We start from the raw sequence: 576,716 nt of genomic DNA, 5'->3' as shown, positions 1-576,716 counted from the left end.
CAGTTATCAGGTGATCATACCGCTGCAGAAGATTACATCAGGAAATTTAATGACTTGGTAACATCAGGAAATTATTCACCGCAACAAGTGTATAACGCCGATGAAACAGGTTTAAATTTCAAGGCCCTTCCCAGTAAAAACCTTGCTTCTGTGGAAGAGTCTCATGCACCTGGGTTTAAGATGAGTAAGGAATGTGTTACTGTGTTAGTATATAGTAATGCTGCAGGAACAAATAAATTGTCCCTAATGGTTATCAGCAAATCAGCAAAACCAAGGGCATTTAAAAACTGTAACATGAACACTCTTCCAGTTTACTACAGAAATCAAAGAAAGGCATGGATGGATACACAACTTGTCAAGGAATGGTTTGAAAAACAGTTTGTTCCCTCTGTAGAATGTTTTAGTGTAAAAAGTGGTTTGCCTTCTCAGGCATTGCTCTTAATTGGCAATGCTCCATTGCACCCAGCAGTGAGTGAATTAACTTACGGTGAAATAAGAGCAATTTTTTTTCCTCCTAATGTTACGTCGATATTGCAGCCAATGGACCAGGGCGTCCTGCAAAATGTGAAACTTGTGTACAAATGGAAACTTATCAGGTACGTGATTGAGAATGACAGTTTACTTACTATTCTTCAAAAACTGAAGAACGTGAATGTAAAGGATGTGGTTTACTGGGCAGCAGAGGCATGGGAGGGTGTCAGTGAGCAGTTAATGAGGAAAACAAGGAAGAAATTGTGGCCGAGTCTCACATTCATCGAGAGTCCAGCGGAAGTGTCTGCAAATGTCAATCTCCTTGAAATCGTTCAACAACTTCCTGGGTGTGAGGAAGCCAATGAAAATGACATTAGCGAGTGGATGGAAGCTGACTGTCATCCATTATAAAGACCAAGAAATTGTAGCTATGGTGGAGAAAGAATCTGAAGTTGATGAGGAACAGAGTGACGACGAAGACCACTATGAACAACTAGTGACACATTCAGATGCCACGGCCGCCTTAGAACTTGCCGTGCGTTACGTCGAGCAACACTCCACTGCTATGCCCAATGATGTGATTTTTATGAGATGCTGGTTTAACAATGCATCTTTGAGTAGGTTCCAATCACTACGGCAAAAGAAACTAACAGACTTTGTAAAGATAAAGGACCAGTGATTGATGGTTTATGATGTGTAATTATGTTTACATTAAGTAATTCTAGTAAAATGTGACTAATAAAATGCAAGTAAATCTTCATTCTACACTGACTGACAGAGCAAATGCAACACCAAGAAGGAGTGGTCAGAACTTTATGCCAATTGCAGGGTAGACTGACGTCACTGAGGTATGCTCATGATGTGAAATGCGCCGCTGTGCTGCGCACGTAGCGAACGATAAATGGGACACGGCGTTGGCGAATGGCCCACTTCGTACCGTGATTTCTCAGCCGGCAGTCATTGTAGAATGTGTTGTCGTGTGCCACAGGACACATGTATAGCTAAGAATGCCAGGCCGCCGTCAACGGAGGCATTTCCAGCAGACAGACGACTTTACGAGGGGTATGGTGATCGGGCTTAGAAGGGCAGGTTGGTCGCTTCGTCAAATCGCAGCCGATACCCATAGGGATGTGTCCACGGTGCAGCGCCTGTGGCGAAGATGGTTAGCGCAGGGACATGTGGCACGTGCGAGGGGTCCAGGCGCAGCCCGAGTGACGTCAGCACGCGAGGATCGGCGCATCCGCCACCAAGCGGTGGCAGCCCCGCACGCCACGTCAACCGCCATTCTTCAGCATGTGCAAGACACCTTGGCTGTTCCAATATCGACCAGAACAATTTCCCGTCGATTGGTTGAAGGAGGCCTGCACTCCCGGCGTCCGCTCAGAAGACTACCATTGACTCCACAGCATAGACGTGCACGCCTGGCATGGTGCCGGGCTAGAGCGACTTGGATGAGGGAATGGCGGAACGTCGTGTTCTCCGATGAGTCACGCTTCTGTTCTGTCAGTGATAGTCACCGCAGACGAGTGTGGCGTCGGCGTGGAGAAAGGTCAAATCCGGCAGTAACTGTGGAGCGCCCTACCGCTAGACAACGCGGCATCATGGTTTGGGGCGCTATTGTGTATGATTCCACGTCACCTCTAGTGCGTATTCAAGGCACGTTAAATGCCCACCGCTACGTGCAGCATGTGCTGCGGCCGGTGGCACTCCCGTACCTTCAGGGGCTGCCCAACGCTCTGTTTCAGCAGGATAATGCCCGCCCACACACTGCTCGCATCTCCCAACAGGCTCTACGAGGTGTACAGATGCTTCCGTGGCCAGCGTACTCTCCGGATCTCTCACCAATCGAACACGTGTGGGATCTCATTGGACGCCGTTTGCAAACTCTGCCCCAGCCTCGTACGGACGACCAACTGTGGCAAATGGTTGACAGAGAATGGAGAACCATCCCTCAGGACACCATCCGCACTCTTATTGACTCTGTACCTCGACGTGTTTCTGCGTGCATCGCCGCTCGCGGTGGTCCTACATCCTACTGAGTCGATGCCGTGCGCATTGTGTAACCTGCATATCGGTTTGAAATAAACATCAATTATTCGTCTGTGCCGTCTCTGTTTTTTCCCCAACGTTCATCCCTTTCGAACCACTCCTTCTTGGTGTTGCATTTGCTCTGTCAGTCAGTGTATAATATGTTCTTTCATTTCAATAAGGAGAATCCATGTTTAAAGTGGTTGCCCAGATTTTGGTTGCATTCAACTGTAGCATTTATGAGTGAAAGGGATAAATATACTAAAAGTGGACCATACTTATGGGAAATTACAGCATTCATTTCATTTTTCCCTCCCTTCATTACTGTCGAGAAAGGTTCCCTGCTGTCTGACCAAGCCTTTCCAGGTTATTACTGAAATCTCCTCATAAATTCTCCTTGTAGTCAACAATTACTTGTTTTGCTCAGTTTCTTTCATCAACGTACAATTCCCTGTCTGTATCAGTTCTTGTTTGGAGCTATTTCAGATACACCTTTTTACATTTACAAGCTGCCTTTGAATCATCATTCCACCAAAATGTTTACTTTTTCCCCATCTTTACACACAGTTGTTCTTAGGTATTCCCTTGCTGTTTCTACAACAGCATCCCTATTCACCTATCCCTATATCCTGAACCTGCTTACTGTCTACTGTTTGGAAATTTTCACTAATCATATCCATGAACCAGTGCTTTTGTCTAATTTCTCCATCCTTGAGATTTTCTACCCTTATTCATCTGCAGACAGATTTCACTTTCTCTATCCTAGGCCTAGAGATACTTAGTTCACTATACATCAGACAGTGATCTGTATCATCAAGAAATCCCCACAATACTCACACATTCTGAGCAGATTTCCTGAATTTAAAATCAGTTATGATATCGTCTACCCTCCCATGTGTAGCAGTGAACAGCCTTATGCTTGAACAATGCATTCGTAACTGCTAATCCCATACTGTCACAGAAATACAGTAAATACTTCCCATTCCAATTAGCTTCCATATCTTCCCCACAATTACAGGCATAAGAGAAATGATGTTGCATGGAGTAGTATTCCTAATGAATTGCCCTACCCACACTTGGCCCTTCCCTTTTTAACACCTGCTAAGAACACTTTATAATCTCCTCTCTCTTCCTTGTTATCTCCCCTTACCTGAATATCATTATCTCATAACTCATCCACATCCAGATGCATCCTCTTTTGCTGACTCAACCATTTCTACTTTCTTTTTGAATTTTAATGTGTGGAGTAAGATATGGAAGTGGAGACCACCAATACATCAATATGACAAACAGATTAGAGTAGTTCTGAACTGCAATAGTTATGTTCAGATTAAATATTTAACACTGGACAGGATGGCATAGAGAGCAGCATTTAACCAGTCTATCAACTTGGAGGTGCTAATTATTGAAAAATATTTATTTCTAATCCTAATTGTAGGGAATGGGCTCTAGGATCACATAAGAATAAAACAAAAATACTGATTTTATTTTGACTTATATGTATGGTGTTACATTTCAGCAAACATCTAAATTGCATGCTTTTGTGGTTGTTAATACATAATAATAATAGTAGCTAGTAATATACATCAACAGTATTACACACAATATTGAAATACCATTTGTTGTGGTCAGCTTTGCCCAAGGATATACAGGCTATGTAAAATACAGTATAATATGGTTGCTGGAAAGAAACAAACAGATGTGAACTCAAGTCATACATTGTACAGAGAGAGAGGGGAGCATGAAAAGGAACGTATAATATGATGAACACAATGATAGGCCACTGTGGAAAGAGTGGAATCATTAGAGAGGAAACAAAGACAAAAAATAAAACACCAAAAGGTCTAGAACAATCACAGAGTTAGAAAGTAATTGAGTAGAAGTAATCAAATTGCTTGTAACGAGAATTTCTTTAGTAATTTTTACTTGTAATCATTACTTTTTACACAATGTAATTTTTATTCATAATTTACTTCTTTAAATAAAATTATAACCATTACATTCTAAGTAATCACTATACATTGGACTGAAGCAGAAATGGGAAGCAATTAAGTAGTGATGGAGGTTTTAATGTTTACTACTGCAGAATCAGTAGCTTCATCATTGCAGGATGAGGTACTTTCTCACCTCTCCAGTATTTCCAAATACATTAAATTTATCCTACAATATCCATCACTGCTGGAGATGTTCTTATAATTAAACACAGGTTTTTCTTCAAGTGTCCCTGCAGACCACCTTTTCAGTAAATGCAAAGATGTACTTTGAACCCAAGAGGTTGAGGCTTAGGAATGAGAATTTTTAGAACTAATTATTTTGTAATGTAAATGAAAAATTATTTGAAACACTAGAAGTCACTAACTAAAATAAAAATTATGAGAAATTATATTTTTAAAAGTTCCAAGGTATCATGTTCAGTCTTGCTTAGTGATGATAGCCACCTAACATCTCTATACTACAAGAAAGAACACACAAAATCAATTAATATACAGTATACTGTATTTCCTTGGAAACTTTCTATCATTCCAGTCCCATGGCTTAAAAGGTCAGTGATTTCGTTAAGACTGGTGGTCTGTGAAGTAATTGTAATTTTACTGATAACCTGTTGAAAAAGTAATTTGTAATTGTAACTGAGTAAAACATTTCTCATCTAACTGTAATTCAGTCCAATTACTTTTTCCTTGTACTTTTCCCATCATTGGACAATCTTCTCATTTCATACACTGCTGTTCTCTCCCTCCCCATCAATCCTATTCAAAAATGGCACTGCATAAAGATTTGGAGTTACTACCTTGTGCTCGGCGATTCAAATTTGCTCACTTGCTTAGTACTCTTCCAGTGATGAGGAGGTGAGTCTTCACAATTTCCAAAGCTCTCATCAAAACGTGTGAAAGCCTTTATCTTTTCTTACTTTGCAGCCAACATGGACCAACTGTAAGTAGTAATGCAGTCTAAGTAGATGGTGCCTTCACCAAGTGACAGTTTTCTTTAGTCAATACATTGTGGCCTACTAAGTAATGTTATCTTATTGTGGACAATATGGTGAGCTAGAGGATTAATCTATTAAATTAATCTATCATCTTTCAACTTTCAATTATGTTCTGGGTCGATTTACGTGAGCGATGTGTACTGGACTCTGTGTGAGTCACTACACGGTTGCACTGCTAAAACGCAGCACTTCAACTATGTATTTGTATGAAACACTAGTCAGATCATCCTAGAAGCAGGTAGGCCCTGCATGGATGTAAATATAAAGATCCTCCCTCCCTTTTCTCTTTTTTCTCAGGTGGAACTTTGTATGAATTTTAGAAAATCTTGGCTTTTAAACTGGGGTGTTCGTTGGAATGACTAGGTGAAGTATTCTATGGAACCTGGTTTTGGAACTTCATTTATGTCCCAATTTTAACATCAATGTGTGTGAAAGAGAAAGTAAATTTAGAGATACATTACCCGTCTTATTGTTCCTCTTTATGAGTTATTCATTCATTTTTATAATATTTGTTATTGGGCTTTTGCTTACTTTTAGTTTGTGACCTATTCTGATTTGGTAGGCCTATCTTGCCCCTCCCTTTTATCGGTTGGGCCAATGTATTATTATTATTATTATTATTATTATTATTATTATTATTATTATTATTATTATTATTATTATTATTATTATTATTATTATTATTGTTGTTGTTGTTGTTGTTGTTGTTGTTGTTGTTGTTGTTGTTGTTGTTGTTGTTGTTTCACCCATCTATGGGCTGCAATTACACAACTTCCATTGCTTTCTCAAGTTCTTTATCTTTTCTCTTTCGCCAGTATTCCTTCATCCGTTGGCTTGCTCGTGCTCATTCTTCAGCCAAGAATATTCTTCCTCATTTTCTCAACAGCTAGGTCCCTCACCTCCGCAACTCTCTGCTTGAAGATTTTTCTCTTTGTTATATCTTCTGCCGTGATCCCACATTTTTCTAAATCTCGGTGGACTTCTTTTACCCATGGGGCTTGTGTCTTTCTGTACTCCTGAAAGGTGAGGATCCTGCTGGCGAGTCTCTCTGATCCCATCCTTTTAATATGTCCGTAGAATGTCAATCTCCTCTTTTTTCATTGTGGTGGTGATGTTTTCAAATTGTTGGTATAGTTCTTGGTTTGGTCCCATGCAAAACGTAAACTTGTCTGATGATTTTCTGGGTCCCAGAATCTTTCTAAGGAACCTCCTTTCTTTCTTTTTTTAAATCTGTGAGTCCCTTCATGACTGTTGTCTCAGCTGCGTATAAACATTCAGGTTTGACTATTGTGCTGTAGTGCTTGAATTTGGTCTGGTAGGAGGGTGATTTAGATTTGTAGATGTTTTGACATAATCTAAATGCAGTTTCCATCTTTCTTGCATGTTCTTGAATTGCTGCTTTTTCATTCATGTTTGGAGTCAAAATCTCTCCTAGGTACTTGAATTTTGTAGCTCTTTTGATGTCACTGTACTTGGTCCTCATTGTCCAGGTTGGGTCAGTGGTATTTATGTTCATGTACTACGTCTTCTCAAAAGATATTTGCAATCCTGTTTTGTCTGCTGTTTCTTTGAGGACTTTAATTTGCTTAGTTGCAATTTGCAAATTCTCTGCAAAAAAAACTATATCATCTGCAAATGCAAGGCATTCAAATTTAAGCCCAGTTCTCTTATGACCTAATCTAATTCCATTTGGAAAGTTGAACTTGCTCATATCTTTTCGCCATTCCCTGATAACTTTCTCTAAAACACAGTTGAACAAAATTGGAGAGAGGCCATCACCTTGTCTCAAACCTGTTTTGATTTCAAAGGGCTTGGACAATATTCCTAAAAATTTTACCTTCTGATCGTAAGGAAAGATCTTCACTGGGGTAATCACATAAATGGGATTGTAAATAAAGGGTACCGATCTCTGCACATGGTTATGAGGGTGTTTAGGGGTTGTAGTAAGGATGTAAAGGAGAGTGCATATAAGTCTCTAGTAAGACCCCAACTAGAGTATGGTTCCAGTGTATGGGACCCTCACCAGGATTACCTGATTCAAGAACTGGAAAAAATCCAAAGAAAAGCAGCTTGATTTGTTCTGGGTGATTTCCGACAAAAGAGTAGCGTTACAAAAATGTTGCAATGTTTGGGTTGGGGAAAATTGAGAGAAAGAAGAAGAGTTGCTCGACTAAGTGGTATGTTCCGAGCTGTCAGCGGAGAGATGGCGTGGAATGACATTAGTAGACGAATAGGTTTGAATGGCGTTTATAAAAGTAGGAAAGATCACAATATGAAGATAAAGTTGGAATTCAAGAGGACAAACTGGGGCAAATATTCATTTATAGGAAGGGGAGTTAGGAATTGGAATAATTTACCAAGGGAGATGTTCAATAAATTTCCAATTTCTTTGAAATCATTTCGAAAAAGGCTAGGAAAGCAACAGATAGGAAATCTGCCACCTGGGCGACTGCCCTAAATGCAGATCAGTATTGATTGATTGATTGTGTGTTTTTTAGTGTATGAGGAATCAGGGTTGTTGTCTTATTGTCTACTCCGAATTCTTTACGCACTTCCATTAGTGTGTCCTGGTCTATGGAGTCGTATGGTTTTTTGAAGTTCATGAATGTCATTATCACTTTCTTATCTGCTGCTAATGTCCAGCTTGCCAACTTAGTGGACTTTCCGCTAAATTTGGCGGAATCAGAAGACTGTCGGCGAAGAAATATATCATTTAGCAGACAGCGGATATTTTTGGTGGAATTCTAGCTTTATTATAGCAGAATTTAGTGTTTTATCCATTTTGCGGTTTTTTTTTGTTTTTTTTTTAATTTGTACTCCAGTCTGTGTCCAAGTTATTCCATATTTCTTATCAGGAACTTGCAGTCACATGAGGAAAACATGTTATTTGGATTTGACGTTATGAGATCACAGTATCATAAATTTGTACTTTTCTCGTAGTTGACGAATAACGACAGGTAATGAAACTGTGAGACACCGGGCGAGTTAGCCATGCAGTTAGGAGCGTGCGGGTGTGACCTTGCAACCGGGAGATAGTGGGTTCAAATCCCACTGTCGGCAGCCCTGAAGATGGTTTTCCGTGGTTTCCCATTTTCGCACCAGACAAATGCTGGGGCTGCACCTTAATTAAGGCCACAGCCGCTTCCTTCCAACACCTAGCCCTTTCCTACCCCATAGTCGCCATAAAACCTCTCTGTGTTGGTGTGATGTAAAGCAACTAGCAAGAAAAGAAACTGTGAGAGAGTAGTATTTATATTTATGCTATGAAGGAAGACCGTTTAATGAACTGGCCTGGTTTGTGTGTGGTCCTTGAGGTAGGGGATTCACCTAGTTTGCACCCAGCACTAAAACACTTACAAGTTTTAGCTCACCGGCTCACAGGCACGGGGGTTAATCCTAGTGAAACTCACAGATCACATGAGTGCAGACATTTTATTATTATTATTATTATTATTATTATTATTATTATTATTATTATTATTGTTGTTGTTGTTGTTGTTGTTGTTGTTGTTGTTGTTGTTGTTGTTGTTGTTGTTGTTGTTGTTGTTGTTGTTGTTGTTGTTGTTGTTGTTGTTGTTGTTGTTGTTGTTGTTGTTGTTGTTGTTGTTGTTGTTGTTGTTGTTGTTGTTATTATTATTATTATTATTATTATTATTATTATTATTATTATTATTATTATTATTATTGCTCATTTTTATTGCTCATTATTTGAGATCGGATTTCTTGGCAGAATTTTAGCGGATTTTTAGTAGTATTTAGCGGATCTTGAAAATATTTGTTGGCAACACTGCTAATGTCTTAGTTTTGATTAAGATCTTGATTGTAAAAATCTGTTCTGCACATGACCGCCTCTTTCAAAAGCCAGCTTGATATTCTCTTAATTGTTTATTTATATGTTCTTCTATCCTATGCTTGAGTGCTATATCTTGTAGGCTACTAGCAAAAGTGATATCCCTCTATAGTTATTGACATTTGTTTTGTCTCCCTTTTTGTGCAGGGGCTGGATGATAGCCTCCATCCGTTCTTCTGGGATCTCTGCTGTGGACCAGATCTGTTGAAATAGTGTTTCAAGTTGTTCCAGGAAGTTATCCCCTGCATATTTCAGAAGCTCAACAACAATTGAGTCCTTGCCAGATGCTTTGTATTTTTCAAGCTCTTGATGATTTCCTTTATTTCGTTCTTATCTGGCCGGGTTGATTCATGAAGTGTGCTTTGTGGTTTTTGGAACGTCAGTTTTTCTTGAGGGGGATCACAGTTGAGCAGTTCTCTGAAATATTTAGCCAAGTGTTCACAGTTCTGTTTGTTGCTCATAATCAGCTTACCTTGATCATTTTTGAAACAAATGTTGGGTGACGAGTAACCTCGAAGTTTTGTCTTAAATGTCTGATAGAAGTTCCTGGTGTTGTTTTTCTCGAAATTCTCTTCTATCTCTCTTATCTCAGCTGGTCTCTTTCAAACCTTTATTATTATTTCTTTTTTTTTTTTTTTTTTGATTCGTTGTGCCCAACTGTGGAGCGCGTTTGAACTTATTTTGCACAATGTTTCTTCTTCTTTTCTTCCCAATATCTCTTCATTTTTTCACTGTGTTCCTTTCTGCATGTTTCTGTCCAGCCTGTATTTTTTCTTGTTGATTTCTCTGCAAATGTATGTTTGTTTACTAAGCTTCTAAATTTCATTCTATCTTGAATGGTTTCGTCCTCAATACCCATTTCTTGTAGATCTTTGTGAATTTCTGCTAACCAATTGTTGAGTTGGTCTAATGTATCTGAAGCACTTAACAGACACATTAGACCAACTCAACATCCAAATTCTGGCACTCCAAGAAACTAGGTACAGTGACAAAAATCATTTTGAATCAGGAAACTATAGAATTTATAAAGGTAAACCAGCTACACTCCTCCCTAACAAAATATTATTATTATTATTATTATTATTATTATTATTATTATTATTATTATTATTATTATTATTATTATTATTATTATTATTATTATTATTATTATTATTATTATTATTATTATTATTATTATTATTATTATTATTATTATTATTATTATTATTGTAGTTGTTGGTGGTGGTGGTGGTGGTGGCCCCAGGACCAGACAGTATACCAGCTGAAGTACTGAAGATAACAGCAGAATTCTGTCCACAGCTGCTGCTGGAAATATACAACAATTGCCTCATGGCAGGTATTTTTAGCAATTGATGGAAAAAGGCATGATTAGTTTTGATCAGCAAAGGGAAGTCTGGGGGGTATAGACCTCTTTGTATGCTTGATACTGCAGGAAAAGGTTTAGAGAAGCTCCTACAGCCCAGAATACTCTCAGCAGTTCAGCAAGCTGGGGACTTGTCACCTCGTCAGCATGGCTTTCGGAGAGGACATTTGACAGTTGATGCAGTACTAGAAGTAGTGAACACTGTCAAAAGAGTACAAACAGGCAATCATTATTCTCGTAAAGTGGTGCTTTTTGTGACCCTGGATGTGAAGAACGCTTTTAACTCAGCAACATGGACGGACATGCTGGAAGCACTTCAAGAAATATTCAAGCTTCCAGAGTATCTCATGAGAATATTGAAAGACTATTTGAAGGATTGCTTACTGCTGTATAATACAAAGGGTGGATGAAAGACTAAACGGAACACAGCTGGTGCAGCACAAGGATCCATTCTTGGCCCAGACCTTTGGAATATTACTTATGATGGCTTACTGGACTAGAGATGCCTGAAGATACAACACTTATAGGTTATGCTGACGATGTGGCTGTCTTGATAGTGACCTGTAACCTGGAATTGGTGCAACTTAAACTGAATCAAGTGATGCGATGGGTAAAGGGATGGATGAATAATGACAGACTAACACTTGCTGATCATAAAACAGAAATTGTTCTTTTGACAAGAAAAATAATTGAGACCATTGTGTTGTTTCAAGTTGGAGAGATACCCATTGAAACCACTAAGAGTGTGAAATATTTTGGCATTACACTTGATACCAAACTCACATTCTGGCATCATATCCAGAGGGTGACAGAAAGGGCAGCGAAATATATGACCGAACTTAGTCGACTGATGGGCAATATCAAAGGCCCGAGATCTAGCAAACGACGACTTCTGATGTCAACAGTCCAATCAGTACTTCTGTATGGCTCGGAGGTATGGGCTGAATCACTGAAGTTAGGAAAGTATAGGAGAATTATGGCTGCGGTACAACGAAGAGCAGCGTTGTGATTGACAATATCACAGTTAGAAAACACCTACCCATTGAAACAACTCTATACCCGGAAAGAGATGTGACTCCTACTAAAGTGAGCAAGAGCAAAGTATCAAGGAAACTAGACCTCACCAAACTACAAACAATCAAGATTTCTGACATACATCACGCCATAAATGCAGGAAACATTGATGAAGCACTGTGTAAATTAGAGAATGCAATTAGAAATTCAGCTCAGCCTTCTGAAGAAAGACCCAGGAAAGCCAAACCATGGTTTAATGTAAAGTGCTTTCAAATAAGAAAATGAACAATATATGCTCTCCATGCGGTAAGAACACAGGAAACGGAAATTACACTGAAAACATATGCAGATCTCCAGAAGGAATACAAGTTCACCATCAAAAAAGCTAAGAAAGACTGTCAAGAAAAGAAGGAGAAAACACATATAGAACAAGATCCATTCAGAGCACTAAAACCTGCACAACCAAGATTTCCAAAGGATATACCAATTGAAACATGGGAATATTACCTTAGTCTAGTTTTGCAAGAGAAGACACCAGACCAGAGCACTCAAGTGCTTTCGATCCTATCACAGTAGAGGAACTCTCACTTGCAATAAGAAACAGTAAATACAGAAAGGTGTGTGGACCTGACTCAACATATAATGAATATCTGAAAGATGCAGCACCGATACTCAAAAAAAGTGGACCGCTCTGATGAATGAATGCTTGCGACAGGGAAGAATCCCAGACTCTTGGAGAAGATCAAGAATTAAAATGTTGTATAAAGGGAAAGGCGACTCAGGTGATCCTAATGCATATAGAGGTATTGCTTTGGAAAATACTCTCTTCAAACTTATGATGAAGATACTTATTACAAGACTGTCGCAACTGGTAGACGAGAAAATTCCGGAAGAACAATTCGGCTTCCGTAAGCAGAGATCGACACTGCAAGCTGACAACTACTTGCTAGACATAATCCAGGACACTTTAAGATTTCCTAATCAGAATGTATACGCAGTCTTCATAGACTTCACTAAAGCTTTCGATCAAATCAATAGAAGCATACTAGTGAGAAAGCTCACAGAAATGATTGGTCTGGAACACCACTACATCATAAGATTGATTAAGGATATTCTACATAACAACCAGGTAGAAATAGATAACAGCTTAACCAGATCTGATCCTATTGATCAAACAAACGGAGTACTCCAAGGTGATCCTCTAAGCCCTCTTCTATTTAACGTTGCTACTGCCGATGTAGAACATTTCTTATATCCTCAGAAAGTAAAAGTCGTTCTATAGGCTGACGATATGGTCTTGACCTCAAAATCAAAAGAGGATCTTCAGGAAAACTTGAATCAATTAGCAATATGGGCCCAAAACAACGATCTTGAAATAAATCTTAAGAAAACAATGACAATGATCTTTAGGAAGGGCGGAAGAACAGCCAAGGATGACATTCTTTGTCTCAGAGATGAGCTATTGATTCAAACCTGTCACTTCAAATACCTAGGAATTACTCTTCAGACACAAGGGAAAATATTCACACGTCATGTGAAAGATAAGGTAGTATGTGCTGTCAGATCAATGAATGACATTAGTCATCTCAGGGACATGTCCCTGCAATCGGCAATGAGACTCCTTAAAGCAAAAATTACACCTATCGCAACGAATGTGTTGGATATAATATGGGATAATTTAAGCAAAAGTAATCTGAGAGACTTAGAGAAAGTGAAAGCTATATTTTTAAAGAAACTGCTTTGCCTATCGAAATACACACATTCGAGGTTGACATATGAACTAGCAGGAGAATCTTTCTTTATCGAAGAACTTCGACTGGATCACCAACTACCATCCACAAGACAGTACAGCGAGGTACTACAAGAACTACTAGCAAAAAATAAGAAGATCCCAATTGATTTCTACTCCACAACGGCCATGATGTCAACAGAATGGAAGGGCACTGCCTATGAACTGAGACACACAGTGACCCATTTTGCAGTGAACGGTTTTCACCATAGGATTTGCAAAACAGAGGTGTTCCATGTGCCCACACCACAGTGCATTTGTAAATTATGTAAAAAGACATGTGATAGATATCACGCTCTTGTGTGTTCTAAGAGGTTGTCGTCAATAATACAATTATGTAAATAGTTTTACGTAATGCACATTGTGCGTGCTTATTTCTTAATAATAATAACATCGTACGGTATCCGAACCTGCAATCCTCACAATAGCTGGAGTAACGCCTATTGATTTACTTGCTCTTGAATGACAGGAAATCTGGTGTACTCAAGGAGAACTCAGACAAAACCGTGCAAAGAAGATAGCCCGTAGCCGTCGAATGGAGCACTGGAAACAGAGATGAGAAAGTGATCCTCGAGGGAAATGGACAAAGCGAATAATACCATGTCTAAATGATTGGACTGAACGGACTCATGGTGAGGTAAATTACTACTGTATATTACTCAGCTTCTAACAGGGCATGGATACTTCTGTAAATTTTTGCACAAATTAAACATAGCTAGCAGTCCAAAATGCATTTACTGTCATAATATAGATGACGTCCTACACACTTTCTTCGTGTGTGATCATTGATTGACAGAAACAAGTATTGTGGAAGCTGAACTCGAAGTATTGATGCCAAATAATATTGTGCTTGTGATGCTGAGAAATCAGGAATTTTGGGATAGGGTGCCAGAATATGTGGAAGTGTCCTGCACCAGAAGAAGAGGGGTCTGGATGCTTTTGAACATCAGTAAAAGATGAATGAAGGAAGAAGAAGTCTGAATGACTAAAAGCACGACACTACCCTGAAGTAATGCAAGAGCGGTTCCAGGGTAGAAACAAACATCGTAGGAAAATGGGTGTGTGGTTTTTAGTGGATAAGTATCCCACACACTCATGGAGTACGGACCCTTCACGAGTGTCTCATGTAAGATTTTCCACAATCCTTCGGGGAAAAAAATTATTATTATTATTATTATTATTATTATTATTATTATTATTATTATTATTATTATTATTATTATTATTATTATTAAATGTCTGGGGTTAATCCTTTAGTCAATTGCCAATTTATTCTCTTTTTATCTCAGATTTTGATTCTAGTAAGTATTGATCATTTTAAGTATGTATTATTGCGGGTCATCATACATCATGGAAATCTGACCTGGGTTTAATTCATATGGCGTATCCATTAATGTTTATGCAAATCCTGTGTTAAAATTTTGTAAGCTATACTAGTCATGCTGTGTATCTTAAGCTTGTATCTTCTATTTTCAAATCTACCTGTTCAGTGATTCAGTAAACCCCCTAGAAATAGATAAGTCTTAGTAAAATTGTTTATCAAGAGCCTAACATTTAATAAGCTCTGTATATTTGTGCATGAAGTGATAATTTTGACTTCAACTCTTGGTTGCTCTCCAAACCTAGTGAAGAGGTTCGATTTCAGGACTAATGGCACGAGGCTGTGGGACGTAAGGTGGGTGTGCAAGGCAAGTGGCTATGAGGAGCAGATAAAACATACTTCAGGTATCGCTGGCGGGTGGACCAGCGATAGATACGAGCAGCCCCAAAATTACCCAAAGCACAATCAGAGCGCGTGGTTAAAATTTGCTGCATGTGGTAGGTTTTGAAGGGATTCTATTTTTTTTTTTTTTCATTTTTATTTTTCACGATTCTGCAGTTCTGATGTAATAAACTGCACTGAACCAGAATATTTTGGTAACTATGATTTGTATAGCATCAATAGGCATATGCAGCCTAAGTTTTTGATTAAAGAAACTTTTAATTTTCAACTAGGGAGTCTCCGTGGCTCGGGCAGCAGTGCGCCGGCCTCTCACTGCTGGATACCATGGTTCAAATCCCGGTCACTCCATTTGAGATTTGTGCTGGACAAAGCAGAGGCAGGGCAGGTTTTTCTCCGGGTACTCTGGTTCAATCAATCAATACTGATCTGCATTTAGGGCAGTCGCCCAGGTGGCGGATTCCCTATCTGTTGTTTTCCTAGCCTTTTTCTAAATGATTTCAAAGAAATTGGAGATTTATTGAACATCTCTGTTGGTAAGTTATTCCAATCTCTAACTTCCCTTCCTATAAATGAATATTTTCCCCAGTTTGTCCTCTTGAATTCCAACTTTATCTTCATATTGTGATCTATCCTACTTTTAAAGACACCACTCAGACTTATTCGTCTACTGATGTCCTATCACACCATCTCTCCTCTGACAGCTTGGAATATACCATTTAATCGAGCAACTCGTCTCCTTTCTCTCAATTCTTCCCAGCCCAAACTTTGCAACATTTTTGCAACGCTACTCTTTTGTCGGAAATCACCCAGAACAAATCGAGCTGCTTTTCTTTGGATTTTTTCCAGTTCTTGAATCAGATAATCCTGGTGAGGGTCCCATACACTGGAACCATACTCTAGTTGGAGTCTAACCAGAGACTTATATGCCCTTTCCTTTACATCCTTACCACAACCCTTAAACACCCTCATAACCATGTGCAGAGATCTGTACCCTTTATTTACAATCCCATTTATGTGATTACCCCAATGAAGATCTTTCCTTATATTAACACCTAGATACTTACAATGATCCCCAAATGGTACCTTCACCCCATCAACGCAGTAATTAAAACTGAGAGGACTTTTCCTATTTGTGAAACTCACAACCTGACTTTTAACCCCGTTTATCAACATACCATTGCCTGCTGTCCGTCTCACAACATTTTCGAGGTCACGTTGCAGTTGCTCACAATCTTGTAACTTATTTATTACTCTATAGATAATAACATCATCCGCAAAAAGCCTTACCTCTGATTCCACTCCTTTACTCATATCATTTATATATATATAGAAAAACATAAAGGTCCGATAATACTGCCTTGAGGAATTCCCCTCTTAATTATTACTTAATTACTCCCTGTCATCTTTCATTCCAGCAACACTCTCCATTAACAGTTCATTTCATCTGTCAGTCATTTATCATTGCCCCAGAGAACTGTGACAGGCTTCGGCAGCTGGCACATTTCCTATCTTCGTCGCTAGTTGGGGGCTTCGTTCATTTCATTCCTGACCCGGTTGAATGACTGGAAACAGGCTGTGGATTTTAATTTTAATTTTCAACTGAAATTATGATGAGCAATTTCAGTTCTTCCCTTTATTTCTGAGCTTTAAAATTAACCTGACTGAGAACTCAAAATTCTCCATCATCACTTTTTCCTCACTTAGAAAAATGCCATTAGGGATAAATTCACCAATCATATACAGTAAATGTAAATACAGCACTGTGTTTTAATATATAGGTTTGAATGAAGTACTTCATTGTAAAGAAAGAATTTCTCACAATAGCAAACATGTACCTATACAATGATTTCATTAGACTCAACCTGTTATAAAAGTAAATGAGTAAATCATTATCACAATTTAAAAGAACAACTTAGGTCCTAACTGACCACCTGCATTCTTGGGCAAGACATATTTACTTACTAAGTACATAAAATACAATCTTTATGAAAATTATCTTCACCTCCAACATTAAAATTTTAAAAGAACATGATGTTCCTTTATCCCACCCATGTCAGGTACTAGTTAACTGTTTAATTGTCAAATGTGTAGTTGATTATTACTGTCAGGAGGCTGGCTGGGGCTCTGCATGACTCATAGGATATTCATTTACAACCATTTTAGAACTGTTATGTTAGCATGATGTTAAGATTAAAACTCCACATATTAATGATTAGTTTAAACTAACTACTGCTAATATTAACAACAAACAAAAAATTCTTGTAGCATGTATTTCAAGAGGTAATGGATACACATCATGATGGAGATCTTTTAAAATAACAAGAGAAATATTTATAAAATGAGCACTTTTTCATTCATATTGTTATTAATTAATCCTTTCTTGTCATTTGCTAATTTGCTTAATTTTCAGGTATTTCTGTGGGCTTTTCTATAATTCAATAAAATTTACAGCATAACAGTAATAGCTGTTACTACGTATTCATAACAAACCTTCCACGTAGGGTTACTTTTCAAAATCCATAATCAGGCCTATTGCCAAGGGTTCACACTATTTTAGGACTCCAGAAGATGAGATACCGTAAGGCCTCAAGATGAGAATATTATCTTCATTTCTTCACATCAGGTTCATCATTTTTACATCTCTATCTGATCTCTATTGGTCTTACCTTATCACTCTAATGGTGTTAGGGTATTTGGAGCCTATCATCATCATCATCATCATCATCATCATCATCATCACCACCATTAACATCATCGCTGTTAACGTCATCATAATCTCCAGCATTATTCCATCTATTCAATGAGTTAGCGTACAAAGCCCCTCCACCAATTTTTATCCTACTCTCTCTCTTTTCTTCATTGGTGTTCCAGTTTCCACCTCTCATCTTGATGTCACACCTCACCATGTCCCTATTCTTTTCTTAAATGGAAGGTGCAAAACTTTCTTTATCTAATTTTGAAGAAATGCCCTTCTTGATGATTTTCAAAAAAAAAAAATTTAATTTCTCTATGTATTTAAGAAAATTGCTAGGTATATAAATTTACTTAATCTTGTTACCGGTACTTTATAGAGATACATTTTAGAATAGTGTCAATGTAAAACTGTTTCTTATTTCCAAATTTACCACCAGAATTAGCTTAAGCACATTTGATCATTTGACATCATAATAAAGTTCGTGTACTTCACAGCACCATGAATATAATTTTTTTTTTTTTTTTTTTTTTACAATTGGCTTTACATCGCACCGACACAGATAGGTCAGGAATGGTCTAGGAGTGGGAAGGAAGTGGCTGTAGCCTTAATTTAGGTACATCCCCTGCATTTGCCTGGTATTAAAATAGAAAACCAAGGGAAACCATCTTCAGGGCTTGCCAACGTTGGGGTTCAAACCCACTATATCCCAAATGCGAGCTCACAGTTGCGCACCCCTAACCGCATGGCCAACTCGGCTCGGTACCATCATCATCATCATGAGGACAAACTGGGGCAAAGATTTGTTTGTAGGAAGAGGAATTAGGGATTGGAATAATTTACCAAGGAAGAAGTTCAATATATTTCCAAATTATTTGAAATCATTTAAGAAAAGACAAACAACTGATGGGGAATCTGCCACCTGGGCGACAGTCCTAAATGCAGATCAGTGGTGACTGATTCATTCATTCATCATTTTAAAGAATCTGATAAGAATCAGCAGATATTTCTACAAGGGAGGGCATACTTCATATGCATACCAATGACAGAGGTATGTATTTCTTTGAACACATTTCCTTTTTCTGGACATATCACAGCTGCTGAATATACAACATATTAAAGTTTATTCTTTATTATTTGGAGCGAGAACAAGACCTCTGCAAGACTGTAGCGTATGATTGGACGTTGTTCATATTCAGGGTGGTCGGAAACAATGCGAACCGAATATATGAGCATTAGAGCGTTGGTCATACTGATAAGAAATTTGAAAAGATTACGTCAATATCTCACGCCGTTGTCTTTTTATTAGCTGCTGAAGTTAGCCAATCAGATCATTTCATAGGCAAATTCAAATGGGTTTTAGGAGGCGGTGTTGCTAAATCTGCACGTGGCTTGGTCGGACATGAGAGCCATGCAGAGAAAATAAGCATCAAACTCCTAACACACTGTGGGTTTCAGTCAATGCCACCATAGTGCACTTGCTGAGCCTATCAGCAGGGAGGTCCTTATTCAAGTCTCTCCCCTTGAGAACTTTATTTATTCTATTGGTGCTCTCGAGCCGGTCATAAGACATGTGCAGATTTAGCAACACCGCCTCGTAAGGCCCATCTGAAGTCACCCGTGAAGGGATCTGATTGGCTAACTTCAGCAGCTGATAAAATGAAAATGGCATGGGATATCTATTTTTTTTTTTTTTCAGTTATGAGTATTTATCAGCCTAACCAACTCTCTAATGCTCATATACCCGGTTCACATTGTTTCTGACCACCCTGTATTTACAGTAGTCTACCAATCAGAAAATGTTTGGAAATCTATCGAACTTTCTCTTAGTAAGTTACTCCAATCTCTAATTCCTCTTCCTATAAACGAATATTTGCCCCAGTTTGTCCTCTTGATGATGATGATGATGATGATGATGATGATGATGATGACGACGACGACGACGACGACGACGACGACGACGACGACTAACAATCAGAAAATGTTTGGAAATCTATCAAACTTCCTCTTTGTAAGTTATTCCAATCTCTAATTCCTCTTCCTATAAACGAATATTTGCCCCAATTTGTCCTCTTGATGATGATGATGATGAGGATAATGATGATGATAGTGGTGATGTGAGGCATACAAACTACATGATGATGTTAAACAATCAAATGTGCTTAAGCCAGTTCTAGTGATAGTTAATTAGATAATATAATTAAGATAATTAGATAAATTTCAAAGTTTTTGAAATTTTAAGAAAAGACTAGGAAAACATCGTAGGTAATCTGCCACCTGGGTGACAGATCAGTGGTGAGTGATATTGATTGATCATTTCTCCTTAGCTAGACATATAATATGACATTTTCAGCATACAGAGCTACCTAGCGTAGCTAAAAATGTATTCATAATGGAAGCGTAGTCCTAACTTGTGGTAAATATCAGTGGCATATACTGAGGGCTACCAAGGCTGTCAGTGAAGCCTAAACCTCAGTTGAGAATGATGGAAGTCTAAAACACATTATAATATAAGCATCTGACATATTGTTCCATTTACAAAACTTGAAAGCAGTGAGAAAGAAACGTTACACATATTTCTGAGAGCAAGCCATTGGAGACTGATGTTGCAGCCCAGACTCTCGCCCATCTCCCTTTGACTCACCCTGCACGGCTTGCTGCTACTGTATATCGGATAGCAGCCATGGGGGTATAGGTGTGCTAGGCTTCAGTCTGTCAGATCACCACTGCTTAGTATCAACTATGTGTTACTCATCCTATATATTTCCTTACTTCATACTTCTGACTTAATAGGTCACAGAGTACTGGTATTTCACTCCCGTTTACTTCTACATCCTTGTAGGAAGACACTGCAAGGCTGCTGTTATAGGAGCAATATAGTTTTCTTTATATTGGTAGATCTGCTAAAATGAAATGAAATCTTTCATGTTTAGTGTTCTCTTTTGCTGGTTGGAATCGAACCCGTGATCACAGGTCGCACACCACCACTGATCTCTCGAGAAATCTAATTAACCAGTGAATGATGGGTATGACCGCGGTAAAATTCAACTATTTTTATTTAATAAAATAATAATAATGGTACATGGCATCTGTATAGGCTTGGTGGTAACCTAATGAGGATAAAATGAATGGCGAAGATGTCGTAAACACCCAGTCCCCAAGCCAGGGGAATTAACAGTATGAGGGGTTTAAATCTGAAAATTGAACTGGGGCCATTGGATCAAAGGAAAGCACTCTATCCATTTAGCCACAAAGTCGGACTTTAATTTGTTAAACCTTAGGCTACTATCTCCACCGATCAGGGGTTGAACATTGGCAGTAGCTGAAGCCAGGGCAGTAGTTGTGAAGCAGCCTTGATAACACAGCAGGCTACTCTGTTGGCTATTGGCTGCAGCTCAAAATGCTGAAGGCTTGACATTCACTAAACCAACCATCGAAAAGGGGTAACCTAAGTCTAGCGGTAGTCCATGCCTTGATCCCAACATATGCCACTGGTAAATATAGCCTACTACATTGCCCTTCATGACCGGAGTCTCCCAAAAGCAAAGCAGACTAAAACTATAAATCACTCAAGCATGTTATGAGCCTATATAAGGCTGTGAGCACTCGTTAGAAATGTTTATTAGTTACAACTGTCAAAATGGACTATGACAAGATTTCAGCATGGCTGATACGGGCACAATTACCAATGTCCACTGATTTGGTCATTTCATCCATGAGATTTCTGATAATTTTCAGATACCATGTTTGACATTGAGTAATGTAGTGGTCAGCCAAAATTTATTTTGAATAAATAAATGTATAACTACCTGAAAGAGAAGACCTATTGTAACTGAATTATTGAAGAGAAGAGAGAACTTCATTAATGTAAGTTCAAATTTCAAATTTTTAAGGATTTAAACAGAAATAAACATAAATGTTTATACATTTCTAAATATTTTGAGTGTGATTTGATAGAATCTGATGATGTTCTTTCAAGTAAACATGTCATTCTATTTTAATTAGGTTGTTTCCTTTTCAGGTATAATTCAGTTATCTTTTTTGGGTAGTGTATAAATGTATTTATTCAAAATTAGTTTTGGTAGGCCAAAGAACCTAACAGTTATAAATTAACTGAGCTGAAACTGAAAAGAGATGGCTTCAGATACCATTAACAAAAGATGTAGTGATGAAATGGAAATCCCAGAGAGTTATAAAAAACCCAATTCAAGCAGGAAAGTCAAAACAATTAACCTTTTCACTCCCAAGTTTCTTTCAGCCTTATGCATGCCCCATACCATATTTTTCTGGATGTTTCAACAGTGCTTGTAATAGGCCATAAATACTTTGTATTTACACAGCTACTGAAAAGTCATGGAATGACAATATTAGCAATAGTTTTCTCCTAACACTTTTCCGAAAATATGAAAGAACTTGGCGTGATAAATGTCGACAGCTTGTTTCACTGAAACTTATCTCCACTATATTAATAAAAAATCAGACTCATCATCATTGCCTAAAATTTCTAAAATATAATCTTTCGTTATGCTTTCTTTACACTCCCGTGCACCCATCTCAGAAGACAGCTGTGAAAGAAAAACACAAGGCACATAATTATCGTCAAAAAATGGTAAGGCAATTTATGAATCATCCGCCGTCTGAACAAAGCATGTCAACAGTGTTGGACTGAACTCGGAAGTGAACAAGAGCGCATTGCTTTAAATCTGAATTAACTCATATTTGGGACAGCGGGAGAAACGTCAACATCCGAGTTAACTCGGGCATGGGATGGAAAAGGTTAACAGGCAGCAACCGCCGATTCCCTCGGCAGATAGTGAAATCAATCCAGCAAATTTTATTAGAAATCATGGCCACAAACTTCCAGTTGGCATCTAGAAGTGAACAGGTGAACATTGCTTACCAGTGTGTATTGGTCCCACTGTGAAATTTTGTGGAGGCATTACAGTGTGGGCCTGCATTTTGTGGTTTGGTCTTGGTCTGCTGGTTAAAGTTCCTTGAGCTACAAATACCGAAGCCTATCAGGCAATACTGGACAATTTTATGTTACCCACCCAGTGGTAAAAACTCGGAACTAGCCCTTTTCATATTCAACATGGTAATGCGCTTGTTCATGAAGCAAGTAAATGAAACTGAACAGCCAGCCTAAAGCCCTATTGTAAACCCAATTCACCTTCTCTGGGATGAGTTACAGCACCGGTTGACAGTCAGACCAAACTGCCCCTAAACAGCTAATGAACTGTTCACCATGTTTCAAGAGGAATTTAAAAAACCTGCAGACAGGGAAGTTTTCCTAGGAGGGTAGAGGCTGTGATAGTGGCAAAGCACAAACCTACATCATACTAACTACATAGCAGCTCTAGTTTAGACACATACAGGTGTGCAGTCTTTAATGGTGTAGCCAAAATGGTAATTTAGTGTAACTAATGGCATCTAAGGTTTCTCCTTCTCTAGTATAGTTTTGTTACAATTTATTTATATACTCTCCATCATAAGCTTATATCCATCCAATTATTACACTCTCTCAGTTATTGAGACTAATAAGGACATAGCACATACAGTATAAAAAGGAAGAACAAGGATAATCAAAGACAGGGACATACTCTAGCAGTGCATAGGTATGGTTAGATATCACTGTTTGAATAGTAAAGGATTCCACAATTGTTTTTCTTTTTATTACTTACTTCCTCTTGTGAATGCACTATTTTGTTAACCATATCCATAAACTTTTGATAGGAAGATATTTTGAATGACTACAAGACAAAGGGGAAGCCTTTGTGGCTCAGGCAGCAGCGCATCAGCCTCTCACCGCTGGGTTCCATGGTTCAACTCCCGGTCACTCCATGTGAGATTTGTGCTGGACAAAGCAGACAGGACAGGTTTTTCTCCGGATACTCCAGTTTTCCCTGTCATCTTTCATTCCAGCAGCATCCCTGTCATCTTTCATTCCAGCAACACTCTCCACTATCATTTCATCTGTCAGTGTACTAGACAACGCGTCTGCCTGTCACCCAGTGGCCCCGGTTTCAATTCCCAGCTGGGTCAGGGGTTTTTAATTGCAAATGATTAATATGCCTGGCCTGGGGACTGGGTGTTTGTATCATCCTTAACATTCCTTTCCTCACATTCAACACTCTACACTTCCTCCATTCCAATTACACGCAGGTTCATATCACATGGTGCAAGTAGGGGCAAAAGATCTCTATAGGTCGACACCCTGAACAAATAGCATTTAGAAAAAGAAAAAAAAAAATGATTGCCCCAGAGGGGTGCGACAGACCTCGGCAGGATGGCGGCTTCATTCATTCCATCCCTGACCCAGTCACTGACTGGAAAACAGGTTGTAGGTTTTCTTTCATTTTTTCATTTTCACAAGATAAAGAGATGAAGAGAGGGATTTCAAAAGAAAACAAATACCTTTCTCTACACAACATTTGACACTCTACTAATTTTATCTTCCTTCTTTTCATTCAACGCGTTCTTTCTTCGTTCAATGGAAACAGATTTTTAGAATCATACACAAAACATCTACAACCTGGTAAATGAGATCTAGATTAACCATAAATATAAAGGTGATTAGAAGAGCCTGCCTCAATAAAAACAGTCATGAGAATTGGTATTCAGAAGCTCCTTTGTAAATAAAGAATTACGTATTTTTTGTTTTCGGAAAATTCACTCAAGGGGGGAGTGTGAAAAAAAGTGAAAAACTTGAACTTTTTACGGAGAAACGTACATCTCAAAAACTTTTTACAGACGTGAAAATTGGTATTTGGAACATCCTTTGAAAATAAAGAAACACGCCCTTTTTTAGGGGGTGAATCAACTTAACGGGCGGTTGGGGGTGAGAAAGAAGTTGAATTCTTTTTATGAGGATACATATACCTCAAAAACTGAAGATGTTACAGATGTGAAAATTGGTATTTGGAATCTCCTTTAAAAATAAAGAAACACGATATTTTGTTTTCAGAAAATCGACTTATAGTGGTGGGGGGTTTTGAAAGTAAGTAAAGAAGGAGTTGAATTTTGTTTATGAGGATACTTATATCTTAAAAACTGAAGCTGTTACAGACATGAAAGTTGGTACCTTTGAATTTCCTTTAAAAATAAAGAAACACATACTTTTTGTTTTTGGAAAGTCCACTTAGGGGGCAGGGGGGGAACAGGGGAGAAAATAAGTGAAGAAGAGGTTGAATTATTTTTATGAGGATACATATATCTCAAAAACTGAAAGTGTTACAGACGTACAGATGTGAAAACTGGTATTTAGAATCTCCTTTAAAAATAATGAAAAACACATTTTTTGTTTGTTTTTGGAATATCCACTTCCAAGGGGCTGAAAAGAATTGACAAAGCGGGTGAATTTTTAAAATGAGTACCAGTATATCTACAGTATATGTCAAAAACTTAACATGTTACAGAAAAGAAACTTGATATTTGGAAAGTCCCTTAAAATTACAGAAACATGTACCCTTTTGCTTGCAGAAAAGGCACTTGACAGGGATGAAAAGAAGTGAAAATGAGTTGAGTTATTTTTATGAGGATACTTATACCTCAAAAACTGAAGATGTTACAGACATGAAAATTGGTATTTGGAATCTCCTTTAAAAATAAAGAAACATGTATTTTTTATTTTTGGAAAATCCACTTAGATGAGGTTGGGGGGGGGGGGGGGGAGGACTGATAAAGGAGTTGAATTATTTTTATGCGGATACTTATATCTTAAAAACTGAAGATGTTACAGATGTGAAAATAGATATTTGGAATCTCCTTTAAAAGTAAAGAAACATGTATTTCTTTTTTTAACTTGAGAAGAGACTGTTTCTCACATGTACTGTTCTATGTCGCATGGTCGTCTTAGCCCCAAAAGGTAATACCACAAACATGGTGTACAAAGATTTTCTAGGGTAAATGAAACTCAAATTTTTGGTAAGTTTTTATAATTTAGGGATTTTCAGATAATGTGTCAGTACAATGCTGAGGAATGATTACTTTTATAAAAATTACAAAATCCACACAATCGAAGCCGCGGGTAACTGCTAGTATAAAATATAATTGAAATTTAAATCTTGTATTGATCAGGTGGAACATCCCCTACTTTGAATTATAGATTCCATCAATGTTGCGAGCAGCAGCATGCTCCATCACTGTAATCAACCGAGAACACCTTGATAATGGTGTTCTACAGTTGTCACACATTTGGCAGAAGGTCCATAACTTCCCTGGTGATTATATTGAAGTGATGTAATGGAACTGTTCTGATGACCACAATAAAATCTTGCTAATATCTGTGTTGCCGCTATTTTATTTAGAACCTTTGTGTATCCTTCATCATTACGAGGACACAGTGAGACCCTTGTGAAACTTGACAGCTCCAATGCTGGGATGTGGGAACACCTTGCAACATAGGACCTAATGTTATTCATCTTACTATACAGATGATACAGCATATAATTTTTATTCTATTTACAATTTGCTTTACATCACATCAACACAGATAGGTCTTATGGTGACAATGGGATAGGAAAGGGCTAGGAGTGGGAAGAAAGTGGCCATGGCCTTAATTAAGGTACAGCTCCAGCATTTGTCTGAAAAACCATGGAAAACCATCTTCAGGGCTGCCGACAGTGAGGTTCGACCCCACTATCTCTCAGATGCAAGCTCACAGCTATGCGGCCCTAACTGCATGGCCAACTCACCCAGTGCATTTTAAAATGAGGCCAATATAGTCAAAAAGCTCAATATACTAATTAGGAAAACTCTGAATATGAAAATTGAATGGTTCTTTGCAAATAAGCCTTGGCATTTTATAAAAGGACTCAGACAATAGTAAATTTAAATTTTTTTAAATCATGATAACGAACCAGTGAAATCGCTACGAATACATTTACGAGTTGGTGCCATGTGGTTAGGAGTGTGTAACTGTGAGCTTGCATTCAGGAAATAGTGGGTTCGAACCCCATTGTTAGCAGCCCTGAAGATGGTTTTCCGTGGTTTCCCGTGTTCACCCCAGGCAAATGTTGGGGCTGTACTTAATTAAGGCCACGACCACTTCCTTCCCATTTCTAGCCCTTTCCTATCCCATCATCGCTATAAGACCTATCTGTGTCAGTGCGACGTAAAACAACTTGTAATGGCAAAAAGAAACTATCAAAATTAGTTTTTCTCTTGAGAGCTATCTCAGATAAAAATCCCAGTAAATATCCTGTAAATGCCTAATTTGCAAACTTTTACAGTAAATACGGAATTATACAGTGGGGAAACTGCTGCTGGATTACTGAAGTTTTACTTTTCCAGAAAAGTTGAAAGTTATGTAACAAAATCCCCGACAACTGCCCACTACAGACATCTTATTGTGAAGCTGTCTGTGAAGACTGGTTGTGAACACATATAGGCTATTTATACAGAGAAACCTTGGAATGCGAGTAATTTGGTCTACGAGTGTTTTGCAAGATGAGCAAACATTTTAAATAAATTGTAACTTGATAAGCGAGTGAGGTTCCGCAATATGAGCATCACATGTGACTACGTTTTCCCTGCACCTGTTCGTTTGTTGATTGGATGAACGAGGTCTTTGGTCCTGTAGTGAAGAAATACTTTTCAGAAAATAATCTGCCGCTCAAAGTCTTGCTGGTTATGAACAATGCTCCTGCTCATCTTCAGGCCTTGAGGACGACTTACTGGAGGAATTCAAGTTCGTTAAGGTTAAGTTCCTTCCTCCCAACACTACTCCACTACTCCAGCCTATGGATCAGCAAGTCCTTTCGAACTTCAAGAAGATATACACCACAGCACTATTTCAGCGATGCTTCCAAGTGACCGAAGGATCAAACCTTACCCTCCGAGAGTTTGGGAGAAATCATTTCCCCATCGTGAACTGCCTGAAGATCATTGATAAAGCCTGGGATGGAGTCACCAAGAGAACTCTCACTTCCGCCTGGGGAAAGCTGTGGCCTGACTGTGTTCTTGGACGTGACTTTGAGGGGATTGTTGGCGACAATGAGCTGCCGATTGTCGATAAAATTATGTCCTTACGCAAGACTATGGAGCTGGAGGTGAATGGCATGGACATTCAAGAGATGGTGGAAGAACATAGCCAGGATCTGACCACCAACGAACTGATGGACCTGCATCGGAACAACTGGAGTAGGTTATGGAGGAAATCTCGTCCGGGAAAGAGGAGGAGGAAAAGTCAATGGAATCTCTCACTTCACCTGAGATTCGGAAGAAGTGCAAAATGTGGGAAATGGTGCAAAATTTTGTAGAAAAACACCACCCAAATAAGGCTGTAGCAGTGCGAGCGATGAATCAGTTCATTGACAATGCAATGTCACATTTTTATGAAATCCTCAAAAGGAGGGAAAAGCAACAGTCATTGGACAGGTTCCTCGTTAAAGTTGCACAAAAAGAAAATAATTCCAGTGAGCCAACAGGTAGCAGTGATTCCATTAGTGAAATTCGTGCTACACAGTAACTCTTCTCATGTCATCTCTCGTCTCCGTCACACCAACAATGATTCTATTGTAAGGACAAGTGCACTTTAATTTGTTTTATGTTATATTTTGTTTTAGAAATGGTATGCAAAGCAAAAGCAAAGTCACCTCCGTACAGGCCATAAAGGCCCTTGGAGGAGTGGAAGGTAAAGGCTTCCACCATTGTTAACCTCGGCACGTGATGGGGTACAGTGGTTAGCTCTACGCCCGGCCACCTTTGCCCCCAGGAATTAACCTGGTACTCATTTTTGGTGTAGGCTGAGTGAAACTCAGGGCCATATGCACCTCCGGAAGTGGAAGTCTCGTTTCTTAAATTTTACGACTACCTGACGGGGATTCCAACCCACGTCCTTCCGGGCGAACCGAGCACGCCTTTACCGCCTCGGCCAGGCAGCCCCTAGAAATGGTATGCGGATAAATATTTTTGTATTGTGGACAAATCATCCGCGTATCAATTGTTTCTTATGGGAAAACTTGCTTTGATATACGAGCTCTTTGGATTACAAGCGTGTTGCCGGAACGAATTATGCTCACAATCCAAGGTTCCACTGTAATGCATTTATTAGTTATATGGGGAAACAGATCAAATTAAACTCGGAAGTGATGTTCAAAAACCTAATACCAGTTTGGTTAACCAAGTTGATATACCTTGTTACAGGCAGCATAAGACAGTTTCAAACTATTTCATTTTACGGTTAAAAATGTTGAATAAACTGTCATCAGATCTGAAAGGAGTACAATTCAATATATTCAGATATACGTTTAAGCTTAATCGTGCATCACTTTTAACTCAGTGCAGAAATACTTTGAAATTTACCTTGAAACAAGGTACCACCTGTGAAAGCCACTGTGGCCCAGAGTTCAATCATTCAACTTAGTGTTTTGGACCTATCATGAGTCATGCTTCATGCTCACAAATCTACCACACAATAGAGATGTGTTCTGAAGGAAACCCAATTTATGGAATCAGTAGATAAAGGAAACATTCTGCAACAGTGGAGGGGGAATACCTTAAGGCCATGAATATTCGATCATGAGGTTCTATGAATTTTACAAAAGTCCAAAGATGAGAAAGGAAGTGGGTCAGATGACATTACAGTGAAAATCTTGGAACTCTCATTTGAACTGAGCATCAAAAGAACTGTATGCTGCCTATGAAACCAGTAGTTAACTCCTGCAGGATTACAGAATAATAACCCTCATGAGACATCTTCAAAACGTCTTCTCAAAAATCATTTATGGCAGAATCTACATGAAAGGTGAGTAGAGCACCAGCAAAAATCACTTCAGTTTCCAAAATTCCTTGGACACCACAGAAGCACTCAGCATGATACAGGCCATCATACAAATGTTAAGAGATGAAAATGGAATGTGTATGCATGGTTTATAGATTGTGCAAAAACCTTCAACAGATGCCAGCAAGAGAAGATGGTCACAGCTCTAAAAGAGTATGTGTATTCGGGAGATAGTGGGTTTGAACCCCACTGTTGGCAGCCCTGAATATGTTTTTCCGTGGTTTCCCATTTTCACACCATGGATGCTTCCTTCCCACTCCTAGCCCTTTCCTTTCCCATCGTTGCCATAAGACCTATCTGTGACAGTGCAACATAAAGCAACTTGCAAAAAAAAAAAAAGTATGGATGGATGGATAACAAAGATATCAAAATCATTACAAACATTTACTGGAATCAAGTAAAATAAGTCAGCATTTTAAAACAGTTGACTAGTAGATTCAAATCTGAAGAGGAGTGTAATAAGGTTGTATGTTAATCCTTAATCTGTTCAACATCTATCAGAGAAATCTTTTTTTGAAGTCAAGTCAGAGTCTCAAGTACAAATGATTTGGATAAAAACATTAAGAAGACCAAGGGTCTTGTCCTAAGCTGAGCAGCCTAATGGCATGAATGCAAGTACTGTAAATGAAGGAGACAATAAATTTGTCTACTTCAGGAATACTTTAGATGAACATTAGGATCAAGTAAGATGCATACTTTACTCTGCTGCAAAAGACCAACTCTTGCCATGATACCTAAATAGTGTCATGTTACATGTCATCTGTACAATGTCTTCAAAACACAGGCATGGATGAAACTAGTGGAAAAGAAGGTAAAAATGCTTTAAAAGTGCTACATGAATTCAAAAAACAATTGCTTAACATAATCAAACACAAAAAGCAGAAATTCTTAGATCATGTGGCGGAGCACAATGTAAAATACTGAATACTCAAACTCATTATGCAAGAAAAGACCTGTAGGAAGTGAAATTCTGGATGTTGGTGGATTTTATGCTTGAAAAATCTCAGATATTGGTGTAGAATGTCTTAAGGCACCAGAAAAAGAAGAAAATGAGAATGGTATACATGTGAGTAATTAGCAGAAGAAACAGAAAGTCATCAATTCATTTATTTCCTTTATCTCAAAATTTTATATAAGGAAGGTGCAAAATGAGAGCAGTGTTTATTTTCCATTGCAAAGATGTAAACAATGAAGATACTCCAGTTTGCATATTTCCATAGTGAAATTATTATACTAATGAATCTGACAGATTATGTTTATTTAAAAGTATTTCTCATAGATCACTTTTTTAACTTTTATGTTTTATTACTGCTTATTAAGAACGTGCTAATTTATCACAGAAGATAATTGGTCATTTAGACTAATTGGAAAGCTCCTCTGTGCATCTAGTTTTCTACTGGTTAAAGACACGAGTTTTGATGATGATAGTATCAGATCAACATTCATATGGAATGAGATAAGAGAACAGTTTATATCTCTGGAAAAATGTTCTATGGATGATATACATTAATTCAGTAATCCAAAAATTGGAACCTGTCGGCATGAGCCAAATTACAGAACTCAGCAACACTATGCAATATACTATCATTGAATCTACTAAACTTTGTAAAACATATTGTACGGTGCTGTCTTATTTGCTATAGTGCGGAAAAGCAGGGAGATGGCAAATGCTCCTCCCTCCACACAACCTAAGTGCTGCTGCCGTAGCAACCTCCTACCTACTATGTAATATTGGCCCGCTCTTCCATCATTGTCTGGGTGGATTTCTTGGTATTAATCAGTTTGTATCTATACTCTTATTAAGTCATTATCATCACTCACTGTTGAGTTTTTCTCTTGTGACTTCTAGAGAAATTTCTTTGCATGACTCAGCAGATGCACTTACTGCCTTCATAATGTCTACCATTTGAAAGAATGGGAAAACAAATCATAGCAAAGCTAGGCAAATAATAGGTGGCATTATTAAACAGTGTGATCAGGAAGCTAGTGAAGGTAAACTCAAGTACTTGTTGAAACAAAGTAACCCTGTGTGCTGCAGATTTTGCTGGTGTGTCTGTTCAAAGTATCACTACTATCTGAAAGGATTAAATTTCTGCCAGTGTATCTTCACTAAGTACTTCAGATAATGAGCGACCAATGAAACATTTACATGTTAGGTACTATTTTGGCATTTGCTTACAACAGAGTAAGAAACCACAGAAAACCAAGAGAGGGATTTTTAACCTACTTTTCTACTCAATTATATTACTTGAAACAATGTTATGATCAAAGAAATTTTCCTAAGGCTACACAAGATCTGACTGATATCAACATAAGGTTTAGCCTAAGCCATGTTTCCTTTAATGTAGTTTCCACACAGTAATCTGGTGACATCACCAAGATACTGGTAAATAAAATATTCAGTTTAAAAATCTTAGTCACATAATTTGATTAAATAAGCTTAAAAATCAATGGATACATTTCTGTTGTGTCACTAATGCTGGAATATTCGTGGAATATCAATGTGTGTAGTTGGTTTGTGATTGGCTCAAGCCATGGCCCAGCACTATCATCCACCAATACAGGTGACATCTTGACAGCATGAAAGAATCTTCAACGAAGGTGAACAATTCACTGAAGATGTGTGCCACAGTTGCAGAAACATCTGGCAGAAGGCATTTCTTTAGAGTACAACTCCACAACCTGGAAGATAATACTTGAATTATCACTGGTTATAAAAAGTTGGAACTGTGGTGTTTAGCCCTACCCAATGTTTTGATGTACCCAATACCACATTTTCCAGCAGTGCCATCAATTCCAGAGCCACCTGAGTAACAACTGTGATGACACACGTTGACCCACCAAGATGATCACAAAGGGAAAGTGTACACCTAGCCTATCCCAAGATTATGATTACTTTCAATGTTTTCTCAAGAGCAGAAGTTAGTTTTCATGTTATCGTCGCCATACGACCTACCTCTGCAAGTGCGACGTAAAGTAAAATAATTATAATAATAAAGATTCCATTTTCAATTCCCAATCCCAACCATCTCCGCTATTAAAGGTCCAGTGAAGGAAACTGATATCACCGAAGTCCAGGCTGTCTGAAGGAGATGAAACCAGGGAAAGCCACCGGCCCCGATGATTTTCCGGCAGAGTTCTGGTGCTCTCAACGGTGGGATGCGGCAGTATGGCTAACACAGCTTTTCAACCAGATCATCACAGAAGGTCAAATACCATCAGATTGGCGACGGAGCACTACCATACCAATCTTCAAGAAGAAGGTAAGTCCTGCCGATTGTTCTAATTAGCACCCAATCAAACTTCTGAGTCATGTGATAAAGGTCTTTGAATGTATTCTCGACAAAAGGATTTGCGAGACAGCCAAACTTACAAAGAACCAAGCTGGATTTGTGAAAAATTATGGCACAACAAATGCAATCCATGCTGCACAGCTGTTAGTTGTGAAAAAACTGTGAAACTGTGAAAAGAATTAGCTGCTTCATCTCGTTTTTCTGGATCTTAAGAAGGCCTTTGATCGGGTGCCACATGACCTAATCTGGTTAGCGCTACAAGAACAAAGCATTCCAAAGCACCTTGTTAAGTGGGTACAGATGCCCTACATAGAACCAAGGAGTTATGTTCAAGCTGCCGCAGGAGCTTCCGATGATTTCCGCATCAGTGTAGGAGTTCATCAAGGCTCTGCCTTATCACCACTGCTGTTCATTCTTGTGATGGACACTGTTACATCAGACCTGCACAAGCCAATACAATGAACACTTCTCTATGCTGATGATGACATGTTGGCTGCTGAGAATAAGCTTGATCTCCAGCGCCAAACAGAAGAGCGGAACAACCGACTAGCGCAATACGGCCTGCGCCTCAATAAAATGAAGACAGAATACATTATATTAAATCCTCGAGAAGTTGGAACCATCCATGTTGACAGTAAAAATCTACCACGAGTAGAGAAATTTAAATATCTTGGCTCCACAATCTCTGACAATGGCCGACTTACTGACGAGGTCAATACAAGGATACACCAGTCTGGCTGAAGTGGTAAATGACAACGGGCGTTACCTGCAACCATCAGATGAAGGACCATCTGAAATCTAAGATCTACCGGACTGTTACCCATCCTGTCACTCTCTAAGGCACCGAGTGTTGGCCAGCTACAAAGGAGGTAAAACATTGACTAAGCGTCATGGAGACAAAGATGCTTAGGGGGACAGCTGGTATCACTAGACTGGATCATATTTCAAACGATGATATTAGGAAACCTTTTGGCATTGCACCGATCCAGAAGAAAATGCAGGAAAGCCGTCTGCACTGGTTTGGGCATGTGTTGCGTGCAGAAGACAATACATTGGCAAAGTCAGCATATACACTGGAAGTCGTTGGAAAGAGGCCCAAGTTATGACCAAGACAGCGGTGGACCGATACAGTGCACAACAACCTGAAAGCTGTAAGACTACATCTAGACATGGCCCGAGACCGAATTAAATGGAGACAACGAATCCACACAACGGACCCTGCCACCAGGAAGGACAAATGCTAAAGAAGAAGAATAAGAAAATATTTTCAGTTCTTTCTGTTGTACATATATTTTTAAGTATTTTTTTAAAAATCAAGCTATTTGTGATTCAAGTGACCATGAATTTTCCATGTAAGTGGGTGAGCGATTGTTGTGGCATTTTAACTTTCACGAGTGCTTATTAGTACCTCATTCTTCAGGTTGTAATGGACTGTGAAGCTGCAGTTTACATGTAATGTTTTTGGAGTATTCTGATTCTGACAATCAAAATAGAAGCATGTTCTTGTTTACCTACTGATGATGTGTCCATGCTTACATACCGGTAATTCAAATACAGCTATATTGTACCATAAGTATTGGAAAGGAACAAATACATGGAACACATAATAGAATGAACACAATGACAGGTCAGTGTAGAAAGAGAGCACAATAGGAAGAAAAGAAAGAACAGACATGAAAACACAAAAGAACAAACATGATCCCCACATCTTTATACACTGCTGTTTATGAATACATACTGTAGGCTCCCTCCTCATCAATCCCTGTTCTTCCACATCCATCCCTTCTCAGCCCCCAACGAGCTCATTTTTGCTTCTCAGCTTCATCAAAAGGGCAGTCATTAACAGTTACTGCAGGGCCATTTTGACAGATCTCTTGATGCAGAAAGTGTAGGATAAGAAGAAAGACAGATAAAAACAGGATAAGGGAAGAAACATAAGTTAAAGTTAAGTGAAATTTCATAATGAAATCATCTAAAATAGTGAAATTTCATAGTGAAATGATCTAAAATTTCTTTGTGATTTTACGTATAATGTATTGAAAGGTGGATAACCTCATACCTATTCTCTTGACATCCTTTTTAGTCGAACAGAAAGAAAAATCCTGTAAGGAAAGATGCCACAGACTAGTAAGCTCTCTGGAAAGGAGATGTAAAATACCAAAGGAACCTGGAGTTCCTCAGTTCAGAAAAAAGGAAGATGCAGGTAATTCTACTGATCTCCTTAACAGTGAAATACTTGTCAAAAGAAGTGTTGTCATCCAAGTGAATGGGAAGACAGTTACCTGTACTATAAAGTCAGCGTGTACTCCTATGACACTTCATCCATACAGGCATAAATGTGAGAGTCCTATATGGAAAGCAAAGCAGTTCTTGCATTGGAGTTAACACATAACGTTGTAAGCAGACCAATCACTATGTCTTTTGATCGGGGAAAATTCATTACTGTGAATTGAAAAGAAGGTAATTTAGATAGGGACAGTGGGGCAGTGCAATTAGTAAGATTGATGGTGAGTCAAATTGTCTCTGAGATTAGAAGATTGTCTACAGGAAACAGCAAGGCACCTTCTGATTAGAGACAACTTTAAGTACAGAAATAACTACCATAATTCGGTTTCATGAAAATGTTAATAAAAGCAAAGAATTTCCTAGAATAACATTTGGAGGTAAAAAGTTGTTTGGTTTGTGCAGAGAAGAGAACTGGAAAGAGACATTTAGAGTTTAAAAATAAAAGAAAATGTTTCATATTACATTTTAAATGAGAAGTATGTAAGATTATGTCATTTGCATATTTATATCCTCTATATACCTAGTGTAATTATTTATTAAAGGTGTTCGAAGATTAGAGTTATATTGAAAATGCAAATGATAATGATGATGATCCAGTCCCTGCTGTGAATGGTGTGAAAATGTTGCTCATAGGGTCAGTTGGGGCATGCATTTCAGTGGGCTTAACAGACTGATACATAATAGCAAATTCGGGCTCAGTGAGAAAACAACAGGGAACTACCTTACTCCTAACATTCAATGAATCAATCAACCAATCAACATTGATCTGCATTTCCCTAGTACGCCTCTTCAGTGATACCTAGGCCATTTATGACAGCTAGTTGTGGAGCTGTTGAGAATCCAACCAGCCTTCGGGCTGAGGACTGAACATAGTGCACTTATAAGTTGCAAAGTAATTTAATAAAAATAATCAAAATTACTTGTAACAAATCCTTTTTCAAGTAATTTTTCTTGTAATGATTACTTTACTTCAAATGTAATTTTTATTCATAATAATTTATTTCTTAAAATAAACTTGTAATCATTGCATTCTAGAAATCAAGGCTTCACATCTCAGGTATAAACTATAAAGCCAAGGATACATAGGGACATTGTAATACACATTCAATGCGATATTTTGGTATCAATACCTTGATAATACCAGAAACAAATAACAATACCAATAGTATTGTTCGATATTGGCAGTATTGTGTAGACAGTTTCAAATCTGCAGATAACAAAGGAACAGTGGTTTATTACCATCCACCTATTCAATAAATCAATCAACCAATCAACATTGATCTGCATTTAGCACAGTCATTCAGGTGGCATATTCCCTATTTGTTCTTTTCCTATCCTTTTCATAAATAATTGTAAAGAATTTGGAAATTAATTGAACATCTCACTTGGTAAATTATCACAATCCCTAACTCCCCTACCTATAAACGAATATTTGCTCCAATTTGTTCTCTTGAATTCCAACTTTATCCTCATACTAGCAAGATACCCGTGCTTCGCTACGGTTTTATACTGAAATTTATAATGAATGCTTATTGTTTTAGATATATAATCCGCCGAAATTCGCGATCTGACTCGTTTTCTGTGAGAATCCAGGAAAATTCCCGATCTGACTGGCTTTCTATTATTTTACGGCACGTTTCCTCCCATTTTTCAATCTTCCTTTCCAGCAATCGATTTTGTACTTCCCGGGCTAGGCTCAGGTATTCCTCCCGGTCAGTTGGGTCCGTAAATCTTTGCCATCTTTTCCTATAATCATTTTTAATATGGATAAAATCCTTCAGGAGATCCGGCGTGGTGTCATATTGGGTGCCTTGGCGGCACTGAACCCGCGGCCGGACTGCATTCTTAGTAATTACCCATCCAGGAGCCGTTTCCAGCGCGGTCTGCACATTTGACGACGGTCCGGAACATTATTATTATTATTATTATTATTATTATTATTACTATTATGTGTTGCTGGAATGAACGATGACAGGGAAAACCGGAGTATCCGGAGAAAAACCTGTCCCGCCTCCGTTTTGTCCATCACGAATGTCACATGGAGTGACCGGGATTTGAACCACGAAACCCAGCTGTGAGCGGCCAGCGCGCTGCCGCCTGAGCAACGGAGGATCCTTATAAGTCCATTAATAACAGTAAAATCAATTGGTCTCACCTCGTTCTACACCCCACCGCCGTTAAGTTTATTTACTGCCACCTTCCTCCCCCACGAAAAATTAAAAGAAGGCATGTTTCTTTATGTTTAAGGGAGATTCCAAACACCAATGTTCACGTCTATTACCTTCAGTTTTGAGATATAAGTATCCCCATAAACATAATTTACTTTTTTCACTTCATTTCACAATACTCCCCCCTCCCCCTTAGTGAATTTTCTCGCAAAAAATACTCGTTTCTTTAATAGTAAACGATCTTCTAAATACCAATTATCACAACTCTAACTTCTTCAGTTTTTGATTTATGTGTCCTCAAGAAAGGAATTCAACTCCTTTACACTCCCACCCTCCAAGATGGTTTCCCCACCAAAACGCGTTTTTCTTTGTTTTTAAAAGAGATCCAAATACGAATTTTCACGTCTGTAACAGATATAGTTTTTATTAGATGTATGTATTCTCATACAATTAAGTCAATTAATTTTTCAATTCATTCACCACCCCCCCCTTCATTGGATTTTCCGAGAATACGTGTTTCTTTACTTTTAAAGAAGATTGCATGTATCAAATTTCACGTCTGTAACATCTTCATTTTTGAGATATCAGTAGCCTAATTAAAAGAATTCAACACCATTTTCAGTCACTTTTACCCCCCCCCCCCCTCCACCCAAGTGGAATTTCCGAAAACTAAAAGTACACGTTTCTTTATGTTTAATAGAGATAAAAAATACCATTTTTCACTTCTGTAACATGTTAAGTTTTTTTAGATATACTGTAAAAATTCTCATTTTAAAATTTCACCCCTTTTGAGTTCCCCTTAAGTGGAGTTTCCAAAGGCAAATCACCTATGTTTCTTTACATTTACAGAAGATTCCAAACACCCACTTTTTACGTCTGTAACATTTTACATTTCCAAGATATAGTCTTTAAAAAAATTCACCCCAATTTGTCACTCCTGTTTAACCGCCATTAATTGGATTTTCCAAAAACTAAAAAATACGTGTTTATTTTTAAAGGAGATCCCATATACAAATTTTGAGTTCTGTAATATCTTTCATTTCTGAGATATATGTATCCTCATTAATGGCATTCAACCCATTTTTCACCCTTTTACACCCCTCCTATTAGGATTTACAGGAAACAAAAAAATACATGTTCCTTTATTTTTAGAGGAGATTCTAACTACCAACTTTTTTATCTGTAAATTTTAAAGTTTTAAGATGTAGACACACTCATTTTAAAAAATTCACCCCCCCCCCTTTTCACACCCCCAATATTTGGATTTTCCCAAAAACGAAAAAATACGCGTTTCTTTACTTTTAAAGTGGATCCAAAATACCAGTTTTCAGGTCTGTAATATCTTCAGGTTCTGAAATATAAGTAGCCTCATTAAAGGCATTCAACCCATTATTCACTCTTTTACACCCTTCCTATTGGGATTTTCCGAAAACAAAAGAATGCATGTTTCTTTATTTTTAAAGGAGATTATAAATACCAATTTTTACATCTATAAACTTTAAAAGTTTTGAGATATAGATACATTCATTTTTTTTAAATCACCCCCTTTTCACCCCACCCCCCATTAATTGGATTTTCCACAAACAAAGAAATACGTGTTTCTTTATTTTTAAAGGAGATCCCAAAACACCAATTTTCAGGTCTGTAATATCTTCAGGTTCTGAAATATAAGTAGACTCATGAAATTCATTCGACCCATTTTTCAACCTTTTCCACCCTTCCTATTACGATTTTCCGAAAACAAAATATACGTGTTTCTTTATTTTTAAAGGAGATTCTAAATACCAATGTTTACATCTATAAACAAATCGAGCTGCTTTTCTTTGGATTTTTCCAGTTCTCGAATCAAGTAATCCTTGTGAGTGTCCCATACACTGGAACCATACTCTTGTTGGGGTCTATCAGAGACTTATATATCCTCTCCTTTACATCCTTACTACAACCTCTAAATACCCTCATAACCATGTGCAGAAATCTCTACCCTTTATTTACAATCCCATTTATGCGATTACCCCAATGAAGATCTTTCCTTATATTAACACCTAGGTACTTACAGTGATCCCCACTTGGAACTTTCACCCCATCAATACAGTAATTAAAACTGAGAGGACTTTTTCTATTAGTGAAACTCGCAATCTGAATTTTAACCCCGTTTATCATACCATTGCCTGCTGTCCATCTCACAACATTGTGAAGGTCTTTCTGCAGTTCCTCACAATCTTGAAACTTATTTATTACTCTATTATAATATGTGGATGCATTATGTAAATTTAACTAACAGTAGAACACTAATACATAATAAAAATATAATTAAAGTAGTAAAACATACCTGTCATAGATGAGCCAATATTTGACGATGTCACTGACCTCTGTTTCTACCCAACGTTAACATTTAAGCTGTTATCTTGAAGTCACCAGTAATTATTAATTTTGTTGGGCCAAAATCATTTTAGTTAACAACTCTGTGCATTAGTTTCCAAAGGCCTTTTTGTTCATTATATTAGTGGTCAATCCATCTGGAGCAGGAATACAGTTGAACATTGTTAGGTCAGTGGTTGCTCTGGAATGTATGTTTTGACATGAAAAGTGTAATTTCCTGGAGAGCCATCAGAGTTGCAAAGAAACAGTGTATGACCTTCTTTATAGAAAACTGAATTTTAAGTCATACAGTATGCTGTGCTCTATTTTGTGATGGAACTAACCATTTGTGTATTATCTTAGTTCAATAAATATCTACCTACAAATAGGTGTTATCTCTGGAATGTATGCTTTAATTACATTAAAGTGTAATATCCTGGACTACCAATTGCTGTGGTACATGAAGTAACTGAGTGGAATTTCTAGGGGAAAAGAAAAGGAGAGACACATTGAAAGATTTTGTACAAAATCAAACTTATCTAACAATATCCATCACAAGTGACCCTGTAGAGTTGCTTTTCAGTAAATGATGTACTTCCCCTCAAGAGGGTGAGGCTTAGCAGTGAATATTTTAAGAACCAATTATTTTGTAAAATAAATGGAAAATTGTTTGAAATGCTTGAAGTGATATTCTTAAGACTGGTGTTCTGCTAAGTAATTGTAAATGCTGGCAAATGCTGAGGCTGTAGGCCTACCTTATTTAAGGCCATGGTTGCTTACTTCCTAGGTAGTGTCTGAAAGCTAGAGACACTTGATCTGGTTTTAATTGTATTCCATATACCAATATGCTCTTTCGCCAGCAGTCTTATCACCTTGACTGCCAAATTTTATCCAAATTTTGTTAAACATAAGGGAATCGCCAAGATATCATATTTAGCCTCATTTAGTGATGATACAAATGAAGTAATTTGTTTTCTCTTTGTAAACTTCGGTATCATTCCAGCCCCACGCAGAGGGAAAGAAATCTCAGTGATATTCTTAAGACTGGTGTTCTGCTAAGTAATTTTAAATGCTGACAAATGCTGGGGTTGGAGGCCTACCTTAATTAAGGCCATGGTCACTTATTTCTTAGTCCTAGCCCTTTCCTAACCTATTATCGCCATAAGACCTGTCTACATCTGTCTGACGTAACAAAAACTGCAAACGAAAGTAATCCCCTTCCACAGAAGTTCAAGTCCCAACAACAAACTCAACATAATAAATACAAATAAATACTATTTCATACCAATATGCACCAACAGCCAGCAATCTTAGCACCTTGACTGCCAAATTTTATCCAAATTTTGATAAACATAAGGGAATTATTTGTTAAAAGTCACACACAGCAAGCCAACTACCTTTTTCTTAACTAATCAGTGACATTTGATCAACTATTTGACTTCAGTTTTACCTTTTTATTAGTTTATGACTATCTCAACATCTGGGGATTCTATCTGCATTCTTATACAGCAAATCTTTCTTTCTTTCTTTCTTTCTTTCTTTCTTTCTTTCTTTCTTTCTTTACATTTTTGTTTGCCCTCCAAGCAAACCCATACCCTTGAACATCATAAGAGTGGTTTTCTTACAGGTAGTGTCTGGAAGCTAGAGACACTTGATCCAGTTTTAATTGTATTCCATATTCCATATTCCAATATGCTCTTTTGCAGGAGGTCAAGTGGTGTTCATATTTGGCTGATTTAAACCATTAAAAAAGTTTTAACTGTTTAACTTTATAAATATCAGCAGTGAAAGATATGACATTTTTCTTCTTCTGATGTTTAAACCAAGTTGGTATGTGAGTAGAATATACAGTATACTGGCAAGAAAACTAGACTACAAATAAAACTGTTTAAGTATTCCTAAGTTGGAGAGGGGTTTAGACAAGGCTCCTGAAGATTTCTGTACATATTTCCACTGCATCCGACTGAGTGACCACCAGTATAAGTGGTCTCCCTCTTTCAAGTGTGGAGGAGGTACAGGGCACTCTCTTGTCCTTGGGGTGAGAAATCACCCTTAAAGGCGGATGAACGAACAAGGAATCGTCAACGGCATAGAATGCAGAAGGCAAAGACAAACCACTGCATTAAGGATCCTGTGGATATCCCAAAGAATAGTGACTCATGTCATGAAACCTGTACTAGTAAAATTTTCCGGATTAGCCCCACAATCAGATCTCCAGGCGCGGTGTTTGTACAAGTGCTCAATGTAGGAGACGCATTGCAACATGGAACGTTCAATCACTTCTACAATGTGGAAAGCTAGAAAACCTAAAGCTTGAGATTGGAAGGATGAATGTAGATGTGTTAAGAATAGCACAAGTGAGGTGGCCTGATAATGGAGATTTTTAGATTACAGAATAATCCACACGGCAACCATTATGGACAAACCAGGAGAGGGATGACTTGGGGTGGTGCTGAAGAAGGGTCACCGAGTTAAGGGATACATTCAGCAGAGTGGAAGACTGATTTTAGTGAAATTAGATACTAAACCATGATCATTCAAGTCTACATGCCAACCACTGCCCATGAAGATGAAGAAGTGGAGAGAGTGTATGATGGTCTGACAGAATTAATCAAAAGTGTTAAAGGAGATGAGAATCTGATAATCCTTGGAGACTGAAATGCTGTTATTGGAGAGGGTAAAGATGGAATGATTGTGAGCCAATTTGGGCTTGACACATGGAACGATAGAGGAAACTGTTTATTGTAATTCTGTGCTTACAATCAGCTGGTGGTTGCAAATACATTATTTCAACACCATGCATGAAGACATAATACTTGGACAATGCCAGGTGGTGGGAATCGATTTTGAATCGATTACATTTTAGTGAATCAGCGATTTAAGACACAGCTGAGGACTGTAGAAGCTGCCCTAGCCCAGATATTTGTAGCGACCACAACATGGTTTTGAGCGAATGTCAACTAAAACTGAAGGAACTGAAAAAGAACAGTCAAAAATGGAATACTGAAGCTCTCAGAGATCAAAACCTTGCTATAGATTTTAAGAAGAAGACAGATGAACTTCTGGTAGAAATATCAGCAACAGACGTAGGAAGTATGGAGAATAAGTGGAATGCTTGGAAGGGAAGTGTTCTAACAGCAGCAACGGATATTGTGGGAAGGCCAAAAGCACAGAACAGGAAAGCCTGGATAACTATTGAAACAATTGAGAAGATAGACACAAGAAGAAAGTTTAAGAACTTTGTGACTGAAGAAGGAAACAACAATACAGGAAATTGAGAAACAAAAAAATCGAGAGGCGAAGGCAGCCAGAGAAAAATTTCTGGAATTGCAATGCATGGAAGTAGAAGAACTAGTTAAGATTCACAAATCTGAGACAGCATTTAAGGTAGTCAAAAGGCTCTTTGGAGACAAGAGGATTAGGTGCAATGAATGGGCTGAAGACAGATGATGGAGAACTGGTGTATGAAGATTCTGATATTGCCTCAACATGGAAAGAATACATTGAAAATTCATATGGAGGAAAACGTACACCTTGTGAAATACTAGAAAATGAAGAGCTAGTAGATGAAGAAGATGAAATACGTACTCATTGATGAATTTAATCAAGCAATGGAAAGGCCGAAAAACAGAAAGGCCTCTGGGATTGATGATATACCAGCAGAGCTGATAAAAGCCACTGGGGACAATGAGAAGAAAGCCCTATTTGATCTGATTTTTTTTTTTACAATTGGTTTTACGTCACAGCGACACAGATAAGTCTTATGGCGATGATGGGATAGGAAAGGGCTAGGAGTGGAAAGGAAGCAGCCGTGGCCTTAATTAAGGTACAGTCCCAGCGATCTGATATTTGAAATGTATAACAAGGGACATATCCCATCAGACTTTAGGAAGTGTGTTATAGTGACCATACCAAAGAAATCATCTGCCAATAGATGTGCCCAATATTGCACACTGAGCCTTATGCCTCTAAAATACTTGCCAGCATTATCTTGAAATGCATTGAAGGGAAGGTGGAGTTGGCACTGACAGAAGATCAATTTAGATTTAGGAAGGGTAGATGGGACTTGAGAAGCAATCCTAGCTTTAAGTATGATTATACAGAAATGACTATGAAAAGCTCCTGGTACATTCCTTGCATTTGTAGACCTGGAGAAGGCATTCGATAAGGTTGAGTGGGATAAACTATTCATGGTGTTGAAAGAACTGGTGTCAAGTACAAGGACAGAAGAACAATTTGGAAATTGTATGAAGACGAGATAGCTGTTATACGATGCGGAGATTCCACAACAAAGGCCAACATTAAGCAAGGAGTTCAGCAAGGTTGTTCCCTCTCACCAATTCTTTTTAATGCATACATCCAAAAAGCAATAGATGAAGTAAATGATAATTTGCCAATGACTGGAGGTCTCAAGATTCAACGAGAAAGAATTACCATGCTTCGCTTTGCAGAAGATATCGCAGTCCTGGCAGAAAATGAAGATTTGAATTACACATTAGCAGAAATGGAATCCACCTTCAACAAATTTAACATGAAGATCAACAAAATGAAAACCAAAGTCCTTCTCTGTAACTGGCAGTATGAACCTCCTCATTGTACTTTAAATGGAGAACAGTTGACAAATGTGCAGGAGTTCACATATCTTGGTAGCAAAATAACAGCAGATGGAAGAAGTAGAAGAGAGATAGTAAGCCACATTAACCAAGCCAAAATAGCGTTCAACAAAAATAAAGGAAAGCTCCTTACATGGAAAAGCATGAGTATGAGCCCCAGGAAACATCTTGTAAAGATAAATGTGTGGAGCATATTGTTGTATGGTAGTGAAACCTGGACTCTTAGCTTGGCTGATAAGAAACATGGTGCTACAAGCAAACACTGAAAATTTCATGGGTGGACAAAATCACTAATGAAGAAACGCTAAAAAGGATAGGAGAGAAGCCATGTTTATGGAATATGCTTACTCACCGAAGAGACAATTGGATTGAACATATCTTGAGGCATGAAAGTCTTCAGCACACAATACTGGAGGGCAGTGTGGAAGGAAAGAAGATCGATCAATCAATCAATTCAATCAATCAATCAATCAATCAATCAATCAATCAATCAATCAACCAATCGATCAATCAATCAATCAACACTGATCTGCATTTAGGGCAGTCGCCCAGGTGGCAGATTCCCTATCTGTTGTTTTCCTAGCCTTTTCCTAAATGATTTCAAAGAAATTGGAAATTTATTGAACGTCTCCCTTGGTAAGTTATTCCAATCCCTAACTCCCCTTCCTATAAATGAATATTTGCCCCAGTGTGTCCTCTTGAATTCCAACTTTATCTTCATATTGTGATCTTTCCTACTTTTATAAACGCCACTCAAACTTATTCGTCTACTAATGTCATTCCAAGCTATCTCTCCGCTGACAGCTCGGAACATACCACTTATCCAAATAATTAATGAAAACAAAAATTCTACCTAATCGATACTTTCTCTTTTATTTAGCCTTAGGCTATTTAAACAGACATTAAAATTAAATTCAGAACATGTTTCGAATGCTTTGCATTCATCATCAGCTGTTTACAATAAGCATAGGTAAAAATAGCTAAGAACGATCTCACAATTTACTTTAAAACCTTAAAAACAAGTGTTAGCCGTGCGCATGTGGGTGGTTGGGGGGGGGGGGGGGGTTGGGAGGGGAGGTTGCATTGAAGGCGATTGTTAGTTGGACTATAACTTATTATAAAAAACTTAATATTAAAAACACTGATTGGGCTAAAAATTATAGTTTCACTATGAGTCTTGTGAGTTTATCTATAAAATCATTGATTGTGGAAACTTGTAGATCCTTTGATGAAGTATTTCTGTAGAACAGTTTGTAAAAAGTTTGTCTTCTTAAGACGGCATCCGGTTGTTTTCACGTCTCTTGTCACTTGTTAGGTGGAGAGTGTGGCTTGTTTTGATGAAAGAGGTTTACTATTTGATGTTTAAGAGACTTGTTAAAAATGGATCGTCTGTATCACGACCTGTAACCGGCAGAAAAAGGTTGTGTCAATAAGTTTGATTGTCTGAAAATGTGACGATTAATAAGGCAATTGGTGTTAGAAAGAATAGAGATATAAACTTACCCTTGTCTTGTCTTTTTTAATAACAACAAGTTCAAAATAGTAAGTAAAGATCCCACCCCAAAAATCCAAAGAAATTTGAAAAGTATACTCAAACAAAGTACTTTTCTTTTTAGTCAGCAGGAATCACAAAAACTAGTTAATATGAACCCGGGACTCCCTACTGCAAGAGCCTTGCCCAAATTGCATAAAAAAGATATACCTATCAGACCTATAATCAATTTCCGTAAGAGCCCCACATATAAAACATCACGATATATCCACAGGTTCTTAACACAAAACTATGTTTATTACGCTAACACAGCCGTAAAAAATTCTAATGAGTTCTGCAAGAAAATTAAGGACTTTAAACTCAAATCCTCTCACGCAATATGTTCTTTCGATATAAAAGATATGTGCACCAATATCCCCATAGAGAAGACTATTAAAATCATAAAAACCAACCTACTAGAACACAAAAGGATAAGCATACCCGAAATAGCAGAGTTTATGGTAATCCTTAAATTCGCACTTAGTCAGAACTATTTTTCATTTAACAGCAAGATGGCCTCCCCATGGGCGCTCCAGCCTCAGGCATACTAGCAAACATATATGTAGATTACCTGGAACATTGCTATATTATAGACCATATTAAAGGGCTTGATTTGTGGGTATGCTATGTTGATGACACCTATGCTATAAATGACAAGGATCATAATGATAGTTCCAGCATTTTGCACACGTTGAACACCTTAGATCCTAATACACTGACTGACAGAGCAAATGCAACACCAAGAAGGAGTGGTCAGAACGTTATGCCAATTGCAGGGTAGACTGACGTCACTGAGGTATGCTCATGATGTGAAATGCGCCGCTGTGCTGCGCACGTAGCGAACGATAAATGGGACACGGCGTTGGCGAATGGCCCACTTCGTACCGTGATTTCTCAGGCGACAGTCATTGTAGAACGTGTTGTCGTGTGCCACAGGACACGTGTATAGCTAAGAATGCCAGGCTGCCGTCAACGGAGACATTTCCAGCAGACAGACGACTTTACGAGGGGTATGATCGGGCTGAGAAGGGCAGGTTGGTCGCTTCGTCAAATCGCAGCCGATACCCATAGGGATGTGTCCACGGTGCAGTGCCTGTGGCGAAGATGGTTGGCGCAGGGACATGTGGCACGTGCGAGGGGTCCAGGCGCAGCCCGAGTGACGTCAGCACGCGAGGATCGGCGCATCCGCCGCCAAGCGGTGGCAGCCCCGCACGCCACGTCAACCGCCATTCTTCAGCATGTGCAAGACACCCTGGCTGTTCCAATATCGACCAGAACAATTTCCCGTCGATTGGTTGAAGGAGACCTGCACTCCCGGCGTCCGCTCAGAAGACTACCATTGACTCCACAGCATAGACATGCACGCCTGGCATGGTGCCGGGCTAGAGCGACTTGGATGAGGGAATGGTGGAACGTCGTGTTCTCCGATGAGTCACGCTTCTGTTCTGTCAGTGATAGTCACCGCAGACGAGTGTGGCGTCGGCGTGGAGAAAGGTCAAATCCGGCAGTAACTGTGGAGCGCCCTACCGCTAGACAACGCGGCATCATGGTTTGGGGCGCTATTGCGTATGATTCCACGTCATCTCTAGTGCGTATTCAAGGCACGTTAAATGCCCACCGCTACGTGCAGCATGTGCTGCGGCCGGTGGCACTCCCGTACCTTCAGGGGCTGCCCAATGCTCTGTTTCAGCAGGATAATGCCCGCCCACACACTGCTCGCATCTCCCAACAGGCTCTACGAGGTGTACAAATGCTTCCGTGGCCAGCGTACTCTCCAGATCTCTCACCAATCGAACACGTGTGGGATCTCATTGGACGCCGTTTGCAAACTCTGCCCCAGCCTCGTACGGACGACCAGCTGTGGCAAATGGTTGACAGAGAATGGAGAACCATCCCTCAGGACACCATCCGCACTCTTATTGACTCTGTACCTCGACGTGTTTCTGCGTGCATCGCCGCTCGCGGTGGTCCTACATCCTACTGAGTCGATGCCGTGCGCATTGTGTAACCTGCATATCGGTTTGAAATAAACATCAATTATTCGTCCATGCCGTCTCTGTTTTTTCCCCAACTTTCATCCCTTTCGAACCTCTCCTTCTTGGTGTTGCATTTGCTCTGTCAGTCAGTGTATACAGTTCACTGTTGAGGAAGAAAATAATGATTCAATCAATTTTCTAGACGTTACCACAACTAAAAAAGACAACCAATTTCACTTTGGAATTTATAGAAAACCTACATTCACCCCAAATACGATTCACAACAACTCTCTACACCCCGATTCACAGAAAAAATCAGCGTACCACAGCTTTATCAATAGAGCTTTTGAAATCCCGTTAAATAACAAAGAGAGAAATAAAGAACTAGCCTTTATCCGACAGCGGGCCCTCATTAGCGGTTTTAATTTAAAAACCATCAATGGATTAATTGCTAAACGCAAACACCAATTGCAAACAAGCTTAATAAAACAGTCAGAGCAAACCAAAAAAGTACGTGAGGTTTACCTTCAACAACCCCAACATCTACGCAATTACTAATCTATTTAAGAAGCATGATATCAAAATAGCGTTCTCAACGAACAACAACATGAGACACAAGTTTTTCAACCATAATATGGTCAATAGGAATAGTGAAGAGCGCTTCCAGGATTCAGGTACCGGTATTTACAAACTGATATGCAATCAGTGCAAGGCCACATACATAGGGCAATCAGGACGCAATTTCACAATAAGGTACTTAGAAGACGTCAATGCAGAGAAACACAGAAGGTTCTCTGCAATGGGAGCACACATGAGTGAAACAGGCCATAAATTTACAGACAATAAACAAGACCTCGTAATTCTCAACAGACTGAACAAGGGAAGATTAATGAACAATCTAGAAAGCATTCACATATTCTTAGACAAGTCATTTAATAGGGACAAGAACTTGAATGAAATAAACGAGCAAAGAAACCCCTTATTCGAATGCATATTGAGATACATGGAGTCACTACGAAGGAAACAAATACGCCCAACGAACACACCAAGTAATCACGAGGCCAATACATCACAGGCAGAAGCCAACTCCCCGCCCGATACAGTAAATGACGACACGTCCTCGCTCCCCCTCCCTCCTAACCAGGTTAGCTCACAGACAACAGTACACCGCTACAATACAAGATCGAAGGCAGCTGGATTAAACCCACTCCCATAGCACGGGAAGTAAACGTAAACACACAAGACAAGGGTAAGTTTATATCTCTATTCTTTCTAACACCAATTGCCTTATTAATCGTCACATTTTCAGACAATCAAACTTATTGACGCAACCTTTTTCTGCCGGTTACAGGTCATGATACAGACGATCCATTTTTAACAAGTCTCTTAAACATCAAATAGTAAACCTCTTTCATCAAAACAAGCCACACCTCTCCACCTAACAAGTGACAAGAAACGTGAAAACAACCGGATGCCGTCTTAAGAAAGTATAGATAAGAAATGTGTTTTTCCACCATTCAATACACAATTTATTTTAATAGATTAAGCTAGTACCGGTTTCGGCCCTTTAACGGCCATCATCAGCTAGTACATGTTTTGTTTTAGCCATTAGACAATACACAAGTTGTTATTGTATTAGGCATCAGGATGTCTAATGGGGGATGGAAATGTATACAATAGCATATAATAAAAATATCAGTAGTCAGGGTAAAAAGTTACAAATAGAACATGAGTATGTAAAACATATTAAAAACACACAGGCCAAAATATATAACATTTAAAAAGTTTCAACACATTAAAATGGTACGTATAGGTAGACACTTGTTAAAATTTTCAATTCATGCTATATAGATTCCATTCTTCTGTTCTCTGTGCAGTTCCTTTGCTTCTAAGTTATGTTGAATTTTAGTTGCGTAAGGTAATCTTCGAGAACATTCTGAAACTGGTGTACGTCTTATTGATATGGGCCTTTGTCATGAAGAAATTTTGTTATGTTAATAATATAAATAATAATTTACATGTAATTAATCTCATAATAGAACCGTATTGAGGACAATATATTAAAATTATAAAATCCCTTTAATCACAACCACCTACTCAATACATTATATTACTCATTGAATTATAAAATAATCATGAGGTGTCTTAAATAAAGGAACATGTTTCGTTCGACATAGCGAACATCATCAGCCTTAATTTACAAGGATTAGGTCAGGGCCCTGAGCTGAATGATAAAAATTGTTAAAAGAGTGACAATACCATAATAAAAAGTAAAATGATAACATTAAACATGAAATTATAACAATATGTACAGATTAACAGCAAGTATGCAGAGGAATACTTTGAATGATGGTAGTCTATAAAGTTAAAACAAACATGAGGTTGTAAAAGTAAAAAGATATAGATATAGTAGATCTTAAATTATATGTCAATGCGTGAAGCGTGGATTAATTGTTGACTATGGAGTTCTTAATTGAGCAAAACAAAAGTTAAAATAGAGTTTATTGAATAGTGCGAGTCAAGCTGAGTCAGTTAAAAGGCGCAAAGCGACGAAGCTAAGGTTGAAATGACGTGAACTTCAGTAGTTAGGAATTCTGTAGGAGAGCCAACACAATGCCAGAAGGAAATACAGGTTGAACTAGTCCGTATTTACACGCTAGCAGTAGAATTAAACTTATACAACGTAGGACACCAATGTGGACTCGTTAAGCAACTATAACTTGAAAGTAGGGAGAGTTCCAGCAAACCAGAATGGATGGAGCAGATTATGGCACAATTGGAGTTAGAAATCTGAAAAGAAAGAAAAGGGAGGAAAAATAAAATTATGTTATAATGAAAAAAAGGTTAGTAAAAGTTAGAAGGAGGCTTACCCTTGGGACTAGTGTGAGGTGTTCGCTAACGTTGGCTGCGCGAATCAAACTGGCGAGTAACCTTATTGCTGCTTCTAGTATTGTATGTATGTATACGTAGAGGCGGGGAGTGAGTCATGTGAGGAGGAGGGGTGACCGATTCCTTAGGCGGGTCGGGTAATCGTGGAGGGGGTGTCCCATGAGAGGGCAGTAGGGTAGTAGTTGTTGTATTATTAACAGTTGTGTAATTAAAGATTCTCGTAAAGTTATTATTATTTATATTGAAAAGAGAGAGTAGTTCTGGAATTTTCTCGATTATTGGACTTTTAATTTCTGAAGTATCATTTAAATTTTGATGCCCGTTGAAATGCTGGTCTAGGAATATGTAAATGTTCTCAAACTCTGTCATAAGTTTACTTTTATTGACGTATTTCAAGATTTGAAGGTCTTTTTCAATTGTAGTAAAACTGTGGCCAGTCTCTTCCATATGGGTACTCATGGCGGAATACTTTTTATGTTTCGAAGCGTTGTAATGTTCAAGGTATCTGGTCAAAAAGCTACGTCCAGTCTGTCCGATGTAGGAGAATCCACAATGGGTGCATTTAAGCCTATAGATACCAGAGTTCGAGAATTTATTGTGATTAATGTTAACTATATTTGAATTGAAGAATATATTACGGTTCGTATATCGGGTTCTATAAGCGATATTAATATCGTATTTCTTTAGAGGGTTAGTAACTTGAAATAGGCCTGGATTTGTGTAGGTGAAGGGAGCATATTTAGTTTTTTTAGGCTTGTCTGGAATCAATTTTGTTGCAGTTTTTAATTTTATCTTGTTAATGATTTTATTAATCATTAAGGGGTTATAGCCGTTAATTCTGGCTAAATCCTTAATATAGGTTAGTTCTTTTTTGCGATTTTCAGTTGTCAGCGGGATTTTTAATGCTCTATAGACAAGACTAAAAAATGCAGCCTGTTTATGAGATTGCGGATGTAAGGAATCGTTTCTTATAGTGATGGGGGCACAAGAAGGCTTTCTAAATATTTGAAAAATGAACTTATTATTCTCTCTTGAAATGTTTAAATCTAAAAAGTTTAGAGAACCATTGATCTCATCTTCCTTAGTGAATTTGACATCATTGTCAAGCTCATTAAGGGATGTTAGCACACTATGACTATCGTTTTTCTGTGTATCTATAATGGCAAAAGTGTCATCAACATACCTTAACCATAATTGAAGACCATTAATATTATTGATTATTTTATTATTTTCCAAATCATCCATAAAGATATTAGCTAGAATGCCCGAGATCGGGTCACCCATTGCTAGGCCCTTTTGATGATATATTCTATTATTGAAGGTGAAATAGTTGTTATTAAGTACAAATTCTAACAGACTGATGAAATTATCTATTTCGCATTTGCTAAGGTTACTGTGTTTTAAAAGGTTTGATTTAATAATCTTGACAGTTTTGCTTACCGGAATATTGGAATACATATTGGTAATATCATAGGATACCATTATATGATTATGCTCAAGATTGAATTTCGATAATTTTTCACAACATTCAACGGAATTTCTTATATAGGCTGTATTATTGAATTTAAAGTGTTTACTGAGAAAATTATGCAAAAATTTTGAAACTTTGTAAGAAGGGCTGTTCATGCAGTTGATGATAGGGCGTATAGGTACGTCTTTTTTATGGATTTTAGGCAAAGCTTTTGCAGTTGGAAGTTTCGGGTTCATTATTATAAGCCTCTGATACTCGTGCTCTTGTAGTAAGAACGGCAGATTCTTCAATAGGTTCTTCAAACTTCGTTGAATTTTGGGGGTGGGATCTTTATTAATAATAGTAAAACTGCCATTAGCGAAGAAATCTTCGTTTTTTTTAATGTAGTCATCTTTATGTAGTAATACTATGGTGGGACCTTTATCAGCTTTAGTGACGATGATATTATTATTATTAATTTTATTTCTTACATCATGTATTTGTTTGCTAAGGGTCGGATTCGAGGTAGTTTTCAGTTCTTTCGCCAGAAAAGGAAGCTTTTTCTTTATTTCGTATTTAATGTCTTTATGCACTTCTACGGGGAGTTTTTGAATGTTAGATTCAATTTCCGCGACTGTAGTAATCAGATCGTCGGGTTTTTTTCGGGTTAGGCCAATTAAATTTCAGGCCTTTATCAAGGAGGGATAGTTCATTATCTAAAAAGTCAGTATTAGATAAGTTCACCGTAGTAGGAAAACGATTTAAGTCGGCGGAAGGGAGGTTAGTTTTACTGTTGACACTACTCTGTTTATTCTTAGTGTTTTGCAATTGTATCAGTTTATTGTCTAATGTTGTTTGTTTCGTCTTCACTATGTCATGTACCTTTTCATTGACAAACATGGAGTATGAACTCCATTCTAATGGGGACATACTAGAGGATATTTCAAGATGTGTCTTATAAAGTTGTAGGTTTAGGAACGATTTCTTTTTGTAATGCGCCTTGATTTCGTTTTTTAACCAAAATTCATTAACTTTCGTTTGAGTTTTACGTAAATCAGAAATCGAAAAGTTTTTTCTTTGAAGGTGTTTTAGAAATTTGGGAATTAGTCCATGCTTCATACATTCTTTTAAAAATTGAATATCTCTAGATATTTTGCTGACCTTGACTTTGAGATTAAGATATCTATTCCTTTTCGTAGCCTGGTAGGCAGCTAAGTTACATGTAATTAATCTCATAATAGAACCGTATTGAGGACAATATATTAAAATTATAAAATCCCTTTAATCACAACCACCTACTCAATACATTATATTACTCATTGAATTATAAAATAATCATGAGGTGTCTTAAATAAAGGAACATGTTTCGTTCGACATAGCGAACATCATCAGCCTTAATTTACAAGGATTAGGTCAGGGCCCTGAGCTGAATGATAAAAATTGTTAAAAGAGTGACAATACCATAATAAAAAGTAAAATGATAACATTAAACATGAAATTATAACAATATGTACAGATTAACAGCAAGTATGCAGAGGAATACTTTGAATGATGGTAGTCTTGATAAAGGCCTGAAATTTAATTGGCCTAACCCGAAAAAAACCCGACGATCTGATTACTACAGTCGCGGAAATTGAATCTAACATTCAAAAACTCCCCGTAGAAGTGCATAAAGACATTAAATACGAAATAAAGAAAAAGCTTCCTTTTCTGGCGAAAGAACTGAAAACTACCTCGAATCCGACCCTTAGCAAACAAATACATGATGTAAGAAATAAAATTAATAATAATAATATCATCGTCACTAAAGCTGATAAAGGTCCCACCATAGTATTACTACATAAAGATGACTACATTAAAAAAAACGAAGATTTCTTCGCTAATGGCAGTTTTACTATTATTAATAAAGATCCCACCCCCAAAATTCAACGAAGTTTGAAGAACCTATTGAAGAATCTGCCGTTCTTACTACAAGAGCACGAGTATCAGAGGCTTATAATAATGAACCCGAAACTTCCAACTGCAAAAGCTTTGCCTAAAATCCATAAAAAAGACGTACCTATACGCCCTATCATCAACTGCATGAACAGCCCTTCTTACAAAGTTTCAAAATTTTTGCATAATTTTCTCAGTAAACACTTTAAATTCAATAATACAGCCTATATAAGAAATTCCGTTGAATGTTGTGAAAAATTATCGAAATTCAATCTTGAGCATAATCATATAATGGTATCCTATGATATTACCAATATGTATTCCAATATTCCGGTAAGCAAAACTGTCAAGATTATTAAATCAAACCTTTTAAAACACAGTAACCTTAGCAAATGCGAAATAGATAATTTCATCAGTCTGTTAGAATTTGTACTTAATAACAACTATTTCACCTTCAATAATAGAATATATCATCAAAAGGGCCTAGCAATGGGTGACCCGATCTCGGGCATTCTAGCTAATATCTTTATGGATGATTTGGAAAATAATAAAATAATCAATAATATTAATGGTCTTCAATTATGGTTAAGGTATGTTGATGACACTTTTGCCATTATAGATACACAGAAAAACGATAGTCATAGTGTGCTAACATCCCTTAATGAGCTTGACAATGATGTCAAATTCACTAAGGAAGATGAGATCAATGGTTCTCTAAACTTTTTAGATTTAAACATTTCAAGAGAGAATAATAAGTTCATTTTTCAAATATTTAGAAAGCCTTCTTGTGCCCCCATCACTATAAGAAACGATTCCTTACATCCGCAATCTCATAAACAGGCTGCATTTTTTAGTCTTGTCTATAGAGCATTAAAAATCCCGCTGACAACTGAAAATCGCAAAAAAGAACTAACCTATATTAAGGATTTAGCCAGAATTAACGGCTATAACCCCTTAATTATTAATAAAATCATTAACAAGATAAAATTAAAAACTGCAACAAAATTGATTCCAGACAAGCCTAAAAAAACTAAATATGCTCCCTTCACCTACACAAATCCAGGCCTATTTCAAGTTACTAACCCTCTAAAGAAATACGATATTAATATCGCTTATAGAACCCGATATACGAACCGTAATATATTCTTCAATTCAAATATAGTTAACATTAATCACAATAAATTCTCGAACTCTGGTATCTATAGGCTTAAATGCACCCATTGTGGATTCTCCTACATCGGACAGACTGGACGTAGCTTTTTGACCAGATACCTTGAACATTACAACGCTTCGAAACATAAAAAGTATTCCGCCATGAGTACCCATATGGAAGAGACTGGCCACAGTTTTACTACAATTGAAAAAGACCTTCAAATCTTGAAATACGTCAATAAAAGTAAACTTATGACAGAGTTTGAGAACATTTACATATTCCTAGACCAGCATTTCAACGGGCATCAAAATTTAAATGATACTTCAGAAATTAAAAGTCCAATAATCGAGAAAATTCCAGAACTACTCTCTCTTTTCAATATAAATAATAATAACTTTACGAGAATCTTTAATTACACAACTGTTAATAATACAACAACTACTACCCTACTGCCCTCTCATGCGAAACCCCCTCCACGATTACCCGACCCGCCTAAGGAATCGGTCACCCCTCCTCCTCACATGACTCACTCCCCGCCTCTACGTATACATACATACAATACTAGAAGCAGCAATAAGGTTACTCGCCAGTTTGATTCGCGCAGCCAACGTTAGCGAACACCTCACACTAGTCCTAAGGGTAAGCCTCCTTCTAACTTTTACTAACCTTTTTTTCATTATAACATAATTTTATTTTTCCTCCCTTTTCTTTCTTTTCAGATTTCTAACTCCAATTGTGCCATAATCTGCTCCATCCATTCTGGTTTGCTGGAACTCTCCCTACTTTCAAGTTATAGTTGCTTAACGAGTCCACATTGGTGTCCTACGTTGTATAAGTTTAATTCTACTGCTAGCGTGTAAATACGGACTAGTTCAACCTGTATTTCCTTCTGGCATTGTGTTGGCTCTCCTACAGAATTCCTAACTACTGAAGTTTACGTCATTTCAACCTTAGCTTCGTCGCTTTGCGCCTTTTAACTGACTCAGCTTGACTCGCACTATTCAATAAACTCTATTTTAACTTTTGTTTTGCTCAATTAAGAACTCCATAGTCAACAATTAATCCACGCTTCACGCATTGACATATAATTTAAGATCTACTATATCTATATCTTTTTACTTTTACAACCTCATGTTTGTTTTAACTTTATAGACTACCATCATTCAAAGTATTCCTCTGCATACTTGCTGTTAATCTGTACATATTGTTATAATTTCATGTTTAATGTTATCATTTTACTTTTTATTATGGTATTGTCACTCTTTTAACAATTTTTATCATTCAGCTCAGGGCCCTGACCTAATCCTTGTAAATTAAGGCTGATGATGTTCGCTATGTCGAACGAAACATGTTCCTTTATTTAAGACACCTCATGATTATTTTATAATTCAATGAGTAATATAATGTATTGAGTAGGTGGTTGTGATTAAAGGGATTTTATTATTTTAATAAATAATAATGCCGTCTTAAGAAGACAAACGTTTTACAAACTGTTCTACAGAAATACTTCATCAAAGGATCTACAAGTTTCCACAATCAATGATTTTATAGATAAACTCACAAGACTCATAGTGAAACTATAATTTTTAGCCCAATCAGTGTTTTTAATATTAAGTTTTTAATAATAAGTTATAGTCCAACTAACAATCGCCTTCAATGCAACCTCCCCTCCCCTCCCACCCCCCCACCCCCCCATCAACCCACATGCGCACGACTAACACTTGTTTTTAAGGTTTTAAAGTAAATTGTGAGATCGTTCTTAGCTATTTTTACCTATGCTTATTGTAAACAGCTGATGATGAATGCAAAGCATTCGAAACATGTTCTGAATTTAATTTTAATGTCTGTTTAAATAGCCTAAGGCTAAATAAAAGAGAAAGTATCGATTAGGTGGAATTGTTGTTTTCATTAATTATTTGGATCATATTATCGATACGGACATGAAGTGGATAGTACGTAACACATACCACTTAGTCGAGCAGCTCATCTTCTTTCTCTCAATTCTTCCCAACCCTAACTTTGCTACATTTTTGTAACGCTACTCTTTTGTCGGAAATCACCCAGAACAAATCGAGCTGCTTTTCTTTGGATTTTTTCCAGTTCTTGAATCAGGTAATACTGGTGAGGGTCCCATACACTGGAACCATACTCTAGTTGGGGTCTTACCAGAAACTTATATGCCCTCTCCTTTACATCCTTACAACAACCCCTAAACACCCTCATAACCATGTGCAGAGATCTGTACCCTTTATTTACAATCCCATTTATGTGATTACCCAAATGAAGATCTTTTCTTATATTAACACCTAGATACTTACAATGATCCCCAAAAGGAACTTTCACCCCATCAATGCAGTAATTAAAACTGAGAGGACTTTTCCTATTTGTGAAACTCACAACCTGACTTTTAACCCCGTTTATCAACATACCATTGCCTGCTGTCCATCTCACAACATTTTCGAGGTCACACTGCAGCTGCTCACAATCTTGTAACTTATTTATCATTCTATAGAGAATAACATCATCCGCAAAAAGCCTTACCTCCAATTCCACTCCTTTGCTCATATTATATATATATAAGAAAACATAAAGGTCCGATAATACTGCCTTGAGGAATTCCCCTCTTAATTACAGGGTCAGATAAAGCTTCACCTACTCTAATTCTCTGAGATCTATTTTCTAGAAATATGGCAACCCATTCAGTCACTCTTTTGTCTAGTCCAATTGCACTCATTTTTGCCAGTAGTCTCCTATGATCCACCCTATCAAATGCTTTAGACAGGTCAATCGCGATACAGTCCATTTGACCTCCAGAATCCGAGATATCTGCTATATCTTGCTGGAATCCTATAAGTTGAGCTTCAGTGGAATAACTTTTCCTAAAACCGAACTGCCTTCTATCGAACCAGTTATTAATTTCACAAACATGTCTAATATAATCAGAAAGAATGCCTTCCCAAAGCTTACATACAATTCACGTCAAACTTACTGGCCTGTAACTTTCAGCTTTATGTCTATCACCCTTTCCTTTATAAACAGGGCTTACTATAGCAACTCCCCATTCATCTGGTATAGCTCCTCCGACCAAAAATAATCAAATAAGTACTTCAGATATGGTACTATATCCCAACCCATTGTCTTTAGTATATCCTCAGAAATCTGATCAATTGCAGCCGCTTTTCTAGTTTTCAACTTTTGTATCTTATTGTAAATGTCATTGTTATCATATGTAAATTTTAATACTTCTTTGGCCTTAGTCTCCTCCTCTATCTCAACATTTTCCTTATAACCAACAATCTGTACAGGTAGACCACGGCTAGGATATATAAAACAAACCATTCATGACAAGGGTTGTGATAATTACTTGGACTTGAAGAGACTAGCCACAGACCAGAGTACATGGAAAGCCACTAAAAACAAATCTTTGGATCGAACACCACAAAAGAAGAAGAATCAAATTTATGGAAATGATACTTTTAACTGTTTTGTTCAATTCATTTTCTGGTAGGATGAGCCATTTCTAATATACCTGCAAAAAATATTTCTTATATTTTTCCATGCTGAAATGTTCAATAACAATGGTTAATGATATTGCTATATTGAGATAGTTTACATTCTCCACGAAAATGCTGAGAGAGTACCTTATTTTAAATCCCACATCATCTACCAAAATCCTAACCCTAAGAAGGCATAGCAGACATAATAATTCTACAGCCACCACAATCACGCTGATTATCAGACAGGTTTCAACTGATTCAGGTACATAGGAATGATTGTCTACAAAGTCTAAAATTCTGAAAACTTTTCAGCAATAGAATTACACCAACCAACTATTGTTAACTGAGGTATGCTCTGTCTTTCTATTGCGCCTCACCAATGACAGATGACATTACTGCTGAACGGATGAAAACGATGTTTTCTGCAATTGTACAACACTAATATAAGTACTCAGGCTTTCACAGCTGGCATCCAAATCTATATAGAAGTTTTCTGGGCTTGTAGGGTGTAGTTTACAGGAGATTTGGTCTCCAGACATTTCCAGCATTTTCCAGGGCCCACTCTCTCCGAAGGTCAATAGTAGACACAGTCTTCAGTGAAACATCGGGAGACCATATCCGTACTGGACCATGGCCTACATGCCCAGAACATTTGTACATAGAATTGTAAAACATCTAACCTATCATCAACAGGTACAACAGCTAGAATCAGAATAAGATTCCATAAAATGAGGTGATTCCGATCAGGTTTTATGAATCCAATCATTTACGTACTTTTCAACAACAGGAAACGTTGTTGCAGCACCATTACAACACTGTAGCTGATCACTGTTATGAGTTCTAGACAAAATGCTCAACAATAATGGTAAGTTGTAGCACACAGTAGTCAGATGTTTCTCATGTGTGCCACACTTGTGAAGTAAGGACATGTCAGATATGTTCTGTTGCCAATTGCAGAATTCTGAAGTTATGATATATATACTCTCTTATTTTGCATGTCCATAGTTTAAACTGTTTTGATACTATCCACATCTAATAATATTCCACTTTTGCAGGGTAAATCCGACAATGCGAGTTAAAAATGTTGCGTGCCAGCCATGTCATAGCACCCTTCGGTACTTCCTGGAAGGGACTAGTGATTCTTGATTTTATGGCTGTCTTAAAATTAGTAGCCGATAACAATTTTTTCACATTCGACAATATAATATATCAACAAGATGGCTTGGCAATGGGATCACCGGCCTCAGGGATCTTTGCAGAGATATACTTAGATTTTTTGGAACACACTGTAATTGATAACAATGACAATTTTAAGAATATACTATTTTGGACAAGATACGTAGATGACACCTTGGTAATTCTAGATGATAGAATGCGTCCTCCACTCTAAATAATCTCAACAAGATCGATCCCCATATTAAATTCACCCTTGAAACTGAATCCAACAGATCAATCAACTTTCTAGATATAACAATAAGCAGACTACTTCATTACCTTATATGATTTACAGGAAACCCACACAAACAGCTATTACCATAATACAAGATTCTTCACACCCACAAACACGTAGGTGTGGCTCTTACAACAGTATGGTTGACCGCGCTTTCAAAATACCATTGTCCAAAGATAAATTAGGAACTTAATATCATCCGCTTCATCACTAAATTAAATGGTTACAACAGATTTTTTTATTGAACGAATAATCAATAAATTTAAACATCGACCAAAAACAACTCTGTTAAATGACAATCCTAAACCAGCAGCTTACTCCACCTTTACCTTCAATGAAGATGTCTACAGCATTGCCGATATCTTCAAAAAACATAATTTCAAGATTTCCTTTCGAACTAACAATAGAAACTTGGAAGTGGTATGTAACTCCAATTCATTAAACAGAACTAACATCTTTTCAAGGTCAGGCATATTCTGGTTTAAATACAATAACTGCAATTCTTCTTACATAAGACAAACTGGAAGCAACTTCAAAATTAGATACTCAGAACATGTTAACGCGATAAAATACAATAGGTTTTCAGCAGTAGGGCAACATACGCATGATGTAAAATATAATTTCGCTATGTTAGACCAAGATATTGAAATTCTCAGTGTCCTATACAAAGGCCCTCTTCTTGATATCACTGAAAACTGTTTTATACACCTCGATCAATTTTTTAATCCTAACCTAAACCTTAATGACTTATCTGAGAAACCGAACATCCTTTTTGACTTCCTTATCTTGATTTTTTAAAGCTTCAAGTTGACAAGTAGGCGGTCATCTTTCACATCATACACAACACCTTTTCACGCTACTTGCCCCTACCACAACGCCCCCCTGAACCACCTTAGACAACTGCCCTTACCCCCATATCCTTTAATCCCTCCCCCTTCTCCTATCTCTGCTCGTTATCTGTCCTTACTTCCACTTATACTTCATTTATTAGCTCCTCTAAATACGTCTAGCCACCACAGCAAGCTGAACAAGGTGAGCCTCATAATATTACTTGTTTTTTAACTTACCAATTTTCCCCCTTTTTTATTTCTAACTAATTTTTCTTTTCATATATCCACATCAAACTGAGGAACTTAGGTCCTACAATATTTTTCAGGAGCTCATATATGACGTGCCGATAAAACAAAAGCATGTTATTCCTTGCCTAGCAACAACTGTACACAAGCTGCATCCTTCGAAATTCTTTTTATCACAATATAACAAGGTAACCCTCAAGATTTAATATGTTGAATCAAGTCCCTTAACTCATTCTTTTACATTAATTCAACATCATTATATGTGATTTCAGTGCTCTCAGGAGGAGTGTACAGGACTGTCACATTGCTTATAAATTTCAATTGAAAATTTTATCTTTGTGAAAAGTGTTACATTTTTACATGTATCCTTCAGTTCTTATCCATTAATTCAACATCATTATATGTGATTTCAACACTCACAGCAGGAGTGTACAAGACTATCACATTGCTTATAAACTTCAATTGAATATTTTATCTTCATGAAAGTGTTACATTTTTACATATATCCTTTAGAGTGTGAACATTGTCATATATATGTGTGTCGATAACTGTATACCTTTTGCCCTGCTCTTTCAATCGGCTGATGATGGCACCAAATATGTATCGAAACCATTCCCGAATTAAACATGTTGTAACATAAGTTTGTGCAAATTTATATCAGTGTTATTGAATAGGTGGAACCTCTGAACTCTCTTTTTAACATTGAGATTCTCAGTTCAGTACGGAACAATTATGAAGTTTAACTAAGGAATGCTATATTAAAAGAAAAAAGACATTGGCAACATCACACCAGGCAAGAACCTCAATGCAAGAGACGGATCTATCCCAATACGAAAGAGAAAGAAAATCATATAAAGAACTAAAAAATGAAAAGGACATGTTACATATAAGAGGAAGCAAGAAGACAAGCTGAAAATGCCAAAAAGGATCTCTTCACAGCACTCGGAAAGAGAAGAATAATGCCCGCAAGAGAGGTTCCAATAGAAACATGGAAACATTTTGAAAACATACTCAACCAGTAGCATAAGGAGACTGCATACAAATTTACTGCATATGAAAGAGTAGACACACCTTCCCCAATCACCACAACAGAGATAAAACAAGTAATAATGAAAGCAAAAAATAAAAAAGCTCCAGGACCAGGCAGCATATGTGCCGAACACCTCAAGGATTCTTTTCACATAATGGAAGAGTACTGGATACGCTTATTTAACAAATGTATCATGACTGGAAATATCTCAGAAGCATGGAGAAACTCAACTATAAAAGTTCTTTTGAAAGGGAAAGGTGACGCCAATGATCCAGACTCATACCATGGAAATGCACTTGAAAATATGCCATATAAAATGTTCTCATATATCTTAACAGACTTATGGAAATTATAGACTCAGCTCTCCCAGAAAATTTGTTCGGTTTTCGGAAGGAGAGAAGCACCCAACACGCAATCACTTACCTGATAGAGCCAAACTCTAGAAAATAAAAATATGTATACAGTTTTCATAGACTACAAGAAAGCTTTCAACAATATAGACAGACACTCGTCCACAAACTTAGACAGATGGTTGGGGAGACTAACCCACTTACAAAAATAATACCGGTAACAGATATGTTGAGTCACAACTACATTTAAATAGATGACAGTCACATTATCAAGCGAAATACCACAAATAAATGGCGTTCTTCAAGGTGATCCAATGAGTCCTACACTCTTCAATATTATGACAACAGATATCACCTCAATCGTTGAAAACACCTCAACTACTCTAATAATGTACGCAAATGACATGGTGCTAAGATCAGCTGATATAAAAAATTACAAGAAGTGCTATTAGAACTCGAAAGATGGACAGAATCAAACAGTTTACAAATAAATCAACGGAAAACCAAACAAATGACCCTCAGGAAAGGAGGGAGGAAAAATCCAAAATACACTTTGATTCTCCACGATGAACCACTAGAAGTTGTTTCAAAATTTAAATACTTGGGTATCACCCTCTAAACAACGCTGACATCTTTTAGAGTACATGTACAAGAAAGGGCAGCTGTATCAATAAAAGCAACATACAGTATAACATTAAAAATCTTCAACAGTTCACAACCCAAACAGGAATGAGCCTCTTTCAAACTACAATAGTGTCCAAAAGTTAAGCATAAGTTACGAGTAGGTATTGAATAGGTGGACTCTTCCTACTCTTTGATAATGATCAATTGTCAATATGGACCATAATGAAACTCATAACTTATGATAAGTAGGGCAACAGGAAATAAACCGCAAATCACACGACATATGCACCTACCAACCTTACGTGTTCGCTCTGTATAGGAAAGGAGTGTTCCCTGCTTTGACTAGCGGCGTAACCGCAAGGTAAACACAGCCAATGCTTGCACCCCATATTCCCTCAGTCGTGTTTGCCCTGTTATAGTGTGCGAAGTGTAGCCTCGTGGTGAACGTGACAACATAATGGCACAACAATGCCATTTGGACCCCGTTTTGCAGGGTAGAATACTCGGCCGCCTGGAAGCAGGCCAGACACAGACCAAAGTCGCCGTATCCTTGAATGTGCCATAAAATGTCATTTCCAGGCTTTGGAGATGATTTTGAGACACAGGAGATGTTAGTCGTAGGCCAATACCAGGTCGACCAAGGGTAACCACCCCACAGCAGGACCGATATCTGGCCTTGACCGCCCGACGAAATCGGAGTGCACCTGCAAGACAATTGTCGGCGGAGTTTGCAGCCATCTCAGGAGTTGCCGTTTCCCGGCAAACTGTGTACCAGAGGCTCAGAACGGCAGGGCTGTTTGCCCGACGTCCAGCGGTGTGCGTCCTGCTCACTCCAGCACAGAGACAGGCCCGGTTACTGTGGAGCCATCAACATCGAAACTGGTCCATGAATGAATGGAGGCATGTGCTCTTCACAGATGAATCCCGCTTCAGTTTGCAGAACGATTCCCGTCGCACATTAATCTGGAGAGAACCGGGTAGCCGATACAACCACAGGAACATTGTGGAACGGGATCAGTATGGTGGTGGTGGCGTCATGGTGTGGTGCGGCACCATGTTGAATGGCCGTACGGACCTGCACATCTTCATGGGTGGTCCGAGAAACACTGCAAACGCTCAGAGATACACGGATGAGGTAATGAGACTACATGTTCGATTCTTCAGATGTGTGGTTGCTCCAGATTTTCTCTTAATGGACGATAATGCCCGACCGCACTACGCTGCTCTAGTGGATGAATTTCTGGCTGTGGAAGACATTCATCGCATGGACTGGCCAGCGAGGTCTGCAGATTTGAATCCTACAGAACATGCCTGGGATCCATTGGGGAGGCGAACTGCATCCCGTCAGCCTCCGCCAAGGACCCTCCAAGACCTTCGCATTGCCCTTTCGGAGGAATGGGATCGACTGCCACAAGACCATGTGATAGAGAGCATTGCACGTCGCTGCGAAGCATGTGTGGCCGTTAGGGGTAACCATACACCCTATTAACAGCATATTTTGTTGTGGAAGACATTGCCAAGTTTTGTTAGTTGTTGTCAAAGGTGTACCTTAGCTGTCAGAACCTTTCTGACAAAGATTTTTTGGACAAGTTGTGTCCAACTATAAGCACCCCACTTGTACTTTGTTCCAAACTTGTTTGTATATATATTATTATTTACTACTCACCTGTACCATACTAACATTTCTCATCTCATTACCACACTTCACTTTATAAATTACTAGCAACTGTACCCGTGCTTTGCTACGGTATTCCAGATTGTATATGGATATCGAAGTAAATTACTGTACATGAAGTTAATAATAATTTTTAAATTGCATGTAAATTGGCGTTATTCGAGAAAAAGCATAGAGAGGTCCGCAGACGATGTTTCCAATGTAAAGTGCGAGTTGTGGAGTTGTGATGATAACGACAGGTGCACTTGCCTACCACAATTCATTATGTTTAAGAAACGTTGAATAGGATGAAATTTGTGTAAGATTTCCACACAGTGCATTACTTTTCAGATACTTATGCGACAGCTTCAAACATAGAATTTGGCTCACATATGTCTACTGGGTGGGCCAATATTCGTGTAGAATTTGATGATCCCATCTTTCCTATAAGTGAATCAAACCATCAATTGTACGTGTACAAAGTGCAAAATTTAGGTAAATCCAGAAATAGAGAAAAATTTAATGTATAAGGGATAGAGATACGACAAAAGGTCATAGGACAGAAGTTGTAGATCACTCCAAATTGAACGGAGATTATGCCATCCGTTTTGTGATACGACTTACCGTTTAGCCACGAAATACATCGAAAGGAAGGACTGCACCGTCATTAAAAATTGCCTCCATATTTCGATATTTTTCGGGGGTAAAAAATAAAATTTTTAAACATCTCGTAAATTTTTCGTCGGTTACATGCTAAAAGCTATAATTTTGCAAAATTTCAATTTTCTAACTTGTCTGGGAGATTGTGCTGGAATCTTGATATGGGGGAGTGGGTTAAACATCAGGACTTTAAGGAAACTTTTAAGCTGTAGGTTCTGGATAAATATCACCGACTGTGTTCTTATGCAGGTTTGAAACTCCCAGTATGTACCCCTCAGAGAACGATGAGAGTTTGAGATTTTTCTAGGGATCCTGAAGTCATCAGGTTGTCTGGTACAAAGTTTTACATTTCTAAAATGCCTAGAATGGTCTCACTAATTTACATCTGTTTTCATTTTTATGCCTTAATTGATATATATACATATACATAGTACATATAGATCGCGCCAAACAGACTTCCATTTATTAGTGTGGATAATATTTTATCCGCTTCCCTAGTGGTTCTAGGGGCGTCCTACTCCCACAGTACGTTTTCCAGGTAGTAAGTCATACTTGAAAGTCATACTGGAACATACACACGTCCATCATCTCGGTCATTTCTAACAATTTATTTTTTCACCCTTTCTCACCCCCTATGCCAAAGGGGGCTGAAGTTAGACTTTAAACATCCGGAATGTTACTATTAATCTCAGCGACCCGGAAAACTATGGATTTGGCAGTATATTCGATTACTATTATATCTCACTCCCCCTTCCCCCACCCTAAAGGGGGCTAAACTTTGAGTTTTAAAAAATCGGAATGTTACTATTCATCTCAGCGACCCCGAAAAGTATGGATTCGACACTACTTTCGATGATTTGAATATCTCAGTCCCGTTGCCCCCCCGCCGCCCCTAAGGGTTCCTGGGGTGTTTTACCCCCATGTGGTTTGTCTCCTGATACTAAAAATTCCGGAGTGTCACTATTCACCTCAGCGACTATGTATTCGACACTATTATTTCTATATATCATTATTATTTCTATATATCACTCTCCCATTGCCCCCCACCATGAAGGGGCCTGAACTTGGACTTTAAAAAATTCCGGAGTGTCACTGTTCATCTCAGCAACCCCGAAAAGTATGGATTCGACACTATTTTCGATGATTTTTATATCTCAGCCCCCTCGCCCCCCTTGCCCCCAAGAGTTCCTGGTCTGTCTTACCCCCACGTGGTTTGTCTCCTGATACTAAAAATCCGGAGTGTACAATTCACCCCGGCGAGCCCGAAAACTATGTATTCGACACTATTTTCTTTTAATGTTATATATCACTCCCCTCGCCCCAACCCCAAAGGGGGTTGAACTTGAACTTTTAAAAAAAATCCGGAGTGTCCACTATTCATCTCAGCGACCCCCAAAAGTATGGATTCGACATTATTTTCGTTAATTTGTTTATCTGACCCCCGCCCCCCCCCCCCGCCCCTAAGGGTTTCCTGGGCTTTCTTACCCCCACGTTGTTTGTCTCCTGATACTAAAAATCCAGAGTATACAATTCACTTCGGCGACCCCCGAAAACTATGTATTCGACATTATTTTCGTTTAATTTTATATATCACTCCCCCTCACCCCCCTTGCAAAAGGGAGCTGAACTTTGACATTTGAAAAATGGGGAGTGTCACTGTTCATCTCAGCGACCCCAAAAACTTTGGATTCGGCACTTTTTTCGATTATTTTTATACCTTGCCCCCCCCGACCCCAACCCCTAAGGGAGCTACGGATGGCTTAATCCCCCCCCCCCCCCCCAGTGCTCGTCTCCAGATAGTAAGTCATAAGTGTACCAAGTTTGGATGAAATTGCTCCAGTGGTTTAGGAGCAGATGTGTCATTTACACACACACATACATGCATACATCCATTTTATATATAGTAAGAAGAAGAAGATTATGCTTGCTTTATTATTACATAGAGAAATTTTATTTTGAACACTGCAGATATCTAAACTTAAACTGTATATCCGAAGAAATTATTTGAATCCGAGGAATGAATATTACTTCGCTCGCGGCATGCCCAATCATGAGAATGGCTTCAATAATATTAGTCATCAGTTTCAGAGTCGTGTTCATTGCAGAGGGCAGGATTCTTATTCTTAAGAAGGATAATTGGTGCCACAATCATCTGCTCTAAGATGTTCGAGGGTACTCCAGGTGACTCCAAGTCTTTCGAAGCTCTGCTGTGTAGTCGATAGACTTGTAACTGTGTAGAACATCGGGTAATTCTTGTAAAAGTTGCTAGTTGAAAGAAATGAATGACATGATATATGATAGCAAGAATGAAGAGGATGAAACCTGGCGCCGGCACATATGCCACTCCTCTCGAATAGCTCAAGATTTAACGTCCCGATCCGACGGACGAATCATCATCAACACCGTCATATGCCCTCACACCATATAAGACCAAAATCAGCTTCCTACGTCCTGGACGTAAAATGGCTCCTTGAATATTGTGTTCTCTACCTATCTTATGTACGTTGCCTAGCGACAGCGACTCTATGCATTTAGTATTGGTGACAGCACATTGGATTGTCATATCCCAATGCACGTTTTCCGATGGTTTTTCGTTCATAACTCACCAATGAAAGCGAAAATGAAAATTCCGGCTTCGAGGTGCATTCGGACCCCTTTCCATCTACCTATGTTCAAAATTTCAGATCTCTACGTGCTGTAGATTTTGCTGGGCATCGCGCACAGACACACAGACAGACAGACAAACACTTCCTTTTATAATATTATAGAGCGGGTGAGTTGGCCGTGCGCGTAGAGGCGTGCGGCTGTGAGCTTGCATCCGGGAGATAGTAGGTTCGAATCCCACTATCGGCAGCCCTGAAGATGGTTTTCCGTGGTTTCCCATTTTCACACCAGGCAAATGCTGGGGCTGTACCTTAATTAAGGCCACGGCCGCTTCCTTCCAACTCCTAGGCCTTTCCTATCCCATCGTCGCCATAAGACCTATCTGTGTCGGTGCGACGTAAAGCCGCTAGCAAAAAAAAAATAATATTATAGATAAATCCGTACGATTATTACAGTTAAAAAATAACATGTTTTAGGATTCGACAAAAACTTATGTATGCTTTAATATGGCTGATGATGACCCCTAGGTGGGTCGAAACTAGTTCCATGTAATTTATAACATTGTAAATACATATTAGTACTGAATAGGTGGAAACCTTTACTGTGTTACTATTCATATGTCATTCTCAGTTCAGTACGGACCAACAACATGAAATTCATAACCCTTGATGAGTAAAAGACCACCTAACACTCGAGAAAATGAAGGCCCGATTTATGAAAAGAGTGCTTGGAGTAGCAATATCAGCACATTATGATTAAAGAAAGCTTCTTCTTCCTAGAGGATAGGAGGTTGCAACTGCATCTACCAAATACCAAGACTTTTGAAAAAAAACCTATCAAATATTGCTTGAGAAAAGGAACGCCATCTGGAGCGAATTTTATACAACGGGTGCCATACTGACAGAAGACTGGAGACAGGCCAACTACAAACTGAGATACGACCGAGCTCGATAGCTGCAGTCGCTTAAGTGCGGCCAGTATCCAGTATTTGGGAGATAGTAGGTTCGAACCCCACTGTCGGCAGCCCTGAAAATGGTTTTCCGTGGTTTCCCATTTTCACACCAGGCAAATGCTGGGGCTGTACCTTAATTAAGGCCACGGCCGCTTCCTTCCCACTCCTAGCCCTTTCCTGTCCTATCGTCGCCGTAAGACCTATCTGTGTCGGTGTGACGTAAAACAACTAGCAAAAAAAAAAAAAAAAAAAAAAAAAAAAAACAACTGAGATAAGCCATCACATGATTTGCTGTGTATGGTTTTCACCACAAGCTATGCACCAACAAAAGATTTCACTTTTCAAGTGAGGATTGTATATGTGAACTTTGTAACAACCAATGTAACCGTATCGTGCTAATATGTGCAAAAAAAAAAAAAAAAATCACTAACGAAATTGTGCAGTAGATATCTCTTATTGTATGTTCATTGTATATCTATTCTGGCTTTTTGCTGCAATAAACCTTTCATTCAAAGACCTTCTGTTCCAGGAGGGAGGCTGAGCACAAACTTCCCTGCCACTAGACCACCGTACAATTCAAGGGAAGTTGAAGTCGCAATGCCTGGTTAGATATGCAGAGGGACGGAGATCATCACCTTCCTCTGTTCCCCCTGGCATGTTGGTCTGCAGTGCATGAGGCCATGTGATCTGCACCAACAAGGACACCGTGTGAAAGAGAGCTGCTCCTCCCGGTGAATTTAGCGTTCGGCCAACGTGACGACCATCCTGCCGCCGACCGACCGGTACTGCCTGGATCTGACAAGGAGACCAGAGGATGTACACGCAATTGTTCAGATGAGTTTGTGCCTAGAGAGAAGAATATTGATTGGGACAATGAGCTCACGAAGATGGGGGAGGGGGAATATTACATGCCAGCCCTATCATGGTCTCCTTCAGTACTTCCTGGAAGAGACTAGTGAGTCAGACCAGGGAACTCCAAGTCGGCCTCTTCATCTGCTTTCCCCATGTGCTTTTTGCAAGATGCAACAAGAATGTTCTGTCTCTAGTCAAATCCCGAAGATTCCAGTGCCTTATCACCAGGCCATAAAAAGGAGGTTAGACACGAACAGTGAGTGTTGGAGTTCAATCGTCAGACTGGGGTGACAGCAGTGTTGGCTGTCGCCAGTGTCTCACCCGAGTCTGGATGAGGAGTTATCGTTGAGTCAAGTGTGTCAGGCATTGTGTTGGGGTACAGAGTATTGTATGCGTACTGCCTTGGAGTACTGTCTATGTACCAGCGCAGAGTGAGAAACTGGAGCTTGACGGCAGCAGCGCTGATTGTCGTCTGTGCCCCGCCGGAGTCAGAGTATTGTATACGGAGTGAAGTACTGCCTAGGAGTACTGTGAGTGTGTACTACCGTTGACTGAGGACCGCCGTAGAGTCAGCATGTGGAGCAGCTGTCGTGAGTGTAACTGGAATAGTGTTAATGGTCATTGGTGTGAGGAGCATTGTCCTACTGGTTAGCTCTGCTGAACTGTTGCTGTTTAGTTGTCAGTGTGAAGTACTTCACTGTGTTTGACTAAGTGAATTACTGAACTTTCTGTGGAGTCAAACCAAGGAACAATCATCATGTGTTGTGAGGGTCAGCAGCCCTAGTTCATATCTGTCCACCTGTAGCTAGTGTGCAGAGTGACTGGTCTTGCGAGCAAAATTGAAAGTAAGGTGAGCCTGTCAGTAATGATTATAGCCATCTCAAGGAATACCAATGAGCCGGACTATCTACTATGTGAAGGGGATAGAGACTTGTAAATTGGCAGCAATTATTGAGTGTGGTCATTCATGACTGACTAGAATTATGTGTGTATTAACTTAGGCTATCCTAGAATTAAATTAGAGCAATAAAACAGACAGTGTTTAATTCGTAACAATAAGAAGGTTCTGGGAAGAACACTAAAATCAATATCCTAGTACAATCTTTCGAACCATTTGAGGTTTTATTGCTTCAGCTGCGTTCATTTTCCAGAAAGATAACGTAAACATTACTACTAACAAGTTCCTTTCTCAAAAATGTAATTTCATGTGCAAAATCTTCAATGCTACCAATAAAAATTTTAACCCTCTTTTTGCAGGAAATTTTATGATGGTAAAATTATTTACACTACTTTTAATTCTGCACTCTCTTTCTCCTCCTCCTTGCCTGCTCCTTCCTTTTTTATTTGCCTTATGCTACATTGCAGTTAGGAAATATGGAGGTAGAAGGTGCGGTAAATACAATATACGTACATTTAATGCCATAAATGATTATGATATTGAGTAAATTATCCTTAATGTTGGTAACATATATATTTTTTGCTACTTGGAACTTGAGTAATTTATATTTGTTTGGGCATCATTCAAATGTTTTGTATAGCACTACTGTTCGAATGAAGTGTATTGTACTATTATTACAAATTAAGACTGTAATAAAACTTGATACATTGTTAAAAATAATTTTTTTTTTTTTTAAACTCAAAATAGTGATCAGATTTACACAATGGTAGAATGATTCCGTTCTTACATGAAAAATAACTTAGTGATCGGATTCACCCCAGCTTGTGAAGTGGAAATGACCAACAATAAAATTTAAAGAATAAGTGAAGATATGAACAAAATATAAATTAATTTGTGGATCTAACATAATCTAATTAAATAGTAAAAAATTTCAAATTTACAATGCGATTTAACTATAGTGAATGGGATTTATATTTTAATTCCCAATTTATGATCAAATTCATCCCCGTTTATGGTATTATACAAAAAATAAATCTTAATCTTTTCTCAAATGTCCACTTGATAGAATATTTAAAACCCACAAATTAAGTCAAATCTGGAAACATTTGTAATTATATTTCCTTCTAAGTTCAATAGTGCAAGAAAACAAAGCTAGAGATTCAAACATATGACTGCATATATAACATCCTTATTTAATCAAATTATATTGCAATATGTCCTTTTCAAAAACTGAGGGCAATATAACAAACAATTCAATTTTATTCAAATATATTTTATTGGCAGAGTTTTCCTTCTCTACACATCTATTTCATCCATCAATTATTTAAAATATAAATAAAATCAAATATAGTATTCAACTCATAATAGGCTTTTCTCTGGCCAATATTTCATGTACAGAAAATAACATTAGTAATCTTCATTAGTAAATTTTCAGAAACCATTAAAATAGTTAAGGGACAGGGATGTACTATAATTTAGATTATAATATTAAAAAAGAAAACTCCAATACTGATTCTTGAACAGGTTATTCTTTTATTATTGTCAAATATATCTGTTCATCAATTCTTTCAAGACAAAAGTAGATTTATTTGATGATAACAAAAAAATATATATATATGGAGGAGAAAACAAAACATAACTTGGACAAAGCAGAAGAGAATAATACAAGGGAGGATTGAAGGAAAATGAGGTGGTTTATTAAAAGATATGAAAGGGCATAGTACGATAAAATCAGAACTAAAACTAGCCCCAAGAAACTGACAGCAAATCTAAAATATAAGCAACCATTTCTTTCCTAAAAATGTTCCTATCTTCACATGAAATAATTTGTCAATATTGCTAACATTATCAGTTAATTCCAAACTGTTGCTATTTTGAAACAAGTATCCATTACCTCTATTCAGCTTGTACAGTAGCTTGGTTTCCACAACTCTTAAAACCCGCAGCTTGGGAGCATGGGGAATTGTTGTGCACATTACCTCACTGCTAACATATTGCATGAGAAATAATTAAAAGCTATCACATCTTAATAATATAATCTTACAATATAGAACAACATATAAATATGTACAACATAACAGTCTTAAAAACAGAAATAACATTTCTTTCATAGAAACAACAGAGGTGCCATGTTTTCATCTCTGCTATTTACAAGCCCAGTAATGGACAAAACATTTCCCTCAATCAGTCTTTTAAGTCATATATAAATCTCCTTAAATCTTTTAAAGATAAAATCAACAAAAGGGGTACATTTTTAATATGATTTCAACCAGAACTTAACCACTGGGAGTCTCTTTTGGTTCCATCATACATACTCATTGTCATGAAATATAACATAACATGTATGAATTTTAAGTTCCACTAATGTAAAAATATTCAAAAACATTAATTTGTATGCACATTTAACTATATTTTGCCATTACAGATTCCCTAACATCCTTGGGTTTAGAGGATATAATCACATGTAAATGAAAGTAGCCCTCATCTTCATCAAAAGGTACAACAATACATACTAAAGAATATGAGGCAAGGCAAGCACATCACATCACTCTTTAAATTTTGTACTAAGAACTATAGATATTAGCAAATTTAAAAATAATTATCTCAAACTCATTTGTAATGACGCTAATAAACCGAAAAAAGAAATGGTGTTACAGAACAATCACTTTGGTAGATATCCTCCTCTTGAGGTATGGGAACAGTCAGATCTTAAATTCAGTCAAGACTACAGAATGGTTTGGGACAAATGCCTTTTAATGCAAGAAACTGAGCTCTCCTTATGTTTCATAACAAAACTTGGATGCTTTAGTTATTTAATGAATTGCACAAAGATCATTCAAACTGCCACTGAACAAATTATATTGTTATCTCAAATTAATTTTGAGTATGTCAAAAACTCTGCATAAAAGTAAATTAATTTACTTGCCCAACCGTTCATACTCAAGGAGACAAATTAAACAGTTCCTCATATTTTATTTTCACAGCTTTGGTTTATAGTATAAGGATGATAGCAGCATTTAATACACATTTACCATTAGTATGTAGGAACTCAATAAAATCACAAAAGAAGGCTAAATCTCAGTCAATATTTTATCACGCTTTCTTTGTTAGTCTTAGATGTGAAATACTCCACCAAAGTTGCTACTCAAAAAAAACCTCTAAAAAAATCCTGCATGGATGTCAGTGCACAATAATGTGATTATAAAATCATGTTAAACTGAGGCACCTATCTACCACAAAATTCAGTACAACCAATTTACCCTAAAACAATTATAATAAATCCAACAGCACTAGGTGAGAAAAAAGTGTAACAAAGATTAGAATTTACTTGCATAGTAACATTAAATTATTTAGCTTCCAAGTTCACATCCTTATCTAACATGTTTATAATTAACTTATCATTGCTGTTTACCTTTACTGGGTCTCGCAGCAATACATAATGGTAAAAAGTTTCATTAGTGGAACCTTCCACCTTCTTATGCTAGTCCTACTTTACTTTAAAGCACCCTTGTACAAAAAAGAAGCAACAATTTACTATTGCAACTTCCCACTCATCCTAATTAGTTTTTTAGCATTCCCAAGAATTCACAGTGGGTAAGTAAGTGGATTGTGACGACATAAATAAGAGCTGTGTTTAACATTATCTCAACTTATGCCAGAGCTGACTGTTCTGTTTTACTCCTTCCTCTGTAAAACTTATTCTCCCATTTCCAGTACTATTACGTTTCTGAGATTGTCCTCTATTTCATACTATTTTAAAAATGTATTTACGGTACCTTACTTTGTTTGTAGTGAATGCTGACCTGTATTAATCACTTTCTTTCTTTCTTTATTGTATGCTTTTTAGTGCCAGGATTATCCAAGGACATGTTTGGCTTGTTTGGTGTATGTCTTTTTATTTGACTCCTGTGGGCGACTTGCACATATGGGTGTGAGATGATGGTGATGATGATGATGATGATTATTATGATGATGATGATTTAAGGAGAATGTGAAACCCAATGCCAGCACATTGCGTCCTCCTGCTGAATAACACCAAAGGCTTCACTCGAAGCTTGATGTTTCCATCCGACCAACGAATCACCACCAACAGCATCATATGCCCTCACTCCATATGAACATTGTGGAGAATTTTGGAATTGAAACCAGGCTTTTGGCATGTAATATAGTGATTAGAAATTGTATACCACCACCTCTCCTACCCTACCAGCCAACTTTTGGATGATGACTTTTTTTCAGCACTCAAAATTGCACTAGTAAACTAGTAAACCATGATAACAGACTATATAGACCTAATATTCTAACAATCATGGCCACCAGGCTGTATATGTTGCAGATCTTCCTGACATGACGTACCCAATGTTCCAGTTTGCTGATGATATAGCAATATTCTGTCATCAGAGCAGAACTTTGGACGTATGTGAAGAGAATCTTTTCTTCCAGCTACTTGTTTTACATCGCACCAACACTGACAGGTCTTATGGCAATGATGGGATAGAAAAGTGAACATAATATATTCTCATACTTAAACACTGAATACCATTCCTTAAATGTTTTTTACAGCTGGGTCGGGATGAGTAGTCATACGTTAGAACACTGGCGTTCTGAGCTTAAGTTGGCGGGTTCAATCCAGGCTTAGCCCGGTGGTATTTGAAGGTGCTCAAATATTCCAGCCTTGTGTCGCTTGATTTACCGACAACGTAAAAAAACTCCTGTGGGACAAAATCCCGGCACCTTGGCATCCCCGAAAACTGTACAAGTAGTTAGTAGAGCATAAAACCAATAACATTTTATGTTACAGCTGACAGCTGAGAAAACAATACTAAATTTAACACAGATACACAAGGATCAGGAATTTTTGAGGAACATGAAAAATTCTGAATAACATGACCATATTTAAAAATATGATACTCCCGGTATATATCATCTCATATTTTGCTATTTTGAAAACAGATTATGGAAAGGCAAATAAGAGGAAGAGAGGCTGAGGATAACCGAGATAGATAGATAGATTCAGTCCAAAACAGCACAAGACAGCAGAACCTGGATTGGAACACAGTGTTGAGCAGAACCTAGATTGGAACACAGTGTCGAACAGGGAAGGAATGACAGAATAAAATGGAGAGGAATCACATTAGCCTCTACCAAGTCGCAGCTGGCAAAATGGGAATTGATTATAATGATGATTTTATTATTTTGATTTGTGCATTAGTGTGTACATATAATTTCAAGTGATGGGGATGGAGTTGTAAAAAACACATGCACTTGTAATAATATACCACCCTAATATTTTACTATACTGAAACACAAAAACCCAGCAAAGTAACACATAGGATGGCCATTGGCATTTTTCAGATTATGGACAACATATGTGCACTGCCTCATTCAGACACAATACCAATCAACTGTTTATGAATATTTGAATTTAACCTTGATCTTTCTGTTATTCTGACTAGATGCTTTATGCCCTATTTTAGTCATTATCATTGTAATATTAATGACAAGAATGTAAAACTCATAACTAGGCTAGTCATTGTGAAGAAACACAAGTTTGCAATAATTAACCCCTCAATGTAAAACTATATACAATAACAGGGCTGCATCAGTGGAGAATATGGAGATTCAATTCTTGATTGAAGAGTCATGCTGGAAATCAAATTATGGTATCATGATTCGTGATGACGATGCTTGTTGTTTAAAGGGGCCTAACATGATCATGATTCAGTGGACTCGATCTTATACCTTATGTCTTCATATACCCATACCGTATACTGGTACACTTCAATAGAGTCACATTCCATCTAGCTCACATACGCTAGACTCTGGAATTGCCTACCTGCCTTCAGTCAAACAAGGCGAGAGAGCTATTGTGAGTAAGATAAGAGGAGGATCTTGGGCAACAGTTCAACTTTAAGTTGAGAGCAGGTATGCATGTCATAGGGATGTGCCTTGTTATATTTATACAACACCTGAAGAAAAACTGGTGTAAAATATAAGCAGGGATTACTTTCCTCCCTCCATTTCATATAAAAAAATTACGGCAAGTGGTAAATGCAAGTAAATAAGATATGGATTATAACATTTGAATAACAAACAGAGTTGAGTAAATCTTGGACGTCATTTGTGGAAACAAAATTTTGAATTGCTGAACTTATTCTGAAACTTTAAAACTGAAAGCTGATAAATGCTAATTCCACATTGGCTTTTTAACTGCCATATAATAATGGTTTTTGTTTATAAGAAAAAGACCTAAAGTTAGGTTGGCATTTTTGTTCTATCATTTCTCTGAACCCTATAGACAGAGGTTCCCAAAGAGGGGTACATATCCCCAGGAGTCCATGGCTTTGTTTCATTGGGTTTTCAGACACTTTTAAGGAAAAGTAGGATATACTGTCATTTTCTCAATATTTTTGTTCTATAATAAACATTTCAAAATCTAAAACACTCTAGGCAAAAATAGTGGTGATGCTGACCATGATCAGTCATAAAATGTTATTTGTCCAGGAGAAAATGTTCCAAAGAAGATCCTCAATGTTATTGTTAGATTTAGAGAAACTGCAGTTGCAGCTAGAGTATTTCTTGATGGATGAAAGTGACATGAGGATAAGGATTCTATCTGCTGATGGGTTATCAACCAACCTCTCTTTAATGCTACAAGAAGAAGATTCTTTGGCAAAAATCTCAACTGCTAGTTCATTAAAATGACAGTTTCACAATCACAGCTAGATGACTATTAGATATATTAGATATATCATATCTGACTATCCTGCCCTCCTCTCAAGACTAAATCTGAAGTGCTTAACACTGTTTCCAACTACTTATTTGTGTGAAACTGCACACTCTTATATCATGTATTTGAAATCAAACCCAAAGGCTGGTTGGATTCTCAGCAGCTGTCATAGGTAGCCTAGGCATTAGTCAAGAGGTGTGCTAAGGAAATTAGTAGTGAGGTAGTTAGTTATCCACTGCTTTCTTTACTGAGCCAGAAGGTGTATATGTCTGCCTAACCTACTGAAAAATGCATTCACCAACTGACCTTATGATCAATACTTTCACACCATTCACAGGGACTAGCTGCAAAAGGAATACTAGTAATATTCACACCTCAGGCACTCTCGAGTAACAAACTTGATCTAGCTCATACCAGAAGTCACAGAGCACTATGTGCACTATCTCAGATAGACCTGGAGAGAATGAGTTTGTTTCTTTAGAAGCAATTTAGCTCTAAAACTGGAAAGATAAGAAGTGATAGTCTTAAGTGGATTATTAAGGTCTAGCCAAAAATCTCATCGCTCTCAGAGCATTAAGAATGATGAGGCATGAATGGAATCATGGCTGAATCTGGCATCTAAGCTCCTCAATTTTATTTTTTCTACCTGACCTCCTTAAGTCAATTCATGTTCTCGTAAGTCTATGATTTCAATTTTGAGAAGGCTGGGGAGGTTTTTTTTAAAATTTGATTTCACCACTCATGACTATTTATCTTCTTCATGTGAAGATGTTGCCAGTCCAGCAGACACATCAGATGCAATGCTCACTGCCAGTAAAGAGTTCAAAGTCAAAACAAATGAAGATTTGCAACATATTAAGCTAAGCAGACAATGAGCACATCAAAGCAACAAGGAATTTGGAAGAAGGAACAGCAACATACATGTTAACACACAATACTGACAATATTCCTGATAGTACCTCAAGTTTACAGATAAAAGAATGTCTCTTCACATGACAGAAATCAGATCTCCCAAAGTACAGGAATATAAAACTGGTGACAGAAAGAGAAAAGTGTTAGCTTCTACCAAGATATTGAACTAACCAATGGGCAGAAAAGCAAAGCAGGCTTACTTCTACTGAATGGAAAGATGTCCTAAAGACGACACCAAATATCACACCTGTATGAGCCACTCCAGGCAGATACAAGAAACCATAGTAGACTACTGTATGTAGTCTTCAAAACATTGGATCACATCTTAAGATCCTGCCGTTAGAGTGAACGTCTAAAAAAGTTAATGTAATTGTTTTTACGTCCCATAAGAAACTTGAGACTCCATAGTATCCAGTCATCTATGGCTGACATACAATAGGCGCACTGAGCAAGTTGGCTGCATGGTGTGTGTCGCATAGCTGTAAGCTTGTATTCCGGAGATGGTGGGTTCAAACCCCACCACTGACAGACCAGAATTTTCTGTGAATTCACACTTTCACATCAGATTAATGCTGGGGCTGTATTTTAATTAAGGCCATGGTCACATCCTTCACAGTCCTAGCCCTTCCCCATCGCGCTAGCAAAAGAAAGAGGAAACTGGTGGCAAAATGAGATGAATGGACAAGGTTGTCTTCAAACCTGCTGACAAGAAGGGCTTCATTCTCAATCTATTGAACTCGATACACATCCAAAACCTCATAAAGTGGATGAGGAGAAGAAAGGGAAATATGTGCCTACCATTTCATATTATATGGATAAGTACAAGGTAAACGACATCAAGGTCATCAGTCTCATGTTGGAAGAGAGTGAAACTATTCCAAAACTGCTGGTCACAACTATGAGGTGAATGAAACCATCATTAACTGCGCCACCCATATACTGAAAGCTCTAATTAATATCCATTCTACATCATCACCTCAATTCTATGCCTGGCTGGTGGCCATGATTGTTAAGGCGCCAGATCTCTATGGTCCCATCTAATGGTTAGCCGGTTCAAGTCCCATTCATGGAAGAAATTTTCACCATCAGAATGTTCACCAGCAGATGAGGTAAATGCCTGGATTCAATTCCAAACTTCTTCAAGGTGTTCATCTGAAGTGAGGGCAGATGCTGTTGATGGCGATTCATCTGTCAGATGGGGAACAGACCCCTTGGCGTTGTTCAACAGGAGAAGGCTATGTGCCGATACTAGCTTTCACCCTCTCCCTAAATCATTATCATCATTATCCTACACCCAGGCGCATAGGTCGCCCATGAGTGTCAAATAGAAAGGCCTGCACCAGATGAGCCAAACGTGTCCTTGGACACTCCTGGCACTAGAAGCCATATGCTTCATTAAAAACCTCTATTCAATCAGTTATAAATGTCACTAGCTAATGGCCATGTATTCACTCTAATTTCAAGGCATTAGATATATATAATTTTATTATATCAGAAATGAAATACCTATTGTTTGTTTTTCTTTTAAAGCTCTGTTACAGAGACCTTGTTTAATATTCTTTGTCACCGGGCTGAGTGGCTCAGATGGTTAAGGCGCTGGCCTTCTAACCCCAACTTGGCAGGTTCGATCCTGGCTCAGTCCGGTGGTATTTGAAGGTGCTCAAATACGACAGCCCCGTGTCGGTAGATTTACTGGCACGTAAAAGAACTCCTGCGGTACTAAATTCCGGCACCTCGGCGTCTCCGAAGACCTTAAAAAGTAGTTAGTGGGACGTAAAGCAAATAGCATTATTATTATTATTATTATTATTATTATTATTATTATTATTATTATTATTATTATTTGTCATTTTTGAAAACCTCAAAAGTATGAAGAAGAATTTTTAAACACACCATGTGTGTCTTGACCATTGAGTATTTAGTACCTAAGCAATATCTTCCTCACCATCGGGCAGAACAACCTTCCATTTTAGTAGATTTGCCTATACAGTAGAGTCTCGCTCATCCGACCTTCGCTTATCCGACATTCCGTGTTATCCGACACTGTTAGACTTAATTTCAGCTTTTGGTGGAGACTAAATTCAGACACACCCGCTGTGGAGGATGCGACCATGGGACAAGCACTGGCCTGAACGCTGGCGGTAGGAGTGGGTTTTTCTCAAGGACAGGTGCAGCAAGTCTTCAGTCATTGTAGTATTGGTTGGGTGCGGATGTTATAGTTTTCATATCCTCTGTATGGCGAGTAAATGGAAGAAAGTGACTGTTTCTATAGAATGCAAATTGAGTGCATTAAAGAGACTTGACAAAAGGGAAATTCTTCAAAATGTGGCTTCAGATTATGGTGTTGGACGTGTTACAGTGGGAGAATGGAAAATACAGAGGGAAGAAATTGAAAAGATGTGCTCTACAAGAGCAGAGAAAAACAATGAAAAAATGTCAGTACGAAAAAGTAAGTGAAGCACTATTTCTTTGGTATCTCAACACCGGGAGAAGGGCCTACCAATATCTGGCACCATTCTGCAGGAAAAGGCTGTGTATTTCCAGGAGGAGTTTAATGAAGGGGACCCTAATTTTCCTGCCAGTGCTGGGTGGCTTGATCGGTGGCAAAAACGGTACGGTGTTAGGTAGCTTAATATCTGTGGAGAAAAGTTTTTTTCGTAAGACATCTGGATTGTTTTCATTTAATACTGCATGTACTGTACAATTGAATTGGTAAAAATAGAGCACCGTAAAGCATGCCTTCCTGTTTGTTTCAGTTCATTTTCAAAATTATTCCGTATTATCCGACATTTTCGGTGATCCGACGTACTCCAGGTCCCGTTTACGTCGGATAATCGAGACTCTACTGTATTTTGAATTCATAAATCTGATTATAATATTTGTATGAATTTCAGCCAACAGAAAATTATGCAATATGCTAAGAGACTGACCTGCTTCAGCTATTCACACTTTACTAACAATATGTTACATTCACATTAAATGCGATAAACATGAAGACATTTTCCTCATCTATGTACATTTTGAAATGAGGTTTTACAGTTTTTTAAACTGAAAATGAAAAATCTGTTCTTGTTATATCAAAGAAGACTTTTGCAGAGGACTCCCTCATCCAGTCGACAATGGCTCATGGAAGATTCTAATACATTAACATGAGCAAATATGACTAAACAATATGATAATAGATCCCAGCAATGGTGGTGGTGATGATGATGATGATGATGATGATGATGATGAGGAGGAGGATGATGGTGGTGGTCGTAATAAATATTAATCAACAAACAAGGAAACAGACAATTTTGTATTTATGAAGGAACAAATCAGAGCTCCTCAGTGGTTTTTAAGAAAAGTAGAGGGGGGGAAGACAGAGAATGACAGCCACACCCATATAGTCTGTCTTAAATCATCCACATCTTAAAATGAAAACAAACATTATGTATAACATGCAAGGAAAGGAATACAACAAATGGAACTATCTGAGTCTTCAGCAATTGGTGTAATAAGCCATTAGAATAACATATACTGTATTTAAACAGGAACAGCATGCGGTTCTACATCCATCAAAAAGAAAATACACAAAGGAATAATAATGTAAAATATGAAACTTTGTACTGTGATTCTTAAAACATCTACCACCTTCTGTTCACTTTAATCTCAAAGATTACCTTCCAGCAGTTTATGGTCTTCAACTATTACTTCTTTGTAAAGAACTTCCTCTGTTCCCCATCACTTGTAGTTTTAACTTAGTATTACAAAACCCTATTGTAGGTTTTTAATTAACAAAATAAATTCAGATAAAAATGAAAACCGATAAATACTTCAGGTTTTCAACTCTTAAATGCTGATTGTAGTAGGCTGCAATTCATAAAATCTTACAGTAAGTCTTCTAAAATAAAACTGAATCTATATCAACTTCTGAAAGGAGAAACATTTGAATTCAAATTATCAGTAAATAACTAATACAAAAACATTAGACATTTTTTCTCATTACAAACAGCAGTACTCTTAAGTAATACCTTTATATTAAAAAATAAATGATTTATTATTCAGCCTTTCTTTATGAATAATGTTGATAAAAAAATATAAATTGTCTACAATTCTGTTACATTGGTTTCATTCACCTGTGTGTAGCAAATTCTTAACATCAAAAAGAGAAGATTTTGGTGAGAAAAATTCTTCAGAGAAAACTACAAAAATTCCTCTACCCACCATATTCTGCAGGGAAGTTAGTAATTTTGATTCTGGATTTTCAATTACAGTGACTACATGCACTAAATAACAATAATTCATTGTCAAAATTTTACTGTTAATAATATGCTTTATTTGCTGAAAGACAGCATATTTCAGCATTTGCTGTATTAAAATAATCAAAGGAATATATATTCATTTCCCAGCTCATATATATCAATACACTGATACTTCAAAATATCTTTAATGAGATTCCATGTAAGTAACACAAAAGTACACAAAATTATGAGTTCCTGATTCAGCAGCATTTGATAGAGCTTTATTGATTTCCCAATGACTCAGATTAACAATACAGTTCTGTACTAAAAGTAAAACCCTAAGACACTGCCATGTGAGTGAGAGTATTTTCAATTGTCATATGTCAGGTAAATAAAAATCTGAATGGAAAAGTAGTTTTCCATAAAAAGAACAGTATTTCAATATTTAATATTTTAATCAATGTTGAATCCTTTCCTTGCTTGTTCCTATATTTACATCAATAGTAACATAATGCAACAATAAGAAAGAGTGGAGATGAATGTGCAGTCTGGTTCGAATGAAGAAAACAGTAACTAATTCACCACACATTAAGTCCAAGTGCTTAAGAAACAGAGAATAGGAACTGCTATGATCCTAACACTCTAGAGGATGTCACAAAAATACATCTGCAGTAATTTTATTTTTTATATCCTGATGTCACCTGTCCAGTAAAACTCTGACTTGGCTAACGATTAAATGCCGTTATTAAAGAAATAACATTACAGTAAAACCTTGATTATCTGTCCCTTGATTAACCGTTCTGTGGATTATCCGTTGCGAAAAATCTTGATTTTTAAAAGCAATGTACAGTCGCTCCAAAACTGAATAAGCGTACTCATGATGTCAATGATAATAATAATAATAATAATAATAATAATAATAATAATAATAATAATAATAATAATAATAATAATAATAATAATGTTATTGGTTTTACGTCCCACTAACCACTTTGACGGTTTTTGGAGATGCCGAGGTGCTGAAATTTTGTCTCGCACGAGTTCTTTTACATGCCAGTAAATCTACCAACATTAGGCTGATGTATTCAAGCACCTCCAAATACCACCGAACTGAGCTAGAATCGAGCCTGCCAAGTTGGGGTCACAAGGCCATTGCCTCAACCGTCTGAGCCACTCAGCCCGGCTCTTTATGTCAAGATATCTTGAGACAGTACTCTATTTTGGAGTGACTGTACATTGACTCTCCAACTTCTAAGTCCACGATCATAACGTACAGTAACTACTGTACGTACACATGCATAAGACTGGCAATCGGCATTAGAGACATGACTTCGTACATTTTTTACTATGTAATTTTATGTTCTGTAAAATTATTTAACTTTTAAGAAGAGGGATGCTATTCAAATTCAACAGTCACAAACTTTATTATCCATTTCATTGTTGACGAATAATGTACTGTAATGTGCCCTCTCCCAGCCCGCAAAGCGTAGAGTACGGTATGCTGGTCATTTCTACTTCAGAATGATACCTATAACTTATTTGGTAGCGTATAACATCTCCGGGTATCGTACATAAATCTTTCATATCATTCTCTATCAAGGTTAAATATTTTCACCACAGGCTACTGCATCGTAAATATTTCACAATGCACAGGAATCGGAAACCAGCTTAGTGGTCCATCATAGTCAACCTCCACTATTAGTAGACAGGTAGGCTTACATTCTGTACTGTAGTGCAAAGTAAGGAAATGTGAGAGTGACTGATAAAGTTGAACATTTATTTTTCGTTCTAACAGCCAAGAAATGTTGAGATCAAAATCTGCAGTAAAAAGAAAATGTTTAGTTTAAACCATACAAAATAAAGTTAATATAATCAAACAGTTAAATTTAGCATCAGAGTTCAGTGTGGGGTGTAACAACAGTGCAGGACCTAATGAAGAATAAAGACAAAGTGTTGCAGTCTGCAGCGAGTTCTGACAGTTCGCATGGACTTGCTAAAAGAAAAACAATGAAAGCATCATCTTTAAAAGAACTGGATGCTGCGTTATTTATGTGGTTTCAGTAAAAGAGAGGCGAAGGTGTACCGATTAGTGGCCCTATGATAACAAGACAGGCATAAATTTTTCACGAAAAGATGGGGCTCTCAGGATCTTCACCAGCGTCCAATGGTAGGCTACAGAGATTTAAGGACAGACATGGCATTCGAGAATTAAACATCGCAGGAGAGAAACTAAGTGATGACAGCTGTGCAGCAGAAAACTTTAGATACGAGTTTAAGCGCGTAATTGAGAGATACAAGAGATACAATTTCGTTCCAAGTCAAGTGTACAATGCCGATGAAACTGGACTTTACTGGAAGTGCTTACCCAGTAAAACACTAGCAGCTGCTGAAGAGAAATCAGCCCCTGGTCACAAATCTAGTAAAGAGCGCAATACCATCTTGTGCTGTGTGAAAGCTAGTGGAAACCATTAATTAAAATTAGCTGTTGTTGGTAAAGCAACAAATCTGTGTTCTTTCAAAGAAACAGTGATGAAATATTTCCCAGTAGATTATTGTCATAACAAATCTGCATGGATGACACACAGTATTTTCAGGGCTTGGTTCCATAATAAGTTCATTCCACGGGTTCCAGATTTCTTGGCGTCAGAAAAGCTTGCCATTAAAGGCCGTCCTTTTTCTTGATAATGCATCCTCTCACCTTGTTGATACAGAGTTGAAATCAGAGGATGGAAACATTTTTGTTTCCTATTTGCCACCTAATGTAACTTCATTCATTCAGCCGATGGAGCAAGGTGTCATCGCAACCTTTAAGGCGGGAATTGCTAGGCCTTTTACTTTCCGAAGAAACGTCAATGGTTGAGTTCTGGAAATAAACTCAATCTTAAAGAAGCACTTTATCTTGCCCAGAAATCATGGGATCTAGTAACCGCTCAGAACATCACTCGATTGTGGAGAAAATTGTATGTTGCTGTAGAAGAGCTCGCCGACGATTTTCATGGATTCAATGCTGAAGATGAAAATGAGGGATTGATGATCAAAGATATCCTGAAGACTACTGAAAATAACATTCATTTTGGAGAAGTGGTTGAAAGTAACATTGAGGAGTGGCTTCATACTGACGATGAATTGCCTGGGCATCACATTTTAACTGATGATGAAATAGTAGATAAAAGCACGAATGGGAACTCGGCAGTCAGCTGCAAAGTGATGAGTGAAAGTGAGGGGGATGGGGAAGAAGAGTGCATCACAAACAATTGCGTGCCACTTCAGACCGCACTGGAGTTGGCTAAAACGTTAATGGAATTCTTCGAGCAAGAGGACAATACGGATTTTTCAGACATTCTTGTAATTAGAAAGCTCAGAATAGACATAAAGAAGAAAATAAGTTGTAGGAGAATGCAAAAAAAAAAAGTAATGGATTTTTTAAAGCAGCTTAAATGACACCAGGTAAATTAATTATTTATGGTCTGCTAGTAATTGAGGTGAATATTTAGTATGTATTGTTGTAGCTTTGACTATATTTTGGTTCCAAAGAGGGTTTAACGCACTGCATTTTAAGGTTATATGGTATGTATTTTATGTCCATTAAAATTAGTAGTATGGATTATCCTGTTTTTTTAATTAACCGTTCATTCCTTCCCGTGCATTAGAACGGATAATCGAAGTTTTACTGTATAATGATATGTGTTTAACTGTTAACAAATTTCTGGGATGGTAGAGTACTAGAAATATGCCAAGAGAGGGTTTCTATAACATGCACATATATATGCTGACATTGAGCCAAAGTTAAATCTCTTGAAATACACTGAGTAGGACTTAGGAGACAAGTGTACAACTATGCCACAGTCAGATACTTAAGAAGTCTAGGATCACCTTACAGATCACTCCCCAGTGATTGTCTTAAAACATCTGTTTTATAACCAGTCACCTTACTAGAAACTAAAATCTAAAATTGATCACTGTCTATGACACTACCAATGTCATTCCTTTACCTTTCAAACTAAAAATCTGAATCATTAATATAATCTTTTTTCCAACAATTTGAAGTTGGAATTGAACTTTCATAATAATATGCCTAGCTACAACTATGACAGTTTCATGTATAGAGAGCTGTTTTCTATTCCTGAAAATGATCTACAAATATAATTATTGTGGTGTAGCAGGATTATAGCAAGCAGTGAGAAAAGCAAGGACAATGACTGTATAATATGCAATTCCTTGCAGTTTGGTAAGACAATGATAAGTATGAGTTAAGTTTTATTTCATAAAGTGTTTTCTTTAATTATTATGTGTAGATTAGAGTGGAAAATAAATTCAGTAAGTAAAACTGATATTTAGACAAAATAAACAGCAACAGTGTACCATTATGTACCATAATGCACATGACAGACTTCAGAGTGCTCAGAGTAGGATAACCTATCTTAAACTAAGTCAAAGAAAATGAAAAATGAAATGGCATACGGCTTCTAGTGCCGGGAGTGTCCGAGGATCAGTTTGGCTCGCCAAATGCAGGTCTTTTGATTTGACTCCCATAGGCAACCTGCACGTCGTGATGAGGATGAAATGATGATGAAGACGTCACATACACCCAGCCCCCGTGCCAGCGAAATTAACCAATTATGGTTAAAATTCCCAACCCTGCAAGGAATCAAACCCAGGATCCCTGTGATCAAAGGCCAGCACACTAACCATTTAGCCATGGAGCCGGCAAAGGAAATGGAATCATACTAGGAAAGTACAAGGCTTCCCTGACATAAGCTATAGCTGTTCTAAAACAGTGAAACAATGTAATATTAATGAGTCAGTTCTTTGTTAAAATAATCACACTAAAGGCCAAGAATGGAAAAATGTATTCTTTGTGGTAGAAAAAGGGCAGCAAACAGTAACCTAGAAATATTAAGAGGCATTGCATTTAATGTAGAAGCATTGCTAAAAACTCTTAAGACGGGCGAGTTGGCCGTGCTGTTAGGGACGCACAGCTGCAAACTTGCATCCGGGAGACAGTGGGTTCGAACCCCACAGTCGGCAGCCTGAAGATGGTTTTCTGTGGTTTTCCATTTTCACATCAGGCAAATGCTGGGGCTGTACTTTAATTAAGGCCACGGCCGCTTCCTTCCCACCCCTAGGTCTTTCGTATCCCATTGTCGCCATAAGACCTATCTGTGTCGGTGCAACATAAATCAAATTTTAAAAAATTAAAAAAAAAACTGTTAAGAATGTCATCAAATGAGACTTGAAACAGAAAAACTATCACAAAAACAAATTATACATATCAATGTAAACCAATTTATTGTTAGGTAGTGAATTCACTTAACACTGTCTCAGACAAAAAAATAATATTGTCACATCCAGGTCATGTTGATACAATTCTGTAAACAACAAAAGGGATAAGTAAATGGCCACTCTACTAAGTATAAGTACTGACTTACTACACCTTGGATTTTTTGGGAAATTTCTTATTACCAACTTAACTATTGTAGTGTCTTATGAGGATCCAACTATCCTTCAAGCTAATAAATAAAACAAAAATCTCTCTTTAGAAGGTTGTTATAAATAAGTACAGAAGTGCATGGTAAATATCTAGCAGGTGTGTTAGGTCATCAGCCCAGAGGCTGGTTGGCTCCTCAAATAGCCCCACCAAAGGCTATGCAGTTATTGGGAAACCACAAAAACCAATGGCAGTACCAAAATGAGGCGTACTAGGCAAGACGAGGAGTGAGGTAGTTTGCCATTGCTTTCCTCACTGGGCCAGACAGTGCTATTGTAGCACAACTAACCATATGAGCAACACCTTTCATGACACTCAGACACACTGGTTGTGCTCTGAATGTCATTAATCAGCACCACCCATACCCCAGCAGCTTCCATATTGTCACAGCCATGGATGAGACTGGGACTTCAGTGGAAGCTACACTTTGCTCTGGCCTGTGCCAAGAGGTAGATGCAAAGGTACTGTATCCATCAAGAAATGATAGCAGGCAGATCTAGCAGGTTAAAGATTAAAATTATTTTATGACTTTTAACTGGAACAAATCTGACAAAGGATCTGAAACTATTCCTAAGCCACCAAATAAGTTGGCTGCACAGTTCAGGTCATGCAGTTGTTAGCTAGCATTTGGAAGATGGTGGGTTCATACCCCACTGTTAGCACCCTTGAAGATGGTTTGCTATGATTTTCCAAATGCACACCAGGCAAATGCTGGAACTGTACCTTAATTAAGGCCCCAATCACTTCTTTCCCAGTCCTATCCCATCATCGCCATAAAACTGTATGAGCCAGTGCAACGTAAAACCAATAGTGAAAATTTGTTAAGTCATTTTCTTCTCTCCCAAAAAACATTGATTACCTTTCAAGGAAAATATGTCTGAGGAATTCAGTATACTGGTGTAAAGCAATTAGTGGGAAAATTATTCAATGAATTACGTACTTTCGGAGTTTCTAAAAAGTCCAAACTAAAAACAGCATTTCCAACTTCAGTTTATCATTCAGTAGATCCCATAGCTTATTACAGTACACTACAGTACAGTACTGAGAAGCAGAAGAAGATGAAGAAGACAATTTCCAGCAGAGTCATGTATTTCAGTTACATCTGGTTAATTGCTTACTTTCAGGGGTTGGGTGTTTGTTTTCATCATAATATACATCCTAATTTACGAACAAAACATCACATTACATTACCAACCTTCACAGAGACACGTAACAGTGAATACTTTTTCACATAAGGTATCTGGCCATAAAAGAGGGTTTCATCTTCATGAACGGCAGACCCCAAGTAATTGAGAAAAGGCCAGGAATACTAACAATACATGCACACGTTGGAGTGTGCTTTCTGACAGTAGATTGGATCCTCCACAGTTCTACCATCAGTTGTCATAGAAAGCCAAGGAGTCGTTGAAGAGACATACTAGGGAACAATGAGGTGGTTTCCTGTAGCTTTCTTCAATGAGCTAGAATGTGCTATTATGATTCCCAGACTTTTTGTCATAACCAAAATGTATCATGGACTCCATATCTCAGTCTTTTCTTCACAGAGATTCTATGTCAAGGCAGAATTTATGTAAATCGGATATTATAGCAAAGCAAAGCAAAGTCACCTCCGTACAGGCCATAAAGGCCCTTGGAGGAGTGGAAGGTAAAGGCTTCCAACATTGTTAACCTCGGCACGTGATGGGGTAGAGTGGTTAGCTCTATGCCCGGCTGCCTTTGGCCCCAGGAATTAACCTGGTACTCATTTTTGGTGTAGGCTGAGAGAACCTCAGGGCCATACGCACCTCCGGAAGTGGAAATCTCGTTTCTTAAATTTTACGACTTCCTGACGGGGATTCGAACCCATGTCTTTCTGGGTGGACCGAGCACGCCTTTACTGCCTCAGCCAGGCAGCCCCTACAATCAGATATTATGCCACAGCAAAATTTATGTCATTTGAATATTATGCCACAGATAAGAATATTTTCAGATTTGTCATCGAATCGACACCATAAATAAATGACACAAAGAATGATGGTATTCATAATCTTAATGTCAAGTTTAATACGAATACCAAAGTAACACTTCATCAAATAATGATTAGGTACATTTAAAGAAAAGGAGGAAATAACTTATCAAACTCTAGTGGGAATGCACCAGCAAAGTTGTGACCAAGGGTTTGCAAATATTCTGTGATCTTGTTTTCATCACTAATAGGCAAGTGGCCACTTTGCAATCTTTCGAGATTGTGACCCATCCTTGTGGTTTTTGTCTTCAGATGCTCACGTAGAGGATAAATAGACACATGATCATTACCAGTCATTTTGTTTATGCAACTATGTTACACTTCGCAAATGTTAGTTGTATGTAGCAGATTTAAGATTAACCTGTCACAGCAATTCCAGGTTGGAGGAGGGAACCTACAATGTTCCCTTCCAGCGATTTTGTCGGTATTTTGTCGCCAGGTAATCACAAATTACCAGCACATCATCACTAATCTCTTCTCTTAACAAATGAAATACCTCAAAAAATTTGTGTTGAGGAACAAAGGGCATGGCTGGTATCAAACAAAATTGTGCCCATGTTTCAGGATTGTCTTCATCCATGTATTCACCAGTCAAACCTTCCACTTGTATCCTTTGCAATAGACATTTGGTAAAGTGAAGGAAGTAACCAGTAATTTGGGAATTAGGGAAAGCGTTTCTTACTGCTGCCATCACTGTGACTTCGTAGTCTGTCGATATAAAATCCTGTTGTAGGTCTCTACTATACTGGTTTGAAACATTCTGCTTTAGTATAAGGAAGATTTCATCATATGTTCCTACATCACATCTTATAGTTACCGCAAAAACAATAGGGAAGAACTGTTCCCGTACTTTACAATATATACTGTATAACTGCACTGTTATTTTAGAGGTAACTTTGAATGTGCCTTTCCATATACAATACCCCAATAACTATCCCTTTTCAGTACATGTAAGTTATTATTCCTTTTGTAGCATTTAAGTTAAATAGCCATCATTCCCCATCAATGGTTTCTCTATATTTTTGAGTTAAATATACTATTTCTTCTAATGACCTAGGTTTGGGAGGGTAAGTTTTGTCATCAAACACATCTGACAGTTATCTTCAATGTTTCCTTCTTCAGTAGTTTGGCATTCATTTTGCTGGATGCAGAATCTATAGCAGCTTTAGCAACAAATATGTTGGTTCTGCTGATGCTGAATCTGTACTTTTTAATTGGTCTTTTAGTTCTGTAGCTTTGCAGGAACTCCAGTCCAGTACGTGGCTGTGTTCTGTTTCGGATAACACAGATGATCCACTGTGAGCAATCGATGGTGTAATCATTGCAGAACATCAGTCTCTGTCAGTACATCTCCACTTTATACCATTTTCTGTTGTCCTGTGTTGCAGCTACATATAGCCATTGTATATGAGTTTCTTCCCCTGCCTCCCCTAGATGTGGAAATGAATGTTGTTCCAGAAGACATTACAATTTTGAATGGCCAACCAAAAGAAAAAACATGTTAGTACCATAGAAATATATAAAATTTAACTGTGACAATAATTGTGACATGTGACATTTTGGAAAATGTGACATCCAAGTCCATGCGACATTCTTGAAAAGCGTTACAAAATGTCTTTGTGACGTTGTTGTGACAATAAGTCTAGACACTTGGTATTACACCTACTACGTACACACTAACCAATCCTACAAGATTTTCAAATGCCAGAGCCAAAAAGAAAATTGAAACAAATCTATGAAAATAACAAACATTTTGTCACATATATCAGAAGACATAGTGATGATAAGGGTCTAACCTACTGCGATACACAGGTCAAAATAGAGGTACATCATACAGTGTGTCCCACTTTTCACCAAACATCCATAGTTCCAAACACCAATTAAGATGCATATATCTTCATTATAGATTATTATGTCCCGCTCCATGGCTAAATAGTTAGTGTGCTGGCCTTTGGCCACAGGGGTCCCGGGTTTGATTCCCGGCAGAGTCGGGAATTTTAACCTTAATTGGTTAATTTCGCTGGCACGGGGCCTGGGTGTATGTGTCGTCTTCATCATCATCATCTCATTCTCATCACGATGTGCAGGTCGCCTAAGGGAGTCAAATCAAGAGACCTGCATCAGGCGAGCCGAACTTGTCCTCGGACACTCCCAGCACTAAAAGCCATACGCCATTTCATTTTTTATAGATTGTTATGCCTTTCAGCAATCAGTCGGCAAGTGTCTGTGAATTTCCTAAATGCCTCCAAAAACATCTATTTGTAACTAGCTCTTAGGCCTCATTTAGTTCCATACCTCTTTCTTTGAAATCACTAGAAACCAAGTCTAACCATTGTTGTCCCGGTCTCCCTCTACTTCTCCTACCCTCCATGACCAGAGTCCATTATTCTCCTAGGTAACCTATCCTCCTCCATTTGCCTCGCATGACTCCACCAGCGAAGTCGGTTTATACGTACTGCTTCATCCATCAAGTTCATTCCTCACTCGGCCATTATCTCCTCATCCTGAGTACCCTCGTGCCATTATTCCCACCTGTTTGTACCAGTGATTATTCTCACTACTTTCATGTTTTTATTTCTAACTTATGACATCCTGAGTCCATCCAGCCTTCACTTCCATACAGCAAAGTTGGTCTCTAAACAGACCGGAGTAAAGAGTTTCGTCCAGAGGATGTCTTCTTTCTTACAGAATACTGTTGATCACAAATGAAAGCTCACTGTGTTAGCTTTGTTGCATCTTGATTCAATCTCACTTCCTATATTACCATTCTCGGAATATACACATCCTAAATACTTGAAATGATCCACCAGCTCCAGTTTTATATTCCTGACTTGGCATTCAATCCTCTTTATATTTCTTCCCGACTGGCATCACTTTAGTCTGGAATTTCATATCGCACTTGCTGCACCTACTTACAGGTCCAAGATTGCAAGCTTTCTGCACAGTCTGCCATTACGACCAAGTAGTGGATTTAGGCCAAACAGCTTTCTACATCATCACCTAACTGAATCCCTCCCTGCCACTTTATACCTTTCAGTAAATGATCCATGCAACCTACGAGCAACAAGGTGAAAGATTACAGCCTTATCTAATCCCGGTAAGTACCTTAAAACAAGAACTCATTACATCATCAATTCTCACTGTAGCTCAATTTTCCACATAAATGCCTTTGATTGCTTGTAATAATCTACCTTTAATCCTATAATTTCTCAGTACGGCTAACATATTTCCCCTCAGATCACCATGATTTAAAATTTAGTGCTTGATAATAATGTATTTTTGTATACCATTTGCCACTGAAGTAGAAAACTCATTTACAAATAAAGAGATTTTGATTTGATTTGATTTGATTTGATTTGATTTGATTTGATTTGATTTAATTTAATTTGATTTGATTTGATTTGATTTGATTTGATTTGATCATATGCCTTCTCTACATTTACGAAACACAAACATAACTGCCTGTTCCTCCCATAACATATCAGGAGGTACCATACTCACATTCCATGCTAATCTTATTACTTTCTGAAGCCATTTCAACCCTGCCTTCCCACTATATTTCACCACTTCAAGTCTAATTTCATTTATTCCTGCTGCCTTATGGCAATGTAGTTTTATTTCACAAACATCACTGTCCTCCTCCCAATAAGCTTGATTTTTCATGATGTCAGCACAAAGATTTCCTTTTATATTGAGAAGATTTTCAAAACATTCCTTCCACCTGTCCAGCAATTCCCTGGGATCTAGTATGAGTTCACCTGATTTACCCAAGACACTATTAATTTCTTTTTTCCACCCCTTTCTAAGATTCTCTATTAGACTATTACTGTCCAGAAATGTTTCCCTGCTGCTTGACCCAGCTTTTCCAGGTTAGTACAGAAATCTTCCCATGACTTCTTGAACTTGACAATTATTCGTTTCTCCCTGTTTCTTTCCTCTACGTACAATTCCCTATCTGCATTACTCCTTGTTTGAAGCCATTTCTGGTAAACCTTCTTTTTACGTTTAAAAGCTGTTCTCATTATTCCACCAAGAAGTTTGCTTTTTCCCTTTACACATAGTTGTCCCTAGGCATTTCTTTGCTGTTTCTACTACAGCATCGCTGTACGCCACCCATTCTTTTTCTATGTCCTGAACCTGCTTAATGTCCATCATTTGAAACTTTTCACTAATCATATCCATGTGCAGTACTTCCGTCTAACTTCATCGTCCTGGAGATTTTCTATCCTTATTTATCTGCAGACAGATTTCACTTTCTCCATTCTAGGACTAGAGATACTTAGTTGACTACAGATCTGCATCGAATGGACCAAATGAGTGTGTGATTGGGGTCACATAGCTGTCAGCTTGCATTCGGAAGATAGCAGGTTTGAACTCCACTGTTGGCAGCCCTGAAGATGGTTTTCTGTGGATTCCCATTTATACACCAGGCAAATACCTGTACCTTAATTAAGGCCACGGCCATTTCCTTTCCACTTCCTATCCCTCATTGTCATAAGACCTAACTGTGTCAGCTTGACAAAAAGCAACTTGTAAAAAAAAATCTGTTGAATGGAAAGTCTAAATTCCCTCGTCGGGAACTAAGACTTTCCATTACAGATATGTATCATCAAAAAATCCCTAGAATACCCACCTATTCCTAACAGATTTCCTGAATTCAATGTCAGTTATGAAGTAGTCTGTTATGGATCTGTGAAGCGGTGAATATATCTGAAAAATGCTTCATACAACTTGTCAACTTCATCCACATCTGCACCTTTACATGGTGAATAGACTGAGATTATTCTTATCCTAATTCCTCCAACTACTAATTCTACCCTCATCATTCACTCATTTACGTGGCTAATATGAACTATATTGTGTGCAATAGTATTCCTGATGAACAGTCTTACCCTACACTCTGCCATTCTCTATTAGCTGTCAAGAACAGTTTACAATCTGTCTTCCTTGTTATTTCCCTTTACCCAAATATCATTAACTCCTAACACATCCAAACTCATCCACTTGCTGACTTAGCCAGTTCTACTTTCTTCCTTCCATAAGCACCCATTAATACTGACGGCTCTCCATCTAATTCTGTATTGTTTGCCAAGTTGTTTCCAAGAAGTCCGTCGCCTGTATATGGAGGGGGACTCCATTACTCCCACATGTCTGAGGCTTGATTAAAATGTTCTTAGCTCAGTTAATTCTGTGAAGCAGGATGCTACCCTACTCACACATAGTGAGAGTCTTTCCTCCAATGGGTTAGAGACCACTGGTGGATTGTATAGTCCTAGCTGTCTGAACACCAGGTTGGCCATGATTCAGAATATGTCCAACATGCTCACTCTTATTCAATAATAACTAGTATCCCGACTCTCAGGGCCACTTATTAGGACACTCAATCATTGTCCATGGTTCACAAACTGGGAGCTCACTACAGTAACACACAACACAAACCAATGAAGATATTGCAACAAAATTTGAACAAGCTACATTAGGTGAGAGAGATGTTTTTAGCACCTAATTCAAATAAGAATATGATCTAGCACCTAACTGTTGCAACACAGAGTAGCTGCTGCCATCCTACCTTCCCACCTCTCTGTCATCTGCACAATAACATACGTTTGGTTGTTGTTTGTAAGTGTTAATGCAGTACAGTATGCATGTGAATTCATGCAGGAACAGTTGGAAAATGTATCGGTACACTCTGCAGAAAGAGTGTTTATTGTCTGATGTTATTGGAAGACAGGGTCAATGAACTCATTTCAACAGCTATTCTGGGGATGTTTGGATGTCGACATCCACCAAGCAAATCTAACATATGGGCTTTGTCAAAGAAACTGCAAACCAAGGGGACTTTATTTTACAACCATGCAGGAGGTCATCTAAACATTTTGAAGAAATTCAGGCAGTAACAACAGATGTACCGGCAAGGACTTTCCAGAAACTGGCATGCCAGGTTTAATCCTATCTAGATGCAAATGGTGGCTGCTTACAGCACATGTTATGTTGTTATATTCCTTACAAAATGAGGCAAGTCCCGTTCGAATTCTTCATTGGCTTGGAATTATTTAGGGAATACCGGGTTCAGTATGAATGGGGTGCTCAGTATAGTTTTCAGTGGCATTCCTGTGAAATTATGGTTCTATTACCCTCACAGTCTTCTAAAAGTGGCATTATAAAACAGATGTCATTATATTACAGATAAGCTAAGAAAACTCTGAATGGAGAGGAGGTACCAAATCGATATGTCTGTAGGCCTATTACTTAAAACCATCCTTCAGTGTCAAAACAAATAATAAAGTAGGGAAAAAAATACATTCTGTCTCCAATTGCAAACAGTAACTCTAAAAATGAAAAATTCTTTATATATGTCCAAATAAAAATCTTTCTTTCACGTAATTCCTTACAAATTGTTGAGTTCATTCTGCTGTTCAAAAGAATAAAGGAATACCACTGGATTTACCTTCTCCTATTACCTATTATATCACCAGTCATTGAGAACAGAAGTTCTGAGTGATTCCGAAGATTGTTCTAGCAGTGCAGTAATCATTATGCACATGCACGGATCCATGGCTAAATGGTTACGTGCTGCCTTTTAGTCCAGGGACCCCAGGTTCGATTCCCAACCAGGTCGGAGATTTTAACTTTCATTGGTTAATTCCAATGACTCGAGGGCTGGATGTGTGTGTATCGCTTCCAGCATTAGAATTCATCATAGGTAGGGCTCCAGCCTCACAGACGCGCAGGTCACCTATACGGTGTCCACTCAAAAGACCTGCACCAGGCCTCTTCAAAGGCCACACGCCATCATTATTATTATTATCACTAGATGCGAAAAAATACCAGAAAACTGACCACACAAATTTCACTTAGAAGCTGTGCATTTCCTCCTTTGCCAGGCAGCCTTCAATTTTTCTCTCATCATGGTTCTTCGTTCTTCTGTCCACTTGGCTCCTGTTTTCTTTTTGTGGTTTCTCTCTGACTCTACTTCCCACTTGCTGATTTTCGTTCTGTAGCAGGTTCAGTGTGCGACGTCGGCCATTTTGATTCCTGATTTTTCCAGGTTTTGGCGGATTTTCGATGTCCACCTATTTGTTTTGATGTTTTCTGTTCCCATCAGTAAGATTCTTGTCGGTCTGTTTTCTGTAAGGCGTTTGATGTGTCCATAAAATTTCAGGAATCTTTTTCTGATGTCGGCCGCAAGGTCTGAGAGCTCCTCGGTTTTTGCATGAGACTGCAGTCGTTATCCTTCGTCAGTCAGTTTGGGGCCAAGAATTTTTCTGATGATTTTACGTTCCTCTTTCATGATATCTTTGAGTACTTTTTCCCTGTGTAGATCCACTGTTTCACTCGCGTATAGTATTTCAGGTTTGATCACAGTGTTGTAATGTTGAATTTTGATGAAGACTGAGAGGCATTTTTTGTTGTAAATGTTTCGCCTTCGGCCGAGGCCTCTCTTCATTTTCTGGATGCGGACCTCGAGGGCCTTCTGTTATTTTCCTGTTGGTACTACAATTTCTCGGAGATATCGGAACTCAGTTACTTTTTTGATTGTGCCAAATGTTGTGTTCAAATTCTGGAGGCTGCAGTGGTTGCATATGACCTTGGTTTTTGAGAAGGAGATTTGTAGGCCGAATTTTTCTGACTATTTCTTGAGGGTTTGGATTTGGTTGATTGCCTATTGTTCGTTTGTTGCAAGGATCGCGAGATCATCTGCGAAAGCGAGACAGGAGATTTTTACACGTTTTCTTGTCATACTCAACGGTTGCCAATTTCCTTGAGCGTTTAGAGCTTGTTCCCATTCTCTCATGATTTTGTCCCGGGCTATGTTGAAGAGTAGAAGGGAAAGTCCATCTCCTTGTCGGACACCGGTTTTTATCTGAAATTTTACAGATATATTTCCCATGAATTTTACTTGGGAGGTTGTGTTGGTGAGAGTTAGTCTGACGATTTCTTGAGTCTTGTTGTCCAGTCTGTATTCACTCAGTGTTTGGAAGAGGGATTGCTGGTCAATGGAGTCGTATGCTTTCTGGAAGTCCATGAAGGTGCAGACTGTGGGTTGTTTTCTGGTGTGTCATAATTTCAAGATGGTTTTCAGATTGAGTATCTGTTCTGCATAGGATCTGTGGGGCCTGAAACCTGCTTGGTATTCGCCTATGAGTGGTTCTAGTTGTTCCTGTATTCTTTGGAGGAGGACTGCAAAGAGGATTTTGTATGCGACTTGCACCAGGGAAACCCCCCTGTAATTGTTCACATCTGTTCGGTCACCTTTTTTATGAAGTGGAATGAGGAGGGCGTTTGTCCAATTTTCTGGCAGTTTTTCCATTGTCCAAATTTCATGTATGATTTGTGTGAGTTCTTGGAGTGAATTCTTTCCTAGATGTTTAAGAAGCTCTGCTACGATGCGTCGTCTCTGGATGCCTTGTTGTTTTTCAGTCATTGTATGTGTCGGTGTATTTCCTCTTGTGTAGGTGGGGATGAGTCTGGGTTTGGTTTTGGGTGGGGTTTATGTGGAAACCTTTCTGTTGGTTCTGGGCAGCTGGGTAGTGACTCGAGGTACCTTCCGAGTTCCTTGGTGTTTTCGTCATCTGTGAGAGCCAATCTTCCATTTTGTTTTCTGAAGCAGAGGTTCTTGGGCGTGTACCCATTTAATCTGTTGCGGAAGACGCTGTAAAAATCTCTGGTGTTATATTGCAGAAGTCCTGTCCAGCTGACTTCAGTTGGTCTTCCAGGTATTTCCTCTTTGTTTGTCTGATGAGTTTAGAGGTCTGTCTGCGAACTTTGTGGAATTTTTCCTCGTTTTCAGGTGTACGGTTGCTGATGAACGTCTGGTATGCATTTTTTCTATTCAATATGGCTTCGTCACATTTGGTGTTCTAAAAAGGGTGTCTGCTCTTTTTCTTTAGTCGGATTTGCTCTGATGCACTCTTCATGATTTTGTTGTGGAAATCATTCCAAGTTTTGGCTGGATTTTTTTCCCACGTTTCTCTGAGATTTAATGTTTTTGTTTATGTCCAATTTTTTGTTTGCCTTGGATTTTGGTAGAAGCGTTTTGGGGTAAATTTCACTTTGATTCTCGTTAGATGATGGTCCAAATCAATGTTGGCTCCTCTGCGGATTTGGACGCTGTTTACTTCTTTTTGTGCTGGGAAGGAGATGGCGACATGATTGATCTGGTGTTTGCCGCAGCAGGTGTTGGGTGATTCCCATGTGAAGAGCTTATTGGGGTTTTTCCATACGGATGTTAACATGATTTTCAGGTCATGTTGTTGACAGAGCTCGATGAGGCGTTTGCAGTTTTTGTTAGTCTTTTCGTGTGCTGAGAATCTTCCTGCGGTTTTTCTGTAGCATTTTTCTTTACCAATTTTACCGTTGAAATCGCCGAGGAGAATGATTGTGTTCTTTGCAGGGATTTCAATGAGTGTGGTTTCATGTTTATTCCAGAAGTGTTGTGTTTGTTTCTGATCTTTGCAATCATTGGTGAGTGCATGGGCATTTATGAAGGTGTAGTGACGATTTGCACAGCGAAGTCTCAAGGTCATTAGTCTGTTGTTTATGGGTGTGATCTCTTCTACGGAGTTCACGATGCCTAACATTGGTGTGGCTTTTCCTACTGTCCGTGTAGTTTTGCTCTGGAAAATGCGATAGTTACCATATTCTGACATCTCCAACTCGGTGAGTCTGGTCTCTTGCACGGCGAGTAGCTGCATTTTTTGCTGATCTAATCCTGAACACACCATTATTATTGTTATTTATCATGCACATAATCTTTACCAAGCTCAGAAATTTAGGTGTTAACCTCTAATCACTGCATTCTACCTTCAGTGGGCAGGTAAGAGAGAGTGTGATAAACCAGAGGTAGAACAAGTTTTCTGTGATCTCTAGCATCCTTGAGTCACATCCATTTTACAGTGGTGCTTTAACTATGCACATGCCATGATCACTGTGTAGCCAAGACAGCAATAAATTATACAAAGGTTTTATCAATATAGATCCAAATAGCTGAGGTCACTGGCAGAAATTCGGCAGGTGGGATAGGAGAGACCGTGGTGTAGGGGTAGCGTGCCTGCTTCTTACCCGGAGGCCCCGGGTTCGATTCCCGGCCAGGTCCGAGATTTTTACCTGGACCTGAGGGCTGGTTCGAGGTCCACTCAGCCTACGTGATTAGAATTGAGGAGCTATCTGACGGTGAGATAGCAGCCCCGGTCTAGAAAGCCAAGAATAACGGCCGAGAGGATTCGTCGTGCTGACCACACGACACCTTGTAACCTGCAGGCCTTCGGGCTGAGCAGCGGTCGCTTGGTAGGCCAAGGCCCTTCAAGGCTGTAGTGCCATGATGTTAGGGGGGGGGGGTAGGAGAGAAGGTGGCACATAAATAACGACTACGTCTTCAACAGTGAGGTTATGTAAAATGATGTTTATTCCCGAAGTAGGTTGTCTTGTAACAACCAAGTACTGCAACCAGTGCCATACTACCTCACTGAGATGGCTTAACACTGCTCTTTGAACTGTGTCAGTTTTAACAGTACGACAGCACAATCTGCCACCATACAGTACTTCCAAACTTTAAAAAAGACCCAAAGATGGTCACTTTAAGAATATCTTTCTACTACGGTATATGTTTTTTTCTGTCTGCCTTTTCAAACATCCAAGTCTTTTAACACTGAGAATCCTATTTTTCACTTCTTAGAGGTATTTCTTTTGAAATTAAGCATTACATGAGCTTCAATAAAAATGGTAGTAATTCTTCTTCTTCTCCTCCTCCTCCTCCTCCCACGTCCTGGGGGGTCACAGGTGCAAAATGTACAGCACATATGGATTTGGCCGAGTTTTACAATCGGATGCCCTTCTTGACACCAACTCTATGTGGAGGGATGTATTCACTCTTGAATATTTTTGTGGTGGTGGGTAGTATGATGTGTTTGTGTTGAGACAAACACAAATACTCAGTCTCTGAGTCAGAGTAATTAACCAGATGTGATTAAAATCTTGGCCGGGAATCAAAACCGGGACCCGCTGAACTGAAAGTTTTGTGCTGAACATTCAGCTAAGGAGCCAAACAAAATATGGTATTCATTCTTGTACAATAAAAAATCGCTAGTCTAGCAGTCTAGGGATGATGTACATGCCTCTTACCCGGAGATCCCAGATTAAGGGATCTGAGGGCTGGTTTGAAGCCCATTCAGCCTAAGTGATTACAATTGAGGAGCTATCTGATGGTGAGATAGTGGCCCTGCTCTAGAATGCCAAGAATAACGGCCAAAGGGAATCGTCGTGCTGGCCACGCACAACCTAGTAATCTGCAGGCATTTGGGCTGAGCAGCAGTCATACGGTAGGCCAAGGCCTATCAGGGCTGTTGAGCCATGGCATTTGTTTTTGCTAATAAAAAACAGTCTTGACCCTTCATAACTATTTCAATATACTGTAACTTTTTCTCAAAGAAATCCTCATGAAGTTCCTCTAAACAGCCATCAGTATATCTGCTTGAAAAGCACTTGGACTATTTTAACACACTAGGAATGGTCTCCCATTATACGGAGCACGGTTCATCTCTCCACTGTTTCATTTACACATAGTTTTGTTACAGTACCTCTAACTGCATTATTTATTATCAATATAAATTCATAAACAAACCATTATGCTACCAAAAAGATGTTATATTTGGAATTGATATACCAATGTAGTTTGATGCCAAAGAGCCTGAATATAAGAATACGTAAAATACCTTCATTTCTGTTTACAACAGTATAATGAGTTTTGTCTTTACCTTGGTGCTTTGGTGCTTGAGGAGCTGAGAGACATCTCTCTAGAGCTCGATATAAAGTTTACAACCAGGTCTCAAAATAGTTTTGTGTAATCATTCTATTCCTACAAACAGTACTTGCATTTTTAAGTATTCCAAGTTTTTCTAGATTCAGTCATTGTGTATTGAAGTGTGCGATTGAAGGCTAAGAATTGCACCCTGCAGCCAGCCTCCCCGTACTGCACCTACCCCTTTCATTCAGTCTTGTTCCCCCTGAGTCTTCTTCAATAGACTGCTTTCTTTCAACCCTAAAGACCACAACAATGACAAACACACCTATGTGGTCTAGGACTATGTATGCCTTCATGGCTACATGCATACAACACACACACACATTTCAATTACAGCTCCTTTGGCATACACTGGCTCAGTCGTTAGCTCAGATGTCTGCCAAGCGAAGTCAGTAATTTTATTTAAACAATTTAAGTCCATTTTTCCTATCGGAAGTATGCTTCCAGCATTTCCACGAACAACTTGTTCATGGGAATCTTGCCATCTCGATGAACGCCAGTCCAGTATCGTCGGATTACCTGATCAGCTTGCCGTAATACTGGTAGGCATAATAGCAACTGGTGCATGTGGTATGATGCAGTATTAGATCTGTAACATATAATATATAAAATTTATAACAAATAAAAACAGATATAGGTCAAATAGAGAAAGTAAATTAATTCAAATATCTGGGAGAAATAATTCAAGAAAATGATTTAGAAAAATCTGCTGTAGGAAGAATTTACACAAAATGGAAGGAGCATACGGCATCACTACGAATTTTTAAAACAAGAAAAGCTTATCTAGAATTTTTAAAATAAGGCACTATAATAAAGTGGTGAAACAAGAATGTCTTTATGCAAGTGAAGGTCTAGTTTTGAACTATAATTTACATTGGCTGGAAGTACTAGAAAGAAGAATCATGAGAAAAATCTTAGGTCCAAAGAAAATGGAAATTAAGAAGGAATAAGGAAATATAGCAGAGAATAGAACATATAACAGAAACAATAAGAAAAAGGTGACTGCCACTGCAGATTGACAAAACAGATATTCAAGTAACTTAGGGAGGAAAAAGTCAACAACGAGCTGAAAAAAAAAGAGGTCGAGGAAGATTTAGAAGGAGATAAAATAAGAGGAAATCCGACAAAAGAGTAGCGTTACAAAAATGTTGCAAAGTTTGGGCTGGGAAGACTTAGGAGAAAGGAGACGAGCTGCTCCACTAAGTGGTATGTTCCGAGCTGTCAGCAGAGAGATGGCATGGAATGACATTAGTAGACGAATAAGTTTGTGTGGCATCTTTAAAAGTAGGAAAGATCACAATATGAAGATAAAGTTGGAATTCAAGAGGACAAACTGGGGCAAATATTCATTTATAGGAAGGGGAGTTAGGGATTGGAATAACTTACCAAGGGATATGTTCAATAAACTTCCAATTTCTTTGAAATCGTTTAAGAAAATTCTAGGAGAACAACAGATAGGGAACCTGTCACCTGGGCGACTGCCCTAAATGCAGATCAATATTGATTGATTGATATAGAAAGAGAGATTTTTAAGAGAAAAGTTTAAAGAATGGAATGGTTCTAAGGAATAATGAAAAGGAAACGCATGGGAATGGGAAGAACAGAAGAGGAAACAACCAGGAAGGATGAATTGAAAGTGACATGTGCTCCCTAGCAGGCCTCATAGTCAAGAAGAAGAAAAATATGAAAATTTAATGTGACTCATTTAGCAACAAGACAAATAAATAGAATAAGAATAAAACACATTTGATCAGGTACAATGCAGTACGAAACAATACATGTTAAATGCAACATAAACATAAGTGCAGAATCACCTGAGATGAAACATTGCTAGGATTGTGGGATAACCAAGTAAAACTACCATTTTAATTATTAGTTAACTTCTCTCCAGTTTCATGAATGCTTCCCTTATCACTTTCTTGTCCACCTCTATTGAAGTATATATATATATATATATGTATGATGTTTACAAAAGCACACTGTATATTGCAGCCATCTACCATGAATTAATCTTGTTTGCTCTGATTTGTGGTCCAATAATTACCTTGGGAGTTTTTTCTTTTAAAACAATGTGTGTGTACCTTACGTTATATAAAAATCTTTAAATGTGTATCACTCTTGTCTTGTGTTGTTGCACATGGATCAATCCATACCTTCTACAGTTTATGGACCCAGGTTATGCAAGAAGTGCACGAAATAAATGCAAAGTGCGGCTTATAAGAAGAAACTCAATGTTGTGATGCTGTGCGACAAATCATTAATAATGTAACGCGTTGGCAGGGTAGATAAATAAGCACAGAAACTGGTAGCATTCTACTTCTGAAATTTACTTATCTAATTACTTAAACTACACATTAACACTCACAGATATATCGAGATCACAACTTACACTCATAGTACTGTACTTTACCCCGTCTGCCATTTTGCCTAGCTCAGCGGAGACGCTGCGTGGTATGTTCGTACATAAAGGTATGGGTCGAAAAGTCTATCTCAAATTAGCTTAAAATCATAGGACAGGTTCTAGAATACATTATTCATAAATGAGAACTCAAAGAAATAAAAGGGTGGAAAGGTTTATTAACAATAAGCCTGAGAAAAGAATGATAATCTCCCCAAATTAAAAATAAATTACAAAAATATTACAATAAAATTCCTCTTCACAATTTTAAATAGAAACACAGGTGTCGCACCCCAAATTGCTATTATTATTGTGTTTTTGACATAGGATTCAAATAAATTAAACTTCGCATGGCACGTAGCCTCGATTTGAGTCGTCTCTTTACATGAAATATAATTATAGATTCGCACATCTCGGCCTGATTAAACAAGTCCAAACTAGTCAGTATATAAACATAATAAACACTTGCTTGGGACTGGCATATACCCCCAAAAAGATACTGAATTTACAATCATAGGATCCGCCCAGAACAAACTGAAGAGGGAACAGAACCTCACAACCTCAAAATCAGCACGTGCTGTAAATCCCTTGATCAACGATGCATACAATAACAATGGACAAAAACACATCGAACAAACACATCCTTAAAAAGAAAACAGATATATACATTGGACGTCATCGTCTGGTGTCCTTGGTCTCGAACGCAAGACCTCTAGGGCCCTGGATGTCAACTGCCATGTATTACGCATGATGAGTCACTGCCGGCTACCTTACCAACCCCTGGTCAGCTGTAAAGAGATAAAGTGAACGGCAAAATATTTTTGCACGCAAACAGAACTAACCTGCCTCGGTCTGGGTAACGGGTTTGTGTGTACACCCCATTCATTCATTGCGGCTCAGTCGGCTAACATCGACAGTTTTCACCTGCGTTTGGAGACAACAGACGTTTCTCCTCTCGGCTTTTGAAAGCATTCTCGTCTTTAACATGTCAGAGAGGCGGGTCTCCGAGCTAAACTTGGATCTCATTATGACACATCAAACTGTGTCCCAATATTATGCCGCAATTAGGACTCACATCAGTCTGTACTCAAATACATAATTCACATCTCTCATGAGGATAGCCTGTTCTCTTTACAGTTTCTCATGCCTAGCATCTAGAATACACAGGTTCAAATCCAGGTTCTCTCTTGGCCTATTCTCGCATCTAAGCCTCCTCAGGCTACTTTCGCACATAATTTCACTGCGGTATCACACACAAGTAGTATAATTGGATGGTTCGGCGGCCTCCTCCTCCTCCGGCTCTCGGGAGAGGCCTCCTCCTCCACCTCAGCCAGTGGCCTCCCAGTGGCCACCTCCACCTCCACCTCAGCCAGTGGCCTCCCAGTGGCCTCCTCCACCTCAGCCAGAGGCCTCTTCCAGTGCTGCCAACTTAACCTAACTAGCGCGAGATAAACAAAGCCACGTGCTTTTTGACAGACAACAACGCACCGCTAACCTCAGTACTGCCATCTTGACGGGCCTAAACCTCAGTAGTGCCAACTTAACCTCACAAGCGCGAGGTAAACAAAGCCACGTGTTTTTTGACAGCCACGTGCTTTTTGACAGATTTGTAAACAAAGCCACGTGCTTTTTGACAGACAACAACGCATCGCAAACCTCAGTACTACCATCTTGACGGGCCTAAACCCCAGTAGTGCCAACTTAACCTAACTAGCATGAGGTAAACAAAGCCACGTGTTTTTTGACAGCCACGTGCTTTTTGACAGATTTGTAAACAAAGCCACGTGCTTTTTGACAGACAACAACGCATCGCTAACCTCAGTACTGCCATCTTGACGGGAATAAACCTCGGTGGTACCAACTTAACCTAACTAGCGAGAGGTAAACAAAGCCACGTGCTTTTTGACAGCCACATGCTTTTTGACAGCTGCCATCCGCCATCTTTGAGCACCGTGCTGCCCTCTTTCGTCACCTGTCATCGGCAGTGCTGCCATCTTGACGGGTCTAAACCTTAGTGCTACCAACTTAACCTAACTAGCGCGAGGTAAACAAAGCCACGTGTTTTTTGACAGCCGTCATCCGCCATCTTTAATCCATAGAGCACAGTGCTGCCCTCTTTAGCTACTTACCTTTGAAATGTGGTGGCGGATAATTTGAAAAATGCTTTTTGACAGCAGCCATATTGCACCGCAAACCTCAGTGCTGCCCTCTTTAGCTAGATACCTGTGGTAGCAGACAATTCCACGTGACAGCAGCCATCTTTATTCAAGAGAGCACCGTGCTGCCCTCTATGTGGTGGCGGCAAATTGAAAAATTCCACGTGCTTTTGTTTGGAAACAAACTCACGTGCTTTTTTGACAGCTACCATCCACCATCTTTAATCAACAGAGCACAGTGCTGTACTCTTTAGCTAGATACCTTTGAAATGTGGTGGCGGCAATTTGAAAAATTCTATGTGCTCTTGTTGGGGAACAAAGCTACGTGCTTTTTTTGACAGCTGTCATCCGCCATCTTTAATCAATAGAGCACTGTGCTGCTATCATGCGGGCAATTTCGTTAGCTGTCATCCGCCATCTTTAATCCAGAGAGAACAGTGCTGCCCTCTATGTGGTGGCGGCAAATTGAAAAATTCCACGTGCTCTTGTTTGAAAACATACTCACGTGCTTTTTTGACAGCTGTCATCCGCCATCTTTGAGAACAGTGCTGCCCTCTATGTGGTGGCGGCAAATTGAAAAATTCCACGTGCTCTTGTTTGAAAACATACTCACGTGCTTTTTTGACAGCTGTCATCCGCCATCTTTAATCCAGAGAGAACAGTGCTGCACTCTATGTGGTGGCGGTAAATTCCATGTGCTTTACAAACCTATGTGCTTTTCTGACAGCTGTCATCCGCCATCTTTAATCTAGAGAGAACAGTGCTGCACTCTATGTGGTGGCGGCAAATTCCACGTGCTTTACAAACCTATGCGCTTTTCTGTCATCCACCATCTTTAATCTAGAGAGAACAGTGCTGCACTCTATGCGGTGGCGGCAAATTCTACGTGCTTTACAAACCTATGCGCTTTTCTGTCATCCACCATCTTTAATCTAGAGAGAACAGTGCTGCACTCTATGTGGTGGCGGCAAATTCTACGTGCTCTTATTTGGAAACAAATTCTACTCGCTCTTCAGCTGTCATCTACCATCTTTAATCAAGAGAGCACCGTGCTGCCCTCTTTGTGGTGGCGGATAATTTGAAAAAAATTCAGCAGCCATCTTTAATCCAGAGAGAACAGTGCTGCCCTCTTTAGCTACTTACCTTTGAGGCGGTTAATTTGAAAAATTCTTTTCGACAAGCTGCCATCTTTAATCCAGAGAGAACAGTGCTGCCCTCTTTAGCTACTTACCTTTGAGGCGGTTAATTTGAAAAATTCTAGCTGCCATCTTTAATGAAAAGGGCATCGTGGTGCTATCTTGCGGGTAATATTTTACGTCACAGCTGTCATCCACCATCTTGCATTGCTAACCTTAGTGCTGCCCTCTTTAGCTACTTACCTTTGACAAGCTGTCACCCGCCATATTGCATCGCAAACCTCAGTGCTGCACTCTATGTGGTGGCGGATAACTTGAAAAAATCTTTTTGACAAGCAGCCATCTTTAATCAACAGAGCACCGTGCTGCCATCTTTAGCTACCACCATCTTACATCGCTTACCTCGCTGCTGCACTCTATGTGATGGCGGTTAATTCGAACAAGTTTAATCACGCATCGGGTAAGCTAGAGTAAGCACGTGCTGTTGTGATGACATCATCATACATGTTTAGACTTGTCCGTTTTCTTAAGAGTAAGTCGATGTAAAGGAATGTGGTAGCGGTAAATTCGAACGAGTTTAAACATGCATCGGGAAAGCTAGAGTAAGCAAGTGCTGTTGTGATGACGTCATTGTGCATGTTTAGACCTGATCGTTTTTCTTAAGAGTAAGTCGGTGTAAAGCAATGCAATAAGTACAACATTTTTTGAATGCGATCAAATATTTATTTACAAATGTACTACAACAGTGTTCGTTTTTGCTGCTGACAAGGTTGGTGTGCTTCTTAACAACGTATGCTTCCGAAATGCCTCCTGCAACATTCAAATTAAACAAAGCATTTAGAAATATATTATACTAAGTATGTTATGCTTTACAGAGAAGATCATGTACTTCTTACCTTGCTGTTATTCCTTTTCGGAATCATCATCATCATCATGAAGTACTAGAGAAAGTTCATTCATACACTGTGTACAGTGTTCAATCCTCGGATTTGGTCCATCCCAATCATCATCACCATTTTCTCCTCGATGCTTGTAATGTCGCTCACAAGTTCTGCATAAAGCTACTTCGATTGACATCTTACTGTGTAGAGGAAGGATGTCCCAAAAATTATGTACGTAAGAGGCAGCGTACGTATATAAAAATCCTGGTGGTAAGTATTGAATAAGATGTTTCGGCATCGATGATCTACGTTTATAGAACATCTTAATAGCCTCACTCACTCGTGAAACATAAATAAGATGTTGCGTATGAGCATGCAAACAGCATGCACATTTACAGTTTTGTTCCATAGCGTACGATGTCGAAGCACACACTAATGAAAATGATAAAGATCTATTCTTATTTATAGTCTCGTAACAATATTCGTTAGCGGATGGTAAGTAACATCACTCATATGAATAATAAGACAATAGGCTGCTGTGTTAGCAGGAATGTTTTCAGATGTTTCAAATTCTAAACGAATATCAACTGGAGATTCTTTTATAGATTCTTCATGATAAGAGCAGTCTATAACTACAATCGGTGCTTTATTTTTAAATTCTTGAGGTGTAAATAGCGGACGATCTTCTTTCTGATAATACGATGATTGAAATTTACAAAACATGTCATAGAGCATCCCAAACTTATTTTTCTCAAAGTTAATGTCGATGTTTTCGTAGGGATACGTAATTCCATTGAGATATAGTCTAACGTGTCTTAATTTGCAGTGATCAAACAGTGAGCTATCTTTTTCGTGATTGAATTTACGATTAGTTTGAAATCCAAAAATAATGTACAAGGGCTTCTCAGTAAAACGTGATGTTTTAACTGCCCAGCTATGCTTGTTTGTAGGTGGTAACACAGGATATTCATGCAGCTCCCAACTTCTAAAACGTATAGGTAATGGTGTATCATTTTCTACAATCTTGAGCAATCGAAGTTTTTCACGATCAGATAAGGTTACATGTGGGATCCGCCACAGTATACGATGCAGTGTTATTTTCGATTCTACAGGTGTTTCTACTGCTTTAAGAGAATTGTAATCACTTCGATCACGGATTAGAATAAGCTCTTGTTTTACGTTGATTATAATACGTGTAAAGTCTTCTGCGAATCCAAAAATATGTTTCAGTGATAACATACCCGTAAAAGTTCCATCCTCATTAATCATCCAGTTGTTAGTAGATTTTGGACACCATCCAGCCATCCGCAAAAGATTACTTTCTTCATCACAGAAAGAAGGGTAGAGTTTCATTGCGCTTGTAATACCAACATTCTTCGTTCGATCTATTTCAACATTATTTACTTCATATCGCGCTTCAGAAAAGAGAAAAGCTAGAGCATGGTTGTTTAGTTGTGAAGTGCTTGGTCCACTTCCATCAGACTTTTCTAATCGTCCTTCAATATAGAGGTAGCTTTCGTGTGGTAAGGTGTAAACATCTTGTTGATTAATAATAAAATGAATTTCATCATTGTTATTTAATCCAAACGTAAAAGGTTGATAAGAATGAAGCTCACTTCGTACTACACCTTCACGACTTTCTACTGTATTCGTAATGTCTAGCATTTCTTCCATTCTGTTGTAGTAGTGTATATCCTAAATCTTGGAGTATCTGCTTATGGGTATCTGTTAACTCGATGAGTCTCTGCACACATGTAGTATGCCTTCGGAATGTACACCGTGTTTTATAGATGGTTTTCATACTGGTTTAAGATGTAGTTTGTAAGCTACGTACGCGTGCTGATCTAAATGAATAAGCTGATTATGTTTATTTACAAGTCTAAGAGTAATGTTGCTAATGTGTTTTACAGACACAGGATGATAAAGAACTACTGCTGGTTTCTCACAAATAGTATATCCACGTTCCTCTGTAACAATAAAGTCGTGCAGGACGTGCGAAGGTTGTAGATTACTATTCAAGTCTGTAATAATATTACAAGTAATGTTCACATTATAATCATCGAAGAGTTTTATAGGTTGATCAGACTCGTAACGTACGTTCGGTAGGAGCTCCCTCGATGAAAATCCAAGCAGTGGTCCAATCGAATCAGGTTGTGATTTGAAGTCAATCTTAAATGATGATTCAATAACACATTTGTGCGTAATGTTGCTTATAGTGATTGAGAACTTGTAATTATGATTACTAAAACTATCTTCCCCAAACTGATCAATTAACGTACTTTCAATATAGTCGTGAATATCATCTACTGTATAACTACCTGAGGGTAGTGTTAGCACATACTCATCGTAATAGAACTTGTTTAAACCATCACGCACATTATAGATTTTATTGTAGCTTTCAAACGATACTAGTCCAAGACTATGCGGCTGATAACCAAGTTCGATTGGTGGATTAAAATAGACGGTTGTTTCAGGTCCTTCTCCACGTACAGCAAACGTTCTTTCACTGTTCGTCATCACGCATACACTAATGCACTTTCTCTACTGTCTGGGTTTGATATAAGAACATAAGACATAATCGTCCGCACATGCGTGTATTAAAGTTTTGCACACGGTTTTTATTGTAAACAATGTCTGCACTGCTTCCGAAATAACGTATGAGCTCAAAAGGAGGAGGTAAATCTCCATAGCTATCAAAATACCATACTTTAGATTTACGTTTTACATAAGCAACGTAATGAGTTCCAGGTCCACGACTGTCGTCCAAGTTAATTACGGCACTTTCACGTTCACGTGGACGTGCTGGTAGTTGATCACGCATATACACTCCTCGAAAATAATGAATTCCTAGTTGTTTAGCAAACGTAAAAACTTCATCATGCGTTAGAGCTCGATATGGCAGTGCATTCAGTAGACGTTTTTTGGAGAAATGTAGATACCAAGCCCTTTCTTGTATGGCGCTAGCTTCATGTTCACACCTTTGCCTCGTAACGCAATTGCCTCCATCGTCTTGTTATGACGTTCACTCTCTTTCAACTGTTGTTTCGCTTCTTCTACAGCTTTGACAGTTCTCGCTACAGCACTAGCACCACCTAGCAATGACCCTAAAGCTGCTAAGCCAGCAAACAGCGCAGGAAGAAATCCTCCTCGTTTTGGTACAGGAATAATTCGCGCACGTTTACTAAATATTGCTCTGCACTTTGGAGAAATTCTCGCTCTTGCTGCGCGTAACGCCTTAGTAATAGCTACACGAGGATTGTATTCCCCTCGAATAGCTTTTTGCGCAGCCTTTATAACATCTTTCCATCCAACAGTTTTTACTTTCTTCTTCTTCTTCATGTCGTTTGGATATCGTTGTTTCACCATGCTGGACACGACTTTACTAGTCAAGAGCAAATCATAAACTAACCGTTGCCTCTTGTTTCGTTTAATATATATATTACTATTACGTACTTTATGATTCAGTTATCATGAAGATTATAAAGCAGCAAGACACGCTACCTGTTACCGACATTGTACCACATCTCTTACCTAGTTCTAGTACAACTACAAGAAAACGTCATGGAACGTTGTTTCCTTTTACTGTGCGATGTATTATATCAGGTCCGTCGGGATGCGGTAAAACAAATCTTTTACTCACACTTATTACTTCTGTAAATGGTATACGCTTCGAGAATATTTACGTTTTCGCAAAGTCACTCTATCAGCCGCTATATACTATTCTACAAACTGTAATGCACGATCTAGTTAAAGATGGAATAAGATATTTTAAATTTAATTCACATGAGCAAGTACCATCACCAGACGATGTGCTTCCTAATTCTCTAATGATCTTTGATGATGTCGCAACAGAACAGCAAAACGTTATTCGTGCATTCTTTAGTATGGGTCGACATAAATATGTTGATTGCATCTATTTGTGCCAAACCTATTCTCGTGTGCCCAAGCAGTTGATACGCGACAACGCAAATGTTATTGTGCTTTTTCGGCAAGATGAGCGCAACATGCGACATGTGTATAACGATCATGTTAACACTGATATGACATTCGATGACTTTAAACGTATGTGTGCTAAATGTTGGTCATTACACCGTTACAGCTTTTTAGTTATTGATAAAGAAAGTGATGTACAGCATGGACGATATCGCATGGGTTTCGATCATTTTATATGCATTAACACAGAATTACAGTAACTACTTGATTAAAAACCACCATCATGTTAACATCTAGCAAGGAGATCACAAAACATATCATCCAAGCTCGAAACAATATTCGACGGAAATTTAAAGAGCTTAAACGTATTCAAGCAGACACGGATTTATTTTTAAAAACACAACTAAGTACACCACTCAAAGAAATTTTTAATTCTACTTCATTACCGCAGTCTACTTCAAGTTTTGCTTCTATGCAAACATCATATCATAAAGAGAAGCATGAAGAAGATACGGAAGAGAAGAAGCAGGATGTAGATCAAGAAGAGGAAGATAAGGAAGAAGAAGAAGAAGAACTTAATGATGCATCACCATCTAAGCGTGTTGAGTTTTTAACTACAGATGTTATTGCAGAAACACCTACTACATCGACGCAAAATCTACCATCTTTGTCTGAGGTTATGATTACACCAGAATATCGCAATCAGTTTAGAACTTTTATTCAAGATACCTATGGATCTCTCTTTGCACCTTATATAGAAAAACTTTTTACAGGACAAACTGACACTACCTATGGTATTCGCTACGAAGATGACTGTTTCCGGATAGGAAATTCAAATGTTAAGATTAATAGCAACAAACTCATTGTAAAAGGTGTTACCTATAAACCTACGAAAGGACTCTTAGAACTTCTTTTCTCACGAATACCTGACAAGGATATAATTTTACAAGATGATCTTAAAAAGTATAAAGCAATACTTTTTGCTACCGATGCAACACGACGTAATTACAAGAGAACAGAAGCTGTAAATGCGAATAAGAGTTACAAGTATCGTGAGTTTATTTCTAAGCTGTTTCCGACTGCACGTAGTCTAGACGTTATCTACAAGCCTTTGTTGCCGTATGTGGATGTAAGATACTGGAATGACCCAAACTTACTCGTTGAACGATTACAACTTTTAAGAGCATCGCAAGAGGCTGGTCACACTGGTCACGGATCAGAAATTCTAGAAATAGAAAGAGAACTACGTTATGCCGGTATTATTTTATAATGGCTCGTCAAGAGAAGATCTCACCTGTAAAGGTAAACATCGCACATGAGTTACATAAACCAGCACGTCGCACCTACTGTCGCAGACGCGTTATTACACGAGGAAAAGATGATCTCTGGCAAGCAGACTTAGTAGAAATGATTCCATATGCTTCTAGTAATAAGGGCTATAAGTATCTACTTACTGTTATCGATGTGTACTCAAAGTTTGCTTTTGCACAACCCGTGCGTTCTAAAACAGCAGCTCAAGTTAAAGAAGCATTTAAACATATTGTTGAAGAATCGAAACGCTGCCCAAGGCTTCTTCAAACTGATCAAGGTAAAGAGTTTTACAACAAGGATTTTTCTTCTTACCTCAAGTTACTTGGCATTCAACACTACTCTACGTTCAGTAATCTCAAGGCAAGTGTTGTAGAACGCTTTAATCGTACACTCAAAACAATGATGTGGCGAGAATTTACAGCGCAAGGTTCATATCGTTGGATTGATCTGCTACCTAGACTTTTATCTACCTACAACGATACACCTCATCGCACTATCGGAACAAAGCCACGTCTTGTTACAAAGAATACACCTCGTCTAGATGCTATTCATCTTGTAATCAAAACAGCTGATCCACGTCGCTATCGCTTTAAAGAAGGTGATTTCGTTCGCATCAGCAAACACAAGTCTATCTTTGCAAAAGGATACACACATAACTGGAGCACTGAAATTTTTCAAATCAGAAGTGTTAAGCTTACTAATCCAGTTACGTATTTACTTCGCGATCTCAGAGGACAGCCTATTGAAGGAGGATTCTACATCGAAGAACTGCAGAAAACAAAATATCCTGATCACTATTTAGTTGAACGTGTTATTCAACGTCGTGGTAATAAACTGTATGTTAAATGGCTTGGTTTTAATAACAGCTTTAATTCATGGATTAATAAAGAGGATGTACTTTAAATCTTATGTGTGTTTTCTTTTAATCCTCTACGTTTCCTTTCTTCTAAGTCACTAGGACATGCTGTAGGATTAAACAACACCTGTAATATGTTTTGACAATTCATATTTATTTTAGACTATATACATACATTTTTATCCTTTGTTCATGTTACGGTCTTTGTCACTCAGTTTTTCGTTTTATTGCACCAACAACGACAAGTGCTGCTATATTCTTCTGAGCAGCTAAAGCACTAGGTAATAACACATACACACACATACACAGCATAACTTTACGAAGCAGATTTTAACAGCTACACTCTATGCAGGCAGCATGTAACTACGTATCAGGCGAACGTGTTCTAGGGCCGCAGGGGAGATGAAGCACGAAGAAAAGAAGATCAATCACTCTATTGATGAGTCCACGCCCAACATGCTTCCTCATCTTTCTCCCAGCACGTTTCTTCACCTTTTCCTTGTTTACTCTCTCCACAGCCATGATAAGTGTTTATAAGCGAAGACAACTCGTTAGTTTTAGGTCCGTGATACAGTTTAATTAGTTGACATGTACGGCACTGTCTCACAGAAGGTCTTCTAGCTAAACTCACGTGTTCATGATGTAAACTACACGTTTGAAGCTCTGACAAAACAGGATCTTGAGTCCACTCACGAGGCACCTTATCCCAAATCTTCTTTACAGCATTCGCAGCTACATTGACCAAAAATGCCTTTGGTAATGCATTTAACTCTTCTTCAGTAAAAGTGTTTAGTTTCTTTTTGCATGCATAAAACTTTACGATCGCCTTTTCAACTGCGTTACACTTAGTATCTGTTAGAAATGACATGATGTCTTTACTCTACAAATGTTTCTTTTACACTAAGGTTATTTCGACACTGCACTTTACATATGTTGTTCACTTCCCGACATGCACTGCGACACAACCAATCAAAGAGCATGCATACATGTTGTAAAGACTGTTTAGTTGTTTCTCTACTATGCTCTTTCGGAAGAGTTTTAAATGATGGGCACCCCAATTCATGCATGTCGATAACTTCACATGATGATGGTAGAAAATCACGCAACCATTCTTTCTTTTCACAACCCTTTAAAAGAACAAGATCTGCTCTTGACAAATGTGCATTCATCATTAAAGGTAGAAAACGATAAGGTATTCCTTTTTCTTCCCACTTCAAACCTAAATTGCTTTCAATCCACTGAGTCTGCTTTTTATCTTCATCTGTTTGCAAACAGTAAGGGAACGGTGGACTAAATACTAAACTAACAAGTTTTGGTGCCCACAACACACAGCAATCTAACACAGCCACCTCTTTAAACACAAACTTGTTTCCGTTTACTTTAAAGCCTTGCACATCAACTATTAATGTTTTCGTCATGTTTGCACTCCACACTCTATCACTGTTTCCCGAAGACTAAAGCTTTTAGTCAACGAACGGGTTTAAACATGCATGATAACGTCATCACTGCAGCACGTGCTTACTCTAGCTTACCCGATGCGTGATTAAACTTGTTCGAATTAACCGCCATCACATAGAGTGCAGCAGCGAGGTAAGCGATGTAAGATGGTGGTAGCTAAAGATGGCAGCACGGTGCTCTGTTGATTAAAGATGGCTGCTTGTCAAAAAGATTTTTTCAAGTTATCCGCCACCACATAGAGTGCAGCACTGAGGTTTGCGATGCAATATGGCGGGTGACAGCTTGTCAAAGGTAAGTAGCTAAAGAGGGCAGCACTAAGGTTAGCAATGCAAGATGGTGGATGACAGCTGTGACGTAAAATATTACCCGCAAGATAGCACCACGATGCCCTTTTCATTAAAGATGGCAGCTAGAATTTTTCAAATTAACCGCCTCAAAGGTAAGTAGCTAAAGAGGGCAGCACTGTTCTCTCTGGATTAAAGATGGCAGCTTGTCGAAAAGAATTTTTCAAATTAACCGCCTCAAAGGTAAGTAGCTAAAGAGGGCAGCACTGTTCTCTCTGGATTAAAGATGGCTGCTGAATTTTTTTCAAATTATCCGCCACCACAAAGAGGGCAGCACGGTGCTCTCTTGATTAAAGATGGTAGATGACAGCTGAAGAGCGAGTAGAATTTGTTTCCAAATAAGAGCACGTAGAATTTGCCGCCACCACATAGAGTGCAGCACTGTTCTCTCTAGATTAAAGATGGTGGATGACAGAAAAGCGCATAGGTTTGTAAAGCACGTAGAATTTGCCGCCACCGCATAGAGTGCAGCACTGTTCTCTCTAGATTAAAGATGGTGGATGACAGAAAAGCGCATAGGTTTGTAAAGCACATGGAATTTGCCGCCACCACATAGAGTGCAGCACTGTTCTCTCTAGATTAAAGATGGCGGATGACAGCTGTCAGAAAAGCACATAGGTTTGTAAAGCACATGGAATTTACCGCCACCACATAGAGTGCAGCACTGTTCTCTCTGGATTAAAGATGGCGGATGACAGCTGTCAAAAAAGCACGTGAGTATGTTTTCAAACAAGAGCACGTGGAATTTTTCAATTTGCCGCCACCACATAGAGGGCAGCACTGTTCTCAAAGATGGCGGATGACAGCTGTCAAAAAAGCACGTGAGTATGTTTTCAAACAAGAGCACGTGGAATTTTTCAATTTGCCGCCACCACATAGAGGGCAGCACTGTTCTCTCTGGATTAAAGATGGCGGATGACAGCTAACGAAATTGCCCGCATGATAGCAGCACAGTGCTCTATTGATTAAAGATGGCGGATGACAGCTGTCAAAAAAAGCACGTAGCTTTGTTCCCCAACAAGAGCACATAGAATTTTTCAAATTGCCGCCACCACATTTCAAAGGTATCTAGCTAAAGAGTACAGCACTGTGCTCTGTTGATTAAAGATGGTGGATGGTAGCTGTCAAAAAAGCACGTGAGTTTGTTTCCAAACAAAAGCACGTGGAATTTTTCAATTTGCCGCCACCACATAGAGGGCAGCACGGTGCTCTCTTGAATAAAGATGGCTGCTGTCACGTGGAATTGTCTGCTACCACAGGTATCTAGCTAAAGAGGGCAGCACTGAGGTTTGCGATGCAATATAGCTGCTGTCAAAAAGCATTTTTCAAATTATCCGCCACCACATTTCAAAGGTAAGTAGCTAAAGAGGGCAGCACTGTGCTCTATGGATTAAAGATGGCGGATGACGGCTGTCAAAAAACACGTGGCTTTGTTTACCTCGCGCTAGTTAGGTTAAGTTGGTAGCACTAAGGTTTAGACCCGTCAAGATGGCAGCACTGCCGATGACAGGTGACGAAAGAGGGCAGCACGGTGCTCAAAGATGGCGGATGGCAGCTGTCAAAAAGCATGTGGCTGTCAAAAAGCACGTGGCTTTGTTTACCTCTCGCTAGTTAGGTTAAGTTGGTACCACCGAGGTTTATTCCCGTCAAGATGGCAGTACTGAGGTTAGCGATGCGTTGTTGTCTGTCAAAAAGCACGTGGCTTTGTTTACAAATCTGTCAAAAAGCACGTGGCTGTCAAAAAACACGTGGCTTTGTTTACCTCATGCTAGTTAGGTTAAGTTGGCACTACTGGGGTTTAGGCCCGTCAAGATGGTAGTACTGAGGTTTGCGATGCGTTGTTGTCTGTCAAAAAGCACGTGGCTTTGTTTACAAATCTGTCAAAAAGCACGTGGCTGTCAAAAAGCACGTGGCTTTGTTTACCTCGCGCTTGTGAGGTTAAGTTGGCACTACTGAGGTTTAGGCCCGTCAAGATGGCAGTACTGAGGTTAGCGGTGCGTTGTTGTCTGTCAAAAAGCACGTGGCTTTGTTTATCTCGCGCTAGTTAGGTTAAGTTGGCAGCACTGGAAGAGGCCTCTGGCTGAGGTGGAGGAGGCCACTGGGAGGCCACTGGCTGAGGTGGAGGTGGAGGTGGCCACTGGGAGGCCACTGGCTGAGGTGGAGGAGGAGGCCTCTCCCGAGAGCCGGAGGAGGAGGAGGCCGCCGAACCATCCAATTATACTACTCACACACATATCTTGGCTCTATCTGACCACGCATCTACCCTCTCCAGGCTCTCATCCCACACAGGGGTATGGATTAGTCTGTTGCGGTATCTTATAAAAGACCCTCTCTGAATCACAACGGTGTAAATATCTCTCTGGTCTTGCTACAAGCTGAAAAATATGCCCCATGCGCAATCATGCACATCCTAAAACTGTTAACTATGTCATCTCCGATACCGGGTTCCCTGTTCGAATTTATAGAGGTAAGTTGAACTCCAACTCATTTTGATGACTCTGACATCAATATAACCCTCGTGTCCATATATGGCACATAAGAAATCTACATACAAAACCACTTAGTAACCACTAAACTATCATTACCCCCACACCATCTAAAGCTAATAGAATACATGGCTGGCGCTTGCTGCCAGCCCCAAGCTTTTACTTAACCTACACTTGAAATAAACATGCCTAAGTCATTAAAAGTTATATTTTTTTAAATTTGCGTTACTGAAAAGGCCCTGAGTCGAATTTATAGCTACAAGTCATGCTTAAATGCAGTTCAACTCATCTGAAATCCTCCGTTATTGCCTCAGTGTGCCGTCTAGGGCTGCGTTGTGGAATTAGCACATTCTAGCGCTATGTGCGCTGGATTCTGAATCCTGGGAACGCCATTACAGATGCCGTCTTCTTCTTTGTCAATCCTCGGCAAATCCTGGAAACTGGATGATGAAGTATGACACTCCTCTTCACTGCTTTGTATGTATTCATGTACAATACTGCAACCTAAGCCAGATGTTAGTAACTTAATCTGCTACTTATGATATTAGTCCAACCATGAGTAGAGCCTATTTTGGGTATGATACCCGGTCACAACAAGTCCGTATGGCAGTCAACTTATGTGTACTGCACCAAATTAAAGAACTCGATCTAGTTGATATTTACTTACTCACAGTAAATGCTCAGGTGAGCTAGTCTACTCCCTAACTATAGCTTTCTAATCACTTTGTTAGAGGCACTTTGACTCGAGGTTGGATACGAGCAACATGCACTATACACCAGTCTTTCAACAACTAGCCTCCAGCAGCTCACATGGCTATCTAGATTTTATAGTATCTTCCAGTTTCCGTTGGACTGGATACTTCTCCACTCTCACTAGAGATTATCTTCGTGTACTGGCCGTCCCTTTCCAACGGCTGTTTGAATTTACGTAAAGGAACCTTTAACATGCCTACTTGTCACTGCTATGGTGCAAACAGTGCCCCATATTTCCAATCAATATTTTCCTGTGTTTTACATTCGCTGAAACTTGCACCCATGTGGAAATAACATTTCAGATTAGCATGCTATTAGGCTTGGAGTGCTCAGATTTGGCTATGTGTTGTCGGCACTACTGGTTTCACGTGACAAATTCAAACATCTCTGTCTCTGTCTCATGACCTTCTTCCTCTTACACTGACTTGCTTGGGAATGCTATCTATGGGGTCTTCACGAGTAAGTTCAAAATAAATCTTGCTTCCTGTTGGGGTTTCCATGAGTAACCGCAAGGACTGCAACTTTTGCTACAGGGTTCATCTCCCCCCAAAGCACGTAGTTCGGCCTCTGCAATGTGCTATATTAGAATATTTTATTAACATAAGCTGTGGATATTTGGACCATAATAGTGATATGGTACAGAACATGCTACACAATTACACAGTTCATGCTCTCCTCTCTCATTTCTCTCTACTCATTCACACAAATTCACTCAGTCTTCAGTCACTAGCACTACAGTCTCACTCAGTCACACAGTTACTTCATTGCCGCCATCACAATGTACAGCCCAGACACTACAGTCTTGCAGTTGAAGATGATATTTGCTGTCCACACACTCCAGTATAATTCTGTTCACAGCCCCATGCCAATAACCGTTCTCTTCCATGTTGCACCGGAACCTGTGACGTCCTTTCACAGCAGCTGGCCCAAGGATGACACATACATGATGACAGGCATACAGAACGAGTCCTCAGCTCCTACAGACGGACACTCCAACAGACTCGTATAAACTTAGGCCGTAACTCACACTTGACCACTGACTGATGGAGCTTACACTGAGCTCGACTCCAACTACTCTTGCTTGTTGTTTGAAGGGGCCTAACATCTAAGGTCATCGGCCCATCCAACTACTCGACCTGAACCCATGACTGTAGCACTCTTCGCTCTCCTTAGCTCACTGGCTGAGCTCACACTGAACTCACTCGTACTGAATCCATGACTGTAGTAATCTTTGCTCTCCTTTGCTCACTGGCTGAGCTCCAACTGAACTGAACTGAACCATCTTGCACTTGTCTGCTGCCTTTATATAAAGGGACCAACCCTTTGAAATACATCGGTTACTCAAAATCCATGGAAACTTCCAGATATGGAAGGCTCTCGGTCTGTTGGCCTTGTTATTCCTGCACCCCCTTGAGGCCTCCAGCGATGCAGCAACCAATTTTCTATAGAAAACTTTCCCACCTTGTCAATACTTTATATATTTTATTACACCTAATTACCATACATGTTTCGAGAGCTAACTACTCTCTTCTTCAGCGGTGCCAAAACATCAATAATCTTTGGACTTGGTACGTTGTTACAAATATACTTATCAGCAGAAAAATTATATATAAATCTTGACATTTTTAAAACATTTCTTTGTGTTTCAACTTTTACTTACTTACTATGTCATTTATTACAGACTTTAAAATAGAAATTTTCAAATCATAAATGAATATCTATCTGCTCTGCTCTTGGAACTTACGCCCTTATTTACATCTAAAAAGAAATCAAATGTCTCTAAAGTTGGTTTTTTGGTTGTTACTTTTAAAGGAATTGGACGGTTAAAATGGCTAGCATGGTCAGACGGGATTAAGAGGAGGAAATTCCGATTTATATGAGAGGTCTCAGAAATATAGTAGTAAGTTAAGGGACAATTATTGGAAGAAATAAGGTAAAGGAATTACAGATTAGAAATAATGTTTTTCTTTCTTAGGACTTAAGGAAAGGAGAAATTTTCAAAAAGAGAGCAGAAAATATTTGAAGTTCAACATAGTGACTAATTTAATAGGTGTTATTTATTTATTTACAGAAAAAAATTCTATTTCAAGTGTTTTATCAAATGAAAAAGTAAATGAAAATTTAGATACAAAGAAACATTTTATTTCTTTTTAGATGTAAATAAGGACATAAGTTCCAAGAGCAGAGCAGATTTAAAAATTTTAGCATATAGTGACTAATTTAATAGATATTCATTTATGATTTGAAAATTTCTATTTTAAAGTTTGTAATAAATGACGCAGTAAGTAAGTAAAAGTTGAAACACACAGAAATATTTTAACAATTTCAAGATTTATATATCATTGTTCTGTTGGTAAGTATATTTGTAACAATGTACCAAGTCCAAAGATTATTGATGTTTTGGTACCGCTGAAGAAGAGAGTAGTCAGCTCTTGAAACATGTACGGTAATTAGGTATAATAAAATATGTAAAGTATTGACAAGGCAGGAAAGTGTTCTATAGAAATTTGAATATAAATCAATATGGACAGGATTAACCAACATGGTGAAAATAATCAATTCGTAGCAGCCAATGATGGTAACTGCAACAGGATCTGACCAATGTGCGCCGGCTCTCACCCCATTAGATTGGCTTTGCAGCAGGTAGTGAAGCTCCGGAGCGGTGATGTCATGCAGGGCGGGGCCATAATGGGCCGCTCTCCCACCAGTCTTGCTCCACAGAATAGCCAACATACCACAATACAATCGCAAACACACATTATTTGAAAATGCCTGACCTGAACGTAAAAATGGATAAACTCATGGGTCATTCAACTTGGCCAAAGGGGAAGTGGCAAATGAACATGCACTTCAAACAGTAGGAGCATGTGATCATCATTGAAGGCATGCATAAGTGTCCCGGATTTAAAGAAGCAAATAATCCTACCACCAAGGAAAAGGATGCTCTCGTGCAACAGAAATGAGATAGTGTTCGTATAGCATTGTCGATTGCTAATGTTCTGAATCAACAAATGTCGGATTTAGTTCTAACCTATATGGGTGCAAAGGAAACATGGGAAAAATTAGTGAGTGTTAACAAACAAAGCAGCATACACAGACTCTGTTGATCACTGAATTGTTTTCAAACTGCAGCGGGAATTGGATGATGATGTGGCGTCATATGCTGCAAAGGTGGAAAGAGTATTTGCAGACATGAATACAGAACTTTGTTATCAAGGTTTACATGACATCCTGGTGAGCTACTTCACATTAGGATTTTAGCCACAATTAGACCACAATATCAGGAGTTCAGCAATGTCTGGGAATCACTGAACAATAACAAAAGGACTACGAATTTGAACGAGAAGTTGTGTAAACTGAAAAGCATCTTCAGTTATTGGGTTCTACGGTTGAGTCTGCTGCCATTATTTTCTACAATATGCTTTACATCGCACTGATATAAATAGGTCTTATGGCAATGATGGAATAGGAAGTAACCGTGACCTTAATTAAGGTAGAGCCCCAAAATTTGCCTGGTGTAAAAATGGAAAACCCACAGAAATTCATCTTCAGGGCTGCCAACAGTGGGGTTCGAACCCACTAACTTCCGAATGAAAGCTGATACATAACCCAAACCGCACAGTCACTTGCTTCCTGCAGCTTTTGTGGCAAATTCCTCAGGTAAATAATGATCCCAGGAAAAGGTAAATATGAAAAGAAGGATGATGGCAAAAAGGGGACATTCTAATTCCTTTGTCAGTGTTATCTTTGCAGCAAAGTGGGCTACATGAAAAATATGTTATTTTCCTTTGGGAAAAATCAAAGATAATAAAATAATAAATACGTCTTTCGATAAAATGTGTGATGCAATGTTACCTAGCAACCATACAGGTTGTGATGTGACATGACATACAGATCCAAGGCTTGTGCAATTCTCAAGGTACTGTAGCTAGATAATATCGCGTCATACATTTTGTTATATGACTATTCTGTTACATAAATTTTTAGATGACCCCCAGCTCTAAGTCATATGTATGTCAAAAGAATTGTCACAGTCTTAAAGAGTACAAAGAAAAGCAAAATAACACACAAAACTCAAATTCATCAATGGAGAAAATAACAAATAGATGGCTTTTTCAGCACTGAGTGACCCCACATTATCAGATCACAGGGAGTTCATAAGGTTCCTGAGAAAGGCAACAATCATAGACAGGCATTATGGCCATCAATTGGACTGTGTTATGCATCACTTGACCAAGCGCCAAATCTCAATTTTCGAGATATCTACACCAACTGGTAGCCGAGGCTTCAAACTACATGGAAAAAAATATTCGTACTCTCAAACATCATTTATATCGAAAATAAATCGATTAGGACCATGCGCCAATCTAAATATCGCCTGAAGATATTTCTGCATCAACTGACCGAAGAAACTCTCATGCAGTTGAATTTTGCATCACCTGACTAAACGACATTTGGCTGTCGCTTGGTCATGTTATGCGTATTGCTCTTTCCCGCCTTTTTATTCCTGTGACAACAGTGAAGTTTCTCCGTGATTGTCTACCGTCTTCATATCAACAAAATTATTTTGAGAGTGCCTAATAACACTATTCACTTCTATTTTGGCATGGATCACTTTAGGTCTTCCTCAAGAGCCCATCGAATCGTCGAGTTAGCAAGGAAGGAAATCTACTTGCAAACATTATTACAGGTTAGTTGTTCAGTCTATATAACAGTACCACTAGCATACATGACAAATACATGTTACTTATGGATTGTGTTTCAAACAGGTTCACCATTCTATATCCTCTTCTCATTACGCAGGAAGATGAGCCGGATTTACATCCACAGACACCAGCTATTGCGACACCCGTTTACGAATCCCCAAAAGATGTCATTTTCTCCAGCAGTCTGACTGAGCTGAGTCCAATTAAATGCTGTTATGCTACCCAAAGTACTGTTCTGAGGTGTAATACAGCCACGACTAGCAATCTTCAGGATGATTATTCAGATTTAAAACTGAGATGCTCTAGTTATTTAAACTTTGTTGAGGGAAGAATGGATACAACAACATTGTTGAAGGTAAGTACGATTTAGTTAATGGAAAAGAAACACCATCATATTCTATAGCATTACCAGGCAGATACTGCAGATTAGAGTCGGGTAAGGTTTTTCTAGGAAGAAATACATTCTTACTCCACAATATAGTGTTTCTGTTTTACAGGAAAATACACGGTCTGAAGATCAACAGCAGTCCGTTCCTGTGTTACTGGACGAACAGCACTTCTCTCATTCCCATACAGACGTTAGTTTCGATGATAGTAATGCTACTAATGAACATGTTGTTTTAGACTCTAGCATCTCTAATTATGCAGCTAACCAGACCCATTATTCAACTCCTCAGTCGATGAATGAAGCATCTCAGATATTGGAAGCTCCAAATAATGATTCTCTGGGAGAAGGGAGACCAAGAAAAGGTCGGAAAAGAAAATATCCATTTCAGAATCGAAGAATTAGGAAGATGAAATGTGTTCAAAATGAAACCTATATCACATAGCGAGGATATCTTAAAGAACCCAAAGAATTTAGAGAATACATATGTTCATGTAAATGTCTGAACAAGAAAGGAATTGATGCAGTGAAAGAAGAGTTTAAAAACTTCTGTAGTACTACATCACACGATACACAGACAGCTCTTATTTGTGCCATGGTAACAACAAAAGATGTCAAACGGAAGAGAGTGAAGGACTCCAACAAAAGAACAGCCACAAGAACTTACACCAACCGCGGTGTCAAAGTATGCAAAAGTTTCTTCTTGCAAACGTTTAGGATCTCCAGTGGAAAGGTTCATCTGGCAATTAAGAAGATACAGTCACCAAGGGGCGTTGTGGATCGTCGTGGATTGGCTGGTGGAAGAAATAAACTCCCTGAAAATAAACTGAAAGAAGTCGTAGACCACATAAAGAAGTTTCCACGTTACAAATCTCACTATAGGAGAAGCGATACACAAGCAGAATTTCTTTCCCTGAAATAACGGTCAATGTCATGTATGATATGTACAAGGACGAGGTTTCAAATCCTATATCAAAAGCAAGTTATAAGAAGATATTCTTCACGAAGTTCAACATCAAAAGGAAACCACTGAAAAAGGACACATGCAATGTTTGCGACACATTGGAAGTTCAGATCCAAAACACAACTGGATGCGAAGCTGAGAATTTTAAATCAAAAAAAGAAAATCATCTTGAACAAGCCAAAATTGCGCAGGATATGAGATCATCGGACATGTCGAAGGCAAAACAAGATGGCGCCCTGGAAGTTCTTTGTTTTGACCTAGAGAAAACCTTGCCATTGTCTAGAATTCCTACAAATACAGTCTTTTATAAAAGGCAGTTATGGCTTTATAACTTAGGAATACGCAGCGGTAAGGATGAAAGAGGACACTGCTTTGTCTGGTTAGAGGGTGAGGCAGGCCGAGGGTCACAGGAGGTATCCTCATGCCTGATGAAATATTTAATGGAAGAGCTACCAGCTGTTGAAGAAGTAATCTTGTGGTCAGATTCCTGTGGAGGACAGAACCGAAACATAAAAATGGTTTTGATGTTAAAAGCTATCTTAGAACAGCATCCCACAGTGAAAAAAATCACTCAACGTTTCCTTGTTCCAGGACACAGCTTTCTCCTCAATGACAGTGATTTCGGGGACATAGAATGTGCACTGAAACTTCAGCAAAGGTTGTATACAGCAGAAGACTACATCAATGTGATGAAATTTTGTAGGAAGAGGAATCCCTTAGTTGTTCACAGAATGAAGTCTGAGGATTTTAAAAGTACAGATTTACTTGAGAAACAAATCGTGAACCGGAAGACAAATAATTTGAGAGAAAAGATAAACTGGCTGAAAGTAAAAGAGATAGAGTTACATAAAGACAAACCATTTAGCATTTTCTTCAAGCAGGAATATAAAGGACAGCCAGTTGAAATAAACATTCAGAAGAAGAAAGCTGTTGGTCGTCCTTCGCAAAATGGCGTAACCCACTATTTTAGCAATGTGTTAACACCTCTGTGGCCGAATGAAAAACACATTTCAGAAGCGAAGCTCAGCGACATACGCTCTTTGATTTCACTTATTCCAAAAGATGCCACTGATTTTTATCGTAAACTCTGCAGTCATCCGGGTATTGAAGACGATATTGATGGATTTGATTGCCAGGAACTTGATTTCATTGTTGAAGAGGAAACTTAGATGAAGCTGATGATACTTCCCATTCCTGTGTCAGATTGAACATTCTGAAGTTTATTTCAATTTCTGTTGTTAGTGATATCAAGTAGATAGACCGGCATAAATGAAACCCATCTGTAAAATGTCAGTATGTAATAGTGTGCATAATATGTTTCTTTGTATGTATGCTAACGATATTGTAGAATAACAAACAAAAGTTTTGTTCAACATTACTCATAAAACTATTTATACGTCTGTTTACCTAGATTATTACCCTTCCGTAGTAACAATCTCCAATGTAAAATATAAGTAAAAGCATAACATTAATATGCATCACATGACCAACCGACAAATTTGTCACTTGGTCAGTTGATGCGAAACAGAAAGAATGAATTACATCAGAAATTTAAAATTGACTAAGCGACATTTTATGGAAAATCAGACACTTAATGACTTGCTATGCAGTTGGTGATTGGTCTGTAAATAGAACTGACCTTAGTCCTTCTTATGGTGAAAGAAATCTGCCAATTCATTCACGACTCGAATTTATATGCTAACAAACGCGTTCACGTCAATATCTCGAAATGTCAATTTTGCGCTTGGTCAAGTCATGCATAACACCGTCCAATTATAAGAAAAAGAAATCCTGCACGCACAAATTGTGAATAAAAAGAAAAGGGATCTATGAGGATTTTTCTCTTTTATTATTTTTTTTTTTTTTTTTTACAAAAATTCTGTAGTGTTAGAAGTATGTTTCTAAGTGTTAAAAGGACTATTATCAGAATGTCTGTAAAACTGAGAGAATGTCACAAGCTGATAAAAAAAATAAATTTAGGATCAAAATATAACAATAACAACCATAATTAAATTTTCCACAACGGTAGTTTGGAATCACTTGAATGGTCAACACAGAATGCAATATGTTTATGAGTTAACTTTTCTTTTTTCTTTTCCATCATGCTTAGGCTCAATATAGTTTAAATCTTTAAAAAATATCTGCAAGTTATCCTGAGACAATGACTGTTGGCCACACTATAAATCAGGGCCTCTCAAACGCCCAAAATCTCACGCATGCAGAGCGAGGCGCAAGAGCTCCGTGCACTGTGCATCGGTGCCGCTCGGTATGGCTTGGATCAATGCTTCGTCTCTGGGCTACTCGGCTATGCTCGGCTCTACTCGGCTATACTCGGCTCAACTTAGCCCGGATTTGGAGCACTACGGCGCAAGTGGGGGAGAGGGAGACAGGCGGAGCAAGCGAGACAGGCGTGAGGAAAGAGAGAGACAGCGCTATTGCTCCAAATCGAGGAGTGGGGGGTCTGCACTCTGGTCAACCAAGCCAAGTCGTCTTTTGCACCATGCACAGTGCATGCACCACGCGCATGCACCCTGAGAGGCCCTGCTATAAATTCTCTATGCATATTTCTAAGCGCATTTCTTGTGCCATAGTTGGAATAACAGACAAATTGTATATTTTATTGCAGTTTTAAGAAACTACTCATAGATGCCAACATTGGATAATTCACGACTGTAAGACAAACAACGCAATCAAAGTTAAGATCAATCTAATGAAAAATTCAAAGTTCCATGTATCATGGCTATGATTTAGGAGTAATGAAATTCTTAGCTCAAGGTTTTGCTGTGGAAAATACCACTGGTCTACAGTGATTTTGCTGTTGGACAAAAAACAACCAACCCTAATTTGAGTGTGCTGATTACAGATCTGAAGTCGTTCTTTTTCTATCGCGTCACATCTTCTGGGTTGGGTTGTGAATCAAGGACCTCCAAAATTTTATATCTCTCCACCACTCCCCTTTCTTCCTCTAACCTTTGTTCTAGTTTTACTCCTCTCTTCCCTATACCCTCCGGTATCCATTCACCTCTTTCAGAGCCTTCCCCATTGTCCTTCTCCTATTATATTTCTGTAAATACTCATGTGTCCATACCATTTCAGCTTACTGGTCTCTATCTTGTCTTGCAGTTTATGGAATCCAATTCTTTCTCTGAATTTATACCTCCATGTGTTCCCAATTATTCTTCTAAGGAATTTCATCTTGGCTGCTTGGATTATGCTTTCATCATGTTTTCTTGTTGTCCATGTGCCCACTGCATATGTCAAAATTGGTGTGTAATACACTGCGTACAGTTTTCTTGCATTTCACTGGGACATTCTGGATCGACGCTATACCTCTCACACATTGGTACAATTGAGTGTGCTGATTACAGATCAGAAATCCATTTTTTCTATATGTCACAATTTTAAAATATAAGTAATATTTTTAATTTTTATATTTTTAATATATTTAGATCCACTTTATTCACTTCATTTTTATTGCATATTCAGATAAGTGAGATTATATATACTGAAATTATGGGCACTTTGGAGATTTCATGTTTTAACATTTCAACAGCTGCTCACCAGGGGTATTCTTTTCCTGCCGAAATTGTTTGTATGTGATTCGATAAAATAAAATAAAATAGAAGTACAGTAACATTAACTGCTTTATGTTCTTCAATCAATCAATCAATCAATCAATCAATCAATCAATCAATCAATCAATCAATCAATCAATCAATCAATCAATCAATCAATCAATCAATCAATCAATCAATCAATCAATCACTACTGATCTGCATTTAGGGTAGTCGCCCAGGTGGCAGATTCCCTATCTGTTGTTTTCCTAGACTTTTCTTAAATGATTGCAAAGAAATTGGAAATTTATTGAACATCTCCCTTGGTAAGTCATTCCAATCCCTAACTCCCCTTCCTATAAACAAATATTTGCCCCAATTTGCCCTCTTGAATTCCAACTTTATCTTCATATTGTGATCTTTCCTACTTTTAAAGACACCACCCAAACTTATTCATCTACTGATGTCCTCCCACGCCATCTCTCCACTGACAGCTCGGAACTTAGAATTTACATACCACTTAGTCGAGCAGCTCGTCTCCTTTCTCCCAAGTCTTCCCAGCCCAAACTTTGCAACATTTTTGTAATGCTACTCTTTTGTCGGAAATCGCCCACAACAAATTGAGCTGCTTTTCTTTGGATCTTTTCCAGTTCCTGAATCAAGTAATCCTGGTGAGGGTCCCATACACTGGAACCATACTCTAGTTGGGGTCTCACCAGAGACAAATATGCTCTCTCCTTTACATCCTTACTACAACCCCTAAATACTCTCATAACCATGTGCAGAGACCTGTACCCTTTATTTACAATCATGTTTATGTGATTACCCCAATGAAGATCTTTCCTTATATTAATACCCAAGTATTTACAATGATCCCCAAAGGGTACCTTCACCCCATCAACGCAGTAATTAAAACTGAGAGGACTTTTTCTATTTGTGAAACTCACAACCTGACTTTTATCCCCGTTTATCATCATACCATTGTCTACTGTCCATCTCACAACATGAGGTCATTTTGCAGTTGCTCACAATTTTGTAACTTATTTATTACTCTGTACAGAATAACATCATCTGTGAAAAGCCTTATCTCTGATTCCACTTCTTTACACATATCATTGATATATATAAGAAAACATAAAGGTCCAATAATACTGCCTTGCGGAATTCCCCTCTTAATTATTACAGGATTTCACTGTAATGTAAGTACACACTAAATAACTTATTTAAGGCTTTTCTGTTAATATTTGAATACTGTTATACACCAAGAAGCCATGTGCCACATTTTTGATAGATAGTACTAATAAACTAGGTTAAGAGGTTATGAGATTCATATATCGTCACTCCTATGCCAAAACCGCGAATGTGACAATGCTCTTCGTATCTATTATTTCCCTTAAGACTGGTCATGCCTCCCAGCCACAAATTGATATACAGTCCATCAGAACAATTTTCATTGAGTTCATTTTCCTATGCGAATATGTAAAGGAAAACGAACCTCAAATACATCATACTCTAGGAGTGGGTAAATATGTCATGCAAACATACCTACAGTACGGTACAGTAAGGTTCAATTTCCTTTACACAGTCACATTCACGGTTTTGGCATAGAAGCGATGATATGAAAGTTGAAGTTTATTGTTTTCATTGATGTCACTGTCCTTTTAATTTCAGAATTTCTTTAATATGAAGAGAAACAGAGGCTGCATTAACCATCCAGACAATTTCTGCTGCAGTACATCTATGGGAAATATACACCACTTGGCCAATATAAGAACATAACTAGTAGAGACTGTTTACAGACATTACTTTGGATGCAAAGGAGGGGACGATAACAAAGTTTGGGCACCTCAATATTACTGCACCATATGTTTCACTGGTCTTAAACAATGGTCTATGTTTCTGATTTTATTCCTTCGTGTCTTCCCTATTATTTTTCTAAGGACTATCATCTCAGCTGCTTGGATTCTTGCCAATTATTTGGCATGAGCAAAAGAACGTCATGTAGGACTGCTTTCTGCATTACAAAAATTGATGGTTTTCAAAGAAAAACAAATCAAACACTGTATATCCAGACTGTGACTCTACTCGGAAACCAGTACCTCATGATGCAGAGAATCTTGTACCACTTCCTTCCCAAATATTTTACTGCTAACTTCTCCCATGAAGTGGAGTAAGAGAAAGAAAGTACTTCCTATGATGAGTTTCATGAAGATGAATTAGAGAATTCTAAACCTCATTACTAAGTCACAGAATTGTCACTTTCAAAAGAGTGGTTTGAATTCCTAGCCTCTATACTGAGGGAGTGGAAGGGTACCACAATCATGCTTTGATGATGATGATGATGATGATGATGATGATGATGATGATGATGATGGTGGGTGATTACTGCTGGTTCCTGCAGCGATCAACCACATGCCAACATAAGTGGAAAAGGAAAGTTCTCAAACGGTTTTAAAAGAGCTTTTAGTGCTTACTACATTGTAAGTAGTGGTGGCAAAAAAAAAAGCTGAAGAACTGCAAAGACTATCTGATGCCTGTGACCTGCAAAACTTCTATGCTGGCATAAAGGAGATATATGGTCCAATAAGATCTTCATTGGGGACAATGAAGACTGCTGACAACGTAATCATTTTAACTGATAATGGAGAAATTTTAGAGCGCTGGAAGGAACATTTTTCTGTGCTTCTAAATCGTGCCTCCAATGTCGCTGAGGACATTTTCTGTAATGGCCCTCAGCAGCCCTAACAACCATGGATGGCAGTACCACCCACATACAGAGACTTCATCAAAGCACTCAACCAACTAAAATCAAGACAGGCTCCTGGTCCTGATAACATCCTTCTGGAACTGATACAACATGGAGGTATACCCTTGAAGACTAGACTTTTCACACTCATCCTCTTGATTTGGGAAACTCGAGATGTACCTGACGACTTGAAGAATGCTACCATCATCACTATCTTCAAGAAAGGCAATCAGAGCATATGTGGGAACTTCCATTGTACATTGCTTTTGTCAATTGCAGGTAAAATTCTCAGAAGAATTCTATTAAACCAGCTCCAAGTTATCTCAGAGAGGATGTTTCCTGAGTCTCATTTTGCTTTCTGAACCTCCAGAGGCACAACAGATATGAACTTCTGTGCTAAGACAGCTCCAGGAAAAATGCAGACAGCAACAGCAGCCTCTGTATTTAGTTTTCTATGATCTGGTAAAAGCCTTTGATTCAGTACCAAGATCTGCTATGTGGAAAGTATTGAGACATTTTGGATGCCCTGAACGGTATGTGGAATTGGTTCAAACTCTTCATGATGGCATGTCTGGACAGGTTCTTCATGGTAACTCAGTATCAGACTTGTTCCCAATCACTCACGGATTGAAACAAGGCTGTGTGCTTGCTCCTACACTCTTTGCACTGTACATGGCTGTCATGCTTCATGAATCATCTGTAAACAACTTAGGCATGGAGATTAAGTTTCATTTTGATGGAGGCCTATTCAGTTTGTCATCGTGCTGACCACATGACACCTCGTAATCTGCAGGCCTTCGGGCTGAGCAGCGGTCGCTTGGTAGGCCAAGGCCTTTCAAGGGCTGCAGTGCCATGGGGTTTGGTTTGGTTTCTATTCAGTTTGGCAAGACTTTACCCACAAAGACGCACTCTAGTTACCAGGGTGACAGACCTGCAGTATGCCAATGACACTGCATCTCCTGCTCTAACACCTGCAGAACTACAACAGTCAGTCAACTGCTTTAAAACTGCATGAGATTGCTTTGGTCTTGCCATTAATGTGGGGGGGAAAAAAAAAAGATACTTGCACAACCTGCCCCAGGATTGACTCTTCCTGAGTTCAGTATCTCCATCTTAGACACAACATTGGAGCAGGTTGATCACTTTTCATATCTTGGTAGCATCTTGTCTAAACAGTGTACCTGCGAACAAGATGTTGATAAAAGAATTGGGGCTGCTCATGCAGCAATCGAACGGTTAATGCACAGGGTCCTCATGAATAACGACCTAATACTGCATACCAAACTCATGGTGTACAAAGCTGTTGTCATTTCCACACTACTGTATGGCTGTGAAACTTGGACCTCTACCGCCGTGATATTAAAAACTTGAGCGCTTCCACCAACAACAAAATTAGATCCATCTTGAATATGAAGTGGGAGGACTATGTGATCAACACGGCAGTTCTTGATAAAGTGCAGCTAAATAGCATTAAGGCAACAATCATCACTCATCAACTGAGATGGTTAGGCCATGTTCACCGCATGAGTGATACCAGGCTTCCCCGCCAAATTCTTTATGGTGAACTTTGCTCCAGCAGAAGACCTCATAGAGCCCCTCTTAAGCTTTTTAAGGACCAGCTGAAACACATCATGAAGACAACTCGTATAAATATACAGACATGGGAAGAATGTGCTGTGGACCATTCACTGTGGCGGAACACTACATACACCGCCGTCAACTTGTTTGAAAGAGTATGCACAGACATCAAGAGGCCAAGTGACAAGCAAGAAAGCTCCATCAGTTACAACCCCACCCTCCTGAATCCATTCACTGTGATTTGTGTGGGCGTATGTTTTATGCCAAGATTGGTCTGTTTAGTCATAGCTACCTTGTACTTTCTATCCACTTCATTCTTTAATCGCCTGTATTCTCTTCTGCCCTCTTCATTTCTAGCATTCTTGTATTTTCGTCATTCATCAATCAGGTCTAGTATCTCCTGAGTTATCCACTGATTCTTAGTTGATCTTTTCTTCCTTCCTAACATTTCTTCAGCAGCCCTACTGACTTCATTTTTCATGACTCTCCACTCTTCCAATATAGTGTTTCCTTCAGCCTTTTCATTTAGTCCTTGTGCAACATGTTCCTTGAAACAATCTCTCACACTCTTTTCTTTCAACTTGTCTAGTTCCCATCTTTTTGCATTCTTTCCTTTCTTCAATTTCTTCAACTTCAGATGGTATTTCATGACCAACATGACAGATATCTACATAAAATGTCCACTGCTGCACTTGCCTCAGCACTGTTAGGCATCACTTCACTATGCTTATCTTCTTCATCGTCACTGGTGGGAGATATGGTTGAAGTTCATTCCCCTACCAACTTCTACACACACTTTTTTTTTTTTGCTATTTTTTTTTTTTTTACGTCACACTGACACAGATAGGTCTTATGGCAATGACGGAATAGGCAAGGCCTAGGAGAGGGAAGGAAGAGGCCGTGGCCTTAATTACGGTACAGCACCAGCATTTACCTGGTGTGAAAATGGGAAACTACGGAAAACCATCTTCAGGGCTGCCAACAGTGGGACTCGAACCCACTATCTCCCGGATGCAAGCTCACAGCTGCGCGACTCTAACCGCACGGCCAACTCGCCCGGTCACACATCTTTCCTCCGCAGTTATCATAGCATCATCCACCCAAAGAAAGTCATCAGTAGTGCAGTTTGACTGCAACATTCATAAATCAGGCCACTGCTGTCTTCTTCTTCTTCTTCTTCTTCTTCTTCTTCATTATTATTATTATTATTATTATTATTATTATTATTATTATTATTATTATTATTATTATTATTATTATTATTGTACCGGGCGGTACACCTCCACACAGCGAATTCAAATATTGCGCCAGTTGAAACCTCTCTACAGGAGAAAGCCTGAACTTTAACAAACTGTACTAACTCAATGGTTTCTCGGAAGATGTCACTACTGTAAATTTAGTAATTTGGAAGTGTTCTGAACTGTGTCTATTTTGATTTGTGTTTGTTTGCTCCGTATCAAGAAGTCTGAACATTCTCTAACAGATGTCACTACCCAAAACTATGGTAACACACTCTGGTGCAATGGAATGACCTTTCTTGAAGAAATATTGTATTCCTAAGTTTATTTTTACTAAATTTTATTCTGTGGTTTGTGGGTTGGCAATATAAATCCTTTCCTTCCGCCAGTTTTGAAATTAGCCAATCATAAATTTCTGCAATTAATTTCCCACCAATAAGGTGTTTCTTCATTGTCTTGTGTATTAGTTTTTGCTGGTAGCCAATAAAAGTTTGTGGGCTGGTTGTTATCATTCATGAAAGGTCTCGAATGTTCCACGGGGGTATATAAACTGCTGATTTTCTTGTCTCGGGGCCACTTCAGTAACATCTTTCTCAGTGTGTGAATATATAGCAGGGGGCAGGAAGCGCCTCTTTCTTCAAGCAGCAGTTCATCTACAAGGTAATGGCCTGTTAACATCTTCATTTCGTGCTAGCTCAGCAGTTTAACTCTCGGGGAGGGTTCGAAACCTTTAGTATGTAACCTACCTTTTTAAAATGTAAATTCTTTTCTGTCTATCTATAAATTACAAATCTGTAAAGCGGGGATAGAGAGTGCTTCACCCTCTCGAACTCCCCTTCATTTTTGAAAAAGGAGGGGACTACGTTTTCATAACCGTTCTTCTCTTCTTTAATATAGTAAGTTTTCTCATACGTGTCACCTTCCTAGATTGGGATTAGCCCCTGTATTATCGGCCTAGCGCCACATAGGTTTTTTGACACAAACGTTGTGTTGGAGTGCAAGTCATCGCCTCCATTCTATTTTGCACTATGGGCCAGTAACTTAACTTGATGTTTGTTTTCCTCATGTAAAGGCCCTGTAGGTTGGGTATCTAATACCCCTGTTTCTTGGTGTGCCGTGAGGGCAGTCTGAAGTGAAGGTTTGTTGTAGCCTTCGATAGGCTTGTAAAATTGAGAGCGGGTTTGCTCTTTTTCTTAACATTGTAATTAGGAGCAAGTGCTCCTCGTACTTAGGGGTTTTCTGCCCTTTAGCAATTGTGGTGGTGAGCTGAGAGCTCAGAAATTAATCTTGGGGCTCGAAGCCCAAATCTTGTAACAATTGTAATTTCTTAACTTGTTTTCCTGCTACTTGGTACCTGTTACTCTGTTGTTGTTATCTGTTGATTTTGAAAAGAAAATATAACCTTTGTTAAAGTTTTAAATTAACTTTAATTTTGTAGTTGAGACCTATTCCAGCCCGCACCTTCTTTCACGTCTGCTGTTCCACAGATACCTCGGAACAATTATTATTATTATTATTATTATTATTATTATTATTATTATTATTATTTCGCTGGCAGCTGAGAGACAGTATGATTCTTGAAGAATCCTACTTTCCAGCATCCATAAGGAATAAAATTCTCTGCACCCAGCTCTTCTCATAAAGTAACTTAAAGGGACACCCATAAATCCACAGGCTGCAGCTTGCTTCTGCAGTTACCAGGCAGAACTTTTTACTGCATATTCCTCAAAGCACATCCATGGAATGAGCAGGACAATGGTTGATCATGATGTTTGTATTTTGTGCACCCATTTTTGCACCCACAGCAGCCAATTGCTGTCCAAAAAAGATGAGGTCACCCAAGTTTTACAGTTGGCACAGAGGCAGTTGGTAATAATCGCACATGCTTGAAGCAAGAAGACTTTTTAGATTTCCAGGTGATGCTTCTCAGATCCATAAGCATTAGCTCCCAACATCATTGAGAGCCCCATTTTGCTGTGTTTCCATCATGGCATTTATCCCCTTTGAATGCTAAGGTCTTGCTGGGCTACACCCCAAAAATCAGTCTAATTTTGTCTAGGTTAAAAAGGTTCCTGGGTTTGTATTTGTTAGTCAGCTTCTGCAATCATCCACTAATCCACTCTTCCACAGTTTTGTCACTAACTGCATTTGATTCTCCCCACAAGTAATATTATAGGTACCGGGCGAGTTGGCCGTGTAGTTAGGGGCACGCAGCTGTGAGCTTGCATCTAGGAAATAGTAGGTACGAACCCCACTGTCGGCAGCCCTGAAGATGGTTTTCCGTGGTTTCCCATTTTCACACCGGGCAAATGCCGGGGCTGTATCTTATTTAAGGCCACAGCTGCTTCCTTCCCACTTCTAGACCTTCCCTATCCCATCGCCGCCATATGACCTATCTGTGTAGGTGTGACGTAAAGCAAAATTGTGTTTGTAATATTATAGGTTATGTTATGCTTTTTCTTAAATCGATCGATCCAGCCATTTGACGCACTATAATTTACAATGCCAAAAATGTTCACTACGTTATGCATATTTTCCCTTAAGAGCATACCACCAATTGGAATGCCTGCAGCTCTTGAAGTTTCATACCTACTTTTTACTATACAGTGAAACCTCGGAATGCGAGTAACTTGGTCTACGAGTGTTTTGCAAGACGAGCAAACATTTTAAATAAATTGTAACTTGATAAGCGAGTGAGGTTCCGCAATATGAGCGTCACGTGTGCCTAGGTTTTCTCCTCCCCTGTTCGTTTGTTGAATGGATGAACGAGGTCTTTGGTCTTGTAGTGAAGAAATACCTTTCAGAAAATAATCTGCCGCTCAAAGTCTTGCTGGTTACGGACAATGCTCCTGCTCATCCTCCAGGCCTTGAGGCCTTGAGGACGACTTACTGGAGGAATTCGCCTATGGACCAGCAAGTCATTTCAAACTTCAAGAAGCTATACACCAGAGCACTATTTCAGCGATGCTTCGAAGTGACTGAAGGAATAAACCTTACCCTCCAAGAGTTTGGGAGAAATCATTTCCCCATCGTGAACTGCCTGAAGATCATCGATAAAGCCCGGGATGGAGTCACCAAGAGAACTCTCACTTCCGCTTGCGGAAAGCTGTGGCCTAACTGTGTCCTTGGACATGACTTTTGAGGGGATTGTTGGTCACAAGGAGCTGCAGATTGTCGATGAAATTGTGTCCTTAGGGAAGATTTTGGGGCTGGAGATGAATGACGTGGACATTCAAGAGATGGTGAAAGAACATAGCCAGGAACTGACCACCAACTAACTGATGGACTTGCATCACACACAACAGGAGGAATTTATGGAGATCTCGTCCGGGGAAGAGGAGGAGGAAAAGTCAATGGAATCTCTCACTTCAACTGAGATTCGGAAGAAGTGCAAAATGTTGGAAACGGTGCAAAGTTTTGTAGAAAAACACCACCCAAATAAGGCTGTGGCAGTGCGAGCAATGAATCAGTTCAAAGACAATGCAATATCACATTTTTGTGAAACCCTCAAAAAGAGGCAAAAGCAACAGCCATTGGACAGGTTCCTCATTAATGTTGCATGAAAAGAAAACAATTCCAGTGAGCCAACAGATAGTAGTGATTCCATTAGTGAAATTCGTGCTACACAGTAACTCTTCTCATGTCATCTCTCGTCTCCCTCACAACAACAATGATTCTATTGTAAGGAAAAGTGCACTTTAATTTGTTTTACGTTATATTTTGTTTTAGAAGTGGTATGCGAATAAATATTTTTGTGTTGTGGACGAATCATCCGTGTTTCAATTGTTTCTTATGGGAAAACTTGCTTTGATATATGAGCGCACTGGATTACAAGCATGTTGCCGGAACAAATTATACTCACAATCCAAGGTTTCACTGTATTTTCCAATTCCTTGTATTTGGAATATGACTCTTACTTCTTTATTGTTTCTTTTTTTTTTTAGTTTGGTCCACATTCTGAAGCACTTGATGATATGCTTCCTCTGTTTTTCGCCATTGTATTCAGCATGGATACAAAGAGCTGCAACTCGCATGCAGTGCAATAACGAATCAATTTTCCCGAAGATTTGAACCTTCCCTTCCTTAGTGAAAGTTTTCCTTTTCTTTTCCTTTTTTTTTCTCCATTATTAGTCAGAAAAGCAAACACCAACAATAAACAAGAATAAAGAAATTATGTGACAAGAAGACCATGGCAAATTACTTTGACTGCTCGGCTCAGATAAGAACAAAATCGTAAAAAATAACAAAATATGGTATATATGTGAATAATATGTGTCATACAATAATCTGCACACCCTAATTTCAGGAGAGAATTTAAAGAAAATTGGCCTTGCTCAGCTTTATTTGCAAGAAAACCCTACACCATGCAGACCTACTCCAAAAAGTTACCATTTTCTCAGCTACACTTTGAATCATGAATTTTTTAGGTTTAGAAGATTGAATAATTTTCTCTTCCTTCTGCAATGTTCAGAATTTGATTTTTTAAAGGTCTAACATGTCCAACAACTTCTTCCAAAAACTTGCCTTTCCGTCCATCAAAATGGTGTTGATCTTCCATCCATATGACATACACTGGTTACCCGATTATGGTGTCGGATTTTTGTCCACGCAAAACTTTTTTTTTCTTTACAATTTGTTTTACGTCACACCAACACAGATAGGTCTTATGGCGACGACGGGATAAGCAAGGCCTAGGAGTGGGAAGAAGGAAGCAGCCGTGGCCTTGATTAAGGTACATCCTCAGCATTTGCCTGGTGTGAAAATGGGAAACCAAGGAAAACCATCTTCAGGGCTGCCGACAGTGGGGTTCGAACCCACTATCTCCCGAAAGCAAGCTCACAGCTGCGCGCCCCTAATTATACGGCCAACTCGCCCAGTGTCCACGCAAAACTGTCCATGCTAATTTTAGATAGACCCCCAGCCCAAAAAACACGTCCATGTTAAAATATAAATTTATTGCACAGGATTGTCAGAATTGTCATGCGGTCTGCATAAATGTGTTAGATAGGTAACCCACTCATTGTTCTCATAGCTTTCCCTGATATTCGTAATCGGCTAGTTTTGCCCATGTGTTGTAGGGTGTGCTGACTTGTTTGGTCATCATGCCATGAGTACTCGAAGCATTAGAATCTAGTTGCGACGCCATATTATTTCAATTTTTCCCCATTTCGAACAGTCTCATCTCTGCGGTGTGGATTCCATGTAAAACTGGAGATCATGTAGGTAGTTCATAAATAAAACACTATAAAACGACAAGATTGAATTTTGGCATTTCAAATTCTACTTGGGGCAAACTCATCATTCATCTGACAAAATGAATTATTTAGCCTTTCAAACTTTCCAGTAGAGGTTTGCTTTCTCTGCTAGATGGCAGTATAATCAGAACAGAAAAACTGGAATGCAAGCCACGTCATTAGCGCATTAGCGCATTAGCCCCGATTCACGTTGTATTAAATCTATAAAAATAATACCCCACTTATCACATCATAAATTTTCACTATTACCTCTTAGAACAATTACATTTTTCCTACCCTTGATAATGTACTTTGCCATCCTTTGTGAAAGGAACATGATTTCCAACACAGATAAGAGTCCCCACCACAGGAGGCAGGTAGAGAAAAGTTGTGCAGAAACAGGAAATAGCCTCCGAATTTTACAGGGGTAAATTACACCTTCAGGGAGCAAGCTGTTAGCCTCAGGAAAATTCAGCTTTAATTGCCAGCTTTCAGTGATATTGCTGAATAACCCAGTAAGCCTGTTTGTGCTTGTATTTTGCAGTCCATTAAGAAGTTAGAAATTAATCCTGTGTTCAGTGATAAAGTGAAGAGTAGTGAATATTTTGTCACGTGATAGCCTACGGATTAGGAACATAATCCTCAGAAGTTGAATAGCGTGGTGCTTATTTGTCTTGCGGTAGCCTAGTTATGGATACTGAAAAATTCGAGAAATAGCTTACAAATGAGACAATGTGTTTTGTTTTTGTTTTTTTTTACGTCACACCGACACAGATAGGTCTTATGGAAATAATGGGATAGAAAAGGGCTAGGAGTGGGAAAGACACGGCCATGGTCTTAATTTAGACACAGCCCCAGCATTTGCCTGGTGGGAAAATGGGAAACCACGGGAAACCATCTTCAGGGCTGCTGTCAGTGGGGTTCAAACCCACTATCTCCTGAATGCAAGCTCACAGCTGTACGATCCTAACCACACAGCCAACACGCTCAGTGAAGACATATCACTGTTGGATAGTTTTATTTGTATATTCAATAACATGTTTTCTTGCTTAACACGTTCTCTTTCTTTGTCTCCTGCAGAAATGTCTTAACGAGGTTTTGGTGTAATGTGATTTGTTGCAATACTCGTATCAACAACTCTGTTTAATCTCTCCATTAAAAGATGATTAAGAATTGGGAATGCTGCTGAATTATTACAGGCTTGGAACGTGTATTTTGATAAACTGTATGAAATGGCAGTCTTGATGCTTTTAGAGAAGGAATGGACATAAAGAGTTTTGCAATTCATAATACTCATATGATGCTGATGGCCCAAAATTGATAGAATTATCCTAAGAATGATTACTATTTATAATTTTGTAATCACTTGCTACATCAGATAAGTTAGGTATTTCCTTGCCCTTACTACAATGCATCAGATTGATGTGTACGATATCAAGTATTTCATTAGTTTCAGTGCATAGAAATGATGCTAAAGTGAATAAATACCTGTATTGGCATCAACATTTTTTAATACTATTACTTATTGACAGTTCATATAATATTCAATAGAAGCAAGAATGGTGCAAAGAAAACATCAATTCACAGAGTTAATCATCCCAGAGCAAATTAACAGCTACATGATTTTATGTCCATCAATAAAGTGTTCCCACGACCAGGCAAATAAAAATATATTGAGTAATATGAGCAAACTAATATTAGACTATCTGCTGCTCTTCAAACTCAGATTTTAAGCAGTTATGAATCCAATAAGGGATTTCACTGTTTATTAAGGGCAAGTTCTTGTCATTTTAATCAAAATTCCTTATACAGAATGTATAAATAGCACACAGATATTAGGGTATTATGATTAGGTATGTACAAATTTATGGACTTTTACTAAGAGCAAGTGCAATAAGTGAACTAAAATATATTCCCTAAAATTGTAATACTAACCGAATAACAGCAACACAGTCAGAAAGTGCACTGAGGATAGTGTCTCGAAACTTCCTTAGTGCAGCCACCTCATCCATCCGAACATCAGTATTGGCCAGCATGAGAGCTTTCATAATATAGTATTCTTCCTCAGCAATGGACAACCTCTCTAGCCTTTCAACTATGTGTATGCACTGTAAAATAAAAGTTGAAATACAATTCATCTCAATTTTGGCATATACGACTGATGTAATGTATGGTGGAGCTGATCCAGTTACAAATACAAAATTATAATATTTTAACTTGTGTAAGAAATAAGATAGGAAAAAGAGCGAATAAATACAACAAAGGCAAAGTATGCTCACAAATATTTGCAAAAAATAAAACCTATTTAGAAATATGTCTATCTAATAACTGAACAAAACCTCACTGGAAGAACTTCAATAACACACACACACACACACACGCACGCACGCACGCACACGCACATACACAAACACACACACACACATACACTGACTACCAAAAGTCATGCATACCTGCCAACTATTAGAAACCAAAAATAGGAAGATTTTTTAATTCTTGGATTTCATCACATATATTCCACCACGGTCTAGGTGAAAAAAGGTCAGGATAAAAGCCATACATGGTATATACAGTTACAATTTGAACTGACCATTAAATAAAAAAATCTTAAACTAAGAAAACATAAAAATGGTTACAAGAAAATGTACCTAATTCTCATGTATGACGCATACGAATAACAATATTTGTCACACCAACACACGCAACAGAATGAATAATACCGTATATTCTCGCATAATTAACGCACTTTTTTGACGAAAAATACAGGCGGAAAGTTTGGATGCGTAAATTATTCAAGGAATTCAGATATTTAAAAAATATTTACATTCAATTACATTTAATAAAAGATAAATCAAACATAATATAAACACAACTGGTTCAACCCATTTGCGGTTATCGTCATTTGGCGTAAAATTACGGCGAGAGATTTTTCTGAAAAGTCAAATAAGGGCTCATCAGGTAAGTTAGACACGTGGGTTTGAAGTATCGACACTGGAAAATATTTTTCCCGTTACGAGCTGACAATACGACCTGAAGTGAAATAAACATGAACAAATAAAAGTATACTTCATGTAATGTCATAGCAATGACATACCGGCAAAAACTGTCCAACATGAGAAGAGCGAGGTATCGAAGGAGGGACCCTCCTAGATTACCCTAAACCGCTCGTATCCAAGCTTGTACAAGTGATGCGTCCATCCACCCTTTTTCTTGAATAAAAACGTGGATCACTCGCGGAAATTTTGCTTTAGGCATTGTTTTTCGTTTTAGACGAATGTAAGGTGCAAGCTTTCTGCCATCAGCTGTTACAGCAAACATTGCAGTACATCGTTGTTTTTCGCTCCCGGTAGCACGTACGATAAACACGATGTTCCTTTTTTTAATATAGATTGTTCGACTTTGTGGCAGATGGAAAGTGATTGGTGTCAGACCTGCGGTTCCTATTTGGGAGATCAAATATTCCTTCACTTTAAGCTTCTCAATCACAAAGCGATGAAAATGGTTGAAATCATTCGTCATTTTTTTTGGCATAATGTTGTTCTTCGTCGAAGGGAAAGTCCATTTCTCTTCATATAATTAATCAAGCCTCGGCTAACCTTCAAATCTGAGACACTGATTCTATGTGCAGCTGCTTTAAAATACAGCATTTCGTGAGAAACGGCTTATCCAACGTTGCGTAACAAAATCATACATTTACGCAGATCCTCCCCTTCTTGTAGAAACTTGCTGCTTTTTTGTCCGCGAAATGCTTTGCGAGATTTTTTGGTCGCTCGAAGTGCACTTCTCTGTTAATGTGGTAGCGCATGTTGCATTTGGACACTGAATACTTACTGCCCTATTCCCGTATGTTTTGGCGAAACTGATCACCGCGAGTTTGTATGATGCAGTATAACTCGAATACTGTGGACTAACAAACAATGTTGAGATCACAGAATGTCCCGTACCCGAAACACTCGTAAAATAATATGTATCAGACTGGAATTGAGCGTCACTACTCCCACTCACTTCTGGGCTGATTCTCTCACAGAAGGAGTGCAGTGGGATTTCCTGCCGGCTAATAACAGCACGTTGCCCTGTATTTGGAATGCCCGCTTTCGCAATAGGAAGGCTGCCACTTGAGTAGTTCACATCTTTATTTCGGAACGCATCCAGAGCTGCGAGATGGATGTTCGAAGTTGTGGGTGCGTCAAATAAGTGAACATTTCTTTTTCTCCACCTTGGACCCAAAAATACTGGGATGCGTAAATTATACAATGGCGTTAATTATGCAAGACAATAAGGCAGTTTCCTTTATCAGACAGTAAAATGAACGGAAATTTATAGGAATCTCTGAACACTTGGAGATAACGTTTGTTATATTTTTTGGCCATAACGAGAAGAGAAAATACCAGGAACTGTCACCGACACAATTCCCTCAAAAACATTCAACTCATTAAAATTATGCACTTAAATACGCGAAACTACCACATACAAAACAATTTAATATGCCCCATACATTAGTAACATACGACTTTGACGGGTGGGGGGGGAGCATAGAAAGGCAAAGAAAAACAATGGGGCCTACAACTCCAACGAAACTACGCACAGAAACGGTGCCAACAGCGCGCGAACAACACAATAAAAAAAAGCATTCTTTCGTCCCGATTAACTGAGTCGCTAGCGCTCACTACCTCTCTTGCTTGCAGGACGATTGCTGTCCCAAATCCCCAGTTGTATAAATCGCACACGCTACTGTGGTGAGCAGGAAACACGATACATGAAGGCGAAGGAACACTCGCGAAATAAAGCATTAAATAAATACGCTTTGAGGTTTCGTAAAGTACACAAGCACATAAGAATTTATCCTTCATCCTAGGGGAAAAGTATTGGCCGTACTGGAGGTTATATTGGTCAAAAATAAGAAAAATAAATCGGAAAATCGGAAGACAAGTTAAAAAACGGAAAGTTTCCGGGTAAATCAGAAGGGTTGGCAGGTATGGGCATGTCTTTCAAACCCAAACGCTGTCAGCACATATTTCAAACTGGCACGAGTTAGGGTATGAATATCAAGAAAGAGCCAAAGTGACACATAACTTCTCTTCCCTTACTTCTGTCATCTGTAGCTATAGCATTTCCATCTGTAATTCTGCCTTGTCAAAGTTCCAGAATTCGGTTGCTTTGGCATACCATTCTCATCAAGGATTGATGGAAAAGGATTTTATAACAGTCTAATGACTTCCAATCTGTTGAACTGCATAAATAGTTCATTAAATTCTCTCTTCAGCTGGTACAAGATGTGAAATAAATGTAAATCAAACCTTTGTTAAAAGATACTGTAACCGTCCAGGCTTCTCCAGCCCTACTAATTTAATATAATATCATTTTACGCGATATCATTTGATATCAAGTTTATCTGCCATCGGCAATTATTTGTAATAACATATTTATTCAACGTCAATCATTTGTAATCAAGGACTTTTGGAATCATATTGTATATATGATAACATCACTTTATTATTTAAATTATTATATTATGTAGGATAGGAATTCATTATGTTGTAAATACGGTCAATATGTTGAGACATAGTTGTTTTCATTTCATCTCATATTTGTGTATATGGAGGGTTATTCTTGAAGCTGGGGATTTTGCGTGACTCATGGGTTTGGGGAAGGCAGTAAACAGCGACCTGTGCGCGAAGCTTGCATACCAGCAGAGTACATCTTTGCCACGCCTACTGGATTCGGCAAGAAAGAAGAGAAGGGGAGATGATAATGCGATCTAAGAATCAGATGTTTCGTTATATAGAGATCTGAGATTGAGCTGCTACCAAGAGTGGGGGACCCTGGTGATATTATCAAGTGCGGAGCGAGATATTTATGGATACTCCATCACTACTACTTCTACTGTGAACATCTACTTTGAACGACGTTATTTGATGTTTGAAACAGTGTGTGTGGTCGCTCCGCGACATAGTTATTTTTGTACAATGTGTTGTCGCTTCGATACAGTACTCAGGTGCGGTAATGTTATCGGATCTGCGTGAGATGAAACAAGCTTATGGCTTGTGTTATTTTCAGTAAATATTCTGGACGAAGAACTATGTTTAGTTCAAGTCCATGGAATTTTGGTATAAGTCTGTACCGTATAAATAGTATAGCTCAGTTGGATTGAGGTTTCTACTAATATGGAAAAATTCATATCTCTGAATTTTCTCCTCATATGATCAACGCTGATCAGTTTTTACAAGTATAGGGCCAATGTCTAAGTTAAAGACTAGGCAATTAGGGAGTGTTAGTCCAGATAGCCCATACTACATCAGAGAAGGAAGGAAGGATGCCCATGCAGCAAATTCTACATCGAGAAGAAGAGAACGAGTAACCACGGAAACCAGATGACTTCAACGGAAGCTGCAATTGGTGAGCTTCAATTAGATAAAGCAAGCAATTAGTAAATTCAGTAAAGAAAATTCTAAATTCCTCCACGCTTTAAGGAAACTTTTCCGATTCATCTCATTTTTTTTATATAATAAATTCATTTGTATTTTATATTGCGTTAATTTTCTTTCTTAAGCGATACTTAATGGTTAATTATTTAAAATCCTATCCCTGTGATTTAAGTATAAGTCTCTATGCTAGTAAATATAAATTTTGGTTTACAGTTTTGTTTAAAACTGTAACCCTGGCGCCCAAACATCACACAGAGAAATGGAAAACCATGGAATGTTAATTGTTTCTATTTGCGTGGCAATTTGCGGGCAAGCCACAAATAGTTTATTTGAATTTCATGTGTCCCAAGATAATAACTTTCATCTCCCCAAGTGTTTTGATGAGGGGAAGAACAGTTACAATACTAGAAGTTTAGGAAAATTAATTCTTTCCTCCTCCAAGTCTTGAATAAAGAAGAGAGATTGTTTTAGTGGTAAAATATGTCTCTGAAGAAAGCAACCTGCTGAACTGATTCTTCATCATCGAGGAGGTTGATGAATTGACGTTTCTGGTTATTGTCTTTTAACATCATACCCATTAAGAAAACTTCTGATTTCATCTTTCAGTTCAAAGTGTGTTTCTTTTGCTGAACCAGAGAACATTGTGGTGAAGCAAAAGATGTGTGTGCGGGCTCCGCAGTGTACGGTACCGTGCCTGCCTCTAACCCACAGGCCCCGGTTTTGACTCCCGGCCAGGTCAGGAATTTTTACCTGGATCTGAGGACTGATTTGACATCCACTCAGCCTACAAACGATTGTTTTTACTATTTTCTCAATCCTAAATTCAAGGTAAAGTAGGTAACTCAAGTTAATCATAAATTTCTTTAAATATTTTGAATACCATATTTCCAACATAAATGAAGCTAATCTTATGATGTAATGCTACTATTATATAAAATAAGTAAAATCATAAAATTTGACTGCTAAAAAAATAGTATAAGTGGTTATGCCAGTTTGTAAATATTATGCAACCAATTTTTCAATTATAAAACCAACAAAAACAACACAGAAAAGTGAGAATTACATAATAGGGTTATTTTTTACTGAGGTCAGATGTGTGTATGTTGTGTGAACGGGTTTTCTTAATCTATTATGCACTCAGTCATTATTCTTTTATTACTATATTTCCTCTCTATAGTGTTATTATTAGTATTGTACCCGATGCATTTACTGGACGTATTAAAAATGGTGCCCACGGAAGGTAGAGGCCAGTCAAGGCAAAGAAATGTATAATAGGATATCGATATTGATGTATGCTAGAAGGCCATGACTAACTTAAACCTACCACTTTGAAGGCGGTGTACAATGGTGTAGAATCGATAGAATTGTTTTTAAAAAATAAGAAGGATCAAACAGATTATTATAAAAACTGACTTAAAAAATTGACGTGGTGAGAACAAGACGTTCCGAACTTTGCTCTCAAAAATAAGCGAGATTGCCAATATTTAGCGAGAAGTATTAAGCTGAGAAGAAGGAAATATTGAGCGAATTGAATAGATAAGCGTTAAAATACTGTAAAGAGGGAGTAAAATCCTGAAGCTTTGAATAATACGTCCAGATACTGAGACGCAAGGTCGTTTGAAAACAAGAACTTGATTGAGACGTGAGAGCTCGAGATTAAGCCACATTTAGTAAAAATTATCGCAAGGACAACTTAAAATAAGACGCAATCACCATAAAAAATATATATATTCTACGCAGAACCATGACGAATTTATATTTTTCAGAATTAACGCATATTGTCTACTGTGTTGCTGAACAGATGATGGTTTGCTAAATCGGCACAGACCAACCTGGAGGGAGATGTCATCCTGGCCGTTAAAACCACCCGACCCGTGTGGAGGAGGTCACTCTACCTGAGACACCAGTGGTGGAGATCCTGCCCAGTTCTCGATCCAAGGACTACGACCACACCGAAGAGCAACTAAGGCCCGAGATATTGAATGGCGAGCTAAGTAATAGTATTAAGTAGTATAATTTCTTATGTAGAGTATTACCAGTATATACAATAGATCTGAATAGCCTAAGCGTGAGATAATTAAGTGTGCTGTGAATATAAGAAAGTGCAGTGTGAAATATTTAAGACGATATCTTGTTACAGAATGGTAACGTGTTTACTACATTATTTTATCCAGGTATGAAGGAATACGATTTAAAAATACGACATGGTGTAACAGCTATTTTCAAAGAATCCCGGTTAGTTAGAAAGATCCATGAGTGATGTAGTACTAGTCAAACCCAGTTACGTCACAGAGGGACGCATGTTGAATTGGTTAAGTTAAGTTGCCATACTCTTTGCTGTGTGATTTTATTGGAAGGATAGATACTGAATTTGGGGTTATATATGGAATTGTATGATAGAATGCGTTTTGAGGAACGAATTCTGCGCTATTGATGAGATACATATCGTTGTGTTTAGTTAATATTGGAGGTTAAACGCGGTAATTGTGAATGTTAAATGAATTAAATATGGATTGAATTGAAGATTAATAGTGAGATAATGGAAGTGTGTATAGTATTTTAAATGATATATTGCGCAGATTAATAGGAAGTAAAGCGTATATGATATATTTTATGTGCGATGTTGGAGCACATATAAAGCGATTACAGAATTTAAGTATGCCCCAGGGAGGAACCATAGCAAGGTATGGACAATAAAATTACGTATATTTTAACGAAGTGTGAAAGTGGTTTGACAATATTAACAACCGGTGATGGGTAAATGAATACATGATTATATCATATTCTGAATGAATGGTTATTGCATGGAAGAACAAACTTGTATGCAAGTAGTATAATAATGTAGTGTTGAAATATCTTTGTGTTGGCATTAGCACACCTATATATGAAAAATGCTTACTGGCTACATGTATATCGAGCTGGAATACGATACATAAGAAATTATTTAGCTAGAATAGGGAAATTATTTGACATTTACGTAGGATATTATCGATGTTTTGTTAATATGAAATATTATTAGAGCGAATACTTAGTTAGGAGCCGTAATTTAAGTGGCAATCGGACCGAGAAACTTAGTGCGTCATTCAATATTTCATTTTTGCCACTGTAGTCTGTACCAACGAACTCAGATAATTTTCAATGTAAATTAGGTCACTGATATTTGTATTCAGGACACATTATTCAAATTCAGTTCATTTTCGCGGTAACTTGAACAACGTGATGGTTGTATTTTCAATGAAGGTGTATAACTAACACCGTGAGTGATGGAATAATTTATTGATATACCGAATTTTGACCGTGGTCTAAAGACTGTGATGTAATATAATTAAGTGACCAGCTGTAAATTTTAATGGGAAGATAATTCATTTCAGGAATATGTAACCTAGAATGTTAAGATGTAAACTTAGTTTAGGAATTAGGCAGCGCTGACCTTAAATATTTGATTCACTAATTAAAATATTTATTTATTAGATTGATAATTGGAAACTTATGAGCCATACTTAATATTAACCATTTCTTTTGCGAATCTTGACAATTTAATAAATGTGTTTCTTGATTAGTTTTTTTATATATTGAAATGAGTTTTCATTTATACTGGTAATCAATAGTTTTACTTAGTGAGTAAGGTTCTCGTTGTGCGGATATATTTTTTTTCTTTAAAAAAAGGTTGACTGAAGTTTACGTTCACAAAACTACTACTGAGCGTTGAATTACGTGATTCGGAACCGCGTATGATACCGTTACTTTCTCTTCGAACACACGTTAAACCAAACATAGAAAAATTAACCATTTTTCTGGAGGCATGTATACCCTGAGATATATACATAACTGACTAGTTGGGAAATTACTGTGGTTACCCTGACCCGTAGGGTGCAGTATCGTCACTCTAACTGCCATACTGATTTGTAACTTATCTGTCTGTAGTATTATTTCTTTGTAAAATTACTATGTTTTACTTTTATGTGTACATTTTAAAATTTTATTGTTTATAGCGGTCAAGTGTAAGAGAGGGCCGTGAGCCCTGTAAGAGAGGGCTGTGAGCCCTAACTTCGCAACAATAAGTCAGGAATAAATAAATAAATAAATAAATAAATAAATAAATAAATAAATAAATAAATAAATAAATAAATAAATAAAAAGCTTTAATGAAAACAGAGTTGTGCTTACATGCTGGTATAGGTCAATGGCACCGCATTCCCGAGCCTGTTTCTCATCCAATGAGAAATCAGCTGCAAAGCGTAGTTTTCCCGAGGCACCCAAGGAACGATAAGCTAGCGTAAGCGTCAATATCTCAGCCCACGTACTTTGCAGTAGCCTCATCTGATCATTAAGAGACAGCTCCGTAAAACCTGAAACAGACATTCATCATCAGAACAACAATCAATTACATCTGATATACAGGGTCCTTTTTTTAGCTGGTTCCGCAGCACCACTCAGAGCACAGCACGGTTAGCGCAATGACACTCGACCGCCAGCCAGTATAATGCGCGCTTTTCCTCTCCACTACTCACGGCAATTCACACTTATAGAAATCCATTTCTAGTGAAACTAATGGTTTCACTAAAATCTACCTGGCATTACATTTGATGTTCAAAATGTTGTCCCTCAGCTCTCAAACACGCCTGACATGTTGTAAATAGGTTTGCAGACACTCGACGAATCTCAGCCCGTGTGATGTTCGAAATAACTTGTGTAATGTTCTCTTCTAGTTCTTCTCTTGTGTGAGGGTTGTTCACATACACTTTTCCCTTCAGCATCCCCCACAGGTAATAATCAGAGGGATTTAAATCAGGAGATCTAGGGGGATAATTAACCACAGGATCTTCGAAAACTTCCCGTATTACCTCCATATACCGATTAGCAGTGTGTGCCGTCACATTATCTTGCATAAAGTAACCATTACTCCTTTCTTCTTCCGTCAGCTCTTGAAGAATGGTCTGGGAATGAGGTCTATATATTGATCAGCATTTATTGTTTCACGGAAAAATATAGGCCCTATAATTCTGCGAGCACTTATTGCACATCAAACTCCTATTTTTACATCATGAAGTGGACGGACGTGCAGCTGGTGGGGATTTTCTGCATACCAGTAGGGATTGTTTTGCCTATTTACATAGCCACTTAAGTGTAGCCATGCTTCATCACTATAAAATAAAAGTTCTGGGTCAACATACCCATCGTGAACTGACTGAAGCAACCAGTTACAATACCAAACCCTAGCGAAACTGTCAGGTCCTGAGTTCTTTCCAAAAGAGCTCCTATTTTGTCGAGCTTTTCCTCTGTTAAAACGGTTCATCTCCTGCATGATTTCTTGTTAAGAATGGGCCCGGTGGTGTGGAACTTCTTTACTAATTTACGTACCGTACTCCTATGGGGAGGGGAAGATGCCAGGAAATTTGCAAATGAATCGAAAGCGGCATTCTGTATAAGAAAAATGCTTTGCATAGCACAACACAATTAATACACGCTGTTCTACTGTATACGTCACCCATTAAACACACTCTTACTTTAGTATTCCTACAGAAACTATACTATTTTAAAGCAAACAGATTGAACACGCTACCAATACCGTAGATGTTGAACTGAACTATTGCTGTGAGGCAATTGTTATCGCTACCATACTGCATTAGATCATCTTAGCCGGTCATGAAGCAATATATCTCTCGGCAAATTAATCACCCAGCCGAGCTATCGCCTGCCGTGCATGTTCCCCTGACACATGGAACAAGCCACAAAAGAGATCCTGTATATATATATATATATATATATATATATATATATATATATATATATATAGTAAGACTGAACAAAAATTTAAAAGACTGTAACTGAACTAAGAATCAAAACCTATTAGCATAATATCTCAAAAAGGTCTGTACGTTTCCAAGTGAATAAAATAATCATAAATAGAGTGGTTAGTAAATTGAAATACAGTTGGAACCAGTTATAACTGCTCCTAAGGGAACTGCCAATCAACAGCTGTTGTAGGCAATAGTCACTTGAACCTTTTTCTTTCTTTTTTGCTAAAAATGTCATATCTGTAAGTTTAGGCTGCACACTTACATGATTAATTAACACAATGAAGTAAAAACTTCAAAAAACATAACTGAAATAAGTACATAAGAACCTTGTTTATCCACATTAAGTGGGAGCAGAACTGATCCGGATTATCAAAAATCCGGATAATCCGGAAAAACTAAAAAAATAAGTACAGTACATGTTATATAATGTATTAACATAAGTTGTACAGTAATACCTTTTTTCAATTGTACAAAAAATTATAAGAACACTTTTCTTACATTTACAACTCTGTTTTATGCACTAAAATAATGTGTGAGCTTTTCCTGTTTTACATTTGTATTGAGTTAGTTCTACCGGTGTGGTTTCAGTCTGGGATTCTAAATAGGCCATCAGTTTGTCCAGCTGCATTGTTGCATCTCCATGAGTAATTGTTGCTTATGATGGAGCGCCGGTTTCATTTTTGAATTCACCATCACTCTCGTCATTACCTGCCGAGGAACAAGAGGCAATAATTTATTCATCTGTCATTATGCCGTAGCCTGAATTACAGTCATTTATGTCGTTCACATCTACGTCCAAGCATCCGGAAATGTATGCAAATGTGTCAAGGAACTCAGAAGAGTCCACGGTTTCCCATTCTCAATTCCAGGCAAATGCCAGGACTGTACCTTTGATAGACTGCGGCCGTCTTACTTCCAATCCCTGTCCTGAACTATCCTTGGCAAAAAGGACAGTCAAGAAGAATCAACCCTGTAAAAGAAATACTGTACAAGTATAAATGAATTTTTATTGTTTTCGGTCCGGATAAACTGGAGATCCGGGTTAATGAGGGCCGGATAAATGAAGTTCTTGCGTACTGTGTTTGCAATGCAGTATTTGTGGAGTGGGACTGAGAGGAATGTTTCTTCTAATGTTTACACAGTACGTTCAGCAATAATATATGAGCAAAATAATAAGTGAGGAAGAAAATAGCAACAACGTAACCTGATCAATAATGTCGCATACAGTCTTGGCTAATAAATGAGATATTCTACCTCTCCTTCCAAATTGTAGAAATTGTTGAGAGTTATGCTCCCAATTCCTTCACAACGCTGACATTTGTTTCCCTGTTTAGTAATCGCCATGTTATTTGCAACTTTTCTTTAATATTAAACATTTTCCCTTTCTTGTGCAACATACTCACAGTGATGCTTGCCTTGACTGTTTAATAGGCAGACTGATTTGAAATCTACAATCTACTGAAAACAAGAGTTTGAAAATAAGCTATACATTGCTGTCAGCAATTCACAAATACGTAACAGATAAAAATCAACGCTGGAAGTTATAGTTGATACATTTCTCAGAAAATGTGATTTTAAAAACACTGTTTTATACAGTAAGTCGTAATAAGTGATGCCATACTAAGTGATTTTTTTTAAACACAGTTTTCATATAGGACCATTAGAATTTGCCGTTATATCCAATACATTATTAAAAGCAATGTTGCAATAAACAGTCGAATGTATTTGCAAAAGTTAGTAATGTTCTCCATATTCAGACTGATTTATCACCTTTAGAGATGATTTCATATTCCTCTCTCTCTGTCTGAAACTTGATAACACACATTTCCCTTTAACAAATTAATATTGTAATTAAGAGCTAAGATAGCAAACAAATATTTACAGCACAGGTACATTAAAGGAACAATCACAAGGTAACAAAGAAAAGAGATTTTTAAAAAAGATCTAAAATTCACAGAAACAGAAACATGGTCGTGAAAACCCAGGGTTCTATTCCTGTGACTTTTAGATCTACAGCCATGAAAAGTCTTTTTTAGAACTGTGTCTCCATGGGGAGTACACATTTTTTGGAAATGGAGAATTCACTTCTCCTTTAGCAGGTTAGCAATCTCTTCTTGCTAACACAGCATGACCACACGGTCAGTCTGCCACTGCTAAGAAGAATCTTGGAGGGGCATGCCAATCCAACTGATGAGCCCAAATAACACTTCTGGACGAAACTCTGCCAACACACATGGTCTAACCACCCAAATGCTGGTTCTTTTCCTATGATTTTTAAAGGAAAGAGAGATTTTTCTCTTGGTAACAAGTATCAGAGATAAAATCTTCTTTTGACCTATACTGCATTTATCACAAATGCTAAAACCACAAACTTTACTAATACATGTTATATCTACATGGCAAGAAATTCAGAAAAGAATGAAGTTCCATTTGAACCTGGTGGTATGGATGTTATATCAGTCATTCCAGTTAAAAACCATGTCCAGGTTTCTGAACCAGGTCATTACTTTAAAAAAAAATATTACAGTATCATGCTAACCATTATTGTACAATTTTGGACACAAAATACTCGCCAATGGACAGATACATTTCCTTAAAATTCAAACCCTGAAGCATGATACATTGTTAACATGCAGCCAATCAAATATCACCCACTTCTGATGATGATGACTATACCAATAAAACATCAGCCTGCCTTGAGATGTTGATCAAAAGTATACATTCTCTGGAGGCTGCTCGGTATAATCTTCGTAGAAGTATTTGTTCATAAAATTTAAAATCACATCTAAGTCATCGGCTCTATCACGAGTCTTGATATGCCAATAAATATTTCAAAACACACCATACACAGCGATCAGATATGCTTTACTCCTCACTCATTCGCCGGCAAGGGAAGGGTATGGCACAGTATAACATCACATATTTTTTGCCCTGACCCCTGGCCTTTGTTTTGTATGCACGTTCATCCCTCCTAACCAACCTTGAACACGTGTCCGTATCGCAGTTGTACTTCAGCAGATCCCAAGTGTAAGTGTGTTTTGTTATTTCCTTAAATCTAAAAAGGGTAATATAGCTCATACATTTTCAATGGCACAGAGCATCTTATGTGTGTTAACTCAGCTCAAGAAGTTCAAAGACAGTTTCAAGAAAGATTCCCAGTGTAGATGTTCCAAGTCATAAAACAGTCCATAGTATTTAAAATAAATTTCAGGAAACTGGAGGTATTCAGCCCAAGAAACCAAATAACCAGTGTAGGATCCTCATAGAAGAAAAATTAGATGCATTAGCCAACATTTGGAAAATTATCCTAAAAAATAACTCAGCATCTTCCATACGTGGGAATTTCATATGGGTCTGTGCAAAAGGCTACTAAATTATTACATTTAAAGCTATATAAAATACTTGTGGCAGCTGAACCCATTCTGAACATAGGTGCACCATAAAGTGAGGCGATTCATCAGGTGATGTGAATCCGATTATTTATAAATTTTTCAACAATAATTTATAAATGTGAGGTTCTTCAGTCTGACAAAACTAATTCAGTATAACATAAATTTAGAAAATACATGAAAAGAGAACATATATTAACATATTATGCCTTAGTTCAGTATAACATAAATTTAGAAAATAATAATAATTTCTTTAAATGTTGCAGTGTTATGCCACACTAAGTACTTTTATGGGTTTAAAAAGCGCCAAGGTGCCTGAACTCTGTCCTGCAGGAGTTCTTTTACATGCCAGTAAATCTACTGATAAGAGGGAACGTTATCTGACTACCTTCAAATACCACCAGACTGAGCCGGGATCAAACACATCAACTTGAATTCAGAAGGCTAGTGCTCTAAAACCCAAGCTACTCAGCCTGAAATATGTTAATAAATGTTTCCTCTTTTTCAGGTATTTTCAAAATTCATGTTATAGGAATTAGTTTTGACAGACTGAAGAACCTCACAGTTATAAAATTAACTAAATCACAACTGAAGAGAAATGACTTTCATTACAACATTTTTTTTTTTCAAAAATAGGAAAGGTTGGTGCTGCACTATAACAACAGTCCTGTAGCTGATCATTGTCTTAAGTTCTAGATAAACCAGTCTAGAATAATGGTAAGTTGTATCACACAGTACCAACAACCGACATTGTGTGCAGATATTTTTGTAGCGCACAGTACCAACAACTGTCATCGTTAGCAGATGTTTCTCATATGTGTCGCACTTAAGCTTCCTTGTTGTTTGCTTGTTGTTCAAAGGGGCTTAACATCTAGGTCATCGGCCACTGCACTTCAATCAATAAATCAATATTCTAAAGGCTAATGCCTTGTCGATGCAACCACTCTCTTCTTTCATTGGCTGTTCGTTTCAATTCCATGTAACTGTCACAACTTAACCTCTTCTTGATGTTGTCCAAATACTTCATCCTAGGTCTTCCTCTTCCTTTCTTTCCCAGCACTTTCCCTTCAAGAATGTCAGTGATGAATGTGTTGTGTCTGATGACATGTCCAATATATTTCAATTTCCTGTTTTCCATTTCCTTTAATAATCTTCAATCTTCTTTAACTTCCCTTAAGACTTCCAGGTTGGTTTTTCTTTCCATCCAGTTCATTCTGGTCATTTTCAGCCATATCCACATTTCAGCAGTTTCAAGTCGATTCCTTTCTAATTTACCCCAAGTCCAACTCTCACTTCCATACTGAAGTGTACTCCATACAAATGACTTTGCAAAGGATTTTCTGACATCTATATTCATGTGTGTGCTGGTTAAAATGTTTTTCATAGGGCTGGTTCTACCACCTACTGGTAAAGTAGCGCGTAACTTGCCCTCCGCGTAAAATAATGTTTCCGTTCGATCACTCCCAGGTAGCGCTATCGGCAGCTTAAATCGTAGTTACCCAGCGCGTAATTTATCGGCCACTTCGAGGGCCCAAAAAGACTTTACCTTAATACCAATATAAATGGTCCGTTATTGGACATTATAAATTTTCCAGCTAACTCCTTTCTGGTTGCCAGCGTTTCGCCCCCGTGATAAGTTGGGCTCATCAGTTGGTACTTTGCACACCCACAAAGACATATGGCTAGTGCATACCGTGCAGGCCACTGTGTAGGCTACTTGAACCCACCAGCTGTGCCAATGCACTATGAGAGACTTTGTCTCCTTACCAAAAATTGATGCTTGCTTGGACTTTACCTGCCGGGCAAGTTTTGAGAGCTGAACATTAACAGCTGTATTTCTGGTGACATACAACTTAAATTAACTTAGTATACTGAAAAAAGCATGATACCGTAACAGTGATCGATATTGTATTGAAGTATTTTGAACATTAATGCTTCCCTAGAGTTGCAACGGTCACACCAGCCTCTCGCACTGGTAGCGTAGGGAACACATTTTATACGTCAAACTTTCGCAAAGAAACTCTAAAAGGATATAAAATCAAAACCTATTTGGAAATCATTTCAAATGGGCTTTAATACAGTATTCTACTTTTTCACTTTTCAGACACCAGGTATAACTTAGTGTATGTATCCTAATTACCCTCAGCATTTTCGTAGCGTAATGGCTAACGTGCTCGCTTCATAATACAAGGTATGCAGGTTCAAGTCTTCATTATGACTTTTTTTTCATTATTAGCATTGTACTAATTTGTATGCCTCTTTTCATATATTCTTTTGTTAATAACATGTTTAATCACAATATTATGTCTACTAGGAAAATGCTTTATATGTGTACTACTTATAGAAACTGATGTTATGATTAATATAGCATATAAGACTGTCGCCCAGGTAGCAGATTCCCTATCAGTTGTTTACATAGTCTTCTCGTAAATGATTTCAAAGAAATTGGAAACTATTCCATTCCCGAATTCCTCTTATGAGAGATTTTCTGGTTGCCAGTGTTTCACCCCCGTGATAAGTTGGGCTCATCAGTTGGTACTTTGCACACCCACCAAGACATATGGCTAGTGCATACTGTGCAGTTCTTTACATTTACAGTACCTTCCAACTTTATCTTCATAAAGTTAAACATTAGAATGAAATGCATTATCAATAAATGGAAGCAAGTGGAACTAAACGAGGTCACAGAGCTAGCTGCAAATAGAGGTTCGTGGAGATACTTAATCAATTCACAGAAGCCTGCATATAGAATGCTCAAAGGCAATAAGTCTGTAAGGAAGATGTGTGTACATACGTATATGGAAGCGCGTAAAAGAGAGTTAAGAACAACGGCAGGGAACGAAAATAAATTTTTTAATGTAAATTAGAAAGACGAAAAATCTGCGCACCTTGTTTTGCGGAGCGAGCAACTTGACCAATCTATTATGAGAATACTTTCCGAAAATGCTGCCTTACATGACAGGTTATAACTGGCATAAGAAAATGTAATCTCGAGAGTTTAATCACAATTAGGTATTGATTTTGAAGCTCATAGATTAAAATCACGAAAGCTTGACATAAATCGTTGTCTATAACTCCTAGGACTCCCCTTATCTGGCTTTTTTGTGAAAATCAGCAGATGCAAGCACAGGAAAATAAGACAATCGAAATGAGCTTCATACATCTAATAATAGATAGCACCACACTCAAAAGTAAGAAGTCGCTGAAAATCAGTCTATCCAACTCCGTATATCGGTGTATAGCTCCAGGTAGCTACCTAGCGCTTGCGTAGAGGTGGTTGCACGCAAGCCAAAGTACCAGCTGATTTACACCCTGAGGTAGTTTACCTCCCGGGCAGCTGGCAGCCACTTTACCAGCAGATAGTCGGACCGGCCCTTAGTCATAAATGCCTGTTTTGCCAATACTATTCTTCTCTTTACTTCCAGGAAGCATCTATTATCCCCTGTTATCATGCTACCAAGATAACAGAATTGTTTCACCTGATCAATTCTGAAGTCATCAATTTTTATACTGGTTTTAATTTCTTCCATATTTTTCCGTACTTTCGTTTTCCGTTTCTTTACTTTTAATTTCCATAGTTTAAGAGTGTCTGCGAGGATTTTCAGCATTCTATTAATTTCTTTTTCTAAGTCTGCAATTAATACGATGTCATCTGCAAATCTGATACAATGTATCATTTCACCATTGACTTTTATTCCCTTTGTCTTCTCCTTCATGATCTGAATAGCTTCCTCAATGAACATATTAAATAAATACGGTGATAAAGGACAACCTTGTCTAACTCCTTTTCTAATCCTGGCCGTTGCACTTATGAAGTAAATTCATCAGTCAGATAACTTCTGTTGCTGACAAGTATCTCACCTGCAGAATTGTTAAGTTATGATATTTTTACTTGCATACGAACACCTAAATACTTTTCTTCATTTGCACGTAAATAGTTAACACCATTTTGACAATGTTGTTATTCGAGTCATCAGTTCATAGACAGATTTGATGCAGCTCTCCATGCCTGAGCTAACCTTTTAATTTCTATGTAACTACTGCATCCTACATCTGTTCTAATCTGCTTGTCATATTCATACCTTGGTCTACCCATACTGTTTTTACTTCTTTGACACTATCTGTAACTAATCATAACATTCCAATTTTGCAGAGTGAATCCCATCATGCAAGTTAATAGGAAGGTTCTGGGACAAACTTGAAAATCAATATCCTAGCACAAACATTTGAACAATTTGTGCTTTTTCTGCAAGTACAAGTTCATTTTTCAGAAGGAGACAAAGTAAACATTACTACCAACAACTTCCTTTTTCAAATTTGTAATTTCATATGCATCATCTTCAATGCTGCCAATAAAACATTTAACCCTCTTTTTGTTGAAATTTGATAATTATGAAACCATTTACTTTTAATTCTGTACTCTCTATTTTCCTGCTCCTTGTCTTCTCCTTCATTTTCATTTACCTCATGCTACATCACGATTAGATAATGTGGAGATGAAAGGCATATGTGGATCAGTACACATCCTGAGATTCACCGAGCTCGATAGCTGCAGTATTCGGGAGATAGTGGGTTCAAACTCCACTGTCGGCAGCCCTGAAGATGGTTTTCCACCGTTCCCCATTTTCACACCAAGCAAATGCTGGGGCTGTACCTTAATTAAAGCCATGGATGCTTCCTTCCCACTCCTAGCCCTTTCCTGTCCCATCGTTGCCGTAAGACCTATCTGTGTCGGTGCGACGAAAAGCAAATTGCAAAAAAAAAAAAAAATTACATCCTGAGATCTCGCTTGTTCGGACCTCCATAATTAAAAAAAAATTATTATTACCACTACATTTCTATATGATAAAAATTTCTATATCCTGATATAATTTACTTCGTCCATTGCAGCAACCTATGACTGCAGGAAGTCGTTGATTCGTTCAATGTTTAACGCCATAAATGATTATGATTTTGAGTAAATCATCCTTAATGTTGAAAGTATATCTTTTTTCCACTTGGAACTTGTGTAATTTAGATTGCTTTGGGAATAATTCATAATTCAAATGTTTTATACAGCACTACTGTTAGAATGAAGTGTATTATACTATTTACAAATTAAGACTGTAATAAAATTGGATGCATTGTTATAAATACTTAACATGTTATATCAAAATAGTGGATTCACACACTGGTAGATTGATTCTGTTCTTATAGACAAAATATGTTAGTGATAGGATTTATCCCACATTGTGAGGTGAACTGACCAACAATTAATCTTAAAAATGGGTGAAAATATGAACAAACTATAAATTAATTTGTTAAATAGTAAAACTCTCAAATTTACATTGCAATTTAATAATTCCCAGTTTTTGATTGCATTTATCACAGTTTATGGCACATTTTGTGAGTGGAATCTGGAAAATGTATACAATGGACAAATAGAACCACGTTTAATATTCTTCTCAGATCAGGCCTGGTTCCACCTCCATGGTTATATGTGTACACAAAACAGTCATTACTGGAGTTCTGTTAAACCTGACTTCATACATGAAGAGCCCCTCCTTGATTCAAAAATCAGAGTACGGTGTGCCATCAGTAGTGGAAGAGTCATAGGACAAACTTTTTTTTTGGAGAATATGGTTGATTCTGTTACTTACGTGAATATCATACAAACCTCCTTTTTCAGAGAATTAAATGACAGGGAGTGTGATTTTGCATTTTTTCAACAGGACTGCTCACACTGTGAATAATTCCATGAGAGAAATTCACAAAGTGTTTCCACAGAACAGAGTTATTAGTAGGGATCTGTGGCTCCCTCAGTCCCCTGATTTATCCACCTGAGATTATTATCTCTGGGGTAAATTAAAAAGTGCTGAGTACAAGACAAACCTGCACACCACTCAAGAATTGAAACATAATTTCTGGAACTCCTCAACGTGAACTACAGTGAGTGACGAATAATTTCCTAACGAGGTGCCAAAAATGTATGGAGAATGAAGGCGGGCAGTTTCAACACCTCCATTCATAATCTGTTAAGTAATGAACTTCTTACAATTGTTTGTGTTTATATTGTAGAGTTTTTTAAGTTTCAGTGTCTGTTTGTCTGTCTGAGTTCTTATAACTTGAAAACTACTAGATATGTTTCTACCAAACTTGATATTTAGAATCCACCTGTCCTTGGATAGGTTTTGGGGCCAATATTATTTCCGAATACCTAAATTAACTGGGAGTTTTTCCAAAACCAGAAAACAAGCGTGTGTTTGCCCTAGTAAAAAAAAAAAATGCAACGCCAGAGTAAAGCAAAGCTGATTACCCTGTTGTACAACAGTTTTTACTCCTTTATAGGTAGAATAGTTTCTACAATTTATAGTACAAAATGACTGATATCCAACCATACCCAGTTGATTATTCCACCAGAAAATATTGTCAAATTATGGACAAATACCTGGTATGAGCTTGGCCCAGCCAATAATGCCCACCAGTTCTCGGTCGTACAGATCACTAAGAGTGCACACAGTGCGGAACTGGATGTTAGAATCTATGCTGTTGTCCTGAGACACCAACAACATCTCAGGTTCACAAGCAGCCAATGCCTTAAGCATCTTATTCTCTGTAAATAAGAATAAACAGGAGTGATGCCAACATCTGTTAAAATCGTAAGAGGAAAGAAACATAAAATAACAGAACTGTAAGTAATTTGGAGTGCTTAGATTTCTTAATGCTAAAATTTCCCTTACTCTAGAGGAATGAAACAATATTCCATATTTGTCATTAACATTATCATGAGTATGAGTAATGGAAAGGAATACATACGTGACAAATCTATATAAATAAAATTGTAATGACCGTGTGTCTGTACATGGACTATTTTGGTGAAATTTCCATACAGTTATCCGTTTCAGGTGTAATAATGACATCTGCATTTTTATTTTTATTTTTCAATGTCTGTTTGTCTGTTTGTTTGTCTGAGTTCTTATAACTTGAAAACTACTGGATATGTTTCTACCAAACTTGATATTTAGAATCCACCTGTCCTTGGGTAGGTTTTGGGGCCAATATTATTTCCAAATACCTAAATTTACTGCAAGTTTATCTAAAACCATTATTTTGCACTCCCACAAAATATGCACATCCAAAATTAATGAAAATTACCGTCCTGAATGGAAATCAATTTCTAAAATCTTTTTCTCATGTGCATCATCTCAACAGGAGGATTAATAAGGGAGATATCATTAACGGACAGTTTTTCAGCACAAGTCCCAACGGACTTAACTCAAAAGCAGGTGCGTGTAAAGCATATTTCTTGTGTGTATGTGTTCGAGTCATCAGTCCATAGACTGGTTTGATGCAGCCCTCCATGCCACCCTATCCTGTGCTAACCTTTTCATTTCGACGTAGCTATTGCATCCTACATCTGCTCTAATCTGCTTGTCATAATCATACCTTGGTCTACCCCTACCGTTCTTCCCACCTACACTTCCTTCAAAAACCAACTGAACAAGTCCTGGGTGTCTTAAGATGTGTCCTATCATTCTATCTCTTTTCTTGACAAATTTAGCCAAATCAATCTCCTCTCGCCAATTCGATTCAGTATCTCTTCATCTGTGATTCGATCTATCCATCTCACCTTCAGCATTCTTCTGTAACACCACATTTCAAAAGCTTCTACTCTCTTTCTTTCTGAGCTAGTTATTGTCCATGTTTCACTTTCATACCATGCCACACTCACATGAAAGTCTTCAAAAACATCTTTCTAATTCCTATATCAATGTTTGAAGTGAGCAGATTTCTTTTCTTAAGAAAGCTCTTCCTTGCTTGTGCTAGTCTGCATTTTATGTCCTCCTTACTTCTGCCATCGTTAGTTATTTTACTACCCAAGTAACAATATTCATCTACTTCCTTTAAAACTTCATTTCCTAATTTAATATTTCCTGCATAACCTGCCTTCCTTCGACTGCATTCCATTACTTTTGTTTTCGACTTATTTATTTTCATCTTGTACTCCTTACCCAAGACTTCGTCCATATCATTCAGCAGCTTCTCGAGATCTTCTGCAGTCTCAGATAAAATAAAAATATAATCGGCAAATCTCAAGGTTTTGTTTTCCTCTCCTTGGATTGTGATTCCCTTTCCAAATTCCTCTTTAATTTCCTTTAATGCCTGTTCTATGTAAACATTTAAAAGGAGGGGAGGACAAACTGCAGCCTTGCCTCACTCCTTTCTGGATTGCTGCTTCTTTTTCAAAGCCCTCGATTCTTATCACTGCAGACTGATTTTTATACAGATTGTAGATAATTCTTCATTCTCGGTATCTGATCCCAATCACCTTCAGAATCTTAAATAGCTTGGTCCAATCAACATTATCAAATGCTTTTTCTAGATCTACGAATGCCACGTGTGTGGGCTTGTCCTTCTTGATTCGATCCTCTAAGATCAGACGTAAAGTCAGGATTGCTTCACGTGTTCCTACGTTTCTTCTGAAGCCAAATTGATCTTCTCCCAACTCAGCTTCAACTTGTTTTTCCATTCTTCTGTAAACAATAAGTGTTAAAATTCTGCAGGCATGAGATACTAAACTAATGGTGCGATAGTTTTCACACCTGTCAGAACCGGCTCTCTTGGGAATAGGTATAACAACATTCTGCCGAAAATCGGATGGGACTTCTCCTGTCTCATACATCTTACACACACACCTTGCCATGCTGGTTTCTCCTAAGGCAGTCAGTAATTCAGTGGGAATGTCATCAATTCCAGGTGCCTTGTTCCTATTTAGGTCGCTCACAGCTCTGTCAAACTCTGACCTCAAAATTGGGTCTCCCATTACATCAGCATCAACAGCCTCTTCTTGTTCCAGAACCAAATTATCTACATCTTCACCTTGATACAACTGTTGGATATGTTCCTGCCATTTTTCTGCTTTGTCTTCTTTCCCTAGAAGTGGCTTTCCATCTGAGTTCTTAATATTCATACACCTAGATTTCCTTTCTCCAAAGGTTTCATTTGTGGTGTTTGAACCAAGTATTGGCAAGGACTAAATTATGATCAGTGCAGAATTCAACCAGCCGATTTCCTCTTTCATTCCTTTGTCCCAATCCAAATTCTCCTACTGTATTACCTTCTCTTTCTTGGACTACCACTGCATCCCACTCTCCCATCTTTTGTTTTCCTCACCATCCGCTGAGCTAGTAGACATATAGAACTGCACTATTGTGGTGGGCATTGGTTTGGTGTCTATCTTGACGACAATAATTCTTTCACTATGCTGGTCATAGTAGCTTACTTCTGTCCTATTTTCTTATTAATTATTAAACCAACTCCTGCATTTCCTCTGTTTGATTTTGTGTTGATAATTCGGTAGTTGCCTGACCAGAAATACTGTTCTTCTTGTCAATGTACTTCACTTATACCAACTACATCTAACTTTAGTCTATCCATCTCCTTTTTCAGATTCTCTAATCTACCACAACGATTCAAACTTCTAACATTCCACGCTCCGACTCGCAAAAGTCAGTATCCATCTTGCTGATGATCGCCCCCTCTCGTGTAGTCCTCACCCGGAGATCCGAATGGGGGACTAGTTTACCTCTGGAATATTTTACCCGTGAGGAGGCCATCATCAGTACATCATTCATACAGAGAGAGCTGCATGTCCTCGGGAGTTAGTTAAGGCTGTAGTTTCCCGTTGCTTTCGGCTAAACCATGTTGAGTATGATTACAAGGCCATATCAGTCAATCATCCAGACTGCCGCCCTTGCAACTTCCGAAAAGCTGCTACCCCCCTTTCGATGAACCATTCCTTAGTCCGGTCTCTCAACAGATACCCATCCGATATGGTTGCACCTGCGGCTTGGCTATCTGCTTCATTGGGACACGCAAGCCTCCCCACCGCAGCAAGGTCACATGGTCTGCAGGGGAGGGCGTATTTCTTATAACTTGAAAACTACTGAAGATATTTCATCCAATATATTTAGCCCCTGCCTGTCCAAAGGTAAGTTATAAAGTCCTTACTATTTCAAATTCCCGGAATGGACTGGGATTTTATAGGGAACCGAAACTGATTTTACTCTCCGAACACAAATACAAGACCAACCTCACTGGAAAACAACCAGCCTTCATGAAAATCCATTTTAAAATTTTTTCTCATGTGAATTTTTTCAACAGGACGAGCTTGAAAACTGAAATTTGGCAAAATTATATATTTTTAGCCTGTAACTGATGGAAAAATTCCAAGATATTTAAACTTTTTGCTTTTTACAAATCCCTGATGAATATTGAAATATGGAGACAATTTTAATGATGGTGCAGACCTCCGTTTCAAGGTATTTCGTGGCTGAACAGTAAGTACTTTCACAAAACGGTTGGCACAATCTCTGTTCAATTTGGAGTGATCTACAACTTTGGTCCTATGACGTTTTGTCATCTCTCTCCCCATTATATGTTAGGTTTGGCTGTGTTTCTCGATTATATGTCAATTTCGTGCTTTTTACACATGTATTTCATAGTTTGACACACTTATAGGAAAGATAATGTCATCGAATTTGGCACACACATTGACACGACCAATGGCAATGTGCGAGCCAAATTTCATGATTCTAACTTCCACATAAGTATGCAAAACATAATGTAAAATGTTAAAAATGTACCCAAATTTCACTCCATTCAAACATCCTAACTCAATCGAACCCATAAGTATGGGAGATATGAGAAAATGTTTTAGGACCAAACATGTAGACTGAAAAAAGGAGCGCCTGATGGTGCAAATCGTTTGTTGATATGATATACCGTTCAGGAGCAGTAAATCTTGAAATGAAGGTCTGCACTTACAAACATGCCCATGCTTATGTCACCTATATAAATAAAATCGTAACGACCGTGTATCTGTACATTGACTATTTTGGTTAAATTTCCATACAGTTATCCGTTTCAGGTGTAATAATGACCATCTGCATATTTTTATAGCTTTGGTGTCTGTTTGTCCGTTTGTTTGTCTGAGTTCTTATAACTTGAAAACTACTGGATATATTTCTACAAAACTTGATATATAGAATCCACCTGTCCTTGGGTAGGTTTTAGGGCCAATATTATTTCTGAATTCCTAAATTTCCTGGGGGTTTATCCGAAACCATGATTTTGCACTCCCACAAAATATGCACATCCAAAATTAATGGAAATCTACCATCCTGAATGGAAATCAATTTCTAAAACTTTTTTCTCATGTGCATCATTTCGACAGGAGGATTAATAAAGGACATATTATGAACAATCGGTCTTGCAGGCTAAGTCCAGCGGACATAACCCAAAAGGTGTTGTACGTAGAGCAGATTCCTTATCTATATGAATAAAATCGCAACGCATGTGTGTCTGTACTTCATCTTCGCGAATGGGTCCCCTAGGACCATGCGGAATCAACATTTTTTGGCCTTCTTTTTTGCCCAGTAGTTCTTCATCTTCGATGATTGTGCACATCTCTGGTCCTCCGACCATGCCGATCATGTGGATTTCCTTTCTTGTTCCTCAAATCCCCGTGTTTGAATGATGTTTTGTATTTCCTTTCTGTACATTGACTATTTTTGCAAAATTTTCGTACAGCTATCCATTCAAGGGGCAATAATGACCATCTGCATATTCTGACACTTCAAGAAATGAAGGTATCGGCCAAAGTAAGGTATAGGCCATGGTAAAAATGAAATACTCCCAAGGCCTCAAATGCTCTAATACCGTCAGGGTTGGAAAAGAACAAGAATTGACCAAGGGAGGTTACATAAGATAGAGAAAGTTAGGAGCTTGGCACAAGTAAATGGAATCAATGCCAGGACTTGACTAAAGGCCTTGTGATTGCCAACCCACGCCCCCAAGTTAAGAGCCCCTGGGGCCCCTTTTAGTTGCCTCTTACAACAAGCAGGGGATACCATGGATGTATTCTACTGTCCCCCACACAGGCAAATGGGTGTAGAGGAATTGGGATTGGTGAGGAAAGAGCCTGACTATTTGAAGGTGCCACTGTATGGAGGTGTGGAGATTGTCCTCATCCTTTTGTGTTGTTCTTGTCTCCCTTTTTCTTGCTCCCACATCTGATACTGATCTGTCATTGTGTTTATCCTATTTATGATCCTATCTATTTGTATATGACCATGTTGGATGAAATAAATTCAAGAGGATCTCTAAACAGTTGGACTCAAAATTACAGATGCAGAGAACAAGAATAAAATTACCACCCTTCTTAATAAACACAAATTTTCAACTGAAATGATGCACAGAAGGCCTGTAGGGATCACCACTGTGATCAGAACGAATGAAGAAGTACTGAAAAGATAAGAAGAATCAAACAGTACAACCTTCAAAGAAAAAAATGTACATGGAATACTCATGTGGTCCAATGTGACCAAAGGGAGGTCGCAAAGGAGCGTGGCACGAGTAAATGGAAGCAATGCCAGGACTTGACTAAAGGCCTTGTGGTTGCCAACACACGCTCCCAAGTTAAGAGCCCCTTTTAGTCACCTCTTAAAACAGGTGGAGCACTGTCAAAACCTTCATTACGGAAGGTTAACTCATGGAATGTCATCATACATACTCGACTGGATTGCAGTCTCGTAATGTAACCATTTTTAAAACTGACACCCTCAGCAAATGATTCACCAGATTTTCTGTAGCAAGAGCAAACAGTTCTGTGCTTATCTGAAGTACATGGAAATATGCAGAAGTTTATTAAGAGTCCACATGATAGCCATGGTCTTTATGATCTGATACTGTGGTCAGCAAGTTTGAGTCCCATTGGTGGGAAAATATTTCACCATCAGAATGTTGGCTAGCAGGGTAGGAGAGGCAATGGTAAACAATTTCTAATCACTAGATTGAGTTCCAAAAGTCTAGTTTTAATTTAAATTCTCTGACAGTGTTCAAATGGGGTGAGGGCAGATTCATCCATTGAATGAGAACATTAAGCCTTGAGCAGACCCTGTGGTGTTATTCGACAGGAGTAGGCTATGTGCCGATACTGGATTTCACCCTCTTCCTACCTCATTATCATCATAATCATCATCATCACCACCACCACCACCACATACCCAGACGTGCAGGTCGCCCATGGGCCTCAACTACAAAGATTGGTACCAGGCTTCCTCACAGGCTACACAACATCACATTGCATCACATCACAGTTTATCAAGATATTTAATGTGCTGTTATAAAGGGACTGCAAGTTCCTTCATTTACATGATGAATAATTACTGTACATATTTTGAACATAACATTCATCAAAGCAACTGATTTATGGAACTCTTTGATATCTTCAAGACATACAACTGAACATGAGTTATACGTATATCAAGGTGAAGAGAAAATTTTACGTAGAACTAAACAGTACTTATAAATCAAGTTAAGATATTATGTAATACAGCACTGAATATAATTTACAACTGGAGATTTGAAAATAAATTGTAGTTCAACCCCCAAAAAACGAGCGGCATGTTCATTACACGGAAGAGGAAAGCTGAAACACCTGTAGTACACATGAATGGACAAGTTATAAAATTGGTGGACCAAATGTCATACTTAGGTGTTGTTTTAGACAGAAAACTAACATTTAGAGCTCATTTCAATGCTCTGTCTACCAAAGCTAGCAAACTGCTGTCTGGCTTCACTATTGCTGCCGGATTGACATGGGGTCTTAATCCAGAACTATTAAAAACAATGTATCATGGAGCAGTGGAACCATTATTACTGTATGGTTCATCTGCTTATCGTAATGTATTGAAAAGAAACTGGGTTCAAACCAAACTAGCCCAAATTCAAAGAGGTTTTGTACTCAGAATTATTTGTGGATAGCGCACAATATCCACAGAAGCAGCCCTTGTTGTGGCAGAAATCCCACCTCTGTATTTAACAGCCATTGCCAAAGCTGAGCTCACATTAACAAAAAAAGGTGTTTTGTATCCTCATAGGATTTTAAGGGTTACTCCTGAACTGCAAGCTAGTGCATTGATAGCAGGTCACCCCAAGTAAATTTGCCAATAATCTTGTGCAAGAAGTGTGCAACACACAACATCATTACAATATTTATACAGACGGATCCCGGATTAGCAAAGAAAAAGACGGCTGGCATGTAGGATGTGCTTTTGTAGTGCTACAGAATAACAGTGAGGTGCATGCTGAAAAATTTAGACTATCTCCCTCATGTTCAGTCTTTCAACCCGAATTGTGCGCTATACAACAGGCAGTTATGTAGGCAGCCATGAGAGCAATCGAAGAAAAATATAACTTTCATCCGGTAGCTGTTAATATAAGATCACACATATTAGGCTACAGTAACCATATCTGCATGAAATGGGTCCGAGGTCATGACGGAGTAGAAGGAAATGAGAGAGCTGATGAACTTGCCAAAGCAGCTACTACTTCTTCTGACGCCTTGTTGATATATGAAAAGTCCCCTGTCTCATGTACAAAAGGAACTGAGGGAACATAAACAAGATATGTGGAACAACCAATGGATCACCAGCACAAATGGCCGGCTAACAAGGGAGATGTTCTTTCCAAATATTCAAGACAGGCTACAAAGTAGGATATTGCAACATGAACATATTATAACTCAGTTTCTGACAGGACATAGAAAGTTTGGATCATACTTCGAGAGGTTTGGAATCAGTATTCAAAAGCCCTACCTACAGCTGTACCTGTGAAATGCCACAAACTGTTCCTCATCTTTTATTTGAGTCCAATTTTTAACAGGAGTAGATATGAATTATTAATGCATTCAAACATGTGTAATATAGAATACCAAGCACCTCTCACTATGGTATTTCAGAGAAGATGCTGTTATAAAGTGTTTGTTAAATTTCTCCACCTCATTTATAAGTCATCTCTACTTTAATTCAATTGTCATGTATTAACTTAGTCTCACTATCTATAGCCCTAATATACTACTTGTAAAATAGGGTTTGTAATGGGATATTCATTAATAATAATACAGTAAACGTGCTCAAAACAGAACTTAAATAAAGCGGACACTTGTCCACTACAGAATATTTATTTGATCCTGGTAAAGCTTACGGCATTATAATGTTCTTACTTTTGTATAATGTGGAATCTCCTCAACACGGAAATGGAAATGGAAATGGAAAATGAAAGAATTCTTTAAAACCTATTTGTACAAGGCAGAAAATATTAGGAACTGATGTAATCCTATATACAATATTTGCGCATTTCTGATGCTGGTATGACCAGTGTCATTGTTTGGACAAATTGGTGCATGTGTTTGGAGAGAGTGTTAGTACGGATGGTGGAATGATTGAAATACTTGAAAACATGTCGTCAATATCCAACTTGTACCAAGCAAGAAAAGTTCCCTGCAAGGCAAAGAACTTCATTCGATGTTATGAACAACTTACAACACACCACATTTTTTAATCAACTACAGCCCTTCTAGCAGTCAAAAAGGCTGAGAAAGAGGAGGAGACAGAAAAAGGAGACGAGTAAGAACATTCGAACCCACTAACAGGCCCACAGTGCTTTTGTGATGTACAGCAATTTGCTATTACATCTAACTCTTTCACTCTTCTTGAACTAGCGTACTCAATTCAGGATTGCATTCTGAAAGACATGATTAGAAAAAAGAGGAAACAAGTTTCTTTGTTTGATATGTTGATGAAAGCTTAGTGCTGTGAAGTACTGTATAGAGTTTTACAATGGAAATAAGTTTTTAAGGACCGTATATCTTGTGTTCTGAACTAGTGCAATATGGTGCTGTGACATTGCCAAAATGATATACTGTGTATCACACTGTATGTAATAATAAAGCGCAGTAATAATAATTAACAAATTCGTGTACTACAGTACTGCGTACATCAATCTGGATAGCCAAGTGTGCAGGCAGGTACAGATAAGCTCTAAATAATATACAAATATACTACTGTATACTGTATCATGTTTTGTGTAACAGTTGTGGTGATTGATGTTTTAAGGCAAAAAAGGTATGTTTTTTGTACTGCAGAAAATTGTCTAATTCGGGAAAAAAAAGGTCCCTTGTGATTCCCGCTTTAAGCAAGTTTTACTGTATCAATATTTAATTAAATTTAATGATTCACCTTCTCTGAGTTCTATATTTTAGAAACTTAGCCACCCATTCAACCACTCTTTTGTCTAATCCAAGTCCATTTGAGATCCTGAGTCAAAAATCAGTATATGCTATATCTTGCTGGAATGTCCTTCCTGGAGCCTGTTTCTGCCTTAAAGTACCTATACTGGTACATAACCTTCCATTTTTCCATAAAATTTATGTGACTGTCAATTATACTTGCCATCATGTTAGCCTTAGGCAACTTCTTTCCTGAATTCAATTTCCTGGTGATTTCCTTCCCCATTCTATTCCTAAATCATTGTAAACTATATCACAATAATCAAAATGGCATAATACAAGTGATTCAACAAGAATTTTCTTTAGTTTTCTGGTAGAACCAGTCCTAAAGGGTCCTTACATTATAAGTATGGAAAAGAAAAACACACAATATAGAGACTTCCATCTGATAGATGCTGTATAATGGACATAATGAAAAGCAATCGGATTTATAAAAATACACAGTATGACATACTCTTAAATCCTAAAGCATGTAATACAAGAGGTACTGAGAAAGTTTCAATAATTTCAAAAACAAGTACAAAATTAATATTTAAAAGTTGTATAAGAATTTACTCATAATAAGATAATTTGGTAATAAGAAGTTTCTTCAACAAGAAGGTAAGAATGTGTCACTAACTGCTCTCTCCTTTAACTGGCACGCCTTGCTTTCAGAACTGCAATTCGGCAACAATAAGTGTACAACTGTATTAATTCATCTATAAACACACTGCTAAAAATACATACATGCAAGCCTTCATTCCATGATTTTGTAGAACTATATCAAGTGCCCAACAAAAAAAATCACAACAGAAGAAATAATAAAATCAGAGAAACAGACACATCATTATGGTACTTGACATTCAAAATGTTGTCGATCATGTTATATAAGAGGAATCACATGAACAGTTTAAAATGTAGCATTAGTAAAAGCAAATTCTATCAAAATTCAGTCCCTGAACTACAAGAAATATTTTCTGCTCAATATACGATATACTGATAGACGAACTCCAACTAACATAGTATGTATTTGCTTCACAAATATATATAAATCAGTGGAGGAATATGCCTGAAGTCTTCTAAACAATATTATAGAAGAACAACTATTTTACTTTTACTTGTTTTCATCACAGTACCATACATTATTCCCTGACTTTTTCAAACCAGAGTCAATTTCATACCACAATAATATACCTCAACAATATACCGTACTGCCTTGAAATCTAAAATTTGAAGATGACATTTACAAGAGCAGTCCTACTCTAAATATACTGCCAATTATGATTTTTAGTTCTGAGACTGTTGCTCTTATGTATTAATAAAAATATATGTTATAGTATGTTTAAAACAGTGGAAAGACCATAGCTCAACATTAGATTCCATTCAAAACTTTCCCTTAAACAACATATACAATACGCAACATACATCCATAAATTCTTATGCCTTTCAGTGTTCAGTCTGTAAGTCTCTGTAAATGAACTAAGTGCCTCTACAATCCTAGCTCTGTGATCTCATTAAATTCCACACCTTTACCTATAATATTAAAAACTGAGTTTAACACCATAATTTTGGTCTCCCTCTGTCTACCATAACCAACTCCATTATTCTCCTAGATAACCTATCCTCCTCCACTTACCTTACATGACCCCAACATCAAAGCTGTTTCATGTGCACAACTTCATAAATCGAATTCATTTGTAACTTTGGCCAGATCTCCTCACTGAAAATGCCTTCCTCCTATTGTTCCCACCTCTTTATACCAGCAATCGTTTTGCTACTTTCATGTCTACTACTTTCAGCTTATGAAAAAGATATCCTGAGTGACCCAGCTTCCACTATTGAGCACCATAATTGGACTGAAAACAGAGTGATGTAAGAATATTTGGTTGAGAGCTCACAGTGTCTCACAATATGCAACTGGGAGAAAATATATTTTTAAAACCCACCTTCTAGAGTGGGGATAGGTTTAACAGGCAACTGTGGCTGCACCTGGTATGGCATCTCAGGATTGCGGCGATATTTCTGCCGCCCGCCTCGTACTCGGTCTAGCCTCACACCTTCCTTCAGCATGCCCATGCGGAGACACTTCTGGAAGCGGCAAGCCTGGCATGCCTTGCGCCGACGCTTGTTGATTTCACAGTCGTTGGATGCAGGGCACGTATATTCAATGTTTCCTAAAAAACATATTACTACAGTAAAGTAAATATAAAAATATTCTTTTTAATTGTGTCTTAGAAAAGGTCATCAAGGCATAGAAAAAAGCCCCTCGAAGGAAAGGAATTCCAAAGTGGACTCAGTTTTAGAGGATCTTTTTTTTTGCTATTTGCTTTAAGTAGCACCAACACAGGTAGGTCTTATGGCTATGATGGGACAGGAAAGGCCTAGGAATAGGAATGAAGCGGCTGTGGCCTTAATTAAGGTACAGCCCCAGCATTTGCCTGGTGTGAAAATGGGAAACCACACAAAACCAACTTCAGAGCTGCTGACAGTGGGGTTCAAACCCACTATCTCCCGGATGCGAGCTCACAGCTGCGCGGTCTTAACCACACAGCCAACTCGCCCTGTTTTTAAGGGATCTAAAATTAAACTTCATATGTATTGCCTGGCTTTTGCAGGCGATCTTGCAATCCTAGCACCATCTGTTGAAGCAACTGAACAACAGACTGAGGAACTTTATCATAAAGGAGGCAAAATAGGACTCAAAGTCTCAATTGAAAAAACACAAAATATCTGGTCAATATTACGGACAGTCCACTTGAGATAAAAACAACATAGAGTGATATTCAAAAGTTTGAAGCTTTCAAATATTTAGGAAAGTGGCTAGATATGAGGAATAATGAAAAACAGGGTATGGAGGCAAGATAAATTAAATTGAAGGCAGCCTGCATAAAGACTCTTGAGACATACAATAAGAAAGTACAATCATGGGGAGATAAGATACAATACTACCAGACAGTTGTAAGACCAGAAGATTTATATGCATCAGAAACACTGAGCTTGAGAAATAAAACTTTAAAATGAGAACTGGAGAAACTAGAATGAAGGATAGGGAGTAAGATCTTAGGACCCATTAAAAAAGGACGGAACATGGAAGCTCAAAAAAATGAAGAAATGCATAACAAGGCGGGCAAAGTAACAGACGTCATCAGGAAAAGGAGGTTGACATTCTTCGGTCATATGTTCCATATGTCTGACAGCAGGCTGACGAAACAGATCCTAACACAAGTTTGAAATCCCAAAGGCAAACCTAGATGGCACCATGGAGTGGCTCGTGATTTGAGGCTGAATGGGATGACGGAACAAGACGTCCTGGTTAGACCCAACATCAAACAAAAAATCCAGGATTGGAGGGTACCTGAAGATGTGGTCAAACAGCAAAACGACTTCTCTGGTCAGAGGACAGATGAAAAGCTCATGTTAAGAGAATGAAGGACATGTGGGCAAGGATACATAAACATGGTTGGAAACCTAAATAAATGTGGTCCAATGAAGCCATAACTATGTTTTTAAAAATATCAAAATTAACAACATACACACTCTCCATTTCCACTTTCACTTAAATACTTGCTTGCCTTTCTTTTTGCTGCATTTCTTATCTATAGTTTTTAATTTTGTTGAAAACTTCCCATTTATGTGTCTGATGACCTTGTTGTATTCTACTGATATTTACCTATCCTGTTCTCCCTGTTAAGGAAGCACTAGACTTCTATGTATGAGAGGCATATCATACTGAATTGCATTTTGTTTCTTTTCCCCACAGCCCAGTAGTGTACCATTACGCTAATAATAAAATGGAAATATTAAGGAGACCAAATAAATACGCGGCAGCATCAAACGGAATAAATAAATACACAATGTCATTGAAGTCCAGATTACCATCATAGCAGAAGGTATAATTACAATCATAATGGCCATGTAAAAGAACACGAAACGGGAACTGGATTGTTGAAACAAAAAAGAAACAAAAAAATTGACTTTTGAATCATTTTTTTCTGAGAGACACACGCAAGTAAGCTGAAAGGATAAAATATCACATTAAATCATTGCTATAAAAGAAAGAAGCTCATCTAGGAGAAGACCAACATGAATCTATAATCCAATTGCCGATATACAGCAAAAATTACATGAAGAAAATTCCAAAATTCCAAAAGATTGATCCATAACATTGGAAGAAAACGAAAGCGATGCACGCAACTTCAGGCAATCCACCAAGACAAGAGAAAGAATTAAAACAAAGTGTTTAACACTCATATTAGCCAAGAAAATCAGAGTCAATAATCAGAAATCTCATATTCACCATAAATACTTGGAGAAATACCTATATTAGAGACTAGCAAGATACCCGTGCTTCGCTACGGTATTGTACTGAAATTTATAATTGAATGCTTATTGTTTTAGATATATAATCCGCCGAAATTCGCGATCTGACTCGTTTTCTGTGAGAATCCACCAAAATTCCCGATCTGACTCGTTTTCTATTAGATTACGGCACGTTTCCTCCCATTTTTCAATCTTCCTTTCCAGCAATCGATTTCGTACTTCCCGGGCTAGGCTCAGGTATTCCTCCCGGTCAGTTGGCTCCATAAATCTTTGCCATCTTTTCCTATAATCATTTTAATATGTATAAAATCCTTCAGGAGATCCGGCGTGGTGTCATATTGGGTGCTTTGGCGGCACTGAACCCGCGGCCGGACTGCATTCTTAGTCATTACCCGTCCAGGAGCCGTTTCCAGCGCGATCCGCACATTTGACGACGGTCCGGAACATTATTATTATTATTATTATTATTATTATTATTATTATTATTATTATTATTACTATTATGTGTTGCTGGAAAGGCTGATGACAGGGAAAACCGGAGTATCCGGAGAAAAACCTGTCCCACCTCCGTTTTTTCCAGCACGAATGTCACATGGAGTGACCGGGATTTGAACCACGGAACCCAGCTGTGAGAGAGGCCCGCGCGCTGCCGCCTTAGCAAAGGAGGATACTTATAAGTACATTAAGAACAGTAAAATCAATGGGTTCACCTCCTTCTACACCCCACCGCCGTTAAGTTTATTTACCGGCAAACCCCCCCCCCCCAAAAAAAAATTAAAAGAAGGCTTGTTTCTTTATGTTTAAAGGAGATTCCAAACACCAATGTTCACGTCTATTGCCGTCAGTTTTGAGATATAAGTATCCCCATAAAAATAATTTATTTTTTTCACTTCATCTCACACTACTCCCCCCCACCCGTAAGTGAATTTTCCCGCAAAAAATACTTGCTTCTTTAATAGTAAAAGATCTTCTAAATACCAATTATCACGACTCTAACTTCTTCAGCTTTTGATTTATGTGTCGTCATGAAAGGAATTCAACTCCTTTACACTCCCACCCTCCAAGATGGTTTCCCCACCGAAACGCGTTTTTCTTTGTTTTTAAAGGAGATCTAAATACGAATTTTCACGTCTGTAACAACTTTAGTTTTTATTAGATGTTTGCATTCTCATACAATTAAGTCAATTAAATTTTCAATACTTTCACCCCCCCCCCCCCTCATTGGATTTTCCGAGAATACGTGTTTCTTTACTTTTAAAGCAGATTGCAAATATCGAATTTCACGTCTGTAACATCTTCATTTTTGAGATATCAGTAGCCTAATTAAAAGAATTCAACACCATTTTCAGTCACTCTTACCCACCCCCCACCACCCAAGTGGTATTTCCGAAAAATAAAAATACACGATTCGTTATGTTTAATAGAGATAAAAAATACCATTTTTCACTTCTGTAACATGTTAAGTTTTTTTAGATATACTGTAAAAATTCTCATTTTAAAATTTCACCACTTTTGAGTTCCCCTTAGGTGGATTTCCAAAAACAAATCACCTATGTTTCTTTACATTTACAGGAGATTCCAAACACCCACTTTTTACGTCTGTAACATTTTACGTTTCCAAGATATTCTGTAGATATAGTCTTTCAAAAAATTCACCCAATTTGTCACTCCTGTTTAACCGCCATTAATTGGATTTCCAAAAACTAAAAAATACGTGTTTCTTTATTTTTAAAGGAGGTCCCATATACAAATTTTCGGTTCTGTAATATCTTCAGGTTCTGAAATATAAGTATCCTCATTAAAGGCATTCAACCCATTTTTCACCCTTTTACACCCCTCCTATTGGGATTTACAGGAAACAAAAAAATACGTGTTCCTTTATTTTTAGAGGAGATTCTAACTACCAATTTTTACATCTGTAAATTTTTAAGTTTTAAGATGTAAACACACTCATTTCTAAAAATTCACCCCCCACTTTCAACCCCCAATATTTATATCTTCAAAAAACGAAAAAATACGTGTTTCTTTACTTTTAAAGTAGATACCACATACCAATTTTCAGGTCTGTAATATCTTCGGTTCTGAAATATAAGAAGCCTCATTAAAGGCATTCAACCCATTATTCACCCTTTTACACCCTTCCTATTGGGATTTTCCGAGAACAAAAGATTACGCGTTTCTTTATTTTTAAAGGAGATTCTAAATACCAATTTTTACATCCATACACTTTAAAAGTTTTGAGATATAGATACACTCATTTTAAAAAATCACCCCCTTTTCACCCCCCCCATTAATTGGATTTTCGAAAAACAAAAAAATACGTGATTCTTTATTTTTTAAAGAGATCCCAAACATCAATTTTCAGGTCTGTAATATCTTCAGGTTCTGAGATATAAGTAGCCTCATTAAAGGCATTCAACCCCTTTTTCACCCATTTTTACGATTCCTATTGCGATTTTCAAAAAACCAAAAAATACGTGTTTCTTTATTCTTAATGAAGATTCTAAATATCAATTTTTACATCTGCAAACTTTAAAAGTTTGGAGATATAAATTCACTCATTTTAAAAATTCGCCCCCTTTTCACCCTCCCATTAATTGGATTTTCCAAAAACAAAAAAATACGTGTTTCTTTATTTTTAATAGAGATCAAAAGTACCAAGTTTCAGGTCTGTAACATCTTCAGTTTCTGAGATATAAGTACCGGTATCCTGATTAAAGGCATTCAACCCATTTCCCCACATTTTCACCCTTTTTCATCCCTCCTATTGCGATTTTCTGAAAACAAAAAATACGTGTTCCTTTATTTTTAAGGAAGGTTCTAAATACCAATTTTTACAGCTGCAAACTTTAAAAGTTTGGAGATATAGATTCACTCATTTTAAAAATTCACCCCCTTTTCACCCTCCCATTAATTGGATTTTCCAAAAACAAAAAAATACGTGTTTCTTTATTTTTAAAAGAGATCAAACGTACCAATTTTCAGGTCTGTAATATCTTCAGTTTCTGAGATATAGGTACCGGTATCCTGATTAAAGGCATTCAACCCATTTTCCCCATTTTCACCCTTTTTCACCCCTCCTATTGGGATTTTCTGAAAACAAAAAAATACGTGTTTCCTTATTTTTAAAGACGATTCTAAATACCAATTTTTACATCTGTAAACTTTTAAAGTTTTGAGATATAGAGCAACTCATTTTAAAATTTCACCCCCGTTTTCACCCCCTTAGCGAAGGAATATCCCAAAATCCTCTCTTAGCGAGCACCTACGTCTTAATATGAATATATCCCCAAAATTTCATCTCTTTATGTCCAGTAGTTTTGGCTCGGCGATGATGAATCAGTCAGTCAGGACAAGTTATTTTATACTAGCAAGATACCCGTGCTTCGCTACGGTATTATACTGAAATTTATAATTGAATGCTTATTGTTTTAGATATATAATCCGCCGAAATTCGCGGTCTGACTCGTTTTCTGCGAGAACCCACCAAAATTCCCGATCTGACTCGTTTTCTATTAGATTACGGCATGTTTCCTCCCATTTTTCAATCTTCTTTTCCAGCAATCGATTTTGTACTTCCCGGTCTCGGCTCAGGTATTCCTCCCGGTCAGTTGGGTCCGTAAATCTTTGCCATCCTTTCCTATAATCATTTTTAATATGGATAAAATCCTTCAAGAGATACGGCGTGGTGACATATTGGGTGCCTAGAAGGCACTGAACCCGCGGCCGGACTGCATTCTTAGTCATTACCCGTCCAGGAGCCGTTTCCAGCGCGGTCCGCACATTTGACGACGGTCCGGAACATTATTATTATTATTATTATTATTATTATTATTATTATTATTATTATTATTATTATTATGTGTTGCTGGAATGGATGATGACAGGAAAACCGGAGTATCCGGAGAAAAACCTGTCCCGCCTCCGTTTTGTCCAGCACGAATGTCACATGGAGTGAATGGGATTTGAACCACGGAACCCAGCTGTGAGAGGCCGGCGCGCTGCCGAGGATCCTTATAAGTACATTAAGAACAGTAAAATCAATTGGTCTCACCTCCTTCTACACCCCACCGCCGTTAAGTTTATTTACCGGCACCCCCCCCGCCCCAAAAAAATTAAAAGAAGGCTTGTTTCTTATGTTTAAAGAAGATTTCAAACACCAATGTTCACGTCTATTACCTTCAGTTTTGAGATATAAGCATCCCCATAAAAATAATTTACTTTTTTAACTTCATTTCACACTACTCCCCCCCCCCTAAGTGAATTTTCCCGCAAAAAATACTTGTTTCTTTAATAGTAAAGGATCTTCTAAATACCAATTTTCACGACTCTAACTTCTTCAGTTTTTGATTTATGTGTCCTCATGAAAGGAATTCAACTCCTTTACACTCCCGCCCTCCAAGATGGTTTCCCCCCAAAACGCGTTTTTCTTTGTTTTTAAAGGAGATCCAAATACGAATTTTCACGTCTGTAACAACTTTAGTTTTTATTAGATGTATGTATTCTCATTCAATTAATTCAATTAATTTTTTGAATTCTTTCACCCCCCCCCCCTTCATTGGATTTTCCGAGAATACGTGTTTCTTTATTTTTAAAGCAGATTGCAAATATCAAATTTCACGTCTGTAACATCTTCATTTTTGAGATATCAGTAGCCTAATTAAAAGAATTCAACACCATTTTCAGTCACTTTTACCCCCCCCCCCTCCACCCAAGTGGTATTTCCGAAAGCTAAAAATGCACGTTTCTTTGTGTTTTATAGAGATAAAAAACCATATTTCACTTCTGTAACATGTTAAGTTTTTGAGATAAACTGTAAAAATTCTCATTTTAAAATTTCACCCCTTTTGAGTTCCCCTTAAGTGGAGTTTCCAAACACAAATCACAAATCACCTACGTTTCTTTAGATTTACAGGAGATTACAAACACCTACTTTTTACGTCTGTAACATTTAACGTTTCCAAGATATTCTGTAGATATAGTCTTTCAAAAATTCACCCAATTTGTCACTCCTGTTTAACCGCCATTAATTGGATTTTCCAAAACTAAAAAATACATGTTTCTTTATTTTTAAAGGAGATCCCATATACAAATTTTCAGTTCTGTAATATCTTTCGTTTCTGAGATATATGTATCCTCATTAAAGGCATTCAACCCATTTTTCACCCTTTTACACCCCTCCTATTGGGATTTACAGGAAACAAAAAATACATTTTCCTTTATTTTTAGAGGACATTCTAACTACCAATTTTTACATCTCTAAATTTTAAAGTTTTAAGATGTATACACACTCATTTTAAAAAATTTACCCTCCCCCTTTTTACCCCCCAATATTTGGATTTTCCAAAAACGAAAAAATACGTGTGTTTATTTATTTTTAAAGGAGATTCTAAATACCAATTTTCACATATATAACCTTTAAACATTTTGAGATAGATACACTAATTTTAAAATATTACTCCCTTTTCACCCCCCCCTAAGTTGGATTTTCCAGAAACAAAAAAATACGTGTTTCTTTATTTTTAACGGAGATCCCAAACACCAATTTTCAGGTCTGTAATATCTTCAGTTTCTGATATATAAGTAGCCTCATTAAAGGCATTCAACCACTTTTTAGCCCCTTTTCACTCCTCCTATTGCGATTTTCCGAAAACAAAAAAATACGTATTCCTTTATTTTTAATGAAGGTTCTAAATACCAATTTTTACATCTGCAAACTTTAAAGGTTTGGAGATATAGATTCACTCATTTTAAAAATTCACCCCCTTTTCACCCCCCCATTAATTGGATTTTCCAAAAACAAAAAAATACGTGTTTCTTTATTTTTAAAAGAGGTCAAAAGTACCAATTTTCAGGTCTGTAATATCTTCAGTTTCTGAGATATAGGTACCGGTATCCTGATTAAAGGCATTCAACCCATTTTTCCCCATTTTCACCCTTTTTCACCCCTCCTATTGGGATTTTCTGAAAACAAAAAAATACGTGTTTCCTTATTTTTAAAGAAGATTCTAAATACCAATTTTTACGTCTGTAAACTTTTAAAGTTTTGAGATATAGAGCAACTCATTTTAAAATTTCACCCCCCTTTTCACCCCCTTAGCGACGGAATATCCGAAAATCCTCTCTTAGCGAGCACCTACATCTTAATATGAATACATACCCAAAATTTCATTTCTTTATGTCCAGTAGTTTTGGCTCGGCGATGATGAATCAGTCAGTCAGGACAAGCTACTTTATATATATATAGATATATACTAGCAAGATACCCGTGCTTCGCTACGGTATTGTACTGAAATTTATAATTGAATGCTTATTGTTTTAGATATATAATCCGCCGAAATTCGCGATCTGACTCGTTTTCTGTGAGAATCCACCAAAATTCCCGATCTGACTCGTTTTCTATTAGATTACGGCACGTTTCCTCCCATTTTTCAATCTTCCTTTCCAGCAATCGATTTCGTACTTCCCGGGCTAGGCTCAGGTATTCCTCCCGGTCAGTTGGCTCCGTAAATCTTTGCCATCTTTTCCTATAATCATTTTAATATGTATAAAATCCTTCAGGAGATCCGGCGTGGTGTCATATTGGGTGCTTTGGCGGCACTGAACCCGCGGCCGGACTGCATTCTTAGTCATTACCCGTCCAGGAGCCGTTTCCAGCGCGATCCGCACATTTGACGACGGTCCGGAACATTATTATTATTATTATTATTATTATTATTATTATTATTATTATTATTATTATTATTATTACTATTATGTGTTGCTGGAAAGGCTGATGACAGGGAAAACCGGAGTATCCGGAGAAAAACCTGTCCCACCTCCGTTTTTTCCAGCACGAATGTCACATGGAGTGACCGGGATTTGAACCACGGAACCCAGCTGTGAGAGAGGCCCGCGCGCTGCCGCCTTAGCAAAGGAGGATACTTATAAGTACATTAAGAACAGTAAAATCAATGGGTTCACCTCCTTCTACACCCCACCGCCGTTAAGTTTATTTACCGGCAAACCCCCCCCCCCCCAAAAAAAATTAAAAGAAGGCTTGTTTCTTTATGTTTAAAGGAGATTCCAAACACCAATGTTCACGTCTATTGCCGTCAGTTTTGAGATATAAGTATCCCCATAAAAATAATTTATTTTTTTCACTTCATCTCACACTACTCCCCCCCACCCGTAAGTGAATTTTCCCGCAAAAAATACTTGCTTCTTTAATAGTAAAAGATCTTCTAAATACCAATTATCACGACTCTAACTTCTTCAGCTTTTGATTTATGTGTCGTCATGAAAGGAATTCAACTCCTTTACACTCCCACCCTCCAAGATGGTTTCCCCACCGAAACGCGTTTTTCTTTGTTTTTAAAGGAGATCTAAATACGAATTTTCACGTCTGTAACAACTTTAGTTTTTATTAGATGTTTGCATTCTCATACAATTAAGTCAATTAAATTTTCAATACTTTCACCCCCCCCCCCCTCATTGGATTTTCCGAGAATACGTGTTTCTTTACTTTTAAAGCAGATTGCAAATATCGAATTTCACGTCTGTAACATCTTCATTTTTGAGATATCAGTAGCCTAATTAAAAGAATTCAACACCATTTTCAGTCACTCTTACCCACCCCCCACCACCCAAGTGGTATTTCCGAAAAATAAAAATACACGATTCGTTATGTTTAATAGAGATAAAAAATACCATTTTTCACTTCTGTAACATGTTAAGTTTTTTTAGATATACTGTAAAAATTCTCATTTTAAAATTTCACCACTTTTGAGTTCCCCTTAGGTGGATTTCCAAAAACAAATCACCTATGTTTCTTTACATTTACAGGAGATTCCAAACACCCACTTTTTACGTCTGTAACATTTTACGTTTCCAAGATATTCTGTAGATATAGTCTTTCAAAAAATTCACCCAATTTGTCACTCCTGTTTAACCGCCATTAATTGGATTTCCAAAAACTAAAAAATACGTGTTTCTTTATTTTTAAAGGAGGTCCCATATACAAATTTTCGGTTCTGTAATATCTTCAGGTTCTGAAATATAAGTATCCTCATTAAAGGCATTCAACCCATTTTTCACCCTTTTACACCCCTCCTATTGGGATTTACAGGAAACAAAAAAATACGTGTTCCTTTATTTTTAGAGGAGATTCTAACTACCAATTTTTACATCTGTAAATTTTTAAGTTTTAAGATGTAAACACACTCATTTCTAAAAATTCACCCCCCACTTTCAACCCCCAATATTTATATCTTCAAAAAACGAAAAAATACGTGTTTCTTTACTTTTAAAGTAGATACCACATACCAATTTTCAGGTCTGTAATATCTTCAGGTTCTGAAATATAAGAAGCCTCATTAAAGGCATTCAACCCATTATTCACCCTTTTACACCCTTCCTATTGGGATTTTCCGAGAACAAAAGATTACGCGTTTCTTTATTTTTAAAGGAGATTCTAAATACCAATTTTTACATCCATACACTTTAAAAGTTTTGAGATATAGATACACTCATTTTAAAAAATCACCCCCTTTTCACCCCCCCCATTAATTGGATTTTCGAAAAACAAAAAAATACGTGATTCTTTATTTTTTAAAGAGATCCCAAACATCAATTTTCAGGTCTGTAATATCTTCAGGTTCTGAGATATAAGTAGCCTCATTAAAGGCATTCAACCCCTTTTTCACCCATTTTTACGATTCCTATTGCGATTTTCAAAAAACCAAAAAATACGTGTTTCTTTATTCTTAATGAAGATTCTAAATATCAATTTTTACATCTGCAAACTTTAAAAGTTTGGAGATATAAATTCACTCATTTTAAAAATTCGCCCCCTTTTCACCCTCCCATTAATTGGATTTTCCAAAAACAAAAAAATACGTGTTTCTTTATTTTTAATAGAGATCAAAAGTACCAAGTTTCAGGTCTGTAACATCTTCAGTTTCTGAGATATAAGTACCGGTATCCTGATTAAAGGCATTCAACCCATTTCCCCACATTTTCACCCTTTTTCATCCCTCCTATTGCGATTTTCTGAAAACAAAAAATACGTGTTCCTTTATTTTTAAGGAAGGTTCTAAATACCAATTTTTACAGCTGCAAACTTTAAAAGTTTGGAGATATAGATTCACTCATTTTAAAAATTCACCCCCTTTTCACCCTCCCATTAATTGGATTTTCCAAAAACAAAAAAATACGTGTTTCTTTATTTTTAAAAGAGATCAAACGTACCAATTTTCAGGTCTGTAATATCTTCAGTTTCTGAGATATAGGTACCGGTATCCTGATTAAAGGCATTCAACCCATTTTCCCCATTTTCACCCTTTTTCACCCCTCCTATTGGGATTTTCTGAAAACAAAAAAATACGTGTTTCCTTATTTTTAAAGACGATTCTAAATACCAATTTTTACATCTGTAAACTTTTAAAGTTTTGAGATATAGAGCAACTCATTTTAAAATTTCACCCCCGTTTTCACCCCCTTAGCGAAGGAATATCCCAAAATCCTCTCTTAGCGAGCACCTACGTCTTAATATGAATATATCCCCAAAATTTCATCTCTTTATGTCCAGTAGTTTTGGCTCGGCGATGATGAATCAGTCAGTCAGGACAAGTTATTTTATATATATATAGATAGATTTAATGAATGGCAACATGTATTATTTCATACAAATTGTACCTTATGATTTCATGAATGAGATCGTCACCATGGAGTCCTTCTAAGATGATGGAAAGGACTGCCAAAGATTACATAATTTAGCTCAAGATGATCAACCACCCTGATCGCAGATGACACTCGGAGAAGCAGCAGTCAACCGCGAGGATTGCATGTAGCAGCCAAGAAGAAGAGACCATCCCAAAAAGGTGGAGGAAGCAAGATAAGTTTCTTGTTTTTCAAAATGTTATGTATCATTTGGTAGAAAATAACTTCAGTAGTTTAACTGCAAGTGTCATATAATCAATGTGCCAAATGTGATCTTCAGAGCTAACCTATTCCACGTGACTTACGAATGATTAGTGTGCTAGCCTAGTCAATGTATATTGGTGAAGGAAGTGATAATGTTATAAGCAAATTCCAATCTTAGCCACAGTTTTCTTAATGCTATTGGAGAATGTATTACGAGTAGATATATAGACCTCAAGTCATATTGAAGGTATAGGTGGTTGTCATTCGAAGAGAATTGGAGAGGTTACGTGCTGTATGAAGTTAAGATGGATTCTAAGACATAGTAATATTAATAGACAAGACGATGACTGTACAATACAAAGAAGAAATAGGTCCTATGTGAATTATGGGCCAGTGTAGAAGCAATAACGTCGAGGGAAGTTAAATGTTATGAAGAATGAGAGATATTAAGAAGATATGAAATGAAATGGCGTATGGCTTTTAGTGCCGGGAGTGTCCGAGGACAAGTTCAGCTCGCCAAGTGCAAATCTTTCTATTTGACACCCGTAGGCGACCTGAGCGTCGTGATGAGGATGAAATGAATGATGAAGACGACACATATACCCAGTCCCAGTGAAATTAACCAATGATGGTTAAAATTCCCGACTCTGCCGGGAATAAGTAAACTCTTTCAAGATTAAAATTATTGTGTCTACTTTTTCAATACAAATGTTTGTTTGTTTGTTTGTTTGTTTGTTTGTTTGTTTGTTTGTTTGTTTGTTTATTTATTTATTTATTTATATTTATCTTTATTTATAAATATATATTTGTATTGAAAAGGTGGACACAATAATTTTAATCTTGAAAGAGTTTACTTATTGTATCTTCAATATGGAACAAAATGAGATTAGTTACTTGTAATCTGCTGGGAATCGAACCCAGGACCCCTGTGGCCAAAGTCCAGCACGCTAACCATTTATCCAAGGAGCCGGACAATATGAAATGAGAAGTGCACAGTCTACGAAGTGATAGAGTTGAATAGAATAAGTATAGAAATGTAAAAGATATGACCGTGTATTTGTCGTCGATTTTGAAGAAAGATGAAATAATTCTGATATTAGATGACACGAAAATAGGATCATACTTGGTACTTATTGTATAGCAATGGTTTTTGTCAAGAAGAGAGTATAATACTATGATTACAGCATGTTCAACCTTAAATAAAACCCATAGTAATGTCTCTAATCAGCTGATATCATCAATCAATCAATCAATCAATCACTACTGATCTGCATTTAGGGCAGTCACCCAGGTGGCAGATTCCCTATCTGTTGTTTTCCTAGCCTTTTCTTAAATGATCGCAAAGAAATTGGAAAATTATTGAACATTTCCCTTGCGAAGTTATTCCAATCCCTAACTCCCCTTCCTATAAACGAATATTTGCCCCAATTTGTCCTCTTGAATTCCAACATTATCTTCATATTGTGATTTTTCCTACTTTTAAAGACACCACTCAAACTTATTCGTCTACTGATGTCCTCCCACGCCATCTCTCCTCTGACAGCTCAGAACATATCATTTAATGGAGCAGCTTGTCTCCTTTCTCCCAAATCTTCCCAGCCCAAACTTTGCAACATTTTTGTAACGCTACTCTTTTGTCAGAAATCACCCAGAACAAATCGAGCTGCTTTTCTTTGGATTTTTTCCAGTTCTTAAATCAAGTAATCCTGGTGAGGGTCCCATACACTGATAGCCTCCATACTTCAAATAGATATCATAGTAATGAAATATGATAGGGTTAGCTGACATATGCAGAACTACGTTTTTCCAGAGCAAGTCAAGATCGAGGTTATGAAGTGATTCAATAAATGGCACATGAGAGCACATGTAAGTAAGTAAACTCGTGTCCTCATCCCGAGGTGGTGCAGCTCTTTTTAGGCACACCCCCATTGGAGGTGAGCTGCACGTACCATTTCAACCACATATCAGCCCTCCTGCCATTCTTAAATTTCTGGCAGTACCGGGAATCGAACCCGGGTCCCCGAGGACGGCAGCTAATAACACTAACCGTTACGCTACGGAGGCGGACAGAGCACATGTAAATGTCAGCTTATAATAACACCACAGAAGGAAGTACAATACATTCTTGGCACATGTTTGAATTATAATGCTCATTTATATACAACTAGCAAGATACCCGTGCTTCGCTACGGTATTATACTGAAATTTATAATTGAATGCTTATTGTTTTATATATAATCCGCCGAAATTCGCGATGTGACTCGTTTTCTGAGAGAATCCGCCAAAATTCGCGATCTGACTCGTTTTCTAATAGATTACGGCAGGTTTCCTGCCAGTTTTCAATCTTTCCTTCCAGCAATCGATTTCGTACTTCCCGGGCTAGGTTGGGTCCCTAAATCTTTGTCATCTTTTCCTATAAGCATTTTTAATATGGATCAAATCCTTCAGGAGATCCGGCGTGGTGTCGTCTTGGGTGCCTTGGCGATACTGAACCCGCGGCCGAACTGAATTCTTAGTCATTACCCGTCCAGGACCCGTTTCCAGCGCGGTCCGCACATTTGACGACGGTTCAGAACATTATTATTATTATTATTATTATTATTATTATTATTATTATTATATGTTCTGAACCACACAGCAAGATGCAAGACCGCTACTTCGCGGTAAATTACACCTGCTGTCATTGTTTCCAGTCATTCGACAGGGTCAGGAATGGAATGAATAAAGCCCCATCTAGCGGCGACAATAGGAATTATGCCGGCTGCCGAAGTACTCCTCTGGGGCAATGATCGATGAATGACAAATGAAATGAAATATTGGACAGTGTTGCTGGAATGAATGATGACAGGGAAAACCGAAGTATCCGGAGAAAAACCTGTCCCGCATCCGTTTTGTCCAGCACGAATGCCACATGGAATGACCGGGATTTGAACCACGGAACCCAGCTGTGAGAGGCCGGCGCGCTGCCGCCTGAGGAACGGAGGCTCCTTATAAGTACATTATGAACAGTAAAATCAATTGTTCTCACCTCCTTTTACACCCCATCGCCGTTAAGTTTATTTACCCGCCCCCCACAAAAGTTTAAAAGAAGGCGTGTTTCTTTATGTTTAAAGGAGATTCCAAACACCAATGTTCACATCTATTACCTTCAGTTTTGAGATATAAGTATCCCCTTTCACACTCCTACCCCCCCAAGTGAATTTTCCGGCAAAAAATACTTGTTTCTTTAATAGTAAAGTATCTTCTAAATACCAATTATCACGACTATAACTTCTTCAGTTTTTGATTTATGTGACCTCATGAAAGGAATTCAACTCCTTTTCACTCCCGCCCCCCAAAATGGTTCCCCCCCAAAACGCGTTTTTCCTTGTTTGTAAAGGAGATCCAAATACTAATTTTCACGTCTGTAACAACTTTAATTTTTATTAGATGTATGTATTCTCATACAATTAAGTCAATTAATTTTTTAATTCCTTCACCCCCGCCCCCTTCATTGGATTTTCTGAGAATACGTGTTTCTTTACTTTTAAAGCAGATTCCAAATATCAAATTTCACGTCTGTAACATCTTCATTCTTGAGATATCAGTAGCCTAATTAAAAGAATTCTACACCATTTTCAGTCACTTTTACCCCCCCCCCCCTTCCACCCAAGTGGTATTTCCGAAAACTAAAAATTCACGTCTCTTTATTTTTAATAGAGATAAAAATACCATTTTTCACTTCTGTAGCTTGTTAAGTTTTTTGGAGATATACTGTAGAAATTCTCATTTTGAAATTTCACCCCTTTTTAGTTCCCCTTAAGTGGAGTTTTCAAAAACAAATCACCTATGTTTCTTTACATTTACAGGAGATTCCAAATATCACTTTTTACGTATGTAACATTCTACGTTTCTCAGATATTCTGTAGATGTAGTCTTTCAAAAAATTCACCCCAATTTGTCACTCCCGTTCAACCGCCATTAATTGGATTTTCCAAAAACAAAAAGTACGTGTTTCTTTACTTTTAAAGGAGATCCCATATACAAATTTTCAGTTCTGTAATATCTTCAGTTTCTGAGATATATGTATCCTCATTAAAGGCATTCAACCTATTATTCACCCTTTTAAACCCATCATATTGGGATCTACAGAAAACAAAAAAATACGTTTTCCTTCATTTTAAGGGAGATTCTAAATACCAATTTTTACATCTGTAAACTTTTAAAGTTTTAAGATGTAGACACACTTATTTTAAAAATTCACCCCCCTTTTCACCCCCCATTATTTGGATTTTCCCAAAACGGAAAAATACCTGCTTCTTTAGTTTTAAAGTAGATCCCAAATACCAATTTTCAGGTCTGTAATATCTCCAGGTTCTGAAATATAAGTAGCCTCATTAAAGGCATTCAACCTTTTTTTCACCCTTTTCCACCCTTCCTATTGGGATTTTCCGAAAACAAAAAAATACATGTTTCTTTATTTTTAAAGGAGATTCTAAATACCAATTTTTACATCTATAAACTTTAAAAGTTTCGAGATATAGATACACTCATTTTAAAAATTCGCCCCCTTTTCACACACACCCCCCCCATTAATTGGATTTTTCGAAACTAAAAAAATACGTGTTTCTTTATTTTTAAAGGAGATCCCAAACACCAGTTTTCAGGTCTGTAATATCTTCAGGTTCTGAAATATAAGTAGCTACATTAAAGGCATTCAACCCGTTTTTCACCCTTTTCCACCATTCCTATTGGGATTTTCCGAAAACAAAAAAATACGTGTTTCTTTATTTTTAAAGGAGATTCTAAATACCAATTTTTACATCTATAAGCTTTAAAAGTTTGAAGATATAGATACACTCATTTTAAAATTTCACCCCCTTTTCAGCCCCACCATGAATTGTATTTTCCAAAAACAAAAAATACATGTTTCTTTATTTTTAAAGGAGATCCCAAACACCAATTTTCAGGTCTGTAATATCTTCAGTTTCTGAGATATAAGTATTCTCTTTAAAGGCATTCAACCCATTTTTCACCTCTTTTCACCCCTCCTATTGGGAATTTCCGAAAACAAAGAAAGACGTGCTTCTTTATTTTTAATGAACATTCTTAATACCAATTTTTACATCTGTAAAGTTTAAAAGTTTTGAGATATAGATGCACTCATTTCAAAATTTTACCCCCCTTTTCACCCTCCCATTAATTGGATTTTCCAAAAACAAAAAAATACGTGCTTCTTAATTTTTAAAAGCGAACAAAAGTTCCAATTTTCAGGTCTGTAATGTCTGCGGTTTCTGAGATATAAGTACCGGTATCCTGATTAAAAGGCATTCAACCCCTTTTTCACCCTCTTTCACCCAACCTATTGGGATTTTCTGAAAATAAAAAAATACGGGTTTCCTTATTTTTAAAGAAGATTCTAAATACCAATTTTCACATCTGTAAACTTTTAAAGTTTTGAGATATAGATACACTCATTTTATAATTTCACACCCCCTTTTTACCCCCTTAGCGACGGAATATCCAAAAATCCTCTCTTAGCGAGCACCTACATCTTAATATGAATATATCCTCAAAATTTCATTCATTTATGTCCAGTAGTTTCGGCTCGGCGATGATGAATCAGTCAGTCAGTCAGGACAAGTTACTTTATATATATATAGACTAGCAAGATACCCGTGCTTCGCTACGGTATTATACTGAAATTTATAATTGAATGCTTATTGTTTTAGATATATAATCCGCCGAAATTCGCGGTCTGACTCGTTTTCTGCGAGAACCCACCAAAATTCCCGATCTGACTCGTTTTCTATTAGATTACGGCATGTTTCCTCCCATTTTTCAATCTTCTTTTCCAGCAATCGATTTTGTACTTCCCGGTCTCGGCTCAGGTATTCCTCCCGGTCAGTTGGGTCCGTAAATCTTTGCCATCCTTTCCTATAATCATTTTTAATATGGATAAAATCCTTCAAGAGATACGGCGTGGTGACATATTGGGTGCCTAGAAGGCACTGAACCCGCGGCCGGACTGCATTCTTAGTCATTACCCGTCCAGGAGCCGTTTCCAGCGCGGTCCGCACATTTGACGACGGTCCGGAACATTATTATTATTATTATTATTATTATTATTATTATTATTATTATTATTATTATTATTATGTGTTGCTGGAATGGATGATGACAGGAAAACCGGAGTATCCGGAGAAAAACCTGTCCCGCCTCCGTTTTGTCCAGCACGAATGTCACATGGAGTGAATGGGATTTGAACCACGGAACCCAGCTGTGAGAGGCCGGCGCGCTGCCGAGGATCCTTATAAGTACATTAAGAACAGTAAAATCAATTGGTCTCACCTCCTTCTACACCCCACCGCCGTTAAGTTTATTTACCGGCACCCCCCCCGCCCCAAAAAAATTAAAAGAAGGCTTGTTTCTTATGTTTAAAGAAGATTTCAAACACCAATGTTCACGTCTATTACCTTCAGTTTTGAGATATAAGCATCCCCATAAAAATAATTTACTTTTTTAACTTCATTTCACACTACTCCCCCCCCCCTAAGTGAATTTTCCCGCAAAAAATACTTGTTTCTTTAATAGTAAAGGATCTTCTAAATACCAATTTTCACGACTCTAACTTCTTCAGTTTTTGATTTATGTGTCCTCATGAAAGGAATTCAACTCCTTTACACTCCCGCCCTCCAAGATGGTTTCCCCCCAAAACGCGTTTTTCTTTGTTTTTAAAGGAGATCCAAATACGAATTTTCACGTCTGTAACAACTTTAGTTTTTATTAGATGTATGTATTCTCATTCAATTAATTCAATTAATTTTTTGAATTCTTTCACCCCCCCCCCCCTTCATTGGATTTTCCGAGAATACGTGTTTCTTTATTTTTAAAGCAGATTGCAAATATCAAATTTCACGTCTGTAACATCTTCATTTTTGAGATATCAGTAGCCTAATTAAAAGAATTCAACACCATTTTCAGTCACTTTTACCCCCCCCCCTCCACCCAAGTGGTATTTCCGAAAGCTAAAAATGCACGTTTCTTTGTGTTTTATAGAGATAAAAAACCATATTTCACTTCTGTAACATGTTAAGTTTTTGAGATAAACTGTAAAAATTCTCATTTTAAAATTTCACCCCTTTTGAGTTCCCCTTAAGTGGAGTTTCCAAACACAAATCACAAATCACCTACGTTTCTTTAGATTTACAGGAGATTACAAACACCTACTTTTTACGTCTGTAACATTTAACGTTTCCAAGATATTCTGTAGATATAGTCTTTCAAAAATTCACCCAATTTGTCACTCCTGTTTAACCGCCATTAATTGGATTTTCCAAAACTAAAAAATACATGTTTCTTTATTTTTAAAGGAGATCCCATATACAAATTTTCAGTTCTGTAATATCTTTCGTTTCTGAGATATATGTATCCTCATTAAAGGCATTCAACCCATTTTTCACCCTTTTACACCCCTCCTATTGGGATTTACAGGAAACAAAAAATACATTTTCCTTTATTTTTAGAGGACATTCTAACTACCAATTTTTACATCTCTAAATTTTAAAGTTTTAAGATGTATACACACTCATTTTAAAAAATTTACCCTCCCCCTTTTTACCCCCCAATATTTGGATTTTCCAAAAACGAAAAAATACGTGTGTTTATTTATTTTTAAAGGAGATTCTAAATACCAATTTTCACATATATAACCTTTAAACATTTTGAGATAGATACACTAATTTTAAAATATTACTCCCTTTTCACCCCCCCCTAAGTTGGATTTTCCAGAAACAAAAAAATACGTGTTTCTTTATTTTTAACGGAGATCCCAAACACCAATTTTCAGGTCTGTAATATCTTCAGTTTCTGATATATAAGTAGCCTCATTAAAGGCATTCAACCACTTTTTAGCCCCTTTTCACTCCTCCTATTGCGATTTTCCGAAAACAAAAAAATACGTATTCCTTTATTTTTAATGAAGGTTCTAAATACCAATTTTTACATCTGCAAACTTTAAAGGTTTGGAGATATAGATTCACTCATTTTAAAAATTCACCCCCTTTTCACCCCCCCATTAATTGGATTTTCCAAAAACAAAAAAATACGTGTTTCTTTATTTTTAAAAGAGGTCAAAAGTACCAATTTTCAGGTCTGTAATATCTTCAGTTTCTGAGATATAGGTACCGGTATCCTGATTAAAGGCATTCAACCCATTTTTCCCCATTTTCACCCTTTTTCACCCCTCCTATTGGGATTTTCTGAAAACAAAAAAATACGTGTTTCCTTATTTTTAAAGAAGATTCTAAATACCAATTTTTACGTCTGTAAACTTTTAAAGTTTTGAGATATAGAGCAACTCATTTTAAAATTTCACCCCCCTTTTCACCCCCTTAGCGACGGAATATCCGAAAATCCTCTCTTAGCGAGCACCTACATCTTAATATGAATACATACCCAAAATTTCATTTCTTTATGTCCAGTAGTTTTGGCTCGGCGATGATGAATCAGTCAGTCAGGACAAGCTACTTTATATATATATAGATGTAAGATAGGTATGACCTAGTGAACCTTGCTAATGTGTTACATGAATTTAATATGTATATGTTAGATGCAGAACTGCTTTGTTGTGACTGATAGGTTAATAACAACATATGTTGGCTGCATACAAGAAACTTGTTGTGCATTTCCAAAACCTAAATAGACGACTGAGGTCATAATAAATTTCAGATAACATAAATAAAATTTCAGATAAATTAATCTTAGATAATAAAATGTCAGATAATAAAGTCCAACTAGAAATTTCAAGTATAATTCAGATCAGATAGAATAAATAGTGAAAGAACAGCATACTTGAGTTAGGATATTGACCTGATGATGTTGAAAAGTATAATTTTGGTTAGGTATGATGTTAAGCTACAATTCTTAATTAAGGGCATAGACCAAGAAGAAGAATGTAAAGAAATCAGTTTAGGATAATATGAATGTCAGATGTAAATAGTAAATGATCAATCTCAACTAGTAAGAAAATATAAAAAGAGAGAAGTGAACTAATTTCAATTAATGACAGGGAGAAAGTAGGAAGTAAGATATGAAGACTAGTTGTAGAAATTGAGGAATCAGCTGTTCAATGATTGTTTATCTATTGGAAGACAGTTTGTACATAGTGAAATTGTTCTTTTCCTATTTTTTATTTACTTCATTATGTTTAATAAATAGTTATAAGAAATGGATAACTTGAAGTGTTATTTATGAAAATAATAGATAAGATGTATTAGAATTAAGGTATTGCATTTTTGAGTTGGGTAACATTGCCATGATGTGTCGGATGAAGATGTCCATCAGTGAAGTCGAAGTTGATGACATGGTTATCGGCACATTGAATAATCTCTTGGATCCCACGTTAAACTGAACCAAATTTTACATTCCCTGAGAAGCTGGCTGGGAATCCTTTGTGTTGACCAACCTGGACGCAGGAAGGGCGTAGTAGGTATGTCCACCTTCTCAATACAGTACGCACTTATCCGACCAGTATGACAGCCTATCCAGACCCTCCTGTAAATATATATCTGGAATATGTTGCTCCCACACCTGAACAGCTCTTTCTAGGTCTTCAAAATCTGAAAAAGTTTGTTATGCAAGGATATCTTCATGGATGTGAACAAGTGATAATCAGAAAGGCCCATGAATGAGGAGTCAAGTGGATGTGAAAGTACCTGGAACCCCAGATTAGCAATGGTGGCAGTTGTTGTCCAACTCGTACAGGGACACACATTATCATGTTCCAAATTAATTACCTTTCACTCATTTCCCAGAATACTTTTTTAGAATTTTACAGTACAATTTGTTTAGGTTTGCCACATATCCAGTGCTACTGATAGTGGTCCCCTGTTCCGAGCTAGTTAATGAGGATGATGCCTTCTTTGTCCCAAAATACCATGGCCATATGATTGTCGACCTTGGGCACTACCTGAATCCTCTGTCACAATCCTCAACATGAAGCCTACTGGATCCTGACTATAGGATTCCAGGTGATCACTGCTGACATCACCATGTGCTTTTCTTTGTGCATTAGTTAGGAATCTTGGACTCACCTAGAGAAAAACTTCTCCTACTATATTAATGCTTATGCACAAGGTGCTGCAGGGATCTTCTGGTGAATCCTGTAACTATTTCCATGTTTAAGAATGTGACACACTTGTTGTCGAGGATGACCCCTTGTACTCGTGCTTTGTTGGCTGACGTCAATGTCACTGTTCTTCCAGAACTAGTCTCCTTCTCGACTGACATTCAGCCATTTATCCAGCCTTCAACCCTGCTGTACACAGTCTTCTGTGATGGTGCATGCTCTCCACACATTGCTACTCATGGTCTGTGAATCTCTGTAGTGTTCACCCCCTATTTCCATAGAAACTATGCTGCCCAGCATTGTCTTTCCTGATCACTCTCCATCTTGTCTCCTAATGCAGACTCCCAGCTAAAAGACATATTTATGTCAAAAATTTGCAGCATAGCTGTTTCTTGGCAAAATACACAAACAAAAGGGTCCTGAACGAGTGCCTGATGCTACATCTTCACAAACCAAACATAAATTTCATGGAAGATCTTCCTCTTTCATACCTTCCTGCAATAAAACATAAGGAAGACCTTTTCAATGAATTTTAAATTTTTTTAAAACTCTGCTTCAAGAAAAATGTGCTGTGCTGTGCTGAACGAGGGATTGTATCCTTCTGCTTAGTGTTGCAGTCATGTTATGGACAAATGTACCAACTACCTGTAATATGCCATGACTCACAAAATGGCAGACTATAAACCACAGGAAATTTGAAAAAGTAATTTAGTAATTTATAGATTTATACCCCTTATAAAGAAGGCAACCAGAACTGTTTCCCAGTATATTTGGACGAAGAATGACTTATCTGGTGAGAAATTAATTCAGAAGGCAACCAGAACTTCTTCCCAGTATATTTGGATGAAGAATGACTTATGTGGTGAAAAATTCATTCAACATTAATAGAAAATGGGGAATTCCAACATAAACCTTTCACCATTATTAACATAATCTTAATCTATCTCTGGGGTGACAAAGCAAGGTCTTCACAAAACATCAAGTTTACAAGCAATTTGTCTCATTTCACATGGCATAGACCCAAAAGACAACTGTGTCTAAATGTCAAGTATGGAAATTCCTCTGAGTTATTATGTCATGTAATCTCTCAAATGACAACATTTTGCTGACATTATCAAGAAAAAGTTAGTAAAAAAATAATAATTACAACTCTGCAACACTTCTTGGCTTATCTCCTTCTGCATGTGTCTCAGTAATGCCCATCCATCAATACTTCACATCAAGCCTGCACGGATGATAGGTAACATCGTGCCACACATTCTGTATCGCAAATTTGGTGATGCAAATTTTTATATGACTCCCAGCTAAAAGACATAGTTATGTCAAAAATTTGCAGCATAGCTGTTTCTTGGAAAATACACAAAAAAAAGGGTCCTGAACAAGTGCCTGATGCTACATCTTCACAAACCAAACATAAATTTCATGGAAGATCTTCCTCTTTCATACCTTCCTGCAATAAAACATAAGGAAGACCTTTTCAATGAATTTTAAATTTTTTTAAAACTCTGCTTCAAATCTATGTGCCACAGTGTTTTTGTGACATAATTTGTAATATACAGGCTGTACTAAAACATGTAAATATCCCAGTATCTATAAATGAGGCCACAGATGCAGTAGAGTAGTGCATATGTAGTGCTGTAGTTGGTACAATGAAAGTAGGAAGCAAATCAATCTTCCTGAATATTCAAATACTTGATCAGATGAATCTTTCCATATTTCCACTAAAACAGATAAACAGCATTTTTATGAGTGATAAATTTTCATTTCATTTTTTCAGTGGCATTTGTGTTAAATACCGGTATGTGAAACTTGAAATCCACAAAATAAAGTATACTGGAAATCAAACAGAGAAGAAGACATGCAGTTTGAAGGGGAAAAAATTTCAGCTGCAAAAAGAAGCAACAAAGAAGAGTCTGTGATGGATAAAATAAAATGTATTCCAAAAATCTAATAAGACTTAGAAGAAAAAAATTGCATGCGCCTACAGTTTTTTAATCTACTTCTGAAAACATTTAAGGACATCTCTGAAGCTGTTAGTTTACCTTGGATGGTTCTCTTGAAAAATGCTTTACAAGCCTCACATGAAGCTACACCATAGTGAAAGCCTGATGCAACGTCTCCACACACCAAACATAACCTTCGTGGAAGGTCTTCCTCTTTTATGCCCTCCTGCAACAAAACATAAGGAAGACTTCTTCAATTAATTTTATTTTTTGCTTCAATCTCTCTGATTCTAATTGTTCTTCACAGGGGGTGTGATTGAAAAAACTAAACCATACAAAAATGTGCACAATAACTTTTTTAACATTTTAATTAGTTATTGTTGTTGTGTGTTTTACACTCTTTGTTCAGCACTGAACTCACAATTTTCACTTTAATCACAATCAACAGAATTCCATTGCACACTGGAATTCGTGCAATGAGAAACTATTCCTCCAAAGTCCTCTAGATTTCAGAATCAACAGCACAGAGAAACAGATTGATTAAAATCGGATATGCCATCGATATTGCAACACCTAAGATCAACCATTTGGTATTTTAAGATACAACTATGATTTCCAGATGCTGCAATGCAGGATGCTATCTGACATCATCATCATCATCATCATCATCATCATCATCATCATCATCAGGAGCGTAGTATTGGTCACGGGAAATTAAAAAACTGATTGCTGCTTCCAAGCATAGTAAAGCAACAAATATGATGTAAAGAATCTTGTAAAGAATTTTGCATTACCTCCATATCATCACTGAACACCAATATAAGTGATAGCTGCAGAGCATTGTCATTGACTTCTCACCAAGGTGGCTGCCGTGTGAATCCCAGGCAATGCTCCTGCGATTTTTGAAATGAAAAGTTCTTTTGTGCTAGTGGATTAATGATAACTTTCGATGATGCAAGGATGGGGACAGACTAGGACTGGGAAGGTAGTGGCCATGGCCTTAGTTAAGGTACAGCCCCAGCATTTGCCTGATGCAAAAATGGGAAACCATCTTCAGGACTGCCAACAGTGGGATTCAAACCCACCATCTCCTGAATGCAAGTTCACAGCTGCACGACCCTAACCGCATGGCCAACTCTCTTGGTGAAATGAGAAATCACATACTTGTTGTTCGGATCACATAAAACTAGAAGTCCTGTGACTATGATCAAGAAAGCAACTTTCACATAAAACAAGCTTTCTTGCTTTGCTTAGATTTGCTGCCACTAGGACATCTCAAATTCTAAAATATTTATATACCTAAACACCTTTTCCCTTTCTTTCTTTTGAGCCAAAATTATCCTTGTGATCAGGCTGCTAGGAGTATTCAATCTCACTAGTAGGCTAGTGTGTGAAAGGAAGGCTTATCTGTATGAAAGACACTGAGGGCCACTTAACAATGTTGATTGTTGGATGCACTGGTGAATGGTTGACTGTTGGAAGTGTTCTGTCTTATCTATATATATAAAACTAGCTGATGTACCCGTGCTTCGCTACGAGATTCTCAGAAAGACTGACTTTGTGGTTTTTTTAACCTGAAATCAACATAGGTCATTACAAAAACGTAAGTATGAATGTAGCGATTAAAAGCAATGCTATCATATAAAATACTCAATCAAATGGAAAGCCGCACGTTTTATCACTTTTAACGAACAGTGCTGCGGTTAGATTGCGGTGCCAATCTAATAGTCCAAAGTTCCAGAGCTGGGATGACCAGGTCGCAGATTGCCATGAACACTCATCTGCCATTATTCCGCTAAATATGCACACTGTTCATTCCAATCAGTGCCTCAGAGTAGGGATTGAATAGCCCGAATGCTATGATGATCCAGTGTGTTACGTACCAGTAGTATCAGAAAACTTATAAACCAGGGGAATGGCATGCTAAAGAAGAAAGTTATCTAACTCCACAGCTACTTCCTATCAATATTCAGGCAGGCTGTTACACTCTGTACGACTGGGCGAGTTGAGCGTGTGGTTAGCGGTGTGCAGCTGTGAGCTAGCATCCGAGAGATAGTGGATTCGAACCCCATTTTCGGCAGTGCTGATGATGGTATTCCGTGGTTTCCCACTTTCACACCAGTCAAATGCTGGGCCTGTACCTTAATTAAGGCCTAAGGCACTCCTAGCCCTTTCCTATCCCATCGTCGCCATAAAACCTATCTATGTCGGTGCGACGTAAATCAAATAAAAATACTCTGTACGCAGCAGTAATCCTATCTACCGGAGATGAGGGGCAACAGATGACACAAAGCACATCACGACAAACAATGGTCAATGTAATGTTATTGTTGATCAATGTTATGAGCTTTCTATATTGTAGGCCTTCACATTTAGTTTTCTTTCGACTCTGTGATTTGTAAAATATTTTATACCATACCCTAAACTGTAGTTTCTTATTCTCCGACTTTACATAGCGATTTTCATTAAATACTGTTTACCCATTTTCTGGTTACTCGGCGCTGATATGGACTTAGTAACAAAAATCCAAACTCATGAATAGGTATCTTTGTGATCATAGCCAGTACGGTAACAATATATAAGACATGAATAATAGGAAATCTAATACTATGTAACCCTAGTTATGTAGCATTCATCGATTACACCTCTAATACGAAATATTTGAGAATTACATTTTAGGCCTTCCCCTAAACTACCATTTCACTCAGCGTGAATAAAATAAGTTACAGCCTAGACTATAGCGACTTATTTCCTGACTTTGCATACCAATTTTCATCAAGATAGGACTACTAATAACAATATTTGAGAATTATATTTTAGGCCTTCCCCTAAACTACCATTTTACTCAGCGTGAATACAATTATTGATAGCCTAGATTGTAGCAACTTATTCCCCACCTTTGCATACCTATTTTCTTTAAAATGCGACCACTAATGACATAAATAGTTGGGAATTCAATTTTAGGCCTTCCCCTAAACTACCATTTCACTCAGCGTGAGTAAAATGATTTATAGCCTAGATTGTAGAGGCTCATGCCCTGACTTCACATACCGATTAAATTATCTTCAACCGTTTTCTCGTGATGCGTGTACATACATACATACATACATACATGCAGACAGACAGACAGACAGACAGACAGACAGACAGAAATTACGGAAAAGTAAAAAGTGCATTTTCTTGTTACTATGGACATGACAGATACCTGTTTTGTCTGTACATTGGTCAGAATTTGAAAATAATGGTATTTCTGTATCGGTCATGTCCATACTAACAAGAAAATGCACTTTTTACTTTTCCATAATGTCTGTCTGTCTGTCTGTCTGTCTGTCTGTCTGTCTGTCTGTCTGTCTGTCTGTCTTCAGTCTGTCTGTCTGTCTGTCTGTATGTATGTATGTATGTATGTATGTATGTACACGCATCACGAGAAAACGGTTGAAGAGAATTTAATGAAAATCGGTATGTGAAGTCGGGGAATGAGCCTCTACAATCTAGGCCATAAATCATTTTACTCACGCTGAGTGAAATGGTAGTTTAGGGGAAGGCCTAAAATTGAATTCTCAACTATTTATGTTATTAGTGGTCGTATTTTAAAGAAAATGGGTATCCAAAGTTGGGAAATAAGTTGCTACAATCTAGGCTATCAATAATTGTATTCACACTGAGAAAAATGGTAGTTTAGGGGAAAGCCTAAAATTTAATTCTCAAATATTGTTGTTATTAGTAGTCCTATCTTGATGAAAATCGGTATTCAAAGTCAGGAAATAAGTCGCTATAGTCTAGGCCGTAAATTATTTTATTCACGCTGAGTGAAATGGTAGTTTAGGGGAGAGCCTAAAATGTAATTCTCAAATATTTCTTATTAGAGGTGTAATCGATGAATGCTACATAACTAAGGTTATATAGTATTAAATTTCCTATTATTCATTTCTTATACATTGTTACCGTACTGGCTATGATCACAAAGATACCTATTCATGAGTTTGGATTTTTGTTACTAAGTCCATATCAGCGCCGAGTAACGAGAAATTGGGTAAACAGTATTTAATGAAAATCGGTATGTAAAGTCGGAGAATAAGAAACTACAGTTTACGATATAAAATATTTAACAAATCACAGAGTCGAAACAAAACTAAATGTGAAGGCCTACAATATAGAAAGCTCATAACATTGATCAACAATAACATTACATTGACCATTGTTTGTCGTGATGTGCTTTGTGTCTTATGTTGCCCCTCATCTCCGGTAGATAGGATTACTGCTGGGTAGGTACAGAGTATTTTTTATTTGATTTACGTCGCACCGACATAGATAGGTTTAATGACGACGATGGGATAGGAAAGGGCTAGGAGTGCCTTAGACCTTAATTAAGGTACAGGCCCAGCATTTGACTGGTGTGAAAGTGGGAAACCACGGAATACCATCTTCAGCGCTGCCGACAATGGGGTTCGAATCCACTATCTCTTGGATGCAAGCTCACAGCTGCGCACCGCTAACCACACGCTCAACTCGCCCAGTCGTACAGAGTGTAACAGCCTGCCTGAATATTGATGGAAAGTAGCTGGGGAGTTAGATAACTTTCTTCTTTAGCATGCCATTCCCCTGGTTTATAAATTTTCTGATACTACTGGTACGTAACACACTGGATTATCATAGCATTCGGGCTATTCAATCCCTACTCCGAGGCACTGATTGTAATGAACAATGTGGATATTTAGCGGAATAATGGCAGATGAGTGTTCATGGCAATTTGCGGCCTGGTCATCCCAGCTCTGGAACTTTGGACTATTAGATTGGCACCGCAATCAAACCGCAGCCCTGTTCGTTAAAACGTGCGGCTTTCCATTTGATCGAGTATTTTATATGATAGCATTGCTTTTAATCGCTACATTCATACTTACGTTTTTGTAATGACCTATGTTGATTTCAGGTTAAGAAAACCACAAAGTCAGTCTTTCTGAGAATCCCGTAGCGAAGTAAGGGTACATCAGCTAGTTGTAGTAATAAAGTAGTAATGCCTATCGAAATTTGGTTAATTTTGTGAGTGTGTGATCCACTTAGAGCAATAAATATTGGTGTTCAGTGTTTATTGATAGTAATTAAGATTAGTGATATTTATTTAAAATTATATTGAGTATTTCCATTGGTAGGGGCTGCCTGGCCGAGGCGGTAAAGGCATGCTTGGTTCGCCCAGAAGGACGTGGGTTCGAATCCCCGTCAGGAAGTCGTAAAATTTAAGAAACGAGATTTCCACTTCCGGAGGTGCATATGGCCCTGAGGTTCACTCAGCCTACACCAAAAATGAGTACCAGGTTAATTTCTCGGGGCAAAGGCGGCCGGGCGTAGAGCTAATCACTCTACCCCATCACGTGCCGAGGTTAACAATGGTGGAAGCCTCTAAGGGCCTTCATGGCCTGTACGGAGGTGTCTTTGCTTTGCTATTTCTATTGGCATTTGGTAGATTACATGTTCCAGGTTAGGTTTACTTTGTTTCGTATTTGGACTGGGGGAAATAGGAAATAATACCGGTATTCCATTTTATTGTTTCAATATTTACAGTTTTGCAGGTAGGACACGTATCAGAATACTTTATTATATGGAGTTGTATCTTCCGCAATTTCTACATTTACATTCATAGGTACCGGTACCATACTAGATACGATACTTCATACATACAGCACTTCCGCTGCACCTAACATGAAAAAAAACCATTTCTTTAAATAATTAATACAATACCAGTAGCATTGTAAATTGAGCTAAAAGGAAATAAAAATACTTCAAGACAATAGAAGGTATTTCACTGAGAAGGTAGTTAACGGTCTTTCATTGTTGCTGCTCCTCCAATCCAAACATCCCGCTGTTGGCATACGGTCGAGTAAATCAGTTGGTTAGTATAATACAATATTTGTTCAATTCTCCAGCGCAGTTTCGAGAAAAGTTATTATCACTGTTTTAGAAGTCTTCCCTTGTAGTTTTGATATTTCAGCAATTAAGGGCAGTTTTAATTTGTTAGCACACGGTAAAAAAAGGAATAATAATTTGTCTAGTATCATGTTAGTTTTAACTTCAGTTTTATTTGTTTCAATGTCATCACCATTGAATATTATGTCCACAGACTGGTTTGTTGTCACAAATTAATTCCAAGCTGTACAGTTGCTTGCAACCCTTTTTATTGTTACGTAGTTTCCTATTCTAGTATCTTCCTGGATTTGCTTCAGATTTATATCTTAGTCTTCCTCGATGTCGCTTTCCATTAATGAACCCTTCCACACATTTCCCCCTGTGGATAGGGGTGGTAGAATAACACCTACAGTATCCCCTGCCTGTCGTAAGAGGCGACTAAAAGGGGCCCCGTGGGCTCTGAACTATGGAGCGTGGGTTGGCGACCACGGGGCCCTTAGCTGAGTCCTGGTATTGCTTCCTCTTACTTGTGCTGGGCTCCTCGCTTTCATCTATCCTATCCGACCTCCCTTGGTCAACTCTTCTTCTTTTCTGACCCCGAAGGAATTAGAGCACTCGAGGCCTTGGGAGTCTTTCATTTTCACGCCCTTCATGACCCTTGTCTTTCTTTGGTTGATATCTTCGTTTTTCGAAGTGTCGGATCCCTTCCATTTTTTTTCTCTCTCTCTGATTAGTGTTATATGGAGGATGGTTGCCTAGTTTTACTTCCTCTTAAAACAGTAATCACCACCACCACCACCTTCCACAATAATCGTCATCAGCAGAGAATGGCGTACCGGTGAGGCAGAAGCACGACATGGCCCCTAAAATTCTTTCTTTGGCGCCTTCTTTTTCGAGCTGAATATAATCTCCCCCTTTATGTATTTAATTAGCGGTTTGCTGTCGCTGAACTATTGCAAAGCGCATGCAATAATACACACTCCATACGATTTATCGAACCAGGTTGAACAAGATAATGAGGTTACGTAACGGAGGAAAGATCTTGGTAAGTATAGTCGATTTCTGGTTCTATATTCATGTTATAACCATTTTAAATACTTTAAAGGCCGCTTTATAAAAGCAATAGAAGGAAAATTAATGTTAAGTACGAACTTTTGGGTGTCGAGAAAACCTCTCGTAAAGAAAGTATTACCTGCTTGTTGTTTAAAGGGGCCTAACAGCGAAGGTCATCGGCCCGAAAGTATTACCGACATTGCAATAACTTAAGTATACTTCTCATGTAAATGACACAAATAATATCCTGCGATTCTCCTTTACTATCAAAATAGAATTTCTTTTGCTATTAAATCGATAATTTTAACAGAGCTGTTATTGTAAAATGAAATAGAACGTAGGCTACTCTCGCCGAATTTATTTTCATATGTTGACAGCATATTAGGCTTCCAGGCAATGTGCATGGACACAAAAGGCACTGTAAGGACGTTTTGTAAAGTAGGAATTGTTCCTTGTAAGTTATCATATATTTTTAGACAGGTACAAAGAAATTGTAAAATTTTGTGTTGTTGGCGAAATATTCACTTTGTTGTTTACATTTTATAACGTACAAGTTTCTTAGCAAAATATGAGTATGCAACAATTGGCTCGTTTCTTAAATTTGTATACAAAGTGACATGTCTTACTTAGCGCAGTGTCCTGATGCCTTTACATTTTGTGACAATCTGTTGTAATGTATTATGACCTTCCAATGACGTGTAATTACATGTCAGGGAGTCATTGAAGGTCATAATTATGATAAATGCATATGGACGGCATAGATGTAAGATAAATTGTTGATGCACGGCGAATTTATATATATTCGTAATATATGAGCCGACACAACTCGCGAACTGATGGTAGATCTTATGGAAGAGAATCGGTAGATCAAGCTCAGAACCCCGTGGTATACATCGGACCGCATGAAAACAGTGTAGTCGCAAGCGGGTATCAATAAATATTTGCAGTAACAGCTGAGAAGAAGAAAGGCCAGACATTACATCTAGTATTACAGACGTCAAGGAGGCCATGGATTGAGCCGGAATTACATACAGTTAATCATCTAACAGGCATGTGGTGTGACGTACTTCAAGTGGAGAAGAACAAACAATAGTAGCGTGTGTTCCTTTGTGAATCTCCGTGATAACGTTTCCTCAAATGTCAAAATCATATGTAAAGAAGTCAGGATCATAGTTATGTGGTTCATGGAAAGCAGCCTCATTATTATTATTGTAAATAATGAAGTTAGAATTTGTTTCAATGTTAATTCTTGAGTAGCAGAAAAAGATCGGGAAGCAAATAGTGAGCACAGCTCCTGTATGCGAGTTAAAGTCTTTAAGAAGTTGAGGCCTAAATAACGTTTGATAAACTAAATATAGCATTGAGCGACACTAATTTATACAGGCCAGTATTAATCGATAACAGTGGACTTGTAAATCTGTATGAATTCGCTCTAATTATTTTGTTCGAGTTTCAGATTGAACCCAAGATGTTGCCTATATTTGTGAATAAGAAAGTCCATATAGAGGAGATGTTCGAGTAAACCAGTAGGATCCTGGTGGATCCGCACTCTGCCGGGATGAATGAGATGGCTGAAAAAATAACCTGACGACCAATACCTGTGGAGAAGCGAGGAAGTCAGATGAGTAGTCGAATCTTGCCCTTCTTGTTTACTTGTAGATGCTTATAGTAGAAGTAGATCTTTTTAAATGTCACATAGGTGATATAAAGTGAAATAACTTGAATGTTCTAACGTGCTAACGGTGTTGGTTTAACGTCATATGATGCTACTGCGTATATTAGAATAATGTTTTCCGTCGGTGAATATTAGGGTTAGGCGATCTTTTCTGCGTTGTTTTCCGTGTTAGTGGAACAGCTGTGAAGCGAGTGTGATCTTGAATGCCACAGGTAAGTTTGAAGTACCGATGTGTGAGATATTTGATGTGGTGATCTTATAATATGAATAATTCCGCGGAGTGTTGTGATATGTTTTGTGGATCGATTCAGTGATGGTTGTAAGAATAATAGTGAAGCTCTTCAAAGATATTTTAGCTCATTTATGTAGGAAATGATGAGTATTTTCGTTATGTGGTGGACATTGTGTGGTGTAAAATATGTAGGGTCATCTAAAAGTATAGTTGACGGTATAATTAGAGAATGATTTATTGAGTGGTGAATTGCGGTAGTAATTTAATTCTTTGAGATGGCCAATAGTTTGGATAGTGTTATTGAGAGGTATTTCCGCCGCGTATGTTTGAGTTTATTAGATGAGCGAGTTTCGTAGAGTTGACTGAATGCTTTTCGAAGAGATTGGTTAGGCATACGAGCTGACTTGAGTTTGGTATCACATGGATAGCGGAATGTATTTTACGAACACACGAGTAGGATTTTCGACAAGCTACTCGAACGATAATTAAGATTGTGGAAGTATTGTCACCTGTACTGTAGATCAACTTGTAGCATTGCTAGATGTAGTAAGTTGGCGCTGTAGAAGTATTTTCCAGCAGGATGGAGTGGAGCCGATGCAACGCAGATCGTCTGGCATTTGATCGTTCACTTATTTATGACAGTAGTTGGTACTTTATTTCAGGTGCAGCCATATGATGCCGTTGGTTGGATGGAGACATGCAGTTATTTATTTATGGAGCAATGATACTATTATTATGTATTTGAAGGATTTTTTTGTGTTTATCATGCGCCGTTAGAAAATTCAAGTTATTATTCAGTTAGTTAGAAGGTTATAATGAAGTAATAGGAAAAGTAGAGCAGGGAGGACAGGTTCGTCTAATAAATGCGTCAGCGAATGAACAAACAAGATGAATGAATAGAAACTGAAATTGCTGATTTTCCATTATATTAATTTACATTTATTTAAGTGAATCAGTGTTGTGTAATGATGAGATTTTAATTTAATGACTGACAATTATTTTTCAAGATGGACTTGATTCTTTTAATACGGTGCGATAGGAGATGTACAAGGATAATTTATTTTACGTTGCATATTCAGTTGTTCAATTGTAGTCAGTTGATTTCATTTATTAAAATTATTATACTTCCAATTTCTCATTGCAATTTTCATTTATGCCTAATTTAAGTGAAATTATTTTGAGACTGATGTTGGATCATTACCAGGTTAATTACTGTTAGGATGTGACCGCTTTCTTTCCGAAGGGTCATGCCCTGAATGGAGGATCATGTAAACCACTGAATTCTAGTCGAGCGCATTATGAAATTTATTACCATCTTCGAACTAGGCGTCCCACGAACGGTCACAGTATAAAACTATAAAATCATAATACCTATTGCTATTACTACCATGTTTTATTTTTCAGAAGGCTAGACGCCAGTATGTTTACAGTCCCGACTCCTTGGCTGAATGGCGTTGAGGCCTTCGGTTCAGAGGGTCCCAGGTTCGCTTCCCGGTCGGGTCGGGGATTTTAATCGCGTCTGATTAATTCTTCTGACTCCGGGACTGGGTGTTTGTGTTTGTCCGAACACTTTCCTCTTCGTATTCATAGAACATACTACATTACCAACCACTACAGAAACACGCAATAGTAATGACAACTCTTTATATAGGGTTGCGTCAGGAAGGGCATCCGGCCTTAAACAGGGCCGGATCAACATTTGCGGCGAACCCACAAGTGTGGGAAAAGCGGTAGAAAAGGAAGAAGACGTCAGCATGTTAACGATGCGAGTACTAGAACAATTACCTGACTCCTAGGTTTGAGTGCTGGCTCCTAGATTTAAAAACATTTGTCATAGCCTGGCGTAAGGTGTGTCCCAACCAAGAAAGAGATATTTAGCGACTTAGTTCTACAGTAGTGTCGGCTACTGAATGCATGATTCGAAGCAGTGTATCGATGCATTCAAGTGTCCGAGTGAATCGATTCACAGGAACGGCGAGCTCACGGTACACGATTCAGCTTACTCCCAGCGATCAGTGCTGAGTGGTGCACTCACGACTCACTAGCGGGACAATGGACGTTGGCGGGGAACCGAGCTTCCGCTGCAGCGAGACAGTGAATCATGGCACACCAAAAGAATCGTGCGCAAGCACGGCTCAGTGAGACATAAGATACACACGGCTCCTTATCGGTATCGGCACACTGGAAAATGGCGGAGAACCGAGCTTTCGCTGCAGTGAGACATACAGTGAGTCATGGCACACCGAAAGAATCGTACGCAGTCACGGAACAGTGAGACACAACACACACACGGTTCATTACCGGTACACTGGACTTTGGCGGAGAGCCGAACTTCCTCTGAAGCAATACATACAGAGCCATGGTACACTGAAAGAATCGTATGCTATAATGGACTCTCGAGCTCAGCTCATTTGAAAATAATACCCACTTGCATTCATTGTCCTCTTCTTACAGGGAGGTTTAAATAATAGATTTATTTGCAGTGTTAAAAAGAGAGTTAAAACATAATTCTATAGCAGCTAGTAAGTAGGTAGGCTATTAGATTATACTATTTATTAGTTTAATGAATCTTAGTATTATAACTTAGCTGACATTTGACAATTAATTAAACTCGACTCTAGCCTCACCTATGACTGTGAGTCATGCTCATAATCACTCAAAAGTACCTGTTTTAAATTGGGAAGAACGATTCAGTGTTCTCTCAGTTCGTATGTCACATCGTTGCATAAGACTTCAATCATATGTGGACAGTAAGTGAACCGACTGATGCAACAACTTAACCAACAGTATGTTGAATCAGAAAACCAGTGGGCTAATTGTACATCTGGGGTAGCCTATACAAAAACGATTTAACGATTTAAAACGATTTTCAAAATCCTCTGCTGATAGAAAAATGCATATTTTCAAAAATGACTGAGCGAGTTGGACGTGCGGTTAGTATCGCGTAGTATCGAATCCCACCGTCGGCAGACGTTAAGATGGTTTTCCGTAGTTTCCCATTTTCACACCAGAAAATGTTGGGATTGTACCTTAATTAAGGCCATGGCTGCTACCTTCCTAATCCCAGACCTTTCGCATCCTACGTCGCCAGAAACCTTCGATGTATTAGAGTGATTAGCATTTTTTTCTAAGAAAGGAATTACCGAGCTCGATAGCTGCAGTCGCTTAAGTGCGGCCAGTATCCAGTATTCGGGAGATAGTAGGTTCGAACCCCACTGTCGGCAGCCCTGAAAATGGTTTTCCGTGGTTTCCCATTTTCACACCAGGCAAATGCTGGGGCTGTACCTTAATTAAGGCCACGGCCGCTTCCTTCCCACTCCTAGCCCTTTCCTGTCCCATCGTCGCCGTAAGACCTATCTGTGTCGGTGCGACGTAAAACAACTAGCAAAAAAAAAAAAAGAAAGAAAGAAAGAAAGAAAGAAAGAAAGGGATTCATAGTATGAAGACCAGATGGCAGCAGCGAGCACTGAATGCTGTTGCTGCTGTCTTACCAGTACATACTACACAGATGCAGTAGGAGCGGTGACTCTAATGTGCCGTGAATCGGATCACTGTATCGATTCAGTAACGTGAACAGAATCAAATGAATCGATTCAGTAAAATGAATTGAATGTCCCATGACTATTCTACAGAGATCTCTTCTGATTTACTCTGTTCAGTACCTTGGTATTTGTCACCTTTTCTATCCATGAAACTTTAATGATCCTACGGAAACACCACATTTCGAAGGCCTCAATATACTTTACACAACTTTCGTTTATTGCCCATGTTTCTGAGGCATGCAATAGAACAGTCCAAACAAATGCACGTAGGGTCCTTATACGAAGGGGTAGACTGAGTTTATTGTTACCCAGTAACCTCTTCTTTTCCACAAAAGCGATCTTAGCTTTAGCAATACGGCCCTTTATCTCTGCCACACTCCTTCCATCCTCAGTTATTTTCTGGCTGAGAGAGGTAAACGTATGAACTTGTGTGATCTTGTCATTGTGGATCATTAAGTGGAGTTGTTTTGACGATTGCGATATGGCCATGCATTTTGTCTTCGATGTGTTTATCTTCATTCCATATTTCCACAAGCAGCAATAATACAGGGACATTGTTTTATCTATGACGGGGATTGTCACTTCGCGGTCGCCAGCACTGCGAGCCTGTCTGCCGCCAAGCACTTTGCCGTAATGCGCTTCTCGGCGCCTTAAGCTCCCCTCCTTTGCAGTCTGCTGAGAGCTTTATCAACGCAAGGTTCAGTTTAGTTAGTTGTTCACATGTTCAGTGCTCAGTGTGTTGTTTCAATGACATTTTCATTACATGAGCGTGTGTGTATGTATATACATAATACCTCCATAAAGTACAGGAATTTTGTGCGAAAACACGGGGGAAATTCCGTACGAAATTTCCAAACAGACCCGTGCCTAGTGTCAATATAATAAAAAAATCTAGTTAAAAAGTTCAAACAGACAGGTTCAGTAAATGATCATAAAAGACGTAGAAGGAGGCATGTTCTTACAGAAGAGAAATTAAATAAGATTGGAGAGAGACAAGAGCGCACACCGCAAAAAAAAAAAAAAAAAAGTCTTAGGCGTTTGGCGAAAAAACTGCAGTAAGTAGGAGTTCTGCTAATAAAACAGTAAAATTACTTAAAGTAAAGCCATACAGGATTCCGACAGTACAAGGGTTAAGGGAATATGACCCCAATAAGAGGTTAGATTTTTGGAATTGGATTTTAGAGGGAGTTAATTCTGGGGAAATTGATCCGAAATATATATATTTTTTTATTTTTTTACTGATGAAGAGTGGTTTCATCTGCATGGGCCCATGTATTCTCAGATTAATAGGTATTACTAGCTGATGTACCCGTGCTTCGCTACGGGATTCTCAGAAAGACAGACTTGGTGGTTTTCCTAACTGAATTCAACATAGGTAATTAGAATTACAAAAACGTCAGTAGGAATGTAGCGATTGAAAGCAATGTTATCATAAAAATACTCGATCAAATGAAAAACCGCACACTTTCTCACTTTCAACGAACAGTACTACGGTGCCGATCTAAGAGTCCAAAGTTCCAGAGCTGGAATAACCAGGTCGCAGACTGCCGTGAACACTCCAGTGTCATTGTTCCGTTAAATATGCACACTACTCATTCCAATCGGTGCCTCAGAGTAGGGCTGGAATAGCTCGAATGCTATGATGAACCAGTGTGTTACGTACCAGTAGTATCAGAAAATGTATGAACCAGAGGAATGGCATGCTAAAGAAGAAAGTTTTCCAACTCCCCAGCTATTTCCCGCCGATGTTCAGTCAAGCTGTTATACTCGGTACGCAGTAGTAATCCCATCTATCGGAGTTGAGCGGCACCATAAGAAACGAAGAACATCACAGCAAACAATGGTCAATGTAAAGTTATTGTTGATCAGCGTTAAGCACTTTGGATATTGTAGGCCTTCTGAAATACCACTCTTATCATAGCCGGTACAGTAAAACTGAATGAAACATAAATGATCGGAAATTGTATTGTCTATAACTTTTGTTATGTAGTACCGTACTTTTCGATAGCACCAATAACATAGGTATCGGTATTGAAAATTAAATTAAATGAGATCCTTGACCAATTTCTTGATGAACAGACTTATAGAGAGCGCTTGTGTCAGTATATTTTCAATGAGATTCCACCACTGCTCACACTGCCTAAGCATCCATGACAGAATTGCGTCGAAGTTTCGGTACGAAAATTATAAGTAGGTACGTGTGGCCCCCGCAAAGCCCAGACTTATCACCATGCGCCTTTTATTTACGGGGGACACTTAAAAATAGGGTGTATGCGGGAAACCTTCGCGCTGCAAATGAGCTTAAAGACTATATAAGAGCTGAAATCGAGTCCATCAGTGCTGAGGAACTCCTTAAAGTAAATAACTATTTCATAAGGAGGTGCCATGCCTTTGCTGGCAGGACCTAGTGCTTACAGTGCACTATGTCTTCTGGTATGGGCTAGAGCCATTTTGTTACTTTCATTGATCTGTCTCTGTCTTATCCTTGGCTTTGACAATATGAAAGTGACTAAGGTATGAGCGATGCTAGTAATGCCATTCCTTGTGCAGCCAGTCCCTGCAATGAATGGTGTGAAAACGTTGCTCATAGGGTCGGTTGATGCATGCATTTCAGTGGGCTTGGCAGACTGATATGTAAGAGCAACTTCTGGCTCGGTGAGGAAAGCAACGGGAAACTACCTCACTCCTCATTTCCCTAGTACGCCTCTTCAGTGATGCCTAGGCCATCTATGACAGCTGATGGCAGAGCTGTTGAGGATCCAACCAGCCTTAGGGCTGAAGACTGAACATACATACAAGGAGGTGCCAGCAATGTGTAGCAGTGAATGGCGAACATTTTCAGCACCAGCTGTAAACTGAGTAAGTACAAATTTCAATACTCAGTGATTCAGTGCAGGGCGAACCGGGCGAGTTGGCTGTGCGGTTAGGGCCACGCAGCTGTGAGCTTCCATCCGGGGGATAGTGGGTTCAAATCCCACTGTCGGCAGCCCTGAAGATGGTTTTCCTTAAATTCCCATTTTCACACCAATTAAGGCCACGGCCTCTTTCTTGCCAAACCTAGGCCTTTCCTATCACATCGTCGCCATAAGACCTATCTGTGTCGGTGCGACGTAAACGCAAATTGTAAAGGGCCGGGCGAGCAATGGCCGCATTACAGCTAAGTGCCTGGTGGGAGACAGGGTCGCAGAGCAAACGACCGGGCGAGTGACAATTCCCGTCGCAGATAAAAAACGATGTCCCTGTAATAATAATCTGTGTATTTAGCGTAATTATACTTCTATAGTTTCAGTTGGACCAGGCACACAAACACGCGGCTCATACGCTCGTAAAATGTGACCCACCGGGCGAGTTGGCCGTGCGGTTAGGTGCGCGCGGCTGTGAGCTTGCATCCGGGAGATAGTGGGTTCAAATCCCACTGTCGGCAGCCCTGAAGATGGTTTTCCGTGGTTTCCCATTTTTACACCAGGCAAATGCTGGGGCTGTACCTTAATTAAGGCCACGGCCACTTCCTTCCAACTCCTAGGCCTTTCCTATCCCACCGTCGCCGTAAGACCTATCTGTGTGGGTGCGACGTAAAGCCAATAGCAAAAAAAATGTGACCCCCGCCCCCTTCTGAATTTAGTAAATAATTATAACGTCAATATGTAAAGATTTCAAATCGTCTGAAGGTAATTTCGCTTTGTTTAGTGAGCTAATCTCCTATGATGTTCAGAAGACACATACCAACGTACAAATGGAACTTACTGACACCTCATGTGACGCTGTGTTAAATAACAAGTTTAATGAAGTTGAGGCTCCCGAGTTTTATTCTTCTTACTTGTAAGGCAGTGCTCTGAAATGTGCCAGTTCACAGTGAGAAAACTAGCAATGTTTGGATCTACCTATCAGTTATTTTCACCTATGAAGTCAAACAAAACAGCTCACAGATCTAGACTGGCAGCACAACATTCATCCTCCATCCTGAAAGGGATATCATTATAAAATCAAGTGACTGACATTGGAACTATGACTTATAAATAAATAAATAAATAAATTAAAAGGCAAATGTTAACCCTGTCCTCCAGAAAATTCCTATTTACCTAAAATATGTAGTTATAGGTATAGGCCTACAGTGAAACCATAGTAATGAAGATGTAATGCTTTTATTACATACTGTGGATTTTTTTGTCCAAAACATTATATATTCATTATTAGCGTCCTGTAAAATAAATACGGAATAATCTAGTTTTCTCATTTTGCTGTGCGGCCCTCGGAGATAAATATATCAGTCGAATTGGCCCTATACACTTGATGAGTTTGACATACCTGAGTTAGACTCTTATAATTAGGGCACGCCTAGGTAGCAAATCATATGACCCTGTGAGCTTGCATCCGGGAGATAGTGAGTTCGAATCCCACTTGGTATAACTGAAACGTTGGCAGAAAGAGCAGGATTTTTGGTCAGGTGGCTACAGAATTATCAACACAAAAACAAACAAGGGAAATACAGGAATTGGTTTAATAATGAATAAGAAAATAGGGCAGCAGGTGAGCTACTACGACCAGCATAGTGAAACAAGATACATACCAAGCCAATGTCCACCATAATAGTGAAAGTCTATATGCCTACTAGTTCAATCGACGATGAAAACATCAAAAGAATATATAAAGAGAGAGAGTAGTTACTGCAATATGTAAAAGGTGACGAGAATCTACTTGTGATGGAAGAATGGATTTTTTTTTTTTTTGCTAGTGTCTTTACGTCTCACCGACACAGATAGGTCTTATGGCGACGATGGGATAGGAAAGGTCTAGAAGTTGGAAGGAAGCGGCGGTGGTCTTAATTAAGGTACAGCCCCAGCATTTGCCCTGTGTGAAAATGGGAAACCACGGAAAACCACCTTCAGGGCTGCCGACAGTGGGATTCGAACCCACTATCTCCCGGATGCAAGCTCACAGCCGCGCGCCTCTAACCGCATGGCCAACTCGCCCGGTAGACTGGAATGTAGTGGTAGGGTAAGAAAGAGAAGACAATGGCACAGCAGAATTCAGACTGAGACTAAGGAATGCAACAGGAAGTCGTCTGGTTGAATTCTGCACCATTCCTTGCTAATACTTGGTCCAACATCATAAGTGACGGCTGTATACGTGGACGAGACCTGGAGACACTGGGAGGTATCAGAGTGACTTCATTATGATAAAGCAGAGATTCAGAACCCAGGTGCTGGGTTGATAAGCCTTTCCCAGGAGCAGACGTGGACTCTGACCACAACTTGTCGGTTATGAAATGCCATCTGAAGCTGAAGAAAATGAAGAAAGGAATGGAAAGAGATGGGATCTAGGCAAGTTGACTGTCAGGGATTGTTTCAGAAACATGTTGCACAAAGACTAAATTAGAAAGACTAAAGGAAACACGATAGATGAAGAATGGAGAGTTGTGAAGAATGAGATCAGTAGCGCTGCTGAAGGAAGGTTAGGAAGACAGGAAAGATCAAGTAATCAATGTAGAGATGGGCAAAAAATAACACAACAGTTATTTTGGAACTGTTCCGTACTCGGAACTGGTCTCTAAGTGAACAGTACGCCGGAACATCCTGTTCCGAAAGAACAGTGTTCCGTGTCGCCTGCACTCCAGCGAGATTGGTCTAGCAGTATCCTGTTCCGAAAGAACAGTGCTCCGTATCGCCTGCACTCGATGTCTACGAACACCCTGTTCGGAAGGAACAGTGTTCTGTATCGCTCTGTATCATAAAACTTAACTGATATTATTAGAACTCATAAAAATATTTATTGGTTAACCAAATTCTGTTTCATAAAGGTGTATACATTACTAATAAAATGTCTTCACTCATAATATTAGTTAATTAGTCAGCTGATCCAATTGGAGGTTAGAATCGGTTTGTTGCATATGTTCTTGATTTGTGTTTGTTCCCAGCAGTAGGCTATTGCTTGACTACAACTGGATATTAACCCATATGTTCAATAGAGTCACTTGATATTTTCGTTGTTCTGACTTTCGGTACATAGGAGAATGGGTACCGGTAAAAAGATTTAGAGTAATGTGAGAGAAGAAATGTTCTTTCTGGAAAGTTTTTGGGTTGCAGCCTATTGCACACTCTATAACCCTCCTTTCTTTTTCTTTCTTATGTGCTCTTAAAAATCTCTCTTGAGATTGACTAGCAACACCTTGGTTTACCGGTGGTATAAGCGGAGCATAAAAGGATAGACTGAATTTCCGAGCAGAACTGCACCAGAAGAAAGTCTCCAACCATCAGTCATCTTATTGTTCAAGTCACTTAGCCTTAGAGCCCTAGCATCGTTGACACTACCAGGCTAATTCTCACAACATAATAAGAATTCTAAGTGGTGGTGGTGGTGATGATTATTGTTTTAAGAGGAAGTACAACTAGGCAACCATCCTCTATATGATACTAATCAGAGATAAAAAATGGAAGGGATACGATTGTTCGAAAAATGATGGTATCGTCCAACGGAAGACAAGGGCCACGAAGGCCGTGAAAAAGAAAGACTCCCTAGGCCTCGCAACCTAATACCATCGGGGTCAGAAAAGAACAAGAGTTGACCAAGGGAGGTCGGATAGGATAGATGGAAGTGGCACAAGTAAGTGGGAGCAATGCCAGGACTCAGCTATGAACCTCGTGGTCGCCAAACCAAGCTATCAACTGTATAATTCTAAATGTGGCCCACATATGAGCATTAGATTCAAGGAATGTTTCCCTTAAAAATCAGCAAATGCTGGTTCATACGCACTTGGTGCATCAATTTCTGGCGTTCCACCAAGTACTCCACAAACTAAAGGAATACCGCCAAGTTCAGTGAATATGACAAATGCAGCATTTCGCCATAGTCAGCTAACCAACATGCGACATCATGAGGAAGGGTGTCATCTGGCGCTGACATAACTCTGCAGACTGTCGTCTTTGAAATACCATGTATATCAGAAACAGAATGCTACTGTGTACCACTACCTAACCAGTTCAGTGCAATCTGAAGCTGCTGTTTTGAGGTTAGTGCTTCATTCCTTGCATTCTCCTATCAAGCATATATTCAGATGTTCTGTAATCCGACGTAAATCTCTCATTGTATTCATATGTTTGTTCCCCACCAGTACATTCGCTCCTCATCACTATTTGAATCAGAGTCAACCCGTTCACTGATCTTCACAATTTTATGCCAAAATATTAAAATACCACTCACTTTGCTTCTTTTTTTTTTTGCTATTGGCTTTACGTCGCACCGACACACATAGGTCTTATGGCGACGATGGAACAGGATAGGGCTAGGAGTGGGAAGGAAGCGGCCTTGGCCTTAATTAAGGTACAGCCCCAGCATTTGCCTGGTGTGAAAATGGGAAACCACGGAAAACCATCTTCAGGGCTGCCGACAGTGGGGTTCGAACCCATTATCTCCCGAATACTGGATACTGGCCGCACTTAAGCGACTGCAGCTATCGAGCTCGGTCCACTCGCTTTGGTTTCACTAATAATATAGATTATGAGTCGAAATACACTCATGGAAATAATCCCAATAATATGAGTAATTTCTATAAGTCATATTGTCCTTGAAACTGTTTACAAATATTATTAGGAATATCTACTAATATTATTACCTAATAAATCTATGAAACGTAATACTCATAATATTAGATAATATTATTGGTTTCTTACTAATAATATTAGTGAAAAATGTTTAATGAAAGGGGGCTCTACTGTACACTCGGCGGGATTGGTCTAGCAACACCCTGTTCCGAAAGAACAGTGTTCCGTATCGCCTGCAGCACTCGGCGGGACTGGTCTAGCAACACCCTGTTCCGAAAGAACAGTGTTCCGTATCGCCTGCACTCGGCGGGACTGGTCTAGCAACACCCTGTTCCGAAAGAACAGTGTTCCGTATCGCCTGCACTCGACGGGACTGGTCTAGCAACACCCTGTTCCGAAAGAACAGTGTTCCGTATCCTGGTTGGCTGATTGTTCCGACTCTGGGCGAACGTGAGTGCTATTTCTCTGCACTGGCTTCGAAGTTCTTTGAAACTTGACTGCACTGGAGCATCAATGGAAGGGGAAGGAACCCACAAAATATGAAACTGTAAGACGTAGAGGCGCCCATCTCAGTCAGCATTTTGACAGACAGCGAAAGTGTGCATGGCACTGATTTTTAATCTTTATTCGTATGAATTCTTGCAGCGTGAAACCACGTGCATCGTCAAAGTATTCTTTTAGCGCGATTTACGGCTGTCTGTGTTGTGCTATCCACTCTAATTTGTTCATAAGAAGTGTTAGACTATTATACATAACGATATATAAAACATGGCGATATCAATATACCAAATGTTATTGAATAAGGCCTAAATATTTCATATTTTACTGGTACCTGTCTTCTTAGTCCGCCTCTGTGGTGTAGTGGTTAGCGTGATTAGCTGCCACCCCCGGAGGTCCGGGTTCGATTCCCGGCTCTGCCACGAAATTTGAAAAGTGGTACGAGGGCTGGAACGGGGTCCACTCAGCCTCGGGAGGTCAACTGAGTAGAGGTGGGTTCGATTCCTACCTCAACCATCCTGGAAGTGGTTTTCCGTGGTTTTTGCAGTTCTCTTCCAGGCAAATGCCGGGATGGTACCTAACTTAAGGCCACGGCCACTTCCTTCCCTCTTCCATGCCAACTCTTCCAATCTTCCCATCCCCCACCAAGGCCCATGTTCAGCATAGCAGGTGAGGCCGGCTGGGCGAGGTACTGGTCATTCTCCCCAGTTGTATCCCCCGACCCAAAGTCTGAAGCTCCAGGACACTGTCCTTGAGGCGGTAGAGGTGGGATCCCTCGCTCAGTCCGAGGGAAAAACCGACCCTGGAGGATAAACAGATTACGAACGAACCTGTCTTCTTAGTCAATATGTCTGTCGAAACTAATTTATTTATTAGGCTGTAAGATACCTGAAATATGAAACAGTTAACAACAGATCACACCTGAAAATTAAATTCAATTTAATTAAGGTGTTTCTTTCTCAGGTTTCATTATTACCCACTTTTTGTGATAAAAACTATATTTCAGCGTTCTTTACAGACATTAAGAGTAAAGCATGAAACTAACAGTGAGGAACCAATTTTAGAATTAGCATTTATGAGGTTCGTTTCGTTAATGTTTTCTAATTCCCCACTGCCTAAACCGTTTACTGTTATTTTGGAACTGTTATTCGGAACATAGTATTTTTTCGGAACCGGAACAACCGGAACTGTTCCGGAAAAAGAACAACTTCGCCCATCTCTAAATCAATGGATAACTCAGGAGGGAGTAGACCTGGCTGACAGCGAAAGTAAACGAATACAAAAAAAATGAACCGAGCAGGTGGCTTCGCTGCTTGGGTCACGTAGCTATCAGCTTGCTGTCGGGAGATACTGGCTTCCAACTCAACTGTCGGCAACCCTGAAAATGGTTTTCCATGGTTTCCCATTTCACACCATACGAATGAGGTCACGGTCGCTTCCTTCCCACTCCTAGCCGTTTCCTATCCCATCGTCGCCATAAGACCCATCTGTATCGGTGCGACGTAAAGCAATTCCTTTTTTTAATGAGGAAGGCAGAAAAGAATACGGGCGATTAAAGAAGAGAGTAGACAGAAAGTGCAGAACAGCTAAGGAAGAATGGCCGAAAGAGAAGTGCAAGGATGTTGAATGTTGTATGGTTGTAGGAAAGGTAGATGCTGCATACCAGAATATCAAAGAAACCTTCGGAAAAAGGAGAACTAGGTGTATGCATATTAACCCACCAATGGACAGGCTGGGTCTGTGAGACCCCTGTGCGTCTATTTCCTTGTTTTTCTCAGAGATGGAAATAGTTGGTACTTTGTTTCCGTTACCTTCCTGTCTAATCATGCTTAGTAACACGACAGACTTGTGATGAAGTGTTCACTTTTGCTTATGATCTATGAAATCTTTTAGTGCTCTGTTGGCCCGTCAGACCTAACCCGACCGGGCGAGTTGGCCGCGCGGTCAGGGGCACGCGGCTGTGAGCTTGCATCCTGGAGATAGTGGGTTCGAATCCCACTGTCGGCAGCCCTGAAGATGGTTTTCCGTTTTCACACCAGGCAAATGCTGGGGCTGTACCTTAAATAAGGCCACGACCACTTCCTTCCAACTCCTAGGCCTTTCCTATCCGATCGTCGTCATAAGACCTATCTGTGTTGGTGCGACGTAAAGCAACCAGCAAAAAAAGGACCTTACCCGTGCAGTCATGTATGTTTTTTTCACATTATTCTCTTAGTCCGCCTCTGTGGTGTAGTGGTTAGTGTGATTACCTGCCACCCCCGGAGGCTCGGGTTCGATTCCCGGCTCTGCCACGAAATTTGAAAAGTGGTATGAGGGCTGGAACGGGGTCCACTCAGCTTCGGGAGGTCAACTGAGTAGAAGTGGGTTCGATTCCCACCTCAGCCATCCTGGAAGTGGTTTTCCGTGGTTTCCCACTTCTCCTCCAGGCAAATGCCGGGATGGTACCTAACCTAAGACCACGACCGCTTCCTTCTCTCTTCCCATCTCCCAGCAAGGCCCCTGTTCAGATTAGCAGGTGAGGCCGCCTGAGCGAGTTACTGGTCATTCTCCCCAGTTGTATCCCCCGACCCAGAGTCTGAAGCTCCAGGACACTGCCCTTGAGGCGGTAGAGGTGGGATCCCTCGCTGAGTCCGAGGGAAAAACCGACCCTGGAGGGTAAACAGATTAAGAAAGAAAGAAAGAAGATTATTCTCTTATATGTTCAAACTACATACATAAATAGCATTTTATATCAGTTTTCATAGCGGAAATGGGGTAAAGAAGAAGAAGAAGAAGAAGAAGAAGATGGTGATGGTGATGAAAATACTGTATACTGCAAAGACACAAAGATCCGCTACTCGTGCTGCCAGTGCAAAAAGTAGCCTACCTGTGTTTGGAGCACGTTGTATTTCTACGCAATGTCCTTAAATATGACAGGTCAATGTTCCGTCGGATTAAACATAGTTAGGATTAGATTAGATTTTCAAACATTTTGAGTTTTGTGTTAAATATAATGGTGTGTATACATTCAGTTCTAACAAAATAATACATTGTAAAATAGAATCATTGTGATTTGATTTGTTGATTTTATGATAATAATACAGTGCGGTGATAATGTTGCATTTATAACTATTAAGAACTTATTTCAGAACAGGTCTGTGAGACCCAACCCGTGCACTCAAGTGACATAGTGTGACCCGTTCATTGGCGGGTTAAGAACTCAGATGGAAAACCACTTCTACGAAATAAGAAAAGGCAAAACAATGACGAAACATATCCAGTAGTTGTATCAATGGGAAGAAATACATGGTAAGGTTCTGGAACAAGAAGAGGCTGACAGGGAGAGAGGAGAGACCCAATTTTGAGGTCAAAATTTGACGGAGCTATGAGCAACCCAAATAGGAACAGGACACCTGGAATTGATGACATACCCTAAGAATTACTGACTGCCTGCCTACTGACTGGTGAGGTTATTGCATTTAGGGCCTATACTACGACTGTCAGACAAACATCTTGATATGTAGGTCGCAGTTTTGCAATCTGAAATATATATATTGCTTGCGTACTACCAACGGATTTTAATGTTAGTATTGTTACTGAAAATTTAGTGAAATTTAGCACGGTGGTATACCTGTTCCCGCGCGTTTCTTTTGTTTAGCGCTATTTCTTTTGAAACTGTAATATGAAAGTCCAATATTAGACTATTTTTAGGCTATAATGTGGAAGTTCCAGCCAACAAAATTATTTGGACTGAAATCTACACATATAAAGAAACTTCAAAATAATTATGTAATGAAATATAGAAAATGTTGTAGAAAATAAATATAGGCCTACATATGACAATATACGTATACAGTATATGAAAACACACACCCACTTAACAAATATCAACACAGCCGGGCTGAGTGGCTCAGACGGTTAAGGCGCTGGCAGGTTCGATCCTGGCTCAGTCCGGTGGTATTTGAAGGTGCTCAAATACGACAGCCCCGTGTCGGTATATTTACTGGCACGTAAAGGAACTCCTGCGGGACTAAATTCCGGCACCTCGGCGTCTCCGAAGACCGTAAAAGTAGTTAGTGGGACGTAAATCAAATAACATTATTATTATTAATATCAACACAGATCTAAAAATGGTACACTTCGATTAAAGACAGCAAATCACTGAATATCAAAAAAGGTACCGGTATCGAAATTTACATCGCAAGAAAAGCTAACCAAGCGAACCTCAATGATCACACACATTAAAAAAATTCACCCCTATTCGCACTACTTAAAAATTCTGAACAACATTCCACGCTTTTTGCATTAGCACTTAATGAGCTTACTCTGACTTAAAAGTCAAATTACGATAATAATAATAACAATAATAATAATAATAATAATAATAATAATAATAATAATAATAATAATAATAATAATAATAATAATGACAATGGTAGCTTAATTTGAATGCACGCAAATGTCAAGTAACAAGCTGTAACTACGACTGTCAGACAAATATCCTTATATGTAGGCCGCAGTTTTGCAATCTGAAATATATATATATTGCTTGCGTATTACCAACGGATTTTAATGTTAGTATTGTTGTGCAGAAGATGTAGTAACATATTTGTATTGTATTTGGATCAGCGGTAGAGTGTCGGCCTCCGGATCCCAAGATAGCGGGTTCAAACCCGGCAAAGGTAGTCGGATTTTTGAAGGGCGGAAAAAAGTCCATTCGACACTCCACGTCGTACGATGTCGGCATGTAAAAGATCTCTGGTGCCACATTTGGTGTTTCGTTCGTTCGTTCGTAATCTGTTTACCCTCCAGGGTCGGTTTTTCCCTCGGACTCAGCGAGGGATCCCACCTCTACCGCCGCAAGGGCAGTGTCCTGGAGATTCAGACTTTGGGTCGGGGATACAACTGGGGAGAATGACCAGTAACTCGTACAGGCGGCCTCACCTGCTATGCTGAACAGGGGCCTAGTGGAGGGATGGGAAGATTGGATGGGACAGGCAAGGAAGAGGGAAGGAAGCGGCCGTGGCCTTCAGTTAGGTACCATCCCGGCATTTGCCTGGAGGAGAAGTGGGAAACCACGGAAAACCACTTCCAGGATGGCTGAGGTGGGAATCGAACCCCTCTCTACTCAGTTGACCTCCCGAGGCTGAGTGGACCCCGTTCCAGTCCTCGTACCACTTTTCAAATTTCGTGGCAGAGCCGGGAATCGAACCACGACCTCTGGGGGTGGCAGCTAATCACGCTAACCACTACACCACAGAGGCGGACCATTTGGTGTTTACCCGACAAAATTCATTAAATCTCAGCCATAGACGCCCAAGAGAGTTTCGGTTTACTCGGTCTGCCATCTAGTGGGGACCTACAGTAAAACGGAACGTCGAAATTGACGAGCAGACAGCCAGATGGCGTCAAATTGAAATGTCTGTACACGGTAGCTGAGGCCATACGATTATTCATCATCATCATCATCTGTTTACCCTCCAGGTTCGGCTTTTCCCTCGGACTCAGCGAGGGATCCCACCTCTACCGCCTCAAGGGCAGTGTCCTGGAGCTTCAGACTCTTGGTCGGGGGATACAACCGGGGAGAATGACCAGTACCTCGCCCAGGCGGCCTCACCTGCTATGCTGAACAGGGGCCTTGTGGAGGGATGGGAAGATTGGAAGGGATAGACAAGGAAGAGGGAAGGAAGCGGCCGTGGCCTTAAGTTAGGTACCATCCCGGCATTCGCCTGGAGAAGTGGGAAACCACGGAAAACCACTTCGAGGATGGCTGAGGTGGGAATCGAACCCACCTCTACTCAGTTGACCTCCCGAGGCTGAGTGGACCCCGTTCCAGCCCTCGTACCACTTTTCAAATTTTCGTGGAGCTAATCACGCTAACCACTACACCGCAGAGGCGGACCCCATACGATTATTATTTTTTATTATTATTGTATTGGAAATAATGTTACTGAAAATTTAGTGGAATTTAGCACGGTGGTAAAATCAAATTTACATGCCAGATTTTAAAAAGGATAATAATAAACTGCAAGTACTGTTCCAAAAGAGTTGAAGTAAGCGAAAATGACGTAATGGAAAATTACCTGTATAATAGGCACCCCATCAGATGCTCATTAAGAACCCTTGCATAATTTACAAAAGAATTAGAATACGAGGGTAATAATAATAATAATAATAATAATAATAATAATAATAATAATAATAATATAATAATAAGGGGAACATTAAAAATAAAACACCTACAAGTAATATACAGCATGTCATTGACCTAGCCAGGGCGGTGGGCGTGGCATAGCGGAAGGTCAAAGGACTGGCTAACCAGATGGACTAGCGCCAATGACAGAGCAACGGTTTTTAAACACCTTGCATTATATGTTAGAGTGGAGAGACTAGAGGACTTCATTAAGATAAATTTCAAATTCCTAAGTAAACAGAAATAAGCCTAACTGTTTATTAATATTACATGGACGCAAAAGGTAAGATTCAAGTTATATATCTTATCAAATAGTTCCTACCAAACGGTATAATTTTGTTTTTTCTCCGACAGTAATTAAGAGGATGTGCATTACAGTGAAAGTAAAGGCAAGCGATGGAGGATCGGAAATTTCATTATTAATTATTCAATTTACTGTTACAAATTTAATGAAAATCCACAGCCTGTTTCCAGTCATTCGACCGGGTCAGGAATGGAATGAATGAAGCCCCTTTCTAGCGGCGAGGATGGGAATTGTGCCGGCTGCCGCGGCCTGTCGCACTCCTCTGGGGCAATGATTAATGAAATGAAATGATATTGGAGTGTTGCTGAAATGAAAGATGACAGAGAAAACCGGAGTACCCGGAGAAAAACCTGTCCCGCCTCCGCTTTGTCCAGCACAAATCTCACATGGAGTGACCGGGATTTGAACCACGGAACCCAGCGGTGAGAGGCCGGCGTGCTGCCGCCTGAGCCACAGAGGCTTCTACAAATTTAATTAGTTATTTTATTTTTCCAGCACAATGTTAGAGTATTAACTGGCAAGCATCTATTTCACTTTAAAGCAAATACTTAGAAGTAAATTGTTATGAAGTCAAGGATATAACCTTATCGTCCCCTTTCAACGGACGAATCACCATGAACGTCTTAAAATACCCTCACTCCATATGAGCGCTGCAGAGGTTTGGAACTGAATCAAGGTTTTTTGCACGCTCTCTAATGATTAGGATTTGAATACCACCACTTCTAGAACCCTGTCGACCAACATTTAGATGGTAAAAAATATTTTATCAATGGGACCCGAGCTGGTGAATCGTGGTGTGATAGAATCAAGAAATGCGTGCAACTCATATAGTTAGTTGGAAGAACATGCTAGCTCGAAACGTTATTCAAATCCTTCTGATAGCTGGACAGAAACCGTGATGTATTTTATAAATATTCACATAGATTAGATTATAACAACTTACTTTTCGTATAGCAACCCTGCAGTTGCAAATTCATCTCGATGCACAGTCATCTTGATTCTTAAGTCGAATCCCAAATAGGAGCAGAGTCTTGGATAAGAGTTTCAACTACCGCTCCATTTTTGGCATAGCTAAACTAGAGAATATACCTTCAGATTGCAAATAAACTAACGTCGTATCACGCGGTTTTAACCAAATTTTCAGATAAATATGCAATCTGCCGCACAAATTTAAACCGTACATTAATCTGTGTCCGCCTCTGTGGTGTAGTGGTTAGCGTGATTAGCTGCCACCCCCGGAGGCCCGGGTTCGATTCCCGGCTCTGCCACGAAATTTGAAAAGTGGTACGAGGGCTGGAACGGGGTCCACTCAGCCTCGGGAGGTCAACTGAGTAGAGGTGGGTTCGATTACCACCTCAGCCATCCTGGAAGTGGTTTTCCGTGGTTTCCCACTTCTCCTCCAGGCGAATGCCGGGATGGTACCTAACATAAGGCCACGGCCGCTTCCTTCCCTCTTCCTTGCCTATCCCTTCCAATCTTCCCATCCCTCCACAAGGCCCCTGTTCAACATAGCAAGTGAGGCCGCCTGGGCGAGGTACTGGTCATACTCCCCAGTTGTATCCCCCGACCAAGAGTCTGAAGCTCCAGGACACTGCCCTTGTGGCGGTAGAGGTGGGATCCCTCGCTAAGTCCGAGGGAAAAACCGAACCTGGAGGGTAAACAGATGATGATGATGATGACATTAATCTGTCTGTCGTAGTACAGGCCCTTAGTGTGTAAGATGTTTGATATAGAAGTGCCATCCGATCTTAGATAGAATGTTGGTATACCTATTCCCAAGAAAGCAGGTGCTGACAAGTGTGAAAATTACTGCACCATTAGTTTAGTATCTCACACCTGCAAAATTTCAACACGTATTATTTACAGAAGAATTGAAAGGCAACTTGAACCTAAATTGGAAGATCAGTTTGGCTTCGGAAGAAATGTAGGAACACGTGAAACAATCCCGACTTAACCTCTGATCTTAGAGGATCGAAATAAGAAGGAAAGGTCTACATATATGACATCTGTAAATCTAGAAAAGGCATTCGATAATGTCAATTTTACCAAGCTATTTGAGATCCTGAAGGTGATTGGGATCAGATAACGAGAAAGAAGAATATCTACAATCTGTACAAAATTCAGTCCGCAATGATCAAAACTACGAGCTTTGAAAGAGCAGCAGCAATCTAGAAAGGTGTAAGGCAAGACTACAGTTTGTTCCCTCTCCTTTTCAATGTTTATATACTGTAGAACATGCAGTAATGGAAATCAAAGTGGAATTTGGAAAGGGAATCACAATCCAAGGAGTGGAAATCAAAAACTCTGAGATTTGTTGATGATACTGTTATTGTATCAGAGTCTGCAGAAGATCTGGAAAAATTGCTGAATGGTATGGACAGTTTTCGAGAAGGAGTACAAGATGAAAATATTTAAGTCCGAAACAAATGTAATGGAGTGCAGTTGAATGAAGTCAGGTGATGCAGGAAATATTAGATTAGCAAATGTAATCTTAAAGGAAGTAGATGAATATTGTTACTTGGGTAGTAAAGTAACTATCAGTGGCAGAAGTAAGGAGGACATTAATGCAGAATTGCCCAAGGAAGGAAGGCCTTTATTAAGAAAACAAATGTATTCACTTCGAACATTGATATAGGAATTAGAAAGATGCTTTGAAGGCTTTCATCTGTAATGTATCATTGTATGGAAGTGAAACGTGGACGATAACTAGCTCAGAAAGGAAGAGAATAAAAGCTTTTGAAATGTGGTATTACAGATGAATGCTGAAGGTGAAATGGGTAGTTCGAATCACAAAGGAAGGGATACTAAAACGAACTGGTGATAGGAGAGCAATTTGGCTAAATTTTACCAGAAGAAAAGACAGAATTATAGGACACATCTTAATACATCCAGGACTTGTTCAGTTTGTTTCTAAGGGAGGTATAGGCAGTAAAAGCAGTAGGCATAGACCAAGGTATAAATACAACAAGCATATTAAAGCAGATGGAGGATGTAGTAGTTATGTAGAAATGAAAAGTTCAGCACAGAATAGGGTGGATGGGCAGGTGCATCAAGCCAGTCTATGGACTGATGACCCGAACAACAACAACAATGCCTAAATAGAATAAGTTACTTATTTTGCTCTACTGTCGTCGAATCCTTGTGTAGGATGCAGTATTGCAGTATTTCCCACCTCTGATACACACCTATATTTTTATTCACAGAATACGCTATTTCATTTCTATTGATATTTCCATATTATTTCATGTCTGTGAAGAAGATAAAAGAATGACTGAGGGAGGTAGGGGAAGGGACTTGGGTGGGAGCGATGATTAAGGAAAATAAGGGAAGAGCGAGTTTGAGGGAGATAATCAGGCTTTTAACGGAGGACAGGAATAAAGGTAGGTCCCCCTCAAACAATGTACAGGATATATTAGGTAGGCAAGAGGGAGGGGAGCAAGTTATGGAAAACAGATGGGCTAATGTTTTAAGGGAAAGGAAAAGGGCTAAGGATCCTCCAAGGCAGTAAGTTCAGGAGAGGTATCGAAGAGAAATCGGTATGAGTCACTGCAGGCAGAACAGCAGAGGGAAGATGGGAACAGGGAAGTGTTACAGAGAAGGGGCGAGGCAAGAGGAATGTTTGTTTGCAAAGGTTTTACGTCGCACCGACACCGTCTTATGGCGACGTTGAGACAGGAAAGTGCTAGGAGTGGAAAGGAAGCGGCCGTGGCCTTAATTAAGGTACAGCCCCAGCATTTGCCTGGTGTGAAAATGGGGAACTACGGAAAACCATCTTCAGGACTGTCGACAGTAGGGTTCGACCCACTATCTCCCGAATACAATACTGGATATTGGCCGCACTTAAGTGACTGCAGCTATCGAGCTCGGTGAACGGCAATGGTAAGCAAGGGAAACGTGATGATAACAGTATGCTACCTTACCTCAGAGTGGCCCAATAACTGCGTGGTGGACGAACAGTACTGACGGTCAGGGCTACCTGGTGAACGAGCAGGGACTACATCGTAACGCCGGGCTTCCACACTTTCACAGAAATCCATCTGAAAAGAGACAAATTAGATGGACCAAAATTCAATTCGGTTGTAATACAAGTATCACAAGTACTTGCACCATTGTGGTTACTAATACCCAATGGTCTGTGAGGAGTGGAAATGGTCACAGAACAAATACGAAGTACAATTACATATGATCCACCTGCAAAAATGAAACAAATACAGGGTAGTGCACTGCTATCAAGTAAAATACAACGGTCAAATTATCAAAATATAAAATGAGTTTAAACAAGAGGTACAGGCTTTACAGCAGTAAGTATTAACCAAAATAAGGGAAAAGGTTTCTGTTAACATGTTCCAAAATTAATATAGCCACTAAAATATGATCCAGTCTTTATCATAACTGTAGTGTTCTATATGATTTAAACTCTGTCAAAAATCCTTCAATCCAATTTATTACTTATTATAACAACTGCTCCTCCATAGCAGGCATGCGGACTGAAGGGGTACGAACATGCCGGGTAGCCTCATGAGACTCATGAGTACCTCGCGGTATCCGATTTGCTGAGCCTGGATGACAGGTTTTTCGGTTGCTCTCATCGGCTAACCTGATGCAGAAAATAACACCTGCCATGTCTCATGTGAAAAAAGTAGCGCACATTGTTTTATCATTTACACTGTAGAGAGCAAACGCGTGTACTGCTCACTGCTTGTACAATACTGTACCAGTAAAAACTATCTTCATAAGAATCGCAAGAGACCGGAAATATTTTCTGCTAAAGCTAGGTTTCCGTTTAATGAAGGTGCACTTGACACTTGACAGCATGTCGTTATCAGAATACATTAAAATGATTAGTAATCTGACCACTTCTCTTACCAGTAGAGTACGTGTCGTCTCAACACTCACGAGTCTCAAGAATTCCAGGAAGAGGATTAGTTAGAGTAGGTTTCTCTACCCAGGCCAGTCTCAAAACTCACGAGCAGGGCCAGTTTCTTCTTTAAATGGATAAATGTCTACCCTATTACTGATGGGATAATGGAATACTTTTAATAATCGAATAACTTCCATCCGATTATTTAAATAATCGAATGAGTAACCAAATCAAGTAATCGAATGAGTTTTAAATATCATTCAGTTATATCGCGCAGAATAATCGGATGCGTCATGAATACATTTTTCGGTTTATGTGTGTCGGGTAGATAATCGAATGAAATAAGCGAATAGATGGACGCTTACGAAAAATAGAAATACGCCTTTTTTCCAAATGAATTTCCATTGAATCTAAATGAGTGAATAAAGTTTTGATCTCTAATATCTCTAAATAAAATTCCTTATTCAAGTAAATGCCACCTTCTGGCCGCATAATGGAACTAATCCCCAGTACTACCAACTGACAGTTTCTTTTAACTAGCAGCGGGAAATATACAATCACTCCCATAAATATTCGGCCACTGATAAAATCCGCGAAAAAGTGATGACAATAACGCAACTACGAGCAGAATATGAAACCAAATGTGTCCGTGTAATAGAACTACATGTGGTTGGTTATGCCGAATAGGAATCACGGATTATTGATGTACAGTATGCCGTAAAAGAAAGGAAATTGCGCACATGGGTGAAATGACATGCCTCAAATATATTCGGTCACCTGGAAAGGCCGGGATTGCCGTTGTGTTCATTGACAGAGACTGGGCAGATAGCGTTGCAAAACGTTCAGTTCAGGAGTGCGGTGTCGCAAGACACGTCGTGCCGAAGTCATTTGCTGCAGTGTTTGCGGAGTGGTATCAAATAGGGTGCAAAAGACAACACAATACCACGTTTGAAGAACGCCAGCTCGTGATATTACATCATGTTCGAGGTAAATCACATAGAAAGATATCGCAGATGCTTAACATAAGCAGAAAAACAGCTGGATATATAATAAGACGATTCAAAAATGAAGAGAGAATTGATTCAATTAACCAGACAGGCAGACCAAGAAGGCTGACAGAACGAGAGGAGCGGCTTGTGCTTCGGAATGCGAAACGAAATCCGAAATGTAGTGCTCCGAAACTGGCAGCAGCTGTTTTAGAGAAGTGTGGAAAGAAAGTGGGTAGTGAAACCGTGCGAAGAGCACTGCGAAGGAATGAGTTCTTTGGGAGAAGAGCTAGGAGGAAACCATACATTAGTCCGGTAAATAAAAAGAAGAGGCTAGAGTTCGCAAAAACCTACGTAAGCAAACCCCGTGCTTGGTGGAAGGACGTGGTATTTGCTGATGAGTCAAAGTTCAACGTCTTCGGGCCCGATGGACAGGAATTGGAATGACAAAAACCTCACGAGGAACTGAAAACAAGCAATTTACAAGCAACGGTAAATTTTGGTGGAGGAAGTGCAATTGTGTGGGGATGTGTTCATCGAACGGGTTTGCTGCACTGTGTTTCATTGAACATACTTTGACAAAAGAGGGCTGTTTGGCTATCCTCAAAAACATTTTGCGAAAATATGCGGAACAACTTGGTGTGCAGTGTTCTTTCAAGTTTTACCCCAAGCACAAGTCGTCACTTGTCAGGGAGTGGCTGCTGAACAACTTCCCGAAGGTTTTGGAGACTCCAGCACAATCACCCAGCCTGAACCCCATCGATAATGTGTGGAGTCAAATGAAGGCAGCTCTGCAATTGCGGCCGGCAAGTTCCCTCACACACTTGAAGAGGAGACTGCTGCAAGAATGGGCGGGATTAAGCCATGATTATATCAAGAAAGTTATCGCCAGTGTGCCGAATCGACTGGAAGAGGTCAAAAAACATCAAAGTGAACCTACAAAGTACTAAATGTGTAACAGGGTTGTGAATTATGCGAGTTTATGTTGCTTTTTGTATAGTGGCCGAATATTTTTGAGGCGTCACTAGAATTATTGCTTTTATTTATTGTACGACAGATGGCGTACCAATGACTGTCAGAAGAGTTTGACGTACATCACAATATTTGTATAACGCGTTGTTATGTTTTCCTACATGTTTCGTTTTATTATACCTCATCATTATAGTGTAAGAATAACTACCCAATAAAAGTGTGTCAAAAATCAGAGTGACCGAATATTTATGGGAGTATCTGTACCTCTTTAATTTTATGTCGTCCGGCTGCATGCATAAATGGTTAGAATGCTTGCCTTTGGTCCAAGAGGTCTAGGAGGGCCAGGGTTTGGTTTCCGATCGGGTGGCAGATTTTAACTTTCATTAGTTAATTCCTATGGCTCAGCGACTGGGTATTCGAGCAGTCTTCAGCATTAGACTTCATTTTAAGTAGGGCCTCATCCCCATAGACTTGCAAGTCACCTATACGGCGTCAACTCTAAAGACCTGCACCACACCCCTCCGGAGGACCGAGCTCCATAGTTGCAGTCGCTTAAGTGCGGCCAGTATCCAGTAATCGGGAGATAGTGGATTCGAACCCCACTGTCGGCAGCCCTGAAGATGGTTTTCCGTGGTTTCCCATTTACACACCAGGCAAATGCTGGGGCTGTGCCTTAATTAAGGCCACGGCCGCTTCCTTCCCATTCCTAGGCCTTTCCTATCCTATCGTCGCCATAAGACATATTTGTGTCGGTGCGACGTAAAGCAAATAGCAAAAAAAAAAAAAAAAAAAAAAAAAAAAACTCTCCGGAGGCACACGTTATTATTATAAATATACTAGCAAATGTACCCGTGCTTCGCTACGGTATTCTACATTGTATACGGATATCGACGTAAAGACTGTGCGTGCAGTACACGAGATTGTTTTAAAATTGCATGTCTCTTAGCGTTATCCGAGAAATAGCATGGGGAGGTCCCCATACGTTGCTTCCAATGTAAAGTGAGGGTTGCGGAGTTGTGATGATAACGGCAGGCTCACTTGCCTACTGCCATTCACAATCGAGTTGGCAAGTTTACATTATAATTGCAGGCCCCATTGCCTACTGCGCGGTCACAATAGATTTGGGGAGTTTTAGTTACAATGACAGACCCATTTCCTACTTTCAGACAGATTACAGTTGAGGAGTTTTTATTATAATAGCAGGCAACTTCCCTACCACCAGTCAAAATTGAGTTGTGCAGTTATCATCACAGTGACAGGCCCTTTTTACTGCTGCCAGCCAGCTTACTGCCAGTCACACAGAATTAGTGAGTTTACATGAAAATAGCAGGCCACTGTGCCTAATGCTAGTCAAATTTTAGATTGAAACATTTGTTTTAATGGCGGGCATCCTGGCCTAGAGCCAAACACAATAGGGTAGGGGACTTTCGAACAAAACTGCATGATCCCTTGCCTTCTGCAAGACAAATAGAGAAGTGAATTATTCATTAAAATGGTATGCCCTCCTTACTAAAGCCAGTTACACAGGAGCTGGAGAAGGACCCGATTCCTACTGCCAGCAGTCAAAGTCTGTGTAGGGAGTACTGATTACAATAGCAGACACACCCTTTCTCGATCGCTACAAATCGACATCAATGAATATATATAGATGGACATACGAAAGTATATGCATGCTTATAACATTGCAGACTTTCATTTACAGATTAACTGCTGCTAAACGGTACGTCATATTGACAAAGGGTTGTACCGTAAGGCGCAGTATTTAGCGATCTAAATGGCTGGTCCTATGATATTTTCTCGCATCTCATCTATTCATAGGTCAGATTGAGTCAGAAACGTTGAATAGGTTGAAATTTGTGTAAGATTATCTTACATTGCATTACTTTTCGGATAATTATGTGACATAGCATTTAGCTCATATATGGGTACTGGGTGGGCCAATGTTCGTGTAGAGTTTGATCATACTATCTTTCCTGTAAGTGATTGAAAGTATGAATTATATAGGTAAAGAGTCCAAATTTACTTAAAATCGAGAAATAGAGACGAATCTAACGTATAAGCGATACAGATACGACAAAAAGTCATAAGACCAAGGTTGAAGATCACTCCTAATTCAACGAAGACTGTGCCATCCGTTATGTGATACGACTTCCCGTTTATCACACAAAATACGTCGAAACGAAGGTCTGCACCATCATTAAAATTGCTTCCATATTTCGGTATTCTTTGGGGATAAAAAATTAAAGATCTGTCAAGTTTTTCGTTCGGTACAGGGTGAAACGTATAATTTTGCCAAATTTCAATTTTCTTGCTTGTCTGGCAGATTATGCTGCAATCTGGATTTTGGGTGAGGGGGAAAAAATTATGACGTTCAGGATATTAAACCAAAAAATATGCAGACCATCATTATTAACCCTCAAACGTGTATCTGTACGAAAATTTCACCAAAATAGTCACTGTACAGGCACACACAGTCGTTACGATTTTATTTATATAGATAGATAAGGAATCTGCTCCACGTACAACACATTTTGGCTACGTCCGCTGGACTTAACCTGCAAAACCAACCGTCCATGATATCTCACTTATTAATCCTCCTGTTGAGAAATTCACATGAGAACAAAAGTTTTAGAAATGGATTTCCATTAAGGATTGTAGATTTCGATTAATTTCGGATGTGCATATTTTGAGGAAGTGCAAAATCATGGTTCCGGTTTCGGATAAACCCCCAGTAAATTTAGGTATTCTGAAATAATATTGGCCCTAAAACCTACACAAGGACAGGTGGATTTTAAATATCAAGTTTGGTAGAAATATATTCAGTAGTTTTCAAGTTATAAACACTCATACAATCAAACCGACAAACAGATACCAAAGTTAAGAAATATGCAGATGGTCATTATTACAACTGAAACGGATAACTGTACGGAAATTCCGCCAAAACAGCCAATGTATAGACAGACGGTCGATGCGATTATATTTATATAGATGACAGATAAGTATGGGCACGTTTGAAAGTGCAAACCTTCATTTCGAGATTTACTGCTCCTAAACGGTACATCATACCAACAAACGGTTTGCACCCTCAGACGTCCCTTTCATCGCTCTACATGTCTGGTGTTAAAACATTTTCTCGTATCTCACATATTTATGGGTTCGATTGAGTTACGTTATTTGAATGGGGTGAAATCTGGGTACATCTTCATCATTTTAAATTATTTTTCACATACTTATGTGGAAGCTAGAATAATGAAATTGGGTTCGCATATAGCCATTGGTCGTGTTAATGTGTGTGCCAAATTCGATGACTCTACCTTTCCTATAAGTGTGTCAAAGTAAGTAATATACGTGCAAAAAGCACAAAATTTACGAACCATCGAAATATACAGCCAAATCTACCCTATAAGGGAGAGAGAGAGAGAGAGAGACGACAAAATATCACAGGACCAAACTTGTAGATCACTCGAAATTAAACGGAGATCGTGCCATCCGTTTTGTGATAGGACTTACCGTTTAGCCGCGAAATACCTCGAAACGAAGGTCTGCACAGTCATTAAATTGCCTATATTTCGATATTATTCGGCATAAAAAGTGAAATATTTAAAGATCTTGGAAGTTTTCCGTAGGTTACCGGCTAAAACGTATACATTTTCTTAATTTCAATTATTCAGCTCGTGTGGCAGATTGTGAGGCAATCTTGATTTTGGGCGAGGGGGGGGGGGGGTAAAATTTAGGACTTCCAGGAAACTATAGCTAAAAATATGCAGGTGGTCATTATTACCCCTTAAACGGAAAGCTGTACGAAAATTTCACCAAAATAGTCAATGCACAGGCACACGGTCGTTACGATATGATTTATCTAGATAGATAAGTAATCTGTTCCACGTATAACACCTTTTGGGCTATGTCCGCTAGACTTAGCCTGAAAACCGACCTTTCTTGTTATCTACCTTATTAATCCTCCCGTTGAAAAATGCACATGAGAAAAAGAAATTAGAATTGGATTTCCAAACAGTTTGATCGATTTGCAGTCAGGTTGGTCTTGTACTCTATATATTGTGGGAGAGTAAAAATCACCATTTCGGTCCCCTACAAAACCCCAATCCCTTCCAGGAATATGAAATGGTAACCTTAGCACTTACCCTTGGAGGGGTGGATGCTATATATAAAGTTTGGTTCAAATATCTCAGTAGTGCGGTGGGATTTGTACCGAAACACGGTACGTTAATGGAATCTCCATTATTAATCCTGGTATCGAAATGATGCAAATGAGAAAAAAATATTTAGAAATTAATTTCCATTAAGGCAGGTAGATTTCCATTAAGTTTCGTTGTGTATACAAATCCCAGCGGACTTAATTTCGTATAAACCCCCAATTAGTTCAGGGATTTCGAAACAATATTTGCCCTAAAACCTACCCAAAGACAGGTGGATTCTAAATATGAAGTTTGGTGGAAATATATCCAGTAGTTTTCAAGTTATAGAGAGACAAGCAGACAAACAAACACACAAACAAACAAACAAACAAACAAACTGACACGAAGAAAACCTACCCTTGGACAGATAGATGCTATATATAAAGTTTGGTTCAAATATCTTCAGTAGTTTTCAAGTTGTAAGAAATACGCTTTACACGCACCCGCTCTTGCGTTAAGTTCGCTGGGATTTATACCGAAAAACGGTCCGTTAATGATATCTCCCTTATTAAATCCTGTTATCGAAATGATGCACATGAGAAAAAAAAGGGTTAGAAATTAATTTTCATTAAGGCAGGTAGATTTCCATTAAGTTCGGTTGTGTATACATTGAGGGAGTGCAAATTCACAGTTTCGGTTTCGTAAAAATCCCCACTCAGTTCAGGGATTTAGAAACGATATTTGCGGTAAAACCTACCCAAGGACAGGTGGATTCTAAATATGAAGTTTGGTGGAAATATATCCAGTAGTTTTCAAGTTATAGAAAGACAGACAAACAGACAAACAGACAAACAAACAGACAAACAGACACCAAAGCTAAACATTATGCAGATGGTCATTATTGCAACTGAAACGGATAACTGTACAGAAATTTCGCCAAAATAATCAATGTAAAGACACACGGTCGTTACGATTTTATTTATATAGATGAGGGATAAGCATGAGCACGTTGAAAAGTGCAGACTTCCACTTCGAGATTCATAACTCCTAAACGGTGCATGATATTAACAAACGGTTTGCGACATCAGGCGCCTCATTTATCGCTCTACATGTTGGTTTCTAAACCATTTCCCCGTATCTCCCCTATTTAGTGGGTAAATTGAGTTCAAAGTTTGAATAGGGTGAAATTTCGGTACATGAGTAACGTTTTACATTACTTTTTGCCTACTTATGTATAAGCTAGAATAATGAAATTTGGTCCACATATGGCCCTTGATTGTGCCAATGTGCGAACCCAACTTCATGATCCTATCGTTCATATAAGTGCGTCAAGCATTGAAATATACTTGTAAAAATGACCAAATTTCCGAACAATCCTGAAATACGGCCAAATCTAACGTATAAGGGAGAGAGATAACACAAAATGTCATACCACCAAAATTGTAGATCACTCCGAATTGAAGGGAGATTGTGCCATCCGTTATGTGATACGACTTACCGTTTAGCCAACAAATAGCTCAAAATGAATGTCTGCACAGTCATTAAAATTGCCTCATTATTTCGATATCTTTGGGGGTAAAAAGTAAAAAAATTGGCACATCTTGGAATTTTCCGTCGGTTAGGGACCAAAAGCTATAATTTCACTAAATTTCAATTTTCTACCTCGTCTGGCAGGTTGTGCCGCCATCTTGATTTGGGGGGACGGGGGATAAAATGAGGAAATTCCCGAAAATTTTTAAGCCCACGAAACATATAGGTTGTCGTTTTGGATAAATTATACGACTGCGCTCTTATGCTGAGCCCAAAATTTGAGGCCCCCCAGTGTGCCCCCTTAAGGGAATTTTGAGAATTTTCGATTTTTCTAGGGATCCTGGGGTCATCAGCTTCTCCCGTACCAAGTTTCAAATTTCCTCGATTTCTGAAAGTGCCTCATTAATTCACGTCTTTTTTCATTTTAAAACATTTATATATACATCGCTTGAGACCGACTTGCTTTTATATATATAGACTAGCAAATGTACCCGTGCTTCGCTACGGTACTCTACATTGTATACAGATATCGAAGTAAATTAGTGCACATGAAGTGAATAAGATTTTTAAATTGGGTTTGTCTTGGCTTTATCCGAGAATCAGTATTGTGAAATCCACAGACGTTGTTTCCAATGAAAGTGTGATTTGCGGAATTGCGATGATAACGGCGAGTCCACTTGTTTACTGCAATTCACAACGAAGAAGGTAATTTTCATTTAACGGCAGACCCCATTGCCTAGTGCGCGGCCAAAATCGACTTGGGGAGGTTTCATTACAATGGCAGACCCCAATTCCTACTTTCAGATAAATTACAGTTGAGGCACTTTTATTATATTTGCAAGGACCTTCCTTACTGCCAGTCAAAAGTGAGTTGCGTTCTTATCTTTATAATGGCAGACGCATTTTCTAATGCCAGTCAGCTTACTGCCAGTCACACCAAGTTGGTAAGATTCCATTATAATAGCAGGCACTATGCCTATCGTCAGTCACATTTTAGATGGGTCAATTTGTTTATAATGGAAGACACCCTTGCCTACTGACAAACAGGATCGGGTAAAAGAGTTTTGAAAAAAAAATTGCACGGTCCCTAGAGTTCTGCTAGTCGAATCGAGAAGGGAATTATGCATTAAAATACTGCAAAAGAGATGGAGGACGACCCCATTCTTACTGCCTGTCAAAGTCGATATGGGGAGGACTAAAAACAATAGCAAAAGCCCTCCTTCTGACAGCCACTATCGATTTTCAATGTATTTAATACCAATGGCAGACAAACCCTTTCTGGATTGCTACAAATCGACGTCAATGACAGAATATAGTCGTCATACGGAAGTATAAGGATGTTAACCATCATTTACAGAATAACTACTGCTAAACGGTACATCAAATCGAAAGACGGATTGTACGATAAGACGCACTTTCTGGCCATACCTTGGGATCATCAGCTACTCCCGTACAAGTTTCAAATTTCTGAGATTTCTGGAAGTGCCTCATTAATTCACGTCTTTTTTCATTTTTAAATATTTATATATACATCGCTCCAGCCCGACTTGCTTATATAGATGACGGATAAGCATGAGCACGTTGAAAAGTGCAGACTTCCACTTCGAAATTCATATCTCCTAAACGGTTCATGATATTAAGAACCGGTTTGCGCCACCAGACGTCTCATTTATCGCTCTAAATGTTTGTCTCTGAACCATTTCCTCGTATCTCCCATATTAAGGGGGTAAATTGAGTTCAAATTTTGAATAGGGTGAAATTTGGGTACATTTTTAACATTTTACATTGCTTTTTGCCTACTTATGTATAAGCTAGAATCATGAAATTTGGTCCACATATGGCCCTTAATCGTGCTAATGTGCGCACCCAACTTCATGACCCTATCACTCTTATAAGTGTGTCAAACAATGAAATATACTTGTAAAAATCACCAAATTTACGTACAATCCAGAAATACGGCCAAATTTAACGTATAAGGGAGAAAGATACGACAAAATGTCACAGGACCAAAGTTGAATATCACTCCGAATTGAAGCGACACTGTGCCATCCGTTTTGTGATACGACTTACCGTTTAGCCAAAAAATAGCTCAAAAGGAATGCCTGCACAGTCATTAAAATTGCCTCCATATTTCGATATCTTTGGGGGTAAAAAGTGAAAAATTTGAACATCTTGGAATTTTCCCGTCGGTAAGGGACCAAAAGCTATAATTTCACCAAATTTCAATTGTCTACCTCGTCTGGCAGGTTGTGCCGCCACCTTGATTTGGGGGGACAGGGGATAAAAATAAGGAAATTCCCGAAAATTTTTATATATATAGATGACGGATAAGCATGAGCACGTTGAAAAGTGCAGATTTCCACTTCCAGATTCATATCTCCTAAACGGCGCATGATATTAAGAATCGGTTTGCGACATCAGACGCCTCATATACCGCTCTACTTGTTTGTTTCTGAACCAATTCCTCGTATCTCCAATATTAAGGGGGTAAATTGAGTTCATATTCTGAATACGGTATAATGTGTGTACATTTTTTACATTTTACATTACTTTTTGCCTACTTATGTATAAGCTAGAATCATGAAATTTGGTCCACATATGGCCCTTAATCGTGCCAATGTGCGCACCCAACGTGATGATCCTATCACTCTTATAAGTGTGTCAAACAATGAAATATACTTGTAAAAATCACCAAATTTACGTACAATCCAGAAATACGGCCAAATTTAACGTATAAGGGAGAGAGATACGACAAAATGTCATACCACCAAAATTGTAGATCACTCCGAATTGAAGGGAGATTGTGCCATCCGTTTTGTGATACGACTTACCGTTTAGCCAAAAAATAGCTCAAAAGGAATGTCTGCACAGTCATTAAAATTGCCTTCATATTTCGATATCTTTGGGGGTAAATAGTGAAAAATTTGAACATCTTGGAATTTTCCCGTCGGTACGGGACCAAAAGCTATAATGTCACCAAATTTCAATTGTCTACCTCGTCTGGCAGGTTGTGCCGCCATCTTGATTTGGGGGAACGGGGGATAAAAATTAGGAAATTCCCGAAAATGTTTAAGCCCACGAAACCTATAGGTTGTCGTTTTGGATATATTATAGGACTGTGTTCTTATGCTGAGCCCAACATTTGAGCCTCCCCAGCGTGCCCCATTCAGGGAATTTTGAGAATTTCCGATTTTTCTAGGGATCCTGGGGTCATGAGCTTCTCCAGTACCAAGTTTCAAATTTCTGAGATTTCTGGAAGTGCCTCATTAATTCACGTCTTTTTTCATTTTTAAATATTTATATATACATCGCTCCAGCCCGACTTGCTTATATAGATGACGGATAAGCATGAGCACGTTGAAAAGTGCAGACTTCTACTTCGAAATTCATATCTCCTAAACGGTTCATGATATTAAGAAACGGTTTGCAACATCAGACGCCGCATATATCGCTCTACATGTCTGTTTCTGAACCAATTCCTCGTATCTCCAATATTAAGGGGGTAAATTGAGTTCATATTCTGAATAGGGTATAATTTGGGTACATTTTTAACATTTTACATTACTTTTTGCCTACTTATGTATAAGCTAGAATCATGAAATTTGGTCCACATATGGCCCTTAATCGTGCCAATGTGCGCACCTAACGTGATGATCCTATCATTCCTATAAGTGTGTCATACAATGAAATATACTTGTAAAAATCACCAAATTTACGAACAGTCCAGAAAAACGGCCAAATTTAATGTATAAGGCAGAGAGATACGACAAAATGTCACAGGACCAAAGTTGTAGATCACTCCAAACTGAAGCGACATTGTGCCATCCGTTTTGTGATACGACTTACCGTTTAGCGAAAAAATAGCTCAAAAGGAATGTCTGCACAGTCATTAAAATTGTCTCCATATTTCGATATTTTTGGGGGTAAAAAGTGAAAAATTTGAACATCTTGGAATTTTTCCGTCGGTAAGGGACCAAAAGCTATAATTTCACCAAATTTCAATTGTCTACCTCGTCTGGCAGGTTGTGCCGCCATCTCGATCTGGGGGAACGGGGGATAAAAATTAGGAAATTCCCGAAAATGTTTAAGCCCACGAAACCTATAGGTTGTCGTTTTGGATATATTATAGGACTGCGTTCTTATGCTGAGCCCAAAATTTGAGCCTCCCCAGCGTGCCCCATTCAGGGAATTTTGAGAATTTCCGATTTTTCTAGGGATCCTGGGGTCGTGAGCTTCTCCAGTACCAAGTTTCAAATTTCTGAGATTTCTGGAAGTGCCTCATTAATTCACGTCTTTTTTTCATTTTTAAATATTTATATATACATCGCTCCAGCCCGACTTGCTTATATAGATGACGGATAAGCATGAGCACGTTGAAAAGTGCAGACTTCCACTTCGAAATTCATATCTCCTAAACGGTTCATGATATTAAGAAACGGTTTGCAACATCAGACGCCACATATATCACTCTACATGTTTTTTCTGAACCAATTCCTCGTATCTCCAAAAATAAGGGGGTACATTGAGTTCATATTCTGAATAGGGTATAATTTGTGTACATTTTTAACATTTTACATTACTCTTTGCCTATTTATGTATAAGCTAGAATCATGAAATTTTGTCCACATATGGCCCTTAATCGTGCCAATGTGCGCACCTAACGTGATGATCCTATCATTCCTATAAGTGTGTCATACAATGAAATATACTTGTAAAAATCACCAAATTTACGAACAGTCCAGAAAAACGGCCAAATTTAATGTATAAGGGAGAGAGATACGACAAAATGTCACAGGACCAAAGTTGTAGATCACTCCAAATTGAAGCGACATTGTGCCATCTGTTTTGTGATACGACTTACCGTTTAGCGAAAAAATAGCTCAAAAGGAATGTCTGCACAGTCATTAAAATTGCCTCCATATTTCGATATTTTTGGGGGTAAAAAGTGAAAAATTTGAACATCTTGGAATTTTTCCGTCGGTTAGGGACCAAAAGCTATAATTTCACCAAATTTCAATTGTCTACCTCGTCTGGCAGGTCGTGCCGCCATCCTGATTTGGGGGAACGGGAGATAAAAATTAGGAAATTCCCGAAAATTTTTAAGCCCACGAAACCTATAGATTGTCTTTTTGGATATATTATAGGACTGCGTTCTTATGCTGAGCCCAAAATTTGAGCCTCCCCAGCGTGCCCCTTCAGGGAATTTTGAGAATTTCCGATTTTTCTAGGGATCCTGGGGTCATGTGCTTCTCCAGTACCAAGTTTCAAATTTCTGAGATTTCTGGAAGTGCCTCATTAATTCACGTCTTTTTTCATTTTTAAATATTTATATATAATCGCTCCAGCCCGACTTGAGATTTCTGGAAGTGCCTCATTAATTCACGTCTTTTTTTCATTTTTAAATATTTATATATACATCGCTCCAGCCCGACTTGCTTTTATATATATATAGATGTGAAATGGAAAAAATACATTATACCGTATAAGCTTTAAGACAACAGCAAAACATTTTAAAATAATGATAATAATACACCTCGGTCTCTTCCCTTAACCATTATTTTTCCCCTGTCGGTTGGGGTGGCAGAATAACATTCACAGTATCCCCTGCGTGTCGTAAGAGGTGACTAAAAAGTGGCTTTACGTCGAACCGACACACATAGATCTTATGGCGACGATGGGATAGGAAAGGGCTAGGAGTTGGAAGGAAGCGGACGTGGCCTTAATTAAGGTACAGCCCCAGCATTTGCCTGGTGTGAAAACGGGAAACCACGGAAAACCATCTTCAGGGCTGCCGACAGTGGGACTCGAACCCACTATCTCCCGGATGTAAGCTCACAGCCGCGCGCCTCTAACCGCACGACAAAATTATCATTTAAGAAAAGACTAGATAAACAACTGATAGGCAATCTGCTACATGGGTGACTGCCCTATGTCGGTGGAAAAACACGGGTTGAAGGAAAGCGTAAGTCACCGCGCACCTCATCCCTCCTGCAGTCGGGGGATACAACTGGGGAGGATGACCAGTACTTCGCCCAGGTGGCCTCACCTGCTATGCTGAACAGGGACCTTGCGGGGGGATGGGAAGACTGGAAGGGATAGGCAAGGAAGAGGGAAGAAAGCGGCCGTGGCCTTAAGTTAGGTACCATCCCGGCATTTGCCTGGAGGAGAAGTGGGAAACCATGGAAAACCACTTCCAGGATGGCTGAGGTGGGAATCGAACCCACCTCTACTCAGCTGACTTCCCGAGGCTAAGTGGACCCTGTTCCGTACCACTTTTCAAACTTCGTGGCAGAGCCGGGAATCGAACCCGGGCCTCCGGGGGAGGGGGCAGCTAATCACACTATCCACTACACCAGAGAGGCGGACCAAATATTATAAGAATACGTAAAATTGGTCAGTTCTCTTACCGGTACAGTACTATATATATATATATATGCTCCAGCAGTCAAAACAGATTTTCTCGGTTGCAGCGGTCTTACACATGAGTGCCTGACAGCGCTAAAACTTTAGACTCAGAAATTACGACGAATATATCCGAATGATTCCGCAATATGGCGAATTCCAATAGCTCCTTTAAACTTCTGACATCATCTTGGCAAGTCTTCAATCTGCACTCAATCGTTTCTCCTCTTCTTCTTTTTCCCGTAGTGAGAACTTCTGACCCACAAGTGGTGAACTCCAGAGACGATAATTATTTGTACAGTACCGTACGAAAGTGGATTGTCAAGGCGGTCCAGTCGGTCAAAGAAAAAATACCTAGCAATTAATACCCCAAAACAAAGAAAGTGGGAATAAAGGAATGTACTGTGCCATAGTATCTGTTCTTGCATCACAGATCGTCTAGATTTTATAGAATGGTAAGATATTGCTAAATGATCCACTAGGATTAGACATTTTCACTTTAAGGACATATTTTGGCTTCCGTTTCCGCGTTTGACAGTTTGACACCCTTTCTCGATCGCTACAAATCGACATCAATGAATATAGATCGACATACCAAAGTATATGGATTCACTGGAGTAATTTTCCGTTGAAGGCAAGTTTCCACTTAATAAAGCTGTTTAAGGCAGGTTTTACTCTAGCAGATTATTGCTACACCAACAACCACATTATTTGATTGATAGCATACGGCCAATACCGTATGTGAACGGCGTGCGATCGTACGGTATAGCCTTGCACACGTCATACAGTCAATAAGAATGTTGTCCTTTCTCCAAATAAAACTTTAAAAACAACTTTAAGAACACGTTGTACTTTCAGCAGTTTTTTTTTTTTCATTTGCCTTTAAGTCGCGACGATCTTATGGCGACGATGGGATAGAAAGGGCTAGGAGTGGGAAGGAAGCGGCAGTGGCTTTAATTAAGGTACAGCCTGGTGTGAAAATTGGAAACCACGCAAAACCATCTTCAGGGCTACCGACAGTGGGGTACAGTAGTTGTGTTATGTCCAGAAAAACAAATATGTTCAAAGAGAAATAATATATTGAATTATTTACACCCCAGTCACTGAAAGCATACGAAGTACGCCCACCCTGGTAAAAATATCCACAGACTCCCATAGAATTTTTCAAACTGATGAATCAGCACACATCTACAACGAAACGGATTAAAATACACAAAACTTTCTTTACGTACTTCAGAACATCGCCTTCAATAAGAAATACTATGAAAGAGTAGCACCCAGGAAGGTGAATCATTTGCACTGCGTGGAAAAACAGTTGTGAGTCAATTAAAGAGGATGTACAGTAACTGACAGTACTCGGACCAGACAGCACAAGCTGATGACAGGCTTTTCCCCGCATCATCAGATACGTATCTTCGTATCGAATGAAGCAGTAGGAAAGACTACACTACAGTAGGAAATACATGATAATGTATTTTTCTCCAAATTAATTGTAGGTCTTACGATGTTAATTTTCTGCCGAGATCATAACAGGAAACGCCCTCTCAGTTTTAATTACTGAGTTGATGGGGTGATAGTACCTCATGGGGAACACTGTATGTACCTAGTTACCAGTTCCTGGTTAACGAGGTCGTTAAGAAAGGTTACAGATCACTTCATATAAGGAATGATCTTTATTGGGGCAATCATATTAACCCCCAACTGGTACACATGGATCCACTAGACCCATAACTTTTAATCTTATTTAGTACTAGCAAATGTACCCGTGCTTCGCTATGGTATTCTACATTGTATTCGGATATCGAAGGAAATACTGTACATGCAGTAAATAAGATTGTTTTAAAATTGCATGTCTCTTAGCGTTATCTGAGAAACAGCATGGGGAGGTCCCCATACGTTGTTTCCAATGTAAAGTGTTTGTTGCGGATTTGTGATGATAACGGCAGGCTCACTTGCCTACTACCATTCACAATCGAATTGGGAAGTTTACATTATAATTTCAGGCCCCAATGCCTACTGCGCGGTCACAATTCATTTGGAGAGTTTTCGTTACAATGGCAGGCCCCCTTTCCTACTTCAAGACAGATAACAGTTGAGGAGTTTTTTTTTAAATAATGGCAGGGAACTTCCGTACTACCAGTCGAAATTGAGTTGTGCAGTTATCATTGTAATGACAGGCCCCTTTTCCTATTGCCAGTCAGCTTACTGCCAGTCACACCAAGTTGGTGAGTGTCCATTAAAATAGCAGGCCACTATGCCTAATGCCAGTCATATTTTAGATAGATACATCTATATATATAAAATAAGAGTTTTGTCTGTACATTGCTCAGAATTTGAAAATAATGGTATTTCTGTATCGGTCATGTTCATAGTAACAAGAAAATGCACTTTTTACTTTTCCGTAATTTCTGTCTGTCTGTCTATCTGTCTGTCTGTCTGTCTGTCTGTCTGTCTGTCTGTCTGTCTGTCTGTCTGTCTGTCTGTCTGTCTGTTTGTATGTATGTATGTATGTACACGCATCACGAGAAAACGGTTGAAGAGAATTGAATGAAAATCGGTATGTGAAGTCGGGGGATGAGCCTCTACAATCTAGGCTATAAATCATTATACTCACGCTGAGTGAAATGGTAGTATAGGGGAAGGCCTAAAAATTAATTCTCAAATATTGTTATTAGTAGTCCTATCTTGATGAAACTCGGTATGCAAAGTCAGGAAATAAGTCGCTATAGTCTAGGCTGTAAATTATTTTATTCAGGCTGAGTGAAATGGTAGTTCAGGGGAAGGCCTAAAATGTAATTCTCAAATATTTCTTATTAGAGGTGTAATCGATGAATGCTACATAACTAAGGCTATATAGTATTAAATTTCCTATTATTCATGTCTTATACATTGTTACCGTACTGGCTATGATCACAAAGATATTCATGAATTTGGATTTTTGTTACTAAGTCCATATCAGCGCCGAGTAACGAGAAAATGGGTAAACAGTATTCAATGAAAATCGGTATGTAAAGTCGGAGAATAAGACGGTATAAAATATTTTACAAATCACAGAGTCGAAAGAAAACTAAATGTGTAGGCCTACAATATAGAAAGTTCATAACATTGATCAACAATAACATTACATTGACCATTGTTTGTCGTGATGTGCTTTGTGTCTTCTGTTGCCCCTCATCTCCGGTAGATAGGATTACTGCTGCGTACAGAGTACTTTTTATTTGATTTACGTCGCACCGACATAGATAGGTTTTATGGCGACGATGGGATAGGATAGGGCTAGGAGTGCCTTAGGCCTTAATTAAGGTACAGGCCCAGCATTTGACTGGTGTGAAAGTGGGAAACCACGGAATACCATCCTCAGCTTTGCCAACAATGGGGTTCAAATCCACTATCTCTCGGATGCAAGCTCACAGCTGCGCACTGCTAACCACACGGCCAACTCGCCCAGTCGTACAGAGTGTAACAGCCTGCCTGAATATTGATGGGAAATAGTTGAGGTGTTAGATAACCTTCTTCTTTAGCATGCCATTCCCCTGGTTTATAACTTTTCTGATACTACTGGTACGTAACACACTGGTTCATCATAGCATTCGGGCTATTCAATCCCTACTCTGAGGCACTGATTGGAATGAACAGTGTGCATATTTAACGAAATAATGGTAGATGAGTGTTCATGGCAATCTGCGGTCTGGTCATCCCAGCTCTGGAACTTTGGACTATTAGATTGGCACCGCAATCAAACCGCAGCCCTGTTCGTTAAAACGTGCGGCTTTCCATTTGATCGAGTATTTTATATGATAGCATTGCTTTTAATCGCTACATTCATACTTACGTTTTTGTAATGACCTATGTTTATTTCAGTTAGGAAAACCACAAAGTCAGTCTTTCTGAGAATCCCGTAGCGAAGCACGGGTACATCAGCTAGTTTGTTTATAATGGCAGGCACCCTTGCCTACAGCCAAACACAATCGGGTAGGGGAGTTTTAAACAAAACTGCATGCTCCCTTGCCTTCTGCAAGTCAAATCGAGAAGTGAATTATTCATTACAATAGAAGGCCTTCCTTACTAATGCCAGTTACACAGGAGTTGGAGAAGGACCCCATTCCTACTGCCAGTTAAAGTCGGTGTGGTGAGTACTGATTACAATAGCAGACACACCCTTTCTCGATCGCTACAAATCGACATCAATGAATATAGATCGACATACGAAAGTATATGAATGTTTTGCTTATCCCTTGGTGAAATTAATGTGGTGGAATATTGAAGTTAAGTACATAACCCTCCAGTCGTAGCAGTTATATTTGTGACCTCATCCCAAACAGGAGTGGTTCGTGACGTACGGCATGGTCTGCCAATGCTGTGCGAGCTGTCGTATTGGTAAGAAGCACATGCATGTTAGAGCACAAGACATGGGAAGGCATTTACCACCAGAACAAGCGAGGCTTGCAGTAACCCTCTTGCAGGAAAGACGTACTCAGCGTTATGTGGCAGAGCGGCTCGGAGTGTCTCAACCAGACATCTGCAAGTTGTGGCAGTGATATCAAGAGCTACACACTGTCAAACGCCGACCTGGTCAGGCAGAAAACGGAAAACAACGCCACCTGGGGACCTTTCTTCCTTTACAGGCCCTCCGAAATCGCCGCAGTACAGCTAGGAACCTACGAGGTGAGCTACTTAATGCACATGGGACTGTCGTCAGAGCACAAACAGTCCGTAATAGACTTAGGGAAGGTCAGATCAATTCCCGGAAACCGCTTGAAGTGCCCTTGTTGACCCCTCATCACCGAAGATGCCGTCTGTAGTTTACAGACTGATGAAGGAAGGTGAAGTGTCAACTGGCAGGTCCGACACTGGACCCCAGTATTCCTTGTCAATGAATGCAGATTCCAGCTTTCTGGGTCAGATGGTCGTAATCGAGTCTGGCGACGTCAAGGAGAACAAAATTTGCCTTGAAACGTGCAGGAAAGAGTCGCTCACAGTGGCGGATCGGTGATGGTTTGGAGCGGAATATCTTTGAACCATAAAAGTAACCTCGTATTCATTCAGGAGCGATTGACAGCTGTGCGCTACATTGAGGAGGTTCTGGAGAACCATGTGCTACCCATCGCAAACAATATTGGGCAACATTTCACATTAGTGCATGACGGAGCCACTGCACATTCTGTTAGGGCCACCGGGGACTTCCTTGGAGGTGCTAGAATTCAAATAATGGATTGGCCCGCATGTAGCCCCGACCTCAACTGTATCGAGCACCTGTGGGATCAACTTGATAGGCGTATCCAGAATCGCCCACAGCAACCCCGCATACTCCAGGAGCTGTCAGCAACATTATTGGAAGAATGGGGAGCCATGCCCCAGTATGCAATCCGGAGGCTTATCCGAAGCATGCCACGCCGGTGTACTGCTGTGCTACGAGCCAGAGGTGGGAACACAGAGTAATGAAAAATGTTAAGTTTAAGTTGCAGTTCATTTTCAGTTGCAATCCAAGTGCCGTGACTTCCGGTTTTAGACTACTGTGTCTGTTTAGGACAATCAAGCGTAAATATGTATTTTAGTTCATTTTTAGTTCCTGTACAAATAAAGGAACATGTTTTGGTTCTGTATAATCTGCGTCTGTAAAATAAAAGCATACAAAGTATTACAGCCGACCAAAAGTCTGATGCTTTTTTTAGCAGTATATATGTATTTTCAGTCCTAAGCCCGAAGCGTGGTTGGATCCTCAACAACTCCAACATTAGCTGTTATAGATGGCCTAAGAATCACTGAAGAGGTGAACTAGGGAAATGAGGAGTGCTGTAGTTTCCTGTTGCTTTCCTTACTGAGCCAGAAGTTGCTATGACATATCTGTCTGCCAAGCCCACTGAAATACATATCGGTACGCAAAATAATATTTATCAACCATAAATATTTAGTCACACAATTTAAAATGTTCATTTAAACACAAAATAAGTAGTTCTTCAAAGATATAAATCAAATGTACCGTTAAACTTCAATATACGAATTTCTGCAAACATTGGTTACGAGAGATTCAACTGTGTTGTCTTTAGTGAACATTGTATTCAAAATAATGAAAGTGCTGATGATGGGAGTGATGACAACCCGCTGTTGTTTATCTTTATGGCAGGAACAGATTCATGCCATTAAAAACACCCCTCGTTCGTGGAAGAACATCACAAGGTAATATTATTGCTCAAATTCACTTTCCAGGAATACGAGGCTTTGCTAGGCAGGTAATCAATAACACACAGTCACTGTCACTTCCACTTTATGTCATCGATATCACTGTCTAGTGCTTCATTTAGAGTGTCTATAACGCTTTCCTTGTTCATTTTTCTGCAAACTACAGTACTGGAAGGAAGTGAAAGGAATACACGTGATGGTAATACAAAAGAATTTCACTAAAGGTTCACGTGGGTCCTCAGGACCCAACCACCTTTACAGAAGCAAAACTAACAGAGACGCACGCCCAATAGAGTTCCAGGCTGAAAGGCAGCAGAGATGTAGGAGACTACAGAAAGTTGCAGCATACTGCTGTCACACACATCCTGGCACTGATAAAAATAGATTTCCCTTAGGTCCATAGGACCCAGGTGTACCAGTTACGGGTTAAAGAGGTTATTAAGAAAAGTTATAGATCACTTCACATGGTTATGAGAGTATTTAGGGATTGTAGTAAGGATGCAAAAGAGAGGGCGTGTAAGTAAGTAAGTAAGTAAGTAAGTAAGTAAGTAAGAACCGCTTCATAGAACTCCTTAGCTTCCCCAGGTATTTGTATGAATTTCATTAATTTTGCCATATCTTGGCTCTTTTCCTTACTAACGTGATTTACTATTTCCATTTTTGGAGCCAAGTCCATTTCTTTGAAGGAAATCTTTCCTTTATTGAGTATTTCTACAATGGTTGATTCACCACTGTATGTGTATCGAACAGCGACTTGTACCTTGAAGTTTTCATGTTTCCTGTACTGAATGATGCGGGTTTTCGTGATGTTGAAAGGTAGTTTCCCTTTCAAAATCTTTCTTGATTTTGCCTTCAGATCATAGATGTTCCAATCTTTTTGCAGTATTCTCACTTGTCCGTGATCACTGAGTAGGCTATGATACTCCATAGGCGATACAATCTCTTCTTTCTCTCTGTATCTTTTCAATACGTTCCCGAACACTCGATCTGGCAGCAAAAAGCTATGACCTCGAATGGGAAAATAATGTTCAACTGATGTGAAAATTTTAGACTTTTCGAGGAAACGTGCCACAGATGCTAATAAAATACTATTCTTATTTTGGGATACATAAGAGTCTGAAAATAGCCTGAGTTTTTTTATATCTAGCCCCTTCCTTGCGAAGATTATTTTCGAAGTGCTCAAGATAGTCTTTTACACCCGAAGCTATTTCATTCGCTCCACGACCCCCTTCTGTCTCCAACCACGTATAAAAGAAAATACTTCTGTCCAGTCGCTTTTCATTTGTCATGACACAAAGATTATACCGGGTGGTACAGCTGCCCCTATTTTTTCCCGAATATATGCAACCAGCTAGGACGTAAATGCCTCTTAGTCCCATCTTGCGCAACACCTAACAGCAATGTTATGTGCAGTTAACCCGATGTAGACTTCTCCGCACAATGGAAAAATGGTACAAGAGGCAGTAAGTGAGGTCCATCTCAAAAACACTGTACCATTGTATGTAGAGCGGTGTCCAATACTCTACTAATTTTTACGAAATGTTACTATACTGTACAAACCATAAACACGCCTATCGCTGTCGGTAGAGAATTGCGCACCTGATTGGTCCAAGAGGCCATTTTCTTTTGATAGAAAGGGCGGTCGTGGTATCATAGAAAACGTGATAGGCTAAGACCAATTACAGACATGTCAATGCACCACCATTTTGTACAGTCTCATCACATCGAAATTGATAGAAACGTGTTTTGCACTGTAGTTTATAATCTGTGGCACGCAAATGCTGTACAGCAGATGTGATAGCTTACGCCATGTAATTACTACCGTTAGAGCGATCAAAAAAGGCATAAAACGGGACCATAAGGCTGTAACTCATCAGTAACTTGTCGAAGCGGGAACTTCCGCTCTCCTCGTGAATACAGAGTTAAAAGGATGGCGCTTGTACGTTGCAAATAGTTGCGCGGAATTACGTATGGAAGAGGTACCTCGATAGGTTACTTGAAGCAGGAAGGGTTCCAACCATTCTTGAGTCATGCATTTTTTAATGTCATTTCGTATTCGCCTAGGCATCGTTTACGAAGACCTTTCTGAAGTCTCCGATATTCTTCTACGGAAGTTATAATAAACAGGTATCATAAATATCGCCACATACGCACCGATTGTGAATACCACCTGAAACATAACGCTGGACTCATTCAACCAAGTAACGCGTAGAAAATGGTTGCAACTATCTAGGCGTAAGAGAGACGCGATTCTTTAGTTCACTGTGGTGTTTGCACATTCGAGTTCAGAACTTTTAACATCAACGATCAGTATCGAAGCGATAGCCTAGGTAATTCCATTAGTACAGAGCTACGAGACCAATTCTTTGTCGTCTGCAGTGGCTACATGGCACCAATTGCAGCGAGCATACGATATGTTAGCAGGCATGTAGAGTTCGAATCTAGTTACGAGCTTTTCAATTTTATTTTTATATTATACTTGTAAGGTCATTCGTAATAAATATTTAACGTTCTTAAGTCTCAAAAGTAATTTGCCACCTTTACAAAGAAAGCATACATACGAAAGGAATAATAACATGCGACTTCCATATGGCAAACGACTACAGGGAATGAAGCGCAGTGCACGCGTTGTCAACATTCTGACCCACCCATTCAACCAAGCAACTGCGCACGTTCGACTCGAAGACCAACTAACAGCGGTCTACACTTCATACGTAGGGCACATGAAACAGCATATCGTAATCCTAGCAGCAACGTGTGAGCACTTACTGTACGGTTAGCGCGAAAGCAAACATTATGTATTCACGGGATGATTGTGTGAATATGGTACTACTTTATGGAGAAGCAAGACAAAATGCACGGGAAGCCAGACGCTTGTATCAAGAACGATTTCCTGGACGAAGGCTGCCAACTGCAGATACATTTCGACGTGTTGAAAGACGGTTGCGTGCAACGGGGTCATTTCATACATTACCCCCGTTCGGGATGCTCCAGTGACGTCTGGAAATAACGACGAAGCTGTTCAAAATGCAATTGCATACAACCCGCAAACAAGCTCACGGGCCGTAGGAAATGAACTGAACATCAGTCATGTATCTGTACTGCGAATATTGCACCGCCATAAATTCCACCCTTTCCATTAACAGCTGCACCAGGAACTTCACGGAGATGACTTTCCAAAACGGATAGAATTTTCGCAATGGATATTACAAAGAGTTGAAGCTGATGCGAATTTCTTAATGGACATTCTCTTTAGTGATGAATCCAGATTTCACAGCAACGGAACTGTTAATCGTCACAACTTCCATTACTGGAGCGTTGAAAATCCTCACTGGATCAGGGGAGCTCGATTTCAGGTACAATGGGGCGTCAACGTGTGGTGCGGGATACTAGGTGACAAGATAATTGGACCATATTTCTTCGAAAGAAACCTCACACGACGACGCTATCTAGAGTTTCTTCGTGAGTACCTCCCACTCTTATTGGAGGATGTGCCCCTTATGACACGGTTACGGATGTAGTTCCAGCAGGATGGAGCTCCCCCACACTGGTCGTTGGCAGTACGGAACCACTTGCATAGGACATATCCTGGACGATGGATTGGACGAGGGGGTCCGGTCACATGGCCGGCTAGATCACCTGACCTTACTCCACTCGACTTTTTCCTCTGGGGTTATTTAAAGGAAAGAATCTATGAGCAGGAGCCTGAGAGCCCGAATCATTTACGGCGGCTCATCACGGAAGCCTGCAGGCAGATTCTACCACATATGTTGCAGCAAGCAAGAATGTCTCTCCACCACCGTGCTCAGATGTGCATTAACGAAGCAGGTGGTCATTTTGAACATTTGCTTCATTAATCGAATGGCCATGAATAAGCCCATCGCACCGCTGTCGGTACAATCTCACTTTATTGCAAATAGCTCTTTTAAGAGCTCCTTAAAAAAACATAGCTGAGTACCTGCAATATGAGAACTGATCATGATTTCGATTTGTCGTCAACGACTCTCAACAACGCAATAAAAATATTGGTCGTACACAGGACTCGAACCGCCTACTAACGAACACCGGTACTCTCCTCTACCTTTTAGCAAGCTCGGCTATCACGGGTTGCTGTTTAGCCCTGTTGTGTTGCTGCTACTTCTAGTCATTCACCAATAATATTCTCTGTACAGGACGTTTCTGCGACACATAATTTTCACGATTCTTTACCATCAATCGGTATTTTATCATTAATGCTGATTTGCTTGACACGAATAAACGAATTATGGAAAGCGTTGTAAGAGCAGACATTGTAGTGAGTAGTCAAGGTCAATATTTTTAGGTTCGACTATAATCTGCGGGTTGCATAAAAGTGCGTGAATAGGGGCAGCTGTACCACCCGGTATAACCATGCTTGTCTCAGGTAAAATGCTTCCCTATAGATACTTTAGGAATGGGTTGATTTTGTTGCATGTCAAATATAACATCAACATGACTATCATCCTTAAGTATGGCAAAAATTGTATTAGTTCGTGCTTTGTGTAATTTATAATCAATACAAGCCTTGTTTCTTACAACGTCATTTTTCGTATCTTTAATTATCAATAAAAGTTCTTTACACGTCGAACGTGTGTCTGAGCGTGGATTCCCAAAACCTAAATTGAATTTCGTATAGAAAATTTGCTTGTACTTTGAGATTCAACATTTTGATTTTCTTTCTAAATCTCTTTCTTTGCAGAACTGAATGTACATTTTATTGATATTAAGGTCCGGAGGCAAATACGCTCGTGTACACTTATTGCGACTATAGTGGCTTTGCCTACACTTATATTTCAATATGTGGTGAATAACTGCGTCCGTACTTTCGTTGTCTTCTTCCGTAACACGAGAACCTCCACGATTCTCTCTAGTTCTTAGAAAGAACCGCGCAATGCGTGCAAGTCTATCACACGATGCCCCTGTGATGTTCTGAAATGAATGCGCGCAAACATAAACTAACCTGCGATCTGTATTTCTAATTAAGTACTTAATGGATACAGTGTTGAATCTACTGCCATCGTCAGGGTTCCTATTTCTTCTTGCAGGTTTTCTAACCTCCATGAATTTAAGAAGATAAGCATCTTGATCAGCTTTAGATTCATTCATATAAAGGTGTTTTCGGAAATCTGAAATGTGTAACGAATGGTGGAATTAATCGCCGGTAGTAATGTAATATGTTCATCTACAGTTAATTTTAATGCGACAATTTGACTGTGAAAGTACTATCTGCGCACTTTTTAGTGATAGATTTACACCCTAGTGCTGAAGCGGTCGACTTCGATTATCTTCGAGATTCGTATTGGCAACCTTTGAAACACAAACTAAGAATCGCTTATCATCGCTGTGCGCCATCTGGCATACACTTTAAGTACTCGTACTGTTGTTGTTTACACAGCAAAGCCAAACTATAGAATTCATGCTAGGAACACGTTTCGCAACGGGAAATGTTATATAGTATTATATATTGTGTGTGTGACACAGTTGTTTGCTTAAAATAATAAAGGTTTATAAAATTCATATCGATCGATCATATTATCGATTCAATTCAGATTTCATTTCCATTCAGTTGGCAGTATTAACGGAACCCGTCTTACTTCTCCAACGAGTACAAAAATCTATCACTATAAAGTGCGCATACTATAGTTGTACTCACCCAGGGGGGTGTATTCCGGCTTCCCGCGCATTTGGTGGCAAACGAGTCAAGACTAACGTGACGTCACTGGGAAAATACAGTGAGCTTTGAACTCGCCAGTCGCTTTGAAGTCTTAGTTGTGTTGAGTTTGTGGGTGATAAATAGTAAAGTATATGTTATAAAATCTAACTTGCCGGTGTAAACACTTCGTTTCTCATTTAACAGGCGATTGGTTGCTTTAGTGTTCTACGTATTTAAGTAAAATGAGTAAAAATAGAACTGTGTCGTTGCTCTGTGTAATAATATTGGTTACAAAACTGAGGTCATAGTTTACCATCGATTCCCAAAGAATGAGGCACTCCAAAATACATGGGTAGCTCGGTGCAAGCGAATGGAGAAGATAAATATCGATAATGCAAGAATATGTTCAGAACATTTTCTTTCGGATGATTTTGAACGAGACTTGAAAAATGAATTACTGGGTCTCCCAATACGGAAGATACTGAAATCGGACGCTGTTCCATCCCAGAAAATACCGAATTGGCATGGAAATAAAACTGAGGTCCGCCTCTGTGGTGTAGTGGTTAGCGTGATTAACTACCAGCCGGAGGTCCGGGTTCGATTCCCGACTCTGCCACGAAATTTGAAAAGTGGTACGAGGAATAGGACGGGGTCCATTCAGCCTCGGGATGTCAACTGAGTAGAGGTGTGTACCATTCTCACCTCAGCCATCCTCGAAGTGGTTTTCCGTGGTTTCCAACTTCTCCTCCAGGTAAATGCCGGGATGGTACTTAACATAAGGCCACGACCGCTTCCTTCCCTCTTCCTTGCCTGTCCCTTCCAATCTTCTCATCCCTCCACAAGGCCCCTGTTCAGCATAGCAGGTGAGGCCGCCTGGGCGAGGTACTAGTCATTCTCCCCAGTTGTATCCCTCGGCCCAGAGTCTGAAGCTCCATCACACTGCCCTTGAGGTGATAGAGGTGGGATCCCTCGCTGAGTCCGAGGGATAAACCAAACCTGGAGGGTAAGGGATTAAAAAGAAGAAGAATAAAACTGAGGCTAGTGCAGTAAGTCATATTCACTTTCCTTAATCTCGGCTTTTATTTTGATGTTTTTAAATTTAAAATTACATTCAGACTTGAAATGCTTGTTATTAATAGTAACATATACCGGGCGAGTTGGCCGTGCGGTTGAGGGCCGCGCAGCTGTGAGCTTGCATCCGGGAGATAGTGGGTTCGAATCCCACTGTCGGCAGCCGTGAAGATGGTTTTCCTTCCCACTTCTAGCCCTTTCCTATTCCATCGTCGCCATAAGACCTATCTGTGTCGGTGCGACGTAAAGCCAATTGTAAAAAAAAGTACCATACTCAGAAACCACAATACCTTTCTTTTCTGTTTAGGTTATAACGGAGGGAGAACACCGCGGTGACATGAGATCAGTTAGGAAAAGGGTCGTAACAGTATTAGACTCCTTATCTCCGAAGAAACTGAAACTAGACCAGGCAACCAACACAAAACGCGCTCCTGATCCAGATATATTAATGAAAGACCAGAAATTAAATATATTCTACACAAACATCATTAATAAATGATGTATTCGTTGTTTTGAACTCAAGGGTCCCTAACGACGGAAAAGCTCCCCTTAGAAGTGGTTATGGCCTCAAAAACATCGAAGTCAAGAAAACACTATAAAAAGATTTTTTGACATTTGTTCGAGTATGCGGCTGGGGAATAGAAACAGTCTCCTTCCGTTCCAGAAAGGGTTTTTAATATCCATAACTCCCTTATTGGATTCTTTGGAGATGTGAAAGGCATTAGGGCGAAGTACATTTTGACTTCCAGACTGAATCAGACTGTCTGGAAAATTATTTTTCTAGACTTCGGGGTCTCGGTATATTTTATAACAATCCCACTCCTTTCGAAGTGAAAAATAGAATGCGACTCTTAATACTAACTGGGAACGCGAACAACATGCCTCTATCTCGTGGAGCCTCTATTGCTCAGGACAGAAGTCAACTTTCTACATTTTCTGACCCTCTGACACCTGACGAAGGAACTGAAGAATAATTCCAGAATTTCCTTTCCAGCGAACTTTGCATCGAAGTGACTGACAACCCGTCCGATGTTTTGAGTTTTGACAGAAGTGAAGAAAACTTGCTACTTGATACTGACCTAAGCAGTTTAACGATTCCCAATGAAGATGTTAGAGACGATGCTTTAAAATACTTGGCAGGATACGTCGCCTACAAGTGCAAAAACATTGACAGTTCGTTGGGAACAAAAACGGATATATATCGTCTTGATCCGATACTATCCTCTGAACAAGACCGGATCTCTATCATTACTAAACGTGGCCTCACTTCTTCTTCCCCTGAGTGGTTGGCTACGACAATGGAGTTTGAAGTTATTTTTGCTTCCTTCCACGGGCACTGTATTTCAAGGTGCTGCAAAGTAATGGAAACATTAACATCAACTATACACTCGAAATTTCCCGAAGTCGATAGGAAAATCACTGCCTTATATGGAAGGACAAGGACTTTCATTCGTATGAGACATGTGCACAAAAAGGCCAAATGGGAAGCAATGAAGAAGAATGCAGTAAAGAAGAACCCACTCTGGGTTGTATCTCCTTAACAGCCATAGATTACATTTCCTGCCTTAACATAAAAAAATAAGCTTTAGCCGGTGACAGTCGCTAACTTCAACTTTTGAAGGATATTTAAAACCTACCGTGGCAAAAACAGCCTACTGAGCGCCGTAGCCTGCTAAGTCGTGGTAGCCTGCAGATAGTGGAAGGATAGCCTTGCGAAATCCACATCCGTCTTGTCCGATAAAGAAGAAATATGTTAAAACAATTTTAAGAACTACCTATTCATTGTAATATGATTATTAACAAAAAAGCGTGCCTAACTAAGGTTTACGAGGCTGGCACATACATTATGCACTATAATTTGCCCTACGATAAATATGTTCTATTTTTCTCTCATTCATTATACATATTCATGATTTAAATATATGTTCCAAGTCAAGAAAGAAAAACATTCCAGTTTGAAAGCGCAAAAGAAACGATAAATATTACTTTGCATTCAGCATTTAATGCAAGAGAATATTACAGACCGCAGTTGTGTTCTTCCCGATGACGTCACAAGCCGCTGACCAATGTCAGCACACATGCCCGGAATGGCCTACCTGTAGAGTATTCTAAGTTCCTTGGTACTTACCATCCAGTTCTTCATAAGTTAAGTCGGCAGCATAACATCCCCTTGGTCCTCTGATTGTGGCATAATCCCTTGATAAATGTGCACATGGGACATCCAATGGCCCTGCACTCTCCTCGCGGTATCTCCTGGTTTTAACCTTAATGTTCTTTCTTCTGCTCTTCCTCCCTCTTTCAACAGTTTTTACTGACTCTGAATATTCTTCACACATTATGTTATTCACAACCACTAGCTAGATATCACACCAGATACTTTGTTCTCCGTTCACAACCAAACACAATGGACAGAAAAGTGTAGAGGAATTAAAAACAAAATATTGCTGCTAGGATACCAACATTCATACATTAAAAAACAATGGAATCTTACATGTCAGCAAAATATCCAGCAGTCTAGCGACGTTTGCTGTAATGAAAGAGTTTTGGTATACCGCATATCGTAGTAATGAGCGAGATTTGGGAAAACGACCCAGATTTAGCGGCTTGTTGTGATGACACTAAACAACTTTTGCTAAAACCAGTTTAAGGACATGAAAGCCAAGTGACCTAACATTCACGTCCCGTATATAACTCAATTCACCTCATTTTTGCAATGAGCGAGTTTTGAAAAAACGGTCCTCAATTAGAGCATGGGACCCACACCACTACTTGATACGAGAAATGGAAAAAAATCCAAAGGAAGGCAGCACGATTTGCTCTGGGCGGTTTCCGACAAAGGAGTAGGTTAGGTTTACGGAAATGTAGCAAATTTTGGGCTGGGAAGATTTGGGAGTAAGGAGACGAGATGCTCGACTATGTTGTATGTTCCGAGCTGTCAGTGGAGAAATGGCGTGGAATGGCACGAGTAGACGAATAAGTTTGAGTGGTGTCTTTAAAAGTAGGAAAGATATGAAGGTAAAATTGGAATTCAAGAGGACAAACTGGGGCAAATATTCGTTTATAGGAAGGGGAGTTAGGGATTGGAATAACCAAGGGAGATGTTCAATAAATTTCTAATTTCTTTGCAATCATTTAATAAAAGCCTAGGGGGAAAAAAGATAGGGAATCTGCCACCTGGACGACTTGTCCTAAATGCAGATCAGTAGTGATTGATTGATTGATTGATTGATTGATTGATTGATTTATTGATTGATTGATTTTCAGACATGTCCTCAATTGAGGTAAGCTTCAAGTACCTTTCTATAACCACATACTTGCCAGTCTTAAATTTCTGGCTGTATCGGAAATCGAACCCGGGTTTTCAACGACGGCAGGTAATGGCGCTAATCGTCATGCTATAGAGATGGACAATTATTAGACTATATTACGAGCAGACTAAAATATATAATTATAAGATTTTATGTATTTTTTTCCCAGTACCATAGAATTTCGTATGTAGGATGAGGCGCAATAAAACTAGCCCATATCCCTGGGTGACAGTTGGGCATTCTATCCACTATAATACCGTAAAACACCGGGTTTGACAAATAATCAGTTACGTTTAGATTCATTAATAGTTCTATATAGCATTCCTATTTATATCATAAATACCGTATAATGATTACACGAGGAATGAATAATTCAAAATATAATGAAGGTATTTAAAGGATTGTATACTCTGTAGATCTCTACAGCAAAAAATCACTGTATGATTATGTCTTTCTCGTTGTAAAATATACTCTACCTGCGTTTAAAATGATAATAACTGATGAATTTTAGCTAATTTGGTATAAATCCTGAACGACGGGAGCCAGCTTTAATTGTTACTCATGACGAATAAGCATACAGTGTAAGCGTCACACTTCCATATCATCTTCCTCCTCAATCCTTTACCTTGACACGGTAGGGCGGCGTTCCCGTTTTTGCCATCCTAATCTGTTTTCTCCAAGTCTGGCGGCCTATTACAATGAGTAGCCTCATGGAAAGATTTCCCCGCTAGCGGCTGCAACTGGTCCACCCATCTGAGTGTGCGTCTTCCTCAGGATCTCTTGCCATTAACTTTTCCCTCCACCACAAGCTTCGCCAGGGTGACTGTTCTTCTGGCGATGTCTTCGAAGTACAGACGTAAGCCTAGCTGATCCGCTCGAGAAGCTTAGTCTGGAAACATAGTTCTACCAGCACGGAAGTATTAGTTCGGTGTTCAATCCAAGAAATTCGGAGAACCCACATTTAGAAGCTCTCTATTTTCCTCATATCTGTCTATGTCAGTGTCAAGGTTTCTGCAACATAGGCGGAAATGGAGAATACGATGCAATTTTGTGCTGTTTGTCACTGTACGGTTCTTTAATATCCTACTCAGCTTTGTGGTAGCTGCCCTGGCCATGACGATCCTTTCTTGATTTAATCACAACACCCTCCTGTATTAGAAATCATGGAGCCCAAGTAAACACATTTCTGGACAACTTCGAAATCAACTATCTCCCTCACACTGAGTTGGTTGGCTTTCTCTATGTCGAGAACCATCACTTTTGTCTTCTATTGATTTCCAGGCCATATTCTCTACTAGTCAACATCAGCTTCTCCATGAAGACCTGCAGTCTTTTTTTTTTCTTTCCCCTACCTACCGGAATCGGCGTGTCGTCAGAGTACTTAAGGTTGCTGAACGTACTATCCACGATAGAAATACTATCTTCCCAGTCCTCGAGAACTTTGTTCATTGCGTGCTCAAGTATAAATATTGAAAAGGATGGATAAGAGAAAGCTTGTACCACCTTCTGCTCTGAAGTTTCTGAACAATGCTTGATTTACTAGGACTGCCATTGTGTTGTTCTGATAAAGACTGAGCACAAATGCCACCAGATGCTGTCCGACCCCCATTTCTAGAAGAATGGTCCAGAGAGGTGTCCATTTCACTAAAACAAATGTCTTGGTGTAATAAACGAAACAGAGAAAGGTCGCAAAAATGACCTCTCTGGCCTTTTCTACAACCTGTCGGACATTCAGAATTTGCTCCCGGATGCCTTTTTCTTCAATGAAACCACATTGCTCTTCATCTCTTTCAGGAGTAAACATTTTTTCAGCTTGTTACGAGGGACATGCAGAAGAATCTTACTCACGTGAGGGATAATAACTATTGTTCTGTAGTTGGAACATGCAGTCGGTGAACCTTTCGTGTAAACAGGAAAGGTATTGCACAGCTCTAGGATTTTGTTTGATCCAACTTGACCCACGACTTTCAGTACCACCGCAGTTATGCCATCCCTTCCGAGAGATTTCCTGGTTATCAGCGGATTGATGGCCTTTTCAATATCGGACTGAAATATAGAAGGTTCCAGTTCGCAATTTCCATCCAAAGGATCGGCATAACCTTGGTTATCCTTGTCCAACTTTACGCAGTACACTCGCCATGCTTCTGCGATTCCCTTTGGGTCTGTGATATTCACACCACATTTGTCTACAATGACTTGGGTTCGGGGATTGAATTCCCTGATCAAAGACTTAACAGCCCTGAGAGGTCGTGGGTTTCTATTTTGAATGACATGGAGCAGAAGCTCGGAACGAATGTTTCTCAGGAAGGTGTTTTTGTCCTGACTGTCGGCTGGGTTGATCTCCTACTTGATCTGATGCAGTCGATCCTCACAGTCCATATCACTAAGTTTGCTTTTAATGAGACGCCTTTCTGTCCTACAAGAAATTCATGGGGAGGCGAGTCTACTGACTGAAGGTCTAAAGCTTGCATTTAGCGCGGCCCAGTGTCAACAATCAAAGGTCAATCAGTGCATGATCTATTATCTTTGTTATCTCTTATACTGTGTTCATGGGCTGTCTAAGGTCCAGTATCTATTGTCTACTGTTTGATAGCCGGTATGTGTTGATGAATTGCTACAGTCTACGGCCTGGTTTCAAGGCGTAGGTTAGGCTTACGAAAGATACGTGTGTTTTGGAAAAGTGAAGAGTTTGATTATACTTGTGTTAAAATTACTGAGCGGCTAAAAAGACACTGTATAACAAAGGTGATCCGAATCAGGTCACCATGTGTGGGTGGAACAATCCCTGAAAATAGTGTATATTTGCACAAAACATTGAAGTGGGCTCCCGTTATCAATGTTCGCCATTGTTTACACGATTATTACAAATGGTAGTAGATCGCAGTGTCTGATTTCCCATGTATTCATTTCAGCTTTAGATTTGTGTTGATATGTTAATGTGCTACGGGAAAATATTCCACTCTTTCATTTGTGTATTTTGAAGGTTTATATATATAAATGAGTGTTACTAATAATAATGTTATTGGTTTCTCCGTCCCACTAACTCCTTTTACGGTTTTCGAAGACGCCGAGGTGCCGGAATTTAGTTCCGCAGGACTTCTTTTACGTGCAAGTAAATCTACCAACACGAGGCTGAGGTACTTGAACACCTGCAAATTGCCAGAATCGAACCTGCCAAGTTGTGATCGGAAGGCCAGCCACTCAGCCCGGCTGATTCTTACTAGAGTTTGATGAAGCGGATCTTCACGGATTACGTCATGGTAGAATATAAGAATATAGCTAGTTTATTCCAAGTAATTGTAGAGATTTTATTTGAGGCAGATAACCTTGGTGCAGTTCCCACCCGTTTAATCTCTTTTTTTTTTTTTTTTTGCTTTACGTCGCACCGACACAGATAGGTCTTATGGCGACGATTTTAATCATTTTCAGCTTCATGTATTAGATACACGCCCTGGGAGAGAAGAGAAAATCAGCATGCTCTATATAAACTGGTGAATTCTGACGCTCAAATTACGGACATTTCAGATTATTATAACTATTTTAATGATTTTATTTATTTCAAGTCAAGCACTGCAATAGTTACAAATGACGCCCAACAATGAGGCAAGTATTACATTTACATTACAACTTGAAAACATCAAGATTTCGTTCACTAGTCACCCGGGGAATAATAATCCACGATAGAAAAGTGATGCACGCCTACAAAATACTTCAGTTTTCCTTGTGACTATTGATCTCGGTTGTGTCTTGATTGTGAACAGTCCAGATTGCGAACAAGGCAAAAACCGTCCAGATTCCAAGCAACTAAATATACCCTGTCCAGATTGCGAACAAGAAATTAGTGTTGACGCGAAATACATAAAACAGATACAATTTTCAAAAGTCTCATATGTAATTTATGTTCTAGCAGTATTAACATTAACTGGTATATTGGGATGTTTTAGATAACCTAACCATATTTTTAAAAATATTTTTCTTATTGAAAATGTTTAATAATTTAGTTTGAGGTGATCTTACTATTTACAAGATTATCTATTTTTTATTGTATAACATAACTAGAGGGGTCGTTGTTTATGGTGGATTAGTGAGAGTTGTATTATTATTATTATTATTATTATTATTATTATTATTATTATTATTATTATTATTATTATTATTATTATTATTATTATACTAGTGGCTTTACGTCGCACCGACACAGATAGGTCTTATGGCGACGATCGGATGGGAAGGCCTACGAGTTGGAAGGAAGAAGCCATGGCCTTAATTAAGGTACAGCCCCAGCATTTGCCTGGTGTGAAAATGGAAAACCACGGGAAATCATCTTCAGGGCTGCCGAACAGTGGGATTCGAACCCACTATCTCCCGGATGCAATCTCACAGCCGCGCACCCCTAACCGCACGGCCAACTCTCCCGGTATTATTATTATTATTATTATTATTATTATTATTATTATTATTATTATTATTATTATTATGCCAATAAAAGAAGTGAGTGGTTGCATCGACAAGGCATTAGCCTTTAGATTATTATTATGATTATTATTATTCAAAATAATACATAAGAAGTGAAATAGTTTATTTGGAAACAAGTGGGTTTTTCCTTATATGCTTTTAACTTTTTTGTGTATTACCCAGTATTCTATGCCTTTGCTGGCAGGACCTAGTGTTTACAGTGCACTATGTCTTCTGGTATAGGCTAGAGCAATTTTATTACTTTCATAGATCTGTCTCTGTCTTATCCTTGGCTTTGACAATGTGAAAGTGACTGAGGTATGAGCGACGCTAGTAATGCCAATCCTTATGCAGCCAGTCCCTGCTATGAATGGTGTGAAAATGTTGCTCATGGGGTCAGTTGGTGCATGCATTTCAGTGGGCTTCGCAGACTGATATGTAATAGCAACTCTGGCTCAGTGAGGAAAGCACCTCACTCCTCATTTCCCTAGTACGCCTCTTCAGTGATGCCTAGGCCATCTATGACAGCTGATGGCAGAGCTGTTGAGGATCCCACCGGCGGAATCACTGACGGACTGAACATACATACCCAGTATTCCAATTGTGTGTACCAGAACATGGTGTACCAACTGAGCGTTAATTTTTCTGCAGTCCATCAAATTAGAATTTTGTTCATATCCAAGTCAACATTTCTAGGCAAGCGGGTTGAGCAACTTGGTATTTCCCACTTGTTCGCAATCAGTACGACACCTTGATTTATGTCTTTTGTTCTTCTGCCCCTCCGGTCAGCACTTACTCATTTCCAGATCCCTTGCAACTTGAGCTTGAAGTCATCTAGCTCCCCGTGTTCCGAACCTTTTCCAAATGATTTGAGGTCGGCACTGCATGTGGATTTGGTCCAGTTTTACAGCCGGGTGCGTTTCATGACGTCAACCCTAGATAGAGGGACGGAATCACAATTGCGTGTCGCTGTGATATGTGATATGTTGTGGATTTATACAGAGAAGGATGTATTATGTCTACATAATACAAACGCCCAGTCTCCGAGCTAGTCTCTGTAGTGGCTGGTAAAGTGATGCGTTATGTGCACATTAAGGGATATGTATTAAGACTATTACGATCATCCAGTCCTCAAGCCAGATGGATTAATCAGACGAGGCTAACACCCCTGGACCGATCGGGAATCGAATACGGGACTCTCTGAACCACACGCCTCTACGCTGACCATTCAGGTAAGGAGTAAGTTCGAAATAAGAAAATGCTGTGTGTTATAACACTCTATCATACTGCTGTATTAGCAATAGAGTATATAACGATCTTTCACTGCCTCGTTAAAAGCCTGTGGAAAGTGCGAAAAGGATAGTTAGGTCTGAAATATGGGTGAGCGTAGGTATGAAGATGGGTAACTTATACTGTGACGGTGGGTGGAGGTGGTGATCTTTGTTTCAAGCAGCAAAACAACGGAGTTACAAACCTCAGACTGTGTGGCTCAAACAGCAAACGTGCCTAAGTTGGCGAGTTCGATCCTGCCTCAGTGCGGGGGTATATGAAGGTGCTCAGATAAGTCAACCTCGTGTCGGATACATTTACTGGCACCTAAAAGAAGAACTGCGGGTCAACATTCCGGCACCTCGGCGTCTCCGAAAATTATAACAACTGTTAGTGGGATGAAAAACCGATAACCTTAGCAGAAGAAGAAGAAGGTTGGATAAAAGATGTGAAAGAAAGGAGTCTGACACAAGTAAGTGAAAGCAATACCAGATTCACAATCCGTGATCACATGGTCGCCACATTAAGCGTCATAATCTCGAAATGCCGATGTGATCGTGAAGCTTGACCAGCCCCTTGCTGTAAGGCAACTGCGTGTCACAACTTACCATTGAATACATTCGTACTCAGATAACTGGTTTTGCGTGCTACATTCCTGACATCGCTGGATTAAAACCGTAGTCAATACAGTGACGACATGGCACGAAGGTAACTAGTGATGTCAGAGACTTAACTGTGTCAAGGTCAGGGTCAGAGTCGCAGGTGTGGGACGTGGAAGAACTATTCAATGCCATGGTCGACGGGACTCACGGACACTAGTGTGAAAGTCAAGTGCATGACTAATTCAGCCAGCAATTCGGAGGAACATAAGAACATTTAAGCACACTTCTTATCACAATCGCATGTCCTGTGCATACGTGAGTATTCAACACTGGTTTTAATTTTAATGTCGTGTAGCTATTTCTAGTAGAGTGCAGCCCTTATAAGGCAGACCCTCCGATGAGGGTGGGCGGCAACTGTCATGTGTAGGTAACTGCGTGTTATTGTGGTGGATGAGTGTTATGTGTTGTGTGTGAGTTGCAGGGCTGTTGGGAACAGCCCGGGCCATTAACCAATGAAGGTTAAAATCCCCGACCCGGCCGGGAATCGAACCCGGGACCCTCTGAACCGAAGGCCAGTACGCTGACCATTCAGCCAACGAGTCGGACTTCAACACTGGTGAGAATATGAGAACAGTTTAATAAAATAGTCCTACTGTTTCGTTACTGAGAATATTAGTGCAACATACTAATTGGATTTTAAAACTAATAATATACACTACTAGTACGTAGGCCTGCCTATTCTATTCGTATAGGCTGTTTGCTTTTGTACCTCAACACACTGCCAGAAAATAATAAACTGAAAAGGATTTTATTCACTGAACATATATTCAACAAAGCCTTCAGGAAACATATGTCTACTAAACCTGTTTGCAACCATGTTAAAAAAACATACAGCTTCTAATAAAGAAAAGCGCGCACACAATCTGGTATCTTTCCTATTCGTACAAGCAAATTGAACACTTGAAATAAACAAAATATAAGGGGTTCCTGGAACATGTTAGTATCTAGTGGAATGTCCCCTAACCTTTATAACTGCCTGACATCGTCGCCGCATAGAATACACTAACTTTCTCCACTTGTCCGGGCTGATTTTCTGCCAGTCCGGAAGAATCACACTTTTAAGTTCCTCCTTCATACGCACACGTTGCCTACGTATATATTCCTGTTCAACTTAGGCCAAAGATCTTCGATGGGATTTAAATCCGCAGACTGGGGAGGTGTTCTAAGCTGATTAGGAGTGTTCCAGATCAACCATGTATATTATGTATGTTTTGGGACATTGTCATGATGGAGCATATAAACAGGTGGCATCTCCATTTTTTTCGGCACTCTGCTTCACGTTTGCCCTCAGGATTGCATTATAACTCTCCTTGTTCATTATTCCGTCGATGAAATGTATGTTACCCACACCCCTGGCTGACATACAGCCCCAAAGCATTACAGACCCACCACCGTATTTTACATTTGGGAGCGTATTTGCCACATCATTGCCCGTACCAATTTTTCTCCATATTCTGTGGATGCCATCTTACCCGGAAAGGTTATTTTTGTCTAATCAGACTAGATAACAACATTCCTGAATATGTCCTCCTTATTTGTGTGCTCCTTAGCGAATGTCAGTCTAAACCGTCTGCTTTTTTTACTTGTGTATCGCCTTTTCCGAGGGATTCTTCCATAGTACCCATGCCAATACGAGATCCAACTGATGGTGGAGTTGCCGTTTGTTTTGTTTTTGTTTTTTTTTCAGTTCGTTCCTCCGTGAGTTGCCTCAATACTGGTGCACTTAATTTGGAATCTGACTTTATCAGCCAAAAAAACAAACCGTCCCTTCCTTTCAGCTAAACGCTTTCTCCTGGGTTTCCTTGGCGTGTTGTTAAAAGCGTCTTTGTATTTAAATTTATCAACCACATATTGCACCGTGGAATGTGTTATATTGAACAGCTGTCCAATCTTCCGTAATGAAAATCATTCAAGTGCCATTTTAAGTATAGTGTTCTTAAGCTCCGTACTTAAGTCTGCAGTCCTACCCATGCCCACCACAGATACTGTACACTAGGAAGGAAACTAACACACTTGACCAGCCGTATGCCGTCACTGAGACTTTTCCGTGTATCGCAAACAAAGGGTGCGCATCATCCTGTCCCTGTGTACGAATACCCTCGCAATGCATTTAGAAGTGAGAGATATTATTGTCAGTATTCGATTTATTATTATTATTATTATTATTATTAGTAGTAGTAGTAGTAGTAGTAGTAGTAGTAGTAGTAGTAGTAGTAGTAGTAGTAGTAGTATTTCAGTTGTATATTTTGTCATTAATATTTGTAAGCTGGGAGGTCTCCATATGTGGTATGAGTAATTTGTTTTGTACAACGATTGGGAAAACATTTTTATTTTAACTTGGAAACTTTGCATGAGTCATTTGGAACTAACCAGAGTCCGTTGATGTTGTAGTCGGAAATCTCCGACGAGTCATGTGAAACATCCTAGAGTCCTTTGATCTTGTGATTTCCTTGTGACACTGGAAGAAGTTCAGGGCGTGGTCTTGGCATGTGGATCTACTCATGATTGGCTGGCCAGGATGAATCTCGACGTATCATGTGAGAGCTGAGGTCTATATATGCATCTGATAACTCGGCGAAAAAGACACGGACTCGGCGGATGGCGCCAACTACAGTCCAACCCCCACCCGGGCGAGCGGGAAACTCGGACTCGGAGTCGGACGAGGCCCCACTGGTGATCGACCTTTCAGGCGCATCCCGGGAGGCCGAATCTGAGAGCTCCGAGGGAGAGGGACCCAGCCAGCACGGGGTGACCGAACCCGAGGTCCCAGCCACCCAGCCGGGAAACCGGGGTGACGGCTTCAGGGAGGCAAAAGGGAGGAAGAGGGGGAAGGGAAAGGGGAAAGGAAAAGTAACCCAGCCCCTGAGCCGCAAGGCCCAGGCAGGCGGGAGAAATAAGCCAAGTACCCGAGTCGATAGTAGCACCGAAACATCTATCGGCTCAACCCAACCCCAGCACTCCACACACAAGAGGCAGACTCGTCAGAGCCCACCTCCACCACCACAACAGAAGAAACAGATCACCCGTAAGGGGTCAACCCCCCCACCCCTTACGGTCTACACCACCAACACCAAGACACTAGAAACGGAGCTCCTCAAAAAGCTGCCGCATGAAGAGAGAAAATATTATTTCTCTAGGCCGAGAGTAGACGCACATTTAGCGATTCGGCTGCACATGACGAGCTTTGAGAGCTACGAAACCGCTATCGAGGTGCTAAAACGGCTGAATATTACATTTGTAAGAATATTGCCCAATAGCACTATGAAGCGGTTCGTAGTGAGGACCCCCGTTAACGGAAGTAATGCGGACGAAATCCAGCTTGCATTGAAAGCTCAGGATATCCCCGCATTCTCCGTTGTGCGGATGCGAGCAGGGAATAGGCCAGCCAAGGGCAACCTATTCCTAGTTGCAGTGGCGGACACCCCAGACGCGGACAATCTGCGGAAAATGCGGATGCTCGCGAACATGCTGGTGTCGGTCGAGCCATACCGCCCCCCAGCCACTGGCCCCCAATGTGGAGTGTGTCAGAGGCATGGCCATCCAGGGGCGGCGTGCCGACTGGAGCCCAGATGCCGCAGATGCGCCGCCTCCCACTTGTCCCGCGACTGCCCCCACGGCAACGACCCCGCGTACTCTAAGTGCGCTAACTGCGGGGGAAAACACGCGGCCAACTTTAAAGACTGTCCTAGCCGCAAGGACTACGAAGCCGCCCATCAAGGCAAAGGGCCAAAGGGTAATAAGCGTGGCAACCCTAAGGCCCAAGCAGGCCCCTCAGGCACAGGCGCTTCACGCAAGAAGAACCCAGGCCCATCAGGTACAAAGGACCCTTCAGGTCTCGCAGGCCCGTCAGGCACAAAGGGCCAAAAGCAAGGTCCTTCAGACAACCAGCGCCCATCAGGCGGAGGCATTTTAAATTTCAAGCCCGTACGGACGGTAGGCAAGCAAAACCACGGGCCCTCAGCCCAACCAGCCCCCACCACCGTCCGAGCTAAGACCTCAAACAAGAACAACAAGAAGGCCCAGCCCCAAGAAAACAAACAAAGGCAGGTTAAGTCCACGCCAGCACTTCCCGAGCTACTAGAAGGCCCACCCCAGGCCAGCTCCACCCCCCGCAGAGAACCTGCCGATAGTCAGCCGGCATCCGCACCACCACCCCCCTCGCCCTCACCTCTCACCACACCAATCTCACCAACAACACAGCTACAGGCACAACAGCCAGCGGGGAACATGGCAGTAAAGGCGTTCAGGGAAAGGATAGAAGAAATCCTGAAAACCTTCTTTCCGAACCTGAACCTGTCGGTAGCCATAACCACTGGGGTTATGATGGCCAACATGCTCCCCTACCCCTGGCTAAGGGACCTGGCTAATGCAATCTCCGAACTCCTAACCCTGGATGGCTGAACAACCCAACGAAGATAATAATAATAATAATAATAATAATAATAATAATAATAATAATAATAATAATAATAATAACAACAATAACACGCAGGAGCTTCGAGTTCTAATATGGAACTGCCAGGGCGTCAGGTCCAGGAAATATGAACTCGAAGCCTTCCTAGCCGCGAACTCAATACACGTAGCTCTCCTAACAGAGACCTTTCTCCCTCCGGGGAGGAAGTTCACTATAAGAGGCTACAAAATGCACAGAAGCGATAAGGCAAACAAAGTTGGTGGAGTGGCAGTCCTGGTAAGGAAGGACATAAAGCACATGGAGGTAGACATACCAGACCTGGTCACGCTAGAGGCATGTGGAATAGCCCTACCAGTGCAGGGAACACTCATAAATGTAATAGCAGCATACTCCAGACCGACAAGCCTTAACACTCAGGACATAGAAACAGTACTAGGGCTAAATCGAAACACAGTGCTAGGAGGCGACTTAAACTCGAAACACGCCACCTGGGGATGCCTGAAACCAAACCCAGCAGGCACAAGGCTGTATGACCACATGCTATCCCAGGACTATGTGGTAACAGCCCCCAGTGAGCCCACGTTCCTAGCACCGAACGATCACGTATCCGACATACTTGACATAGCCCTATTGCGCCATATTCCTCAAAGGCATAGCATTAAGGTAGTGAACGACCTGGGGTCGAGGCACCAACCAGTGATATTTACACTAGATGCGAACCCAGAGGAATATGAGAAAAACCCCAGACGCAGGCTCAACTATAAAGCAGCCAACTGGGGCAAATTCGAACGCAAGCTAGACACACTCCTACAGGGAAGCGAAGGCATGCTAATAGACAGCACAGCCCAAATTGACGAAGCAGTCAAAACCCTCGTAGAAGCAATTCAAACAGCCACAACTGCGAGCATACCGCTAAGCAAACACAGAGAATCACCTCTTTTCGAGATTCCAGCGCACATAAAAGAGTTAATACGCAGGCGCAACAGCCACAGGCGTAACTGGGCTCGACATCACAAAGACGAAGACCGCGAGATGAAAAACGAACTAAACACGGAAATACAAACGCAACTACTCGAATACAGGTCGGAAAAGTGGAACAACCACCTCAAACTTTTCGACACCAACACCAGGCCAGTGTGGAACTTAGCGAGACACTTCACGCGAGAACCACACAACATCCCTACCATCAAGGGACCTAACGGCCCGGTATACGAGAACCGTGACAAAGCCGAAATCATAGCGGACTCCATAGAGGCGGCTTTCACTCCAAACGAAATACCATCTGACCCAGCCTTCATCAGGCAAACTGAGGCAAAGGTAGCAGAATTCCTTGAAAACGCACCTAAGCCGGAGGTTAAGAGGACAAATATACACGAAATTAAGTGGATTATAGGTCATCTTAACTCCAAGAAGGCGCCAGGCCCAGACGAGATCCAGAATATAATAATTAAGAAATTAACTCACAAAGCCCTAACACTACTTACCAGCATCTTCAATGCAATGTTCAGACTACAATACTACCCTGAACAATGGAAAAGGGCTAGGATCCTCGTATTTGGAAAACCAGGCAAAGACAAGTCAGACCCCGACAACTACAGACCCATCAGCCTTCTGGACGCCCTCAGTAAAGTATTCGAGAAAATACTACTGAAAAGGTTAATAGGGCAGATCAAGGAAAAAGGTATAATTCGCAACGAGCAGTTTGGCTTTAGGAACGCACATTCTGCCCCACAACTGCTCACTCGATTCATAGAACAAGCCACCATAGGTCTCAACAAACGAAGAGACACAGGAACGGTTTTCCTTGATATCCAGAAAGCTTTTGACAAAGTCTGGCACGAAGGCCTACTAGCGAAACTAATAGACCACGAATTCCACCCAGGCTATATAAGACTTATTAAATCTTATCTGGAGGGCCGAGAGTTCAAAGTAGACGTACATAACACGCTGTCAAGTACTCGCAGGATTAGAGCGGGCGTAGCCCAAGGGTCCCTTATCGGCCCAATCCTCTTCGTCCTGTATACAAACGACATGCCTACGACAGAACTCACTACCACACACCTCTACGCTGATGACACCGCTATCTCAGTTCAACATCCACAGCTAGCGTGCGCTCGAAAGAGGCTCCAAGTAGCACTAAGAACTCTCGAGCCTTGGCTAACGAAATGGCGCATCAAGGTCAATGTTGACAAGTGCCAAGCAGTGCTGTTCACTAAGAAGAACAGACTCACACGCAAACCAGTCAACATAAAAGCGCTAAAGCTTTTCAACGAAGATATAGTGTGGCATGACAAAGTCAAATACCTAGGAGTAGTCCTAGACAGAAAACTCACCATGCTATACCACATCAATGATATTCAAAGAAAAGCACACATATGACTTAACCAGCTATATCCTATACTGAACAAAAAGTCCAGTATTAACACGGAAGTAGCCATAAACATGTATAAGGCCTTAATCAGACCAATAATCATGTACGCAGCCCCAGCGTGGGGGTTCACTGCAATGACGAACCTGGATAAGCTGGAATTAATACAAAATAAATGCCTACGAGCAGCGACCAGACTCCCTTTCGACACGCCAATACGCCAACTACGCAGTATTGCGAAAGTCAGCTCAATAAGGCACCAAATACGTAAACAGACACTAAACATGTACAGAAAGTCATGGAGTAATAAGATCAACCCGCTAATAAGCGGGATCGGACGCTACGACGTTGATCTGTACAAAAAGTATCCTACACCGAAGCACATTCTGTTCAGCCACAGGGTTGGGTGGGCGAGGGGCCGATAGCCAACCCACTCCCGCCAAGCTGACACCTATATACCACATACACCCACACACTGCAGACACCTATGTAAATATGTAAATATGTTTCAGCTGTCCTAGACCCAGGGACCAGGCGAGGAAGATTGACAAAAAGTACAACCTAAGAAGACGACGGCAACGCAGCCAGACGGCCAAGGACGTATCAATCCACCCCCGCCCCCCTACAGAGACATGGGAGCGGAACACCAGCCCGCGCCCTATAAACAGCACTAATATCTATCTGTCTAATAAGTTATCTCTTTCCTATCTAGGTTGAACGCTGGACATGAGAGCAGGCAAACAGCCGGCACTCCAATGAGAACTTGTACATACATATGTTACTAATAACCTTAGTTTTAGATCTGCAGTGACAAGTGTGTTCAAACAACACCGCATAGAGGGACATCGACAGGAGGAAGAAGATAGCCCCTTGCATGCAAGGCTTGGCTCTAATTCCCCCCTCTCCAAAAGGAGACTTGGCACCAGGGACTGCTGGCTGCTGGACAGTGGGACGAACCTGTGGCCCAAAGCCCAGACGCTAGCAGACCCGAGCCGACCCGGCAGTGACAAGAAGGACTGATCCCCATAATAACAAAAATTGCAAGGAAATGGTTATGATTGCATGACACCTATTCCTAACTAACACAACCTCTGGACTTTATCCAGCCCACATCCTTGCATGTGCTATCACAAGATGTCAGGTTTTACATGTAGGCTCTTTCTTCTTTCTGCCTATGTGGTTTTTCCCTGACCCTTCAATACCATACTTCAACACCATATACCTAACACAAACTCTTGCCGTGGTAGCGAGTCTGACTCGGAAACCGGCAGATACTCCTTGTATCACCTCCCACTCCTCCCTGCTATCTCTTTCTTCTTCTTAGAAATAATAGCATGTCGGAGGCCATGTAGATTGAGTCGATGGTCACGCGGGGGGAGCGGGCTTCGGGGGCCCCCCCGAAAAAAAAAAAAAAAAAAAAAAAAGGCGAAAAAGACACACGGAATGAACTTCTAAGCACACTCGACTGGACTTCAAACGTTTGTGGGAAGTAGTCTTATTATGTTTGTGGAACGCAACTGACCTACAACTGTGAAATGCTTACGCACTGGTATTGTATCACTTTGTGGCGGCCTAGTATTATATGTTGGTGAAAGCTATCTCAGACTTTCCATAATTAATGTTCATGAACGACAAGTGTGTGTTGCTCAAGTGAAAATATCTTTAAAACATGTGTTAAAGTCAGTGAGCACAGTATTATGAGGTACAGTATCTGTGTGATATAATAAGTGTCGATTATGAGAATCGGCAAGTCGTGTTGATACAGAGACAGTGAAGGGTACTTATCTACATATATGTACATTGTTCATCGGACTAACTACAAATGGTGGCTTAGTTCTCACTTTCGTTTTCCCACTGTTTTCATTCTTGTTGTTGTAAAAATGGAGTCTTCCAGCAATCTTTTGTGTGTGTAAAATACTGTATGACCGGGCGAGTTGGTCTACGCGCGGCTGTGAGCTTGCATCCGGGAGATAGTAGGTTCGAATCCCACTATCGGCAGCCCTGAAGATGGTTTTCCGTGGTTTCCCATTTTCACACCAGGCAAATGCTGGGGCTGTACCTTAATTAAGGCCACGGCCGCTTCCTTCCAATTCCTAGGCCTTTCCTATCCCATCGTCGCCATAAGACCTATCTGTGTCAGTGCAACGTAAAGCCCCTAGCAAAAAATATAATACTGTATGTATATGTTGGTGTTTTGATGAGGTGCTCATGCACGGATTTTATTGAGAATATAGTTAGTTATTTTAGAATCAGTGAAGTTATTGATGAACCTAGGTGCAGTTCCTACCTATTTAGTTGTTTTCAGAAGGTTAGGTAAGGCCTGAAGCAGATGTACCAGTACGCAGCTTTTATGTACACGCTCTGGGAGAGAAAGAATTATCATCATGCTCTACCGCATCTAAATTCGAGGGATCCATCCTGGTGAACTCTGGCGCCCATACTACAAACATTTCGATTAATTATTGTTATTTATTTTATTTTATTCATATATTTTATTATTGTTATAAACTTATATTACATTGGTACACCCCTTTGTCGATGCCGGAACATTCGTATCGAATCTCCTTGCCTGTACGTAAATAAGTATGGTTTTCACTAACGAATTCATTGACAAACCATATTTTTATCCAAAATGTACGTTTATTTCAGTTTTTCAACCGTTAATGTGAATATACGAGACTTGATAAAAAACTGAAGCCTGTACGAATAACAGAGCCACATACTGTATGTGCTTGAAGACGCTCCGTTTGTCGGCGAGACAACTCATTTGCTTGCTTTCGTTCTTTCTGACACTCTCTCTCATTCTCTTAATTTTTTGTCAGGGTTCTATGTACGTAATATGTACTGCCTTTTGTAATTAGAGCTAAGCTCTGTAAAGGCAATGTTGAAATACATACATAAAACATAATAAATATATTTTTGCACTGGTGTGAATGTGAATTAGAATAAATTTGTGAAGGAAGTAGTCGAAAATGTGTTAGGAACTCACTGTTTGCTAGGAATTAATAGAACCTACGAAGAACTTTCTCAGGATGGCCGATTTTGGAATTCAAACTATCTCATTTGAATTGATGAATAATGAACGGCTGACAGCAACATGCGATAATGCTACCATAACCCCCTGTCCTCACTCCAGAAATACTTGGACATGATAAGGTAAAGGTGTTAAGTGCTGAGGTATTGGAAATATTTAAGTTATTTGTGAATTTGCATGGATCGGACGAGGGAGGGAGTGATTAGCGCAGTGGCTTAGCTGCTGGCTTTCTGCTCGGACGACCAAGGCTCGAAACCCGGTCGATCCTGGGCTGGAATCTTCAACTAGAAAATCACGTAGCCTCAGAAAAGTCACGGCCTTAAATCCCGGGCCAAAACTGGTATGAGCTTGGGTGGCTAGATCGACTCCTGAAATAACTCGGATAAGCTGAAGAAAGTATTTGTGAATTCGTATGATACTGCGTTGCAATTATTAAGATACACAACTTATAATGGAATATTTTGTGTGAATTTATGAGTGACTGCTTTCTAACAATGTTACGTAACTTTTTTCTCCAGGTATTTTCCCCATTTTTATTGGGGTGACACAATGTGGCTATGGCCCAATTTTAGGGCCGGACAGCAACCCTATGAGAAGGTAAGTATTCACTATTTCGTGCTTTTGAGCTGGTAAGAAGTGCGGTGTGTTGTATAGATGAAGGTAAGTGTATTAAGACGAACACAAACAACCCGTTCCCGAGCCAGATAAATTAACCAAACACTATTAAAATTCCCGACCTGGCCGGGAATTGAACTCAGGGCCCAGTGGACCAAAGACCAGTATGCTGGCCATTCAGTCAAGGAGCAGGACAATTGTGTTACGCTACATCCGTAAATTTTGTACGAATATCTATACGACTGTTTTTAATTATCAAGTTACACTGCCTGGAAGTAATTTTTAATTGCCATGTATTTTTGTCTCTTATTTAAATATATTTATTTTTTTATTATTTCATTAGGATGCATTTTTTGTAATACTGTATTTTGTTTTTCTTGGCTTTACGCGCGCACCGACGCAGATAGATCTTATGGCAACGATGGAACAGAAAACGGCTAGGAGTGGGAAGAAGGAGCCGTGGTCTTACTGAAAGTACAACCCCAGCATTTGCCTGCTGTAAAAATGGGAAACCCCGAAAAGCATCTTCAGGGCTGCCGACAAGGAGCTCGAACCCACTATCTCCCGAATGCAAGTTCACAACTGCGCGCCCCTAACCGCACGACCAACTCGCTCGGTATGCTATATTTCATTTTCATGTAACTGTTATATTTCTGTTGGTGTTATTTAAGTTATTTTAAATCGAATCTCTTTGATGTACTACTGTAAGCAGGCAATGCCACTGGAGTTTCTCTCAATTGCAATGCATTTGTTAATATAATAATAATAATAATAATAATAATAATAATAATAATAATAATAATCATCATCATCATCATCCGCCACTTCTCTCACACTCTGGTGGGCTCGCGAACTGTGTCGCACTTAAAGGCTTGACCCTCTTTCATGGCCGGATCCCTTTTCTTCCACACCTATGTGGAGAGATGTATTCACTACTGCCTGTTGCTGTGGAGGTTGGTAGCATGGTGTGGTGTGGTATGCGCACATACAGTAAAGAAAATGCTTGTCCAAGAGAAAATGGCAAGGTAACAGGTCACCATTTTTCTACAACTTCCACACCCCCCTGATCCTACACCATGGAAGTCATCACTGCCACAAGAGCAGCCGCACAGCATCTTCCAGCCAATATATTTCGGCAGTGTTGGCAGACGTGCATAACGACTAACGACGACAATTTTGAAGGCGGGTGTAGAGATGTGTAAATACACTGGCGGAAAAAATATCCAAACACCAAGAAAGGGTTGTGCTTGATTAACAAACGTTGGTAGGCATGTTTATAAATCCGAAAGATGACGTTGATTCAAATTTCCCGCAAATCGCATTAGCGTAGCGCTAGTAGCGGCCCCGGCACGTTGCACATCAGGTTTGCTTTAAATACGAGCTATACTGTGCGAGAGCGTCGATGTGAGATTGGACGGAGTAACTGTGAGTGGGTCAAGAATGCCTTTACGACGACGAAGAGGCCAACAGCTCACTGCAGTTGAACGAGGGAGTATAATAGGTATACGTGAAGGTGGATTTTCCTTCCGCGCTATTGCAGAACGACTTGGCAGGAATGTCTCCACTGTGCATGCGTGTTGGCAGCAGTGGTCACGAGAAGGTACGCTCGCAAGAAAACCGAGTTCCGGACGTCCCCGTGGCACTACCGAGAGGGAGGACCGCCGTATTCGGCGTATGGCTGCGGCGCAGCGGATTGCGTCTGCAGCAGCAATTCGAGCGGCAGTTGGCACCACAGAGACGCAACGAACTGTTCGAAATCGGTTATTTGAAGGACAGCTCCGAGTCGACGCCCTGCAGCGTGCATTCCACTTACCCCAAACCAACGTCGTCTGCGTGGAGATGGAGTGGAGATCCGTTGTGTCCGATGAAAGCCGGTTCTGCCTTGGTGCCAGTGATGACCGTGTGTTGGTTAGGAGGCCAGGTGAGGGCCTGCATTACACCTGTCTGCGGCGTCGACACACTGGACCTACACCGGGAGCTCTAGTCTGGGGAGCAATTTCCTAAGACAGCAGGAGCGCCCTAACTGCAGATGTGTACGTCCGTCTGGTGATTCGACCTGTTGTGCTGCCATTCATGAACAGCATTGCCGGGGGTGTTTCCCAACAGGATAATGCACGCCCCTATGCCGCTTTGTAACCCAACGTGCTCTACAGAGTGTCGATATATTGTCTTGGCCTGCTCGATCGCCCGATCTGTCCCCAATCGAGCACATATAAGACATCATTGGACAACTCCAGCGTCATCCACAACCGGCATTAACCGTCCCTGTATTGACCGACCAAGTGCAACAGGTATGGAACTCCATCCCGCAAGCTGACATCCGGCACCTGTACGACACAATGCACTCACGGTCGCATGCCTGCATTCAACAATCAGGCGATAATACCGGTTATTAATGGACCAGCATGGCACATTCGCGATGGTTTTTCTCACGTGGATATTAACCTGCAGTCTTGTACCTTTAATCAATTAAATATGTTACCTCGACAAATATATTGCCAAAATTTCCGTATTCTGTATTCCTTATTTCATGGTGTTTGGATATTTTTCCCGCCAATGTATACATCGTGTTGCGTGGCTGCCTGAACTCTAGGCACCAGTCCACGAAATTATGACCTTGTAGAATCCTAATATGATATAAAATATACGAAAGCACGTAAAACAATCTGTTCCACATAATCCAGGAATTTCCCGTAATCTGCAGGCAGGTTAACTACAGTCTCCACTCCTCCGCTACACTGCTGTGACTGTAACATGTCCGTACAGCAGATAGAAACAGGAAAGTAAGATCCGTACTCTCGGCCAACGTTAAGGTCACAGAGAAAGGAACTAGTCCTTAAATAAAAATATTGTAATTGTTCAGTTTGTCTCGTTCAAGGTTTCTGCACGGAGAAGAAGCTGGTAGCTGATTATTCCAGTTTATGACTGATGTTATCCGTTCAAATTTTCGTTCTTTCTGCTGCGTTGGGTACTAATACCCAGTCACTTCTTGGTATGGCTCCCTGTTAGTAGTCACTGGTATGCAACTCTTTAAAACGCTTAGTAATACGAAATCCAGTGCATTTACATAACTGAGCAATAAAATACATAACGATATACCAGTTATCTAGCGGGTGAACCACCAGCCCCTTGCGATCCAGTTTTACGCATCCCTTCGCATTTACTACAATTCTGAAAGACATCAATCCCTCTCCCTAAACCGGGGTAATATAACGAGATATGTGTTTACGGGCTAGAAGACAGCAGGAATCGTGAGCACCACTAATTAATTCATTATTGGTACCTCGAATGAACCCACGAAACGAGTACAGAGTTTCCGCGTATCCAAGTAGTGGGATGCAAACTAGTTTCTATGGTTGGTTCTACGTACCGGTACCCCTGCGAACACACGAGTCATGAACTTGAATAAACAACAATATAGAGATTATTCCTTGACATCCTACGTTGACAAAATCAAGCCAGGTGTCGTCATAAATGCAGAAAATACCTTGCTGTATTATTTTTAAAGACTTGTTTTTGTAATTCAATTCTTTCTACGTTTCATAAACCGTGCTGGCCATAAACCTCACTCCCATTCGCCTCTCCCCCCCCCCCCACCCTCTCCTTCTCTCTCTGCTTCGGGGCTCGCTCTCAGCCCTGAAAGTCCAGGACTGCCACGAGCCAAGCATGGGGCCTGCCCACATGAAATGGCCTGTCGTACGCCATGAGTGCCGCTCTTCAAACATCCGGTTACCTCTGCCACATTTGGACCTGCGATCATCTTGTGAATTTGAGGACGACACTCTGACACTGATCCGCAGAGTTGTGATGGATGTTGTTTAAAAGAGAAAAGGAACGAGAGGTCCCTTCAGTTGATACATATTTTAAGAGACATGGGGATTTCGTACCCCCAGGAGTTCTTTAATATTCTGGAAGTCAACGAACAACGACGGCATTATAAGATCAGCGAAACGGGAAAGTTCTAAACCTACAAAAATTGAGGGTTTCTGTTAAAGAAAGGGAATGACCATGAAGGAAGGGAGAATCAACGACTTCGTGGTGGTGATTGTTGTTTTAAGTGCAACTGGGCAATCATCCTCTTAACACTAATCAGAAAAGGGGAAGGAGGAAGGAACAAGTCCGACTCTTGGAAGAATGAAGGTATCGACAAAAGTAAGAGAAAGACCGCGAAAGGCATGAAAATGAAAGAGACTCCCTAGACCTCACAAATTTAATATTGTCGGGGTCGGAAGAAAACAAGAGTTGGCCTAGGAAGTTTGGATAGAAAAGACGAAAGTAAGGAGTCTGGCGCAAGTAAGAGAAAGCAATGCCAGAATCACCTAGGAGCCCCGTGGTCGCCATCTCACGCTCCCTAGTTGACAGCCCTTGAGATTCCCCCATTTAGTTGCCTCTTACAAGAGGCAGAGTACAACGTGGATGTATTCCAGCACCCCTACCCACAGGGGCAGGAACGACTTCCAAGATTATGCCAAATCTAATGCTGCTAGGGTAGGAATATATTAAGAATTGACTAAAGTAGGTCTGACACGAAAGTACTGTACATAGAAGTCATGTCGGACTCCCGTGATCTCTCTCCCTCTCTCTCTGCAGAAATGTCACCATCTGCGAGCCCTTAACCCCCGCCCCCCAACAACCTGAAGGGCCATGGCCTACCAAGCGACCGCTGCTCAGCCCGAAGGCCTGCATATTATGAGGTGTCGTGTGGTCAGCACGACGGATCCTCTCGGCCGTTATTCTTGGCTTTCTAGACCGGGGCCACCATCTCACCGTCAGATAGTTCCTTAATTGTAATCACGTAGGCTGGATATCACTCGAACCAGCCCTCAGATACAGGTAAAAATCCCTGACCTGGCCGGGAATCGAACTTGGGGTCTCCGGGTAAGAGCCAGTCACGCTACCCCTACACCGCGGAGCCGGCTTGCGAGCCCTTAGTATAACATAGTTTAATAAAATAACATTCAAATAAGATGTACGCTAGAGACAAATAACACGCCAGATTTCATTATAATTCACTCTATTTCTTTCTTTCTTAATCTGCTTACCCTTCAGGGGTCTTGGTGGGGGATGGGAAGATTGGAAGGGATGGACAAGGAAGATGGAAGGAAGCGACCGTGGCCTTAAGTTAAGTACCATCCCGGCATTTGCCTGGAGGAGAAGTGGGAAACCACGGAAAACTACTTCCAGGATGGCTGAGGTGGGAATCGAACGCACCTCTACTCAGTTGACCTCCCGAGGCTGAGTGGACCCCGTTTGAGCCCTCGTACCACTTTTCAAATTTCGTGACAAGAGCCGGGAATCGAACCCGGCCCTCCGGGGTTGGCAGCTAATCACACTAACCACTACACCACAGAGGCGGGCATTCACTCTATTATGAGGCCTGTTATGCTATATTTTTCAAATGTTCGTGGTACCGTATGTGTTTCTGCTGCGATTAAAATAATCATATTACCTGCTAATGAGACCTCGATATTAACTATTTCGTTTCCTTTAAGCATATTTCCTGCTTCAAACTACAGTATGATCACGCCATGGCAAGCTTTTGAAAAAAATTGTATGTAATGAAATACAGTAATAGGCCTATAGAGTTTAAGAGTCTCCGTTGCTCAGGCGGCAGCACGCCGACCTCTCACCGCAGGATTTCGTGGTTCAAATCCTGATCACTAGATGTGAGATTTGTGCTGGACAAAGCGGAGACGGGACACGTTTTTCTCCAGATATTCCGGTTTCCCTGTCATCTTTAATTCCATCAACACTCTCCAGTATAATTTCATTTCATCTGTCAGTCATTAGCCATTGCCCAAGAGGAAAGCGACAGACTTCGGCAGCCGGCACAGTTCCTATCCTCGCCGTTAGGTGGGAGCTTCATTCATTCCCATCCTGACCCGGTCGAATGACTGGAAACAGGCTGTGGATTTTCAATAACGAGGAACAATTAACTTTCTCCCGACAAGTAGTTTTATTCGCACATAAAATACAGATCACCAGTAGGCCTAACTAATACGCACGGCCAAATAGTTGGCAGGCAACCATGACAATCTAATTTGAGTTCTCCTTGAAAGTAATACCAAACTGTCAACTTTCAAGCCTAATGAAATAACTTTTGGACATCTTTAAGTCAACTGCCGCGTAAGTGAGGTCTGTCTTATAATTTGTGTGGATATAGTATCTGTACGAGAGTGTGTAAAGGTAATGATTTGGTACTGTACTAATAAAGTGAAAGACACAGCCGTGGCTACATGTAAGATACCACACCGACCTTCATCCAGAGCTAAAGTGGGACCCTATACGAAACTACAGACTGAAAATGGGTTTATAACTTAAATTTCTCAATGTTGTTAGAGTACGCCAAAATACAGCCTTTTAACTCGTGGCAGAGCAGGGAATCGAACCCAGGACAGAAACAACTTTGGTAGCCGTTAGACCACGGCACTGACTAACGATCTTTGAGTTGTGAATAATAAATGACGCCATGAGAACCATATTGGATGGCTATGAAAAGCACGATAAGAAGAGACGGCGGTAATGTTTTAAAATATAACAAAAAAAAAATGAAATCGAAATAAATTATGCATAAAATATCAATTGAAAGGAAATATTCATTCATGATAATTACTACACATTATTCCAAATAAAATATTTTAAACGATTACTGAGCCATTGTCATTAAGTTTTAATCAAATTTTATGACAAAGTATTAAAGAGCCTATTTTTTACTTCACTTTTCTTTAGACTGTATGTCAGGCAATTTTAAAGTAGCCCATTACTTTACCATGCATACGATAAAAAGGTTTGCAACACCTCTGTAACTTTCAAGTCTCCGGTGTTGAATGTGTAGACTATATCAGTACTGTAGTTCCTTTAAATTATTCGAAGCGGACGAGTTGGCCGTGCGGTTAGAGGCGCGCTGCTGTGAGCTTGCGTCCGGCAGATAGTGCGTTCGAATCCCACTGTCGGCAGCCCTCAAGACGCATTCTGTGGTTTTCCATTTTCACACCAGGCAAATGCAGGGACTGTACCTTGAATAAGGCCACGGCTGCTTCCTTCCCACTCCTAGACCTTTCCGGTATCATTGTCGCCATAAGACCTGTCGGTGCGACGTAAAAGCCAGTTGTAAACTATCCGACTTTGTAAACAGTCAGCGTCATGCCCTCGGGTCCCAAATTCGATATCAATCAATCACCACTGATCTGCATTTAGGGCAGTCGCCCAGGTGGCAGATTCCATATCTGTTGTTTTACTAACCTTTTCCAAAATGATTGCAAAGAAATTGGAGATTTATTGAACATCTCCCTTGGTAAGTTATTCCAATCCCTAACTCCCCTTCCTATAAACGAATATTTGCCCCAATTTGTCCTCTTGAATTCCAACTTTATCTTCATATCATTTTCCATACTTTTAAAGACACTTATTCGTCTAGTGATGACATTCCATGCCATTTCTCCACTAACAGCTCGGAACATACCACTTACCCGAGCAGCTCGTCTCTTTTCTCCCAAGTATTCCGAGCCCAAATTTTGCAACATTTTTGTAACGCTACTATTTTGTCGGAAATCAAACAGAACAAATCGAACTGCTTTCTTTGGATTTTGTCCAGTTCTTGATACAAGTAAATCTGGTGAGGGTCCCATACACAGGAATCTTACTCTAGTTGGGGTTTTACCGGAGACTTATATGCCCTCTCCTTTACATCCTTACTACAACTCCTAAATACCCTCATAACCATGTGCAGAGATCTGTACCCTTTATTTACAATCATATTTATGTGATTACCCCAATGAAGATCTTTCCTTATATTAACACCTAGGTACATACAATGATCCCCAAAAGGAACTTTCACCCCATCAACGAGTAATTAAAACTGAGAGAACTTTTCCTATTTGTGAAACTCACAGCCTGACTTTTAACCCGGTTTATCATCATACCATTGCCTACTGTCCATCTCACAACATTATCGAGGTCATTTTGCAGTTGCTCACAATCTTGTAACCTATTTATTTACTCTGTACGGAATAATATCGTCTGCAAACAGCCTTATCTCTGACTAGCAAATGTACCCGTGCTTCGCTACGGTATTCTACATTGTATTCAAATATCGAAGTAAATATTGTACATGCAGTAAATAAGATTGTTTTAAAATTGCATGTCTCTTAGCGTTATCCGAGAAACAGCATGGGGAGGTCCCCATACGTTGTTTCCAATGTAAAGTGTTTGTTGCGGATTTGTGATATAACGGCAGGCTAACTTGCCTACTGCCATTCACGATCGAGATGGGAAGTTTATATTATAATTGCAGGCCCCGTTGCCTACTGCGTGGTCACAATCGATTTGGGGAGTCTTCGTTACAATGGCAACCCCCCTTTCCTACTTCCAGACAGAAAACAGTTGAGGAGTATTTATTATAATGGCAGGCAACTACCCTACTATCAGTTGAAATAGAGTTGTGCAGTTATCATTATAATGTCACGCCCCTTTTCCTACTACCAGCCAGCTTAATGCCAGTCACACCAAGTTGGTGAGTTTCCATCAAAATAGCAGGCCACTATGCCTAATGCCAGTCACATTTTAGATGAGTACATTTGTTTATAATGGCGGGCACCCTTGCGTACTGCCAAACACAATCGGGTAGGGGAGTTTTAAACAAAACTGCATGCTTCCTTGCCTTCTGCAAGTCAAATCGAGAAGTGAACTCTTCATTACAATGGTAGGCTTTCCTTACTAATGCCAGTTACACCGGAGTTGGAGAAGGACCCCGTTCCTACTGCCAGTCAAAGTCCGTGTGGGGAGTACTGATTACAATAGCAGACACACCATTTCTCGATCGCTACAAATCTATATCAGTGAATATATATAGATCGACATACGAAAGTATATGCGTGTTTAGAATCTTGCAGACGTTCATTTACAGATTAACTGCTGCTAAACGTACGTCATATCGACAAGGATTGTACCATAAGACGCCGGTTTATTGGCCTAAATGGCTGGTCCTATATCTCATCTATTCTTGGGGCAGATTGAGTTAGAATTGTTGAACAGGGTAAAGTTTTTGTAAGATTATCTCACACTGCATTACTTTTCGGATAAATATGTGACAGCTACATATAGTACATAGCATTTGACTCACATATGGCTACTGGGTGGGCCAATTTTCGTGTGAAGAGTTTGATGATTCTATATTTCCTTTAAGTGACTAAAAGTATGAATTATGAATGTGAAAAGTCTAAATTTACTTCACATCGATTAATAGGGAAAACTCAAACGTAAAAAGTGATACAGATACGACAAAAAGTCATAAGACCAAGGTTGTAGATCATTTCAAATTAAAGAGAGATTTTGCAATCCGTTATGTGATAGGACATCCCAAAGGTCTGCATCATCATTAAAATTGCCTCCAGCCGTGCGCGTAGAGGCGCGCGGCTGTGAGCTTGCATCCGGGAGATGGTAGGTTCGAATTCCACTATCGGCAGCCCTGAAGATGGTTTTCCGTGGTTTCCCATTTTTACACCAGGCAAATGTTGGGGCTGTACCTTAATTAAGGCCACGGCCGCTTCCTTCCAACTCCTAGGCCTTTCCTATCCCATCGTCGCCATAAGACCTATCTGTGTCGGTGCGACGTAAAGCCCCTAGCAAAAAAAATGCCTCCATATTTCGATATTCTTCGCGGATAAAAAGTGAAAAATTTAAAGATCTTGGAAGTTTTCCGTCCGTTACAGGCTGAAACGTATAATTTTGTCAAATTTCAATTTTATTTTTAGTCTTGCAGATTATGCCGCAATCTAGATTTTGGGCGAGGAGGGTAAAAATTAGGACTTTCAGGAAACTAAACAAAAAATTTGCAGATGGTTATTATTACCACTTAAACGGGTAGCTGTGCGAAAATTTCGCCAAAATAGTCAATGTAGAGGCACACAGTCATTACGATTTTATTTATATAGATAGATAAGGAATCTGCTCCACGTACAACACCTTTTGGGCTATGTCCGCTGGACTTAACCTGCAAAACTGACCATTCATGATATCTCCCTTATTAATCTTCCTGACGAAAACATGCACATGAAAATAAAGTTTTAGAGATTGAATTCCATCACGTTTAGTCGATTTCCAGTCAGGTTGGTCTTGTACTGAATATATTGTGGAAGAGTAAAATCACCATTTCGGTTCCCTATAAACCGCCAGTCCATTCCGGGAACCATGAAATGTTATTGACCTTTAAAACCTATCTTTGGACAGGTGGATGCTAAATATAAAGTTTGGTTCGAATATCTTCAGTAGTTTTTCAAGTTGTAAGAAATACGCTTTAAACGCACCCGATCTTGAGATAAGTCCGGTGGGACTTGTACCGAAAAACGGTCCGCTAATGATAACTCCCTTACTAATCACGTATCGAAATGGTGCACATGAGAAAAAAGGTTTAGAAATTAATTTCCATTAAGGCAGGTAGATTTCCATTAAATTTGGCTGTGTATGTCGTGGGAGTTCGAAATCACGGTTTTGGGTTTCGTATAAACCCCCAGTCAGTTCAGGGATTTAGGAACAATATTTGCCCTAAAACCTACCCAAGGACAGCTGGATTCTAAATATGAAGTTTGGTGGAAATATATCCAGTAGATAATAGCACTCGCGTATATACGCAGTAATTAAGGAAGAAAATAATACAGTTAAGAAAGTTGAAATTAATCGAAAATGGATTATAACTGAGGACAGCCGGATAACGACAAACACGTAAATGCCAAGTGAATATCAAATGCCCCTCAATAAATTAAGCTGGTGTGAGTTATGGATATAATAAAGCAGTAAAATAGGATAAATTTACGCGCAGGGATTCTTAGGTAGGCCTAAACAGATAAGAATATGACTAATAGTGTTATTACTTAAGCTGTTCGAGGACGGTTATAACCTCCAACGATATTCCGCCAATATCCCGCAGAATGGCCGATTGACGTATCTCTTGCTTTCTACGCAAGGAACAACCACGAACTTATAGGAATGATGAGGAAAATGGAAATACGTCACTCCCCTGCTGCAAGCAGTCAGACACGTTGCCATGGTAACCTGTAGGTTCGTTGTCTGTCTGTCTGTCTGTCGGTCACTTATTGCAGAGCATGATACCCGCAGAAAATAGTAAATTTCTCCGTCATGTGAAGAGTAAGGTAAATTATGAACATAACGAAAGTTGTTTATAATGAAGAGACGTGTCACTTCACTTACGGTCCACGGAGTTTACAAAAAATCACTAGTATAAGAGAAAATGGAGGAAAACCGTTCTGGTTTTCCTATAAACCCCTCATCTATTCAAAGATATTAAAATGATATGCATATCGAAACCCTCCCCGGCATGAGTATACACTAAATATGAAGTTTGGTTGAGATCTATCCAGCCGTTTCGGCGTGATGGTGGACCAGACAGACAAACAAACAGGAACGAAAAGTTAAAACCACCGATTCGGTCTTGAGTTGACCTAAAACGAATAAATATCTGAAAAATTGGCAAAACTAAATAAATTACATACAGCGGACCCCCCACGACTTTATTTATATAGATTCCACTTCATTACACATATCATCTATATATATAAAAAAATTTGTCTTGACTGACTGACTGACTGACTGACTGACTGACTGACTGACTGACTGACTGATTCATCATCGCCGAGCCAAAACTACTGGACATAAAGAAATGAAATTTTGGTGAAACATTCATATTAAGATGTAGGTGCTCGCTAAGAGAGGATTTTTGGATATTCCGTCGCTAAGGGGGTGAAATTTTAAAATTAGTGTATCTATATATCTCAAAACTTTAAGTTTACAGATGTAAAATTGGTATTTAGAATCTTCTTTAAAAATAAGGAAACACGTATTTTTTTGTTTTCAGAAAATCCCAATAGGAGGGGTGAAAAAGGGCGAAAAACGGGTTGAATGCCTTTAATCAGGATACCGATATTTACATATCAGAAAATGAAGATATTACAGGCCTGAAAATTGGTACATTTGATCTCTGTTAAAAATAAATAAATATTTTTTTGTTTTTGGAAAATTCGATTAATGGGAGGGTGTAAAGAGGGGTGAATTTTTAAAATGAGTGTATCTATATCTGAAAACTTCGAAATTTTACAGATGTAAAAATTGGTATTTAAAATCTGCAGTAAAAATAAAGAAACACGTATGTCTTTGTTTTCGGAAAATCCCAACAGGAGGGGTGTAAAGGGGTGAAAAACGGGTTGAATGCCTTTAATGAGGATACTTATATCTCAGAAACTGTAGATATTACAGACCTGAAAATTGGTGTTTGGGATCTCCTTTAAAAATAAAGAAGCATGTATTTTTTTGGAAAACCCAATTAAAGGGGGGGGTGAAAAGGGGATGAAATTTTAAAATGAGTGTATCCATATCTCAAAACTTTTAAAGTTTATAGATGCAATAATTGGTATTTAGAACTTTAAAAATATAGAAACACGTATTTTTTGTTTTCGGAAAATCCCAATAGGAAGGGTGGAAAAGGGTGAAAAATGGGTTGAATGACTTTAATGAGCATACTTATATTTCAGAACCTGAAGATATTACAGACCTGAAAATTGGTATTTGGAATCTACTTTAAAAATAAAGAAACAGATATTTCTTCGTTTTTGATTAATCCAAATAATTGGGGGTGAAAAGAGGGGTGAACTTTTAAAATGAGGTATCTATAACTTAAAACTTTAAAATCTTTCAGATGTAAAAATTGGTATTTAGAATCTACTTTAAAAATAAAGAAACATGTATTTTTTTGTTTTCGGAAAATCCCAATACGAGGGGTGACAAAGCGGTTGAATGCCTTTAATGACGATACTTACAGTATATCTCAGAAACAGAATATATTACAGACTTGAAAATTGGTATTTAGGATCTCCTTTAAAAAAAGATTTTTTTTTTTTTGCTTTGGAAAATCCAAACAGTGGGGGATGAAAGGGGGGTGGAATTTTAAAATGAGTGTATCTATATCTCAAAACTTTAAAAGTTTGCACATATAAAAGTTGATATTTTGAATATCCTTTAGAAATAAAGGAACACGTATTTTTTGTTTTCTGTAAATCCCAATAGGAGGGATGTAAAATGGTGAATAATGGGTTGAATGCCTTTAATGAGGATACCTTTGCAAAGGTGCAATATATCTCAGAAACTGAAGATATTACAGAACTGAAAATTTATATATGGGATCTCCTTTAAAAATAAAGAAACGCGTATTTTTTTATTTGGGAAAATCTCCAGTTAATGGCGGTTAAACAGGAGTGACGAAATAGGGTAAATTTTTTGAAAGACTATATCTACAGAATATCTGAGAAACGTAAAATGTTACAGACGTAAAAAGTGGTATTTTGAATCTCCTGTAAATGTAAAGAACAAAGGTGATTTGTTTTTGGAAACTCCACTTAAGGGGAACTAAAAAGGGGGTGAAATTTTAAAATGAGAATTTCTACAGTATATCTCAGGAGAAGTCCCATCTGATTTTCGGCAGAATGTTGTTATACCTATTCCCAAGAAAGCCGGTGCTGACAGGTGTGATAACTACCGTACCATTAGTTTAGTATCTCATGCCTGCAAAATTTTAACACGTATTATTTACAGAAGAATGGAAAAACTAGTTGAAGCCGAGTTGGGAGAAGATCAATTTGGCTTCAGAAGAAATGTAGGAACACGTGAAGCAATCCTGACTTTACGTCTGATCTTAGAGGATCGAATCAAGAAGGACAAGCCCACATACATGGCATTCGTAGATCTAGAAAAGGCATTCGATAATGTTGATTGGACCAAGCTATTTATGATTCTGAAGATGATAGGGATCAGATACCGAGAACGAAGAATTATCTACAATCTGTATAAAAATCAGTCTGCAGTGATAAGAATCGAGGGCTTTGAAAAAGAAGCAGCAATCCAGAAAGGAGTGAGGCCAGGCTGCAGTTTGTCCCCTCTCCTTTTTAATGTTTACATAGAACAGGCAGTAAAGGAAATCAAAGAGAAATTTGGAAAGGGAATCACAGTCCAAGGAGAGGAAATCAAAACCTTGAGATTTGCCGATGATATTGTTATTTTATCTGAGACTGCAGAAGATCTCGAGAAGATGCTGAATGGTATGGATGAAGTCTTGGGTAAGGAGCACAAGATGAAAAGTCCAAAACAAAAGTAGTGGAGTGCAGTCGAACGAAGGCAGATGATGTAGGAAATATTAGATTAGGAAAGGAAGTCTTAAAGGAAGTAGATGAATATTGTTACTTGGGTAGTAAAATAACTAACGATGGCAGAAGTAAGGAGGACATAAAATGCAGACTAGCACAAGCAAGGAAGAGCTTTCTTAAGAAAAGAAATTTGCTCACTTCAAACATTGATATCGGAATTAGAAAGATGTTTTTGAAGACTTTCGTGTGGACCGTGGCATTCTATGGAAGTGAAACATGGACGATAACTAGCTCAGAAAGAAAGAGAATAGAAGCTTTTGAAATGTGGTGTTACAGAATGCTGAAGGTGAGATGGATAGATCGAATCACGAATGAAGAGATACTGATTCGAATTGGTGAGAGGAGATCGATTTGGCTAAATTTGACGAGAAGAAGAGATAGAATGATAGGACACATCTTAAGACACCCAGGACTTGTTCAGTTGGATTTTGAAGGAAGTGTAGGTGGTAAGAACGGTAGGGGTAGACCAAGGTATGAATATGATAAGCAGATTAGAGCAGATATAGGATGCAATAGTTACGTATAAATGAAAAGGTTAGCACAGGATAGGGTGGCATGGAGAGCTGCATCAAACCAGGCTATGGACAGATGACTCAAACAACAACATATCTCAAAAAACTTAACACGTTACAGAAGTGAAAAGTGGTATTTTTATCTCTATTAAAAATAAAGCAACGTGTATTTTGAGTTTTCGCAAATGCCACTTGGGTGGAGGGAGGGGGGGGGGCTAAAGTGACCGGAAATGGTGTTGAATTTTTTAATTAGGCTACTGATATCTCAAAAATGAAGATGTTACAGAGGTAAAATTTGATATTTGGAATCTGCTTTAAAAGTAAAAACACGTATTCTCGGAAAATTCAATGAAAGGGGGGGGGGGAATTGAAAGAATTGAAAAATTAATTAACTTAATTGTATGAGAATACAAATAATAATAATAATAATAATAATAATAATAATAATAATAATAATAATGATCTAGACCGTCGTCAAATGTGCGGACCGCGCTGAAAACGGCTCATGGACGGGTAATGACTAAGAATGCAGTCCGTCCGCGGGTTCAGTACCGCCAAGCACCCAAGACGACACTACGCCGGATCTCTTCAAGGATTTGATCCATATTAAAAATGCTTATAGGTAAAGATGGCAAAGACTTAGGGATCCTACTGCCCGGGTGAAATACCTGGACCTAGCCCGGGAAGTACGAAATCGATTGCTGGAAAGAAAGATTGAAAAATGGGAGAGAACTTGCCGTAATCTATTAGAAAACGAGTCAGATCGCGAATTTTGGCGGTATCTCTCAGAAAACGAGTCAGATCGCGAATTTCGGCGGACTATATATATAACATCAAGCATTCCATTATAAATTTCAGTACAATACCGTAACGAAGCACAGGTACCTTGCTAGTCTACATATATAAAATAACTTGCCATGACTGACTGACTGACTGACTGACTGACTGACTGACTGACTCATCATCACAGAGCCAAAACAACTGAACATAGAGAAATGTTGGGGATACATTCATATTAAGATGTAGGTGCTCGCTAAGAGAGGATTTTTGGATATTCCGTCGCTAAGGAGGTGAAAAGGGAGGTGAAATTTTAAAATGTATGTATGTATATCTCAAAACGTTAAAAGTTTACAGATGTAAAATTAAGTATTTAGAATCTTCTTTGAAAATAAGGAAACACGTATTTTTTGTTTACAGAAAATCCCAATAGGAGGGATGAAAAAGGGTGAAAAAGAGGTTGAATGACTTTAGACAGGACACCGGTACTTATATCTGAGAAATTGAACATATTACAGACCTGAAAATTGATACTTTTGATCTCTTTTAAAAATAAGGAAACACATTTTTTTTTTTTTGGAAAATCCAATTAATGGGGGAGTGAAAAGCGGGGTCAATTTTAAAAATGAATGTATCTATATCTCAAAACTTTGAAAGTTTACAGATGTAAAAATTGGTATTTAGAATCTTCATTAAAAATAAAGAAACGCGTATTTTTTGTTTTCGGAAAATCCCAATAGGAGGGGTGAAATGGGGAGAAGAACGGGTTGAATGCCTTTAATGAGGATACTTATATCTCAGAAACTGAAGATATCACAGACCTGAAAATCGGTGTTTGGGATCTCCTTTAAAAATAAAGAAAAATGTAATTCATTGTTTTCGGAAAATCCAATTAATGGGCGGGGGAGGGGTGAAAACGGGGTGAATTTTTAAAATTAGTGTATCTATATCTCAAAACTTTTAAACTTTATTGGTGTAAAAATTGCTATTTAGAATCTCCTTTAAACGTAAAGGAACACGTATTTTTTTTTTCGGAAAATCCCAAAAGGAAGGGTGGAAAATGGTGAAGAAAGGGTTGAATCCCTTTAATGCGGATACTTATATCTCAGAAACTGAAGATATTACAGACCTGAAAATTGGTGTTTAGGATCTCCTTTAAAAATAAAGAAACGCGTATGTTTTTGTTTTTGGAAAATCCAATTAATGGGCGGGGGTGTGAAAAGGGGGTGAATTTGTAAAATGAGTGTATCTATATCTCAAAACATGTAAAGTTTATAGATGTAAAAATTGGTATTTAGAACCTCTTTTAAAAATAAAGAAACACGTCAATTTTTGTTTTCGGAAAATCCCAATGCGAAGGGTGGAAAAAGGTGAAAATGGGTTGAATGCCTTTAATAAGGACACTTATATTTCAGAACCTGAAGATATTACAGACCTGAAAATTGTATTTGGGATCTACTTTAAAAATAAAGAAACAGATATTTTTTCGTTTTTGGAAATTCTCAATGATGGGGGGGGGGGTGACTAAAATGGTGTGAATTCTTTTAATTAGGCTACTGATATCTCAAAAATGAAGATGTTACAGACGTGAAATTTGATATTTGGAATGTGCTTTAAAAGTAAAGAAACACCTATTCTCGGAAAATCCAAAGAAGGGGGGAGGGGGAGGAGAGGTGAAACAATTGAAAAATAATTGACTTAATTGTACGAGAATACTTACATCTAATAAAAACTAAAGTTGTTAAAGACGTGAAAATTTGTATTTGTATCTCCTTTAAAAACAAAGAAAAACGCGTTTTTTTTGGGGGGGGGATCATCTTGGGGGCGGGAGTGAAAAGGAGTTGAATTCCTTTCATGAGGACACATACATCAAAAACTGAAGAAGTTCGAGTCGTGATAACTGGTATTTAGAAGATCCTTTACTATAAAAGAAACAAGTATTTGTTGCCAGAAAATTCACTCGGGGCGGAGGGGGAGTAGAGTGAATGGAAGTGAAAAAGAGCGAATTATTTTTATGGGGATACTTATATCTTAAAACTGAAGCTAATAGACTTGAACACTGGTGTTTGGAATCTCCTTTCAACATAAGGAAACACGCTTTCTTTTAATTTTTGGGTGGGGGGGGGGGGAGTAAATAAACTTAACGGCAGTGGGTGTAAAAGGAGGTGAGACCAATTGATTTTACTGTTCGTAATATACTTATAAGGAACCTGTGTTGCTCAGGCGGCAGCTCGTCGGCCTATCACAGCTGGGTTCCGTGGTTCAAGTCCTGGTCACTCCATGCGACATTCGTGCTGGACAAAACGGATTCGGACAGGTTTTTCTCAGGATACTCCGGTTTTACCTGTCATCGTTCATTCCAGCAACACTGTCCAATATCATTTCATTTCATTTGTCATTCATTAATCATTGCCCCAGAGGAGTGTGACAGGCTTCGGCAGCTGGCATAATTCCTATTGTCTCCGTTAGATGGGGCTTTATTAATTCCATTCCTGACCCCGTCGAATGACTGGAAACAGGCTGTAGATTTTCGATGTACTTAATCTGATCATAAACCGATCATTTTTAATCTTTCCTGGCTTCGTTTTCAAGAGCCATCTTTTCCTTCGGAGAACGTTGTTAGATTACAGTAGATTCTCCTGACATATAAATAAAATTTTACATTTGAAATAAACGATAGGAATGAGACTGACCGTACAAATGTTCACCTCTATAATAAGGTCAATAACGCACGGAAGTATGTCATTCGTATCGCCAGAAATACCGCACACTTGCCTACGCGCGACAATGGTGCTGGTCACATTGTCAACAATGATAATGGCAGCATATGTAATTTACCGCCAAGTAGCGGTCTTGCATCTTGCTGTGGGGTCCAGAACATCTATAATAATAATAATAATAATAATAATAATAATAATAATAATAATCATAATAATAATAATAAAAGTAGTAGTATAATGGGAGAGTTCTGCGGCACCTCCGCCGCCGCACGCCTCCGCCCGCCTCCTCCTCCGCCGCCGCCTCCGCCTCCGCCGCCCGCGGGGAATTTGAATTTTGGCGGGAAATTTGAATTTTGGCGCGAGATTTGAATTTGTAAACAAAGCCACGTGCTTTTTGACAGCTGTCATCGACAACAACGCATCGCTAACCTCACTGCTGCCATCTTGACGGGCCTAAACCTCACTAGTACCAACTTAACCTAACTAGCGTGAGGTAAACAAAGCCACGTGTTTTTTGACAGCCACGTGCTTTTTGACAGACAACAACGCATCGCTAACCTCAGTACTGCCATCTTGACGGGCCTAAACCTCAGTAGTGCCAACTTAACCTAACTAGCGCGAGGTAAACAAAGCCACGTGCTTTTTGACAGCCACGTGCTTTTTGACAGATTTGTAAACAAAGCCACGTGCTTTTTGACAGACAACAACGCATCGCTAACCTCAGTACTGCCATCTTGACGGGCCTAAACCTTAGTGGTACCAACTTAACCTAACTAGCGCGTGGTAAACAAAGCCACGTGTTTTTTGACAGCCACGTGCTTTTTTGACAGCTGTCATCCGCCATTTTTGAGCACTGAGCTGCCCTCTATATCGCAGTAGCTGCAAAATTCGTCACCTGTCATCGGCAGTGCTGCCATCTTGACGGGTCTAAACCTTAGTGCTACCAACTTAACCTAACTAGCGCGAGGTAAACAAAGCCACGTGCAGCTGTCATCCGCCATCTTTAATCTATAGAGCACAGTGCTGCCCTCTTTGTGGTGGCGGATAATTTGAAAAATGCTTTTTTGACAGCGGCCATCTTGCATCGCAAACCTCAGTGCTGCCCTCTTTAGCTAGATACCTGTGGTGGCAGACAATTCCACGTGACAGCAGCCATCTTTAATCAAGAGAGCACCGTGCTGCCCTCTATGTGGTGGCGGCAAATTCCACGTGCTCTTGTTTGGAAACAAACTCACGTGCTTTTCTGACAGCTACTACCCACCATCTTTAATCAACAGAGTATAGTGCTGCCCTCTATGTGGTGGCGGTAAATTCCACGTGCTCTTGTTTGGTAAACATAGCCACGTGCTTTTTTGACAGCTGTCATCCGCCATCTTTAATCAACAGAGCACCGTGCTGCGGGCAATTTCATCACCTATCACCCGCCTTTTTGACAGCCGTCATCCACCATCTTTAATCAACAGAGCACAGTGCTGCACTCTATGTGGTGGCGGCAATTTGAAAAAATCTATGTGCTCTTGTTGGGAAACAAAGCCACGTGCTTTTTTGACAGCTGTCATTCGCCATCTTTGAGCACTGTGCTGCGGGCAATTTCGTCAGCTGTCATCCGCCATCTTTGAGAACAGTGCTGCACTCTATGTGGTGGTGGTAAATTCCACGTGCTTTACAAACCTATGCGCTTTTCTGACAGCTGTCATCCGCCATCTTTGAGAACAGTGCTGCCCTCTATGTAGCGGTGGCAAATTCCACGTGCTGTTGTTTGGTAAACATAGCTTTTAATCCAGAGAGAACAGTGCTGCCCCGGTGGCGGCAAATTCCACGTGCTTTACAAAGCTATGTGCTTTTTTGACAAAAAAAATTCTGCTCTCGAGATACTTACCGAACAAGACGATACTATACTTACGAAACTGCTCATCACCTTCTTTCTTCTTCTATGAGTAATAAACAAAAACTCTATCTTGCAAATAAGGAGTGGGAGGAAGGTAATACCTAACCTAAAATAAAAGAATATGCCAATTCTACATTATTTATTTACATCTTGTATGTACAAGTTTTATCTCGAATCATTTTACCCTAGTGATGTTTTGCGTACTTCTCGATGCAATTCTTGAATGTACAAGTTTAGACTTGCCGTACTACACTCTCAGCGTACCTCTTTGTGATGTAAGACAGCGTAACGTAAGTACACACACCTCTAGCATAATGTTTATGTAAAGTAGTACTTATCAATACTACTATGCCCCCAGGCTAGCGTGTTGGTAGAATTTGGAATGACAAACCGCTTACAATCATCGCTATTAAGGGCTACCTTACTAATTAAATGTGTGTACAACTGGTGCTTCTTGCTTCTAATGACAGACATTTGCTTATGCAAAACAGGTGGATTACTTTTAATGCAATTGTTATAGTTTTCAAAACTTAGCTGATTCTGAACGACATTCTTTTTAACCCCCTTCAATCTCTTTATTTGTAATTCATTTAAGAGTTTTATGCAATATGACTTGGATTTAGTACCTACAAATGAATCGATAATATTCCCAGCACATTCATCTTTCATTTTACCTAGAACCTTTTTGTTCACTAGCGGTAGATGATATTGATTATCTGCAGGATAGTTACTTGTATCAAACCTACCCAAGTCAGGCTTTATATCATTGTAATAGTCATCAGTTTTGATTTGATAAATAAACGAATCGGTATCTGTGTAGAGCAATTGCGCATTATGCGCGTACTTCTTCATCATATAATCGTAATGGAATTCATACATGAGTGTTTTAGCCAATTCAAGTACTGCAAAGCCGACGTAGGTAGGTTTGTCATACTTAACCTTGACATGATTCATCTGTATAATAACTAAATTCTCATGTATGATGGTGCAGCTGTGGAAATTTGGTTTACTTATTAAATAGTTAGCAACATACCTTTTCTTAATATTATCCCAGTTTGTAATCAATTTTACATCAACGCGTTTGTCAACATTCTCCATAGTCTTACCAAACACACTGTTATTCATGAGCTTGTAGAAATCTTTTTCAAACTCGTTAACCGCATTCGTTCTTAAATTATTGTTCAGATCGATATATGGCTTTAGCCACGGTGACTGATTAAATTCTAGTACGCGATGAATTTTGGATAACTTCAAACCATGCTGCAAACACTGTTTTAAATTTCGGTAATGAATGATATACTTAGATTTATCGCATAAATTAGCAATGAGCATTTTCGTCGTTGATGCAATGTACGGGGGCTTCATATTTTCAGGGCAGAACGGTAGGTCATTATGAGAAGTGTGTAACTCTTTAGGATACTGTAAGTCAACTTCGAGGAAATAACCTTTATCAGCTTCATCGCCTAGGGCGTGTAGCTGTAAAGCATCAATTTCGCACTGCGTCAGCCAGCGGAAACCACTCACCGGTAGATGCTGACTCATCGCCCACCCATACTGATTATTAGCATCCAGATAAACGATATACTGAGATTCCTGACTAGAATCGAAACTCGGCATGTACTTATTATTAGCCCTCGAATATCGCCCGCTGCACTGACTCAGACCGCCTCGAATGGATGCTTTTATAAAGTGCACCATATCGATATCGGTTAGCAGTTCTAAATTCACACGCGTGTATTTTAACATCGCGTCCCAACTTAACCCAGGTGCAGTAAAATACTGACATGGGTCAAGGCTGTAGGTGTTCATGCAAACACAGCGAAAATTTTCAAAAACATCGGCTAACAAAAGTACATCTGTCTTTAAATATAAATCGGAGTATTCACCCAGCGTTTGAATGTGGAACTGCTCCCAGATATGTTGTGCATGTAAATAGTCATCATCACTAATATCTGCTGAATTCAGCGAGCTGTAAAAGGATTGTTTCGATGGTAAGGCACGTTCTTCGAGGCGGTCTAAGCAGTCGAGATATTCGTAACAAAAAACACCCTTACGCCGAAGTAAATTAAACTGCGCTTCTTCGGGGAAAACGCGTCGAATTTCCGTAAATTGGTCAGGCTGTAAATGACTAGAAAGTTTATCGAGGCTACTCGCCATAAAGCGAAACGAGTCAAGGAATCTCAGTTTTATAGAATGCTCAGCATCTACTTTTACAGACTTTGCAAACGCAATGTACCGCTCTTTATTCTGAGGGATTATATCTACTTTTTCATCTGAAGCTCCAAATTGTGAAATGATGAAATGAGAGTCGTAACCAGATAAGTTATGAAAAATTACAGGGATGAATTTAGGAACTCTATACTTAAGATTACAGCTATAATGAGCGGCACATCTGTAGAAACCAGTTAAATGATCATGATCAAAAACTTTAGGGTCATTTTCGGAAAATTCCCCATCACAAATGCTACACTTTGTAGCACGTTCATGATCATTTAACTGAATGTCGGTGAGTGGCTTCATAGGAATATTACTATTCAGAATACGACCGAGACGAACTGCATCACTTTCAAGTCTTTCTAAAAATACTTTAGCAGCATCATGTCCTCGATACAGCTCTAACTTGTTAAGCGTACTATCGTAACTACACTTGATGTAATACGCGAAGCTATACGGGACATGCATGTGCGTAGTATTAGTGAAAGAGTTGTCAGGATTAGGTGAGCATGTGTTGCATGGCGTGAGGATGGCTTCAAAGTCTGCATAAATCACGAACGGTACCCACATCTGCTTGTGAAAATTTGTAAATTTTAAAACATTATTGCCTGTAGTAGGTATCTCTGTACGTACATGATTGCAGTCATTCTTGGAGTGCTTCGTTAACTGATCTTCAGTTTTAAAATACTGCAAGCATCCATCACATAGCCACTTTTTACCATTACGTTTTGACAACTGACTGCCAACAAGTCTACTCAGATTTTTAATCCAGCAAAAGTGGCTATTCTCGCTGTTTTCAATATAGAGTAAATTAACGTGAGTACTCTTCTTATGACATGTATAATACAGAGGACCTACTACAGACTTTTTCTCTACACCATATACATTAATACTAATGTTATTTAGTTCCTCAAAGCGCTTAATATCTTTTAACTGTACAGGAAATTCTATACTATCGAAATTTAGCTGCGTTGAATAGTGTGGATACGATGATGTTCTCTTAGCTACGTCTGATTTCGCGGGATTTAAAGCTGACATCACCGCCCATGCAAAACATGCTTCGTCATTGTTTCGGATGTTTACGACAGCTTTTCTTTGCTGAATCCATGTCGGCAGCTCAATGTGCGAAGATCCACGCATAGGATTGTACTTATTGATGTTAACTTCTAGATACATTATCTCAACTAAAGCCCACCCTGATTCCTTTTCCTGAAATTCCTCGCTCTTAGTTGAAATAATGTTAGAGACATCCCTAAGTACATCACCAAAATTAGTCGACTGACTTATGACAAAATTCTTCGTATTAAATGATTTAATGTCCGTTATTTCGGATTCATCCGTGCTTTTAATGTACAAGGCGAAAAGTTCAAAATTAACTTTAAATAAACTATGATTGGACAAAGATTTAGCAAGAAGCTGTTGTACATCCGGTTGAACGCAATTTAAAAAGTTTGAAGTGCTCTGAAACTTTTGACTGGTGCGAATTCGGTAACTAGCAATCCTACTTTTAAATGCTGTATTAATTTCCTCGATGTTTGCGTTACTACCACTTCTACACGCATTATTTTTATGCGCATTACTCCGTAAGTGCCCCTGAAAATGCGAAGATGGTACATCAGTGTTACAGTGCTCGCAGTGAATAGTTTGAAGTTCATGATTTTTTCTAGGTTTTTTACTACTAGTACTTTCTACAGCTACATCAGTAGCTGCACGCTTTCCCCCTACTACTACCTGAGGGCAAGTAGATATTTGATGTACCTCTGCTAAGTGATCCTCATATCGCTCTACGTTAGCGAAATACACACTACAAACTTTACATAAAGCTGATGTTATGCTAGGGTGCTTTGATTTCATATGGCGCGTGAAGTTATCACGCCTTGCAAACGTTACATTACATTCCTCGCAGCAGGGGGACATCTGTTCATGATTTTTTCTAGGTTTTTTACTACTAGTACTTTCTACGGCTACATCAGTAGCTGCACGCTTTTTCCCTACTACTACCTGAGGGCGAGTAGATATTTGATGTACCTCTGCTAAGTGATCCTCATATCGCTCTACGTTAGCGAAATACACACTACAAACTTTACATAAAGCAGATGTTATGCTAGGGTGTTTTGATTTCATATGGCGCATGAAGTTATCACGCCTTGCAAACGTTACATTACATTCCTCGCAGCAGGGGAACATCTGAAAAGAGAACGACCGATAGAGATTAGGTGAAAGTTACGGAAGAAACCAAGTTTCAGCGTATAGAGGTTGACATGGCTGTGAGTTAGGCCTATAGCATGAGGATTGAAGAGAACGACTAAAGTTATGATGTTCGGAAGAAACCAAGTTTCAACCTGTTGAGGGCAGACATAGCTATGTGTACGTGTTTGAAATTATACCCCGTCTATAGTATGTGGATTGAAGAGAACAACTATTTATCAATTGCTTAAAGTTACGATGTTTTAGAAGAAACCAAGTTTCAGCCCGTTGAGGACAGACATAGCTATGTGTGCGTGTTTGAAATTATACCTCGTCTATAGTACGCGGGTTGAAGAGAACAACTATTTATCAATACTCTAAAGTTACGATGTTTTAGAAGAAACCAAGTTTCAACCTGTTGAGGACAGACATAGCTACGTGTGCGTGTTTGAAATTATACCACGTCATGTGTGCGTGTTTGAAATTATACCACGTCTATAGTATGTAGATTAAAGAGAACAACTATTTATGATTGCTTAAAGTTACGATGTTCGGAAGAAACCAAGTTTCAACCTGTTGAGGACAGGCGTAGCTATGTGCGCGTGTTTGAAATTATACCTCGTCTATAGTATGTAGATTAAAGAGAACAACTATTTATGATTAGCTTAAAGTTACGATGTTCGGAAGAAACCAAGTTTCAGCCTGTTGAGGACAGACATAGCTATGTGTACGTGTTTGAAATTATACCACGTCTATAGTATGTAGATTGAAGAGAACAACTATTTATGATTGCTTAAAGTTACGATGTTTTAGAAGAAACCAAGTTTCAACCTGTTGAGGACAGGCGTAGCTATGTGCGTGTGTTTGAAATTATACCACGTCTATAGTATGAGGATTAAAGAGAACAACTATTTATCAATAGACTAAAGTTACGATGTTCGGAAGAAACCAAGTTTAAGCCTGTTGAGGACAGACATAGCTATGTGCGCGTGTTTGAAATTATACCTCGTCTATAGTATGTAGATTAAAGAGAACAACTATTTATGATTAGCTTAAAGTTACGATGTTCGGAAGAAACCAAGTTTCAGCCCGTTGAGGGCAGACATAGCTATGTGTACGTGTTTGAAATTATACCACGTCTATAGTATGTGGATTGAAGAGAACAACTATTTATGATTGCTTAAAGTTACGATGTTTTAGAAGAAACCAAGTTTCAACCTGTTGAGGACAGGCGTAGCTATGTGCGCGTGTCTGAAATTATACCACGTCTATAGTATGAGGATTAAAGAGAACAACTATTTATCAATAGACTAAAGTTACGATGTTCGGAAGAAACCAAGTTTCAGCCTGTTGAGGACAGACATAGCTACGTGCACGTGTTTGAAATTATACCACGTCTATAGCGTGAGGGTTGAAGAGAACAACTATTTATCAATAGCTTAAAGTTACAATGTTTTAGAAGAAACCAATTTTCAGCCAGTTGAGGGCAGACATAGCTATGTGCGCGTGTTTGAAATTATACCACGTCTATAGTATGTGGATTAAAGAGAACAACTATTTATGATTAGCTTAAAGTTACGATGTTTTAGAAGAAACCAAGTTTCAGCCTGTTGAGGACAGACATAGCTATGTGTGCGTGTTTGAAATTATACCTCGTCTATAGTATGTAGGTTGAAGAGGACAATTATTTATGAATAGCTTAAAGTTATGATGCTTTAGAAGAAACCAAGTTTCAGCCTGTTGAGGGCAGACATAGCTATGTACGCACCTCGTCTATAGCGTGAGGATTAAAGAGAACAACTATTTATCAATAGACTAAAGTTACGATGTTTTAGAAGAAACCAAGTTTCAACGAATAGAGGTCAGACATACCTTAAAATCTTCGCGCTGCAAACTGTTACTCGGATGTATAAAATGCGTGCGTTCAAGCCTGAAATTCGAATGATAATATTCTGGTCGTACCTAAAAAAAAGAAGAAACATATATGAATGTAGTGTAGGGTGCATCATCCAACCTAGTTATCTTTACAACTCAAAGTTCGAAAACATACCTTTTAAAAAAATGCACGTGCTGCAGACTGTTACTGGGATGAATAAAATTGCGTACTTTCGAACGGTACCTAAAAAAGAAAAGAACATATATGAATGTAGATGTCTAGCGTAGAAGTTGCTTTGCAAATAAAAAAAGTAACTAACAGTTCTACCTTACCTTAAGATAAAGGCTGAAGAATAAAATTCACTGCAGACGGGAGATGTGTGTACGTACGTAATAAACGTATACAGAGAACTGTGAGCACTTCGCGCAGACTGCAGCGGCTAAATATTCTGCTTGTTACCAACCGGATGTGAAAAAATCGCTGACAAACTGCGGGTACAGTCGGGACGAAGTGTTTATGCAACAAGAGCTCCCACCTGCAGGCTGACGTATTCGAACCTCCTGTTGATGCCGAGGTGTTAGAATTTAAGAGTTCGAGCCTTAGAAAGTTAGCGTGTGATCCTCGACTTCTCGAGGGTACATACGCGGTATTCCTTACCTGTAGGTATTGAGCTAAAGCTAGATCATGTAATGACGATCGCGCAGGCCCCTCGCCTAGCATTTACGGCTTCTAGTTCGAACCCGCTATCTACCGAAGTAGCGAGAATGATTGAAGAATGTTGAGGGTGATTCATTTGTCGGATGGAGGCGTTAAGCTATGTGCAGGCTTCTTCTAGTCGGGGTACGCGATTCAAATCCTGGTAACTTATGCCGTCGGGAAGGGCATCTAGCTAGATCATGTAATGACGATCACGCAGGTCCCTCGCCTAACATTTGCGGCTTCCAGTTCGAACCCGCTATCTTCCGAAGTAGCGAGAATGATTGAAGAGTGTTGAGGGTGATTCATTTGTCAGATGGAGGTGTTAAGCTGGCTTCTTCGGTAGGAGTAGGCTATGTCGGGATATCGATTTAAAATCCTAGTCAGGAGGGGCAACCGGTCGTATAAAACTATGGTGTGAGGCGGGGTGTGCAAAAGCCAGCATTAAGTAAGGGCTGTTGATGGGGACGTTAAACCTTGTGCAGACTCCTTCGAAAATGATTTTTTGAGTACAAGACTTGACGGTGATTCATTTGTCGGATGGAGGCAATAAGCCTTGTGCGGGCTTCTTCAGTGGGAGTAGGCTATGTGTCGGTACCGGGATATCTAGTTATAAAACCCGCTACAACAAATTTATCGCGTATACTGCGATTTAAAATCCTAGTCAGGAAGGGCAGCCGGTCGTAAAACTATGGTGTGAGGCGGGGTGTGCAAAAAAGCCAGCATTAAGTAAGGGTTGTTGATAGGAGGCGTTAAACCATGTGCAGGCTCCTTCACCAGGAGAAGCCTACATGCCAGTACCGTGCAGGTTCTTTCGATAGGAGTAGGCACTGTGTGTGTTTTAACCTCTCCGTACAATCATGATATTTTACGTTAGGAACTTACATAGGCTAAATGCTACACATTCCGTGGCAGAGCCAGGAATCGAACTCGGACCTCCGAGGGTAGCAGCTAATTACACTAACTACTGCACTACAGAGGAGGACTATTTCAGAATATTTTACAACCTTAATTAGTACTGTGTTTTAAGAGCTTACATGCTACTCAGCTAAGAAGACGTTCGCGAGTTACAAGCACGCCGTGTCCTCGTTCAAGGTTGAGCCGGAAGATACGTGTACAATTTCAGCTAACACATGCATTCCACACAACTCGCTCAGAATGACTGTGCCGATACTTCGAGGACTGTAGAACAAATCTATAGCCTACAGTATGCATGCCTCTCACCCGGTAGTCTCGGGTTCGATTCTCTTGGGAATAAAAATGTGTTTAAATCACATGAATTTGTTGAGTTGTTCTTCCTGATGCATAACTAGCAGTATCTAACCTCATACACTATAGTTTTCAACCGGTTGCCCTTCCCGACAACTCGGATTAAGAATCTGTTTTACAACGTCTAACACGGGAATCGGGGATTTACAGCTAGATGCACTTCTTAGATTTTAAATCACGAACTATTGTTTTACGGCCGGATGCCCTTCCTGACTAAGATTTTAAATCGCAAGAATTTGTTTTAAGACTAGTCGCCCTTCCTGATGCAAAACTGGCAGTATCTAGCCTCATACACTATGGTTTTCGACCGGTTGCCCTTCCTGACGTCAAAGAACTCGGATTAAGAATCTGTCGAGAATCGGAGAGGATTTACAGCTAGATGCTCGCCAGATGCCCTTCCTGACTAAGATTTTTAAATCGCATGAATTTGTTGGGTTACCCTTCCTGACGCAAAACTAGCAGTATCAAGCCTCTCACGTCATACACTATTGTTTTCGACCGGTTGCCCTTCCTGACAACTCGGATTAAGAATCTGTTTTACAACTTATAACACGAGAATCGGGGATTTGCAGCTTAAAGATGGCGGATGACGGCTGTCAGAAAAGCACATGGGTTTGTAAAGCACGTGGAATTTGCCGTCACCACATAGAGGGCAGCACGGTGATTAAAGATGGCGGATGACAGCTGTCAAAAAAGCACATGGCTTTGTTTCTAAACAAGAGCACGTAGAATTTGCCGTCACCACATAGAGGGCAGCACGGTGATTAAAGATGGCGGATGACAGCTGTCAAAAATGCACATGGCTTTGTTTCCAAACAAGAGCACGTGGAATTTGCCGTCACCCGGCAGCACGGTGATTAAAGATGGCGGATGACAGCTGTCAGAAAAGCACATAGGTTTGTAAAGCACTTGGAATTTGCCACCGCTACATAGAGGGCAGCACTGTTCTCAAAGATGGCGGATGACAGCTGTCAGAAAAGCGCATAGGTTTGTAAAGCACGTGGAATTTACCACCACCACATAGAGGGCAGCACTGTTCTCAAAGATGGCGGATGACGGCTGTCAGAAAAGCGCATAGATTTGTAAACCACTTGGAATTTGCCACCGCTACATAGAGGGCAGCACTGTTCTCAAAGATGGCGGATGACGGCTGTCAGAAAAGCGCATAGGTTTGTAAACCACTTGGAATTTGCCACCGCTACATAGAGGGCAGCACTGTTCTCAAAGATGGCGGATGACAGCTGTCAGAAAAGCGCATAGGTTTGTAAAGCACGTGGAATTTACCACCACCACATAGAGTGCAGCACTGTTCTCAAAGATGGCGGATGACAGCTGACGAAATTGCCCGCAGCACAGTGCTCAAAGATGGCGAATGACAGCCGTCAAAAAAGCACGTGGCTTTGTTTCCCAACAAGAGCACATAGATTTTTTCAAATTGCCGCCACCACATAGAGTGCAGCACTGTGCTCTGTTGATTAAAGATGGTGGATGACGGCTGTCAAAAAGGCGGGTGATAGGTGATGAAATTGCCCGCAGCACGGTGCTCTGTTGATTAAAGATGGCGGATGACAGCTGTCAAAAAAGCACGTGGCTATGTTTACCAAACAAGAGCACGTGGAATTTACCGCCACCACGTAGAGGGCAGCACTATACTCTGTTGATTAAAGATGGTGGGTAGTAGCTGTCAGAAAAGCACGTGAGTTTGTTTCCAAACAAGAGCACGTGGAATTTGCCGCCACCACATAGAGGGCAGCACGGTGCTCTCTTGATTAAAGATGGCTGCTGTCACGTGGAATTGTCTGCCACCACAGGTATCTAGCTAAAGAGGGCAGCACTGAGGTTTGCGATGCAAGATGGCTGCTGACAAAAAAGCATTTTTCAAATTATCCGCCACCACAAAGAGGGCAGCACTGTGCTCTATAGATTAAAGATGGCGGATGACAGCTGCACGTGGCTTTGTTTACCTCGCGCTAGTTAGGTTAAGTTGGTAGCACTAAGGTTTAGACCCGTCAAGATGGCAGCACTGCCGATGACAGGTGACGAATTTTGCAGCTACTGCGATATAGAGGGCAGCACAGTGCTCAAAAATGGCGGATGACAGCTGTCAAAAAAGCACGTGGCTGTCAAAAAACACGTGGCTTTGTTTACCACGCGCTAGTTAGGTTAAGTTGGTACCACTAAGGTTTAGGCCCGTCAAGATGGCAGTACTGAGGTTAGCGATGCGTTGTTGTCTGTCAAAAAGCACGTGGCTTTGTTTACAAATCTGTCAAAAAGCACGTGGCTTTGTTTACCTCGCGCTAGTTAGGTTAAGTTGGCACTACTGAGGTTTAGGCCCGTCAAGATGGCAGTACTGAGGTTAGCGATGCGTTGTTGTCTGTCAAAAAGCACGTGGCTGTCAAAAAACACGTGGCTTTGTTTACCTCACGCTAGTTAGGTTAAGTTGGTACTAGTGAGGTTTAGGCCCGTCAAGATGGCAGCAGTGAGGTTAGCGATGCGTTGTTGTCGATGACAGCTGTCAAAAAGCACGTGGCTTTGTTTACAAATTCAAATCTCGCGCCAAAATTCAAATTTCCCGCCAAAATTCAAATTCCCCGCGGGCGGCGGCGGCGGAGGCGGAGGCGGGCGGAGGCGTGCGGCGGCGGAGGTGCCGCAGAACTCTCCCATTATACTACTACTACTACTACTACTAATAATAATAATAATAATAATGTTCTGGACCGTCGTCAAATGTGCGGACCGCGCTGGAAACGGGTCATGGACGGGTAATGACTAAGAATGCAGTCCGGCCGCGGGTTCAGTATCGCCAAGGCACCCAAAACGGCACCACGCCGTATCTTCTGAAGGATTTGATCGATATCAAAAATGCTTGTAGGAAATGATGGCAAAGATTTAGGGACCCAAGTGACCGGGTGGAATTCCTGGACCTAGCCCGGGAAGTACGAAATCGATTGCTGGAAAGAATGATTGGAAAATGGGAGGAATCTTCCTATGATCTATTAGAAAACGAGTCAGATCGCGAATTTTGGCGGATTCTCTCAGAAAACGAGTCAGATCACGAATTTCGGCGGATTATATATAAAACAATAAGCATGCAATTATAAATTTCTGTATAATACCGTAGCGAAGCACGGGTATCTTGTTAGTTGACATATATAAGAAAACATGAAGGTTCAATAATACTACCTTGAGGAATTCCCTCTTAATTATTACAGGATCAGATAAAGCTTCGCCTATTCTAACTTTCTGAGATCTACTTTCTAGAAATATAGCCACCCAATCAGTCACTCTCTTGCCAAGTCCAATTGCACTCATTTTTGCCAGTAGATTCCCATGATCTACCCTATTAAACGCCTTAGATAGGTCAATCGCGATACAGTCCATTTTACCTCCTGAATCCAGGATATCTGCTATATCTTGCTGGAATCCTAGAAGTTGAGCTTCAGTGGAATAACCTTTCCTAAACCCAAAACTGCCTTCTATCATACTAGTTATTGATTTCGCAATGCATGTCAAACTGACTGGCCTGTAATTTTCAGCTTTATGTCCATCACCCTTTCCTTTATACACAGGGGCTACGATAGTAATTCTCCATTCATTCGGTATAGCTCCTTGATGCAAACAATAATCAAATAAGTACTTCAGTATGGTACTATACCCCAAGCCATTTTCTTCAGTATATCCCCCGAAACCTTATCAATTCCAGCTGTTTTTCTAGTTTCCAACTTTTGTATCTTACTGTAAATGTCATTGTTGTCATAGGTAAATTTTAAAACTTCTTTAGTATTAGTAACCTGCTCTATATGGACATTATCCTTGTAACCAACAATCTTTACATACTGCTGACTATTTTTTTTTTTTTTTTTGCTATTGGCTTTACGTCGCACCGACACAGATAAGTCTTAATGCGACGATGGGACAGGAAAGGGGTAGGACTGGGAAATAAGTGGCCATGGCTTTAATTAAGGTGCAGCCCCAGCATTTGCCTGGTGTGAAAAAGGGAAACCACGGAAAACCATCTTCAGGGCTGCCGACAGTAGGGTTCGAACCCACTATCTCCCTAAAACTGGGTACTGGCCGCACTTAAGCGACTACAGCTATCGAGCTCGGTCGCTGACTGAATACTTCTGCCTTTTGAAGATCCTCGCATACACACTCTCCTGGTTCATTAATGATTCCTGGAATGTCCTTCTTGGAACCTGTTATTGCCTTAAAGTACCTATACATACTCTTCCATTTTTCACTAAAATTAGTATGACCGCCATGTTATCCTTAGCTGACTTCTTTGCTACATTCAATTTCCTAGTAAGTTGTTGGTCATGCTTCTTGTCGATCGCATTACCTTCCCAACTGACATTTGGTAAATTGTGATCAACCGCTATAATCGCGTTCCTTTCCGTATCGTTTCCCACATAGCTGATTATCTTATCAAATAATTCTGAATCAGCGTCAGCGCTACCCTTTCCCGGTCTGTACAAGACGTAAAGTTGCCTATTATCTTTAGATATGAGCCTTACACCTAGAATTTCATGTTTGTCATCTTTAATTTTTCGTAGTTCACAAATTCTTTCACCAGGATGAATACTCCCCCTCCTACCATTCCTATCCTATCTCTACGATTGTATCATTTCTCTGCCAAGATTCAACTCCTATTACAGTATCTGGCAAGTATACATCTATTAAATTACTTAACTATATTCCTTTCTTTACAATACTTCTACAGTTCAGCAGTAACATTTTTATGTCATCCCTAGTTGACTTCCTGTTCCCTTATCACCGCTCCCTAGGACACCCCGTTTCCCTGAATGTACCTCCCTATAACCCTTCTATACAATTTTCCTAACTTATGTGTACTACTGCAGTTTAAGTTAAGGCCATCTGAGCGCAGATCCCTATCTCCTACCCACCCATTAGGATCTAGAAATATCACTCCCAGTTTCCCACATACCCACTCCACCGTCTCATTTAAATCCCCAATCACCTTCCAGTCACTATCCCCTTCCTACACAGTATCCCACTGATAACAATCTCCGCTTCCTTAAACTACACCCGTGCTGCATTTACCAGATTGCACATATCCCCAACTATGTTGGTACTTATACCTGCTTGTCCTACGGTGTTAGTACCAACGTGAAACACTACCACCTCCTCCTTCTCTTCTACTTTCCTCAACATCTGTCTTAACCTAATTCCTGGATAACACTCTACCCTGGTTCCCTTTCCTCCGCACACTTTCCCCACATGTCTAACTATGGAAACCCCATGACCAGAGACTCAACCCTACCCACCTCACTTGATCCCCTCCCTTCCTGGTCAGTCCTATCTTTCCCGACAGCTGCAGAAGCTACTTCCTCCTCCTTTTTCTCCATCCCATGACCCTGTTCCACCTGTCTTTTTCTATCAACTACTCCACATTTCCCTTTCCTACCTTTTCCCTGCCTCCTACTTCCACACATCTCAGCAACAGTTCCCTCTTTCTCGTTTTCCCTCGGTTGTTCTACCTGCAGTGTCTCGTAACGTTTTCTCATAGATACCTGTCCCGAATTCTGATCCTGAATAGAGTCGTTAGCCTGCAATCTCCTTCCCCTTAAAACATTAGACCGCCTGTCTTCTACAATCCCCCTATTTCCTTCCCATCCCTCTTTTACACCTACTGTATCCTGTACATTTTTTGAGGGAGGCCTATTTTCCTTCCTGCCCTCTGAGAGAATCCTAATTATCTCCCTCAAACTCTCCAACTCCTCTCTCATACCTCTCAATGCCACGCCACACCCACAGTTCCTACACTTGCACTCCGTAGCCATTCCTTGCTGAATAATGAAAAGAAAAGGAAAAAAAGATAACTTATTCTGTGCTAAATAAAAATTACTGACAGTCATCTAGCATCTGTTATAACCGGAAATGTCTGTGTCAATTTTATTTTGCTGACGTTATAGGCCTATTGGTTTATATATTCAAGAAAATTGTTAATGTGCCGCCCCCCCCTCGGAAAAGATCCTGAGGGCGCCCATGGTGTCGTCCCTTTTGCGATCAGTCTCATTTGCGATCACTCAGGTAGAATACACGACTATTTTATTTTTGACGGGTTAAGCATTGTCCCATTTGCGATCACTCTTATCTATATATATATAAAGTAACTTGTCCTGACTGACTGACTGACTGATTCATCATCGCCGAGCCGAAACTACTGGACATAAATGAATGAAATTTTGAGGATATATTCATATTAAGATGTAGGTGCTCGCTAAGAGAGGATTTTTGGATATTCCGTCGCTAAGGGGGTAAAAAGGGGGTGTGAAATTATAAAATGAGTGTATCTATATCTCAAAACTTTAAAAGTTTACAGATGTGAAAATTGGTATTTAGAATCTTCTTTAAAAATAAGGAAACCCGTATTTTTTTTATTTTCAGAAAATCCCAATAGGTTGGGTGAAAGAGGGTGAAAAAGGGGTTGAATGCCTTTTAATCAGGATACCGGTACTTATATCTCAGAAACCGCAGACATTACAGACCTGAAAATTGGAACTTTTGTTCGCTTTTAAAAATTAAGAAGCACGTATTTTTTTTGTTCTTGGAAAATCCAATTAATGGGAGGGTGAAAAGGGGGGTAAAATTTTGAAATGAGTGCATCTATATCTCAAAACTTTTAAACTTTACAGATGTAAAAATTGGTATTAAGAATGTTCATTAAAAATAAAGAAGCACGTCTTTCTTTGTTTTCGGAAATTCCCAATAGGAGGGGTGAAAAGAGGTGAAAAATGGGTTGAATGCCTTTAAAGAGAATACTTATATCTCAGAAACTGAAGATATTACAGACCTGAAAATTGGTATTTGGGATCTCCTTTAAAAATAAAGAAACATGTATTTTTTGTTTTTGGAAAATACAATTCATGGTGGGGCTGAAAAGGGGGTGAAATTTTAAAATGAGTGTATCTATATCTTCAAACTTTTAAAGCTTATAGATGTAAAAATTGGTATTTAGAATCTCCTTTAAAAATAAAGAAACACGTATTTTTTTGTTTTCGGAAAATCCCAATAGGAATGGTGGAAAAGGGTGAAAAACGGGTTGAATGCCTTTAATGTAGCTACTTATATTTCAGAACCTGAAGATATTACAGACCTGAAAACTGGTGTTTGGGATCTCCTTTAAAAATAAAGAAACACGTATTTTTTTAGTTTCGAAAAATCCAATTAATGGGGGGGTGTGAAAAGGGGGCGAATTTTTAAAATGAGTGTATCTATATCTCGAAACTTTTAAAGTTTATAGATGTAAAAATTGGTATTTAGAATCTCCTTTAAAAATAAAGAAACATGTATTTTTTTGTTTTCGGAAAATCCCAATAGGAAGGGTGGAAAAGGGTGAAAAAAAGGTTGAATGCCTTTAATGAGGCTACTTATATTTCAGAACCTGGAGATATTACAGACCTGAAAATTGGTATTTGGGATCTACTTTAAAACTAAAGAAGCAGGTATTTTTCCGTTTTGGGAAAATCCAAATAATGGGGGGTGAAAAGGGGGGTGAATTTTTAAAATAAGTGTGTCTACATCTTAAAACTTTAAAAGTTTACAGATGTAAAAATTGGTATTTAGAATCTCCCTCAAAATGAAGGAAAACGTATTTTTTTGTTTTCTGTAGATCCCAATATGATGGGTTTAAAAGGGTGAATAATAGGTTGAATGCCTTTAATGAGGATACATATATCTCAGAAACTGAAGATATTACAGAACTGAAAATTTGTATATGGGATCTCCTTTAAAAGTAAAGAAACACGTACTTTTTGTTTTTGGAAAATCCAATTAATGGCGGTTGAACGGGAGTGACAAATTGGGGTGAATTTTTTGAAAGACTACATCTACAGAATATCTGAGAAACGTAGAATGTTACATACGTAAAAAGTGATATTTGGAATCTCCTGTAAATGTAAAGAAACATAGGTGATTTGTTTTTGAAAACTCCACTTAAGGGGAACTAAAAAGGGGTGAAATTTCAAAATGAGAATTTCTACAGTATATCTCCAAAAAACTTAACAAGCTACAGAAGTGAAAAATGGTATTTTTATCTCTATTAAAAATAAAGAGACGTGAATTTTTAGTTTTCGGAAATACCACTTGGGTGGAAGGGGGGGGTAAAAGTGACTGAAAATGGTGTAGAATTCTTTTAATTAGGCTACTGATATCTCAAGAATGAAGATGTTACAGACGTGAAATTTGATATTTGGAATCTGCTTTAAAAGTAAAGAAACACGTATTCTCAGAAAATCCAATGAAGGGGGCGGGGGTGAAGGAATTAAAAAATTAATTGACTTAATTGTATGAGAATACATACATCTAATAAAAATTAAAGTTGTTACAGACGTGAAAATTAGTATTTGGATCTCCTTTACAAACAAGGAAAAACGCGTTTTGGGGGGGAACCATTTTGGGGGGCGGGAGTGAAAAGGAGTTGAATTCCTTTCATGAGGTCACATAAATCAAAAACTGAAGAAGTTATAGTCGTGATAATTGGTATTTAGAAGATACTTTACTATTAAAGAAACAAGTATTTTTTGCCGGAAAATTCACTTGGGGGGGTAGGAGTGTGAAAGGGGATACTTATATCTCAAAACTGAAGGTAATAGATGTGAACATTGGTGTTTGGAATCTCCTTTAAACATAAAGAAACACGCCTTCTTTTAAACTTTTGTGGGGGGCGGGTAAATAAACTTAACGGCGATGGGGTGTAAAAGGAGGTGAGAACAATTGATTTTACTGTTCATAATGTACTTATAAGGAGCCTCCGTTCCTCAGGCGGCAGCGCGCCGGCCTCTCACAGCTGGGTTCCGTGGTTCAAATCCCGGTCATTCCATGTGGCATTCGTGCTGGACAAAACGGATGCGGGACAGGTTTTTCTCCGGATACTTCGGTTTTCCCTGTCATCATTCATTCCAGCAACACTGTCCAATATTTCATTTCATTTGTCATTCATCGATCATTGCCCCAGAGGAGTACTTCGGCAGCCGGCATAATTCCTATTGTCGCCGCTAGATGGGGCTTTATTCATTCCATTCCTGACCCTGTCGAATGACTGGAAACAATGACAGCAGGTGTAATTTACCGCGAAGTAGCGGTCTTGCATCTTGCTGTGTGGTTCAGAACATATAATAATAATAATAATAATAATAATAATAATAATAATAATAATAATAATAATAATAATAATAATGTTCTGAACCGTCGTCAAATGTGCGGACCGCGCTGGAAACGGGTCCTGGACGGGTAATGACTAAGAATTCAGTTCGGCCGCGGGTTCAGTATCGCCAAGGCACCCAAGACGACACCACGCCGGATCTCCTGAAGGATTTGATCCATATTAAAAATGCTTATAGGAAAAGATGACAAAGATTTAGGGACCCAACCTAGCCCGGGAAGTACGAAATCGATTGCTGGAAGGAAAGATTGAAAACTGGCAGGAAACCTGCCGTAATCTATTAGAAAACGAGTCAGATCGCGAATTTTGGCGGATTCTCTCAGAAAACGAGTCACATCGCGAATTTCGGCGGATTATATATAAAACAATAAGCATTCAATTATAAATTTCAGTATAATACCGTAGCGAAGCACGGGTATCTTGCTAGTCAATGATATACAAACAGGTTGCTATGAGGGAATTCCCTACTGAAGGACTGGTACAGGAAGACAATCTTCAAGTAACTGGCGAAACTTCATACTAGGATTCTTACGAATCGTATGTTGAAACTCATTAAATGACTTATATTTACACCGGGCGAGTTGGCCGTGCGGTTAGGGGCACGCAGCTGTGAGCTTGCATCCGGGAGATGGTGGATTCGAACCCTACTGTCGGCAGCCCTGAACATGGTTTTCCGTGGTTTCCCATTTTCACATCAGGCAAGTGCTGGAGCTGTACCTTAGTAAAGGCCACGGCCGCTTCCTTTCCATTGCTAGGCCTTTCCCCTTCCATCGTCACCATAAGACCTATCTGTGCCGGTGCGACGTAAAGCAAATAGCAAAAAAAAAAAAAAAAAAAAGGAAAAAACAATATATATTTACCGTTTGAGACTGATGCGTTAATATCGGGACTGACAGAGAATAAACAGGACTTAAATGGACCTTTTATTTAGAGTTACAGAATGGTTGTGGGTGTAAAGGTGGTTAAACGAGCTTTAAGAAGTAGGCCAAAAGATGGGCGTATTAAAATCGTTGAATTTTACACTTTCCAAATTCAAAACAAAGAATTTTGCCGTAACACTTTGTTTCTTCGGCAGTGCTACCATTTTTGAAGCAATTGTAGCTCATCCCAAACTTAGCAGTCAACCTACACTTTCTTATACAATAGGGTGCACTATTAAATTACTGCTTAAATAATGCTCAAACTGTTCACATATCCATACTAACACGCTATGTAAACAGCTGCTCAAAATATAATTAGCCTACTTTCATCTATATGTATGTACGTATGTCTACATTTTAGTCTCGTTTCTTGATATGGAGTTGGAGATGAGATGAGATTAATTCATACGGCATGTCTCTACGGCCAAATGCCCTTCCTGGCACCAACCTCAGTTGAGAAGCTAATGAAGATGAAATGTGTTATGGCGAATGAAATTGGGTAAGGTGGTGGGAGGACTCAGCTCTGGCCTATGGATAGGAACTGTCCCGGCATTTAACTGGAAATTAAAATATTAAACCACAGAAAACCTTATGAGAACAGCCGACGGAGAGGTCGAACCCACGTGTTTCCTGAATGCAGGGCTTGGTTCCATAGCCATAACGCGTGAAAACGCGCGGCCACTTAAGTCTACTTTCACCTATATAAATAAAATGATAATTTTTGTCTGTACGCTCAGATTAGATGAACAAGATTCCGGAACTTTATGTTAAAATGTTTAGATTAAAATAAGTTGAAGAAATGATAATTCTATAATGATAGCGCAACAATATGTGATTGCACTCGGGAAATAGTGGGTTCGAAGCCCCTTGTCGGCAGCTCTAAGGATGGTTTTCCGTGGTTACCTATCGTCACAACAAGCAAATGCTGGTGCCGTACCTTAATTAAGGTCACGGCGGTTTCCTTCCCACTCCTAGCCCTTTCCTATCTCATTGTTGCCATAATTCCTATCTGTGTCGGTGCAACGTAAAGCCAGCGGTAAAAAATACCCATGTCACCAAACATCCATGACTTTTCCGTACATTTCTGTACGAGTAGCCATTATATAAAGCACAAGGCTTGCCTCTCTTCGTCTCAATGACCTGCATAAGTAAGCGAGCAGATAACAACAAAAGCTACAGTACATCAACGATGGATGTCTACAGCTAGAATAATTACAGTATTTTAAAAACTATAGACTAATATTAAATCAAAAGACGTTCAAGAGAAGGGGGACAGGTTGGGAGAATCTTTTTTTTTTTTTTGCTAGGGGCTTTACGTCGCACCGACACAGATAGGTCTTATGGCGACGATGGGATAGGAAAGGCCTAGGAGTTGGAAGGAAGCGGCCGCGGCCTTAAATAAGGTACAGCCCCAGCATTTGCCTGGTGTGAAAATGGGAAACCACGAAAAACCATCTTCAGGGCTGCCGATAGTGGGAGAATCCTTACCACGCGGTTGTGTGGAGTACGCCCTATAGCAGTCCCCTGCTGCATGGACGTTGGAAAACCCTGATAGGCTGCTGATAATTTTACAGTGATCGCAAATGGGACAAATTTTGCTGTGATGGGACTGATCGCAAATGGGACACAACCGCGCCCATAAACGTGAATGCAAGTTATGTTGAGAACTCGCCTCCCCTGGGGCTACAAATGCAGCCGGTGGCTGTTTCTGCGACTTCGACTCTGAGGAACCCTAAGGCCAATAACACGATGCTGAATAATAATTTTCTGACGGCCGCAGAATATCTTATCTATTGAACTGCTGCGCATTGAAAGCGCAAACAGTTGTGTTTTTCAATCAAAAGCACTTCAAAATAACGATGAAAGTACTTTGTAAATGCACTACGGAAAGCATGAAAATTTGCCTTCCCTCTTTTATAAACTTATGATTGTAAACTGCTAATCACAGACAAAATAATGAGAAATTGTGGTCATAAATTCTGTACGCTGGCTTGTTAAACAGTGCATGGGCAAGAGTTAGTAGTAGATGTGGTAAAAACTGTGTGCGCGTTAAACACACGAAGTAGGAATTTTAGGAAACTTCCTCCGTTCGCGATAAATAGCCTGTCTTTTGTGAGTCATATTTGAATTCCCTTCATTACTGAGAGCGGTTCTTATTAGGTAAATAGGCTGTGTCCTAAGTCTACATAAACTTTTCTTATGACGACGTAACGGTCAATTTATTTCTAAATATCTCTCCCCATACATTTTCTAGCGATTATCAGTATTACTTACATCTATATAATATATAAAATACGAGTTTTGTCTGTGCATTGCTCAGAATTTAAAAAGGATGGTATTTCTGTATCAGTCGTGTCCACAGTAACAAGGAAATGCACTTTTTAATTTTCCGTAATTTCTGTCTGTCTGTCTGTCTGTCTGTCTGTCTGTCTGTCTGTGTGTATGTATGTATGTATGTATGTATGTATGTATGTATGTATGTATGTATGTATGTATGTTAGGGTGTCCCTTATTTTTCTAAGTTTTAATTTTGCAATGCATAGGTTATTGTTTTATTCATTTGGGCCTAAAACACCCAAAAACATTTTTTTCCTTATTTGGAACAGTGCAACCCGTGCCGACTCGCGCGCAAACATGTCCATACAAGATGCCTCACAAGAGTGGTGCGCTCTCATAGTTATTGTCACTTAGTTTTCGCTTATCGGGTAGCTATCACGGATTGTTTTATATTTCGAAGATGTCGGTGGAACTACGGAGCAATAAAAAAAAAGCATTTTATTGGTTGCTGAAGTAAATCACCAAATAACAGGCGCAAAATTACCATCTAATCGTCAAGTTCTAGCAGTTCTATTTTTCAACATACGTGAGGTTATTGAAAGCGCAAAACTTTTCATTCGGGAGTGCAATATATTCTGGGAAAAGGCTAGAATACCTACCAGAGCTGTGCTTAATTGTGTTAAGAAGTTAGTGGATCTTTATCAGGTCTGGCGAGAACTGAAAAAAAAAAAAAAAGAAGATTCAGGATTTACATAGGCGCCGAGAAGAGAACTTTCAACTTGAATTAGATAATTTATTCGATATCGCACATGCTGATGCTCTTGAAAGAATAAAAGTCGAAAAAGGTCCGGGGTACCTAGCAGATGTTGACAAAAAGTTGGCTGATAGTGAAGAAAGGGCCAGGCTGAGAAAATTCGAGAAGATAAAAAGAGACTAAAGCAAATACCTTCCGCAAGCTCATTGGAATCTGCAACTTTACAGACTTCGATACACATGAAGACGTAGAAGAACAATCCACAAGCTCTGAAGAAAGCCTGGAAGAATCTTTGCCATCCACATCTCAATCTGCAAGTTCTTAAGCTATGTTGACAAGAAGAGGAAGAAAAGATTTTATCACATCTAAATTAGTAGCAACTTTAGACAGATGTCAACTAAGCATCAGAGATTCTGTTTATATAATTCAGTCTGTAGTAGAAGCACTTGGTCTTAGTTCTGACAATTACCCGATCAACAAATCTTCTATTCAACGCGTTCGAACACAAATGAGGAAAGATAGAGCGAGATCCATTAAATCCGATTTTCAGAATAACGTGCCCGAAGTAGTTACTGTTCATTGGGATGGAAAATTGTTACCTGCTCTGGACGTAAGAAGTTCTAACGAAGAATGCCTACCAATTATTATTTCATATGACGAGGAAGAACAACTTCTTGCTGTGCCGAAGTTAGACAACTCTTCCGGCAAAGAGCAAGCGAAAGGAGTGTCAAACGCCCTTCATGACTGGAACCTGGATGATAAGGTACAAATAATGTGTTGTGATACAACAGCATCTAATACAGGACGCTTGAACGGAGCTTGTGTGCTTTTAGAGCAAAAACTAGAAAGAGAGTTGTTTCTGTTTCCTTGCCGCCATCATATTTACGAACTGGTGCTCAAAAGTGTGTTTGAATCAAAGATCCAACAAATCAATAGCAGTCCTGATATTCCGCTGTTCAAAAAGTTTAGAGACAACTGGAAGAATATTAATCCTAGTGCCATCGAACCGTGCACTGATTTTGTCCAATAACATCTCTGTGAGGCAAACATTAATGAATTGGTGACTTTTTTTACAATGAGCTGGCAAAATCAAATGTACGAATGATTATCGCGAGCTCATACAACTCGCTATTGTTTTTCTGGGTGCAGACATTAAAAATAAAATAAAAATCAGACCACCTGGTGCAATGCATCAAGCACGATGGATGGCAAGAGCTATTTACCCCTTAAAAATGTGTTTACTGAAGTGCCAGTTTAAAATGAGCACGAAGGACAAACAAGCTTTACAAGATGTTTGTTTATTCGTTGTGGCAGTTTACGTGAAGACCTGGCTTGGATATAGTTTGGCAATAAAAGCGCCGAATCAAGATTTTTGTTTTTTAAAGACCTTAAAAGATTACGAGAAAGCTGACAAGTTGATTTCCAATGAGGCTTTAAACAAGTTCAGTCAACACTTGTGGTACTTGTCAGAGGAAATAGCCATCATTTCAATTTTTGATAATGAAGTTGATGAGCAGACTAAAGGAAACATTGTAGAAAACTTACAAAAAGAAAGCTTTGGTGATTCCGGAAAGAGATATGTTCCATCGAGAGAAGAGATGTCTGGCTCTCTATATGGTACGTAGTAGACTAGCAGTGTTTAATCTGGTATTTAATTTAGAAGTTATTTGTTTTATTTATAGGCACTACAAGTATTTTTTATCTTGTTTCAGGGAAATCTTTGAGTGATTTTGTTTCTGTCAAAAGTAAAGATTTATTTTCACGACTGAAACTTGACAGTGGTTTCCTTCAAGAAATTGTATCTTCATGAAAAGACAACGTGGCGTTTGTGGAAGCTAAAAAGAAGGTTTCTACCTTAAAAGCAGTTAATGACACAGCTGAAAGAGCTCTTAAACTGATGACAGACTTTCATGGTTTGATTATCGCACATGAAGAACAGAAGCAGTTCTTATTACATTGTGTGCAAGAACATAGAAAAATTTACCCAGACTGTAAAAAAGAGACTTTGAAGAGGAAATATCCAAATGAATAACTATAAAAATGGTTCATGTTTGTGGGTTACTGTAGTCACGTCCTAGTTCGTGAACCATGGGCAACGGCTGAGTGGCCTAGTAAGTGGTCCTGAGAGTCGGGATACCAGTTGCTATGGAATGGGAGTGGGCATCTCGGACATATTCTGAGTCGTGGCCCTCCTTGTGCTCAGGCGGCTAGGACTATACAATTCACCGGTGGTCTATAACCCGTTTGAGGAGAGATCCTCACTTGGACTATGTGCAAGTACGGCAGCATCCTGCTTCATGAATTAACCGAGCTCAGAACACTTTAAGCAAGCCTCGGACCTATGGGAGTAATGGAGTCCCACTCCCATTTGACAGGCGAGGGACTCCTTGGAAACAACTTGGCGAACGAAATGGAATTCGATGGGGAGTTATCAATATTAATGGGGCTTATGGAAGAAAGAAGGTAGAACTGGCTGAGTCAGCAAAGAGGTTGCATCTGGATGTGCTAGGAGTAAGTGATATTCGGGTAAGGGGAGATAATGAGGAAGAGATAGGAGATTATAAAGTGTACTCGACGGGTGTTAGAAAGGGAAGGGCAGAGTCTGGGGTAGAGCTCTTTATCAGGAATACCATTGCACGCAACATAGTTTCTGTTAGGCACGTAAATGAGCGAATGATGTGGGTGGATTTGTCAGTGGGAGGAATTAGGACAAGAATTGTGTCCGTGTATTCACCATGTGAGGGTGCAGATGAGGATGAAGTTGACAAGTTTTATGAAGCATTGAGTGACATCGTGGTCAGGGTCAACAGCAAGGATAGAATAGTGCTAATGGGCGATTTCAATGCGAGAGTTGGGAATAGAACTGAAGGATACGAAAGGGTGATTGGTAAATGTGGGGAAGATATGGAAGCTAATGGGAATGGGAAGCGTTTGCTGGACTTCTGTGCTAGTATGGGTTTAGCTGTTACGAATACATTCTTCAAGCATAAGGCTATTCACCGCTACACATGGGAGGCTAGGGGTACCAGATCCAAAATAGACTATATCTTAACAGACTTTGAATTCAGGAAATCTGTTAGGAATGTACGAGTTTTTCGCGGATTTTTCTATGATACAGACCACTATCTGATCTGTAGTGAACTAAGTATCTCTAGGCCTAGGGTAGAAAAAGTGAAATCTGTCTGCAAAAGAATAAGGGTAGAAAGTCTCCAGGACGAGGAAATTAGACAGAAGTACATGGATATGATTAGTGAGAAGTTTCGAACAATAGACAGTAAGCAAGTTCAGGATATAGAAAGTGAATGGGTGGCATACAGGGATGCTGTAATAGAAACAGCAAGGGAATGCCTAGGAACAACTGTGTGTAAAGATGGGAAAAGGCGAACATCTTGGTGGAATGATGAAGTGAGAGCAGCCTGTAAACGTAAAAAGAAGGCTTATCAGAAATGGCTCCAAACAAGGGCCAAGACAGACAGGGATTGGTACGTAGATGAAAGAAGCAGAGCGAAACAAATAGTTGTTGAATCCAAAAAGAAGTCATGGCAAGATTTTGGTAATAACCTGGAAAGGCTAGGTCAAGCAGCAGGGAAACCTTTCTGGACAGTAATAAAGAATCTTAGGAAGGGAGGGAAAAAGGAAATGAACAGTATTTTGAGTAATTCAGGTGAACTCATAATTGATCCCAGGGAATCGCTGGAGAGGTGGAGGGAATATTTTGAAAATCTTCTCAATGTAAAAGGAAATCATCACGGTGGTGTTGCAAACAGCCAAGCTCATGGGGAGGAAGAAAATGATGTTGGTGAAATTATGCATGAGGAAGTGGAAAGGATAGTAAATAAAATCCATTGTCATAAGGCAGCAGGAATAGATGAAATTAGACCTGAAATGGTGAAGTACAGTGGGAAGGCAGGGATGAAATGGCTTCATAGAGTAGTGAAATTAGCGTGGAGTGTTGGTAAGGTACCTTCAGATTGGACAAAAGCAGTAATTGCACCTATCTATAAGCAAGGGAACAGGAAGGATTGCAACAACTATCGAGGTATCTCATTGATTAGTATACCAGGTAAAGTATTCACTGGCATCCTGGAAGGGAGGTTGCGATCAGTCGTTGAGAGGAAGTTGGATGAAAACCAGTGTGGTTTCAGACCACAGAGAGGCTGTCAGGATCAGATTTTCAGTATGCGACAGGTAATTGAAAAATGCTACGAGAGGAATAGGCAGTTGCGTTTATGTTTCGTAGATCTAGAGAAAGCATATGACAGGGTACCGAGGGAAAAGATGTTCGCCATACTGGGGGACTATGGAATTAAAGGTAGATTATTAAAATCAATCAAAGGCATTTATGTAGACAATTGGGCTTCAGTGAGAATTGATGGTAGAATGAGTTCTTGGTTCAGGGTACTTACAGGAGTTAGACAAGGCTGTAATCTTTCACCTTTGCTGTTCGTAGTTTACATGGATCATCTGCTGAAAGGTATAAAATGGCAGAGAGGGATTCAGTTAGGTGGAAATGTAGTAAGCAGTTTGGCCTATGCTGACGACTTGGTCTTAATGGCAGACTGTGCCGAAAGCCGGCAGTCTAATATCTTGGAACTTGAAAATAGGTGCAATGAGTATGGCATGAAAATTAGCCTCTCGAAGACTAAACTGATGTCAGTAGGTAAGAAATTCAACAGAATCGAATGTCAGATTGGTGATACAAAGCTAGAACAGGTCGATAATTTCAAGTATTTAGGTTGTGTGTTCTCCCAGGATGGTAATATAGTGAGATTGAATCAAGGTGTAGCAAAGATAATGCAATGAGCTCGCAGTTGCGATCAGCAGTATTCTGTAAGAAGGAAGTCAGCTCCCAGACGAAACTATCTTTACATCGGTCTGTTTTCCGACCAACTTTGCTTTACGGGAGCGAAAGCTGGGTGGACTCAGGATATCTTATTCATAAGTTAGAAGTAACAGACATGAAAGTGGCGAGAATGATTGCTGGTACAAACAGGTGGGAACAATGGCAGGAGGGTACTCGGAATGAGGAGATAAAGGCTAATTTAGGAATGGACTCGATGGATGAAGCTGTACGCATAAACCGGCTTCGGTGGTGGGGTCATGTGAGGCGAATGGAGGAAGATAGGTTACCTAGGAGAATAATGGACTCTGTTATGGAGGGTAAGAGAAGTAGAGGGAGACCAAGATGACAATGGTTAGACTCGGTTTCTAACGATTTAAAGATAAGAGGTATAGAACTAAATGAGGCCACAACACTAGTTGCAAATCGAGGATTGTGGCGACGTTTAGTAAATTCTCAGAGGCTTGCAGACTGAACGCTGAAAGGCATAACAGTCTATAATGATAATGTATGTATGTATGTATGTATGTATGTATGTATGTATGTATGTATGTATGTATGTATAACTATAAAAATTGTATTTTTTTGTTAGTTACAAGAAGAGCATTACATAAATTTCTTTTTTCATTTATATTTCTCTAAAATAATTGTTTTGAGTGATCATCTACAACTACATTTAAGACACCCTTTAAGCAGCTATTTTCTAAAATTTTTAAGCCCCGTCGGCACGGGTTAAAATTAATGTAGGAAGTTGAAATTCTGTACTTGGGTAACTAATACACTAATAAACACAATAACGGGGTATGCGTTTCAATAAGTGAAAAAAAAAAGTTTTGCCCTTATAAGGGACACTCTGTATGTATGTACAAGCATCACGAGAAAACGGCTGAAGAGAATTTAATAAAAATTGGTACCCGGTATACAAAGTCGGGGAATAAGTCGCTACAATCTAGGCTGTAAATAATTTTTTTTTTCACGCGGAGTCAAATGATAGTTCAGGGGAAGGCCTGAAGCTTCATTCTAAAATATTTATTAGTGGTCGTGTCTTAATGAAAATCGGTATGCAAAGTCGGGAATTAAGTAGCTATAATCTAGGCCATAAATAATTGTATTCACACTGAGTGAAATGGTAGTTTAGGGGAAGGCCTAAAATTTAATTCTCAAATATTTATGTTATTAGTGGTCCTATCTTAATTAAAATCGGTGTGCGAAATTGGGGAATAATTCGCTATAATCTAGGCCATACATCATTTTATTCACGCTGAGGAAATAGTAGTTTGGGGAAGTCCTAAAATTTAATTCTCAAATATTTATGTTATTCGTGGTCTTCTGCCAACGGCCGTAGCTGTGTTGAAACATCGGATCCCGTGAGATCTCCGAAGTTAAGCAACATTGGGCGTGGTTAAGATTTGGATGGGTTGCCACGCGCTGTTGGTGGGGAGTAAGGGAATGGAGGAGCGGAAAGGAACTGGCCACCCTACCGTACGTAAACTCCGGCTCAGGCATACCTCTGCGGAGGTTAGACCTGCCTTCGGGCAGGATACACCCTTACCTTAGTGGTCGTCTCGATACATACTACTACATAACTAAAGTTATATAGTATTAAATTTCCGATCATTTGTTACCGTACCGGCTATGATCACACAGATATTCATGAATTTGAATATTTCTTACTAAGTCCATATCAGCGCCGAGTCACGAGAAAATAGATAAACAGAATTTAATGAAAATCGGTATGTTAAGACGGAGAATACGGAACTACAGTCTACGCTATAAATAATTTTATAAGATGCCCTAATATCACAGAGGCGAAAGGAAACTAAATATGAAGGCCTACAATATAGACAGCTAATAAAATTGATCAACAATAACATTACATTGACCATAGTTTGTTGTTATGTGCTTTGTGTATTCTGTTGCGATTCATCTCCGATAGATAGGATTACTGCTGCGTACCAAGTATTTTTTTTAAAAAATAATGCTTTACATTGCACCGAAACAGATAGGTCTTATTGCGACGATAGGATAGGAAAGGGCTAGGAGTGTGAAGGAAGCGGCCTTGGCCTTAATTAAGGTACAGCCCCAGCATTTGCCTGGTGTGAAAATGGGAAACCAAGGAATACCATCTTCAGGGCTGCCGACAGTGGGGTTCGAATCCACTATCTACCAGATGCAAGCTCACAGCTGCGCGCCCCTAATCACACGGCCAAGTCGCCCGGTCGTACCGAGTGTAACAGCCTGACTGAATATTGGCGGGAAGTAGCTGGGGAGTTAGATAAACTTTCTTCTTTAGCATGCCAATCCTCTGGTTCAGAAATTTTCTGATAACTCTGGGACGTAACACACTGGTTCATCACAGCATTCGAGCTATTCAATCCCTATTCTGAGGCACTGGTTGGAATGAGCGATGTGCTTATTTAACGGAACAATGGCAGAGGAGTGTTCGCGGCTGTCTGTGGCCTGGTCATTCCAGCTCTGGAACTTTGGACTGTTAGATCGGCGCCGTAGTTCTGTTCGTTAAAAGTGAGAAAATGTGCGGTGTTTCATTTGATCGAATATGTTATATGATAACATTGCTTTTAATCGCTACATTCCTACTAACGTTTTTGTAATGACCTATGTTGACTTTAGTTAGGAAATCCACAAAGTCAGTCTTTCTGAGAATCCCGTAGCGCAGCACGGGTACATCAGCTAGTATAATATAGTACCAACATCTACGGCTGTGTGGATGGAAGCATTTCATGAAGAACACATCCATGTAATGTCACCACTAGCCAACACACGGAACTTTCTGCATTTATAATTCGAGTACACGACTCACACGTTACCTAACAAACTCATTTCTAACCAACTGACGGCAACGTGCAGGAAGACTTGAAAATGATTGTACCGGGCGAATTGGCCGTGCGGTTAGCGGCGCGAAGCTGTGAGCTTGCATCCGGAAGATAGTGAGTTCAAATCCCACTCTCGGCAGCCCTGAAGATGGTTTTCCGTGGCTTCCTATTTTCACGCCAGGCAAATGCCATTCCATTGTTCTCGAAGCATTTCAGCAGGATCGATTTACACGCGATTACCCGTAATGGAATTAGATTCAACACATAAATTCTTGAAATGTCAAAGAAAACGGTATCGCGGAAATAAGGAAACAGTTACGATCATGATGGCAGTGCATATGACGAGAAAAAGTTCATGTTGTTGCGCCTAACACTGAAGATGCAACAATGTACTACAGTCCCCACCAAACACCACGGAGATTACAGAACACAACCGTCACGTATGATGTCATATTAAAGTATTTGGTTCCCGTTAACAACTCTATGGAAACCGGTGAAGGTTGGAGCCTGACCACAGCCGACAGAGGACCAAAACCTCATTCCTTCGCAAGTAATCGGTCCTCGTAATTTAGAGTTCTATAATACAAGGCCTTGAAATGCACTCGTGGGACCGGGTTGCTTCGTAGTTCACCATTCAGCCGCTAGGGTCGCGGTCTTGCCCCCTTGTATTCGCATGGCCGTATATGTCAATAAGTAAAGTATATCCTAAATAAAAAGAACCGAATGTTTTTGCGAGTATTGACAGTACTTTATTTATAGAGCGGTGCTGCATTGGCTTGGATATGTCATTGAAGTTTCAAAACTTTCCTTCTGAGGGGCTTCTTATAAGTTTCAAAACTTTCTCTCTTCTACTTGAGTGGCTCAAAGTAATGTTGTCTAACAGAGGTCTCAGAAATTTTCATAGTAGAAAAAGAGGTGGTTTGTCGCCTTTACACTTTCCACACTTAATTTCACTGTTGAACATGTCTTTCGAAAAAATAAACGTACACCTTTTAGTAACTCTCTTCGGGACAAGTACTGCGTAGCGGAAGTGACAAATTCCGTCGTTCACTGCATAAGTGCCACAGACGATTGTCGGTATCTGAGGGCTCCTCGATCTTGAAACCGAATAAGACACAATGTTGGACTTTGAGTAGCTGGAGAACAGATATGTTCTAAACAGCCTTTACAGTCTGTTTTTTCTTTTGCCACACGAACCATAATGTCATTGTATTCCGCTTGGCGTCTTAGGTAGCTGAAGAAGAGCTCGATGTCATAGCTCGTTAGGTTCCTCATCAATGCATAATGCAAATGTATACTTATGAGGTATTTTACGCAGGCCACAGTGGACTGGGTAGTCAAGATCTATGTCTGATACATTTCTCTCATGATTCTTCTTTACTTTCTCTGAATGCATTTTAAGTTTCTTAATGTACGACAGGAAATCATTAATTAACCAACTGAGGAGTTCATCTTCAGTACTAAAAGATGCTTTTTTTTGCTAGTGACTTTACATCGCACCGACACAAGTAGGTATTATGGCGACGATGGGATAGGAAAGGCCTAGGAGTTGGAAGGAAGCGGCCGTGGCCTTAATTAAGGTACAGCCCCAGCATTTGCCTGGTGTCAAAATGGGAAAACCATCTTCAGGGCTGCCGACAGTGGGATTCGAACCCACTATCTCCCGGATGCAAGCTCACAGCCGTGCGCCCCTAACCGTACGGCCAACTCGCCCGGTTAAAAGATGCTCGTTTGTTCTCGTTCCTCAATATGTCCCATGTGAGGTGTTGCAGACGTTATGCGCATTGAACAATTTAATAAAATGCTCCATAAAACAAATGGCTTATTTTAAACTGTATTTTATGCTCTCGGGACAAAACCACCTCCATACTTTACAAACCGGAGATTGTTTCAGGGGAAAATACAATATTTTTAGCTCTTGCTACATTAATTTTCGTGAAACTGTTGGGCAAATTATTTTCCTCGTTGGTTTCCTAATTTAAGATTTCTGAGTTTGAAGATGCCTCTCAAATGATTGCCAGTCACGGTAGCATAGTTTTAAAAAAGTCCAGTGACAAATTTTGGGATCGCCCGATTCTTATGACGTAACTCGGATCAAAACTTAGGAACAGAGGCCTACTTCGATCAGCTTGAAGTAGTATCTCATGCGTAATACTTCCTCTGTATAATGTTTCAAACACTGAACATTCACTGGAAACTTGTGAAACGAAATTCCACTACCTTTAATTTCTTGTGAATAAACCATGACTGGAACTGCGAATGCTTAACATCAGACAAATACATAATACATTCACAACCAACTCAGTTAATGAACACGTTTAAAGGCGCGAGCCTGGTAGACAGGGGGCAAGATAGCGATCCTAGCGGCCCGGCATTGAACTTCAGTGTAACCACTTCCATAGCATTTTACTGGCTCTATTTCCAGGCCTTGTATTATAACGTAGGCAACGACCAAAACCAACATGTTCCCGACCGCTTAAAGGAAAGAAGTTGAGTTTCATATCACATTAAACATAACAGCTAGGTAGCATGTGTAGTCGAGTTCCATTTTGTTGAATACGGAATAGGTCGATTGAATCATCAAAATTAACCAATGTAGGTTAAGTTACCGCGAGTGACTTGATAATCGGAAGAAACTAGACAATCCAAACGATACGGAAAGTGACTTAAGTAGATATCAGTGTTATTTCAATAATGTTATATGATCATATCAGAATTTGCCATGATATGAAGGCAATGATTAGAAACAGAATACAGTAATATTTTAAAATAAATGTAGGATATGTTTGTAATATGTGAAGGTTATGTCGTCACACGTAATTGATAGGAGGTTAGATATGGATATCAAAACAATATGAAGACATGCTAATGCTGTAAGTGAAGTTCATGATCCGAAGATGCATTTCAATGAGAAAAGAGTTACTTATACGTTGATATGAGATATCTGAAATGAATACGAGGTATACTTCGAAGAGATATGATATGAAATGGAAAGAGACTTATGAAATGACGATATAAGAGACTAATAATGAAGAAATGGAATGAATATGTTGCCACGATGATTTCGTGAAAGAATATGAAATCTTTTGAGGAGGTTATGAACAATATTGGCGTAAACTCGGATCAAATGTATTTTTGGGGGCAATAGTTGCATGTTATTGATGGAGATTCCATATCAAATATTAAAGACAGCTTGACGTGACACTTATATGGTGATATCGCAGGAATGAATCGTCGAAATAAATCCTGTTAGGGTAAATTAATCACTTAATTCCATATTTTCAACCTGATTATATTCTAAAATATGTGTTATGATAGATGTTGATAGTTACGATTAAACATTCGTGCGTCTTTCCTGTTCCTTATATTGGATAATAGTCACTTGCAATCCTTGACAACGGTATTCCCTAATGTCTAGTTAAATTGTAGAAGATTGTAGGTTGAATTTCCATTGCAGTTATGAATTTCTGTGGTTATTTTTGATACATATTTGACTTGATTTGAAGATTACGTTGATGTTGAATGTAACAGTAGTTAATTTAGTAACTTAAATGAATAGTAGCCAGTGTTTGCTACAAAGTTATATGAAACCTAACTTGCTTCTGATAAGCACAATTTTATGAAACGACGAAGATGATTATGAGGAAAAACTATCTGGAACAACTCGCGAACTTAAGAAATCATGAAAGGATATAGATCAAATACTTAAGAACGTGCAACTTAAAGAGAAATTGTTTGATTTTTACTGAATTTCCCACGATTATCTGCAAGTAATTCACATTTTACTTTTATTGATGACATGTAATACATTAGTTAATTTCTATAAAATATTGTACATAACGAATGATGAATATGACATTGGTATATGAATATTTAATACCTCAAACTCAAAATGCCAAAGCAATTTCATGGTTTAACCAATTTATTTCACATTTTAAAATTTTTATTAATTCATATTTTTTAATCAATAAATGATAGTATTTAAGACACGTTGATATATTATTTGGAGCTGCAAGCAATGATAGAATTTAGAATTAAGGAATAGCTTAATCTTTTACATCGAATTTTGAAGCGATGCGTTATCCGTACACATTCATATGCGATTATGAGGAGTTGGAGGAATATCTCGATTGCGTCACTGCATCTTCTGGAATTCAAATTAAAAATACAACCTACAACTTTACCGTGAGAGAAGAGTTAACCGGAGCTTTCTTATGCATGTCGCAGTACCTTAATTAAGGCCACGGCCGTTTCCTTCCCATTCTTAGCCCTTTCCTATCCCATCGTCACCATAAGACCTATCTGTGCCGGTGAGACGTAAAGCCACTAGAAAAAAAAAAAAAGGAAAGTATTGTATAATTTACAGGCCCCACAAGGACAGATTATCTGAAGTACTGTGCGCTTCCCTTTGTAGGTTTTCGGACGCTTTCATACCTTCATAAAAATGGACTTTGGTAAACGTGGCGCGCTTTCAATGCATTGCCTACCCGAACTCCAAGAAGCAGATTACATGATACAATTTTTCACTTTCGATTAACACCAGCCGTTCTGGACGTCCGGCGGACCATGTAATCTGCAAGACCAAGCAGAATCATCACTGAAGAGTGGGACAAATTGGACCTACAACGGCTTTACAGCCTGATGGATGTATGCCAAGCAGTGGCGGTTCGTGGGGTTCAAAAGAGATGGGGTAGAATAGTTTAGATCTTTTAGTAATACGGCGAGTTAGTTAATTATGAGTCAGTTAATTGAAAACCACACATCCGTACATGTTCATTTAGAGTTCCTATATTTTTTTCCCCCTTAAACTCGTGAATTATAGAATTCGGGTCGTAGTGGACCTCATTCCTTCGCAAGTAATCGGTCCTCGTAATTTAGAGTTCTAGTTTGTAAATATCTCACATGATTCATTTCACTTACTATAACTGACAAATCACACCAAAAAAATCGTCTTCTCCTACCGCTTTTTGCCACACCTGTGAGATTTCGGGTGGGAACTGCGTCGCACATGTGGGTTTGGCCATGTTTTACGGGCATTTGCCCTTCCTGACGCCAACCATATATATATGGAGGGAAGTGATCACTACTGAGTGTTTCAGTTATGGTTGGTAGTGTGGTGCGTTGTCTGAATATGAAGAGGAAAGTGTTGGGATATACACAAGCACCCAGTCCCCGAGCCAGAAGAATAAATCAGAAGCTATTCAAATCCCAGATCCGGTCGGGATAGAATCCGGGACCCTTTGAACCGAAGACCTCAACGCGGACCTTTCAGCCAAGGAGGCGAACACAAATCACACACAACTGACACAAAAACATTTGCAAAAAATCTCTTCTAAAACGCACCGAATAGCGACATATATGGTAACTGCATATTAGAATATACGAGTATATAAAATAACTTGTCCTGACTGACTGACTGACTGACTGACTGACTGACTGACTGACTGACTGACTGACTGACTGACTGACAGATTCATCATCGCCGAGCCAAAACTACTGGACGTAAAGAAATGAAATTTTGGTGAAACATTCATATTAAGATGTAGGTGCTCGCTGCTCGCTAAGAGAGGATTTTTGGATATTCCGTCGCTAAGGGGGTGAAAAGGGGGGTGAGATTTTAAATGAGTGTATCTATATCTCAAAACTTTAAAAGTTTACACATGTAAAAATTGGTTTTTAGAATCTTCTTTAAAAATAAGGAAACACGTATTTCTGGTTTTCAGAAAATCCCAATAGGAGGGGTGAAAAAGGGGTGAATGCCTTTAATGAGGATATATCTCAGAAACTGTAGACATTACAGACCTGAAAATTGGTGTTTGGGATCTCCTTTAAAAATAAACACGTATTGTTTTTGGAAAATCCAATTAATAGGGGGGGTGAAAAGGGGATGAAATTTTAAAATGAGTGTATCTATATCTCAAAACTTTTAAAGTTTATAGATGTAAAAAATGGTATTTAGAATCTCCTTTAAAATATAAAAACACGTATTTTTTTGTTTTCGGAAAATCCCAATAGGAAGGGTGGAAAAGGGTGAAAAATGGGTTGAATGCCCTAACGAGGCTACTTATATTTCAGAACCTGAAGATATTACAGACATGAAAATTGGTATTTGGGATCTACTTTAAAAATAAAGAAACAGATATTTCTTCGTTTTTTTGGTTAATCCAAATAATTGCCGGGCTGAGTGGCTCAGACGGTTAAGGCGCTGGCCTTCTAACCCCAACTTGGCAGGTTCGATCCTGGCTCAGTCCGATGGTATTTGAAGGTGCTCAAATACGAGAGCCCCGTGTCGGTAGATTTACTGGCACGTAAAAGAACTCCTGCGGGACTAAATTCCGGCACCTCGGCGTCTCCGAAGACCTTAAAAAGTAGTTAGTGGGACGTAAAGCAAATAACATTATTATTATTATTATTATTATTATTATTATTATTATTATTATTATTATTATTATTACTATTAATCCAAATAATTGGGGGTGAAAAGAGGGTAAACTTTTAAAACTTTAAAAGCTTACAGATGTAAAAATTGGTATTTAGAATCTCCTTTAAAAAAAAAGAAACATATATTTCTTGTTTTCGGAAAATCCCAATACGAGGGGTGACAAAGGGGTTGAATGCCTTCAATGACGATACTTATATCTCAGAAACAGAATATATTACAGACCTTCAAATTGATATTTGGGATCTCCTTTAAAAATAAAGATTTTTTTTTTTTTGCTTTGGAAAATCCAAATAGTGGGGGATGAAAAGGGGGGTAGATTTTTAAAATGAGTGTATCTATATCTCAAAACTTTAAAAGTTTGCACATGTAAAAGTTGATATTTAGAATCTTCTTTAGAAATAAAGAAACACGTATCTTTTGTTTTCTGTAAATCCCAATAGGAGGGGTGTAAAAGGGTGAATAATGTGTTGAATGCCTTTAATGAGGATACATATATCTCAGAAACTGAAGATATTACAGAACTGAAAAGTTATATATGGGATCTCCTAAATAAAGAAACATTTTTTTTAAAAAACCTCCAGTTAATGGCGGTTAAACAGGAGTCACAAAAAGGGGTTGAATTTTTTGAAGACTATATCTACAGAATATCTGAGAAAGGTAAAATGTTACAGACGTAGAAAGTGGTATTTGGAATCTCCTGTAAATGTAAAGAAACACAGGTGATTTGTTTTTGGAAACTCCACTTAAGGGGATAAAATGTTAAAATGAGAATTTCTACAGCATATCTCAAAAAACTTAATATGTCACAGAAGTGTAAAATGGTATTTTGATCTCTATTAAAAATAAAGAAACGTGTATATTTAGTTTTTAGGTTTCGGAAATACCACTTGGGTGGAGAGGGGGGTAAAAGTGACTGGAAATGGTGTTGAATTTCTTAATTAGGCTACTGATATCTCAAAAATGAAGATGTTACAGAGGTGAAATTTGATATTTGGAATCTGCTTTAAAAATAAAGAAACACGTATTCTTGGAAAATTCAATGACGGGGGGGGGGGGGAGGTGAAAGAATTGAAAAATTAATTGACTCAATTGTATGAGAATACTTACATCTAATAAAAACTAAAGTTGTTACAGGCGTGAAAATTGTTATTTGGATCTCCTTTAAAAACAAAGAAAACGCGTTTTTGAGGGGGGGGAATCATCTTGGGGCGTGAGTGAAAAGGAGTTGAATTCCTTTCATGAGGACACATAAATCAAAAACTGAAGAAGTTAGAGTCGTGATAATTGGTATTTAGAAGATCCTTTACTATTAAAGAAACAAATATTATTTGCCGGAAAATTCACATGGGGGAGGGGGGAAGAGTATGAATGGAAGTGAAAAAAATTAATTATTTCTATGGGGATACTTATATCTCAAAACTGAAGGTAATAGACGTGAATATTGGTGTTTGGAATCTCCATTAAACATAAAGAAACACGCTCTTTTAATTATTTTTTTTTTGGGGGGGGGAGGTTAAATAAACTTAACGGCGGTAGGGTGTAAAAGTAGGTGAGACCAATTGATTTTACTGTTCATAATGTACTTATAAGGAGCCTCCATTGCTCAGACGGCAGCATGCCGGCCTCTCACAGCTGGGTTCCGTGGTTCAAATCTCGATCACTCCATATGACATTCGTGCTGGACAAACCGGTGGCGGGACAGGTTTTTCTCCGGATACTCCGGTTTTCCAAGTCATCATTCATTCCAGCAACACTGTTCAATATCATTTCATTCCATTTGTCATTTCATTAATCATGGCCCCAGAGGAGTGCGACAGGCTTCGGCAGCCGGCACAATTCCTATTGTCGCCGCTAGATAGGGGCTTTATTCATTCCATTCCTGACCCTGCCGAATGACTGGAAACAGGCTGTAGATTTTCGATGTACTTATTCTGATCATAAACCGATCATTTCCAATCTTTTCTGGGTCGTTTTCAAGAGCCATCTTTTCCTTCGGAGAACGTTCTTAGATTTCAGTGGATTCTCCTGGCATATAAATAAAAATTTTAAAAAATTGAAAAAAAGGATGGGAATGAGATCGACCGTCCAATTGTTCACCTCTATAATAAGGTCAATAATGCACGCAAGTATGTCATTCGTATCGCCAGAAATCCCGCAAACTTGCCTACGCGCGACAATGGTGCTGGTCACATTGTCAACAATGACAATGCAGCACATGTAATTTACCGCCAAGTAGCGGTCTAGCATCTTGCTGTGGGGTCCGGAACATCTATATTAATAATAATAATAATAATAATAATAATAATAATAATAATAATAATAATAATAATAATAATTTAACTTATATCACCCAACATAATAATAGTAGTAATAATAATGTTCTGGACCGTCGTCAAATGTGCGGACCGTGCTGGAAACGGGTCATGGACGGGTAATGACTAAGAATGCAGTCCGGCCGCGGGTTCAGTACCGCCAAGGCACCCAAGACGACACCACGCCGGATCTCCTAAAGGATTTGATCCATATTAAAAATGTTTATAGGTAAAGATGACAAAGACTTAGGGACCCAACTGACCGGGTGAAATACCTGGACCTAGCCCGGGAAGTACGAAATCGATTGCTGGAAAGAAAGATAGAAAAATGGGAGAGAACTTGCCGTAATCTATTAGAAAACGAGTCAGATCGCGAATTTTAGCGGTATCACTCAGAAAACGAGTCAGATCGCGAATTTCGGCGGATTATATATAAAACATCAACATTCAATTATAAATTTCAGTATAATACCGTAGCGAAGCACGGGTATCTTGCTAGTATATATTATATATAACTTGTCCTGACTGACTGACTGACTGACTGACTGACTGACTGACTGACTGACTGACTGACTGACTGACTGACTGACTGACTGACTGATTCATCATCGCCGAGCCGAAACTACTGGACATAGAGAAATGAAATGTTGGGGATACATTCATATTAACATGTGAGTGCTCTTTAAGGGAGGACATTTTGATATTCCGTCGCTAAGGGGGTGAAAAGGGGGTGAATTTTTTAAATGACGATATCTATATCTCAAAAACGTAAAAGTTTACAGACGTAAAAATTGGTATTTGGAATTTCCTTTAAAAATAATCACGTTTTTTTTCGGAAAATCCCATGAAGGGGGGTGAAAAGAGGGGGAAAAGGGGTTGAACACCTTTTATGAGGAGACTTATATCTCAAAAACGGAAGATGTTACAGATATGAAAATGGAAATTTGTAATATCCTTTGAAAATTAAGAAACACGTATTTTTATGTTTTTGGATAATCCGATGAATAGGGGGTGAACAGGAGTGACAAATGGGGTGATTTTTTTAAAAGACTATATCCGCAAATTATCTCAGATACGTAACATATTACAGATTTGAAAACTGGTATTTGGAATTTCCCGTAAACGTAAAGAAACATAAATACTTTTTTCAGAAAACCCACTTAAGGGGAAGTGAAAAAATGGGTGAATTTTCATAATTAGCGTATCTACAGTATATCTTTTTTTTTTTTGCTAGGGGCTTTACGTCGCACCGACTCAGATAGGTCTTATGGCGACGATGGGATAGGAAAGGCCTAGGAGTTGGAAGGAAGCGGCCGTGGCCTTAATTAAGGTACAGCCCCAGCATTTGCCTGATGTGAAAATGGGAAACCACGGAAAACCATCTTCAGGGCTGCCGATAGTGGGATTCGAACCTACTATCTCCCGGATGCAAGCTCACAGCCGCGCGCCTCTACAGTATATCTAAAAAATTAACATGTTGCAGACGTGAAAATTGGTGTTTGGAACCTCCTTTAAATATAAGGAAACACGTATTCTTTGGATTTCGGAAAAATCCTTTAACGGGGTGGGTGTGGAAGAATTAAAAAAATGAGTTGAATTATTTGTATGGAAATGTATATACATATATATATTACCAAAAAATCTAAAGATGTTACAAACGTGAAAACTGGTATTTGGAATCGCCTTTTAAAATAAAGAAACACGCATTTGAGGCGGAAGCAACTTGGTAGGGGGGGGGGGGGGAGTCAAAACGGGAAAATTCCTTTTATGAGGATACATTTATTTCAAAAACTGAAGATGTTACAGTCGTGATAATTGGTATTTGGAAGCTCTTTCAAAGAAACAGGTAGTTTGTTTTTGGAAAATTCACTTGAGTGGGGAGTGTGAAAGGAAGTAAAGAAATTGAATTCTTTTCTTGGAGAAACTTATGTCTCAAAACTGAAGGTTACACACGTGGAAATTGGTATTTGGAATCCCCTTTAAAAATAATGAAGCACGCAATATGTGGGTGGGGGGAAACCAACTTAACAGACGGGGGTGGAGTGAAAAAGGGGTTGAATTCTTTTCATGAGGGTACTTATATCTCAAAACTGAAGATGTTCCAGGCATGAACATTTGTATTTGGAATTTTATTTCAAAGTAAAGACACACGTAATCTTTTGTCTTTGGAAAATCCACTTAAGGGGGGTGAATTAATTGAAAAATCAGTTGAATACTTTGTATGAGGATACTTATATCTTAAAAACTAAAGATGTTACAGACATGAAAATTAGTATTTGGAATATCCTTTAAAAATAAAGAAACGCGCATTTTGCGGGGGGGGGGGATCAACTTGGGGCGGGGGCGGTGAAAAACGTTAATTCCTTTTTATGAAGATATATATATATCAAAACTGAAAATGTTACAGTCGTGATAATTGGCATTTGGAAGCTCCTTTATAAATAAGAAAACGAGTTTCTTTTAAGTTTTCGGAAAATTTACTTAAGGGGGAAGGGTGAAAGGAAGTGAAAAAATTTAGTTCTTTTTATGGAGAAACTTACATCTCAAATACATAAGGTTACACGCGTGAAAATTTGTATTTGGAATCTTAAAAAAAAAAAGAAACACTCATTTTCGGAGGGGCGGGGGCAATCAACTTAACGGGCTGGGGTGAAACACGAGTTTAATTCTTTTTATGAGGATACTTATATCTCAAAAACTGAAGATTTTAGAGGCATGACAATTTGTATCTGGAATCTTCTTTCAAGTAAGGAAACACGTGTTCTTTTGTCTTCGGGAAATGAATTGAAAGTTGAATTTTTTGTGTGAGGATACTTATATCTCAAAAGCTAAAGGTGTTAAAGACGTGAAAATTGGTAGTTAGATTCTCCTTAAAAATAAAGCAACACGCACTTTTGGGGAGGGGGAATGAAAGGGATAAGAAACGGGCGGGGGGGGGGGTGAAAAAGGAGTTGAAATACTGTTATGAGGATACTTATATCTCAAAAAATGAAGATGTTGCAGACGTGAAAATTAGTATTTGGAATCTCCTTTAAAAATAAAGAAATACGCATTTTCAGTAAATCGACGTAAGGGGTGTGGGGTTGAAAATAAGTAAATAAGGAGTTGAAATATGTTTATGAGGATACTTCATCTTAAAAATTTAAGCTGTTACAGACCTGAAAGTTGGTATTTTGAATTTTCTTTAAAAATAAAAAACACGTATTTTTTTGGGAAAGTCCACTAGAGGCGCGAGAGGGGTGGAAAGAAGTCAAGAGGAAGTTGATTTATTCTTATGAGTATACATTTATGTCAAAAACTGAAGAGGTTTACAGACTTACAAACATGAAAAATGGTATATGGAATCTCCTTTAGAAATAATGAAACCTGTTTTTTTTTGTTTTCGGAAAATCCAGTTAAGAGGCTGAAAAGAATTGGAAAAGCGGGTGAATATTTAAAATGAGTACCGCTATATCTACATTATGTGTCAAAAAGTTAACATGTTAGAGACAAAAAACTTGGTATTTGGAAAGTCCTTTAAAAATACAGGAACATGTACATTTTTGTTTTCGGAGGAATCACTTTAACGGGGGTGAAAAGAAGTGAAAAATAGTTGAATTATTTATTATGAGGATACTTATATCTTAGAAACTGAAGAAGTTACAGACATGAAAATTGGTATTTGGAATCTTTAAAAATAAAGGAACATGTATTTTTGTTTTAGGAAATACACATAGATGGGGTAGGGGTGGGGGAGGACTGATCAAGGGGTTGAATTCTTTTTATGGGAATACTTATGTATATCACAAAAACAGAAGATGTTACAGATGTGGGAATAGGTATTTGGAATCTCTTTTATAAATAAAAAAACATGTATTTATTTTTTCGACTTGAGAGAAGACTATTTCTCGCACGTACAGTTCTATGTCTCATGGTCGTCTCAGCCGCAAAAGTTAATACCACAAACATGGTTTACAAAGAATTTCCGGGGTAAATGAAATTCAATTTTTGGGTGAGTTTTAATACTTTAGGAATTTTCAGATAATGTCTTAGTACAATGCCGAGGAACGATTACTTTGATCAAATTACGAAATCCACGCGAGCGAAGCCGCGGGTAATTGCTAGTATATATATATTGGCTGAAGACAACCCGGTTCGCTTGGTTTTTTGTACATTCGTGTGGTTTTCTCTATAAAATACAAAAGACGTGCATTGAAAGACCGTCCTTTTTCTGTTTCTTTGTTTATATTCTTTTTTAGGGGTACATAAACATCTTACATTCTAAATCATTTCATAGAAATACATTCTTATACACTACATTTGATGTCATTGCCTGGCGTACGCGCAAATATATTTTCTGCTTGTCCGACACAGGTGAAAGCAACGTTGAGCTGACCATGTGTGAAACAGGAATTCTTCAAATTAATTCCGAAACTGTGGAACATTTGACGCTGAGTCATATTGATAGTCATACTATAAGCTAATCTCACTGGAAATTGCAATCGTTTGAAACAAAATTACTCATTTGAGATCAATGGAATTCTTGTTATGAATACCGACTTTCCTCTTTCTCAGTCGGTTAGGATTATTGCCTCAATGATATTGTTAAGGAGCTGTTTCAGAAAGTTTCTGCTTTATATTTAAGAAGAAAAAACTCACAGATGTACTCAAGTAGAAAACTGTTAAGGTTCTGAGATCGCCATACTCCTGCGAAATGAATCAAAGATGATGTATAAAACCAAGGCGTACACATCACAGCCTTCTAGAGTACATTCTCACTCCGATCCTTCCAGTACATTCTCACTCATTTTAATACGTTCAGTGACGAAGTCAGCCACTTTCAAGCCTCACACTCCAACATCACCACAGCTACAGACACGCAACCTCCTATACTGCACGATAGGAGTCTCCAGGCTACTAACACACACAAATACCAGCGGTCTGCGATGCGTCGTTGTGGCTGCAAGGTGAATATACGGACACAGCCGTCTGTTTTTTATATAGTCAGCCGCTTTCAACCCCCACATCTCCCACACCATCACAGCTACCGACAAGCAACCACCATAATGCACGACGGGAAACTCGAAGTTACTACCACACAGAAGCATCAGTGGCCTGCGGTGGGTAGTTGTGGCTGCAAGGTGAAATATACGAGCACACATGTCTATATATATAGTCGGCCATTTTCAACCCCCACATCTCCCACACCACCCCAGCTACCGACATACAACCGCTGTAGTGTACGAGGGAAAACTCAAGGTGAAATATACGGACACACGCGTCTATTTTTATATACAGTCGGCCACTTTCAACCCCCACATCTACCACACCACTACGACTACCGACACGCAACAACTATAGTGCGCGATGGAAGACTCCAGGCTACTGCCGCTTACAAATAGGAGTGGTCTGCAGTGGATAGTTGGGGCTGCAAGGTGAAATATATGAACATACGCGTCTATTTTATATATAGTCGGTCATTTTCAATCCCCATATATCCCACACCACCACAGCTACCAACACGCAACCAATAATGTACACGTTTGGAGACTAGAGCTACTACCTCATGCAAACACCAGTGGTCTGCGGTGGGTATTTGTGGCTCCAAGGTGAAACATACGGACACACGCGTCTATTTTTATATATAGTCAGCCACTTTCAGCCCCCATATCTACCACACCACCAAAGCTACGGACACGAAATCACCATAGTGTGTGATGGGAGACTCGAGGCTACCTCCACACATAATCACCAGTGGTCTGAGACGGGTAGTTGTGGCTGAAAGGTGAAATATACGAACACACGCGTCTATTTTTATATGTAGTTGGCCAACTTCAACCCCCATATCTACCACATCACCACAGCTACCGACACGCAACCATCATGGTGCACGATGGGAAACTCGAGGTTACTACCACACACAAACAGCAGTGGTCTGTGGTGGTTAGCTTTGGCTGGAAGGTGAAATAAACGGACACACACGTCCATATATATATATATATATATATATATATATATATATAGAGAGAGAGAGAGAGAGAGAGAGAGAGAGAGAGAGAGAGAGAGAGAATTTATTTTTTTACAGTTGGCTTTACGTCGCACCGACAAAGATAGGTCTTATGGCGACGAGGGGATAGGGAAGACCTAGGAGTGCAAAGGAAGCAGCCGTGACCTTAATTAAGGTACAGCCCCGGCATTTGACTTTAGCCAAAATGGGAAACCACGAAAAACCATCTTCAGGACTTCCGACATTGTGGGGTTTGAATCCACTATCTCCCGGATGCAAGCTCACACATTAGAATAATCAGTAACTATGTGTTTACTTCTCGGTTATCATTTGTGTTTGTTACAGCCTGGCCAACACAACTGCATGAAAACCGGACATGCACGAAACGAAAACCTGCTAAATTCCTTTTATCATAAATGAAATGGCGTATGGCTTTTAGTGCCGGGAGTGTCCGAGGACATGTTCGGCTCGTCAGGTGCAGGTCTTTTCATTTGACACCCGTAGGAGACCTGCGCGTCGTGATGAGGATGAAATGATGCTGAAGACGACACACACCCAGCCCCTGTGCCAGCGAAATTAACCAATTAAGGTTAAAATTCCCGACCCTGCCGGGAATCGAACCAGTAAGCCCTGAGACTAAAGGCCAGCACGCTAACAATTTAGCCATGGAGCCGGACGATCATAAATGGCAAGTAACGTTTCTATGCCGCTAGAAGAGGTTGAAATAGTCACTATCTCCCTACATGTACATTTTTCTAATTAGCCCTGATAAACACATTTCGAATCCGCTAGGTCCAATGGAAAAATTACTGCACTGGAACCACTGGTTTTCACTCTAAAACAGTGAAAGTTAATAATGCGCGACCGTGTGACCTAAGGATAGAACGGTGCGTGATGCCAAGAATACAAGTCTCCACCACTGCAAGAAACGACGCGCTACCGGATATTGAAGTTGCCGAGATCGTTCTGTAATGTATTATGCAAATGAGAAACTAATTGCCTCACAATACTCCATCGCCGAAGCTGGTCTGTGCGCATAGTTTCATTCAACGTGTTCATTCCTGGCTTAGCATGATTTTTTACTAATACCCTCCTATCATTATCATCACCGGTTTGTACCAGCTATCAATCTACTTATTTTATTGTGCATTATAAAACCTCGTGTTCACCACATTTTCACCCTCGTATAACCAAATCAACATAAAAACATTTTTCCTGCTGTTCCTTTCAATATACAAGATTTTAGAGGGCAAGTTTTCAAAACAGTCTAAAATTAAGATCAATTCATTGGCATAAGTCAAACTCTTTACATTTCCACCAAGCTGAATCTCATTCGCGACAGGCATGATAGGAGTTACCGGTACACTGTCCCTAAATTCTCCCTAAGGAGCCACCGTTATACGGAAAGTCATATTCCCTGAATTCCCCGACGTCGCGTTAAGGCAGATGTTGAGGAAAGTAGAAAAGAAGGAGGACGGTAGGGAGAATATAGCCAACTCATGTTCCACGTTCGTACCAACAATGTAAGGCGAGAAGGAATAGGTACTAACATAGTTGGGGGTGTATAGGATCTAGCTACGACAGTGCGGGAGGTGTTTAAAGGAGCGGAGACTACTATCAGTAGAATACTGTGTAGAAGGGATATCGACCGCAGGATGATGGGGGATTTAAATGAGACTACGGAGTGGGTATGGGAAATTGGGAGTGAGATTTGCAGATGCTAATGGTTGGGTAGAAGACAGAGATCTTCGCTCTGACGGCCTTCACTTGAACCGCAATGGTAAGTGGTAAGTTAGAGGGTTTGTTTAGAAGAGTTACAGGGAGGTAAATTCATAGAAACGGGCTGGAATAAGGGAGCGGTGATGGGGGATGTGGGAGCCCAATAAGGATGACATGAAGTTGTAATAGTATGGCATTACGTCGCACCAACACAGATCTTACGGCGACGACGGGACAGGAAAGGGCTAGCAGTGGGAAGGAAGCGACGTAGCCTTAATTAAGTTACAGCCACAGCATTTGCCTGGTGTGAAAATGGCAAACCACGAAAAACAATCTTCAGGACTGCCGAAAACAGGGTTCGACCCCACTATCTCCCAAAAGCAAGCTCACAGCTGCACGCCCCAAACCGCATGGCAAACTCGCTCGGTGTGGAATTATTTGATAAGATAATCAGCTATCTGGGGAACGACACAGAAAGGAACGTTATTGCAGTGAGTGGTCGCAATTTACCTCAAGATAATAGGGAAGGTAATGCCAACAACAAAAAGCATGACCAACAAATGGTAAATAAGTTAATCTGGGAGGAATAGCTGAATTAGAAAGTGACGAAACCAACTAGAGGGAAAAATATTCCACTAGGTAGAAGTGGTGCTGATAAAATCAGATGAGCTTTATACATAAACTGAAGTGATAGATGGTATAAGTGATCACGAAGATGTTTGTATTGTAGTTAAAAATAAATGGGATAGAAAGGAAGCCTGTAAAACTAGGACTATAAAATATGGTTGAAAGAGAGGCATGGGGGCAGTAGCAGAGCCAGGATCGGCCTAAAGGGGTGGGGGTGGGGGTGAGGGGTAGTTATAAAATGATGGTAGATCACAATGAAGGTGCATGAATGACTTGTCATTATAAGGACACTGATACAAGTGAATTACAGATATGTTCGCTCTACAATTATGTTTCTAAATCTGTATTTAGTTTATTGTTTATTTTATTTTTGTAAAATTTCCATGGGGGGAAGGGTTCTAACCCCCAGTAACATCCTTGCCCCTGGCTACATCCTTGCATGGGGGAGTTTTTACAAAGTAATCACGATCAGTTTTTAAAAAGTAATCACGATCAGCGGAAAATGGCAAATAAAAATGTAAAAACCTATGGGATGGGTTTAAAACAATTTATGCCAAGTGTGAAAATACTGTATGTACCTTTCAATGTAGAAAGGGATGGGGAAAGTCCACTATATTACAACGGATAAATAAAGGGTGCATGTTAGAAAGAAATAGCATTAGGAATGGCTGTGGAAGTAAGGAGAGATTGAAGGAACTTACCAGGAAATTCAATTTAGCAACAAAAACAACATAATTGGCATTCATAAGAATTGTAGTGAAAAATGGAAGGGTATGTACAGGTACTTTAAGGCAGAAACATGTTACAGGAAGGACATTCCAGGGATGCTTAATGAACAAGGAGAATGAATATATGAAGACTTACAGAAGGCAGAAGTACTTAGCGAGCAGTAAGTAAAGATAATTGGTTATAATTATAATGCCCATGTAGAAGAGATATTATTGGAGAAGTACTGAAATGTACCTATGATAATAACGTTATTTACAAAAAGATACGAAAGCTGAAAGCTAGAAAAGCAACTGGGATTAACAAGATTTCCGGGGATGTACTAGAGGTGATGGGTTGTGATATAGTGCCGTATCTGAAATATTTATTTGATTACTGTTTGCATGAAGGAGCTATACCATATGAATTGAGAGTTGCTAAAGTAGGCCCAGTGTACAAGAGAAAGAATGATAATCATAAAGCGCATAATTACAGGCCAGTAAGCTTGAAATGTGCTGCATGTAAGCTCTAAGAAAGCATTCTTTAAGATTATATTAAACAAGTTTGTGAAATTGCTAAATGGTTTGACAGAAGGCAATTTGGGTGCAGGAAATGTTATTCTAGTGAGACTCAACTTGTAGGATTCCAGCAAGATATAGCAGATATTTTAGATTCAGGAGATCAAATGGACTGTACCACTACTGGCCTATCCAAAGCTTTTGATAGAGTAGATCATGGGAAACTAATGACGAAAATGAGGGACTCTGGACTGGACAAAAGAGTTGTTGAATCGGTGGCAAAGTTTTCAGAAAACAGAATTAGAGTAGGAGAAGCAAAATCTGATCCTGGACCTTTTTGGTTTTTTATGTAGACAATGTGGAAGGCAACTGATGCACCAAATTAACACAAGTAATAGATCTTGGGGAGAAAATCACAATGTCACAAAGTTCAGGTCTGTGGCTTGCACCGTTACGCTATAATATCACAATAATACAAAGTTGTAAAGCGTCAATGGCTCAAAAAGAAAGACGATGGAGCGCACAAACACCTGGGAGTAAGTGTCAAAACAAATGCGTATTGGTTATTTGTCCTGTAGCTCGATGCGTTTAGCGATTTTTAAAAAAATGACGTGAATGGTAGCAAAGAACATATGGCAACGCAGCTACGATGAAGTGAACGGTGCAAAAGGTCGGTAGCCTCGTTGGGAGGGGACGAGCAACCTGCGACGTAATGTTTACAACCCGGGCATAACTACTGTGTAGCTAGAGAACATATACCACTTAACCATGACACAGTTCGCATCGATGGAATATTTGGACACGATTTTAATTTATGGAGGAACGCTCGACTTCTACAAAGAATACAGTCGTGAACAAAGGGTGTACTGCAGTCAAGTAAATATAAATAAAAATCAGCTGACCTTGTTTTCCATTCATTTGTACTTCTGAGTAGGTAGTTAGTATCCGTAATTTATATTTCGCTCCCTCGATCTTTCAGTATTTGTGAGCGGTTAGCTAATAATAATAAAGTTCATATATCCCAGTAATTGCAGTTCAAGTCCCTGGAGTAGTAGTAGTAGTAGTAGTAGTAGTAGTTTTGATAGAAATATTTGAGAAATTATTGTAGACAACCTCGTATTTTTCAGTAGGCCTAATTAAGGACACTTTTTTTTTTCTTCTCCGTCCCGTGGAGTAGGGAAAATAATAGTAATCCACCAGCTGTAATAATCACATAACCACATTTCAGTAGAATTGTAGTGAAGATAAGGTATAATATATTAGATAGTATCTTGCCAGTTATATTCGTGTTTTTCTTCGTGTACGGCAATCCTTTTGATACTTAAGCATTTAACCAAACGCAGTGTAGTGCAGTGTAGATACATTGTAGTATAGATACAGTACATTTAGATAGTGCCGTATCTTGCCTGCTATATTCGTGTGTTATCTTTCGTGTATATCTATTAGACCGTAATACTAATAATAATTTGTCTAAGCATTTAGCTTCGTTGGTAATCTTTGAGTACAGTAGTTCTTGCAAATTTCATTTCTGTTGTGCTCAGTAGTGACATACGGTACGGTACCGGTATCGTAATTAGGATACGTCTGAAAGTAGTTTAAAAATTACTGTAGTGTACTGTAGAGTAGTATACGAGTAATATCCTATTAGGATTTAGTGTGCTTATTTTATTATTGTAAAATATTTGTGTAGTACTGGTGTAGTAGAGGTATCCGTAGAAACTCTTAATAAAATATTGTTGAAATTAGGATAGGCTTAATTGCAGTTTGGAATTGTGTAGTTCTTGTGTATTACTTTCGATATTCAGTAATTAACAGCAGCTTTTATCCTGTTAGGGGTTGTAGGATAAAAAAATAATAATAATAGAGCACGACTAAGTAGTATTGTAGTGTAGTCGTATATTAATTACCTTATTGTTGTGTACTATCCCAGACAATATATCCCTCCGTTCATTTAAATTTTGCAAATAAGTTATTTTATTTTTTAATTTAAAATTTTCCCACCGTAAAGAATGGCTAAGGAGCGCGAGTGTACTTATTGTGGGTGTGGTGAGGCATTGAGGGGTATGAGGGAGGAGTTGGAAAGTTTGAGGGAGATAATTAGGATTCTCACAGAAGACAGGAAGGAAGATAGGACTCCCTCAAACAATGTACAGGTTACAGTAGGTGTACAAGAGGGAGGGGAAGGAAAGGGAGGAGTTGTAGAAGACAGGTGGTCTAATGTTCTAAGGGGAAGGAGATTGCAGGCCAAGGGCTCTATTCAGGATCAGAATTCAGGACAGGTGTCTGTGCGAAATCGGTACGAGTCACTCCAGGTAGAACAACAGAGGGAAGATGAGGGACAGGGAACTGTTGCTGAGATGCGTGGAAGTAGGAGGAAGGGAAAAGGTAGGAAAGGGAAATGTAGAGTAGAGGATAGCAAAAGACAGGTGGAACAGGGTCATGGGAAGGAGAAAAGGGAGGAGGAAGTAGCTTCTGCAGCTATCAGGAAAGATAGGGCTGACCAGGAGGGGAGGGAATCAAATGAGGTGGGTAGGGTTGAGGCTCTGGTCATGGGGGATTCCATCGTTAGACACGTGGGGAAAGTGTGTGGAGGAAAGGGAACCAGGGTAGAATGTTATCCAGGAATTAGATTGAGGCAGATGTTGAGGAAAGTAGAAGAGAGGGAGGAGGGGAAGGAGAAGGTGGTAGTGTTTCACGTTGGTACCAACAACGTAAGGCAAGCTGATATAAGTACCAACATAGTTGGAGATGTGTGGGATCTGGTAAATGCAGCACGGGTGAAGTTTAAGAAAGCGGAGATTGTTATTAGTGGAATACTGTGTAGGAGGGATACTGACTGGAGGGTGATTGGGGATTTAAATGAGACTATGGAGTGGGTATGTGGGAAACTGGGAGTGAAATTTCTAGATCCTAATGGGTGGGTAGGAGATAGGGATCTGCGCTCGGATGGCCTTCATTTAAACCGCAGTGGTACGCATAAGTTAGGAAATTTGTTTGGAAGGGTAATAGGGAGGTACATTCAGGGAAACGGGATGGCCTAGGGAGCGGTGATAAGGGAACAGGGAACTGGAAATCAAGTAGGGATGACATAAAATTGTTAGTGTTGAACTGTAGAAGTATTGTAAAGAAAGGAATAGAATTAAGTAATTTAATAGATATATATTTACCAGATATTGTAATAGGAGTTGAATCATGGCTGAGAAATGATATAATGGATGCAGAAATTTTCTCACGGCAATGGAGTGTGTATCGTAGAGATAGGATAGGAAAGGTGGGAGGGGGAGTGTTCATTCTGGTGAAAGAAGAATTTGTAAGCTACGAAAAAGTTAAAGATGAGACACATAAAATTCTAGGTGTAAGGCTCATTTCTAAAGATAATAGGCAACTTGATATATTTGGAGTGTACAGATCGGGAAAGGGTAGCACTGATGCGGATTCGGAATTATTTGATAGGATAGTCAGCTATGTGGGAAATGACATGGAAAGAAATGTGATTGTAGCGGAAGATCTGAATTTGCCAGATGTCAATTGGGAAGGAAATGCGAACGACAGGAAGCATGACCAACAAATGGCAAATAAGTTAATATGGGAAGAACAGCTGATTCAGAAAGTGATGGAACCAACCAGAGGGAAAAATATTTTGGATGTGGTGCTGATAAAACCAGATGAGCTCTATAGGGAAACTGAAGTAATAGATGGTATTAGTGATCATGAAGCTGTTTTTGTGGTAGTTTAAATGTGATAGAAAGGAAGGTCTTAAAAGTAGGACTGTTAGGCAGTACCATATGGCTGATAAAGCAGGTATGAGGCAGTTTTTAAAAAGTAACTATGATCGGTGGAAAACGGTAAATAAAAATGTAAACAGACTCTGGGATGGGTTAAAGGAATTGTTGAGGAATGCGAAAACAGGTTTGTACCTTTAAGGGTGGTAAGGAATGGTAAAGACCCACCTTATTATAATAGAGAAATAAAGAGACTAAGAAGGAGGTGCAGACTGGAAAGAAATAGAGTTAGAAATGGCTGTGGAAGTAAGGAGAAATTGAAGGAACTTACTAGAAAATTGAATCTAGCAAAGAAGGCAGCTAAGGATAACATGATGGCAAGCATAATTGGCAGTCATACAAATTTTAGTGAAAAATGGAAGGGAATGTATGGGTATTTTAAGGCAGAAACAGGTTCCAAGAAGGACATTTCAGGAATAATTAATGAACAAGGGGAGTGTGTATGTGAGGATCTTCAAAAGGCAGAAGTATTCAATCAGCAGTATGTAAAGATTGTTGGTTACAAGGATAATGTCGAGATAGAGGAAGAGACTAAGGCCAAAGAAGTAATAAAATTTACATATGATAACAATGACATTTACAATAAGATACAAAAGTTGAGAACTAGAAAAGCGGCTGGAATTGATCAGATTTCTGGGGATATACTAAAGACAATGGGTTGGGATATAGTACCATATCTGAAGTACTTATTTGATTATTGTTTGACCGAAGGAGCTATACCAGATGAATGGAGAGTTGCTATAGTAGCTCCTGTGTATAAAGGAAAGGGTGATAGACATAAAGCTGAAAATTACAGGCCAGTAAGTTTGACATGCATTGTATGTAAGCTTTGGGAAGGCATTCTTTCTGATTATATTAGACATGTTTGTGAAATTAATAACTGGTTCGATAGAAGGCAATTCGGTTTTAGGAAAGGTTATTCCACTGAAGCTCAACTTGTAGGATTCCAGCAAGATATAGCAGATATCTTGGATTCTGGAGGTCAAATGGACTGTATCGCGATTGACATGTCTAAAGCATTTGATAGGGTGGATCATGGGAGACTACTGGCAAAAATGAGTGCAATTGGACTAGACAAAAGAGTGACTGAATGGGTTGCTATATTTCTAGAAAATAGATCTCAGAGAGTTATAGTAGGTGAAGCTTTGTCTGACCCTGTAACAGTTGAGAGGGGAGTTCCTCAGGGCAGTGTTATCGGACCTTTATGTTTTCTTATATATATAAATGATATGAGTAAAGGAGTGGAATCGGAGGTAAGGCTTTTTGCGGATGATGTTATTCTCTATAGAGTGATAAATAAGTTACAAGATTGTCAGCAACTGCAACGTGACCTCGAAAATATTGTGAGATGGACAGCAGGCAATGGTATGTTGATAAACGGGGCTAAAAGTCAGGTTGTGAGTTTCACAAATAGGAAAAGTCCTCTCAGTTTTAATTACTGCGTTGATGGGGTGAAAGTTCCTTTTGGGGATCATTGTAAGTATCTAGGTGTTAATATAAGGAAACATCTTCACTGGGGTAATCACATAAATGGGATTGTAAATAAAGGGTACCGATCTCTGCACATGGTTATGAGGGTGTTCACGGGTTGTAGTAAGGATGTAAAGGAGAGTGCATATAAGTTTCTGGTAAGACCCCAACTAGAGTATGGTTCCAGTGTATGGGACCCTCACCAGGATTACCTGATTCAAGAACTGGAAAAAATCCAAAGAAAAGCAGCTCGATTTGTTCTGAGTGATTTCCGACAAAAGAGTAGCGTTACAAAAATGTTGCAATGTTTGGGTTGGGAAGAATTGAGAGAAATAAGAAGAGCTGGTCGACTAAGTGGTATGTTCCGAGCTGTCAGCGGAGAGATGGCGTGGAATGACATTAGTAGACGAATAGGTTTGAATGGCGTCTACAAAAGTAGGAAAGATCACAATATGAAGATAAAGTTGGAATTCAAGAGGACAAACTGGGGCAAATATTCATTTATAGGAAGGGGAGTTAGGGATTGGAATAACTTACCAAGGGAGATGTTCAATAAATTTCCAATTTCTTTGAAATCATTTCGGAAAAGGCTAGGAAAGCAACAGATAGGAAATCTGCCACCTGGGCGACTGCCCTAAATGCAGATCAGTATTGATTGATTGATTGATTGATTGATTGATTGATTGATTGATTTATTGATTGTACGATTGCAGCATCTATGAATAAAATTTTAAAGCAAAAAACAAAAACTAGAAGAACTGAACTTTTTTTTTCTTGCTATTTGCTTTACGTCGCACTGACACAGAGAGGTCTTCTGGCGACGATGGGATAGGAAAGGCCTATGAATGGGAAGGAAGCGGCCGTGGCCTTAATTAAGGTACAGCCCCAGCATTAGCTTGGTGTGAAAATGGGAAACCACGGAAAACCATCTTCAGCGCTGCCGACAGTGGGGTTCGAACACACTATCTCCCGATCACTGGATACCGACCGCACTTAAGCGACTGCAGCTATCGAGCTCGGTGGGAGAACTAAACTATCTTAATATTTAAAATATGTAATAAAGTAACTTAAAAACCCCTTTAGTGTACCGAAAACTATCTCCCGCTGGAAGTGATTTATGTTTTTCGCCCCAACATAAAAGAACAAAACCGCCGTGGCTCAGGCGGCAGCGCGCCGGCCTCTCACCGCTGGATACCGTAGTTCAAATCCCGGTCACTGCATGTGAGATTTGTGCTGGACAAAGCGGGGGCGTGACAGGTTTTTCTCCGGGTTCTCCGGTTTTCCCTGTTATCTTTCATTCCAGAAACACTCCACACTATCATTTCATTTCATGTGTCAGTCACTGCCCCAGAGGAGTGCGACAGGCCTCGGCAGCCGGCACAATTTCTATCCTCGCCGCAAGTTGGGGTCTTCATTCATCCCATCCCTGACCCGGCCAAAGACTGGAAAACAGGTTTTCATAAAAGAACAAATGGAATAGTTATAGGACTTTGAGATTAAAAATAACACAAGATATCGGTTAAAATCTTCCTTAGTGTACCAAGAATAGCTGACAGTGGAAATGTCATGCCCAGGCGTGAAGCGGGTGGGCCTAGAAGTGATCTTGGAGTAGAGGATCGCATATTACAACTTAACACAGAGGACCCCAAGAGAAGTACCCGCCAAATCGCGGCAATGGTAGGAATGTCCCACTGGATCATCCTACAAACATTACGAGAAAAGCGGCAACATCTGTACCATCTGCAGCGTTTTCAGCCAACGCCACCTACTGACGAGATATCATGCACGGCGCATGGATAATTTTGATTAGTCGCCACCTATCGAAGAGATATTATGCACGGTGCATGGATAATTTTGATTAGTAAAACGCAAACTTACCTTAGAAATGTGAAGATGGTCCAACTATAGACTCCTTCATGTATCATATGCACTTTTCTGAGGATGCAGCTTTCTTGAAAGCTATCTTCATTACTTTTTATTAGTCCATAAGAGCCACTACAACTGTAGGCACATTTTTTATTTTCCGTCGCCATGCTGCTTCTTTCTGTCCTCAAACAGTTTTTGATCAGAATCCTTCCGCAAACGTTCGTGTTCCAGGCAAATACAATATGTACTTTAAATTAAGAAATTTACTGAAGACACTTCATCGAATAACAAGCGTGTGTTTTACATTCAAATTAACTTTTGAACTTACGTTATTGGCTGAAGTTTCAATCTCCGACCACAATACGTTGCTGTTTGTCAAAGTTATCCAATTGAATTGCTTGATCAGAAAACAGTTTTCTACCTAATGTTTCATGAATGACATGTTATTCAATCATACTCAAAAATATACTACAAAATATACAAATTTTTTAAGCAAAAGGCGAGGACACATGAATATTTTCTTCTGCACCCAGACTCTCGGGCAAGATGTAAAATCGTGAATCAGTCCAGGATAAACGATGACGTATGGCAGCCCTATACATGACACTCTTCTCAAATATAAAGTACACGAGGCAGACGATCACGACGACCCAATTTCCTTACAATAAATAGGAAAAATAATATGACGATGGTTTTCTATTACGTAATTCTTCAGCTTTCATGAATGGCACTTCAGATCTCTGACCTTGTTGTGTCGTGGTGTATTCGCAACATGGAATAAAACTAAACTGCCACTGTTGAATAAAAGCAATTAGAGATTTAAGCTATTGCCAATATTAAGGGGAAAGGGGAAGATAATGTATGAATGTTTCATTTCAAGGCATGGTGGCAGCTTTAACACTGAGATGGGCTTCCTTATGTCGAACAGAAGAGATAAGTAAAACGAAGCTGTATGACGTCCTGCCGCCAGGGAATGAATATACAAAGGCAGCACCGTAGTGCTGATGAATGGTATACAACTACCACACTGTGCTTTTCCACAGACAATTGAGAGACAATGAACGCTCGATCTACTACTCCGACAATGCATGCTGCAGCAAGTGTACAGCAGAAACTTCCAGAAATGCTTAATCTAAATCAACGAACCGATATAATTCATTCCATACTCCAAAATTTGAACGAAAAGATGTTTCTACATCATCATCATTATCACCCGATTAATCCCCCTTTGGAACAAAGGCCAAGCCCATCATCTTCCAGGGTCCACAGTCATGGAAAATTCTTATCCACAACGGTCCCATAGTTTGCCTCACGATATCGGACCATAGAGACAATGGACGTCCTCTTCTCTGCGCGCTCAATCTCTCTCTCGGATAGACCGAGCAAGTGGTCGTGCGGGTAAGGTCGCGCAGCTGTGAGCTTGCATTCAGGAGATAGTGGGTTCGAACCCCACTATCGGCAGCCCTGAAGATGGTTTTCCGTGGTTTCCTCATTTTCACACCAGGTAAATGCTGGGTCTGTACCTTAATTAAGGCGACGGTCGCTTCCTTCCCACTCCTAGCCCTTTCCTATCCCATCGTCGCCATAAACCTATCTGGGTCGGTGCGACGTAAAGCAAATTACAAAATTATCTCGGATACCACTCCGTTTCTGCCCTTAACCATTTCTGAGGATTAGATATCAGATCTTGATATACGTCCAGCCTAATTCCACTTCTTGTACTATACCTCCTTTTGTTCATCGTATGGTCCAATTTTATGCCTCTATAACAACGTTACGAGACAAAGAAACATGCGGTAAGCTTCTTTCCAACCTTCGCTGATTGAACTGTTCTAGTTGCGGGTCATGTCTCGCCAGCGTATAAATAGGCAGAACACAAGGGTTCATTATTTCCCTCTTAATGTAACGTGGATCATCTTTCTTTCTTTCTTTCTTTCTTTCTTTCTTTCTTTCTTTCTTTCTTTCTTTCTTTCTTTCTTTCTTAATCTGTTTATCCTACAGGGTTGGTTTTTCCCTCGGACTCAGCGAGGGATCTCACCTCTACCGCCTCAAGGGTAGTGTCCTGGAGCGTGAGACTTTGGGTCGGGGGATACAACTGGGAAGGATGACCAGTACCTCGCCCAGGCGGCCTCACCTGCTATGCTGAACAGGGGCCTTGTACAGTGATGGGAAGATTAGAAGGGACAGAAAAGGAAGAGGGAAGGAAGCGACCATGACCTTAAGTTAGGTACCATCCCGGCATTTACCTGGGGGAGAAGTGGAAAACCACGGAAAACCACTTCGAGGACGGCTGAGGTGGAAATCGAACCCACCTCTACTCAGCTGACCTCCCGAGGTTGAGTGGACCCCGTTCCGGCCCTGGTACCACTTTTCAAATTTCGTGGCAGAGCCGGGAATCGAACCCTCTGGGGGTGGCAGCTAGTCACGCTAACCACTACACCACAGAGGCGGACAACGTGGATAATCATAATTCAAAATGAAGCTCAGAGTATTTCTTTCAGGCAATCGCGGTTCTTCTTCTGATCTCATTATCCAGCGTTCTCTAAACGACACCGTCTGTCCTAAACAGACGTATTCTCAACGTATTCAATATTGTTTCTTCATTCATTTTTGTTGGTTCCTTCGAGGCTATTTGTCATTAACAAAGTATTTGCTTCATTTATCGAATACCTATAAATATTCCTCTAGCTACGCAATTCATTTAGTTCCTCTCAAATTTATACAGCCATTTTCTCTCTTTCTCTTGGAAAAGTTAAGCATCACACTGTAATCGAATCATTACACTGTTACAGGTCAAATATTAGAATGTAGGAATAGCATTTCTGCCTCTTATTCAAGAGGCTGATGGTTCTATGCCAGAGTCGTCCAAAGATTTCAATCTTGATCTGAGGGTTAGAAGGGGCCCATTCAGCCTTGCAATATCACATGAAAAGCCGATCACGGGATGCTCCAGGACCTGCAGACCAACAGGCTGGGCAGTCGTTTTGGCGGACCCATGGTCTCCATGAGCTGTATGCACCATGGGATGAACTAATATGAAGCAGATGCTGATTATTCACTTTTCAGAAAAAAAAGACCTACCTGAAGAACTACTCGTATTTTATATTACACATTACATTGAATACATAAAGGGCAACTCCGCGTATTTCCCGTACAGAACACTACCAAACATGAAAATGTCAAATGTAACCTAAATGAGTACTTACATCGTTGTGTTTAACGGTGGTACTTGGCGAGTACATGTTACTATTGGACGGCGAGCAAGCCTGGAAGTTGGACCCCTCCACCTCCTTCTTGATGTGCTGAGAAGGCATGGCGGAGCCATCGGTCGACATCATCGACACCTACAATCAGATGGAATGAAGTCAATGAATGAAGTGTTGCCGATTATGTAAGTACACTTGAACACCACCAATTATGAAACGTTATATAATAGCTGTAAGATTTTAAACTTTAGATATTAGTACATTAAATATCGCCAACAAGCATACTTCAGGCCTACTGTGTGAAGTTCTGGAAGTGGCAAAGTGGGCGTGTGCTTTTAACAGCATTATGTACTGTACAGTATATAGCACTAGAGTAGAACGCAGCCCGGAAGGCGGTTTCGTTGCGCAGAGAGAGACAGAAGTATGAGGTGCGGTGATGCCAATTTGGCTACTCATAGCAGCATGTATGTGTAAACATTTTTCATCCAGTTATATCTTTAATTCCAAAGTGATGACCTATATTTTTTGAGGGCTTAAAAGTTTCCTGAAAGTCCAAATTAATTTTTAACACCAAACCCCGAGAAAGTGTTGAGGGAAATTTTCGAGATATTAAAGAAGTTAAACGGAAGTTGAGAGAAATGAAGGCGAAGTGCAGAGAGCATAACAGCATGAATGTGTAAACATTTGTTCATCCAGTTATATCTTGAATTCCAAAGTGATGACCTATATTTTTTGTGGGTTTATAAGTTTCGTGAAAGTACAAATTAATTTTTAACATCAAACCCCGCGAAGGTGTTGAGGAAAATTTTCGAGATATTAAGGAAGGTAACTGGACGGTCCAGTTTCAATGCCGTAGGATATTAGCCGTTTTTATACATATCAAATATTGTTGTACGACGAACATTTTTATTGAAATCATCGAGGACCGTCACTGGCTTCTTCCTCTAAGGGTTCTTCTCTGGCGACCTGAACACCGCATTATTTTTATTTCCGAAGCTTGTTTTATCTTCTGTACTGTTCGCAGGCCGATACCACACGCGAGTGCTGTCTTCTTTTGAAGCGTGGCAACATGGCGTTCCTCACCTTCTCCGCCTATGAACGCCTGCTGCTGCATGCTTACAAAATGCAAAATACACTTTAAATACTATTTCCCTCGCCTGTCGACGGAATACTTGTCTTTTTGCTCTTCCTAGAGAGTAACTTCCTGGAGAACCATCAGAGTTTAAACGAAAACGAACATGACCTTTAGTTTTAGAAAACTGCATTTTAAGTACGCATACGGGGCTTTATTTTCTGATAAAACAATCCATTTGGACGTTCTTTTGGTTTTAGAGGATGATACATGTGGAACTTCAGTACATATTAATGGCCACCATTCTCAAACGATTAATTACTGAATAACCAGAATAGGCCAGTATTTGAATCGAATATCTGAGATATATCTATACTAAATTTCAGGTCAATTGGGCCTATAGTTTGGCATGACTGAGCGAGAAAGAAACAGATGCCATCTCGTTTTAAGGTGTAACGTGATTTTTCGCAAATAATATATTTTCACATTTCCATGCAAATATTTTGAAATAAAACATAGTCAAATGGCAGTTCCCTGTGAGAATGTTCGTGCAAAGCTTCATGCCTACTAGTACTAAACATTTTCCTTCCGTACTCTGAAGGGGTATGGCGGGCCTCCTACACGGTTACACTCTTTCTCAGGCCTAAGAGGTTTGAAGCGGTCATTTGGGGTACGGAGAAGGTGACGGGGTGGCAGCCTTGGCTTTTAAAAACATCTGTCCCAGCATTCGCCTTATTGCAGGGGACTGAAAAACCACGGAAAACCATTCTCAGAAGAGTCGATGGTGGGGAACAGCCCCTCCGCCTCCCAAATACAAGGTGCAAGGCTGGCAAAACTAGCCGCTGTTAAGCCGAAGCCTACCCCGCTCGGTGCAGTTTCACGAAATTCCATGCAGTGCTTTATTTTGTGATGAGACAACCCATTTGCACGTTATTTTCGTTTTTAGCGGATGACACATGTGGGACTTCAGTGCATAGTAATGGCCACCATTCTCAAACGATTAATTATTGAACAATCAGAATAGGCCTATGTTTGAATTCAATATCTGAGATATATCTATACCAAATTTCAGTTCAATTGGTCCCGGATGCTCTTCCTGCTATCACACACAGGTACTACTGAAACAAGATCACTGTGTCAGTGGATTAGAATTACTGTTTTATTTCATCGGCAAAAAGCAATCGGTAAGACTGCTATTTTCCGCTCTGACTTCATTAGATACGTGAAACATTTAGACGCGATGTCGTTTCGAAAGGCAGACAGACAGACGTCATTTTATTATTACATAGGCCTGCAGAGATGCAGAATATGCAGTTGCTGGAGTGGATGAGATATATAACATGTCCGACTCGTGATCCCGTCCAGGGAATGTACTGTATTTTTCAAGGGTAGGCAAACTCTTGACTCTTCAAGTCATAATTGTCAGCACATTGAAGTCCTCTGGTAGTTCACGCTGTATTCACCCGACAAAATTAACTCAGCCTTATTCAGTAGAAGTTCGCTTCGCAGCTTGATAGTGATTCAATCAGAACGTCGGTATAGGTGCGTAGAACGCCAAAATGGCACTCCTTCGGTAGATCTTCAACCAGACATCTGAGACCATACGATGATTATTTTATATTTCTCATATATAACACAACATAATGCTTTTAATTTTTTTTAAGTTGCTTGGAACACGTTCAAATGTTTTTTTCGGATTCAGATTAGCTATAGTAGCTGAGACGAATAGGAATGTTTATTTGATTTATCTTCTAGTATAGGATAAATAGCTTTATATTAACCCTTAGCAGACGACTGTCGGGCATTTCCCGACATCCCACTTTCCTGTTCTGGACGTATGTCGGGATATACCCGCCGGCTGTTTCCGCGGTAAATATATACGCGTGTGAAGCAATTATGCGTGCTGCTGCTATCTATAGTTATTTTATAAAAACTTTAGGAAAGTCACAGCCTTCTAAATGCGTAAAAACTTTGTTTTACTAGTTTTACAGATGAATAAAGAACGAACTATTGTTTACATTAGTCAGATGTGAAAATGGCGGCGAGCAGACAGGGTAAGGGGAGTGCTACTTCGTCTGATATAGTTCGTTTCTTACGTGAAATTGACAGCAGCGATGACGAATTATCAGTTATGGACAGTGAGCTCGATGTTTCTGAGAGCGATGATGACAATTCTAGAGAAATGGAAGTAGTTTCGCCTAGCTGATCCGAACTTTGTAAAGAAACCACACATTTTAATTAGTGGTTTCTCAACTCCTGCAGGTAAGAAACCATTTACTCACGTTGAATTGTTTACACTATTTGTTACGGAAGAATTGGTACAACAAATTGTTGATGAGATTAACCGCTATGCAAGAGAAAAAATACAAATGAATGCTTCGAGAAGTACCACATGGAGAAGAAATATACGTACGAAGGAGGAAAACTGTCTTTCAAGTACATGTTTATTGCTTATAGTGTGTGCCGGGGCTGTACCTTAATTAAAGCCACGGCCGCTTCCATCCAATTCCTAGGCCTTTCCTATCCCATCGTCGCCGTAATACATATCTGTGTCGGTGCGACGTAAAAAAAAAGAAGCTTATAGTGTGTATCTAGAGTGATAAATTAATTCATAAAGTTGTGAGTCAGACTTTGTATCTTCATTATACCTTCATTGTAAATATGCAGCTTTTCTTAAGAAAAAAATACGACTAGTGCAGGACTACACAAGAAAAAAAATCGTCCGCTAAGGGTTAAGCTATTTTCATAGGATAAGATGTTAAAGTTTGTTCTGCATCCAGTCTTGTACTTGCACGTTACAGGTATCAGATTCGTAGGCTATGTAACTTCAAAAGGATTATAAGCTGGTAATGACACGTTTCATTATCTTTTGTAGTCACTACTCTGTAGTTCAGTACACAAATTGTGATTTTTCTTTTTCAACTCCCCATAATTATATAGGGTTGGGACAGTACCTATGTTCAATTTGGGACTTGGCCGGAGGTTTGCGACCGGATGCCCTTCCTGCCATCACACACAGGTTCTAATGATCCCTGCGTCAGTGGATCAGAATTGCTGTTTTATTTCATCAACGAAAGTAGTCGTCAAGACTACTATTTTCCACTCAGTCTTTCATTGTATGCTGAAACATTTACTGAATGGCATAAATTGGAAGGGTGAGGAAATCATGTAAGCAATTTAATTTATCCTGGTGATATGAAGGTATTGACAGATCAGTCGAAAAGTTATAGGCCTACTCTAACATTTCAGAACTTGAAATCCTGTATTGTACAAATATTAAAGATCAAATCGACCCAGTACGAATATACTGAGTGCCAGGTAAAAACTACAAGACTGGAGCAAGCGGAATAACCCAAATAGAGCGCATTCTCGCACGATAGCGGTACAGTCAAAGAAAATGTATCCATGACAACAGTATTTCTACGCCCAACTTAACTCCATATGTTTTCACCTATTTCGTGTAGTCTACAGTATGAATATGCCATACATGTGTTTAGTGCAGAGCTAAAATGGTACTGCCAGAGCTCGGAATGAACCAGGAATCTCTCCCTTCCCAGTGAATTGCGCTGACAAGCGTGCTATCATGACATACCATCCTGCTCTACGGGCTAAGAAGAATTGCGGTCAATAGTCACAGAGAGAGGTTTTCTATAGAGCAGAGGTTCTCAACCGATTATGAGATTGTACCCCTCACTCATGACTAAAAGTTGAATGTAGCCCTACAAAAAATATCGCTAAATGATAGGTTTTAAAAACATGAGTACCTGGCTAATTATTAAGGCACTTTGAATTGATTATAAACCATTCGTTTAAATATAAATCGTAAATAAGATCGTGAAATTAAATACATTTGTATAACACATCACAAGAAATGTAAGAGTATGTGTCTCTATCAAGTATAATACAATGATAATAAAGTAACACAGAATAACCTGTTTGTAGGCTACGAAAGTTTCACAAAATCCTAGATTTTAACCTAAATAACAAATTAATAAACAAGGATGGAAAATTTTTCGTCTTAATTATGGAATTCAGAGATTGCAAACCATCAACATTTCAATGGAATGGGTGCGCATGCATGGTGTGACACCGTTTTCTGATGTGTCGTAGTCCATGTGAAACTTTCAAGCGAAGCGTGGCTCCATATATACATGTTTAATTTTATTCTTATTTATTTCCATATTTCAATTTTTCTTCATGTTTCCCTTAAGGCTGCTCGCGTACCTCACTAAAAGTACCAGGCGTACCACTGCTATAGAGTAATTCATATTGCATTTCGAGATCACACTACATTTACGTATCAACAAAGGGTTAAAGAATGAACGCCCACATCTTACAATCACGAAAAACCGACGGCAGGGGGTTTGTTTAGAAGAGTTATAGAGAGATACATTCAGGGAAACGGGGTGGACTACGGAGCAGTGGTGACCTTATAGGAAGCAGAAAGTCAAGTAAGGGCGACATAAAATTGTTAGTGCAAAGAACTGTAAAGAAAGGAATAGAATTAAGGAATTTAATAAATAGATTGTATAAGCCTATATACCAGATATTGGAATGAAAGTCGAATCATAGCTATGAAGTGATATTAAGGAAACGGAAACTTTCTCACGGAACGAGTGTTTATCGTTGAGGTCGGTTAGGAACGACAGGAGGGGGAGTATTCATACTGGTGAAAGAATCATTTGTAATCTACGAAAAAGTTAAGGTTGAGAAACATGAAATTCTAGGTGTAAGAGTTATATCTAAAGATACTGTAATATGCAACTTGATGTTTTTGGGCTGTACAGATCTGGCAAAGCTGGCGCTGACGGGGAATTATTTGATAAGTTAATCAGCTATGTGGCGAACGAAACAGAAAGGAACGTTATTGCAGTGGGTGATCTCAATTTACCAAATGTTAACTGGGTAGGGAATGCGAATGACAGAAAGCATGACCAGCAAACGGTTAATCAGTTAATCTGGGAAGGATAGCTGATTCAGAAAGTGATGGAACCAACTAGAGGCGAAAATATTCTAGATGTGGTGCTGATAAAACCAGATGAGCTCTATACAGAAACTGAAGTGATAGATAGTATAAGTGACCATGAAGCTGATTTGTCGTAGTTTTTTAAAATAAATATAGAAAGGAAAGTTTTAATAGAAAGACTATTCGGCAATACCATATGGTTGATAAGAGAGGCATCGAGGAATCCTTATAAAGCAATTACGATCAGTGGAAAATGGTAAATAAAAATGTAAACAGCTAATGGAATGGGTTTAAAGTACATGTTGAGGACTATGGTGCACCTTTAAAGATGGTAAGGACTGGTAAGGACCCACCATATTACAACGGAGAAATAAAGAGATTACCGAGCGAGTTGGCCGTGTGCGATTAGGGTAGCGTAGCTGTGGCCTTGCATTCGGAAATGGTAGATTTGAATCCCACCGTCGGCAGCCCTGAAGATGGTCTGTCGTGGTTTCCCATTTATAGAAAATTAGAAAGCTTATCTCTCTCCGTCTTTCGTAGATACTATTTCTCCACTTAGACTGGCGGCGGCATTCGGTAGCTGTTTTTCTGCTCGTGCTCATAATAAACTAACTCGCCCATTTGAACGAAATGCCGCGAGAGCTATTTCTATGACATCACCTCATGAACTACCTCGTTCATTTGAACTAGTTCATTTCAACGAATCAAGGCGACGAACGGTATCGAACGAACTAGTTCAAGCAAATGAACTAACTGGACCCCCTTCGTGTGTGCTTCTACAATTGTAGGGGTCTAACCTTGGTTACCCTCTTCAATTGAAGATCCTCTTCGCGGTGAGGGGGACTAGTAGCTCCTTTCTTGCGATGCCGAATGTAGCCCTATTGGGTAACCGTTCGGCATACAAGGAGGAGGAAGCTAAAGCACCGCCCAACCCTAAGGTGTAACGCGACCCGTGCCGATGGGGTGCATGGCACATGGGAGATGTGTCTTGAACGGAGCCTTCGAGATACTTGGCGCCCTCTCGAAGTAAGTAGCCTTACCCAGGTATGCGGGGCTCTGCCTGGGCGGACATATATTTCCCTAGCTACACGTGGGACCTACACGAGTTCCGTAGTCACCTATAAACCGGAGAGCTCTTCTGGGGCCTCCGAGAGAAATACCAGCACAACAACAACCGAAGGGGACTCTTCGGAGATACCCTCGGACAGTTCGACTTCGACAGTTAGAGGGCTCACTCAAGAGGTGGGCAATCTACAGGTCCAGAAGAAGAAGAAGAAGAAGAAGAAGAAACAGCGCTCTGGCGCTGAAAAGATGAGATACAAGAAGGCCTTAAAGGCCCGGGAGCAGGCCAAAGAGGGCCTAACTCCTGGGGCTGAGGGGACTTCTACAACCACAACAGCGACAACAGTGGAGGGATCCAATGGGCACAAGAGGCGGGACCCTGAAAAGGGCTCTGCTTCTAGGGCACAGAGGACCCCACCCACCAAGATGCCAGCAGGGAAACGACTTCTGTCGGGGGCAACCCCAGAAGAAGATCGGCAGACCCGCAAGAGACCCAAGGTGGAGTACGCCAGGATAGCTAAAGCTGGGATCAGGATGGCCATAGTACCTGTGGGATATCCTGACCAGCAGCTATCCGAGAAACAGGTGGAAGCTGTGGAAGAGGCTATCACTAATCTGATAGACGAGCTTCCGGAGCAGGGGCCCATTAAGCCTCAGTTCCTGGACTGCTATCTGTCAAGGGGTGCGGCCGTCATCATAGCGGAGAACAACGAAACTGTAGCATGGCTTTCTAGTCTTGTTACAGGTATACAACCGTGGGAAGGAGCCAGGCTCAAAATTGTGGGCATGGACAAACTCCTTTTCTACAAGAGAGTCATGGTCTGGATACCAGGACAACCAAAGGACAATAATGTCCTTTTGGGAAGAACCAGAACCATGGCTTAAATCCCGCCAGCTGGAGGGTCTACGACCGCAAGGAGGAGAAGAGAGGTGTCCGCCTTGTGGTCAGCATGGACTACAGGGATGTGGAGAAAGTGGTGGGGAAGAAGATCTTCTGCGGGGTGCATGTGGCTACCTTCACCTTGGTGGAGGGCAAGCGTGACAAGCAGAGGACCAACCTCACCACAGATAAAACCGAGACCAGCAGGGGCGAAGAGCTGGAGCCCGGACAAGAACCGGGGCCAGCCAAGCCCCAGGATCCATCGCGGGAGACGGAGCTGCAAGTTCCTGAGACCGCATAAGGTGAAGTATTCTATGAAAGTAAAGAATGATTACTTTCATACAAGCAAATATACAACATTGTATAGAGGCCTCTAGGGTACTTAATAGAAGTATCCAGAAAGGCGGGTTTTCGGTCGCCCTGATACAAGAACCCTGGCTTAGACAGGGGCATATCATGGGACGAAAATGTGCAGGTTTCACTCTATTCAGTGGAATAGCAGAGGAGAAGCCTAGAGCATGTATACTAGTTAAGAATCATAACGCTTGGGCTATACCGGGTTTCATTACTAGAGACCTAGTAGCAGTCCTAATGAGATATGAAGAGGGCGGACAGCCAAGGGACTTGGTCGTCTGTTCTGCATATTTCCCAGGAGACTCTGAATCTCCACCCCCGCCGGAGGAGTTAAAGAGACTGGTGATATACTGTAGGAAACAAAGATTAAACCTCGTAGTAGGATGTGATGCCAATGCTCATCATAGAATTTGGGGAAGTAAAAATACAAACCGAAGGGGAGAGCACCTCATAGAATTTCTATGTACAACTGATCTTGAGATCATGAATATTGGTGATACCCCTACCTTCATTAATAATAGGAGCGAAGGGATCATAGATCTTACCCTGGGTTCCATGGGAATCATGCAGGAATTTAAAGACTGGAAGGTCTCTTTGGAGCCTTCCTTGTCAGATCATAGACACATTGTGTTTTATATAGAGGGCTCCATCGAGATCCCGTCTTACAGAAACCCTAGACGAACCGATTGGATATCTTTTAGGGAGGACGTGAGGAGGGGACTGGAGGGAGGACCCTCAAACATAATTAAAAACAAAGAGGAGCTGGAGCTCAGTGTGAGTTTTCTCACACGGACACTGGTTACCTCTTATGAATTAAACTGCCCTATTGTTAAGGCAAAAAGAGTAACAGGAAGCTTCAAGTGGAATAGTTATCTTGAACACCTGAGGAGAAATACACGAAGGTTCTGGAATAAATACAGGGAACTTCAGGATCAAGAAAGCCTAGATTCTTACAAAGAATCACAAAGAAGGTACATGTCAGAAGTCAAAAAGGCTTCTAGGAAATCTTGGAGACAATTTTGTGACTCCATTGAAAGTCAACATGAAGCGGCAAGACTTCATAAAATTTTAACCTTGGATAGAAGGGCAAGGCTGGGCTCACTGGAGACTCCTTCTGGTGGATACACATCCACAGAGAGGGAGACCCTGAGCTTATTGCTTGATGCCCACTTTCCAGGTTCGGTAATCACGAATAGTGAGGTAGAATCGAGCGGATCCTTCAGACCCGATAAAAGTGGCTGGAGGGAAGCCGCAGAGATTGTTACCCCAAGAAGGGTTAAGTGGGCATTAGAATCCTTTGCCCCTTACAAAAGCCCAGGTGTGGATGGGATCTTCCCGGCGCTTCTTCAGGAGGCGAGGGGGGGAGGGGTCCTTATACCATACCTGGTCAGAATCTTTAGAGCCTGTCTCACTATGGGGTACGTGTACTCTTTGTGGCGTCAGGCGAAGGTGGTATATATACCTAAACCCGGAAGGTCTTCATATACTAGAACTAAGGATTACAGACCCATTAGTCTAACGTCTTTTCTACTTAAGACCTCGGAAAGACTAGTGGATAGACATATCAGAGAGAAAGTATTAAGAGACTTTCCCTTGCATTCTCATCAACATGCATATCAACCAGGGAAGTCGGTTGAGACGGCACTACACCAGCTGGTTTCTAGGCTGGAGAGTGCCTTGGATCAGCAACAACTTGCTATGGTTGTATTCCTAGATATAGAAGGGGCCTTTAACTATACATCTTTGGGCTCCATAGAACGTAGTCTAGAGAGAAGATGAGTGAGCAGTATGCTCATAAAATGGATTATGGCCTCACTGCAGGGCCGTCAAGTTCTGTTTACTCTCAACGCTGTAATGTTGAGAGCTAATATACACAAGGGGTGTCCACAGGGAGGAGTATTATCACCAACATTATGGTGTCTGGTAGTGGACGAACTACTTACCAGGTTAAATGTTGGAGGAATATACGCCCAAGGCTATGCAGACGACATAAGCCTGATGGCGTTAGGAAATTTCCCCAGTACGGTTTCCGAACTCGTACAGAGCTCTCTACGTAGGGTGGAAAGATGGTGTCACGAGACAGACTTGTCGGTTAATCCCGATAAGACGGAGCTCGTGGTATTTACCAGGAGGAGGAGGCTAGACGGACTGTCAGAGCCTTTCCTATTTGGAAAAAAAATAGTTAAGACAACCTCGGTTAAGTACCTAGGGGTAATCCTTGAGGCAAGACTGAGTTGGAAGAAACATATAGATCATAAGGTGGATAAGGCTCGCAAGATTATGTGGGCCTGTCGCAGGGCCGTCGGGAAGACTTGGGGCCTAAGACCTAGGGTGGTCTAGTGGCTCTATATCTCCATTGTACGGCCCACGATCACCTATGCATCTATAGTCTGGTGGCCAGGCTCAGAGAGTAAAACTGTGAGCACCAAGTTAAACAGTGTCCAAAGACTTGCGTGTCTAGGAATAACAGGGGCACTGGATACTACACCATTATGTGCAATGGAGGCCATCCTAGGTTTTCCCCCCTTACATGTATATGTTAAGGTAATAGCGGGAATGAGTGCCTATCGCCTTTGGTCACTCGGAGGATGGTCCTTCAAAAATCCGAATAGAGGTCATGCCTCTATTCTTACAAGGCTTCACCAGACTTGCCCTATGACAATGATGATCGGGGATCTGATGAAGCCTAGCTTTAATTTGAATTGTAAATTTACAGTGGTGATACCCACAAGGGAGGAGTGGGCCGCGGACGCTGGGGCCCGTCTTAAGTCTGGGGGCTGTACATGGTACACAGATGGCTCGCGGACGGAGACGGGCACAGGCGCCGGGGTTTGGGGGCCTAAGACAAGGCTCTCCCTTCCTGTGGGTAAATATGCTACTGTTTTCCAGGCTGAAGTATACGCAATACTAGCCTGTGCTGTAAATATATGGAATATGCCTGGACACAGAAGACACATCACTATATGTAGTGATAGCCAGGCAGCGCTAAAAGCACTATGTGCAGTTAAAACAACATCAAAACTGGTATGGGAATGCCAAAGGATGTTAGATCAGCTGTGTGAGCTCAGCTCAGTTACCCTATTATGGGTTCCTGGGCACACAGGTATCAGTGGAAATGAAGAAGCTGACAAACTAGCGAAACAGGGCTCAATGGGTTCCTTCACAGGACCAGAGCCCTTCCTGGGAGTGTCACTCCGAAGTGTGAGACTGGCAATATCCCAATGGATAAACCAGTCTCACCTAGATATTTGGAAGAGGTTAACCATAGCAAGACAGGCACGTGAACTTATCAAAGGGCCTAGTCAAAGCTATAAAAAGGTCCTAACGAATTTGAATAGGACCAGAATGAGAATGGTAGTTGGAATGTTAACAGGCCACAATACCTTACGGAGACACCTACACATCATAAAAATCACCCAGGATCCGATGTGTAGAAGATGCGGTAAGGAGGAGGAGACCTCCGCGCATGTGTTATGTCAGTGCGAGGCTTTTGCAAGCACTAGACATCGATACCTGGGCTCACATTTTGTGAGCCTGGAGGACATCAGGAATGCCAAAATCCGGACACTGGTATCCTTTATAGGAGCACTAGGGCTGGACTAGGCAAACCCGTTCAAGGGGCACAAAGGGTCTTCATAGACCTACGTGTGGAGCTCTGCGAAAACAGGGCTCACCCATTTCTTATCTATCTATCTAACTGGACCCATCCCTACTGCCGAGGAAGTGATCGACGCACGAGGTGTCTTCGAAGTAGTTCCTGCCCTTCTCACAAGGTGTCAGGAGCTAACGGGATCGCGGTGAAATTTCGTTGTAGTTCCATTTAGGACGCTACGGCGATGGGGTGGGCCTTATATGGAGCCGGGCCGTATTTGGTACAGATACCTTATATATATATTTCCGACGGAGTAGTCTGGCGTGCTGTCCATTGGTCACAGGGGTCTCGTGTTCGATTTGCGGCAGGGTAGGGAATTTTAACCATGATTGGTTAATTTCGCTGAAGGCGGGGTGTATATGTCGTCTTCATCATCATTTCATCCTCATCACGACGCGCAGGTTGCCTATGGGAGTGATATCAAATGACATGCACCTCGAGCATGTCCTCGGATATTCTCGGCACTAAAAGCCATACGCCATTTCATTTCCGTCAGAGTAGTGTTACGAATATGTTGCAAACTTTGGGCTGGAAAGACTTGAGAGTAAGGTACCGAGCTGTTCGACTAAGGAGTATGCTGGGAGTAGTCGGTGGAGAGATGGTGTGGAATTACATTGTTGTTATTTGAGTCATCAGTCCATAGACTGGTTTGATGCAGATCTCCATGTCACCCTATCCTGTGCTAACCTTTTTTTCTACGTAACTATTGCATCCTACATCTGCTCTAATCTGCTTGTCATGTTCATACCTTGGTCTACCCCTACCGTTCTTACCGCCTACACTTCCCTCAAAAACCAACTGAACAAGTCCTGGGTGACTTAAGATGTGTCCTATTATTCTATCTCTTCTTCTCGTCAAATTTAGCCAAATCGATTTCCTCTCACCAATTCGATTCAGTATCTCTTCATTCGTGATTCGATCTATCCATCTCAACTTCAGCATTATTCTGTAACACCACATTTCAAAAGCTTCTATTATCTTTCTTTCTGAGCTTGTTATCGTCCATGTTTCACTTCCATACAATGCCACGCTCCTGATGAAAGTCTTCAGAAACATCTTTCTAATTCCCATATCAATGTTTGAAGTGAGCAAATTTCTTTTCTTAAGAAAGCTCTTCCTTGCTTGTGCTAGTCTGCATTTTATGTCCTCCTTACTTCTGCCATCGTTAGTTATTTTACTACCCAAATAACAATATTCCTCTACTTCCTTTAAGACTTCATTTCCTAGTATAATATTTCCCGCATCACCTGTTTTCGTTCGACTGCACTTTTGTTTTGGACTTACTTATTTTCATCTTGTACTCCTTACCCATGACTGCGTCCATACCATTCAGCAGCTTCTCGAGATCTTCTGCAGTCTCAGATAAAATAACAATATCATCGGAAATGTAGTCCCACTGGAATTATTTTACGTGCCAGTAAATCTACCGACATGATGCTGATGTACATGAGCATCTTCAAATACCACCGAACTGAGCCAGGATCGAACCTGCCAAACTGGGCTCAGAAGGTCAGAGCTCTACCGTCCGACCTACTCAGCCAGGCTGTTTAATATTAGGGGTGTATATAATACTAGCTGATGTACCCGTGCTTCGCAACGGAATTCTACACTGTATACAGAATTCTAGGTTAAGTAAGTGTACACGTTGTGAGTAAGATCGTATTAAATTGCATTGCACGTAACGTTACCCCCAAAAAGCGACGAGGAATACACCAAGCGTCTTTTCTTATATGAAGACTGGATTAGCGAATTTTCATTGTAATGGCAGGCCCTCTTGCCTACTATCAGTCACAATCAAGTTGGGGAGTTTTCATTATAATGGCAGACACTCACTCTCCTTCTGCCTCTTTACGTCCTCAGAAAGACTCTTTTAGGAGTTTTCCCTACTGAAATCAACATAGGTCATTACAATGACGTATGTAGGAATGTCGTGATTGAAAGCAATGCTATCATATGAAATACTCGATCAAATGAAAAACCGCACTTTTTCTCACTGTTCCGCACTTTTTCTCACTGTTAACGAACAGTCGAAATTTCCCGAGCTGGAATGACCAGGCCGCAGAGAGCCGTGAACACTCCTCTGCCATTATTCCCTTAAGTATGCACACTGTTCATTCCAATCAGCGCCTCAGAGTAGGGATCGAATTGCTGGAATATTATGATGAACCAGTGAGTTACGTACCAGTAGCAGGCCTATCAGAATATTTATGAACCAGAGGAATGGCATGCTAAAGAAGAAAGTTATCTAACTCGCCGGCGACTTCCCGCCAATATTCAGGCAGGTTGTTATACTCGGTACACAGCAGTGATCCCATCTATCCGAAATGAGTGGCAGCAGAAGAGACACACACAAGTTCAATCAAAACTGATTTGCATTTAGGGCAGTCGCCCAGGTGGCAGATTCCCTATCTGTTGTTTCCCAGCCTTTTCTTAAATGATTGCAAAGACATTGGAAATTTATTTAACATCTCCCTTAGTGTTATTCCAATCCCCAACTCCCCTTTCTCTAAACGAATATTTGCCCTAATTTGTCCTCTTGAATTCAACTTTATCTTCATATTGTGATCTTTCCTAATTTTAAAGATCATCATCACAACAAGCAATGGTCAATGTAATGTTGTAGTTGATCAATTTTATGAGCTTTCGATATTGTAGGCCTTCACGTTTAGCTCTTTTCCGAATCTGTGATATGACAGCATCTGATGTAAAGGGAGTCGTCCTTTCTTTCACGACACCCTCTTATTATTCAAGCGGTCGTTCCTTTATGTTTTTTCACATTTTTATAGAGAATAGCACCCACGGTATCACCTACCTGCCGTCGGAGGCGACAAAAAGTGGCTCCAGGAGCTCTGAACTTGGGAGAGTGGGTTGGCGACTACGGGGCCCTTAGCTGAGTCCTGGAATTGCTTCCACTTACTTGTGCCAGGCTCCTCACTTTCATATATCCTATCCAACTTCCCTTGGTCAACTCTTGTTCTTTACTGACCCTGACAGTATTACGTATTGAGGCCTAGGGAATTTTTCACTTTCAGGCCTTTCGTGGACCTTGTCCTTCTTAGGCCGATACCTTCATACTTTGAAGTGTTGGGACTCTCCCAGTTTTTCTCTCTGATTAGTGTTATATAGAAGATGGTCGCCTAGTTGTACTTCCTATTAAAAAATAATCACCGCCACCACCACTCATATCATAGTCGGTACGGTAAAAATACGACATAAATGATCGAAAATTGTATTCTCTATAACTTTTGTTATGTACGGTAAAAATACGACATAAATGATCGAAAATTGTATTCTCTATAACTTTTGTTATGTAGTACTTTTCGATAGGAACAATAACATAGAAATTTAAAAATTAAATTTTAGGCACCTTCCCCTAAACTACCGTTTCATCCAGGGCGAATACAATCATTTATAGCCCTAAACTGCAGTAAATTATTCCCCGACTTTACATACCGATTTACATTCAATTCTGTTTACGCATATTCTCGTGGCTCAGCGTTAATATGGACTTGTAACAAAAATACAAATTCATGAATATCTCTGTTATCATAACCGGTACGGGGAAGACATAAATGATCGGAAATTTAATTCTATATAACTTTAGTTACGCAGTACTTATCGAAGTACCACTAATAATATAAATACTTGAGAATTAAATTTTATGCCTTCCCCTAAACTACCATTACACTCAGCGAGAATAAAATTATTTATAGCCTAGATTGTAGTGCCTCTTTCCCCGACTTTACATACTGACTTTCATTAAATTCTCTTCAGCCATTTTCTCCTGATGCGCGTACAGACAGACAGACAGACAGACAGACAGACAGACAGACAGACAGACAGACAGACAGACAGACAGACAGACAGACATCGATTCTCTACCAATTCTGTCCTAATAGCTGCATATGTAGGGAAAATTAAAAAGTGCATTTCCTTGTTACTCTGGACACGACCGATACAGTAATACCATTCTTTTTTTTTTTTAATTCTAGGCAATGTACAGGCAAAACTCGCATTTTACATATACATGATGTACCAGGAAGGCATAGGCCCTGGCACATACAAGCCCTCTAACATTTAATTTCCCGGTACAATATATTGTGCATATTGTCATAATATAACATTCAACAAAATGGGTCGTTCCTGCTGCGTACCGGGCTGTAGATCAAATAATACAGCCGCAGACACTTCAATGTTTAAATTCCCCGGAGATAACATTTTAAGGGAGAAGTGGATAAAGAACATACACCGCGAAACCTCAAATTTGTGGCTAAGGAAAATCTTATTTTCCAACCGAAAGTGGTGAACTACTCATGCGCCTCGAAAAAATCATAAAATAACAACTGAAGCAATCCCTACCATTTTCCCACATCATCAACCTTCCTAACGTACGTTTAAACTCCCAAAAGATAGGGAAAATCCGAAGAACGGTTGCAAGTATTGGAAAGGAACGAGGGAAAGTTTGCCAAATGGTGTGAACAAGGTTTCATATCTTCCCTTGATGAATTCAAGAGGATATTTGGAAGCAAACAGGTGGCTCCATTTACTGTTGTAATGCAGGATGATAGTGCTCTTTTTATTAAAACAGATCAAATCAAATCAAAATCTCTTTATTTGCAAATGAGGTGTCTACCTCGGTGGCAAATGGTACACTAAAATACATTATTGTCAAGCACTAAATTTTAAATTAACAAGAGAAGAATTTATGCTAACATTTTTTTTCTATTAAACAAACAGATCATCCTTAATAAATTTATATTGTTTACAAAATTCTACTTATAATATCTCCTATACTTACAAACATAGTCAACTCATATACAGTATGTGGAATTACTTCAAATAATACTATGCAACTGGTATAAGATTAAAATTTACATTGCATTTATTTACTTTTTTTATTTTATCCATTTTGGAACCTAAGTAGCATAACGATCTGCTGCGTCTTAACCAGAGCCCCCTTTTGCCACCACTTTTCAGAGTTCCTGAAGGGCCTTCACAGCTACCGTAGCGGTCCCAGGTCCCTCGAAGTCTCCACTGTACTTCACCCCTACAGGCAGTCCCCTACTTTGGCTGTCCAAACTCCATGGACCAGGGGATGGAATTAATTTTTTTAACACACATTTTTTATTTACAATAACCTGCCCTGGTCGAATGCCCTCTAACATTTCATTTATTTTCCCTGTTGCTGTTTATTCTCTTCTTGAATACCTGTACAGATTTTGGAAAAGGATCAAACACTACCCCTGGTAAACTGTTCCACTCCTTCACGCCCTTCCCAATAAATGAAAATTTTCCTCAGTCGCTTCTGCTAAAATTCCTTCTAATTTTATACTTGCGGTCAGTTCTGCCAATATAATTATTTTCCAACTGAAGCCTCTCACGGATTTATCCCCATGCTTCTTCTCCTGTATAGGCTCTATATAATCCTATAAGTCTAGTTTTCTCCCTTCTCTTACTTAAAGTTTCCCACCCAAGTTCCTCTAACATTTCTGATACACTACTGTTTCTCCTGAAATCCCCTGTTACAAATCTTGCTGCTTTCCTCTGCACACTATCTATTTCTTTTATTAGGTATTCTTGGTGAGGATCCCAAACACTGTTTGGATATTCCAATAATGGACGAACCATACTTAAGTAACTTTTTTCTTTTAATTCTTTGTTGCATCCTTTAAGTAGCCTCATTATGACATGTAACGATCTGTATGCTTTCCCAACAATGTCATCAACATGACCCTTCCAGTGCAAATTACTTTCAAATCTCACACCTAAGTATTTGCACTTGCCATCTTTTGGGATAACTACCTCATCCAAAGTATATTCAAATTCAGTTTTAAAGCTCCTGTTTGTAAATGTTGTAACAGTTGATTTGCCTCCATTAACCTTCATATTATTTTCTTCAACCCACTGTTGGATACTTTCAAGGTCCCTTTGTAATTCTGAACAATCCTCAATGTTATTTATTTCCCTATAAACAATTATATCATCTGCATACAATCTCATTTTTGATGTTATATTGTTCCCTAAATCATTTGTGTATATTAAGAAAAGTAACGGACCGATTATACTACCCTGTGCGATTCCCTTCCAAACTTTCTCTTCCTGTGATATATTATTTCCTACTTTGACTTTCTGAACCCTTGAATTTAGAAATGTTCTTATCCAACATATAAGCCTTACGTCCAATCCTATTCCCTCCAATTTCTTTAATAATATTCCATGTTCCACTCTATCAAAGGCTTTGGAAAGATCTATGGCTATGCAGTCTAACTGGCCTCCTGAATCCAACTGATCTGATATGTCCTGCTGAAATCCCACCAGTTGTGCCTTTCTTTCTAAATCCATACTGGCTCCTCATGAACCAATTTTTATCATCACATACCCCTCTGATGTACTTTGCTATTAAACTCTCCAGTATTTTACAAACTATACTGGTCAGGCTGATTGGTCTGTAGTTCTCTGGTTTCCTTTTATCACCCTTTTCTTTATAAATTGGTATTATTATGCATTCCTTCCACTCTTTTGGTATTACACTATTATTTATGACATAGTCAAAGAGAAATTTTAAATAAGGCACTATGTACCACCCCATTGTCTTTAATACCTCCCCAGTAATTTGATCACTTCCTGCTGCTTTTCCTTGCTGAAGCAGTTGGATTTGTCTGAAAATATCTTCATTTGTGAATGAGAAGCTTCTTGTTTCCCTATGTGTTTCTCCCTCTCTATCTTCTGTTACTGTTTCCAACTCCTGACAATCTTCTACTGAATCTCTGAATTCCCTACTAAATAGATTTGCTTTCTCAGTATCTGTTAAATAGTGTTCACCCCCTTCTCCCACCATTGTAGGAATTTGGATTCCTTTTCCTTTTTGATTCCTAATATATGAATACAGCTTTTTCCATTTCCCTCTGTGGTCATTACCCTCTTGAAGAATGCCATTCATATATTTCTCTTTTGCTTCCTTTTTCACTCTATTCAGTTCCCTCATTAGCTGTTTTCTAGTTTCTCTATTCTCCCTACCCTCTTTGATTTTCCTGTTTACTATTCTACATTTTCTTTTTAATTTCCTTATTTCCCTTGTATAATAAATAGGTTCTGAGGTCGTTTTACCCTTCTCAACAGGTACAAATCTCTTCTCTCCTTCCCAAATGATTCCTTTAAATTTAGCCCAGACTGTATCCACATTACTCCCTTCAGTTATCCAACAACTGAAGTGTGATTTAATGTAAGTCCCAAATTCATCAACTTTAGTTTTTCTGTATAATTTCTTGTCTTGTGTGACCCTCTTATTAAGCATTTTTGGTATGAGTCCTACATCCATTATTACAGCCTTATGGTCACCTATTCCTTCAATTACCTCAGTTTTATCAACAATTTCCCATGGTTTAACCAAGCATACATCTAGCAAGTTATTGAGACAAGTCAGTTCTTGTACTTTTTTTTTTTTTTTTTGCTAGGGGTTTTACGTCGCACCGACACAGACAGGTCTTATGGCGACGATGGGATAGGAAAGACCTAGGAGTTGGAAGGAAGCGGCCGTGGCCTTAATTAAGGTACAGCCCCAGCATTTGCCTGGTGTGAAAATGGGAAACCACGGAAAACCATTTTCAGGGCTGCCGATAGTGGGATTCGAACCTACTATCTCCCGGATGCAAGCTCACAGCCGCGTGCCTCTACGCGCACGGCCAACTCGCCCGGTAGTTCTTGTACTACTTGTGTAAATCCTCCCTCCCAAATTAACTCATCTGCCAGTTTCTGTTCATGGGCTTCACTTGCAGCTCCATTCCATTCAACTTCAGGCAAGTTTAGATCTCCCCCAATTATTACCACATCATTATTATTGTTTTTATGAGTATAATCTATTATTTTCTCAAATATTTCCATGTCTCTTTCCTCTCTTCCAGACCTATATGTTCCTATAATTCCCACCTCCTTCATATTATCACAAACTAATTTTATCCCTAATATTTCATCCCTTTCATTGGTAAACCATTCATGTGAACAATAAGTTCCCTTCACCAGAATAAACACCCCCACTCCCTTTTCATCTCCTCGGTCTCTACGACAGACTGTATACCCTTCTGGAAATACTTTTCTATTACCCACCCCTTCTCTCAAATATGATTCCACTCCTATCACCACATCAGTCTCATAAGATTCCATCAATGTACCAAATTTTAATTGTTTATTTACTACACTCTGACAGTTTACCAAGAGCAATCTCAGACCCCCTTCCTCCCTAAAACTTGATGGTTGCAATTGGGTAACATTTGACTCATGAGTTGAGAACGTCCCTGGAACCCAGATCCTTGTACGTAGATCTTGATTTAAGGATCTGGGTTTTCTGGCAAGTTTCCCTGTATATGCCAGTTTAGTGGTATGGGTTTACTTAAGTGCATATTAGTTTGCAAATCTCTGTTGATAATTGTAGCAATTTGTCTATAGAGAGTTGCTTTTCCATTACCATTCAGATGTAACCCATGCCTAGTGAACATTTACCTGCCAAGACCTAAAGTATCTACTACATAGACATTTCTAAAACTCTTACATAATCTCTTGATTTTTATATTTACATCATGTACAGCTTTGTTCACACATGAGTCCTCTAAAAAGTCATACCTGGGTGGCACATTAACTACAATTACTTTTGAGTCAGGTAGTTTGGGTCGTAATTAGTTCCTCACCTTAATTTGCAGCAATGTCATTTGTACCACTCACAATCACCACATGATCGTCCTTCTCTAACACAGGATCACAATTTGAAAGGACGTCTTCAGTTTTGGCACCTGGTTTTATTAGTCATAAAACCTCAGTTTCTGGATTATGCAGCTCATCCTTGATGCCTTCTGCCATACTCCGCCCTTGACTGTCTGCGTAGAGATGAATTTTTGGCGATCTTGACTTTCGGCTGGTTTTCTTTTTCTGTAGGTTACCTCCACTGGATTTAAAATTATTCGGAAAACTTGATGCGTCTTATTCTGGAACTTGTTGCAATGACTGAAATCGATTTTGGCACTGCAAAAAGTTTTTTCCCGGTTTTAAGTTGTGCGTAGTTTCTCCCATATGTTTAACATTAGGCCTAAAATGGTTACGCGTCACTTCGGTCCACGGCGATCTTTCTTCTCCAATGTCTTCTTTATCTTCCAGTTTCTTTATTCTGTCCTTTAAGCTTTCATTTTCAAGTTTCAGAGCACATAAGTCTTCTTGTAGCACTCTTAAAATCTTAAGCATAGATTCGTAAGTGTCTCTTTCTTGTTGCTCTGCGTCACTATCAGTTTGTTTACACTCGGGACACACTTTCTTCAATATCAGTCCTATTTACAATATTTGCACAACGAAAATGGTACCGTACTATTCATCACACTTACGACACAGAATCTCATTTTTAACTATTCTCCTGCATTTGCCACATTTTTCACTGCATCTTACACCATTATCCACAACGGAAATCACAGACTCGCACCAAATACAGCAGAGACAATACACGACACTTACGGATTTCGCCTTGCTAAAATGGGGGACAATTCGACGGTGGCGCTCCTAGTGACTTGACCTGAACAAATCGCGCTAAATTCAAATATCAATGGAAATGTATATACGGAAATGGATAAATAAATTACGTCTAGAAAGAAAGTGGTATTGAGATATTAACTTCGAAGTTGCTAAAGCAATTCTGGATAAATGAATGAAGAATTATTTAAAAGGTCATTATTCAAAGCCTGAAATTAGACATATAAACAAGGTGTGAAATGGACTGCTGTGAAATGGCTTGATCTTTCATTTATGCATTACTTTTTTAGCTTTAACATACCTGCCTGAAATCTTACGGTTGGATTTGTCTTTCTTCCTCATTTAAAAACAGTGTATCATCATATTAAGACATTTGTCAATAAAAATATCGGCACATTCCTTACACATATGATGCAATGAATTAACATTTAATAGCTGGACAATTTTCCTCTTAACATGAAGCCTACTAACAGAAAGAAAATCTATAAAATCCCGGCTTTAATCTGAGAAGAGGGATAAAAGAAAGAAAAGTTTGAAAATGTTGTCGATAGTGATGCTTTGAGGAATATTTACGTACAATTAGAGTAAAAATGTAACATACCCTTGGCTGTACAGTCGAGGATTTTTAAAGTCGCTGGCCTGGAAATGATCTGAGCAGATCTTATAATTCTTATTCTTTCTTGTACACTTTATCCAAATCGCTTCTGTGACATTTCAAAACCCACAGATCACACCTACAACAACACATCGGTATTGAAGGTTAACTGCTGCACTATACAATAAAATATGCGTATTATATTTTAAGCCCGTTAAAACATGGGTCGAGCAGGTCAGAAGATTATGAAATACTATAAAAATCTCTGTCACTGGAAGAATATATATGCAAACACAATATTACTTACATGTTCTTGTCACGAGGGAACCTGAAGAACGAGCGCGCATTTTTCTCTACTTCGTAATTACTGCAGCCAAACACAGCACATACCTTTCCCCTCATGTTGACAGGAGATATCAAGGAATGGCACACGCTACTATTTAATTATGTCAACTCACTGAAAACGCATAATTAACACCAAAAACTTCACACAAAAATACACGTGCTCTTATGACAGAATCAGTACCGTTCAGGTCTATCCGCTAAAGTGTGCTCCAATAGCTGTCCCTCGATATCTCGCTCAGTGTCGTGTATTGTCTCTACTGTATTTGCTCGCACACAGTAGTCGCCATCTTGTACAGTATTCGCCAGAGCTCCTGATAATTATGAGGTGCCACAATTTCTTACACTTATCCAGGAGCCTATCAGTCAATACGATAAACTAATGACTCTACCTCACCACGTATACAATGATGGATGAAATGTATGTTAATGCTAAGCTGACAATGGATCTGAGTCTGAATCAGCCACCACTGTGCATGTCTTCATCTTTACATTCAAAGTATAAGGATGTTATAGGTCTTTTCCCAGTGAAAGGTTTGAATATTGAGACACTACTAATAAGCTAACAGTAGATATTCTCATAGCAACTTAACTTTGATGTAGTGTGCTTATACTCAGATAGTGCTCGAACCAATAGGAAGATGTTCGAGCTATTTAGCGGTGACATGCTAAAAACATGTGTCCTTAATCCAGCTGATCCTTCCAAGTCTCTCTTTCTTCTGTTTGACAATGCGCATTTATTGAAATGTATTAAAAATAATTGGCTGAACATATTTAATGAAATATGTTTTATCCCAGACGTTAAGTAGATATTTACTACCATTGATAGTATCTATATATATAAAATAAGAATTTTGTCTGTACATTGCTCAGAATTTGAAAAGAATGGTATTTCTGTATCGGCCATGTCCACAGTTAAGGTGCCTCCACACCAAGATGTTTTCGTTAACTTTGTTAATAAACATTGTTAATGAACAATGTTCATGAACATTTCTGTCTGTTAATAAACAAAATAGCGTGTTCATTAACTTTTCGAGCATGTTGATAAACAAAATTTCTTTAACTTTTGTGAATGAAACTTTTCATTAACATTTCGTGTTTTCGTTAACATTTCGGTTCGCACACGCGCAAATTCGTAGCGCGGAATACAAACCTTTTATTTATTTTTCGAAATCGACTGTCGAATCGCAAGCAACTCATATACACCATACAAATACATAAGTGAAGTGTAGAAGTATTTCTCTTACACTCTTACATGATCCTTGGTAGGAGTCACAGTCACGAGGAATCATCAAGTTATACTTAGTCTAACATTAATGCAGATGACATTCCGATAAATTTGTATCATTTCTTACAATTTCAGACTCAATTACTGTCAACAAGAACTGAAAGTATTGTGGGGACATTCTCAGAAAGTTTTGAAAGCCTGCTGCATCATGAATTGAAAGTTCTGACATAGGCCTAAGTGTCGTCTCCAAACTTAATTCTAAACGCTTTTCCAATATTTTTCTTTGCCACACTTTGCGTCTGCACTTTTCTCTAATTGCACTCATTAAAATAATGAAAGCTGCAGCTGTATTTTCTTCTTCCTGACCCTATCCATTGTAACCTCACAAACAGATATTTTGGTGTGGACACAATGTTAAAGAAGTTTGTTAACAAGAGTTTATTTGGTGTGGACACAATGTTAAAGAGGTTTGTTAACAAAAGTTTATTAACATCTTGAAAAAATATTTTCGTTAACATTGTTTATTAACTTTGTCTCGTTAACATTGTTTATTAACTTTGGTGTGGACTAACCATAATAAGAAAATGCGTTTTTTACTTTCCCGTAATTTCTGTCTGTCTGTCTGTCTGTCTGTCTGTCTGTCTGTCTGTCTGTCTGTCTGTCTGTCTGTCTGTCTGTCTGTCTGTCTGTCTGTCTGTCTGTCTGTCTGTCTGTCTGTCTGTCTGTCTGTATGTACACGCATCACGAGAAAACGGCTGAAGAGAATTTAATGAAAATCGGATTGTAAAGTCGGGTGATGAACCGCTACAATCTAGGCTATAAATTATTTTAATCACGCTGAGTGAAATGGTAGTTTAGGGGAAGGCCTGAAATGTAATCTATATATAAAATAAGTGTTTTGCCTGTGCATTGCTCAGAATTTGAAATGAATGATATTTCTGTATCTGTTATGTCCACAGTAACAAGGAAATGCATTTTTTAATTTTCCGTAATTTCTGTCTGTCTGTCTGTATGTATGTATGTATGTATGTACACGCATCAATAGAAAACGGCTGAAGAGAATTTAATGAAAATCGGTATGTAATGTCGGGTGATGAACCACTGCAATCTAGGCTACAAATTATGTTATTCACGTTGAGTGAAATGGTAGTTTAGGGGATGGCCGGAAATGTAATTCTCAAATAAGATACTTATGTTATTAGTGGTCGTATCGATAAATACTACATAACTAACGTAACTTTAGTTTTGTCGTAAGTTAGTAGTAGTTATGTAAGAAGTTATTAAATTTCCGATCACTTATGTCTTATACATTGTTACCGTACCGCATATAATCAGGGTTACTAAGTCCATATCAGCGCCGAGTCACGAGAAAATGGGTAAACAGAATTTAGTGAAAATCGGTATGTAAAGTCTGAGAATAAGGAACTACAGTCTACGATATAAATAATTTTGTAAGACACCCTAATATCAGAGTCGCAAGAAAACTAATGTGAAGGCCTGCAATATAGAAAGCTCATAAACTTTATCAACAATAACATTACATTGACCACTGTTTGTTGTGATGTGCTTTTTGACTTCTATTTCCTCTTATCCCCGATAGATAGGATTACTGCAGCGTACCAAAGTTTTTTTAATTTGCTTGACGTCGCACCGACACAGGTAGGTCTTATGGCGACGATGGGATAGGAAATGAATAGTGGTGTGAAGGAAGCGGCTTTGGCTTTAAGGTACAGCCTGGTGTGAGTGGTGTGAAAATGGGAAACCACGGAATACCATCTTCAGGGTTGCCGGCAGTGGGGTTCGAATCCACTATCTCCCAGATGCAAGCTCACAGCTGCGCGCCCCTAACCACACGGGCAACTCGCCTGGTCGTACCGACTGTAACAGCCTGCCTGTATATTGGCGGGAAGTAGCTGGGGAGTAAGATAACTTTCTTCTTTAGCATGCCATTCCTCTGGTTCATACATCTATATACGGTATATAAAATAAGAGTTTTGTCTGTACATTGCTCAGAATTTGAAAAGAATGGCATTTCTGTGTCGGCCATGTCCACAGTAAAAAGAAAATGAATTATTTTAATTTTCCGTAATGTCTGTCTGTCTGTCTGTCTGTCTGTCTGTCTGTCTGTCTGTCTGTCTGTCTGTCTGTCTGTCTGTCTGTCTGTCTGTCTGTCTGTCTGTCTGTCTGTCTGTCTGTACACGCATCACGAGAAAACGGCTGAAGAGAATTTAATGAAAATCGGAATTTAAAGTCGGGTGATGAACCGCTAGAATCTAGGCTGTAAATTATTTTAATCACGCTGAGTGAAATGGTAGTTTAGGGGAAGGCCTGAAATTTAATTCTCAAATATTTATGTTATTAGTGGTCGTGTCTTAATGAAAATCGCTAGACAAAGATGGGAAATAATTCGCTACAATACAGGCTATATACGCTGAGAAAAATGGTAGTTTAGGGGAAGGCCTAAATTTTAATTGTCAAATATTTATTTTATTAGTGGTCGTATCTTCACGTAAATTGGTATGCAAAGTCGGGGAATAGGCTATCAATTACGTTATTCGCACTGAGTGAAATGGTAGTTTAAGGGAAGGCCTGAAATGCAATCTATATATATAAAATAAGAGTTTTGTATGTACATTGCTCAGAACTTGAAAATAATGGTATTTCTGTATCGGTCATGTCCACAGTAACAAGGAGAAGCACTTTTTACTTTTCCGTAATTTCTGTCTGTCTGTCTGTCTGTCTGTCTGTCTGTCTGTCTGTCTGTCTGTCTGTCTGTCTGTCTGTCTGTCTGTCTGTCTGTCTGTCTGTCTGTCTGTCTGTCTGTCTCTGTCTGCACACGCATCACGAGAAAACGGCTGAAGCGAATTTAATGAAAATTGGTATGTAAAGTCGGGTGATGAACCGCTACAATCTAGGCTATAAATTATTTTATTCACGCTGAGTGAAATGGTAGTTTAGGGGAAGGCCTGAAATTTAATTCTCAAATATTTATGTTATAAGTGGTCATGTCTTAATGAAAATCGGTATGGGAAGTCGCGGTAATAAGTCGATAAAATCTAGGCTATCAATAACTTATTCACGCAGAGTGAAATGGTGTTTAGGGAAATGTATAAAATTTAATTCTCAAATATTTATGTTATTAGTGGTCGTATCTTCATGGAAATCGGTATACAAAGACGGGGAATAAGTCGCTACAATCTTGGCTGTAAATAATTGTATTCACGGGGAGAAAAATGGTAGTTTAGGGAAGGCCTAAAATTTAATTCTCAAATATTTATGTTGTTAGTGGTCGTATCTTAATGAACATTGGTATGCAAAGTCGGGAAATAAGTCGCTATAATCTAGGCCATCAATAATTTTATTCACGCTGAGTGAAATTGTAGTTTAGGAGAAGGCTTAAAATGTAATTCTCAAATATTTGTTATTAGTGGTCGTATTGATAAATACTACATAACTAACATAACTTTAGTTATGTAGTAAGTTAGTAGTAGTAACGTAGTAAGTTATTAAATTTCTTATACATTGTTACCGCACCGCCTATAATCACAGAGATATTCATGAATTTGGATTTTTGTTACTAAGTCCATCTCAGCGCTGGGTAAACAGAATTTAATGAAAATCGGTGTGTAAAGTCTGAGAATAAGGAAGTACAGTCTACGATATAAATAATTTTATAAGACGCCCTAATATTACAAAGCCGAAAGAAAACTAATGTGAAGGCCTACAGTATAGAAGGCTCATAAAATTAATCAACAATAACATTACATTGACCATTGTTTGTTGTGATGTGCTTTGTGTCTTCTGTTTCCACTCATCTCCGATAGATAGGATTACTGCTGCGTACCGAGTATTTTTTAAAATTTGCTTTACCTCGCACTGAAACAGGTAGGTCTTATGGCGACGATGGGATAGGAAAGGTCTAGGGGTGTGTAGGAAGGGGCCTTTGCCTTAATTAATGTACAGCCCCAGCACTTACCTTGTGTGAAAATGGGAAACCACCGAATACCAACTTTAGGGCTGCCGGCAATGGGGTTCGAATCCACTCCCTCCCGGATGCAACCTCACAGCTGCGTGGCTCTAACCCACGGCCAACTCGCCCGGTCGTACCGAGTGTAACAGCCTGTCTGAATATTGGCGGGAAGTAGCTGGGGAGTTAGATAACTTTCTTCTTTAGCATGCCATTCCTCTGGTTCATTAAATTTTCTGATACTACCGGTACGTAACACACTGGTTCATCATAGCATTCGAGCTATTCAATCCCTACTCTGAGGCACTGATTGGAATGGGCAGTGTGCATATTTAACAGAATAATGGCAGAGGAGTGTCCACGGCAGTCTGCGACCTGGTCATTCCACCTCTGGAACTTTAGACTGTTAGATCGGCACCGTAGTACTGTTCGTTGAAAGTGAGAAAGTGTGCGGTTTTTCATTTAATCGAGTATTTTATAACACTGCTTTCAATCGCTACATTCCTACTGACGTTTTTGTAATTCTAATTACCTATGTTGAATTCAGTTAGGAAAACCACTAAGTCAGTCTTTCTGAGAATCCCGTAGCGAAGCACGGGTACATCAGCTAGTGTAGAATATTCCTGAAGGTAGACTTGATAGGCTTATTTCATTCTGAAAAGAGAACGTTATTAAAGCTGGCTCCAAATTTGGCCAGGTTCGCCTTGTATCCCATACCTATTGAGAGGCAGACGTTGCTCTAGCTGCGAATATTTATGATCAAAAAAAGATTATAGCAACAGAGATGTTGCGCCATAAGGGTATGGTTATTTCTAAAGTTACCATCCAATTTTTAAGGTTAATTTCTAAATGGTTGACTACTGTCAATATTCAGCATGTCATGAAGGGAACATTTACTTTAAATGAGGATGCAAATTCAATTTAAGGTCCAATGATACCAAGCTCCTGTTACTGCAAACACTGAGAAGTTATGTACATATCTGGCACCTGTCACAGACTGAAGGAAAACTCACTAACGACACATACACTGCTCTAACTCACACACTCCTCGCAACTGTTGATCTATGTAAATATATTTTTGATACATACAGGTTTGTCTATATACTCACATCCAAGTTATAGACATAGTTTGGAGCGAACCCTTGCATCTTATATAAAACTGCGTAGCTGCACATACAATGTGATACTTGAGTCTGATCGAAGACTGAAATTGAAGTCTGCGAAGTTAGGAGAATTTACGTTGAAGGACCTAGCAGTGGCATTTACCAAAAAAAAAAAAAGGCACTGTACATGAAATCTTAAATGTGTTTGGATCTACTACTGATGAATCCCGTTATTCTACTGTTCCTGAAGAAACTCAACGAATCTCGGTGTGTATTGCTATTTACATGAGAATGTCCGTCCTCGAAAAACAGGAAGAAAGAGAAGTGTTTGTAATGTCAAGTCATTCTATAGCCTGATGAAGAGCTATTTCTTGACTGTGATGATCTGGAACTTTATTCTTACTTTACGCAGCTAAACAGAGGTGGATTGAAGCGTCTTTCGGCTTTTCTCTTGTTCCTTAGTTTGGATGTTTATTACCTTTTACAAACTCTCGCCAGAGCCACATATGAACTATATTTTGTGAAATTAAGACAATCAGAGAGATGCTGTAGTAAAACTAGGTCTCCAAATGGATGAAAACAGCCTAACTAAAATACATTACGTTTGAAATTTAAAATTTTAACGAAATGTATGAAAGTCCTGGTCAACATTTTTGTCAATAACTAGCCTATACTCAAGTTCTATATGGCAAATATGTCTCCAAGGATATTTCTAAAAAGCTGCACAGTCAATAGGTGAAGAAGAGTAATACCGAACATAAGATACGCAAGGGTCTTATGCACAACAGCAAGTAGACTTACCAGAAGGTAGCAAGTAGACTTACCAGAAGGTAAACTGCCATTTACATTACTTTATTCTCTACCAATTCTGTCCTAATAGCTGCATATGTAGGGGAAGCTGTTTGTTTTATAAAAATTATACTTGGCATGTGGTATTCATTTATCTACATATTTAATTTCGTCAGTGTTGTCTTATTCATATTTTAAGAATGAACCGAACTAACCTAATGAGAAAATGCATATTTCTTCAACTACTTTCTGCAAAGTATCTACTTTTGAACATTATGCTTGAATTATGCTGGCGGAATGTTAACTACTATGCGAGGGTTTCTCGTCGAAATGAAGTTATTTATGTGACGCTCTAACCTAACATAGTTGGCAGTCTCTCGTGCTCCTTGGGCAGCTGTTCTCCTACGATGTCCACCATACTGATTTTGGTATTGCGGTATGATATATTGTAGTTGCCTTGGAAAATCCTTTCGAGTATGGGACTGCCAAATAGAAGGGGAAGGGTAGGTAAGAATTTCACTTAATGTAATTGCTTACTAATCTAACCTAACTAATGTAAATTGTAAAGATTCTACATGAGAATTCGTGGTTCAATGCACACGGTAGAAAGATGACAATCTGCCACTTGTAATGATGAAAATTATTACATGGCTCCCCTCCTTTAAACGGTGCTTTCAAATATCTGGTATTTACACTGCCCCACGTTATTCAGGGCAACTGTTACAACCCGTATGTGCCTTTGCCAAGGTCGCTCGGTATGGAGCTGGTTCCGTGCAAGTGATCCGAACCCTGGATTCAGGGAATGTATTTGGTGTGTATTGCTATTTATATGAGAATGTCCGTCCTCGGAAAACTAAGGAAGGAAGAGAAGTGTTTGGAGTGTAAAGTTAATCTAAAACCTGATAAAGAGCTATTTCTTGACTGTGCTAATCTGGAACTTTATTCTTACTTTACGCAGCTAAACAGAGGCGAATTGAAGCGTCTTTCAGCTTTTCTATTATTACTTAGTTTGGATGTTTATTGCCTTTTCCAAACTCTCACCACTGCATTTTGTGAAATTAAGACAATTAGAGAGATTTCTAAAAACCTTATCGTGATGTCTTGAGGGGGTGCATTTTTTAAAGCCAGAAAACAATGGGATTATACGATTTTAAGCCCCGAAACTGCACTGCATTTTAAGTGAGTTGGAGTGTTGTCTATGTATTTATTTATTTATTTATTTATTTATTTATTTATTTATTTATTTATTTATCCTTTGTACACAACACAAAGCTTATTATAGGCCCCAATCACAGTGTACCTTAAACTTACTCTGCTTATTGATGATATAGCACCCCCGCAAGAATAGCGGCACAACTCAAAAATGCCATTTTTTAGTTATGACATGTACCATATGCAAAAATAACCACTCCTCCGATCTAGAAAACTCGTAAGTGTAACTTCTTTCTTTCCTGCGAAAAATCACAAATGCCGTTATACCACTACAGTATATTGAATATCATCAGTCAAGAATATTGAAACACTGTGAAAATATGATGTAATATATGATCAATTTTTTCATGTAGTCTGATAAAATATTATTCTTGATTTGATAGGGTGTCTTAAACTTTTAAACTTTGTTTTCTTGGAAACGTTCATTTTTGAGTTGCGTCACTCTTCTTGCGGTGGTGCCATACATCTGTCGAATATAATACAATATTTTTCAATAGACATATTACGTAAATTATCTGTTCTATATCAGGATATAACCAAATTTAGAGCTAATTTAACCCAAGATATTGACACGAAATTAGCACGCATTATATTTGTTACAAGCTAACAAACTTCTAACTAAAGTATTAACATACAAGTATCGTATCAATTCACACAATGTTACGAAGGTCGAAGGTCGGGATTTCCTAAACATCAACAGATGGTAGGACTGGCCCCGCGTTCTGCTATGCTTAGGCGGGTCCTTGGGAATGGGGAGAGCGTGCTGTTAGATGATGCTCATGATGTCGGAGCAACAGCGGCGGAAATTTGCCAGAGATTGACTGCACAGTTCGGTGATCAAACATTGTCAAAGACGCGTGTGTTTGCGTGGCATAAAAAGTTCAAGAAAGGACGAGAACGTGTGGAAAATCAGCTACATGATCGCCGTCCTCGGATCAGCATTACAGACGAGAATATTCGCGCGGTTAAAGATATTACTGATGAAGGGCGACAGTATCAGAAATTGCAGAACAAGTCGGAATCAATTATGGGTTCTGTCAAGCAATCATCACACCGGGCGAGTTGGCCGTGCGGTTAGGAGCGCGCGGCCGTGAGCTTGCATCTGGGAGATAGTGGGTTCGAATCCCACTGCCGGCAGCCCTGAAGATGGTTTTCCGTGGTTTCCCATTTTCACACCACGCAAATGCCTGGGCTGTACCTTAATTAAGGCCACGGCCGCTTTCTTCCAACTCCTAGGCCCTTCCTATCCATCGTCGCCCATCTGTGTCGGTGCGACATAAAGCCACTAGCAAAAAAAAAAAAATCACAAACGACCTACAGTTCAGTAAAGTGTGTTCCAGATGGATCCCTCGCCCTTTGACCGAAAATCAAGTTCCGACGTTTGGAGCTACAGGAAATGCACTGGACTACATTTGATCACCCTCCTTACAGCCCGGACTTATCACCCTGTGATTTCGATTTGTTCGGACCGCTTAAAGAAGCTCTAGGAGGGCAACGATTTGAAGATGACGAGTGTGTGAAAGACTGACTGGTAACACGACCCTGTTCTTTTTACGACGAAGCTGCCCATACGCTGGGACAAATGCATTTCCAAAGCAGGAAACTATGTGGAAAAATAAATTGTAATTGCCTTGTGGTTTTCAATAAATGAATTTAAATAAAAAATTAAATCCAGTTTATTATTGATCCCCTCTCGTATCATTAATTAGCTACAGTATACACAAACATTTTCAATGCTAGGGATGGGCAACATTACAGTTAACTATGGAGTGCTTATGTCAATTCTGAAACTGAACATTAACTGGTGGAAAGGAGTACTGAAAACTAGTCTGTGATTTTTTTTGTTAATATTATTGGCTTTACATCCCACTAACTACTTTTTCGGTTTTCGGAGACGCCGAGGTGCCGGAATTTAGTGCCACGAGTTAGATTACGTGTCAGTAAATCTATTACGTGTCAGTAAATCTACTGACACGAGGCTGTCGTATTTGAACACCTTCAAATACTACCGGACTGAGCCAGGATCGAACCTGCCAAGTTGGGGTCAGAAGGCCAGCGCCTCAGCCACTCGGCCCGGCGATTTTTTTAAATTTTATTTTTTATGAACAGCTCTCCTGTACACATGCGATTGACATTTATGTAATTCGGAGGGCAGTGCAACTGAGGAGTGATAAGAAGACCGGATTATCAGATATACTCTTTTCGTTATACTAGTATACAAGGCAACGGTTAGAGACACCCATCTCAGATTCATCTGATGGTGGGCTTAGTAACGCAGTATGTATATACTAAAGTCCACCCTGTGATTTCCATTACCAGAGATAAGAGTATCGTCTTCAGCATTATGCCACTACCGGCATTTTAACTCAAAACAGGTACGCAATTCGCGAAGGGAATTATGGCAGCCTGCTAAAATCAAGTTGCTTGTAACTCATCTCTGTAAAAGCTCAACGTGTTTAGAGACATCTCTTACCATTCTGTCCAAACATATGCAAATTCTTAATGCCTCGTGTTTAACCTTCAATGGAAAAATTCCAACAAAGGTCACACTAGCAATTCAGTCAATATGCTATTGATATGCTAGTGATTGTAAATCACTATTTCATTTCGTTTTGCTCTTAACAGACTTTCTATCACGGGAGGAACATCACATCTTTTATGCATCTCTCTCTCTTCTAGGCGAGCATGATTCTAAATACCTCGCCAATGGGAATATGGCTAGAAATGTGAACTGAATGTAAGTGAACTATGGAAATATAAAGTAGAAAAGGAGTAGCAAAAACCGCAAATAAACAGAGAAATAACGCTAAGCAACTTCGCTGAGGGCTCGACAAACTAGAAGCAAATGGGCCATAGCCTATGATTTCCAGATCTAACTGAAGGAGATATTTTATAACAGCGCGCTTTGGTGTACATGACTCCTACAGAGGATCACTGCTAGTTAGTTACGTATGAGAGCTAGAACTACCATCGTAAATATGGACCTTTATGAGAAGAGCGAATGTGAAAGGCAAGTACAGATACGTTGAGTGGATTAGAAATTAATTACTTCTTGTTCATGTTTTAACGTCTCTAACTACTAGAGGTACAGCAATAAGTGCCAGAATTCTGCAGTGAAAAGGGTTCCTTGACGTGTCAGTAAATGTTTCAACACCGAGTCCTCGCATTTAGGCACTCAAATGTCAACCAGCTGGGCCAGGATTCGATTCCGTAATGTGACTATAGGGGATGAGTGCGTGATCAATTATGCTCCGTACTTATATTATTATTATTATTATTATTATTATTATTATTATTATTATTATTATTATCCCTGGATTGGCCCGAATATTATTCTCAGCTCTGTCACGAATTTAAGACTCGTTTGAGGTACCGTACTGAAACCAGATGCATTCCGCCTTTGGTTGGGGGCGGTAGAACACATCCATGGTATCCTGCCTGTCATAAGAGGCGACTACAAGGGGAACCAGGGCCTCTGAACTTGGGAGCGTGGGTTGGCGACAACGGCTCCCCTAGATGAGTCTGTCATTGCGTTCACTTGCATGTGCCAGTCTCCTTATTTTCATCTTTCCTATCTGAACTTCCTTGGTCATATCTTGTTCGTTTTTCGAACCCGATGGTATTCGGTTTGCGAGGCTCTGAACTTGGGAGCGTGGTTTGGCCACTATGAGGCCCTTAGTTGAGTCTTGGCATTGCTTCCACTGTCCGGCTCCATGGCTAAATAGCGTGCTGGCCTTTGGTCAGAGGGGTCCCGGATCGATTCCCGGCAGGGTCGGGAATTTTAACCATAATTGGTTAATTCCCCTGGCACGGATGTCCGAGAACAAAGGTCTCGATAAGTACTGAAAATCGAAATGAAACTGGATCACTGAACGTCACATAAAACTATAACATAAATACCCAGGGCAATCAAACACTTCATTAAAACATGCCAAAGCTCACAGTCTTAAACCACTAAATGACACCGACGCCAACCTCGTGAACAAAGAATATGCACATGGTAAAAAGCATACACACACGTGAAACGAATGCAATTCTTCTTCATTTTCTTCTTTATAATTTAATGGGCTTCGCTAATAGTGGTCACTGGAACGAATGTAATTAGTCCAACAAATACAGGAAACTGCAAAGCACGAAGTTATAACACAAAAACTAGAGCACTTTATTAAAATATGTCAAGACCTTAAAAGGCCAAAACTTTCGAGGAACGCAAAATTCGTGAACAAAGGACGTCAAAGAATATAAGTTAAATCACAACAAGCGAACGGAGAGGAACAAAGAATTTTCGGAGCAAAGCCTGTCGACACCGAAGATTCACACGGAGGAACTGTTATCCCGGCTTTAAATTCAATTCCAATAACGACACAAACATCACACGGTTAAAAATACCAATCGTATCAAAGAATGAGCTATCGACTATCGTGGACCGAGCCGACCTAGCGTGCTTCGACCTACACAAACAATCGATTGTACGGAAGTGGAGCGATTATCGAATGTTAACGTTTCTAATTTCTGTCCGCGAAGTCGTAACATGATACCGTCCATCCGTAAAACGGTAAAACGCTGCAATTTCCGTAAATGTTACGGATAAACCGTAAAAGTTGGCAGGTATGCGGCTTCGTAAAGCTCTTGGAGAGGAGCACGGTATTTCGCGACAGTCTGTTCTAAACCGCTGGAATAATTTCGCCTTAATTTTGGAGCTAGCTTAGGAAACCTGTTCTTGAGGACACTGTCCAGAAGGTTAGTTCTCTTAGAAGAACTTCTACAAAATGCCGCAAAGCCACTCTGTAACCGTACAACAGGGTTACAGATTCCATTCAGTATTTATTATTATTATTATTATTATTATTATTATTATTATTATTATTATTATTAACCCGATTCATTCGATTTTATATTCTGTTTCTCATCATTTAGACTGTAATAATTAGGTACCTATCACGCATATTATTGTATTTAATCATAGGTTAAGTGAATTTTGTTTGTAAATATTCTGTATATTAATAAGTGAGATTTGTTGGTTTCAAATTGTCATGCTGTGGCTTATAACTATGGCCAGATGAGCTGGCATAGTATTTTGCAATCGAGGCTATGTTTAACCAAGAATGTATTGAGCAAGTAGATTTCCCGCTGACACATGCAAGGTAGTCATCCGTAGTCCGCGTGGGCAAGCTTATACAACTCTTGACTGATGACATCAGTGCGTGGGCACGTGATTTCGACCAAGTGTCTGTATTCGCCAGCTACGGTATGTTGAGGTGGAAGGGATGACCAGAGAGTAGGGAGGGGAGTGGTCATCACGAGGTTATAAAAGTCTGCTACGGTGGTGAGAGCTATCAAATGGATGGAAGAAGTGAAGGAAGAGCGATGGTCAGTGGTCTTAGAGTGGTGGTCAGAGCTAAGAGGTGTGTTCGAAGAAGTTTTGGAATCATCAAAGGGGTCTACGAGTGGTGGTTATATCCGAGTAGAGACTGGTACTATGCTGGTACTATGAAACATCATTTACTTGTGAGGATGGACTTCACAAGGTGTTTCAATAATATTTTCCAATTTATTACAATCTATTAAGTGAACGTAACTACATTGGAGCTTACTACACTCGTACGGTGAATGTAGGTCAACTCCCGGTTACATAAGAAGATAACAGCAGACGGCTCCCGACTTCAGCTCATTGGTTTTTCCAGGAATTTCAAGTTCAACAGCGATGTGAGCAGACATCAGGTAATTAAAGCATCAGACATGTTATGCATTAATAACATGAAGAAGAATGAAATCAGCGGCGATATCATATTTCACTTCAAGTTCATGCCAATAGCTTTCTTTGTTTAGATTAAATTTTCTCTTTGATTGTAACAGCAAATCTCACAATATATATTTTTTGTTAAATTAAAATACGTCAATGCTTGTTCATTGTGACGTAAATTATAGTCATAAAGTCAGTTTTATTTTAATTATAATAAGTGATTCTATTTCCAAGTACAATCCTCAACCGTAATCTAATATTGTCCTGATCCATAACCCTGTATATTGCCAGATGTGTGAGTTTATCACCTCACGCCTTGAGATAATTGAGATAAGAGGTATGCTCTACCGAATTTTGTTGTTTTTTCTTAAAAAGCAACTGGCGCTCAAACAAATGTTATGTATATTGTGTGAAAGAGATGAAGGTATAAGGATAGTGGTTGGAGTAGCCACAACTCATCGCAGCGAAAAATATGACATTCTTTCGTGCATGACACGGCTTGAAAAAAACTAAATTAAGCTTATGCGTGTATACAACTTCAGGAACTACATCTTTTAATTTATTTTGCACACCATTCAGCTGACCTACAAGCACCGCCCCTCCATCGAAAGTCTGCGCAAGGTCTTTTTAGCGGCAGTAAATTGATCCAGACAATAGCAAGTTTCACCAATGCATTCGCTGTCCTATCAGAGCTCACATTATAAAAAACAACAAATATTTCAATAACATTATCATTATGAACGTATCTAAGGACAATAGACAACTATAAAAAGTTCGATCGATCATAATTCCTCTGAATTTAGCTTCCCGAACCTGGATCTTTATTTCGGTCGTCATTTTGGTGCAGATACATAGAATTAAATCGTTTCACTGTCTAATTTTTCATCCAACTCTCCAAACAATTTAATTAGTCAATTTAAATTTAATCCTGGTGAGGGTCCCATACACTGGAAGCATACTCTAGTTGGGGTCTTACCAGAGACTTATATGCCCTCTCCTTTACATCTCTTCAATTATCTATTCATATAACAATATTCAACTTTAGCGTCTTACAGCTATGCTGATAGATGTTTTCACTAGTCCAAGCTGTCAACACGTCTACCATATTTCAGAATGTACAGACCAGACAACTGAACAATCGATCTATCAACAGGCGAAAGCAACAAAAAACTGTAGACTCAAGGTGTATTACCACATATATACCAGAAATTGGCATTATATTACTCATAAAATGACGGAATGATGTTTTACAGAAAAGAAAGGACTAATGCCACCCCATGGGAGACTCTTTCAAATATATTGAATTATGAAACTATCGTCTATTTCAGTCCAAGATACCAAATCCAAAACTTCAATTATGAACGAAATTCGTCTAGGGAGCATATTTGGCCAACTCGAATTCTATTCAACTTTAAATTCTCTAAATTTATGCGAACTAACCTTACCTATGAGAGAACTCTTACTGTAAATACTATCAACTACATTAAAACCAAGCACCTACCCGACGTAAGGCGCAGTGTAAGATTGTTTTTAGGTTCAACTGAGAAAACTTAATTGGTGGAAATATGAAGCATGCAATGCCACTCTAATTCTGGTAACAATTTTTATAAACACTTTGTAAAGTGTAGTATTTCAGATCTCTCACTGAAGAAACGAGACGTGCCAGTGTTTTCTTTGTTCTCCCCCTCACCTCCCGGAAGAGGTTTTCTGTACTTGAAGAATGGCAACGATTTGGTTTTTATTTCTTATATGTACGTTGCGCTGACAATTTATATTTTTGTATGTGTGCTGTGAGTGTTCTTTGTACACGGAGGATTTCGAAATGATGTCACAACAAAGGTCAATTTTTTTTAAATACTAGTGTGTTATATTTCAACACACACTATGTACACAAATCCACAGACCGTGCATCTCTCAAGGTCACTGTTATAAATTAAAATAATTTCAACACACACTATTTATTAGAGCTGTCGAATTAATCGATTAATCGAACCGATTAATCTAAAAAAACGATTAAGCGATCTATGTGCTTTAGTCGATTAATTGAACCGATTAAAATTGTAGTGTAGTGAAGGAAAAATATTTTTTCGTGGCACAAAACCTGTGTATAGTATTGTTTGTGATAGTACATATATCACACTCTAGCACTGTATTCAGAAGTATGAGATATTATTGTCATTATTCGTATTATTATTATTATTATTATTATTATTATTATTATTATTATTATTTCATTTGTTATTTAGTCTTAACATTTTAAGCTGGAAGGTCTTCATATGTGATATGAGTAACTTGTTTTGTGGGAAAACAGTGCTACTTACAACTCGGAAACTTTCTGTGAGTCATGTGGAACAGCCCAGAGTCCGAAGAGGTTCGGGGCGTGGTCTTGGTATGGCAAGATGATCTTCCACTGGTGATTGGATGGCCAGGACCATTCTAGACGTACCATGTGAGAGAAGACGGAAGCTGAGGTCTATTTAGGAACGTGAGAAAACGACGGAGAAAACGAGAACGAGCTTGACTGCGGCAGTGGAAGGACGTGTTCCTCTCACTCACTCTCTCCTCGTCAGGCGATCTGTACTTTCGCAGTGCCAGTCAGGCAGCTGTACTTGTTGGTACATCTCCGAAAGAGCATTGTCTACTGTGTGTACTTTAAAGTACGCAGTAAGCTCTGTCAGGAAGCAATTTTAGTGCTATTTCTCTTTCAGGTTTATATTTCAGGAAGCAACAGGAATGATGGAACTGCGAGACTACCTACCAGAGAACTTCAAGGAAGCAGTGGGAGAGATTATTCTGTGGGTCGACCACAGGACCGTCCCACTGAACCAGGCCCTCCCTGCTCTGTTAGTGCAGTACCGACCGGGGCACGACACCTACAGGAAGGCCTACCTCATCATCGAGCTCCTCAGTAGGCTGGGGGGGGGGCCGCAGGGAAGGACCTCTCCACCGACGCCATCGAGAACATCGAGAACTGGGCGATAATCATTCGCCCGACGTACCCAGACCAGATCAGCCGCTAAGAGAGGAGCTTTTCTGCTTACTTTCAGGTCACCCGAATACCAGGATCGAGAAACTATCTATCGGCATCGGCAGCCAGGAAACAGCCACCCAGACGTCACAGGGGACGTCTACAGCCGGGACTCAGACAACCGGGAGGCAGAGGCACAAGCAGGTGGGAACGGACCCACGTTTCTTGGCTCCCCTGGAGCCGAGGACCAAGGATGACGGCGGCGCTCCCGAGCGCTGCGATGGCGCGACCCACGTTGACTTGCTGTACTTCACGAAGTACACACAGGCCAACAAGGCCGCCAACCAGGAACGTCCACCATCTGCCCGGGCCACACTGGGAAGTCCCACCACCCGGACGGCGGAATGCGGCACGGACACGGACGCCCTCGGGCGTTCAGAGGCTGTTACCCAGGCACGGCCTGCTAGCACCTCGTTCACGATGCAGACATCCATATGCGCCCTACAGGACAGGGAATGCACAGAGATGCCAGCAACGAGCGACGCCGCCGCCAGACAGGAGGGAGAAGACGGCCCTGCAGTGGGGCCACTCGCCACACCACGGTCACCAGGCCAGGAGGAGGAACGCTCCCAGGACGTGGCCTCTTCCCCCCACTGAGAAGAGACCACCACCACCAGGAAGAAGACGCCGTCCCCGCACCAGGAGGAGGGGGAAGAAGAAGACGACAACGACATCGGTCCACCAGGAGCGGGAAAAACCGGCCGAAACTCAGGACTGAGACAAGGAAGGCAGCCCAACGAGGAGCCAATCAGGAGAGGACATCAACGTGTAGCGGCAGACAGGTGAGAACAGAACGTCCCCCTAAGCAGTTCTTGCAGTGTTTCCGCTGTTTGAGGTGGGGCCACCGTCAGGTTAGCTGTGGGCTCCAGGTGAGGTGCAACCGCTGTGGTGGTGATCATCATTACACGGTCTGCGCTACACTTAGCGAGACGCCGGTGTGCGCCAACTGCGTGGGGTGCTACCCGACCTCCCATCGCAGTTGCCCAGTGTACCGGGCCATGGCGTGGGCAGAGAGGAAAGTGGCCTGGCGCCATGTTCAGCATCCATCCAGCAGGTCTCCACCTCGGCGGGCTTGGCCTCATTCTCCGGGATCGGAGACTGGGTACGAGGGATCCCAAGGTTGTCAGGCGGTACGAGAGGCCCTAGTGGCTATTGCCGCATGGCTCGGCAACCAGCAAGGCCCGCGCTAGCCACAGCAGTGCTCAGAAGGACTGATCCCCAGAATAACTGGACTGGCGAGGAATAGGCTTATGACTTGTGCATGATTCCTATTCCCAACTAACGCAATTACCTGGACCTCTCCAGAACCACATCCTTGCATGTGTTATCTACAAAACGTCAGGTTTTACATGTAGGCATCTTTCTATTTCTGCCTATGTGGTTTTGTCCTGACCCTTACTACCCGATTACACCACTATTGGTACCCATCACCACATCTGGCCTGGTAACATGCTGAGCATGGGGACAGGCAGATACTCCTGTAGTATGACATTCCCCCTCCTCCCTGCTATCTTTCTTCTTAGAACTAATAGTGTGTCGGAGGCAATGTAGAATAGAGTCGATTGCCATGCGGGGGGAGCGGACATCGGGGGCCGCCGAAAAGAAAAAAGACGGAGGAGACTTGACTGAAAACAGCGGAGGTGTTGATTTAAAAATTTTGGTGTACGTAGAGGAGATGTAACTTTTGTGAAACATGCTTGTCTTGAATCTTTGGTGGAACGTGAGATGAGATGTAACTTTTGCGAAACATGCTTGTCTTAAAACTTTGGTGGTATAAAGGAGATGTAACTTCTGTGGAACGAGGACTTGACTTAAAACTTTGAGAGGAGATGTAACTTTTGTGGAACGTTGTTGACGTGAAATTTTGTGGGACGTGATGTGTGGTACTGACCTACAAACTGTGGAGTGCTTAGGCACTTGGTATTTTATCACTTATGGCGATTGGTGTCTTATTTGTTGGTAAGAGCTATGGGGTGTTGTATTTCAGACTTTCCATCATTTATGTTCTGGCATAGCAAGCATGTGTTGCTCAAGTGAATGTATCTTTAAACAAAGTGTTAGAATCAATGAACACAGCATTATAATGTACAGTATCTGTGTGATATATAACAAGTGCCAATTATGAGAATATGCAAGATGTGTTGATACACAGACACAGTGAAGGATATTTATCTAGCCTACATATATGTGCTTTGTAATTAATGTTAACGGACTGACTGCAAATGGTAGCTTGGTCCTCGCTTTTGGTTTACCACTGTTTTTGTTGTTGTTGTTGTTGTAAATATGAAGTCTTCCAGCAGTATTTTGTGAGTATATTTTATGTATATACTGGTGTGTTGATGAGGTGCTCATGCACGGATGTTATTCAGAAAATAGTTATTTTAGAATCAGTGGAGTTATTGATGAACCTAGGTTCAGTTCCTACCTATTTAGTCGTTTTCAGAAGGTTAGGTAAGGCCTGAAGGAGATGTACCAGTACGCAGCTTTATGTACACGCCCTGGGAGAGAGAATTATCTTGCTCTATTAAAATTTGAGGGATCCATTCTGGTGAACTCTGGCGCCCATACTACGGATATTTCGAATAATATTTTTTTATTAATTTATTTTATTTCAATTACTTATTAATTTATTTCGGCTATTTATATATTATAATAATTATAGATAACATGTTATTTGTCATTTGGTGTGCTAGCCTCAGTGATGGACTAGTCATTAAAGTAAACTGATGTTCATATCGTTCTCTTATACTTTTATGATTTGCGGACATTTACCAAACAGTCAGGCGGCATAATGGAAAGGTGTGGGGAAGGTACTTGAAGCGACTGCCATTAAGAATTTTCCAGGAATTTCCATATATTGTGGGAATGGGCAAATAACAATTGCTAGAAAGACACAGTAAAAAATATGACAACTTAAACCTCAGTTCGTGCGTGGTTGCTATACACCAGACAGTATATATTCGCATTCAGTATTTGTGAACTTCAGTTAAAAGTACAGCTTATGAACCTATGCGAGGAAAACTTGATTAATTTTCACGACTTAAACTAAACGACTGTTGTGAGGTAAGACAGACAGAAAAAAACAGTGTTTTGTAAGAAATGCGGAAAAACGTTATGTTGGAAGTACAAAGTGTACTTGCATCTGTTAATGTCTCTACCAGTTCACCGTTTCAGTCAACGCTGGAGCACCTAATAGTGAAACCTGTGTCTTCTTAATATCGAAACTGAAAATACGAATATACTTATGAAGTGGACTGTGCAGGAGGTCTCGCGGGAAATTCTCATTTCTCACTGACTATTATCTCTCTAGAGACACGGTAAAAAAAAGACCAAGTCGTATGACGTAGAAAAGGCAAATAATTAGACGAACTTAAACATGCAGAATTTGTTAATCTCGCGGAGAATTTTTGATATTTTACATCTAAGCGGAGCTACCTGGGGGTTACAGCTCATTGGATTGATTCAAATGTGTAGTATCGTCATTCAACATTACAAGTTAAACATAGAGAAAACCACAACGCCGCTAACTGCACAGAAATGTTTGAAAATGTAGTTCGTAAATGAGATGTCACTGTTTCCACTGACAATGCAAGAAATATCATTCTAGGAGCTGACAGAGCAAAGTACGACAATTTTCGGTGTGAAGCCCACACTTTATAATTAAGTTTACATAAAGCTTTCAAGGATACTGTATGAACCCGATTACAATTCGATTAATCGGCCGATTATTAGACTGAATGCATTCGGTTACCCAATCAAAAATTTTAACTGATTGACAGCTCTACTATTTATATAAATTCACAGCCCGTGCACTTCTCAAGGTCACTGTTATTAAGCAAAATAATTTCAACACACACAATTTATACGGACCTCCTTCTTCCCTCACAATTTGTTCTGTACTAGTGCCTTTTATTTCAACACATTCTATTTATACAAATCTACATCCCGTGCACCTCTCAAGGTCACTGTTATTAAGCAAAATAATTTCAACACACACAATTTACACGGACCTCCTTCTTCTCTCACAGTTTGTTCTGTACTAGTGCCTTTTATTTCAACACATTGTATTTATACAAATACACAGCCCGTGCACTTCTCAAGGTCACTGTTACTAAGCAAAATAATTTCAACACGCAAAATTTATAGGGATCTCCTTCTTCTCTCACAGTCTGTTCTGTACCAGTGCCTTTAATTTCAACACATTCTATTTATACAAATCTATATCCCGTGCACATCTGTTACTGGGTTATTAAGCTTCTTTGCATACAATGTTTGATGAAGTATCATTGGTATCAAGTACCATTTAACCGTAACTACCCCGGAGAATTATGCATGCCTTATGCATTAAAACAAATATAAGCCATAATTTCTATAAGAACATCAAAGCGCACCTAACCAAGCATCGGTCAAACATTCGCGGACACTCAATCACAGGTCGGAAAATAACGCGAACCACGGATTTTCATATCCCACTCCCCATGTCTACCATCTTAACCTATCAGGCTAAGTTTTGAAGCACTTACTACGTTACCTTACTGCTGATTCCACTCAACACAAGAAGATAGACAATGCCAAGGTCGGTCGTACAACTGCCACGACTTGATGAAAAACGTATGCTTGAGCATACACGCATACATCCATAATCTTGGTCACATTGGATATTCCGACTGGGGCTGAACTATGACTTAAACGGCATCCAGATTGTCACAGTTCCTCTAATAGGAGTGTATTGCCCTACAGTCGTTTTTTTTCAAATAGTAAGTCTTATGTGTATCAAGTTTGGTTGAGAGCTATGCTGAAACATACTGTACATACTTTCATCCGTAGTCTCGATAATTTTGGACATATTCTTTTCCGTGCCAATGGACTGATCTTGGACTTAAATTATATCTGGAGTGTGACTATTCACCTCAGCGACCCCAAAAACTATGGATTCTACATTAATATAGGTCGTTTTCTATTATTTTTTTACTTCAGCCCCTTTCCATCCGCGCCCAAACGAGTCCTATGAGTGTCTTATGGTTAGTCCACACCAAAGTTAATAAACAATGTTAACGAAACAAAGTTAATAAACAATGTTATTGAAAACATTTCTCAACATATTAACAAACTTTTGTTAACAAACTTCAACACTGTGTCCACACCAAAATAGCTCTTTGTGAGGTTACCATGGATAGGGTCAGGAAAAAGATAATACTTGGAGCTGCAGCTTTCATTATTTTAGTGCGTACAATTAGAGAAAAATACGACTTTATCGTCGCCATAAGACCTATCCGTGTCGGTGCGACGTAAAGCAAGTTCAAAAATATATATGTTGTAGAGTATTCAGCCCGAAGGCTGGTTTGATCCTCCACAGTTCCGCCAACAGCTGTCATAAATAGCCTAGGCGTCACTGAAGAGGCATACTAGGGAAATGAGGAGTGAGGTAGTTCCCGTTGCTTTCCTCACCGATCCAGAAGTTGCTATTACATATCAGTCTGCCAAGCCCACTGAAATGCATGCACCAACCAACCCTATGAGTGATATTTTCACACCATTCATAACAGGGACTGGATATATATATATACGACTTAGGCCCGGTTTGTTCAACGAAAGGGACTGGATATATATATACGACTTAGGCCCGGTTTGTTCAACGAATGTTAAGTGTTAACTCTGCTGTTAAGGGGGCTTAACACATAATTTAAGAATTTAAGAATTGTTAACACTAACAAATTGTTAATACTTGTGTTAAATTAACCTGGCAGCAGGCCTGTGTTAAACCTCTTAACAACTGCTAAAATTTCAAAATGGATGCATGTAGAAGACGTAAGTTTGAAGCTTTACTGCTGTATGGAGACTATTTATAAACTGAAGAAGGCAAAGGACGGCCCATACTAAGAAATAACTACTTTCTAGAGTTGTCAGAAGATATATTTATAATTGCCAAAGCCATAATGAACAAGATACTAGACGATATTGAAAATAGGTTAGTTTCCAACAATGAGGACAAATATCATGAGGCAGGATCCACTTAGGACCACATGGAGGTGATAGAACACTAAAATGTGAACACATTTTACTCAAACTTGTCGGATCTGCAACCTAATAATTTCCGAAAAATGTATGAATCCCCCGATTCTAATGCCACACCTATATACGTGAAGAGTTGTAATCCTAACATATCGAGTAGTGGCCGAGTGGTCATCGTACTTGTCTCTGAGCCGCGTCGACGTGAGTTCGAATCCCGCCATAGACATACTTTTTTTCATACAAATTTAAATCATTGTTTCAGGGAATGCGAAAGTAAAATGCGAGTAAAATGAATAATCAAATTGCAGTTTTCTACCTCAAATATATATATATATATATATTTTGCACCCATAAGCGAATGTGCATAATAGATGCATAAATTAAATGTTTAATAATTCGCATATGGGAATACTGCAGAAGGCAGGGAAAAGCTTGCAGTCTCACAAAGCAACATTCAGGCGCCGTTCAGACTGAAAATATATCCACAGAATACGTCTTAAGGCACGAACAGGAAGTAGCTAACCTGAGTGGTACGTCCAATTATGTTTATGATGCCGACGAGAGGTGGAAACTTTCTATCCAGTTCCCACGTGAATCCGCACATCGGAATTTGCCCTACCCAGAGGTGCGACAGAGAAACGAATAATGCCCGTCATCCCTTGGCAGAAAATGGAAGAATCCAAGCTACTAAGAGCGCGAACGTCTCAGCCAATCACAAAATTGCAAATTTTAATGTCTTGTCATAGCGGGAATCTACAGCTAGTATTTCGCGATTTGGTGCCCGAAGTAGCTGTGAAAGATTGTGTCCTGACTTCCAAACAAGACTTGAGGATTTATCAGTGCAAATGTGTGGTTAATCAGTGGTTAAATAAGAAATTTTCAATTTTACATGGAAGAGTGGTATCGCCCAGGAAATGAACAGTCATGGCGGGAAGGCGTCATACTCTTGCAGAAAATAGAGCCAATGACGCGCGCCGTCGTATAAAGTAACCTGTGATCGTTTCCCATAACGCAATGTAACACGTAAATCGGACCAAAATTAGGAATGTTTAGAACACATTTCCTAAAATTCTAACCTACGGACGTATGATAAATCGGTCCCAAGTGCAGCATTATTACGCCACATCCCTTCCACAGAACTATTTTCGAAGTGGGGGGAGGACAGTTTACAAAACCGACGACACCAGTGTGGTGAATCTCAGTCTTGTGAGAATTCGCAGTCTTGTAAGAATCCTCAGTCTTGTACGAATCTTCGGTCTTGTTTGAGAATTTGCTCTTGTCCGAACAGTCTTGCGGGAGAACTTAAATGTACGGAGGCGACTCTACGGGACGCGATAAGAGACAGTTGTTGGCATCCGAGTGAGTAATGTATTTACTTGTGTGAGTAATATCTTAGCCGAAATGAACACTTTGACAAACTTTTATTCAACTTTAGTTTATGCAGAGATAATCAGGCAATTAAATTAACAAATGACAATGGTAGTTATATTCTCAACACTTGCCTTGAATGAACTTATAACGTGCTAGGACCGAGATGAACAATGAATCTCTTCGTAACACGTAGCTGCATAACATTTTCCCTAGTTCACGTGTGCCTTGTATATTTTGTGGAAAAGTCATATTTTGGAGGACGATTATTATAAAATTCTCCACACATCATCGGGAACATTACATTTAAATTTTTCCACACTCTCATAGAACTATTATTGCAAGTGAGATATTTGGGAGCAGAATTGAAGGGTTGATAGGAAAAACAACCCATGTCACTTTTTTGTCGAAAACGAGTTATCGATATCAACAGAGAGTGTAGGACGTCTGGCATCTGTTTATGCTTATGGTTTCGAGAAAAACAGGCCTTGTCAAAGAATATAACATTTGATAATATCAGTGGTTCTGGAAAAACAACCTATGTCAAGCGCCAGTTCTGGAAGAACGACCCTTGTCAAATGACATGGGTGGATTTTCTCAGAAATTTGGCAACACTTGCATCGAAGGAATAACAACATGGATGGTAACAGCTGCAATGATGTAGCTCTTGATATTAGGCCCAGAAAGCGAAAGGGAGCAATTCATAAAAAGTACCTAATCAAGAAAGCAAAACTCAGAAGTGAATCGCATATTAACCATGTAGGCAAACAAATAAGTGCCAAGGGAGTTGGAGATGACAGCAAGGAGTTCGAATATGCTCAGAATAACACAAGAACATGAATTCCTTACAGTCAAACGTACTTACAATGGGGCTTGGAGGTCATGTGTTATAAGAAATAGGACAAAACTGCCAAACGAACTGTACCTGAAGAGACTCTCCAATGGCCCCCTTCCTCTGAATCCTGGAAAACCTGGAGATTTGAAAAAACTGTATGGTGTGTTGAAGGTGAGCAGTGTGTTATTTAAAAAAAATCACTTGAAATGCATGTTGAGGGAGATTCTGAAGTCGATAATGATATTGAAGTTGATCTGGCAGATAATAGCAGTGGTGAAGACGAATAGAGATGGATGGCAGGTGAAATGGGAACTAAAAGAAACCTGTCTATTGAAAACTAGAATATGACGGCACCATGGTGTACGGGGCAACGCGTCCACCTGTAACCCGGCGGCCCCGGGTTCGATTCCCGGCTAGGTCAGTGGTTTTCAATTGTAAAATGATTTTTCGTCGTGTCCTTAACGTTCCTTTCCTCACATTTAACACTCTACATTTCCTCCATTCTAATTACACGTAGGTTCATATCACATGGTGCAAGTAGGGGCAAAAGATCTCTCTACGTCGACGCCACGAACAAATAGCATTTAAAAATGCTATAAGATTTGATTAGGTGATTTATTTTGATACCTAGGTGTTATAATATTATTGTTAGGAGAAATACAAAAATCAGTTGCCTTATACAGTCGTTTATGTCCACATTACTGATATGAATTTCTAGGAAAAATAACCCTTGTCAACGTGAATGTCCCAAAAAACGCACAATAACTTGAAAAGTCTTCTTAAAAAACTAAATCTAATATAAAGAATACATTGATAAAACATGAAGCAATGTAAACCTATAATTTCAGTGTTATATTCTTTTAAGGAATTAAGGTGTAATGTTTTTTCACTCTCCTGAAAAAAGTGTTTGTATTGACAAGGGTTGTTTTTCCTATCACCCCTTCAATTAGTCAAGCCAGTTACAGGGAGAAGAACTTTGTTTTCGCTAGTGGAATGCTGCGGCACTAAGACCTTGAGTTCAGTGTTATGGTCAGAGAAGGTGAATAACCAATAATCCTTTACACAAACAAACTGAGAGGGGTGAGAGAGACGACAGTAGGAGGCTAGGCAGGTAGCGGAATCCAGACTTTCAACTTCACGTCAGGTGCTCAATGCAGTGTCATTGAATAATCTTCATAGGAGTGTTAAAAATGCGAGTGCTAATATAAATGTGGACGTGTGCAACGCTATCGTAAAAATGCATCAAGTTTGTGCGTGTGACCTCTTGGATGACCACATCAACTTGAAGATGGAGTACTAAATTCATCATGACGGAGGCCGAAGGGTGATCTGACCTGCCTCCAGCACAAATAAGGTAAATGAGCAGAATATAAATATGTAAATATGTAGGACTATGAACAATCGATGATCAAAAATGTAGTTTAGAATTTTCGATAGGATTGTAAATAATTCACGTGTCGCATGATATTAATTGTAATTTGATATCATTTTCATTTTTGAGTTAAACGTGAGACTACGACAATTATATTTGACGATTTGGAATATAAATGCCATAGTGTCACAATAATAGTAATTATAAAAATTAGGATCGTAATAATAATAATAATAAAGTGTTAGCGAGTATTATTTGCGTAGTTTCCTTAAGTGAATGTTTTTCATATTATTCCTGGATCATTTTGAAGTAAGTCATTTTGACATATGAGAATCCTATTTTACTAAGAAATTTACACACAGTGTAGTGCAGATTTTAAAGTGATGATAATAATAGCAATGGTAATGAGCGGTACTTTTGTTGACGTTTTGATTTTGTAGATGCCGCCATGTTAGTTTAAATGTTTACTCTTGCTACTAGCGCATTCAGTTTATTATTTCATGTTATGTAATCATTATTCAGATGACCGATTCCGGTAGCTCTCATACTTTGTATCTCGCGACGATATGGTTGATACGCAAAGTTAATTTCTTTATGTAAACGTGGTTACACATTTCGATAGCCGTGTTTTTGAGAGGCAATCTCGTTATTTCAGTTAAATAATTAGTGACAGGAAGCCATTGATAAGTTAGCTCTGATATTTCACAATATGTGAAACGGTAGATGATCAAAATAACGAGCAAAGTAATAGTAATATCCCTGATGATATGCGTTGAAAAATGGAAAATGTGATATTTGGACCATGTCATGAATAATGTCGTAAAAATGGATGTGTGAACGACACAGTTATTTCGCCCGCCTGATCCGAGCGTGGCCGTACTATTGAGTTACTAAGTCGAGAATATTGATGAATAAATAGAATTGAGAGATGAATAATTTAACCGAGAGTGTTAAATATGCGACGACATGTGTGATGGTTGTAGGTGAAAAGCCTGTATTGTTTCAAATAGTTTCCAGGGGAAAATAGATGCTCAGAAAATATGCAAGTTAAGAGACCGAGGTGAATTGTGAACAGAGCGACCGATCAATGTGTGTTTCGACAGTCATGTATAATAATTGATGACATGTAATACCAATAATTATTGTCCGTAAAGATTGAATAGTGTTATGTCCAGACATTTTTCGTCTGAGGTTAGAAGACTGCCATCAAATTCACATAATTTTGCTACTTGAATCAGGGTAATATTTTATACTTCGATATTGCGCATTTTTGTTTTTAAATTTTATCAGGCAGCGATTTTTGGGATCTGGATTTTTGTTATAATATCCTTTCTTTGTATATATTTTGTCACCGTATTATTTTAGAATCTGATGATACGTGAATAGTGTTTGTATTTAATGTGTGTAAATAAAATATGTGTAGTCAGGTTATTTTAATTTCAGTATTTCTTGGGAGCAATGTTTCTCCATTGACATGTTCATTTATGTAAATAAGATTTCATGTGTTAGGGTAATGGATCATCGATTAGTTCATAGTCAAAACCATAGTAGTGGTATGCTCACACCAGAAGGCAGTTAGTAATCACCAAGCCTTAGAAATCCACTACATTTCAGTTAGGCAAATGAAGCGATCTTTAATAAGCAGTTGTATCACAAGTGCCGCAGATGAGTTACATAAATAAGATGGGATCTGCCTCCATCTAGAGTTGGTACCACACAAATATGCATTCGCAATGAAAATGCAGGCAGCGGCAAACTAGGTAAAGTTGACGATGTAGAGGGATCGCTTTCATTTAAGGAGTAAACTTGAGGCACTTGGCCTAATTAATTTGAGTATTTTAAGCGTCCAGACTATCACAGTTAAATAAGTAAGGTTTAACTAATTAAATGAGTGATGGTAGCACTCAGGTTTTTGGTTCTATAAATTTTCTTGTTTTCAGCCACGAGTAGTTTAAATATGTGGCAAAGGTTATATAACGGATAAAGCACCATGTTCATGGTTGTTTTGTTTTTTCTCTCTTCTTTTATTATTACACATGGTTAGTGCATTCTATTATTATTTTAAAGTTGGGTGTTTCCCAACTGAATTTGAATATGGGTTAAATATTTGATAGACACCTCAAAGTCAATGTCAATTTGATGAATTAACAAATTAACTAATTAATTACTCAAATTTATTTTGAGAGAACATTTTCCAAGGTATTGCAAATCATTTATTCAAATGAGGCTGTATTTTTGACCAGTGTTTTAAATGTGGTCACGTCATTGTCATGGAGACAGTGGTTCGATGTAATCCAGAATATTTAAATTTAATCGACTTTCAGTCGAAATTTATTAAGGCAGATAATTAACTTATTGTAATGCAGATCTTTTAATTGTTTAAAATTTTAATTTCATTTCACATTATTTTATTTTACACCATTTTACTTTCCTTTTTACACTTTGCAAAATTTTGTTAAATAAATCATCTTATTTATTTCAATTTTAATTCAGTCTTTGGGTACTGTCATTTAATAGTTTAGTTTACCCCATCTTTCATTTCCTCAACCCCCGATCGACGTGTGGCCCATCAACCCGAGGGATCCAAGAACGCACCACCCCTGAGGAGAAGAGTCTACATGAGGCGGTAGGTATTTTTAAATGTCATTATTTGCAGGAGCAGCCGGCGCACATATCAAGAAAGAAGACCACCGAATTGGGTGCCTTAAAAAGGGCACAATATATATATAAAGAGATCCAGGAGTAACTGTGAGAACGTTTAGGCCTATATTCATTTCAGGTGGAAATAAACTGCACTGCAATTTGCGTAATAATTTTGTTCCAATTTTTATCTTAACGTTCCCTCAAATATTAATTTGATCGTCTTCTCCTTCTTTATCTGTTTACCCTCCAGGGTCGGTTTTCCCTCGGACTCAGCGAGGGATACCACCTCTGCCGCCTAAAGGGCACTGTCCTGGAGCTTCAGACTCTTTGTTGGGGATACAACTGGGGAGGCTGACCAGTACCTCGCCCAGGCGGCCTCACCTGCTATGCTGAACAGGGGCCTTGCTGGGGGATGGGAAGATTGGAAGGGATAGATAAGGAAGAGGGAAGGAAGCGGCCGTGCCCTTAAGTTAGGAGAAGTGGGAAACCACGAAAAAAAAACACTTCCAGGATAGTTGAGGTGGGAATCGAACACACCTCTACTCAGTTGACCTCCAGAGGCTGAGTGGACCTCGTTCCAGCCCTCGTACCACTTTTCAAATTTCGTGGTAGAGCCGGGAATCGAACCCGGGCCTCCGGGGGGTGGCAGCTAATCACACTAACCACTACACCACAGAGGCGAACAATTATTATTATTATTATTATTATTATTATTATTATTATTATTATTATTATTATTATTATTATTATCCCAGTCCCTAGTTCGTGATTTTACTTTTCCTTTGTCGGGCGAGTTGGCCGTGCGGTTAGTGGCGCGCAGCTGTGAGCTTGCATCGGGGAGATAATGGGTTCAAGCCCCACTGTCGGCAGCTCTAAAGATGGTTCTCCGTGGTTTCCCATTTTCACACCAGACAAATGCTGGAGAAGTACCTTAATTAAGGCCACGGGCACTTCCTTCCCGCTCCTAGGCCTTTCCTGGCCCATCGTTGCCATAACACCTATCTGTGTCGGTGCGACATAAAACAAATTGTAAAAAATTGTTCTACCTTTCCTTTACTGAAAGCGAGACACTGATATTAGCAGCATAAAATTAATATTTTAATAGGCCTACTTTGGTATCAATTAAAGTTTAGTCTTTGTCGAGTTTATTTGCCAATTCCTTCTTCCTGTTTTTCTTTCTTTCTTTCTTTCTTTCTTTCTTTCTTTCTTTCTTTCTTTCTTTCTTTCAACATCTGCGACCACCGCACGGGTTAAGCACAAAACACACTATTCTGCGATATCGGTTTGTGCTGTGGTTCATGATCAAGTTTTTATATTTATATTTTGACTTTAGAATAAATTAAATGATAACATGTTTAAATAATCGACGCAAAATATGACAACCTTGTTTTTGGCAGCGCTCACTTGCCTTTTAAACGACACGCGCCCCTTGTGTCCAGAGGAAAGAAACCGATTGACAACCCTCATTATCAGTAGGGCGGGCAGACTGACAATCCTCATTATTACCAGGTTGGGCCAAGTTTTGAGAACAGAAGATACCGCATGGGTATGCGTTGAGCGTCAGGACTTTAGTGGTAGGGGAAGGAGCGCTCTCGGAGCGCAATGGCTGGATGGCCCTAGTCTAGAGTATCAAAACAAGCAATTTAAGTTACTGTGTCTGAGGTGTTTGAAGCTTTATATAAAAATATCAAGGAATTGGTAAAGGTACGATATAAAGAAAATCTTCATTTAACCAAGTATACAAGCGCCCCGCCACGACAGATTCATCTCACCTCATACCCGATCCAGTAGGGAAACGGGACAAGGGTTGGACAAACACAGGCGATTATGGGGGATTAGGTTATTCAGCCAGGAGCGAAGGTAGAAATGAAACTAAATTAGAATACAGCTAAAAGAATATCATACAGAATTAAAGGTATTGTTTATCAGAACTTTCGCTTGCGATTTGATAATCAATTTTTAGAAGAAATATGGAATCATCGTATTCCGCGCTACGAATTTGTGTGCTCTAATTGCGTCCTAGTGCATGTGCCAACCGACATGTTAACGAAAACATGAAAAGTTAACGTAAAGTTTAAGTTAAAGAAATTTGGTTAATCAACAGGCTCGAAAAGTTAATGAACACGCTATTTTGTTTATTAGCATCCAAAAATGTTCATGAACAGTGTTTATTAACAAAGTTAACGAAAACATCTTGGTGTGGACGCAACTTTACACAACAGTATATTATTTCCAGATAGTAAGCCATATGTTTACCAGTTTTGGTTGGCAGCTAAGCCAAAACGTACATGCATAATCTCGCTTCTGTAGAATCCTGGAGCTCACGTTGCCATGGTTACGGCAGTTCATTTCTTTATCCGATTTCTAGAGCAGGGGTAGTGTGATGCAAATATCTCCATAACGGTTGGTTTTAGGGCCTTTAAAACATGGTTTTCTGGCCCATAGGGCTGACTGAGTTTTATTCTTTGCGTCAAGGGGCTTAGAATGAGCTTTGTCTCGTCCTTGTATGACAAATTCGATATTTCGCCTATATTAGCCTATTATATTTATATCTCCTCCCGTCGCCCACCCCTCTTGAATTGTTTTGAAAATAAAATAGAGCCTATAGTACTCAGGGATAATGTATCTTTCTATTAGTGAAATAATTATTAGAATCGGTCCAGTAGTTTCTGAGATTACACTCCAGATATACAAACTCACAAAATTCGCACTCTCTCTTTATTATTTTATTAGTATAGATCTATATTCCACGCACCTCTGAACGTCACTGTTACTAAGTAAAACTCATCGACAGTTGCTAATTTCAGATGACCACCAGTCATAACACATAGCCTAAACAGGAGCCTCTGGATTTACAGATTAGTTTTACAGTGTGTGTAAAAGGGAGGCCATTGATCTGAATATTAGTACTACCACGGCCGACTTGATGCAGCGCAGATCTAGGTGGCCGTGGTACTACAGTACATATCTTAAACTAGTGTCTTCTATTTTTAACACACTCTATTTATACAAATCTACAGCCCATGCACCTCTCAAGGTCACTGTTGCTAAGTAAAATATTTAATGACGTCCCGCAATTTTCGGATGATCCCCAGTCCTAAGACATATTCATGTCAAAAAAGTCCTAGGTAGGTATTCAGTTTTGCAAACGCATTGTGACAACTCGGTTCCATGGCTAAATGATTAGCGTGCTGGCCTTTGGCCACAGGGGTCCCGGGTTCGATTCCCGGCAGGATTGGGAATTTTAACGTTAACTACTTAGTTTCGCTGGCACGGGGGCTGGGTGAGGTGTCGTCTTCATCATTTCATCCCTATCACGACGCGCAGGTCGCCTACGGATGTCAAGTCGAAAGACCTGCATCTGGCGAGTCGAACTTGTCCTCGGACACTCCCGGCACTAAAAGCCATACGCCATTTCCATTTCATTGTGAACACTTACGAAAAATGACTCTTTTGTGTAATCTTGACATACAAGACAGAGCAACAGACACCTTGTAGGAAAGAATCTCAATCAGTAGCCTGTCTACGTCGTTTTAGCAAAAGATGACACTACGCGTTAGATGGACTTCCGTATCAAATTGATCCCACATGACCAAGCAGTTGACGCCGAGTTATATTGTGAGCAACTGACTCGAGTTTCAGTACTTTATGACAACACTGTCTTGTTTCAATCAGATATTGAAAGGTGATTGGCCTGCTGTTTGGTATTCGAAGACTGATATCTAAATTGGCCGATAACCTACAACCGTTGCCTACGTTATAATACAAGGCCTGGAAATAGAGCCCGTAAAACGTATCGAAGTGGTTACATTGAAGTTCAATGCCGGGCCGCTAGAATCGCTTTCTTGCCCCCCTGTCTACTAGGTTCACGCCTTTAAACGTGTTTATTAACTGAGTTGGTTGTGAATGTAATATATATTTGTCTGATGATAAGCATTCGCAGTTCCAGTCATGGTTTATTCACGAGAAATTAAAGGTAGTGGAATTTCGTTTCACAAGTTTCCAGTGAATGTTCACTGTTCGAAACATTATACAGAGGAAGTATTACGCATGAAATACGACTTCAAGCTGATCAAAGTAGGCCTCTGTTACTAAGTTTTGATCGGAGTTACGTCATAAGAATAGGGCGATCCCAAAATTTATCACTGGACTTTTTCTGTAAACAATGCTACCGTGACCGGCGATCATTTGAGAGGCATCTTCAAACTCAGAAATCTTAAATTAGGAAACCAACCAGGAAAATAACTTACCCAACAAATTTGGAGAAAATGAATGTATCAAGAGCTAAAAATATTGTATTTTCCCCTGAAACAATATCTGGTTTGAAAAGTACGGAGGTGGTTTGTCCCGAGAGCATTAAATACAGTTTAAAATAAACCATCTGTTTTATGGAGCATTTTATGAAATTGTTCGATGCGCATGGCGTCTGCAACACTTCACATGGGACATATTCCAGGAATGAGAGCAAACGAGCATCTTTTAACCAGACGAGTTGGTCGTACGGTTAGGGGCGCGCGGCTGTAAGCTTGCATCCGGGAGATAGTGGGTTCGAATCCCATTGTCGGCAGCCCTGAAATGGTTTTTCGTGGTTTCCCATTTTGACACCAGGCAAATGCTGGGGCTGTACCTTAATTAAGGCCACGGCCGCTTCCTTCGAACTCCTAGGCCTTTTCTATCCCATCGTCGCCATACCTATCTGTGTCGGTGCGACGTAAAGCCACTAGCAAAAAAAAAGTATATTTTAGTACTCAAGATTAATTATTTCCTGTCATATATTAAGAAAATTCAAATGCATTCAGAAAATGTAAAAAAGATTCATGAGGGAAATGTATCAGACTACCCAGTCCACTGTGGCCTGTGTAAAATACCTCATAAGTATACATTTGCATTATGCATTGACGAGGAACCTTAACAAGCGATGACATCGAGCTCTTCTTCAGCTACCTAAGACGCCAAGCGTAATACAATGACATTGTGGTTCGTGTGGCAAAAGAACAAACAGACTGTAAATGCTGTTTAGAACATATCTCTTCTCCAGCTACTCAAAGTCCAACAATGTGTCTTATTCGTTTTCAAGATCGAGGAGTCCTCAGATACCGAAAATCATAGTCTGTAGCACTTATGCAGTGAACGACGGAATTTGTTACCTCCGCTATGCAGTACTTGCCCCGAAGAGAGTTAGTAAAAGGTGAACTTTTTTTTTTTTTCGAAAGACATGTTCAACAGAGAAATTAAGTGTAGAAAGTGTGAAGACGACAAACCACCTCTTTTTCTACTATGAACATTTCTGAGACCTCTGTTAGACAACATTGCTTCGAGCCACTCAAGTAGAAGAGAGAAAGTTTTTGAAACTTCAATGACATATCCAAGCCAATGCAGCCCCACTCTATAAATAAGGTACTGTCAATACTCGCAAAAACATTCAGTTCTTTTTATTTAGGATATAATTTACTTATGACATATACGGCCATGCGAATATAAGGGGGCAAGAACCCGATCCTAGCGGCTGAATGGTGAACTAGGATGCCACCCGTTTCCACGAGTGCATTTCAAGGCCTTGTAAAACTAGAACTATGAAAATCTGTCACAGTCTCTTTTTCTCACTTTCGGTTTTCTGGTTGAGGAATTCTCCACGGTATTGAAATATTCTTGGCAGACAGTTTTCACACAACACATAGGAGTTTCTGCTTTTTCTGTTCCAATTTTTAGGATATCTTTCAGACAATACTCATGTTTTTTTCTTCAATAGTGGCATCGGAGAGCCATGGAAAATGTCTTCTTTATCCTTAGAATTCATTCGCAAGGCCTTTTCTCTCTGATATTGCGAGGCAAACTTGTTTGTGTCGCTCCAACTGCCATCTTAATTTTCACCAACACTATTTCAATTGATCTCCAAATATTCTTCATGGGAGGGCATTTTCAAGATTGTTTCCAACATAAAAACACAACTATTGATACATTCTCAATAAAATCACACGTAAGAATGGAAACTGACAAACCACGATTTTCCCAATTTAGTTTCACCGGTGCTCGCATGGGGCAAGATGCTCCTCAATCAGCTTTGTTCCACTGCTGAAAACGTACTGACGTCCAAAGATGTATAACAGACAACTCGGGAGGTGACACACAGTGTCCTTGAAAGGTACACAGCAGCCCAGGATACAGTTAGTGACAGAAAAAAATGGCAGTCATTTTCCAAAAGATAGTAATTTATTACCCCACGCGAATACTGAAGGGTTAAATTTCGGACTCTGATTATCAGCCTGCTAAGCCTACTGAAAAGCATCATTGTCCAAACCAAGGATTATACTGAGATTGAAAAAATGTACGTTCACTCTCGGCCATTTTCATAGCAACTTCCATTAATAATGTTTTCTGGTGTATCCTAGTATGCACTCTGTGAGGATCCACACAGCCAATCAAACACATATACCAGTGACACCTTTGTTTTTTAAAAACATTCAGACGGCAAAACTGCCCTACATCCAAAGGTACTTCTTCCATCCCGTCAACATCCACGTGTACCAATCACAGGTAGCAATAGACTAATTATAAACGTTTTCCTCTCTCAGGCGAGAGAGATTGGGAGTAGCAAAGGTGAGGAATATGGAGGAGGTGAGGCAAACCACATCACATACGAGTGTTGAGAATTATTGGTAAACCGAAGCCACTAAACGCACGTCGAACTTTGAAACTTAAAATATTTCTCACCAAATGCTTTAAGGCACTGGCTAAATTTTATCTGACATAAGTCGGATATGGGAGTGAACGTGTTAAAAACCTACACACTTAGGAACTGAAGTTTGGCGTTTTATTAACGCATGCAATAGTTATGGATCATCACTGCATTAAAAAACACGTATTCAGTATTTACATACCAAACGTACAGGACGTCCTCTAGGGAGAGAGCAAATCCAAAAACAGATAGCTGCCCTTGCATAAGGGGTATACACACTAATAATCATTTTTCAAACAGTACTTCAATCATATTTTGAATTAAGATGTCTTGTTGTATATTGATTTAACATTTTTTCAAGATTCGAAAGGCGGCTAGGTATGCATAGTCCGCCTTGTGGCCGTGAACTTTAAGTCTATATGGTCTGAAACCATGGTTAGCCGGTTCGAGTCCCGTTGGTGGAAAAAATCCACCATCAGAATGTTGGCCGGCAGGGTAGGAGAGGTGGTGGTATACAATTTATGACAAGAGTGCGTGCAAAAAGCCTAGATTAAATTGCAAAACCTCTCTGCAGTGTTCATATGGATTGAGGGTATATGGTGATTCGTCCGTTAGATGGGGACATAAAGCCTTGAGCAGACTCCTTGTTGCTATTCGACAGGAGTAGGCTATGTTCCGGCACCGGGTTTCACCCTCTCCCTTGCTATAATATAATTATCATGTCATTAATTTCATCTCATTAACTCCACTTATGAAGTTGACGTCGGGTAGTGCATCCGGTCGTAAAACCTCGATACGAAGATTCATCTCGCTTTATACCGGATCCCGCAGAGAATCGGGACAAGGGTTGGACGCACATACATAACATACATACATACAAGAGGCAGCTATCCCCGAATGGAAACATTTATTTAATTTGTCGAACTATACAAATGGTGATTTACAATTTGGAGAGTGTCCCTGAGAATATTAGTGGCATTATTCTAATTGCAAAACTCCGATTGAAGTTCACGCAGAATTTAGATATAGCTTGTTGTTTAAAGGGGCATAACATCTAGGTCATCGGCCAATTTATATTTACAACTGGTTTTACGTCGCACCGACACAGACAGGTCTTATGGCGACGATAATTTAGATATCAGTTCTCGAATACCAAACAGCAGCCCAATCGCCTTTCAATTTCTTAACGGGGTGTTTAAAGCACGATTCGTAATGCCTCTTCTTTTCAGCATCAACCTCTCCTGCTTGTGTGTCTTCTGTAACTAGAACAGTAAAACCTGTCTTAATCGGACCCTCTATAAAGCGGAAAAATACCTTTTATGGGAAAAGCCCAGTCCCTTGATTTGGGCGTAAATTGTAATGTAAATCACTCTGGATTACGCGGAAATTGCCAAAGGCGGAAACGGAAGTCAAAACATGCCCTGAAATGGAACATTTCCAATCCTCCTAGTGGATTGTTCTACTCTACAGATAGCTATCATCTCTGTCCATCTGTGGCTCAATAGTTCTCACTAGGGAAAAAGAAAAAAGACGGAGAAGCGATTGAGTGCAGTTACTCATCAAGATGTCAGAAATTCTGCAGAAATGCTACAGTAATTCGCCCTCTCATTCGGATATGTTCATTGTAATTTCTGAGGCTTAAGTTTTAGTCGGAAGTGAGGCAATCCAGAGTAAGACCACTGCAACTGAGAAAACTCTATTTAACTGCTGGATAAGGCATAGTACTGTACCGCTAAGAAAACTTATAAATGCTACGTGTTCTGATAATGTTTGATCTGTATTCTAGTACAATTATACTCTAAAAGTAAGAGAACTTATCAAACTGCTGATCAGTGTAATGTATTCTGATAATGTTTGACTTTTTATCAGGTGTTTAGTGCGGATATATGGAGAATGTACATTATTTTCTGGAACACCTTCAATAAACGAAAACCTCGTTTTACCGGATAAATGTCCCGGTCCCTCGTGATTACGTTTAAGGCAGGTTTTATTGTACTTTACTTGTCCAAATAACTTCTTCTTTATCTGTTTACCCTCCAGGGTCAGTTTTTCCCTCGGACTCTGCGAAGGATCCCAGCTCTACCGCCTCAAGGGCAGTGTGCTGGAGCTTCAGACTCTGCGTCGGGGGATAAAACTGGGGAGGATGACCAGTACCTCGCCCAGGCGGCCTCACCTGCTATGCTGAACAAAGGCCTTGCGGGGGGGAAAGGAGATTGGAAGGGATAGACAAGGAAGATGGAAGGAAGCGGCCGTGGCCTTAAGTTAGGTACCATCCCTGCATTTTGCCTGGACAAGCGTTATTATGGACGATATTTATCTGCCTTGAAGTTATGCAGGATTTTTTTTTTTTTTTTTTTTGCTTTACGTCGCACCGACACAGATATGTCTTACGGCGACGATGGGATGGGAAAGGCCTAGGAATTGGAAGGATGCGGCCGTGGCCTTAATTAAGGTACAGCCCCGGCATTTGCCTAGTGTGAAAATGGGAAACCACGGAAAACCATCTTCAGGGCTGCCGACAGTGGGGCTCGAACCCACGATCTCCCGATTACTGGATACTGGCCTCACTTAAGCGACTGCAGCTATCGAGCTCGGTATGCAGGATTTTGTAGTTTCTGTATGGTATATTTATTAAAGGCAATACTAGGAGTTATTCCAATTGTGTTTTCTTCATTTATTGGGTTCTTATTCAGAAACAACATGAAAATATCATTATTTTATTTTTACGTTCTAATACATTTTCAAGAAAGAATGGGGTAATACTTTGCCCCACGCGACCACTGGCGTGACAAAACTTCGCGCGAGAACAGAAGGGTTAAAGCACTAACAGGTTAGAGCGCAATCTTATTAAAGCGAGTAGTGTCTAGCCCACTGTACCGTTACGTAAGTTGTATACGTTTTAGGGGTTCTAAGAGGTCGTACCCCCCTACGCAAATCTCGCAGTAGAACCGTTGTGCGGGCTACGACATACTTGCTACTCTCTAAGTTTGCATTCCAACATATCAGTGCTTAAAAATCCTGGATCTACAAATAAACAACATTAACTTCTCGATGACGGAAAGCAACGGGAAACTAACTCACTGCTCATTTATGCAGTACACCTCCTCAGTGACACTTAGGCTATCCATGGTAGTTGATTGTAGATCTGTTGAGGATCCAACCAGCCTTCGGACTGAGGAATTAACATGCAATTAAAACGAGAGTAAACGATGGTTACAGATGTACTTCAACTCCGGAACTCACGGACGCTTTTGCTCTTGTTGTGATCACCGAAAACCTATATGTGTGCGTCATGTGACATTCAACAACCATTGTCATAAATATTTCGTTAAAAATTTCGTCATATATTCGAAAATTCGTATAAAGTAACCTGAGCCTTGACGATAATCCTTTCAATTGGATGTGAATCCCGGTTGGCAAGGTGTCAAACAGCATAACTCACACAGCAACGCTATTCCGTAAGCTTCACGACTAACGGGTGTGGAAATTTATACTATTGCATTCCAAAGAAACATTCAAAGCAAGTGGAACACTGTGACATAATTAGAATGATTGGTATCTACTATTTGAGAGGATGGTATAATAATAATAATAATAATAATAATAATAATAATAATAATAATAATAATAATAATACTATGGATGCAGTGTTTTATATCATCATTATTATCATCATTATCATCAGTGTTTTTATTTCGTTTGTGCCGAATTTTGTACCTTTTTTTTTAGCTGAAGATGTTCCGCATTAAGAACGAAACACGTACTTTTTTAAAATAATGTAACTAGATTTTAAGCTGGAACATGTTTTATAATTACACAGACTAGCAGTAAAAAACAAATAAGTATTAGAAGGTGGGATTCTTCCTTCAACCTAACCTTAACTGAGTTGATGCCAATACCGGACAAAAATGAGATTTATAAGTTCTAATTTGTTTGTCAAATTCATGCTTTGGCCTAACCTTACCGTTTGACTTCCCTCAAAAATGAAATGAAAAAGCCCTGGGTGTCACACTACACCGCGGGATTCGAAGTTCGAATCAAAAGTTCGAAGTGAGCAAACTTATTTTCTTAAATACGGCCTTCATTGCTTGTGTTAGCCTGCGTTTTATGTCCTTACTTTTGACAACGTTATTCTACTACTCGAGTAACATTATTCATCGACTTCACTTAAGACTTCTTTATTGTACCTAATCTAATATTGTCTGCATCATCTGACTTCGTTCGACTCCACTCCATTACTTTAGTTGTCAATTTATTTTCATCTTGGACTCCCTCTCGAATACTGTGTCCATACCATTCAGCAGTTTCTCCAGATTTTCTGCAGATTCTAATAAAATAACAATATCATCGGCAAATCTCAGAGTTCTGATTTCTTCTCCGTACAATGAGATTCCCTTTCCAAATTCATATTTGATTTCCTTTGCCACGTATTCTACGTAAACACTGAAAATGAGAGGGAAGAAACTGCAGCCTTGCCTCACTCCTTTCTGGATTGCTGCTTCTTTTTCACAGCCCTCGATTCTTATCACTGGTAACACGAAAATAAAACAATGTATCTGAATTATAATTCCTATTACTTTTACAACAGAACTGAAGAACTTCGATAAAAGGTAAATGCCATCTGATGTAATTGTAGACAGGTTAAACACAAAGAAGCTAGCAGATAAAAGAATAGCAATAACATACGCATTAGTGCAATTAGTGCAATGATGGGACTCCGGAGCCAAAGTTTGAAGGTTCGGGTCTGTGCTAGAGTGTGTTTTGGCGATCGTACCGGTGTTATTCTCAGTTCTTTTCAAATAAATATTGGAATAGTACTATACTGCAAGTTCAGATGCAACTTGCCAATTCTAGTCCCAGTATTTACAGCTCAGACAGAACAGAAGATGACATAAAGAAGAAAATAGGCACACAAGAAAACTGAGCTATCAGCGACGTTGTCTCCGCTTCTAAACCTAAATGCACCAACAAATGTCTACTTCATTTATAAATACTAACTAGAATATGTATTAATGTACATTCCTCCTGGTTACGAGTAATACAAACAACACAGCTTCAATATCCAAATATAAAACATGTAGGGGAAAGATCTTTTCAAAAACGTAATAAACGCGAAGGAAGTGTAATCGCTTTGTGCTGTTCATAAAACCTATTATTTAAACATTTTTATTTTGTTCCCAAACGTGTCCGATAAATACTTTTTTTTTAAAGAATTGGTTTTACGTTGCATCGACACAGGTACTGTAGGTCTTATGGCGACGATGGGATAGGAAAGGCCTAGGAATGGGAAGAAAGCGGCGAGGCATTAATTGAGATACAGCCCCAGCATTTGCCTGTTTTGAAAATGGGAAACCACGGAAAACCATCTTCAGGGCTGCCGACAGTGGGATTCGAACCCACTATCTCCCGGATGCAAGCTCACAGCTGCGCGCCTCTAATCGCAGGGGCAACTCGCCCGGAAAATAAATCTTTAAATGAAATAATTCACTCTTGAGCTTCAGAATAGCAGTTACTAAGTTACAGTTAATGGTCCATAATTGCAGTGACAAAAAGCACTTTTCGATGCTTGTGATGAGAATGAGGGAACTAGGTCCGTTATGACTGCCAAGAGCCACCCTCTGAAAGGAGGTGCGAGTTACCGCAAAGCGTTGAAAATAAAGTCATTGCACAATATGAAACTCCTTCCCTACGTCGTACTGAATACTTTTTCAGCCTGGCTGGCAGGCGAGCAGCTGGCAACGCGGTCTAGCCTTGAACTTGACTCCAACAGAGTTGGCTCAAGGCCGCAGCACAGCGCAGGCGTGGAGCTGCTTCACAGCTGCCAGCTCGCCCGCCTCCAAATCACTCTATCGGGAGGATGTTATCAAACGCATTACTACAAAACAGTACTAAAACTTAACATCCCTTTACAACTAACCTCCAAATACAGAATAATCCTAGTATTTATGAGTGTATTATACGACTCAATCAGTTTCGCCGCAGATAGCAGCATTCTAAATTAAAGATTCCTATGCTATGGCAATTACTGCATAATTGTTCCTATTTAGGATACCCAAGCTTCTGTTCCTGCATCACTGGCAGATGGAGTATTTCCTCAAAAACCATTCATTGGAGCCTCCGTGTTTATGCGGTTGAAAAGTACCAAGTATTCCCGGACTGAGAATGAAAGCTTCCCTTCCGATGAGCAGCTTTTCTTTATTTACGACCTTTATTGATTTACAAGCGTTCTCTAGTACACGTACTATTGAGTTTCCTGTTGGAAACTCGGTTCCTGTTTATCCTTTAAAGATCTAGTGTACTTCCCTCACTGTTCTAAGGTTCAAGGTTTTCTTCCTAAAATATAACTCATGAACTTCAAGTAATGCCTCAGAATGTAAGCATGAATCATTATTTACAAGGTGGAGATTTAAAATCATGAGCCGATTGCCTCAGTACAATGTCATGCCATGTTTCACTGGTTCCAAGTTGTCGCAGGTAAGATAAATTGGCAGACACAATACGAAAAGAAAGTGCTATTTCTGACAATATGATTACATTGATTACGAAAGGAAAGCAATGTCTCGTTTCTCCATCGATATTCCAAGGTCATTTCAAGTTTCTGCAGTAACGATGTCAACAACTTCTACTGAAAACCAAGAGTAAACAATATTATCTAATCGGCCCGAGCAGCTCAAGACTTTCTGATCCCAAGTTGGTGGAATCGATTCCGGCTCAGACCTATGGTACTTGAAGGTGTTCAAATACGCCAGTCTGGTGTCGTAGATTTACTGGTACGTAAAAGAACTCCTTCGAGAAAAAAATTCCGGCACTTCGGCGTTTCCAAAAACCTTTAAAGTAGTTGGTAGAAGGTAAAACCAATAAATAACGTAACTAGGGCCCGGATGTTTATAACCTATTTTTTTTAGAAATATGCAAGCATTTATGACCTATGGCCTAGGAGATGTGAAAAATCCGTCTTGGAGACAACTGAAAGAGGTATGCGAAAATGGAATAAAATATGACAATATGACTTGAAAGTTTTTGGTCACATTTTCGAAATCTTCAAAATCTTGCCGCTGTTTAAATTAACATTATATTGAAAATATACTTTTAAATTCCAGAACATTCAATAATAATAAATAATAAATAATATTAATTTTATTATTATATTTTGAATTTAATTACTCAGTCCAGAGGCAACTCTCGACTCTGCACAGAATGAAATAAATGTCACATTCTGATGGGCGATCAGAAAGAATTACAATAGCAAATTACATTTACTTTAAAGTTTTCAAACGGGAACGGTCCTCGATTTTCCCCCTTGCGACGGGAAAAAGACCGCTCAACATAGCAGAATGCTAATGGGCCTTATTTGAAATCATTAGAGTTCAATTATTGAGGCTCACTATAATGTCGCTTTATTCGCATCGTACAGCTTACCATCCTAATTCACATAAATATATATTTCCAAGAAAGATAATTGTAAGAAATTACAGACAATAATTAGGAGATGTGAAAAATCCGTCTTGGAGACAACTGAAAGAGGTATGCGAAAATGGAATAAAAATATGGCAAAAAAACGAACATTCACAAGGAAATATGACAATAAAATAAAAAATTACCGCAAAATGACAAAAAATCGTTAAAAGAGCCAAAATATGACCCGTGAAAATTGCATAATTTTAGTCACCGTAGATAAAATCATGCTTAACTTGTATTTTCCATGGGAATAATATAAAGAAAAAAAATATGTCAAGTGATAAACATCCGGGTCCTAATTATAACTGAGCAATTATAATATAACACAAATAGGGCTTTCAATTCTTTTAGTTAGTGGAAAATAATTAATTACTCATTTCTTTCTGCTTTAAATATTGTCTTCATGGCATAGCTTCATAATGTAGGATGCTAAAAGGCTTGTTTTGTCACCTATTCAATACATATAAAATTTTACAATTTAGGAATTTATTATTGATTCCACTTGAGACATGTTTCGTCCTTCATTGAGGGCATCATCAGTCAAATTATCTCTTCAAGGCAAAAATCAGGTACCTGGTTAGTAGTTGACATGCACAAATTAATACACATTATTAATACACATTACAAAAATTAAGTATGAGGAACAGTTGTACAATAGCCCAGCACCCAAAACCACGCTTCGGAAAAAGTCTGGGAACCTACGTCATTCAGAGATCCGAGTTTCGAAACCTCGTATACGTACTGTGACCAATGTTGAATGTCGTGTTTCCTCGGATTTTATAGATTTACTGCAGGAGCCTACTTCAAGTTCTAGGGCACCTGTCAGATTACTGATGCTTAAAAATAAGCATAATTATTATGCACAAATAACACAGGTTATCAAAATGTTTTTTCGTACACCAAAATCTATGTAACTGACGATATGAGGTGGCCTCAAACCGCTGATCAACATAATTATAGTGCCTAAGAACGACAAATAGAGAGAAAATATACGCATCGAGACCGAAAAAAAGTCAGTAAGTTAATGTTAAACAACAGCACAACTTTATTTTCGAGCTAGAGTCATTCTTTGTAAAAACTGGAATTATACCTTCTATGGGATTTATGCTCATATATGTACCGATACCAAACGCACACCATGAAGAAATGGTTCCCATAGTTATTAAAAAAAGCAGGCGAATTATTTCCACACAAAATCCTTCTAAAATTACATTTAATGCCGTTTATTTGAGCCGTGCATGTGGGGGCGTGGTTAGCTCAGTGGCTTAGCTGCTGGCTTCCCACCCGCAAGGCTGAGGCTGAATCCCGGTCGATCCTGGGTCGAGACTTTTGTCTCAAGATCACGTGACGTCAAGAAAAGCATCCGGTCTTAAAATCCCGGCCAAAACCAAAATGAGCCTGGGAGGCTACAGCGATCCCAGAAATACCTGGGATAAGCTGAAGAAAGTTTATTTGAGCCGCGAATGTGGCTTCAAGCAACAAGTAAACTGAAATGGTATCAACTCATAAGGAAATACGTTATTATGGCCAATAAAACAATACTATTATGACAAATAATTATTAGTTACCAATAACTCTAAATCATATCTCTGTACATTCTCTCTTTTCAGCCGGGGTGAGTGACTCCGACGGTAGCAGCGCTGGCTTTCTGACCCCAAGACGGAGTATTCGATCCCAGCTCAGTCCAGTAGAATTTGAAAATGCTCAAATCAACGGTTCAGAGCAATACTATCAAAACTAGCGCTTTTCACGTCTTACATTAAAACATATTAAAGAATCCCGTGTATACCAGAAATCACCGTGGAGACTTATGGCTGTCAGCATTGCCTAGAACGCTAACAGCCGTAATTCTTCACGGTGATTTCTGGCGTACACTATATTTTAATTCGTGAAAATATGAAAAATGCTAGTTACGATAGTATTGCTCTGAACCGTCGAAATATGCCAGGCTCGTGTCGGTTGATTTGCCGGCACGTAAATGAAATGCTGTGAGATAAAATACCGGCAACTCCGCTCCTCCGAAATCCAAAAAGCCGAGCTCAGTGGCTCAGACGGTTGAGGCGCTGGCCTTCTGACCCCAACTTGGCAGGGTCGATCCTGGCTCAGTCCGGTGATATTTGAAGGTGCTCAAGAACGTCAGCCTCGTGTACGTAGATTTACTAGCACGTAAAATAACACCTGCGGGACAAAATTCCGGCACCTCGGCGACTCAGAAAACAGTAAACGTAGTTAGTGGGACGTAAAGCCAATAACATTATTACTATTATTAATAATATTATCGAAAAACATAAAAGTAGTCAGTAGGACATTTCTTCTTCTTCTTCTTCTTCTTCATCTGTTTACCCTCCAGGGTTGGCTTTTCCCTCGGAGTCAGCGAGGGATCCCACCTCTACCGCCTCAAGGACAGTGTCCTGGAGTGTGAGAATCTTGGTCGCGGGATAAAACTGGGGAGGAGGACCAGTACCTCGCCCAGGAGGCCTAACCTGCTATGTTGAACAGCGACCTTGTGGGGGATGGGAAGATTGGAAGGGATAGACAAGGAAGAGGGAAGGAAGCGGCCGTGCCTTAAGTTAGGTACTATCCTGGAATTTGCTTGGAGGAGAAGTAGGAAACTACGGAAAACCACTTCCAGGGTGACTGAGGTGGGAGTCGAACCCCCCCCCCAACTCAGTTGACCTCACGAAGCTGAACGGACCCCGTCCCAGTTCTCGTACCACTTTTCATATTTCTTGGCAAAGCCAGGAATCGAACCCGGGCGTCTGGGGGTAGCAGCTGATCACACTAACCACTACATCACAGAGGCGGACCAGTAGGACATATAACCAATGAAATTAGTAGTATTATCTCCTTTTTATAAATATACTGTATATATACCAAGCGAGTTGGCTGCACGGTTCGGGTCGGGTAGTGTGAACTGATAGCTTGCATTCGGGAGATGGTGGCTTCGACCCCGCTGTCGGTAGCCCTGATCTGTTGTTATAACGCCATAATGTATGGATCGGTGCGACTTAAAACCAATTGCTTTATAAATATATCTCCAAAATTCAAACAGTAAACAGAATTCATGATTGTTATTTCCGAACAACATCGCGACAGGATTTCGCTACCATGACAACGGACTTGAAAGGGCATGTAGGCCTACCTACAATTCAATTGCGGAGTAGGTATTTACCTGTTGAGGCCAGATCCATGTTGCAGCCTCAAATTACACAATCAAAATGAATTTTACAAACTTAAGTAAGGAGGCGAAGGCCGACTACTTGGCTGAATGGTCAGCGTTGAGGGCTTCGGTTCAGAGGGTCCCGGGTTCAATTCCCGGCCGAGTCAGGAATGTTAAACGCGTCTGATTAATTCTCCTGGCTCGCGAATTGGCGGTTTGTGTATGTCCCAATACTCTCCTTTTTATATTCAGACAACACACCACACTACCAACCACCACATACTAGTGCTTACATCCCTCCACATAGGGTTGACGTCAGCAAGGACATCCGGCCGCAAAACAGGCCAAATCCATTTGTGCGACAGTTCGCGCCCGCAACCCCACAAGTGTAGGAAAAGCGGTAGTAGAAGAAGTCAAACATGCATACTAGACCAGGAGAGCCTCCTTTCAACTACTACCCCTCGTACTAGGTGATGATAATCTGGCTCCATGGCTAACTGGTTACCCTGCTTGCCTTTGGACCAAGAGGCCCGGCTTCGATTTCTGGCCAGGTCGGAGATTTTAACCTTCATTGGTTATTTCCCCTGGCTCGGGAACTGGGTGTTTGTGGCGTCTTCAGCATTAGATTTCTTACTAGGGAGTGCCCCATCCTCATATATGCGCAGGTCGCCCATGAGCTTCTACTCGGAAGATCTGCACCAAGACTCTCCAGAGGCCACGCGCAGTTATTATTATTATTATTATTATTATTATTATTATTATTATTATTATTATTATTATTATTATTATTATTATTAGGAGACGCTGGAGTGTCGGAGAACTTTAAGTGACGAAATGTGCTTTACGTGCTAGTGAATGTACTAAAACGGATCTCTTGTACTACTTCAACACTCAGAAAGCCGAGAAAGTACGTCGAAATTCGATCTTCCAACCATGAACACAGGCGACTTTATAACCAATCAAGCTTCGTAGGTAGCCATGGGAAAGAAGTTAATGGACATAGAGTAGTTAGATGGCTTTCCCCTCCACTGTGAACATCACTGGCAAAAGCCGAAAAGTTAACTGGTATAGGCCTAATATGCATGCGAAGCCTCCATGTCTCAGGCGACAGCGCTCCGGCCTCTCATCGCTCGTACCGTTGTTCAGATTCCGGTCACTCCATGTGAGATTTGTGCTGGATAAAGCGGAGGCCGGACAGGTTTTTCTCTGGGTACTCCGGTTTTCCCTGTCATAATGAATTCCAGCAACACTCTCCAATATCATTTCATTTCATCTGTCATTCAATAATCATTGTCTCAGAGGAGTGCGAAAAAACTTCGGCAGCCGGCACAATTCCTATCCTCGCCGCTAGATGGGGCTTCATTCATTTCATTCCTGATCCGGTCGAATGACTGGAAACAGGCTGTGTATTTTCAATATGCATGCGCCAGTAATATAATTCCTATGAGAGAATGCCTTTGCTGGCGAGACGTAGTGTTTACAGTGCACTATGTATTTTGTTATGGACTGGTAACAAATTTGTATGCCTTTGCTGGCAGGACCTAGTGTCTGCAGTGCACTATGTCTTCTGGTATGGGCTAGACCAATCTTGTTATTTTCATTGATCTGCCTCAGCTTTATCCTTGGCTTTGACAAAATGAAAGTGATTGAGGTATGAGTGATGCTGCTAGTAATGCCATTCCTTCTGCAGCCAGTCCCTGCTATGAATGGTGTGAAAATATTGCTCATAGGGTCGGTTGGTGCATGCATTTCAGTGGGCTTGGCAGACTGATATGTAATAGCAACTTCTGGCTCAGTGAGGAAAGCAACGGGAAAGTACCTCACTCCTCATTTCCCTAGTACGCTTCTTCAGTGATGCCTAGGCCATCTATGACAGCTGATGGCGGAGCTGTTGAGGATCCAACCAGCCGTCGGGCTGAGGACTAAACATATATACATCTGTCTGTCTCATCCTTGGTTTTGACAACATGAATGTGGCTGAGGTGTGAGTGACGCTAGTATCACCATTTCTTATGCAGCCAGTTCCTGTTATGAATGGTGTGAAAATGTCGCTCATAGGGTCGGTTGGTGCGTGCATTGCAGCGGACTTGGGAAATTGATATGTAACAGCAACTTCAGGCTCAATGAGGAAAGCAACGGAAAACTGCATCACTCCTCATTTCCCTAGTACACCTCCTCAGTGATGCCTACTAGCCCCCATCTATGACAGCTGATGGCAGAGCTGTTGAGCATCAAACCAGCCTCTGGGATGAGCACTCGACATACATACATACATACATACATACATACATACATACATACATACATACATACATACATACATACATACATACATACATACATACATACATACATACATACATACATACATACATACATACATACATAAATTAGACACAAGTTATATGCATTGCCTTCCCCCTGTGGAAGAGGGCGGTAAAATACACTCACGTATCGCCTGCCTGTAGTAAGGGGTGACTACATCTCAGCAGCTTGGAAGCGTGGGTTGGCGACCACAGAGCACATACCTTAGTCTGGCATTGTTTCTACTTACTTATGCCAGGCTGCTCTCTTACATCTTCCCTGTCCGATCTCTCTCAGTCAACTCTGGTTCTCTTTCGACCCCGGCAGTTACGTCCGCGAGGCGTACAGTAGGAAGTCTCAATTTCACGTCCACGTAGCCCTCCATTTTACGTCTGATTAATGTTAAGAGGGTATGTTGCCTACGTGCTCTTCCACTTAAAACAACAATAATAATCACCACCACTACATGCATTGTATCTACGTGTAGCTGCATCAGTCAACACTTCAACCACGTAAACTAACCTGTGTGCTTCTTCCTACTGCAGGTAGGATTGGGAGACAGCTGAAATACGGGATTTCTAAAATACAGCCTGCAACTGTATACCTAATTCAAGAACATAAAACTACAAAACTACCACTATTCATTCATTTGTTTTGTGCCACTTTCCGTGACTAACATCAGTCGCCCCAGTGACAAGACAAGCTATGAAACTAGTATGAAAAGATTCCGTAGTGAAAGCACAGACAGATTACTTACTTTTAGTACGCCATTAATGTGGACTACGAAACTGTCGATCTCGACAGTCACCTTGAGTAAATTATTTTGAGTTGCACCACACAGTTGTTTCTTAACGTCCCGAAATTATAGTTTTAAAATCCTTATCGAAATAACCTTTCCTTAACGAGACATATGCTCAGAAGATATTTAGATCGTCATATACTGTAGATGTGAACCACAAAACTTCGAAAAGATAATTAGAAACAGATTGAGAAATTTCTTACAGCAAAATCCCCATATTCATGGTAGATATTTTCTACAAAAGTAGACACCTGACACGAAGTCCGAATTATGTAATATAACTGGGGCCCATTGGGTCCCTTAGGGATCCGTGGGTCGGCTTCAGAGGGTCCGTGGAAGTCAAACAATTATTACGTTTGAGATATTTTCCCAAATTACTCCAATTTAGGAACTTATGTTCGGACTTTATTCAAAGCCATCCTCAGTCTACAAACACAACGGAGAACATGTTTTTGTCACATATCATAAATGCAGGCTAATATATCTAGTCTTACAAAGGTACATTGAAACATTTAAAAAAAGAATTAAAAAAACAGATGGACGTATCTTCTACAATGTGAAGGATTGGCATCAACACAGGGTACTGACAAAAGAAAATAGGACAGTGGAAATAAGTACAATTAATCGCAGAGTGGGCAAGAAAGGAAGTTTGTTCATTTATACGTTTTTCATGGCCTCCGTGGCTCAGGCGGCAGCGCGCCGGCCTTTCACCGCTGGGTTCCGTGGTTCAAATCCCGGTCACTTCATGTGAGATTTGTGCTGGAGAAAGCGGAGTCCGGACAGGTTTTTCTCCGGGTACTCCGGTTTTCCTTGTTATTTTTCATTCCAGGAACACTCTCCAATATCATTTCGTTTCATCTGTCATTCATTAATCATTGCCCCAGAGAAGTGCGACAGGCTTCGGCAGCCGGCATTATTCCTATCCTCGTCGCTAGATGGGGGCTTCATTCATTCCATTCCTGACACGGTCGAATGACTGGAAACAGGCTGTGGCTTTTCATACATGTTTCATGGTTACCATGGTTATTTTTAACACACTTAAGTAGGTACGTAATGGAAGAATGTAATATGGAGCCCTTGGTTTCAAAAACCTATAAAGAATTTTGAAATGTTCATTCGGATAGAAGAAATGATTGTTGTAGGATATTTGGAGAACTGCAACTCTGTGAGTTTATGTAATTTTCATCATTTAATATGTTCTATCGTCCGGATTTTTAAATTTCGTCCTTTCTGAACAACGAAAATAGAGTTGCAGTCACCGCATTGCAATTTATATACTGTGCACCACTTTTATTTTCCTTACTGATAGTACATCACAACCTCTCTGGTACATCCATTAAATATTTGAAACATTTAATACATTTATTCACTATACTTTTAACGTGAACAACAGATTAGTACGTGATATATTTTATGTTTAGTAATACACAGTAATAATCATAATGCATCACAGTTAAACGGTAAACATTTGTGTTTGTTTTAAAGGTAAATTATTTTAAGTACATTAATTCATAACAAGCAGACCGCTGTTTATAAATGACTGAAATAAGAACCTGGCAATGCGGGACGTTCGCTGCGAAAAACATGTCATTGAAACGAACTTCAAAGCTGAATTAAATATTTTCTTTTCCTTTCCTTGCTCAGTTTGCACTTGTGATCATTTTATATGGAGTGGCCATTAATATTGTAACAATTTGATGACTACCAATAAATATAATTATGAATAATATATATATAAATAAATAACTGAATAAATAAAATTGAAATAAATTAAATTGATAAAAATATTTAATTGAAATGTCCGTAGTATGAGCGCCAGAGTTCACCAGAATGGATCCCTCGAATTTAGATAGAGCATGATAAACTTTATATCCCAGGGCGTGTACATAATGCTGCGTACTGGTACATCTGCTGCAGGCCTTACCTAATCTCCTGAAAACGACTAAATAGGTAGGAACTGCACCTAGGTTCATCAATAACTCCACTGATTCTAAAATAGCTAACTATATTCTTAACAAAATCCGTGCATGAGCACCTCATCAACACACACAATTATACATAATAATAATACACACACAAAAGGTACAGTCTTTGTCCTTCCCGTCCTTCCCGTACAGTCTGTCCGCACTACTTCCTTCTCGTACCTAGTGTCTGTTGTGGTTTTCTTCCGCTGTGATGTCGCCGTACATAAAGACCTCAGGTCTCACATGATTCGCCGAGATAGATCCTTGCCAGCCAAGACTCCATATTTACAACAACAACAATAATGAAAAGAGTGGGAAAACGAAAGCGAGAACTAAGCTACCATTTGTGGATAGTCCGATGAACAATGTACATATATGTAGATAAATACCCTTCACTGTCTCTGTATCAATACGACTTGTCGATTCTCATAATCGGCAGTTATAACATCACACAGATACTGTACCACGTAATACTGTGTTCACAGACTTAAACACCTGTTGTAAAGATATATACATTTGAGTAACACACGCTTGTCGATCCTGAACATAAATTATGGAAAGTCTGAGATAGCTTTCACCAACATATAATGCCAAGCCGCCATAAGTGCTACAATACTTATTGCATAAACACTCCACAATTTGTCGATCAGCCACTTTCCACGAACATAACAAGAGTTCCACGAACGTTTTAAGTCCAGTTCATTGTAGCCGTGTCACTCCAGTACCGTGTATCAGCACTATAGTCCTCTCCGTGTAAGGACGTACCCTAAGGGTGCAACCTTACCCTTTCTCCCCTGTAACATTAAGATATTGATTTATGGTTACTTTTCTTGCTGTTGGGTCTTTTTCAGTGTCGGTAACCATACAGTTTAGGGACCCTACTTGCCGATACGACGTCTTACATTTACCGTTAATCTGGCACGTTGGCAACGTTCAATCACTGCTCTAGCGTGAAGTGCGTGTTGCCACCGCATTGCCGTTAAAGTCACTAGTGATACATTTGCGAGAATATTTAAAGCATATTTTCTTTTTCTGTGGGATTGTAAATCTATTTGGCTAATACCAGGTAAGTAGGATTGTGGCATGTTCGGATAATGCATTTAATAACATAGTTTGTGTGAAATGATGAAAGTGCTCAAATACGTCAGTCTCATGTCTAGATCTACCGGTACATGAAATAACTCTTGCGGGACGAAATTTTGGCAGTAGAACTTATAACATTATTATTTTCAATTCCGCAGTGAACTTGAAAGCTGACCTAAATTCCGTTCACGGAGCTTGGCACATTAGTATTCCTATATGTTTCCTGATAAGCTTGACGATATAACCAGCCTGCAGGCTGAAAATATGCCCAACAATCTCTCTCCTTACTGGTTACCGGTATTGAAGAGAGAAGGAAATATTCGCGCAAAAGAAAGGGAAGTCATTGGATGTCTGGAACTTTCGAAAATCACACTGCAAAGACTTATTAAATAAATTGCATCGTTTAACACGCCCCTCTTTTCAAGAATATGGTTATAGTACGCCTACTGTATGTCAAAATAAAGACAGATAATTTAAGTGAGAAAGTGTGTTTATTTCCTTAATTCCTCATTGAGGAGATATTCATAATTATCTTGATTTATTTCATCTTATCTTTTATCATTTACTAGGGTAGGGAAACATTCATTATCGGTGTTTACATTGAGGTTAGTTTGTTATGGTTATGTCTGATGATTTTAATATGTAACCAGGCAGGTTGGCAGCAGTGATCAGCCATTACAAAAAAGAGAAAAGAAGAGCATCGGGCGGCGATATTTACTTTCTGGGGTATTTCCTTACGTGGCAATTACTATACTTCCTTCCCGTACAGTCTGTCCGCACTACTTCCTTCTCGTACCTAGTGTCTGTTGTGGTTTTCTTCCGCTGTGATGTCGCCGTACATAAAGACCTCAGATCTCATATGATTCGCCGAGATAGATCCTTGCCAGCCAATCATGAGTGATCCTCTTGTCAAGACCATGCCCTGAACTTCTTCTTGCTCCCAAGACATAAACAAACTCTCGGGTGTTTTACATGAGTCATAGAACTTTCCTAGTACAACTACAGCTCATCACACTGGGATGGCCGCATGAGTCATACAAATTACCAGAGTCCAATATAGCAATGTTTTCCCAGTACAAAACAAATTATTCATACCTACATATGTGGATATCTCCCAGCTTACAAATATAAATGACAAAATATACAAATGAAATAATAATAATAATAATAATAATAATAATAATAAATCGAATATTGACAATAATATCTCTCACTTCTACGTATAGTGCGAGGGTGTGATATATGTACTATCACAATATTTGCACGATAAAGACTTCTTCCTTGAACTAAGCATTAATATAGATTAAACACTGACTTACGGCCGAACGCCCTTCCAGACGCCAACGCTGCGTAAAAGGATGTATTTACTATTGGGTGTTTCCGTGGTGGTTAGTAGTGTGATGTAAATGAAAATATTCGTCAAGAAGATCACAAGCACTCAGTCTCTGAGCAAGATGAATTAACCAAACATTCCTGGCCTGGGATCAAACCCGAGGCCCTATGAACCGAAGGCCTCTGTGCTGACCATTGCCATGAAGCTGGACTTATATGATAAACACATATTTTTGGTTTACACTGTTTACTTTTTCCATACTCTGTATACTGTCATTATACATTGTATAAGGCATTTTTTTAAACTAAATTGCTTGTAAAGTTGCGTTTTAAGTACTTATGTTGATTTCAATTCACCAAATTTTCAAATTAACCCGTGATACAAAAAAGGTTAAGAACCCCTGGTATAAGTACTATTTTAAGAATGAACATCCCGGAAAAGAAAGGGTATCTTGAGGAAACCTATTCTCCATATGCAACGTACTTGTAAAGTTATTAGTAAGCTGAGACGTAATGATGATTTGATGAAACAACACATTATACCCTCAGGTACTAGACCGTTCAAAGTAAACTTGTCTCTTATGTAATAATTTTTATTTGGCTGCCTTCTCCATTAATGAACAACGTCACAATCTTAGAGAAGTTATTACCATCTGTTATTCTCATGCCTCTTCAGATCAATTCCTGACCATTCCGCAAGTCGGGGATGGTATTTGTCGTTCCTCACAGGATGTCAGAGGTGAGCTGTCTCCTGCTAAATTTTCGCTAGGTCTTGGTCTCTTCTCTATGGGCTACAGCACCATCGTATTCGAGATGTAATCAATTCACAACATCGGTAGTATCCCTCGGAAAAAGACATCTCGAAGATTCAGACACCGTTGATGGTGTTGCTTTTCAGTGTCCATGTCTCAATACAGTAGAGGTGTATATACACAGTACTCATCTCTGAACTGATGATGATGATGATGATGATGATGCTTGTTGTTTTAAGGGGCCTAACATCGAAGGTCATCGGCCCCTATCTCTGAACTGAGGCTTTTGTTATACAGAAGGTTTTTCAACCTTAAAAAGTAGTTCGAGCCATTTCTATTTGCATACGGATGTCTGGACCTGGATTCTTGGTAAGACAGTTGCCTAGGTACTTAAAATGTGCACACCTGTTCAATTCGTTTACTAATTTGAACCAATGTGTCTAAAACAATAGCCGTAACCTTTGTTTTTCCAGAGTTGATTTTAAGTCGAAGTGTATCACTTTCCCTTATTAGTTTTTCTATCAGGCGTTTAAAGGTTTTCAGAACTCAGATTTTTGCCGTGCAAGCTCAGTTGGTACTTACATAATATACATTCCAATCATTCAATTGTTAGTTATAAACTATTTTTAAAATGAGAGACGATATTTTCTCCAGGAACTCCTTACGCATCAAAAGGTGGAAGAGGGACTGTAAGAAGTGCGCTACACCACAGTGCGATACAGGGATGAGCAAACTTTTAAGAGAGAGACTGTAAGAAGTGCGCTAAACCACAGTACAATACAGGGATGAGCAAACTTTTAAGACAGGGCTGAAAATAAGGGGAGTGAAATGTTAGCGTAGTCAACAAAGTTTATCAAACAGTTCCAATGAAATATTTAAAAATACAATTGTAATATTAAGGTATTTTCTTAGTCAAATGAGTATGAAAGAGTGTATAATTAGTTAAACCCTTTCAACTCGCATAATCCGTATAAAATGTGATAAGCCGCCTCTCAAAACTCAAGATTTAATCAATAATATACGTATCAAGTCTCTGTATCTGTCCTTAGAAGTTGGCGTTCTCTCATGCATGTTTCACCCCCGTCTTAAAAGTTTGCTCATCCCTGTAACTTCGGAAATTAGTAAAACTCTTTCAATTCGCATAATCCGTATAAAGTGTGATAAGCCGCCTCTCAAAACTCAAGATTTAATCAATAATATACGTATCCAGTCTCTATATCTGTCCTTAGAAGTTGGCATTCTCTCGTGCATGTTTCACCCCCAAAAAAATTCAGAAATATTATAAAACCACTTGTGTGAGTTACTGTAATCATGTCCTAGTTCGTGAACCATGGGAAAGGGCTGAGTGGCCTAGTAAGGGGTCCTGAGATTCGGGATACCAGTTGCTATGGAATGGGAGTGGGCATCTCGGACATATTCTGAGTCATTACGGTGGTCCACCATAATCCGTTAGAGGAGAGATGCTCACTTGGACTATGTGCAAGTGGGGTAGCATCCTGCTTCATGAATTCACCGAGCTCAGAACATTTTAAGCAAGCCTCGGACCAATGGGAGTAACGGAGTCCCACTCCCATTTGACAGGCGAGGGACTCCTTGGAAACAACATCGCGAACGAAATGGAATTCTATGGGGAGCTATCAATATTAATAGAGCTTATGGGAGAAAGAAACTAAAACTAGCTGAGTCAGCAAAGAGGATGCACCTGGATGTGCTACGAGTAAGTGATATTCGGGTTAGGGGAGGTAACGAGGAAATAGGAGATTATAAAGTGTACCTGACATATATTAAAAAGGGAAGGGCAGAGTATGGAGTAGGGCTGTTCATCAGGAATACTACTACACGCAACATAGTTCCTGTTAGGCACGTAAATGAGCGAATGATGTGGGTAGATTTGGAAGTTGGAGGAATTAAGAAGAGAATTTCTGATTTCTTCGTCCTGGAGATTTTCTACCCTTATTCGTTTGCAGACAGATTTCACTTTCTCTACCCTACGCCTAGAGATACTTAGTTCACTACAGACCAGATAGTGGTCTGTATCATCGAAAAATCCCAGAAAAACCCGTACATTCCTAGCAGACTTCCTGAATCCGAAGTCGGTTAAGATATAGTCTATTTTGGATCTCGTACCCCTAGCCTTCCATGTGTAGCGGTGAATAGCCTTACGCTTGAAGAACGTATTCGTAACTGCTAAACCCATACTAGCACAGAAGTCCAGAATTGTCTCAGTGTATTCACCATGTGAGGGTGCATATGAGGATGAAGTTGACAAGTTAAATGAAGCATTGAGTGACATCGTAGTCAGGGTCAACAACAAAGATAGGATAGTGCTAATGGGCGATTTCAATGTGAAAGTTGGAAATAGAACTAAGGATACGAAAGGGTGATTGGTAAATGTGGGGAAGATATGGAGGCTAATGGGGATGGGAAGCGTTTGCTGGACTTCTGTGCTAGTATGGGTTTAGCAGTTACGAATACGTTCTTCAAGCGTAAGGCTATTCACCGCTACATATGGAAGGCTAGGGGTACCAGATCCAAAATAGACTATATCTTAACCGACTTCGGATTCAGGAAGTCTGCTAGGAATGTACGGGTTTTTCTGGGATTTTTCGATTATATAGACCACTATCTGATCTGTAGTGAACTAAGTATCTCTAGGCCTAGGGTAGAGAAAGTGAAATCTGTCTGCAAACGAATAAGGGTAGAAAATCTCCAGGACGAGGAAATTAGACAGAAGTACATGGATATAATTAGCGAGAAATTCCGATCAGTAGAGAGTAAGCAGGTTCAGGATGTAGAAAGAGAATGGGTGGCATACAGGAATGCTGTAGTAGAAACACCAAGAGAATGACTAGGAACAACTGTGTGTAAAGATGGGAAAAGGCGAACATCTTGGTAGAATGATGAAGTGAGAGCAGCTTGTAAACGTAAAAAGAAGGCTTATCAGAAACGACTCCAAACAAGGGCCGAGGCAGACAGGGATTTGTACGTAGATGAACGAAACAGAGCGAAACAAATAGTTGTTGAATCCAAAAAGAAGTCGCGGAAGATTTTGGTAATAACCTGAAAAGGCTAGGTCAAGCAGCAGGGAAAACTTTCTGGACAGTAATAAAGAATCTTAGGAAGAGAGGAAAAAGGAAATGAACAGTGTTTTGAGTAATTCAGATGAACTCATAATAGATCCCAGGGAATCTCTGGAGAGGTGGAGGGAATATTTTGAACATCTCAACGTAAAAGATCTTCCTGGTGGTGTTGCGAACAGCCAAGCTCATGGGGAGGAGGAAAATGATGATGGTGAAATTACGCTTGAGGAAGTGGAAAGGATGGTAAATAAACTCCACTGTCATAAAGCAGCAGGAATAGATGAAATTAGACCTGAAATGGTGAAGTATAGTGGGAAGGCCGGGATGAAATGGCTTCATAGAGTAGTAAGAGTAGCATGGAGTGTTGGTAAGGTATCTTCAGATTGGACAAAAGCAGTAATTGCACTTATCTATAAGCAAGGGAACAGGAAGGATTGGAAAAATTTTCGAGGTATCTATTGATTAGCATACCAGGCAAAGTATTCACTGGCATCTTGGAAGGGAGGATGCGATCAGTGGTTGAGAGGAAGTTGGATGAAAACCAGTGTGGTTTCAGACCACAGAGGGGCTGTGAGGATCAGATTTTCAGTATGCTCTAGGTAACTGATAAACGTTACGAGAGGAATAGACAGTTGTGTTTATATTTCGTAGATCTAGGGAAAACATATGACAGGTGGCCAAGGGAAGAAATGTTCACCATACTGGGGGACTACGGAATTAAGGGTAGATTATTAAAACCAATCAAAGGCATGTATGTTGGCAATGATGGGCGTATAAAGACTAGGAATTTGAAGTTTAGTGATTCGTTCTCAAAATTATTTTAGACTGAAAATTTACTCCAGAGATTCCCAACGCTAATTCTAAAAGAGAGCCGGAACAGTAATTCTAGATTAGCAGCCGGCTTTGCGAACACCCCTTCCTGCCTGGGGCCTATTTGTTGTGAATTAGAACTCCTTTATGTAGTGAGAATTGATGGCAGAAACAGTTCTTGGTTTAGGGTACTTACAGGGGTTGTTCGTATTTTACATGGATCATCTGCTGAAAGGTATAAAGTGGCAGGAAGGGATTCAGTTAGGTGGAATTGTAGTAAGCAGTCTGGCCTATTCTGACGACTTGGTCTTAATGTCAGATCGTGCCGAAAGCCTGCAGTTTTATATCTTTGAACGTGAAAATAGGTGCAGTGGGTATGGTATGAAAATTAGCCTTTCTAAGGCTAAATTGATGTAAGGAGGTAAGAAATCTGAAAGATCTGAATGTCAGATTGGTGATACAACGCTGGAACAGGTAGATAATTTCAATTATTTAGGATGTGTGTTCCCCGGGATGGTAATATAGTATGTGGGATTGAATCAATGTGCAGTAATGCTAATGCAGTGAGCTCGCAGTTGCTATCAACAGTATTCTGTAAGAAGGAAGTCAGCTCCCAGACAGAACTATCTTTACATCGGTCTGTTTTCAGACCAACTTTGCTTTACGGGAGCGGAAGGTGGGTGGACTCAGGATATCTTATTCATAAGTTAGAAGTAACAGACATGAAAGTGGCGAGAATGATTGCTGGTACAAACAGGTAGGAACAATGGCAGGAGGGTACCTACTCAGCATGAGGAGATATAGGCTAAGTTAGGAATGAACTCGATGGATAAAGCTGTACGCATTAAACGGCTTCGGTGGTGGGGTCATGTGAGGCGAATGGAAGATGATAGGTTACCTAGGAGAATAATGGACTCTGTTGTGGAAGGTAAGAGAAATAGAGGGAAAGCAAGACGACGATGGTTAGACTCAGTTTCTAACGATTTAAAGATAAGAGGTATATAACTAAATGAGGCCACAACACTAGTTGCAAACAGAGGATTGTGGCGACGTTTAGTAAATTCACAGAGGCTTGCAGACTGAAAGCTGAAAGACATAACGGTCTATAATGATAATGTATGTATGTTTTCGCATAGTAGTGATGGTGGTGGTAGTAGTATTAATGCTGTGATAATTTAAATTAATACAGGACTATGCATCATACATAAAGGAGTTCTAAATCAAAACAAATAGGCCCCAGGCAGGAAGGGGTGTTCGCAAAGCCGGCTGCTAATCTAGAATTACTGTTCCGGCTCTCTTTTAGAATTAGCGTTGGGAATCTCTGGAGTAAATTTACAGCAAGAATAGTCGTCTAAAATAATTTTGAGAACGAATCACTAAACTTCAAATGAATGAATGAATGAAGAGATCGTCTGTGGGGACTCGCAACTTACGAGACATGCGTAACCAACACGAGGTCCAAGGTTCCATTCATTAAGTCATGCTCTTCCACACATCTTCCCAGTCCTACGTCGTAGGTCAATTTTTGTTCCCTTCCAAACCCAACATGCAAAGGTGCGAGTCCAAGGGAGTCTTTCGTTCCGCCGCCATTCGTAGCACTTCAAACATTTTTATTTGACGCCAATTAGACAGGCTGCCTTCGTGTCAACTGTCATATTGTTTTACTCTACCAAATGGCAGAGCACCGGATCTCTGGTGGGCGATCTATTACGAGACTTTAATTTTTGTCGGCTAAACACCACAGCAGCCGGCCCCCGTGGTGTAGGGGTAGCGTGCCTGCCTCTTACCCGGAGGCCCCGGGTTCGATTCCCGGCCAGGTCAGGGATTTTTACCTGGACCTGAGGGCTGGTTCGAGGTCCACTCAGCCTACGTGATTTGAATTGAGGAGCTATCTGACGGTGAGATAGCGGCCCCGGTCTAGAAAGCCAAGAATAACGGCCGAGAGGATTCGTCGTGCTGACCACATGACACCTCGTAATCTGCAGGCCTTCGGGCTGAGCAGCGGTCGCTTGGTAGGCCAATGCCCTTCAAGGGCTGTAGTGCCATGGGGTTTTGGTTTGGTTTGGTTTAAACACCAAAGCAGCCCCGTAGTATAGCCCGTAGTATAGGGGTGGCTAGCCTGCTCTTAACCGAAGGCTCTTGATTCCCAGCCAGATCAGGGATTGTTTTACGTAGATCTGACGGTGAGATACGAGCCCCGGTCTACGAAGTCAAAAATAACGGCTGAGAGGATCCATCAGGGTGACAACGCGGCACCTCTATGTTTTCTTATATAGACTAATTACATAAATTATATGAGTGAAGAACTAATCATAGATAGGGCTTTCTTCGGATGATATCTATATATATAAAATTGGATGTTGGTATGTTTGAAGCTAATAGACTCAAAAACTACTGGACCGATTTCGCTGAAATTTTCACAGTTTGTTCTTATTACATCTGAGAGGGATTATGAAGTGGTTTGAACGAAATCTGATTGGTTTTTCCAACACTAAGGGGTAAAAAATAAAATAGGGGAAGATAAGCAAACCGCAAGACAAGTCCGATCAGCGGGTTGTCTACCCAACAGTATGTGAAGATTATGTTGTGTTCCTTAAAATTTATTTCTGCTTTTATTAAATAGTGTGGGGGCAGGACACCCCTCCCAGCCCAAAGGGAGAGGATGAAATGTAAAAGTAATCGAAAACGACCGATATTAGTGTCGTATCCATAGTTTTCGGGATCACTGAGAAGAACTATGACACTCAAAATGCTGTTTAAGTCATGTTCATCCCAAATAGAACCCATAGGGGTGGGGTTGAAAGAGGGGTGGAATATTAATGTAGAACCCATTGTTTTCGGGGTCCCTGAGGTGAATAACGTGAGCGCAAAAATGGCTCCCAAATCAGTTATGAAACTCCATTCTAAGAGTAATCACCTAGGTAGGGCCTATGTCCCTAGAGGCCATGACGAGTGCACATCTTGCACTCCTTGAAGAACGTTTTGTTGTGTACGGGTCGATGTGTGTCAGCAATTGTATGTAGTATTAGCACCGTAGGTATCAAGTGTTTGATAAGTTTAACTGCAGTTTATAATTGTAGCATAACTATTCTTATTAGACAATATCTTGCTTGCTTTTTCTGTCTGCAAGTAGTTGCAATAAAAATTGTATACTGACTGGAGGGTAATTGGGAATTAAAACAAGACTATGGAATGAGTATGTGGGAAAGTGGGTGTGAGATTTGTTGATACTAGGGCCGATCGCATAAACCCTTTGATCTTAGAAACGAAATTCATCGGGACAACGTCTGTTGGGTTTTGATGGTACCGTATAAAGTAATAAATAAGTTCGAGGATTGTGAGTGACTGCAAAAATACATCGACAATGTCGTGAGATGGACAGCAGTATGATGGTAAACAGGGTGAAAAGTCAGGTTGAGAGTTTCACCAAGTGGAACAGTCCTTTCAGTTTTAATTGCGGTACTGTGTTGATGGGGTGAAAGCATCTCATGGGGATCACGGTAAGTACCTGGATGTTAACATAAGGAAAGATCTTCATTAGGGTAATCACATAAACGGTACTGTGAATAAAGGTTCTCTTCGTATGGCGATGAGGGTATTCAAGGGGTATAGTAAGGATGTAAAGGAAAGGGCATATAAATAACTGATAAGACCACAATTAGAGTATGGTTCCAGTGTATGGGGCTCTCACCAGGATTACTTGATTCGAGAACTGCAAAACAATCAAAAGAAAAGCAGTACGATTTATTCTGGGTGATTTTCGACAACAAAAAAAAAGTACGAGCTGCTCAACTCAGCGGTATGTTCTGAGCTATCAGTGGAGAGATGACATGGAATGACATTAATAGATGAATAAGGTTAAGTATTGCTTTTAAAAACACAAAAGATCACAATATGAAGATAAAGTTGGAATTCAAGACGATAAATTGGGGCAAACAATCGTTTATTGGAAGAAGAGCCAGGGATTGGAATTATTTATCAAGGGAGATATTCAACCAATTTCGAATTTCTTTTAAATTATTTAGGAAAAGACTAAGTAAACAACTGATAGGGAGTCTTCCACCTTAGCGACTGTCCGCCTCCGTAGCGTAACGGTTAGTTATTAGCTGCCATACTCGGGGGCCCGAGTTCGATTCCCGGTACTGCCAGAAATTTAAGAATGGCAGAATGGCTGGTATGTGGTTGAAATGGTACATACAGCTCATCTCCATTGGGGGTGTGCCTGAAAAGAGCTGAACCACCTCGGGATGAGGACACAAGTTTACTTTACATGAGCGACTGCCATAATTGCAGATGAGTGATTATTGTTTAATTGATTGATTTGTAGATCTGCGGGATGAGCAGTGATCGCTTGGTAGGCTAAGGCCCACCACGGCTGTGGTCATAGGGTTTGTTTAATGTTTGGGCAAACACCAAATATGTCACAATGTATTTTATATACCGACATCACACGGCATGGAGAGGTCGGATTGACATTATTCCGCTCTTCAAAAATGCGACTACCTCTGGGTTTGAACCTTTGATCTTGGGAATCCGGAGCCTCCGCTCTACCACTGGCCCATACGGGGAGCTTTTCAACCCCTATATCCACAGTCTTCAAGGTATCAAAACTAAGTCTCTTCCTCCTACAGTTAATGTTCAGAAAGGCAGAGATCTCCTTGTTTTGGCCCTTAAAATAACAACAACCATCTTTTCACCGACCATGAAGGCGGACGATAAAATTCCAAGCGCGGTTCAGTCTATTTTCATACGAATGTGAAATATATTACGATGAGATACATTCATGGCGCCAGCCAGACTTGCAGAGAGAAAGAGCGACACATAATACTCTTAATTATACCAGTGCGCCACGCTGTTTCCGATGTTTAATTGCAGCTTCAGCAGCTTGTATCACCAGGTTGAAGACAATGTGAATTTTAAAAAAAAGCATTCACCCTAGAACAAAACGGGCACGATAATGTACACTGCAGCGACCAATCGGCGGATGATGTTATTCTGTATAGAGTAATAAATAAGTTACAAGATTGTGAGCAACTACAAAATGACCTCGATAATGTTGTGAGATGAACAGCACAGGATGGCATGATGATAAACGGGGTTAACAGCCAGGTTGTGAGTTTCATAAACGGGAAAAGTCCTCTCAGTTTTAATTACTGTGTTGATGGGGTGAAAGTTCCTTATGGGAACGATCGTAAGTACCTAGGTGTTAATATAAGGAAAGATTTTCATTGGGGTAATCACATAAATGGGATTGTAAATAAAGAGTACAGATCCCTGCATATGGTTATGAGGGTGTTTAGGGGTTGTAGTAAGGATGTAAAGGAGAGGGCATATAAGTCTCTGGTAAGACCCCAACTAGAGTATGGTTCCAGTGTATGGGACCCTCGCCAGGATTACTCCATTCGAGAGCTGGAAAAAATCCGAAGAAGACCAGCTCGATTTGTTCTGGATGATTTCGGACAAAAAAGTAGCGTTGCAAAGTTTGGGCTGCTCGACTAAGCGGTATGTTCCGAGCTCTCAGTGGAGAGATGGCGTGGAATGACATTAGTAGACGAATAAGTTTGAGTGGTGTCTTTAAAAGTAGGAAAGATCAAAATATGAAAATAATGTTGGAATACAAGAGGACAAATTGGGAGAAATATTCCTTTATAGGAAGGGAAGTTAGGGATTGGAATAACTTCCCAAGGGAGATGTTCAATAAATTTCCAATTTGTTTGCAATCATTTCAGAAAAGGCTAGGAAAACAGAGAGGGAATCTGCCATCTGGGTGAACTGCCCTACTTGCAGATCGGTAGTGATTGATTGATTGATTGATTGATTGATTGATTGATTGATTGATTGATTGATTGATTGATTGATAAAGAGCGAAGCTGGAAGTACGAATCAGTCTCGAGTCAATCACGAATGGGAGGGTGGGGTGGGGGCTAAGAGCCATCAAGTCATTCGGGAGTGCGTCAGCGAGTAGTGAGTCAGACGGCTATGTGGAGTTCAGCGCGGAGTGTGAGTCGAGTTGTGAAGTGGAATGTGCTGCGGGAGGCCGTGTTGGAGAGCTGGAGTTCCGCCGAAATGCGTAAATACAAGCTGCAATAAGTGGAAAACTCAAACTCGAATGCACTTGTCAATAACTGACAACAGTAGATTAATAAATGTTGTCGATAGTAAAAACACGCTACCTCTCTGAGTAGTGATTTTAAATGTAAGGACTCTGACAACCTGCCACAATACCTTCATAAGTCATTCTTTAACTTAGCACGCGCTTTCGGCGAGTAGTCTTCCTTATAATGTTCAAGTTGACTTACCCAAAATCCGTACGTCGACCTTATTCCTCTCGTTAGATTAAAATATGGCTGCCACGCTTCATCTCAGCCACCTCGATCGCACTGAGTCAAACTGAAAGCGTTATTAAGATTAGTTATCTCTGTAGATACAGCAACAGGAACACAAACTATGAAGCAATAGAAAAGCACACACAGAGCAGCTTAACATTATATTACCGCCCAAGAGGAGAATACTTATATAAGCAGGGTTCAGAAAAAAGGTAAGGAAAAAAGGGAATATCAGACCAATATTTTAAATGTAAAGACGATCGTAGTAGATGCTTCGTTGCAGCACAAAATGTGACTACTGTATGCATGAAATAACGACATAACTTCGCCACAAATAAAGACATAAATAAATAAATAAATAAATAAATAAATAAATAAATAAATAAATAAATAAATAAATAAATAAATAAATAAATAAATAAATAAATGTCTAATTTCTTTGAAAACGTTTAAGAAAAGGCTAGCAAAGCAACTGATAGGGTATCTGTCATCTGGTCGACAGTCCTAAATGCAGATAACTGATGACTTATTGATACCAACATTGTCATAAGGCGAACGTGGTAGAATTCGAAGAAAAATCCACACTCAAGATACTCGCTGTAAGTTACCATGGAGCAAGATTGAACTCATGGTACGTTATCTAGTGCCAATAGAGAAATCTACTTGTTTTATTCTCACTAGTAACTTAGTAGTAGTAGAAGTAGTAGCAGTAGTAGTACTTGATATTATGATTATTGCGTGGAGAATTATTCAAGAAAAGTACAGTATATGAGTTAACGACTGAGCATTCAGGAGATAACTTGAGTCAGATCCATACCGTTCAGCGTAAAATGAACCACAAATCTATGGTAATATTGAAATACGTACTCTTTTATGAGATAGAGAACCTATCTTTTCCAATATTTCCCTTCTTTAAATCGCGTATTACACAGAGAACATGGCATAGGCCTTACTCTCTTATACACTGTTTCAAAGAGTGAGCAACCAGCGGACAAATTATGTTGAAATATTAACAGACTAGCAAATGTACCCGTGCTTCACTACGATACTCTACACTGCATATGGATTACTACGTAAATTACTGTACACGCAGTAAGTAAGATTATATTAAATCGCATGTCTCTTAGCGTTATGCGAGAAACACCAACGGGAGCACCCCATTCGTCGTTTCCGATGTAAGGTGTACGTTGGGGAGTTTTGATGATAATAGCAGGCAAACGTTTCCTAATGCCATTCACAATCCAGTTCGGGAGTTTCTACTATAATGGCAGGCTCACTTGCCTATGCCATTCCCAATCGAGATGGGAAATTTTCATTATAACGACAAGCCTCTTTTCCTAATGACAGTCACAAACGAGTTGGAGAGATCTGATTATGATCGAGAAATGCAGTTCTACTTAACGTATAAGGGATCGAGATACGACAAAAGGTCATAGGACCAAAGTTGTAGATCTCTCCAAATTTAGCGGTGACTGTGCTATCTGTTTTGTGATACGACTAACCGTTTAGCCAGTAATTACCCCGAGACGAAGGTCTGCACCGTCATTACAACTGCCTCCAAATTTCGATATTTTTCGTGGCCGAAAAGTTATAAAATTTGAACATCTTGGAATGTTATCTGAAAGGAAAGAGTCCAGGTTTTGGGATTAGAACTCGCACACGTACGGATAAAAAAAAAGGAAGAAAATAATACAGTTAACAAAGTTGACATTACTTATAAGATAGGAAAGTAACTGAGGACACCCGCATACGACAAATATATAAATACCAGTTTGGTGTATTGAAAGAATGAAATATCCCTTACTAAACTGAGTTAGGGATTTAAGTAAGCGGTAACAGAATAGAAATTTAGGCGCAGGGATTCTTAACTAAACAGATAAGAAGACGACTTGCGGTGTTATTACTTACAGTATGCCTAAAGAGGCCAGGCATAGGCAAGAAATTAAAGCAGAAAACAAGAGTATAACTGAAATACAGTGAATATTATGCAAATGCCAGAAAACACCTTACAGTGTGAAATAATGCACACCGGGCAAGTTGGCCGTGCGGTTAGGGGCGCGCAGCTGTGAGCTCGCATCCGGGAGATAGTGGGTTCGAACCCCACTTCCGGCAGCCCTAAAGATGGTTTTCCGTGGTTTCCCATTTTCACACCAGGCAAATACAGGGGCTATAACAATTAAGGCCACGGCCGCTTCCTTCCCATTCCCGGGCCTTTCCTATCCCATCGTCGCCATAAGACCTATCTGTGTCGGTGCGACATAAAACAAATAGCAAAAAAGAGAAAGGAAAAAGAAATAATGTACTACAACTCTGCTGTACTGTTGAAATATTAACAGCTACCCTCAGTGCTATTCGAATACGATCGTAACCTCCAGCGGTACTCTGCAAATATTCCGCATAATTGCAGCTTGACGCCTCTCTCGGCTTCAGACCAACGAAAAACCACGAGTTTAAAAGAATTATGACGATGGCATTACGTTACTTCCCTACTGGCAAACAGCCAGATACGTTGCCATCGTAACCGGCCAGATCGTTGTCGGTCTGTGCGGGAGTCCGTCAGGCAATGCAGAGCAAGCGAAATTATGTATATAACAAAAGTTGTTTAAAATGAAGAGATATTTCACAAATAGTCTACGGATTTGCCAGAAAATCAATAGTATAAGAAAAAATCAAAAAAATCTGTTCTGGTTTGCCTTTAAACCCCCAGTCTATTTAGTGACTTTTAAATCATATGCACATCTAAACCTGTTCCTGGAGGAGTATACTCTGAATATGAAGTTTGGTCAAGATCTATCCAGCCGTTTCGCCGTGATGGTGAAACAGACAGACGGAGAGAGACCGCCGGGCTGAGTGGCTCAGCCGATTGAGGCGCTGGCGTTCTGACCCCAACTTGACAGGTTCGATACTGGCTCAGTCCGGTGGTATTTGAAGATTAGCCTCGTGTCGGTAGATTTACTGGCACGTAAAAGAACACCTGCGGGACTGAATTCCGGCACCTCGGCGTCTCCGAAAACCGTAAAAAAGTAGTTAATGGGTCGTAAAACCAATAACATTATTATTAGTCGGGCAGACACGAAAGCTGAGAAACACTGACATGGTCTTTAGTTGACCTAAAATGCATACGTATCTGAAAAACTGGCAAAGCAAACGAAATTATAGACAGCGGACCCCCTACAACTTTATTTATATATAAAGTGAGCTTCCGAAATTTAATTTTAACTTGCAGGTGGATAACTGTGGGCTATTTCCTACGGCGGTTGTACAGTAAAGCCTTGGTTGCGAATATAATACTCGTCCTGTAAACGTGCTTTCAATCCAAAGCACTCGTATACCACAGGTACTTTTCCCATAAGAAATCATTCAAACGCAGATGATTCGTTCCACAGTCCAAAAATATGTATTTAAAATTATCCACAAGATGCAATTTTCCTACATCTTCTAGAAACGCGGCCGCTGCTTTGATACTTTCATGGCTCATTTTGCTGCATCCAGACGCTTTAGTTCTTCATTCTTCTTTAATACTGTACAATTAGTTGATGTAGTCTTTAGGTAAAATTTCGCGATATCGGACACAAGGCACACGTTGTTCGTACTTCTCGATGATTCCTTCTTAACTTTCACCGTAATCGTCTTCACTACTTCTTACTGCCTTCCTCTTCAACTTTTTTTCTTCACGGTGCCTTTTTTCTTCACGGTGCCCATTGCTGAAGTAAAGTTAGGCTACAAAATAAGTCGCTGCCCTTCGACACAAATAACTTGATGCACACAAGTAAGCCATTCGACAGACACTGATACTGTAGCTATAAACGAATTACCCAGTAAATCATTACGTAGTGCTGTCCGGCTCCACGGCTAAATGGTTAGCGTGCTGGCCTTCGGTTCAGAGGATCCCGGGTTCGATTCCCGGCCGGGTCGGGATTTTAACCTTAATTGGTTAATTCCAATGGCTCGGGGGCTGGGTGTGTGTGACGTATTCAGCATTAGAAATCATCCTAGGTAGGGCCCTCATCTTCACAGACATGCAGGTCGCCTAACAGGCCGTCTACGAGAAAAAGACCCGCACCAGGCCTCTCCGGAGGCCATACGACATTAAATTAAATTGATGGTAAAACATAATGTTGTTAGATTTTTACGTAAAGGGACTCCTTATTCCAATGAGTAAGATTACCGAACGAGCAGCAAAAGCTGTAGAAAAGCCTAGGAGTGGGAAGGAAGCGGCTGTGGCCTTAACTGAGGTACAGTCCCAGCATTTGCCTGCCGTGAAAATGGGAAACCACGGAAAACCATATCCAGGGCTGCCGACAGCGGGGCTCGAACCCACTATCTCCCGGATGCAAGTTCACAGCTGCGCGCCCCTTACCGCAAGGCCAATTCGCCCGGTCTGCAAGGAGCATTTAATCACTCTTTAACTGACTATTTTCTTGGTTCTTTCAGTCTTGATCAAAACGTCACTAGCCTATAAACGATCAACACACATTCCATTCTGAATTAGCCCTGTAGCGCTCACAAATTCCTCTCTAAAACAGATCTTGTCTGGTCCTTAAGACGAGACTTGTGTGATGACTGTGCTTGGTCCATTAATGTGCCCGCTGCATGCCCTGTTATTCTATCCCGCTGCGGTAAATAAACACTAGCACCACCTCACCCAAGTGCAGTAGTATTCTACCACTATACCAGACGTGCTGATTCAAATCTCCATTGTGTTGCTCCCATTATTCTCTGCCATCAGCATCTTCAGATGAACCGAGGGAATTGGCCGTGCAGTTAGGGTCGCGCAGCTGTGAGCTTCCATTCGGGAGATAGTGGGTTCGAACCCCACTGTCGACAGTCCTGAAGGTGGTTTCACGTGGTTCCCATTTTCATACCAGGCAAATGCAGGGGTTCTATCTTAATTACGGTCACGGCCGCTACTTTCACAATCCTAGCCCTTTCATATCCCATCGTCGCCATAAGACCTATCTGTGTCGGTGCGACGTAAAGCAAAATTGTAAAAAAAAAAATCAGGTGAAGCCTGCAAAATAACTTACCAATTGTTAAAACATTCTGAATGGTGATGCATGTGGTTCACAGATTAAATAAAAAAGAAGTGGATGTTCTGTTGCTACTCGCCGATGCCGTATTTGACTGTTTAGAAGTAACTTATGACAAAGAACATCTTCTCAATAGGATTGTTATCTTTCAAAAATGTCAAACACAGCACTGACACTTGCAAGTCATATTATTATAAGTATCTGATGCTAACTAATGAGAAAGCAGCTCCCATGCTCCATCATAGTGTTTTCTGATGTATGTTAATCCAAGATGCTCCCTTATTTGCTGAATGTTTCTTGCGGTCTCAGCAGAATGATTACCTCACCCTATCCTCAAGAATTTTCTCAATTGAAGGTACCATGTATTTGGTCTTTAAAATCAAGTGGCATTTTAAGGAATGCTGATTGGACTCTGAACTTGAACACGAAAGTCTTGCGAAGGCTTTTTGTATAATAGGCGTTCTAGAAAATCCTGCCATTAGGAAATTGCCATCTAGTTTCTTTGTGTTAGATATCCAGGGTGGATATGAAATATGTTCAAACATTTCGGCAAGTTGTAGGTATAAAATTTAAGCATACAACCTGAGTAAAGTATTTATCTATTATCAGCTGTATCTGCAAAAATGAGTATTTAATTGTTACTTTCAGCAACAGGACACATGATTAATTTATGCAAAATTCTCAGGGAAACTTGTTTTGACAGTAGTAGTATTTGTTTACTATTGTCGTCGTCTCCTCCGCCCCCCCCCCTCCCCCACCCGCCCCGCCCTACGCCACATTCCAAGCTGCATGGAAATTGTATTCTTCATATAAATTTATTTAGAGAATAAAGGCTGAGAAGGTTGCCCATAAGGACAACGAGTACTGAAATAAATGTTGCTGTTTGAGTCATCAGTTCACAGACTGGTTTGATGCAGCCTCCCACGCCACCCTACCCTGTGCTAACCTTTTCACGTCTACATAACTGCTGCATTCTACATCTGTTCTAATCTGCTTGGCATATTCATACCTTGGTCTACCCCTACCGTTCTAACCCCCTACACTTCCCTCTAAAACCAACTGCAAAAGTCTTTAGTGTCTTAAGATGTGTTCTAATATTCTATCTCTTCTTCTCGTAAATTATATTTTTTTTACAAGTTGCTTTACGTCGCACCGACACAGACAGGTCTTACGGCGACGATGTCGTCAAATTCAGCCACAACCATCTCCTCTCACCAATCCGATTCAGTATATCTTCAATCGTGATTCGATCTATCCATCTCACCTTCATCATTCTTCTGTAACACCACATTTCAAAAGCATCTATTCTCTTTCTTTCTGAGCGAGTCATCGTCCATGTTTCACTTCTATACACTTCCATTCACTCCCACGCTCCAAACGAAAGTCTTCAAAATCATATTTCTAATTCCTATATCAATGTTCTAAGACAGTAAATTTCTTTTCTTAAGAAAGGCCTTCCTTGCTTGTGCTATCCTGCATTTCATGTCCTCCTGACTTCTGCCATCGTTAGTTATTTTACTACCCAAGTAACAATATTCATCCACTTCCTTTAAGAATTCATTTCTTAATCTAATATTTCCTGCATCACCTGACTTCGTACGACTGCACTCCATTACTTTTGTTTTGGACTTAATTAATTTTCATCTTGTATTCCTCACCCAATTCCGTGGTTCAAATCCCGGTTACTCCATATGAGATTTGTGCTGGACAAAGCGGAGGCGGGACATGTTTTTCTCCGGGTACTCCGGTTTTCCCTGCCATATTTCATTCCACCAACACTCTCCAATATCATTTCATCTTTCATTCATTAATCATTGCCCCAGAGGTGTGCGACAGGCTTCGGCAGCCGGCACAATTCCTATCCTCGCCGCTAGATGGGGCTTCATTCATTCCATTTCTGACCCGGTCGAAAGACTGGAACCATGTTGTGGATTGTCATTCCTCACACAAGACTCCATTCATACCATTCAGCAACTTCTCCAGATCATCTGCAGTCTCAGATAAAATATCATCGGCAAATCTCAGGGATTTGATTTCTTCTCCTTGAATTGTGATTCCCTTTGCAAATTCTTCTTCGATTTCCTTTACTACCTGTTCTACGTTGTAAAACATTGAAAAGGATGGGTTCATATGCAGCCGTGCCCCACCCCTTTCTGGAGCGCTGCTTCTTTCTCATAGCCCTCGATTCTTATCACTGCAGAATGATTTTTATATAGATTATAGATAATTCTTGTTTCTCGGTACCCGATCTCGATCACCTTCAGATCTCAAATAGCTTGGTCCAATCAATATTATTAAATACCTTTCCTAGATCTGCGAACGGCATATAGCTTATGTGGACTTGCCCTTCTTAATTCGATCCTCTAAGATCAGACGTAAAGTCAGGATTGCTTCACGTGTTCCTACATTTCTTCCGAAGCCAAACTTTTTGCTAGGGGCTTTACGTCGCACCGACACAGATAGGTCTTATGGCGACGATGGGATAGGAAAGGCCTAGGAGTTGGAAGGAAGCGGCCGTGGCCTTAATTAAGGTACAGCCCCAGCATTTGCCTGGTGTGAAAATGGGAAACCACGGAAAACCATTTTCAGGGCTGCCGATAGTGGGATTCGAACCTACTATCTCCCGGATGCAAGCTCACAGCCGCGCGCCTCTACGCGCACGGCCAACTCGCCCGGTCGAAGCCAAACTGATCTTCTCCCAACTCACTTTCAACTTGTCATTCCATTCTTCTGTAAATAATACGTGTTCGAATTTTGCAGGCATGAGATACTAAACTAATAGTGCGGTAGTTTTCACACTTGTCAGCACCGGCTTTCTGGGAATAGGTATAACAACATTCTGCCGAAAACCGGATGGCACTTCTTCTGTCTCACACATATTGCACACTAAATGGAATAACCTCGCCATGCTGGTTTCTCCTAAAGCAGTCAGCAATTCAGAGGGAATATCGTCAATTCCAGGTGCTTTGTTCCTATTTAGATCTTTCAAAGCTCTATCGAATTCTAACCTCAAAATTGGGTCACCCATTTCATCAGCATCAATAGCCTCTTCTTGTTCCAGAATCATAAGATCTACGTCCTTACCTTGATACAACTGTTGGATATGTTCCTGCCATCTTTTTGCCTCGTCTTCTTTCCCTAGAAGTGGTTTTCCATCCGAGCTCTTAACATTCATACACCTACTTTTCCTTTCTCCAAAGGTTTGCTTGATATCTGTATGCAGCATCTACTTTTCTTAGGACCATACAACTTTCAACATCCTTACACTTCTCCTTCAGCCATTCTTCCTTAGCTGCCCTGCACTTCCTATCCACTTCATTATTTAATCGCCTGTATTCCTTTCTGCCCTCTTCATTTATTGCATTCTTGTATTTTCGTCGTTCATCGAACATGTCTAGTATCTTTTGAGTTATCTAATGATTCTTTGTTGATCTTTCCTTTCTTTCTAATACCTCTTCAGCCCTTCTGACCTCATTCTTCATAACTGTCCATTCTTCTTCTACTGCGTTTCATTCAGCCTTTCCATTTAGTCCTTGTGCAATATGTTCCTCGAAACAATCCTTCACACTCTTTTCTTTTTTACTTGTCTAGATCCCATCTCGCTGGATTCCTTCTCTTCGTCTATGTCTTCAACTTCAGATGGCATTTCATGACTAACAAGTTGTGATCACAGTCCACGTCTGCTCCTACTATGTTACCTTCTCTTCCTTGGCCTACCACTGCATTCCAGTCTCCCATAACAATTAGATTCTCGTCATCTTTTACATATTGTATTAAATCTTCTCTCTCTTCATATATTCTTTCGATTTCCTTATCATCCGCTGAACTTGTAGGCATATAGACCTGCACTATTGTAGTGGGTATTGGTTTGGTGTCCATCTTGACTACAATAATCCTTTTACTATGCTGGTCGTAGTAGTTTACCCGCTGCCCCATTTTCTTATTCATTATTAAACCAACTCCTACATTTCCCCTGTTTGATTTTGTGTTGATAATTCTGTAGTCGCCTGGCCAAAAATCCTGCTCTTCCTGCCAACGTATTTCACTTATACCAACTACATCTAACTTTAGTCCATCCATCTCCCTTTTCATATTCTCTAACCTACCACAACGATTCAACCTTCTAACATTCCACGCTCCGACTCGCAAAATGTTAGTATCTATCTTCCTGATGATCGCCCCCTGTCGTGCAGTCCCCACCTGGAGATCCGAATGGGGGGGCTATTTTACTTCCGGAATATTTTATCCGGGAGGAAGCCATCATCAGTACATCATTCATACAGAGAGAGCTGCATGTTCTCGGGAGTTAGTTACGGCTGTAGTTTCCCGTAGCTTTCAGCCGTGCAGCAGTATCAGCACAGCTAAGCCATGTTGAGTATTATTACAAGGCCATATCAGTCAATCATCTGGACTGCCGCCCTTGTAACTTCCGAAAGGCTGCTACCCCCTTTTCGACGAACCATTCGTTGGTCGCTCTCTGGACAGATACCCATCCGCTATGGTTGCACCTGCGGCTCGGCTATCTGCTTCACTGGGACGCGCAAGGTCACATGGTTCACAGGGGAGGCTGAATAAATATTGATACAAATAGCATCATTCGATATTGGTAGTACTATGCAGGGAATTTCAAACATGAAGTTAACGAAAGAGCAGTAACGAATTAACAATCAATAAATAATGTTTAATAATAATAATGTTATTTGTTTTACGTCCCACTAACTACTCTTTTACGGTTTTCGGAGACGCCTAGGTGCCGGAATTTAGTCCCGCAGGAGTTCTTTTACGTGCCAGTAAATATACCGACACGAGGCTGACGTATTTGAGCACCTTCAAATACCACCGGACTGAGCCAGGATCGAACCTGCCAAGTTGGGGTCAGAAGGCCAGCGCCTTAACCGTCTGAGCCACTCAGCCCGGCAAATAATGTTTCGAGCTGTCAGTAGAGAGCTGGCTTGAAATGCAATAAGTAGAAGAATAAACTTGAGTGGTGTTTTAAAAGTAAGAACGATCACAAAATGAAGATAATGTTGAAATTCAAGAGGACGAATACTTGTTTATAGGAAGAGGAATTAGGTATTGGATTTTTTTTTAATGTTGAAAACGAAAGACATAAAATTAAGCAATTTCCTTCATTGTGTCGAAAGTTGAAGGGCTAAAGGGCCCGGAAATGTTTCAAATTGTGAGTCTTGGATAGCTCTATCAAACTAAAAAACAAATTTCGAAAATCTCTTCAGGCACAAATGCGGTTCCGGTAAAAAAAACCTAACATCGCTTGTTTCTTTACCAGTTTTCTTTTTGATTCAAATCCTAGCCGAATTAACTTAATAACATAATTATTTCTGTAACGTGTTCCTTAGTTCAATACCCTCAGGCGTTTTTTAAATGTCCACACCGAATGTAGTTATAAGGGCTTAAGTGAAACTCTGCATTGACTTACATTAGCGCTCGTAGTGGTGCTTAAGTGAAACAATGCATTGACTTACATTAGCGCTCGTAGTGGTGCTTAAGTGAAACAATGCATTGACTTACATTAGCGCTCGTAGTGGCAGAAAAAGGCAAACTGCTAATCTAATCGACCGGATAACGATGATTAAAAAAGGGTTGTAATTTTAGGAATAAATAAATAATATATTCTCATACTTTATTATATTTTATTTACCTAAAATTCGTAGCTCATATTCCTAGGATTGAGTTCCTTGCCTGAAGGGCTAGGAGTGGGAAGGAAGCAGCCATGGCCTTAATTAAGGTACAGTCCCAGTATGTTCCTGGTGTAAAAATGGGAAACCACGGAAAACCATCTTCAGAGCTGCCGACTATGGGGCTCGAATCACGCATATTAATTTCTGCCGTATGTATCGCTTACTATTGCTTAACCACCAAGCAGGAAAAGAGCGGGGAGTTCTGCGTTATAGCAAGCAAGGTGTTTCAACCCTGGGCAAGACGGGAATTCCTGTCCTGACCAAGACGAAATGCGATCGCTTAGTACTGTCGTTGATTGATATACTGTAGCGGAGCCAGTGAGTTAAGTAGGCGAGTGTGATTTTAGTTGCTCGCGCGCGCATTATTAAAACAATATAACAAGTGTGTTAGTGTGTTCCGCTCTTTGAAGTAACATAAAACGTCGTGCTCATTTATTCTTAATAACAATTATTATATGAAAGTACATTGTGATGTGATGATTGCGATTCAAGTATCTATACAAAGTAACTAAGAAGATCTTATAACTACTATATTATTACACCAATTTTCTAAATAATAAAAACTAAGCATACAGTTTTTTATTCTCTATGTACAAACCATTTACATCTATGATATACTGTATGTAATATTCACTATTATTAAACAAACAATAATATTCTTCTATAGAAAAATGAATTATGACTCAGTTAAACTTCTATAGTTTTCATCTAGTAAGAATGTGTGACAAACGGCTGACCAAACGGATCTTCTAATACATCATGGGGTTAAAGGCCACCTCCAGGTGGGTAGAAAATGTCAAGAAGGACATGATCCACAATAGAAAAGAGTTCAGAAGAAGAGTCGACAGTCTAAAATCATTTGAAGAGAAACCACTAAAACGGAGGCCCGAACGGATAATTTCCGAAGAGGAGATAAAGGTGAGAAGCGAATGAAGAGGTTTTAGGAAGAGAAAAGCAGAAAGGCCGAAAAGCCTTAACTTCTGTGTGGTCCATAGATGGTAAAATTCGGAAAAGAAGTATTAAAATACCTTGAAATGTATAAAGTAACCGAAGAGATCTCCTGATTATAATATTTTATATAGGGCCCTGCCGTAAATATTTTAAAGGAGCATAACAAAACATATTGTTCTTCATGTACAAACCAGTACATCTCTATATAATACATCAAGGAATGAACGCGGTGTAGAAGTAGCGTGTCTGTCTCTTACCCGGAGGCGCCGGGTTCGATTACCGGCCAGCTCAGGAATTTTTAACAGGTTCTGAGGGCTGGTTCGAAGTCCAGGTTGAGGAACTATCTGACGGTAAGATAGCGGCCTCGCCCGTCTAGAAAGCTCAGAATAACGGCCGAGAGGATTCGTCGCGCTCACCACGCGTCATCTCATAATCTGCAGATCTTCGGACTGACCAGGGGCTGACTGGAGGGAGGAGGGCGGTAGTGAACAAATAATAAACCTCTACACGGGTGAAGTAATTACAATATATACTGCTCCTTTAAACAAATTAATTAATGAAATATATATGCAAACTAAATTTATGAACTACCGGGCGAGCTGGCCGTGCGGTTAGGGGCGCGCGACTGAGCTGGCATCTGGGAGATAGTGGATTCGAATCCCACTGTCGGCAGCCCTGAAGATGGTTTTCCATGGTTTCCCATTTTCACACAAGGCAAATGCTGGGGCTGTACCTAAATTAAGGCCACGGCCGTTTCCTTCCAACTCCTAGGCCTTTCTTATCCCATCGTCGCCATAAGACCTATCTGTGTCGGTGCGACGTAAAGCCACTAGCAAAAAAAAAAATTATGAACTTAAAAAAAGATAAAATATGAGGAATGCCAGTTTACAGTAACAGTATATGTTTCCATGGATGACCACATGGTAATTAACCTTTCTGGAACTAGGTTAGACCGTTTATCTCCTACCAAGAGTCCCGAACAGCTGAAAACTATCTCTCACGTTGGACAATTGTAGCTGGAATACATAGCACTTGCTTTGCTATGATTGCTAAATGTGGAAATGCATCTCTGCTGTTTCCCCACTATTGAAGCAAATTATCACCGTCAATCAGCGGATCTATATTTATATATTCATCAAGTTCATTATGATATGGTAGATCTTTTGCCCAGTCCTCAAATTGTCTATTTTTTCAGCTTCCCTCGGTACTGTTACCGACATTGAAAATAATTATTAATATGCTACATGAGAGATCATACTAAACATGAAATGTTCGTAAAAAGAATATTTGTCTTCTCAGAAACAGACTGAAGCAATAGGCCTAACTTTTGCACACATTTCACGCACAGTTGTATGGCGTTATTGCCTTTCATCTTGGAGCAACTTCTTCGGGGAAAAATTGTGGCACCTTTGTGAAGAATATAAACTTCTGATTCAGAAACATGTTGCCAGTTTATTTCAAAAGCTCCGTCATATGAAAAATTATTGTGACTTTTTATATTTATGTTTTGTATCAGTTTATTTTCCATGTTTTCCTTACAACATAAATGCAACAGATTATTAATTATCCGAACATATTAACAGTGAATGTAAATTTAACTTGGCGTCTCCATCTTCAGCAGTACTATGTGATAGTGTAACGGTTCAAATCTCGTTACAAGGTGATATCTGTATTTTATGATTATTATTATGTTTATTATTATTATTATTATTATTATTATTATTATTATATCTGTGATATTATTATATCCGTATTATTATTTTATCTGTGAGATTACTATTATTGTAACTATTATTATTGTTCAATTCAATTATGCAATGCTTGTCGCTTGCGTAATTGTAGTCAAATTGTTACGTATATATGTGTGTGTAGATTAACACTAAAACATGTACAGTAAGAGTTGCTGTATATCAGATGTGGTTGTAGTGTGTGCAATAATTTGTGACAAAGTAACATTGCGAAATACTGCTGGAGTAACTGCCGAGTCATCGCTCTGTCATCGTGCGTATTTAGCGGTGAGCTCACTTTCTGGGAGTTACCTAGGGTGCCGCAGGCGGTTTCACCATAGTGTGAAACAGTTTGAGCAGGGTGGGAGTAGATCATAGTTATTTCTGGAGATTGCGTAGGTGTGTCAACCAAAGGTTATAAATACTAGGACCAGCGTCTTATAGCTTCAGTCAACGGGAAGGAGAGGCCTCAGTCGGTCATTAGTCATTAGTTAAACGGAAGGTGAACAGTGAAGAAGTCAAATGGATAAGTGAACAGTGAGGGAGTCAACTGGAAGGAGAGGCCACAGTTGGTCGGTCAATGCAGTTGGAAGGAAAGGCTTGCTATGAAGTCATAGAAGGATAGGCTTGCCATGAAGTCATATAGGACAGACTTACCAAGAAGTTATCTGGATAGAGAAGAAACAGTCACGTGGATACATCACCAAATTAGGCTTGACAGATCTACAGTAAACACCAGATCAAAGGAATACGTCGTAATTACACTCAAAGTGTTGAAGGTACAGTCAAGTGAACCAGTGAGGGATAAATTTCGTGTATAATTGTTAAATGTCCGGTCAAGAAGAATTCAAATTTAATGCCGAGTTTCTTTCAGTTGCAATGTCATAATTTTATATTCTCATCTGTTTTATCGCAGCAGTTTTTACTATTTTTATTGAAATTATTTCAAGAATATATTCTGTTCTACCAAATTAATTTATCATTTCATTTTAAGAGTAGAATCATATAACCTCAAATTTAATGGGGAAACCGAACGCCAATCTCCTTTTCCCAGAACGTATATGGTATGTTGTCATAAGTAAGCTTCTTACCCCACACCCTAGAGATATTCAAGAATCTCATTCTCTTATTGCTGCACTGAGTTGTAGCTGGCGCCCTTCAAATAACGTATGTGTAAGTAATCAGGTAAGAACTAAGCGTGAGTACAAGGTCGGACGATTGTGTATTTTATTTAATGAATATTAATTCATATCTTTCAATTTAAATTCAGATTAGTATGTTTTTAAGGTCAGTAAAGGAGTTAGGAACAACTACAATAGCAATGTATGAAACCATAGCAGCCCCAGCCGTAAAGTTCCTTCTAAAACCTTTGTAGGTTCCCTGAAAGGCTGTAGAAAGAAATAAGCTGAGCAGCTACGTTTTGGTCATAGCATGTTATTTTATCCCTGGCACTTTTTGCGTCTAGAATTGTTGTTATATCCTCTATTTAGGAATGAACATACTCTAGTTTGTTCATATAACTATTCCAGCGAGTACATTAGTATTGTTCTAATGAAGACCGAAATCAACTGCACAGTGTTCTTCTTTTGAAGTAGGATACAACAGTTTAGGTGGTCTGCAACACCTCATTTGTTTCAGGGATTTTATCTTTCAGTTAAGTCATTCAGTACACGCCTTAACACAGTATAGAGCATGTGCGCAGCGCAGCAGAGAGTTTGTAATGTTTTAGGGCCTTCAAAATATTACTTCCCTGATCTGTAACAAATAAAATGTTCTTCAAATTCTCTTGAGAAATACCTAGTTGTAACAGCCGGAATTCTAACTCTTCTCTAATATTAGCTCCAGTTTTAGAATAGTCGGGCCGGCCCCGTGGTGTAGGGGTAGCGTGCTTGCCTCTTACCCGGAGGCCCCGGGTTCGATTCCCGGCCAGGTCAGAGATTTTTACCTGGACCTGAGGGCTGGTTCGAGGTCCACTCAGCCTACGTGATTAGAATTGAGGAGCTATCTGACGGTGAGATAGCGGCCCCGGTCTAGAAAGCCAAGAATAACGGCCGAGAGAATTCGTCGTACTGACCACACGACACCTCGCAATCTGCAGGCCTTCGGGCTGAGCAGCGGTCACTTGGTAGGTCAAGGCCCTTCAAAGGCTGTGGTGCCATGGGGTTTTGGTTTTGATTTTGGTTTTTTTAGAATAGTCGGGGAAAACAGTACAGCCTAACACATTTTTCTCAGCAACCAATCTTTTGTTATATAGTGCATGGTATAGCTGTCAGTTCACAGGTTTACGGTGGTCGAGCAATAACTGCTCTCCTCACTAGTTTTAAGGACGTTTGATACCATGCTTGCTCGAACTTCATCAGCGCAGGCTTCTACGTAACGAGAAACTGTAACTCGAGAAGGCATAACATCACGAATATTCAAAGCACCATATATGTCACCCGTATCAGGTAACGTCTGACCTAAATACAATAATCCCGCGCCATCGATTGTGGCGAATGACCTAAGGTATTTTGAAAATGAAAATGAAAAATGAAAACCTACAACCTGTTTTCCAGTCATTGACCGGGTCAGGGATGTAATGAATGAAACATATATTATTACAATGGGGTCGCCACTCCCAAGGTGATTTATTAATGAGTGATAAATGCTATGAAATGATAATGGAGAGTGTTGCTGGAATGAAAGATGACAGGGAAAACCGGAGTACCCGGAGAAAAACCTGTCCCGCCTCCGCTTTGTCCAGCACAAATCTCACATGGAGTCACCGGGATTTGAACCACGGTATCCAGCGGTGAGAGGCCGACGCGCTGCCGTCTGAGCCACGGAGGCTCTCTAAGGTATTTTGTACATAATAATTTACACCACTTTCCGAATGTGAGCTCCTTATATTCTTGAGATATACTTCAAATTATCTTTATTTCTTCTTTTCTTCACCACACATGGCGCAGTAAACCAGCAGTGTCCCATGCAGTATTCATTATCTTCTCACAAGTATTGCACTGAGCATGCGCGATACATTAGTCACGAAGAGCTTTATGTCTCTGCATTTTACAGTATTTTGATTATGATTATTTACCTTTGGGCCATTGCTATGCCCTCTTCAACAGTTATGCATTTCTTCATGCAGTAGTAGAATTTTCTAGATGAAGGTGTGGCTTCGAAATATTAAGCTCATCAAACGACGTTGCTGACAAACAATAAAAGTTGAAATTTGGTAGCGAAGTGTTCAATGTAAACAGTAAAACGCATTCTATATTTTTGCTACTTGTTTTACGTCGCACTAACTCAAATAAGGTTTTCGGTGACGATGGGACAGAAGGACTGGGAAGGAAGCGGTCGCAGTCTTAATTAAAGTATAGCCCCAGCATTTGCCCGGTGTAAAAATAAAAAACACGGAAAACTATATTCAGCTCTGCCAATGGTGGAGTTCCAATTCAATCTCGCAGCTAAGCGTTCCCTATCAGGCAGCCAACTAGCTCGGTAAAATGCAAGAAATTCCTTTCCTGTACTACTTTTTTATGTTTTATCTCGCGTGGCTCTATACAACCGGAACCAGCCCATGTGAGGCAGAATCTCCGATGAGGGCGAGCGGCGTACGCTTTGTATAAGAAAATGCAAGTTATTGTTGAGGATAGTGGTGCATGAGATGCAGGAAGGTAACTGAAGCAGAAACACTCAGTCACCGAACCAGCCGAGAATAAAAAACGGAGCTCCGAGGCCAAAAGCCAGACACCATACTGCCATGGAATTGGACCCTGAACTGATGATAGAATGGTTCCATCATTAACACCTCTTCCTGTCTTTTTTCACTACCAATGTCCGGCTCCATGGCTAAATAGTTATCGTGCTGGCCTTTGGTCACAGGGGTCCCGGGTTCAATTCCCGGCAGGCTCGGGAATTTTAACCATCAATGGTTAATTTCGCTGGCACGAGGGCTGGGTGTATGTGTTGTCTTCATCATCATTTCATCGCCATCACGACGCGCAGGTCGCCTACGGCCGTCAAACCAAAAGACCTGCACCTGGCGAGCCGAACATGTCCTCGGACACTCCCGGCAATAAAAGCCATACGCCATTGTATTTCATTTAATTTTTCACTACCAATGCCCGCATTGCAACAGCTGCAACTCCTACCTAGAGCATATCTAGCTGCTATGAGGTGCAACGCTCAGAGCCTTTAATCGGCTCTCCGAGATGGAGGTCGGCTCACGCGAGCGGTTCACTGTATCCCGCTCATAATCTCTCGTGTGAAAGGGCACTGAGGATAAATATATGCTTTGTTGGTTCAAACGATCCCTAGAATTACCTAGAGATTTCGCCTCAGAGCCTGTTGATAAGGCCGATGAACTTTGTTAGAGACTGTTTACACTTCGGCACAGTTTTCTTTGTTGCGTATGCTATTCTGTAAAAATGCAGGTACAGGATATAAAGCAAAATTTAAATTTGAATGGAATACTAATGTTAGACAAGAACCTTCCAAAGAAGCGAAGTGTACAGTATGTATCCGCGAAATGTTTATATTTTTAGGGAGTTTGTCTCGTTCATACGACATAAACTCAAAGGATTATCGTGTCTGAAATTAGCGTATTTAGTTCGGATCGAGAAGAGGGAGGAGAAAAGAATAAGAGGGATTTCACAAATCTCACTCCCTTAGTCAAATACTGAGGTGCGTCTGCACTTGCTTGAAGGGCCATGAGAGCTACTGATATACCGAAATGGTGTCTTATAGCAGGAGACATGGATCATTGACATATTCCATTTTATTTTTCACCTTATCGCCTCAGCTACCGACTGTAGGCATCTTGATCTGACGCCATTATTTCTGCCTACCTGTCAGTTTCGATTCCGTTTTCTATTACAAGATGGCAGAGAAAACAGATCTCTATTTAGGCGATCTGTAGCTGAGGGTTCATTAATTTTTAATTTTATTTTAATTTTTAATTCATTTTGTTTAATAAATTTTGTCTCAATATATCCTTAACATGCCGAGATCGTACGATATGAAGTGTTGAATCTGCCCTTCAAAAGTCCTACTATCTCTGCAGGGTTTGAACCCACAATCTTGGAATTGAGAGACCAGCACTCTACCACTAATCTACAGAGGGAGTTAATAACATAATCAAAAGACCTTATTCCGCACAATAAGGTAAATGGTATCAAATTAATTGCATTTGCATCAGGACAACAATCCGAAATGCATGGTCCATAACCCCACCCAAATATTGAAAATTTAACGAGCTGAACGAAGTGTACGAATATTTTGCCACGAGTAATCCGAAAAATAAAAGAAGAAAGTAAGGACTGATTTTCAACTGGATTAATTCCCTTCCAACCAATTAAAATGTCTATAAATGATTATATTTTCAAGCTATGCACGTAGATGGAATTTCTTTTCCACAGACTTATCAATTAAATTTTCGCCCAAAGCCTTGGTATAAAAGGTAATGAATGATATGACATAACATCATATTATGCAGGCAACCTCACTGACGTAGCCGACCATGGCTGGGGTTCGGTGACATTTGCGGGTGTTTAAATATGACAGCTTGGTGTTGTTGGCTTCGAGGACCTTAAAGAACTCGGGACAGAATTCCGACATCTGGGCGTCTCTTAAGAACTATAGCAGTCGAAATGATGTAAACATGTATCATTAACTGATACGATATTATCAGGGCTAGAAAAATCCCAGGCACCTAGTGGCGGTCAGCCTAAAAACACAGAAAACGGACGGGCTTTGTCGGAGGCACAGCCACGGCGAATAATGGCGCAGAAGAGGTCTTTCTGATAGAAATGAAATTAGATGTAACAACAATATTTATTGAAATGCATTGTCTACAAACACAATACCACAGTACTTAGTGGTAGCTTGCCAAATCCTGTCAAACTGCGCCGTCCGACACGCCTCAATCAATCAATCAATCAATCAATCAATCAATCAATCAATCAATCAATCAATCAATCAATCAATCAATCACTACTGATCTGCATTTAGGGCAGTCGCCCAGGTGGCAGATTCCCTATCTGTTGTTTTCCTAGCCTTTTCTTAAACGATCGCAAAGAAATTGGAAATTTATTGAACCTCTCTCTTGGTAAGTTATTCCAATCCCTAACTCCCCTTCCTATAAACGAATATTTGCACCTATTTGTCCTCTTGAATTCCAACTTTATCTTCATGTTGTGATCTTTCCTACTTTTAGACACCACTCATTCGTCTACTGATGTCCTCCCACGCCATCTCTCCACTGATGGCTCGGAACATACCACTTAATCGAGCAGCTCGTCCCCTTTCTCCCAAGTCTTCCCAGCCCAAACTTTGCAACATTTGTGTAACGTTACTCTTTCGTCGTAAATCACGCAGAACAAATCGAGCTGCTTTTCTTTGGACCAGTTCTTGAATCAAGTAATCCTGGTGAGGGTACCATACACTGGAACCATACTCTAGTTGGGGTCTTACCAGAGACTTATATGCCCTCTCCTTTACATCCTTACTACAACCCCTAAATACCCTCATAACCATGTGCAGAGATCTCTAACCTTTATTAACAATCATATTTATGTGATTACCCCAATGAAATGAAATGTCGTATGGCTTTTAGTGCCGGGATATTCCAGGACGGGTTCGGCTCGCCAGGTGCAGGTCTTTCTATTTGACACCCGTAGGTGACCTGCGCGTCATGATGAGGATGAAATGATGATGAAGACAACACATACACCCAGCCCCCGTGCCATTGGAATTAACCAATTAAGGTTAAAATCCCCGACCCGGCCGGGAATCGAACCCGGGACCCTCTGAACCGAAGGCCAGTACGCTGACCGTTCAGCCAACGAGTCGGACACCCCAATGAAGATCTTTCCTTATATTAACACCTAGGTACTTAAAATGATCCCCAAAAGGAACTTTCACCCCATTAACGCAGTAATTAAAATGAGGGGACTGTCCCTATTTGTGAAACTCACAACCTGACTTTTAACCCCGTTTATCATCATACCATTGCCCACCGTCCATCTCACAACACTATCGAGGTCACCCTGCAGCCGCTCACAATCTTGTAACTTATTTATTACTCTGTACAGAATAACATAATCTGCAAACAGCCGTATCTCCTCCTCCGCAAGCCGCTGGTGATCAGAGATGGTCTGTCAGAGGTCTCCAGCGACTGCTTCGTCATTTACAGCAGACCCGCAGTACACAGACTCAGGTGCGGTAGAAGTGCTAGACTGTATGTCCTGCTGCGCAGATGCCCCCACTTTCTTGTGATGCTGGTACTCTCTGGTACGCTCTGCTGTAGATTTCTTCGGCTTAATAAATTCCTCAGATTTCCCTCCTAAGCGCTTTTACAGTAGTTCCCGATATATTTAGAGCAAAGATATTTATATATTATGCAAACTGAACACAATTTTCTAATTTTTAAGTGACTTGTCACGAAGTTGTGGACGTTTTGGTGACCAATGTAGTCAGTGCGATAAAGCTCCGCGAGACCAATGTAACAATACCACTTCCAACACACTCGCACCACGGAATCGCCAACTAAATACTGCGTCGCAACAATCTCAATTTAAATACAAAATGGAGGACGACTCGCCATGATGTCACCTATTACTGAAACTAATTTCAGACAATATCTTCATCCTTCACCTTTTTAACAGTGTATTGACTAGATATCATTTATAGGTAGTTGCAAAGTTATGAATCCGAACTTACTATACATTCCTATGTGACGCTAGAAATTTTACGCGGAACAGAGTACATGAACGAAGTGAAAGACTTATTCTACGCCAAAAATGAGTAGATCCCAGTGGCGGTCAGCTTAAAAGGTCACGCAACCTCGAGTAAATATTTAAATTTTTCCGTCTTGATACATTATACACAGTTCGTACTAGTACCTTTAAACTGAAAAATATAGCTTCAGGATAGGGCGTAAAGTGGTACGCATATCAGTTCACAAACACCATGTGACCGCAGAGCAGACGTTTAAGGAACGTGTTCTCCAAACGTTGCTGCTGGTTACGTTTCCTGTATACCGAGCACGATAACTGCAGTCGCTCAAGTGCGGCCACTATCCAGTATTCTACCGTCACCATAAGACCTATCTGTGTCGGTGTGACGTAAAGTAACTTGCAAGAAAAAAAAAAGTTTCCTATAGAAGAGGTCTGCTGTAATGAGGGAACCGGTCACAAGCAAAATTGGCCGAAAAGTATGTCAGGTAGCTCTCTGGAAAAAGGAAAGCTATACAGTGCATTGACTTATATATCAGAATGAGTCTGTATTGAAGATAATTATAATTATACCATCCCGGCATTTGCCTGGTGGAAAAGTGGGAAACCATGGAAAACTACTTCCAGCATGGCTGAGGTAGGAATCGAGCCCACCTCTACTGTGGAAAGAGAAAGGTGTTTCTCTGCATGAAACAGAATCAAAACATTCCCGAAATTTGCACTTATAACTCAAGAGATTAAATGCACTATGATCCCCCTAGAAAAGGGGATGTTCCATAAAATCCCAGATTTTAATAAGCAAGATATCAAGAGATTTGCCATATCTAAAGAAGGTGGATGTGTAATAACGTGTACAGTTTAGACTTACATTATCTCTCTCAATCTGTTTACCCTCCAGGATTGGTTTTTCCCTCGGACTCAGCGAGGATCCCACCTCAACCGCATCAAGGGCAGTGTCCTGGAGCGTGAGACACTGGGTCGTGGGATAAAACTGGGGAGGATGACCAGTACCTCGCCCAGGCGGCCTCACCTGCTATGCTGTACAGGGGCCTTGGTGAGGGATGGGAAGATTGGAAGGGATAGACAAGGAAGAGAGAAGGAAGCGGCCGTGGCCTTAAGTTTGGTACCATCCCGGCATTTGCCTGGTGGAGAAGTGGGAAACCACGGCAAACCACTTCCAGGATGGCTCAGGTGGGAATCGAACCCACCTCTACTCAGTTGACCTCCCGAGGCTGAGTGAACCCCGTTCCAGCTCTCGTACACAACTGTCTATTCCTCTCGTAGCATTTGTCAATCACCTGGCGCATATTGAAAATCTGATTCTGACAGCCCCTCTGTGGTCTGAAACCACACTGGTTTTCATCCAACTTCCTCTCAACCACTGATCGCATCCTCCCTTCCAAGATGCCCGTGAATAATTTGCCTGGTGTACTAATCAATGAGATACTTCGATAATTATTGCAATCCTTCCTGTTCCCTTGCTTATAGATAGGTGCAATTACTGCTTTTGTGCAATCTGAAGTACCTCACCAACACTCCATCCCTGCCTTCCCACTATACTTCACAATTTCAGGTCTAATTTAATCTATTCCTGCTGCTTTATGACAATGCCGTTTATTTACCATCCTTTCCACTTCCTCAAGCGTAATTTCACCATCATCATTTTCCTCCTCCCCATGAGCTTGGCTGTTCGCAACACCACCAGGAAGATCTTTTACGTTCAGATGTTCAACATATTCCCTCCACCTCTCCAGAGATTCCCTGGGATCTATTATGAGTTCACCTGAATTACTCAAAACACTGTTCATTTCCTTTTTCCCTCCCTTCCTAAGATTCTTTATTACTGTCCAGAAAGTTTTCCCTGCTGCTTGACCTAGCCTTTCCAGGTTATTACCAAAATCTTCCGCGACTTCTTTTTGGATTCAACAACTATTTGTTTCGCTCTGTTTCGTTCATCTACGTACAAATCCCTGTCTGCCTCGGCCCTTGTTTGGAGCCATTTCTGATAAGCCTTCTTTTTACGTTTACAAGCTGCTCTCACTTCATCATTCTACAAAGATGTTCGCCTTTTCCCATCTTTACACACAGCTGTTCCTAGTCATTCCCTTGGTGTTTCTACTACAGCATTCCTGTATGCCACCCATTCTCTTTCTATATCCTGAACCTGCTTACTCTCTACTGATCGGAATTTCTCGCTAATTATATCCATGTACTTCTGTCTAATTTCCTCGTCCTGGAGATTTTCTACCCTTATTCGTTTGCAGACAGATTTCACTTTCCTTACCCTAGGCCTAGAGATACTTAGTTCACTACAGATCAGATAGTGGTCTGTATCATCGAAAAAATCCCGGAAAACTCGTACATTCCTAACAAATTTCTTGAATTCGAAGTCGGTTGATATAATCTACTATTGATCTACTACCCCTACCCTCCCACGTGTAGCGGTAAATAGCCTTATGCTTATTCGTAACTGCTAAACCCATACCAACACATAAGTCCAGAAGACGCTTCTGATTCATATTAGCTTCCATATCTTCCCCACATTTACCAATCACTATTTCGTATCCTTCAGTTCTATTCCCAACTCTCGCATTGAAATCGCCCATTAGCACTATCTTATCCTTGCTGATGACCCTGACAACGATGTCACTCAATGCTTCATAAGACTTGTCAACTTCATCCTCATCTGCACCCTCACTCACATGGTGAATACACTGAGACAATTTTCGTCCTAATTCCTCCAATTGCCAAATCTACCCACATCATTCGCTCGTTTACGTGCCTAACAGAAACTATGTTGCGTGCAACAGAATTCCTGATATAAAATATAATCATTCAAAAATATAATAATAAAAAACGCAATTAAAATATAAGTAATATTTACAGAGGTCTTTTTTTTTTTGCTATACGTGGCACCGACACAGATAAGTCTTATGGCGACGATGGGACAGGAAAGGCCTAAGAATGGGAAAGAAGCGGCCGTGGCCTTAATTAAGGTACAGCACCGGCATGGTAAACCACGGAAAGCCATCTTCAGGGCTGCTGGCAGTGGGATTCGAGCCCACTATCTCCCGGATGCGAGCTCACAGCTGCGCGCTCCTAACCGCATGGCCAACTCGCCCGGTGAGAAACAAATAATAATAATATCCTTAGATCAGATTACTCCCTCATACTCTCAAGATATAGCAAGAAAAACTGAGCTCAGTACAATGAGAAGATTAAGAAATAGGGCCTAATAAATATTTTTGTAACCCCGCAGGAAGAAATTATTAAAGAAAGGAAATATCAAGATATAACTTAACAAATTGAGCTACCAAAATATTGCTCCATTAATGTACGATACGCAGTAAATATTTCATGCAAATCAATTGTAAGGTTCCCGAGATATTAACTTCTGTCCAACGATGTCAAAAGGTATCTATGGTATACATGATAAAACATTTTAGTGCTTTTGTCATGTCAAGAAAATAAGGTGAAATTATTTACGTTTCGTAGAACTTTGGTCCGCGTCTTCAGAAAAAAATATCATCTGTTCACGAGAAAACTTCTCTAATAATTTCACCTTGTTTTCTTGACATGGCAAAAGCCCAAAAGCTTATTTTCACGTCTATAATTACGGACCGTGAAAGCATGAATACAAATAACTTCCTATAGTGTTCACCGGCCCGTATAGGTACCTATAATATACTGTAGTTTCGTCATGCATTCGTACAACCTCCGCATCAAATACAATACTTCTATTTCTGTCAAGAGACCCAACGTTTGAGAAGTAGAGTTTTAATGTAAACCATTTCAGAGCTCGATGTTCGGATCGCTAATAAGAAACAAAGAACTAGGAAAGTGCGTGGGGGAGGTGTAAGAGTGATGTAATGGAGGGGTATTGCGCAAGGAGCGGTTTCTATTAAAAGAAATGGTGTGATTAGTGTGATTGTGTACAGCGTGTGTTGTGGGTTTCTTTTGGGGCCAAGAATGGGATGCATTAATCCAGCATTTTCCTAGAAGGATTGAGTGAAAAGGAAGGAGTCTTAATCATAGCAGACCGGTTTCCAGCAACTTTCAAATACGTTTCACCTCTTTCTATCGGTTTTTACACTGCAGTACTGCCAGTGAGATTGCGCGGTGTAGAACTGTATTGTGATCGAATAATGTATTCCGCAGCAAACTAATCACACACAGTAGAACAAAGGTCGTTAAACGTACAGTATAGAATTATTATCACACAATGTTGACGCTTTGGTACAATATAATACTGTTTTCGGCCATATCAGGAGGCTAATAGATCAGCACTGTGTGCAATCACGAAGCAACATTTATTCTTCAGTCTCCGAGCGCAATTTCGTAATAATAAACACCATCGTTATCGGCATCATCATCATTTATTACTCTATTTACACGGGCCGTTCAGGACTACTGTAAAGCAGAAGACAAAAGTTACAGATCTTGACAGTCACAAGTCGGAAAGCAAAGCGGTTGCAATCGTAAGTATATGTTAGACCAACTTCTTCTGTCCCTCCCATCCTCCAGAGTAGCTGCTGGCTCCACCTGCTGCAATACCGCCGTCACTCGTTGCTCCCATCTCGTTCTTGGACGTCCTCTTGGATCACTGAAAGCTGAGGACTAGGTTTGGGAGAGTTCCCTCTGCACTCCAGACATGTCCTAAACAATGAGCTAATTTCCTTCCTATCACTCTAATATTATTTAGTTTCCCACAGCGTCGGTAAATATCCTCTCCCAGTCTTCTTTCCCACCTTCCACCTTCTGCGATGAATGTCTGACCTTCCTCAGCACATTCCTCTCAACGCTCTTCAAGCGTTTTTAATTTCATAATTTTATGAGTCTAATACAACCGCGTTCAGCCCTTGTAGGTGGCGTCCACTGCGGGAAGTAAACTACGCATACGTGACAATGAAATCTATGGTGTGTGACCTGCAGGAAAGGACAAAACAAACACTCTGTCCCCGAGCCACAGATATGAACAATACGTGGTTACTCCCACAAACTAGCCAGAAATCAAACCCCGAACTGAGCGGTACAAAGACCAGAAAACTGACCATTCAGCCAATGAGTTCTGATATTATAGAACGTAATATGGCCAAGACTCATTCCACGGACAATGTATAAATTTTCTCTCTCTATGACTTAGAGGTAACGTAAAATAATGCTCAGGTTGTGCTAGCAACAAGTTCATCCAGAGGATGTGTTTGGATAAACCAAACGCATATTTTTAGTGGTTAAATTCTACATTTCCACAAGGAGCTGAACTGAATAATTTTCTTCCGCGGTCCACCACTACAATAACAAAACTTTGATTTCAACGACTTAAATTTCATACCAGGAGCATACAGTACGTACAAACTCTTACACATGTGTTGAAATATTCATAACCAGAAAGTAATAATAATAATAATAATAATAATAATAATAATAATAATAATAATAATAATAATAATAATAATAATAATAATAATAATATTTCTTTCTTACTTTCTTTCTTTCTTTCTTTCTTTCTTTCTTTCTTTCTTTCTTTCTTAATATGATTACCCTCCAGGGTTGGTTTTTCCTTCGGACTCAGCGAGGGATCCCACCTCTACCACCTCAAGAGTAGTGTCCTGGAGCTTCAGACTTTGGGTCGGGGATACAAGTGGGAAGGAGAATCAGCACCTCGCCCAGGCGGCCTCACCTGCTATGCTGAACAGGGGCCTTGTGGGGGATGGGAAGATTGGAAGGGATAGACAAGGAAGAGGGAAGGAAGCGACCGTGGCCTTAAGTTAGGTACCATTCTGACATTTGCTTGGAGGAGAAGTGGGGAAACCACGGAAAACCACTTCGAGGATGGATGAGGTGGCAATCGAACCCCTTCTACTCAGCTGACGTCCCGCGGCTGAGTGGACCCCGTTCCACCCCTCGTACCACTTTTCAAATTTCGTGGCAGAGTGGGGAATCGAACCCGGGCCTCCGGGGGTGGCAGCTAATCACGCTAACCCCTACACCCCTTACAGTAAAAACTTCCGAACTCGATTTTGTATGGCTGTAGGAAATGTGGTATGCCATTATCATCAAAACTACCCAACACGTACCTTATATCGGAAACAACGTATAGGGCCCTCCCCGTTTTGTTTCTCGGATTGCGCTAAGAGACATGCAATTTAATATAATTTTACTCACCGCGTGTACAGTAATTTACGAAGAAATCCATATATAAGGTAGAATACCGTAGCGAAGCACAGGTAAATTTGCTAGTACTAAATAAATACGGCATCAGGGAATGTGGACTGGCAAGCAGCCTATTATGTGTGGTAGAAAGTTCACTAAACAATCATCACTCCTCACACCTAGAGCACGTGGACGCTACGGTGCTATCGATCAGAACACAGCCCTCGGAGCGAAACCAACAAAAGCATTTATTCCACATCAAAAGAAAGAATAGAAATTCTCGAATGCAGAGCGTTCATCTGGATATCGGTTTAACATTATATCACTCAAATGTGACCAAGCAATCTCGGCAGTCAGCGTCTCTGGGATTATTCTGAAAACCGTCGGGCTAGGTGACAATGCCATCGCTCAACAAATACATCGCAGCTTACAAAGTATGGATAAGCGCATTTGCAATCCATAGCTCCATCTGTGTGAAACGAATCTAGCGCAAATGTATACAAAATCGCACATCAAGCTACATGGTGACTTAACATATAAGTTAGCCCGAATGAGTACAGGTTGGTGTACCTAAAGATGAGTAAAGTTAGTAAAAATGTACGAATATACACTATGAAATGAAAAACGGGAAATGTTTTCATATTCGATAGTATGAGTATACTCTTTCACTAATGCTTTTTCGTGTATTTCCAGGAGAGAATTTCAACACTTCACGGTCCGTTGTGGTGGTGGTGTCATGGCTATGAATAGCTTCATGTTGGATGCTCGAACTAAAGTTTTCCATTCATGTTATTTGGATATTTTAATATGTGCTGAAGTTCAAATTGTTGTTTGTAATAAGTTTAACTGTAGATTTAAAAAATATAAAAATATGAAGATTCTGAAGATTATCTCGCTAGTTATATGCGGTAAAATAACTGGACTTCGTGGGTCTTGGTACTCTCTCAATGCATCTATTTTGGGGAAGCATGTGCAGTGCATTCTAACACTAATTTTTCACACTTGAAATATGCAACATAAATCACTGTACCCTCAATTAATAAATCTCCTGTTCGGAAGGGGAGTGTGGACTACATCCGCGGTGCGACATCCCTGTCGTAAGAGGACACTAAAAGGGGTGTGATCTCCTACACCCCTACCTTTAGAAGCATGGATTGGCGACATTCTGACATTCCTTCCACTACCTTGTGTCCCGTTCCTCACTTTCATCTTTCCTATCCTAGCTCCCTTGATCAACTCTTGTTCTCTTCCAAACCCAGTGGAAGTAGATTTGAGAGGCCTAGGAATTCTTTCACGCCCTTCGCGGCCCTTCCCCCTCTTTTGCCGATACCTTCATTCTCCGAAGGGTTGGGCCACCACTTCCATTGAGTGGCTGGTTACCTAGTTATAGTTCCTCTTAAAACATGTACTGCCACCACCTCACCTTATAGCTGCATTCTGCAGTGTAGCGAGCTGGCATATTATTCAAACGATAATATAGAATCCTGCTCTTCCACCAATGTTGTACTGAGCTCTTGAATAACCCTGGGATGAGGCTGACGACGTTCTCCACCACGTTGTCCAAGTGCATCTCATGCATACTCAATAGGATTTAAACCGGGGGAACAGATTGTCCATTCCAAGCGCCACATTGTATCCAAGTAAACGCTGAGGATGATAACTGGATGTGAAATAGTGTTGTCGTCCATTAAACATTACTCCTGGTTCTATTGCACAGTTGATATTTCAGGTTGGTCGACTTTTACTCTCTAATACAGTAGAATGAAAGCCGTACTGCTCGAGCACCCAACACGAAGTCATCCCTAGTCATAGAACCTGTCAAGAATGTTAGCAGATTACATAGAATACTAAGTTATGAGTCTCGTATCAGACTAAATTAGGGATCGTCTGAAAGAAAAGACATGTCTACGCGCACTGTTCCAGTGTCCAAATACTGTTCTTCCAGCAGGCTGACAGGTTTTTTCTCTGGACGGGAATCAGTAAAGTACATAAGTAGGATACCAGACGTACAATCCAAGCAAACATTCGTATTTCTAGAAACAATTTTGTTCCTGTGATTGTTGTTATGTCCTTAAAAAAGTGCTTTACAATGTGTTCTTTTATGGCTTTTGGCAGTTGGGACCAAATATCAGTCTTTGTTTGCTGTTGCAGCCTTTTAAAATTTACTGCTTAAGTCTCACTGGACTTTTTCAAAGCCTCAAAATTAAATTCTTCGGGACATTCACATAAGAGGAAATTTCCCTCTGTATTTGTCCAGCCTCGAGACACTAATAGTTATTTAAAGAACCGAAAATGAGGTTTTACGTATGAGTCGAAGTTTTTCCAACAGTGGAGGCGATTGGGAATTAGAACTGGGAGGCTACACACAGTTGCAGAAAACAGAAACTACCGGGCGGTCTCGGGAATATGGGCCGGCCCCGCGATACAGCGGCAGCGTGCCTGCCCTTTACCCGGAAGCCCCAGGTTCGATTCACAGCCAGGTCAGGGACTTTTATCTGGATCTGGGGGCTGGTTTGAGGTCCACTCAGTCTACGTGATTACAATTGAGGAGCTATATGACGGTGAGATAGCGGCCCCGGCCTAGAAAGAGAAAATAACAGCCGAGAGGATTCGCGTGCTGACCACACGACACATCGTAATCTGTAGGCCTTCGGGCTGAGCAGCGGTCGCTTGGTAAGCCAAGGCCCTTCGGGAATGTTGCGCCATGGGGGGCGGGGAAAAAACAGAATTGAAAAAAGCTACACAATGGTAAGCTTTTAATGCTGCCTGAGCGAATTTCGGAGAGAAGTGAAGTTTGACAGCTTGAAAATGAAATGCTAGTGGCTTTACGTCGCACTGACACAGATAGGTCTTATGGCGACGATGGGATAGGAAAGGCCTAGGAGTTGGAAGGAAGCGGACGTGGCCTTAATTAAGGTACAGCCCCAGCATTTGCCTGGTGTGAAAATGGGAAACCACGGAAAACCAACCATCTTCAGAGATGCCGACAGTGGGACTCGAACTCACTATCTTCCGGATACAAGCTCACAGCCGCGCGCCCCTAACCGCACGGCTAACTCGCCCGGTGGTTGACAGTTTACCAACTTAACTGCGGTAACAATAGTTTTTAATATATTTTTGATTCCATACTATACAATAAAACTTCTATCAAAGGAACAATTACACATGTATTACAATTAATTAGAAGTATGGCGTGTATTACAATAAAAGTCATTTAGTATTTGACTACATACTAACGAAGTAACAGACACTAGATGGAACTATATACAGACACAATGACTGAGTGAGACTGCCAGACTGACGAATGTGCGCAGCAAATGGGTGAAAAAAACCTCTGTGTCCATGACCTTGGCAAAAATATGTCCCTACTACCCTTCCTCACAGCACATGCTATTCTCTGCTGCGCGAGTCTCTACTACTTGCTGTGGCGCTGTACGAACCGGTTAGCCGCGACGAATGACATTTTGTGCGTATTTTCGCTCTTTTTATTTTTTAATAAATTATTAAAGAAAATAACCCTCGGGGAAGAGAGGGCGCGTCCCCAGATGGCGGATAGGGGGCCTACAGAAATATGGATTAGCTGGAATTCGGAACAGTGCGGCTGGCGGAAGTGGCATCCTAGTACTCAGGATTAGTAAGAGTAAAAGGTACTTGTCCATAACTATGGGCATATATCGAAGTAAGCGTCTGTTCTCCATCTTAGGAACGGCTACGAAAGGCGTCTGCTCTCCATGTTAGGGGCGGCCTAAATTCCTGCTGTCAGTAGCTCTAAAATGCCCGACGCCAGGCTGTGGCGACAAACCGGTCGGTAACTCCGTCGCAACCCATGAATCGCGTCTACGTCAATTTTGTCGGATAATGCTAGGACGTCCTCTAGAAGGGACGCGCGTAGGCCTCGCCTGACCGCCGTGACAATTGGACAAGGGCTACAGGTTCAAGGGCGGAAGCAGCTAAAGGAGCTAGCTCAACGCAAACAACATTTACGCATCGCCACGCTCAACATTGGGACTCTTACTGGACGCAATCGTGAACTAGGAGCGATGCTGAAAGAACGGAAAGTGGACATTGCATGTGTGCATGAAACATGTTGGAAAGGCCAGAAATCTCGCGACATCAGAGGTCAGCACCTCAACCGTCTGAACCACTCAGCCCGGCCTGGATGCTTGAGAGATGCAATTCGATATCATTAATTTTATTTCAATAGGTGTAAGTTTCATAACTAAAACTTGTACAGCAGAGAAAGCTTTTATTGTTCAGGTCATTGCGCTGGTGAGCGCATTTTAGCACACTTGGCTTTTTTTAAGGTTCTTAGGTGCTCTTTCGCATAACACTGAAAGAAAAAAGTTCTAGTTCGGGATGATACGCTGGAAAGGCTGTACATATCAGACCAGTTGATATGGCTGTAATGATAGAATGAGATTATATTACCTTGAAGAGTAATGGTCACAATGATAATACGCGTCGAAAATTAATAATTTTCTTACTTCGATTTCAAGGGAATAAAGGCAAAACCCAATAAGAGTGCAGTACTAACTGTACACAGAAGGTCACAGGGGTAGTTGGTTGTCTGATATAGACCTGCATACTGAAAGGAGAAAGGAATAACTAATATAATAAACTTTTCTATGTATGTATGTACAGAGTGACCCAAAAGTCTGTTAACATTTAACAAGGCAATACTTCACGGAATACTGGAGGTAAAGAGGTAATAATGACTGGCATGACATGGGGTGTTATTGACACCAAAAAAAGGTATACAAAATTGCCGACAGATGGCGCTAGACAGCAAGACGTCAGGTACAAATGGTCAGACGTGGAGTTTTATTAACACCAACGAGTGCACAAACAGGCCGACAGATGGCGCTGGACAGCAACACGTCAGTGATGCCACGTAAGACCCGTGTACGGTATAAAAAAGAGCTGTCGTGAGACAGAGGGCTTGGTCTTTCGTCGACCTCTCAGAAACTGGACATTTCCGAACTCCGAAGAATCTCATCTTTTTTGATCGGCCGAGTGGCTCCTCATCTATACTTTCAGCTCCTTGCCGAACTCAATCAAGCAAGCGGCCGACTCCACAATTGGATGTTAGCCTTCCCAATATGTACTCCTCCCTTTCCACCATGACCACCACCACTTCCGCCCTCACCCCTCCCTACATTCCTATCACCACTCATACATTCTCCCATCCTTCATCTGTTATGCCATCACATCCTATGCCACCAACCCCTGATCCACCCAGCTTCCTGTACATCCCCCACCCGCTACTTTCACCGCCCGCCAACCGAAGACGCATCTACGACGCCACCGGTCACGATGCCTCCACCCACAGCTGACGTCGCACATCAACCATCGTCACCACCGCCCACACCAACCCACAAAACCATGTTCAGTTGTGTCATCCGCGGCGTAGATCCTCTCATCACTGAACAAGAAGTAATCCACGAACTCAGCATAAGGCATCCCAGTCCGAGGAGCATTTCGCAAGAACAACACCTTTGGACTGACCTACCTAGTACGTATCCACCTCCCGACTTCCGAAAATATCACCAGCGGCGCAAGCATCTATGGCCATTTGCACAAAGTGGAATCCTCTCGCTCCCCTCTCCAACCTTCCTCCAGCCACCCACCCCCCTTCCCGCCATCCCACGTCATCGACCCCGGCCAGCCCCCACATATCAACCTCGACATCACCTTCGTCCACCCGCTCCCCCAACTCGTTCCTTCTTCCCAACACCCCCGACAATTGACCTGATCAGACTTCGTAACACCTCCCTCTGTAACATCGCAGCTACACTTCAAATCCTCACCCTTCATCTAGGAATTCCCGTCTGAACCTCCACTCCTCCATAACACACATCTTACCAGCCAAGAGGTCCCCCATCATTCCTCCTCCACCACATATCATCTCCTATTTCCCATCTTCTTCATCCATCACATCCACTGTTCTCTCCAGTTCTCCTGGCCTGTGAGAGAACGTTACTCTCTAGTGGCCCGCCCCGCCCTTCGGGGGAATGAAAACAACTTCGTCGTCATCGAGAGGGCGTCACATGCGCCTGCAATCACGGCATGTCATGCTTGCCTCACCGGTACCCCGACCTCAATCCCTGTGTTTACTGGTTGTGGGGTTACCTGTAATCGCAAGTCTACCGCGATCGTCCGACATCATTAGGGAAACTAAAAGAAACATCCGACGGCAATTTGTCGGAGGTTGCAGAGTGCGCTTCGGCTGGTCCGACGACTCTGCACTCCGACCGACCAACCGAGCAGAGGAAGGGTGGCCGTGGTTCTACGCCTCTGCATTCGGGAGGCGGAGAGGGGCTGGCCCCCACCGACGGCTGTCCTGAGAATGGTTTTCCGTAGTTTTCCATTCTCCTGCACTAAGGCGAATGCCAAGACAGTTCCTAGTATAGACTACGGTCGCCAACACCCTCACCTTCTCGGCACATCTTCACCGTAACAAGTCTGCTGGCCTGAGAGACGGCGTCACCTTCTAGGAGGCCTGCCTCCCCCTTTAAGGGAAGAATGAAACCATTTAAGTAGTAGAAGGCAATTTCTCACCATGCCTACGGATATGCTGTACAGTGCTGTTCACAACAATGTCCCTCGACTACAGGTATGTTTGATGAATGACGGCCGACATGCTGAGCATGTGTTATAAAGAACATCGTCTTTGCTAAACCACGATTGTTGTGCTAATTATTGCTTGTGTATCGTATGGAGCGCCATCTGTTGATAATTTTGTGTACTTTATTTTGGTGTCTATAAAACCTCGTGTCATGCCAATCATGTGTGCCAATTATTACATCTCTACCTCCGATATTCCGTGAAGTATTGCCTCGTCAAATGTTAACGGACTTTTGAGTCACTGTGTATGTATTTATTTTACAACAGTCAGCACATACTAACTTCCAAAATCGCACAAAAAAGAAGCATTGGTAAGAATGTTTGTTTTTATAACTATGTAAGATGGAAATTAGAATTATTCGTTAAATTTGGAGACATATATCTAAAACCTTTAATCACTTCGTTATGGAAATATTCCTTAATATAATCTTCCTACTATCATATATTACGTCATTCGTTTCATCTCAACACCTGTGAAAAGGCTGACGTCAGGAAGAGCATCCGGTCGTTAAAAATCGCTACAAAGATTCATCTCACCTCATACCCGACCCCGTAAATAAACGGGACGAGGGATGGACACATACAATTCTGTTCTAGCCTTGAATCTATATACAGTAGATCGACATTTTCTTACCGTGTTATTAGTAGAAAGAAAAGTAACTGTGGCACTGATCAGGAAGTGCGGGCTAGAGTAAATGCAGCACGGTTTAGACGGAGGGGTTACATGAGTACTGTGCGATGTGCCGGTCCGCCTCAAATCAAAGATGGACCACACTACAGCACAGTTCATCCAGTGGCGGTGTAGGGGGCCGAGAGCAGGCCAGTCACCAAACGCGCCGAGCGCCCTCAACACAATGGAGATATAGTACGTTGGTCTTGGAGTTTCACTCCTTGATCACAAAACCAATTCGACGCCCTTTTCTCTTTTGTGAATTGTTCGGCAGCCCAGCAGAATTGTTGACTATATGCGGCTGGTTGAATTGGATATTTTGTCCTTCAGGGTAAGCATTTTCCCCCCAAATCTGACGCTAGTTACTCTTCGAGATTTTAATGGACCATGATCTATGATAATGATAATAATAATAATAATAATAATAATAATAATAATAATAATAATAATAATAATAATTGTACCGGGTGGTACACCTCCACGCCGCTAATTCGAATATTGCGCCAGTTGAAACCTCTCTACAGGAGAAAGCCTGAACTTTAACAAACTGTATTAACTCAATGGTTTCTCGGAAGATGTCACTACTGGTAATTTGGAAGTGTTCTGAACTGTGCCTATTTTGATTTGTGTTTGTTTGCTCCGTATCAAGAAGTTTGAACATTCTCTAACAGATGTCGCTACCCAAAACTATGGTAACACACTCTGGTGCAATGGAATGAACTTTCTTGAAGAAATATTGTATTCCTAAGTTTTATTTTTACTAAATTTTATTCTGTGGTTTGTGGGTTGGCAATATAAATCCTTTCCTTCCGCCAGTTTTGAAATTAGCCAATCATAAATTTCTGTAATTAATTTCCCACCAATAAGGTGTTTCTTCATCGTCTTGTGTATTAGTTTTTGCTGGTAGCCAATAAAAGTTTGTGGGCGGGTTGCTATCATTCATGAAAGGTCTCGAATGTTCCACGAGGGTTTATAAACTGCTGATTTTCTTGTCTCGGTGCCATTTCAGTAACGTCTTTCTCAGTGTGTGAATATATAGCAGGGGGCGGGAAGCGCCTCTTTCTTCAAGCAGCAGCTCATCTACAAGGTAATGGCCTGTTAACATCTTCATTACTTGCTAGCTCAGGAGTTTACTCTCGGGGAGGGTTCGAAACCTTTAACATGTAACCAATTCCTTTAAAATGTAAATTAACTTTTCTGTGTATGTAAAAACTTCAAGTCTCTTTTACTGTAAAGCGGGGATAGAGAGTGCTTCACCCTCTCGAACTCCCCTTCATTTTGAAATCGAGGGGACTACGTTTTCATAACCGTTTCTTCTCTTCCTTATGCATTAAAGTTTTCTCATACGTGTCACCTCCCTAGCTTGGGATTAGCCCCTGTATATCGGCCTAGAGCCACTTAGGTTTTAAAAAGTGTATTAGGAGTGCAAGCTACGCCTCCAGTCAATTTGATATTTTGGGCCATGTAATTAACCTGTTTCTTTTCTGAGTAGGCCCAGTAGGTTGGGTACATGATACCCCTGTGTAAATTTGTAAGTTGTGCCTGCAGGCAAGTGATTGTTAAAGTCGAGGATGCCTTAAATAGGCGTGAGTAACTGGGAGCCGGTTCGCTCGTTTCAAATTAGGTTTTGAGTGCCTCTTGAAGGCCGGAATGTATTTGGTGAGAGCAAGTGCTCTTTGATTTCAGGGGAATTCTGCCCCAGGTGGTCTGGTTGAATATTGGTAAAGTGGAGCTTGGAGCTCACTAATTATTCACCCGGGGTTTGAACCCCAGCAAATGTAATTTATTAACATGTTTTCCTGCTACTTGGTACCTGTTTCTCTGTTGTTGTTGTTATTTGTTGATTTTGAAAAGAAAATATAACCTTTGTTGAAGATTTAAATTAACTTTAATTTGGTAGTTGAGACCTATTCCAGCCCGCACCTTCTTTCACCTCTGCTGTTCCACAGATACCTCGGAATAATAATAATAATAATAATAATAATAATAATAATAATAATAATAATAATAATAATAATAATAATATGTTTTATTTATTCTGGCAAAGTTAGGGATGTACTCCCTGTCTTACACTTCCACCAGTCTTAACCTAGAACACCGTTAATAATAACTACTGATAATAATATTTTGAAAACAATATTAACAATAATAACAGTAATAGAATTAGTAAGAGAAATCACACGTTAAAAGGAACTCTCCCGAGTATGTTTAAATGGATAACAACATACATGATATGTATGTTATTTTTCATGGTCCATTATGAAAAGATGGGTTTTACCGTCTACAGAAGAGATTTATCAAAATCAGGGCATCCGAAACAGCTTCCCTACTTGGGGATCACAAGAGTTCATAACGATGACAGGTTCATATTGTGATGGTACATTCGGGGGATGAGTGGGTTCGAACTCTACCGTCGGCAGTCCAGAAATTGCTTTTCTTTGGTTACCATTTTCACTACCGGGCAATTCCTTTTCAAATGCCACAGTCGATTCCTTCCACCTCCTTACCCAATGTAATTCACCCTCATTAGCTCCTCAACTGAGGTTGGCGTTGGCTGTAAAACATGTCAAATTTCATTTCACCTTATTCCCGGCCCCGTATCACGAAACGGGTCTAAGGGATAGTAGACATACGGACATACATTACGCATTTAGATTTATAGTTGAAAAGTTATGAAGGTTAACTTACATACAATCCCGCGTGCCGCTCACAATTCTGCGTGGAGCACATTACATGAAAGAAATGACAAACGTATTCTATGTAGAAACAGATATGAAAACAATCCACTTCATTTGGTTGAAAACACATTATTTTCAAAATGTAAAACATATAGGCTATTGCGAAAGCTCGATTAAACGAGGGTAATCTAAAACGTAATACATACAGAAAAAACGATACAGAAAACGTTTCCGATCTGCTGCTCCGAGGGCGTAAATATCGTATCGTTGAGAATGAATAATGGAATGTAGTTTGATATTCGTGAACGATATGGTTGTGTTAATACTGTGTTGGTGGTACAGGTGAAATCAACTTTAGTAATTAGCGCGCACACGATAACCATGACAAGTTTTATGCCCTCACACTTTCCTAAGTGATTGTGATGAAGAACGGGCACACATATTATTATCTACCTTTCCATATTCTCCATAGCAGTAAATGAAAGAGACTCCAAAGTAAAACTATTCTACAACTCTATACGCGAAATCGCAACAGCCACCCATAATCCTCGAGTCTTCAGCTACTCAAAGTAGCATCGGACCATGCTGTCTTGCGCTTCAAGTTGCACAGTGCCAAAGGTTGTCATTTTAAATTTTAGATGAGGGTATAAAAATGAGGCAAATACTGCAGAGGACTTACTTTTAAAATGAAGTCCATCACAATGACCTAGTGAATAACTGCAGCGAGTGCAACGCCAAGCTGTGAATTTTAAACAGTTCCTCATTTAGAAGTTAAGATTGTTCATCTCAACTCGGGTAGAACTCAATCCTAATACTGTAAAGTTATGAGCACTGCAGATACAAGTACAACGAAATCTTCACTCATATTCTTTCTTAATTTCCTTTACGTCCCACAAACTGCTTTAACGGTTTTCGGAGACGCCGAGGTGCCGGAATTTAGTCCCGCAGGAGTTATTTTACGTGCCAGTAAATCTACCGACAAGAGGCTGACGTATCTGAGCACCTTGAAATACCACCGGACCGAGGCAGGGTCGAACCTGCTAAGTTCGGGTCAGAAGACCAGCGCCTCTACCATCTGGGCCACTCAGCCCGGCATATTCTTTCTTTACAGAGTTCTCTTAATTACACTTTGGTCTGTGATGGATAACCTGCTTGGTTGTGTTGCTTTTTTTCATTAAACAATAAATTCAGTGAAGACTATTTTTATTATTTCATCTAAATATTAAAGTTGACCACACATGTAGTGGGTTATGGAAATATATATATATTAAAAAAATCACAGTATATGAGCAACTTGTAACAATAATATTCTTATTCTTCTTATGGCGCTTTTCTCACACTTGTGGGGTCGCGGGCGTGAACTGTGTTGAACATGTGGATTTGGCCCTATTTTACGGCCGAATGCCCTTCCTGACGCCAACCCTATATGGAGGGATGTAATCACTATTGAGTGTTTCTGTGGTGGTTGGTAGTATGGTATGTTGTCTCAATATGAAGAGGAAAGTGTTGGGCAAACACAAACACCCAGTCTCCGAGCCACAAGAATTAATCAGACGTGATTAATATCCCCAACCCGGCCGGGAAACAAACCCGGGACCCTCTGAACCGAAGGCCTCAACGCTGACCATTCAGTCAAGGAGTCGGACTGTAACGGTGATAATAATAATAATAATAATAATAATAATAATAATAATAATAATAATAATAATAATAATAATAATAATAATAATAATTCCAACAGATTGCTATACAGGAGTCTTCCCACTGTCCCTCGCCAGCAAGAACACAGGGACCACAAGACCAAAGTAGACAGAGGCGAGGAAGCTGGCACACAGTCAGAAAACGAAAGATTTCTGGGCCAAGAAGGAACAGGAAACCCATATAAAAGAGTCAAAACGAGCCCCATGGTCCTCAGTAGGCCCAAACGAAAAGAGAATAATAATTGTAAAGCCTCAGCTACTGTGTTCAAACATCTTAATATGACGCCATTTAGGCTGTCTGCGCGGCAATTTCTACGTTCCGTTTTACTCAACCAGATGGCAGAGTTAATCGGATCACGGTTGAGCTATCTTTGGCTGGATTTTAATTTTGTCCGTAAACACAAAATGTGTCACCTGGGATCTTTTACATGCTGCAATCGAACGACATGGGTTTGAACATGCGATCTTGGGATTCGGAGGCACTGATGCATAGCAGGAACTCTCTGTGAGGGAAAACAAAATTTTAAAAATATTCCTTAAAAAACACGACTGTGAGCTAAGCATTTACAGCGTAAAAGGCTATTCTCAAAAAATACAGCATGTACCTATTCTATTCGTACGGGCTGTTTGCTTTAGTACCTCAATGCACTGCCAGAAAATAATAAACTGAAAAGGATTTTATTCACTGAACATGAATTCAACAAAGCTTTCAGAAAACATATACCTGCCATATCTGTTTGCAACCATGTTAACAAAACATACAACTTCTAATAAAGAAAAGCGCGCCCATAATCTTGTATCTTTCCTGTTCGTACAAACAAATTGAACACTTGAAATAAACAAAAATAAAAGGGTTCCTGGAACATGTTAGTATCTAGTGGTATGTCACCTAGCCTTTTAAACAGACTTGGTCAACGCATGGAATACACTAATTTCTTGCATATATCAGAGTTGATTTTCTGCCATTCCTGAAGACTCACGCTTTTAAGTTACTCCTTCGTACGCACCAGTTGCCTACGGATATTCCTTTTTAACGTAGAATTCGTAGATTTTCGATGGGATTTAAATCCAGAGACTGGGGTTATGTTCTAAGCTGCTTAGGAATGTTCCAGATCAACCATGTCTTATTAATGTAAGCAGTGTGTTTTTGGTCATTATCATGCTGGAACATATAAACAGGTGGCATCCCCATTTTTTCGGCACTCTGCTCCACGTTTGCCCTCAGAATTGCATTATAGCCCTCCTTGTTCATTATTCCGTCAATGAAATACAGTGACTCACGTAATTATTCGGACACGTTAGTAATGATAGCCTTTGCTACACACTGGCTCTATATTTCAGAGAAAATATCGTACACGCAAACTAGTTTCTGACAGAACCCAGTTTGACAGATTCAACACGGCGTTGAAATGTGTACTTTTAGAAAACAGAGAGAACCAGTGACCCTGGAACCTCAGAACGCAGTTAATGTGCTTCAACAAAATTATTCGGACACAAGTCAGTTGCCATGCAGAGATTGTGTGTAGAAGAGGCATGGATAGTATGAACGCAAACATTCAGTGAATTAGAGTACTATGTACAACTTAAGAGAAAATGGTCCGCAGAGGAAGAGAGAGCACAATCGAACAGCGGCAGCTAGTAATTTTTCACCATGCTAAAGGTAAAAGTAGTCGTCAAATTGCTGAAATGTTACAAATGAAGAAAAGAACAGTCTCTGATATTATTACAAGATTCCGGGAGGAAGATAGGATTGAATATCTACCGCATAGGGACGCCCAAGAACTTTTTATGTGAAAGAAGTGTATTATATCATCAGAAAAACAGAAAAGGGACCCAAGTTTAGTGCTCCAAAACTCGTTACGGAGATTGCCGCAGACACCGGAAAGAAAGTGCATCCCGAAACAATACGGAGTGTGCTCAGGAGAGGTAACCTTGACGGCCGTATTGCAAGAAGGAATCCCTGCATAAATCAAATAAATCGAAGAAAGAGAACGCTGTTCGTCAAACAGCATGTTAGAGAAGACAATGAGTGGTGTAATGACATTATATTTGCTGATGAAAGTAAATTTAACATATTTCAGTCGGATGAGAGGATAGCAGTTTGGCGGCGTCCTAATACTGATCTTCAAGAGAAGAATCTAAAAGCAACTGTGAAGAATGACGGTAGACATGTAATAGTGTGGGAGTGCATGTCGACGAATGGAGTTGGTCAATTGGTTTTTATTGAGTGTAAAATGGACCACTTTCAATACCTTAGCATACTGAGGAACAATATGAAAAAGAGTGCCGAAAATATGGGGATTGGTGAACATTTTAAGTTTTATCAAGGTAATGACCCAAAGCATATGGCCGGGAATGTAAGGATGTGGTTATTGGTTAATTGCCCAAAGGTGCTTCATCCTCCCTCTTAATCACCAGACTTGAATGCCATTTAGACTCTTTGGGATAAACTTGATAAAGAAATAAGAAAAACAACAAATACATCTAGAGAACAGCTGAAAAACCAACTTCAAGAAGAATGGCAGAAGATATCTCCCGATTACACCCGGAAATTAGTAGAGAGCATGTCAGTCGACTCGGGGAAGTAATTAAAATGAAAGGACACCTTTCGGATCATAAGTAAAACGGAAAGTGTCCGAATAATTTTGTGCAATATTGGTTTTGGTTTTGATTTTGTTTTTTAATTATTATATTTTCATTGATAGTGTTCATTAGAAAAATGATGGACGTTTTGTTTTTATATTCCTTACAGAAACTTGTATTTAATTTTTATGAGTGCTTTATTATTACAGAAATCACTAATGCAAAGGAGAATGTAATAAATCATGTCTTTCCGAATAATTATGCGAGTCACTGTATATGTTACCCACACTTCTCGCTAACATACAGCCCCAAAGCATTACAGACCCACCGCCGTATTTTACGGTTGGGAGTGCATTTGCCCAAATCATTGTCCGTACCAATTTTTCTCCATATTCTGCGGATGCCATCTGACCCGAAAAGGTTTATTTTTGTCTCATCAGACCAGATAACGTCATTCCAGAATTCGTTCTCCTTATTTATATGCTCCTTAGCGAACGTAAGTCTAAGCCATCTGTTTTCCTACTTACGTATGGCCTTTTCCGAGGGATTTTTTCATAGTACTCATGCCGATACGGGATCCGACTGATGGCGGAGTTGCTGAGCTTCTTTCCAGTTCGTTCCTCCGTGAGTTGCATCAATTTGGAATCTGACTTTATCAGCCGAACAAAAATGTTCTTTCCTTTCAGTTAAACACTTTCTCCTGGGTTTCCTTGGATAGTTCTTAATAGTGCCTTTCTATTTAAATTTATCAATCACATATTGCACCGTTGAATGTGTTATATTGACCAGCTTGAAGTGGCAGTTGATGTATAGTGTTCTTAAGCTCCGTACTTAACTCTGCACTCCTACCCATGTCCACCACAGATACACTAGGAAGGAGACTAACACAACTGACTAGTTGTATGCCGTCACTGAGACTTTTCCGTATATCGCAAATAAACGGTGCACATCATCCTGTCCATGTGTACGAATACAACTGGAACACCCGTTTGTCGATGTCATATAAAATCTTCCTACCTGTATGTACGTACGTATGGTTTTGACTAACGAATTATCATTGACAAATCATGTTATCACCCGTAATGTACGTTTCATTTCAGTTTTTCAATCGTTAATGTGAATATACGAGACTTGATAGGAAATTGAAGCCTGTACGAATAGCAGAGCCACATACTGTATATCGTATTCGATAAGGAAAGAATAAAAAACTGATAGTAGAAATGTAGAAGTAAAAAATGCTAAAGAAAACAAACCTAGAAAACTGATATGCGATGGTAGCGTATATAATTTAGGGCATATAATTAAATATATAAATAGCCTTACCTCTCTCATTCCCACTCGCCCTGTGCATTGTAATTTTAGTTTTAAATTTAGCATGCCCTGATTTTTCTCGAGATCAAATATTCCATCAAAATGTGCATTTGTACTATCACACAACTAGAACGAAACTTAGCTTTCACTTTAATTTCATTTATGGCTGCAATAGTCAGTAGTTTCTCGTAATACCACTTTCAGATTCAGTGAGAATAGTAGTTGTCTACAACATCTCTTCTATCCTTGCCTGCAGGCCTTTCTTGGAGCTGCTTAGGGAATTTGAAATGTCCATATAATCTATGTTGGTACTGATTTGAGGATCGAACCAACCTCTGGGCTGATGATATGACAAATGACAGCAACGTTATCTGGAGAAAAGGCTGGATTTATAAATACAGAGAAAGTGCAAATCAGTAGCCCCTTCCATATGACAAATACAAAATAGCAAAATCATTTCTCCTTGCAGGTGATTCGTGAACATGTACAGGACTCAGTTTAACTCTAAACTGTGGAAAACAGAGACAGCTCGTAAGGTAACTATATAAGGAATAAGTTCCAAACTACACTGACTGACAGAGCAAATGCAACACCAAGAAGGAGTGGTCAGAACTTTATGCCAATTGCAGGGTAGACTGACGTCACTGAGGTATGCTCATGATGTGAAATGCGCCGCTGTGCTGCGCACGTAGCGAACGATAAATGGGACACGGCGTTGGCGAATGGCCCACTTCGTACCGTGATTTCTCAGCCGACAGTCATTGTAGAACGTGTTGTCGTGTGCCACAGGACACGTGTATAGCTAAGAATGCCAGGCCGCCGTCAACGGAGGCATTTCCAGCAGAAAGACGACTTTACGAGGGGTATGGTAATCGGGCTGAGAAGGGCAGGTTGGTCGCTTCGTCAAATCGCAGCCGATACCCATAGGGATGTGTCCACGGTGCAGCGCCTGTGGCGAAGATGGTTGGTGCAGGGACATGTGGCACGTGCGAGGGGTCCAGGCGCAGCCCGAGTGACGTCAGCACGCGAGGATCGGCGCATCCGCCGCCAAGCGGTGGCAGCCCCGCACGCCACGTCAACCGCCATTCTTCAGCATGTGCAAGACACCCTGGCTGTTCCAATATCGACCAGAACAATTTCCCGTCGATTGGTTGAAGGAGGCCTGCACTCCCGGCGTCCGCTCAGAAGACTACCATTGACTCCACAGCACAGACGTGCACGCCTGGCATGGTGCCGGGCTAGAGCGACTTGGATGAGGGAATGGCGGAACGTCGTGTTCTCCGATGAGTCACGCTTCTGTTCTGTCAGTGATAGTCATCGTAGACGAGTGTGGCTTCGGCGTGGAGAAAGGTCAAATCCGGCAGTAACTGTGGAGCGCCCTACCGCTAGACAACGCGGCATCATGGTTTGGGGCGCTATTGCGTATGATTCCACGTCACCTCTAGTGCGTATTCAAGGCACGTTAAATACCCACCGCTACGTGCAGCATGTGCTGCGGGCGGTGGCACTCCCGTACCTTCAGGGGCTGCCCAATGCTCTGTTTCAGCAGGATAATGCCCGCCCACACACTGCTCGCATCTCCCAACAGGCTCTACGAGGTGTACAGATGCTTCCGTGGCCAGCGTACTCTCCGGATCTCTCACCAATCGAACACGTGTGGGATCTCATTGGACGCCGTTTGCAAACTCTGCCCCAGCCTCGTACGGACGACCAACTGTGGCAAATGGTTGACAGAGAATGGAGAACCACCCCTCAGGACACCATCCGCACTCTTATTGACTCTGTACCTCGACGTGTTTCTGCGTGCAAGCCGCTCGCGGTGGTCCTACATCCTACTGAGTCGATGCCGTGCGCATTGTGTAACCTGCATATCGGTTTGAAATAAACATCAATTATTCATCCGTGCCGTCTCTGTTTTTTCCCCAACTTTCATCCCTTTCGAACCACTCCTCCTTGGTGTTGCATTGTCACTGTCAGTCAGTGTACATTCCCTCGAAGGATTTCGTATTAGTGTAGTTTATATACCCAAAGAAGGAATGATTTCATTAAAAATGCTGCCCTTTATTGCGCGAAAAGAACACTGCCGTACTTCGCAATTGAATTAATGTGCACGAGTGCAAAAAGTGATACAGTATTTGTCACAGCAACTAATGTGCAGAGGATTGATAACCATGTGGTATAGTCAACGGCTTCTTACCAAGACGGACATGATTCGAATCCCGACTAAATGCATGAGCTATTCTTGAAATAGACAGTCACGTCCTTGTGACTCAGATTCCACGTTGAACTGGAGATCCCGTGGCTATAATCACCACCACCATTCCAATTCTTTCGTCGGCTTTGTGGCGTGAATCATAAATCGCGAAAATTATGGCCTGTCGACCGGTACAGGTCTTACTGAATTTATGCCCTGACTTGCATTGCTTACTGATGACTGGGATGTTTGAGAATGTGCCCTCGTATCTTCCCAGTTAAACCCATCAAAATGCACGGCATGAACGAAACTGTAGATATGAATCCGTAAGTTAAGTTTCAATACCAGTAATACGTGTCCCTTTCGTAATATTACGTGATTTTTCACGGGGATTCCAGACCAGGACCCACCAGGATTCAAACCGCGACCGTGGGGGGGGGGGGGAAGCCAGCAGGTAAGCCACTGCGTAAATCATATCTCGCCAATGCCAATGGTATGCGATTTTTAATACATAAAATTATGTCCACAAAACAATGAAAGATTGGTGGAAAGTCTTTTTATTTTTACAATTTGCTTTACGTCGCACCAGCACAAAGATCTTATGGCGACGATGGAATAGGAAAGAGTCAGGAGTGGGAAGAAAGCGACCGTGGTCTTAATTAAGGTGCAGCCCCAGCATTTGCCTGGTGTGAAAATAGGAAACCACGGTAAACCATCTTCAGGGCCTGCCGAAAGTGGGATTCGAACCCACTATCTCCCGAATGCCAGCTGATAGCTACATGACTCAAGGGAATGTAATATTTGATAATTGATTGTGATAATGGTTAAAAGTTATCATTTATTTATCATTATAGCCAGCCAGCCAGCCTGGTGGCCATGAACGTAAAAGGCGTCAACATTTCATGGCCTGACACCGTGGTTAGCTGGTTCGAGTGCTTGGTCGAAAATATTTTCACCATCAGAATGTTGGCCGGCAGGGTAGGAGAGGTGGTGGTAAACAATTTCTAATCACTAGATTTCGTGTCAAAAGCTTGGGTTCGATTCTAAACCTCACCGCAGAATTCATATGGAGTGAGAGGATATGACGATTCGTCCGTCGGATGGTGGTGACGTTAAGTTTCAGGCTTGATGTTGTTCGACAGCAGAAGGCTAAGAGCCAACACCGGGCTTCACCCTCACAGATGCGCAGGTCGCCCCTCGCGTCAACTAGAAAGACCTGCGCGCTAGGCCCCTCCGGCTGCCACACATCGTTATAGCCCATGATACCCGATTTCATGGCTAAATGGTTAGCATGCTGGCCTTTGGCCCAAGGGGTCCCAGGTTTGATTCCCGGACCGGTCGGAAATTTTAACTTTCATTGGTTGTTTCCTTTGGCTTGGGGGCAGGGTATTTGTGTCGTCTTCAGCATTATAATTCATCTTAGGTAGGACCCCATCCTGACAGATGCGCAGGTCGCCTATACGGTGTCTACTAGAAAGACCTGCACTAGGCCTCTCCGGAGGCCACACGCAATTATTATTATTATTATTATTATTATTATTATTATTATTATTATTATTATTATTATTATTATTATTATTATATCATCACGTGATCTTTAAGGCGTCAAGTCTTCATGGTATGCATGGGCACTTAGCCATTTACTGGTACACGAAGGGTCTTCGCATTCACAGAAACTACATGAAATGACAGTGCGGGAGGTCAGTGTTCATTAGTCCGCTACTCTTTCGTATCATAAATAAATTTAAAAGAAATACAACTAAAAATAAAATTGTGTAGTGTATTATTTGTTTACTTGTAGTCTAAAGTGCATATAAACCGTAATCAGTGTCCAAGAATTAGCAACCCCACATTGCACTCACTGCCTGTTTGTGCTTCCACCTACCGCTTCGCTTCCGAACTATGAGGTGTTTGCTGCCTTCGCGGTTTTTGCCATCCATGCTTTTATGGTTTGACACCGCGATTTGCCGGTTCGAGAACCCGCTAGTTAAAAAAAAAAAAAAAAAAAAAAAAAACAATCACCATCAAAATGTTGGCCGGCAGGGCGAGATAGGTGGTGGTATACAATTCCTAATCACTACATCGCGTACCAAAAGCCTGGGCTCAATTCCAAACCTCTCCGCAGTGCTCATATGAAGTAAGGGCATATGAGGCTGCCGATGGTGATTCGTCCGACGAGTTGAGACGGTAAGCTTTGAGCAGACACCTCGGTGTTTTCCACAGGAGTAGACTATGCGCCGACACCAGGTACCTGATTATATTTATCACTCGTTACGTAACACATAGCATGCAGTCATCATCCTTAGCCCACCTGCTAGCCATGATCGTTAAGGTGTCAAGTGTATATGGTCTAACACCGTAGTTAGTCGGTTCGAGTCTCCTTGGCCGAAACCATTTTCACCATCAGAATGTTGGCCGGCAGGGTACGACGCGTGGCGGTAAACAATAATTTCTAATCACTAGATTGCGTGCCTAAAGCCGAGATGCAGTTCCAAACTTATCCACAGTGCTCATATGGAGTGAGGGCATATGTGGCTGTTGATGGTGATTCATCCGTCGGATGGAGACGTCAAGCTTCGACCAGACCCCTTAGTGTTATTCAACAGGAGAAGACTACGTGCCGACACTGGGTTTCACCCTCTCTCTACCTCATTATCATCCTACAACCAGACGCGCAGGTCGCCTATGGGTGTCCAATAGAAAGGCCTACACCAGACAAGCCGAACATGTCCACGGACACTCCCGGCACTAAAAGCCATACGATAAATAAATAAATAAATAAATAAATAAATAAATAAATATAAATAAATAAAGATGGTGCTTACAAATAAACGAAGATCGCAAACCACCCATCATCACGACCAATGGACTAACGCCTGGGCATTACAAAACACATACACAATTCATCATCTTATAAATAAAGTTGTAGGGGGTCCGCTGTCTGTAATTCCTTTTGTTTTGCCAAATTTTCAAATATTTATACGTTTTAGGTCAACTCAAGACCGAATCGGTGGTTTTTACTTTTCGTGTCTGTTTGTCTGTTCCACCATCACGTCAAACGGCTGGATAGATCTCAACCAAACTTCATATTTAGAGTATACTCATCCCGGGGAAGGTTTCGATATGCATATCATTTTAAAATCTTTGAAAAGACGGGGGTTTTATAGGAAAACCACAACGGTTTTCCTCCATTTTCTCTTATACTATTGATTTTCTGTAAACTCTGTGGACCGTATGTGAAAGGTCTCTTCATTATAAACAACTTTCGTTATGTTCATAATTTACCTTACTCTTCAAATGACGGAGAAATTTACTATTTTCTGTCGATACCATGCTCTGCATTGAGTGACCGACAGACCGACAACGAATATATGGGTTACCATCGCAACGTCTCTGACTGCTTGCCAGCAGGGAAGAAACGTATTGCCATTTTCCTCATCATTCCTTTAAATTCGTGGTTGTTCCTTGGGTAGAAAGCAAGAGAGTCGTCAATCGGCCATCCTGCGGGATATTGGCGGAATATCATTGGAGGTTATAACCGTACTCGAATAGCTTAAGTAATAACACAAATATTCATCTTCTTATCTGATTACCTAAGAATCCTACGCCTAAATTTCTCTCTGATTACCGCTTTCTTATATCCATAACTCACACCGGCATAATTTATTGAGGAGCATTTGATTTTCCAATACATTCCACTTGGTATTTACATATTTGTCGTCATCCGGATGTCCTCAGTTAAAATCCATTTTCTATTAATTTCAACTTACTAACCTGTATTATTTTCTTCCTTAATTACCACGTATGTATGCGAGTGCTAATCCCGAATGCTGGACACTCTTTTCTTTGAGGAAATATTCTAAGCTATGCAAATGTATAACTTTTGGTCCAGGAAAATTCCGAAATATGGATGCAATTTTAATAAGGGTGCAGACCTTCGTTTCGGGGTAATTGGTGGCTAATCAGTAAGTCGTATCACAAGTCAGAAAGCAAATGGCGTTTCATTTTGGAGAGATCTACAACTTTTGTCCTATGACTTTTCATCGTATTTCTATCCCTAATACGTTAAATACAGCTGTATTTCTCGATTTCACTTTTACACGTATATGTTATCATTTGGCACACTTATAGGAAAGGTAGAATCATGACATTCGGCACGCACATTGACATGACCATTGGCCATGTTATAGCCAAATTTTATGATTCTAGCTGTCACATGAGTATCAAAGATATAAAGCAGTATGTGAAAACTGTACAAAATTTCACCCCATTCAATGACTCTAACTCAATCTAACCCATAAATATAGAAGATACGAGAAGATGTCATAGGACCAACCATGTAGAGCACTAAAGGGGCGTATGATGGTGAAGTCCGTTTGTAGATACGTCGTACAGTTTCAAAGCAGTAACTATCGAAATAAAGGTCTGCACTTCTAGAGTGTGTCTGTACATTGACAATTTTGGCGAAATTTCCGTACAGTTATCCGTTTCAGGTTTAATAATGACCATCTGCATATATTCAGTTTTGGTGTCTGTTTGTTTGTTTGTCTGTTTGTCTATAACTTGGAAACTACCGGATATATTTCCACCAAACTTGATATTTAGAATCCACCTGTCCTTTGGTAGGTTTTAGGGCAAATATTGTTTCTAAATCCCTGAATTGACTGGGGGATTATACGAAACCGAAACCGTGATTTTGCATTCCCACAAAATATACACAACCAAACTTAATGTAAATTTGCCTGCCTTAATGGAAATTAATTTCTAAGCCTTTTTCCACATGTGCATCATTTCAATACAAGGATTAATAAGGGAGATATCATTAACGGACCGTTCTCCGGTACAAGTCCCACCGGACTTAACTCAAGAGCGGGTGCATGTAAAGCGTATTTTTTACAACTTGAAAACTACTGAAGATATTTGAGTCAAACTTTACATTAACATCCACCTGTCCAACGGTAAGTGTTAATCGTCAATAACATTTCATGTTCCCGGAATGGACTGGCGGTTTATAGGGAACCGAAATGGTGATTTTACTCTTACACAATATATACAGTACAAGACCATCCTGACTGGAAATCAACCAAACGTGATGGAATTCCATCTCTAAAACTTTTTTTCATGTGCATTTTTTCGACAGCAGGATTAATAAGGGAGATATCATAAACGGTCCGCTTTTCAGGTTAAGCCCAGCGGATATAGCCCAAAAGGTGTTGTACGTGGAGCAGGTTCCTTACCTATCTATGTAAATAAAATCGTAACGACTGTGTGCCTGTACATTGACTATTTTGGAGAAATTTTCGTACAGCTACACGTTGAAGGGGTAATAATGACCATCTGCATATTTTTTGGTTCAGTTTCTTGAAAGTCCTAATTTTTACACTCCTCACCGATAACCCAGATTGCGGCATAATCTGCCAGTCGAAGAAGGATATTTAAATTTGGCAAAATTATACGTTTTAGCCTGTAACGGACGGAAAACTTCCAAGATATTTACATTTTTCCCTTTCTATCCCGAAGAATATCGAAATATGGAGGCAATTTTAATTATGGTGTAGACCTTCGGGAAGTATTATCACATAACGGATGGCACAATCCCCGTTCAATTTGGAGTGATCTACAACCTTGGTCTTACGACTTTTTGTCGTATTTCTATCCCTTTTACGTTTGATTTTTCTCTATTTCTCGATGTTAAGTAAATTTGGACTTTTCACATACATAATGCATACCTTCCATCATTTATAGGAAAGACAGAATCATCAAACTCTACACGAAAATTGGTCCACCCAGTAGCCATATGTGAGCCAAATGCTATGTATGTAGCCGTCGCTTAATTATCTGAAAAGCAATGCAATGTGAGATAATCTTACACAAATTTTACCCTATTCCACGTTTCTAACTCAATCTGACCCATGAATAGATGAGATATCATAAGACCAGCAATTTAGGCCACTAAATCCGGCGTCTTACGGTACAATCCTTTCTCGATATGATGTACCATTTAGCAGCAGTTAATCTGTAAATGAAGGTCTGAAATATTGTAAACAAGCACATACTTTCGTATGTCGAACTATATATATTCACTGATGTCGATTTTGTAGCGATCAAGAAAGGGTGTGTCTGCTATTGTAATCAGTACTCCCCACACCGAATTTGACTGGCAGTAGGAATGGGGTCCTCCTCCAATTCCTGTGTAACTGGCATTAATAAGGCAGGCCTACTATTGTAATGAATAATTCACTTCTCGATTTGACTTGCAGAAGGCAAGGGAGCATGCAGTTTTGTTCAAAACTCCCCTTACCCGATTGTGTTTGGCTGTAGGCAAGCGTTCCCGCAGTTATAAACAGATGTACCCATCCAAAATGTGACTGGCATTAGGCATACTGGCCTGCTATTTTGATGGAGACTCACCAACTTGGTATGACTGGCACTAAGCTCGCTGGCAGTTTGAAAAGGAGCCTGTCAATATAATGATAACTGCACAACTCAATTTTGACTGGTTGTAGGGAAGTTTCCTGCCATTATAATAAAAACTCCTCAATTTGTAATATGTCTGGAAGTAGCAAAGGGGGGCTGCGATTGTAACGGAAACTCCCCAAATCGATTGTGACCGAGCAGTAGGTAATGGGGCCTGCAATTATAATGTAAACTTCTCAACTCGATTGTGAATGGCAGTAGGCAAGTGAGCCTGTCGTTATCATCACAAATCCGTAACAAGCACTTTACATTGGAAACAACATATGGGGACCTCTCCATGCTGTTTCTCGGATAACGCTAAGAGACATGCTATTTTAAAACAATCTTATTTACTGCATGTACAGTATTTACTTCAATATTCGGATACAATGCAGAATATCGTAGCGAAGCACGGGTACATTTGCTAGTTATGAATAAATACGTTGTTTTAATTGCATGCTTTATTATTATTATTATTATTATTATTATTATTATTATTATTATTATTATTATTATTATTATTATTATTATTATTATTATTATTATTATCCGACTCATTGGCTGAATGGTCGGCGTTGAGGCCTTCGGTTCAGAGGGTCCCGGGTTCGATTTCCGGCCGGGTAGGGGATTTTCATCGCGTCTGATTAATTCTTCTGGCCCAGGAACTGGGTGTTTGTGTTTGTCCCAACATTCTCCTCTTCATATTCAGACAACGCACTACACTACCAACCACCACAGAACCACGCAATAGTAATTACATCCCACCATATAGGGTTAGCGTCAGGAAGGGCATCCGGCCGTAAAACATGGCCAAATCCACATGTGCGACACAGTTCGCACCCGCGACCCCACAGATGTGGGTAAAGCGATAGATTATTATTATTATTATTATTATTATTATTATTATTATTATTATTATTATTATTATTATTACGATGTTACAGTAAAGATGAGGAAATGAAAAAGGAAAATGTTTTGTAGTGCTACTCATAAAATACTTCTCGATGCAGAGTGAGGAACGAAGGTAGGCTGCTTCGCTATGCTATTGGTTTTTTTTGTTTTTTTGTTTTTTGCTTTATGTAGCACCGACTCATATAGGTCTTATGGCGACGATGGGACAGGAAAGGCCTAGGAATGGGAAGGAAGCGGCCGTGGCCTTAATTAAGGGACAGTCCCAGCATTTGCCTGGTGTGAAAATGGGAAACCACGGAAAACCAACTTCAGGGCTGCCGACAGTGGGATTCGAACCCACTATCTCCCGGACGCGAGCTCACAGCCGCGCGCTTCTAACCGCACGGCCAACTCGCCCGGTGCTTCGCTATGTAGCATCTTACCTGCTACATATTGTAGTCAATGCTTCACTAGACAGGCCTTGCGGCTGAAGCATGAATACGACGAAGGCACCGATTCAGGAAATGGTCGGGCAGGCTAGACCACAGAGTAAGCGAAGGAACACTGGTAATAGGACAACAATGAGGTTTCCGAGCACACTTCCGCCCCGTGCATAATTTCGTGATGCGGTCAGTTTAAAAGCACAATGAACTACGCCAGAGAGCTGAGAAATTGTAATCCTCAAATGATCGGTGAGCAGTGACAGGAGTTCAGCGACTTATTCCAACAGGAACTGATTTATGGCAAGGGGTCTTAGTTCTAGCGACAACTCGCAATAGCTTGTTTATTAAGGACGCAATCGATGATGTTCTTACTTGACCAGCCAAGATATGTATGCGCAATTCGAGAATTCAAGCTACGGTTCAGGGACGCGTACGGTAAATTTCGGGTGACAACAGGCGATTAATCTTAATTCTTACGCGATTGCCCAAAGCAACTTAGAAGGAATAATTGAATTTACTCTCTGTGAATCAGTTACAAAGAGTATCGGGCTCCGGATCCCATGACCGCGGGTTCAAATACAGCAGAGGTAGATGGGTTATTATTATTATTATTATTATTAAAGTATGTAATATAACGGAATTGTCTGTCCTGATATATTGCAAGCAACACAACACTCCACAAAAACTGTACAGTGTTCCCACAACATTCCGTTCCTTCTTTCAAACATAAAGATCTACGAACATGAGTAATTCTCATATTCCCAGGAATCCCCCAGGTACCGCGGCACTATGAAGAGAAAATTCAACCTGCCCAATCGTTCCAAAAATTTTGCTATAGTTATTCATAAATTAAATATTTACCTTAGAAGCACAGAAATACTGAAAAATATTGGAGAGCCTGGAAGAGTTTCTATTGTTATTATGAATAAATAAATGACTGATTACCGAGCTCGATAGCTGTAGTCGCTTAAGTGCGGCAAGTATCTAGTATTCGGAAGATAGTGGGTTCGAGCCCCACTGTCGGTAGCCCTGAAGATGGTTTTCCGTGCTTTCCCATTTTCACACCAGGCAAATGCTGGGGCTGCACCTTAAATAAGGCCACGGCCGCTTCCTTGCCACTCCTAGCCCTTTCCTGTCCCATCGTCACCATAGGATCTATCTGTGTTGACGTAAAGCAACTTGCAAAAAAATGACAGTGATTACTAAAAATACGCAGACTGTGTGAGATGCAAGAACAGAAAGTCAAAACAGATTTTCACTGTCTAAAGATAGCCATACAACAAAATGTTGTTCTTGAGATATCAGTTATTATGAACATGATTCAAGTTTTGGATTGCACCAAATCATAAATATAACGAACAAGAATCTATATACGTACGGGTTTCTAAATAAGGAAATAATTCTTAACGGATACAAATGTAGTGTCTTATCGCTTAAAATAGCTGTAAAAAAAAAACCTTGCTTCACAAGGCACTTAGTCAATATTAGATAAAGCTAGAGATGGAAACAAAGGACCACATCACCGATGAAAATGTTAACTAACAACATCTAGTAATGGCCAGATTATCCCCGATGTGTGTAAGCATGACGACGGAGTCACTGTCCATCGAGAGAATGTCAATAATTTTCGTCCAGCAGTAGAGATGCCGCAAGTAGACTGTAAGGGATTTGTACTAAGATCATTATCTTGATACAATCTAAAGTTATCTCTGATCTTAAACTTTTTGATACGTATACATTGTTCTTCAGAAAACTGAAACAATCCTTTCTCTACAGACACCATTTGATTCACTCCAGTAAAAGGAAAAATGCCGCATCTTACCACAGCACGGGCTGAATGGAATCCCACCGTCGTACTGCTTTTCTTAGTTTACTAATTCATTTGACGGAAATATATGGAATATGTTATTTCTTCCAAGCAAAAAAACACTTCGTTTCTGATTCCTTCATTAAACGGTGCGCCTATTCTCGTCTGTGAATGGTTCCGTTTCATCACAGCGAACGAGGTCCATGAGGTGATAACATTAATAATACCGTGTGACATGACTTTTGTGCCAACGTACCAACACAGTAAGTATACGAGTAGTGCCTGAAGACGACAGAAAATCACCTGACATTGTAAACCAAATGCATTTGTTACCAGGATTTCATATTTTTAAGATCACACAATTTCTGCCAAAATTAGGTCTTAACACTTCATGCTTTAGAATACATTATAAACAACTGAATAAAATGTTTTAAACCACATTTCTTTTCTTTTCGATACACTTACTTCATATAATTCAGTTCAGCAGAATGCTAGGCGATCCCAAAAGCCAGGGAAATTTTACTTGTTATTCAAAATCAAATTATTTAAAATCAAAACCATTTCTAAATTGGGGTAAACATGAACATTAAAATAAAATGGCAAGTCTTCATACGAGATGCAAATTTCCTGGAAAATGTAAACTGATTTTCCATTGTCCTTAAGCATAATAAACCTAACTCAAATAGTCACAGAGCTGATCAAAACAAATACTAAAGTGAATACAGTATCGAACACATATTCAAATAAATAAATATTATATCTGGATTAAAGCCACTTTATAACGAGTATACCAAAAAGGCCGAGTTTTCAGCCAAGTGTCATTGGCTTTCATCAGGGCAAACAGTTTAGCTCCTAACACTGTTACTATATGTCGGCGCCAAAGGCCCAATTCGAGGGTGAAACAGAACTTCCTAAAAATACTAAGAAATACAAGCAGGTACGGAATCGGCGATATTTTCAATACATAGCCCTGGGAATAAGCTTAACCATAATACTAATTAAGCTTGAAAAGTGAAGAAATGAGTTTCTCCGCAAAGTCACATGCAATTCCATCTCACTACACGCTCAGTTTTGTTCTGAAGTCTCCTTTCGAATTGATCGGTGTCAAATTCGCCCCACAAACTCGTGACTGGATCGAGATTGGGGCACTGGAAATAGTCACGAGATTTTTTAAAAAAATGTTCTTAAGGAACGGACTGGGGACGGAGAGTAAGAAAATATAATTTTGTCGTGTCAGCCTCATATACGATATGGAAAATGGACCTTTTGTCAACATTTTTTTGAAATCGCTTTTTGTGATATTCTTATAAAACACAATATTCCTAATACATTTAGTAACAAATGTTGTTTTCCGACGAATGGCTCCTTTTCATTTTCCGCATCACATATAATGAAAATTTTAGGAGGGTGGATTTTTTGTTTGCTAGGGGCTTTACGTCGCACCAACACAGATAGGTCTTATGGCGACGATGGGATAGGAAAGGCCTAGGAGTTGGAAGGAAGCGGCTGTGGCCTTAATTAAGGTACAACCCCAGCATTTGCCTGGTGTGAAAATGGGAAACCACGGAAAACCATCTTCAGGGCTACCGATAGTGGGATTCGAACCTACTATCTCCCGGATGCAAGCTCACAGCCGCGCGCCTCTACGCGCACGGCCAACTCGGCCGGTGGATTACTTTTAGGCAGTTTCAGGGAATCTACGAGATGATATAATTTGTAGGAGCCATCATCTTATTGGGAATATTTGAGGGAGAGTCGATAACTTTGGGGCAGTAGTAGGGAAACCACATTGGACGGTAAAGGATTTGTGTTTATCTTGAGTCTACCGTCGTAGTTTGGTAGCTTCTCTCGCGGCTCTGCGTGAATTTAAGACTGATATAGTGGACTAGAACTAATGCTCAGGTAAGAAATATCTAAAGAGAGGATTAAAATCCCATTATCCGCCTATCTAGAAGCAGTTTATTATGGCTTACCACTTTAGCTTCCGGCAAATGCAAAGATGGTACCAAAAATGCAGGCCACGTCTGTTTTCTTCCAACCCTAGATTCAGTCAAGAGTACAAACACCACACTGATACAGGTCGTAAGACAATAATTCACAGACCAGATTGACATGCGTCGAAACCTATACATCAACAGGATCACGAGCATGATAACATCGGAAGTTCTCTCTGACTCCCGAGTGTTTCTATTGTTTCTACCTATGATGAATTCTAATGATAAAGAAGACACACACACCCAGTCCCCCGGGCCATCGGAATTAACCAATGCAAGTTAAAATCCCCGACTCAGCCAGGAATTAAACCCGGGATCGTCTGGACCACAGGCCAGCACGCTAACAATTTAGCCATGGAGCCGGACAACTTAAAATAACACTTTCCTTTAAAGAAGTCGTTTTTCTCATACTAGCAGAATAGATACAACCTCACACCATAGCAATCGCTGCCACGTTTTATAATGGACTGCATATTATATGGAGTTTTTTGGTTTTTACAATTTCCTTTACGTCGCACCGACACAGATAGGCCTTATGGCGACGAAGGGGGAAGGATTTAACGCTCGTGAGTCTTGGTCATACTGTTCCACCATCTGACATTGACCTTTCATTCTCAATATTACTCCTATCGGTTACAACTTACCTACTGGTATTATTATTATTATTATTATTATTATGTTACGCCCAACTAAGAGGCGCGTTTGAACTTATTTAGTGCAATGTTTCTTCTTCCATTCCCAATATCTCTTCGAACGTTCACTGAGTTCCTTCCTGCGTTCTTCTGTCCATCCTGTTACATTTTCTTTTAGGCTTCTGTGCAAATTTATGTTTGCATAAGTTACTAAGATTCTAAATGTTGTTCTATCTTGAATTATTTCCTCGGTAATATCAATTTTTTCTAGATTTTCGTTTATTTCCACTAACCAACAGTTGCAGTTTTTCAGAGATTTAGAAGTTTCTTTGTCAGCCTGTTGTTATCCATTCTGTTAGGTGTCCGTAGAATTTTAATCGCCTTTTTGTAGTTGTATTTGTGATTTTTTTCAGTGACTTGACCAATATCCTGTGGTTTCTTTTCCATCCAAATACCATTTTCGTATTCTTGTCCTAAGATTTTTTCTGAGAATTTTCCCCTCTTGTTTTTCGATGTCTTTTTTTTTATTTGGAACCTGTCGGCGGTTATCAGGGTTTCGGATTAAATAAAGTGTCTCTGGTTTGATGACTGTGTTGCAATATCGTAATTTTGACTTTTTCTTACAGATTTTGTTGCATCTGCGTCAGATAATTATGTAAGCTCTTTGCAGTTTAGCAGTTCTTTGTTATCTTCCTGATGTATCTCTGTTGACTGAATAATATCGCTTACATACTTGAATTTTTCTACTTCGAGTACTTTTTTTTCAAATTTGATGATTAATGGTTGGTTATTGAATCACGATTCTTTCCATATACTGCGTATTTTGAAATAAAATTTGGAGTCCAGTTTTGGCCGCTAGCTCATAAAGATTTTCTACGGACAGGATTGGTTCTTGTTTGCTGTTGAAAAGGATTGCAAGGTTATCTGCAAAAGCTAAGCAATCAAGGTGAATTTTGTTTTTAAGAAGTCTACCGATATTTATAGCACTTCAGTTTCTTTTTCACATTCACTTTTTCTAAAACTAGACTGAATAGTGGAGGGGATAATCTACCTCCTTGTCGAACAGCGGTGCTGATTTCGAACGGTTCAGAAATTTTTCCCAGAAATTTAACTTTTGATATGTGTAAGCTGGAGTTTGTGTGATCAATTTCCTTGTGTTCCTGTCGACTTGGAATTCCTCAAATGTGTAGAACAGCGTCTGTCTTACCTATGGAGTAATACGCCTTCTCGAAGTCAACAAAGGTGATTACTGTTTGTTTGGTTTTGCAAATTTGTAGGGTGATTTTTTTAAGGATTAGGATTTGTTCCGTGTAGTATGTTCCTTTTCGGAATCCTACCCGATAATCTCCAACTAGGCGGTCTGTTTTTCTTCTTCTTCTTCTTCTTCTTCTTCTTATTATTATTATTATTATTATTATTATTATTATTATTATTATTATTATTATTGTTCCGGGGTATCTGTGGAACGCAGAGGGGTTAAAGAAGGTGCCGGGGTGAATGGGTCTATCTACAATACCAAAGTTAATTTAAAACTTTAACAAAGGTTATATTTCTTTAGAAGTTCAAAAATCAACAAATAACAACGTAACAGGTACAATTAGCCATTTAGAAACAAGTCAAGGAAAATACCATATAGTAAATTCTACAAGTCCTGGGCTTCAAGCCCCTCGCTTTACGATTCTTGAGCTCTCAGCTCAAATTTACAAAGAGCACAAATCTATTCAAAATTATTCAGGGCAAAAATCCCCTAATTCATGGAGCACTTGCTCCCAAAATACAATATCTAGCCTTCCAGAGGCACTCGTTACAATTACAGAATTTGAAAAAGAGCTAACAGGCTCTCAGTTTCTTACTGCCTACTCAAGGCAACATTACATCACTCTCTGGTCTCTCAAACCACCATTTACAAAACTGAACTTACTTTTACAGGGGTATTAAATACCCAACCTACTGGGCCTTCGTGGAATAAGAATAACAGGTTAAATTAATGGCCCGACCACAAAATGAATACTTGCACTCCTAGATATGAACACAAAAAGACTAAGGGGCTCTAGGCCGATGAAATAGGGGCTATTCCCAAACTACTGAGGTGACTCGTATAGAAATTACATTACCAAATTACAAAATGAAAAACAGTTATTAAAACGTAGTCACCTCAAACCAAGATGAAGGGGAGCTCGAGAGGGTACATCACTCTCTATCCCCGATTTACAGTTAAAGATTTATGAAATTTTTACATTTGCTGGCAGAAAGTTACATTTTTAGAAAAGAAGGTTACATAGTTAACGATTCGGACCTTTCCCCCGGCTTAAACTGCGGAGTTAGCAAGAAAGAAAATGTTATGTGGCCATTACCTTTTAGATGTTCTGCTGACCGAAGAAAGAGGCCGCCCGCCTCCTGCTTTGACACACACACTCAGTAAGATGTCGGTAAATTGGCCAAGAGACGTGAAAAGCCGCAGTTTATAAAGCCTCAGGGAAGGTTCGAGATCATTCAGGAATAAACCAGCCACACCCTCTCAATTTTATTGGTTAAATGCAAAGTGAAGAAGAAATACGAGATTGGTTGGAAATTAATTACATAAATTAGGGATTGGCTAGATTCAAAACTGGCGGAAGAAAAGAAACAATTGCCAACCCAAAAATAAATGAACATCATTCAGTTACACAAACCTATAAATACAAAACAACTTTAAATTATAACTTCTTACACTTTGCACCAGGGTGCGTGATCATAGGTTTTTGGTAGTGTCATCTATGGGAGAATGTCCATTGTCCAAACTTCTTGATGAATGTCAAACAAAACAAGTAGAAATTCACTCAGATTAGGAAACTGCACAATAAAATTACTCAATATTTAGGTGGTGACATCTACTGATTAAAATTCCAAGTTGGTGTACTTTCAGTTTCACTGTTTTACCAAAAGAGGAGTTCTTTTAGGCGCTAATATTGAATGCGCGGCGTATTATTATTATTATTATTATTATTATTATTATTATTATTATTATTATTATTATTATTATTGTTATTATTATTTGCAGTTGAGAGATACCTCGGTGGTCACATCTGATTCCAGTAATAAAATTATAACATAAATTACACAGGGAGGGACATAACATATAACATATAGAAAAAGAGTTGAAAACGCCTAACAAATATTAGGAACTCATTCAGTCTCGAGCTATAAGATTCAAAACAAGAATTAATCAAGGTTTAATAATTATGTTTACAATAGTACCATGCAATGAAATGAAAACATTACGGAAAAAACTAATGAATTATAAGTGTTGCAGCGTAATCAATCAATGAGATCAAAAACCATTCGGTCCACTTTTGATCAAAACCTCGATATCTACACATACAAACACTTCGTTTCCCCTGCAGCCCATTGAGCTAAAGAACCGCTCAAGTATTTGATTTTAAGGGTTTCATGTATTATGTCTAGAAAACATTCAAATCCCTAGCGTTAAGCTGAAGACACAATGTGCAACAGCGAGCAGACTGAAAAAATCAATTTTTTTTCTTAATCTGAGTTATACAAAGACATATTCAAAATGCGCACGAAAAACAAACTTAGGTAATCTTCTTCGACTTTATACTGACGAATTGAAATTGAAACCTGCCAAAGCTGTAAACATTAAGAAATATCTGGAATGCATACCTCCAAATCATTCGCCCAGATCTCTTTTTGACCTTCTGGTAGTAGGTGAAGAAACTGGCGAAGCTAGTGAGAATGATATTGAAGGCTGGGAATCTTGAGTATCAGATCATTGAAAATGAAAACCTACAACCTGTTTTCCAGTCATTGACCGGGTCAGGGATGGAATGAATGAAGCAGATATAGGCTATTAGTACGATGGGGTCGCCACTCCTAAAGTGATTTATTAATGACTGATAGATGCTATGCAATGAGAATGGAGAGTATTGCTGGAATGAAAGATGACAGGGAAAACCGGAGTACCCGGAGAAAAACCTGTCCCGCCTCCGCTTTGTCCAGCACAAATCCCACATGGAACGACCGGGATTTGAACCACGGTATCCAGTGGTGTATCAGATCAATAACCATTCATTTTTTACAACTTCAAAAGGCATTTTTGGACACTTACATAAGAGTCACGTCTTCAAAAAATAGTATGTTAATTTTGTTTGTTCTCCTATTTAACCAGAAAAAGATCATGGGAAATAATAAACAGATCGGCAGGAAGCGCTGCTCTTTTTGGGTGTGTTATTCTAAAAAAAAGTGAATGTTAAGAAATATCTGACCGGGCGAGTTGGCCGTGCGGTTAGGGGCGCGCAGCTGTAAGCTCGCATCCGGAAGACAGTGGGTTCGACCCCCACTGTCGACAGCCCTGAAGATAGTTTTCCGTGGTTTCCCATTTTCACACCAGGCAAATGCTGGGCTGTACCTCAATTAAGGCCACGTTCGATTCCTTCCCATTCCTAGGCCTTTCCTGTCCCATCGTCGCCATAAGACCTATCTGTGTCGGTGCGACGTAAAGCAAATAGCATTTTAAAAAAAATCTCGATGCATACCTCCAAACCATCCGCCCAGATCTCTTGTTGATTTTCTGGTAGTACACGATCATGGGATAGTCACCTAATAGCGTGTGGGGCCCCCTCTGGCCCTGCGAACTGCAGTGAGACGCCGTGGAAGTGAGTCGACAAGTTCCTGGTAGTCCTCTGGACGCAGCTGACACCAAATCGTTTGCAGAGCGGCCGCCAATGTTGGTGTGTTCGTGGGTGCAGGATCCATGGCACGGAGCCTGCGTTCCAGGACATCCCAGATATGCTCGATAGGGTTCATATCGGGGCTCCTGGGTGATCATGGCAGTCGTTGGACGTCCGCTGCATGTTCCTGGAACCTTCCCGGGCGACGTGGGAGCGATGTGGAGGCGCGTTATCATCTTGAAACACCGTAGAACCGCCTGGGCGCTGGAAGGCCAAAAATGGGTGGAGATGGTCTCCGAGCAGCTCAACATACCGCGTACCATTCAAAGTCTCTTCCAGAACAATTAGGGGGCCCATTCCATACTAGGAAAATGCACTCCAGACCATTACAGGGACACCAGAGCCCTGGACCACACCTTCGAGGCAGGCGGGTTCCATCGCTTCATGTAGTCTGCGCCATACACGGTGCCTCCCATCGGCACGGTGCAGTTGAAATCGTCATTCGTCCGACCATATCACGTTACGCCATTGTTCCAGTGTCCATACCTGGTCACTGGCGACAAGTGCGCGTCGTTGTGCCCGATGACGTTGGGTTAACAGTGGCACCCGTGTACGGCGCCGGTTCCCATACCCCATAGAACCCATGTACCTACGGATTGTCCACTGGGAGACGTGTCTAGCACGGCCTGTGTTGAATTGAGCCGTGATTTGTTGCACGGTTGCCCGTCTGTCACTATTGACAATCCGTCTCAGATGTCGCGGTCACGGCCATCGAGGGTGGCTGGACGGCCGGTCGTTCGTCTCTTGTGGACGGTGACACCCGCATTCAACCATTCACGATACACCCTGGACACGGTTCATCGTGTGAAACCGAATTCCCGCACCACTTCCGAAATCGCACTTCCCATCCGTCGGGCAACGACCACCATACCCCGTTCGAACGGTGTCAGGTCACGACGACGTTCCATGTTACACCTGTCACATGCACACCCACTGCTCACAACGTCTCCTATACACTGCCGCTGGCACAGGGGGCGTGTTGGGCGCAAACAACACACCTGCGCATCAGTGCTCCGCTATCCCATGACATTTGCTCAGTCAGTGTAAGTGAAGAAAATGGCGAAGCTAGTGAGAATGATATTGAAGGCTGCGACTTGAATGTTTTTTGATCTCATGGCTTTGATTTCCACCACACTAACTTCATGAATCAAAACGCCTTTTTTGGACAAGATTATTGATGAAAAGATTCTGAGCAACAGCTGATTTATCACACTTCAATGTAATGAAATGAAGTGGCGTATGGCTTTTAGTGCCGGGAGTGTCCGAAGACATGTTCGACTCGCCAGGTGCAGGTCTTTCGATTTGACTTCCGTAGGTGACCTGCGCGTCGTGATGAAGATGAAATGATTATGAAGATAACAATTTCGTGTGGCTATTTCTAGCCGAGTGCAGCCCCTGTAAGGCAGACCCTCCGATGAGGGTGGGCGGCATCTGTCATATGTAGATAACTGCGTGTTATTGTGGTGGAGGATAGTGTTATGTGTGAGTTGCAGGGATGTTGGGGACAGCACAAACACCTAGCCCCCGGGCCATTGGAATTAACCAATGAAGGTTAAAATCCCCGACCCGGCCGGGAATCGAACCCGGGACCCTCTGAACCGAAGGCCAGTACGCTGACCATTCAGCCAACGAGTCGGACATTATGAAGATGACACATACACTTAGCCCCCGTGCCAGCGAAATTAACCAATGATAGTTAAAATTCCCGACCCTGCTGGGAATCGAACCCGGGACCCCTGTGACCAAAGGCCAGCACGCTAACCATTTAGCCATGCAGCCGGACACTGCACCCAGAACATATATCGACGACGAAGAACTATGGGACCACTAGTTTTACGCTGAATTCGAACTACAAACGAGTAACTTTTCATTTCCAAATTCCACATGCACTGGCCGGGATTCGGATCGCGGTTACCTTGGAGTGAAGCCAGTGACTAAGTCACTCGGCTATCACGACTCCGACTAACCTACACGCTTTCTGATATGGAGCTTACAACCAAGTAATAAGTCCCTTAATACGTTTCCAAAGTCCGGCATATACCACCGGTGGCACACGCTTACATACTGATTCGCTGGGCGAGTTGGCCGTGCGGTTAGGGGCACGCAGCTGTGATCTTGCATCTGGGAGATAGTGGGTTCGAACCCCACTATCGGCAGCCCTGAAGGTGGTTTACCATTTTCACACCAGCAAATGTTTGCTGGGGCCTGTGCCTTAATTAAGGCCACGACCGCTTCCTTCCTACTCCTAGCCTTTTCCTATCCCATCGTCGCCATAAGACCTATCTGTCTCGGTGAGACGTAAAACAAATTGTAAAAAAATAACATTAAAAAAATTCTGATTCGTAGCGCTCTACATTCTGGGCAGGTTTAGAAGAGAATTCGTAGTATTGTAATGTGTGGCGTGACTGTTCCTGTTGGTCGCGCCTGGCTGCAATAGAATAGGACGTACACTTGCGTCCAGAAAATCTGGCCCATGCCCGTACATCACAATAGTGATTTTTTCTTCTGTAAGGTTTTCCGCATTTATCTAACCAACACCTGACTCCATCCTGCCCTTACTTCTTCTTCTTTCTATGACTGGCTGGATGTAAATCCAAAACAAACGAAACAAACCCCCACGTCGCAAGCGCCCTGATGGGCTTTGGCCTACTATGCGACCGCTGCCTTTGGCCGTTATTCTTGGCTTTCTAGGCCGAGGTCGCTACCTCACCATCAGTTAGCTCCTCAATATTGTAATCACGTAGGCTGAGTACCTTCTCCGGTCAAGAGGCAGGCTCGCTACCCGTACGCCACGGGGTCGGCTAGAAGTAAATCCAGAGAAATAAATATGAACGATGTTATATTCGGTGAAATGAAGAGTGCGACATAAATAGCCTCCCTTAATAAAAGTGCAATCAATGACTGGAATCAATAAGGACTCGATCTTGTAGAGGAAGAGGTGAGAGTAACTTGTCAATCATGTTGCTAGAAACAAGCAAGAGGAAGGAGCATGATATTAGAGAAGGTGGGGCTGTTAGACATTACATTACCAACCTCAATCGCCGTTCTTACATGAGGCCACATTTTTAGCTCTTAAGTGTACAGCGACGGGAAATAATTCCCGAAAACATCAATAACAGCGAGAAAAATTGGCGAGTGTGCAAATCTCTTCATTCTTACCAACTGTGCAAAGAACACCAGATGAATTCTTTTGCATACGATTATTCTGCCTGAAAGGCGCCGTGTTATTAGTCTGGCAACTAACACCATTCGGCATTCGAGTTTCATTCGAGTCCTATCTTTTAACTGAAGCATTTTAGTGTTATGAAAAGAACTGCTCCACCGACTATCCTTGGAGAGAAAAATTCGTGTTTCAAGCCCGAGATTTTTTTAATTATTTCGTTTTACATAGGCATATAATTACTTCTTGCTCTACGCGTAATCGGATGTTTCTGTGTCGCCATCTACTCTAATATCAATTAGAAGTTGAAATTAATTCTTCTTTCTCGCGATACTAAGATGTATCACATACTACTAGCTATTATTATTTAATTATTTATTTATGAATTTTCTACAATGCAGTAGTTTTCCTCCAACCGATATGTCCATATACTTTCTTCCTCCACAATTCTGTGGATCTACCACTTGTGCATCTTCCTGACTTAAACCCCTTCTATCCATGCTCCTGCGTACACCATTCATCCACTTTTCCCTATATTTTCTCAGTTTCCTATAGCCCTCACTTTCCCAGTTCAGCATAATCTTGGGGATTCTGTCATTCTTTTTACATGTCAAATCATTTAATCTTCTTTATTCAATCACATCCAATACATCCTTCTCTGCCTTCCATGATATTCCTAACTTTAGTGTTTCTTACTTTATCATTTTTTTATTTTTTTATTTTACAAGTAGCTTTACGTCCCACCCACACATATAGGTCTTATAGCCACATATCTGGATTAGTGCGACGTTAAAACTTCTTGAATGTAGTCGATCGAGTTTATAGAAAAACTGGTTACAAATGACAGAAGTTCTATTCCACAAAACCAAGCGACACAAAATATCTCTCACGTAACATATCTACAGTAAAGTTTAAAAAGCCAGTTAACTCGTTAATTTATTTTTAAATCTCAATCTTCAATACCATGTGTATGCGATAACGGAACAGAAGTAAACTGAACTTGTGAACTCTCAACCTGATAGAAAAAGGCCAAAGTGGCAAGAACTTCCTCCATTATTTTAAGGAGACAGAATATACCCGCACAACTATAAACAGCACTGCAGTTATATGGCCACGGATATGTCGTGAGCGTTCTAATCTGAATCGAGGTCAGATGATACAATGTATACCTTCCTTTGGAAATATGGTAATAACTTTCAATTCAATGATGAGAGTCCACCATGGGGTTCTAATTAGCAATTTCCTCTCACGGCGGAAATTAAACATCTGCAAACATTAAAGTTGAGATATGTATTTTCTTTTATAATTGGATTTACGTCGCACCGAAACAGATAGGTCTTATGGCGACGATGGGACAGGAAAGGCCTAGGAATGGGAAGGAAGCGACCGTGGCCATAATTAAGGTACAGTCCCAGCATTAGCCTGATGTGAAAATGGGAAACCACGGAAACCATCTTCAGAGCTGCCGACAGTGGGGTTCGAACCCACTATCTCCCGGATGCAAGCTCATAGCTGCGCGCCCCTAACCGCAAGGCCAACTCGCCCGGTTGAGATATGTAGAAGACAGTAATCCTTAGTAACAGGATTGGAGACTGAACGCTGAAGGGCATAACAGTTTATAACTTATGTACACTGTCATGGGATAGCGGAGCACTGATGCGCAGGCGTGTTGTCTGCGCACCACACGCCCCCTGTGCCAGCGGCAGTTGTATAGGATACCTTGTGAGCAGTGGGTGTACATGTGACAGGTGTAACATGGAACGTCGTCGTGAGCTGACACCATTCGAACAGGGTATGGTGGTCGGTGCCCGACGGATGGGAAGTGCGATTTCGGAAGTGGTGCGGGAATTCGGCTTCACACAATCAACCGTGTCCAGGGTGTATCGTGAATGGTTGAATGCGGGTGTCACCGTCCACAACAGACGAACGACCAGCCGTCCAGCCACCCTCGATGACCGTGACCGGCGACATCTGACACGGATTGTCAATAGTGACAGACTGGCAACCGTGCAACAAATCACGGCTCAATTCAACACAGGCCGTGCTAGACACGTCTCCCATTGGACAATCCGTAGGAACACGGGTTCTATGGGGTATGGGAGCCGGCGCAGCACACGGGTGTCACTGTTAACCCAACGTCATCGGGCACAACGACGCGCATTTGTCGCCAGTCACCAGGGATGGACATTGGAACAATGGCGTAACGTGATATGGTCGGACGAATGACGATTTCAACTGCACCATGGCGATGGGAGGCACCGTGTATGGCGCAGACTACCTGAAGCGATGGATCCCGCCTGCCTCGAAGGTGTGGTCCAGGGCGCTAGTGTCTCTGTTATGGTCTGGGGTGCATTTTCCTGGTATGGAATGGGCCCTCTAGTTGTTCTGGAAGAGACTTTGAATGGTACGCGGTATGTTGAGCTGCTCGGAGACTATCTCCACCCATTTTTGTCCTCCCAGCGCCCAGACGGTTCTGCGGTGTTTCAAGATGATAACGCGCCGCCACATCGCTCCCACGTCGCCCGGTAATGGTTTCAGGAACATGCAGCGGAGGTCCAACGACTGCCATGGCCACCCAGGAGCCCCGATATGAACCCTATCGAGCATATCTGGGATGTCCTGGAACGCAGGCTCCGTGCCATGGATCCTGCACCCACAGACAGACCAGCATTGATGGCCGCTCTGCAAACGATTTGGTGTCAGCTGCGTCCAGAGGACTACCAGGGACTTGTCGGCTCACTTCCACGGCGTCTCACAGCGGTTCGCAGGGCCAGAGGAGGTCCCGCACGCTATTAGGTGACTATCCCATGACATTTGCTAAGTCAGTGTATATATGTATAATTCTTTGCACAGTTATAACGTTGCACTAATCTAAATAGGTTTTCCGCAACGATGGGATAGGAAAGGGCTAAGACTGGGAAGGAAGCATTTTGCAATTGCTTGACGTATTCTGAAAATCCGATTCTCTGTGGTCTGAAAATACAATGGTTTTCATTCATCTTACTCTCCACCATCGATCGTACCCTCCTTTCAAAAGTGCCTGTAAACACCTCTCCTGGTATACTGAGCAATGAAATAAATATCTCGTCAGTTGTTGCAATCCTTTCTGTTTCTTGTTTCTTTCTTAAATTTATTAAATTCCATGCAAGGTCTATTAGTCATGTCATTCCTGCCTTCCTACTATGTTTCACCATTGCAAGTCTAGTTCAATCTATTCATGCAGCTTTAAGACAATGTCGTTTATTTACCATCATTTCCACTTCCTTAAGCGTAATTTCACTGCCATAGTTCCCCAATGAACTCCGCTCGCGACTTCAACTTCCTTTTATGTTGATAAGATTTTCGAAATATTCCTTCCATCTGTCCAGTGATCCCCTGGGATCTACTAAGAGTTTACCTGATTTACCCTAAACACTATTCATTTGCCAACGGTCGTAGCCGTGTTGAAACACCGGATCCCGCGAGATCTCCGAAGTTAAGCAACATTGGGCGTGGTCAGGAGTTGGATGGGTTGCCACGCGCTGTTGGTTCGGACAGAATAACCCTTACCTTTACTATTCATTTCCCCCTTACCTCTCCTGGAAGGCGAAACTAGAACACTCGTATTCTGGCCGCACTCCGAAGATACTAGAAATGCATTACCGTGATATAAAAGCAGGCTCGCCTCGAACAGTTGTTGTTGTTGTTGTTGTTGAGTTGTGTTTTCTTGTTGTTGAGTGTTGTGTGTTGAGTAGTCAGTTACGAGTAATGATGTGAGAGTTCGGTGTGTGAAGCAGTCACGTGAGTTATTGAGCGAGTTATCGGTCTAGTCTGAAGCCGAGCCAAGTGAACAGCAGTCGTGTGTTATAATAACCAATGGACACACGTTCGAACCTGGCTGCATGAAACTGATTTGTGAAGTTACTAGTACGTGGGAAGCGAAGCGAAAGGTGAAACCTGTCAGTCAATATTACGGAAGGATCGCCAGTTCCAGGTAAAGACTGCCAGCCGAAGACCCGCTGTGAGGACAATATATTTTTGTAAATAGCCAGTAATTAGTGAATTACTGTCATTGATTGTCGAGTAAACTTTTGTGTGTGTGTGTGTGTGTGTGTGTGTGTGTGTGTGTGTGTGTGTGTGTGTGTGTGTGTGTGTACGCTAAGTGCGTCATCCTCGATTAAATTAACTCAATGAAACGTTTTATTCATCTATATAAATAAAGTTGTAGGGGGTCCGCTGTCTTTAATTTCGTTTGTTTTGCCAATTTTTCAGATATTTTTCCGTTTTAGGTCAACTCAAGACCGAATCGGTGGTTTTTATTTTTCGTGTCTGTTTGTCTGTTTGTTCCACCATCACGGCGAAACGGCTGGATAGATCTCAACCAAACTTCATATTTAGATTATACTCATCCCAAGGAAGGTTTCGATATGCACATCATTTTAAAATCTGGGGGGTTTATAGGAAAACCAGAACGGTTTTCCTCCATTTTCTCTTATACTACTGATTTTCTGTCAACTCTATGGACCGTATGTGAAACGCATCTTCATAATAAACAACTTTCGTTAGGTTCATAATTTATCTTACTCTTCAAATGACGAAGAAATTTACTATTTTCTGCGGTTAGCATGCTCTGCATTGAGTGACCGACAGACCGACAACGAACCTACAGGTTACCATAGCAACGTCTCTGACTGCATGCCAGCAGGGAAGTAACGTATTGCCATTTTCCTCATCATGCCTTTAAATTCGTGGTTGTTCCTTGTGTAGAGGGCAAGAGAGGCATCAATCGGCCATTCTGCGGGATATTGGCGGAATATCGTTGGAGGTTATAACCGTCCTCGAATAGCTGAAGTAACGACACCATTACTCATCTTTTATAGGTTTACCTAAGAATCCCTGCGCCTAAATTTCTCCTCTGTTACCGCTTTCTTATATCCATAACTCACACCAGCATAATTTATTGCGGGGCATTTGATTTCCCAATACATCCACTTGGTATTTACATATTTGTCGTCACCCGGCTATCCTCAGTTATATCCATTTTCTATTAATGTCAGCTTTCTTAGCTGTATTATTTTCTTCCTTAATTAATCCGTATGTATGCGAGTACTAATCCCGAAAGCTGGACACATTTTTCTTTGACGAAATATTCTAAGCTATGCAAATGTATAAATTTTGGCCCCGGAAAATATCGAAATATGGATGCAATTTTAACGACGGTGCAGACCTTCGTTTCGGAATAATTGGTGGCTAATCGGTAAGTCGTATCACAAATCAGAAAGCACAATCGCGTTTCATTTTGGAGAGGTCTACAACTTTGGTCCTATGACTTTCTGTCGTATTTCTATCCCTTATATGTTAAAAAGAGCTGTATTTCTCGATTTCAAGTTAATTTTGTACTTTTACGCGTAAAGTTATTATTTGGCACACTTATAGGAAAGATAGAACCATGACATTCGGCACGCACATTGACATGACCAGTGGCCATGTGACAGACAAATTTTATGGTTCTATCTGTCACATGAGTATCAAAAATGTAAAGTAGTATGTGAAAACTGTACAAAATTTCACCCCATTCAATGACTTTAACTCAATCAAACCATAAATTTAGGAGATACGAGAAGACGTCATGGGACCAGCCCTGTAGAACACTGAACGAGGCGTCTGATGGTGAAGTCCGTTTGTAAATATGTCGTATAGTTTCAAAGCAGTAACTCTCGAAATAAAGGTCCGCACTGCTAGACCTGTACGTGCTTATCTATACAAATAAAGTTGTAGGGGGTCCGCTGTCTGTAATTTCGTTTGTTTTGCCAATTTTTCAGATATTTTTCCGTTTTAGGTCAACTCAAGACCAAATCGATGGTTTTTATTTTTCGTGTCTGTCTGTCTGTTCCAGCATCACAGTGAAACGGCTGGATAGAACTCGACCAAACGTCATATTTAGTGTATACTCATCCCGGCGACGATTTTGATATACATATCGTTTTAAAATCTTTGAATAGACGGGGGGTTTATAGGAAAACCAGAACGGTTTTCCTCCATTTTCTCTTATACGATTGATTTTCTGTAAACTCCGTGAACTTTATATGAAACGCCCCTTCATTATAAACAACTTTTGTTATGTTCAAAATTTACCTTCCCCTTCAAATGACGGAGAAAATTACTATTTTCTACTGGTATCCTTCTCTGTATGGAGTGACCGACAGACCGACAACGAACCTACAGGTTACCATGGCAACGTCTCTGACTGCATGCCACCAGGGAAGTAACGTATTGCCATTTTCATCATAATTCCTGTAAATTCGTGGTTGCTCCTTGAGTATAAGGAAGAGAGGGGTCAATCGGACATTCTGCGGGATATTGGCGGAATATCGTTGGAGGTTATGAACGTCCTCGAATAGCTTAAGTAATAACACCACTGGTCATCTCCTTATCTGTTTACTTAAGAATCCCTGCGCCTAAATTTCTCATCTGTTACCGCTTTCTTATATCCATAACTCATACCAGCATAATTTATTGAAGGGCATTTGATTTTCCAATACATTCACTTGGAATTTACATATTTGTACTCATCCCGCTGTCCTCAGTTATAATCCTATTTTCTATTAATTTCAACTTTCTCAACTGTACTACTTTCCTCCTTAATTACTCCGTATGTATGCGAGTGCTAATCCTGAAACCTGGACAATCTTTTCTTGGAGGAAATACATCTCCTAGGCTATGCAGATGTATAACTTTTGTCCCCGGAAAATATCGGAATATGGATGAAATTTTAACGACGGTGTAGACCTTCCTTTCTAAATAATTGGTGGCTAAACCGTAAGTCGTATCGCAAAAGATCGCGTTTCAATTTGGAGAGGTCTACAACTTTGGGCCTATGACATTTTGTCGTATCTCTATCCCGTATTCGTTAAATAGTACTGCATTTCTCGAGTTCAAGTTCATTTTGTACTTTTTACACGTGTATGTTATCGCTTGGCACACTTATAGGAAAGATGCAATCATGACATTGGGCACGCACATTGACATGACCAGTGGCCATATGTTCGCAAAATTTTATGATTCCTGGGTCACATGAGTACCAAAAAATAAAGTACAGTAGTATGTGAAAACTGTACCAAATTTCACCCCATTCAATGAATAACTGAATCTAACCCATAAATATAGGAGATAAGGGAAAATGCCATAGCACCAACCATATAGAACACTGAACGAGTTGTCTGATGGTGAAGTCCGTTTGTAGGTGCAATTTGATATATATAATGGTTTGCAAATGAATCCTGTAAAAAATGTTGGTTGGTATTAGTTTTACAGTGGACTTGCGAGACGTCATATTCGGGCAATGAGTCGTTGGATATTTTAAAAGTGTACGAAATAAATAAAAATAAAGAGAGTCAATGTACTAAAATGAAAAAATAACGATTAACGAGTATGAGTAATACTAATCTGCAGTAGACTACATAGAGATGCAAAAGGTTTTGAATCTTTGAAAATGACTCGCAAGGCACGTACAGCACTTCAGAATCAATACTAACGGAGCAGTAAGCTATCGTTTCCTTTAGTAATATTCGACCAAGACTCAACAGAATAGGCTGGAAATGTGGTTCTTCTATTATCGATGTTAGCATGAACATTTTCCTTTGAATATTCCGAAATTGAATTCGTTGACTGTTCCAGGTTATCCCATTCTAATATTTAAAATTGTGCCTTCCACTTGGCAAGCCTTGATCATCTCCGAGACAATATGATGCACAGTCTGAGAGTTGCTAGTTTAGTCAACTGGCCCTGAACTACATAGCAGACGAACTACAAAGCGAGTCTTACAGAAATAGAAAACGGGAATGAAAAAAAGGCTGCAAGCATTTGTTATGTAAGCTCTTTTGCTTTCCGCTGATGGTGGAACGTGATGGAATCACATCAGTGGGCGGTGAATTCCTCCCGACAGAGATGGTCTCCTCTTCAGAGCCCCGCAACCGTTCCGCTAACGCGACTCTCATCAAACACTTGCAGCAACTAGTTCATATATCGGCTAGAAACAAAGGTGATGGTCGTGCTTCAAATCCAACAGTGGGTTAGGACTACACAGTGCCAATAGGACCTTGGGATTATTCCGCATGCATCACCCATCTAGCACTGACCTTCCTGACATATTGACGTCATACTAGCGATCAATACCGTACAGTCTAAAGCAAGAGTGATATTCGCAAGGATCGGTAAAGGGGATAAGCTGAATCTGAAATTCATAGCCTGTATTAAAGTAGTAAATGGTAGGACTACCTACATTTGACGACATGAATCCTACAGAACGGAGCAGCAGAAAGGTATGTATGCTATTCATACCTATATTCGGCCCTATACTTTCTTCTTCCGACATCATATTTTTAGAGAAGCAGGGTCACGACACCCTATCATCATTTCATACGGTCGCTGATAATGAGGAGCCTCAGTGGCTCAGGCAGCAGCGGGCCGGCCTCTCACCGCTGGGTTCCGTAGTTCAAATCCCGGTCACTCCATGTGAGATTTGTGCTGGACAAAGCGGAGGCAGGACGGGTACTCCGGTTTTCCCTGTCATCTTTCATTCCAGCAACACTATCCAAAGTAATTTCATTTCATCTGCAGCCGACATAGTTCCTATCCTTGCCGCTAGATGGGGCTTCATTCATTCCATTCCTGACCCAGTCGAATGACTGGAAACAGGCTGTAGATTTTCATTTCAGTGATAATGAAGTTGACATTCAAACTTGGATCAAAACAAAGAAGTATCCTCGTTTAAACATCTGTAAGATATGCTCACATTTAGCGATTCATCATTATCCCAGCATAATTTCAAACTAACCTTTCCTGCTTCAAATTTTAAATAGATCCATACATTTTGTAAAAGTATGGCATTAATAAGTCGAACTTGTTACGAATCGGTAACAACAACTCTGCCCTTAAATTTATTTCTGTGGCTTGACTATATTCGGAGATGCTTTAGAAGACAGCTAAACTAGCCAGTCGAAGAGGTATTCAGCACACGTTATGAAAATAAAATCATTCTTGAAGAGCTGGATTTCTTCACTTGTTTTCGTATACAACAAAATTGTTAAAATTAATTTTATGGCATTTTATCCAAATGAGTAAAATGATATTTTGGAAAATAAAAGCTTAAAAATGTGAAGTAAGGCATTTTTCTTAAAAGGCTATAATCACAATATCTCATTTATCATAAACAACTGAGATTCTTGGAGAAGTCTTCCTCGTGAGCAGTCGAGATTTTCTTCTGAAGACGCAGAGCAAAGTTCTCTGCGAAACGTAAAGAATTTCACCTTATTTTCTTGACACGGCATAACAATGGTAATTGAGATTAACTTTTGGAAACGAACGACTACAGGAGAAAACATGTTCAAAAAATATTAATCCTATCTATGTATTCCTAATTTTCTCGAAATTACTGTTACTGAAACTAACAAACTGCACACATTCTGTAAAAGCCCAGTCTTAAAATAGTGTTGTTTAAGATTTCATATGTAGCATAATTTCGTAATATCGATATTCAACAAGTTATTTTCGAAGGAGTAAATAATTTATATTACGAGCTATATTTTCTAAACGGCTATCGTCGTAATACAGTATTTCACTTATTATAAAGAGTTCAGAATATATGTTTGGACCAGAACACCTGCGGCTGAAAAATATCATTTAACCTTTAACATCGTAATTACTGAAATCAGAGATCAACATTGGGTGCCATAAGACAGGACTCTGACGGTTAAGGCAGCCATTCGGAGTAGTTTTATCTCACACACTTCTACTAAATTCCGCGATAAACAGCAGAACACCGTCGAGACATATTTCTTATTCCACACACTGCAAATTGACATATTTATAGGCTACACGGATATTTCTCTTTTCGACACACTTTAGTAACTGCTCGATTTGCGAGTATAAGATGTTGATACTAAAGACCACAATCAATTTGTGTCCGACTCCTTGGCTGAATGGTCAGCCTCGAGGCCTTCTCAGAGAAAATTGAATAGTCATTATTAACTTTCAGAACCACACGTGCATTCTTGACAATATTAATTCAATGCAGCACATCGGTATTAACGATTATGCGAAATATTTGTATGTATATACACTGACTGACAGAGCAAATGCAACACCAAGAAGGAGTGGTCAGAACTTTATGCCAATTGCAGGGTAGACTGACGTCACTGAGGTATGCTCATGATGTGAAATGCGCCGCTGTGCTGCGCACGTAGCGAACGATAAATGGGACACGGCGTTGGCGAATGGCCCACTTCGTACCGTGATTTCTCAGCCGACAGTCATTGTCGAACGTGTTGTCGTGTGCCACAGGACACGTGTATAGCTAAGAATGCCAGGCCGCCGTCAACGGAGGCATTTCCAGCAGACAGACGACTTTACGAGGGGTATGGTGATCGGGCTGAGAAGGGCAGGTTGGTCGCTTCGTCAAGTCGCAGCCGATACCCATAGGGATGTGTCCACGGTGCAGCGCCTGTGGCGAAGATGGTTGGCGCAGCGACATGTGGCACGTGCGAGGGGTCCAGGCGCAGCCCGAGTGACGTCAGCACGCGAGGATCGGCGCATCCGCCGCCAAGCGGTGGCAGCCCCGCACGCCACGTCAACCGCCATTCTTCAGCATGTGCAAGACACCCTGGCTGTTCCAATATCGACCAGAACAATTTCCCGTCGATTGGTTGAAGGAGGCCTGCACTCCCGGCGTCCGCTCAGAAGACTACCATTGACTCCACAGCATAGACGTGCACGCCTGGCATGGTGCCGGGCTAGAGCGACTGGGATGAGGGAATGGCGGAACGTCGTGTTCTCCGATGAGTCACGCTTCTGTTCTGTCAGTGATAGTCACCGCAGACGACTGTGGCGTCGGCGTGGAGAAAGGTCAAATCCGGCAGTAACTGTGGAGCGCCCTACCGCTAGACAACGCGGCATCATGGTTTGGGGCGCTATTGCGTATGATTCCACGTCACCTCTAGTGCGTATTCAAGGCACGTTAAATGCCCACCGCTACGTGCAGCATGTGCTGCGGCCGGTGGCACTCCCGTACCTTCAGGGGCTGCCCAATGCTCTGTTTCAGCAGGATAATGCCCGCCCACACACTGCTCGCATCTCCCAACAGGTTCTACGAGGTGTACAGATGCTTCCGTGGCCAACGTACTCTCCGGATCTCTCACCAATCGAACACGTGTGGGATCTCATTGGACGCCGTTTGCAAACTCTGTCCCAGCCTCGTACGGACGACCAACTGTGGCAAATGGTTGACAGAGAATGGAGAACCATCCCTCAGGACACCATCCGCACTCTTATTGACTCTGTACCTCGACGTGTTTCTGCGTGCATCGCCACTCGCGGTGGTCCTACATCCTACTGAGTCGATGCCGTGCGCATTGTGTAACCTGCACATCGGTTTGAAATAAACATCACTTATTCGTCCGTGCCGTCTGTGTTTTTTCCCCAACTTTCATCCCTTTCGAACCACTCCTTCTTGGTGTTGCATTTGCTCTGTCAGTCAGTGTATATATAATAAGAGTTGTGTCTGTACATTGCTCAGAATTTCAAAAGAATGGTATTTCTGTATCGGTAGTGTCCACAGTAACAAGGAAATGCACTATTTAATTTTCCGTCATTTCTGTCTGTCAGTATATATGTGTGTATGTACAGGCATCACGAGAAAATGGCTGAAGAGAATTTAGTGAAAACCGGTATGTAACGTCGGAAAATGATGAACTACAATCTAGGCTATAAATAATTTTATTCACGCTGAGTGAAATGGTAGTTTAGGGGATGGCCCAAAATGTAATTCTCAAATATTTGTTATTAATGGTCCTATCGATAAATTCAACATAACTAAAGTTATATAGAATTAAATTTCCGATCAATTTATGTCTTATACATTTTTTCCGCACCGGCTATAACCGAGATATTCGTGAGTTTCGATTTTTGTTGCTAAGTCCATATCAACGCCGAACTACAAAAAATATGGGTGAAATTTTTTAAATGAAAATCGATACGTTAAGTCTGGGAGTAAGGTTCTACAGTCTAGGATATAAATAATTGTTATTCTCGCTGGATGAAATGGTAGTTTAGAGGAAGGTGACTATTTTTTTTGAATAGTTATGTTATTCGAAAAGTACTACACACAGTAACATGAGTTATAGAGAATACAAGTACTAATCATTTATGAATTATACAGCTTTACCGTGCCGAGTATGATAATAGAATAATGAATTTACACTTTTGTAACTTAGTTCATATCAACGCCAAGCATTGTTAACATGGAAATATTGTTTAATCACGTTAACTGGCGATGGTTTTAGTCATGATTACCTTAAGGTGTAAAACAGCGTGGTCATCGGTCCACATCGACAAGGAAAAATGTGAAGATGATTATAAAATCTGAGAAAAAATCGTACAGGAGCGATCGCTAGAAAAATAAAATAAAGAGGGAGTCATTAAAGAATGAAGGACTGCCTTTACATTAGATGCTCTAATATCTCAGAGTCGGAAGAAAACTTAGTGTGAAGGTCTACAACATCGAAAGCTCAAAAAACTCGTCAACAATACACTGACCATTGTTGTCAGTTGATTTGTCTCTTCTGCTGTGACTCATCTCCGATAGATGGAATTACTGCTGCGTCCCAAATAAAACAGCATGCTTGAATATTGGCAGAAAGTATCTGTAGAGTTAGATAAATTTGCACATTCTATATGACTGCCCCGTCAACGACATGTACTGCAGCTAGTCAACAATAAACAGATGAAGAAATACTGGCTCAAAAACACCATCTACAGGAACTTCGAGAAAGCGTAGTGGCGTTATTAGTTCATATAAACTAACTCGCTGCAACTGCACAACATCAATAATCATTTTATTTAACTGCCATTCGCATTTCTAAACGAGAAAAAAAAAGGCAGGCGTAGATGAAAAGAAAGAGAGAAGAACTAAAGAAAATTAATTAAAAAAACATGGCAAAATATGTGTTTGTATGTAAGATTGTACAAAATATGTAATATACGCTGACATAATAATATGTAAAATAAACTTGAGTATTGCAATGTCCATGCTTCAATTCGTAGACATTTTCTGTTTCTGTTAGTCCACAATAAAGGAATACTGCAATTATATAAACATCCGGGCTCTACTAATGAATGTGTCACAAGGCTGACCCAGTGTAAGAACAAACGGCATCCGTGACTCAGATCAAAACCATTGCATGGTACGCATGTACCATTGCAGTAGGCTTAGAGCAAGGGTGTTCCTGGCGTGATCTCTAGGAATGGAACAGAACGCACTGCACAATTCGAACTGTATGAAAAGTAGTGTTCAGACCTCCGTCGTATTTACTAATGAGAATAAATCCTGACTTGGAGCCTGCGATAGTCGTTTACGTGGCTGTAGAAGATTAAGTGGACAGAATACCCGACAGAGACTAGCCTAGCATCATAGTGTTCGACTTCATTATATGCAAATCCTACCTCTGGTCATAATGGAAAGAACGTGAACCAGTATCAAGAACGTAAAAAACAACACACGATTCCTAATGGATGACTGCCAAGCCTCTTCCTAAAAAATAATATATTTTTCCATATACGCAAGAGCGCGTACTCGTAAGCTCTTACACGTTCAGAATAAGGAATTTATTACTGTTCTCGATATGAGCACACCAACTAGAACAATGAGATCTGCTCACTTCTACCCTGCGATCTTCTTCTTGTCGTCTAACCCTTATCCCATTTCTCTACGGGGTTGGGTACGAAGTGAAATTAATCTTCGTAGCGAGTTTTTAGGTCTGGATGCCCTTCTTGACGTCAAATTCATTAGAGGAGTTAATGAAATGAATGACGTGATACATGATAATGAGGTAGAGACAGGGTGAAACCCGGCGTCGGCAAGTAGCCTACTCCTGTCAAATAGCACCAAGGGGTCTGTTCAAGGCTTAACATCGCCATCGGACGGACGAATCACCATCAACAGAGTCACATGACCTCACTCCATATGAACACTGCGAAAAGGTTTGGGATTGAATCCAGGCTTCTAGCACGCAACCTAGTGATTATAAATTATATGCCACCACTTCAGCTACCATGCCATTTTTTTCGACCAACGGGACTCGAACGGACTTTCCACTTGACATCTAAACGATCATGGCCACCGGTTGGGATACTTCTACCTTACGATGGATGAACTGAAAAGTGCCACGGAGAATACACAAGCAAACTCGAGTTGATAATAAAGTAGGATTTAAAATTGCTTTGAAATGTAGCACGTCAAGCTAATTGCCAAGACCATTGGGTAAACTGATGGGTAATACACTGACTGACACAGCAAATGCAACACCAAGAAGGAGTGGTCAGAACTTTATGCCAATTGCAGGGTAGACTGACGTCACTGAGGTATGCTCATGATGTGAAATGCGCCGCTGTGCTGCGCACGTAGCGAACGATAAATGGGACACGGCGTTGGCGAATGGCCCACTTCGTACCGTGATTTCTCAGCCGGCAGTCATTGTCGAACGTGTTGTCGTGTGCCACAGGACACGTGTATAGCTAAGAATGCCAGGCCGCCGTCAACGGAGGCATTTCCAGCAGACAGACGACTTTACGAGGGGTATGGTGATCGGGCTGAGAAGGGCAGGTTGGTCGCTTCGTCAAATCGCAGCCGATACCCATAGGGATGTGTCCACGGTGCAGCGCCTGTGGCGAAGATGGTTGGCGCAGGGACATGTGGCACGTGCGAGGGGTCCAGGCGCAGCCCGAGTGACGTCAGCACGCGAGGATCGGCGCATCCGCCGCCAAGAGGTGGCAGCCCCACACGCCACGTCAACCGCCATTCTTCAGCATGTGCAAGACACCCTGGCTGTTCCAATATCGACCAGAACAATTTCCCGTCGATTGGTTGAAGGAGGCCTGCACTCCCGGCGTCCGCTCAGAAGACTACCATTGACTCCACAGCATAGACGTGCACGCCTGGCATGGTGCCGGGCTAGAGCGACTTGGATGAGGGAATGGCGGAACGTCGTGTTCTCCGATGAGTCACGCTTCTGTTCTGTCAGTGATAGTCACCGCAGACGACTGTGGCGTCGGCGTGGAGAAAGGTCAAATCCGGCAGTAACTGTGGAGCGCCCTACCGCTAGACAACGCGGCATCATGGTTTGGGGCGCTATTGCGTATGATTCCACGTCACCTCTAGTGCGTATTCAAGGCACGTTAAATGCCCACCGCTACGTGCAGCATGTGCTGCGGCCGGTGGCACTCCCGTACCTTCAGGGGCTGCCCAATGCTCTGTTTCAGCAGGATAATGCCCGCCCACACACTGCTCGCATCTCCCAACAGGCTCTACGAGGTGTACAGATGCTTCCGTGGCCAGCGTACTCTCCGGATCTCTCACCAATCGAACACGTGTGGGATCTCATTGGACGCCGTTTGCAAACTCTGCCCCAGCCTCGTACGGACGACCAACTGTGGCAAATGGTTGACAGAGAATGGAGAACCATCCCTCAGGACACCATCCGCACTCTTATTGACTCTGTACCTCGACGTGTTTCTGCGTGCATCGCCGCTCGCGCTGGTCCTACATCCTACTGAGTCGATGCCGTGCGCATTGTGTAACCTGCATATCGGTTTGAAATAAACATCAATTATTCGTCCGTGCCGTCTCTGTTTTTTCCCCAACTTTCATCCCTTTCGAACCACTCATTCTTGGTGTTGCATTTATCTGTCAGTCAGTGTAAATAACTGTACATGATTAACACTAAAATTAATCGAGAATCAATTGTACGGATGTTAATGACAGCAATTCTTCATATTACAGTCCGGCTCCATGGCTAAGTGGTTAGCGTGCTGGCCTTTGGTCACAGGGGTCCCGGGTTCGATTCCCGGCAAGGTCGGGAATTTTAACTATAATTGGTTAATTTCGCTGACACGGGACTGGGTATATGTGTCGTCTTCATCACCATTTCATCCTCATCACGACGCGCAGGTCGCCTACGGGAGTCAAATCAAAAGACCTGCATCTGGCGAGCCGAACTTGTCCTCGGACACTTCCGGCACTAAAAGCCATACGCCATTTCATTTTCATATTACAGGCTTGGAAATCTTTTATCACCAGTTCGTATGAACAAAAAATTAACTGGTACTCTTATAGTTTTAAAACTGTATACATATAGTACGTACCGTACATACTGGAATCTCTCATCAATCATCTAGGTTTGTTGCAAGATTTACTTTGTAACTGAGAGAGGGAGGGATGCCACTGCAGAAGAGATAAAAGAATTTATGAAAAGCAGGTGTATTTGTAACTCCGTGATCGATAGCCCAAAACCCAGTTTTAGAAACAGCTACCACAACGACCTTTCGGCTCTTTGAAGATCAATTTCTAACAGCAGATGGTCAGTCAATGAGAGTTATATATGTGTTTTCATTATCAGAATGCAAATTTAATAGTAGTATGATATCCGATAACATACTCAAGTCACTACACTCATGTTCATAAAAGAACAGAACACCTTGAAAGACTAGAGATAGGAAGTTCATATTCACAGGACATGTTCATAAGTATGTTCTGCAGAAACGCCGGCGTGGTGACGTCTTGGGTGTCTTGGCGGTACCATTATTATTATTATTATTATTATTATTATTATTATTATTATTATTATTATTATTATTATTATTTGCTGTTCTGAACTCCACAACAAGATGCAAGACCGCTACTTGGCGGTAAATTACGTATGCTGCATTGTCATTGTTGACAATGTGACCAGCACCATTGTCGCGCGTAGGCAAGTGTGCGGGTTTTCTGGCGATACGAATGACATACTTCCGTGCATTATTGACCTTATTATAGAGGCGAACAATTTGACGGTCAATTTCATTCCTATCCTTTATTTCAAATCTGTTTAAATTTTTATTTATATGCCAGGAGAATCTACTGTAACCTATGAACGTTCTCCGAAGAAAACGATAGCTGTTGAAAACGAACCCAGGAAAGATTAAAAATGATCGGTTTATGATCAGAATAAGTACATCGAAAATCTACAGCCTGTTTCCAGTCATTCGGCAGGGTCAGGAATGGAACGAATAAACCCCCCATCTAGCGGCCACAATAGGAATTGTGCCGGCTGCCGAAGCACTCCTCTGGGGCAATGATCGATGAATGACAAATGAAATGAAATATTGGACAGTGTTGCTGGAATGCATGATGACAGGGAAAACCGGAGTATCCGGAGAAAAACCTGTCCCGCCACCGGTTTGTCCAGCACGAATGTCACATGGAGTGACCGGGATTTGAACCACGGAACCCAGCTGTGAGAGGCCGGCGCGCTGCCACCTGAGCAACGGAGGCTCTTTATAAGTACATTATGAACAGTAAAATCAATTGGTCTCACCTACTTTTACACCCCCCCCCCCGCTGTTAAGTATATTTACCGCCCCCCCCCCCAAAAAAAATTAAAAGAAGGCGTGTTTTTTATGTTTAAAGGAGATTCCAAACACCAATGTTCACGTCTATTACCTTCAGTTTTGAGATATAAGTATCCCCATAAAAATAATTCACTTTTTTCACTTCCTTTCGCACTTCCCCCCCCCCCTAAGTGAATTTATTGGCAAAAAATACTTGTTTATTTAATAGTAAAGGATCTTCTAAATACCAATTATCACGACTCTAACTTCTTCAGTTTTTGATTTATGTGTCCTCATGAAAAAAATTCAACTCCTTTTCACTCCTTCCCACCAAGATGGTCCCCCCCCCCCAATGCGTTTTTCTTTGTTTTTAAAGGAGATTCAAATACCAATATTCACGTCTGTAACAACTTTAGTTTTTATTAGATGTATGTATTCACATACAATTAAAACAATTAATTTTTCTATTATTTCACCCCCCCCCCCCTTCATTGGATTTTCCGAGAATACGTGTTTCTTTACTTTTAAAGCAGATTCCACATATCAAATTTCACATCTGTAGCATCTTCATTTCTGAGATATCAGTATACTAATTAAAAGAATTCATCAACATTGAACCCCCCCCCCTCCACCCAAGTGGTATTTCCGAAAACTAAAAATACACGATTCCTTATTTTTAATAGAGATAAAAATACCTTTTATCACTTCTGTAACATGTAAAGTTTTTAGATATACTGTAGAAATTCTGATTTTAAAATTTCACCACATTTAGTTCCACTTAAGTGGAGTTTCCAAAAACAAATCACCTATTTTTCTTTACATTTACAGGAGATTCCAAATACCCACTTTGTACGTCTGTAACATTTTACGTTTCTCAGATATTCTGTAGATATAGTCTTTCAAAAAATTCACCCCAATTTGTCACTCCTCTTTAACCGCCATTAATTGGATTTTCCGAAAACAAAAAATACGTGTTTCTTTATTTTAAAGGAGATCCCATATACAAATTTTCAGTTCTGTAATATCTTCAGTTTCTGAGATATATGTATCCTCATTAAAGGCATTCAACCCATTATTCACCCTTTTGCGCCCCTCCTATTGGGATTTACAGAAAACAACCAAAAAAAGACGTGTTCCTTTATTTTTAAAGGAGATTCTAAATACCAATTTTTACATCTGTAAACTTTTAAAATTTTAAGATGTAGACACACTCATTTTAAAAATTCATCCCTCTTTTCACCCCCCATTATTTGGATTTTCCAAAAACGAAATAATACATGTTTCTTTATTTTTAAAGTAGATCCCAAATATCAATTTTCAGGTCTGTAATATCTTCAGGTTCTGAAATATAAGTAGCCTCATTAAATGCATTCAACCTCTTTTTCATTCTATTCCACCCTTCCTATTGGGATTTTCCGAAAACAAAAAAACACGCGTTTCTTTATTTTTAAATGAGATTCTAAATACCAATTTTTACATCTATAAACTTTAAAAGTTTTGAGATATAAATACACTCATTTTAAAAATTCGCCCCCGTTTCACCCTCCCATTAATTGGATTTTCCAAAAACAAAAAATACATGTTTGTTTATTTTTAAAGGAGATCACAAACACCAATTTTCAGGTCTGTAATACCTTCAGGTTCTGAAATATAAGTAGCCACATTAAAGGTGTTCAACCCGGTTCTCACCCTTTTCCACCCTTCCTATTGGGATTTTCGGAAAACAAAAAAATACGGGTTTTTTTAATTTTAAAGGAGATTATAAATACCAATTTTTACATCTATAAACTTTAAACGTTTTGAGATATAGATCCACTCATTTTAAAAATTCACCCCCTTTTCAGCCCCCCTTGTTGGATTTTCCAAAAACAAAAAATACACGTTTCTTTATTTTTAAAGGATATCCCAAACGCCAATTTTCAGGTCTGTAATGTCTTCAGTTTCTGAGATATAAGTATTCTCTTTTAAGGCATTCAACCCCTTTTTCACCCCTTTTCACCCCTCCTATTGGGATTTTCCGAAAACAAAAAAATACGTGTTTCTTTATTTTTAATGAAGATTCTAAATACCAGTTTTTACATCTGTAAACTTTAAAAGTTTTGTGATATAGATGCACTCATTTTAAAATTTCACCCCCTTAGCGACGGAACATCCAAAAATCCTCTCTTAGCGAGCACCTACATCTTAATATGAATATATTCCCAAAATTTCATTTCTTTATGTCATTTTCTTTATGTCGGCGATGATGAATCAGTCAGTCAGTCCGTCAGTCAGTCAGTCAGTCAGTCAGTCAGTCAGGACAAGTTATTTTATATATATAGATAGGTGAAGTAACTTGCATCTTTCTTGATCATTTTATCTTCTTTTCGGCCACTTTTTGTGGACAACTCAATCTTTGTCTGTTTATTAACGTTTTCGTTTCTTTAAATCGCTCAATTACGCTTTGCATAGTTGAACGACTTCTTCCAACGAAATTTGCAATGCCAGAATATGATGTATTTTTGTGATATAATTATCGTACAATGATCTGCCTCGTTTCCGCTGTAGTTTCTTTTCCTTCGTGACCTACAGTATTTCAACGTTCCGCAATCAACTAGTCACACATCACACGTTTGCCGTGCAATAAACAAGCTGTGGGCAACTGAGTGTAGCAGGGAACTAGCATGTCCGCTGGTTTTCTATTCGTAATCACGTGTACGAATATCGTTGTGTTGGCATTACTATACACCGCTAGGTCCATCTTTATAGAAAATAATGGCCTCGTACAAATAATAGTTATACTGTATTATTATTAACACTGTAACACATATTGCCTGCAAGGAATTGAGCGTTAACAAGGATTATTATAGGACGCACAATATAAACAATTTAACATCTGATGTTACGCTGTACGAATGTATAATGTCCATGTCTGTATTCTGAGCTCAGTAATTTTTGTGTGAAGCAGGATGCTGCCGTACTTACAGATAGCAAGGAAGAACGGGCAGTTTTTATGTTTCATTTAAACAGAACGACGGTCAAAACTTTCAAAAATTAAGGATATCGTCTCCGTATCGTGTATTGTACTATGAACCGTCTCAAAATCGAGACAAAAATGAGTGTATAGACAAACATAACCTCCTTATTATACTAGTAAGATTATAATAATTACAAAACAAATTATGGACGTGTTAAAGTTTGCTGCTGAAATGAAGCGGTAAATCCACGTCAAATTCATCTCACATTCACTGATATACTAAAACACAGTTTGAAGAAATGAACCCTTACTATCTCCGAATCTAATCACTAGTTCAGTGACAAAGAATAGTATTATTCATCGTTCTTGGCTTGGTTAGCGGAATCACCTAACCTAATAATAAAAATAAATTAATGATATGTCTCTGATAAGTAGCCAAATCTTATTCCCAGGAAAATAGTAGAGGCCAGGAACACCCGCCACTGATAAGGTAGTGCTTATCAGAAAGGTACCTACCTCGTAACTGATAATTCAAAGCTTGAATTCGAAATCTAACAAACAGCAGCATTTCACTATCAATGTAGAAAGCAACTGGTGGGAGCGGGTGTGACAGGGAAGTGTAGCGGCGGCCTTGGACCACAGCCTGACGCACATTAAAGAGTGAACTTGACCCATGGCAAACGATAAACGATATCACCACGTTCACGTGGACAAAAACACACTACAGTACTTCGTGATGATCACATTCGAGGGCTTCCTTTCATTTCCGTACTTCCGAGCAACTCGTTATTCAACGTTATATAACAGGAACTACTATTTTCATAATAAAAATAAAAGTAAACTCCTGTTCTCATCCCGAAGTGGTGCAGCTCTTTTCAGGCACATCCCTAGTGGAACTGAGCTGCATGTACCATTTTAACCACATGGCAGCCCTCCTTCCATTCATAAATCTTTGGTTGTGCTGGGAATCGAACCCAGGCCTCCGAGGGCGGCAGCTAATAGTGCTAACAGTTACGCTACGGAGGCAGCCTTTATTATGGACGTATATATATACAACGCCTACCGATTAAGAATGGGTGATTAAGATATAGTAATGAGCCATTTCAAATGAAACAGTATTCGATCTTTACGTCTCCGATGTCCAGGAACATTCTAAAGGAACCTTTCAACAGGTTGCTTATCTCTCAGACATAAGGCCAATATAATTGATTTAAACGCGTTTACCCCTGTGGGCGGGGCCGGTAGAATATATCCACAGCATTCCCTGCCAGTCGTAGTAGGCAACTGAAAGGGGACCCCACAGGAACTCTCATTTTGGGAACCCGAGTTGGCTACCACGGAGTACCTACCTGAGTCTGGCATTATATTCATTTACTTGTGCTAGTCTCCTTACTTTCATCTTTTCTATTTGACCTCTCTTGATAAACACTCGTTCTCTTCTGAACTCGATGGTAATACATTTGCGAGGCTTGAGTTGTCTTTCATTGCAAAGCCCTTCGCTGTCTTTCCTTTTCTTTTTGCACCTATATCGTCATTCTTGGAAGAGTTGGAGCTCCTCCGTTTTCTTTCCCCCTCTAGACTTAAGAGAGCATGGTGGCGAACCATATTTCGAAACAACAATCACTACCACCATCATCACCACCTATAGGATCTACTAGGGTAGGCCTAATACTTAATTTCGAGGTCATTTACAGAACTGATAAACACTGGAAAATTGGCGTTCAATATATTTTAGTACTGTTGGAATATATGTTGGTTTCCGTTGCTTTGTTGATAGAAGGTTAATATTTTCAGGAAGAAGAGAGCAGGAGCGCAGAGAACTCATGAAAGTGGGCACATAAAACACCAAGATCGGAAAGACACTGCAGTACTGGCGCTTCCACGTGGTTTGGTAGAAGGCAGTTCGGGTTTAGTTGAGTTCACCTAGTAGGATTCCAGCAAGATATAGCAGATATCTTGGATTCAGGAGGTCAAATGGATTGTATCGCGATTGACCTGTGGATCATGGGAGACTACTGGCAAAAATGAGTGCAACAGAACTTGACAAAAGAGTGACTGAACGGGTGGCTATATTTCTAGAAAATAGATCTCAGAGAATTAGAGTAGGTGAAGCTTTATCTAACCCGGTAATAATTAAGAGGGGAATTCCTCAAGGCAGTATTATTGGACCTTTACGTTTCCTTATATATACATAAAAATGATATGAGTAAAGAAGTGGAATCAGAGATAAGACTTTTTGCGGATGATGTTATTCTGTATAGAGTAATAAATAAGTTACAAGATTGTGAGCAACTGCAACGTGACCTCGATAATGTTGTGAGATGGACAGTACGCAATGGCATGATGATAAAGGGGGTTAAAAGTCAGGCTGTGAGTTTCACAAATAGGAAAAGTCCTCTCGGTTTTAATTACTGTGTTGATGGGGTGAAAGTTTCTTATGGGAATGATTGTAAGTGTATGTTGTATGTTGGGTATTCAGCCCGAAGGCTAGTTTGGCGTCAATGAAGAGGCATACTAGGGAAATGAGGAGTGAGGTAGTTTCCCGTTGCTTTCTTCACCGATCCAGAAGTTGGTATTACATATCAGCCTGCCAAGCCCATTGAAATGCATGCACCAAGCAACCCTATGAGCGATATTTTCATACGATTCATAACAGGGACTGGCTGCATAAGGAATGGTATTACTAGCATCGCTCAATACCTCGGTCACTTTCATATTGTCAAAGCCAAGGGTGAGACTGAGACAGTATGTGTTAATATAAGGAAAGATCTTCATTGGGGTGATCACATAAATGGGATTGTAAATAAAGGGTACAGATCTCAGTCATGGTTATAAGGGTGTTAAGGGGTTGTACTAAGGATGTAAAGGAGAGGGCATATAAGTATCTGGTTAAGACCCCAAACAGAGTATGGTTCCAGTGTATGGGACCCTCACCAGGATTACTTGATTCGAAAACTGGAAAAAAATCCAAAGAAAAGCAGTTCGATTTGTCCTGGGTGATTTCCGACAAAAGAGTAACTTTACAAAAATGTTGCAAAGTTTGGGCTGGGAAGACCTGGGAGAAACGAGACGAGCTGCTGGGCTAAGTAGTATGATCCAAGCTGTCAGTGGAGAGATTGCGTGGAATGACATTAGTAGGCGAATAATTTTGAGTGGTGTCTTTAAAAGTAGGAATGATCACAATATGAAGATAAAGTTGAAATTCAAGAGGACAAATAGGGGCAAATATTCGTTTCTAGGAAGGGGAGTTAGGGATTGGAATAACTTACTAAGGGAGATGTTCAATAAATTTCCTATTTCATTGCAATCATTTAAGAAAAGGCTAGGAAAACAACAGATACGGAATCTGCCACATGGGCGACTGCCCTAAATGCAGATCAGTAGTGATTGATATGATTACACTACTAAAACAGAGGTCTCAAAACCATTAATGTGTGATGTTAGAATAAGGTACTTCATGTGGCTTTGGATTCCACGCAACGAGGAGGATACAAGAAAGTACCAACACAACCGCTATTGTTAGCAAGAAACCAACAACGGATCTGGGCGTGGCATCGGTGGCCCGCGAGGGAAGTCGCTGACTCATTGCTGGTTTCTCTGTGTCTGAAAGGCGGTATTCGCGAGGTTAAAGACGTTATTTTTCAGCTCCTATATCACGAACTGAGATAAAACCAAGCTTGGATAAATTGTAGATGTCTATTTTGATACTGGCAAGTTTCCTGAAACAAAATGGGGAAATAGTTTTTTGCGTTTATTCCATCCAAACTAGACAGACAAATATTTAAAAAATGGCGGATATCATCTCCGCATCCTGTATGTTATCAACACTGGCGTGACATTAACACACGAAGTATCCTTCACATAAATCTCTCTGATAAATGATTATCTCAAACTCCTTGACGGGACCGAGAAGCATCATCAGATGTCCGAGATTCGAATATCGACGACAGCAACGGCTACGCTGAATGTTATCGCTGAGTATTATCGTTCCTGAAAATGGTGATACAACACGTCGTATTGCCTCCACCAAGAACATGAAATACGAGAGTGTTGTACTGTCGTCAGTGGATATAGAACGTTAGGAATCTCGTTTTAAAAGTGAGCTGTGCCAAGAAAATTCTATAAAGTTAAAATAACAATGAATAAAACTGTGAAAGAAAAACTACATTAAAATATTTCTATTTTACGAAACATTTCATACACTGTAGTTCAAGTTCGGTCTGGGAAGAGTTTTCACAAATTAGGGGATCCTCTGACAAACAAGTGTGTTTGTTGACTGTGTCCAATATTTGCAATGTTTTGCCATACAAACATACAAAAGCTCTCGGAATCCAGAAAAAAGAAATTTGCTGTGGCGGGCACATTATATTGAGCATACTGTATATTTCTCAGAGTCTGACTCCTTGGCTGAATGGTCAGCGTTTGAGGCCATGGTTCAGACGGTCCCGGGTTCGATTCCCGCTCGGGTCAGGGATTTAACTCGCGTCTGATTAATTCTTTTGGCTTCGGTACTAGGCAGTTTGCGTTTATCCCAGAACTTTCTTCTTCATATTCAGACAACACATAACACTGCCAACCACCACAGAAGCATGCAATAGCGATTACATCCCTCCCTCAGGGTTGGCGTCAGGAAGGGCATCCAGCCTTAAAACAGGGCCAAATCTATATGTGCTACACAGTTCGCACCCGCGACCCCACAGGTGTGGGAAAAGCAGTAGAAAAATATTGTATATTTCTTAAAATGCATGAAATTTAATCTCTTCCATTGAGCAATAATTTACAGAACTAAAATATTTTTGTTTCTTTTTTCTTCGGTTCACACATTCACAAGTTCATTTTAGATGTTTGTGCACACGGTTCCGAATAATAACACGCAATTTATCATTTACAATCTTATACGTAATCCTTTTTTGAAGAAGAGGGAGTAGAATTCTGCTTTTGTAGTTCACGAGAATGTCACCCATTAAACTAGATTGTCTAAATTACTTGTGTTTCACTTATTCTTACTGCCAGAACTGAACTCCTCTCTAACACGCCCCCTTTATATTGACCTTCCGGCAGGAGGCTCACTCACGACCAGCATTCGGGAGTGAGACTACCGCCCAGCTGCTAATGTTTCCCCGGTACTGACGAGCGTATCAGCTGTTTTTGACATTCTTTGCTGATGCTAGGGATAGGAAGGGAACGGCTGAAGCCTAGAGAAAGGGGTTTGTAGATCAACACAGCCGCTGTCATCTCAAAGATACGAATCTTTAATTTTGATCAACCGTCGTTCCCAGTCATTCCGAAGAACGTGAGTTCATTAATTACAAAGGTCCGAATTGTACGTCGTCATATTAAATATGTTTTTCTCCGAGGATTTCTTTAATGGCCAATACAAAGCCTGAGCAAGTACCCTACCCCATGCTATTTATCCATACCGTGAGTAACTTACTTTTGGTGTAGCTATGAACACTCATTTCTGCCTAATATCGCACAAACACAGCGTAGTACGATGGAAACAATGGCGGAATAGGATGAAGTCTTCAAATCAATATTTAATATACAACTACACTAATTTCTGTTACGAATATTCTAAAATTAAATCAGTAGTTTGTACTTCTGGTGGTATAATTTTCGTTTAGTTTTCAAAAGGCCATATGTAATCTATGTGAACTGATGTAGGCTATTACATTATACTTTGGTGTTCAACTGTTAGATATCTCTAACATCGGTTTAAACCCCGCCTCCCACGGGATCGACGATAATCAATTCTTAAAGGAAACTATGTTTACAGTTGGTAAACCTTAGGTTTTGAAAATTGTTTTGTTCATGTATCAAAGTTGTCAACACTTCTGCGGGTTCCTTCTTCAGTAGCATCAATCTATTATAATTTTGTAAATATTTTTCTCTAACCAATTAACACTGGGGGTGCGTACAGGAATCCAGCCTATCAAGTAAATAGTTCTGGAAGCCTCTCCTCAAAAATACTATAAAAACTGGGCGCTTTAGGGCCGTATTATCTTCATTTGCTCCAGTTATTTGAGTGAGGCGTGTACTAAGGAGGCAGGGTACGCGGGCGGCGTTCGGAAGGCCCAGCAACTCAAGGTAATGGCAGAATTTTCATAAACATGTGATAGCTCCTGCGGATAGCTTGAGGGGAAGGTTTCAAGCTGTTTTATTTCATGTAAATTTCTAAAGTTGGTGGTTTTAAAGTAGAACTTTCGGAAATTCTAAGGAATCTGTTCTGTTCCCTACTGGTAAATATGTAATGTAAGGGAACAAAGAGTGATTACCCTCGATTGCTTCCCATTCAACTTGGCGTTGTGTGACTACAGTTTTCAAAACTTCTAAAATTCTTAACATTTATTTGGTATTTCTAGAAGGAGTGCAGGTGTTTCGCCTCCTTGCATTTTGTTTATGACCGGTTACAACCAACCTTTTCTTTGTCATTAAGGCCATTTAGTATGGGAAAAAATGCCCTGCAAATCTATTGTGGTGTGTAGAATTGAGTTGCGTGTGAAGTTCCCTTGAGGAACAGAAAGTTATAAACTGTTGAGTAATACATAAACCCTCCTCGGGGCTACTTCGTGAAATACTTTAATTAAGGACAACCCATAGGGTGTAAGTGCGCAATCAGAAACTGATGCCTCTGCGAGGCTGGACTATGATATAGTTGAAGCGCAGACTCCAACAAGTAGTGTACCTTCCAAGAGCAAAACATGCTCTTTGTAAAATATTGTACGTGTCAAGAGCAAGAACGCTTTTTTCCATGTAAATCCACCAAACGGTTAACTACTGTAAATTTTGTACCTGATTTTCGGACTTTAAGTCCTTGTGATTGCTAGAGCTCACGAGCTCAGTAATATTGTTATTATTCATTCACATTTTCTATTTACTAATTTAAAGTAGAGAAAACAAAGGAAAGAAATATATTTTCAAAATTTGTTGTGTAAAGTTATGCTCTAGTTCATTCCTTGTCCACCCATGCACCCCTCGCGCTTCTTACACCTCTGTGATCCACGATATTTCCTTAGCAGTTAGGCTACATAAGGGGCTGCCTAGGCGAGGTGGTAAATGCGTGTTTTGTTCAACCGGAGGACGTGGATTAGATTCCCTGTCACGAAGACGAAATATTTAGAAACGAGATTTCTACTTTTGGAGAGGCACTTGACCCTGAGGTTCACTCAGCCTACAACATACATGGGTACCATATTCATTCTTGTGGCCAAAGGCGGCCGTGCGTAGAGCTAACCACTCTATTCCATTTAGAGCCGATATTACGAATAGTGGAAGTCTTACCAAGGGCCTTCATAGTATAAAAGGAGATTATTAATTTTTGCTTTGCTGTTGTTAAATGAAAGTAATCAGAACTGGACTGGAATATAAAATTAAGGTGGATTATACTGTCCTTTATATAGGTACCTTACTGAAAGATTACATTTACTTAAGAATCCCCTCACTGATTGTAAAAAAAAAAAAAAAAAAAAAAAAAAAAAAAAAAAAAAAAAAAAAAAAAAAAAAAATTAACAGTGAAAATGGGTATTTCAGAGTCTCCTTTTATCCCATATTATTCACATGAGCGAGGTGGAGAAAAGGACTGATAATATATATAATAAGAGTTTAGTGTGTACATTACTTAGAATTAATGGTATTTCTGTATCGGTCGTGTGCACAGTAACAAGAAAATGCCCTTCTTAATTTTCGGTCATCTCTGTCTGATTTATCAGTCTGTCTGCATGTATGTATGTACGCGCAACACGAGAAAATGGTTGAAGATCACTGAATGAAAATCGGTATGTAAAGTCCGATATAAGACACTACAATCTAGGCTATAAATAATTTTATACCGGGCAAGTTGGTCGTGCGGTTAGGGGCGCGCGGCTGTGAGCTTGCATCCGGGAGACAGTGGTGTCGAATCCCACTGTCGGCAGCCCTGAAGATAGTTTTCCGTGGTTTACCATTTTCACACCAGGCAAATGCTGGGACTGTACCTTAATTAAGGCCACGGCCGCTTCCTTCCAACTACTAGGCCTTTGCTATCCCATCGTCGCCATAAGACCTATCTGTGTCGGTGCGACGTAAAGCAACTGGCATATATATATATATATATATATATATATATTCACCCTGGATAAAATGGTAGTGCAGGGGCAGGAGCCTAAAATTTAATTTTTAAATACCTATGTTATTGGTCCTACCAAAAAGTACTATACAGCAAAAGTTATAGAGAATATAGTTTCCTATCATTTACGTCTTATCCAGTTTTATGAATTTAGACTTTTATTGCTTAATCCATAGCAATGCCGAGTACTGTTAACATGGAAATATTGTTCAATCATGTTAACTGGCGATGGTTTTTATCATGATTGTCTTAAGGTGTAAAACCGCGAGGTCATCGGTCCATATCGACGAGAAAAATTGTGAAGATGATTATTTAAAACATCATCAGAACCGTAAAGGAACGATCGCTTGAAGAATAAGACAAGAGGGAGTCATAAAATAATGAAGAGCTCCCTTTACATTAGGTGCGCTAATATCACACTCGGAAGAAAACTAAATGTGAACGCCTAAAATATCGAAAGCTCATAAAACAATAACATTACACTCACGATTGTTTGTTGTGATGTGCTTTGTTTCTTCTGCTGCCACTCAAAAACCAAGCCCCACGGCACTTAATGCCCTTTAAAGGGCTTTAGCCTGCCCAGCGAGCGCTGCTCACCCGAAGGCCTGCAGATTAGGAGGGGTCGTATGGTCAGCACGACGCATCCTCTCGGCCGTTATTCTGGGCTTTCGAGACAGGGGCCGCCATCTCACCGTCAGATAGCTCCTCAATTGTAATCACGTAGGCTGCGTGGACCTCGAACCAGCCCTCAGGTCGAGAGGAAAATCCCTGACCTGGCCGGGAATCGAACCCGGGACCTCCGGGCGAGAGGCAGGTACGCTACCCCTACACCACGGGGCCGGCTCTGCTGCCACTCATCTCCGATAAACAGCATGCCTGAATATTGGTGGAAAGTAGCTAGGGAGTTAGATATCTTTGCACATGCTATCTGATCGTCCCGTCAACGACTGGTACCACAGCAAGTGAATACCATGTAGGCTACCTGTTACTTGTAAGGCTGGCGGTATGCTCAAATGATCCGCGATGAATAGAGCATATTTTACACAGTCTTAGGCACACAATTCACCTCGGTCATACAAAGATGCAATAAATGTACACTGTGTGCCATACTCTCATTGTCTAAACATTATAGCAAAAGTACATCATAAAATCTCATTTAAAGATCAAAATCAATTTAAAGAAAGGAGTAAGATCAATGCGCTCGGTAACACAGGAAGATGACACAGTGTCATTCCTGATTTTGTTAGCATCTGTCGGGTGGAAAAAAGATCAGGCACATTCTCAAAAACGGCTGTAAAACAAACATTTATGAAATTCGGAAAGAGATAACATACCAGCCCCTTGCGTTTTACGCATTCCGCCGCGTTCACTACAATTCTGAAATGCAGTACATAGGTCGCTCTCCCTAAACCGGGGTAATAATATCGAGATGTGTGATTAGGGGCTAAAAACCAGCAGGAATCGTGAGTGCCACTATAAATTATGAGTACCCCGAATAAACCCGTAAAACGAGCACAGTTACGAAAAATATGTACCTTACAACAGGAGGTGCACGCGCAGAAAAGGCACAGGTATTGTATAATATAGGCTCGAAACTGCGCGCTGCATGTCAAGTCTCGCAACAGCTCACTTTGGCAGGGGCGCGGTGAGAGTTGTAATATACGAGAATTTACGCGCGAACATGTAACACAAAAGACAATATTTCCCCTCTCACGCCGTGCCGTCTTCGGACTGTGCACCTAGCATGGTTGGGTTAGTTAACAATGTTGCCCTAAATATTATATATATATATATATATATATATATCTCACAATACGCAAGGCGGATGCTGAATGCGGTCCTATCAGCACGAATTAAAACGTTAAATCTCATTTTTTTAAAATATCTTGTTTCTGAATACTTTCATAATAAATATATGATAGAGAGATGTCTGTTTGCCTATTGTTTTCAACTAGCTAACTAATCGTAAACTGTGAATACTAGGTAATTCTATTGTTGCCAACTCATTTTTCACTATGTCCCTACCTTCAGTCTAAACGTTTCTCACCGAGCTCGTAGCTGCAGTCACTTTAAGTGCGGCCAGTATCCAGTATTCGGCAGATAGTAGGTTCGAACCCCACTGTCGGCAGCCCTGAAGATGGTTTTCCGTGGTTTCCCATTTTCACACCAGGCAAATGCTGGGGCTTTACCTTAATTAAGGCCACGGCGCTTCCTTCCCAGTCCTAGTACTTTCCTGTCCCACCGTCGCCATAAGACCTATCTGTGTCCTTTCGATGTAAAGCCAATAGCAAAAAAAAAAAAAAAAAAAAAAAAAAAATCCTGCTCGTACATCCTTCCGAGTGAACAAAGCATAGTTTTACTGTTTTACTACCTCAGCGTGCTGGCCCCTGCGATTATACAATCTGCATTACTTAAGCGTATTGTGTGGCGCTGTCCGACATATGTGCGACTTTGGGTGGAGGCCCAACTACGAGCGGCATCACAGATACGACCCCACCCTCTATTCTACTACAGGCAAGACGAGCCAGGTGCTCATTGGCAAACCCAACTACTACCACGACCATCATCACTAAGTACCTTCCGGCAATATATGTAACTACGAGAAAGATGCACTTGAAGATTCAACTTCCAGAGGTTCCCAGCGGCTTCCACTCTCGCAAAACATCTGGAAGGTCCGGTCTCCCAATTAAAGACAGGTCGAGCTAGCCAGAGACGGGTCAGGGTAAGCTCAGTCGGAGAGCGAGGAGTCATTCAGCCACGGGCTTAGTGGAGTGCTGCTGAGGACAGTGGTGTGGAGTGCATGTACTGTTGTGAATACTGGGTCAGCGTGGCACAGTGTCGATGGAGAGGTGTGTGCGGCCTGAGGGAGCAGTGCAACTGAGCGACGTGGGAGAGTGTGTGTGAAGGCTGTCGTTAGTGTACGAAATCTGTACCACGTACAGATTTGTGAGACTGCGTGCGCGCGCGAAAACTGTGAACTGTGCGGCTGCTATTTTAGTACAATGAAAACAGTCTACAGTGTACAATGAACTGCCGTCGGATCCAAGTTACAGTTGCTGAAGTTACCGTAGTGTAATTGTTTAGCTTGTATGTGTCTGAGTGAGAATACTTGTGTGACCGTACAATGAGAACAGAGAGAGAGCGCTAACTAGAGTGATTGTGTGCCAGTAGAGCTGTGAAAGTAAATCTTAGAGTAAACGCTATCAGTCGTGTATGTATTTACCTGCTACCCGCGCTACACGTTAGAATGAAAATGAAAATCCACAGCCTGTATCCAGTCATTCGACAGGGTCAGGAATGGAATGAATGAAACCCCCATCTAGCGACGAGGATAGGAATTGTGCCGGATGCCGAAGCCTGTCGCACTCCTCTGGGGCGATGATTAATGAATGACAGATGAAATGAAATGATATTGGAGAGTATTGATGGAATGAAATATGACAGGGAAAACCGGAGTACCCGGAGAAAATCCTGTCCTGCCTCCGCTTTGACCAGCACAAATCTCACATGGAGTGACATGGATTTGAACCACGAAACCCAGCGGTGAGAGGCCGGCGCGCTGCCGCCTGAGCCACGGAGGCTCAACACACGTTACAATATCTTATTTAAATGTACAAAATATATGCAATGTTTCAACGTCCTTTCTTCATAGGTAAAGAGAATAGATCAATGTATCAACTTATTTTTTTAACCAGTCGTTTCGTTTGATAACTGCCTTATCTAGAAAGTGAAGCCTTCGATAACTTCTTCACGGATTACACTGAGCTCTAATAGATCCTGATCACCGAACTTACCAAAATTGGTCATGTGTATTCAAGATGAGCTTTTATGCATTGCGAATTACCTTAATTATGCAATTTTCCCTCGAATCCATTGAATGTTATTTTGTTACTTTCATTCTTCTGCCTCGGGCTCATCCTTGAATTTGACAATATGAAAGTGACTGAGGAATGAACAATGTCAGTATCAAGACTACCAATGTAGCCAGTCCCTGTGATGTATGGCGTAAAAATACTGTTCACAGGGTCGTTTAGCGCATATATTTGAGTGGGATTGGCAGACTGATATGTAACAGCACCTTCTGGCTGGGTGAAGAAAGCAAAGGGAAACTACCGCACTCCCCATCGCTGGTACGCCTGCTCACTAACGTCTAAGCTATCTGAGAGCTGATGGTGGATCTGTTCAGGATCCAACCAGTTTTTGGGCAGAGGACTCAACATACATACGTATTACTCACTCCTACAGTATATTATATTTTGCAGACTACGAAGAGAACATTTTGAACCCAGGGTATCTGACAAAGGATCGACCTCACCGGTCTAGGACTACGTTAAGAATACGGGACTCTTGACCATGATGTTCCAAGTTCTTGGCATGACACAACAGCAGCAGTTAACGAAGGACTACCAGTCGTTACTAATATATTCCTAATTAAGTATAGATGAAGTGTCATTACTGTCGTGGAAAAACGTACAGATACCCGAGTTAATACGTTAATAAAAAGTTTATCCTTTGTACCACACAGAAACAAACTACACCAAAACTTAGCTTATTTTTATTCTACGTTTAATTATGTGGAGTAGAAATTACCGTACCCAGATAAAATTTTAATGCAGGTTGAACAAACAAATGCCGGTATTTTTTCCATATCCAACGGAGCACTTACTTTGAAAATTCAACTCTAAAAGTATTGATCTGATCGTAACCAAATTTTATGCGTCTTAAAGTAACTTGTTGATCTGTATACCATGTTTTTATTTCATCAGATAATTGTGAAAGAGGTTGGTGTAAATTTCGTGAAACAACATTTCCTCATTACTGGGTGATCATAGCTGTAAAGGTCCGGCTCCATGGCTAAATGGTTAGCGTGCTGGCCTTTGGTCACAGGGGTCCCGGGTTCGATTCTCTGCAGGGTTAAATCATTGGTTAATTCCGCTGGCTCGGGGACTGGGGTGTGTCGTCTTCATCATCATTTCATCCTCATCATGACGCGCAGGTCGCCTACGGGAGTCAAATCAAAAGACCTGCACCTGGCGAGCCGAACATGTCCTCGGATACTCCCGGCACTAAAAGCAACAAGCCATTTCATTCATAGCCGTAAAAAAAAATCGGCTAAAATTAAAACTGCTTTTTGCAGCTACTGATCTAGTTTCATATCCGTGAAGACGGGGGCTAAAGCAGTTACTGAAGTACAAGAGGCCTTTAAGAATCATGGGTGGCCAGGGAACAAGCTCGAACCAACCGGCTACAACGCTATCGCCCAGACACAACAGTTAAACAAGAGTTCAATATTTAACCTGAGGTCTAAATTAGCACAAGAGCTTCTTCATCAGCTGTAACAATATTCAATTTGACAATTTATTGTGAAGAGAGGCCTGTTAAAATCTCACTCTCAGTCATCCTAGTTCCGTGGCTTCAATATTTAAAACTCCAGGCGATGGAGATTCTCATCTCGTTCCCAACCGGGTTATCTTATATGGAGCACGTCGTTGTAAGGTCGAATCTTGGCCTAGTCAATGCTCGAGCCAACAAAGCGAGAAGCTCAATGCTAATGCTCAGTTACTTGTTCAACGGGGTTCAATAATAAGGCTTACTGTAGGTTTAACCTAGCCTAGAGCTGCTGCTACACACTAATTGTTATTGGTGTCTGAGAAATTTTGGTCAACAGTCTCGAATACCGAGTGTATGGTGAAACCTTTGTGATATATACAGAATGTACTGGTGTGAATATTTGTAATTGAGTCATTTATAGAAAGAAGCGGCTGAGGACGTTGTGTTAAGTACTATTCTCCTTTCTACTTAAAAAAAAAAAAAAGACGAACCAAACCTCATGGTACTACAGCCTTGATGGGCCTTGACCTATCAGACGACCGCGTCTCAGGCCAAAAGCCTGGAGATTGCGAGGTGACACGTGGTCAACCCGACGAATCCTCTCGGCTGTTATTCTTAGTTTTCTAGACTGAGGCAGCTATCTTACCGTCAAATACCTCCTCCGTTTTCACAAAGGCTGAGTGGACTTCGAACCAACCTTCAAATCCAGATAAAAATCGCTGACCCGACCGGGAATCGAACCCGGGGCCTCGAAGTATAAGGCGGAATTGCTACCCCTTGACCGAGAGGCTGACTCGTTTTTTTTTACTTACGTTTAATTTGTTAATTAAATAAACCGAGCTCGATAGCTGCAGTCGCTTAAGTGCGGCCAGTGTCCAGTATTCGGGAGATAGTAGTTCGAACCCCACTGTCGGCAGCCCTGAAAATGGTTTTCCGTGGTTTCCCACTTTCACACCAGGCAAATGCTGGGGCTGTACCTTAATTAAGGCCACGGCCGCTTCCTTCCCATTCCTAGCCCTCTCCTGTCCCATCGTCGCCATAAGACCTATCTGTGTCGGTGCGACGTAAAGCAAGTATTAAAAAAAATTAAATAATATGTCCGCCTCTGTGGTGTAGTGGTTAGTATGATTAGCTGCCACCCTCAGAGGCCCGGGTTCGATTCCCGGCTCTGCCACGAAATTTGAAAAAGTGGTACGATGGCTGGAACGGGGTCCACTCAGCCTCGGGAGGTCAACTGAGGAGAAGTGGGTTCGATTCCCACCTCAGCCATCCTGGAAGTGATTTTCCGTGGTTTCCCACTTCTTCTCCAGGCAAATGCCGGAATGGTACCTAACTTAAGGCCACGGTCACTTCCTTCCCTCTTCCTTGTCTGTCCCATCCAATCTTCCCATCCCCCCACAAGGCCCACGTTCAGCATAGCAAAAGAGACCGCCTGGGCGAGGTACTGGTCATTCTCCCTAGTTGTATCCCACGACCCAAAGTCTGAAGCTCCAGAACACTGCCCTTGAGGCGGTAGAGGTGGGATCCCTCGCTGAGTCCGAGGGAAAAACCAACCCTGGAGGGTAAGCAGATTAAGAAGTAGAAGAAGAAGAATTAAATAATGTGGCATCCTTAATCGTTAAGAATACCAAAATTATTTTACGAGGTATGTTACCTGTAAATCTAATAATATAAGGCAATCATACTGAAGCATAGTTTGCCTTGATCCAGAAGAAAATGACTGAGCCGCGTAGATCAAAGTCGACACACAACCGGGGCAAAAAGACGAAGTGAAGGTAAATAAATCAGCAAAGGGTGAATCACAGGGTCATGTGCCGCTCAAAAAATCTCGTTTCTTACATGTTTCGACTTCCTGACGAGGAATCGAACCCACGCCCTTCCGTGTGAACCAAGCACGCCTTTACCGCCTCGGCTAGGCAGCTTCTTATGGAAATAATGGACAATGTCTATTTGAGAACATGATTAGATTACCGTATTTCTCCCGGGTGCATTTGCTATTTGCCATTGCAGGTTTTAAATCGTCGGCATCGGATTTTCTCAGTCATGGAATACATGACATAACATGACATGACATGACATTTTCATATTAGTTTATCTCAGAAGTTCACTAATTTTTAAAGCATCGATTTCTAGTATCACGCACTTGTTTATCATCAAGGAGAATATACTGTACGTTAAACAAACTCAACACAAAACACGCCAGTTTATCAAGTCTGTGCACTTCATTATGCTTTGTAAGCACCTTTACCCACTTCTGCGATATATCTTCACCACATTCCACGATGACCGAAGGTATGCCCCCAAAACTGAAGAACTCTTCATATAGGGTATCTCATCCATATTAACTTCCTCTCTTAACTAAAGTCATTCGACTGCACCTTCCAGACAAGATAAAAAACGTTTTTCTTCAAACTGAACACTTGTAGCTTTGATTCAACATTGTCTTCATGGAAATGATAGGACTGAAGGAGACATTTTAGAGTGATTATAAAATTGCATCAATCTTCCCTCCAATTTTCTCCTTCTGAATAACTAATTTCTTAAATTATGTTATTGAAAATAAAGGAAAAATAATACGAGCCACGTCATTTTTGTATAAAATACGGGTGTCCTGCATATATGAGACAGGTGATAACCCTAGTAGTAGTAGTAGTAGTAGTAGTAGTAGTAGTAGTAGTAGTAGTAGTAGTAGTAGTAGTAGTAGTAGAATGTTCCTGAATTACCTTTTTTACAATCTGAGAGTTAAGATGGAGGGGTTTCTTGTATACCGTACATACAAGTCTACTATATCTTACCCACCACAGAATTATGGCATTTCATAGTTTAAGAACTCCAACGAGAATAGTAAAGCAGCACAGGAACTAACATACGTCTTTGAAGAAGAGGGAGCATGCATTGCTTCTGTTCCTGAGACAAAGTTATGGGAGTTTCCTGGCCTTGAAAAATATCACACAAATCAACAAGAGACTTCCACTGCTGTTTGTCTAAGAGGTCTAGGCCATTGTTATCATCGGCACCAAATATTTACTATGTGAGTGAAACTGTTCTAATAACCTATATTTGTATAATTTCAGCAATCAGATCTCAGTAATTCGTCATCGTTAGACTAGGAAAAAAAAGGAAAAAACAGCGTCCATGTGACTGAGAATTGCATCATTCCGCACTTACAGAAGGATGGGAAAACATGGGAAATCATTTCAGGAATGATCGATAATATAGTATTCCAACATACCTCTCGAAACATGAGCAGAGACAACGATAGATAGCCTATTATACAGCTTTCGTGCACTCTGCCCTCCTAGTCGTTATGAAGCTTCCAACTGCAGCTCAGGAAAACTTCTTCGAACACCTAAAGATACGATCAATTTCGCGCAACGAATGGTATAATGTACTACTACATGTCACGAAAAATTAAAATATATTTTCTGAGACGTCCGACTTCTTCGGGTAACTGGAATGATAGGCCTACTAATAGTAAAATATGCAAACTGAGATATCAGACTGTACGATTTAAATATAATCTGGCCAACTGTGTAATGAGCTTATTACGTACTCTACTTCGGAACTTGTTTGTGAGACGAATATTGGCATTGTGTGTCAACATTAAAGAATCTTAAATTGCAACACACCTCGATAAATGTGTTTGTATGTTTTGGGCAGCCGGTGTCTTACGAGACCATCAGCAGTCAGAGGAAGTTATGCATACCGTTTTTATTTTTTACTTGTTGGTTAACGTCACACTTTACGGCGGCGCTAGCATAGGAAGAGCCAAGGATTAGGAAGATAATGGCTTGGCCTTACTTCAGATACCGGTACAGCCCCAGAATTTGCCTGGAGAAAAATAGGAAGTTATTAATAATGCCATGTTATTGGTTTTTTCGTCCCACTAACAACTTTTACGGTTGCCGAAGACGCCGAAGTGCCGACATTTTGTACCACACGATTTCATTAATGTCCCGGTAAATCTACCGACACGAGGCTGGCGTATTTGAGCACCTTCAAACACTACTGGACTGCGTCGGAATTGAACTCACAAATTTGGGCTCAGAAGGTCAGCGGTCCTACCGTCTGAAGCACTCAGCTCGGCAGGAAATTATTATTATTATTATTATTATTATTATTATTATTATTATTATTATACAATTTGCTTTACATTGCACCGACACAGATACTGTAGGTCTTAGAGTAGCCGTGGCCTTTTATTAAGCTACAGCTCCAGCATTTTCCTGGTGTGAAAACGGGAAACCACGGAGAATCATCTTCAGAGCTGCCGACACTGGAGTTCGAACCCACTATCTCCCAAATGCAAGCTCATAGCTGCGCGACCCTAACCACACGGCATTATTATATACAGCATCTATTTTAAAAGTTCACACGAACTGAAATACTATCCACAGAGAAGGCAACAGAAAGATCAAACTGAGGTTTTCAATTAAAACCAACAGTCACAAAACATTCCGGCACAATTAGGTACAGTGTGTTACTAGAAGAACTTATTCAAAGACTTACTGTGCTGCAGAATTTGTACAGAAAAAAGAAAAATCAGGATATATCATGTTTATCCAGCTGCTACTGAGCACAGGCAGCGAGACAGACAGACCTGCCGCACGTTCAAGTTATGTAACATAAGAGCATAGAGAAACACTTTCCATTTCTCTCTGTGCTGCAACAGCAGAAACCTGAAGTGCAATGTTGACACAGAAACTCAAACCTTGACCTTGACCGCAAATGAGGTACGTACCACCTCTTCCATCCAGATGTCCATCCTTAAAACTGGTGATTCACATGTCTACATCACTGCCACAACAATAGTAACAACACTAAGAAACACTACAAACAAGCACACAGCACAGTACACCACACCACAGCCAGCAAGGCAGCCGCGGCACGGCAGGCAGCAGCAACTCAGTCGAACAGCCAGCAAGCTCCGCCGCGCCTCCACACAGCCAGAACACAAACCACGTGTTCCTACAACCAATTCATTTCCCAGCGCTGCCACGGCATCCCAACAAGGGATTAGGATCTAGCAACTCCAAAAAAACACCGCATACAGTAGGTCTACAATAACTGTCCTAAGTTAATCAGTATTTTCTTACTCGTACAAGAGTGGATCAAAGAAAGACTAACGGCACACTCACATTACCTCACATGATAAAATACATCACATAGACCGAACAAAAAACAGAAGCAATTCCTTAGAACTCGTTTTAAAAACAAATGGTATCTGACCCCCATGGTAAACAGAAATAAATGTTGGTATTAATAGACTTTTACAACGTTCTCAAATATTCAATATTTCAAATACAACTGTGCATTCACCGGACGCGAACCCGAAACCTCCAGACGTCCGTCCGAGGGCAATGACCGGCCGCATAGCGTAAATGGTTAGACACTCGCCTTCTGCGATCAAGGTTACAGGATCCAATCCCGGCGTAGACGGTTGGCATTTAAGTACTTAAATGTGTGAGACGCGTGTTAATAGATTAACTGGCACATTATACGAACACCTTTTCAGGTAGAAATTCCGACACTCTGGCGCCTCCTAAAATCTATAGCAATTGAAGACTCTGTAAACATTGTTTGCAATTAATTTTTCTTTATAAACATGCTACGATTAAAGTAACGAACTTAGCGGTGCTCCTTGGACAGTGTAATATAGCCTCAAACCCTTAATCAACTCAGGAAAACAAACTAATAATGTAGAAAGGGAATATTGAGTTCTTGCTTAGTTTATCCAAGCCAAGAGGCGCTGCGACACCACAGTATTAGAAGTAATCCCTCCACCACATAACTTCCATATTTACGCATCATGTGCCTTGACTGTTTTGAGAAAGTTGCCGAAAATCTTCGATGCGTTAGTACGATGTTCAATCACTAGGGTAAAATCCCCCCCACCCCCACCCCCACCCCCTGTTTTGATAGCTAAGACACATAAAGATCTGGTCTTGCCCCCCACCCCTGCCCTCCGCAAGCCCGCTAATCCTATCGCGTCTCCCTTATCAGCCCTAAGAAACGCCGCAGTGCCAGGGGTTGTCCAACTAAAGTACCAGATATGCGCTGACAATGATAGTTTTCCTTATGAAAATAATGGACACTGTTTACTTGAGAACAGCAATAAATTATCTTTGGCATTGCTGCCTTTAACATGTCAGCACGAGATTTTCTCATGGCATGGGATTCATATCGTCACATGACATTTTCATATTTGTTGACATCAGAACTTGCTTTACGTCGCACCGACACAGATATGTCTTATGGCGACGATGGGATAGGAAAGGTCTAGGAGTGGGAAGGAATCGGTCGTGGCCGTGAAAATGGGAAACTACGAAAAACCATCTTCAGGGCTGCCGACAGGGGGGCTCGAACCCGCTATCTCCCGGATGCAAGCTCACAGCTGCGCGCCCCTAACCGCACGGCCAACTCGCCCGGTAAACTCTCTTATTAGAGACAGTGACAATCTATTTCTTGTGCCAATGCACTCGTTTATCATTGAGAAAAAAATGCTCTGAAAAATTCTAACAACGTAGAAAGGGAATACTGAGTTCTTGGTTAGTTAGTTATCCAAGCCAAGCGGCACAGCGATACTACTGTACTGAATTAGAAATAATTTCTCCACCACATACGTCTTAAATTCCATATTCACGCATCATCTGCCTTAACTGACTAACTGTGCATTCATGCAGTCGCTACTTGTTCCTCTTTCTTTGATTCGTTCTGATTCATATCGCCACAACGGGCATCCACCATTTTTGAATCAATGTTAACTATAAAACTATAGTGAAGAACGACTCTGGTATTATATAACTTCAACTAAAAGTCACGTTCAAAAGTAAAATACTCCTCACCTAATCTTACCAGAAAAACATATTCTTTTAACAGATCATCAATTCGCTTCAAGCCACATACGACACAATAATATATACTCAACGTCCAACTGGTCGCGAAATGTTAGATTGAGTTTTCGTCAAGTTTCATGTCCCCGTTCTCGTTCTGAGCCCATGTGATATGAAGAATGGATACAAGTGATGTTTATTTTGTCATGAAGTGTGCATGCAAGTGAAAGTAAAATAGCAAAGCATGATTTCTTTGTAGCGTATAGGCCCCTAAGCTTTTTTGAGATTTTGATTCAATGCTGTACAATAAAATTTTCACCGGGTCTCACAAACAAATCACGGGGCAGGTTAAATAGCTTTACTTAATAAATAGCATAACATAAAAGAAAGAATTTAGCCCAGTGAAGGGGAGGTTGATATTATCTCCCGTTGAAATTACAATTACAACTGAATATATTTTTTTACAATTGGCTTTACGTCGCACCGACACAGATAGGACTTATGGCGACGATGAGACAGGAAAGGGCTAGGCGTGGAAAGGAAGCGGCCGTGGCCTTAAGGAAGGTACAGCACCAGGATTTGCTTGGTGTAAACATGGGAAACCATGGAAAACCATCTTCAGGGCTGCCGACAGTGGGATTCGAACCCACTATCTCTCGGATGCGAGCTCACAGCTGCGCGGCCCTAACCGCACGGCCAACTCGCCCGGTCATTCGTCAGTCTGGCAGTCTCTTTAGTGTCTGTTAATCTCTTAGTATGTATTCAAATACTAAATGATTTTAATTGTATAATCATGCCGTACTTCTATTTAATTATATTTAATTCCTAGGCCTTTCCTGTCCCATCGTCGCCATAAGACCTATCTGTGTCGGTGCGACGTAAAGCAAATAGCGAAAAACAAACAAACTAACTAACAAACAAACAAACAAACAAAAAAAGACATATACACCTACTACCCTTCCTCACAGTACATGCAAATTCTCCACTACTTGGCATAGCGCTATACAAATCGGTTAGCCGCGACGAACGGCATTTTGTGCGTATTCCCGCCAATATTTTTTTAAATGCTATTTGTTCAGGGCGTCGACCCTTGTGGATGTTTTGCCCCTAATAATAATGTTAATAATTAAAGAAAATAAAGGAAAGAATTAGCAGATAAGACAAAAAGGCTTGTACAAATAACTTTTCTTAAATAATTCCTGGCTAAAGTGGAATAAAAATGTAATGTTTACTCCACAAAGTGTGTGTGCGTGGGGGGGTGACTGTCCCTCCTCGCCCCACCCCCTAATCACCGCTACTGTTTGAAAACACGCCAAGAATGCAGAATAGAAAATGTAATAAATTATTAATTTATACACATGCGGACATTCCACTCTATAAAAGAGTTGATCTGTGAAATAGAAACTAATACTGTTCGGCGAAATACATGTGTAGAAAGCAGACGTCTCCTAGGAGCTTCGGCTGCATTCCGACCAGGTTGTCCAGATTAACATGATGTCTGTGTGTTCGTCGCTGCTGAACACACTAGCCATTGCCGATATACAAACAGTAAATAAAGTGCTGCTGTACCAAACACCAGCCTAGAACTATGCGGTGGAAAACGAGATTTACTAATGCAAGGGGTGGGTATTGGACCGGTAGCGCTGAGGAATATGCTGCGAGCGACCGTCCGGTTTTATCTCTTCGTATTCTGACGTAACCTGCCGACTAGCAGTAGCACCCCTGTGAAAATCAGTTGGTAGATATCCCATTCATCATTTGTGCATGCGGGACATTTATAAGTAGAAAGTACGGCCCTCGCGAGCCGTCTGGTATATAAAACTGGATGTTGGTATATTTGCGATTAATAGACTCAAAATCAACTGTACCGATTTCGCTGAAAATTTCAGAATTTGTTCTTATTACTTCTGAGAGGGTTTATGAAGGGGTTTGAACGAAATCGGATTGGTAGTTTTATTATTATGAGTAATTTTATATAATTTTATTAAATTGCAAAGCCGCACCAAGATTGGATCGACTTGATGGACAGATTGTCGCTATGCGACAGCAGCTTACGCTATAGCATGATAGTCCGGTAATAAATGCTGTATATAGGAAGATGGGAACACGCCGCCATGTTTTATAAAGTACCTTTCTTGAGAGGAGGTTCATTCTTATGCCTGTCATTGTATGTGGATATGTATGCATTATATCTCCTAAACCACTGCAGCGATTTAAAAAAAAATCGTACACTTGTGACTTAGTATCAGGAGACAAATCTCGTGGAGGAAAGACATCACACGCACCCTTAAAGGCGGGGGCGAGTTATAAAACTCAAAAATAGTGTCGGGGTCGCTGAGGTGAATAGTGACACTCCGGATTTTTTGAAGTCCAAGTTCAACCCCTCTTGGGGCGGGGGGCGAGGAGGGAGTGAGGTAAAACATAATCTAAAATACTGTTGAATCCATAGTTCTCGGCCCCAGGGGCTCTGAACTTTGGAGCGTGGGTTGGCGACCACGGGGCCCTTAGCTGAGTCCTGGCATTGCTTCCACTTACTTGTGCCAGGCTCCTCACTTTCATCTATCCTATCCGACCTCTCTTGGTCAACTCTTGTTCTTTTCCGACCCCGACGCTATTAAGTTTGCGAGGGCTAGGGAGTCTTTCATTTTCATGCCCTTCGTGGCCCTTGTCTTCCTTTGGCCGATATCTTCATTTTTCGAAGTGTCGGACCTCTTCCATTTTTCACTCTGATTAGTGTTATACAGAGGATGGTTGCCTAGTTGTATTTCCTCTTAAAACAATAATCACCACCACCACCACCATAGTTCTCGGGGTCGCTGAGATGAACAGTGACACTCCGGATTTTCTTATCCCTTAGGGGAGGAGGCCGAGGTGGGAAGATACAAAAATAATCGAAAAGTGTTGAATCCCTAGCTTTTTTGGCTATTTTGCTTTACGTCGCACCGACACAGATAGGTCTTATGGCGACGATGGGACAGGAAAGGCCTAGGAATGGGAAGGAAGCGGCCGTGGCCTTAATTAATGTACAAGCCCAGCATTTGCCTGGTGTGAAAATGGGAAACCACGGAAAACCATCTTCAGGGCTGCTGACAGTGGGGTTCGAACCCACTATCTCCCGGGTGCGAGCTCAAAGCTGCGCGCCCCTAACCGCACGGCCAACTCGCCAGGTCCCTTAGCTTTCGCAGTCGAGATGAATAGTGACACTCCGGATTTCATTAAAAGTCCAATTTCAGCCCTGTTTGGAGTGGTGGCCAGGGGGAGTGAGATATAAAAATAATCGAAAATAGTGTCGAATCCATAGTTTTCGAGGTCGTTGAGATGAAAAGTGACACTACGGAATTTTTTAAGTCCAATTTCAGCCCCTTCGGAGTGGGGACGATGGGGAGTGAGACAGAAATAATCGAAAATAGTGTCGAATCCATAGTTTTCGGGGGCGCTGAGATGGATAGTGGCACTCCGGATGTTTTATCCCTTACGGGAAGAGGTCGAGGGGGGAGATATAAAAATAACCCAACGTAGTGTAATCCATACCTTTCGCGGATTTTTTAAGTCCAAGTTCAGCCCCCTTTGGGGTGGGAGATGAGGGGGAGTGAGATATAAAAATTATCGAAAATGGTGTCGAATCCATTGTTCTCGGGGTCGCTGAGATGAATAGTGACACTACGGATGTTTTATCCCTTAGAGGTGGGGGCCGAGGAGGAGGGAGATGTAAAAATAATCGAAAATAGTGTTGAATCCATAGTTTTTGGAGTCACTGAGATGAACAGAGACACTCCGGACTTTTTTTTATCCTTTAGGGGTGGTGGTCGAGCGAGGGGGCAGATATACAAATAATCGAAAAGAGTGTTGAATCCATTTTCGGGGTCGCTGAGGTGAATAATGATACTCCGGATGTTTTAATTCCAATTTCAGCCCCTTTGGGGTGGGGGCGAAGAAGAGTGAGATATATTAATAATAATAATAATAATAATAATAATAATAATAATAATAATAATAATAATAATAATAATAATAATAATAGGAAATAGAGTCGAATCCATAGTTTTGGGGTCGCTGAGATAAGTACTGACACTCCGGAATTTTTAAAATCCAAGTTCATCATCCATCGGGGTGGTGGCGAGGAGGGAGTGAGATGTAAAAATAATCGGAAATAGCGACGAATCTATAGTTTTCGGGGTCGCTGAGATGAATAGTGACACTCCGGATATTTTATAAGTCCAAGTTCAGCCCCCTTTGTAGTAGGAGGTTAGGGGGAGTGAGATATGAAATAAACGAAAATAGTGTCGAATCCAAAGTCTTAGGGGTCAGTAATATGAACAATGACACTCTTTGACATAGAGGGGAGAAAAAGTGAAAAAATAAAATGACCAAAATGACCGAGATAATGGATGTATTTTTGTATTTTCCAGCATAGCTAACAATTAAATTTGATGCATTTACTGTAATAGCAGGATACCCGTGCTTCGCTACGGTATCAAAATGAAATTTATAATTGAATGCTTAACGTTTTATATATAATCCGCCAAAATTCGCGATCTGACTCGTTTTCTGAGAGAATCCGCCAAAATTCATGATCTGACTCATTTTCTGAGAGATTAAGGCGAAGTTCCTCCCATTTTTCAATCTTTCTTTCCAGCAATCGATTTCGTACCTCCCAGGCTAATGCCAGGTATTCACCCGGTCAGTTGGCTCCGTAAATCTTTGCGATCTATTCCTGTAAGCATTTTCAATACGGTTCAAATCCTTACGGATATCCGGCGTGGTGTCGTCTTGGGTGCCTTGGCGGTACTGAAACCGCGGCCGGACTCCAATCGTAGTCATCACCCGACCAGGAACCGTTTCTAGCGCGGTCCGCACATTTGGACGAAGGTCCAGAATATTATTGTTATTATTATTATTATTATTATTATTATTATTATTATTATTATTAATTATTATTATTATTAGGGTGGCTGATATTAGTCGAATTTAGGTTATTATAATAATTATTATTACTTTTATTATTATTATTGTTGTTCTGGACCCCACAGCAAGATGCAAGACCGCTACTTGGCGGTAAATTAAGTGGAGTTTCCAAAAACAAATCACCTATGTTTCTTTACTTTTACAGCAAATTCCAAATACCTATTTTTACGTTTGTAACATTTTACGTTTCTGAGATGTACTGTAGATATAGTCTTTCTAAAAATTCGCCTCAAAATGTCACTCTTCTTTAACCCCCATTAATTGGATTTTTCAAAAACAAAAAAGACGTGTTTCTTTACTTTCAAAGGAGATCCCAAATACCAATTTTCAGGTCCGTAAGATCTTCTGTTTCTGAAATAGAAGTATCCTCATTTAATGCATTCAACCCCTTTTTCACCCTACCTATTGGGATCTTCCAAAAACAAAAACAAAAAATATTTGTGTTTCTTCTTTTTAAAAGGGATTCCAAATACCAACTTTTACATCTCTAAACTTTTAAAGTTTTGAGATAGAGATATATTCATTTTAAATATTCACCCCTTTTTCATCCCCCCCCCCCCCCATTAACTGGATTTTCCAAAACCAAAAAATACGCATTTCTTTATTTTTATAGGAGATCCCAAATACCAATTTCCAGATCTGTAATATCTTCAGTTTCTGAGATATAAGTATCCTCATAAAAGGCAATCAACATATTTTCACCCTTTTTCACCCTTCCTTTTGGGATTTTCCGAAAAAAATACGTTTTACTTTATTTTTCAAGGTGATTCTAAATACCAATTTTTACATCTGTAAACTTTTAAAGTTTTAAGATATAGATACACTCATTTCACAAAATCACCCCCCCACTTCATCCCCCCATAAATTGGATTTTCCAAAAACAAAAAATATCTATTTCTTTATTTCAAACAGATCTCAAATACCACTTTTGAGGTCTGCAATATCTTCGGTTTCTGAGATATAGGTACCCTAATTAAAGGCATTCAACCAATTATTCACCCCTTTTCACTCCACCTATTGGGATTTTCCGAAAACAAAAAAATACGCGTTTCGTTATTTTTAAAGGAGATTCTAAATACCAATTTTTACATCTGTACACTTTGAAAGTTTTGAGATATATATACACTATTTTTAAAAATTCACCCCCCTTTTCAACACCCCTATTAATTGGATTTTACAAAAACAAAAAATACGTGTTTCTTTTTTAAAGGAGGTTCCAAATTTAAATTTTCATGACTGTAACATCTTCAGTTTTTGAGATATGTCTCCTAATAAAAGGTGATCAACACCATCCCCCCTCCCCCAGTTTACGGGATTTTCCGAAAACAAAAAAGTGTTCTCCAAATTTTTAATGACGATTCTAAATACCAATGTTTACATCTGCAAACTTTCAAAATTTTCAGATACAGATACACTCATTTTAAAAATTTCCCCCCCCTTTTCACCCTCCCATTAATTGAATTTTCCAAACACAAAAAATACGTGTTTCTTTATTTTCAAAGGAGATCAAAAGTACCAATTTTCTGGTCTGTAATAGCTTCAGTTTCTGAGATATAAGTACCGGTATCCTGATAAAAGGTATTCAACCCTCTTTTCACCCCTCCTATTGGGAGTGTTTCCTTATTTTTAAAGAAGATTCTAAATACCAATTTTTACATCTGTAAACTTTTATTTTGAGATATAGATACACTCTTTTTAAAATGTCACCCCCTTAGCGACGGAATATCCAAAAATCCTCTCTTAGCGAGCCCCTACATCTTAATATGGATGTATCCCCAAAATTTCATTTCTTTATGTCCAGTAGTTTTGGCTCGGCGATGATGAATCAGTCAGTCAGTCAGTCAGTCAGTCAGTCAGTTAATCAGTCAGTCAGGACAAGTTCTTTTATATATATAGACTAGTATGATACCCGTGCTTCGCTACGGTATTATACTGAAATTTATAATTGAATGCTTGATGTTTTATATATAATCCACCGAAATTCGCGATCTGGCTCGTTCTCTGAGAGATGCCGCCAAAATTCGCGATCTGACTCGTTTTCTAAGAGATTACGGCAAGTTCTCTTCCATTTTTCAATCTTTCTTTCCAGCAATCGATTTCGTACTTCCCGGGCTAGGTCCAGGTATTTCACCCGGTCAGTTGGGTCCCTAAGTCTTTGCCATCTTTACCTATAAGCATTTTTAATATGGATCAAATCCTTGAGGAGATCCGGCGTGGTGTCGTCTTGGGTGCCTTGGCGGTACTGAACCCGCGGCCGGACTGCAATCGTAGTCATCACCGACAAGGAACCGTTTCTAACGCGGTCCGCACACTTGGACGAATGACCAGAACATTATTATTATTATTATTATTATTATTATTATTATTATTATTATTATTATTATTGTTACGGAGTTATCCGTGATAGTTAGAGGTGAAAGAAGGTGCTGGGATGAATAGGTCTCAATCTATGAAATTGAAGTTAATTTAAAATTTAACAAGGTTATATTTTCTTTTCAAGATCAAGAAATAACAAATATAACAGGTACTCAGTAGCCTAACAACAAATCGAGAATGTACAATTACAGAGTTACAGGATTTGGGCTCCGAGAGCCAGACACATAATTCTTGAGCAGTAAGCCCAACTTTACCCGTATACAAGATTCAACCAAGGGGCAGAAGACCCCAATCATGCTCAAGAGCACTTGCTCCCAATTACATAGCAAAAGCCTCCTCGAGGCACACAGAAACAAATTTCTTTGGAAGAGCAACCCGCTCTCAAAGTCCCAGCCTATCAAAGGCCACACCAAACTCCACCTTCAAGTTGTCCTCTAAGGACATAAACACAGGGGTAAAAATACCCAACCTACTGAGGCCGATTTAGTAAATAAACAGGAAATTTACAAGGCCCCAAAATACAAACTTGAGTGGAGGCGAAACTTGCACTCCGAATATACTTTATTAAACCCTAATTTGGCCTTAGGCCGCTTATGCAAGAGCTAATCCCATACTAAAGAGGTGACTTATATAAGGAAACGATTTACATTACATTAGAAGGGAAGAAATGGTTGTGAAAATAAGTTCACCTCAAAGCAATATGAATGGGAGCTCGAGAGGGTTAAGCACTCTCTATCCCCACATAGTTACAGAGGCAGAATTTAGATCAAGAGTCTTTTACATTTTAGAGGAAGGTTACATAGTAAAAGGTTTCGAACCCGCCCCGAGAGTTAAACTGCTGAGCTGGCAAGAAAGAAGTTATTAAAAGGCCATTACCTTATTGATGAACCGCTGCCCGAAGAAAGAGGCGCTACCCGCCCCCTGCTACATAATTTACACACTGATAGATGTTACTGAAGTGGCGCAGAGACCCGAAAATCAGCAGTTTATATACCCTCGCGGAACATTCGAGACCTTTCATGAATGATAACACCCGCCCACAAGCATTTTATTGGACGACTAAAGATTACATGTCAAGACTGAAGAAGAAAACCAGGATTGGTGGAAAATTAATTACGAAAATTACTCATTGGTCGAATTCAAAACTGGCGGAAAGAGAAGGATTATACAGCCAACCTAAACAATGACTGAAATAAATTTAACAAAGAACAAACTTATGAACACAAAATTTCTCAAAAAAAAAAAAGTTATTTCACTTCGCACTAGGGTGCATAATTGTAGTCCTTCAGTAGTGCCATCTAGAAGAGAATGTTCACACTTCTTACTACAGGCAAAACAAAAATACATCGAAAACGACACAGTTCAGAACACTTCAAAAGTTACAAGTAGGGGCATCTTCTGAGAAACTAGAGAATCAACACTGTAGTTAAAGTTCAGGCTTCCTCCAGTAGAGGAGTTTCAACTGGCGCAATGTTTGAATTAGCGGAGCGGAGGTGTACCGCCCGGTACAATTATTATTATTATTATTATTATTATTATTATTATTATTATTATTATTATTATTATTATTATTATTATTATTGTTACCGTATTTTAGCGGTAGTTAAGCATGAAAGAAGGTGCTGGGTGGTGAATAGGTCTCAAGCTACTAAAGAGAAATTAAATTTTAAAATTTAACAAGGTTATATTTTCTTTTCAAAATTAGGTAACAACAAATAGAACAGGTACTTAGTAGCCGAAATACAATTTGAAATGTACAATTACAGGGATTAAAGAATTTGGGCTTCGAGCCCTGAAAACACAATTCTTGAGCAACTAGCTCAACTTTACGATATACCAATTTCAACAAAAGGGGCAGAAGGCCCCACTCAAACCCTGGAGCCCTTGCTCCAAATTACACAGCAAAGCCTCCTCGAGGCATACAACTCTCAGTTTTAGAAAAGAGCCACTCGCTCTTAAAGTTAAGCCTCTCCCAGGCCACACCAAACTCAACTTTCAAGTTGTCCTCAAAGGACATATACACAGGGGTAAAATACCCAACCTACTGAGGTCTATTAGGAGAGAAAAGATTAATACATGACCTCTAAAATACAACTTGAGAGGAGGCGAACTTGCACTCCTAATACACTTTGCTTTTAAAACCTAATCTGGCTCTGGGCCACTAACGCAAGGGCTAATCCCATACTACAGAGGTGACTTAGAGAAGAACACTTTACATTACATAAACGAAGAAAAGTTTGAGAAAATAAGTTCACCTCAAAACAAATGTGAGTGGGAGCTCGAGAGGGTTAGCACTCTCTATCCCAATATGTAACTTTACAAGAAAAAGAAGAAAAGAGTAGTTACATTTTAGGAAAAGGTTACATGATGGAAAACGCTTCGAACCCGCCGCGAGAGTTAAACTGCCGACCTAGCAAGAAAAGAAGATATTAATAGGCCATTACCTGGTAGTAGATCGCTGCCGAGGAAAGAGGCGCTTCCCGCCTCCTGCTATGTACTTAATACACTGAAAGATGGAACAGAAGTGGCCCGGAGACCCCAAAATCAGCAGTTTATATCCTCTCGCGGAAGATTCTAGGCGTTAGGGGAAAGAAAACACCCTCCCACAAAATCTTTATTGGTTCGGGAAAAGAAACCCCTACATAGAGGAAAAAGAAACACATTATTGGTGGAAAATTAATTAAAGAAATTCGGGATTGGCTAGATCCAAACTAGGGGAAAAAGAGGGGTATACAGCCAACTTAAACAATAACAGAAAGAAATTTAACAAGAAACAAACTTTTGAAATAAAAATTTCTCCAACAAAATAGTTCTTTGATTTCGCACTAGGTTGCACTATTGTAATTCTTCAGTAGTGTCCTCTAGAAGAGAAAGTTCACACTTCTTACTTCAAGCGAAACAAAAACACATCAAAAGTGACACAGTTCAAAAACTCAAAATTTTCCACGTGGTGACATCTTCTGAGAAAGTAGAGAATTAATAGAATAGATAAAGTTCAACCTTCCTCCAGAAGAGGAGTTTCAACTGGCGCAACTTTTAAATAAACAGAGTAGAGGTGTACCGCCCGGTACAGACCTCCCCCCCCAAAAGTTCCTCCAAGGGGTAACACAGAAGAACATAAGCTTTGTTTCCAAAATAAGGTCCAAGTTTTGATGTTGATATTAAGATTAATTGCGGAAGCATTTATAAGATTTTAGTAATTTGGTTGGTTGCAATTTCAAAATTTTTTTGTTGCCGGTGCAGTAAAGTTTTTCTGTTTGTAGAATTTGTATTTCTGAAGATAAACTTTTACTACTTAAAGGTGAAGAAAATTTTGCAATGTCCGCCAAATATTGTTGTTAAATTCCCAAATGTAATTATTGCTTATGGTGACTGTCCATGTAGTTGATGTAGATTGAGTCGGATGGCCAGACCGGCCGTTGCAGCTTGCGTCCAACGGAGGCCGCTCGGACCCCTCAAGTACCCTGAGATACCGCTCGCCCGCACTATGAGGGGAGCAGAGGTGTTGAAGTACGCCGCGCCCGCGGTGAACAGATACAGGCTGCGGGCATGTAGCAGGTCGTGCGCCGCACATCAGCCTTGGCCGGGAGGTGAGCTCCGGCTCGCCGTGCACATGTCGTCCTCGCTGGAGAGGAGGGGGCCCATCCCCCTCCCCAGTCGCTGCACGGCGCTGCGCGGCTGCGGGGGCGCTGAAACATTAAAGCTAGGCGGCAGAATTGTGTTGGACAATTATTTTCTTTGAGGGTACAGGCTTGTAGAGAGAGTGAGGGGCCAGCGGCGTGCAGATATTCATGGTATTCATTAAGCCACTGTGTAGAGAGGAGCAGGAGACGGGAGCGTGGTAATGGCCGTGGCAAGAACAGGATGGCAGTTTAACGGGTCGGGGCAGGTTTTACATAAGGCTTACATCTAAAACCAAAATATTACAGAAGGGGCAGAATGCCTTAAAAGTGAAACTCAAAAAAAATATAACCTTCATATCCTTTCAAAATAATATGGAGCAAGTTAACACAGAAATTACACCGGTTTCACCTGGGACAGGTGAACTCTAAATATCCTCTCGGTGGCTGGATTACTTAGCAATAAGGTAACCGGCGTAAGAAAATCGAGAATGATACAAGGCCCATGAAATCTGGGGGCAAGCTTGCCCGCGGGAACAAAATTTTTGACCATAACCTGGTCACCTACCTTCAAGGTGGTGGGTCTCCGTCCACGATCATACCTTTCCCTAACCTTTTCATGAGACACTTTAAGATTAGCTTTAGCCTTCTTCCAAAGATCTTTAATGTTGTCCGGATCTATTGTCTCGGGCAGAATGTCATTCAGAGACCAGAGGTTAGAGAGCGGCGTGTTGGGAACGAACTTAAACATCAAAGAAGCTGGATTAAATTTGTGAGATTCATGAACCGCCGAATTCAAAGCAAAAGCTAACCAATGCAGGGACGTGTCCCACCTAGAATGATCTTCATGATGATAGGCAATAAGTGCGGACCTGAGATTGCGGTTAACCCGTTCAGCCAGAGATGGTTGAGGGTAATAAGCAGATGTAGTTACATGAGAGATGGACAAGTCAAAACAGAATTTACGAAACAGATTTGATGTAAAAGCTTTAGCATTATCAGATACAATGTATTGGCACGGACCAAAAGAAGCAAAAATAGAATTTAGGCAAGTAATGGTGGACTGAGCGGTAGCCAGCTTAGTCGGAAATAACCAGGAAAATCTTGTAAAACCATCTACACACACAAAGATAAACTTGTTGGCATTACCCTTTGACTGGGGGAAGGGTCCCACATAATCGATATACAGGCGTTCCATGGGGCGCGACGCTTGATGAGAAGACAAAAGGCCTACTTTAGTGGACATGGTGGGTTTACTGATCAAACAAGATTTACAAGCTTTTACAAGTTCTCGAATTTCACCGTCCATACCTTTCCATATGAACATTTCACGAATCTTTTCACGAGTTTTAAAGATTCCAAGATGCCCCCCCAATGGGGTCTCATGATAGTATTTGAAGATCATAGGTACAAGAACCGCTGGAACAACAACTTTCATCAACTTATCATGCCTCGAAGGGCAACATAGAACACCATTCCTCAGAACATAAGGGACAACATGTTCCCCAGAAGAAAGGGTTTCCATTATAGGAGCCAGCGTCGGATCTTCACGTTGGTATTTCTCAATATCCCTAAAAAGCATGGGAGCACCTGTTAAGATGGCATTAACACCAGATAGTATGGACTCGGAAGGTGATGAACTATCGACCGGTTCGTGGGTCTCGACGTCGTTATGAAACATACGGCTGAGTCCATCAGCAACAACATTTTCGGTACCTCTGATATGTCGTACATCAAATTGGAAGGCAGAAATACGGATGGCCCAACGGGCTATACGACCAGTACGACGCGGCCTACCTAAGACCCAGCTTAAGGCTTGATTATCTGTCTCCAGGTCGAATTTGACATGTTCCAGATAGAGACGGAACTTTTCTAAGGCGAATAAGACTGCCAACCCTTCGAGCTCATAGATGGAATACTTGGCTTCTTGAACCGATAGAGTCCTAGATGCATAGGCGATGGGACGCCTCCCTAGTTCAGTCTCTTGAAGAAGGACTGCAGCTACAGCTGACGACGACGCGTCCGTTTGGACGATGAATTTCTTCGAGAAATCAGGCATAGCAAGTACAGGGGCATTACAGAGAGCTAATTTAAGATCTTCGAAAGCGGCTTGTTGAGAAGGTCCCCACTCGAATTTGATGCCTTTCCTACGAAGAAGGTTTAAGGGCGCCGCTCTATTAGCGAAGTTAGGAATAAACTTCCTGAAGAAATTCACCATACCAATGAATCTAGCGATACCTTTGATGTCCTTAGGAGGTTTAAAATCACGGATGGCCTGTGTTCTAGAATGATCGACAGCTACACCATCAGGTGACACAATATGCCCTAGGAATGACATAGAGGGCTTAGCAAAGGCAACCTTGGACAACTTAACAGTTAACCCAGCCTTACGAAGGCGATTGAGAACTTCTCGCAAATGATCTAGATGTTCTTCAAAGGTTTCGGAAAATACGACGACATCATCCAAGTAGTGATATAAGTACTCAAATTTGATGTCGGAAAAGACCCTATCTAGTAGCCTAGTGAGCACAGCTGCCCCCGTGGGGAGCCCGAAAGGCACGCGGTTGTATTCATATAAATTCCAGTCCGTGGCAAACGCTGTAAGATGTTTAGACTCTTCGGCAAGGGGAATTTGATTATAGGCCTGATTCAAGTCCAAGATGGTGAAGAACTTGGCCTTACGAAACCATGAAAAGCAAGAATGAAGGTCGGGAAGGGGCACAGATTGCAACACCACCTTCCGATTGAGAGCCCTGTAATCAATGACAGGCCTGAAGCCTCCTTGGGGTTTCGGGACTAGAAAAATAGGCGAAGAATACGCTGACTTAGAGGGCCTAATAATACCATCCTTCAACATCTGATCGATGATTTCTTTCAGAGCCTTCATTTTAGGTGGAGATAGCCTATACGGTGGAAAACGGACAGGAATTGAATCCGTGACCTCAATTTTGTATTCAATAAGGTCAGTAACACCAAGAGTATCAGAGAACACCTCGGGAAACGACTGACACAGTTTCCGAATACTATCAGCCTGCTCCTCAGGTAGATGTCTAAGGTCTAACAACATCTCATCCTGGGTAGGCGAAATAGATGAACATGATACAGAATTACACTTTAACAAGGGAATTCTACAATTGGACGCAAATTTGAATATGCACGACCTACCCTGGAGATCGAGCACAAGACCAGTGTGAGAAATGAAGTCCGCTCCCAATATGATGGGGCAAGACAAACGCTTGGCCACAAACAATTTGATCTTCCATGTAAATTTAAAAACCCGAATTTTGACATGTATGGAACCTAGAATTTCTAATGGAGATGAATTAGCCGAAACATATTGAACAGGAGAAGAGACATAGTCAGGGAGTTTACAAACAGATTTCAATTTAGAATACCAATCAGCCGAAATAATGGAACAAACACTGCCTGAATCTAAGAGAGCTGTTATAGGCTCGTTATTTAACTCAATCTTAAGAAAAGGAACAGGTGCGGGGGTATCCGCCGCAATCCTAAGACACTCTTTAGGGCATTCAAAAGATGAATTTGAAGGCTGGTCGTTCTCTGCATTTACAACCTGTTTACTAGGGGCTAAGTCTCGGGAAGATGGATTAGTCGGCTCAGCCGACGCCACTAGTCACTTTTTATTATTGGAATAGCTGGAATTTGCACCAGAAGTTGAGCAGGAGGGGGTGCTATTTGAGTTTGGGCAATTCTTGGCGATATGTGAGAAGGCCCCACACTTAAAACAGCCTTGTGATGACCCTACTCCATTCCTTGTCCCACTTGACTTGATCAGAGGACACTTATTCCGCAGATGGTCAGGCGACCCACAAGCATAACATTTACGGGGATTGACTGGTCGGCGAGGTGGAGGCCGAGTGTTACTAAAGGAAGGCGGGGGTTCTTTCGCCACACGCAAGGAATCGGCATACCTAACTCCTTCCGCAGAGACGGCTAATGCTTCCAGTTCAGAGAAGGTTTGCGGGCACGCCGCGAAACACAAATATGACCTGTAGGGTGGTGAAATCCCTTCAACAATAGCTTGCACGATCTGATCCTCAGGGAAGTGGAGAGCAAACACCCTAGTATAAAACTTAATATCTTGGATGAAGTCTGCCAGGTTTTCATCCAAGCGCTGTACCCGATAATAGTATTTCTGAATAAGGGAGGACCTGGCCCTAGCCGGGATGAAGTTAGCTAGCAAATGGGCGTGGAAATCCTCAATAGAAGATTGCTCGGCAATGGCTCTAACTATTTTGTCAGATAGAACACCAATAGCATAAGGATAGATAATTTGCAAAATTTGACATGGGGAAAGAGAAAACACAAGGGCATGATCCTGAAATTCCACTAGAAATCTTAAAAATGAAATTACGTCACTGGTGGTGTTGACGGAAAACTTAGAGATACCTCTAAGCAACATTGCCAATGGATGAGGCAAGCTGCTGAACCCAGGTGACATAGTCGTTAAAGGTTTCAAGGGCAAGGAAGTTAATTCAGAGCGGATGTTACTCAATGACGCACGGCGTTCAGATTCGTTGTTCGATGGGGCAGAGATAGTTTGAGCAGCAACGGTTATCCTATTGACTTCTCCCTGAGGAGGCTCTTCCTCGTTACCTACATTCACCGTGGCGGGTTGATCAGTTTTGGGAGGAGCTTCGCCGGTTAGCAATTGAGTGACCTTATTAGACAATTCAGAAATAGTTTCAAGGAGCGTATTAGCTTGCTTCCTCTGAACGTCATTCACCTTTAGAGACAATAGATCATTAACTCTATTTGCAAAGTGATACAGCCTGCCTTGCACACGCTTAATTTGATTAGGAGATGGATCGTTTTCATCAAAAAAGCTGACTACCGATGCTAGCCCAGTAATATTCTCGACAATCGTGGAAAGAGAGTCGTCAATTTCTTTCTCTCCCAAATTGGGGATGGAAATAGGCAAATCAAGGGACTCTCTAAGCTTGTTAGTGTCTATTGCAACCGTGCCTCCAGATTGAACGTTTCTGATAGTTAACTCATATATCAACTCCTCTTTGCGCAAGTAGTTAAGGAGGAGAACATCGCGAGGGCCGGGCATGATGACAGAACAATTTTGAAAAACTCAAAAAATTCCAGCAACTGAGAAAATTGTTAGAGTTCGAATCAAAGCAATGTTTAGCCGTCAAAAGGGGCTAAATTGAGACCCATTCAACCACGCTCTGCTACCACTTGTTACCGTATTTTAGCGGTAGTTAAGCATGAAAGAAGGTGCTGGGTGGTGAATAGGTCTCAAGCTACTAAAGAGAAATTAAATTTTAAAATTTAACAAGGTTATATTTTCTTTTCAAAATTAGGTAACAACAAATAGAACAGGTACTTAGTAGCCGAAATACAATTTGAAATGTACAATTACAGGGATTAAAGAATTTGGGCTTCGAGCCCTGAAAACACAATTCTTGAGCAACTAGCTCAACTTTACGATATACCAATTTCAACAAAAGGGGCAGAAGGCCCCACTCAAACCCTGGAGCCCTTGCTCCAAATTACACAGCAAAGCCTCCTCGAGGCATACAACTCTCAGTTTTAGAAAAGAGCCACTCGCTCTTAAAGTTAAGCCTCTCCCAGGCCACACCAAACTCAACTTTCAAGTTGTCCTCAAAGGACATATACACAGGGGTAAAATACCCAACCTACTGAGGTCTATTAGGAGAGAAAAGATTAATACATGACCTCTAAAATACAACTTGAGAGGAGGCGAACTTGCACTCCTAATACACTTTGCTTTTAAAACCTAATCTGGCTCTGGGCCACTAACGCAAGGGCTAATCCCATACTACAGAGGTGACTTAGAGAAGAACACTTTACATTACATAAACGAAGAAAAGTTTGAGAAAATAAGTTCACCTCAAAACAAATGTGAGTGGGAGCTCGAGAGGGTTAGCACTCTCTATCCCAATATGTAACTTTACAAGAAAAAGAAGAAAAGAGTAGTTACATTTTAGGAAAAGGTTACATGATGGAAAACGCTTCGAACCCGCCGCGAGAGTTAAACTGCCGACCTAGCAAGAAAAGAAGATATTAATAGGCCATTACCTGGTAGTAGATCGCTGCCGAGGAAAGAGGCGCTTCCCGCCTCCTGCTATGTACTTAATACACTGAAAGATGGAACAGAAGTGGCCCGGAGACCCCAAAATCAGCAGTTTATATCCTCTCGCGGAAGATTCTAGGCGTTAGGGGAAAGAAAACACCCTCCCACAAAATCTTTATTGGTTCGGGAAAAGAAACCCCTACATAGAGGAAAAAGAAACACATTATTGGTGGAAAATTAATTAAAGAAATTCGGGATTGGCTAGATCCAAACTAGGGGAAAAAGAGGGGTATACAGCCAACTTAAACAATAACAGAAAGAAATTTAACAAGAAACAAACTTTTGAAATAAAAATTTCTCCAACAAAATAGTTCTTTGATTTCGCACTAGGTTGCACTATTGTAATTCTTCAGTAGTGTCCTCTAGAAGAGAAAGTTCACACTTCTTACTTCAAGCGAAACAAAAACACATCAAAAGTGACACAGTTCAAAAACTCAAAATTTTCCACGTGGTGACATCTTCTGAGAAAGTAGAGAATTAATAGAATAGATAAAGTTCAACCTTCCTCCAGAAGAGGAGTTTCAACTGGCGCAACTTTTAAATAAACAGAGTAGAGGTGTACCGCCCGGTACAATTATTATTATTATTATTATTATTATTAGGTCGGGTGATATCAGTTGGATTTAGATTATTATTATTATTATTATTATTATTATTATTATTATTATTATTATTATTATTAGAATAATGTTCCGGACCCCACAGAAAGATGCAAGACCGCTACTTGGCGTTAAATTACATCTGCTGCATTGTCATTGTTGACACTGTGACCAGCACCATTGTCGCGCGTAGGCAAGTGTGCGGGTTTTCTGGCGATCTTCCGTGCATTATTGACCTTATTATAGAGGTGAACAATTGGACGGTCCATCTCATTCCCATCGTTTTTTTCAAATGTGTTTAAATTTTTATTTATATGCCAGGAGAATCTACCGAAATCTAAGAACGTTCTCCGAAGGAAAAGATGGCTCTTGAAAAAGACCCAGGAAAGATTAAAAATGATAGGTTTATGATCAGAATAAGTACATCGAAAATCTACAGCCTGTTTCCAGTCATTCGACAAGGTCAGGAATGGAATGAATAAAGCCCCATCTAGCGGCGACAATAGGAATTGTGCAGGCTGCCGAAGCCTGTCGCACTTCTCTGGGGCAAAGATTATGAATGACAAGTGAAATGAAATGATATTGGACAGTGTTGCTGGAATGAATGCTGACAGGGAAAACCGGAGTATCCGGAGAAAAACCTGTCCCGCCACCGTTTTGTCCAGCACGAATGTCACATGGAGTGATCGGGATATTAACCACGGAACCCAGTTGTGAGAGGCCGGCGTGCTGCCGCCTGAGCAACGGAGGCTCCTTATAAGTACATTATGAACAGTAAAATCAATTGGTCTCACCTCCTTTTACACCCCACCGCCGTTAAGTTTATTTACCCTCCCCCCCCCAAAAAAAAAATTAAAAGAAGGCGTGTTTCTTTATGTTTAAAGGAGATTCCAAACACCAATGTTCACGTCTATTACCTTCAGTTTTGAGCTATAAGTATCCCCATAGAAATCATTCACTTTTTTCACTTCCATTCACACTCCCCCCACCCCCCTTAGGTGAATTTTCCGGCAAATAATACTTGTTTCTTTAACAGTAAAGGATCTTCTAAGTACCAATTGTCACGACTCTAACTTCTTCAGTTTTTCATTTATGTGTCCTTATGAAAGGAATTCAACTCCTTTTCACACCCACCCCCAAGATGATCCCCCCCCAAAATACGCGTTTTTCTTTGTTTTTAAAGATAATCCAAACACCAATTTTCACGTCTGTAACTACTTTAGTTTTTATTAGATGTAAGTATTCTCATACAATTAAGTCTAATTTTTCAATTCTTTCACCTCACCCCCCCCCCCCTCTTTCATTGAATTTTTTGAGAATACGTGTTTCTTTACTTTTAAAGCAGATTCCAAATATCAAATTTCATCTCTGTAACATCTTCATTTTTGAGATATCAGTAGCCTAATTAAAAAATTCAACACCATTTCCAGTCACTTTTAACCCTCCCCTCCACCCTAGTGGTATTTCCGAAAACTAAAAATACACGTTTATTTATTTTTAATAGAGATAAAAATACCGTTTTTTACTTCTGTAACATGTTGAGTTTTTTGAGATATACTGTAGAAATTCTCATTTTAAAATTTCACCCCCTTTTTAGTTCCCCTTAAGGGGAGTTTCCAAAAACAAATCGCCTGTGTTTCTTTACATTTACAGAAGATTCCAAATACCACTTTTTACGCCTGTAACATTTTACGTTTCTCAGATATTCTGTAGATATAGTCTTTCAAAAAATTCATCCCAATTTGTCACTCCTGTTTAACCGCCATATACTGGAGATTTAAAAAAAAAAAAAAAAAACGTGTTTATTTTTAAAGGAGATCCCATACACAAATTTTCAGTTCTGTAATATCTTCAGTTTCTGAGATATATGTATCCTCATTAAAGGCATTCAACCCATTTTTTTCACCCTTTTACACCCCTCCTATTGGGATTTACATAAAACAAAAAATACGCGTTCCTTTATTTCTAAAGGAGATTCTAAATATCAACTTTTACATGTGCAAACTTTCAAAGTTTTGAGACATAGATACTTTCATTTTAAAAATCCACCCCCCTTTCATGCCCCACTATTTGGATTTTCCAAAGCAAAAAAAATTTAAAAGGAGATCCCAAATACCAATTTTCAGGTCTGTTATATTCAGTTTCTGAGATATAAGTATCCTCATTAAAGGCATTCAACCCCTTTGTCACCCCTCCTATTGGGATTTTCCGAAAACATTAAATACAGGTTTCTTATTTTTAAAGGAGATTCTAAATACCAATTTTTACATCTTTAAACTTTTAAAGTTTTAAGATGTAGATACACTCATTTTAAAAGTTCATCCCCCTTTTCACCCCTAATTATTTGGATTAACCAAAAACGAAGAAATATCTATTTCTTTATTTTTAAAGTAGATCCCAAATACCAACTTTCAGGTCTGTAATATCTTCAGATTCTGAAATATAAAAACATTCAACCCGTTTTTCACCCTTCTCCACTCTTCCTATTGGGATTTTCCGAAAACCAAAAATACGTGTTTCTATATTTTTAAAGGAGATTCTAAATATCAATTTTTACATCTATAAACTTTAAAAGTCTTGAGATATACATAAACTCATTTTAAAAATTCATCCCCTTTTCATCCCCCCCCCCATTAATTGGATCTTCCATAAACAAAAAATACGTGTTTCTTTATTTTTAAAGGGGATCCCAAACACCAATTTTCAGGTCTGTAATATCTACAGTTTTTGAGATAAAAGTATCCTCATTAAAGGCATTCAACCCCTTTTTTACCCCTTTTACAATCATCCTATTAGGATTTTCCGAAACCAAAAACATACATGTTTCTTTATTTTTATTGCAGATTCTAAATACCAATTTTTACATCTGTAAACTTTCAATTTTATAGATATAGATACACTCAATTTAAAAATTCACCCCCCCTTTTCACCCTCGCATTAATTGCATTTTCCAAAAACAAGAAAATACGTATTTCTTTATTTTTAAAAGAGATCAAAGGTACCAATTTTCAGGTCTGTAATATCTTCAGTTTCTGAAATATAAGTACCGGTATCCTGATTAAAGGCATTCAACCCGTTTTTCACCCTTTTTCACCCCCCTATTGGGATTTTCTGAAAACAAAAAAAAAATACGCGTTTCCTTATTTTTAAAGAAGATTCTAAATACCAATTTTTACATCTGTAAACTTCTAAAGTTTTGAGATATAGATACACTCATTTTAAGATTTCACCCCCCTTTTCACCCCCTTAGCGACGGAATATCCAAAAATCCTCTCTTAGCGAGCACCTACATCTCAATATGAATGTTTCACCAAAACTTCATCTCTTTATGTCCAGTAGTTTTAGCTCGGCGATGATGAATCAGTCAGTCAGTCAGTCAGTCAGTCAGTCAGTCAGTCAGTCAGTCAGTCAGTCAGTCAGTCAGTCAGTCAGTCAGTCAGTCAGGACAAGTTATTTTATATATAGAGATTACTTACCATGTGCGAAAAATACGGTAGGGACGAAGCACCCCTAGAAACTTTATGGGAAGTGGTGAAATACAAATATAAGTAAAAACGACCAACAATAGTGTCGAATCCATAGTTTTCATGACTACTGGGGCGATTTGAACCAAACTTGGTACACTTATGACTATCAGGAGATTAACCGCGTGGGGGCAAGACAGCCCTGGCACACTTAGGTGTGGGGGTGAGGGGTGTGGACTATAAAAATAATCGAAAACAGTGTCGAATCCATACTTTTCGGGGTCGCTGAAATGAATAATGACATTCCGGATGTCGTTTAAGGCCAAGTTGAGCCCCAATCGGCAGGGGCGTGAGAAGGGATGAAGAAATGAAAATGTCCAAACGACCGAGGTTATGGATGTTTATGTATGTTCCAGCAAAGGTGTCAACTAGACTTGGTAAAAATATTACCCACTATCTGGAAAAAATACTGTGCGGGCAAGACACACCTAGAAGCCCTAGAGAAGGGCGAAAAATATAATTGAATGGATGAAAACCATAACGGTATAAGTAGCATTTTGCCCATTCAGAGAAAAAGGCATTTAAACATCTTCAACACTCATATAAAGCATGCTATTTGTAATTATACCACCCATCACTAGAGCGCAGAATATTACCGCTATCACTTGTATCTCTTTGCTGGTGAAAGGATACTTCCTCCCGGAGTTACATCCTGCACTTAACTCATTTTTTAAAAAATGTCACTTATACCGTTATGGTTTTCATCCATTCAATTATAACTGGAAACGACGTATATTAGTGTTAAATCCATACTTCTCTGACCTACAGGAGAGATTTCAACCAAGCTTGGCACACTTATGACTTAATATCATTAAACAAACTGAGGATGTGTGGTAACGCTAGCACCCCTAGGTGAGAGAGGCTGAGATGTAAAACTGATCGAAAATAGTGTCGAATCCATAGTTTTCGTGGTCGTTGAGAAGAATAATGACACTCCGGACGTTGTTGAAGTCCATCTTCAGCCCCCATCGGCATGGTGATGAGGAAGGGTGGAAAAGAAATTGTCCAAAATGACCGAAATATGGATGTAAGAGTGCTTCTTCCAACAAAGCCCTCCTTCAGAATTGGTACACATATAACTTACTGTTTGAAAAAAAATACTGTTGGGTAAAACACCTCTAGCACTCCTAGCGTAGGTGGTGAAATATAAAAATAAACGAAAAAGACTGATATTAATGTCGAACACCATCGTTTTCGAGGTCGCTTAGTTCAGCTGTGACAGTCTGGATGGTTAAGTCATACATATGGATGTATGTTCCAGAATAGCTCTCAACGAAACTTGGTACACAAATGACTTGGCCTACCATCTGGAAAAAGAATACTGTTGAGATGAAACACACCAACCCCCGCTGGGGGTGGGGAATGGGAGTGGATGGCATTTAAAAATAATGGAAAATAACCGATATTAATGTCGAATCCATTGTTTATGTGTCGCTGAGACGAATTGTGACGCTCTGAATACCGTTTCAGTCCACGTTCAGCCTCCACTGATACGGGAGGCTGAATGGAGTTTAATAGTAAATAGTCTAAAATGATCGAGACTCGTACTGAATCCACTACTTTTGGGGTCACAAGGCTGATTGGTGACAGTCTCCAAGACAGCTGAAATCGTGTAGATCATATCTATACCGCGACGGATAAATACATGTAGTTATCACTTATGATTTCTTTGAAAGAATCAAATATTCCCCGGTCAAGTCAAGCTTCCACAACGATAACCTTTTACTCGAAAATTAAATAATCTAAAAGTTGAAATGAAACACATCTAAATAACTCTAAAACTATATAATGGATGGTAAAAATCAATATACCAAAAAGGAATTCTCTACAAATTCACTTCACACATAACTAACTGGTAATACTAATCTTAAAAGTAAACATTAAAAAAATCTAACCGGGCAACGCCGGGTACTGCAGCTAGTCTCTATATAGAACTTGGAGATTTTTTTGCTACTTGTCGTACTAACACATCGAAGGATTTCAGCGACGGAAGGATGGGAAAGGGCTACGATTGGGAAGGTAGCGACCGTGACCTCAGTTGAGGCACAGCCCTGGCATTTTCCTGGTGAAAATGGCAAACCACGGAAAACCATCTTCAGGACTGTCGACGGTGGGGTTCAAACCCACTATCTCCTGAATGCAAGCTCACAGCTGCGCGACCTTAACCGTACATCCAACTCGCTGGTAGTAGAAAAAAAATCTGCTTACATCTCGCATTAGCTTTTCTTCATGTGTCCATACAAAATCAAGGTACACCATGCCTGCTCTCAGTTCAAGGTCGAACTGTCACGCGTAATCCTTCTCTTATCTTAGTCGCAGCAGCTCTGTCGGCTTGTTTGGTGAAATGCAGGTGGGCAATTCCAAATAGAGTATTCCCAGGCCTAATTAGCGTATTCGACTATGAATGGAATCCTACGAACTTTCAGACTTTTGTTAATATTCAATGAGATGTTATTGAACATAATGAAATGCAGTCTATATGCGGTAATAATAATTTCGTGTGGCTTTTTATTGTACGGCAGACCCTCCGATGAGGGTGGGCGGCATCTGCCATGTGTAGGTAACTGAGTGTTATTGTGGTGGAGGATAGTGTTACGTGTAGTGTGTGAGTTGCCCGAGTCATTTAAGGTTAAAATTTCCGACCCGGCCGGGAATCGAACCCGGGACACTCTGGACCAAAGGCCAGCACGCAAACCATTTAGCCATGCAGACGGACTCTATATGCGGGGAAACAGGGACAATAACTGGCATAGGAATAAAGAGAATAGACGCTTTTAAAATGCGGACAAAGAAGAATGCGGAAGATAGGATAAGTAGATCTAACCATGAATGATGAGATACTGGATCGAATTGGTGATAACGAGAAAGATTCGGCGAAATTTGAAGAGAAGAACAGAAAGATAAGATACATCTCCAGGCCTTGTTCATTCTGATTTATAGGGAAGTGTAAGCGGTAGTCCGCCTCTGTGGTGTAGTGGTTAGTCTGATAAGCTGCCACCCCCGGAGGCCCGGGTTCGATTCCCAGCTCTGCCACAAAATTTGAAAAGTGGCACGAGGGCTGGAACGGGGTTCAATCAGCCTCGGGAGGTCAACTGAGTAGAGATGGGTTCGATTCCCACCTCAGCCATCCTGGAAGTGGTTTTCCGTGGTTTTCCACTTCCCCTCCAGGCAAATGCCGGGATAGTACCTAAGGCCACGGCCAATTCCTTCCCTCTTCCTTGTCTATCCCTTCCGATCTTCCCATCCCCCCACAAGGCCTCTGTTCAGCATAACAGGTGAGGCCGCCTGGGCGAGGTACTGGTCATCCTCCCCAGTAGCATTCCCCAACGGAGAGTCTGAAGCTCCAGGACACTGGCCTTGAGGCTGTAGAGGTAGGATCTCTCACTGAGTCCGAGGGGAAAACCAACCCTGGAGGGTAACCAGATAAAGAAGAAGTGTAGGCGGTAAGAACGATAGGGGTAGACTAAGGTATGAATATGACAAAGGGATTGGAGTAGTTTAGGATGTAGTAGTTACGTAGAAATGAAAAGTTTAGCAATAGGATAGGGTGCATGGACTGCTTCATCAAACCAGTCTATGGACTGATGACTCAAACAACAATAAAGTTCGATTTCCTAATTCCTCGGAAATATCTATCACCCCAATTTTTTAATTAAATGATTAGAGGGAAAGGTATATGCGGGTAAGGGCGGTTTGTTGAGCAAGAAACCCGATTTACATAGACGCATTGTAACCGTCCAGGCTTCCCCAGCCCTACTAATTTAATATAATATCATGTTACGCGATATCATTTGATATCAAGTTTATCCGCCATCGGCAATTATTTGTAATAACATATTTATTCAAAGTCAATCAGTTGTAATCAAGGCATTTTGGAATCATATTGTATATATAATAACATCGTTTTAGTATTTAAATTATTATATTATGTAGGATAAGAATTCATTATGTTGTAAATACGGTCAATATGTTGAGACATAGTTGTTTTCATTTCATCTCATGTTTGTGTATACGGAGGGTTATTCTTGAAGCTTGGGATTTTGCGTTAGTCATGGGTTTATTTTATGACCAAGGCTAGTAAACAGCGACCCGTGTGCGAGGCTTGCAAGAGGGTCAGCTATATCTTCGCCACGCCTTCTGGACTTGTCGAGGAGGAAGAGAAGGGGAGTTGATGCTTCGATCTATCGAATCAGATACTTAGTTATATATGAGTTTTGAGATTGAACTGTTACCAAGAGTGGGGGTGAGCCCGGATATATACTGATTCTCAACACGAGAACGGGACCGTACAACCTTAGAGCCTTACAGCCTTACAACCTAACTACGAGATACTCCATCACTACTACTAATTCTACTGTGAACATCTACTTTGAACGACGTGATTTGATTTTTGATACAGTGTGTGGTCGCTCCGCGACATAGTTCCTTTTGTACAATGTGTTGTCGCTGCGGTAATGTTATCGGATCTACGAGAAACGAAACAAGCTTATGGCTTGTGTGATATTCAGTAAATATTGTGGACGAAGAACTATGTTTATTTCAAGTCTACGGAATTTGGTACAAGTCTGTACCGTATAAATAGTATAGCTCAGTTGGATTGAGATTTCTACTAATATGGAAAAATTCATATCTCTGAATTGTCTCCTCTTACGATCAAAGCTGATCAGTTTTTACAAGTATAGGGCCAATGTCTAATTTAAAGACTAGGCAAGTAGGGAGTGTTAGTTCAGATAGCCCGTACCATATCAGAGAAGGAAGGAAGGATGTCCATGGAGCAAAAGTCTACATCGAGAAGAAGAGAACGAGTAACCACGGAAACCAGATGACTTCAACGGAAGCTGCTATCGGTGAGCTTCAATTAGATAAAGCAAGCAATAAGTAAATTCAGTAAATTAAATTCTCAATTCCTCCACGCTTTAAGGAAACTTTTCCGATTCATCTCATTTTTTTTGTATAATAAATTCATTTGTATTTTATATTGCGTTAATTTTCTTTCTTAAGCGATACTTAATGGTTAATTATTTAAAATCCTACCCCTGTGATTTAAGTGTAAGTCTCTATGCTAGTAAATATAAATTTTGGTTTACAGTTTTATTTAAAACTGTAACCATGGCGCCCAAACATTACATAGAGAAATGGGAAACCATGGAATGTTAATTGTTTCTATTTGCGTGGCAATTTGCGGGCAAGCCACAAATACACTGACTGACAGAGCAAATGCAACACCAAGAAGGAGTGGTTCGAAAGGGATGAAAGTTGGGGGAAAAAACAGAGACGGCACGGACGAATAATTGATGTTTATTTCAAACCGATATGCAGGTTACACAATGCGCACGGCATCGACTCAGTAGGATGTAGGACCACCGCGAGCGGCGATGCACGCAGAAACACATCGAGGTACAGAGTCAATAAGAGTGCGGATGGTGTCCTGAGGGATGGTTCTCCATTCTCTGTCAACCATTTGCCACAGTTGGTCGTCCGTACGAGGCTGGGGCAGAGTTTGCAAACGGCGTCCAATGAGATCCCACACGTGTTCGATTGGTGAGAGATCCGGAGAGTACGCTGGCCACGGAAGCATCTGTACACCTCGTAGAGCCTGTTGGGAGATGCGAGCAGTGTGTGGGCGGGCATTATCCTGCTGAAACAGAGCATTGGGCAGCCCCTGAAGGTACGGGAGTGCCACCGGCCGCAGCACATGCTGCACGTAGCGGTGGGCATTTAACGTGCCTTGAATACGCACTAGAGGTGACGTGGAATCATACGCAATAGCGCCCCAAACCATGATGCCGCGTTGTCTAGCGGTAGGGCACTCCACAGTTACTGCCGGATTTGACCTTTCTCCACGCCGACGCCACACTCGTCTGCGGTGACTATCACTGACAGAACAGAAGCGTGACTCATCGGAGAACACGACGTTCCGCCATTCCCTCATCCAAGTCGCTCTAGCCCGGCACCATGCCAGGCGTGCACGTCTATGCTGTGGAGTCAATGGTAGTCTTCTGAGCGGACGCCGGGAGTGCAGGCCTCCTTCAACCAATCGACGGGAAATTGTTCTGGTCGATATTGGAACAGCCAGGGTGTCTTGCACATGCTGAAGAATGGCGGTTGACGTGGCGTGCGGGGCTGCCACCGCTTGGCGGCGGATGCGTCGATCCTCGCGTGCTGACGTCACTCGGGCTGCGCCTGGACCCCTCGCACGTGCCACATGTCCCTGCGCCAACCATCTTCGCCACAGGCGCTGCACCGTGGACACATCCCTATGGGTATCGGCTGCGATTTGACGAAGCGACCAACCTGCCCTTCTCAGCCCGATCACCATACCCCTCGTAAAGTCGTCTGTCTGCTGGAAATGCCTCCGTTGACGGCGGCCTGGATTCTTAGCTATACACGTGTCCTGTGGCACACGACAACACGTTCTACAATGACTGTCGGCTGAGAAATCACGGTACGAAGTGGGCCATTCGCCAACGCCGTGTCCCATTTATCGTTCGCTACGTGCGCAGCACAGCGGCGCATTTCACATCATGAGCATACCTCAGTGACGTCAGTCTACCCTGCAATTGGCATAAAGTTCTGACCACTCCTTCTTAGTGTTGCATTTGCTCTGTCAGTCAGTGTAGTTTATTTAATATTCATGTGTCCCAAGATAATAACTTTCATCTCCCCAAGTGTTTTGACGAGGTGGAACAGTTACATTTGTCGCACCAACGTGGAGCTCGAAAACCATTAAGTATTCGTGGGAGGAAAGCAGTAAAGTAGAATCTGTGTTTGTGGGGGTTAAGTGAGTGTCCATATAATTTGTATGAGTGATTTTGGGGAAATCATGGCTGCACAAGGTGAAAAGGACATGAAATTACGTAGCGGAAACTTAGTAAAGGGAGGCGAGACACTGAATTATAGGAATGTTGTAGATGAAAGTATTGAAGTAGATAAATCGGTAGAGAATGGTGGGAGCATGGAAAATAGTACAGAATCTGATGTAGCTAGGATGGAGGGCGAGAAAGGTAATACGAATAGTGATAAGAATATTGAACAACTGTTTGTGATGATGCAAGGGATATTTGAACAAACGAATGAAATCAAGAAGGAAGTACAGAGAACGAAAACCGAAATTAGCAAAGAAGTAGAGAAAACACAGACAGCGATTAAAGAAAATAGAAAGGAGATAGAACAGACGAAAACGGAAATTAGCAGAGAAGTGAATGCTAGGATGGATGCTTTAGATCATAGATTAGACGAAGCACTAGAGCAGCAGAAACTTTTTGAGAATCAGTTAGCGGAACAGGAGATGAGACGCAGCCAACATGAGAAAGTGGTAGAAAGAAAGTTAACTGAACATAAAACCGAAGTCATAGAGTTGGTAGAGAAAGAAAA

At 40.0% G+C, this 576,716-nt stretch overlaps 1 protein-coding gene across 2 annotated transcripts; it reads right to left on the bottom strand.

Moving 5' to 3' along the window:
* Window positions 1-101,804: 101,804 nt before the first annotated feature.
* Window positions 101,805-546,193, bottom strand: ERR (estrogen-related receptor). 2 transcript variants are annotated; one of them, XM_067151681.2, is made up of 10 exons: window positions 528,380-528,699; window positions 442,339-442,429; window positions 354,892-355,029; window positions 229,090-229,206; window positions 198,354-198,480; window positions 173,927-174,154; window positions 162,318-162,482; window positions 150,868-151,049; window positions 142,211-142,383; window positions 101,805-102,747 (listed from the first exon to the last, which is right to left on the bottom strand). In XM_067151681.2, exons 3-10 carry the CDS (start codon window positions 355,021-355,023, stop codon window positions 102,585-102,587), a joined length of 1,287 nt encoding a protein of 428 aa, XP_067007782.1. In that variant the 5' UTR covers window positions 355,024-355,029; window positions 442,339-442,429; window positions 528,380-528,699; the 3' UTR covers window positions 101,805-102,584. The 2 variants fall into 2 exon arrangements, with proteins under 2 accessions (XP_067007782.1, XP_067007772.1); XM_067151671.2 differs by lacking the exons at window positions 442,339-442,429; window positions 528,380-528,699 and adding an exon at window positions 546,040-546,193.
* Window positions 546,194-576,716: the final 30,523 nt, after the last annotated feature.

This window comes from Anabrus simplex, chromosome 1 (genome assembly GCF_040414725.1).
Source record: "Anabrus simplex isolate iqAnaSimp1 chromosome 1, ASM4041472v1, whole genome shotgun sequence".
NCBI lineage: Eukaryota > Metazoa > Arthropoda > Insecta > Orthoptera > Tettigoniidae > Anabrus > Anabrus simplex.
Note: the sequence above shows the minus strand (reverse complement) of the source record. Positions and strands in the feature narration are given on the sequence as shown.

Bases quoted from the DNA above. Each gene is read 5' to 3' on its own strand.
- ERR (XM_067151671.2), bottom strand. From the start codon at position 546,063: ATGGACATCTGGATGGAAGAGGTG. The intron at 142,384-150,867 runs GTAAGCACAACT...TTTATTTTACAG, and splicing joins CCATTGACCTATACCAGCAT to TGCATACACATAGTTGAAAG. The intron at 102,748-142,210 runs GTTAGTATTACA...TATATGTTACAG, and splicing joins GACTGTGTTGCTGTTATTCG to ATCTAATACTGCATCATACC.